The 474,604-nt window shown below is 44.9% G+C and overlaps 9 protein-coding genes, 9 long non-coding RNA genes, 1 other non-coding gene and 3 pseudogenes across 50 annotated transcripts, besides 42 other annotated features; 8 read left to right on the top strand and 14 right to left on the bottom strand.

Moving 5' to 3' along the window:
- Positions 1-14,053: 14,053 nt before the first annotated feature.
- On the bottom strand, positions 14,054-15,397 carry LOC124903918 (uncharacterized). Its single transcript, XR_007065608.1, has 2 exons — positions 15,354-15,397; positions 14,054-14,775 (listed from the first exon to the last, which is right to left on the bottom strand). It is a non-coding gene; the product is annotated as an uncharacterized LOC124903918 (long non-coding RNA).
- LOC105371530 (uncharacterized) lies at positions 14,701-17,137 on the top strand. The gene is made up of 3 exons (XR_934221.3): positions 14,701-14,782; positions 15,832-15,927; positions 16,712-17,137. It is a non-coding gene; the product is annotated as an uncharacterized LOC105371530 (long non-coding RNA).
- Positions 17,138-24,434: 7,297 nt separating this feature from the next.
- Positions 24,435-35,449, top strand: SPDYE4 (speedy/RINGO cell cycle regulator family member E4). 2 transcript variants are annotated; one of them, NM_001128076.3, is made up of 7 exons: positions 24,435-24,707; positions 25,489-25,719; positions 26,545-26,603; positions 27,376-27,461; positions 29,492-29,660; positions 29,784-29,887; positions 35,115-35,449. In NM_001128076.3, exons 1-6 carry the CDS (start codon positions 24,599-24,601, stop codon positions 29,841-29,843), a joined length of 714 nt encoding a protein of 237 aa, NP_001121548.1. In that variant the 5' UTR covers positions 24,435-24,598; the 3' UTR covers positions 29,844-29,887; positions 35,115-35,449. The 2 variants fall into 2 exon arrangements, with proteins under 2 accessions (NP_001121548.1, NP_001381885.1); NM_001394956.1 differs by lacking the exon at positions 35,115-35,449 and adding an exon at positions 30,744-32,128.
- On the bottom strand, positions 33,876-38,055 carry LOC105371529 (uncharacterized). Of its 2 annotated transcripts, none has more exons than XR_934217.4 (3): positions 37,950-38,055; positions 36,356-36,496; positions 33,876-34,661 (listed from the first exon to the last, which is right to left on the bottom strand). It is a non-coding gene; the product is annotated as an uncharacterized LOC105371529 (long non-coding RNA). The 2 variants fall into 2 exon arrangements; XR_934220.3 differs by lacking the exon at positions 33,876-34,661 and adding an exon at positions 35,430-35,949.
- Positions 36,833-37,102: a silencer, noted in NCBI's record as "silent region_8186". NCBI's record gives its function as "represses an Ori minimal core promoter by ATAC-STARR-seq in GM12878 lymphoblastoid cells {active_cell/tissue: GM12878}" and the evidence as "EXISTENCE:reporter gene assay evidence [ECO:0000049][PMID:35858748]".
- Positions 37,323-37,432: an enhancer, noted in NCBI's record as "active region_11701". NCBI's record gives its function as "activates an Ori minimal core promoter by ATAC-STARR-seq in GM12878 lymphoblastoid cells {active_cell/tissue: GM12878}" and the evidence as "EXISTENCE:reporter gene assay evidence [ECO:0000049][PMID:35858748]".
- Positions 37,493-37,712: an enhancer, noted in NCBI's record as "active region_11700". NCBI's record gives its function as "activates an Ori minimal core promoter by ATAC-STARR-seq in GM12878 lymphoblastoid cells {active_cell/tissue: GM12878}" and the evidence as "EXISTENCE:reporter gene assay evidence [ECO:0000049][PMID:35858748]".
- Positions 38,056-38,144: 89 nt separating the features above from the next.
- Positions 38,145-53,046, top strand: CCDC42 (coiled-coil domain containing 42). 2 transcript variants are annotated; one of them, NM_144681.3, is made up of 7 exons: positions 38,145-38,454; positions 38,797-38,902; positions 39,251-39,355; positions 41,310-41,507; positions 47,370-47,591; positions 47,727-47,885; positions 52,774-53,046. In NM_144681.3, the coding sequence occupies exons 1-7, from the start codon at positions 38,372-38,374 to the stop codon at positions 52,849-52,851; spliced, it is 951 nt and encodes a 316-aa protein (NP_653282.2). In that variant the 5' UTR covers positions 38,145-38,371; the 3' UTR covers positions 52,852-53,046. The 2 variants fall into 2 exon arrangements, with proteins under 2 accessions (NP_653282.2, NP_001151733.1); NM_001158261.2 differs by lacking the exon at positions 47,370-47,591.
- Positions 43,649-44,149: an enhancer, noted in NCBI's record as "H3K4me1 hESC enhancer chr17:8642150-8642650 (GRCh37/hg19 assembly coordinates)". NCBI's record gives its function as "activates a minimal SCP1, AML or CMV promoter by ChIP-STARR-seq in primed H9 embryonic stem cells {active_cell/tissue: H9 hESC(primed)}" and the evidence as "EXISTENCE:reporter gene assay evidence [ECO:0000049][PMID:30033119]".
- Positions 53,047-61,524: 8,478 nt separating the features above from the next.
- LOC105371525 (uncharacterized) lies at positions 61,525-112,399 on the bottom strand. 4 transcript variants are annotated; one of them, XR_001752781.1, is made up of 4 exons: positions 112,053-112,399; positions 91,752-91,841; positions 63,911-64,198; positions 61,525-62,016 (listed from the first exon to the last, which is right to left on the bottom strand). It is a non-coding gene; the product is annotated as an uncharacterized LOC105371525 (long non-coding RNA). The 4 variants fall into 4 exon arrangements; XR_001752784.1 differs by lacking the exon at positions 112,053-112,399 and adding an exon at positions 98,438-98,541; XR_934213.3 differs by lacking the exons at positions 61,525-62,016; positions 63,911-64,198 and adding exons at positions 78,507-81,087; positions 82,048-82,535.
- On the bottom strand, positions 65,782-68,431 carry LOC105371526 (uncharacterized). Its single transcript, XR_934215.3, has 3 exons — positions 68,346-68,431; positions 67,511-67,658; positions 65,782-66,128 (listed from the first exon to the last, which is right to left on the bottom strand). It is a non-coding gene; the product is annotated as an uncharacterized LOC105371526 (long non-coding RNA).
- Positions 85,296-85,590: an enhancer, noted in NCBI's record as "tiled region #493; K562 Activating non-DNase unmatched - State 23:Low, and HepG2 Activating DNase unmatched - State 9:DNaseU". NCBI's record gives its function as "activates a minimal TATA promoter and a strong SV40 promoter by Sharpr-MPRA in K562 cells, with weaker activity in HepG2 cells {active_cell/tissue: K562 | HepG2}" and the evidence as "EXISTENCE:reporter gene assay evidence [ECO:0000049][PMID:27701403]".
- Positions 85,296-85,920: a biological region, named in NCBI's record as "Sharpr-MPRA regulatory region 493".
- Positions 85,411-85,920: an enhancer, noted in NCBI's record as "H3K27ac-H3K4me1 hESC enhancer chr17:8600379-8600888 (GRCh37/hg19 assembly coordinates)". NCBI's record gives its function as "activates a minimal SCP1, AML or CMV promoter by ChIP-STARR-seq in naive H9 embryonic stem cells {active_cell/tissue: H9 hESC(naive)}" and the evidence as "EXISTENCE:reporter gene assay evidence [ECO:0000049][PMID:30033119]".
- Positions 85,921-86,431: an enhancer, noted in NCBI's record as "H3K27ac-H3K4me1 hESC enhancer chr17:8599868-8600378 (GRCh37/hg19 assembly coordinates)". NCBI's record gives its function as "activates a minimal SCP1, AML or CMV promoter by ChIP-STARR-seq in naive H9 embryonic stem cells {active_cell/tissue: H9 hESC(naive)}" and the evidence as "EXISTENCE:reporter gene assay evidence [ECO:0000049][PMID:30033119]".
- Positions 106,020-110,978: an enhancer, noted in NCBI's record as "VISTA enhancer hs2548". NCBI's record gives its function as "enhancer in: other[3/7]" and the evidence as "EXISTENCE:transgenic organism evidence [ECO:0001131][PMID:17130149]".
- Positions 107,076-107,626: an enhancer, noted in NCBI's record as "H3K4me1 hESC enhancer chr17:8578673-8579223 (GRCh37/hg19 assembly coordinates)". NCBI's record gives its function as "activates a minimal SCP1, AML or CMV promoter by ChIP-STARR-seq in primed H9 embryonic stem cells {active_cell/tissue: H9 hESC(primed)}" and the evidence as "EXISTENCE:reporter gene assay evidence [ECO:0000049][PMID:30033119]".
- Positions 150,556-150,850: an enhancer, noted in NCBI's record as "tiled region #9864; HepG2 Activating DNase matched - State 1:Tss". NCBI's record gives its function as "activates a minimal TATA promoter and a strong SV40 promoter by Sharpr-MPRA in HepG2 cells {active_cell/tissue: HepG2}" and the evidence as "EXISTENCE:reporter gene assay evidence [ECO:0000049][PMID:27701403]".
- Positions 151,385-152,064: a silencer, noted in NCBI's record as "silent region_8185". NCBI's record gives its function as "represses an Ori minimal core promoter by ATAC-STARR-seq in GM12878 lymphoblastoid cells {active_cell/tissue: GM12878}" and the evidence as "EXISTENCE:reporter gene assay evidence [ECO:0000049][PMID:35858748]".
- Positions 151,385-152,326: a biological region, named in NCBI's record as "H3K27ac hESC enhancer GRCh37_chr17:8533973-8534750".
- Positions 151,549-152,326: an enhancer, noted in NCBI's record as "H3K27ac hESC enhancer chr17:8533973-8534750 (GRCh37/hg19 assembly coordinates)". NCBI's record gives its function as "activates a minimal SCP1, AML or CMV promoter by ChIP-STARR-seq in primed H9 embryonic stem cells {active_cell/tissue: H9 hESC(primed)}" and the evidence as "EXISTENCE:reporter gene assay evidence [ECO:0000049][PMID:30033119]".
- Positions 152,256-308,769, top strand: MYH10 (myosin heavy chain 10). 4 transcript variants are annotated; one of them, NM_001256012.3, is made up of 43 exons: positions 152,256-152,327; positions 159,704-160,079; positions 177,999-178,155; positions 193,873-193,900; positions 205,643-205,745; positions 206,309-206,338; positions 213,169-213,261; positions 228,963-229,026; positions 230,837-230,935; positions 234,194-234,337; positions 234,573-234,668; positions 236,319-236,437; positions 237,381-237,533; positions 240,701-240,874; positions 247,050-247,223; positions 247,480-247,594; positions 252,296-252,358; positions 261,696-261,889; positions 261,982-262,103; positions 264,031-264,100; positions 264,190-264,350; positions 269,087-269,195; positions 269,312-269,443; positions 270,324-270,530; positions 273,032-273,169; positions 274,304-274,427; positions 276,492-276,663; positions 278,075-278,287; positions 282,011-282,155; positions 283,505-283,711; positions 287,740-287,844; positions 289,096-289,248; positions 289,957-290,205; positions 290,472-290,684; positions 292,429-292,641; positions 295,387-295,548; positions 298,715-298,843; positions 301,571-301,659; positions 302,456-302,579; positions 302,663-302,871; positions 304,535-304,643; positions 305,933-306,105; positions 307,033-308,757. In NM_001256012.3, exons 2-43 carry the CDS (start codon positions 159,735-159,737, stop codon positions 307,175-307,177), a joined length of 6,024 nt encoding a protein of 2,007 aa, NP_001242941.1. In that variant the 5' UTR covers positions 152,256-152,327; positions 159,704-159,734; the 3' UTR covers positions 307,178-308,757. The 4 variants fall into 4 exon arrangements, with proteins under 4 accessions (NP_001242941.1, NP_001362195.1, NP_001243024.1 ...); NM_001375266.1 differs by lacking the exon at positions 252,296-252,358 and having other exon boundaries at positions 307,033-308,769; NM_001256095.2 differs by lacking the exon at positions 252,296-252,358 and having other exon boundaries at positions 206,312-206,338.
- Positions 152,327-153,104: an enhancer, noted in NCBI's record as "H3K27ac hESC enhancer chr17:8533195-8533972 (GRCh37/hg19 assembly coordinates)". NCBI's record gives its function as "activates a minimal SCP1, AML or CMV promoter by ChIP-STARR-seq in primed H9 embryonic stem cells {active_cell/tissue: H9 hESC(primed)}" and the evidence as "EXISTENCE:reporter gene assay evidence [ECO:0000049][PMID:30033119]".
- Positions 153,105-153,883: an enhancer, noted in NCBI's record as "H3K27ac hESC enhancer chr17:8532416-8533194 (GRCh37/hg19 assembly coordinates)". NCBI's record gives its function as "activates a minimal SCP1, AML or CMV promoter by ChIP-STARR-seq in primed H9 embryonic stem cells {active_cell/tissue: H9 hESC(primed)}" and the evidence as "EXISTENCE:reporter gene assay evidence [ECO:0000049][PMID:30033119]".
- Positions 201,561-201,660: an enhancer, noted in NCBI's record as "active region_11699". NCBI's record gives its function as "activates an Ori minimal core promoter by ATAC-STARR-seq in GM12878 lymphoblastoid cells {active_cell/tissue: GM12878}" and the evidence as "EXISTENCE:reporter gene assay evidence [ECO:0000049][PMID:35858748]".
- Positions 221,336-221,778, bottom strand: RPS26P53 (ribosomal protein S26 pseudogene 53; annotated as a pseudogene).
- PPIAP52 (peptidylprolyl isomerase A pseudogene 52) lies at positions 222,019-222,510 on the bottom strand (annotated as a pseudogene).
- Positions 239,476-239,770: an enhancer, noted in NCBI's record as "tiled region #2377; HepG2 Activating DNase matched - State 5:Enh". NCBI's record gives its function as "activates a minimal TATA promoter and a strong SV40 promoter by Sharpr-MPRA in HepG2 cells {active_cell/tissue: HepG2}" and the evidence as "EXISTENCE:reporter gene assay evidence [ECO:0000049][PMID:27701403]".
- Positions 250,576-250,870: a silencer, noted in NCBI's record as "tiled region #10362; K562 Repressive DNase unmatched - State 5:Enh". NCBI's record gives its function as "represses a minimal TATA promoter and a strong SV40 promoter by Sharpr-MPRA in K562 cells {active_cell/tissue: K562}" and the evidence as "EXISTENCE:reporter gene assay evidence [ECO:0000049][PMID:27701403]".
- Positions 268,558-269,757: an enhancer, noted in NCBI's record as "BRD4-independent group 4 enhancer chr17:8416542-8417741 (GRCh37/hg19 assembly coordinates)". NCBI's record gives its function as "activates an origin of replication core promoter dependent on BRD2, P300/CBP, MED14 and CDK7 cofactors, and independent of BRD4, by STARR-seq in HCT116 cells {active_cell/tissue: HCT116}" and the evidence as "EXISTENCE:reporter gene assay evidence [ECO:0000049][PMID:35650434]".
- Positions 269,147-278,077, bottom strand: LOC102724262 (uncharacterized). 2 transcript variants are annotated; one of them, XR_934210.3, is made up of 5 exons: positions 277,611-278,077; positions 275,842-276,790; positions 273,893-274,230; positions 269,670-269,761; positions 269,147-269,269 (listed from the first exon to the last, which is right to left on the bottom strand). It is a non-coding gene; the product is annotated as an uncharacterized LOC102724262 (long non-coding RNA). The 2 variants fall into 2 exon arrangements; XR_001752779.2 differs by lacking the exons at positions 269,670-269,761; positions 277,611-278,077 and having other exon boundaries at positions 275,842-276,492.
- Positions 271,796-271,855, bottom strand: RNU7-43P (RNA, U7 small nuclear 43 pseudogene; annotated as a pseudogene).
- Positions 294,256-294,550: a silencer, noted in NCBI's record as "tiled region #1803; K562 Repressive non-DNase unmatched - State 17:Gen3'". NCBI's record gives its function as "represses a minimal TATA promoter and a strong SV40 promoter by Sharpr-MPRA in K562 cells {active_cell/tissue: K562}" and the evidence as "EXISTENCE:reporter gene assay evidence [ECO:0000049][PMID:27701403]".
- Positions 295,112-295,612: an enhancer, noted in NCBI's record as "H3K4me1 hESC enhancer chr17:8390687-8391187 (GRCh37/hg19 assembly coordinates)". NCBI's record gives its function as "activates a minimal SCP1, AML or CMV promoter by ChIP-STARR-seq in naive H9 embryonic stem cells {active_cell/tissue: H9 hESC(naive)}" and the evidence as "EXISTENCE:reporter gene assay evidence [ECO:0000049][PMID:30033119]".
- LOC107987245 (uncharacterized) lies at positions 296,618-301,571 on the bottom strand. The gene is made up of 2 exons (XR_001752780.3): positions 300,793-301,571; positions 296,618-299,411 (listed from the first exon to the last, which is right to left on the bottom strand). It is a non-coding gene; the product is annotated as an uncharacterized LOC107987245 (long non-coding RNA).
- Positions 305,876-306,170: a silencer, noted in NCBI's record as "tiled region #9669; HepG2 Repressive non-DNase unmatched - State 17:Gen3', and K562 Repressive non-DNase unmatched - State 18:Pol2". NCBI's record gives its function as "represses a minimal TATA promoter and a strong SV40 promoter by Sharpr-MPRA in HepG2 and K562 cells {active_cell/tissue: HepG2 | K562}" and the evidence as "EXISTENCE:reporter gene assay evidence [ECO:0000049][PMID:27701403]".
- On the bottom strand, positions 308,653-369,850 carry NDEL1 (nudE neurodevelopment protein 1 like 1). Of its 9 annotated transcripts, XM_017025186.2 has the most exons (11): positions 346,936-347,097; positions 338,805-339,054; positions 338,624-338,721; positions 337,117-337,270; positions 336,079-336,227; positions 334,295-334,431; positions 332,028-332,201; positions 328,094-328,185; positions 322,821-322,972; positions 319,627-319,661; positions 314,818-316,051 (listed from the first exon to the last, which is right to left on the bottom strand). In XM_017025186.2, exons 2-11 carry the CDS (start codon positions 338,829-338,831, stop codon positions 316,044-316,046), a joined length of 1,026 nt encoding a protein of 341 aa, XP_016880675.1. In that variant the 5' UTR covers positions 338,832-339,054; positions 346,936-347,097; the 3' UTR covers positions 314,818-316,043. The 9 variants fall into 9 exon arrangements, with proteins under 9 accessions (XP_016880672.1, XP_016880675.1, XP_016880673.1 ...); XM_017025183.2 differs by lacking the exons at positions 314,818-316,051; positions 319,627-319,661 and adding an exon at positions 308,653-311,609; XM_017025184.2 differs by lacking the exon at positions 319,627-319,661.
- Positions 317,263-317,463: a silencer, noted in NCBI's record as "peak2717 fragment used in MPRA reporter construct". NCBI's record gives its function as "represses an SCP1 promoter by STARR-seq MPRAs in K562 erythroleukemia cells {active_cell/tissue: K562}" and the evidence as "EXISTENCE:reporter gene assay evidence [ECO:0000049][PMID:32103011]".
- Positions 338,193-338,393: a silencer, noted in NCBI's record as "peak2716 fragment used in MPRA reporter construct". NCBI's record gives its function as "represses an SCP1 promoter by STARR-seq MPRAs in K562 erythroleukemia cells {active_cell/tissue: K562}" and the evidence as "EXISTENCE:reporter gene assay evidence [ECO:0000049][PMID:32103011]".
- Positions 346,544-346,783: a silencer, noted in NCBI's record as "silent region_8184". NCBI's record gives its function as "represses an Ori minimal core promoter by ATAC-STARR-seq in GM12878 lymphoblastoid cells {active_cell/tissue: GM12878}" and the evidence as "EXISTENCE:reporter gene assay evidence [ECO:0000049][PMID:35858748]".
- Positions 346,824-347,023: a silencer, noted in NCBI's record as "silent region_8183". NCBI's record gives its function as "represses an Ori minimal core promoter by ATAC-STARR-seq in GM12878 lymphoblastoid cells {active_cell/tissue: GM12878}" and the evidence as "EXISTENCE:reporter gene assay evidence [ECO:0000049][PMID:35858748]".
- Positions 347,124-347,293: a silencer, noted in NCBI's record as "silent region_8182". NCBI's record gives its function as "represses an Ori minimal core promoter by ATAC-STARR-seq in GM12878 lymphoblastoid cells {active_cell/tissue: GM12878}" and the evidence as "EXISTENCE:reporter gene assay evidence [ECO:0000049][PMID:35858748]".
- Positions 362,296-362,590: an enhancer, noted in NCBI's record as "tiled region #4336; HepG2 Activating DNase unmatched - State 8:EnhW". NCBI's record gives its function as "activates a minimal TATA promoter and a strong SV40 promoter by Sharpr-MPRA in HepG2 cells {active_cell/tissue: HepG2}" and the evidence as "EXISTENCE:reporter gene assay evidence [ECO:0000049][PMID:27701403]".
- Positions 362,296-362,590: a silencer, noted in NCBI's record as "tiled region #4336; K562 Repressive DNase matched - State 5:Enh". NCBI's record gives its function as "weakly represses a minimal TATA promoter and a strong SV40 promoter by Sharpr-MPRA in K562 cells {active_cell/tissue: K562}" and the evidence as "EXISTENCE:reporter gene assay evidence [ECO:0000049][PMID:27701403]".
- Positions 362,296-362,610: a biological region, named in NCBI's record as "Sharpr-MPRA regulatory regions 4336 and 10869".
- Positions 362,316-362,610: an enhancer, noted in NCBI's record as "tiled region #10869; K562 Neither DNase unmatched - State 5:Enh". NCBI's record gives its function as "activates a minimal TATA promoter and a strong SV40 promoter by Sharpr-MPRA in HepG2 cells {active_cell/tissue: HepG2}" and the evidence as "EXISTENCE:reporter gene assay evidence [ECO:0000049][PMID:27701403]".
- Positions 372,396-372,690: an enhancer, noted in NCBI's record as "tiled region #12124; K562 Activating DNase matched - State 5:Enh, and HepG2 Activating DNase unmatched - State 4:PromP". NCBI's record gives its function as "activates a minimal TATA promoter and a strong SV40 promoter by Sharpr-MPRA in K562 cells, with weaker activity in HepG2 cells {active_cell/tissue: K562 | HepG2}" and the evidence as "EXISTENCE:reporter gene assay evidence [ECO:0000049][PMID:27701403]".
- Positions 385,154-392,279, top strand: RNF222 (ring finger protein 222). Of its 4 annotated transcripts, none has more exons than NM_001146684.3 (3): positions 385,154-385,286; positions 388,652-388,803; positions 389,495-392,279. In NM_001146684.3, the coding sequence occupies exon 3, from the start codon at positions 389,520-389,522 to the stop codon at positions 390,180-390,182; it is 663 nt and encodes a 220-aa protein (NP_001140156.1). In that variant the 5' UTR covers positions 385,154-385,286; positions 388,652-388,803; positions 389,495-389,519; the 3' UTR covers positions 390,183-392,279. The 4 variants fall into 4 exon arrangements, with proteins under 4 accessions (NP_001140156.1, XP_011522280.1, XP_011522282.1 ...); XM_011523978.4 differs by having other exon boundaries at positions 385,154-385,298; positions 388,760-388,867; XM_011523980.4 differs by lacking the exon at positions 388,652-388,803 and having other exon boundaries at positions 385,154-385,298.
- Positions 398,895-399,612: an enhancer, noted in NCBI's record as "H3K27ac-H3K4me1 hESC enhancer chr17:8286687-8287404 (GRCh37/hg19 assembly coordinates)". NCBI's record gives its function as "activates a minimal SCP1, AML or CMV promoter by ChIP-STARR-seq in primed H9 embryonic stem cells {active_cell/tissue: H9 hESC(primed)}" and the evidence as "EXISTENCE:reporter gene assay evidence [ECO:0000049][PMID:30033119]".
- Positions 399,194-399,463: a silencer, noted in NCBI's record as "silent region_8181". NCBI's record gives its function as "represses an Ori minimal core promoter by ATAC-STARR-seq in GM12878 lymphoblastoid cells {active_cell/tissue: GM12878}" and the evidence as "EXISTENCE:reporter gene assay evidence [ECO:0000049][PMID:35858748]".
- Positions 399,613-400,330: an enhancer, noted in NCBI's record as "H3K27ac hESC enhancer chr17:8285969-8286686 (GRCh37/hg19 assembly coordinates)". NCBI's record gives its function as "activates a minimal SCP1, AML or CMV promoter by ChIP-STARR-seq in primed H9 embryonic stem cells {active_cell/tissue: H9 hESC(primed)}" and the evidence as "EXISTENCE:reporter gene assay evidence [ECO:0000049][PMID:30033119]".
- Positions 399,788-405,465, top strand: RPL26 (ribosomal protein L26). 3 transcript variants are annotated; one of them, NM_000987.5, is made up of 4 exons: positions 399,788-399,824; positions 400,666-400,838; positions 403,045-403,185; positions 405,289-405,465. In NM_000987.5, the coding sequence occupies exons 2-4, from the start codon at positions 400,671-400,673 to the stop codon at positions 405,415-405,417; spliced, it is 438 nt and encodes a 145-aa protein (NP_000978.1). In that variant the 5' UTR covers positions 399,788-399,824; positions 400,666-400,670; the 3' UTR covers positions 405,418-405,465. The 3 variants fall into 3 exon arrangements, with proteins under 3 accessions (NP_000978.1, NP_001302460.1, NP_001302459.1); NM_001315531.2 differs by having other exon boundaries at positions 399,788-400,119; NM_001315530.2 differs by having other exon boundaries at positions 399,788-400,200.
- Positions 399,864-400,033: an enhancer, noted in NCBI's record as "active region_11698". NCBI's record gives its function as "activates an Ori minimal core promoter by ATAC-STARR-seq in GM12878 lymphoblastoid cells {active_cell/tissue: GM12878}" and the evidence as "EXISTENCE:reporter gene assay evidence [ECO:0000049][PMID:35858748]".
- Positions 406,087-406,638: an enhancer, noted in NCBI's record as "H3K27ac hESC enhancer chr17:8279661-8280212 (GRCh37/hg19 assembly coordinates)". NCBI's record gives its function as "activates a minimal SCP1, AML or CMV promoter by ChIP-STARR-seq in primed H9 embryonic stem cells {active_cell/tissue: H9 hESC(primed)}" and the evidence as "EXISTENCE:reporter gene assay evidence [ECO:0000049][PMID:30033119]".
- Positions 406,143-406,342: a silencer, noted in NCBI's record as "silent region_8180". NCBI's record gives its function as "represses an Ori minimal core promoter by ATAC-STARR-seq in GM12878 lymphoblastoid cells {active_cell/tissue: GM12878}" and the evidence as "EXISTENCE:reporter gene assay evidence [ECO:0000049][PMID:35858748]".
- KRABD2 (KRAB domain containing 2) lies at positions 406,277-424,159 on the top strand. Of its 2 annotated transcripts, none has more exons than NM_001304947.3 (2): positions 406,277-407,081; positions 412,595-424,159. In NM_001304947.3, the coding sequence occupies exon 2, from the start codon at positions 412,615-412,617 to the stop codon at positions 413,845-413,847; it is 1,233 nt and encodes a 410-aa protein (NP_001291876.1). In that variant the 5' UTR covers positions 406,277-407,081; positions 412,595-412,614; the 3' UTR covers positions 413,848-424,159. The 2 variants fall into 2 exon arrangements, with proteins under 2 accessions (NP_001291876.1, NP_998762.1); NM_213597.3 differs by lacking the exon at positions 406,277-407,081 and adding an exon at positions 411,441-411,672 and having other exon boundaries at positions 412,595-414,344.
- LOC100128288 (uncharacterized) lies at positions 422,440-424,568 on the top strand. The gene has a single exon (NR_024447.1). It is a non-coding gene; the product is annotated as an uncharacterized LOC100128288 (long non-coding RNA).
- Positions 427,935-428,504: an enhancer, noted in NCBI's record as "H3K27ac hESC enhancer chr17:8257795-8258364 (GRCh37/hg19 assembly coordinates)". NCBI's record gives its function as "activates a minimal SCP1, AML or CMV promoter by ChIP-STARR-seq in primed H9 embryonic stem cells {active_cell/tissue: H9 hESC(primed)}" and the evidence as "EXISTENCE:reporter gene assay evidence [ECO:0000049][PMID:30033119]".
- Positions 436,935-443,141, bottom strand: ODF4 (outer dense fiber of sperm tails 4). Of its 2 annotated transcripts, none has more exons than NM_153007.5 (3): positions 442,476-443,141; positions 437,504-437,638; positions 436,935-437,313 (listed from the first exon to the last, which is right to left on the bottom strand). In NM_153007.5, the coding sequence occupies exons 1-3, from the start codon at positions 442,927-442,929 to the stop codon at positions 437,129-437,131; spliced, it is 774 nt and encodes a 257-aa protein (NP_694552.2). In that variant the 5' UTR covers positions 442,930-443,141; the 3' UTR covers positions 436,935-437,128. The 2 variants fall into 2 exon arrangements, with proteins under 2 accessions (NP_694552.2, NP_001306882.1); NM_001319953.2 differs by having other exon boundaries at positions 442,821-443,141.
- Positions 443,142-444,222: 1,081 nt separating this feature from the next.
- On the bottom strand, positions 444,223-444,924 carry LOC124903916 (uncharacterized). The gene is made up of 2 exons (XR_007065607.1): positions 444,690-444,924; positions 444,223-444,558 (listed from the first exon to the last, which is right to left on the bottom strand). It is a non-coding gene; the product is annotated as an uncharacterized LOC124903916 (long non-coding RNA).
- An 8,337-nt stretch (positions 444,925-453,261) lies between these two features.
- Positions 453,262-453,398, bottom strand: LOC124900396 (small nucleolar RNA SNORA69). Its single transcript, XR_007065989.1, has one exon. It is a non-coding gene; the product is annotated as a small nucleolar RNA SNORA69 (small nucleolar RNA).
- ARHGEF15 (Rho guanine nucleotide exchange factor 15) lies at positions 460,470-472,740 on the bottom strand. 7 transcript variants are annotated; one of them, XM_011523734.3, is made up of 16 exons: positions 472,638-472,740; positions 470,341-470,990; positions 469,727-470,059; positions 469,426-469,480; positions 468,017-468,075; positions 467,704-467,915; positions 467,407-467,567; positions 467,074-467,226; positions 466,833-466,962; positions 464,520-464,639; positions 464,319-464,411; positions 464,071-464,231; positions 463,822-463,974; positions 463,587-463,669; positions 463,378-463,482; positions 460,470-462,139 (listed from the first exon to the last, which is right to left on the bottom strand). In XM_011523734.3, exons 2-16 carry the CDS (start codon positions 470,939-470,941, stop codon positions 461,988-461,990), a joined length of 2,571 nt encoding a protein of 856 aa, XP_011522036.1. In that variant the 5' UTR covers positions 470,942-470,990; positions 472,638-472,740; the 3' UTR covers positions 460,470-461,987. The 7 variants fall into 7 exon arrangements, with proteins under 7 accessions (XP_011522036.1, XP_011522038.1, NP_776089.2 ...); XM_011523736.3 differs by having other exon boundaries at positions 463,822-463,925; NM_173728.4 differs by having other exon boundaries at positions 464,520-464,594.
- Positions 469,371-469,872: an enhancer, noted in NCBI's record as "H3K4me1 hESC enhancer chr17:8216427-8216928 (GRCh37/hg19 assembly coordinates)". NCBI's record gives its function as "activates a minimal SCP1, AML or CMV promoter by ChIP-STARR-seq in primed H9 embryonic stem cells {active_cell/tissue: H9 hESC(primed)}" and the evidence as "EXISTENCE:reporter gene assay evidence [ECO:0000049][PMID:30033119]".
- Positions 472,246-472,746: an enhancer, noted in NCBI's record as "H3K4me1 hESC enhancer chr17:8213553-8214053 (GRCh37/hg19 assembly coordinates)". NCBI's record gives its function as "activates a minimal SCP1, AML or CMV promoter by ChIP-STARR-seq in primed H9 embryonic stem cells {active_cell/tissue: H9 hESC(primed)}" and the evidence as "EXISTENCE:reporter gene assay evidence [ECO:0000049][PMID:30033119]".

Raw genomic sequence — 474,604 nt, 5'->3', positions numbered from 1 at the left:
TAGTGTATGTTTTTGGTTCTGTCTTAGAATTTCTATCTCTTTGTTTAAATTGCCCATCTGTTCTTGCATGTTATCTGCTTTATCCATTAGAACGCTTAGCATATTAATTATATTTGGGTTAAATTCCTGATCTGATAATTCCAACATCCCTGTCACATGAGTCAGATTCTGATGCTTTCTCTGTCTCTATATTTTGTTTTTGCCTTTTAGTATGCCCTGTAATTTGTTTTCCCCAGACATAATGTACTGGGTAAAAGAAACTTCTGTTCATAAGCCTTTAGTAATGTGGTGGTAAGGTGTGGGGGAAGAAGAGCATTCTATAGTCCTATGAGTAGGCCTCAGTCTTTTAGTAAGCCTATGCCCCTAGACTGTGAACTTCAGACGTGCTTCTCAGTTGCTCCCCTCTCCCCTTAGGTAAACTAGGATGGTTAGAGTGAACTGGAATTAGGGTTTTCCTTCTCCCACATGGAAGGTTGGAGGAAATTAGAGTTGAGTATTTCCCTTCCTCCATGTGGAAGCTACAGCTGGTTGGAATTGGATATTTTCCTTCCCCTAAGTTAATTACGCTCTGATAAAAACCCAGCAGGTTAGACTGGTTAAATAGTTTCTCCTAGAGGAAGGCTTTGTTGAAAAGAATGGAATGCATTGGTATTTCCAAATAGCTTCTTTTCCCATCCCCAGGATGGAAGCATGAGGGAAATTTTCTCAAATTATTCACTGTGAGAACCTGGTAGAGCTCCAGGAGGTAAAATTCACCAGAGTGTAGGGACCCCCTTATGCCTGGGTACCCCTGGAATATTTATCTCTCAGACTTGTCCATGCCGAGCCTCCAGCAACTCATCAAGTACAATGCCGGTTTCTACTTGTGAGTTTCTGCTTCCGTATGTTTTGATTCTCTGTATTCACCTCTCTGTCTCTCCAATCTTGGGAGCACTGGTTTATCCTGTGACATCACTTGTCTCACAGATCTAAGAAGAGTTGTTGATTTTCCAGTTTTTTCAGCTTTTTACTTGTTAGGACAGAGTGGTTACTTCCAAGTTTCTTAACATGCCAGACCACAAACTAAAAGTTCTGCATTTTCAAAAGTGTTAACCTCTGAGGGTTTTCTAGTTGTGATCGTGACCTTTGGTTCCAACTCAATTTTAACCAAAGTCAAATCAAAGTGTTTGAAGCTTAAAACTCATATTTCCACAATATCCTTTGCCCAGTTTTTGTTCTGTTTCTTGTCTTTTTTCATGTGGTTTTGCAGAAGTGTGTTGTATAATCTAGATATTAATCCTTTGCTGATTTTCATTTCGGAAATATCTTTGCCCAGTCTGTCACTCATTTGTTAACTTTGGTATATTTTTTTGAACAGAAAATCTTATTTTGATGTAATCAAAGTTTTTTATTTTCCCATTACAATTTATCTTGAGGATCTTAAGAATCTCTCTTGCTACAAGGATTCTAGGGAGAAAAATAAAATAAAATAAGAATCTCTCTTGCTACCCCCCCCACTTCCAAGTTAAAAAGATACTACATTTTCCATATTAGCTTTTAATTTTAAACTCTCATTTTAGGTCTTTAATTCATTTGGAATTTCTTTTGAATAGACTTAAGATAGGGACCCACCTTTATATTTCTCCACTTAGCCAGTTTTCAAAATGCTATAGACTAAATAATCCACTCTTCCTCTATGATTTCTGGCACTACATCTTTATACTTAAGTCTGCTTTTGAGTTCTCTAGTTTTATTAATCTATTTGTCCCTGCACTAATATCACACTAATATCACAGTTAGCACTTGGCTTTGTAATGTCTCAATATTTGGTAAGGTGAGTCTTTCCTCTTTACTCTTCTTTTTTAGGCTTTATTCTCCCTTATAAATTTTACAGTAAGTGTTTCACTTTCCCCCAAAAAAATTCTGGAAATTTTATTGGAACTGCATTGAATTCGTACATTAATTTGGAGGGATTTGGCATCCTTACATTGTTAAGCCATTTATCTATGAATATAGTATGTATTTCTATTTATTATTATTATTATTATTATTATTTTCTTTTTTGAGACGGAGTCTCGCTCTGTCACCCAGGCTGGAGTGCAGTGGCGCCATCTTGGCTCACTGCAAGCTCCACCTCCCGGGTTCAAGCCATTCTCCTGCCTCAGCCTCTAGAGTAGCTGGGACTACAGGCACCTGCCACCACGCCCGGCTAATTTTTTGTATTTGTAGTAGAGATGGGGTTTCACCATGTTAGTCAGGATGGTCTCAATCTCCTGACCTTGTGATCCACCCGCCTTGGCCTCCCAAAGTGCTGGGATTACAGGCGTGAGCCACTGCGCCCGGCCTCAAAACTTCTTTATGTCCTTTAATAGTTTTAAATTTTGCTCCACAAAGATCTTATGTAGTTTCATTATATAAGGTCGTAAGTACTTGACAGTTTTTTATGCTATTGTAAAAGATCATTTTGTATATTTTTATATTTTCTAATTGGTCATTGACAGTGCAAACAAACCCTATCAGTTTCTGTATGCTGGGCATCATCTCCAGCCATCTTGCTGAACTCTGTTTTTAGTTCTGACTCTCTATCTCTTAATTCTGTTGTGCTTACTATGTAAATAAACATTTCATCTGCAAATAATCAATTTTGCCTTTACCCTGCTAGCACTTGACCCTCTTGTTGTTATTGGTGGTGGCAGTGGTGGTGGTTTTCATGGTCTTGGTGTGTTAGCAAGGAATTCCAATGCCATGTTGAATAGTAGTGGTAGAGTAACCATTTTTGTGTTCTCAACCTTAAAAAGAATCTGTCTAAAGTCTTTGTCTGTTTGTTTGTGTATTTGATTTTTAGAGACAGGGTCTCACTCTGTTGCCTAGGCAGGAGTGCAATGACATGATCATAGCTCATGGCGTCTTGAACTCCCAAGCTCAAGTGATCCTCCCACCCGAGTCTTCCAAGTAGCTGGAACTATAGGTGCCACCATGACCAGCTAATGTTTTTATTGTTTAATTTTTGTAGAAATTCCTGGCATCAAGCAATCCTCCTGCCTCAGCCTCCCAAAGTGCTCGGATTAAAAGCACCATGCCAGGCTACATCTAAAGCTTCAGTATGATGTTTGCTGAAGGCTTTATTAAATTAAAGAAGTTCCTTTTTATTCCTGGTTTTTCATAACACTCATCATAAACTTTATTAAGCATTTACTGGATCTATTAAGATCATGTGGTTTTCTTCCTTCTCTAGTTTATTCCTGTGGTGATTGTATATTAATATACTTTCTGATTTTTTTTTTTTTTTTGAGACAGAGTTTTGCTCTTGTTGCCCAGGCTGGAGTACAATGGCACGATCTCGGCTCACTGCAACCTCTGCCTCCCAGGTTCAAGCAATTCTCCTGCCTCAGCCTCTCAAGTAGCTGGGATTACAGGCGCGCACCACCATGCCCGGCTAATTTTTTGCATTTTTAGTAGAAATGAGGATTCACCATGTTAGCCAGGCTGGTCTCAAACTCCTGACCCCAGGTGATCCACCCGCCTCAGCCTCCCAAAGTGCTGGGATTACAGGCGTGAGCCACCATGCCTGGCCTACTTTCTGATTTTTAAGTAAACATGAATTATTAGCTAACTCTAACTTGATCCTCATAAATTAGGATTTAAAAAATACACCGTTGGATTGGGGTAGCCAATATTTTATTTAAAATTTTTTGCATTAATATTCACTCTGTTTTCTTTTCTTTCACTTTCCTTAACCTGTTTTCTCATTATGATTATACTAGCCTCATAAAATAAATCAAGCAGCTTTCCCTCCTTTTTCTATTTTCTATTTTATGGAACAACTTGTATAACATAAGGCTTCTCTGTTCAACATATGGTAAAACTTGGTGCCTGGAGTTCAGTAGAGCCACTTTTCTTGTATTCAAGAAAACTTTATATACAAATGTTTATGTAATTTTCTATTTCTTCGTATGACATTTTACATTTTCTGGAAATTTATCCTTTTCTACCCAAGTTTTCAAATGTATTAGTGTATAGTTCTTGAGACTGTTGCTTGCCTACCTAATATCCATTTCCCCTCTTCTTTACCCACATTATGTCCCTGGCAGCAATTGTGTTCAAGTAAAATGTTCACCTTACCAGACTCTGCACCTTAAAATGTTCACCTTATCAGAAATTCTGCGAAGGATGTCTGGTAAAGATTTCTGCTTTCCAGATGTAGCCTCTACCTCCTCCTCTTCCCTTTCCTTAGAGGAGAAACAGCCATCTTGCAACCATGAGGTGAAAAGCATGAGCAAGAAAGTGCTATACTCAGTTGAACACAGTCCTTTTTGCTTAGTTACTCTTATCAGAGGTTTGTGTTTACTGTTCTCCCCCCAACCCCCCAGAAAAAAGGCTAGTTTTGGTTTAGCTAATTTCATCCATTGTCTTTGCTCTCTCTTTTTATTTCTTCCATGATCCTTATTAGTTCCTTCATTCTCATTTCTGTGGGTTCACTCCATTGCTCTTTTTTTTAACTTCTTGAGTTACACACTTACCTTTTTGTTCTGAGTATTTTTTATTTTCTAATAAGCATAGTCATAAATTTTAAATTCTTTTATGTACTGCTTTAGTATAAATGTTGACATTGTGATTCAGCACACACTTTGACATTATAATTTGGTTCTAAGTATTTCATAATTTCCCTTGTCATTTCCTCTTTAGCCCAAAGTTAATATTAATTCTTCCCAGAAATGTGATATTTTTAAGTGCCCGTTTTATAATGAATTCTAACTTTACTTCACTATAATTGGAGGATGTAATTTCCTCATAATTCATTTTTTGTAATTGATGGATATTTCCTTTGTTAAGTATAAAAGCATATGTTTGTGTGTGTATGTTTTAGTTCAAAATTATTAAATATATTATTCAAATATTCTATCTTGCTTATCTTTGGCCTTCTTGATTCATATTCTGAAAGAGCTGTGCTAAAATCTCTGCATATAATTGTTCATATATCTATTTCCCCAGTATACATTTTGAGGCTACATTGTTGGATGCATATGTGTTTATGATTGTTATTTCTTCTTGATTTATTATCCCTTGTTAGTATATAACATCTCTATTTGTCCTGTATGTTATTTTTGCCCTAAATTAATTTTTCTTCTGATGTTAAAATTGCTACCTTGGAGTTCTTTCTTTTTTTAATGTGCCTAGATTTTTTTAACCTTTTACTTTCCAACTTTGCATAAATTATCTTTTGCTAACAGTATTTTATTGGATTTTGTTTTTATATTCAATCAGAGTCTCTTTATTTTGATTTCTGGGTTGAATTAACCTATATTTATGTTAATTAATGTTATCTTGGAACTTATTTCTGCTGTCTCGTTTTGTGTTTTCTATTTACTGTACTTTCTTTTTACTGCTTTCCATCCTCTTTGGGATAATTCAAAATTGTTTTCTTCCATTGAAATGTTTGGATTTTATACTTTCCATTGACTATGTTAAATTTGTTTTTTAGAATATAATACATTCTATGTATACTTTTCTCATTGTTGACCCTAACTTATTATGACCCTTACTTATGTTTATTCTTTCCCTTGTCAACTTCTTAAGCTTAACAGCATTTTAAGCTTAATAACTCTTCCTTAAACAGAACAAGTGCATTGGCATACTCCCATCACCCTCTAGACTTTCCTACTAACAGTTTCCCACTCCTCTTCCCTACCATGCTTCTGGTTTCGGGTTATATTTCTGAATTATCTATGATATATAAATTTTTCAGGAGGAGGGATTGCTAATTTAGGTAACAATATACTTTTGTAAGATACGTTTCTCCCCTTTACCTTGCATATCTCATTACTTCATCTTGTATTCATTTCCCATCTTACTGGGGTACTTCTCTTTTTAAAATGCTATCAAGGGAGATTGCCTTCTAAAATGGTGAAATGAGGAACTTGGTGAGCCATTATCCCTTAAAAACAACAAAAATACTGGCAAAAACAACTCAAATCAACCATTTCAGAACTTTGGAAGTATACCAAAGCCACAGAAGGAACTGAAAATCATCCATCCAAGAGAAAAATACTGAACTTCAATAAGACAATGGTGTCTGTGGCATTTTAACTTGAAGCTATTCCCATCCTCTCTCCCTCTCCAGCTTGGTGGCCCAGTAGCCATGAAAAGCCAGCAGACATGGAGCTAATGGAGATGACTGACCTCTTTTGGAGCTCCATTAAAAGCCCCATGCCTAGAGCACACTCAATATTTTGTCCAAATTAGCAGCTACCTGGAAAATCTCTGTTCCCAAGATGTTGTGGCTATTTCATTTGATTCACAACTCAGCTCATGGACAAAAACAACAACAACAACAAAAAAGCTGTCCCAGGGCATTGCCAAAAACAATAGCAATCTGATGGCAATATCTCAGCTGCCTAAGTCTGTGACTCTGGTTGCAGCAAACAAGAGCCTGGCCAACAGCAATAAAAATTTAAAAGGAAGCTCTTGAGAACTAGAAAACCACAGGGAACTTTAAAAAGCTCCAACATATTCCTGGGGATGTAGAAGGCTGTACTCATATGCATGCTTGGGAAAGACCTTGGAAAGAAGAAGGCCCCACTCATTCACCTCTGGCTGAACCTGAGTCCCTGTACAAGCAAAAAGTGAAAGCTAAGGCTGTCTTATAAACTACCTGAAGTGTGAAGCTGTGCCTTCAGCTACAGATCCCCTTGGCAAATGGTGAAAGATATACAGACAAAGCATTTAGGGAAATCTTCAGACCAATCATTATTGGCTGACCACTAAATTATACTGACCTAGGACTGAACCCTAGGAAACCAGACTTAAAAATGAAAATAATAACCCTTCTTTAAAATGCTAACAGAGAACTCAGGACCTGCATATTGCAGGGAATATAGAATCTACAGAATTAGTCCAGGAAAGGCACTAAGCACATAAGAAGCAAACAGGAAAGCAATGACATAAAAAGCAGCAATAGCAACAAACCTGGGGGAGGGTATCTCATACCATGTTGTTACAATATACTATCTATCTTAGTCTGTCATATTGCTATGACAGAATGCCTGAGACTGGGTGGGTAGCTTATTTTTAAAAAGATAGTGGGCCTAGTGGCTCATTCCTATAACCCCAGAACTTTGTGAGACTGAGGCAGGAGCAGTGCTTAAGCCCAGGAGTTCAAGACTAGTCTGGGAAACATAGTGAGACTCCATCTCTACAAAAAAAATAAAATACTAGCCAGGCATGGTGGTTCACATCTGTAGTCCCAGCTACTTAGGAGGCTGAGGTGGGAGGATTGCATGAGCCAAGGAGGTCAAGGCTACAGTGAGTTGTGATTGCACCACTGCATTCCATCCTGGGTGACAGAGCAAGACCTTGTCTCAAAAAAGAGAAAGGAAAAAGAAAATAGGTTTATTTGGCTCATGATTTTGATGGCTAGAGAGTTCAAGATTGGGCATCTCTATTTGATGAGACCTTGGGCTGCTTCAGCTCATGGCAGAAAGCCAGGGGGAAGTGAGCATGTGCAAAGAGATCACATGGCGAGAAGGGGAGCAAGAGAGAGGAATCGAGGAAATCAGACCATTTTAAACAACGTGCTTTCATGGGAACTAATTGATTCCCACAAGACGGAAAACTCACTAACCCCCATGGGAAAGCATGAATATATTCATGAGGAATCCACCCTCACGACCCAAACATCTCCCACTAGGCCCACCTCTCAACACTGCCACATTGGGGATCAAATTTCAGCAAGAGTTTGGACGAGGACAAAATATAACCGAGCCATAGCACTATCAAAAATGTTCAGTTTCGGCCGGGCGCAGTGGCTCACGCCTGTAATCCCAGCACTTTGGGAGGCCAAGGTGGGCAGATCACGAGGTCGGGAGATGGAGACCATCCTGGCTAACATGGTGAAACCCCATCTCTACTAAAACTACAAAAACTTAGCCGAGCGTGGTGGTGGGCGCCTCTAGTCCCACCTAGTCGGGAGGCTGAGGCAGGAGAATGGTGTGAACCCAGGAGGCAGAGGTTGCAGTGAGCCGAGATCATGCCACTGCACTCCAGCCTGGGTGACAGAGCAAGACTCCATCTCAAAAAAAAAAAAAAAAAAAAGTTCATTTTCATCAGTAATTTATAAGACATGCAAAGAAACAGAAAAGTATACCACATACACAGTTAAATAAACAGCCGTCAGAAAATATCCCTTAGGGCACACAGATGTCAAGTTTAGTAGACAAAGACTTTAAATCAACTATTTAAAATATGTTCAAAGAATGAAAGAATACCATGCCTAAAGAATTCAAGAAAAAGATGACAACAATATCTCACCAAATAGAGAATATCAACAAAGAAATAGAAATTACCCCCAAAAAAGCCAAATAGAAATCCTAGAGTGGAGAAATACAATAACTGAAATGAAAAATTCACTAAAGGGGATTGATAGCAAATTTGAGCTGTCAAAAGAAAGAATTGGCAAAGTCAAAGATAAGTCAGTAAAGATTATCTATCTGAGGAACAGAGTAAAAACAGAATGAAGAAAAATAAACACAGCCTCAGAGACCTGTGGGATATCATCAAGCATACCAACATATATTTAATGAGTGTTCCAGAAGAAGAAAAGAAGCATAAAGAGAAATAAAAAATATTTGGAGTAATGACTAAAAATTTCCCAAGTGTGGGGAAAACCGCTAGTGTACATACCTCAAGAAGCTTAACAAACCCCAACTAGAAAAACTCAAAGAGATCCACACTAGACACATCATAGTCAAGTGGGTGAAAGTCAAAGACAAAAAGAAAACCTTGAAAACAGCAAGAGGAAAACAACCTATTGTGTCCAAGAGATCTTCAGTGAGATTGACAGCTAACGTCTTATTAGAAATCATGAAGGCAGGAAGACTGGGATGACAACTTCAATGTGTCAAAAGATTCTCAATCAAGAATTCTCTATACAACAAAACTCTACTTCAAAAATAAAGATGTTAAGATATTTCCAGATAAACAAAAACTGAGAGCACTCATCACTAGTAGAGCTTATCAGAAATACAAAAGGGAGCCCTTCAGGCTGAAATGAGAGGACATTAGACAGTAACTTGAATCCACATGAAAAAATAAAAAGCACCAGTAAAGGTTACTAAATGGATAAATATAAAAGGCAGTATAAACATATTTTTGTTTATAACTCTTCTCTCTTTCTGATTTAACTCTTTCTCTTTTTAAAATCAACTGCATAAAGCAATAATTATAAAACTGTACTGATAGCTGTATAAAGTATAAAGATGAAATTTGCATAACCATATTGGCACAAAGAAGCAGGGAGGGAACGGAGGTATATTGGAGCAAAGATTTTGTAGATTACTGAAATTAAGTTAGTATTAATTTGAAGTAGTTTTTTTGGAAATTAAAATGCTAATTGTAATCCCTAGGGCAGACACTAAGAAAGCAATTTGTTAAATGGTTTCAAAGAAGATCTTGATGTGGTAAATGTTTTGAGAATTTATGTGCCTGAAAATATTTTTAATTCATAATCACATTTTAATAGTAGTTAGAATGCATACAAAATACTAGGTTTTGAAACGCTCTTGTCCTTCAGTCATTTGAAAATATTACTCAATTGTTTTCAGTTTGATGTTGAGAAGTTTGATGTCAATGTGGTTATTGTTTCTTTTTCTCTGGGAGCTTTTAGAATTTTCTGTCTCAACAACGACTAAATAATAGCATATTTAGGAATGAACTTAACAAAAAACGTACAAGACCTATATAAAGAAAACTTTAAAATTCTATTGAAAGACAAAAAAAGAAGACTGAAACAAATGAAAAAGTTTAGTTGAAAAGAATGAATAAGACCTTGTATTTGATAGCACAATAGGATGACTATAGTCAATAATAATTTAATTATACATTTAAAAATAAGAGTATGATTGGATTATTTGTAACACGAAGGATAAATGCTTAATAGGCTAGACAGCCCATGTTACATGATGTGATTATTATACATCGCATGCCTATATCAAAGCATCTCGTGTACCTCATAAATATATACTCCTATTATGTACCCACAAAAGTTAAAATTAAAAATTAAAACAGGCCTTGGCTAGGCACAGTGGCTCATGCTTGTAATCCCAGCACTTTGGGAGACTGAGACGGGTGGATCACTTGAGGCCAGAAGTTCGAGACCAGCCTGGCCAACATGGCGAGACCCTGTCTCTACTAAAAATACAAAAAATTAGCTGGGCATGGTGACACATGCCTGTAATCCCAGCTACTCAGGAGGCTGAGGCATGAGACTCGCTTGAACCTGGGAAGTGGAGGTTGCAGTGAGCTGAGATTGTGCCACTGCACTCCAGCCTGGGTGATAGAGCAAGACTCTGTCTCAAAAAAAAAAAAAAAAAAAAAAATTAAGACAAAAGAAAAAGTTTACCATTTTCAATAGGCGATTCAGCATCACAAAGATGGTCTACATTCATTTGTACATTTAATGCAGTACTAATAAAAATATTAGCTGGCTGGCTTTTGTTGTTGCTGCTGTTTAGTTGATTGCTCTGTTTGGAACTAGAAAAACTGATTCTAAAGTTGATATGGAAAAATAAACAAGAATAGCTATGAAGACTAAAAGAGAAGTACAGTGAGATTGGACCAGCCCTAAAAGATGTAAAACCACATGAATAGACATACTGACAGAACAGAAAATTTTCATGAAGAAAAGGACTAGTCAGTAAGTGATTTGGAGACAATTGGGCAACCATAGTATGGGAGGGAAAAAAAATGGATTCCTATCTCACACCCTACACCAGGAAAAACTCCAACGGGCTCAAAAACAAAAAGTAAAAAGTGAAACTATAAAATGATATGAAACCAGGCCGGGTGCAGTGGCTCACGCCTGTAATCCCAACACTTTGCGAGGCCGAGGTGGGGAGGATCGCTTGAGCCCAGGAGTTCAAGACCAGCCTGGGCAACATAGTGAGACTCTGTCTCTACCAAAAATACAAAAATTAGCCAGGAGTAGTGGCATGCACCTGTAGTACCAGTTACTCAGGAGGCTGAGGTGGGAGGATCGCTTGAGCCCGGGAGGCAGAGGTTGCAGTGAGATGAGATCATGCCACTGCACTCCAGCCTGGGTGAGAAAGTGAGACCCTGTCAAAAAAAAAAAAAAAAGTATATGAAACCATGAAAGTATTTAAAGAAAACATGGAAGAATTCTTAATAGCTTTGCAATAGAGAAAGCTTCTCTGACTATGACTCAAAAATCCAGAAGCCATAAAAAATATTAATGCATTTGAATACATAAAAAGAAAAAATTATACTGGCCAGGTATAGTAGCTCATGCCTATAATCCCAGCACTTTGAGATGCTGAGGCAGGAGTATCACTTGAGCCCAGGAGTTTGAGACCACCAGCCTGGGCAACACAGTGACACCCCATATCTACAAAAAAATAGAAAAAAATAGGCAGGTGTGATGGCACATGCCTGTAGTTCTAGCTAGTTGGGAGACTGGGGTGGGAGAATCACTTGAGCCTGGGAGGTTGAGGCTGCAGTGAGCCATGATTATGAAACTGCACTCCAGCCTAGGTGACAGCAAGACCCTGTCCCCCCCCAAAAAAAATTCTACCGGCCAGGCGCGGTGGCTCACGCCTGTAATCCCAGCACTTTGGGAGGCCGAGGCAGGCGGATCATGAGGTCAGGAGATCGAGACCATCCTGGCTAACACAGTGAAACCCCGTCTCTACTAAAAATACAAAAAATTGGCCGGGTGTGGCGGTGTGTGCCTGTAGTCCCAGCTGCTGGGGAGGCTGAGGCAGGAGAATGGCGTGAACCCAGGAGGCGGAGCTCGCAGTGAGCCAAGATCGCGCCACTGCACTCCAGCCTGGACGACAGAGCAAGACTCCATCTCAAAAAAAAAAAAAAAAAAAAAAAAAAAACACCTCAGCGTAAGTCAAAACACAAACTGGGAAAAATATTTGCGACCCATTTCATGTCCAAGAGGCTATTCTTCCTGCAAATCTCCTACAAATCTATAAGGAAAAGGCATAGATTTGTAAATAAACTCAATAAACTCATAGGCAAAGGATATCACAGGCAGTTCACAGAAACAGAAAAACAAGTGGGTAGACCCAGAAATCCTACTTTGTGAAATGTATCCTACAGATACACCTGCCGATTCATTAAATGGTATTTATACAAGGTTATCTATTACAAAAAAAAACTGAAAATAGCCCAAATGTCCATCAGTGAGAGACCAGTTACATAAATTAGGGTTTGGCCATACAATGAAAAAAAATTATGCAATTAAAAGCACCTTTTGTGTATTGATATGGAAAAATCCCTAATGTATATTAACAAAATAAAAAGTAATAAAAATATAGAACAGGATCTATATGGAACTTTTTGTATAGAAAGAAAGAAAACTAGGATTATATTCATGTCTGCTCATATTTGCATAAAGAAACTCTGCAAAATATGCCAAAAGTAATACAAGTGGTTATCTATGCGGAAGGGTTGGGAAATGGATGGATAAAAGAAGAAATGAACGTTAGACTTTTCACTATATACTCCTTTTTTGAATCTTTTGAACCATGAGAATCAACTATCTGCCCAACATTAAAAATTGAATTAAAAAGTAATTTTCTATTTGTCTTTGCTATTCTTAAGTTTCACCGTAATATGTCTGGGTCTGGCTAGAATGTTTTGTTTTGTCTTCTTAGATATGAGCTTTTTTTGGTGAATCTGAAGTCTCTCTTGGAAATTCTTGGTCACTTTTTATTCAGATTATTTCATCCTTCTCCATTTTCTTTTTATGAGACTCATCTTACTACTTAAATCTTACATTTTTACCTCACTCCTGTTTCCTAGCTTTTATTCTTTATCTCTTCCTGATGTCTCTAGGAGAGTTGCTAACGTGGTCTTCCACTCGCTAATTGCTCTTTGTCTTTATCCATCCTGCCACTCAGTGTATCCATTGAGTTCTTTAATTCATTCAGTCTTCACATTCAGGATGTCCATCTAATTTGTTCGACAATATTTGGGCTTGCTTCCGCTTCACATTTCTGATACCTTCCCTCATGTCTTTAAACACATTTGTTATGCTTATTTCAAATTTAATTTCGATTCTATTAATTGATTGGTTGTTTCCTTTGATACAGATTGTTCCATTTATCTTTCTCATATGACCGTTGCCCTTCATATGACCGTTGCCCTCCTCAGACATCCCGTTCTTTTTCCTTGTGAGTTCTTGTCCTTGGGACTACCAACTACATTGGCTGCCAATGCATATGTGTCGACTGAGAGAGCCTCTGGTGTTGCAGTCTGAAACCAACCACTTCCCTTTTGTCTCCCCAAATCAGGCAATACTTTTCCTCAGCAAATCTTCCAGAGCCTCTTTCTCAGATATTATTCTTTTCCAAGGGCTGCCTCCCTCTGTTGCAACTGCCTGTTCCATTATATTCATCTGCTCAGGCTGCTGTAACAAAATACCACAGACTGGGTGGCTTCCATAACAGACATTTATTTCTCACTGTTCTGGAGGCTGGGAAGTCCAAGATGAAGGTGCCGGCCGGAACGGTGTCTGGTGAGGGCTCTCCCTTGGGTTTCAGATGGCTGCCTTCTCACTGTGTGCTCACATGGCCTTTCCTCTGTGCGTGAACACGGAGAGAGGGAGCAAGCAAGCTCTCCGGTGTCTCATAAAGACACTGATCCTATGAGATCAGGGCCAATCCTTATGACCTCATATAGCCTTAATTACCTCCTAAAGACCCTGTCTCCAAATACAGTCATATTGGATTAGGATTTCAACATACAAATTTGGGAGTGGCGGTGGGGGATCACAATTCAGTCTATAGCACCTGTGGAAGAGGGCGTAGTCAGCCTTCTCCCACTGGAGGGCCCTTGTATCTGCTGTAACACTGCTCCCTTCTCACCTCGCTGCTCCGAGTTGGCATTAAGTTGGCCCTGGACTAATGCTGTTTTTTTGCCATACAGTGGCAACAGGGTGTGCCGGGGTCTTGCCAGGGCAAAACGAAGGCGACAGATCAACAGTCTGACATCCCCTACTGTTAGGAATAATGCTCAAAATCCTAAGGAAATTGAACACACGAAAAAAGGATTCTTAGCAAAGCAATTTTACTTCTGTGCAGAGGGGTGCCTCCTTGGCCAGTTGCCGTGAGAGCACACCTGAACAAAGGGGCACGAGAGCCTTTATTCCTGACGCAAGTCCTGCCCTGTACCCTTTCCCCATTGGCTGGGGTCGGGTTGTACAATGTAAACTAATCCCGGTTGGCTAAACATTGTTTTTTTTTAGATAGGGTGGGCACGTAAAAGAAAGTGGAGGGAAAGGGGAAGGGGTGTCTGTAATGAGCCAGAAAGTTAGTCCTCTTTCCAAATAAGGAAAGGAATGTGAGCTGGTACTGATAACACCTGGTACTGTGGCGTGCCTGGGCATCTAACAAAGGCAAGAAGGAAAAAAACAGAAAAAGGGAGAAAAATGGGGGGGGGGTTACTATAAATTAAAGAATAAAAGATTGATCAGATTTTTTGAAGAGAAACCTCATCGTATCCCACACTAGTCCCCATCCATAATATCTGTTCCTCTTCTGGAGGAACCTCCAGAGATCAACCTCCCTCCCATTTCTGCAGCATCTCCAGGGACAGGACCCTTTCCTGGTTACAATCTCATAGGAAGCCTGACGTTAGCCTCATTTCAGTTCCCAGCTTCGCCATTGCTGGAGATGAAGTTTAATCTCCAAGTCTCCACTGTTTTTCTTCTATTATCATGAAAAGCTTGGAGTCGATGATCTCAGGTGTTTCTAGCTCCACAATTCTGGGATTCTGTGTGGTAAGTGAAGAAGTGGCAGGTAAGGAACATTGAAATATTTTAAGACTACACAGTTTCCAAGGAGATAAAGAGACAAAGTGGGGGAATACCCAACAAGAGAGAGTTATTAGCAAGAATGGATGTCACATTTAGAAGGTGGAATGTCAATCAAGTTTCAGGAAATAAGAAGGTGAAGGATGTTAGTCGAGGTTCACAAAAGAAAGGGAAAACGACTGATTGAAACGAGATTTGGAGGAGAATCTCCAAGACTGAAGAATGACAAAAATGATTAACCACCATATAAGCAATTGTAGTATTTTCTTTTTAATTTATTATTAAATATTGCATATATAGCAAAAGGTACACATAATAATAATAAGCACCATGTCCCCAGAGCTCAATCTAAACTATTACTCATTACCAATATATAGTAAGCCTCCCCGGTGCCATGTCCTTCCCTCCACCATCACCAGGAGATGGTAACTATTATGCTAAATTTGTTATTCTGTACACTTCCACTACATAGGGATGTGTTCGGGGGCAACATTTTCTTTTTATAAATCAAATTTGGGCCGGGCGAGGTGGCTCATACCTGTAATCCTAGCATTTTGGAAGCCTGAGACAAGAGGATTCCTTGAGGCTGCAAATTCAAGACCAGTTTGGGCAACATGGCGAAACCCCACCTCTGCAAAAAATACAAAAAAAATTTGTAATTTTTTTGTGGTGGCGTATCCCAGTAGTTCCAGCTACTCGGGAGGCTGAGGTGGGAGGATCACCTGAACCCAGGGAGGTCGAGGCTGTAATGAGCCATGATTGCGTCACTGTACTTGTACTCCAGCCTGGGCAACAGTATGAGATGCTGTCTCAAAAAATAAATAAATAAATAAATAAATAAATAAAAGAGAATCAAATTTGAAGTCTGAAGACTGAGAAGTATGACTATTGAAATGCTTCAGATAAAAGAAAGTTGTCCTCGCTGAAGGGGTCTGGGCAAGGAGAAAAAGAAAATGGATGGAATAAGTTGGGGCAGAGCATAAGAAGCTTCCTTTTACCCACTTATGTCTTTCTAGATGAAGAGGTCACTAGCAGTCACTTCCATATGTGGACCTAGAGCATCGGTCAGCTTCCTGGTGAAGGCAGAGAGCCACAGTTCCAGAACACTCAAGGTCAGAAGGAAAGGCGTTATTTCAGCTACTGCCTAGCAGAGCTGTTAGTTTGGACCAGTGGGAGTTCTCTTCTGAGTAATCCCAGCATTGGGAAATTGGTCATGAAAACAGAACAGGAGGCCATTTAACATGTCAGGGACAAGCCACAGCACAGGCTGAGGTTTGAGGCTGGTCTCCAAGACCAGACTTAGGCATGACTGCCCAGTGAGATGAGTACAACCAGTGTTCTGCCTCATCCTTTCCCTGAGAGTGGCCCTTGAAACTGCCTCTGAGGGGTCCTGTCTTCCTCAGCCTCAGCAAACTGCCAAAATGGAATCATAGAATCATTCCATGAAAAGATGGTTGGGTTCAGGGAGGCCACCGGCCTTGCACCGTTGTATTATTGAAAACCCACTGGGGCCATCTTTAGACAACCTAACCCTGCAGCAAACTTAACTAAGCCCTAAACGTTGCCATAACAAACAGATTAAAATTCACTTTCATCGACATTAAAAATAATTTGGGAGGAAAAAAAGGCAAAAAGATTTTTCTAATTTTGCTTTTGAAATTATTTGTCTGAGTAACTCATTTAATTCACAATTTGCTTAGCTTTTTTCCCCAAAAAATCTGTGCATAATTGGGAATTCTCGGGAAGTGAGGAAATTAAATCCACAGATTACTTTCAAATGTGTGAAATGTTGTATGAATGCTAAAGTTAGCAATTCATGAAGCTGGTGTGTTAACATTTGTAAGCATCTAATTAAACATGTATTCTTTATTTTGTGGCTTCCTTTTTGCATTTTAGAGCCAGCGATTATTTTCAAGCTGGAAACACTGGTATAGGCTCCCAAGAAGCTCATAGGGCCTAGGCCCTGTGCCCACAGGCCTGGAGGATCAGCAACCCCGTGAGAAGGTTTTATGGGAGGTACTTGTGTCTGTGGGCACTGACTGGTTCCTTTATCTCAATTCCCCATACCTCCCCACCCATGGTCACTGTTCATTGGTTGTTTCCTCCTCCCACTTCCATAACAGTGAAGAGCTTGTGTTGTTCACTGCTGCATCCCTAGCCCAGAAGAGCATCAGGCCCATCACAGATACTCGACATAAGTATTTGTTGAATGCACGGTCACCTCTGGGAACGGGATTCGGTGGTGGACAAATAGGGCTCCAGATGTATTTCTATTGTTCGAATGATGTATAATGAGAATGTAGTCACTTATTAGCTTTGTAATTAAAAAATAACATAATTTTACAATGAGATGTCACCTTGCATCCATCAGGATGGCTACTATTTAAAAAAAAACAGAAATAACAAGTGTTGGTGAGAATGTGGAGAAACTGGAACCCTTGTGCGTTGTTGGTGAAAATGTAAAATGGTGCAGCCACTGTGGAAAACAGTACGGTTTCTTCAAGAAATTAAAAATAGAATTACTATATGATCTAGCAATTCCACTTCTAAATATATACACTCCATAAAATGGAAGCCGAGTCTTAAAGAGATATTCAAACACCCACATTCATAGCAGCATTATTTGCAATAGCCAAAAAGTGGAATTAACCCAAATGTCCATCAATGGATGAATGGATAAACAAAATATAGTATTAATAGAAGGGGATATTATTCAAGCTTTAAAAGGAAGGGAATTCTGACATAGGCTACCCAATGATGAGCCCTGAAAACACTATGCTAAATGAAATAAGCCAGTCATAAAAAGACAAACACTGTATGATTTCATTTATATGAAGTACCTAGAGTAATCAAATTCATAGAGACAGAAAGTAGAAAGGTAGTTGTCAGAGGCCAGGGGAAGAGCAAAATGGAAAGTTATTCATTAGTGGGAATGGAATTTCAGTTTTACAAGATGAAAATGTTCCTTTATTATTTTTTTTTTTTTTGAGACAGAGTCTTGCTCCGTTGCCCAGACTGGAGTGCAGTGGCACGATCTCGGCTCACTGCAACCTCCGCCTCCCGGGTTCACGCCATTCTCCTGCCTTAGCCTCCCAAGTAGCTGGGACTACAGGCACGCGCCACCACGCTCGGCTAATTTTTTTGTATTTTCAGTAGAGACAGGGTTTCACCGTGTTAGCCAAGATGGTCTTGATCTCCTGACCTCGTGATCCGCCCACCTCAGCCTCCCAAAGTGCTGGGATTACAGGCGTGAGCCACTGCACCCGGCTGAAAATGTTCTAAACATTGGTGGCACAATCATGTGAATAATACCTAACAATACTGAACAGTACAGTTAAAAATGCTTAAGAAGGCAAATTTGTTGTTATGTATATTTTACTACAATTAAAAATAAACAACATTTAAAAATACAATTCTAAATGTAAATATAATTTTAAGTGCAGGAGACTTTTTTAAAGAAAACACAAAACTCAGGAAGATAAAAAGAATGATCAACAGATTCAGCTAGATAAATATTTTACATTTCTGGCCAGGCGCAGTGGCTCATGCCTGTAATCCCAACACTTTGGGAGGCCAAGGCGGGTAGATCACGAGGTCAGGAGATCGAGACTATCCTGGCTAACACAGTGAAACCTGGTCTTTACTAAAAAATACAAAAAAATTAGCTGGGCGTGGTGGCAGGCGACTGTAGTCCCAGCTACTTGGGAGGCTGAGGCAGGAGAATGGTGTGAACTCGGGTGGCGGAGGTTGCAGTGAGCCGAGATTGTGCCACTGCACTCCGGCCTAGGTGACAGAGTGAGACTCTGTCTCAAAAATATATATATATATATTTTACATTTCTATGATAAAAGATAACATAAAATTAAAAGACAAACAGCAGGCTGGCAGAAAATATCTGCATATATATGTTGCACATTGTTCATCATACAGGAAAACGTTTTTTTTTTCTGAGACAGAGTCTCACTCTGTCGCCCAAGCTGGAGTGCAGTGGCACAATCTCGGCTCACTGCAACCTCCGCCTCCCAGATTCAAGCAATTCTTTGGCCCCAGCCTCCCAAGCAGTTGGGATTACAGGCACCTGCCACCACACCCAGCTAATTTTTTTGTATTTTTAGTAGAGATGGGATTTCACTATGTTGGCCAGGGTGGTCTCGAACTCCCTTCTGCAGGTGATCCACCAGCCTCGGCCTCCCAAAGTGCTGGGATTACAGGCATTAGCCACTGCATCTGGGCCATAGAGTAAAACTATTTATGGGAGGAGGTAAGTATGTTTGGTTTAGTTAGTATAAATCAAATTACTGAAGTCAGTGAACTCTGAGGACACACACTTGACAGACACACAAGATAAGGAGGAAGAGGTTGCAAAGTGTTGATGTTTGTGTAACCACAAGCATGGCTGAGTCTAGAACATGATTAGTATTCAAGCAAATGGAACCGTGCAGGTATTGTTACAGATTACCTTCATTCTAGGACCTTTCCTTCTGTCACTAATACCACAAACCACATACAAATGAGGCAAGTAAGATCTGGGAGGAATTTGAGAAGCGTTTGTGCAATGTCCAGGGGTAAACTTATAATGGGATGAACTTAGGGAGTTAACAAGAGTCTGCACTGACCCTGAACACTCCACACATTCTTGGAATGGCCGGGCACAGTGGCTCATGCCTGTCATCTCAGCACTTTGGGAGGCCCAGGTGGGCAGATGGTTTGAGCCCAGGAGTTCAAGACCAGCCTGGGCAACATGATGAAACCACACCTCTATAAAAATACAAAACTTAGCCAGTTGTGGGGGTGCACACCTGCAGTCCCAGCTGTTAAGGAGGCTGAGGTGGGAGGATTGCTTGGGCCTGGGAGGTCAAGGCTGCATGAGCTGTGATCATACCACTGCACTCCAGCCTGGGCAACAGAGCAAGACCCTGTCTCAAAAAAAAAAAAAAAATGGGGAGGGGGGACTGAAGATATGTTGTATCTATCTCCCAATGATGTAGTCACAGGGTAAACAAACCAAATATTGCCCCACCTCTCCTGTTTAGTACCATCTCTGCTTTTAGAGAATCCCAAGCTTAGAAGGAGAGAAAGCTAATTCTTCTGTTGACTTGGTGAATCAGCCTGGGCACCTCGCTATTGGTCAGCCTGCCATGGATTGCTGCATTGATTGCCTTCCCTGTCACTTGCTGCATCCAATGACGGTCCAATCAATCCATTCAAAAGTATTAGGATGAATAGAAGTGAGCATCAAAAATATAGGATTACATTCGAGAACACAGAAAGGTCTTCTATAAATCAATAAAAATGCAAAGCAACTTGATTTTTAAAATATGCATCAAATGTGAATAAGATACCGAAGAAAAAATGGCTGTATACAGATGTATAAGTTCACCTATCAGACTGGCAAAAGTTTAAGAGATTGATAACATACTATATTGGTGAGTGTCTTAGTCAGTCTGGGCTGCTCTAACAAATTACCATAGACTGGGAATCTTAAACATTTCTTTCTCACAGTTCTGGAGGCTGGGAAGTCCAAGATCAGGGTGCCTGGAGAGGCAGTGTCTGCTGAAGTTCAGCTTGCTGGTTTGCAGATGGCTGTCATCCTATTGCTCCCTCACATGGCAGACAGCAAAGAGAGAGAAAGCAAGCTCTTTCTTTTCTAAGAGAGAGGGCACTAAACCCATCGTGAGGACACCACCCTTAGGAGCTAATTACCTCCCAAAGGCTGAATATCCAAGTACCATTACGTTGGAGATTACGGTTTGATATGGTTTTTCTGTGTTCCCATTCTAATCTCAACTTGAATTGTATCTCACAAAATTCCCACATGTCATGGGAGGGACCCAGGGGGAGGTAACTGAGTCGTGGGGGCCGGTCTTTCCCATGCTATTCTCCTGATAGTGAATAAGTCTCAGGAGATCTGAAGGGTTTATCAGGGGTTTCCGCTTTTGCTTCCCTTTCATTTTCTCTTGCCGCCGCCACGTAAGAAGTGCCTTTCACCTCCTGCCATGATTCTGAAACCTCCCCAGGCATGTGGAACTGTGGGTCCAATTTAAACCTCTTTCTCTTCCTAGTCTTGGGTATGTGTTTATCAGCAGCGTGAAAACGGACTAATATAGGGTTTCAACATATGAATTTTGGGGGCACAGATTCAGTTCACAGCACTGAGGAGCAGGGAAATGAAGACTCTACATTTTGGGTTGGAATTTAAACTTGTGAATTAGACTGGTAAAGTCTTCAGAGGCTCAGATATGATGTGTGAGCCTTGTGACTTCTGAGGATGAAGGCTGTGTTCTGGCAGCTCTCTCACCAGTGGCAAAAAACAGAAAAGTATCCTTTCCATTGGATATCCTGCTACAGAATGAATTTTCACATTGAACATTTAATTTCCCATTTAAATAAATCCACCTGGAATTTGATTTGTATATGTCTGTTTTCCAAATAATGAGCTAGTTGTGATCGCATGATTTGTGGCTTAATCTCTACTTTCCCCACTGGGATATGCCATGACAGCATTTAATGCATTCCTATAGAAACTTGGGTTTATTCTGAACTTTCTATTCTCTTGATTGTATCAAGGATCATAAACTGGGACCCTGTAACCCGTTTCAGGCCTCCAGATCCAGATTTGTGTTTGGTCTTGTTTTGGTTTTGGTCAGAAGTGTCTTTGAAAATTGTGGATTTTCATGCCTTTAGGCAGCTCACAAAGTCAGGGCTATCTTAGAGCAAGATACTTGCCCAAGCTCTTAGAGCACTTGAGGATTTTGCCGGAGTGACACTAGCAACATGCTGTTTTAACACTTTCACCTTAGAACACATTTTGGTGTCTGGCAGTGGACATTCCCTCTCATTCTTCTTTTGTGATGGTTCCTTAAGTACTCAATTCTCTAGATAAACTTTTACATTGTTCTGTCAACATCTGCGGGGGGAAAAACTCTTTGAGATTCTGATTGCAATCGCATTAAATTCCTAAATTCATTTGGATTGAATGTACAGTTTTACCATATTGAAACATCATTTAGACATTTTGTAAGTCTCTATTCAGTTCTTTTATATTCTCAGTGAAAATTTTTAGTGTTTCTTCTTTTAATTGAGATGCAGTCTCACTCTGTCACCCAGGCTTGAGTGCAGTGGCGTTAACTCGCCTCACTGCAGCCTTCGCCTCCCAGGCTCAAATGATCCTCCCACTTCAACCTCCTGAGTAGCTGGCAGTACAGGCATGCGCCACCACACCCAGGCTAGTTTTTTATACTTTGGTGGAGACAGGGTTTCGCCAAGTTGCCCAGGCTGGTCTTGCACTGCTGCGCTCAAGCAATCCTCCTGCCTTGGCCTCCCAAAGTGCTGGAATTACAGTTGTGAGCCAATGTTAGGGGGCTTGTCGACCAGCATACAGGGGCCTTGGAGGCTGCTTCAAAAGTTCCCACTAAGCCAAGGATACAAAGCCTGGTGACAGCCCTCCCATGTGAGGCCCAGGTCTTACTTACCTCGCTCAAAAAATCTTTCCTGCTCATTTCATTCGAGAGTGATTTTGCTTTCTTTGGGATCTCTATTGCGCTGCCCCACCCAGAGAGTTCCAAATCTGAATGGACTCCAATGATGAAGTTAAATCAGCCCCCACCTCAGTCCTTTGGAATTAGAATCTGTGGGGCTGGGTCCTGGCATCTGTATCTTAATGTTCCTAGTTGAGATCCTTAGGCTGAAAGGCTGGTATTTGCAAAGCACTTCTTCTCCTCCAAACTCAGCCTCCGAACTAGCTGGGACTACAGGTGTGTGCCACCACACCAGGCTAATTTTAAATTTTTTTGGAGAGACGGAGTCTCACAACGTTACTCAGACTCATCTCCAACTCCTGGGTTCAAGTGATTCTCCAGCCTTGGCCTCCCAAAGTGTAGGGATGACAGGCAGGAGCCACCATGCCAGCCAATAAAGCCCTTCTGTTTCACTCTAATGATATCTTTGGTGCATAGCTACAGCCATTGTTGTATTAACCTGCATCACTGAAGGAAAAGAGAAGGGGAGAAGTGATAGTTTTGCTTTTCCCTGAACATATCAGATGAAACCTGAACTGTTTAGCTCATTTTTGGACAATGTATTGACATAATTTAAGATGGCTGCCTTATTGTAGCCTGTCTACAGAAGGTGCCTAGAAGACAGAGGAATATGTAAAACTGGCTTGAAGAGTGATTAATCAGAACTTTACGTGGTACAGAAGAGAAATTTTAATGGCAACAGAATATTGATCTTCTAATGTTTGAAAGCCTATTAAATAGGAGAGAAAGATGATTTTCTGTTTTGTTGTAAAAGGATCCAACCAGTTCTGATGGTTGAAAGCATCGTGAATGCGAAGGTCCACTCAATGTAAGCAGAGTTTCCTAACAATTGGACTTCCACAGCGACGGGATCTGCCTCCTCATTCAGTTGTGCCTTTCCCATCAGCGAGAGACTCCTAGGAGCCCATTAGGAAGCTGTGCCAGAACTCACAGGTTCTTTGGATGGTATCTGAGATAGTATCCAGCTCTTACATTTTTATTTTTTCCGAAAAAAATATTTTTGAGACTGAGTCTCACTCTGTCCTCCAGGCTGGTGTGCAGTGGTGCAATCATAGCTCACTGCAGCCTCAAACACTTGGGCTGAAGCAATCCTCCTGCCTCAGCCTCCCAAGTACTGGGACCACAGGTGTGTGCCACGATTCCTGATTACTTTGTTTATATTTTGTAGAGATGACGTTTTGCTATGTTGCCCAGACTAATCTTGAACTCCTAACCTCAAGTGACGCCCTGCCTTGGCCTCCCAAAGGAGGGAGATTATGAGCAGGAGCCCCTGGGCCTGGCTGAGATTTTCCCCTTAGTCTTTTTATACACAGGATATTTTATTCATAAAATACATAAATAGTAGGCAAATTTTGGGGTCAAGTGAAATAGATATGTTGTAATAGTTGATATATAGACCAGAGTTCCTTAGCTGAACTGGAGGGCAGGCTTTAGGTGATCCATGGATGCCCTGAACTTGTGGACACCATTGAAAATCTGTACGAAACCATGGACAGTCTCCTGTGATTTTCATTCCTCAAAATGTCTCTTGGACTCAAAGATGCCTGAGAGCAAAGGATGCATGTTCCCCTACTATAGGATCCAGGATAGTGAATATCAGTAAACATTCAGCAAAAAAGCTTTGCCACATTGAGTACTTCGACGTAACGTCTCCATTCAACAAGTCAATTTACCCAGGATCTCCTGTATATGTTAATCTCACTCTTGGAAGGACTCATCATTCTGCTTACCCTAAATTTCCTTCCACCTTCCTCCCTCTCTCACCAGACTAGACTCTGAAATGGGAAGGAGAAGCGGGGAGGAGAGCCCAACACCCCCTCAAGTTTAGAGTGGAGAGGACACAGCCTCTGCTGGGACAGGGAAAAGAGGAATGTGGAGACCCTGAGGATGCTTTTGGACAATGCTCAGAGGTTGGGACATTGCCAGGAGATACCGTTCACCCCGGATCTCCAAGAAAAGAGATCAGTCTGGCAGTTACATGTGTTTTTCTTCAAAGTAGTTGCCAGTTTGGAATGACCGATGACATCAGAGATTCCGACTTTCCTGATTGGAAGGACCGGACTCTGGTTGCTTGGGAGTTCAGGTGGACAACAGCAACTTCTCAGAACTACTCTTCACTCCTAACTTCTCCCGAGCCTCTAGAAGAGAAACGCACTCTTCTGGGTCCTAACGGAGTCTGGAAGAAGGCTTTGGACAGAACAGGGACTAGGTTTTGTGGACAGAAACAAAGTGTTTGGGAGAGATTATGGCCAGTGGTCAAGCGCGCCCCCCGTTTGAGGAGGAGAGCCCCCAGCCTAGCACAACGGTACGGTCCCCCGAGGTGGTGGTGGATGATGAAGTGCCAGGACCATCAGGTGAGGTGACTGGAGGGAGAAGCGATGGGAGATGATTGACTGAGGAGAGGGAAGGGGGCCAGTTACTGGGAATCTGAAGCACCTGAGTAGGGTGTGTGGGAAAGAAACGACGGACTCAGGAAGCCAGGGATCGGGGAAGGAGGGTGCAGGGAATGGGGCCAAGCATGGCCACGTGTAAAGAAAGTCTGGGGAGCAATGAAGGGGGTCAGGAGATGTGCTCAAAAGATGAGAGAGGAAGGCCGAGGCGGACGGATCACGAGGTCAGAAGATCGAGACCATCCTGGTTAACACGATGAAACCCTGTCTCTACCAAAAATACAAAAGTGAGTTGGGCATGGTGGTGCGTGCCTGTAGTCCCAGCTACTCAAGAGGCTGAGGCAGGAGAATCATTTGAACCCAGGAGGCGGAGGTTGCAGTGAACCAAGATTGTGCCACTGCACTCCGGTCTGGGCAACAAGAGGGAGACTCCATCTCAAAAAAAAAAAAAAGAGAGAGAGAGAGAGAGAGCAGACAGAGCTCAAGGGAAGGTTTCCATTTTTCTCCAATTGAAAGTTCTTATCTGTGATGAGGAAATGTTTTGAGGACAGAGAGCCGGAAGAATGGGGAGGTGAGGGAGAGGCAGATGGGGATCAGCAAAGGAGAAAGGTGGAAACATGGCTTGGAGAAGCTGACAGTCTGCGAGGCTTGGGAGGATGGAAGAGTAGTTTGAGGTTCCTGGGTCGGGGCGTCTAAGGTGATCAATGGCAGAAACATGACACCATGGCCTGGTTTCTTCACTCAGCCCCTTGGATAGATCCCAGCCCCCAGCCTCAATCCCTTGGCCTGAAAAGGAAGAGCGAATGGTCAGACGAATCCGAGGAGGAGCTGGAGGAGGAGCTGGAGTTGGAGCGCGCCCCTGAGCCCGAGGACACCTGGGTGGTGGAGACGCTGTGTGGGCTCAAGATGAAGCTGAAGCGAAAGCGAGCATCCTCCGTGCTCCCTGAGCACCACGAGGCCTTCAACAGGCTCCTTGGTAGGAGGATACCCCAAAAAGCACCTCCAACCCTGTTCTTTTAAAAAAGTGGAATCTTTCAATAATCACACTTTCCCAATAAGAAGAATATGCCCTCCTGGGGGATGAGCGCTCCATGCAGGAGGAGGATGCTTAGGAGATAGAGGATTAGGCTAGTCTTAATAAAGGTCTGCACTTGAAATAAGAAAGCTTGGTTTCTGGCCAGGTGCAGTGGCTCATGCCTGAGATCTTGGTGCTTTGGGAGGCTGAGGCGGGAGGATCTCTTGAACTCAGGAGTTTGAAGTTGCAATGAGCTATGATTGCACCACTGCACTCCAGCCTGGTTGACAAGGAAAGACCCTGTCATAAAATAAATAAAATAAAATAAAATAAAAGATAAAAGAAAGCTTGGTTTCAGCTGTACCCTCTGAAACTCTATGTCTCTTGATGACTTTTCTAAACCTAAGTGTCTCCATCCGTGGAGGGGGATAACAAGGCCATGGGCACACCCAGCTGTGACTATCTCAGGAAGCAATGATGGGAATTCTATTATGACTTCTGCAGTGGTCCCTTCCTGTCTGATGGGAGGACATCATGGCTTATTCACAGCTCTTCATCCTGTAGACTCTGACACCAGAGGCCTCCTTCGGCCTCTCCTCAGGGGAATCTCAGAGCGGGAGCCTCCCTCCTTGCCCAGTGAAAGTCCTTCTCTCCTCTCCCATCCACCTAAGCCTTGGCCACAATCCTGAGACTTCCCCCAGAGGGACACAGTTCTCCTCTCTGCTCTGCTGCTCCCACGGCAACCCTGTTCCACTTCTCACCCTGACACAGGCTCTCTTTTCACAGGGGATCCTGTCGTTCAAAAATTCCTGGCCTGGGACAAAGACCTGAGGGTGTCAGACAAGGTAAGGTTGTTCTCCACTCAACTGTGTTCCTGCTTTAACACACGTCCTGGGGAAGGGTGCAGCGTCTAAACCCACAGTTTCTCTCCTCTCTCCCTCTACCATCTCCCACCTGCTGATTCCATACTCTTGGGCGCCCACATTTTGATTTTTATTTTTTCAGAAACAGGGTCTCGTTCTGTTGCCCAGGCTGGAATGCAGTGTTGCCATCATAGCTCACTGCAGCCTCAGCCTCCTGGGCTCAAGTGATCCTCCCGCCTCGGCCTCTCCAATAGCTGGGACTCCAGGCGTGAGTCACCGCCCCCAGCTATTCTAGGTCTTCTCATAATTTGTCAGCATCTCCCTCGGGGCTCTGGTAGCCTGTTGCATAGTTGATGGGTGGCCCCTGCCTCTGCACAGGGTCCTTTGGAATCCAGGCCCTGGGCCAGTCTTGAAACTCCTGACCCCTATCCTCTCAGATCTTTGGGACAGTCCTTTGCCCCAGCTCACCAAGACCCTCCTGACATTAGCAGCCCTAGACACTCTCCCTCCAGTGATCCCACTGGAGCTCATCATCATGGGAGCATCACAGACCTCCCTCCCTCCGACTTCCCGGATTTGCAGCTGACTTTGAACACTCTCCACCCGCAAGCCCCCAATGAGCATAGTCACCCAACACTGAGGTTCCTTCTGTGATAGACAACCGCGCCCCAGCCCCTGTTCCCTTCTCTCCACCATCTTCCTCTTCCAGGATGTGACCAACCTTTCTCTCTCTCTACTCCCTTCTCTCCATCAGTATCTCCTGGCTATGGTCATAGCGTATTTTAGCCGTGCCGGCCTCTTCTCGTGGCAATACCAACGCATTCATTTCTTCCTGGCTCTGTGAGTAGTTTGCTTCTTCCCATCTGTCAATATCCAACACCCTGGGACAGTGGACGAAGTGGGATTCCAACCTTCCATCTATTTTTTTACCCTACTTCTCCTCTTTACTCTGTATATAAAAACGATAAGATTATACTATGGTGTTCTTAGTCTGTTCTTTCTAAAAACAAACACAAATGCAGTTGACAAATAGTAGAATCAAACAAAAGGAAACATAAACCCGTCCTAAGGGGAAAGGAAAGCCGTGGACACGACCCTGCTCCCCAAGCAAGCAGCCATTTCTGGTTCTCTCGTCTCTCTCCTTCCCATATCAACACCAAATGCAATTTTCCATCCTCCTTCTCCAGGTTCCCATGACAGAGGCAGAAATTCAGGTCGTCCTCGCATAACACAGATCCATCATCAAATACTCCCTGCTGGGCATTCCTGCGAGTCCTGCCCCAAGCCAGGGGGCTTCCTAGTGCTGCCTGAATAGCTTTCCAAAGCACAGCTCCCACCCCCCCTTCACTGCCCACCTGAACAACCTCCTTAGCTGATTTGTCTCTAAACGGAGGCCCGGGTCCACAGGGCTAATTCAACCCTCTCTGCAGTCCTTCTACCACCAAACCTGCCCACCATCTTCATCTTTCCTTGTTTGCTTTCGCCACTCCTTCCAAATGCCCTCCACTCCATTTTGATTTTGTGTTTTCTGTCTGGGTGTCCTGCACACATGTGGATCTGAAGGGAATGACCCATTCCTTAAAGTCAGTTCAACCCCACAGCCTTTGCAATGCCTCCCCTGATCTTCCAGCTTCTGCACGCCCACAGCACTTTAGTGACATCCTAGGATAATGTGACATTTTGGATTCGTTTATCTGCCCTCCTTTTCCCCAAACCCATCAGAGTAGACCCCTGTTGAAGGCAGGGTCTTGTCAAAATATCAAAGTTTTTTGTTTTTATCTTTACCGGACAGAGACTTGCTCTGTCCCTCAGGCTGGAGTGCAGTAGCCAGATCATAGCTCACCGCAGCCTCCATCTCCTAGGCTCTAGTGAAGCTCCCACCTCAGCCTCCTGAGTAGCTGGGACTACAGGTGCATGCCACCACATCTAGCCAGTTTTTATGATTTTTAGTAGAGATGACGTTTTGCTATGTCACCCAGGCTGTTCTGGAACTCCTGGGTTCTCACCTCAGCCTCTCAGAGTGCTGGTATTATAGACATGAGCCACCCAATCAGCCAAAATATCAAAGTATTCCTGAAACACTCAGCACAATTCTTTTCATTTTGCAAGTGCTCATGTTATATTGACTCTATGGAATAATTCATATGGCATTTGCCTATAAGATAAATCTTTCCTTCTTTCCTTCATTCATTCATGTATTCATTTATTCAACAAAACCTTATGAAGTTCATCATATGTGCCAGGGAATAGGAAGGATGGGAAGGGAGAGTTCACAGCAATGCTTGTTGAATTAATGCACCAAGATAAACAAAGCCCTCTAGTGGCCTTTTGGTAGGTGAGAGATGATTTACAGAAACACACCAGTCAGTTCCTGTCCTTGGGGGCACTTATGATGCACGGGGGAAGACAGGTGTGTGCATACATGACAAGGAAGGGGGGTGTGGGAGGAACAGGGATGGGGACTAGGATGAGGTGACGTCATCTGTCTTGTATAAGGATGGCAGGACACATCCTTAGCATAAGACTTGGGTTGTTTTTAAATTCAGAGGGGGTCTTGCCATATTACCCAGACTGGTCCCTAACTCCTGGCCTCCAGTGATCCTCCTGCCTGGACTCCCAAAGTGCTGGGATTCCAAGCAAGAGCCACCACTCCCAGCTACCACTTGGATCATCTCCTTCCTGAAGGTTTGAGAGGCACCCTTAGCAGGTCTCTGTCCAGCGGGGCCTCCTGAGGAAGGCAGGGCTCTCTGCAGGGCGGCTGTTGGTGCTGAGCTGAGGAAGGTCCCCTGCCCTCCTCTCTGAGAGGCTGCCCTCAGGCAGGGGTCCCTCCTGGTGGGGCCCCTGAGCAGCAACCTGATCTCTCTCCCCAGCTACCTGGCCAGTGACATGGAGGAGGACAACCAGGCCCCGAAACAAGACATCTTCTCCTTCCTCTACGGGAAGAACTACTCCCAGCGACCCTTGTTCCATAAGCTTCGATACCAGCTCCTCTGTTCCATGCGCTGGAGGACGTGGGTTTCCCCAGAGGAGATGGAGGAGGTAGGTGGGGCCATATGAGGAGGTGGGGGTGGGGAGGGATGGGGTGGACTGGAGGCTGGAGGAGGGCAGAGAGGGGGCTTCCTGGGGAATCCCTGGCTTCTCAAGTGGTGTGTGTTTTTCCAGATCCAGGCTTATGACCCAGAGCACTGGGTGTGGGCCCGAGATCGCACCCTCATTTCCTAGAGCTCCGGGGACATGGAGGCCTGAGGTCATCGGCCTGAGGGAAGGTACGTGTGTATCCTCCAGGGTAAAGGCAGAATATTCTCATCTATAAGAAAATCCAAGGAACTCAACTGCTTGATCCAGCTTCAAGCCTGGTCAACATGGCGACACCCCGTCTCCACAAAAATACAAAAATTAGCCGGGCGTCCTGGTGGGCGCCTCTAGTCCCCACTACTCAGGAGCCTGAGGCGGAAGGAACACCAGAGCCCCGGAGGTCGGGGCTGCAGTGAGCTGTGATTCTGCCACTGCACTCCAGCCGGGACGACAGAGTGACACTCTTTCTCAAAAATGAGAATACTACCTAGGTCCAGGGAGGTTCATTATGGTTGATACACTTGAGTTACTGATTTGAGGAAAGGATTCAGTGAAGATTTGGTTGACATCTTGTGCAGCTAACCACATTTAGGACCAAGCATTAGACTAAAACATGAGAGATTAAGGTTGGGGATTAGGAATCTGGTCTGCTGGTTCCTGAGGTTGTCGTGTTAGACATGTTTGTAGCATGGTTAAAAGTTTAGATCTTAAGCAATATAAAGGGCCCCAAGTGTGATGAAGTCCAAAGCCACGTCCTCCAAGGGTGCTCTACTCCCTGGGTGGAGCCACCCAAAGTCCTTGCTATGAAGCAGATCACTGGGGCTAACCTTGGGTATATTAAGTGATTTTTGGAGTCAAGCTCACCAAAGTGTGAGTACCAGAATCAAAAATGATGGTTCAGAATCAGGGTTTACAATAAAGGGTTAGAGATAAAATCAGATTTATATATTGCTCTGAACTCTAGTTAGGATTGATGTGGGATGGGAATAACCTTCCTATCTAGAGATCTCCCTCCTTGAAGTGTGACATCCTCTCTCTCACTTCCAGAACACTGGGCCCAGGGGAGATGGGAATTTTCAGCAGGAAGTTTATCGCGACGCTAATGCCAGACACCAGGAAGGGAGAGAGGAGCCTCCTGTGCAGATCATCTAGAAGAAGCTGGACTCTTCTAGAAGGGGCAAAATAGATTGACCAGGTTTTCCTCCTAGGAGCCATGGAGGTATTTCTAGGAGTCAGTGGAGGGAAAGTGAGAAACCAGGGGTGTTTCTGGTTCCACCCCTTCCTGCGGCAAAACCTCCCTTTTCACGTTGCTGAATCCCAGCCTCCCCTGGGCTGGAAGCTGGAGTTCCTGTTTCCTATGGACTTGGTTGCCACAGTCCAGAGCATTTGAAGGCACAGCGCAGGCACTCAGATTGTTACGGAATTCTTTGTAAAATATGAAATTACTGCCATAGGATTTTAAGAGATAGTTTAATAGATACTGTACATTTTGTTGGTTTATTTTTCAAATGTTGGCCATAGAATTATTACTAGGTTGATTTAAAATAGTTTGGGGTTTTTGTAGTTTTGAAAACATGCTGTTCCTATAGAGTTCTCTGACGGTTGTTATATACACATAAATATAATTTAGTTTTCATTTTTAAGAGAGGATTCTTTTTATCGTAAATGTTTTCTCTTTAAATCGTTTTATCTATTATTAAATGTGCTCCTGAAGCGAGCACTCTTGTAATCTATGATACTGACCTAATATATCCATTATATTTATAGCTAGGTGGTAGTTCCCCTACATTCTTGCAAATAGAAATGTTTATTTTCTGTTTACTGTTTGTTACTGAATTGTGAGAATTCAGTTGTGATTTTTAACATGCCTTCCATATATACTAACATGTCCAATATATACTATACATTTTATTTGTTTATTTTGAAAATGATGGGCATGGCATTATTACTACATTTATTTAACTAGTTTAGAAATACAAGTATTTTTTAAAAGACACTGTTCTTATGAAGTTGTGTGATGGGTGTTACACCTGTTATATACACATAGATATAATTCTGTTTTCATTTTTAAGAGAGGATTCTTTTTATCCTAAATGTTTTATTTTTAAATCTTTTTATCTGTTATTACATGTGCTGCTGAAGGGAGCACTGTTATGACCTAGAGTAGTTACATAATATATCTATTCTATTTATAGCTAGGTGGCATTTCCCCGAAATTCTTGTAAAAATAAATTTTTATTTGATGTTGAGTGTTTGTTTGTTATTGAACTGTGAGAATTCAGACGTAATTTTTTAGCTTGTATTGAAAGGTTTGTATGTTACTTTAAAGAGGACATGTGTTTGAAAGGAGGACAGGAGCTGTGTGTTTCAAAGAGGACAGTGCACTGCGCTACCTGGGAAAATGCAATAAAGATGAAGTTTTCTCATCTTCACAACGACTGTGACCATATTGGTCTGGATTGCTTATTTGTTGTCCAATGACATTTTTGTTTAATGCGGTTTTAGTTATTTGAACAAATCTATTAACCCTGGAAAATAATGCTGAATCTTTTTGTTTGTTTGTTTGTTTGTTTTTGAGATGGAGTCTTGCTCTGTCACCCAGGCTGGAGTGCAGTGGCGCAATCTCAGCTCACTGCAAGCTCCACCTCCTGTGTTCACGCCATTCTCCTGCCTCAGCCTCCCAAGTAGCTGGGACTACAGGCACAGGCCACCATGCTCGGCTAATTTTTTGTATTTTTAGCAGAAACGGGGTTTCACCGTGTTAGTCAGGATGGTCTTGATCTCCCGACCTCGTGAGCCATCCGCCTCGGCCTCCCAAAGTGCTGGGATTACAGGCGTAAGCCACCTCCCCTGGCCCTTTATTTTATTTTATTTTATTTATTTATTTATTTATTTGAGACAAGGATCTTGTCCCATTCCCCAGGCTGAAATGCAGTGGCTCAATCTCGGCTCACTGCAACCTCCACCTCCCAAGTTCAAGCAATTCTCTTGTCTCAGCCTCCTGAGAAGCTGGGATTAAAGGCGCCTGCCACCACGCCCAGCTAATTTCTGTATTTTTAGTAGAGGCACCATTTCACCATGTTGGCCGGGCTGGTCTCCAACTCTTGACCTCAGGTGGTCCGTCCCCCTCGGCCACCCAAAGTGCTAGGATTACAGGTGTGAGACACTGCATTGCATTTGGCCCATACAGTAAAACTATTTATGACAGGAGGGAAGTATCTCGGGTTAGTTAGTAGACATCAAATCACTGAAGTCAATGAACTCTGAGGAGATGCTTGACAGACACACAAGATAAGGAGTAGGAGGTTGCAAAGTGTTGATGTTTGTGTAACCACAAGCATGGCTGAGCCTAGAATGCAATTACTATTCCAGCACATGGAACCGTGAAGCTATTGTTACAGATTACCTTCATTCTAGGACCCTCGTGTCACCAATACCATAAACCACATGCAAATGAGGCAAGTAAGATCTGGGAGGAATTTGAGAAGCGTTTGTGCAATGTCCAGGGGTGAACTTATAATGGGATGAACTTAGGGAGTTAACAAGAGTCTGCACTGACCCTGAACACTCCAAACATTCTTGGGATGGCCAGGCACAGTGGCTCATGCCTGTCATTTCAGCACTTTGGGAGGCCCAGGTGGGCAGATGGTTTGAGCCCAGAAGTTCAAGAGCAGCCTGGGCAACATGGCGAAACACACCTCTATAAAAATACAAAACTGGGCCTGGCACGGTGGCTCAAGCCTGTAATCCCAGCACTTTGGGAGGCCGAGGTGGGCAGATCACAAGATCAGGAGATCGAAACCATCCTGGCTGACATGGTGAAACCCTGTCTCTACAAAAAAAAATACAAAAAATTAGCCGGGCATAGTGGCATGCGCCTGTAGTCCCAGCTACTCAGGAGGCTGAGGCAGGAGAATCACTTGAACCTGGGAGGTAGAGGTGGCAGTGAGCCTAGATCACTCCACTGCACTCCAGCCTGGGTGTGACAGAGCGAGACTCCATCTCAAAAAAAAAAAATACGAAACTTAGCCAGGTGTGGTGGTGCACACCTGCAGTCCCAGCTACCCAGGAGGCTGAGGTGGGAGGATTGCTTGGGCCTGGGAGGTCGAGGCTGCATGAGCCGTGATCATACCACTGCACTCCAGCCTGGGCAACAGAGCAGGACCCTGTCTCAAAAAAAAAAAAAATTCAAAACATTCTTGGGGACTGCAGGTCTGTTGTATCTATCTGCCAATGATGTAGTCACAGGGTAAACAGACCAAATATTGCCCACATCTCCTGTTTAGTGCCATCTCTGCTGTTAGAGAATCCCAAGCCTAGAAGGAGGGAAAGCTAATTCTTCTGCTGACTTGGTGAATCTGCCTGTGTGACTGGCTATTGGTCAGCCTGCCATGGATTGCTGCCTGAGTTGCCTTCCTGTCCCTTGCTGCATCCAATGAGGGTCCAACCAATCCACTCAAAAGTATTAGGATGAGTAGCAGTAAGCATGAAAAATACAGGATTACTTTCCAGAATACATAAAGACCTTCTATAAATCAATAAAAATGCAAAGCAACTTGATGTTTAAAATGCGCATGAAACATGAACAGGAGACTCACAGAAGAAGAAATGGCTGTATAAAGATGAGTAACTTCACCTATCAGACTGGCAAAATTTAAGAGATTGGTAATATACCATGTTAGTGAGTGTCTTAGTCAGTTTGTTCTGTTCTAACAAATTCTCATAGACTGGGAAACTTAAAACATTTCTTTCTCACATTTCTGGAGGCTGAGAAGTCCAAGATCAAGGTGCCAGGACAGGCAGTGTCTGGTGAGGGCCCATTTGCTGGTTTGCAGACTGGAAATCTTAAACATTTCTTTCTCATAGTTCTAGAGGCCAGGAAGTCCAAGATCAAGGTGCCAGGAGAAGCAGCATCTGCTGAAAGTCAGCTTGCTGGTTTGCAGATGGCTGTCTTCCTGTTGCTCCCTCACATGGCAGAGAGCAAAGAGAGAGAAAGCAAGCTGTCTCTTTTGTTAAAAGGGCACTAAAGCTATCATGAGGGTACCACCCTTAGGAGCTAATACATCCCAAAGGCTCTATATCCAAGTACAATTATATTGGAGATTAGGGTTTGATATGGTTTGTCTGTGTCCCCATGCAAATCTCAACTTGAATTGTATCTCCCAGAATTCCCACATGTCATGAGAGGGACCCAGGCAGAGGTAATTGAATTGTGGCAGCTGGTCTTTCCTGTGCTATTCTCCTGATAGTGAATAAGTCTCAGCAGATCTGATGGGTTTATCAGGAGTTTCCACTCTTGCTTCCCTTTCATTTTCTCCTGCCACCACCATGTAAGAAGTGCCTGTCACCTCCCGCCATGACTCAGGCCTCCCAGCCATGTGGAACTGTAAGTCCAATTAAACCTCTTTTTCTTTTCAGACTTGGATGTCTTTATCAGCAGCATGAAAACGGACTAAGACAGGGTTTCAACATATGAATTTTGAGGGGGCACACAGATTCAGTTCACAGCAGTGAGGATGCAGGGAAATGAAGACTCTCTACGCTTTGGGTTGGAATTTAAACTTGTAAATTAGACTTGTAAAGTCTTCAGAGACTCACATATGACTTGCGAGATCAAGGCTGTGTTCTGGCAGGTCTCTCACCATTGGCAAAAAAACCAAAAAAGTATCATTCCCATTGAATATCCTGCTACATAATGAATTTTCACATTGAACATTTAATTTCCCATTTAAATAAACCCATCTGGAATTTGATTTCTATATGTGTTTCTTTTTTCCAAATAATTAGCTAGTTATCCCAGCACCATTTGTGGCATAATCTATACTTTCCCCACTGGGATATGCCGTAATAGCATATAATGCATTCCTATAGAAACTTGAGACTCTTTCTGGATTTTCTATTCTGTTTATTGTGTCAAGGATCATAAACTGGGTCCCTGTACCCCATTTCAGGGCTCCAGATGTGTTTTTGATCTTGTTTTGGTTTTTGTCAGAAGTGTGTTTGAATATTGTGAATTTTCATGCCTTTAGGCAGCTCACAAAGTCAGGGCTATCTTAGAGCAAGGTACTTGCCCAAGCCCTTAGAGCACTTGAGGATTTTGCCTGGAGTGGCACTAGCAACATGCTGTTTTAACACTTTCACCTTAGAACACATTTTGGTGTCTGGCAGTGGACATTCCCTCTCATTCTTCTTTTGTGATAGTTCCTTAAGTACTCAGTTCTCTAGATGAACTTTTACATTGTTTTGTCAACATCTATGGGGAAAAAAACTCTCTGAAATTTTGATTGCAATCGCATTAAATTCCTAAATTCATTTGGATGGAATTTACAGCTTTACCATACTGAACCATCATTTAGACATTTTGTAAGTCTATTCAGTTATTTTATATCCTCAGGAGAGGGGAGGGGAGGGAAGGGAAGGGAAGGGAAGGGAAGGGAAGGGAAGGGAAGGGAAAAGATGGGGATAGGACAGACCTCTGTAAATCCGAGACAGCCCTGCGTCTTGCTCAGGGTCCCTGGGAGGGCAGTGAGACTCCAGAGAGGGATGGTGGTGTGCAAGGATCACGAAAACTCCCATGATAGGTACCAAACCAAGCAGCAGAAAGAGCTTCCAGATACGAGGAGACCCTTGGGCAGGAGCAGAGGATGTCTTACACCTACCTCTATGGACCAACCTGGCCCTGGACCACCTGATTTCACGGACAATCAAGGATATGTCTCATATACGTGGCGGGGAGGGTGATTCCAGAAACAGATGGCTTCCTCCTCAAGGGCTGGCGTTGCACAGCTCCTAGGCACGACCTTAAAGAAAGGGAGGGGAAGCCCAGATTGACTGTGCCAGCCTCTGTGGATAAACAAGGAAACATGCCCCTCCGAGGAGCTTGAATCGTTCTTGGCGGTCTTATTGTCGCCCTGCTGGGCGTGTTCCTCCGGGGCTCCGGTGGAGAACCACCTCTTGTTTAGGGTTGGGGTGGCCATTGTGTGGGTGTGTTCTGCGTGGGGTAGGGACTGTCTTGCTTTCTCTGCTGAGCCCACCGGACTAGGTGGAAGCGACAGGTGTGTGTGATGGTCCGCTCTGGAGGGGAGGCTCCGGCGGAGCGTGGGAGGGGAGCAGGGCTGGGGTGGGCCGGGATGGAGGGCGCGGCAGACGGCCAGCAGGGGGCGCCAGACGACCGGCAATGCGGCGGGGCGGACTGGCCGCGCTCGGGACACGCCCCCGCCCGAGACCCCTAGCCCACCACAACCCACGCACCCCACCCCGCTCCCCCTCCCAGACAGAGAGAAGCGGAACGGGCGGTGTGGCGGGCGTGGCGGCAGTAGCGGGCGTGGGAGGGAGGGAGGCAGAGAGAAGAGGGAGCCTGCGCCTGGCGGGAGCGAGCTCAAGGTCCCGGCCAGAGTCCAGCCGGAGACCCCAGGGCGCCCTCCGCACACCCGCCGTCCCACGCGAAGACGTCCGACCTCCAGCCAGATGAGTTAATGCACGCAGCCTGACGGGATCAAGGAAGGCGGCCACCACGGAGTCAACATTTTAAATAGGGTCATTTCCGTTACCGTGTTTTGACATTTCTTCCCGTTTTAAGTTTATGCAAACAAAAACGCGCAGGGCCGGGCGCGGTGGCTCATGCCTGTAATCCCGGCACTTTGGGAGGCGGAGGCGGGTGGATCACCTGAGGTCAGGAGTTCGAGACCAGCCTAGCCAACATGGAGAAACCCCATCTCTACCAAAAGTACAAAAATTAGCCGGGTGTTGTGGCAGGCGCTTGTAGTCCCAGCTACTCGAGAGGCTGAGGCAAGAGAATCGCTTGAACCCGGGAGGCAGAGGTTGCAGTGAGCTGAGATCCCGCCATTGCACTCCAGCCTGGGCGACAGAGCGAGACTCCGTCTCAAAAAAAAACCAAAACCAAAACCAAAACCAAAACAAAACAAAAAACTGGCGCAGGCCCCGAGTCTCTTCTTCTGAGGGGCCTGGCCTGGGCCCTCCTCCTGTGCCTGTCCCCGCGCACCCCCCGCCCGTCCCCCCTTCCCCACCCGGCCCCACCGCGTGCTGGGCCCGCCGCCTGGTTTCTAACCTCGCGCCTCCTCGCGACTCCACCCCTGCCGCCGCTAAGCACCTCCTTTCTTTCTCTGCTCTTCTTCACCAAGGCCCGGCCCCTCCCTCACCCTCACCCACACCTGAACCCCAGGGAGGCCCTAAGAGCAGGGCGCCCGCACAAGGCCGCTCCTCCACCCGATGCCCCTTCTCAGCCACACTCACCAGAAACTGCCTCTGGCCCTGGGCTCCATGGCAACCAGCATCTAACCAGGCCTAATGCCTTCCCAGAAGTTCCTGAGGGCAAAGGGCAGGAGCAGAGAGCAGGACCCCAGCAAGGGGAGGACCAATGGGGGCAGGGGGCAGGGGGCAGAGGGCAGCGCCTGGACTCCACGTGCCGGCCACAGAACCAGGCAGCCTGTTGCTAGGTAACCACATCTCCCATAACTGCCCCAGCACATCGTCCTGAGCCGCCCAACCTGTCTCCAGCCACCTTCTGTGGAGTCTCAAACTCCATCATCTGTGGGACCCTGTAGGCCGAAGGGAGAAACAAGAGTGCAGCCACCACCCCTGAGCCACCTGTGGCTCTGCTACCCACAATTTCACTGTGAAGAGTCAGCTGCCTGGGCCGTGAGGTCACTGCCACCATGAGTCTGGGCATCATGGAAGAGGAAGACCTGGCCGAGTACTTCCGGCTGCAGTATGGGGAGCGGCTGCTGCAGATGCTCCAGTGAGTGTCTGAGGCCTGGCTTGCCCACCCCTCTGTGCCTGGGACCACTCACACCCACCCCATACCTCATCTTCCAACCGTCTGTCCCCTCCTCTCCTGTAACCCAGTGCCCCAAATAACCTTGGCACCAGTCCACCTCATCACGCTGGTCTCCACCCCGTCACCCTCCCCCTGCTCACTCCTGCATGGCCCTCTATGCTTCTCAACACAACAGCCCTTTCCCTCGGAAAGGGAGAGAGGCCCCTCTGCTTCCCCATGGGTATCTGTCTCCACGGGTTACTCCCAGCCCCAGCCTACCCCATGTCAGAACACACAGCCCTCTCGCGTTCACATCTTGGACAGGAAACTCCCCAATGTTGAGGGGGCGTCGGAGTCCCCATCCATCTGGCTACTGGAGAAGAAAAAGGAGACAGAAATCATGCATCAAACTATGGTGCAGAAGAAGAAGGTGGGGACTCAGGGATGGAGTGCAGAGGGGCAGGAAAGGAAGGGGGTGGGCTGGGGCTCTGGGAGAGCCTGTGGACAGCCCTCCATTGTCTGAGTGGGGTGGCTAGAGCCAGGAGTCCTCTATGGTGATCTGGTCTCTTTGGGGAGAACAGAAAGGATCTGGGTCTTGGGGGTACCACTGTCCAGGGATGCTCTGCTCTGGGCCAGGCATGGGGTAGAAAGTGGGAGGCTCCTATGGACCCTCTTGGGCCTGGGGATGGAGCCTCTGGGGCAGGGATGCTGGGGTCTTCCTTGGTACTCATGTCAGGAGCCCTCCTGACCTCTCTGCTCTCCCACCCCCACCCCAAAGATGTTTCAGCGCAGAATGGAAACCCTGAACCTGCGCTGGGAGGAACTGGGCGTTAAGGAAGCCCAACTGAAGGCTCACATCCAGAAGTCTGAGCAGTTCATCCAGGTTTGAAGGGGTGTGGGCGGCCGCAGTGGCCAGGGGATCCATAGTCCGCAGGTGGGCAAACTGCACTCCTCCTCCTTGCTTCTGCTGACTCCTCGCCCTGAGTTAAAAAGCATCCTTAGTGCTCCAACATTGCCTGGCATGTCCCTAGGCGTCCTTTATGTCCCCCACCTGTCTCTGTTTGTAATTTTCCATTTACCTATCAGTCTCTGCTCCCTCTAGATGGCTGTTTCCTATTTCTTTTCCAGTACCTAGGACATACAGTTTATTCAGTAAATGAATGCATGGATGAATGAATGAAGGTGCTACAGTTAGGACTAAACACTTGGGAAATACAGTGATGAATGAGACAGAGTTTTAGTCCCTCCACCCACCCCACCCCTCCATCCTTGTCCTTGCACTGAAGGTCCAGGCAGGGGATGGTTGAAGGACCAGGCACCAGAGTCCATTCCAAGACATCCTCTCTCACTTCAGTCTTTAGTGGAGCACTTTAATCGTCTTAAAAATCCAGATTTATCCAGACCCACTCCAGGTAGCACTTACGCAGCCCTGAAGGGCCTGGTCCAGCTCCGGGAGTGGGTAATGATTGCCGTCGGCCACAAAGAAGCCCCGCTCTTAAGCACCTTCCTTCCTGCTCTGTGCCTAAGCCGTGTGGGACAGGAAGTCCTTGGACTGGGCACATTCTCCAGAGGTCCAGTTCTTCTTAGCAGCCAGAGAAACACTTATGGAGTGGTTGGGGCAGAAGAGATTTGGGCGTGAGGCATTCTCCAAATGGCTCTCAGAGGGTCAGTAGCTTCAATTCCCAGAGAGTTTGCTACAAATACAGACCCCAGGGGCTTCCCTTGTTGCTTTCAGCACGTCTGAGGTTGGGCCCAGGCTTGTATATTTTTAAAAAAGTTCCCCAGGCAGTTCTGATGACCAGGTGGATTTGAAAGTCACTGGTTTAGACTCCCTCAGTCCTGTCCTGGGCTTACAGGGCAGCATACAGATCCTGCATGCACCTTCCTCAGTGGCCTCCAAGTGCCACCACCACATACGCCTGTCTATGTGGAATCACAGGAGCCCCTGAAGGGAGAAAGGAGCCACACAGGGCGAGGGGTGGGCTTGCCCCTAATCTTAGGGGAGGGCTCTGCAGAAGGAAGAGGCAGGATTGGACTGATTGCGGTAACTGAGCCTCGTTCTGTCCTCTGGGCATTGAACTGCCTGTTCCATCTCCTCCCTCAGCGGGATGCCAGTCTGAGCTCCTAGGAGCATGCTCTCCCAGTGGCCTTACCCCCCAGGCCCTATGGCACCAGGCACATCTCCTCTCTCATCTTCCTGGAGCTCCAGCCCTGTTGCCCCAGCTTCTGAAAGGGAGAGGGGCTCCTGCCTCCCATCTCCACAGCTGGGAAAATGGAAGCACCGAGTACTGAATTGGGAGAAAATTCTCGCCTCCCAGCTCTGGTCCGGGAGTGGTCCTTCTGCTCCATGGAAAATGGCCACCACTAAGAACAGAAACCACAGAAGCTTTGTCAGGAGGGTTCTTGCTCCCACTTCTGGACTTTTCTCAGTCTTCTCGGCGGGTTGAGTTCTTCCAGACCGTGAGCCCAGTGCAATGTAGGTCTTCCCCAGTCCACTCTCTGAAGTCCAGAGCCCAAGTCCCACAGGAAAGAACCATTTCCTGTCTGCCCCTCCAGCCCCAGGGCCACCTCTCGACTTTGGATTAAACCTCTGTCCTCACAGCCCCCTGAGCCCCCACCTCAGTCCACAGAAATCTCTTCAGCCAGCTTCAAATACCCCTGGAGAGCCTTTTCCTTCACCCCTCTTCTGCCCCATGGGTGGCCCAGCAATCTCTGCCTGTTGCCAGGATGGTTTGTGCAGACAGAGGGGTCTGAGGGCACCACCAGCCCCAGGAAGGCCTGGGCCCCGGGAGGGCTGGGCGAGGCTTCCTGACCAGCGCCACCTCCCCGGGCCCCAGGAGAACGACCAGAAACGGATCCGCGCCATGAAGAAAGCCAACAAGGAGCGAGAACTCAAGTGCCAGCACATGCAGGAGCTGACCAAGCGCAAGCAGGAGATGGTGGCGCTGCGGCTGGAGCACCAGCGGCTGAGCGCCAAGCTGAAGGACTACTACATCTTCAACAAGTACCTAGAGAAGGTGGTGGAGAACTCCGAGGTGAGTCCAAGGAGCAGGGGGGCCGGCCCTGGCACCTTCCTCAGCCCCACCTCTCTTCCCCGGGGCCTGGGGCCATGGGATGGAATTCAGGCTCAGCTGGCTGGGGACTGTGGACCCTCTGGGCCCCAGGAGCTCTGCAGGATGGGCACCCTGCTCCGAGGAGATGCACCCAGCCCTGGGGGGCACTGGGGAGCAGCTAAAAGAAGCCTCTGGTGAGGCTGGATGAGTTTCTCAAGGGGTGGGGCCTAGTGGTGTGTCTTTGTGTGTCTGTGTGAGCCACAACTGTGTATGTATCTTGCATGAGTTGCGTGTCTATGTCTGCATGTGTGTCCATGGCTGCGTCTGTCTAAAGGGGTGTGTGTGTGGGTGTGTGTCAGCACGTGGCCTCCCTCTATCCCTGCATCCCCTCCTCTCAGTGTCTTCTGTTTACTGGAGAGTAAATTGGGGAGAGGAAGGGAGAGGAGTTGGAAAAACACCCAACCTCCTGCAGAACTAGGGTGCTTTGTATGTGCTGGGCCCCGGGGTTGGTGCTTCACACGGGTAACTTCATTCAGTTCGCTGGTGAGCCCCAGGGTGAACCCAAGCTGATCAGCCTTTTACAGAGAAGGAAATGGAGGCTCCGAGAGGTTAAGTCACCTGTTCAGAGTCTCGCAGCTCGTCAGTGGGGAGAGCCTTTGCTTTTAGCCACTCCTCAGTGGGCCCCACAGTGCCATTGATGAGGGCTCTCCCTGCAGTCCCTGTAGCCGGAGCCCAGGGAACTTCTTGGTTCCACCGCGCCTCTTGGGGGCAGCGTCTGACACTGCCGATGCCCCTCCCGGAAACCCCCCTCTGCCCTCAACTCAGTGGCACCTCCCTCTCTCTCCTACCTCTGACCTCTCCTTCTCAGGCTCCTCCGGCGGGGGCGCCTCTTCCCAGCTCCTTCTTGTGTGGTGGGTCCAGGTTCTCTGTCTCAGATCCTCCACTTTTTTTTTTTTTTTTTTTTTTGAGACGGAGTTTCACTTTTGTTGCCCAGCCTGGAGTGCAGTGGCTTGATCTCGGCTCACTGCAACCTCCACCTTCCGGTTTTCAAGTGATTCTCCCGCCTCAGCCTCCCGAGTAGCTGGGATTATAGGCACCCGCCATCACGCCCAGCTAATTTTTGTATTTTTAGTAGAGATGGGTTTCACCATGTTGGTCAGGCTGGTCTCGAACTCCTGACCTCGTGATCCGCCTGCCTTGGGCTCCCAAAGTGCTGGAATTACAGGCGTGAGCGATCCTCCACTTTTCTTCTTAGCAATGTCCAGGGCCTCCCATGGATGCCACCCATGTCACATTATCTCCTCCCCCATGTGACCAACAGCCAGAAGATCCCCTCACTAGGGCAGATGGAGGCACCTCCTCCAGGGGTGTGGATCCATGTCCTCTGAGGGAAGGGGCGACAGGATGCACAACTGTTTAAAGGTCCCACAATTTCCATATCAAACCACTAACCTAATTTACTCATGCATGAGTCCCACCTCTGCATTATTTCCTCCACTCAAAGGTGCTACGTACTATAAGGTCAGTGGTTCATTTCATAGTTGGGGTTTGTTGGGGGGGCAGGAAGTAAGGAGGGACTACCAGATTAAAACTGCAGATGAATTACAAGATGTGGCCAGGTACGGTGGCTCACGCCTGTAATCCCAGCACTTTGGGAGGCCGAGGTAGGTGGATCACCTGAGGTCAGGAGTTCAACACCAGTGTGGCCAACATGGTGAAACCCCGTCTCTACTAAAAATACAAAAACTAGCTGGCCGTGATGGCAAGCACCTGTAATCCCAGCTACTCGGAAGGCTGAGGCAGGAGAATTGCTTGAACCCAGGAGGCGGAGGTTGCAGTGAGCCGAGGTTGCACCATTGCACTCCAGCCTGGGCGACAAGAGCGAAACTCCGTCTCAAAAACAAACAAACCAAAAAAAAATTGTAAGATGTGTCTTGAATTCAGAGTTGGGAAAATATATATCTTAGAATGGAGGAAATTGGCCTGTCTCTCCCTCCTAAGCTTGAGACCCCCATATTTAATTCATCCCATGCACACTCATCTCATCTGCTTCCTGCCACCCCCAGGACAGCCCTGCCGCTGGCGCGACGACCTGTGCTGGTGAAAGGCAGGACCACCCACTCACAGCCCCGCCAGAACTCAGGCCTCCTTGGCTCCTCCCTCCTGCTCAGTGCCACAGCTATCAATCAGCAGATCTGGTCTGTTCTGCCTTGGAAGTATTTCTGGAATCCAGCCCCTGCCCCTTCCTCATCCAGGCCACCAGTGGTACCTCGTCTGGAGTTCAACTCTGGCGTCGTTCCTGGCCAGCCTGTTCAGCATTCCCCCAGCCCCCCTCTCTTTCTCTTTTTTCTTCTTTATTTTGTTCAAAATACTTTAAGAATACTGGAAAGTATAGAGACACACATAACAGCAACCAAGTACTCATCACACAGCTTTGCTAAATCTTCGTATTTTCCCCATCTGCCCCCAGTTCTTTTGTCTTAAATCAAACACTACCGATAATTGAAATCCAGTAAATGAACTCCTTTGTGTCCTTCCAAATCTTATGTTTCTTCACCTGTCCTCAGACATCACGAGTATCCTGCTTTTAAAAATTCTCAAGTCATGCTTTTTATTATTTTGTAACATTTTGTAACATTTAACGTTTTGTAACTTTTTATTTGAGTATTCTGCTTTCAAAAATTCTCAAATAGCCAGGTGCGGTGGCTCACGCTTGTAATCCCAGCACTTTGGGGAGGCCGAGGTGGGCAGATCACGAGGTCAGGAGTTCGAGACCACCCTGGCCAACACGGTGAAACCCTGTCTCTACTAAAAATACAAAAATTAGCTGGGCGTGATGGCGGGTGCCTGTAATCTCAGCTACTCCGGAGGCTGAGGCAGGAGAATTGCTTGAACCCGGGAGGCAGAGGTTGCAGTGAGCCAAGATCATGCCATTGCACTCCAGCCTGGGTGACAGAGCTAGACTCCGTCTCAAAAAAAAAAAAAAAAAAATCTCAAATCATGCTTATTATTTTGTCACATTTAATGTTTTGTAACTTTTTATACGGAATTTTTTAAGCATACACAAAAGTAAAGACAATAGTCTATTGAACACCTGTTGCTCATTACCTGATTCTAATAATGATTAATTCATAGTCACATCCCCCACACTTTCCCACCTCTGCCATTTTGAAGCAAACAATATATTTTCATCCATTTGCGTCTCTCTGCAGTATGTATCTCTAAGAGATGAGAGCTCTTTTTAAAATAACTACACCATTGTCACACCTACTATACAATTGATAGTAATTCCTTAACATCAAATATCAGTATCATTTATTGCACAAAATGGGTCAAGCGTGGTGGCTCATGCCTGTAATCTCAGTGCTTTGGGAGGCTGAGGTGGGAGGATCACTTGAGCCCAGGAGTTCAAGACCAGCCTGGGCAACAAAGTGAGACCCCCCCCAAATCTGCAAAAAATTAAAAAATAAAAATCAGTCAGGAATGGTGGCACACACATGTGGTCCCATCTACTTGGGAGGCTGAGGCAGGAGGACTGCGTGAGCCCAGGAGGTCAGGGCTGCAGTGAGCTGTGTTTATGCCACTGTAGTCCAGCCTGAACAATAGAGTGAGACCCTGTCTTTTAAGACAAATTATTGCACGGATGCTTTTTGTACAGTTGGTTTGTTCCAATGAGAGTCCATATAAGGTCCTCACACTGCCCTTAGTTGGTATGCTTCTTAAGCCAGACACAAAAGAGGTTATATCGTATGATTCCATTGATGTGTTTAAAAACAGGTAAAATTAATCTTTATTGATAGAAGTCAGAATATTGGTTTCCTCACTGGTCGGGGGAAGACACTCACTAGCAACCCTTCCTCATTTATTTGCTAGAATACTACCATAAAGAAAAGGACTTCATAAAGAGATCCTTTCCTTCATCCACCATTTGATTACTATGTGGGTCTCGCAGAGAAAGTTTGTTAAATGCTTTATTTAGTTTTCAGAATAATGAATTTGTTCTCTAGCACTGACCTGTAATGTTTCTAGTATCATTGTGAACTGATGGATTTTTAACATATTTGATATGTTTTAATCCTTTGCACTTATTCTTACTAATGTTCAAATCATCTCATCTTTGGGCAGTGGGTGGCTCTTCGATTTGGCACCTAAATCCTTTTGACATCAGCATTAAGTTTAGAGGTGTGTTCCTAGTAGCTCTGATGTGGTCCATTTATTTGAACTGTGGTACACTGTTGCACTGTGTGCCAGATGAACTTTCAGAAATGCACACGTGAATTGTCTGTTTCTTAAAATCCTTCAATGGATAAAGTCCACACTCCTTCCCAAGGTTTACTGAGCTCGCTTGCTTGCTTGCTTTTCTTTTTTTCTTTTTCTTTCTTTCCTTTTTCTTTTCTTTTTTCTTTCCCTTCCTTCCTCCCTCCCTCTTCTTTTCTTTTTTTCTTTTCCTTCCTTTCTCCCTCCCTCCCTCTCTCTCTTTCTTCTTCTTCTTCTTCCTTCCTCCTTCCCTCTTTCTTTCTTCTTCTGCTTTCTTCTTCCTTTCTTCTTCTTCTCAGTCTCTCCCTCCCCATCTTGAACTCAGGCTACCTTCAGCATCCTGAACATACAACCCCCTATTCCATTCATCTTTGCCCAGGCTGTCTCCTTCACCTGTAGCACTGCCTCACCTCCCTACACCTGCTTTTGCTAGCTATCTTCTATTTATATACCTCTCATCTCATTTCAGCCACACTTTCTCCCATGAAACCTTTTCTGGCTGTTCCTACCTCTTTCCGTGCTGGGTTGGGTGGCCCTTCCCCAAAGAGGCATATTTGGGGAAAGGCCAGCAGGGCAGTTCCCAGGACACGCATCCATCACTGGAGATGTCACGAGATGGAGAAGGTGCTCGGGAAGTTTCCCCTGGGCGGCTGAAAGGCATGCTTTGATAAGCCCCTAGGAAGGCAACTTGGTATCACAGAACTGGTGTTCATGCTGCCTTCTAAAGAGCGTGGGTTTCATGGCTTCTGTTCCACTGAGTGGGACCTGAGGGTTAGGGCCAGAGTGGCATGGTTCTGGACCAGGCTGGGGGAGGTGAGCTGAGTCTGGCAGGCCACCTGCCCCACCAGCACCCTCTCTATCCCTGCTTCTCCCTCAGTAAATGAACAAATACCAGAGATCACCAACGTGAAGGCTTTCCCAGAGTCCCCTCCAGCCCTATCCCCCAGTCATAGATAGGGCTTATCTTGCTGTTGTAACTGACTGTTTACTTGTCTGTCTGTCCTCCCTCCATGCCACCCCCCAAGCTGTAAGCTTCCTAAGAGCAGAATCTGGTTTTCCTAACTCCTGCTATTTCCCTAGCATTTAGCATAGCTCCTGGCTTGTAAGTGGTTCCTGGTACAATCTTGTTGAATAGGAAATTCTTGCCTTGGAAGACATTGCAAAATGCCTTCCATCAGCGATTATCAACCCTGGCTGTGCCTAGAGCCACCAGGGGACCTTTTGCAAAATTCAGATGCCAGAGACCACAGAAGACTTGTTTATTCATCTGAATCTCTGGGGGTGGAGACTGGCAGGTGTCCTTTTTAAAGCCCCTACAGGTGATTCTCACATGCAGTTAAAGTCGAAAATCCCTAGCCCAGTTGTGCATCCCCCTGCCCAACAAATGGACCGTGGCCCGTACAAACCCAGGAGAAGCAGGCAGCGGAACCCCAGTGTCCCTCACAGCCTCTGGCCGTGACCCTGGCCAAGGGCCTGCCTGCCCAGGTGTCCAGGTGTCCAGGCATCCAGGCTGGAGGTTGGCAGGACTGGGTGGCTCCCTCAGGCCCCAGGGGCTGGCTGTGCATTGACCTGAGCCCCTGACCACAGTTCGAGGAGATCCATGAGGTGATTGCACGCTACAAGACGCTGGTGAGCATGCGCCACGACCTCATGCAGTCTGCGCAGGAAGGCCAGGAGAAGATTGAGCGCGCCAAGGCCCGGCTGGCGCGCTACATGGAGGAAAAGGATGATGAGATCCTGCAGCAAAACAATGAGCTGGCAAGGCTGCAGATGCGCTTTGACCGTGCCCGCAGCAATGTCATCTTCTGGGTGAGGGGCCCGGGGCGGGCCGGGGGCTCCCAGGCACTGGGTGAGTGCGGGCCCTGAGCATACACACACACACATACACACAAACACACACACACCACATGCTGTGCTCATGCCCCGTCCTTATCCACTCTCCAGGAATCTCGCTGGGCGCACATCCAGAACACCGCAGCCAAGAAGACCCTCCTGCTTGGCACCATTAAGATGGCCACGCTGAACCTCTTCCAGATCGTGAGCAAGCACCTGAAGGAGGTGACTGAGGTGGCACTGGAGGACACCCACAAGCAGCTGGACATGGTAGGAGGAGGGGACAGGCACTGGGCCCGTGGGGTCGGCTGGGCCGAGGAGGTTGCCAGTTGGTTGGGTGGAAGAATGAACCTGACAGAGAAGCAGAGCAGGGACTCTCAAAATTTAACAACATCAGGATCACCTGGGAGGGTGAGGAGTATTACTGGGCCCCACCCGCAGAGTCTCTGACTCAGTGGATCTGAGATGAGAACTCATGAATTTACATTTTCAGCAAGTTCCCAAGTGACGCTGCTGGTTCGGGTTCCATACTTTGAGAACCATTGCATTAGCACCGAAACCCTTTTAGCCCCAGTCTACAGAGCAGTAGCAGGGACCCACTACTGAATCCATTAGTTGTGCAAAACAGCCTCATTAAATTCTAGTGAGATACTGTGGCTTGCTGAAGGCTTGAGCTTGAGGCCCACACTTCGTTAAAAAGAGAAATTGGGGCCAGGCACGGTGGCTCATGCCTGTAATCCCAGCACTTTGGGAGGCCTAGGTGGGTGGATCACCTGAGGTTGGGAGTTCCAGGCCAGCCTCAAAAAAACAAACAAACAAAAAACAAAACAGCAATTGACTTAGAGGCACTTTCCCTACTTTTCCAAAAAAAAAAAAAAAGTGAAATTCATGAAATATACACAGCTAGGAAAAAGGAGTTCCCTAAAACAAATAATTAGCCTACATTTTAAAGCCTGTTTGAACAGAATTATTTTATAGCCCAAAGGAGGGCGTTTGTAAGCAAGTGTGTTCTGGAAGTAGCAATTCTCAACATTTCACCTTTACACTCCTAGAGTTTATTGAGGATTCCCAGAGAGCTTTTCTTTATATGGTTGTATCTATAATTGCCACAATAGAAATTAAAACAGAAAATTTTAAAACATTTGTTTAATTCATTCATTTTTAAATAATGATAAAAAGTATGTTAACAGAAATAGCATTTTTTATGGAAAAAAGTTTCAAAACTGTTTTGTGAGAAGAGTGGCATTGTTTGACGCACTTGCAGATCCCTTTAATGTCTAGTTTAACAGAGGACAGGCCGGTGCTCATGTCCACTCCTGCGTTCATTCTGTTGTGACAGCATATGTCATGGAAACTCCTCTCTGGGAAATGCCACTGTGTGCTCATGAGAGAATAAGAGCGAAAAAAAGGCAAATAACATTTTAATATTATCGTAAAAAGAGTTTTGGCCTCAAAAACCCCTATGACCCACAATAGGGTCTCAGAGACTCCAGAAATCCTCGGGCCCCCTCCCCTCAGCCTCCCGGAGGTCCTCAGGCCCTTGCCCTTAGCTGTTGTAAAGAAAGATGCAGTGGGAGGGCCCAGCACAGTGGCTCACACCTGTAATCCCAGCACTTTTGGAGGCTGAGGCGGGTGGATCATGAGGTCAGGAGTTTGAGACCAGCCTGGCCAACATGGTGAAACCCCATCTCTACTAAAAATGCAAAAATTAGCCGGGCATGGTGGCAGGCACCTGTAATCCCAGCTACTCGGGAGGCTGAGGCGGGAGAATCGTTTGAACCTGGGAGGCGGAGGTTGTAGTGAGCCAAGATCGTGCCATTGCACTCCAGCCTGGGCAACAAGAGCAAGACTTCATCTCAAGATTCACTGGGAGATGCTGCCCTCCAGCAGCTCACTCCCACAGGCACATCTCCTGCTGAGACCATGGCTTCTAGTCCATCCACTCCAAATTTTGAGTTTCTGAATCCCTCTCAACTTGGATTCACCTCTACAGGAGAACTTCAGATTGCCCAAAAGTTATTAGAAAATATCTCACTTCATTCCCGTAGGAGATGAACCTACTCACGGAAATACACGACCGAGTCGCCTACAGATTTAAACTTAAGGACCTGGGAAAGTACAAGTTGAAATCAGAGGTCAAGGATGGAGAGAAATACAGACTGCCCTTGGTTCTTAAGGGTCTTAGACAGGGGCAGTAATTGTTTCTGAGCTTGCTGGTAACCTGAATGAAAAGCCACCTGTAGCTCTTATACTAGAATAAGAAAAAATAAGGTTTCCTCCGAGACAATGTGCCTTTTCCCAGCACTTAGTTCTCACTGAAATTTCTCGATGAGGCTTCATTGACACTGTATGAATAATGTTCTCAACAGCATCCCTGCAACCAATGCAGGCACTGGCTTTGTAAGGCAGCTGCTTATAGAGAACAAGGAACGTGGTACACAGGACAGCTTAGGAAAAGCGATTCTGCAGAAGGCCAAGTCAATTTGAATTCCTTCGAGTGTGTCATGGAAGGTTTGGCATTATCCCTGAAGAAAAGCCAAACTATCTGAACAAGCACTTTCCAGACTGAATCTCCTGAGCTATTGTTTCCTAGGGGGAATAAAAGGACTCCATAGACTAATACATTTAGAAACTCTAAATTAAACGAAGATGAGATTAAAAAAACAAACAGGACTTGGAGTCTTTGCTATAGTTCTATGCCCTGAGATGCTCCCAGCAGACAGCGTTTCTAAAACTGACTTGACCACAGGACTCCTTTGGGGCATGTGACCACTTATTATGAGAACATAGCTCAGGAAACGCTGACCTGTCTTCTCTGTCATCTTGGGAAAGCTGCTTTAATTCATTGACTCTCTGTTTTCTCATTTGCAAAATGGGAATGATATTGGTAATGGTAACAGTATCAGCAGCTGACAGTTGTTGAGAGCTTTGGACAAAGTCTGTGTAGTTCCATCTCCAGAGACAGCCTTGAAAAGGAGAAGTTTTAGAACTGAAATCCTTTTTTTATTTTTTTAATTTTAGGTTCAGGAGTACACGAGCAGGTTTTTTTTTTTTTTTTTTTTTTTTTGAGACGGAGTCTCACTCTGTCGCCCAGGCTGGAGTGCAGTGGTGTGATCTCGGCTCACTGCAAGCTCCGCCTCCCAGGTTCACGCCATTCTCCTGCCTCAGCCTCCCGAGTAGCTGGGACTACAGGCGCCCGCCACTACGCCTGGCTAATTTTTGTATTTTTAGTAGAGACGGGGTTTCACCGTGTTAGCCAGGGTGGTCTCGATCTCCTGACCTCGTGATCCGCCCGCCTCGGCCTCCCAAAGTGCTGGGATTACAGGCTTGAGCCACCGCGCCCGGCCTTAATTTTTTGTATTTTTAGTAGAGATGGGGTTTCACTGTGTTAGTCAGGATGGTCTCGATCTCCTGACCTCGTGATCCACCCGCCTTGGCCTCCCAAAGTGCTGGGATTACAGGCGTGAGCTACCGCGTCCAGCCAAGCAGGTTTGTTATATAGGTAAACTCATGTCACAAGGGTTCGTTGTACAGGTTATTTCATCACTCAGGTATTAAGCCGAGTATCCAATAGTCATTTTTTCTGATCCTCTCCCTCCTCCCACTCTCCACCCTCAAGCAGATCCCAGTATGTGTTGTTCCCCTCTTTGTGTCCACGTGTTCTCATCATTTAGCTCCCACTAATAAGTGAGAACACTCAGTATTTGGTTTTCTGTTCCTGCGTTAGTTTGCTAAGGATAGTGACCTCCACCTCCATCCATGTGCCTGCAAAGGACGTGATCTCATTCTTTTTTATGGCTACATAGTATTCCGTGGTGTATAAGTACCACATTTTCTTTATCCAGTCTACCATTGATGGGCATTTAGGTTGATTCTCTTTGCTATTGTGGATAGTGCTTCAGTAAACATCCCCATGCATGTGTGTTTATGATAGAACGATTTATATTCCTTTGGGTATATAACAAGTAATAGGACTGCTGGGTTGAATGGTAGTTCTATTTTAATTCTTTGAGGAATCACCATACTGCCTTCCACAATGGTTGAACTAATTTGCACTTCCACCAACGGTGTATGAACGTTCCCTTTTCTCCACAACCTCAGCAGCATCTGTAACTTTTTGACTTTTTAATAGTAGCCATTCTGGTGTGAGATGGTATCTCACTGTGGTTTTGGTTTGCATTAGAACTGATATCTTAGAGGCTGTCTGGGCCAATCTTTTCTCCCTCTCTCCTTATTAAAGATGAAGAACTGAGTTCCAGAAAGATGGAGTGATTGCCCCAGACCTGCGACGGGGGCCCAGCTAGGTCATCTGACTTCTGGAGCATGACTTCCGTGTCATGCTGACTGCGTGCTCTTTACAAAACAGAAGGCGGTGAACAGAATTTACATTCCTTTTCATGACTCAAGGTTATCATGATGAGCATCAGCTCTGGGTTTCGAATGCACGACCACCTTGAGGGCGGTGAAGTTGTGGAAGGCGGTCTGCCCATGCTGACGGAACCCTGCCTGCTAAATCCTTTTCATCCACCAGCCTGCTTGTGACCCTTTCTTTCTTATCCCTCCTGCTTGACTCTCAGCCTGGACTTCATACATCACCAGGGTCTGCCTTCAGGAGTTCCCAACTCCATCCCTGTTTTGTTGCTTCTCATCGGCTACACCCAACACTCAATTTCACCTCAAAACATTGTCAAATGAGAGAAAGTGGCCTCCTCAAGAAGTCAGTCATGGTTGGGTGCAGTGTCTCATGCCTGTAATCCCAGCCTTTTGGGAGGCTGAGGCGGGTGGATCACTTGAGGTCAGTAGTTCAAGACCAGCCTGGCCAACATGGTGAAACCCCATCTCTACTAAAAACACAAAAATTAGCTGGGCATGGTCACAAGTACCTGTAATCCCAGCCACTCAGGAGGCTGAGACACGAGAATTGCTTAAACCCAGGAAGCGGAGGTTGCAGTGAGCCTAGATCGTGCCACTGCACTCCACCCTGGGTGACAGAGCAAGACTCTTGTATCAAAAAAATAAATAAATAAAAATTTAAAAAGAAGTCAGTCACAGGAAAGCAATGATGAATTCTTTACAAGTGAATGTCTGGGATGCTCCATCTTGGGACAGGGGAGGCCTCTGGGGGGCGGAGTTAACGCTGGGCTCCTTGCCTTTCTAGATCCAGCAATTTATCCAAGACCGGTCGGACATCTGGGCAGAGGTGAAAAAGAAGGAACAACAGCGAGTCCGGATTTAAGGAGGCAGCCTTGTTCCAGAATGTCCTGAGACAGAGATCGTGAAAGAAGAAGTCGTGAGCCTGCGGTCCAGTCAGTCCAGCTCGGGACCGATGCCTGCTGTGCCTTCCTGCTGAGGGACACCTGCTTATTTTCCCCCGTGGGCCTCACTCTATCCCTGAAAACAGTGAATGTTATATGAAGTTTGTTCTCAAGTTCTCTCTAGCCCTTTGGTAGTTTATTCATGGGGAAGAGTGCAGTGACGGGGGACCCCCCCAACAAGCACTCACTCTCAAAGCTGGTCACCTAGGCTGCCTGGGAACTAGAAACCACATCTTAGGTCTGGTGTCCCCTCACCTTTGGGCTCACACACAGTCAGTGTTCAGGTGGGCAACAAACCAGTAGGGTCAGTACAGAGGACTCTTCTCTCATCCACCACTTCAAACTTTTATATTTTATTTTATATTTTATATTATATTATTTTATTTTATTTTATTTTTTTATATTTTATATTTTATATTTTATTTTATATTTTATAATTTTATATTTTATATTTTATTTTATTTTATTTTTATTTATTTTATTTTATTTTATTTTTGAGATGGAGTTGCCCAGGCTGAAGTGCAAGGCGCGATCTCGACTCACTGCAACCCCTGCCTCCTGGGTTTAAGCGATTCTCCTGCCTCAGCCTCCCGAGTAACTGGGATTACAGGCGCCCGCCACCATGCCGGGCTAATTTTGTATTTTTAGTAGAGACAAGGTTTCACCATGTTGGTCAGCCTGGTCTCGAACTCCTAACCTCAGGTGATCCACCCACCTTGGCCTCCCAAAGTGCTTGGATTAGAAGCATGAGGTGTTTCTAATTTGGGTGCAAAGACCCACTTAAAACTACGAAGGCAGCTTCCCAGGTCAGAGCTGCAAAAGTGCTGAGTCGAGCACTCTTCCCTGACTTCAGGAGCAAGCTCTGCTCCCCTGCCCCACTGTGTGCGCTAAAACATGCAAGCCAGTGTCAGCAACGCTAAGGAAGGAACAGCCCTAGTTACTGCCCTAGTTACTGGGCAGGCCACCAGTAACTAGGGAGGGATCACTAATGTGCCAAATGACAAGCTCAAGGCTCAGGAGCACCTCAGCAGGCTGGGATGATGGATTAAAACCAGCCAAACTCAACTCAATTGAGGTCAATGTAAAATCTCAAACTTAGGTTCAAAAACTCAATTGCACATTTTTAAATCAATAGCAAAAGCCAAGTCAGAGAGCCGTGGGGAAGTAACATGTATTCAACAGGGACTTCATTTGTATCCGCCTTTTGAAAACCCAGTGAGGCATCATTATCCTGACTCACAGAGCAGGATGCTTGCCTGGGAACCCTGGCTACAGGACGACAGGGTCAGGATTCACCCCTGGGTCTGCTCTTCCTGAGCCTGGTCTCTCCCCCTCGTCAGTCTGCCTCCCAGAAAGCAGAGGCCCTGTGCTTTTGTCCCCAAAGCAGGCTGAGGAGCAGACTTAACAAGGCTCCGTGTCTCCTCCCTGGCCCTGTGATCCTAGAGGGCCCTCAGACTGCCCGGATTCCTGTTGTCTCAGGGAAGGCACTGCTGCAGCTGCCCTGCCAGGATCGCTGCGTGGCCGCAGTAACCCCTCACCTTCACATACAACACCTTACAGCAGTCATTCTCAGGCGTGGTCCCCGGACCAGCAGCGTCAGCATCACCTGGCAACTTTACCAGTTAAATTCTCAGGCCCCACTCCAGACCTGAGAATCAGAAACTCCAGGGGTGGGACCCAGCACTCTGGGTTTTAAGAAGCCCTCCACATGATTCTGATGCGTGCTCAAGTTGAAGAACCACTGCCCTGCAGTGACCAAACACTTTCAAGCACCTGGGCTCCACTCATTTCCTACCTCAAGAAGCAATACGTGTCTACCTGGGTCAGCGTTTAGCAAGAGAAGTAAGTAGATTGATAGATAGATAGATAGATAGATAGAGATGGATGGATGGATGGGTGGGTGGGTGGATGGGTGGATGGGTGGATGGGTGGATAGATGGATGGATGGGATAGATAAATAGTAAATAGAAGATAGATGGTAGGTAGATAAGATAGGAGATAATAGCAGATAGATGATAGATACATAGATATAGAAGATAGATGATAAATTAGATGATAGATAAATAGCAAATAGAAGATAGATAATATGTAGATAGATCGGAGATAGACAATACATAGTAGATAGATGATAGATACAGATCAATAGATCAACAGATAGATGATAAATAGTAAATAGAAGATACATGGTAGATAGATAGGAGATAGACAATAGATAGTAGAGATAGATAGATAGATAATAGATACATAGATACATAGATAGATACACAGGTAGATAAATACATAGATAGATAGATAGATGGTAGAGAGAGATTCTTCTGGTATATGTGAAGGGCTTTGTTTCAGGGATTTGACTGTAGGCAGTTGTGGGCACTGGGTAAGCAGTGTCTATAAAGCAGCTGTCTTCCCATCTGATGCTGAGGCTTGAAGTTCGCAGGGGAGATGGTTGGGAAGGAAGCATGGAGGTAAAGTGGGGCAGATCAAGGACAAGTCAGAATCCATAGCACAGGCTGGAGACCCGAGGACAGACAGGCAGACAGAAACCCACGTCAGTTCTTGTTGCTTCTGAAATTGGTGGTGTGGGCGTCCTGCCAAAGCCAGGATCCTTCGTCCTGGAAATGAACACATACGCCTGGCCCAGGGGCAGGAGACTGAAGGAGGTTCCAGGGGAGGGCGGGCAGATGCAGGCCTGGCCACCGCCTCACACCAATGCCGCCAGTCAGCAGGCATTGAGTAAGTTTGTGGATTTGTGGCTTCTCTTGTACTCAAGAAATCTGCCTAGACCCACAGAATTTCTTCTGCCCCAGGGCTGGGCCCCTCTTTAAGCCTGAAAAATGCAACAATATCAGAGTGAGTCCGCCCCCAAATCCCCTACGGGAAGCTTTCTGTGACCCACACTAACAGGACACACCCAAGAAAAGGAATTCTGAGAATACAATTCTGCCTAGGCATGCTGACTTATCCCGAAGCCTCCACGCTATCATCATCTCCATTTCACAGGTGACGAAACCAAGGCAAATCTGCCTTCAGAAGCGAGGAACGGATGCTGGAGGCTGCAGTCCTGCCGGCTGGCCCTGGCCAAACAGGCGTCTCTAGTGGATGGAGGGCAGAGGTCACCTCACACACCCAGGACAGCGAGTGCTAAGGGGGTGCTCAGAGGGGCATGGAGGGGTTGGGGATCTCCAGAAACGGCCGTGGGTGAAGGATATGCTGCTGAAATAACTTCTCCACGTTCAGCCTCCTGGTCTGGGTCCTGGGAGGTGGGAGAAGGCGCAGAACAGGCAGTTCCCCCAACTCCCCAATATACACACTTCCCCCCACAGCCCCGTCTTCTGCTGTCGCTGTAAGGTGGTGTTTGAGAAGCCCAGGCTGTTCGGCCTGAACACACTTCCTCTTGGAGTGTGCAAGGCCCCCTCAGCACCACCCCTACAGCACCACCCAAGGCCCTGTGCGAGAAGCTGAAGGCACTCCCTCTGCCTCCTTCCTCTGCACTCCCTCCTCGGCTTCACCACCCTGCGCCACCAAGTTTCCAGGGCTTGACTGAAACAGGGACTCCTCAGGGTCACACTCAGAACTCCTGTGATCACACATAAGCTTATCCTGAGACACACGTGTTTACACGTGTGTATAACTTACGCTGATATTGCCTGTGTGTAACTCTGCATGTGCATGCTGTTAAGTGTGCATACACTCACCCCGATACTGCAGATGTATAACTAGTATGTGCATATTATGTATGTGTATAACTCACTCTGATATTGTTGCATATTTCATGCTTAAAAAGGGTGGTCCAGCCCTGGGGCAGAAGAAATTCTGTGGGTCTAGGCAGATTTCTTGAGTACAAGAGAAGCCACAAATCCGCAAACCTACTCAAGCCCACAGACACAGGGAGAACAAATCCAAATGGTGCAGGGATTCCCAGGCGCCGGAGTGACGGGGTCTCCCCATCGGGAGGGTAATGGCAGTCACAGACAGGCCCTCGCTCCTTCCCTACCCCACCCCAGCCCCATCTCAGGCCTTCTGCATGGCTACCCGGGGCCCTATAGCCACATAAAGAAGCCAAGACAACCCGGTCAAGAGGGATTCCAACTCTCAGATGCATGAGATCACGCTCCAAGAACAAGAAGATGAAGGTAAGGGCCTAACTGGAGTTTTTCCCAGCAAGAAAAGACACTAACTCACGAGAGCAGAAATAACTGATTTGTTCCAGAAATGAATGGTTCTCATCAGCAAAGGCAGGAAGTAGGGCTCTGGGTGTTTTATGGATAAAGGGAGGGAAGAGGAAGGAAGCCCTTCAGGAGCTCACTCTCAGTGTAGAGCACTCGGTTCCCCTCCAAACCCGTGAGCAATGGCCTGAGGTTCCCCTTAGCTTTCACCTTTGAAACACCAGGAAGAGGCTCCCAGTGTAGGCCATGGAGTGCGGAATGATGAGTAGGGGAAGGACAGAAGAGGGGGTTGGAGGGGTTTGGGGGACTAAGAGCTGAGCCTGCAAGCAGGCAGGTGGGCAGACAGCTGCATGTCTGTCACAACGCCTTGCCATATACACAACCTCCAAACTGCTGCTAAAGATGGGATTAAAACCAAGCTTTGAGCACCCTTCCAGGTGATCTCGGTCTCCCTGGAGTAGCTGAAGAGCCTCTGCTTCTGTGAGATCAGCTACTAGCCCTTGGGATCAGCCCCCCTCCTCGCAAGGTTTTACCCTCAAAGCCCTTTCCCTAGCTTCCAGACCAGGGTCCCACATATTACGGACAAGGCTTTCGGTCAGCTGGAAGGGCTCTAGAACCTTGTGCTTCTCCTTTCAAGCCATCTTAGGGTTGATCACTTGGGCATCTGAGTGAGCTCCTATGCTCCTGGACTTTCGGTCCCAGCAATGTTTACTGGAAGCCTTCCATGTGCATAGCAGGGTGCTGAGGCCAAGCGGAGTCCCACGAGACCCCTGTCTCAGGCCAAACTTCTTCTCTTGGGAGATCAGAGCTGCTGAGAGCTGTGACACCAGCCCAGTGCAGCTTCCTCACCTGCAATGGCCTGAGGTTCCCCTTAGCTTTCACCTTTGAAACACCAGGAAGAGGCTCCCAGTGTAGGCCATGGAGTGCGGAATGATGAGCCAGGCTCGGAGGCAACCGGAGTATGATGTCACCCTCGGGGTAGAGGGGGGGACAAATAACCATTTTAGGAATCTTATGAGGAAAAGAGGTGGCTCTAGAAACATCCAACAGAAAGACAGCCAGCTGCACAGCGACGCGAGGCTGATTGTGTTAGTTTTCTAGTCTGCATAACAAATTACTGCAAACTGGGGGTCCTGAACCAACACTCACATGTTACCTCACGGTAGCAGCTCAGAGTCCGCATGGGCTGGCTTGGCTCTGCTCAGCGTGTCATGAGGCTGCAACCATGTTGTGCAATGGCTGGGCCGTCACCTGGAGGCTCAGGGGAGGAATCCACTTCCAAGCTCCTTCAGGTTGCTGACATAATCCAATTCCTGAAGCTCTAGGGCTAAGGTCCTCATTTCCTTGTTGGCTGTCAGCTAGGGGCCCCTCTGCTCTTAGAGGCCAACTGCATTCCTCATTGCACAGCCTCTTCCATCTTCAAAGCCAGCAACAGCATGTGGAGTCCCTGTCAGGCTTTGAATCTGACTCTCTTCCAATACCAGCTAGAGAAATTATCTGCTTTCAGAGGGCTCCTGCAATTAAATTAGACTCACCCAGATAATCTCCTCCTTTTGCCCCAATACCGGAAGGCGAAGGTCATGGGAACTGTCTTAAAACTCTTCCTACCACACTGATGGAGAAAGGATGTCAAAACAGCTTCTGAAGAAAGAAGAGGAGGGGGCGAAGAGTGACTATGACAAGGATGGGAAAAAAAAATATTTTAGGCTGGGCATGGTGGCTCCTGCCGGTAATCCCAGCAGTTCTAGAGGCCAAGGTGGGTGGATGGCTTGAACCCAGGAGTTCAAGACTAGCCTGGGCAACATAGCAAGACCCTGTCTTTACAAAAACTATTTAAAAATTAGCAGGGCACTGTGGCTCTTGCCTGTAGTCCCACCCACTCAAAAGGATCGCTTGATCCTGGGAGGTTGAGGCTGTAGTGAGCTGTGATCACGCCACTGCACTCCAACCTGGGTAACAGGGCAAGACCCTGTCTCAAAAAAAAAAAAAAAATTCTTTCAGATGTGCACCTGAGCTAACAGTTACTAGTGATAGTTTTTATCAACACAGGTTTCTATGGGGATTATAGATGTCTAGGGAGTCAATAAATGGGCTTCAGACTGGGAATCACCTAATTTTTTATGAAACTTTTATATATAAGCATATGTGATTTTTCATGGCTGAGGCGGGTGAGGATGGAGGTGGATCAAGAGAAACTCTACAGCTTTCCAATTCTCCCAGAAATCTTAACCCAATAAGGTTAGAAATTACTGCTTTTTAAAATAATTAACAGGCCGGGCGCGGTGGCTCATGCCTGTAATCCCAGCACTTTGGGAGGCCGAGGCGGGCGGATCACGAGGTCAGGAGATAGAGACCATCCTGGCTAACACGGTGAAACCCTGTCTCTACTAAAAATACAAAAAATTAGCCGGGTGTGGTGGCGGGTGCCTGTAGCCCCAGCTACTCGGGAGGCTGAGGCAGGAGAATCGCTTGAACCTGGGAGGTGGAGGTTGCAGTGAGCCGAGATCATGTCACTGCACTCCAGCCTGGGCAACAGTGCGAAACTCTGTCTCAAAAAAACAATAACAATAATAATTAACAGCTTTATTGATATATAATTTGCATATTGTATAATTCATTCAAAGTGTACAGTCCACGGTTTTTAGCATATTTACAGAATTGTTCAACTCTCAACACATTTTTAGAACATTTTCTTCACCCCCTAAAAAGCTCCGTTAGTAGACCCAATAGTTAATCTCATTTCCTCCCAACCCCCCAGCCCCATTCATCTACCTTCTATTTCTATGCCTTTGCCTGTTCTAGATATTTCACATGAACGGGGTCATACAATCTATGATCTTTTATGTTTAGCTTAGCATGTTTTCACTTAGCATAATGTTTTCGAGGTTCATGCGTGATACAACATGTATCAGTATATCACTTCTTTTTAGGGCTGAATACTATTCCATTGTATGGATATATGGTAGCATATTTTGTTGATCCAATAATCAGTGGATGGACATTTGTGTAGTTTCTGCTTTCTGCTTTTGGTGAATAAAGCTGCTACGAACATTCTTATACAAGTTTTTGTGTGAACATAGGTTTTCATTTCTCTTGTGTAAACACCTAGGAGTGGAATCGATTGGTCCTATGGTTATTCTATGTTTAACCTTTTGAGGAACTGCCAGACTGTTTGGATTTTGAGATACATCAGGATCATTTCTATTTCAGGGATTAATGGCAAAGTAGTACAAAGGAAGATCAGCCTGGCAGCCGGGCACGGTGCTTCACGCCTGTAATCCCAGCACTTTGGGAGGCCGAGGCGGGTGGATCACGAGGTCAGGAGATCGAGACCATCCTGGCTAACACGGTGAAACCCTGTCTCTACTAAAAATACAAAAAAAAAAAAAAATTAGCCGGGCGTGGTGGCGGGCGCCTGTAGTCCCAGCTTCTCCGGAGGGTGAGGCAGGAGAATGGCGTGAACCTGGTAGGCGGAGCTTGCAGTGAGCCGAAATTTTGCCATTGCACTCCAGCCTGGGTGACAGAGCAAGACTCTGTCTCAAAAAAAAAAAAAAAAAAATGGTTGTATCGAGTGCCTCCTATATGCAAGCACCAAGCAAAGCAGAAGGGACAAAGTAGTAAACAACTGATCTGAGTCCTGCCTCTTGGAGCTTTTGGCCTCTTGGGAAAGAGAGACATTCCACCCCTATATATAAATAGCTAAATCATTAAATAATCATCACTGCACTGGCTGTTAGGAAGTTCTGGTGCTAGGGGATCCTATGAGGGAAGGAGGTGGGGAACCAACCAGGTCTTTTTGAGGCAGCAAGGTAAGGTTTAGCAAGAGACTTGAAAATGAATACATGTTATTTTTGTTTTGTTTTGTTTCCGCCAGACAATGGCAAGGAGGAGGAGAAAGAGAGGGTGTCACAGTGTCCTAACACAAAATGGGAAGAGGCTGGGTCTGGAAAGGGTGGGCCAAAGGTCAGGGTAGCTGGAATGAAGAGGGCGAGGGTGAGAACAGAGGCAAGCAGGGGCTAGATCATGTGAGACCTTTCAGGGAGGCCTTTTCCAGGATTTTGGCTTTTATTCTAAGGGGACTGGAGAGCACTGAGGGTTTTTTTCTTTTCTTTTTTTTTTTTTTTTTGACAGAGTCTCACTCACTCTTGTCACCCAGGCTGGAGTGCAGTGGCGGGATCACAGCTCAGTGCAGCCTCAACTTCCCAAGCTCAGGTGATCCTCCCACCTCAGCCTCCTTACTAGCTGAGATTACAGGCACATGCACCACACCCAGCTAATTTTCTGTATTTTTAAAGTACAGACAGTTTCACCACGTTGGCCAGGGTGATCTCGAACTCCTGGCCTCAAGTGATTTCACCTTGCACCAAGACCCACCTCAGCCTCCCAAAATGCTAGGATTATAGGCAGAAGCCACTGCTCCTGGCAGCACTGAGATTTTACTAAAGGAAAAAAAAAAAAGAAAGAATAAGAGACCAAAGATTGAGCTCTGGGTAGGAGTTTGTTTGTTTTTTTGTTTTATACTGCTAGGCTTGGAAACCCAATTTGGCACAGAATCTAGGTTCTGGGGAATGAGGTTTGGGGGAGAGGAAAGGGAATAGATCTTTAAATCTGGAGAAAAAAAAAAGACAAAATAAAACTCACAAACTTTCTCTGTCCCAAATTAGAAAGGCAAGTGAGCGATGGTGGTGAGATCTGGGCTGATCAATCAGTGTGTTGTGGGCACCCAAGGGCCTTGGGCCCTGTCCCGCTGTTTGATGTCAGGTGAGGTGTCCGATTCAGGATGATGGCATCCAGTTGTCCTAGCAGAAGCGAGGTCTGCACTGCTATCAGCAGGCTATACTGCATATCGGTTTTAAGCCGGGGAGGATTATGATCAGGTTTGCTCTTGGCAAAGATGGCTCTAGCTCCTTCACGGAGAATGGACTGGATAGGGGGCAAGAATAGGAGGAGGCCAGAATCAATGCAGGAAGACCATCTTGTTAAAGGATAATTTTCTTAAAGTTATGACTGCCATATACATATAAACATAAATGGAGATGTCACAAAGATTTTATCTAACTCGCCGGGCGTGGTGGCTCATGCCTGTAATCCCAACATTTTGGGAGGCCAAGGCAGGCCAATCACCTGAAGTCAGGAGTTCAAGACCAGGCTGGTCAATGTGGTGAAATCCCATCTCTACTAAAAATATAAAAAAATTAGCTGGGCGTGGGGACACACGCCTGTAATTCCCGGCTACTGCGGAGGCTGAGGCAGGAGAATCGCTTGAACCTAGGAGGCAGAGGTTGCAGTGAGCCGAGATCACGCCACTGCACTCTAGCCTAGATGACAAAGAAAGACTCTGTCTCAAAAGAAAAAAAAAAAGGAAAAAAAAGATTTTATCTAACTCATCAGTTGAGATAACCAGTATGACATAAAACTGCATTCAAAGAAGAATCCACAGAACAGACACACATATGCACAATCAGGAATGTAGAAACTAATTTGCTAATAGATACAAAAATGTTGTCTTCTACAGGGCAGAAATCACTTGCTACGTAAGTTAACTCTTGTGTCAACAGAGTTCAGAGTTGCAAAATGGTAAAAAGAAAAACAAAAAGAAAGACACAAATCCCTATAGAATCAACCCCGGAAAGGTTTTCTAGAGACAATATCATGGAAAGGAAACCCAGTAATATTTTCAGCCACTTCAAAGCCATTTGCAAACTTCCCTGACAATCTGAGGCTGTGGTCCAGCCAAACTTGGGCTTGTGACTTCTGCACAGGAACACCCTGTGAAACAGATCCTGGTGGGTGCTGTGGTTGAATTGGGGTGGTGGAGTCCAAAGATTTCCCTCACTCCTGGACAAGCAGATCCAGAGATACCACAAGAATCCTAGGACTCTTCAGAATCCAGTTTGAAAATTTATGGCCCTGGTATGTCTCAGGTTCCTTCCTGCTTAGCATTCTATGTTACCTGAACTTTCTAGTCCCTAAATCTTACTCTCAATTATTTCTATTGTTTAAGTACCACCTCCTGCTCATATTTAGATACCTTTAAATGTTAAGGATGAATTGCACAATTTTTAAGAGGCAATCTAGCATAGCAGTTTTAAACACATACTCTTGGAATCAAACTCTGAACTCTGACCTTGGGCGAGTCTCTTAATCTCTCTGTGCCTCTATTTCCTCATCTGTAAAATGGACAGATTCATAGTTCATAGGGTTGCTTTGAGAACTAACTCAATTAATATGTGTGTATATCATTTAGAACAGAACCTGGAATAGGAGATGTATTAGGTATTTTTATTGCTGTGATTCTACTGGTTGAATGAAGCCACAAGCCATCATTCTGGCTCACTGTGCTCACCGGAAGCCTGCTGGTTGGTTGAACTCATGATACCAGTCTCTCCTCAAAATTGGGATCCTTGGCCGGACACAGTGGCTCACAGCTGTAATCCCAGCATTTTGGGAGGCCGAGGTAGGTGGATCACCTGAGGTCAGGAGTTCAAGACCAGCCTGGCCAAAATGGTGAAACCCCATCTCTACTAAAAACACAAAAATTAGCCAGATGTGGTGCCTCACGCCTGTAATCTCAGCTATTAGGGAGGCTGAGGCAGGAGAATCACTGGAACCCAGGAAGCGGAGGTTACAGTGAGCCAAGATCACGTCACTGCACTCCAGCCTGGGCAACAGAGTGAGACCCTATCTCCAAAAAAAAAAAAAAAAAATTGGGATCCTTGATCCTTAACTAATCAACAAGTACCAAGTGTGAATACACAGACAGGAAGAATCAGCCAGCCTCTGAGAACCTTCAAGATCATCAGCATCACATACTTACTGAATGTCCACAGTGCCCACAGTGTGGTGTGGGAGGCTCCAGAGTGGGACCGCTGAAGACCGTGGATGCCCCCCAACCATGCTGCCCACACCATCCTTGGGGACGGAATTAGAGACTCTGGAGGCTGTAGTAGAAACCAGGAGCTCCTTGTGGCCTCTTCCTTTCTGAGGCAGCAAATGTATTGAAGGGACAGGTTAAAGGCTGTTCTCATGCCAAATTTTTGCCCAATCTTCTCTCTTTCCCCGCAAATTTGTCCTGCGCGTCCCTTCTCAGGCTTTGCTCAGGCCCCTAATCAGAGAGAGGGTTGTAGGCGGGTTAGAAGAAGATCCTCCAGGGGAGGTATCTGTGGATTTAAATACATTGATAATAATAATAATTACAATAACAAATCCTGTATAGCACGTACCAAGAGTTTTTTTGCTCTTCAAGAGATGCAGCTGAGAGGTGACAGCATGCTGGCAGCCCTCGCAGCCCTGGCTCACTCTGGGCGCCTCCTCGGCCTTGGAGCCCACTGTGGCCGTGCTTGAGGAGCCCTTCAGCCCACCGCTGCACTGTGGGAGCCCCTTTCTGGGCTGGCCAAGGCCGGAGACGGCTCCCTCAGCTTGCGGGGAGGTGTGGAGGGAGAGGCGTGGGCGGGAACTGGGGCTGCGCACCTGCCAACTAGAGTTCTGGGTGGGCGTGGGCTTGGCGGGCCCCGCACCCCGAGGGGCCGGCCGGCCCCACCGGGCCCGGGCAGTGAGGAGCTTAGCACCCGGGCAAGCAGCTGCGGAGGGTGCGCCGGGTCCCCCAGCAGTGCCGGCCCACCGCGCTGTGCTCGATTTCTCACGGGCCTTAGCTGCCTCCCAGCGGGGCAGGGCTCGGCACCTGCAGCCCACCATGCCTGAGCCTCCCCGCCGCCACCGTGGGCGCCTGTGCGGCCTGAACCTCCCCGACAAGAGCCGCCCCCTGCTCCATGGCACCCGGTCCCATCCACTGCCCAAGGACTGAGGAGTGTGGGCACACAGCGCCAGACTGGCAGGCAGCTCCACCTGTGGCCCCAGTGCGGGATCCACTGGGTGAAGCCAGCTGGGCTCCTGAGTCTAGGGGGGACTTGGAGAACCTTTATGTCTAGCTAAGGGATTGTAAATACACCAATCAGCACTCCGTATCTAGCTCAAGGTTTGTAAACACACCAATCAGCACCCTGTGTCTAGCTCAGGGTTTGTGGATGCACCAATCGGCACTCTGTATCTAGCTCATCTGGTGAGGACTTGGAGAATCTTTATGTCTAGTTAAGGGATTGTGAATACACCAATCGGCACTCTGTATCTAGCTCAAGGTTTGTAAATGCACCGATCAGCACTCTGTGTCTAGCTCAGGATTTGTAAATACACCAATCAGCAGTCTGTATCTAGCTAATCTAGTGGGGCCGTGGAGAACTTTTGTGTCTAGCTCAGGGATTGTAAATACACCAATTAGCACCCTGTCGAAACGGACCAATCAGCACCCTGTCAAAACGGACCAATCAGCTCTCTGTAAGACAGACCAATCAACTCTCTGTAAAACGGACCAATCAGCAGGATGTGGGTGGGGCCAGATAAGAGAATAAAAGCAGGCTGCCAGAACTTGCTGCAGCAGTACCGCTGAGGTCCTTTTGCCTGTGGTGGTAGCCTCGTTTTTTGTTTTTTTGTTTTTTTGTTTTTTTTTTTTTTGCTGTTTGCAGGTAAGTCTTGCAGCTGCTCGCTGTTTGGGTCTACACAGTCTTAATGAGCTGTAATACGTGAAGGTCTGCAGCTTCACTCACCAGGAGCAATGAACAACTCCAGACGCGCCTCCTTAAGAGCTGCAATACACCGCGAGGGTGTGCAGCCTCACTCCTGAACCAGTGAGACCACGAACCCACCAGAAGGGAAAAACTCTGAACACATCTGAACATGAGAAGGAACAAACTCCGGATACGTTGCCTTTAAGAAGTGTAACACTCACCCCGAGGGTCTGTGGCTTCATTCTTGAAGTCAGACCAAGAACTCACCAATTTGGGACACAGCTTACCTCCCTTCCTCCTGAGTGTGGGGTGGCCTTAGTGATTCACTGATACTAGAACGTGTCAGAAGCGAAGGTGTGCAACTTCCAAGACTAGGTCGTAAAAGGCCTTGTGTCTTCCTCCTTGCTCTGTTCCTGGGTTCTTTTAATCTGGAAAGCCAACTGCCATGCCCTCATATAAGGGCACTTAAGCGGCCTTGGGGAGAAGACCACATGGTGAAGAACTGAGACGTCTTGTCAACAGCCAGGTGAGTGGGTTTTTTTTGTTTTGTTTTGTTTTGTTTTGTTTTGTTTTGTTTTGTTTTGTTTTGTTTTGTTTTAACGAGACGGAGTCTTGGCCCTGTTGCCCAGGCTGGAGTGCAGTGGCGCAATCTTGGCTCACTGCAAGCTCCACTTCCTGGGTTCATGCCATTCTCCTGCCTCAGCCTCCTGATTAGTTGGGGCTACAGGTGCCCACTACCATGCCGGGCTAATATTTTGTATGTTTAGTATAGATGGGGTTTTAACCATGTGGGCCGGGCTGGTCTTGAACTCTTGACCTCAGGTGATCCGCTGGCTTCGGCTTCCCAAAGTGCTGGGATTACAGGCGTGAGCCACCGTGCCCGGCCGTGAGTGGATGTTGGAAATGCAGCCTTCTACCTCAGATAAGCCATCAGATGATGGAAGCCCTGGGGAAAACATACTGACTGTACTTTATGATGGACCTGGAGCCAGAACCACGCAGCTGAGCGTCTTCCAGATTTCTGACCCTCAGAAACCATGTAAGATTGGCTGGAGGTGGTGGCTCACACCTATAATCCCACCACTCTGGGAGCCGAGGTGGGCGGATCACCTGAGGTCAGGAGTTAAAGACCAGCCTGGCCAACGTGGTGAAACCCCATCTCTACTAAAAATACAAAAATTAGCCAGGTGTGGTGGCACACGCCTGTAATCCCAGCTACCCAGGAGGCTGAGGCAGGAGAATCGCTTGAACCTGGGAGGCGGAGGTTGCAGTGAACTAAGACCATGCCGCTGCACTCCAGCCTAGGCAACAGAGGGAGACTGCATCTCAAAAAAGAAAAAGAAATCATGTGAGATAATCTTATTTTAAGCTCCTACATTTGAGGTAACTTGTTATGCAGTAGATTAGTCTTCTAGGGCTGCCATTACAAAATAGCACACAGACTGGGTGGCTTTAAAACCAGAAGCTTATTTTCTGACAGTTCTGGAGGCTGGAAATCCAGAGTCAAGGTGTGGGCAGGTTTGGTTTCTCCTGAAGCCTGTCTCCTTGGCTTTGCAGATGGCTGCCTTCTCACTGTATCCTCACATGGCCCTTTCTCTGCACACACACCTGGTGTCTCTCCCTCTTCTTATAAGGGCACCAGTCACTGGATTAGGGCCCCATCTTTATGACCTCAGTTAACCCCAACCTCCTTAAAGGTTCTGTCTCCAAATACAGTCACATGAAGTTAGGGCTTCAACATACAAGTTTTGGGGAGCACACAGTCTTACCTGTAACAATGACAAATGGTTAAATTTTTTTCCTTTATTTTTTTCCCAGTCACTTGAAAATAAGTTCTAGATATCATGATCCTTCACCTCTAAGTACGTCAGCATGTTTCTTTTAACAGTGACACCTGTCATAGTCAGCTGGGAGGTTGGGATGTCCAAGATTAAGGTGCTGGTAAAGTGGGTTTAATTCTGAGGCCTCTTCCTGGCTTGTAGGTGGCTGTCATCTTGTAGTATGCTTGGGGAGAGGAAGATTTAATGTCTCTTCACTTTTTCCTAAGGGCACTAATCCTGTCCTGAGGGCCCCACTGTCATGACCTAATCTAACCCAAATTACTTCCCAAGGGGCCCACCTCCAAATACCATCATATTGGAGGGTTAGGCCTTCAACACATAAATTTGGGAGGTGGGAAGACACAAACTTTCAGTTCACACCAACACCCAGGAAAATTATTTCAACTTATTGAGAATTACAACATCCACAAACTTCGATACTGATTAAATAATATTTAATATACGGTTCCTGTTGGAATTTCCCCAATTGTCCCAAAAGTGCCCTAATGGCTCCCCACTTCATTCAGAGTAAGAGCCAAAGTCCTAACAAAGGCCACAAGACCTTCCACGATGGCTTGTCTGATCGCATCTCCTACCCTCCCGCTTGTTCTCTCCAGCCTCATGGGCGTCCTCCACATTCCTCCGATGTGTGAGGAACACTCCCAGCTCACAGTCCTTGCACTTTCTGTTCCCTGTGCACAGAAGGCTCTCTCACCTCTTTAAAGTCTTGGCTCAAATGGCTGAGATGTCAGCTTCTCCGTGGAGTGGCTACCCTTTCTAAAATTCCAATCCTTACCCCACCACACCCATCTTTTTGCCCTGTGCATTTTCTCTATCAACATATCCTCTTCTAACATACTGCATAACTTACTTGTCGATTTTGTTTAATATCTGTCTCCATTGTTAGAATGTAAGCTCCATGGCTGGGCGCGGTGGCTCATGCCTGTAATCTCAGCACTTTGGGAGGCCGAGGCAGATGGATCACGAGGTCAGGAGATGGAGACCATCTTGGCTAACGGTGAAACCGCGTCTCTACTAAAAACACAAAAAAGTAGCCGGGCGTGGTTGCGGGTGCCTGTAGTCCCAGCTACTCTGGAGGCTGAGGCAGGAGAATGGCGTGAACCTGGGAGGCGGAGCTTGCAGTGAGCCAAGATCAGGCCACTGCATTCCAGCCTGGGTGAGAGTGAGACTCCGTCTCAAAAACCACACACACACACACACACACACACACACACACACACACACACACCGTAAGCTCCATGAGAGCAGGGTTTTTTTGTTGTTGCTGCTGTTGCTGGCTGCACTATCCCCACTGCCTAGAATGGTGCTTGGTACAAACATCAATTGTTCGTAGGATAGATGGAGTGAGAGAATGAGGGATTTAGGAAAAACGCCTCCTATGGATCTTAGCAAAGGGCTACTGGGTGACGCAATGGTAATGAATTGCACACTACCCCTGCTGGAGAAGCTGAACACTTCTTGGGGAGACCCAGACAAGATAAGGCGAGCCTTGTTAGCCAGACAGGGGCTAAGGGGCAAAGGGGTGTGGTGGATATCTCACCCCTGCCACCAGGATTACTTGTGCTATGGGTCACATCTTATCCCATATTTCCTCTCATTTCTAAACATCTTTGTACTCTTTTATTATTATTGATTGATTGATTTCAATTGAGACAGAGTCTCACTATGTTGCCTAGCCTGGACTCGAACTCCTGGGCTCAAGTCATCCTCCTGCCTCAGGCTTCCTAGTAGCTGGGAGTACAGGTGTACATCCCCATGCCTGGCTTTATGCTCTCCCTTAAGGAAGACTTAATAATATTAATAAATGCCATCATATATCATGCTTACCATGTGACAGGCACAGTGCCAGACGCTTTTAAACTAATGTCTCATTTAATCTTCTTAATGATCTTACACGGCAATTATTACCATAAATCTCATTTCATAGATGATACAGAAGTTTAGCTGACTTTTAAAATTAATATTTATTGAAATTACAATTCAAAATCATAGCTCTTTAAGCTTCAGCTTTCTAATCTTATCCCGTTGATGTCCAACATATTTTACCTATCACTTTTAAAAGGATTTTGGATGTGTGGTTCCAATTATAAGGTTAAATTCCTTTTAAAGATTTAAAATTGCATTGAGACACTTACTGTGTTCTGTTTCCTTTTATGTACTTTAATGGCCTGACTTAACAACAAAACCTTTTCAAGTGTTTAAGTTTAGATTATTCATGCGATAAATTAAACTTGCAAATATGACAACCTTAGGGTTCTCTTAAATGTTCCAATACTATATATACGCTTAGGAAGTTTTCAGTTTAAAGTCATAAGTCTGAATCAATTAAATACTTACTAATTTTCAACTGGAATTTTGACATTTTTTTCTGTAAATAGGCTAAATTCTAGTAAGCATTATATATACATAAACATGCCTAGATTCTTTTACATGAAAACATTAATATCATGATTCCCTTAAACTTTCTATACTTAATTTTAAACCCTCCTGGGGTTAAAAGATTCTCACCAAGGAAAATGTAACATCATTTCCAGTTTTGGGAGTGCCTTCTCCACTCTCCTGAGATTACATAACAACTACTCTGCCTTATCTATCTTGCTGTGTCAATGACCCCATAATTCAAACAAAGTGCCACATAGACCAGGACACCTAGATTTAAGTTGTATGTTACACCCCTACCCAGGAAGCTCTACCACCTGATTTGATTTTGCTCATCTTTGGTTTTTCAAACTGGTAAAGTTGTTTATGTCTAACACTAAAGCTCTTTGAACCAGATGGAATTCAACATTCTTTCAAATTCTACTCTCTTTAGACTTCACAAGTCTTAGAGATAATAAAATGATTTCTGAAGAAATCATGGCTTAGGAATGAGCTGTTTTTCATCTACTGGAGGAACTTCAGACATTTGTCAGCCATAGGAACAGACTTGGGAGTCATTAGTTCCTTCCTAGGTTTGTGACACCCTGTACTTCCAGAGTTCAAGGTCAACCAACTCTTAGGACAGTAAATAGACTTTCTGCAGGAGTCCTGTTTGGATTCTCTCCTGCCTTAAAGTATAAAAGTCACACAGATGGGACCAGGAAGACAGAGAAGCCACCATCTAAAATTAGATATGCTCTGGAAGGCATGTCGGAGCGCCTGAGTCATTCATCACCTCTTTTGAATTACAAACCTGCGGTCGCGCACAGTGGCACACACCTGTAATCCCAGTACTTTGGGAGGCCAAGGCAGGCGGATCACCTGAAGTCAAGAGTTCGAGACCAGCCTGGTCAACATAGTGAAACCCCGTCTCTACTAAAAATACAAAAATTAGCCAGGCATGGTGGCGCACACCTGTGATCCCAGCTACTCAGGAGGCTGAGGCAGGAGAATCACTTGAACCCAGGAGGCAGAGGTTGTAGTGAGCCAAGATCACCTGGGTGACAGAGCCAGACTCCGTCTCAAAAAACAAACAACCAACCTGGTTATGCTGGTATGGGAGGTGACATTGTTTTTTGTTTTTTGACGGAGTCTGGCTCTGTCTCCAGGCTAGAGTGCAGTGACACGATCTCAGCTCACTGCAACCTCCGCCTCCCAGGTTCAAGAGATTCTCCTGCCTCAGCCTCCCGAGTAGCTGGGATTACAGGTGTGCGCCACCATGCCTGGCTAATTTTTATATTTTTAGTAAAGACAGAGTTTCACCATGTTGGCCAGGATGGTCTCGATCTCTTGACCTCATGATCCGCTGAGCTCGGCCTTCCAAAGTGCTGGGATTACAGGCATAAGCCACCGTGCCTGGCCTTGTTCCCATTTTTAATTAATTCATTCATTATTGTTTATATATTATGAATAATGTCATTGTCTTCAAGAAGCTCACCATCTACCAAGGAGACATACCAGCCAGGGTTCCAGGCTGAAGGTAGCCTACATTGTGGGAAGAGTTGATAAAGTGCAGTGGGAATCAGGAGAGGGAGGGGTGGTGGCAAGCTGATGGAATGTCATCAGAGAAGGCTTAAGGAAGGGGACGTTTGATATCCAATTGTGTTTGCCGAGTACCTATTGTATGCCAGGCACTGCTGCGAGAGGGACTTAGGGATGAACAAGAAACAAGAAAACATTAAGTTAATTTGAGGTCGTGAGGAGTTAGTGTTTATTGCGATCTTGCCATGTGCAGACACTATTCTAAGAGCTTTTCATAGATTGACTCACTTAATCCTCGCAGTCCTTCTGTGAGGCTGGAGACCATTATTATCCCCATTTTGTAGGCGAGGAGTCTGTTTCAATTATCCATTGCTACATAACAATCTACCCCAAAACTGAGTGGCTTAAAACAGCAATTTTATTTGTTCGCAATTTGGGGGTTCAGAAACTCAAGCAAGGGCTTAGTGGAAACAGTTCATCTCTACGCTGCGGTGTTAGCCCTGGTTGGAGCTGGAGGATCAAAATGGCCTTACTCAGTTGACTCGGGCTGTGGGGCTAGCTGTCAGCTGGGGCATGTCAGTTGTCCTTTCTGTGACCTCTCTCTCTAGCAGGATAGCTAGAACTTCTGTATATGGTGGCCAGCTTCCCAGAGTACAAAAACAGAAGCTGCAAATGACATAGCATCATGTCCACCACATTTGATGGGTTCATGAATGTCACAGAGCCAGCAAAGATTCAAACGGAAAGGAAACTGACATGGAGAAGTGGCAAACTCACCTTGCAAAGGGCACACAGGATGGAAACGATTGCTGTGGCAATCTTTGGAAACGATCTTCTTCAGATATGGAGTTTAAATAATTTGCTCAAGATCATACAGCTAATAATTAGGCTATGGGGATCAGTAGGGTAAAAGTTAGATGTGCAGAAATGTGGAGAAGGACATTTCAGATTAAAGGATGCATGTGAATGAGGGCCCATTGACGTGAAAACCTGGAGTGTGATTGTTCAGTTTGCTGTGTGAGAAGAAAAACTTTAGACAAATTGAATTTAACAGAGTTTAACTGAAGAAAAAACGTTTGAGAATTGGGCAGCCCCCGAACCAGAATGGGTTCAGAGCGATTCCCGAGACTGCCATATGGTTGGATAACATTTATGGACAGAAGAAGGAAAGTGACAAACAGAAAAGGAAAGTGAGGTATAGAAACAGCAGGGTTGGTTACAGCTCAGTGTCTGCCATCTTTATGGCTTGAACAGTGGGCCGCCTGTGATTGGTTGGAATTCTGTGACTGGTAGAAGAGTAGATTACAGACTTATTTACACATCCAGTTAGGTTACAATTCACTATGTATGGAGAAACCTTTAGGCCGCACTTAAAATATGTAAGAAGGCAGCTTTAGGCGACAGTTTATGTAACAGCTGGAAGAAGTAGGTGGACAAGAATGAACAAAAAGGATAGGCTGAGGCCAGATGGTGGATGACTTTGAAACCAGGCTAAGTGATTTGGAATTGGCTCTGCAGGCAATGGGAAGCTATGAAAAGGCTTCGAGCAGGAGAGTGACTTGATCAAAATCATGCTTTAGGAAGATTAGCCCTATGTATTGTGGACGAATGGAGGCAGCCCAATAAATGAGGAGACCTCCATAGGCACAATGAAGACCTGACCTAGGTAGCATTTGTGGAAATAGGGGCTGGATATAAATGCGGGAAACATCACATGGGTGAATTTGACACACGTGGTTTTTTTTTGTTTGTTTTGAGACAGAGCCTAGCTCTATCACCCAGCCTGGAGTACAGTGGCACGATCTCTACTCACTGCAAGCTCCGCCTCCCGTGTTCACACCATTCTCCTGCCTCAGCCTCCCAAGTAGCTGGGACTACAGGCGCCCGCCACCACGCCCAGCTGATTTTTTTTTTTTTTTTTTTTTTTTTTTTGTATTTTTAGCAGAGATGGGGTTTCACCGTGTTAGCCAGGATGGTCTTGATCTCCTGACCTCATGATCCGCCCACCTTAGCCTCTCAAAGTGCTGGGATTACAGGTGTGAGCCATCGTGCCCGGCCCACACATGGTATTTTATAGATGAAGAAATTGTTACTCTGAGAGGTTTACCTTCCAAGACCTCTTAGAGCAAATGGCAAAGGCAGATGGTAAGAGCTCAGTTGGTAAAAATAAGTGGAGGCTAGAGCCCACATGGGAATAGAGCCTTTGAGCCCCTAGTCCATTCAAGCACAATGAGAGTGTTCATAGTAGAGTACCATAAAACTTGGGGACAAAAGTGGCTAATCTCTGGGGCACACTGGCATCAGCATAGTGTTGCTGCCAATCCCACGAGTTGGCCAAGGAGGAGAGTATTTGGCTTGAGCTAACAGGAAGTGTCTGCTCTGGTAGATAACCTGCAGCCTTCCTGCTCTGAAGTGCCCACTTAGAAGGGAGTGAGGCCTAGTCCATGCAGGGTTAGATTGAGGCTGGGTGTGGAGGGGAAGCTAGGGGTTTAAATTTTGCTCCTTCCACATACACCCTGAGTTGCTTTGGGGTTCTTTCTAAATAAGAACACATTTTAAAGGCAGCAGGGAAGAGAGAAGAGATGTGATATTCAGTTCTTTCAAAGCTTTTAGTTTGAAAAGACTTAAGTTTTTTTGTTTTGTTTTTTGAGACAGAGTCTCACTGTGTCCCCCAGGCTGGAGTGCAGTGGCGCGATCTCGGCTCACTGCAAGCTCCGCCTCCCAGGTTCACGCCATTCTCTTGCCTCAGCCTCCCGAGTAGCTGGGACTACAGGCGCCCGCCACCACGCCTGGCTAATTTTTTGTATTTTTAGTAGAGATGGGGTTTCACCATGTTAGCCAGGATGGTCTCCATCTCCTGACCTCGTGATCCGCCCGCCTCAGCCTCCCAAAGTGCTGGGATTACAGGCATGAGCCACCGTGCCTGGCCCTAAGAATTTTTTAAAGAAGAAGAAGGAGCTGTTCGATCTCATTATTAGCATCTCTAGCTGGAAGGAGGACCCCAGCCCCCTCTACTAGCTGCTCTTTGGGGATGGTGTCTTCTATTCTTCTGACACACTTCATGCAAGGAGAGCTCATTTTGGCTTCCTCAAAAATTGGACTCTAAATTTAGAATTGGCCTCAAAACTTCTGATCTTTGAGCTCAACTTGTCTGGGTTGGCCCAGCCTGCAACAGCCACCTCTTATCACCATTAATGTTGTTCCTATTTGGTTCGCTGGTTGTCTTAGAAACACAGATTGGTATGAGCTGTCACAGCCACGAAACATAAGCCAGAGCCCACCAGTCTACCCGGGCAGGACCCTGTTCCTGCTCTGTTCTTGTAAATAATGTTCTCTCCAAGCAGAAAATATTTCACCCTCATTTTCTAAGAGCTGGACCCCTTGGGCCCATTCCAAATTCCTTCTGGTCTCCCTTCCATCTGTTGCAAGTTCCTTCTCAGCCTTCTCACCCTTGGAATCACCAGAAAGAAGAGGAAGTAGTCGTTGGTGTGTGCCTCGGCCCAGCTGCCTGCCATCTGGACTCAGACCCACAGACCCCTGGTCTTCCACCATAATCCTGCCCTTCCCCTCACCTCCCTCCTCATAGCCATGTCGGAAGAAGGAGCCAAGGGCCAAGGGGCCTACCAGTCCCCAACGGGTGGTCCTTCATGTTTCTGCATCTAACCAAGGAGCTGTCATCTTCCTGAGAGCCCAGCGGTGTCCATTCAGTGCACAACAGCTGGCTGGGTCTGAGTTCTGAGCTCTGCCCCTCGTTCTGTCTGTCCCTGGATGAGTCACTTGATTTTCTAACTGGACCTGTTTGCTCATCTGCAAAATGAAGAGGTAAAACAAGCTGGCCTCTAACCTTCTGTGCACTTAAAACATTCCATGCCGCTATGACCATGACCAGCTTTGACTGGAGAAAGTGTCCGTTAGCATTAAAGAGAGGAGCATCACACGATGTCATCCACAACGTCCCTGCAGAGCACACAGTGATGAACATGTTGGAGAGTTCCAGCATTCCTCAATGAAATCCAGAGATATAACACCCTCGAACTCAATTCAGAATGGTTTTTCAGGAGGCCAAAGCCATCTGGATCTTATTTGTGGTAGTTTTGAAGGTCCACAGTGATCTAAAGAGAAAAGCTACATTCTCTAGAGCAGTGCTTTCCAAAGAACACCAGAATCTCGTGCGTGGTTGTGCTTCACAAACCTGCTGCCAAATAGGCTTGGGGAAAGCTGGGTTTCTTTACTGCAGGATTTTTCAGAGCTGCTAATAGGCTAATGTGCCCTGAACTTTGAGCCGCTACTAGAGACATTTTGCTTCATCTTCTTAACTGCCTGTTTGGTTTTGCTATTTTGCTAATTCCGTTTTAGAGATGAGAAAAGGGGGCTCAGAGAGATTAAGTAACAGCCCAGAGTCCTAGAGCTTGGAAGTGAAGGGGCTGGGATTTGAACTCAGGTCTAGTCTGAGTCTATGGCCCTGTTTCTAACGCTGCTGTATTTTCATTCTATGTGAGTAAGCTCCAGGAAGTTTCCAGTCCTGAGATGCTGCCTTAGTCTCAGCTAAAACATCTCAGAGAAAATGAAACAGAGGGTAGGTTTCTGGGGAAGCAGAGGGGGTGCTGCTGTGTTTGTGTATTTAAAGCCTCAGGCATAAGGACCTGTTCCCTGGGGACAATTCATGCTGGGGGGATGAGGACTCACAGGTGTCTGCACTACTACTCACAACTCCAGTCTCTGGAAGATTAAGTCAGGTGAAGAGTGCCATGCTTTTACCAAAAAAAAAAAAAAAAAATACACAAAGACTTCGTGGCGGTTCCAAGGTACTCATTCTAGAGAAATCCACTGTGGCACCCCAGATTTGTACCACATGACTCCCCTCCCCCACATAACTGATGGACAGGGTCAGCATCAGCCCCTTGGTGTCCCATGGCCGGAGGGGGGAAAAGGTGAGCTGGGCCATCAGGTTCTATTTTGTGAATTAGGACTAGAGAATGCAGAGAGACTGGCTTGGTCATGAATCACTGATTCATTCTTTCATTTTTTTCTTGCAAGCATTTATTGAACACACTGTCATGGGCAAGAGACACAATGGCCAGTGAGTCCATTGTCCCTGTTCTCAAGCAGAGACAGACCTCAAATAAAAATAACGCTCACGAGGGGTATAATTGCAACCCAGGTCAGTTCTCTGAAAAGAGGGAACATTGTCCTATGACTATATGTATCGAAGGAGCACGCTCTGGTTTAGGGAGCTGTTGTGTGGCTGTGGAGGGGTGCTATGCATGTGTCCCTTGAAGAGACGGTTTTGTGAGGCATGTGGTTGGCTGACAGCTTCCAACTGCTACACCTTCAAATCTCCCCCAGCGTGACACCAACACTTCTCCCTCCCCAGGTAGCTCTGGGCCAATGACCAAACACAGAAGGGATATTACCAGCAGGTCAGCTCTTCATCCTTTACATCATTAACCCCAGGTAAATCTCCTGCATATCTAATCCCACTTTGATATCTGCTTCTCAAAGGACCCAAACTGACACAGAGGTTAGAGGAGGTGCTCCCTGGGAAGTGAAACAGAGCTGGGATCAGAAAGACAAGTGGGCCGGGTGCAGTGGCTCACACCTGTAATCCCAGCACTTTGGGAGGCCGAGGCAGATGGATCAACTGAGTCAGGAGTTCAAGACCAGCCTGGCCAACATGGTGAAACCCCATTTCTACTAAAAATACAAAAAGTAGCCAGGCATGGTGGCAGACGCCTGTAATCCCAGCTACTTGGGAGGCTTAGGCAGGAGAATCACTTGAACCTGGGAAGTGGGGGTGGCAGTGAGCCGAGGTCACGCCACTGCACTCCAGCCCAGGCAACAAGAGCAAAACTCCATCTCAAAAAAAAAAGTGGACCTCAACCAAGGAAGAGGATAGTTGGACAAAATTGGGTGCAGGTGGGGGAGGAACATTTCATTTGGGACCAACAGCATGTGCAAAGACCCTGTGGTAGAAGGGGGTGAATGTGGCAGAAGTGTAGTGAGTGAGGGGAGACTGGAGATGGGGGCGGGGAGCAGGGCCAGAGCACACAGGGTCTCGTGGGCCATGGGAAAGATTTGGGTCATTATCTGCAGAGCAATGAGATGCTCGTGAATGATTTTAAGTGGTCAAGTGTGCAAGGGGTAAATGATAAGACTGGGGCTTTTGCAGCTTTACCCTGGCTGTTGTGTGGAGAATGAAGTGGAGAGAAGAGCAAGGAGGTACTGCCGTTATCTAAGGGAGGAATGATGGCTTGCACAAGGGCGGTGGCAGCACAGATGGAGGTAAGTGGATGGATGTGAACTATATTGAGGAGGAAAAGCTGGGATTGGAGTTAGATTGGATGTGGAGACAGCAAGACAGAAAAAGGCCTGAGGGGCTGGGTGCAGTGGCTCACACCTGTAATCCCAGCACTTTGGGAAGCTGAGGTAGGTGGATCACTTGAGGTCTTTGAGACCAGCCTGGCCAACATGGTGAAACCCCATCTCTACTAAAAATACAAAAATTAGCTGGGCTTAGTGGCACACACCTGTAATCTCAGCTACTCAGGAGGCTGAGGCAGGAGAATCACTTGAACCCGGGAGGTGGAGGTTGCAGTGAGCCAAGATCGTGCCACTGCACTCCAGCCTGGGCGACAGAGTGAGACTCTGTCTCAAAAAAAGAAAAAGGTCTGAGGGATGACTTTAGGTTCCTGGTTGGGGAAACTGGATGGATAGCAGAGGTGCCATCCACTGAGATGAAGAACCTTGGAAAAGCACCAGTTTTCTGGGGAAAGATCATGAGTTCATTCTCTTCAATAGTTAATTTGAAGTGTCTTTGAAATATACAAGTAAAGATGTATTGTATACAGTCAGATATGGGCCTAGAGCTCAGAGACTCAAGGCCAGAGATGCAGATTTTAGGACTGTATTAGTCAGGGTTGGCTAATATATATAATGGTTAAGAAAGAAAAATCACAAGAAAGAAAAAGAAGATCTGAACAATGCTGTCAACCACTTGACCTAACTGACATTTGTAGAACACTCCAAGTACACATTGTACATTCTCCAAGATAGACCATAAAACGAGTTGGGCCATAAAACGAGTCTCAATACATTTCAAACTATTGAAACCTTCGATAAATCTTAATTTATTGAAATTAGAAGTCAATTACAGTAAGATATCTGGCACAACCCAAATATTTGGAAATTAAATACACACTTCCAGATAACCCATGGGTAGAAGAATAAGTCACAAAGAAAATGAGTAATTAAAAATTATTTTGCACTGAACAATAAATAAAAGTATAATCTATCAAAATTTGTGATTTACAACTAAAGGAGTGCTTAAAGGAAAATATTTAGCTTTATTAGGAAAGAAGAAAGATGTAAAAGTAAGGATCTAAGGTTCCACTTCAAAAAGCTAGGATAAAAAAGAGCAAAGTAAACTTTAAGTAGAAGAAAGGAAAAAATAATAAAAAAACAGTCAATATTTGTGAAGCAGAAAACATATAAGAAGAGAAAATTAACAAAGCCAAAAGCTGGTTCATTGAAAATATCAACGAAATTTATAAACTCCTAGCTGGCTAGGTTGATTAAAGAGACAGCATGCAAATTATAAATTTAGGGAATGAAAGGAGATATTGATAGTAACAGGAGGCAGTCAAATGCCTCGGCAGACAGGAGCAGGTCCCTGGTGAAGCCCCACCTCCAAACCAAAGACAGTTTAAAGCCTGAAAGCCAAACTACAAGTTAAATCCTTGGACTGGATTAAGAATTTGTCCTCCTGTTTGGTGTGCCTTCCTCTGATTGATCCCCACCTTTCACCTATTTTACATATACCTACCCTTTCCTAATTGGTTTTCTACACTGTCATGCCCACCTTTGAGTGATCTCTTAATTTTAACCTTCTTTGCATACTCACAAACCAATCAGCACACACTCCCCATCCTGTGCCTATAAAGACTCAGTCAGTAGAAGGGGAGATGGCCTGACTTCGAGGAAGAGACAACCTGACTTTGGGGAAGACAACCTTCCCTTCCCATCCCCTCTCCAGCTCCCCTCTCCACTGAGAGCTGTTTCCGTCACTCAATAAAATGCTCTGTCTTCACCCACTCATTGGGTCCCAAGCTCTTGTCCAGCATCCAGGCAGAATGAGGTCATGCAGGTGATGGAAGAGTTTCTTCCTGGATGCTGGATAAGACCTCAGGACCCACCAAGTGCAGGTACCCAGAAAAGGCTGTCACAATGGCCCTTTGCCCTCAGCAGCGGAGGGCAGCTACCCCACATGACGAGGCAAGGGGCCAACTAAGCTGCTAACACACCACTGTCCATCAGACCATGGACAGTGGAACTAAAAGACTACTATAACACACCCCCTTTGGGGCCTCGGGGTCATGGGCAACCTCACCTGGGTGTCACTGTTCCCCTCAAGGTGACACACCTGGTCTGGCCACAGGCCCCCCAAACAGAGCTTGCTCCTGTGGCAAGCCAGATCCTGCAGCGAGCCAGATCCTGCACTCACTCTCTCACATGCTCCCTCCCTCAAGGGGCTGAGCGCAGTGAGCCAAATAGATGGGGCGCCCCTGCCACAAGTTCGGCAAAGGGGCCGAAAAAAATCCTGCATCAATATCACCACAGAGCCCACAGGCATTAAAAGGTAATAAGAAAATATTATGAACAACTTTATGCCAATAAATTTGGCAACTGAGACGGGCAAAATGGCTTGATAAGATTACAAAATGAAATCCAAAATCTAAATAGTTCCATCTATTAAAGAAATTGAATTCATTATCAGAACATTTCCCACAAAGAAAACTTCAGAAGATGATAGATCGTAAATCTTTTCAACGTACACACAAAGGGTAACTATGTAGAAGAGGTAGATATTTAATTGGCTGTGTTGTGATCATTTCACAATCTATATCAAAACATCAAGTTGGGGGATGGGGGGCTAGGGGAGTGATAGCATGAGGAGAAATACCTAATGTAGATGACAGGTTGATGGGTGCAGCAAACCTCCATGGCACATATGTAACAAACCTATGTATACCTATGTAACAAACCTGCACATTCTGCACATATATCCCAGAACTTAAAGTATAATAAAAAATATTATTTAAATAAAACTATTGTTTAGAGTTAAATCAAGTTGTACAGCTTAAATATGTACAATTTTTAAATGTCAATGCTATATAAGTAGAGCTTTTGAAAAGAAAGAAAAGACAGAAAGAGAGACAAAGAAGAAAGAAAGAGGAAGGAAGCTCCTAGCCCAGATAGTTTCCCTGGTGAATTCTATCAAACATTTGAGAAAGAAGTTACACAAATCTTAAGCAAATTCTTTCAGAAAATAGAGCAGGAAAGAACTCTTCTCAGTTTGTTTGAGGAGGCTAGCAATAACCAGATACCAAAATCTAACAAAGATGTTACAAGTAAATAAATAGATACATAAATAAATAATGCCAAACCTCAGTATCTTAATTCAGTTAAGATCTATTTCTCCAAAGCGGATACTAGGGAAGACTGCTCATCATAGACCCTCAGAGACCAGGCTGAGGAAACTTCCATCTCAGCAGGTGCTTCCACTATGATTAAGGCAGAGACAGGGACATCGTGAATTGCAAGTTGACTCTGAAAGATTCTGTCCGGAAGTGACGTGTCATTTACTCTCATCTTCATAACCATGTCCCAAGGAGGTGAGGAAGTCCTAACATGTTCTTGGAAGCAGAGGAGAAGGAAGAGCTGTTATCACAAGGGTCACAAATGTATATATAGTAACAGAAGAGCCTAAATAACTAACACACAGCCCAGGCACATGGTGAAACCCTGTCTCTACAAAAAATACAAAAAGTAGCCCGGTGTGGTGGCATGCACCTGTTGTCCCAGCTACTCAGGAGACTGAGGTGGGAGGATCGCTTGAGCCTGGGAGGCGGAGGCTGCAGTGAGCTGAGATTGCACCACTGCACTCCAGCCTGAGTGACAGAGTGAGACCCTGTCTCAGAAAGAAAGAAAGGAACACAGACAACTGCCCACTGAGAAAGTACAGCGTGGACAGCAAGGGGGCCCTGGGCCAGCGCTTGAGGAACCCCACCAGCCTGGCAGTGGACCTGAGCTGGCGAAGGAGGCTGAAACGGGGCAACAGAGAGAAAGAGGCGAAACATCTGGTGAGTTCAATGAGAAACTTGACCATCTGTGTCTAGTGTGATTGTGGGTCATGCAAGGTGAGGACTGGAACAACTAGGATGTCACTGGCACCGCAGCAAGACTTACGTCAATGGAGTGATGGAGAGGAACCCAGAATGGAATGAGCAAGAACTGAGTGAGGGGAAGAGACGAAAATGGGGAATGTGGAAAAACCTTTCCAGAAGCTGGTCGTGAAGGGAAGGAAGGCAGTAACTGGAGAAGGTCTTGTGTTGGAGAGGGTTGGTTGGTTTGTTCTTTCAGTGGGAGAGACCTGAAATGTTTAAATGTTGATGGGAAGGGTCTGGTTTGGAGGAAGCGGTTAAATATAGAAGAGAAGCGAGTCACCCATAGTATAAGGCTCCTGGAAGCTGGAGGCTGAAAGTTGACAGTGAAGAATGCCATGAGGTGGAATGGGGAGGCCATGGCAAGTGCCACATCTTAGCAGGTGCGTAGTGAGAAAAGACACAGCCCCTGAGAGACAGGCTGAGACTCACTGGTCCCTGGGGCCACTTCCGCTCTGACTTCCAGTTCCAGTTCTGGTTCTTCTGCGTGTCCTTACAACAACCTCCTTTTTCCCGACGATATGTGTTCATTCAACAAATATTTATGGGCCACCTACTACATGCTAAGCCCAGTCCTGACAGCTGCAGAGAGGGCAGTCAGCAAGACCGATGCCCGTCCCTACCCTCAGAATCTTTTCTTGCATCCGACGAAGCTGAGTGACCAATCCCTTTGGCAATACAGATGCCCTCCATTTGGATTGGTTTATGAGAGAGCAACAAATAGAGGCAACAGATATGAGGGTCAGAAGATAGTGCACTTCCCATAACAGGAAGGGGGCTCTTGGACACAGCTCCTCTTCTGGAAGGTCTTGGGGGCTTTGTTGCGGGGAGGTGTCCAGATGTGTCTCTGGGGTAACTGGATGCAGAGATTCGCTCTCTGCTGTGAAGGTGCTGAGATAGGCACGTGCCTGTGCTGAATCCTATACAAAGAAAGCGAAAGAAACCAACAAATTGACCCCCCCCACACACACACATAGAAGCATCTCCACTGTTTGTTTGCTGTTGCTGTTCTTTTCTTTTTTGGTGTAGAAATTGAGCACATACACAAAGGAATCTCCACTGCCCATCACTCTAGCTGCTGCTGACCTCTCCTCCAAACACTCCTATGTGCTCCATGTGTCCCATTTGACTACGAGTCACATACTTTCTCTAACATCTTAGTTTCAGCTACTCAAAACCAGCACTGATTCTGGTCTTTTCTGTTATGTGGGCCCATACATTTCTTTCTATACTTCAGTTTAAAATGAATTTTTTTGGCCAGGCATGGTGGCTCACACCTGTAATCCCAGCACTTTGGGAGACCAAGGTGGGACGATCACCAGAGGTCAGGAGTCCAAGACCAGCCTGGCCAACATGGTGAAACTCTGTCTCTACTAAAAATAAAAAAATTAGCTGGGCGTGAGGGCAGACACCTGTAATCCCAGCTACTCGGGAGGCTGAAGCAGGAGAATCACTTGAACCCAGGAGGCAGAGGTTGCAGTGAGCCAAGATCGCGCCACTGCACTCCAGCCTGGGCAACAAGAGCAAAACTTCTTCTCAATAAATAAATAAATAAATAAATAAATAAATAAATAATAAAATAAATAAAATAGAAGTTTAAATCTCTTGTAGTGAAAAGAATCTTATCTAAGAGACCCAGAGTCAAGTCCTGCCCCACCTTACCTGCCTGCCACCCTGGGCCAAGCACCCCATCAAGGACATCTCTGCCTGTATTAGTCATCTATGGCTGCATGACAAATTACCCCAAAATTTAGTGACTGCAGTGGCCAATCTCCAAGATGGCCTTAAAGACCCTCACCTCCTGGAACTGGTGCCCTTGCATAGTCTCCTCCCTGATGGTATCACAGTAGCTCTGAACAGAATACAACGGAAGTGACTGTGCGGCTGCCAAGGGTGGGTCATAAAAGACAGTGCACCTGCCCTTCACTTGCCCTAAGCATGTCCCACTGCATTGCATTGGGATTTCCAAACGAATACACAGGCACGTCCCTGGCCTAGCCCTGAGGAGCCAAGGAGGTGGAAGCAAAGCCTCGGCTGAGTCCTAAAATATGATCCTCCCCTCTGAATGCACAGGGAACACAGGTCTCTGAGGCATGTGCCATGAAGGACACTCACCCTTCAGAACAGGCTTTCGAACCCTCCAGGATGCCAGGGAACACATCTGATCAATGTATCCACACTAAAGCGGAGCATCAGACAGATCCCCAGGCCCTATCTCCCTCCTGGACCACACTGGAGGGCTTTCTCAGGGACCTCCTGCAGCCAATGCCCACCACTGTGGTCAGCTAAAGGAGGAGCCACAGTTCCCGCGGGCGAGGCGTGAGGGGACACACATCCGAGCTGAGCCTTGGATGGGGGAGGCTGGGCTCTAGACTCTGTGCTTCGCCCCCCACTCCCACCACCTCTGCTGACCAGCTGTCTCCGCTGCTGTCTGTGTCTTCCCCTTGCGGAGAGCCCAGAGCATTCTCCAGCTCCCTTTCCATCAACAGCCTCCTGGCTCTCCCGCCCACGCACTTCCCACTTCCACTCCTCCTCTCCCCTTCCTGGCTGAGTGCCCTCCCCCAGGCCTGCCGTCTCTCCCTGGTTCTCATTTGAACATCATTTTTCTTCTTTTCTTCCCTTTTGCTAAATGTCCTTGCTTATGTGATGTGGCATTGAGTATACATTTCCGGGCATATTCGTGTGTGTGTGTGCGCGCGCGCGCGCGTGCACACGTGCCTGACCTGACCCATGCTCCGCGGTGGTGGACTGAGCTGTGAGATAGAAGGCTGGGAGCTGGGAGTGGGAGATGGTGACAGAGACCCAGTCCCTTTAACATCTCCTAGAAAAAGGCTCCATGCTCTGGCCCCTGTTTACCTCCAGCCTCACGTCTCTCCACACCTGGAGGCACTCAGCCCCATCTGGTCTCTCTCCCCCGCTTTCTCTCCTCAGCCCGGGGTTTCCGGTTCTAATCCCCATCCATCATTAGGCTAACTACTGCTTGTTCTTTAAGATTCAGCTCAAGTGTCGCCTCCTCCCAGAAGCTTCCTTGAGCCCTTGTGTCTGGCTGGATGCCCCGTATGGCAGCAGTCCATTGCCTCATCCAGGACACGCTGCGTGAGAGCCAGGATCTGCTCTATACTGTCACCTTCCTCTGGCCTCCTGCACAATGTCTGGCCCAGAGTGGGAGCTCCCTTGCAGGGTGGTGCACGCAGCCATGCATCAGGTGTGGATGCTGGGGACAAGGCAGAGCAGAAGAAAGGAAGAAAGAAAGTTTGGGGAGAGAAAAATTGTGTGTGTGTGTGTGTGTGTGTGTGTGTGTGTAAATTTTATTCTATTTTGTTCCCCCAGATAAGCTATGTGGACTGAACATTTTTCCTGGCAGGTTAAGGTTCAAGGGAATTTAAGGGATGTTGGGGGCCATGTGATCTTTGGGATTGGGGGTGGACAGAACCCCAGTGGGACTATGCCCCCCACCTCCTACCCACATACATACTGGCGCCACACTAGGCTGCTTTCTGGAAAGAATGTGAGTTATCACTTAGTTTCTAATCTTCCTGGTTTAAGGCCAGAGGCAAATACATTGGCAGCTCAGGCCCTCGCTAATTATCCTCCCCACCCCAAACAAACGTTGGGGTGAACGGGTGAAGGGATGGCAGCCCCGCCCCCAGCTCCCTGCTCCCCCAGTCAATCTCTGAGCCCCTTTGGTTTCCGGAGCAAAGTTGCGGGGCAGAAGGCTGGGAGAGAGGCTGGAAGGGGCTCGAGCCAGGCAGGCTGCATGCTCCAGGGGCTGACGCAATTGGGGAATTTGACTTCTTTTTATCACATATATCATTTTGCCATATATGGTCACCGAGAGCTACTGGCAGCGAGGCCCAGGTCCAGATGGTGGGCTCCTAGAGTGAAATGAGCTACATACCAGCCCAGAACAAACAGACCATCGCTCACTCCGCTGGACAGGTGGGTGGGCCAAGGGAGGGGTTATATATAGTTCTGGTCACATTCCTTCACTCATGCATCTTGGCCCCCAATTCACAAACAATCTCCATTTCTGGCCCTTTTTACTGAATTTGCTAATTGCTATTCTTCTATAACCAAGGGAACGAAAAAAAATCCCAGAAGGAATGTGGGGGTAGAGACACGCAGGCCCTCCTGTCCCTGCCTTGATCCGCAGCCCTTCCGCTCCTCCCCCACCTTTGCCTTCCTCCCTGGCAGGTCCCTGAAGTCTTTCCCCTCCTCACCACCCCCAGAGGGGCCTCTGCTGCTGACTCTCCTTCTTTCTCCCCTCGCCAACGCCCCCGCTCTTTCCTGCACCCCTTCAGCCCAGGTGAGCTGCCCAGGTGCAGACCAGCCCCTGAGGCTGAGCAAGACTCCAAGAAGTGTGGAGTCACCACAGACAACATCCCCCAGCTCCCAGAACCTTTCCTTGCCAATGGTTAGAGGCTCACCCTTCCCAGCTGCCCCAACCAAGCAAGAGATGCTCTCTCCAGCCTTCCCAGGGTGCAGTCACACCTGGCCTGAAGGTAGCAAAAATGGCAACACAGGAATCCAGCCCCTGAGATGTTAACAGACTCAGATAAATATTGTTGATCCCCAGAAACCCCACCAGAAACTCTCCTCTGAGCCCCTGGGCCATCTCCCACACACTGTCAGGAATTTACTTTCTATTTCTAGCCTGAGGCAGTCAGGATTTCCCAGGCTTACACCTCCAGCCCAGACCCTCCCCTGAGCGCCAAACTTACTCATCAGAGGTGACACTGTTGACCCACCAGGGCGGCGGTGCAAGCCTCAAATATAAACCAATTGGACAGGGTTTAGAGTAGTTCTCGAGTGGTAGGGGCAAGCTTGGGGATGCTCGCAGGAGCAGCTGCACCTCCGACGTCCCAGGCAAGGTAGGCCACCAGCCTCTCCCATGATGTCCTGAAACCATCCTCAGAGAAACCACACTCTGGGCAACATACGGCTTTGGTGACCGCTGTCTTCTAATTCACTCCACATAACAGGAATGGTTCTTCCAGCATTGCACTCCCTGTCCCTCTAGCACAGGGGGACTCAACCCCCACTACACAGGAGAAACACAAGGGAGCTTTTCAGTAAGACTGGTGTCTGAGCCCAGTCCAGAAATTCTTATGTCGTGATCTCAGGCAAGGATATAACACGTATCCCAGGTGATTCTGGTGTGTGCAGACCAGACTGACTCTTTCTGGATTGTCTGACCTGAGACCACCAGCTCCTGATTCCCCAACCTGGGGCATTCTCCGGTCTCCTAAGTAAACCCACTGGCCAGAGTGCTAAAAGGGTCTCTTGTTGGAGGATTAGGATGAGCCTTGGCCTGGGAGTTGGAACCCTAACTCCTGCCTGGCTCTGTCCTGAATGACCAGGGGCCCTGCTATTCATGCTTCTGATTTCTTTTCTTTCTTTTGAGACAGAGTCTCACACTATTGCCCAGGCTGGAGTGCAGTGGCACAATCTCGGCTCACTGCAACGTCCGCCTCCCAGGCTCAAATGATTCTCCTACCTCAGGCTCCAGAGTAGCGGAGATTACAGGCAACCATCACCACCACGACTGGCTAATTTTTGTATTTTCAGTAGAGACAAGGTTTCACCATGTTGGCCAGGCTGGTCTTGAACTCCTGACCTCAGGTCATCCACCCACCTCAGCCTCCCAAAGTGCTGGGATTACAGGCATGAGCCACTGCGCCCGGACTATAATTTCTTAAAACCCAGTTTCTCTTCAACCACAAAATCAGGAGGTAGAGAAGTTTAATAAAGATCAAATAGAATCGTTTATAAAATAGTTATACTGCTGAACAATTGCTATGCACTGAACCATGCTTGGCAAGGAAGACATGTTATTTCCTTTGGTTCTGTTACTCTGCCCACTTTAAAGATAAAAGAACTGAGGCTCAGAGAGGCTAAATCCCTTGGCCGAGGTCCCACAACCACTATGTGGGGAAGCTGGAATGCAATCCCAGAATTGTGTTGCATAAGCAACACCATTGCCTTCCATACCACTCAACTATGAAGGTACTCACTGCCATTTGTCTTTTCCTGGGAGGTCAAGGCTAAACCTGGCAAGACAACTCCAAGAGGGCACTTCAGGTGGTGCAGAGAAACGCCCTTGGCACAATCCTTGATTTGACACAAGCAACGTGGTGTTCCTCTTGTCCCCATTGTGGGCCACCCAGAAGTGGTTTTCCATGCATGCTCCTTCATTTAATAAGAGCACAAAATTGCCGTTGGTCCAAAGATTAGGTGGAGAACGCACAGGGAAAGAGGCCAGCAGCCACTCTCTGTTCAGCAGGAAGGAAAAATAGAAAAGGAGGATGGCTGAGTGAACAGTGGGGTGTCTCCAACCCAGAAAGCAAGCAGCATGTGGGTTCAAGCTTCTGCCTATCTCACCACTCCACTTTCTACATTCTTTTGAGCAGAATCAGAAGGAAGAGGAATTTGAGCTTAGAAGAGGGGTGAGACCGGATGTAGTGGCTCACGTCTGTAATCCCAGCACTTTGGGAGGCCTAGGCGGGTGGATCACGAGGTCAGGAGTTCGACACCAGCCTAGCCAACATGGTGAAACCCTGTCTCTACCAAAAATACAAAAATTAGCTGGGCGTGGTGGCGGGCACCTGTAATTCCAGCTACTCAGGAGGCTGAGACAGGAGAATTGCTTGAACCTGGGAGGCGGAGATTGCAGTGAGCTGAAATCACGCCACTGCACTCCAGCCTGGGCGACAAGAGTGAAACTCTGTCTCAAAAAAAAAAAAAAAAAAAAAAAAAAAAAAAAAAAAAGAAGAAGAAGAAGAGAGATGACAATGAGGTGAGTGTCTTTAGAGGAGTGAAGGTAGAAGGAGCATGAATCAGAAAGCTGGGGTGTGGGAACGGGTTGGCAAATCCAGGAAAAGCCAAGAGGCCAGGTGAGAGAGTCCAGAGAGAGGGTTTTGCCCCTGTGCATTCTCTGTTGACAGCACTTAATGGAATTGGACTTGAGAGATTGGAGTTCAAGAGGCTGCTGATGTCTACTGAGGCATCTGGCCTGGATGTAGGGAAAGCTGCCACCAGTGGGACTTTTGTCACAACGCTGGGACAGTCCGACTGCAGTTAGAGCATGTGTTACTATAAAATTATATTTCTATAAGATAGAATGTAAAGTATAAATACAGAATATAAAATAACTTAGAAAAATATAAAATTATAGTTACATAGCATACGATTATGTATTATCCCTTTCCTCTCATCCTCTTTATTAAACATACACACATAGAGTCAACCCTTAATTTAAAAGTCAAGAAAACCAAGTTTGGAAAGCAATAACTTTTTAAGACAAAATAGAGAGAAACCAGTTCCTAGCTACCTTGGGGCTCCTTTTTCACTCAGGCCAGATTAGAATGATTCTTGCTCTTCTCGCTGATGATTTCTTTTCTGTTCTGTTCTTTTCTTTCTTTCTTTCTTTCTTTTTTTTTTTCTGAGACAAGGTCTCCCTCAGTCATCCAGGCTGGAGGGTAGTGGGTCCATCACAGCTCACTGCAGCCTCGACCTCCTGGACTCAAGCGATCCTCCCACCCCAAACTCCTGAGTAGCTGGGACTACAGGCAGGAGCGATGATACCAGGCTCATTTTTGTATTATTTTGTAGAGACAGGGTTTTGCCATGTGGTCCAGGTTAGTCCCAAACTCCTGGACTCAAGTGATCTGCCCGCCTCGGCCTCCCAAGGTGCTGGGATTATAGGCGGGAGCCACCACACCCCGCCTCCCTGATGTATTTCAGTAAGAGAACACCCTGTCTTTTTGTTTCACCTGCTTGCTTTGATGACACCACACTCCCCTCTCCCCTACAAGGAATTTTTACAAGGCTCAGTTCCACAGCTGCTCTTGGAATTCACACTCCTGATGTTCCAACCGAGCGCTCACGTGCTGCACCACTGGCGGAGCGGATGGAGGGGAGGTCTGGGCTAGGTTTGCAGGTGGGTAAGTCGCCCCGCTCTGGTACCAACAGCCAGTGTCACTATATTACAGAGGATGTGAAGCATCCGCAGCAAACTGCCTCTCTGGCTCTAGTTTTCCACTGCACTCCCAGGGGCAAGAAGCAGGCAAGGAGGAAAAGTTTGTATAAAGTTTCTTGATCCAATCAGGTACGCCCCGAAGGAACTAAGAACCCACCAAAAGGAAGGGCTGACAAGGCCTGGGGGAGTCTGGATCAGGAAAACTAGACTTGGGAGGAGTTCAGGTCTATGGATGATGTCATTGTTTTAAAATGTTTTTATTGTTGAAATGTTCAAACATACACAAAAGTAAATAGTACTAAGAACCTCCTCATACCTGTCATCCCAGTTTTCACAATTATCAACACTGTGTTCTTACTTCATCATTTCCTCCCACATGGTTGTTTCTTTTTTTGTTTGTTTTCCATAAGATTTTTTTTTCACTCTCTCTCTATATATGTATTGTTTTGTTTTGAGATCGAGTATCGCTGTCACCCAAGCTGGAGTGCAGTGGCGCGATCTCGGCTCACTGCAAAGTCTGCATCCCGGGTTCAAGTGATTCTCCTGCCTCAGCCTCCCAAGTAGCTGGGACTACAGGTGAGCGTCGCCACACCCGACTAATTTTTTTTTTCTTTTTTTCTTTTTTTTTTTTTTGAGACGGAGTCTCGCTCTGTTGCCTGGCTGGAGCGCAGTGGCACGATCTCGGCTCACTGCAACCTCCGCCTCCCAGGTTCAAGGATTCTCCTGCCTCAGCCTCCCAAGTAGCTGGGACTACAGGCACCTGCCACCACGCCCAGCTAATTTTTGTATTTTTAGTAGAGACGGGGTTTCACCATGTTGGCCAGCCTGGCCTTGAACTCCTGACCTCAGGTGATCCACCTACCTCAGCCTCCCAAAGTTCTGGGATTACAGGCCTGAGCCACCAAGCCCAGTAAATTTCAGATACATTATTTCACCCATAAATTCATCAGTATTTTGCTCTAACAGATAAGGAATTTGTTTTTCAATCACTGTGCCAATATCATATCCAACAAAAATAATTCCCTCGTATTAAATAATCTGTGTTCTGTTTTCCCTAAGTGTCTCAAAAATGCCCATTTTCGGTCTGTTCAGATTGGGACCCAAATAAGGTTTACACGTTTCACTTGGTTGACACATCTCAAGTCTTTTGATTTATGACAGTTTCCACCTCCCTGCTCCATATATTTCATGGCACTTATTTTTGAGGAAACTGGGTCATTTGTCCTGTAGAATTAGTCACATTGGCTGACTGTATCCCCATGGGGTCTCTTCTGTTCTTCAAAGATAAAGCCGTGTGTTAAAATACCTGAGGTATTCTCAACTCTGCACATCAGGATCACCTGGGAAGATTTTAAACATTTCAGAATTCCTGATCCTTCCCCCTATGATTCTGATTCCTCAAATCTAGGGTAGAGCCCAGGAGTGTATTTTTTTTCAAGCTGCCCAAGCGATTCTGATGTGCATACCCCAGCTGAGAACCACTGACCTTGAGCATCAGGCTTTTCTCAAAAGGGCTACTGGTTATCCAGAAATAATAATAATAATAATATAAAAGAGAAGGAAGTGGAGGAATGGGAAAAGGAGGGGTTGTAGACAAATACTTAGTACCAAGCACTAATGTAGATTAGGATGACGTAGATTGGGATGGTGTTATTGTGAGAAAAATGAGATTCAATTTATGGGTTTATAAATTTAGACAAAGCCAGGCACAGTGGCTGATGCCTGTAATCCCAGCACTTGAGAGGCCAAGGCAGGTGGATTGCTTCAGTCCAGGAGTTCGAGACAAGCCTGAGTAACATGGCAAAACCCTGTTTCTACAAAAAATTAGCAGGGCATGGTGCAGTCCCAGCTACTCGGGAGGCTGAGGTAGGTGGGAGAATCACCTGTGCCTGGGAAGTTGGGGCTGCAGTGAGCGGTGGTTGTGCCACTGCACTCCAGCCTAGACAACAGGACTGAAACCCTGTCAATAAATAAATTTAGACTAAGAAACAAAAACACTGCATGTAAAAATGCTATAGACCTAGTCCAAGACCTAACCTGTTTTAACTCCTTATTCTCCCAAGCAAATATAATTGAGAGATTCCAGATCATTGGTGGGAATCAGACCCTCCACCCAGAATGGGAGTCTGCCCTCCAAAGGGCCGTTTGGTGCCTTCACCTTTCTTATCTTTCCGGGTGTTCTGAACGCCCTCTCTTGAAGATGGATCCACTTAGTAGTAGAGATCAATTTCATCCTTTGTAAGTCTACCTGTGAACAACAGAAAGAAATGAAAAATAATGCCAAATAAGTTTAAAAACGTTGTTACATTTTGTACATAGGAAAAAATCCCTTATTTAGCATATGAAGAAAGCCATATTCTACTAGAATTAAAAGAAAAATAGTGGCCGGGTGCAGTGGCTCATGCCTGTAATCCCAGCACTTTGGGAGGTCGAGGCGGGCGGATCACGAGGTCAGGAGATCGAGACCATCCTAGCTAACACGGTGAAACCCCGTCTCTACTAAAAATACAAAAAATTAGCTGGGCGTGGTGGTGGGTGCCTGTAGTCCCAGCTACTTGGGAGGCTGAGGCAGGAGAATGGCGTGAAGCCGGGTGGTAGAGTTTGCAGTGAGCTGAGATCGGGCCACTGTACTCCAGCCTGGGCGACAGAGCGAGACTCCGTCTCAAAAAAAAAAAAAAAAAAAAAAAAATCAATTTGAAAAGATATCCTTTCTGGTTGCTACATTTCTCACTATTCACCAGATGTGAGTCAATAAATATTAAACAAGATTTAAACTGGAAACAAAACCCAATAAATTTGACTCATTAAAATATAATTTAGATAATACAGACTGAAAAGATACCATAAACAAAATTAAGTCAAAAGCAACAGGTTAGGAGGAAATATTGGCCAGATATTTGACAAATGTTTTTTCCAAAAAACATTAAAATCTCCCATAAATTAGTAAGAAAAATACAAGTAACTGAGTAGGGGGGAAAAGGACAAAATGCACCAACAAATAATTAACAGAAAAGGATTTCCAACTCGCAAAGAAACAAAACAGCATCAATTGCAGTAGTAATCAAAGAAGTACAAATTAAAACAACAATAAGATTTTTTGGGGGGTGGGACGGGGACAGAGTCTTGCTCTGTCACCAGGCTGGAGTACAAGTGGCACGGTCTCAGCTCACTGCAACCTCCGCCTCCTGGGTTCAAGCGATTCTTCTGCTTCAGCCTCCCGAATAGCTGGGACTGCAGGCGCGCGCCACCGCGCCCAGCTAATTTTTGCATTTTTAGTAGAGACGGGGGTCTCACCATGTTGGTCAGGCTGGTCTCAAACTCCTGGCCTCTGGTGATCCGCCCGCCTCAGCTTCCCAAAGTGTTTGGATTACAGGCGTGAGCCACCGCGCCTGGCCACATACTGTTTTTTTTTTTTTTTTAAGAGATGGGACCTCACTGTGTCACCCACGCTGGAATGCAGTGGTACCATCATAACTCCTATAGCCTTGAACTTCTGGGCTCAAGCAATTCTCCCGCCTCAGCATCCTGAGGAGCTGGGACTACAGGTGCTAGCCACTGTGCCCACCAAGATACAATGTTTTAAGCTCATAAATTGGATTAAAAGTTAAACTAGTTAATAACGTATGTTGGCAAGAGTATGAGGAGGTGGATTCTCTTGTTACTTGTGGAAGTATAAACTGGTCAGACTGCAGGTCAATTTGACAGAATCTATGAAAATTTTAAATGCCTGCAAACTTTGACTCAGGTCTTCCACTTCTAGTACCTAATCTGAAGAAACAGTAGCATGTGTGGCCAAAGAGCCTTTTACAAAGGTTCTTTCATTGATTAATTTAGTCAGTGAACATTTATTGAGTGCCTACTATGTGCCAGACACAATTTTAAGCACAGCAGGAACAGGACAGAAAAAGGTTTTGCTTGGAAGAAGTTGAAGTTCTAATGGAAGGAAACAGAACAGTAAACAAATGAACAATCCAACAAACAAAAGATTAAATCAGATAAAGTTAGGCAGTAATAAGTGTTATGATAAAATAGTTAATACAGAATAATAATGAAGAAAAATTGGAACCCACTTAAATGTCCCTCAAGTGGGAAATAGTTTTAAATTAAAATGTCTATATTATGGAATATTATGTTGTATTTTAAAAGGAAGAGATAAGTCTACATGTATTGACATGGTGAGCTCTCCAACACATAAATTTAGGTTTAAAAAAATGCACAAAACCAGCTGGGCACAGTGGTTCATGCCTATAATCCCAGCACTTTGGGACACCGAGACGGGAGAATTGCTTGAGCCCAAGAGTTTGAGACCAGCCTGGGCAACAGAGGAAGATGACTGCTTGAGCCCAAGAGTTCAAGACCAGCCTGGGCAACATGGGGAGACCCTCATCTCTACGAAATTAAAATTAAAATTAAAAAATTAAAAAACTAGCTGAGGCTACAGGTGCACACCACCTCAAGAGACTGAGGTGGGAGAATCGCTTGAGCCTTAGAGGTTGAGGCTGCAGTGGGCAGTGATGGCACCAGTGCACCAGCCTGGGGTGACAGAATGAGATTCTGTCTCAAAAAAGAAAAAGGCCGGGCTCAGTGGCTCACGCCTGTAATCCTGGCATGTTGGGAGGCTGAGCTGGGCAGATCCTCTGAGGTCAGGAGTTCGAGACCAGCCTGGTCAACATAGTGAAACCCCGTCTCTACTAAAAATACAAAAATTAGCAAGGCATGGTGCTGCACACCTGTAATCACAGCTACTTGGGAGGCTGAGGCAGGAGAATTGCTTGAACCTGGGAGGCGGAGGTTGCAGTGAGCCGAGATCATACCACTGCACTGTCACCTGGACAACAGAGCAAGATTCTGTCAAGAAAGAGAGAGAGAGAGAGAGAAGGAAAGAAAGAGAAAGAAAGAAAGAAAAAAAAGAAAGAAAAAGAAAGAAAGAGAAAGAAAAGAGAAAGAAAGGGAAAGAAAGAAAGGAGAGAGGGAGGGAGGGAAGGAAGGAGAGCAGAAAACATAAAAACTTGTAATTTAGTATGTAGAATTTAATCCCATTTAGGTAAAGAAAAAGTACCAAATCATAGACAGCTACATGTATGTATAGAAGTGAAAAGCTCTAGGAGAATACACAGCACATGGCTAACAGTGATTATTTCTAGACAGGGATTAGAATGTAAAGGGAAGTCAAGGGGAATTTATCTTTTTCTGCATGGTTTGAATGTTTTTTACAATGAGAATGTTTTTATAAATGCCTTGCAAATTAAAAAGAACAAAATAACTGTTAAAGAACATAGAAGAGCATGGAAAGTTTCCCAATTCAATTTACAAAACTAGCATAACCCTGATATTGAAACCTGACAATGTTAGCACAAATGAAGAAGACTGGAGATCAATTTCACTCATGAATATGGATGGAAAATTCCTATGTAGAACATTAGCAAATGGAATCCAGCAGTATATTTAAAAAAAACCATGACTAAGCAGGGTTTATTCCAGAATCACAAGGATGGATGAATATCAGGAAATCTAGTAATACAATTTATCAAGACCATCAGTACTGCCCTTGGATCTAGGCAGCAGGGCCCCCCACTCTGGCTCTCCTCCTGCTTCCAAAGGGTAAAGGATTCTTCAGGACCAAAGGAGGGGAGGAGAGGTGGGGAGGGGGAGGGGGAGAGGGGAGGGGAGAGGAGAGGGGAGGGGAGGGGAGGAGAGGGGTGGAGGGGGAAGAGAGGGGAGGAGATGGCGGGGGAGAGGGGGTGGGAAGGGAGGAGATGGCGGGGGAAAGGGGATGGGAGGGGAGGAGAGGGGAGAGTGGGAAGAGGAGGGAAGGGGAAGGGAGTGGAGAAGAGGGGAGGCGAAAGGAGGGGAGGGGAAGGGGAGGAAGGGGAGGGGAGGGGTAAAGAGAGGGGAGGGGAGGAAAGGGGAAGGGAGAGGATGGGAGGACGGGGAGGGGAGGGGGAGGAGAGGAGAGGGCAGGGGAGGGGAGGGGAAGGGAGTGGGGAGGAGAGGGCAGGGGAAGGGAGTGGGGAGGAGAGGGGAGGGGAGAGGAGGAAAGGGGAGGGGAGGGTTAAGAGAGGAGGGGAGGGGAGGGGGGTGGAGGAAAGGAGAGGGAAGGGGAGAGAGAGGGGAAGAAGGGAGGGGAGGAACTTGTTCTGTGTTTCTCCTCCCTTTTAGACCACACTTCTGGTACCAGGACCCCAGAATTCTCTGTCCAAATGGCCTCAGGCCCATTTCCAGGGCTTACAGGGGCCTGTTGCCTTATTCCATCCCTCAAGGGTGACTCTTACAGCAGAGTGGTACCCACCCCTAGGCCTGAGGGGTGGTCAGGATGAAGCTGGCAGTAGGGATGGAGGTGCAGGAGTATGGAGGCTAGACTTGTGGGCTGGGTGTCCATAGCTATGCACAAGAGGCTCCTTGTGATACCAGATGTTGCAAAGGGTAGGAAGAGAAGGGTGGACGGCTGCAGCCAGAGGTCGGCAATGGCAGGCTCTCTCTGCGCTTTCATATTCTAGCATGATTTTTCGAGAAGTATGAGAATTCTGAATTCAAACCTGGCCTCTCAGGTTGTTATGAAGGTGAATACCATGGTAAGAAGTAAGAACCTATTTTATTTAACAGTTTGATGCCTTGGTTTACAATTTCTAAATATTTAGAAAGATAGCAGGACAGGCCTCTGTTTGTACTATTGGCCCGGAGCCCACAGTCATTAAGGGCAGCCAAACAATAATAGAACCCAGGAGATGGCCGGGTGGTGGCTCATACCTGTAATCCCAGAACTTTGGTAGGCTGAGGTGAGTGGATCACCTGAGTTCAGGAGTTCGAGACCAGCCTGACCAATATGGTCAGCCTGACCCCGTCTCTACTAAAAACACAAAAATTAGCTGGATGTGGTGGCACACACCTGTAGTCCCAGCTACTCAGGAGGCTGAGGCAGGAGAATTGCTTGAACCCAGGAGGCTGAGGTTGCAGTGAGCCAAGATCACACCACTGCACTCCAGCCTGGGTGACAGAGAGAGACTCCATCTAAAAAATAAAATAAAAGATTAACTAAAATTTATAAAAATAATGGAACCCAGGAGAAAAAAGCATGAAGGTAACCCAAATAGAAAAGACACTGGGGAGATGAATTGAGAGAAAGGAGACAGTGTAGGAGGGAGGATAAAAATGGGAACATTCTAAAACGCATCACTAGCTACTGGAGGTGTGCTTGCCAATGCCTTCCCTTGGCCAGGTGGGGTGAAAAATACCAGTGTAAGGAGGGGTGAAGAGGGGACCTTATAAACTGTGAAACTTTGAGGCAGCAAGAGTGGGGACTGTCAGCTAAGAGTTGGAAGCAATTTTTTATCTCTAGAAATAGAAATGTCAATTTATACTTAAGGCTGACCGTTTCTATCATTGTTTGTTTTGACAAAATTCACTAGAATTGAACCTTTCTTGCTCAATGATGAAGCAGGTACCCATCTACTGTTCTTAATTTTTTTTGAGACAGAGTCTCACTCTGTCGCCCAGGCTGGAGTGCAGTGGCGCGATCTCGGCTCATTGCAAGCTCTGTCTTCCGGGTTCACGCCATTCTCCTGCCTCAGCCTCCCGAGTAGCTGGGACTAGCCTGCCACCATGCCCGGCTAATTTTCTGTATTTTTTAGTAGAGACGAGGGTTCACTGTGTTAGCCAGGATGGTCTCGATCTCCTGACCTCATGATCCGCCCGCCTTGGCATCCCAAAGTGCTGGGATTACAAGTGTGAGCCACCGCGCCGGGCCCTATTGTTCTTAAAGAAATCGAGACACCACCACAACCCAAATGCATTTCTTAGTTGTTGTGGTTTCTTCGGGTCAGTCTCTGTGTCTGCTGAGTCAAAGTGTGTAAGAATGTGCCATTACTCTGCCTTTTACTACAGAAACGTGGTTTTGTGTTTATTTTTAAAGGAAGATTTGATTTCCAGAGATGAGAATCCCAGGGACAAAACAGAAGACTTCTAAATGATCTTCTATCTTTAACCTTACCCTAACCCCATAATTTTTTATTTCCTACACGGAATGATCTTTTTGCTTTTTTTTTTTTTTTTTTTTTTTTTTTTTTTTCTGAGACGGAGTCTCGCTCTGTTGCCCAGGCTGGAGTGCGGTGGTGTGATCTCGGCTCACTGCAAGCTCCGCCTCCCGGGTTCATGCCATTCTCCTGCCTCAGCCTCCCGAATAGCTGGGACTACAGCCCACCGCCACCACACCCGGCGAATTTTTTGTATTTTTAGTAGAGACAGGGTTTCACCGTGTTAGCCAGGATGGTCTCCACTAAAAATACAAAAATTAGCTGGGCATGGTGGCATGTGCCTGTAATCCCAGCTACTCGGGAGGCTGAGGCAGGAGAACCGCTTGAACCCGGGAGGTGGAGGTTGCAGTGAGCCGAGATTGCGCCACTGCACTCCAGCCTGGCGACAGAGCAAGACTCCATCTCAAAAAAAAAAAAAAAAAAAAAAAAAAAAAAGAGTGCCTCTTATGTTGTGGGCATGGCTTATTTATTCCTACAGATACATTGAAAATAAAATCTCTAAAGAACGTACCAGGATTCATGGTTACCCCTTATTGGGGAAGGACTAGGCAGATGAAACTCAGTGATTAGAGGGAAAATTTTGTACTAGATAATTTGAAACCATTTTTTAAATTTTGAAACAATCTCAAATTTACACAAAAGCTACAAGCATGGTAAAAAAATATCTTTTTCTCCTGAACCATTTGAAAGTAAGTTGTTGATATGATGCCCCATCACCTGTGGATACTTTAGTATCTAAATTCCTACAGGGAAACCCCCACATATGCACAATACAATCAACAAGATCAGGAAATTAACACTGATATATTTCTACCTTTCAAGTGTCCCGATAATGTCCTTTATAGCAAAAGGATCCACTTCATAATCATATGTTGCCTTCATTCTCTTTCAATCTGGATCGTTTCTCAGTCTTTTCGTAGCCTTCAAGACCAGAGAGATTACAGGCCAATAATCAGACGGGGTCTTGCTCTGTTGCCCAGGCTGGAGTGCGGTGGCACAATCTTGACTCAGTGCAGCCTCTGCCTCCCAGGTTCAAGCGGTTCTCATGCCCCAGCCTCCCAAGTAGCTGAGACTACAAGCAGGCACCACCACGCCCAGCTAATTTTTGTATTTTTAGTAGAGACAGGGTTTCACCATGTTGGCTAGGCTGGTCTCGAACTCCTGACCTCAGGTGATCCACCTGCCTCGGCCTCCCAAAGTGCTGGGATTACAGGGGTGAGCCACTATGCCAAGGCATAGGCATGCTGTGATATTTCCTCATGATTAGATTCAGCTTACAAATCTTTGGCGGGAATATCACAGGAGTGACATATGACCTTCTCATTGCATCTATCAATCGGCACACAATTACAATTTGTCCCATTACCGATGACATTAACATTAATCGCTTTATTAATGTGGTGTCTGCCAGGGTTCTCCTTGGCAAAATTCCTCTTTTTCCCTTTCTAACAAATGAGATTTTGTGGGGAAGCACTTGAAGACTATGCAAATGTCTTGTTCTGTTATCAAATTTTCAATTTATTTACTTTTTGATTTATAGTTTTCTATTTTATTACTATTCAACTTCCCATGCTTTTTCTGGAACCATGTGAATGTATTCACTATTTTAAGAAATTAATTTCTAAGAAGAAAGGACCTGAAGTCTAAAAGCTCCACTGATCATAGGTGTTCACTGAATTCATCCTTTTCTTTTGGCAAGGCTTAGGGCATGTATGACCCAAGGTACATGGGGGGTGTGTGTGGTGATGGTGGTGGGGGTGGGAGAGAGTGGAGTGTTAGCAACCCCTGTGGGTCACAGGACTGGGAGTGGGGAGGGGTATTTTGCCGGATGGAAATGGGCGACTATTACCAAAAGCAGGAAGAATGGAAACTGGACATCAAAGACAATCAGTGTCAGCCAAGCACGAGTGGCTCACACCTGTAATCCCAGCACTTTGGGCGGCCGAGGCGGGAGAATCCCTTAAGCCCAGGAGTTACAGTCCAGCCTAGGCAAGCAAGACTCCATCTTTAACAAAAAAAAAAAAAAAAAAAAAAAAATTTTGTTTAATTTAGCCAGTCACAGTGGTGCACCTGTAGTCCCAGCTACTCAGGAGGCTGAAGCGGAAGGATTTCTTGAGCCCTGGAGTTCGAGGTGGCAGTGAACCATGATTGTGCCACTGCATTCCAGCCTGGGTGACAGAGCAAGACCTTCTCTCAAAAAATAATTAATTAATTAAAAAGATAATTAATGCCAAGAAGAGTTCCCAAAGTGCATATAAGAAAAACAAAACACTTGTGGAAAAATAGGAACGCTTTTACACTGTTGGTGGGAGTGTAAACTAATTCAACCATTGTGGAAGACAGTGTGGTGATTCCTCAAGGATCTAGAACTAGAAATACCATTTGACCCAGCAATCCCATTACTGGGTATATACCCAAAGGATTATAAATCATTCTACGATAAAGACACATGCACATGTATGTTTATTGCGGCACTATTCACAATAACAAAGACTTGGAACCAACCCAAGTGTCCATCAGTGATAGACTGGATTAAGAAAATGTGACATATATACACCATGGAATACTATGCAGCCATAAAAAAGGATGAGTTCATGTCCTTTGCAGGGACATGGATGAAGCTGGAAATCATCATTCTCAGCAAACTGTCACAAGATCAGCAAACCAAACACCGCACGTTCTCACTCATAAGTAGGAGTTGAACAATGAAAACTCATGGACACAGGGAGGGAAACATCACACACCAGGGACTGTGGGGGGTGGGGGGCTAGGGGACAGATAACAGGAGAAATACCTAATGTAGGTGACAGGTTGATGGGTGCAGCAAACCACCATGGCACGTGTATACCTATGTAACAGAACTGCACATCCTGTACGTGTAACCGAAAACTTAAGAGTATAATTTAAATAAAAAATAAAATAAAGTTGGGTTGAATTATATTTTAAAAAAGAAGAAGAAGAAAAGAAAAAGGAAACACAAAAAACAGGCTATGACCAGATGGCATTCAGAGTCTACTGTTGGAAAATGGGAAATTTTGGGGCCAGGGATGGTGGCTTACGCCGGTATTCCAGCACTTTGGGAGGCCGAGGCGGGCGGATCACGAGGTCAGGAGATGGAGACCATCCTGACTAACACGGTGAAACCCCGTCTCTACTAAAAATACAAAAAATTAGCCGGGCGTGGTGGCGGGCGCCTGTAGTCCCAGCTTCTCCGGAGGCTGAGGCAGGAGAATGGCGTGAACCCGGGAGGCGGAGCTTGCAGTGAACCGAGATCGCGCCACTGCACTCCAGCCTGGGCGACAGAGCGAGACTGTCTCAAAAGAAAAAGAAAAAAGAAAATGGGATATTTATTGGGATGGAAATGGTGCCCAAAAGTAAAGGAACAAGCCCCAAAACCGGCGGGCGATCATGGGGACAGGGAGGTCCCTGCTTGCTGGCGTGTAGCGTTGGAAGCCAGACCCGTTTCCATGGACCACTCTTCCCAAAAACAATTTCTTGGTAAGAGACTTTAGATGAAAGAACAACTCATGAATTTGCTAGCAGTCCTTCCCAGAGGTGGACATCAGCCCAGCATCTGAACTTTGGCAGCGATACTGGTATGGAGAAAGTTGTCGGCCATTGCTGAACTCTTTATAGACTCCATTTTTTAAACGCAGGAAGTATCTGCCAAATTACCCGAATTATGCTTAATGCCACTCATTCTATTTCTCTCCCCCAGGCTTTTCTCTCCCCACCTCTCAGCCACAGATCTATGGGGTCTGCTTATCGTTCCTGCATGCAGGGGATATTTTAGGAAACTGTTTGTATGTTGGCAGCTGTCCCTGGCCTGACCAGAGCGCACCTCCGCAGACAGACATATTCTGCAGATTTCGAACAAAGCAAATATGTTGATTTTGGCATAGGTTAGCCCCAACTTATCAGACTATATCGCTTGGTCGACTATGAGAAAATATCCAGGGAAAACACATTTTATGACTTTAATTGTTGTTATAGGTGCTTTCAAAAAATAAATCTGTGACCTGTAATATATTTAAGTGAAAGAACTCACATCTGGTTCCGATTAGCTCTGGAGTCTGTTGGCTGACTTAGCACGGGAGCCTTTTCTGGAAGTCAACTCTGTGTCTAGGGATTTTGTTTTCGCCCAAAGAGGCACAGTGAAGACCTTGTTTCAGCACAAAGGCATTAACTGTTAGTGTGACCCCTTGTGAACGTGGAAATGCTAACCAAAGACCTCAAAGTCAGAATCTTGTCCTGGAGGCCTGAGACAGGCAAGTCTAGAGGCAAGAGCGGAACCGATGAGAGAGAACGTTCCAGCTCAACTGACTTGGCATTGAACGTTGCCACTTTAGCCTCCATTCACAAGGAGGACCAGTAGAAGCTTTGCTGCAGACAGTGACACCTCTCACCCTCATTCTGAGTAAGAGGACAAAATCAATAATAAATACAGAGGTATATCTCATTTTCATTATGAGCAAGGTGGTACAACCTGTGACAGACACCCTGGAACCTCTCACTTTCTTCTCACAAGATGGTAACAGCTGTAATCATGGCTCTTATGTAATAAACACATCAGCATGTCTCACTTTCTTTCTGGGGAATATGGCAGGATTCATCATAAAAATGGGTGAAATGAAGCCAACACAGCCAGTAGCTGCACTGCAGCCCATAGATTCTGAGGATTCTACAAAGCAATGTGTAGAATGAGATGCCTTTGACCTGAATTCTCGGGATTTTAAAATCTGCTGACAGTAGCAGTTTCTGGCTAGCAGGGGCATCACAGCTTTTCTTGGATCCCTCTCTGGAGGCAAGAAGAAGATGGCTACAACCTCCAGTTCCTCCCTCTCCCACTCACATTCTTCTGGTGGATGATGGAAGCAGTGAAACTAACCCACCCCAGAGCCGTGTAGGAAAATAGCATTCTGGACTTCTCCTGGGACAGGAGTGGATCTGTTTTGGGGTGGCCTCTTCTCACTTCTCCATCTAGATGGCCCTCCATCCCCTAATTACACCCTGAACTCCAAGAGCTCCATCCTTGTTCAGCTGCACCACGTTGCCTCTCAAAGGAGACAGAGACCAATTTTTACCAGGTACACCTCTGAACAGAGCGAGGTAACGAGATCCTTGAACAAACCTAACTTCACAGGGGAAAGACAGTTTCTTTGCCCAATTGCATGCATATATACATGTAATAGACTTCAGCCTTCAAAAAGTCTTTGACAAGTGGTGCCATGTAAGGCTCCATGAGTCATTGGATGGTTGGTGGTTTTTTGTCACAGGTAGGAAGCTACCTTAGTGGCAAGGATAAATGGGTGCTTCTCTGGATGGAAACGTATGAATAATAATCTTTCAAATAGCCAATGGGCCGGGCACAGTACTTATGCCTGTAATCCTAGCACTTTGGGAGGCTGAGAGGCCAGGAGTTCGAGACCAGCCTGGCCAAGAGACGGTGAAATCCCATCTTTACTAAAAATTGGTGGGGCATGCCTGTAATCCCAGCTACTCGGGAGGCTGAGACAGGAGACTCGCTGGAACCCGGGAGGCAGAGGTTGCAGTGAGCTGAGGTGGCGCCACTGCACGCTAGCCTGGGTGACAGACAGAGGCTCTGTCTCAAAAAATAAAACAAAATAAAATAGCCAGTGATCATTGAGCTTTTATTATGTGCAAGGCATTGCTCTAAGCACATTACAAGTATTAGCTCATCTTAGCCTCACCACAGCCCTCTAAGGGAAGTAATAGTGTGATACCAATTTTACAGATGAGGAAACAGTTACAAAGAGTTTAAGTGACTTGACTAAGCTAGTTCTAGAACAATCGTTGGTGACATTACAATAATTCATTTTGATTTTATAGTAAAATTTCATAGTAAATATGGTAAAATTGTAATGTTTGTGAATGACACAAAAACACTTACAAGTATTGAAAAGTCCATGAGAATAAATTGCAGAAAGACGCTGTTAGGTCCCTGGTCACATTTTTGGCTCTGTCTGTCTTCAGTCTCCCAACAATTCTAACCCTGCGTCATCCCTCAACAATGTCTCCTCCTTCCCAAGCCCTAGCAGCCATCCTTTATTCAGGCCTTTACTCTGTCTGCCTTGAACCCGTCTGATGGCCTCTTAACTAGTCTCTTGGCTTCCTATCACCTCCACACCCCAATTCAGTTAAAACATCACTGCCAGATTAAATGAACACAGTACAGCTCTGTCCTAGGCAAAGCCTGCAGATACCTACATTCAAGGTTGTAGCTAACTTTTCCAGTGTGACTTGAGTTATGCTTTTTGATTCAATACATTTTTGTTGAGCCAAAGTGCTATTGGTAGGTTCTGGAAATTCAAAATGGAAAGGACACAGTACTTGTCCTCAGATTGTTTATCATAGTGAGAAGTCACACTTGTAAACAAACAAATGTAAAATAACAAGATAATTGTTCCAACATAGGAATGGACAAAAGAAATTGGGAGAAGCACCTACCTCTGTCCAGAGGTATCAGAAAGGGCTTCACAGAGAAAGGGAGCTTTGAGCTAACAGGACAAGTGGAATTTCCTAGTGGACCAGCCTGGGGAGTGAGGGCACAGTGAGGAGCGTGCCCTGGTGTGTGCTGGTGGAAAAGCAACTGGCTAAGTCTAGTTAGAGTGCAGGGTTTGATGGAAAGTGCAGGAAGTTGGGGAAACAGGTGACAAGTAACAGCCCTTCATGAGTTGATTTATTGTATGGATGCAATTCCAACTCCTAACTACGGAATTATTTTAAAGTTTGGAAACGTAAGTGTGAGAATTGCCCATGATTTTTTTAAAAAAGAATAAGAAATAAATAAAAAAATTTGCTCTACTAAACATTAAAATATGTTGTAAAATTATCATAGTTGAAACTGTGTGGTCCTGGTGAGGATTAGGAAGATAGATAAAGAAAGAGTAGGAAGTACAGAAATGGAGCCAAGTATGTATTACTAGACTTATGAATAGTAAACGTAGCATCTCAAATCAGGATCAAAGTGATGAATTATTCAAAAGATGATATTGAAACAATTACATGAACTCTTTTGAACAATGTTGGATTCCCTGCCCTTCTGCATGGTTCACGAAATAAATTCTAGATCAGCTCTGTCCAGTAGAAGTAGAATTTTCTGTGAAGGTGGAGATATTCTACACCTGTGCTTCTCAACATGGCAGCCACTAGCCACAAATGGCTACTGAGCATTTGAAATGGAGCTAGTACACTGAGGAGCCACACTTTTTAATTTTAATTGCTTGAAATTTAAATTTACATAGCCATTAGGGCACAGCATGGTTCTAGATGAACTAACAGTACTAATCTATGAAAGAAAAGAAAAATACTAGAATGAAATATAAGTAAATATTTATATAATCTTGGGGTGAAGGTCTTTAGTATAATATCAAAAGCAGACATCACAAAAGAAGAGATTGCTCTGACCAACTAAAAATGTAAAATTTCAGAAGACATGAAAGTCAATGTTAAAAGTCAGAAAAAAATTTACCTCATGTAGGACAGAATTTATATTTATATAAATGATTTATATTTTATATAAAATTATAAATTAATAAATTAATTATAAGTTAACACAATCTTAATATTGTAAATTAACAAAAAATAAAGAAGCCTTAGAAAAATAAACAAAGGACAGGAATAAGAATATCACAAAAGGGCTGGGCGTGGTGGCTCATGCCTGTAATCCTAGCACTTTGGGAGGCCAAGGTGGATGAATCACCTGAGGTCAGGAGTCTGAGACCAGCCTGACCAGCATGGTGAAACGCCGTCTCTAATAAAAATACAAAATTAGCCAGGTGTGGTGGTGCATGCCTGTAATCCCAGCTACGCGGGAGGCTGAGGCATGAGAATTACTTGAATCCGGGAGGTGGAGGTTTCAATGAGCCAAGATTGAGCCACTGCACTCCAGCCTGGGCAACAAGAGTGAAACTCAGTCTCAAAAAAAAAAAAAAAGAATATCACAAAAGAAGAAATACAATTGTCCAATATATATGAAAAAACTTCAACCTCACCACTAATCACAAATTCACCAATCAGAACAACAATGAGGTAATTCTTTGAACTGGTGTTGCCTTTAAAAATGTTGCTACAGGCCGGGTGTGGTGGCTTACGCCAGTAATCCCAGCACTTTGGGAGGCCGAGGCAGGTGGATCACTCGAGGTCAGGAGTTCGAGATCAGCCTGGCTAACATGATGAAACCCTGTCTCTACTAAAAACACAAAAATTAGCCAGTGTAGTGGTGCGCGCCTGTAATCTCAGCTACTGAGGAGGCTGAGGCAGGAGAATTGCTTGAACCCAGGAGACAGAGGTTGCAGTGAGCTGAGATCACGCCACTGCACTCCAGCCTGGGCGACAAAAAAAAAAGAAAAAAAGAAAAAGAAAGTGTTGCTACAGGTTGAGCATCCCTAATCCAAAACTCCAAAATCCAAAATGCTCCAATATCCAAAGCTTTTGAGCTCCATCATGATGCCACAAGTGGAGAACTCCACACATAAGTACTTAACACCAATTTTGTTTCATGCGCAAAATTATTTAAAATATTATATCAAATTATCTTCAGGCTATGTGTATAAGGTGTACATGAATTTCTGTGTTTAGACTTGGGTCCCATCCCCAGAATATCTCATTTGTATATGCAAATATTACAGAATCTGAAAAAAATCCCAAATCCAAAGCACTTCTAGATAAGGAATACTCGACCTGGATAGGCCTTGTTGGTGAGGGGGCAGGGAGGCCAGGCACTTTCTTACATTGGAGATGCAAGTATAAACTGATGCAACCTTCCCGGGATACAATTTAGCAATAAAGATCAAACTACATGGCTGGGTGCAGTGGCCTGTAGGAGTTCGAGATCAGCCTGACCAGCATGGTGAAACCCCGTGTCTACTAAAAATACAAAAATTAGCTGGGTGTGGTGGCGAGTGCCTGTAGTCCCAGCCACTCGGAAGGCTGAGGCAGGAGAATTACTTGAACCCAGAAGGTAGAGGTTGCAATGAGCTGAGATTGCGCCATTGAACTCCAGCCTGGGTGACAGAGACAGATCTCTGAAAAAAAAAGAAAAGAGAGAGAGAAAGAAAGAGAGGAAGGAAGGAAAGAAAGGAAGGAAGGAAAAGAAAAGAAAAGAAAAGATCAAATTACAGGCCAGGCATGGTGGGTCATGCCACCAGCCTGGGCAAAATGGCGAGATCCCATCTGTACAAAAAATACAAAAATTAGCAGGGCATGGTGGCACGTGCCTGTAGTCCCAGCTACTTGGGGGAACTGAGGAAGGAGGGTTGCTTGAACCTGGGAGGTTGAGGCTGCAGTGGGCAGAGATCCCGCCACTGTACTCCAACCTGGGTGACAAAGTGAGAGCCTGTCTCCAAAAAAAAAAGGGTCAAATTACACATTCTTAGATCAAATTTCAGGTGTTCTTATATCCCTCATGTATATCTTACATGAAAACTCACAAATTAAGACCTCTAATGTAGGCTGTATGATGGCCATAATCTGGGTCCCATCTCAGGTTACCTGGCTTTCTTTGTGGCAAAGGGGAGCCAGGTGAAGGTGACAGAAGTCTGGAGAGCTCAAGGAAATCATGGTCACCTCTGTTTCCTGAGCATTTGTTTAGCTGTATGCCAAGCGCTTTGCACACAGCATCTTGTTTAATTATCATGACAACCTTGCAAAGTAGATGATTTTCTCCCCATTTGAATGGTGGGAAGAAGATTCTCCCCACTTTACAAATGCGCAAGCAGGTCCAGAAGGATTCAACAATCCCATCGCGCAGCCAGAAAGCCAAGGTTTGAAGTCAGATCTGCGACTCCAAGCTGTGCTCCTGTGGCTGGCAAGGACTCCGGGGCCACGGGGAGCATTGAGGCCCCCCTGAGATGAACCTGTGGCCCGTAAGACCTTCTGATTAGGAGCAGCAACCCTCACCAGGCAGGGAGACAGGCAGACAACTCTGGGGCCACAAAAAGAGGATCGCTTCAGTGCCCCCTTCCTGGGACCCAAAGCAAAGAAAATTGATGTGTATGTAAGTAGGGAGGCTGGGTTTTAACTAGTCTGAAAAGACTAATTTTTTTGGAGCTGAGACAGGGTAGAGCTCTCAGAAAAGGAATTTGGGGAATTGAGTGTCCTCAGACTTTTCCATCTGCTCTTTGACAAGGACCTGCCAAGTGACGACGGAATGCTGTGTGTGTGCCCGGCCTTGTCTGGGTCATCTGTCTCATGCGTTGGGCTGGGGTGGCAGGTTCTCCAGCCGGGAGGGTGGGGGTAAGCTCCTTGGGAAGGGAGAACTCGGCTGCCGGCTTCCTCCTGCAGCATAGTTCGAGCCTGAGATGGTCTGACTGCTACTCAGATGGAAATGGGGCGGGCGGGGCAAAAGCCAAACAGCATTTGGTCTCCATCAACGCTCAGAAAGCAAGTTGGATCAACACTGCAGTCGGTTAGGTCTATAGTGAGGGAGATGGCCGGGACATTTTCCAGAGTGGTTGGACCTGCTCGCAATGAACAGGACAGGGGCAGGAGAGCCCTGAGAAGTGGTCTCCGCTGGGCAGGGAGGGATGGAATGATGTAGGGTGTGCTGGGACAGAGGAGCATAGAAATCAATTCTTATTTTAAAAATTAGACCTGCCTCTTTCCTCAAGGAAATGAACATTGGGCTTTTGTTTGTGTTTTTAAAGCCTTTGGAAAAAAGTAGCCATGTGAACTTGGACAGTCACGCAGGCTCTGTGGAGACTCAGCTGTCTTACCCGTGGGGCAAGGAGCTGAGCCAGAAGGTATTCTGTTGAGGTCCCTTTTAGTGTGAAGGTCAGGGGTACTCACTCTTCCTCCAAGATAAGATTCCTTGGGATGTTTGTTTAAAACATTCCCAAGTTCTGCCCCAGACGTATTCAATCAGAATCTCCAGGAGGCAGGCCTGGGAGTCTATATCTTAATCTGCACCCTGGACGAGTCTTATGATGTCAGGGGTGTATTACATTCTTACATCAGGAAAAGTCAGGGATTGCTTGTTGGTGACAGGATATCTCTGAGCTTCCCTAGCCCTGTTTTGCAGAAAGGAGGAGAAAAGAGAGACTGGGGCTTGGAGCACTAACCTTTAAGGGGGCCTATGGTCCCTGAGTCCTTCTGTCCCCTTTGGTGTTCCCAGCAACCCCAGAGCTCTGAGGCTCTTCTATGAACTTGCTTTGCTTACACCTGGACACCCAGAAGGAGCATCAGGGGATCAGCACTGGGTTTGGGGAGGCACAGCCCAGGACAGGGTTTAGAAAACTGGGGTTTTGGTGTGGCTCTACCACTGATCTTGGCAGAGCAGCTTTGCAGTACCTTGGGTTAGGGCTTGACTTTCCTGGGCCACAGTTTCTTCATCAATAAAATGGAGACAATTAATGACTAACTCACTGACTGTCCAATAGTCAATAAAGATTCTGGAGCTCTAACTGTTAGGGACTGTCTTTTTGGCCAGCAGGAAGTATTCAGTGAGGTACTAGCAGAGGAAATGCTTTGAGCAGTATGAAGCTCCTTATCAGCATTTCCCAAGGGACGCACCATGGATGTGGGCTGTTAATCATGTTCCACAAAAATAAAAAGGGCTCTGTGTTCTGTTGAGGAAATGCTTGATTAAATTGAATTAAATAGTCTTTGATTTAGGACTGCTCTGGGTCTTTTATTGAATGTGCACTGTGACTTGCCAGGGCAAGTGTGTGTGTGTGTGTGTGTGTGTGTGTGTGTGTAGGAAAATGTAATCAGACCTCCCCAGACTTGCTTGTTTGGTGATACCATTAATTAGTGAAACACTTCTCATTTTGTCCTCCTTTTAAAAATTCTGGTAAAATAATATGTAACACAAAGTTTACCATTCCGGGGGCATTAAGTATCTTCACGCTGTAACAATGTGCAATCATCACTATCATCCATCTGCACAGCTTTTTCATCTTTCCAAACTGAAACTCTGTATCCATTAAACAGTAACTCCCCATTCCCTGATCTCCTGGCTCCTAGCAAGCACCATTCTACTTTCTGTCTTTATGCATTTGACTACTCCAGCTACCTCATATAAGCAGAATTGTGTAATATTTGTGCTTTTATGTTGGACTTATTTCACTTAGCATAATGTTCTCAAGCTTCATCTGTGTTGCACCAAGTGTCAGAATATCCTTCCTATTAAGGCTGAATAATTGTAGGACCATATGTATATGCTACATTTTATCTATCCACTTATCCATTGATGGAGATTAGGGTTGTTTCTTCCTCTTGGCTATTGTGAATCATGATGTTGTGAACAGGGGAGCATACATATCTGTTCCAGTCCCCACTTCGATTCAGAAGTGAAATTGCTGGATGATAGAGCATCTCCTGGGCTAGTGTTTTGTGGAGCAAACTTTGGAAAGATTGCTCTCGGCCGGGCGCAGTGGCTCAAGTCTGTAATCCCAGCACTTTGGGAGGCCGAGGTGGGCGGATCATGAGGTCAGGAGATCGAGACCACGGTGAAATCCCGTCTCTACTAAAAATACAAAAAATTAGCCAGGCGCGGTGGCAGGCACCTGTAGTCCCAGCTACTGAGGAGGCTGAGGCAGGAGAATGGCGTGAACCCAGGAGGTGGAGCTTGCAGTGAGCCGAGATTGCACCACTGCACTCCAGCCTGGGCAACAGAGCAAGACTCCTTCTCAAAAAAATAAATAAATAAATAAATAAAGATTGCTCTGTATAAGTCTGGGGGCGGAGTACTATTAAGTGAGAACATTGCTGAATTTTCCAGGGATGTCCCTGCCCTGGATGATACAGTGGGAAAGCATGCTGGATTAGGAGTGAGGACTCGAATTCCTCCCTGAGCTCTGCGGGCCTTGGTTTCTGCAACGGTTAAATAACCATGACAAACTGGGTGATCTTTTGAAATCTAGGATTCTTTGGCCTATTGTGGTTCCCCTCCCACAGGCATCAGGGTGGTGGGTGAGGGTGAGGGCGGCGGGAGGGAGAAGTCTGGGAAGGAGACATTAGCTTGAGACGAGGATAACTTAATGTCTTCATCCTTTGACCTCGACGTTTTAATTGTTTAACCTACAGTTGACTCTTGAACAACACGGATTTGAACTGTGCAGGTCCACCATATACGTGGATTTTCTTCCACCTCTGAGATAGCAAGACCAACCCCTCCTCTTCCTCTTCCTCCTCAGCCTACTCAATGTGAAGGTGATGAGGATGAAGAACCTTATGATGATCTACTTCCACTTAAGGAGTAGCAAATATATTTTATCTTCCTTATGATTTTTTTCTCTTTTTTTTCTTTTTTTCTTTTTCTTTTTTGAGATAGAGTATAGCTCCTTTGCCCAGGCTGGAGTGCCGTGGTGTGATCTTGGTTCACCACAACCTCCGCCTCCTGGATTGAAGCGATTCTTCTGCCTTAGCCTCCGGAGTAGCTGGGACTACAGGCGTATGCCACTGTGCCTGGCCCCTTACGATTTTCTTAATAACATTTTATTTTCTGTGGCTTACTTTATTGGGTTTTTTGGGGGCTTTTTGGTTTTTGTTTTTTTGAGAGAGGGTCTGTTGCCCAGGCTGGAGTGCAGTGGCACTATCTTAGCTCACTGCAACCTCCTTCTCCTGGGTTCAAGCGATTTTCCTGCCTCAGCCCCCAAGTAGCTGAGATTACAGGCACACACCACCACACCCGGCTAATTTTTGTATTTTTAGATGGGTTTTCACCACGTTGGCCAGGCTGGTCTTGAACTCCTTACCTCAAGTGATCCACCCACCTTGGCCTCCCAAAGTGCTGGGATTATAGGCATGAGCCACCGCACCCGGCCTTTGGCTTACTAATATATATATATATATATATATATATATATATATATATATATATATATATATGGTTTTTTTTAATTTTTCCCCGAGACGGAGTCTCACTCTGTCACCCAGGCTGGAGTGCAGTGGTGCGATCTTGGCTCACTGCAACCTCTGCCTCCCAGGTTAAAGCAATTCTTCTGCCTCAGCCTCCCGAGTAGCTGGTACTACAGGTGCATATCATCACGCCCGGCTAATATTTTGTATTTTTAGTAGAGACAGGGTTTCACCATGTTGGCCAGGCTGATCTCAAACTCCTGACCTCGTGATCCACCTGCCTCGGCCTCCCAAAGTGGTGGGATTACAGGCGTGAGCCACCGTGCCCAGTCAGGTTACTTTATTGTAAGAATACAACATATAATACATATAACACACAAAATATGTGTTAATTGTTTATGTGATCAGCATGGCTTCCAGTCAGCAGAAGGCTATTAGTAAAGTTTGGGGGAGTAAAAAAAAAATTGTACGTGGATTTTCAGCTGCGTGGTTGTCGGCGCGAGTAAACCGCCCCCCCCCCGCCCCCGCCCCACGCCCGCCACTTTGTTGTTCAGAGGTCAGCTGTATTTTCTTTTATGAGGGAAAGCCATATTTTGCTCTTTCCTCACCTTTGTGCTTCGGGATCCAAACACTTCTTGGATAGTTCTCTCTCAGTTGTTCTTTCGCCTCTAGAGCTGGTATCATAGTTGTGAACTTCTCTTTTGACCTTCCCCTCCGCAATCAGTCTAACGGCTACTGGGAAAGAATGAGCTGCTGTGTCTCCTCTTCCACTTTTCTCTGCTTAGCCTGGCTTTCCTTTTCTTCCACTATTAGAAACACACACAAAAAAGAAAAGTCCCACGTGTTTGTCTCCAGACCATGAGGGTAAACCTCAGGAATGACGCTTTCCTCTAGGAGTTAAGTACTTTTCCTCTTCAAAAGTAAAGTCTTCCCTCTCCCGATAGGAATCTCTGGCTGCTGCTTGAATTTTAAATATAATAACCAGGTTTATACATTAAGCAAGCTTTGCCTGGTTCCCTCAGCAACAGCTCTAACTTGGATAGCTTGCCATAGCATGTTCTAAAGGAACTTGTGCATTTCATTATAATAACATCCCACTTATTCAGAAGGGAAGAAATCTTAACTTTTCAGAAAGACGGAAAGCTAAAATTAGGCCATGAACCAAAACAAAACCTTTTAAGCCCCTCGAATAACCTTCACAATGTCCTGCTCTAAAGACAAGAGCGGCCAGGTGCGGTGGCTCATGCCTGTAATCCCAGCACTTTGGGAGGCCGAGGCGGGTGGATCATGATGTCAGGAGTTCAAGACCAGCCTGGCCAAGATGGTGAAACCCCGTCTCTACTAAAAAAACTACAAAAATTAGCCAGGCGCGGTGGCGCACGCCTGTAATCCCAGCTACTTGGGAGGCTGAGGCAGAATAATTGCTTGAACCTGGGCAGCAGAGGTTGCAGTGAGCTGAGACTGCGCTACTGCACTCCAGCCAGGGGACAGAGAGAGACTCTGTCTCAAAAAAAAAACAAACAAACAAAAAAAAAAAAAAACACAAGAACTTTACTTGCAAGAAAGTCTTAAGGCCCTGTGATTCTGTTTACTCTTTTTTTTTTTAACACATCCTTCTCCACTGCGAATAAAAAATAGGGAGGGGCTGCTAGAAGTAGACACAGTTAGCACAGTGTCAACCCATATGGTAGCCTGAAGACAAAGGAGACAGAAAAACTCAAAAAAAGAGCAGGCATAGATCTGTGCTGTGACAGTTTTGACAGATTCCAATCAAAATGGATAAAATAAAGTGTTGGGTTTTGTAGAGATAAGCTTCAGTTATCCGGAAAGCTCATTGCATTCAGCGCCACCAGAGCTGTCCAATGGAAGCATCACTGTGTTTTGAACCAAAAAATCTAGCAAGGCATTCATACAAAGATTTCCAGTCTATTCATTGGATGAATCCCCAGTGGTATGTATGGCAGTGGGGGAGCTGGTGAGATCTTGGCTAAGACTGAAGCCCTGGATTTTACGAAAGTTTGATGATTCTGTGCAGGAAAAACTGATATATTAAATGCACAGCAGTCCTTATGTTTAGGCATAGGTGGGGGTTTTAGCCTGTGGGCAACTTGCAGTGTTGATTTAGGGAAAATACTTTAATGGGCCTTTGATTCTGTAAAGATAAAGTCAACATCCAGTTGTGGAATGGGGACTGCTGTGTTCTGCCTAATAACAGAAATGATTATCTTTCCTGAGGGCAGAGCTGTAGGACGGCCCTATTTCTAAAAGTATTGTTTCTTCTGGGGAGATGTGTAATGCAGTCTTGTCCAAGACTGGGAGCAGAGAGCGGAAGATGCAGGAAAAACTGCTAGAGTCAAATCTCTGCCCCCAGACTGACAGAGGTCCCCTAAGGCAGTAGGATGATGACAGCCTAAAGCAACCTGACTCACCCACTGACGTTTCCCCAGGCCCGGTTATTCAAGAACAACTGTGCAAGTGGGGAAAGGGAATGCGGAAATGTAAAGCAGCACCGCTATTATGGAAAACTGTATGGCAGTTTCTCGAAAAACTAAAAATAGGCCGAGGCCAAGCACGGTGGCTCACGCCTGTAATCCCAGCACTTTGGGAGGCCGAGGCGGGTGGATCACCTGAGGCCAGGAGTTTGAGACCAGCCTGACCAACATGATGAAACCCCATCTCTACTAAAAATACAAAATTAGCCAGGCATGGTGGTGCGTGCCTGTAATCCCAGATACTTGGGAGCCTGAGGCAGGAGAATCACTTGAACCCAGAGGCAGAGGTTGTGGTGAGCCAAGATTGCACCATTGCACTCCAGCCTGGGTAACAAGAGCGAAACTGTCTCAAAAAAAAAAAAAAAGAAAAAGAAAAACTAAAAATGGAATAAGCATATGATGTAGAATAACCATATGATACAGCAATCCAACTTCTGGCTATTTACCCAAAAGATTTGAAATCAATTTCTCAAAGAGATGTCTGCACTCCCTTGTTATCACTGTGCCCTAGGGCCTCACAGCAGCCAAATTACAGCATCAACATAAGTGTCCATCAACAGATGAATGAATAAAGAAAATGTATATAGACACAATGGAATGTTATTCAGTCTTTAAAAAGAAGGAAATTCTGTCATTTGTGACAACAGAGAACAAAGTAAAGAACATCCTACTAAGCGAGATAAGCCAGGCACTGAAAGACAAATACCACATGTTCTCGCTTACATGTAGACTCTAAGACAATGGAACTTGTAGAAGCAGAGAGTAGAATGTTGGTTACAGAGGCTGGGGATGGGAGAAATGGAGAGAAGATGGTGAAAGGGTACAAAAATCTTAGAAGGAATACTTTTTTTTTGAGATCTATTGCGCAGCATGGTGAATATAGATAATAATAGTGTATTGTATATTTCAAAATTGCTAAGAGAGTACATTTCAAATATTCTCATCACAAAAATGAAAAGCATTTAATTAGCTTGATTTAATTCATCTGTGTTATATTCATAAATCATAGCATCACCTTGTGCTCCATAAATATATACAATTATAAATTGTCAATTTACAATAAAATAAAAAAGAACAACAATGCAAGATAGACTTCAGGAAATGTGCTGATCCCAGAGTATTGTTCTCATGCCATTAGGAGGCAAAGGACAAGACCACATTCTTGGGCTGGGGGTTCCCCTGAAAGGAATGACTATTTCATGATCAGTCATCCTGGGGCCAGAATTAGGGACTTGGAAGGAGCCTTGGACTCTTGGAGGGGAAACCTGCTCCCTGTTCTTGGAGCTTTGCGGGTTGAAAAGACAGGAGGGAGGGTTTCTCCAGGACTCCCTTGTTATGGGAAATAAGTTGGATTCTGCAACAGAGGACATGTCAGAGACTACAGAGAGACACCCAGAAGAGGCAGGGTTGCCAGATAAAATGCTGGATGCCTAGTTACATTTGAATTTCAGATAAACAATGAATAATATTACAGTGTAACTATATTCCAAATATTGCCTGGGACATACTTACTGTAAAAAAATTATTCATGGCCGGGCGCGGTGGCTCACGCCTGTAATCCCAGTACTTTGGGAGGCCGAGATGGGCAGATCACAAGGTCAGGAGTTCGAGACCAGCCTGGTCAACATGGTGAAACCCCGTCTCTACTAAAAATACAAAAATTAGCTGGGCATGGCGGCAGGCACCTGTAATCCCAGCTAATTGGGAGGCTGAGGCAGGAGAATCATTAGAACCTGGGAGGCAGAGGTTGCAGTGAGCTGAGATTGCACCATTGCACTCCAGCCTGGGTGACAGGGTGAGACTCCATCTCAAAAAATAATAATAATAATTAAATTAAATAAATTATTCATTGCTCATCTGAAATTCAAATTTAACTGGGAGTCCGGTATTTTTATTTGCTAAATCTGGCAACCCTAAGGAAGGGACCTCTGTAAAGACCCTCCATTCTGTCCTTTCTGTCACCTTGGCTTTTCTTTAGTCCCCTTATGTGGCAAAGTCGGCTCTAGCCTTGCTGGGAACACTCGAGGGAGGGTGTCTGTGCCCCATGCTTGGGGTGAAGCCATACTGGAGGGAGGGCAGCCACTGCCAGAGGAGTCAGACTCCAGACTGAGGAGGGGTCCTTGGAGAGAAGAGAGTGGGGAAGTGACGCAGAATCACAGAGCTGATGAGGGTGGAGTGGGGATCTGCGTGGATTTGTAGCTCTCATGAGCATTTCTGCTAGTGTACTAGAAGACTCATGGAGGAGAACCTGGTAAAATTGTGTGTTCAAGGGGACTGGGGCCCTTGGCTACTGTGACTTTGACAGCAAATGGCGGTGTGACCTCATAGCTGGTGAAGTCTGGGCACTTGGGTTAGGGACATTTCTAAGCAACAGCCTCCTTTTTTTTTTTTTTTTTTCAATCGATGGAGTGTCACTCTGTCACCCAGTCTGGAGTGCAGGGGTGCGATCTCACTGCAACCCCCGCCTCCCGGGTTCAAGCGATTCTCCTGCCTCAGCCTCCTGAGTAGCTGGGATTACAGGCGCACGCCACCACGCCCAGCTAATTTTTCTATTTTTGGTAGAGACGGGCTTTCACCATGTTGGTCAGGCTGGTCTCGAACTCCTGACGTTGTGATCCGCCTGCCTTGGCCTCCCAAAGTGCTGGGATTACAGGTGTGAGCCACCATGCCCAGCCAGTAATGGCCTCCTTTAACCTCCAAGTTATCATCACAGGATGTTAACATCCAAATTTTCCTGTTGTCTCCATTTCAGATGAGGTCCCAAGCTGAGAACATAAAATGTTAGATGCCCACATGGTCTAAAGAACAGCTGTAAATCATCTATGCAGAGTTCGCTTAAGAATGATCCAAAAAAGCCAGCGTGGGGACTCTTGAGTATCAGCCTCTGGAGGCTATATAGGCGCTGCTAAGAACTTCACTCAGAGATCAGAAAGGGAACGATTCCCCCAAGTACTGGGATGGGGTACACAGGGCAGTAGGGGATTCCCTTTCCATCCTCAAGACAGAGAAATATACCTTCAAGGGCTTAGAGAGCCTGGCCTGTGTGCCCTGGGAGGCCTCACCCTGGAGCCTGCTAGGCCTGGGAAATAAAAGTGAAGCAGCTCAGAGCAGCTGCCCAGAACATGCTGCACTTGCATTGAGTGGCAGGTCACAGATGAGTGGACTTTCCTGTGGGCCCTGTGCACCTGTAGAAGGTGGCTGTGCTTCAGTTATCTTGAAAAAAGAGCCCCCCCACCACACACACACACCCTATGATGAATCTGAAAGGAATTATGCTGAATGTAAGAAACCAGACAAATCAATGATGCCAGAAAGCAAATTAGTGCTGCCTGAAGACGGGGGAAAGACGGGAGGGAGGAAATACTAAGGGCCGTGAAGAAACTTTTGAGAGTGACAAAAGTGTTCTCTATCTTGATTGTGGTTCATGGGTCTCTTCAAAAGTCAAAAATTACCCAATAGTGCACCTGAATTATGCGCAGTTTGTTGTATGCCAACTGTGTCTCAATAGAGCTGTTTCACAAAAAAGGGACTGCCTCTGAGAGGGTTTTGTGCCAGGAGAAAGAGGTTGGATGTGGAAGATGGAGTGGAGGAAAGGAAGATCAGAAGTGGTTAGCCACGCCAGGCGCGGTGGCTCAAGCCTGCAATCCCAGCACTTTGGGAGGCCAAGGTGGGTGGATCACAAGGTCAAGAGATTGAGACCATCCTGGCCAACATGGTGAAACCCCGTCTCTACTAAAAATACAAAAATTAGCTGGGCATTGTGGCGTGCGCCTGTAGTCCCAGCTACTTGGGAGACTGAGGCAAGAGAATTGCTTGAACCCAGGAAGCAGAGGTTGCAGTGAACCAAGATCCCACCACTGCACTCCACCCTGGCGACAGAGCAAGACTCCGTCTCAAAAAAAAAAAAAAGTGGTTAGCCAGAGAGTATGTTCCCCGGGCCAGAAAGGGGTGCCATGCAGTGTCCCAACAGACTTTCTGGGGGATCCATCATAGAGGCCCTTGTCACAAAGAGGCAACATGGGACCTCCTGCCAAACCCAGAGGGCACTAAAGCCAAGTGAGAATTTTCCCTGCCTCTTACCCCCACCCCACTCCCAGCCCCCATTTTGCAAGAGCTTGAGGTAGCCAGGTGAGTGGAGGAGGCGTGGAAGGGAAATAAGGAGGAAGCCAGCCGTGACTCCCTTCCTACTGCAAATTCCAAACCTGAGGCAGGAGAGCAGCTTTCAAATAGTTGGGAAGTTAGTGTTTTGATATTAGGCTTGGTCTCAGTTTTTAAATCTCTAATGATGAATAGTTTGTTAATTCCTGCAAGACTGCGACATGGAAAAAATAAAGTTGTTTCTGGTTTTGCATACCAATGAGTCTGGCTCCTTCAGTAACCTATTATGTTTTGTTTTGTTTTTTTTTTTTGAGACGGAGTCTAGCTCTGGCTGGAATGCAGTGGTGCGATCTCGGCTCACCGCAACCTCCGCCTCCCAGGTTCAAGAGATTCTCTTGCCTCCGCTTCCAGAGTAGTTGGGATTACAGTCATGCGCCGCCACACCCAGCTGATTTTTGTATTTTTAGTAGAGACAGGGTTTCACCATGTTGGCCAGGCTGGTCTTGATCTCCTGACCTTGTGATCCACCCACCTCGGCCTCCCAAAGTGCTGGGGTTACAGGCATGAGCCACCACGCCCGGCCACCTGTTGTTTTCTTACACAGAGTCATCTACCTGGTCTCCTCTACCTACTGAGAAACAAATGATCTGCCAGTTATTCTTAATTACCTCCATGGGAAATGAAGAAAAACGGCATGCGTGGAGATACTGTCAGCTAAAGGAGTTTTGAAGGAAAACAACAGACACTTTCAGAGGCAATTAGTCAAGTGGTTGAGAGCATGGACTATGAAGCCAGGCTGCCCAGATGTGAATCCTAGTTCTCCCACTTCCTGGTTGGATGAGATTCTTTAAGCTGCACAGTCTCTGCCTTGGTTCCTTCATTTGTTAAATGGTGATAATGATAATAGCTCACACTAAGTTGTTCTGTGATAACAAACAACTCCAAACACTCGGTGGCTTACAGGAACAAAGATGTATTTCTTGCTTATATCACATGTCCATTGCAGGCTGGCTTTAGCCTTTCCCTCTGGAACCAGACTGAAGGAGGAGCCCTTATCTACATCATTGCTGGTGTTAGGGCAGCAGGAAGTATGGTTGATGGTGGATCCATGAAACGGCTCTTTAGGCTTCTTCTTGAAAATGATGTATGTGTCTTCTGTCTACATTTCCTTGGCAAAACAGTTACATGGCTAAGCTTGATGTCAACATGGTAGGGAGGTGTAATCCTCCCACAAAGAGGTACAGAGAACATATGGGACAATAATATAGTCTATCTCAATACCTATCTATGTAAAGCACTTAAAATTGCACCTGAGAAAGCCATGAAGTGCTATATAAGGGCTAATTAATACTTCTTTTCCATTTGAATTTCTTTCGTCGTTTTCCTAAGGAGGCTGGTTGCTCTCAGACCCTGATTTAGAAACAGTCCCCACATTGGGAACTACCCAATTTGGCAAGAACCACCAAAACGCCCAGGAGAAATTCTAACTGAGAAGTAGTTGGAACCTGGACCTCAAAGCCTGATTTAAGGGTCTTGCTGAGACATTTTAATGAGGAGGAATATATAATTTGTTTTCCTGGGCCAGTCTCTGGAACTGTCTCCCTGAAAGACAGGCATCAAGGTAATGGATGATCATGTCTCAGCTATTTCAGGATGGCTAGGCCTGTAAAGCTCAGCCTCTGCAAAGTTATTCTTAACTCGCTTGTCTCCAGGCAGACAGCAGTAGCTCCTTCTGTTAAATGCTTAGATCATGGATGGAGCAAGCGCAGGCTCTGGGCCAGCGACCCTGTTTCCTGGCCAACAACTTTTTCATGAAGCTCGATGGGGACCCAGACTACCCCATGGCAGTCCTGACACAGAATTTCTTCCGTTTGTGTATTTAGTTTTGAGTTTCCAACAGGGCAGTCAGAGAGTGGGACTGGGGTTGTCACCAGAGCAGAGGGAATGGGGATTGTTCCACCACCCCTGACCCTTGAGGCCAGAGCGGCCAATGGACAGGGCCATTCTTGGGTCTCCAAGACTCTTCTTAGCCCTTTAGAGCATTTCAAAGCTGTCCCATCTAAAGGATGCGAGAGACCAAAACTCCAACTATTGTAAGTGAGGAACTAAAGCAGATAAGCTGTATTTTAGTTCTTACTAGGGCAGCTTTCATTTTATTCTAATGGCTTGCAAATCATTTCAGAATGTACCATACAGCTAATCTCTCCCTCACCTTATCTTGTTTCTCCTTATCAGTTCAATTTAAACAGGGAAATATTTATAGATTATTGTCTTTCTTTCTCTTTCTTTCTTTCTTTCCTTCCTTTCTTCCTTTCTTTTCCTTCCTTCCTTTCTTTCTTCCTTCCTTCCTTCTCTCTCTCTTTCTTTCTTTTCTTTCGTTCATTCTTTCTTTTTTTTGAGACAGAGTCTCATTCAGTCACCCAGGCTGGAGGGCAGTGGCATGATCATAGCTCACTGCAGCCTTAAACTCCTTGGCTCAAGTAATCTCCCAACCTCAGCCTCCCCAGTAGCTGAGACTATATGGCTACCCCCACACTCAGCTAATTTTTTATAAAAAAAAGTTGTGTAGAGACAGTGTTTTGCTGTGTTGATCAGGCTGGTCTCGAATTCCTGGCCTCAAACGATCTTCCCATCTCAGCCTCCCAAAGTGCTGGAATTACAGGGATGAGCCACTGTGCCCAGCTTATAGATTGTTTTCTGATGAGTAACACAGGTACTGACCAAGGGCTTTGGACCATACAGACAAGGTTTGAGTTCCAGTCCTGTCCCTCACAAGCTCTAAATTAGTAAGTTCACAAGTATCTCAACCGCAGGGACAAAGGTGATGCAGCTACAGCAGAGATTGGGAGCATCAGACATTCATGCCATAGGTAGGTGATGGAGACTTCCTGGAGAATGTGGCAAACTGAGCTGGGTTTCAAAGGATGATGTTGTGGGTTGAATTGTGTACCCCAAATAGATTTGGGGTCCTAACCCCTGGTACCTGTGAATGTGACCTTACTTGGAAATAGGGTCTTTGTAAATATAACCATGTTAAGATGGAAGTCGTACTGGATTAAGGTAGGTCCTAAACCAGTGACTGGTGTCCTTATAAGAAGAGGGAAATTTGGACCCAGACACAGGGGAAATGGCACATAACAACAAAGGCAGAGGTTGGAGTGATGTGTCTACCAGCCAAGGAGGGCCAAGGATTTCCGGCAGCCACTAGAAACTAGAGAGAGGAGATGAAGAGTCCTTCCCTAGAGTCTTCAGAGAGAGCATGGCCCTGCTGACACCCTGATTTCAGACTTACAGCTTCCAGAATTGTGAAAGAATACATTTTGGTTGGTACAAGCCACCCAGTTTGTGGTCATTTTTTAATGGCAGCTCTAAGGAGCTAATATAGATGGCTAGGACTTAGAGATAGAGGAAAGGACTCTGTAGACAGCTATGGTGAGCAAATCTAACAACTCTTGAAAGCATATAGCGTCTTCGGGGAATAAATAGTAATTTGATGTGACTGGAGCAAAGGAGGTGGAAAGAATTCAGAAAGAGCCAAATATAGTGGAAGATGATGATAGAAATATAGGCTAGACGGCCAGACGCAGTGGCTCACACCTGTAATCTTAACACATTGAGAGGCCAAGGCTGGAGAATTGCTTGAGCTCAGGAGTTTGAGACCAGCCTGGGCAACATGGCAAAACCCTGTCTCTACTAAAAATATAAAAATTATCCAGGCGTCGTGGCGCACACCTGTAGTCCTAGCTACTCGGGAGGCTGAGGTGAGAGGATGGCTTGAGCCTGGAGGCAGAGGTTTCAGTGAGCCAAAATTGTGCCACTGCACTCCAGCCTGGGCAACAGAGGGAGACCCTGTCTCAGAAAAGAAAGAGAGAGAGAGGGAAGGAGAGAGAGAAAGAGAAGGGCAGAGGAAGGAAGGAAGGAAGGAAGGAAAGAAAAATAGAAGAAGGAAGGAAAGAAAGGGAGGAAAGAAGGAAGGAAGGAGAGAGAGGAAAGGAAGGAAGGAGAGAGAAAAAGAGAAAGAAGAGGGAGGAAGGAAGGAAGGAGGAAAGGAAGGAAGGAGGAAAAGAGAGAGAGGAAGGGAGGGAGGGAGGATGGAAGGAAGGAAGGAAGGAAGGAAGGAAGGAAGGAAAGAAGGAAGGAAGGAAGGGAGGAAAGAAGGAAGGAAGGAAGGAAGGAAGGAAGGAAGGAAGGAAGGAAGGAAGGAAAGCTGAAACCATCAGTGCCAGGCTGGGGAGACTGGCCTTTATCCAGTCATGTTTTTGCGTGTCTCAGTGGACAGACAGGAGTCCTTTATTCTGTCTCTGATTTGCTCTTCCTTGCCAATCATGCCTTGCTTTCATCAGAGGTCTGAACAGTGCTTGAGAGACATACTTTTCATTATTTGGGGTAAGACATTGCCATCTCAGCATGACTTTGAGTTTCTTTTTGTCCTTCTCACTGGTTTAGGCCCCAGCAAGGTTAGATGATGCTGGGCTTAGAGCCACAGGATGGATGACTTAAAGGTAGGGACAGGGTCTCATTTGCCTTTGAATCCTCAGCACATAGCATAGTGTAGGTGACATGTATTATTCAGGACTTTAGCTGTAAGTAAGAGAAACATAATTTTGCTTAAGCAAGGAGGAAATGCATTGGCTTACAAAACTGGGGGGGAAAATGAAAGGGTGTATTTTTTTCCTAGTGCTGCTCTAAGAAATGACCACAAACACGTGTGGTTTAAAACAACAGAAACTTACTCTCTTACAGTTCTGGAGGCTAGAGGTCTGAAACCAAGATGGCAGCAAGGTTGGCTCCTTCTGAAGGCACTTGGGGAGATTCTGTTCCATGCCCTTCTCTTAGCTTTGGGTGTTGCCAACAATCCTGGGCCTTCCTTGGCTTGCAAACTCATCACCCCAATCTCTGCCTTCATCATCAACTGAGGCTCTCCCTGTGTGCCTGTCTCTGCATTTCTTCTCTTCTTATAAGGACAGCTGTCATCATGGATTAGGGCCCACCCTAATGAAGTATGACATCATCTTAAGTTGATTACATCTGCAAACACCCTACGTCCAAATGAAGGCACATTCACAGGTACCGGAGGTGAGGACTTCAACATATTGTTTTGGGAATACAATTCAACCCACAACAGAGGGATAGCTGGTTTCAGGTGTGGCTGGTTTCAGAGAGTCAAGCAATATCATCAAGGCTCTGTCTCTTTAATGTTCAGATAGGCTCTCTGCCTTTATGGCCACTAGCAGCCCAATGATATATGTATATGGTGATGATACACGTGGGCTTCGACAGGAGTGGCAGTAAACAGCTCTTGTATTTCATGGTTGTGGAGGCCAAGAGGGATAATGAATCAGGAAAGATGAGAACAAGGCATGCTTGGTGATCAAGAGCAAATCAGAGACAGATTAAAAACAGTCTAGATAAGACAGACAGAGAGGGGATGGGGTGGTGCCAGTGGAATAGAGCTATTATGTCCAGGTGCCCTGGACAACTTGTTACCTGGTTGGGTGGGACAATTCACAATAAAGGGTTCAATAAAGAATAGGTGCCCAATACCAGGCTTGAGAAAAGCACTGTTTTTATGTACAGCTTGGTATCTCCTGCCAGGATTGGTGGGCTGGGATCTGTTGTTTTCCCTATGCGACTTCCATTCCCCATTTCTTTGGTGATAGCACCATCCTTTTCCTTTAGGGTAATCCCCACCACCACCACTGCCTCCACCTCCAGCTCCAGCTCCTGGGGTCTCCAGATAGCACAGGCTGGGCCATCAGGAGACTCCATCCCCTTGACCACAGTGATTGGCTCAGGGAAAGAGCTCCTGTCTGTCTAGCGAGTCCTAATCCCTAGACTTTTTCTGGAACTACTGGGGAAGAGAAGTGCTCTTTTCGGCGAGGAGGTTGTTAAACTGGTAGGATGTAAGTGTGAGGCTGCTCAGAACCATCTGTGCCACCACATGGGAGAGACTGCCTGTAAAGGAAATCAAGACAGAAAAGAGCAGAGCGGAGAAACGCAGAGGGAGAACCTGAGGCTCGGGGACATGGTTTGAGCAAATGCATGTGGCCAGGCCTGAAACAATGTCTTCCCAGGCACTTTGCAGGGTTCACATGGGCCACTGGATTCCCTTCTCTGCTTTAGCTACAGCAAGAGTCCACATTCCACAGGCCTGCTTCTCAAAGGCACCTCAGCCTTTGGTTGGGATGGACCCCAGAGGGTTAAACGTAGCCCTGGTGCCTGGCACATCCAAGGAGTTGGGGCAGGCGGTTGTAAGGAGTTCCACTTTCTCCCCTTGCCCTCAAGTGTTTTGTTACAAAGAAAGCAGAGGCTGAGTCAGTGGTTCCTTGAGTTGCTCTGGTCTTCCCCCAGGTTGTGCCAGTGGGGACCACGCTTTCTCTGAATTTCTTGGCCTGCTGTGGCTAATACGGAGTCATAAGCAGTCACGTCGGCCGCCTTTGCTAAAAATTGTCTTTATTTAATTCCAGGTGGATACCTTGCATTTAGCACTTCTTGCTTTCACATCTCATTTGATCTTTACAACAACCATGTAACAGAAGCAAGACTGATATTATCATTATTGTTATTTCCACCAACATACAGATGAGGAAACTGAACTGATAGTTTAACGATGCATGACTACAGTGTGATTGCTGCTGAGCTATAACCACAAAATGAGACTGGGCCCCATTTGTTCATCTATCCACCTATTCATCCAAAAAATATTTATTAAGGGTCTACAAGAGCCAAACTCTTTGCTACTTTCCTTTTTTTTTCTTTTTGAGATGGAGTCTGGCTCTGTCGCCCAGGCTAGAGTGCAGTGGCGCAATCTCAGCTCACTGCAAGCTCTGCCTCCCGGGTTCACCCCATTCTCCTGCCTCAGCCTCCTGAGTAGCTGGGACTACAGGCGCCCACCACCACGCCTGGCTGGTTTTTTTTGTATTTTTAGTAGAGACGGAGTTTCACCATGTTGGCCAGGATGGTCTCGATCTCCTGAACTCGCGGTCCACCTACCTTGGCCTCCCAAAGTGCTGGGATTACAGGTGTGAGCCACCACGCCTGGCTGCTAGTTTCAATAATGAGTTTAAAATAAGTAAATAAGATGTGAATCTTACCTTCAAGGATTTCATGGTCTCTGCGGAATGATAAAGACATGTTTCCAAATTATAATGTTAAAAAGGAAGGAAAGGGTATGTTTTATGAAAGGCCTTGGTAAAATGCTGTGGAAATTCAGGAGAAAGAGATTATTTCTACCTGTGGGGATTGACATTTGTGGACATCTTTGGAAAGCAAGTAGAATTTGGATGTACATGAATGAATGAAGTGGATTCCAGGAGGAGGGAAAGCATGAACAAAAATAAAACCATGGGGGGTCAAATGGATAAGCCAAAATCTGGACTTGGCTCAAGCACAAGTCATGTGAGAGGAAGATAGGAGAGCTTGCAGAGTTGGGTTCAGAGATCCATAAGGCCAAGCTAAAGAGATTGGGCTGTATTCTGTTGATGATAACTTTTTTTTTTTTTTTTTAAGCAGTAACTCCTTCATAGAAACTAATCTATGCCATGCAGAGGGTAGTTAAAAGGATAGGTAGGAGACTGAATGTAGGGATCAGTTTTCCAGGCAAGAAGTTATAAGGTCCAGAGTAGGCTAATGTTCTGGTTATTTATAGCTGTATTAACATATCACCCCCAAAACTTAAGGTCTCAAAATGGAAACTTTTTTTTTTTATTTTAGAGACGGGATCTTGCTCTATCATGCAGGCTGGAGTGCATGGCATGATCATAGCTCACTGTAACCTTGAACTCCTGGACTCAAGCAATCTCCCACCTCAGCCTCTCAAGTAGCTAGATTACAGGTGTGCACCACCACAGCCAGCTAATTTTTTACTTCTTGTAGAGATGGGGTCTCTCTATGTTGTACAGGCTGGTCTCAAACTCCTGGCCTCAAGCAATCATCCCGCCTCAGCCTGCCTAAGTGCTGGGGGTTAGAGGCTTGAGCCACTGTGCCCCGCCAACAACAGTTTTATTATATCTCACAACTGTGTGGATCAGGAATTTGGGTAGGGCTCAGCTGGGTGATTCTTCTGTTCCGTATAGCATTATCTGGAGTCACTCAGTGGTATTCAGCTGGTAGGCTGGAAGGCCCAAGATAGCTTCCCTCACATGCCTGGCTTCTTGAAAGAAACGGCTGGAAGGCTGACCTCAGTTGATCTCTTCTCCTTCTCCATATAGTTCCAGGGTCTTTCTAGCTGTCCAGGGCTCTAAGAGTGAGGGTTTGAGAGAGGAAGTGGAAATTGCAGATCTCTTAAGTCCTGGGCCTGTAGAGTGACACAGCATCATTTGTATCATAGGTATTGGTTCAACTAGTTACAGAGCCCACCCAGATTCAAGGGGGTTGGGACACACAGTCACTTTTCAATGGGAGCATTGTCAAAAACTTGTGACCATCTTTCTTTCACCACAGGTAATAATGGGAATGGACAGGTAGAAGGTGAATTATAAGGGAAAAGTCACAGGACTCGGCAACTGCTTGGAGTCATTCAGTCATGAAAGATTTATTGAGCATTTACGATGTCAGGCAATGTTATAGACACTGAAGACACAGCAGTGAACAAAACAGATAAAAACCCCTGGCCCCATGGAGCTTGTATGCTAGTGGATTGGAGAGTGAAAGGAGGCACTGATATTTCCAGTGTCTGTTCCTGGCAGCACAGTGTGGCCATTGTCAAATATAGGGACCTAGGGAGGCCAATCCGAATTTCGGTTTGATAACATAACCAGGAAACTAAGTGCTCAATTCTACTAGCACTTGGGTTGAAATCACAACCACAGGAACAGCCCTCCAACTCCAAGCCATTGAGGAAATCCAGGATTTTGCCTCCAACCACAGGCAGCACCTATGAGATTACAAAGAGAAAGACAGACACTTTAAAAACCTCATAGATTTCCAGCCTTCCTTGGGCTGGAAAAGCATGTGGAATCATGTAAATCCACAGTTTCACCAATTTTTAATTCATGAACAATCTTGTTTCAACAATAATTCTACCTCTTCCCCCTTCCAGATAATTTTGAATAAATCCCAGACATCATATTATCTTAAATATTTCTGTTAAGTATCTCTAGATAAGGACTTAAAAAAATAACCACAAGGTCAGGCGTGGATCACTTGAGCCCAGGAGTTCAAGATTAACCTAGGCAATGTGGCAAAACCCCATTTCTACAAAAAATACAAAAATTGGCCAGGCATGGGGGCACGGGACTGTAGTCCCCACTACTTGGGAGGCTGAGGTGGGAGGATCACTTGAGCCTAGGAGGCATAGGTCACAGCGAGCCAAGGTCATGCCACTGCACTCCAGCCTGGGTAACAGAGTGAGACCTTGTCTTAAAAAATAATAATAAATAACTAACCACCATATCATTATCACACCTGAAAAATTAACAATAATCAATTTCTCAATATATATTAAACCAATATTCAAATATTCCCAATGTATGGTTTTTTTGAATCAAGTGCCAAAAAAGGTTCATACATTATGTTTGCTGGTAAGTATTTCATCCCTTGTGCTTGATCTTGATCTATAGGTCTCTCTTCCATTTCTCTTTCTCCTTTCCTTTTATAGTAGCCCCCCTCTTATCTGCTGGGGATAAGTTTCAAGACCTCCGGTGGATGCCTGATAACACAGATAATATTAACCCCTATATCTGCCATGTTTTTTTCCTATTCATACATACCTCTAAAATAGTTTAACTTATAAATTAGGCACGGTAAGAGATTAACAACAATAACAAATGATAAAATAAAATAATTAGAACAATAGACTGTAATGAGAGTTATGTGAATATGGTCTCTCTGTCTCTCTCTTTACAAATATCTTATTGTACTATACATACCTATTTTGGGACCATGGTTGACCACGGGTAACTGAAACCTCAGAAACCAAAACTAAGGATAAGAAGGTACTATTGTAATTTCCTTTTAGTTTTTTTGAGACAGAGTCTCACTCTGTTGCCCAGCCTGGAGTGCAGTGGCACAATCTTGGTGCACTGCAACCTCCTTCTCCCAGGTTCAAGCGATTCTCCTGCCTGAGCCTCCCTAGTAGCCGGGATTATAGAAATGCACCACCATGCCCAGCTAATTTTTTTTGTATTTTTAGTAGAGACAGGGTTTCACTGTGTTGACCAGGCTGGTCTTGAACTCCTGACCTCAAATGATCCGCCTGCCTCGGCCTCCCAAAGGGCTGGGATTACAGGCGTGAGCCACCGCACCCAGCCCCCTTGTAGTTTATTGTTGAAGAAATCAGGTTGTCCTATAAAATTTTCCACAGCCTGAATTTTTCAAGATTGCTGTCCTATGGTGATGTTTAACTTGTTTCTCTGTCCTCTGTGTTGCTGGTAAATTGGTAGTGAGATCCAGAGGCTGAATCACACTTAGGTTTCTTGACAAGAATAGCTCAGAGGTGGGATTGTGTATTTCCGCCAGGAGTCACATGTCAGGTTGATTTCCTTCTTGTGATGTTAACATCCATTGACAATTTTTGTTAAAATGCAGTATTTTCAGGGGTTGTAGAACAATGATGTTCCAATTCTATAATTCCTTTGTCATTTTTCAGCTGCAATACTTATATAAAGAGAAACTTCTCTCTCCTCAACTATTTGGCCATCTGAGATAACAGTCATACAAGAAAGGCAAGATAAATGCTGGATTTTTTTTTGCCTCTATTTACCTGTTTTCAAAATGATAACATCGTTCCCTTGCCCTTTTCAAAGTTAACCAATGAGTTAGATTGTTTCTTTTTGTCATTAAAAACCCATGTATTTAAACATATTTAATACGTTTCAGCTCATTGTCCTTATTATCATTGATACTCACATTGTGCCTCCCACCTTTCGTGGCCGGTGGGAGCCTCTTCAAGTTAGCGCCTGAGTTCTTTTGTCACAACATAATAGTTTTTGATATTTTATTTCCTTGCTTTCTGTTATGACAAGATGTTCCAAGCTCATTTTGTATATTTCCCACCTCAGACTGGACCTAGGCATTTCTCAAGGAGTCTTGGTTTCATTGGTGGGAATTAATACGTCTAGACCACAATTAGTAGCCACGAGGTTGCTCATTGTTTCTAGGCCTTTTCAGTGGGCAGGGCTAGGAAATACTTTTTCTTTTTTTTTTTTTTTGAGACAGAGTCTCGCTCTGTCACCCAGGCTGGAGTGCAGTGGTGCGATCTCGGCTCACTGCAACCTCCACCTTCCGGGTTCAAGCGATTCTCCTGCCTCAGCCTCCTGAGTAGCTGGGATTACAGGCACACACTACCACACCCAGCTAATTTTTGTATTTTTAGTAGAGACGGGGTTTCACCATGTTGGTCAGGCTGGTCTCGAACTCCTGCCCTTGCGATCTGCCCGCCTTGGCCTCCCAAAGTGCTGGGATTACAGACGTGAGCCACCGCGTCCAGCCAGAAATACTTTCTTTTTAATGACAAAATATTATCACCAATTCATACTGAAACTTCCAGTTCAATTCAGTACCATCAAGTTTTGACTTAACTTCATCTATCTTGCATATATGCCTGCTTTCTCTGACACTGAAAAATCCTGGTTCTTGACAATATAACAGAATTACTTATTTCTTTTATCTCACCGTATGCACACAATGGTCTCAGAATAACATTACCACCAACAATATGATTACTGAAAATAAGTCACCATTTTTTTCTTTCTTTCTTTTTTTGGACAGTTCTTTTTGTCCTTAGGATATAGCCCACTAGGAATGTACACTCAAGTTTCTATGCTTTCAGGTCACTTGGAATCATTTTTCTCTGTATGGTTATGCTTCACATTAGATAAAGAGTTATATTCATTTTTTTCATTTGCTTTAGATTTTTTAATTACTCTCTTTTAAAACTTTACATTTCTTATATAAAATATTTACATGGTTCTAAAGTCCTATCTACAAAACAAGGTATATTGAGAGAAGTTCAGCTTTTATCCTTGTCTCTCTATCCTATTCCCTCTCTTTCCCTATAGATAACTTTTTTAAAATTATGGTTTATCTTTTGTAAAATATACATATATAAATATATATAGTCATATGTCACTTAATCACAGGACATGTTCTAAGCAATTTCGTCATTGTGTGAACACCACGAAGTGTACTGATACAAACCTAGATGGTAGAGCCTACTATACACCTAAGCTAGGTGGTATAGCCTACTGCTCCTAGGATACAAACCCCTACAGCATGTTACAGTACTGAATACTGGAGGCCACGGTAACACAGTGGTTAGTATTTGTGTATCTAAACACAGAAAAGCTACAGTAAAAATACTGTATACAATCTTATGGGACCACCATTGTATATGTGTTCCATTGTTGACTGAGTCATCGTTACACGGTACATGACTGTATATACACACATCTCCTTTCTTAAATTCTACACACACTTTTCCCCATCTTGCTCTTTTCATTGGAGATGACTCCAGAACAGAACTTCCCTTGGAACCTGACAAACGGGGCTTCTACCCTAAGTCCCTGCTTAGAGGGCCCCACATATCACAAACACAAACGAGACTCTTATTAGAAAGCTCACAGGTGCCTTGGACCCTAGGTTACCGGCACTCAGTGCTGGCTAAGTGAGATGCAGTCCCCAAACATCCTCTTTCATAAGGAACACCATTCAGGCCCCAGGGAAACCCTGTCTCTACTAAAAACACAAAAATTAGCTGGCTGTGGTGGTGCACACCTGTAGTCTCAGCTACTTGGGAGGCTGAGGCAGGAGAATCACTTGAACTTGGGAGGCGGAGGTTGAAATGAGCTGAGATCGCGCCACTTCACTCCAGCCTGGGCGACAGAGCGAGACTCCGTCTCAAAAAAATAAAAAATAAAAAAATAAACCACATTATCTAATCCTTTCCCCTAATGCAATTGCAGTTGATTATTACATAACAACATATAGCTCCCCAGGAATGTCGAATGTGTCTGCTGTTCTCTCACCTTGCCAAGAATATGTTGTAAAACTTGTGAGGTTTCACCAATCTGATAGGTTAGAAATAGTATCTGTGTCATTTTAATGTTTTATTATTCTAATTCTGAGTGAGGTTGAGCTTGTGTGTGTGTGTGTGTGATTAGGACCATTTGCATTTCTTTTTCTGCGAATTATCTTTTCATACCTCTAGCCCATTCTCCTGGGGTATTACTGGGTTGTTTTCCTCTCCTCTATTTTTAGGAGCTTCTCATAAACAAGGATATGAACTCTTTGTCTGTGAACACCTGGTTCTTTCTCTGTGCTAGACTCCAGATTAGATTTAGGAAATTCAACAAAATATAAGGCATCACCCATGCTCTCAAACAAACTATAAATATTACACAACAACAAGAGATACATGTAACTTCATGAAACAATAAGAAAGGAGAGATCTCAGATGAGGACATAATTGGTGAACAAAATTAGTTGCTATGATCCAGAAGTTCAGAAAAAGGGAGTGTTCAGGCTACGGTGCCCGGAAGATCTTATGAAGGTGGAAGTGGATCTAAGCTGGATTTTGAGGAACAAATTGGAAACATAGAAGAGAAGGTTGGAAAGTGAGGATGCCACCCCTGGCAGGGAGAGTCGTGAAGCTGGGTGGAGGAGTATGGTCTTATTGGGTAGGTATAGGAGGAGGAAAATGACGTGTGCTAAGATATCAAATGAGGGGATGCAGGACACAGCCCTGGGGGCCAGAGGACATTACACCAACGACTCCAAAGCTTCCCACTGCCAGCAGGTGGAGTGAGCCCCACACCTTCCCCACACACCCCAACACTATCTGAGGGTAGGAAACAGCAGGGATGCAAAAAGAGGGGCTATCTGAGAGACTCTCCTGAGTATTTATCTTAAGGAGAATGAGTGCTACCTAAACGGGCTACTTAAATGATCAGATCAGACAGATTCTTTTTTTTTTTTTTTTTTTTTTTTGAGATGGAGTGTTTTTGTTTTGTTTTGTTTTTTATGGAGTTTCACTCTTGTTGCCCAGGCTCTGGAGTGCAATGGCGTGACCTCAGCTCACTGCAACCTCTGCCTTCTGGGTTCAAGTGATTCTCCTGCCTCTGCCTCCTGAGTAGCTGGGATTGCAGGTGTGTGCCACCACACCCAGCTACTTTTTTATATTTTTGGTAGAGACATGTTTTCACCATGTTGGCCAGGCTGGTCTCGAACTCCTGACCTCAAGTGATCTGCCCGCCTCAGCCTCTCAAAGTGCTGGGATTACAGGCGTGAGCCACCGCACCTGGCCTGGACAGAGATTCTAATTATATTAGCCACTTAGCTCATTCTACCCCGATCACATGTGAGTGAAGGGGATGGGGGCTGAGGAAGAAGCCAGATGAGTTATAGACAAAGTAAAACATTCACGTTGGTCTACCCATCTCAGTTATAGTTTGAGCTAACATTTTTGACCCTGCCGTATAAGACTGTAAGGGGCAGAATGTGTTCCCCCACCCCAAGTTCACATGTTGAAACCCTGATCCTCCAATGTGACAGTAAATGATTGGTCCCTTTATAAAAGGGACCCCAGAGAGCTCTCCTGCCCTCTTTCTGCCATGTGAGGATCCACAGAGAAGTTGCCAGTCTGCAACCTGGAAGAGGGCCCTCACCAGAACCTGACCAAGCTGGCACCCTCATCCTGGACTTCCAGACTTACAAACTGTAAGAAATAAGTATTCGGAATTCTACTGTAGTAGCCCTAACTGACTAAGACAAACACCTGTCTCATAGGGCTGTTGGAAGGATGACATGGGCTACCACATATAAGGTGCTTAGCACCTGCCTGGCACATAATAATGCTAAGCAAGTGTAAGCTATTATTATTAGGTGATCAAAAAATAGTTGCTGAGGGAGTGAGCAAATAACTAAGTCAAAGCATGAAAGATTGACCAGTTGGCGACAGTCCTTGGTAGAAAAAGCCTGCGGGTCAGACAAACCTAGTGTCCCTCACACCCCTGCTGAGAACCACAACCATCCCCTGTCTGCACCCTCACTTGCCCTAGCAGGAGCCAGTGCTGGTCTGGCATACAGATTCTTTGGCTGTATCCCTTGGACAATTATAACTGAGGAATTCAGCTTATTTTGGGTGAAATCCCTGGAAGTCCAACTTGCGATCTCAATCTGGGCAATGCAGCCACATTTTCCAATGAGTAACTCCCTCCAGTATAACTCCTGGCAGACGATGCTATCGGTCGCTGAGAGAATGTGCCGTCATACGTGGGAAATAGTAAGACCACTGCGTGGGGCTTGACTCATCTGTCAGAGACGGGGTATTTTGAAATCTTGACCTCATTTGCAAACATGTGTTTGCACATACCTTTTGTCAGATGCAACTTTTCCATTCCCAATTTAGCTCCTCCAAATTTTCCCTGAAATGAAAGATGTGACAATGAAGAGAGATAAAGAAACTTTTAATAGGTCTTGATCCAGGTATGTTCTGGGAGAACTCATCTGTCTCTAACTTCCTGTTGACCCCAGAGCCAGGTCTAGGGAGACAGACGAGGCAAGTACCAAAACTGTTAACAACTACCACTTACTGTAAGCATTACCTGTGGGCCAGGCACCGTGTTAACCACTGTACGTACAGAGATTCCTTCACGTACATCGTGACACTAGAGACCCAGAGAGTTTAAGTGGCTTGCTCAATGTCACGAGCTGGAATGTGAATTCAGGCTGCCTATCTCCAAAGCATCTTTGTTTAACCACCTCGGTAGACACTATCTGGATACTACCTTGCTTTATAACATCAGCCAAGAGCCTCTGGCCTTCTGGTTGGAAACATGGAAAAAGTTTTCAGCTTTTTTTTTTTTTTTTTGAGACGGAGTTTTGCTCTTGTTGCCCAGGCTGCAGTGCAATGGCACAATCTTGGCTCACCATAACCTCCGCCTCCTGGGTTCAAGGGATTTTTCTGCCTCAGCCTCCTGAGTAGCTGGGATTACAGCCACACCACCAGGCCCGGCTAATTTTGTATTTTTAGTAGAGACAGGGTTTCTCCGTATTGGTCAGGCCGGTCTCGAACTCCGGACCTTAGGTGATCTGCCTGCCTCAGCCTCCCAAAGTGCTGGGATTACAGGCATGAGCCACCATGCCCAGCCGAGTTTTTGTCATTTTTATAGGCTGTCAGGCGTTGTGGGGAAGAGAAGCTAACAGTAGGTCTCTGTGATTTGTAAATAGACACTTTGGGGGAAGAGTGGGCAGCTTTCTGTTTAATCTCCCAAAAGTTTCTAGGTCTGGCTCCCCCATCATCCTGACACTCAATGTTCTCCTCTCCACACTCTGTCTGAACTGAACATAAGTCCCATGCCCCCAGGTTCTTTCCCATCACTCCCCAAGCCCCCACTGAAACACACCAGCATCTTCTGAATTCTAGCGATCTTTACTGAAATGCACTGTATTATTTTTCCAGCATGTGAAACAGTGCTTCCCACATGGTAGGTGCACCATAAAATTGCCACGACTGGCAATGAGGACACAGAGAAAGCTGTGGATGGGGAGCGGGCACGCGGCTTAGGGCTGAGTCCCAGCTCTGCCTTGACTTGCTGTGTCATCTGGTGCAAGTCTCCAGCTTGGTACCTCATCCGTGAAATGATGTCTAGGTGGCATCTTTGGCCTCTTCCATCTGTAGAGGTCTGGATTCTGTGATTCCACAGGCTCATCTGAAGGGCACACTCTAGCTCTGCTGCCCTTTTGAGAAGGCTGGGTTCCTAGGCAGGGCCTCTGTGTCTCCAGCCTGCAGCCAACTTTCATATACCAGGGATGGAAAATAGTGCTATTATTAGTGGGCTCGCAACCGTCAATGTGTTAAATGGAAGGAAATCGGAAAATCTCATTTCATGAGCACATTTAAGGGAGAGCAGGAATCACTGTGTCCTGATGTGCCAAAAACTCTGCACAACTAACTATAAAATTTGGGGCAGCCGGGCACGGTGGCTCACGTAATCCCAGCACTTTGGAAGGCTGAGGTGGGTGGATCACGAGGTCAGGAGATAGAGACCATCCTGGTTAACACGGTGGAACCCCGTCTCCACTAAAAATACAAAAAAAAAAAAAAATAGCAGTGCATGGTGGCAGATGCCTCTAGTCCCAGCTACTTGGGAGGCTGAGGCAGGAGAATGGCATGAACCTGGAAGGCGGAGCTTGCAGTGAGCTGAGATCATGCCACTGCACTCCAGCCTGGGTGACAGAGCGAGACTCCGTCTCAAAAAAAAAAAAAATTGAGGGCATAAAATGTGGGGAAATGAGGGCCTTTTCTTGAGCTCCCCAGTGGTGTTTCTCACACCCAAAAGTTGAGGCTGGGCGAGAACCAAAGGGAAGGCTTCCCAGCACAGTGCACCCAACAGCCACTTAGGATGGCTTCCCAAACACCTGTGGCCAGGCTCCTTCCAACAAGGAAATTAGCTAACTTGACTAGCAAATCCATCCCCTCACTCTGTATTAGTCAGGGTTCTCTTAGGGGGACAGAACTCACAGTTCTAGAGGGACAGAACTGTCAGAACAGAACAGGGCTCTCTTAGAGGGACAGAACTAACATACATCCTGTTAGTTTATTAAACATTAACTTACACGATCACAAGTTCCCACAATAGGCCGTCTGCAAGCTAAGGAGCAAGGAGAGTCAGCCCGAGTCCCAGAACTGAAGAACTTGTAGTCCCATGTTCGAGGGCAGGAAGCATCCAGCACGGGAGAAAGATGTAGGCTGGGAGGCTAGGCCCGTCTCACTGTCTCACGTTTTTCTCCCTGCTTTATATTTACTGGTGACTGATTAGATGGTGCCCACCCGAGTAAGGGTGGGTTTGCCTTCCCCAACCCACTGACTCAAATGTTAATCTCCTTTGGCAACACCCTCACAGACACACCCAGGATCAATATTGCATCCTTCAATCCAATCAAGTTGACACCCAGTATTAACCATCACACACTCCCAAGTGACAGATACTATCTTATGGTGACTCTCCATTGTTATGGTTCAAGCCAAAAGAGTCACTTGGATGACGGGAGGTTTGCGGCAGATAGATGGGCAGTGCCACAGTAAAACCATGGGGAAGGGTTTCTGGGCTGATGGGGCCTTGTAACACCCCCGAGACCAGTGATGGAAGCGGCCACACGCTCTGCCAAGACACCAGATCTGCCCTCATGTAGAAAATTGTCGAGAGAGCCCGCAATTATCCCAAGGTGCCTATAAGATGCCATTTGCCCTGGCAGGTCTAATGTTTGCTGCACGATTGGGTCAAGAAACTTGGGGTGCTGAGGATATCAAGGACTTAGATGAGCCTAATGCAAAGTCCAGTGTGGCGTTCCAGCCTCTGCCACCGATGCCTCACAATTACCCTAAGATTTTCAGCAGCTGCACAAATCTGAAAACGGCCCCTTGATTCTGTTCCCTAGTAGAAAAGATGTATGGCTGGGCACAGTGGATGACATCTGTAATCCCAGCACTTCGGGGGCAGAGGCGAGTGGGTCACCTGAGGTCAGGAGTTTGAGACCAGTCTGGCCAACATGGTGAAACCCCATCTCCACTAAAAATACCAAAAAATTAGCCAGGTGCCATGGCGCACTCCTGTAGTCTCAGCTACCTAGGAGCCTGAGGCAGGAGAATCGCTTGAACCCAGGAGGTGGAGGTTGCAGTGAGCTGAGAACGTGCCACTGCACTGCAGCCTGGGTGACAGAGACCCATCACCAAAACAACAACAACAACAAAACTGAGCTCAAAGTTCACCTCCTCCCTGAAGCTTCTCCGAACACATTAGCCAAAATCTTTTTGAATTCAATAGTAAATATCGGCTCAATTTGTGATCCCAAATCTGCCTCTAGTACATTTGCAGCCTTATCTCGTCCGTCTCATGGATAATCCTGAAAACTGGATCAAGCCCAATTCCTTGAACATACCCCATGCTTACCCATTACTTAGATTTTGATCACAATACTTTCTCTGCCAGGGCCTCTCTGATGCCTCCACCTATGGAAATTCTGTCCATTCTTGGATGTTTATCCACCAAAAAGTCCTCCTCCACCAGGAAGTCTTTCTTTACCTCGACTCCCATCGCACCTGCCGCCCATCCAAATGTGATCCTGTTCTTTTAATCTAGAAAACAGTATGTTTTAGTGTTGGTGGAAAAAAATCACCGAGCACTTTTGTTTTGTTATTAATTGAGACTCCGTCTCAAAAAAAAAAGAAAAGAAAAGATATAAAGAAACAAACTGGAAAAGCTAATATGAGCCAGGAGCAGGTTTTAAAAAGCAAGTGGTTGATTACACAATTATTAACATGAATCAATCACCCAATGAGTCGAATTTGACTGTGCAACAAACATTTTTTGAGAACTTCAAATGCATGCAACATTATGTGAGGTGCTATGGGGGATGCAAACGTTAGGAAAGTATGCTTTTCACTTTAAGATAATCCAGAAGAAGGATGGGTGCGGTGGCTCCCACCTGTAATCCCAGCACTTTGGGAGGCCGAGGTGGGCGGATCACCTGAGGTCAGGAGTTCGAGATCAGCCTGACCAACATGGTGAAACCCCGTCTCTACTGAAAATGCAAAAATTAGCTGGGCATGGTGGTGCATGCCTGTAATCCCAGCTACTCGGGAGGCTGAGGCAGGAGAATCGCTTGAACCTGGGAGGTAGGGGTTACAGTGAGCCGAGATCGCACCACTGCACTCCAGCCTGGGCGACAGAGTAGGACTCTGTCTCAAAAAATAATAATCATCATCATCATCATCTAGAAGAAAACATCTTATTTACAAATAATGTGAACACCAGAAAGATTGTAAGTGTTATATGAAAGGGAACAAGACAGGAATTTAACCTGGGTTCATGAGCCTTCCCCCCAAAATCAACTATAACATTGCACATGCAAACACATGTGCAAATGGAAAGGAGAGTGAAGGTCCATAGTTCCCATGAGATTCTCAAAGTGGTCACTGGGTATTAAATGAAATAAGGCAAGCACAGTAAGACAATACTGTAAATCTCATTTATTTGTGGAATCTGAAAAAAGCTGATCTTATAGAAGTACAGAGTGGAATAGTGGTTACCAGAGGCTAGGGAAGTTAGCGGAGACGGGATGATGGAGAAAGATTGGTCAACAAGTACAAAATTGCAGTTAGATAGGAGGAATAAGTTCTGTAGCACAGCAGGATGACTACGGTAAATGATATCATATTAAATAGTATATATTTCAAAATAAGTAGAGAGGATTCTGAATGTTCTCATCACAGAGAAATGATACATGTTTGGGATGATGAATATGTTAAATACCATGATTTGATCATTACGCAATGTATACATGCATGGAATCATCACACTGTATCCCATAAATATATACAATTATTATGGGTCAATTCAAAACAAAAGGGCTCAGTGACTGTTTTCCACCAACACTTTAATACCATTTTAGAAATTAAAAGAACAGGATCACATTTAGTTGGGCTGCAGGTGTGTTGGGAGTAGAGGTAGAGAAAGACTTCCTGGTGGAGGAGGACTTTTTGGTAGATAAGCCTCCAAGAATGGATAGAATTTCAATAGATGGAGACATCAGAGAGGCCCTGGCAGAGAAGGTATTGTGATCAAAATCTAAGTAACGAGAAAGCGTGGGTTATGTTCAGGGAACTGGGTTTAATCCAGTTTTCAGGATTATCTATGAGAGGGGAGAGATGAGACTGCACATGTACTTGAGGCAGATTCGGGATCACGAATTGAGCCGACATTTACTATTGAATTCAAAAAAATTTTGGCTAAAGTATTCAGAGAAGCTTCAGGGCGAAGGTGAACTTTGAGCTCAGTTTTGTTGTTGCCGTTGTTGTTATGGTGATGAATCTCCCCCTGTCACCCAGGCTGGAATGCAGCAGCGTGATCTTGGCTCACTGCATCCTCTGCCTCCTGGGTTCAAATGATCCTCCCACCTCAGCCTCCTGAGTAGCTGAGACTGCAGGCACCTGCCACCACGTGCAATCAATTTTTGCTTTTTGTTTTTCTGTAGAGACAGGGTTTCGCCATGTTGCCCAGGCTGGTCCAGAACCCCTGGGCTCAAGTGCTGGGATTACAGACGTGAGTCACCATGCCCAGCTGGGGTTCAGTCTTGATGGGTGGGGAGGACCAGGCCTGGTGAATTTGCGGAGAAAGGGCCTTCCAGGAGGAAATAGTACAAACAAAGCGGGGAAGATGGCCAGAAAGAAGCAAAGAAGATGACAAGACCAACTGGAGGTGATAACTGGGAGAAACATCTGTGTTGAAGGACGAGGCGTGAATTGAGAAGGTGGGTTGACACTAGATTATGAGGATTGTAACATTCAAGCTGAACAATTTCTTATTTTCTCCAGGATCTCATTTTTCCCCACTAGGATTTGGCACTCCCAATAAAAATCATATCAACCAAAGTAATTTTTAAGGTTTCTTTCATAGAGAATTTCCAATATATCCAAAAATAAAGAGAGAGCGGTATACTCATTAGTCAACTTCAACAATTCATGAACAAACTTCTTTCTATACTCTCTCCCATACTATTTCACAGCAAATCCCAGACACCATATTATTTCATCTGTAATTTTATAGTGCCCATCTCTAAAAGAAAAGGATTCTTTATTTTTACATAACGACGATAGCATTACCATACATTTAAAAATTAACAGTACTTTATTAATATCATCTAATATCCAGTCTGCATTCAAATTTCCGATTGTTTCATAAATTACTTGTTTTCCATTGTTTCATAAACTGTTTGTTTATTTGAATCAGGCTCCCAAAAAAGCTTCACACGTTGCAATTGGTTGATGTATCTTTTAAGTATCTTTTAATCTATAGCATTGGCCCATCTCTTTGTTGTTTCCTTTACTTGCAATTTATTGGTTGAAGAAGCCAGGCTGTTTGTTCTGTGACGCTTTCTACATCCTGGATTTCGTCGATTGCATTACTCTGGTATGGTTTAACATGGTCTTCTGTCCTCTGTATTTTCTGTAAATTAGTAGATTCAGACGCTTAATAAGATTCAAGTTTGAGCACTTAAGAATAGCTAGATATGGCCAGGTGTGATAGCTCATGTCTGTAATCCCAGCACTTTGGGAGGGTGAGGTGAGTGGATGGTTTGAGCCCAGGAACTCGAGACCAGCCTGGGCAACATGACACAACCTCATTTCTACAAAAAAAAATACAAAAAATTAGCCAGGTGTGGTGGTGCATGCCTTTAGTCCCAGCTACCCAAGAGGCTGAGGTGGGAAGATCACCTGAGCCCAGGAGATCGAGGCTGCAGTGAGCTGAGATTGCATCATTGTACTCCAGCCTGGGTGACAGAGTGAGACTGTTTTTAAAAAAAAAAAAAAAAAGAAAGAAAGAAAAGAAAAGAATAGCCTCCTAAGAGCCCAATGGTAGGCCAAGTCTTTGCATGCATTGTCTTATTTAATCCTTAAAACAATCTCATTCAGTCTGTGCTATCATCATTGCCATTTAACAGATGAGGAAACTAAGGTCTTGAGATGTCATGTGGCTTGTCTAAGGACACAGTTGTAAGTGGTGGAGCCAATTTAATTGATTGCTGAGTCCAGATGTTTACCCCCTGTATTAGTCTGTTCTCATGTGCTAATAAAGACATACCCAAGACTGGGTACTTTATAAAGGAAAGAGGTTTAATGGACTCAGTTCCACATGGCTGGGGAGGCCTCACAATCATGGCAGAAGGCAAAGGAGGAGCAAAGGCACGTCTTATATGGTAGCAGGCAAGAGAGGTTATGCAGGGAAACTCCCATTTATAAAACCATCAGATCTCGTGAGACTTATTCACTACCACAAGAACAGTATGGGGGAAACCAACCCCATGATTCAATTATCTCCACCTGGCCCCGCCCTTTTTGCATGGGGATTACTACAATTCAGGGTGAGATTTTAGTGGGGACACAGCCAGATCATATCACCCCCCCATGCCATCCATCCTACCTGCAGCAGCAGATTACCACCTGCCTGCAGTCAAGGCACATCATGAATATCATGATTATCCCTTATCCCTTCCAATTTATCTTGCTTAGATATGCAGAGTAAATGCTGCTAAGCGTGTACAGGTATCTGCATGTCTATCAGAGTGGATCTTTCTGTGTAAGGGCTGTTGGTATGGTCTATTTGGGTGTACAACTTCTAATTAGCAGTCTTTCTATATTACATTCTTTCTTTACTTTTTATAAGAACTTTGATAGGCTTAGATTATTTCCTCTGCAGTTATGTATTGTTTCTGTATCATTTAAAACTCCAAGCAAGGAACAACACTCATTAATATACATCTATAGAAAATAACAAAAGAGCACTACACACTTCCTTTGAAAGGCAAAGGCTATGTACAAGTCCTTTCCAAATGGTAATGATAACGATGATAAATATAATAGCAATAATAAAGAGTGACACTATTGACTGCTAGTTTGTGATAAGATATTTACAAATGCCACTGTGCTAAAACCTTTACAAGTGTTAGTTTATTGTATTTAACCTTACAGCAACCTTATAAAGTAGGTCTTTCTCTCTTTCTTTTCTTTCTTTCTTTCTTTCTTTCTTTCTTTCTTTCTTTCTTTCTTACTTTCTTTCTTCTTTCTTTCTTTTGACACAGTGTTTTGCTTTGTTGCCCAGGTTAGAGCACAGTGGCTGCATCATAGCTCACTGCAGCCTCAACCTCCTGGGCTCCAGCGATCCTCCCACCTCAGCCCCCCAGATAGCTGGGGCTATAGGCACCCAACACCAAACCTGGCTAATTTTTAAATTTTTTGTAGAGATAGGGTGTCCCTATTTTGCTCAGGCTGGGCTCAAGTGATCCTCCCACTTTGGCTTCTGGGCTCAAGTGATCCTCCCACTTTGGCCTCCCAAAGTCCTGGGATAACAGGTGTGAGACACCGTGCCCAGCCTGAAGTAAGTATTGTTATCCCTGTTTTTCAGACAAGTAAATGGAAGCTCAGAGAGGTTAAGGAACTTTCCCAGTATCACAAAGGATGTTTTAAAGCTTTTGATAAAAATATCTTTCAAGAAAACAACTGATTTGGATTTTGCAAACAACTTCCAATGAGATGCCCACATACTTTTTTGCCTGAAGAATAATATCTATTTTCAACAAACCCAGGGCAATATCTTGATTTCCTCTAATGCTCGATGTGTAGGACTGACCAGAAAGGAAGCAAACCAGCCCTGGCTCCTTAAAAAGGAGGTGGCAGCAATGTTGTGTCATGTGACAACAATCAGGCTTGATGTCAAGCTTGGGCCCTCTGTACCAGCAAATGCACCACATTCCCTACAGGTCTGATCCATCAGGGAACAGCAGAAACTCTGAGACCAACAACACTATATTATTTTCTAACCACTGATCTACTGACCAGACTTCAGGCTTCTCAAGCTATTCGCCTCCTGTGACCTGTTCCTCTTTCCATCAGGATGGAAAGGATAATGGCAAGGGTCCTCTGGTAAGCTTTCCTATTACTTGTTATTTGCTAACACTAAAACCAGTAATTCTTACCACTTTGTCAACATTTTTCTTTCTTTTTGTTAGTATTTCCTCCTTTACGTTACTTCTTCCTCTCATTTCTCTTTTCATCTGTCCCTCAAATATTGACTGAAGCAAACAATGCTAGAAGCTTGGGAGTTCCCTGTTGTACATAGGGTTTGGTGTCAGATTTAGGAATCTCCAGGATCACTTCCCACTTTCTTTTGTGCAGCAGGCATTACATACTTTAACCAAACTCTATTACTTCCCACCATTTCCTGATATCACTTTTCCTTGCCTTTGCCATGCTTTGGTTCCTTCCATGCTTGCCTTTTGCAGCCCATCATCCTTAACTGTTGTCATCCTGCTCATCTTTCAGACTCAGCTACAACACTATCTCTTCCCCAAAGCTGAAAGGGATCTCCTCATCCATCCATCCACCCATCCACCCATCCTGTCAACCTACCATCCAGCTCTTCTTCTTTCCATCCATCCATCCATCATCCATCCATTCTTCTTTCCTTTTATCCATTCATACTGCCATCAATCGTGCTGTCCATCCATCCTTCTTTCTATCCATCTGTCCATCCATCCATTCATTCTTCTTTCCTTCATCCATCCATACTGCCATCAATCCTGCTGTCCATCCATCCTTCTTTCTATCCATCCATCCATCCATCCATTTATTCTTCTTTCCTTCATCCATTCATCCTGCCATTCATCCTGCCATCCATCCATTCATCCATCCTTCCTTCCATCCATCCATCCATCCATCCATCCTTTCTCCCATCCACCTATCCATACATTAATCCATCCATCCTGTCATCTTTTTATCCAATAAACATTTATTGAGCATCTACTATGTGTCGAGCACTAAGTTGTTCCTGGGGATACAAGCTGGCCCTTCCTGCCAGGAGTTTACAGTCTAGCACTGTGTTGTCCTATATGGTAGCCACCAGCCACATGTAGCTGTTGAGCACTTACAATGTGGTTAGTATGAATTGACATGTGCTGTAAACCTAAAACACACATCAGATTTTGAATACTTAGCATGAAAAAAAGAAAGTGAACTATCCTAATAATCATTGTTTTCATTGATTACATGTTGAAATGTAACATTCTATATGTATTTGCTTATATATGATTAAAATTAATGTGAATGGTGTCTTTTTACTTTTTAAATGTCTCTACTGGAAAATTTTAAATTATATATGTAGCGTGATTGGTGGCTCACATTCTATCTCTATTGGACAGTGCTGGTTTTTAATGAGGATACAGGGATAGAGGGTAAAAAGTGTAAGGATTTTTAATAGCTGTTTTAATGAAAGTGTGTACAGGATATGGGGAGGGACTGTTTTTAGTCCGGGAGGCCATGAGAAGAAAGAGGAAGGGAATCAACTTACGATGTGTCAAGCATTGTGCCAGGCACTATAAATATCCTTATGCACTATGGTAGGCACTTCAATATCTTCACACATTGGCTTGGCACTTTAAATATCTCACTTAATCCTGACAGTGGCAATCACCGCAATCTGACCATATCTTTCCACCCGTTGGCCCCTCCTTAGTCCAAGTCACCATCCACTCTGAGCTGGGCTATCTGCTGCTGCAACCTGTTAACTGGCCTCCTCCGACTCACTTTAATCCATTCATCCACCTTAGGGCCAGAATGAGCCTTCTAAAACACAAACCTGGTCATGTTACTCCCCCAGTTGAAACTCTCCCACAGATCCCCCATTGAGCTCTGGATAAAATCTCCCACTGAGCTCTGGATAAAATCTAAGTTCCACATCATGGTTTACATATACAGCCGGCCCGCCTACCCTCTCTGTTCCATATCTCCCTCTACCTCCGTGCTTCTTCTCTTTGTTCTAGCTACTCTCAACTTCTTCCTGGGCTTGGAAAGCCCTGCATTCTTTTCTCTCTGTGTTGGTCTCTCTGACAGAATTTTCCTCTTCTCTTTGTCTGGTTAACATTTTATTCTTCAGATTTTATATATATATATATATATATATATATATATATATATATATATATATATTTTATTTTTGAGACAGAGTCTTGCTTTGTCGCCAGGCTGGAGTGTAGTGGCGTGATCTCGGCTCACTGCAAACTCCACCTCCCAGGTTCAAGCGATTCTCCTGCCTCAGCCTCCCGAGTAGCTGGGACTACAGGCACACGCCACCACTCCCAGCTAATTTTTGTATTTTTAGTAGAGATGGGTTTCACCATGTTGGCCAGGATGGTCTCGATCTCTTGACCTCGTGATCTGCCCACCTCAGCCTCCCAAAGTGCCGGGGTTACAGGCATGAGCCACTGCGTCCAGCCCAGATAATATTTTTAATATTACTTTCTCTAAGAAGAATTTCTGGAACCCCCACCATTCTGAGTTAAGTGGCCCTCTTAACTCGGCCTTGGATCTTGCAGTGTTTTCCATAATGTAGCACTGGCGATACTATATTGTATTCTCCCAACCTTTTTGGATGAGAGGCATCTATGAGAACCTGCTAAAAGCTAAATCTTCTCTCCAGAAAAAAGAGAACATGATAAATTTTGCACACAATTTCAGAGGTTTTATAGAACTCCGAAAACCCTCTGGGTTTCTGGGCACTCTGGATTTAGAACTTTTGCTCAATTGCAACTATCTGCCTATCTGTTTACTTTTCCTGCTAGACTTTATGCTCTTCGAGGGAAGGACCATGTCTACGTTATTACAGGTATTTCCTCAGTACCCTGGCCCAGCCCATAGACACAAAAGATACTCAATAACTATTTGTCACAGGTATGGCTTGACTAAGATGCTAGGGGGATAGGATTATCATGCCTTCATTTTCCTTTTCCTTATTATTATTATTATTAATTATTTATTTTTGAGATGGAGTCTCGCTCTGTCGCCCAGGCTGGAGTGCAGTGGCATGATCGTGGCTCACTGCAACCTCCCTGTCTGGGTTCAAGCGATTCTTCTGTCTCAGCCCCGCGAGTATCTGGGATTACAGGCACGCGCCACCACACTCGGCTAATTTTTTTGTATTTTTAGTAGAGATAGGCTTTCGCCATGTTGGCCAGGCTGGTCTAGAACTCCTGACCTCAGGTGAGCCACCTGCCTCGGCCTCCTAAAGTGCTGGGATTACAGGTGTGACCCACTGCGCCTGGCTTATTTTTTTTTTCAGTGGGTTTTGAGGTACAGGTGGTTTTTGTTTACATAACGAGTTCTTTAGTGGTAAATTCTGAGATTTTAGTCACTCGTCACCTGAGCAGTGTACACTATACTCAATATGTAGTCTTTTCTCCGTCACCCTCCTCCCACCCTGCTCCCACCATCCCGGAAGTCCACTATATCACTCTATATGTCTATGCATCCTCATAGCTTAGCTCCCACTTATAAGTGAGAACATGCAGTATTTGGTTTTCCATTCCTGAGTTACCTCATTTAGCATAATGCATGCCTTCATTTTTCTAAACCAAATTAAATCTGACTTAGCCAAATCCTACATGGTTGATGAGAAATGTTAAATTAGCAATTTTCAGGAACCTCTTCTCCTGGGTTTTTTCAGATCTCCAGAGCTTAAGTGCCTCAAGAAAATTCTGGAAGTTTCTTTTTTTTCTCAACTCATTGAAGCCTCTGTTTTTACCATCACTCCTTCTGCTCAAGATATCACAGTTGAGCACTGATCTTTCTCACTGGTCTGGTGTTACTGCCCTGAGTGGGCTGTGAGATGACCATCACGGTAGTCCACGCCCTGAGGTTCTACTGCTTCCAGGAATCATGTTCAAAGGGTACCCCTGTCTACACTTCTAGACATCCCAAACCTCCCACGGCCTTACCACCGTCAAAGGAACAATTCTTCAACTCAAAAACACTACCCTTTTTATCTCTCTGGGATGATCTCACATGAAGCCCCCCAACACGTATGGCAGAGACTGAAAACTCAAATAAATACCTAAAAAGATGGGGCAAATAATGTTAATGAGCATAGTGGGTCAGCTTTAAGAGATAACAGGGGCTGGACACCGTGGCTCGCGCCTATAATCCTAGAACTTTGGGAGGCTGAGGCAGGTGGATCATCTGAGGTCAGCATTTCAAGACCAGCCTGGCCAACATGGTGAAACCCTGTCTCCACTAAAAATATAAAACTTAGCCAGGTGTGGTGGCACACGCCTGTAATCCCAGCTACTTGGGAGGCTGAGGCATGAGAATCGCTTGAACCCGGGAGGTGGAGGTTGCAGTGAACCAAGATAGCGTCACTGCACTCCAGCCTAGGCAACAGAGCGAGACTCCATCTCAAAAACAAACAAACAAGCAACAACAACAAAAAAACAGACAGCAAGGAGCGGCAGTGACCAAGGCACCCTGGGAAGCACACACTTTGTCTAAAAATGAGCAGCAGCCAAGGCATCGACAAATTGTTGCTTGAATTTCCATACCTTCCAATTTTTCAAGGGAAGCTAGAAATCTCGATGTTCATGTGACAGCTCTTTTCTTCTTTATTTTTCAAATATTACCTTATTAAGGTATATTTTGCATATTCATATAATTTGCAGTGTATAATAATTTTTTAAATAAATTTACCAAGTTCTGCAACCATCACCATAAATCGGTTCATCAACTCAATCAGATCTCTCATGTACATTCACTGTGCTGACCCTCCTCCCCAGCCCCAGTCCTCACCACAGGCAAATATTCTATTTTCTCTACAGCTTTTTTTTTTTCTTCTTCTTCTTCGTTTTTTTTGAGACGGAGGTTTGCTCTGTCACCCAGGCTGGAGTGCAATGGCACGATCTCAGCTCACTGCAACCTTCACCTCCCAGGTTCAAGCGATTCTCCTGTCTCAGCCTCCTGAGTAGCTGGGATTACAGGCATGCCCCAGCACGCCTGGCTAATTTTTGTATTTTTAGTAGAGACGGGGTTTCACCATGTTGTCCAGGCTGGTCTCGAACTCCTGACCTCATGATCCACCCGCCTCAGCCTCCCAAAGTCTTGGGATTACAGGCATGAGCCACCACGCCTGGTCTACAGCTTTGCTTTTTATGGGCATTTCATATAAATTGGATGATACAATATGTGGTCTCTTGTGTCTGGCTTCCTTCACTGCGCATGATATTTTCAAGGTTTACCTATGTTGTTGCATGTACTCATAGTTTCTTCCTTTTTATTGTTGAATGATATTCCGTTGTATGGATAGACCACTTTTGACTATTCACCATGCTAATGGACCATTCGGTTGTTTTCATCTTTTGGTTATTATGAATAATGCTGCTATAAACATTTGTGTGCAAGTCTTTGTGTCCACACAGGTCTTCCTTCTTTTTTGGTAGACACCTAAGGGTAGAAATGTGGGATTATATGGTGAATTTATGTTTAAATTTTTTTTTTTTTTTGAGCCAGAATCTTGCTGTTACCCAGGCTGGAGTGCGGTGGCACAAGCTTGGCCCACTGCAACCTCCGCCTCCCAGGTTCAAGCAATTCTCCTGCCTCAGCCTCCCGAGTAGCTGGAATTACAGGCGCCCACCACCACGCCCAGCTAATTTTTGTATTTTTAGTAGAGACGGGGTTTCACCATGTTGTCCAGGCTGGTCTCAAACTCCTGACTTCAGGTGATCCACTCGCCTTGATAGCTCTTTGTTTCTTTATGTTTCAAATATTACCTTATTAAGGTACATTTTGCATATTCATATAATTCGCAGTGTATAATAATTTTTTAAATAAATTTACCAAGTTCTGCAACCATCACCATAAATCAGTTCATCAACTCAATCAGATCTCTCATTTACATTCACCGTGCTGACTCTCCTCCCCAGCCCCAGTCCTCACCACAGGCAAATATTCTATTTTCTGTCTCTACAGTTTTTTTTTTTGTTTTTCTGTTTTTTTGTTTTTTTTTTTTTTTGAGACGGGGTTTCACCATGTTGTCTAGGCTGGTCTCAAACTCCTGACCTCAGGTGATCTACCCGCCTCGACCTCCCAAAGTGCTTGGATTACAGGCGTAATCCACTGCCACCGGTCTTATGTTTAACTTTTTAAAAAAACTGTGGTCAAAAACACAGAATACATTTAACTTTTTAAGAAACCACCAAACTATTTTACAAAGTGGCTGAACCATTTTCCGTTCCTGCCAGCAGTGGCCTAAGGTTGCTGTTTCTCTACATCCTCACCAACATTTATTATTGTCCATCTTTTTTATTATAGTTATTCCAGTATATGTGAAGTGGGATCTCATAGTGTTTTGTTGTTGTTGTTTTGTTGTTGTTTGTTTGTTTTTGAGAAAGAAAATAAAAAAATTTTTTTTTTCTTTTTGAGACGGAGTCTCGCTCTGTCGCCCAGGCTGGAGTGCAGTGGCACAATCTTGGCTCACTGCAACCTCCATCTCCTGGGTTCAAATGATTCTCCTGCTGCAGCCTCCTGAGTAGCTGGACTTGCAGGTGCCCACCACGACACCCGGCTATTTTTTGTATTTTCAGTAGAGATGGGGTTTCACCATGTTGGTCAGGCTGGTCTCAAACTCCTGACCTCAAGTGATCCACCCACCTCACCCTCCCAAAGTGCTGGGATTACAGGCGTGAGCCACCGCGCCTGGGCCTTCATTGTAGTTTTGATTTGCATTTCCCTAATGGCTAATGATATGGGATAGTGCTTGGTTTTTAAATGTTGGAATTCATTCAATTTTTTTTAAAAAATGCTGTATATCCTGTACAGATGGAACAAAACAAGTTCAGGGGCTGGAACTGCCCTGAGGGAACAAATATGGACTTCTGACCTAGACCCTGCAAAACAATAGTCTGTGAACTTTTTCTTTTGGAGATAAAAGCAGCCTAGACCGACAGCAAAAATTACTAGAGAGAGAGAGAGGAGAAAGATTCCTCAGTCTTCTGTAATAAACATGTACACTAGAAAAAGGGACAATTTTCAATCTATTTATAATGCCACATTTTGTTTACAGGAAATCATTATGCTCCATCTTCATGAACGAGTCTTTTAGGTATACATTTGTATCCCCTTTTGAGAGATGAGGTTAAGTAATTTGTGAAAGGCAAAGTTGGATTCAAAGCCAGGTCTATCTGCTTCTAAATCCTGTGCTTTCTTCATCAAGATGGCAGCAAATTCTGGGATGAAGCTACATGGTTGGAACTGGAGTCAGAGGAGGCTGCCTGGGATGGATGATAGATATATAGTGGGGCTAGGTGTTGGGAGAAAAAGAAAGGAAAGAAAGAGATTGCAAGAGTGGTTCCATTCACAAAGAAGTTGGGAAGAGAGAGTTTGAGTAGTGGGAAAGGGTGATAGAAGAAAATAGGTTTGGTACCTTCTGCTTTTGCAGTCCCCCTCTCATCCAGGCAGTTGGACATGTAGGGCCCAAGTGCCAAAGAGCCACCAGGGGGAAAGATACATTTGGGGATATTCTCTTTATTATTAATTTCTCATCAAGACTAATGTCTTTATGGTATTTCCTTCTGGTGAACTTCCTGCCCTCCTCTTCTGATGGTCCATTGAGTTTGTGTTAAAATTATGTGAAAGTTGGCCGGGCACGGTGGCTCATGCCTGTAATCCCAGCATTTTCAGGGGCCGGGTCGGGCGGATCACGAGGTCAAGAGATCGAGGCCAACATCCTGGCCAACATGGTGAAACCCTCTCTCTACTAAAAATACAAAAATTAGCTGGCCGTGGTGGCGCGCGCCTGTAGTCCCAGTTACTAGGGAGGCTGAGGCAGGAGAATCACTTGAACCCGGGAGGCGAAGATTGCAGTGAGCTGAGAACATGCCAGTTCACTCCAGCCTGGTAACAGAGCGAGACTCCATCTCAAAGAAACAAACAAAACAAAACAAAAAAATATATATACACACACATATATATACATATATACATATATATACACATATATATGCAAAAGTTTTTGAATTATGAGAAACTACTGACTCTGTGGCTTACAGTGTTATTCGCGAGTGGATGCACTAAGCATAGAACATTGCACTGAGAAATGACTTCGGTGGCTGACAAAGTGGAGACTCAGGCCTCAGAGAGGGAGTCTTTGGTCTTCTCTAAACACATTTTAAAATTCATTAGAGGAATATCATTCATATATTTTGGAAAGTTAATTTGTACTCCATGTGCAGACTGCATTAGAAGGACAGACCTCTTCACAGAGCCAAGTCACAAGACACCTGGACACGGGGTAGTACCCCAGCAGGCAGGTGGGGGTGGGGGACCAGATGCAGCAGGACAAAGGACAAAACAGAGCCTGGTTCGGACTTCCCCAGGAAGGACTCTGCACTCAGCTGCCTTCCAGCCTCTTCTGAATTCCACCAACCCTTCCTTAGGACTTCCTGCCTTGTTTTTTGCTTAATTCACTTTTTGCCAGACTAGACGTTTCCTAGGCTTAGGCAAACACATCATTATCACATGTATTAAAATGCTCCCATAGCCTACATTAATAACTGATTAATAACTGCATCTTGCTGTGAATTTTTATGATCTTGACTTTCAGGTTTTGTATGAATAATTCATTTTGTTCATGTGATTTAGACTTTATTATATTTATATATAATTATGCAAGAGTTTTGTTGCAGTTGCCTAGATTCTGCAGACATTTCATTAAATTTTATTTACTTTGATTTTTCCAGTTTCCTTTCGTTATTTTGGGGCCACTGTTTTTCAGTCTCCAACGTTTTCATAAGCCCTAGGGGATATGACAGCGCTACAGGAATCCAGCCTTATATTCTTAAGAACCTCTCATAGCCCTTCACGTAGGGAGCTCTGATGAATGAATGAAGGAGCGACTGAACGAGTGAATGAATGAGGTGAATAAAGTTTCTTCCAAGTTTTCTCTCCAAGGTCGGTTCTCTTCTCATTCTTCTGGAATCTCAGCCTTGCCTGGAGGCTGGGCAGGAGAGCCTCTCACCCCGCTAACACCAAAACTGCGACCTTGGAGGACCGTGTCCTGCGCCTGGCGCTCGGCCGATCCCGGCAGAGTCCGCCTGGGGCCGGGGTCGGGACAGTGGCCGCAGCGTGGAGCGCAGCCGGGTCCCGGGCCAAACCCTGTGCGCATGGGCGGAGCAGCGCCCTCCCCCGCGTTCCTTCCCCCACTGCAGGTGAGTCGCAGCGCCGCGGCCCCAACCCCGCGCAGCCCCGGGGGTGACGTCAGGACTCTGGACCGCGCTCCGCCCCGCCCCTGCAGGCAACGCTGAGGGCCCGCGACTCCGCGGTGGAACCCCGTCCCGCTGCGGTACATGCCGGCTGCCGCAAGCACAGGGGGCGACCGGGCGCTCGAATGTGCTGCGGCTGCGGCGGCTGCCTGACGCTAGGACGAGGAGTCTGCAGTCAGAGCGCCAGCCTCCTGCCGCGGCCCACCTGCCCCGCGGCCCGCACAGCCAATGTCAGCGCAGCGCGCCGGCCGCCGCGGGGCCCGCACCCGCAGCCTCGCGGGATCGCCGGGCGTTCAGCCAGCCTCAGCTGTCCATCTACGCACGAGCCAGCCAATCCCGCGCCACTGCCCCGGCCGCACCTCCCGGAGCCTATGACGGGCGTAAGAGCCAGCCCATGAGATTGGGGCCTCTGTGGCCTGGGCTGGGAGCGGGAGCCAATGAGCGTCATTCCAGGTGGGTGGAGGGAGCCGGACTCGGGAAGGTAGCTTCGTTCGGGTTGCTAACGTCTTCCCTTGGAGATGGGCGCGCAAACCAACCAGTGGGTCTGGGGGCGGCGGTGATGGGCGTGGAGCTGGCCCAATGAGGGTAGGGGTGGGTGGGGCAGCCCCGAGCAGCAGTGCTAAAGGAGCCCGGCGGAGGCAGCGGTGGGTTTGGGACTGAGGCGCTGGATCTGTGGTCGCGGCTGGGGACGTGCGCCCGCGCCACCATCTTCGGCTGAAGGTGAGAGGTGCGGCTACCCGGGTCCGAGTGCACGGCCCAGGGCTGGGGGACAGTTTGTGGAGGGAGGAATGGCTCCTGGGCTGAGGGGTCCCGGGCGGCTCTGGAGGACAGGAACGGGGGACCGAAGCGGGAGCTGGGGAAGACAGAGGGGCTTCTGAGCTGTAGGGTTTGTGCTGCGGGGACCTTAGGTTAGTTTGAGCAGGGTCCTGGGCTGGGGGCACTGGGACCTCAGTGGGTGGAGATGGAGAGACTCCCGGAGGAGCGGGGAATGAAGTCCTTGTGAAACCCGCGGGGGTCAGGGCCTGGGTGTGCAGGAGGGCGACCCCTGGGGGGCTGGGGGATGGAGATCTGGGGGTGGGGACGTGAGGACCAGGTTCTCGGTGGGTGGGATCCCTGGGGGCGCGAGGTCGAGGGGCTAGTGTCCCGGCGGAGGTCTCGGCGTGCCCCGCGAGCCAGTGTCTGCCTCCCAGGAAGAGAGGGGATTCTAAGCGGGGCTGGAAAGCGCAGTCCCGGCGGTAGGGTGGGGGGGCGCTGGGCAGGAAGGGCCCCTGCGTGGGTTGCTGGGTGGGTTAGGCCTGGCGCGACCGGTCCCCCGCAGCACCAGAGGGGTTCACCATGGGCTTGGAAGGCGGGCGGCGCGCGCCCGACCCGTGGGTGGAGGGACAGGAGGGCATTGGCTCTGCGCGGCCGGGGAAGCGCGCGGCGGGTGAGGGGCTCCGGAGCCGGCCGCGGGCGTGGGGAGGGTCGGACTCCGCCGGCGCCGGGGAAGGAGCGCGGGAGGAGGGCGTCCTGCCGCGCCCTCCGTGGAGCGCCTAGGCCGGGGGTGGACGCCCTGCGAGGCCCAGGCGGTTTGAGGGGGCGAGGCGGGAAATGTGGCGGGGCGCGCTGCAGCAGGACGGCCGGGGGGAGGGTCAGCACTCGCCTCGGGATCCCTTTATTGTGTAAGCGAGCTGGGAATGGCTCGCCGCAGTCTCTTCATTGCCTTCTGCAGTTGGGGGTCACACCCTGATCCCATAAAATCGGACTGGAATTGGTTCGGAGGGAAGTTGAAGCCGCGGAGTCCTGGCATTTGTGGGGGCTTTGTGGGCCTGTGGTGGGCGGATGCGGCCCTGGGAAGCGGGAGGCCCCCAGCCAGGCCTGTTTGGAACTAGGGCCTTAGGAAGGAGGTTGGCGACTCGGCGGGTCAGACCGGGCTGGTGAGGTTTGGATAACGTGGCCTCTGCCTACAGCCGTTATCTCTGTTTCTTTAGGGCCTCTGCAGCTCCCTTCAAGATCACTGCGGTGGATGGAAGGGGGTGGGGTGGGCTGGGGTGGGGTAGGGGAAAGCAGGCGGGGTAGATGCAGACTGCAGATGAAACAAAGACTGCTGTTTTCGCTGAATAATGTAATACCAAACATAATACTTTGGCTTTGCTGAGATTTTGTTTTTTAACGTTGAAACTGAGGATTCTTTGAGTCAGGTTTAATTATTCTTGATAGTATCTCACTCTGGAAAACTTTATAATCTATTTATTGTTTTATCTCCTTCATCAATCTGCCTTTATTAATTATTCTTTGAGTCCCTTGCTTTTGATGTTTAAGTATGCCCTGCCTGTCTCGGGTTCTGGAAAAGTGGCCATTTTATGCATCTCCTTACTTCTGCATCTTAAATTCAGTTCTTCCCCGTCCTTATCTGGAGAAAGCATATGGTGTAATTGTGCGATATAGCACGAGCTTTGGCAGCAGAAGGATGTGACCCCTGCGAGCCTGGCTTTTCATTTGGGCTCCATAGGGAAATCATTATAACGAAGGCAGCTGAGATGGAAGGTGAGATGGAGGAAATCTTGAAGGGCACGTTGTAGGGTGGAAGACTATATGCTTCAGCGGTTTATGCACTTTATCACATGTGAGGAATTAAAGTTCCTGGTGTTGGATCCTAGTTTTGGAAATATTAAACACAGTATAGAGATATTAATTGGGAGATGGGGCAGGCCATAAGTAGCAATAGTGGCCTTTTGTGTTTGGTTTGTGTTTGTGATCATTGGGTTGAGCAGGATTTTGATAAATTAGCAGACTCGTCCAGCCCTGTCATGTAAGTGACCTCAATGGTAGCAGTACCCAAATTGGGACAGTTCTGTTTTAGCTCATCTGTTATAGATGGATGCTCTGTCATGGATAATTTATCCATCCTTCTTGTTTGCCTTTCTATGTGCAGGCCGTTCATAAAATTGAATTGTTTGCCTCTGTCCACACTCATAGTAGGTGCTGGGAGGGATTTGAAAAGTTTGCTGGGTGACATTTCATTGGAAGTGAAAAATGACCTGGGGGTGGAGCCCCAGGGGTGTGTGTGTCAAACCACTGAAAGGGATGGCAACTTTGGCTCTGTAGGGGGCTAATTCATACACAGATAAATGATTTAATTGTAATTAGGCAGCAATTTAAAATGACACTAATAACCCTCAGACCATCTTTATGTTCGCTAACAAAAAGATTCCTGTTTGTCTTTATTTCCCCTAAGTTATGGGTATCTTTTTCTATAAAATATATAAAACCTTTGCCAGATGATTCATTGGTTAAGCCTATACTTTTTAAGCCGTAATTGATTGGGTTTTTATTTAGTAGAAAGGTAGTATATAGCATTGTACACTACACACCCTTCAAAATTTCCTCCATGTCACCTTCCATCATTGTAGTGTGTACTCTGGAGCTGAACTCTGAGTTTAATCCCAGCTCTGCTACTTGTTAGCTGTGTGCCCTTGGGCTGGTTATTGGCTTTCTCTGTACCTCAGATTCCTCATCTGTAAAATGGAGATATTAATAGTGCCTACCTCATAGGGCTGTTGTGAGGATTAAGAGTTGATGTATGTAAACTGCTTAGAATAGTGCCTGGCCATAATTAGTGATATATGACAATGGTATCTGCTGTTTTAAAAATCATAGTGTTGTCCTTCCTGCAAAGCAAATCACTGGTGAGTGGTACACTGTTAAACACCAGTATTATCCAGATTGGGTACCAATGTATTATGGAGTGAAATAAATGTATTTGACAATTACAAGTGAAGAATTAAACTGAACAAAATATCTCCAATGGTCTCATGAACTCTATCAGGTAAACAATAATATGAACACTTAACAGCTGCAAAGCCCTCTGGTACAACGCAGGGTAGGGTAAGAAGAAAGTCAGGAGAACAGTACAAAATGTTAGGAGAAGGAAAAGGATTAAATTGCCACATTGACCTGAAAAGAACTTCTGAAAGGATGGCATTTGGGTCAGGAGTTGAAGGAATAATAGCTTTTTGGTTGTGGAGAAGTTGAATTTCACTATGAGGGTTGGGACCATTCACGTAAATATTGATCAATAGGTACAGATCCCCTGTTATATACCAGGGACTAGACAAAATGCTCAAGATACAGCGTGGAACAGATGACTCTCCTCATAGTGTTTAGTTGTAGAAGAGACTGAAAAGGTGAAAGTCATTGGTAATCCTACTACCCAGTAAAGACCCAATGAATATTTGTTCCGTTTAAAAAAAAAATACACACGTGTATGTAGTTTTCCCCACAAAATTGGGAACATGCTGTGTAATTACACTTTTGTGTTCTACTGGGTTTTTTAAAATACTAAATTACAAGCATTTCCCCATCTAGAAAAAGTACTGATAATATGTAAGATGTCCCAATTTGATAAAATAATTTTAAGATATATAATCTACTGCTTCTAGACCTGTTCTAGAAGTTATTTGTTAAATTATTCTAATTTATAGTCACCTGCTAAATTTAAGCATCTAATTACATGTCCAGTGTAAAATTTAAGAAGTGTGTGCGTGTCTACTGACAGCAAGACAGTTTCCTAAGTGCTCTGTAGGATATGCAGTTTACACCTGATAAGAATAGTAAGAGAAACTTGTCATATTTTGTTATAGTTGAATATTTTCTTTTAATAGATTCTACCCTTCTGAAAGGTGGAGTGTGTATCCTATTATTTGTTCTCAAATTTACCTGTGATGTTTCCCACCTTGAAGCCATGCCTCCTTTCTTCTTTTTTTTTAAATTTTTTATTTTACTTATTATTATTATTATTATTATTATTATTATTTATTATTATTTTGAGACAGAGTCTCATTCTGTTGCCGAGGCTGGAGTGCAGTGGTGTGATTTCAGCTCACTACAACCTCTGCCTCCTGGGCTCAAGTGATCTTCCTGCCTCATCCTCCTGAAGAACTGGGACTGCAGGCCTGTGACACCAAGCCCAGCTAATTTTTTGTATTTTTTGTAGAGACGGGGTTTCGCTATGTTGCCCAGGCTGGTCTTGAACACCTGGACTCGAGCAATCTACCTGCCTCGCCCTCCCAAAGCGCTGGGATTACAGGCGTGAGCCACCCCACCTGGCCTCCTTTCTTTTTACCAGTGTGCAACGTTTAAGTTGGAAAGAGACAACTTGTTAATAGTGTTATTAGACCAGTCCCTAGAGGCTTTTAAAACTGTTATGCAGAATGTACATGTATCTATGAATGTTTTCTGTATTGCCCTCTCCAAAGAGGATGTCTTAGAAGACTAATGCAAGTTTAGGTATAAAATGTGTTAGCAATTTTATTTGTATAGAAGTTTTAATAACATTAATCACATGTTGTGTGATTTTTTGTTTCATCTTATTTTGCGGTTTTTGTTTTATCCAAGTCTATAACCTTTAAGACATCAACATGTTATTTAAATTGTTATGAATTAGTCTAGAATTTGGTTTTCAACCTCTTTTTCTACTCTAACATACCTGCTGGTAGCAGTGGCGCACCATGGCAACCACAGAACTTTGGAGCAATGGTTGTCAAATGTGTCCCAGGACCAGCAGTGGCAGCAGCATCTGGGAACTTGTTAGAAATGCAAATTCTGAGGCTCAGGCTGGACGCGGTGGCTCACGCTTGTAATCCCAGCACTTTGGGAGGCCGAGGCAGGTGGATCACCTGAGGTGAGGAGTTCAAGACCAGCCTGACCAACATGGTGAAACCCCATCTCTATTAAAAATACAAAAATTAGCGGGTCATGGTGCAGGCCTGCCTGTAATCCCAGCTACTTGGGAGGCTGAGGCAAGAGAATCACTTGAACCCTGGAGGCAGAGGTTGCAGTGAGCTGAGATTGCGTCCACTGCACTCCAGCCTGGGCAACAGGGTGAAACTCTGTCTCAAAAAAAAAAAAAATAGTTCTCAGGCTCTACCCTATACCTACTGAATCAGGGACTCTGGGATAGAGCCCAGCAATCTGTATTTTAATAAACCCTCTAGGTGCTGCAAATGCATGCCTGAATTTGACAGCCGCTACTATAGAAGATGAGTGTTTGTAACGCATTACATTGCAACAAGTAATTTCTGAAGAATCTTAGCTATTTGGTTCTAGTAAATTATTTTTTTAAATTTATTTTTGTTTGTTTTTGAGACGGAGTCTTGCTCTGTCACCCAGCCTGGAGTGCAGTGGCACGATCTCAGCTCACTGCAACCTCCGCCTCTCAGGTTCAAGCAATTCTCCTGCCTCAGCCTCCTGAGTGGCTGGGATTACAGGCACCCACCACCACGCCTGGCTAATTTTTTGTTATTTTTGGTGGAGATGGGGTTTCACCATGTTGGCCAGGCTGGTCTCGAACTTCTGACCTCAGGTGATCCACCCATCTCGGCCTCCCAAAGTGCTAGGATTATAGGCATGAGCTACTGCACCCAGCTGGTTCTAGTAAATTATTAGTAGTAGTTAAAGGGCTAGATATGCACCAACACGCCTGGCTAATTTTTAAATTTTTCTGTAGAGGCGGGATCTTGCTATGTTGCCCAGGCTGGTCTCAAATATTTGGCTTCAAGCACTCCTCCCACCTTAGCCCCTCAAGTTGCTGAGATAACAGTTATGGGCCATTGTGCCCAGAAGTTGGTTGAATGTGTAACCACTATCAGTGATTAATCTTTTAGGATACAGATAGAGCCCTTTAGAATCTAGAGAACGTTATAGCACATATATACACACGCTAAGTGCATAATATTTTTATACCATTTCAGGGATTTTGTTGAAGTTGAGATTAGCTGATGGACTCAAGAACCTCTTAACAACCTTAGACTACTTTATGATTTCCTCTTGCCTACAAAGAACCTCTAGCATTTTTGGCTAGGGGAGTGGAGTGAACAGAGGGGAGAAGTGGGGATTTGATAGAGCAAGAGTAGGTACTCAGTTGGCTTCTTCTGTTGGTTTGAATGAAGTGATGGAAGCCATGCCTATGAAATTTATAATAACCTGGAATTTGGAGTAGCAGCAAAAATGTTTAAGTTGGTATCAAATCCCAAAAAGATCCTGTCAGGCAATCATGATGAGTCACATTAGAAAGATGATGGATGTAAAATCCTGCCATTTGGTCCAGAAAGCCAGTGCACAAGTAGAGGAGGGGACATAGCTTAGCCACAAAGTGATGGAGCTTCCTCTGCTAGCCCTTTGTGAGCCAATGGTAAATGGGTGCTAAATAAAACAACTAGGTCTTGAGATACATTAATTGTAAATGTCACAGAACCAGTACTTTCCTCAATGTGGCTAAGATAGTTGATGGTTCCTTTTTCTTCTGCACTGGTCAGACCATATCTGGGCTATGATGTTTGCTTCTGGGCCACACACTTTAGAGGGAAGACAAGCAGCATGTTGGAGTCTGTTTAGGCGAGAGATCCGGCAGGGGAAGGAGTCTTGGTGAATGAGGGGTGGAGGAGCTGCAGGATGGGAATAGAGGCCTGAACTGCTACCATGACATATTCAAAAGGCTGCCGTGTGAAGCCAAGTTATGCTTGTCTTTTGTGGTCCCAGTTGATCACATTAAGACCTCATGGGGCCATAGAAAAGCTAGAGGGAGACTGATTTGGGTTATTCATAAGAAGAACTTTAAGTCTGTTATCTGAGGGTAGAATGAGAGGCATGTTTTAGATTCTTTAGATTCTTTACTCTTCTGACAATCATGTGTTTTTGTAGCTGTTTCCTTGTGGTCATATTAATTCTGGTACCACTTCATGAACCTTTTATTACCCATCTTTGTTTTCTTTTTTTTTTTCCCTTCTTAACTCCCTGTTTAATTTGTGGTGAGGGTGAAAGAGGAGATAAAGAAAAAAAAGGGTCAACTTGTAACTTTGCCTTTTCTTTTCTTTTCTTTTCTTTTTTTTGCCCTCAGTAACTGAGGGCAAACCCATCAGACAACCAGAGCCATAATTTGTGGTCACCGCTGAAATTTACCTTGGAAACTCGGTTAGTATGGCTGTGAAGAGGTATACCCCAGCTCCTTAACACAGAGTTAATGCTTAATCTAAGGTTTTAAGTTTCTTAGAAAAGAAAAACGTGTACATTCTTTTGTTTCTTAAACATCTAATTTTGCCCTCCTCCTCTTCTCTTAGAGGCAATTGCTTTTGGATCGTTCCATTTACAATGGCGCAGAGAACTGGACTCGAGGATCCAGAGAGGTATCTCTTTGTGGACAGGGCTGTCATCTACAACCCTGCCACTCAAGCTGATTGGACAGCTAAAAAGCTAGTGTGGATTCCATCAGAACGCCATGGTTTTGAGGCAGCTAGTATCAAAGAAGAACGGGGAGATGAAGTTATGGTGGAGTTGGCAGAGAATGGAAAGAAAGCAATGGTCAACAAAGATGATATTCAGAAGATGAACCCACCTAAGTTTTCCAAGGTGGAGGATATGGCAGAATTGACATGCTTGAATGAAGCTTCCGTTTTACATAATCTGAAGGATCGCTACTATTCAGGACTAATCTATGTAAGTATTTCTTCCAAATAATCATGTGAAGTGGTAGCTAGGAATTAATGTAAATTATACATCTTGTCATAATCAAATGAGAATGTGGAATACCCAAACTCTCTGTTTAACATTTCTATTTCTCTTTAAGATAGAAAGATTTGTTGCTTGCTTACCCATGTCTTGCTTTTCTTTGAATCTTAACACATTAAGTTTAAATAATACAGGCTGCAATTACATATAATAAAATGGCATTTGAAGACTTTTGTAGTGGTCTTCTGGAGCATAATAAGGTGGGAGAGAGCATGTAACAGGAAGACCAGAAGGTTTAATAAGGTAAAGAGAGTTGCATTAATTGGACGCAGACAGCAAAACGGTCAAAAATCAAGTGCATACCCAAGAGTAAAGTGGAGGGGCTGTAAGCTGAGAAATTTCTGTGGACAGCATGAACAGCTTCACTGGATGTAGTAGGGAAGTAGGAAAGATGAATGCTGAGGTTTTTAAGAGGAAACAATTAGGGTAAGATTGAGGCTGGCTGGGGTCGTCCTGTGGTTAGCAGCTGACATGAATGTTGGAGTCACCGACTTTGTCACTGACCATGTAGAAGAAGTTATTGAAAATCATAAGGGATAATGTAGAGAGGGATAATGTAGAGAGGAAAAATGTAAGCCAGATACTAAAAGAAAAATCTAAAATGACAAAATAGGTTTGAGGGAATGGTAGACAGAGGTGGCAATGATTTGAAGAAGGTGGCACGTGTGGGACTTAAACTGACGATGAAGGGAAGTAGGAAGAAAAGTTGATGGTCGTGGTTTGAAATCGGAAAAGGGGTGTTGAATTTTACACAAGGAGTGTGCTACTGAAGGTCATGAATAATTCAAAACTTCAGTAAATCAGAGCTAGTTTTCCTACAGAATTAGTTTAAGGAATATTTATTAAGCACCCCCTGTGCTCTAGGTGCTGGGGATAGTACAGTGAAGAAGACAGGCCAGGTCTCTCTGCCTTTCTGAAATGTCCAATGAGGAAATGAAACAAGGCTATGGAGAGAGTAAGTAGGAGAATGGCTTTCTCCAGCGGGTCAGTTAAGGGCTGTTTGTGAAGGTAGCATTTGAGCTGGAGTCTGACTGGTGGGAGGCAGCTAGCCACGAGAAAAGCTGAGAAAAGAATGATTCATTCATGACCTTTGCCAGAGTAGTTTCAACCAAGCCTGATAGATCTCCCTTATTTTCTTCTCTATGAGGTAGGAGAGTAAGAGGCCACAGGGTTGGAACGGTGGCTTGAGGAGAATGGAAAGGCTTAGGAACAACCCTTTTCCAATTTCAGACTAAGCCAGGGATAAGAAAGCGACTGGAGAGTGGCGTTGAGAGTCCAGCTGAGATTGAATAACCACGTGTAGGGTGACCGCAATTTTGCCTGGCTATGTGATTTTGCCAGACCATGGGATTGTCTCAGGTCTGTGAGTGTGGGGGGCTTTGGATCTGCATGGCTTCCACAGTGAGAGGGGGATTCAGTGGCCGTCTTTGGAGTCCTCGTTCGGTAGGAATGGGAGTCTGGGTGGGAGGGGCTGATGGATCAAGGCCTGGAAGTTTTCAGAATGTTGAGGAACAGGGATCATGGGGTGAAGGAGTGAGAAAACTGCAAAATTAAGAGGTTATGGTCAGATTGTAATGTCGACATGTAAGATTTGAGAGGTTGATCAGTTTCAGATGAAGCCCATTGCAATAAATTGTGCAGGTATGGAAATGTGATGTCACCATCAAAAACTGTGCAGTGTGAAGAGGAGCCAGGCTGCTTTTCTGCCAGCCTTCACCTTAATTTCCCACACTGGCAGCTGGAGGTAGCTGCAAAGGGTGCTAAGTAGAAAAGGAATGAAAGAAAGGACAGGTGTTTTTTTGTTGTTTTTGTTTTTGTTTTGCAGCCATTCCACATAATTCAGAGATTTTACAGTTATCTCTTACTGAGTTTGTTGGATTTTTTTCCAACTTAACTCATGGACAACCTGAGTGAACTTCTGAGTTTCTTTTCAAAGCACAGCCTCCTTCTACAGGAGAATCTGAGTTTTTCTCAAAGTCTCAAGGTCACACAGAGGTCGGGGTTTGGGAGGATCATATCTTCAATTAGTTGGGTGGAGAAAGGGTTCTTACCTAAGGTTCTAGTTGGAGAACTTGACTCCAAAGAAGTCTGTGTCGTTAAGAGGATGGGGATGGGGAGAGCCATGCTAGCATTGTGATAAATATGTATTGGGCTTTGGAATTAACCAGCCAGTTGGGATGATCAGTTGAGGTTCAATAATATAGATACTAGAATAATTTGGGTAGAACCTTTTTTGGACATATTTCTATAGATAAGATATAACATAAATTTATTTAAACAAATTAGCTTGCTAACAGGTTTAGTTATTTTATTTTCTTACCTTTTCTTTGGATTTATTCTCTCTGACCCCCAATTTCTCAGGTCATTAATTTTCATCTTCTTTCCTAATAAAACAGTTTAAAAACTGTAAATGTCTTCTCTAATACTGTTTTAGCTCACATCACAAGTTTCTATATGTAGTATTTAGTCTTCAGTTCTAAATATTTTCTAATTTCTATGATGATTCCTTTAGTGAACCATTTAAAAGTGTATTTGTAAAATTTCAAAATGTTGATTTTTAAGTTATCTTTTTATTATTCATTTTTAAAATAATTACATCTCAATCACAGAATATTGTTCATATAGGAGACTTTTTTGTGTAGTATATTGTCAGCTTTTATGAGTGGTCTGTGTTTGCAAAGAATGTGTATTCTGTTACTGTTGGATATAGGGTTCAATATATGGCTGTTAGATTAAGCTTTTTAACTGTATTGTTTATATCTTCCATAGCCTTGCTACTTTTTGTCTGCTTGATTTGTCAGTTACTGAGAAAAATGTGTGAAAAATCTCCCATTGTGGTTTATCAATGAAGTATGCATCCCTAAATGACAATTTAGTTTTGCCTGTTTTTGATTTTGTTTTTTTTGGGACAGAGTCTTGCTCTGTCGCCCAGGCTGGAGTGTAGTGGTGCGATCTCGGCTCATCGCAACCTCCGCCTCCCGGTTCAAGTGATTCTCCTGCCTCAGCCTCCCTATCAGCTAGGATTACAGGCTCGAGCCACCACACCCAGATAATTTTTTTGTATTTTTAGTAGAGATGGGGTTTCACCATGTTGGCCAGGCTGGTCTTGAACTCCTGACCTCAAGTGATCCACCCGCCTTGGCCTCCCAGAGTGCTGTGATTACAGGCATGAGCCACCGTGCCCTGCCTAGTTTTGCCTGTTTTTGAATTTTTATATAAATGAATCTCATAGTGTGTAGCCTTTTGTGTCTTTTGTTGTTGTTGGCTTAGGATTACATTTTTAAGATTTATTCTTACTGTTTTACGTTGATGTAACTCAGTAGTTCCCAAAGTGTGGTCTGGACCCCCTAGGATTTCCCTGAGACCCTCTCAGGGGAGCACACAAGGTCAAAACTATTTTTATAACAATACGAATATGTCATCGGCCCTTTTTACTGTTGATATTTGTAGTGACGGTTCAAAAGCAATGATGAATAAAACTCCTGACGCCTTATCATGAATAAAGGCAGTGTACTAGTACCAAACTGTACTAGCACCATTTTATTCTTCACTGCCACTTATTGGCAGTTTAAAAAAAATGCAGTTTCACTCAAGAATGTCCTTGGTAAAGCAGGAAAAATAATTGATTTTATTAAATCTCAACCTTTGAGAACACATCTTTTTAATATTCAGTGTGACAAAATGGTAAGTATGCCTAAAGGACTTTTGATGCATATCAATGTATGATGGTTGCCTTGAGGACGAGCATGTGGGTAGTTATTTGAGTTGCAAGCTAAACTTGCTACTTTTTAAGTAGAATGCTATTTTCATTTGATAGAGTGGCTGATAAACTATGGTTACTCACACAGAGGTATTTGGCAGACATTTTCTTGAAAATGAACAAAACGAGCCTGTCACTTCAAAGAAAACAACCGACTGTATTTGTTGCCAATGGTAAAATTTGAGTTTTTATGTGAAAATTAGAATTTTAGGAAACTTGTATCTAGCACCATGAACTTGACAGCATGTCAATACTTAAAAACCTTTCTGATATGATAGATGGTGATAATAATGAAAGTGGGTTTTTTTGATGTCATACAGTAAAATGTCATCATTTGAAAGACTTGCATATTTAGTGAGCCAGTATTCTCCAGATGATGTGTGTATGGTGTTATGAAATCATGCATGGGTAAAAAGACTTGTTCAATACGCAAGGTAAACCGTAGATTTTGATGCAGTGGAATATGAGAAGTTCACTGATAGGGTTTCAGATGCTACACTACATCTAATTTTTAAGAAATTATCACTTGTTGGCCAGTCGCAGTGACTAACGCCTGTAATCCCAGCACTTTGGGAGGCCAAGGCAGGCGGATCACCAGAGGTCAGGAGTTCGAGACCAGCCTGACCAACATGGAGAAACCCTGTCTCTACTAAAAATACAGAATTAGTCAGGCATGGTGGCACATGCCTGTAGCCCCAGCTACTTGGGAGGCTGAGGCAGGACAACCCAGGAGACAGAGGTTGCAGTGAGCTGAGATCGTGCCATTGCCCTCCAGCCTGGGCAACAAGAGCGAAACTCCATCTCAAAAAAAAAAAAAAGAAAAAAGGAAATTATCATGTTAAGTTTTAGTAGTATCAAAGATAAATATCCATGGTTATCTGAAAAGACTGTTAAACCGTTCCTCTCTCTTCCAACTAAATATCTGTAAGTCTGCTTTGCTTTTCTTCATATGCTTCATCCAAAACAACGTATTACAGTAGACTGAATACAGAAACAGACATGAAAATTGAGTTGTTTTCGATTAAGCCAGACAATAAAAGTTTTGCAAGAATATAAAACAGTGCCATTCTTCTCACTTTTGTTTTGGAAAATGAAAAGTTATTTTTCGTAAGAAATGTTATTTATGTTAACATGTAATGTATTTATTGTTTTAGAATAAATAGATATTTATAAAACTTTATATTTTATATGAAACAAAAGGTCTTTGGGGTCCTTAATAATTTCTAAGAGTGCAAAAAGGCTGTGAAATTTTAAAAGTTTGAGTAGTTTATTCATTTTTGTTGGAATATAGTATTCCATCATAATATTTTTGACCCAATGAATTTATCTGCCTACTCCACTGTTTTGTACATTGTTTTTTTCTCTGTTTGTAATATTATGATCATTGCTTCAATGAACAGCCATATACATGTACTTGGTGCACAGTAAGCATGCCTTTCTGTAAGGTGTGTAACTAGGAGTGGAATTCCTGGATGATAGGATATGCATATCTGTAACTCATATCTTCAGCTTTTCTAGATAATGTCTGATTTAGTTGGAGTTCCAGAAGGAAACAGAAGGCTCTCAAACGAGGTATTTGAGAGTTTAATAAAGGGTAGATTTACAAATAATGTGGGTAGGGTTTAAAAAATAAATGAGGACTAGTGCAGTATCTCAGCACTAGTGATGACTGAGAGCCCTTGAAACATCTTGCTCTTTAAAGAAGCATTAGGAAAGAGCTGTTGCCTCAACTCAGAGAGGTACCTATATGGAGAGGGCTACCTGATAGGAATTGCCTTCCTTAGAGGCATGAAAGGCAGCTCATGGTGGGGAGAGAACCTAGGGCATAAATATCCTGACCTTCTCTTCTCACCCTTAGTCTCCTGCTGATGTCTCCCATTGGTTGAACTCAGTTTGAAGCCAGAGGGGAAGGGAATTTGATGATCCTTTTCTTAGGGTCAGCCTCAATTCCATCTAGAATTGAATATTGTGTATGGTGTGAGGTTGGGGCAAGATTCTTTTTTTTTTTTCCATATGGCTAGCCAGTTAACCCAGTGCCATTTACTAAAACATAATCCTTTCTCCACTGCTCTGAAGGGGCATCTTAGTCATAAATCAGGGTTCATAAGTATGTTTTTGACTCTGTTGTATTTCCTGGGTCTGTGTGCCTATCTTTCAGCTAATATCACATTTTCTTACTTATTACAGCTTTATAATGTGTCTTGGTATTTAGTGTGGTAAATCCTCTATTTTTTGTTCTTTAGGATTGTTTTGGCTGTTAAGTTCTTAGCATTTCAATATAATTTTAGAATCTGCTTGTCAGTTTTTCATTTACACACACAACCTTGTTGAAATTTTGATTGGGATCTTACTGATTCTGTAGATCAGTTTGGGAGAGAAATTAGATCTTTATAATATTTTATCTTTAATTCCTGGGTAAACTCATTTATTTAGTTCTTAATTTTTATTAATATTGTTTTATAGTTTTCTTTGTAGAGGCCAGGTACATCTTTTGTTATTTATTTTTGGGTATTTTATTTTATTTGAATATTATTTAAATGGTGTTTAAATTTTTCCCTTATTATTCATATGGTATATAGATAATATGTACATAATTGTTATCATTATGTAGAAATACTGTATTTTTTACAATTAATTTTTGTATATTGACTTTATCTTCAGTGACCTAAGTTTACTTATTGGTTATTATAGTTTAGCCGAAAATTCTGTTGGATTTTCTATGAGCACACATGTTGTCCACAAATAATGAGTTTTATTTTTCACTAAATCTTATACTTTTTTTTTTTGGAGACAAAGTTTTGCTCTGTCACCCAGGCTGGAGTGGAGTGGGATACTCATGGCTTACTATGGCCTCAACCTCCTGGGCTCAGGCGATCCTCCCACCTCAGCCTCCCGAGTAGCAGGGACCATAGGCATGTACCACCATGCCTGGCTGATTTTTGTATTTTTGTAGAGACAGGGTTTCGCCATGTTGCCCAGGCTGGTCTCGAACTACTGGGCAAAAGCAATCCGCCTGCCTCAGCCTCCCAAAGTGTTGGGATTATAGGCGTGAGCCACCATGCCCAGCCAGTTGACACACATTTCTTTTACTTGCTTTATTGCACTGTCTAGAATTTTCAGTACAATGTTTTTTGAACAGAAGTGATAATCAGAGGCATCCTTGTATCAGTCCTGATCTCAGAGGGGAAACTGTCAACATTTCATCATTAAGAATGATATTTGCTGTAGTTGGTGTTTTTTTAAATACTGATTCTTTATCAGATTAAGGGAGATTTTCTCGTATTCCTGAATGGGTGATTTTTTTATCCTGAATGGTTGATTTTTTAAAAATTAATGAATGTTAATTTATCAAATGTTTTTCCATTATTCAATGAGATGATAATGTGATTTTTCTTCTTATTTTGTTATTGTGGAGAATTGTGCATATTTTTGAGTGTTAAATTAACCTTGCAAGGACCAAATATTCTTTATATGTACACAAAGAGAGAGTGAGATTCCTAGATTCTGTTTGCTAGTATTTTGTTTAGGATTTTTGCATCCTCATTCATCAGTGAGATTAACTTAAAATTTTCCTTTCTTATAATATCTTTGTCATATGTTGCTATCAAGATTATGCTGGTTATATCAAATGAATTGGGAAATGTTTCATCTTTGTTCTCTGGAAGAGTTTGGCTAGGATTGATGTTATTTCTTTTTAAAGTAATGATAGAGTTTTCTTTGTGGGAAAGTTTTTCTATAATAGATACAGAACTTTTCAGATTTTTATTTGTATCAGTGTTTCTTTTTTTTTTTGAGATAGGTTCTCACTCTGTCACCCAGGCTGGATTGCACTGGTGCAATCATAGCTCGTGCAGCCTTGAAGTCCTGGGCTCATGTGATCTTCCTGCCTTAGCCTCCCAAGTAGCTGGGACCACACCCGGCTAATTTCTGTATTTTTTAATAGAGATGGGATTTCACCATGTTGGCCAGTCTTGTCTCAAAACCCTGAACTCAAGCAATTCACCCACTTTGACCTCCCAAAGTGTTGGGATTACAGGCATGAGCCACTGCTCCTGGCCTTGTGTCAATTTTGATAATTATGTTTGTCTAGGAATTTATCTGTTTCATCTAAATGTTCAAATTTATTGGTATAAGTTGTTCATAATATGCTTATTTTCTGTAGGATTAATAGTCATGTTTTCTTTTATTCCTGATACTGATAACTTATTTGTATTACCCTTTTTTAAAATGAGTGTCACCAGAGGCTTATCAATTTTTTTATTCTTTGCAAATAATAGACTTTTGACTTTGTTGGTCCTCTATATGTGTGCTTTAAAAGCCATAAATTTCATTCTAAGTACTGCTGTAGCTGTATTCTACAAGTTTTAATATGTTGCATTTTTATTAGCATTCAGTTGAAATTAATGAGGATGTTTTCTTTGACTCTCTGGGTAATTTAGAAGTGAATTGCTTAGGCTGGGCACAGTGGCTCATGCCTGTAATCCTAACACTTTGGGAGGCCCAAGTGGATGAATCACTTGAGGCCAGTGTCAAGACCAGCCTGGCCAAAATGGTGAAACCCTGTCTCTACTAAAAATACAAAAATTAGCCAGGTGTGGTGGCGTGTGCCTGTGGTCCCAGCTACTCGGGAGGCTGAGGACAGAGAATAGCCTGAACCGGGAAGGCAGAGGCTGCAGTGAGCCGAGATTGCACCACTGCACCACTCCAGCTTGAACAACAGAGCGAGAATCCATCTCAAAAAAAAAAAAAAAAAAAAAAAAAAGAAGTGAATTGCTTACTTTCTAAATCTAGGGGATCTTCAGGTTTATTTTATTATTTCTAATAGATTCCCCCCTTGGTCAAATAACATGCCCTGAATAATTTCAATTCTTTTATATTTGTTAGACTTGCTTTATGGTTCGTTATGTGATTAATTTGGTAAAGGGTTATTATGCACTTGAAAAATACATATACTTTATTATCTGTTGTTTCAGTTACTGTGAAAATCCCTTCCTTTTTAGTTCTGTCCATTTTTGCTGTGTACATGCTGAAGCTATTATCACGTATATACAGATGTAGAAATTTGATGTCTTTCTGGCAAATCATGGAATGGTCATTTTTAGTGATGTTGTTTTCTTGCAAAATTGACTGTTGTTTTCTTGCAAAGTCTGATATTTGCATTAGCCTTTTTTTTTTGGATTAGTGTTTGTGTGGTTAATTGCTTTCTTAACTTACTTTCAGCTTTTCTGTGCCTGTGCCTTTAAAATATGTCTCTCATAAACTGCTTATGGTGGTTATTTTTGTCCCAAATCTGACAATATTTTTCAGCTGGAATATTTAGTTTATGTACATGTGATGTAATGACTGTTACATTTTAGCTTAAATCTGTCCTCTGATTCATTGCTTTCTTTTTATCCTACCCGCTCTATGTTTATTTTTTAATCTTTTTGTCCGTTGGTTATAATTTTTATTATTCTGTCTTTTCACCTCGTGTTAGCTGTCCATTTTTGCTATTTGCTTAGCTATTCTTTTAGTGGTTACATATTCCAACATGGATCCTTGACCTGTTAGACATGTGGAGCTCTTATTCTTTTGTAGATCATGATAGGTAGGGCCTGAGAGCACCTGAACAAATTTATTTCCTCTTCCTTCCTAATTTATGTGCTTTTGTTGTTTAATTCTCTCTATATTTTAAAACCCACAAGACACATATTACATTTTAATACTGTCGATATTCATTTAGTTTTATCCATTACTCTTTTTTTTCCACATCTTTTAGCTTCCGTTCTTTTAGAAAGGGCCCCTTTTATCTGAAGTATCTACTCGTCCTTTATTTTTGAAGTTTTTTTGGTTTTTGCTGGATTTGGAATTCAGAGCCGGCGGTTGTTTTCTTTTAACATTGTGAAAATGCCATTGCATCGGGTTCTGCCTTTCGTCTTTTTCTGTTGAGAATTCAGCTTGTAGTTTGATTGTTGTTCCCTTGAAGGTCATCGGTTTTCCTTTTCCCACCCCGGCCACTGGCTGTCTCTAAAATTTTCTCTGTCTTTGGATTTCAACACTTTTACTGTGATGGGCTTAGGTAAAGTTTTATTTTGTATATAGTGGGTCCTCCTTGTCTTCAAGGGATACATTCTAAGATCCCCAGTGGATGCCTGAAACCACAAATGGTACTGAACCATATATATATGATGTTTTTTCCTATACATACATACCTATGATAATTTTTTTTTTTTTTTGAGACAGAACAGAGTCTCCCTCTGTAGCCCAGGCTGGAGTGCAACGGTGCAATCTCGGCTCACTGCAACCTCCACCTGCCAGTTCAAGCAATTCCACTGCCTCAGCCTCTTGAGTAGCGGGGATTACAGGCGTGCGCCACCACGCCTGGCTAATTTTGGTATTTTTAGTAGAGACGGGGTTTCACCGTGTTGGTCAGGCTGGTTTTGAACTCCTGACCTCGTGATCTGCCCCCTCCTTGGCCTCCCAAAGTGCTGCGATTACAGGTGTGAGCCACCGCACCTGGCCATACCTATGATAAAATTTAATTTACAATTTAGGCGTGGTGGGAGATTAACAACAATAACTATTAAAATAGAGCAATTAAAACAATATACTTAATAAAAGTTATGTAAGTGGTTTCTCTCCCTCTTTCAGAATATCTTATTGTACTCTTCTTGTGATGATTTGATGAATTTCTTTTTCCTAGTTCACAAATTCACAGATAGAAGATTGATTCTTCCCATAGATCCTAGCAGCCTCAGCATATGATTTTATCGTTATTAAGTTGAAAACTTACCATATCACTTAAAGGAAGCACTTTGTGGCTTCTCTTTGGCATATCAGAATTGCCAGCATCACTACTCTTGTGCTTGGGGCTATTCTTAAGTAAAATAAAGGTGACTTGAACACAGTTGATCTGAGATCTGAGAGGGCTACCAAGTGATTAATAGCTGTACAGCATGATGATGCTGGACGAAGGGATAATTCACGGTCTGTGCACGATGGAGCGGAATTGTGCCAGATTTCATCACACTACTCAGAATAGTGCACAATTTAAAATGTATGAACTGTTTATTTCTGGAGTTTTTCAACAAATATTTTTGGACCACAGTTGATTGTGGACAACAAACTGCAGAAAGTGAAACCACAGATAAGGGGCACTACTGCATTCAGCTTGGAGATTGTAGTGGTTTTGACTCTGTGGCTTGATGGCTTTTGTTGGTCCGGGAAAATTCTTAGCCATTATCTCTTCAGATACTGCTTCTGCCTCATTCTCTTTTTTCTCCTTCTTGGACTCACATACTTCACATGCTCCAGATCGTTTCACCTCGTCCCATCTGGGTCTCACATTCCTCTACATTTTTATCCTTGTTTTTCCCCCATGGATCACTCTGGCTGTTTGCCTCTGATTAAAATGCCGTGTAACTAATTGTTTCTTCAGCTGTATCTAGCTTGCTGTTTAACACATGAATTCTTAATTGTAGTTACTGGTTTTCTTTTTTTGTTTTGTTTTGTTTTGTTTTGTTTTTCAGTTTTAGAATTTTCATTTGGGTTTTTCCTTTAATAGTTTCCAGTTCTCTGTCAGAATTCTCAGTCACGTCTTTAATTACTTGAACATATTGTAACCCAGGGCAATAATACAAGTCAATAAAAATAGACACACAGAGGTTCCAGATATTATCTTGGATTTCAGCCACAACTTGTTGCCTCATATGCCCAGTTATTGTGTACAAGGAATTGTGGAAATAGTTTGAGACTCTGGCTGGCATTAAGCTTATTCTAGAGTTTTGCTTTGGGCAGGCAGGCTTAGGGAAACTAGGACATGTAGTCCATGCAGGAGTTGACTTCTGTTCCAACTGGGCTTCACGCTGTGTGAGGGCTGGTCTGTTTCTCATATAGTCTTAACTCTTAGGGTGTAGCCATCAGGGTCCCAGCTGAAAGCTTGGGGTATTTACCACCGCCACACCAACCTCTTCCTGAGTAGACTGGAATGTTTTAATTTTTGTTCTCTTAGACTTTTGTGCTGCTGAAAGCTCTGCTTAGCATCTTCTCAGCAACGGGTTTTGGGATGCATAACTATTATCTATCTAAGAAAGAAATAACAATTCTCTAATCATCAAATATTCAGTTACTTTTCTTATTTTCCTTTTGTCTCATAAATAATCTCATAAATAGTTGGTCTGTACAATTCAGGATCCAAACAAGGTTGACATATTGAGATTGGTTGCTTAGTCTGTTTTGTGTTGCTATAACAAAATAACACAGATTGTATGATTTATAAACAAGAGAAGTTTATTTGGCTTATGGTTCTAGAGGCTGGGAAGTCCAAGGTCAAGGGGCTGCATCTGGTGGGGCCTTCTTGCGGCATCATTCCATGGGAGAAGGCGGAAGGGCAAGAAGAGCATGCTCAAGAGAGAGCAAGAGATAGAATTTATAGCCACAAGCCCTTTTATAATTGGCATTAATCCATTGATGAAGGTGGAGCCCTCATTATCTAAGCACCTCTCAATAGGCCTCACCTCCCAACATTGTTGCACTGGGGATTAAATTTCCAGCACATGCTTTTGTGGGGACACAGTCAAAGCATAGCAATTGTTATATCACTTTTAATCTCTTTCTCTCCCCTCTTTTTATTTATTTTTATTTATTTTTTATTTTTTTTTGCTTCTGGAGATAGGGGTCTCACTATATTGCCCAGGCTAGTCTTGAACTCCTGAGCTCAAGTGATCTTCCCACCGTGGCTTCCCAAAGTGCTGGGGTTACAAGCATGAGCTACCATGCCCGGCCGCTTCCCCCAACCCTTTTTTTTTTTTTTTTTTTTTGCAATCCTATGGTGCTCCCTATAAACTGGAAGGAGAAAAATCCATAAATTGGATCCAGAGGCTTAAACGGATTCAGATTCAGGAGACACTTAATGCTACATTGTCTCTCACTTTATGATGTTGAGATTGATCAGTAGTGAGTCATTTTAGGTTTTGCCAGCCTGGTTTGTGCATGAGGAGTGGCCTCATCTGCCAGTCACCTAAAAATTTTAATAGTGATGGGCATTGTGCAGATCCACTGTGGCACTGGGAGCTGCAAAATGGTGAGTCCAGTGCCATTATTCCTTCTGCGTTTGTTAGCTTAGCGAATTCCTTTTAATTCAATGTGTATTCCTCCACACACACAGTTTTCTCAAGTTTTTTTTTTTTACAGAGTGTTTTTGCTATTTTCTCTCAAAGAAGCAATAGCAACTAATGTTAGTTATCCTTCCTCTGCCCTCTATGTATTATTATTACTGATAAGTTTTGCCTTTGTAACGTCATTTTCTTTTATTATTTTACCATTGTTCTATTTTTCTTTAAGAAGGATGCTCTCCTATAATAAATGTCTGCTCTTATCACTTGATTTCCTGAGGTATCCATTCTGCCCTTTATTTTCTCCACTGTGGATTTTAATTTTACGTTTTCAGATGATTCCTTACAGTCTTTTCTGGCCCTGGTCACCTATTTTTTTTCTTATGCATTTCTGTCCTAATACGTAGACTCTATGTTATACTATATTCTGTTACAGATATAAATCTGTCTCCTAAAGTTTTCTTTTAGTTATTTTATAGATAATTTCCACAGGTAATTTATTTCTGAATCCTCTGAATGATGATCTTATTATTTAGGTTTTTTTTCAAAATTTGCATGTGAATTTTAACTAGGTGCAGTGTTTGCAGGTGGTATGGGTGAATTATTCTTTCCTTCCTCCCTTTCCTTCTCGATGGTGGTCTGATTTCTTCTGAGAGCTACAGTTGGGATGTAGGGTTACATGATATTCCCAGTTCAATCCCTGTTCGTAGTAGGAGACTATTGTATCTCTGCTCCATTGCGTTGACATTTGCACCAGCCTACACTTCCTGTTTCTCTAATCCTTTGAACCTATGAAACAATGCATATACATAGCCCTGCTTTCTTAAACAGAGGCCGGGCACTTCCAGGCTGAAAAATTTCCCAATCGGCTGGGCGCGGTGGCTCATGCCTGTAATCCCAGCACTTTGGGAGGCCAAGGCGGGCAGATCACGAGGTCAGGGGATCGAGGCCATCCTGGCTAACACAGTGAAACCCCGTCTCTACTAAAAATACAAAAAAATTAGCGGGGCGTGGTGGCAGGCGCCTGTAGTCCCAGCTACGCGGAAGGCTGATGCAGGAGAATGGCGTCAGCCCGGGAGGCGGAGCTTGCAGTGAGCCGAGATCGTGCCACTGCACTCCAGCCTGGCGACAGAGCGAGACTCCGTCTCAAAAAAAAAAAAAAAAAAATTTCCCAATCATAGACAGAGGAAGATGGGCATTCCAGGCAGAGTGGTCAGCATAGGTGGGAGCCTGGAGGCATAAAGCAGCATAGTGGGCTTGAAAATTTGTAAATGTTTCCAACTGCAAATATTTTTGTATGTCTCCCTTAGGTAAAGTATACAGTAGTGTTATTATGCAAACTTAACCTTTCAGGCCTTTGCAGCTCTTCAGGATTTTCCCAAGGCTCTGGCAATCCAATATTTCCAGCTGCCCAAGAGGCATCCTGCTTGGCTCACCCACCATACCACAGTGTCAGTACATTAAAGGGATTTGTTATCTTTTCCCACAAATCAGTTGTTTTTCCTTCCACGAATAATGTTTCTGTAAGGCCTGGAGACCTTGGAGTCCTCTTTGACTTCGGTCTTTAATGGCTTTTCTGTGTTGAAAGTTTCTGAGCACTGTGAAGTCCCGGCCTTCTCTGTTTTGTGTTGCCTTTTCTGTCATCTAGGCCCTGTTGTGCCAAGGACCGTTGAGCAGTCTCCACGTGTCTTCCTGCTTCTCACCTTTTGCCCCTTCAATGTGTTCTCCGTATGGCTGCCAGATTTGTACTTTGTCTGAAATGCTTATTTCATCCAATCACTTTTCTCTCCTGAACCTTCAATACCTCATCACCCATAGATGACAAAATCCGAATTGTTCAGTTTGTTTTTTTAGGCCCTTGTCGCTCACATTCCATGGTACAAACTATTTTTGCTATGCTGGTCTTCTCGCACTGCCTCGAGTATATCCTGCCACTGTAAGAGTTTTGTGCTTTTACTACTTTAATAGGAATTCCTTTATCTCTCCTTTTGACCCCATAGTCTTTAAAAAGAACATCAAAGACCATTTGGGTCTGCATTTTTTACCTTGTTCTACAGTCTCTGACAAGGTGGTCATGACTTTCAGTGCCTGGGGTTTGTTGTGTTCTGCCCCAGAGCTTTCTGTTATTTATAATACCAGTTCATCTTTCTCTTTCTCTTTTTGGTGCTTTGCATTGTAGCTTGTTTAGTGTGCGTCTATTTGTCTTCATGCCCAGAGTGTATGTTTCTTAAAGAAGCTTAGTATCTTCTGTGTGTATTCAAATACTTAGTTAAGTTCATTTGAACTTTAAGGTCTCCAGAATAATTTTAACAACATATTGCCTTCCTACCATGTGTCTGGGGGAAGACAGAACTGGTGCAGTATCTATTCAGTGATCAGTTTATACAAGAGCTCAATACTTGTGCTAATTTTTTAGGTAGTTAGAAGTTAGCTCTTTAAGCACTTTAATAATGTTCCTTCTTAAGCATTGATTACTGCTCCATTTTGGCAAGCATGGGATACTGATGATTAGTTAACCTTTTATATTTTTGATGATGAACTCATATTTGTGAGACTTATTCTCTCTTATTGTAGTCCTCAGGTAAGTACCTAATGCATGGTAGACACACATGTTGGAATTACTTCTGATTAAATGTGTCAGTTATTATCTGTTACCATGCCATACGTGCTATGGGACACTAAACTGAATTTGTGTATTTTCGTTTTCTTGGAGCTTTTTTACTTTCTAGTCTCTAATTACATGCCTTTTATAAAATTGAAGAGTATAATCTGTAGCTTCCTTATAGACTGTGATCTCATTTTTGAATGAAAAAGTGAGGGTGGTTGTACAAAAATTCATCAATGTATGGTTGCGATTTGTTAACGTTATATAAATTAAACTCCTAAAAAGGTATTGAGGTTGCCTCTCCTTTGTTTTTCTCAGCCTTAATAAAGCCTTTATTTTTATTGTTCCTCATTGCCCTTTTGTCCTGTGGGCAGCAAAGAAATACGGGACTAGATAGACAAGAGACTTGATTGGGAGAAAGTGCAAGGTGTTGGTCTGGGAACCCCAAGGGCCAGCCAGGGTTTGCCAGGTCTGTACTTTGCATACAAGAAGGCCAAGAGTCTGAAGACTTGAGGAGTCTATAGTAATTAGTACAGTCTCAGGCAAAGAACGAACAGATAACCTCCTGGTCTGCTCAGTAGTAAGGCTTCAGCAAACAGCCCAAATCTGAATTTAGGATAAGGGCCCTTTGCCCCTTCTAAACTGCTAACCTAAGTAGGAAGTGCGTTCCACATCTGAGCCTGCAATTGTGAGTTCAGGAAAATACAAGGCGGGCAGCCAGAGAGACAGTTCTGATCACTTGAAATTTTTTGGCAGGCTTTCATTCTCTTGGTTTAGCATTAGTAAACAGAGTAGTCTCTGGAGAGCTTTCTGGTGGCAATTGCTGGGGGTTTCAGCTCTTATGAACACGGCTGTTAGTTAGAATCCCCCTTAGTGTTCCCTGGGGAAGCTGGCCATACAGTACCAATTCTCCAGCCTTTTTTCATGTCCTCTTGCTTTTAGATTTTGGTCTACCCAAATCACCTCAAATAAAAGATCTGTTTCATAATGCAACTGAGTGCCCTTCCAGATGCCTTCAGTCCCTTAGAGGGTTAGAGCATCTGTCAGCGGTTCTGACTGCTCTTGTTTTTCCGTAGTGCCCAGAATCAGTTTTGTAGAATATTCTCAGAAATCATTCTGTCTACATTTAAAAAACCCGCAAGTCATAAGCATTCATAGGGTCAATTCTGTGTAATTGATAGTATTGATCAGGAAAAGTTTGTATTTTCTAGCCTAGCAGCTTTTATTTACTGAAGATCCATCCCAAAGAGCTTTTGTTTATTTGGCTTATGTTTATTGATATTTACTGTATCAGTAATTAAAATACATTTTAAATCTTTATTAATTCATTTAAAAAGAATAGTAGTTAATCATGACAAGTTAACATAAGTAAATACATTTTTAAGAAAAAAAAATCCCTGTATTTTCCAAAACAAAAAAAAATTAGACAGATGAAAACTCTTACATTTTTACAAATCTCTTTAGTATTAACCAAACATAGCTGGAATCTCATATCTGCTTTTGCATTCTGTTTTCTTATAACATGTCATTTTGGGTAAGGCATATGAAGAAAATCCAGCCATGGAGATATTTAGTTGGAAAAAAAGAAGAGTGGTTTTTCTTTTGTTTGTTTGTTTGTTTGTTTGTTTGTGATGGAGTCTCACTTTCTTACCCAGGCTGGAGTACAGTGATGCGATCTAGGCTTACTGCAGCCTCTGCCCCCTGGGGTTCAGGCGATTTTCCTACCTCAGCCTCCTGAGTAGCTGGGATTACAGGCGCCTGCCACTGTGCCCGGCTAATTTTTGTATTTTTAGTAGAGACAGGGTTTCACCATCTTGGCCAGGCTAGTCTTGAACTCCTGACCTTGTGATCCACCCTCCTCGGCCTCTCAAAGTGCTGGGATTACAGGCGTGAGCCACCGTGCCTGGCCAAGAAGAGTATTTTAATACCCTTTTTAGATAATTGTGGATATTCTTCTTTGATACTGTACCCAAACTGGACAAATGCTATTTTCTTAAAGATTAATTGCAATATGGAATCTGAAACTGCATTAACGAGCTTTTCATAGCTTGTGTACTCATGAGAGAATGAATGTAAAAAAGTAAATAACATATTGATTGTACCTTATGATAGCCACGTGAAGTCAGGAAGCTCGCATTATTTCTACTTCATGGATGAGGAAATTGAGTCCAGCAGAGTGCCACTTAATAAGCTATCTGTGGGAGAACTACTTGTGGTTCATAGTACTAAATTGCCCATTATAGGCTAAGTTTAATTTGGGGGATAGATTAATTATCCAAAAGGTAAAGATCTCCTGCTTAAATGACTCTTTGGTTTCTGTCTCCTGATTGGACCCTGATTGATAAATGCAGAGGTTTTTTTTTTAATACTCTATTTTATTTTTATTCTAGACTTATTCTGGACTCTTCTGTGTAGTTATAAACCCTTACAAGAATCTTCCAATTTACTCTGAGAATATTATTGAAATGTACAGAGGGAAGAAGCGTCATGAGATGCCTCCACACATCTATGCTATATCTGAATCTGCTTACAGATGCATGCTTCAAGGTAATTGGAAATATTTGAATACTAAATGCTCAGAATTTCTTAAATGTAATTTACTGTTTTTTAATGTCTCAATGTATTCTACAAAAGTTAAATTTTATTTTTTTAAAATTAATAAAAAAGTAATGTTTATTGTAGAAAAATTGAGTTTTTAAGATTAAAACAGACAACACAGCCATTTTCTGTAAGTATGATAAGTATGTTTGTTGCTCTAAAACAATACCTCATAAATTTGTATGTTAAAAAGCATCTAGTTTTCATATACATTTGATTCCCACCACAAGGCGGTCTAACCAAAGCTCATTATATTAGGTTTTAAAACCAATAGGAAGAATAATAGGAAAGGTAGATGCTGCACTGGGGAAAGAAAAATTGTAAAGTATTATTTGTGATTTAAATGCATGTAAAAGGGTGACAATAAAAGTTAAAAAGCATGTGTTAAGTTGGTTGATTTTGATTGTATTCCTTTGGATCAGAATGAATATAAATTTGAGGAGTCATTCATTTGAACCCTGGCTTTAGACACAGTGATTTATGGAGGGACATTTTTAAAAGACCGGAATGTAGTGGTTTTGAATGCAATTAATATTATTGCTCTACAAGACTTCATTTAAACATGGGAGTTCCTGGTGCTACGTGAAAACCCAATCTTCTGTAATAACTCTCCCTCTCTCTCCTTTTTAATGTATTTTTTGTTACTAAATTCTATAAGTTTTAATAAAAAGCATAAGGTTCTTATAAAATCGTTCCACAATCTTCAGAAAACGGGCTGTGCTGCACCCACTTTTCATCAAATTGCAGGTCATGGCAAGTTCTTTTTGGTGATCAGGTCTGAAGGATAGTGTGAAGGAATTAATAAAGTACAATACCCACGTCCTACTTCTAGTTTTTGTTTGGATACTTATTATATACCAGATCTTCCAGGGCAAACAGGAGGTGCTTCAAGACTAGAATAGTGTCATACATAAGTTGGTAAGGACAGTTTTGTAATTTAAAAATGAGCTTAGGCTTTTAAAGAAAGATTAAATTTAATAATCTTTTTTTGGAGTTCAATACAATTTCTTAGTATTCTTAGGGAATACTAAGAAATGGCTAGGACTGTGAAAAATTGCTGTTAGAGATGGAGAATGAAGAATCATCCACTCTTTTTGTTTTTGGTTCTGTCTCTGTTAAGAAGAATGATCTTTAGATGCAGAAGAGTGTTTGTATTAGTGAGCAAACTGTGCCATATGTGGGAGAAGAAACAGAAGAAAGCGCTCTCTTTCTCTGATTAAGCCCATATTGTTCCTCATTTAAACAGATAACATCTCACAATTGAGATTGTTGACCCTCTGGTCTTTGATGTATTCTATAGAAGGGGAGTTTCCAGAAAGATGGGGACAGGCTCACATGTATCATTCTAATTTTTTAAAAGGGAAACCTTTAAACCAATCCTTGAGCTTAAAATATGTTAAGAGAACAGTCTGAAAACAATGTGAGTATATTGATTAATGACTGATTAATGACTGAGGTTGACCAGATCTATCCGGATGTGCACCAAAGGGTGTGTGCCCCCTTTTAATATTTTTATCAGCATACTTGAAGAGGTGGGATGCATTCCTGTAAAATTTGTCAATGGCATGAAACTGGGAGGGATAATGATACATTTGATGAAAAGAAACAGGATTTAAAAATCTCTTGACAGGTTGAATGAGGAGTTGAATCTAACATAATAGTTAACAGGGATAAACATTATATCCCATTAGTGGGTTCCCAGACCAGCTGTATGGATACAGTATGAGGAAGAATTGTTGGCTCTGTGGCTTTGCTGGTGAAAACTCCTCTTTAGTAAACAGAATGAGGAAGATATGAGGCAGATGTGGCTTATCAGCATATCATATTATTAATATCATTTTTAGTGCTAGAATAAACATTTATTGAAAATTACTGTGTGTCAAGCACTGGGTAAAGGCTTTGTGTCTTATTTAGTTAATGACAAGCTTGTAAAGTAAATAGAATTACTATCCCTATTTTACCAAGGCACAAGAAAGTTAAATAAATAACTTGACCAACAAAGTGTATATAGTGAAAAATACAAGCTAGGATTCAAAACCAGGCAGTGTGACACATTCTTATCCACAATAATAAACCTCCATGTGAAAGTTAAAAGGAATTAGTTGATGATAGTTTTGATTACATAAAAATTTAAAAGTTTGATACAGAAAATGAAAACAACCCACTCTAAACAATTTCCCTTTGTATTTGATTTTGTAAGTAGGGGGCTACCTGCTGATCTACTACACAACATAATTGAGGGGGCATCTGCAGGGCTAGTCAGACATTAGCATATGCAGCATTGCTGGTAAAGCTCACACCGGCTACCAATGCCAATCAATCTAGGTCTTCAATTACAAATGTGAATGGATAGCTAAGTGTCACTGGACCTAAGAAGAGGATCAGTAGCCTGACCAAGGACCGTGTGGAGAATTCAGAGCACGTGGCCCCACTGATCTATCATTTTAGATTCAATTCCCCATCCAAGCTGCCAAGAGCTTTTAAGATTCTGTTTCTTGGCCGGGCACGGTGGCTCACGCCTATAATCCCAGCACTTTGGGAGGCTGAGGCCAGCGGATCACGAGGTCAGGAGATCGAGATCATCCTGGCTAACACGGTGAAACCCCGTCTGTATTAAAGAAAATACAAAAAATTAGCCGGGCGTGGCAGCACGCGCCTGTAGTCCCAGCTACTCGGGAGGCTGAGGCGGGAGAATGGCGTGAACCCGGGAGGCGCAGTTTGCAGTGAGCCGAGATCGTGACACTGTGGTCCGGCCTGGGCGAAAGAACGAGACTCCGTCTCAAAAAAAAAAAAAAAAGATTCTGTTTCTTGCATGAAATGTATTTATCATCCTTCCTAGTTTCATATCATGCACAAACTTTTTGGTCACACATCCCACATCTTTAAGTGTATTAATAAAAAATATTCAAAAGTTTTTGCTTTTTATGTGAAAAAGCAGGAAGCTAGCTTAATTTTTTTTAAATTGGATTTTAGGGGATACTGTATCAAAATGCAGTTGTGTGCCTGGCACATAGTAGTTGCTTAATAAATATTTGTTGAATGAATGAATGAAAGCAGAGTTCTTAGACGTAAACTTGACTGCAAAAAATCATACATTCATTAAAAGCATGGAATGGTAGATTAGACAGAATTGGAAACTAGAGCAGTAGATTTGAAGACTAGAATGGAGACCAAAAAGAATCAGATGGTGCTTATGAGAGAAGGAGTAGGAAACATGGAATGTATTTGTAGATTCTTGGGTTCCATGAAAAAAGTGATATTTTTGAAAAAGGTCACCTGAACTAAAGACACACTCAGGTGTTCAGATAAAAGTGCTGGGTGGAAATAGTGAAAGGAGATACGCTTCATCTTGCATACCTTGGTGGATAGGGCAACATGACATGGAAAGGGAGTCAGTAGCATCGGGCTTCTCATTTGCAACACTGTGTGTTAGGAACTGAATTTAGGAACACCGAGGCCTCTACCTTGCACATAATCATCTGAGGTCACCTAGGAGTACCCACAGTGAGGCTCACCACCTTGTGGCTTGTCTTCCTTTGTTCCTGATGCCTCACCAGCCCAGTTCCACCCCAGGTAGCTTCCATTCAGCAGCAGGCAACCAACACTGCTACCAACCCCGGTTGACCTGGGTAGATGGAAAGGAAAGTTTTGCTTGCTGTAACAATACCTGCAGGGGCCACTTTTTTAGGCCACAATGAAAATTTAAGACATGAGAGTCCACCATCTTCATGGAATCCTGGAATGAAATTCACTGTGTTTCCAGTCATGTTTTCATTTCCATAATACTCCCTTTTCATTTTTGCCTTAGGTAACTCCCACTCTCTGATGTGCAAACTTTCTGTATGTTTAGTATCTTCAGTGAATATTTTCTTTTCCTTCAAGCTTTAACCGAGACTTGGCTTTCCCCCACATACGGGGTATGAGTCCATTTAGTGAAGAGTGCTCCATCACTCAAATCCTATGCACTGGGAGATAGGGTTAGTGTCCTTACTAACACTGTGTCTATGTGTCTGCTAAACCATTACTCCTTTACTGCCTTGGAAAAGCCGCACCTCCATCACCACTCATTACTTTCAGCAGCTTTCTTCTTGGTTCCTCTCTCACTCCATGATGGGCCCCAGCACGTTGTTTCCTCTCTGCCTCAAGCCTTGCCATTGCCCTGTGTTACTTCATAGTTTTTAATGAACAGTCAAGTCCCTTGATCGTAAGGTCCTTCATATGAATTCCTCCGTCTCTCACTTATGCCACCAACATCTATGGTGATGCTCTAGACTTTGCCATCTTTTAGAATTAACTGACTTTTCAGATAATGTTTCAGTAGTTCTAATGCAGCATCCTTCCATATTGGTAGTCCAATCAAGAAGATTGGACTTCTTAGGAGAAGAGAGTCCAATCTCCTAAATGTGTTCTTTGACTTCATGTGGATCCCCAGCCCATTACTTGTTTTACTTTCCCCCTATATGTTAACAACACCCTTCACTTTCTGCCTTGTATAATTTAGATTTCATGGCCATCTTCTACCCATTTCCTAAACCCCTCCCTTGTCCCGTTGTTCATTGGTTATTCTTGTTTGGTAAAACTCACGCTGGATGAATCAAGATATTTGTCTCTTTTAATGCTGTTACTTGGGTTGCTGATGCTTCTGGAGTTATGCTCACATAATGGAACAGATAAATACCACTGTAATTTCCTGACCGTGAGCCCTGATTCTACACTCAACTCTTGCTAATCCTACCTTGGTCCTCCCACTCTCCATAATGACTATTTCAAACCTCTGCAGGCTCCAGATCTCTGGGTCCCTCCTTGCCCCTCTACTCCCTGGCTGATGGCTTGTTTCCCATTCCACAGAGGCACTGCAGAGAAACTGCCCCAGCTAGATGAACAGATCATTATCTCTTGTGTCTACTCCTGTCAAAGGCTGGTCTTACCTAGTCCTTCACCTCTGATGCTGATCACATCCTCTTAACCTTCTTAAGAATCTCATGGTGTTGATTATTCTGGGTTGTGACTGTATCTTCTGCTTCTCTTTTTATAGGCTCCTAACATTAGCAATAAATTTTCCCTATTAGCTAAAGTTTTACCCGTTACTTTAAATAAGAAAGTTAGTTCCTTCCACCTTCCTTTTACAGCCAGATTTTTCAAAACAGTGTTGCAGATGGGTAGGCAGATATGGTTGCTGGCAGGAGCTTGTGAAAATGAAGCAGGGTTTCAGCTGAGAGTGAGGAGGAGGGAGGAGAGATTGGTGGTTTAAGATAGAAATAGTGTGATGTAGTCATCTAGGAGAGACAGATAATACTTACATGTACATCACTGACATTGCATCAAATATTTAAAACAGTTGCTATTGGAAATGTAAGGAGAATGTGAACCACAGTTATAGAGGGAGTTTTAATATGCTTCTCTCAGAATTTGACATATTAAGTAGGGAAAAAAAGAATATTAAAGAATGTGATTTAATACAACTTAGCAAGCTTATATTGAAAAATGTATGTATGCAAGCAGAAAGCACATTTACAAATGTGGTGTCTATTCCATATAGCAGGCCACCAATAAAAATCTCAGTTCCTGAAAGAAGAAATCACAGGCTACATTCTCTGACCACAGTGCAATAAGACAAGATATTAGCAATAAAAAGATTTCCAAATGGGTTAGTGTTTGTGGGAGTGTGTTTAATGAGTATGAATGTTTTGTTATTAATCACTCATCTATGTGGCTTTTGGTAAAAGAGGAAATCAAAACTTACAGATTCTTTAGAAATCACTACAACAGGCTGGGCACCATGGCTCACGCCTGTAATCTCAGGACTTTGGGAGGCCAAGGTGGGCAGATCACTTGAGCTCAGGAGTTCAAGACCAGCCTGGGCAACATGGTGAACCCCCAGCTCTACGAAAAATAAAAAAATTAGCCAGATGTGGTGGCATGCTTCTATAGTCCTAGCTACTCAGGAGGCTGAGGTGGGAAGATTGCTTGAGCCTGGGAGGTGGAGGTTGCAGTGAACTGAGATCATGCCACTGCACTCCAGCCTGGGCAACAGAGCAAGACCCCGTCTCAAAAAAAAAAAAAAGGTACAAAATGCTACATATAAAAATTTTGTGAGTTATGGCAAAAGCCACTTTTAAGAAATAGTTCATGGCTCTAAACGTTTTCATTAGGAAAGAAAGATTTATAGACAAATTAAAGTTTGTATTCAGCAAAATAGATAATAGACAATTTTTTGCTAATTTATTGAGCTGTACATTGCTTTTTTTCTGTGTGTCATTTCATAATAAAAAAGGTACTTAAAAGTACAATGAAATGAACCAAAACAAGAGGGAAAATGTAGGAAGAGATAAGTGGATTGGAACAAAGAACATTTTCTCCTAGAACTGGTAAGTACAACTAAGAGCTGGTCCCACGAAAAGACAGACTAGACAAATGTTTGGCAAGTGTGATCAAGAAGACAGAACTACCAGAAATGACAAAGAGTATATAGAACACCATAAGCAAAGACAAAATTGACTCAAAATAAGGTGGAAAACTTAACCAGAACATTGTCCATGGGAGAAGTAGAAGAGATTGTTGAAGATCTATCTTTATGTCTTCAAGACACAAGGCCCAAACAATTTTAGTGGTCAGGTCTGTCAAATCTTAAGGACTAGGGTGGCATGCGACTGTAGTCCCAGCTACTCTGGAGGCTGAGGCAGGAGAATGGCCTGAACCCGGGAGGCAGAGCTTGCAGTGAGCTGAGATCACGCCCACTGCACTCCAGCCTGGGTGACAGAGGGAGACTCCGTCTCAAAAACAAACAAACCAAATCTTAAGGACTAGGTACTTCCTATGTAATCTAAATGGGTTAGACCATTAAACAATGCAGAGTAGGCCGGACACAGTGGGTCACGCCTGTAATCTCAGCACTTTGGGAGGCTGGGGCGGGTGGATCATGAGGTCAGGAGTTCGAGACCAGCCTGGCCCACATAGTGAAACCCCGTCTCTACTAAAAATACAAAAAAAAAATTAGCCGGGCCTGGTGGCGGGCACCTGTAATCCCAGCTACTTGGGAGACTGAGACAAGGAGAATCCCTTGAACCTGGGAGGCAGAGGTTGCAGTGAGCTGAGATTGCACCATTGCATTCTAGCACAGGCGACAGTGAGACTCCATCTCAAAAAAAAAAAAATGAGTAAACTATATAGCATCAAGATCAGAATTTGTCAAAGAAATTTGAATGCTTAAATTATGTTTTACTTTTTAATTAAGGCAACATATAAAGATAGTTTTAAAAAACAGAAATACACAGTAGAATAAGACATAAAACTGGAGATACCCTAACTATTCTGGATTCCCTCTTTAGGAATTTCTTCTTACATATGTACATATATAAATAAGTATATAAGTATATAAATAATTATTAATAAGTAAGAAGCCTATGATATTCTTTTTCTTTCTTTCTTCTCTTTCTTTCTTTTCTTCTCCTTTCTTTTCTTTCTTTCTTGTCTTTCTATCTTTAGACTGCCTATTATGGAAGAAGAGTTTTTATACTCATCTAAACCCTCCCCATATCTTCCTGATAGAAGTTCAATCAACATTTTACATTTTAACATTCAACATTTTAATTATTATCCTATGATTACATTTCCTTTCTTATATAATTTGTTTTCTTTGTGGTTAGTATTTTTCCCATTTTGGGGACTAGGGTAGTTTTGCAATCACCTACATCAATTTGAACTACACATCCTCTTTCAGTAGACACAAGTGCATCAAGTAATTTCTCAGGGTCTTTCCCCCTTGACGACGCACCTCCCAAAGCCTGTTATCCTCCTCCAGTTCGTGCTTGTTTCTTTAGACTTGCCTTTGCCCTTACGTAATCTAGAAATTCCTTTTGCTTCTTTCCTTGGTTGTATTAATTTATGGATCTCATATGCTGTTAAAATTTTTGGATAGAGGATAACCTCTGGTAGCTTCCTGAGAAACACTGGAAACAACCAATTATTATATCAATAAGTAATTAATTAGAGGATGGCTCATCCATACAGTGAAATGGCAAGCAGCCACCTTGAAAAGATGTTAGGACTACTGAGTGATCTTGTGAGGGTAACAGGTAGACCTACTCCCCCTCCCTCCTACTCCCCCTCCCTCCTACTCCCCCTCCCTCCTACTCCCCCTCCCTTTTAAGAATAAGCATTTTAAGAATAAGGTTGCTACACATCAAAATGTGAACCTTGAGAAAGCAAGTTGAAGGACTTCGAAACTGGATACAAGTTTCCTACATTAGGAGAAATAAAAGCAAGGAAAACAAGCCATTCTATAAAAGAAACATCAAGGAAGGCTTTAAAAAGTCAGAAAATGGGCCAGGCACAGTGGCTTACGCCCATAATCCCAGCTTGGGAGGCTGAGGCAGGTGGATCACCTGAGGTCAGGAGTCGAGACCAGCCTGGCCAACATGGTGAAAACCCCATCTCTACTCAAAATAGAAAAGAATTAGCTGGGCGTGGTAACTCATGCCTGTAATCCCAGCTGCTCAGGAGGCTGAGGCACGAGAATCACTTGAACCTGGGAGGCGGAGATTTCAGTGAGCCAAGATCGCGCCACTGCACTCCAGCTTGGGTAACAGAGTGAGACTCTGTCTCAAAAAAAAAAAAAAAAAGTCAGAAAATATGTAACACCAAATATAGCACTTATAACAATAAACATAAGTACTTTTAACACCCCTGTAAATAAAAGAGAGCCTAATACACTCATATGCCATTTACAAGAAAGACATCTCAAAGTAGCAAAATAATAAAAGTACAAGACTGGGCAGATACCTCAGCCAAATACATACAAAAAGAAAGCATAGTCTAAAGTCACTTCAGCCTAAAGTAGACCTCAAAGCCAAAACAAGGACAAAGAGCATTATTTTATGTCAGGAAAAGGAACATTTAATAGTGATTTATAGTTGTCTTGGATCTTTGTATTGAATCTTCTGATGTAGAGATATAGACAGTAGGAACTATCCCTCCTCACCACCCTGTGAAGCTGTAAGATATGGTAAAACCCTTGCACTGACACCGTTAAACAACTGTTCTTGGGCCGGGCTTGGTGACTCATGCCTGTAATCCCAGCACTTTGGGAGGCCAAGGCAGGCGGATCACCTGAGGTTGGGAGTTCAAGACCAGCCTGACCAATATGGAGAAAACTGTCTCTACTAAAAATACAAAATTAGCCGGGTGTGGTGGCGAATTCCTGTAATCCCAGCTACTTGGGAGGCTGAGGCAGGAGAATCGCTTGAACCCGGGAGGCGGAGGTTGCAGTGAGCGGAGATCACGCCATTGCACTGCAGCCTGGGTGACAAGAGCAAAACTCTGTCTCAAAAAAAAAAAAAAAAAAAAAAAAGAACTGTTCTTACTGGGGAGACAGCATACAAATAAAGACAATATTGAGTAGTATGAGGAAAACGAAAAGAGGGTGAGGGCACACAGATTGAAGGGATTAAGGAGAGTGAAATGGCGATTTCATAAGGCGATTAGTTTTAAAATGTCCAAAAATCATTAGGTTTCTTATGAATCACCCATTATCCTTTACTGTAGCCAAAAATAAATAAACGCTAGGAATAAACACTAGTGCTGCCGTTTCGAGAATGTCCTATAGTCATCCACACTTTAACCTTTTGAGTGTGGCTTCTTTTTTTAGCATAATGCATTTGAGATTCATTCACCAGTAGTTCATTCTTTTTTAGTGCTGAGTAATAGTCCATTATATGCATATTCCATGGTTTATTCACTCACCATGTAAAGAACATTTAGATTGTTTTCAGTTTTTGGCAATTAAGACACTGTACAGTTGGCCCTCTGTATTCGTGGGTCCCACATTTGCAGATTCAACCAACTGTGGATTGGGGAAAATAATGGATGGTTGCGCCTGTACTGAAGATGTACAGACAGACTTTTGTTCTTTTCATTATTCCCTAAACAATACACTATAGCAACTATTTACATAGCATTTTCATTATACTATTATAAGTAATCTAGACAGGACTTAAAGTTTCAATATAGGGGAGGATGTGTGTAGGGTATTTGCAGATACTCTGCCATTTTATATAAGGGACTTGAGTATCCATGGATTTTTTTATCTGCTGTGGGTTGGGGTTGTCGTGGAACCAATCCCCCACAGATAACGGGGGTCAACATTTGTATACAGGCTTTTGTGTGAGCATAAGTTTTCATTTCATTTGAGTCAATACCTAGGAGTAAGATCGCTGGGTCATATGGTAGATGTGTGTTTAACTTTATAAGAAATTACCAAACTATTTTCTAAAGTGGCTGTGCCATTTTGCATTTCTACCAGCAATAGATGAATTCCAGGTGTTCGCCATCCTTGTTAGCCCTTGGTATTGTCCATCTTTATTAAATTGTATTCTTTCTAATAGATGAGTAGTAGTATCTCACTGTAGTTTTAAGTTGCATTTTCCTAATGCATCTTTTGATGTGCTTATTTTGCATCTGTATATCTTTGGTGAAATGTCCAAATCTTACTATCATTTTTAAAAATTTGATAGTTTTCTGATTTTTCAATTTTGAGAGTTCTTTGTCCTTTCTAGATATAAGTCTTTTATTGGATAAGTGATTTGCAATTTTTTTCCTCCCAGTCTGTGACCTATTTTGGTTTAATTTTTGTATATGGTGCAAAGTATGGGTTGCGAGTCATCTTTTTGCTTATGGATATTCAATTGTTCTAGCACTATTTGTTGAAACAACTATTTCTCCATTGAATTGCCTTTGTACCTTTGTGGAAAATCAACAAAGGTCTATTCCAGGACTCTCTGTTCCTTTGATCTATATGTCTTTCCTTTTGCCAGTATCACACTGGCTTAGTTACAGTAGCTTTACAGTAAACCTTGAAATCAGGTAGTGTGAGTCTTCTACCACTGTTCTTTTAAAAAATTCTTTATTTTAGTTCCTTTGTCTTTCCATAGGTATAAATTTTAGAAATCAGTTTGTCGCTTTTTGCCCAAAATATCCTGCTAACATTTTGATTGGATTGCACTGAATCTATAGATCAGTTGAGGCCGAATTAACAACAATATTGAGTCTTCCAATCCATCAACAGTTTGTCTCTCTATAGGTCTTCTTTGACTTCTTTCATTAGTGTTTTGTAGTTTTCAGCATACAGAGATGTTGCGTATACTTCATCAGATTTATAACCAAGTATATCATATACCTTGGTATAACTAAACATTTAATTTTTTTAGTTTTAATGGAACTTTCAAAATTTCAATTTCAAATTGTTCATTATTAATATATAGAAATAGGATATTTAAAATATACATTGACTTTTTTTGCAACCTTGCTAAACTTAGTCTGAAAGGGTTTTTTTGTTTGTTTGTTTGTTTGTTTTTGTGTATTGTAGATTGTTTGGGATTTTCTGTCTATGTCCTCTGCAAACAGAGACATTGCTATTTCCTCCTTTTCAATCTATGCTTTGGATTTTGTTTTCTTACTTTGTAGCGTTGAATAGGAGTGGTGAGAACAAATATCCTTCCCTTGTCCCTGACCTTAGAGGGATAGCATTCAGTTTTTCACTATTAAAGAGGATATTAACTGTAGGGTTGTTTGTGACTGACCTTTATCAGGTTGAAGTTCCCTTGTATTTCTAGTTTGCTGAGTTTTTAAAAATCATCAGTGGATATTAAGTTTTGTCAAACGCTTTTTTACATCTATTCAGATGGTCAGAGGGTGTTTCTTCTTTAAGTCTGTTGATGTGATGAATTAGATTATTCACCTTTGGGATGTTGAACTAGCCTTGCACTCCCAGGACAGACACCATTTGTTCTTTCTGTGCATCATCTTTTATATATATATATATATATATATATATATATATATATAGCTGGATTTGATTTACCAACATTTTGTTAAGGATTTTTGAGCATTTGTTTATGAGTGATATTTATATGTGGTTTTCTTTTATTGCAATGTCTTTTTTTTTTTTTTTTTTTTTTTTTTCTGATTTCATTATCAGGGTAAGGTTTGTCTCTTAGAATGGATTGAGAAATGCTTCTTCCTCTTCAGTTTTCTAAAGAGTTTATATAGAATTGGTGTTATTTATTCCCTACCTGTTTTGGAGAATTTTCTAATAGAGCTATGATTTCTTTGTGAGAAGATTTTTAATTACAATTTCATTTTCTTTAATAGATAGAAGGCTATGCAGGTTACCATTTCTTCTTGAGTGAGTTTTAGTGGTTGTGTCTTTTAAATAATTTATCCCTTTCATCTTAGTTGTTGAATATTTTGTCATAAAGTCATTCTTAATATTTTCTTATTATCTTTTCAATATCCATGGGTTCTTAATCATACTACTTTTTAAAAATTACAGATATTGGCAGTTTGTGTCCTTTTCTCCTTTTTCCTGATTACTTCAGCTAGAGGTTTGTCAATACCATTGATCTTCTCAAAGAAGGAACATTTGGTTTCATTGATTTTTTTTTCTTTTTTCTGTTTTCCATTTCATTGATTTCTTTATCATTTCCTTTCTTCTCCTTACTTTTGATTTAATTTGCTCTTTTCTAGTTTTTATTTAGGTAAGAGCCCAGATCATTGATTTAAAAACTTTCTCATGTTTAGAAAATGATTTGATTCAACATGGATTTATTGCATACCTCCTTATGTGATTTTTAGAAGGTGCTTTGGAAAATACTGAGCTATCAAATGAGTCCCTACTGTTTAGAAGGCTAGTTGCATTTTTGAAAGTGAGTTTTTCCCCCTTTAATATCACCGTAAGGCTCTGTTTGGTTACATGTATAGGGTTTTAGAGTATAAAGATCATTGGAAACTGTCGTAGTCCTGCAGTTGATCCTTGAAGGGTACAGAGGATTCAGTGAAGCAGAGGTGGGGAGTTGATCACAGAGTTGGAGAGAATCTGGGAGGTTGGCAAGCCTATCCCCTGTGTACTGAGGCCCAAAGTTAATACAAGATCAGACAGACAAATAACAAAAATAGATGAGTCTGGCTAGAAGAGAGTTGGTTTTTTGTTGTTGTTTGACAGGGGGTGGGATAGCAAGAAGCGTGGGGGAATGAAGTATGCAGCAGGCTGTAGTGTAGGTCTCAAATTTTAGACATTGATAATAGCATGTACAGACGCAGGAAGAACGCCATTTTGAATGAATTAGGAGGCAATTCGATTTGGGTTAATTTTTGTGTGCTTTGATTTCTTTAATGTGTAAACTACTTTCGAAAAACCATAAACAACTTGGTATAGTGGAGTTCTATAGAAATTGCTAAGACCAGGAAAATTCGGGGGTCTGAAGATTCATATTGAGAGTGAATAAGCAAAGACGTGGTAAAATCATGGTTTATAGGTGAAGAACCAGCCAGCAAGGAATAAATGCCTCATTTATAGATACACAGTTTGTGGCAGAGCTAGAACTAGAAAAGATTCCAGGCCCCATTATCTTGCCAGTGCCCACATGGCACCTAGCACTGGGTTTCTCTCAGCAGACCTCTATTAAAGCTAGCTGTGGCTCACCAAGGCTGTTAATCCTGAGAATAAAGAAGTAAGACAGTCTCGGATCTCAAGCAATGCATTCTAGTGGGCAGTCAACCGCAGTATTGTTTGTCTGATTCTAAAATACACTTAAAAGAAGGCAACATTGGCCAGGTACGGTGGCTCATGCCTGTGATCCCAGCACTTTGGGAGGCCGAGGTGGGTGAATCACAAGGTCGGGAGATCGAGACCATCCTGGCTAACACGGTGAAACCCCGTCTCTACTAAAAACACAAAAAATTAGCCGGGCGTGGTGGCGGGCGCCTGTAGTCCCAGCTACTCAGGAGACTGAGGCAGGAGAATGGCGTGAACCCGGGAGGTGGAGCTTGCAGTGAGCCGAGATTGCGCCACTGCACTCCAGCCTGGGCAATAGAGCAAGACTCCATCTCAAAAAAAAAAAAAAAAAGGCGACATTGAGAAACCTGAGGGAGAGTGTTTGGGAAGGTATTCCTAGAGGAGGTGAAGCTGGATCGAGGCCAAAGGGACATGCAGGAGATATCCCAGTGGTTCTGTGTCTAGGAAGAGTATGTTGGAAGAAAGGATATAGTGTGATCTCTGTGTAAGTAAATGAATAAAGGAGGCAGACATTGACTATGTACTATAAATGTTGGCTGTGGCAGCCAGAAGGAAGAATAACACCAGGTTATGAGCTATTAGAATGAAATTAGGGCCGGGTGCCATGGCTCACACCTGTAATCCCAACACTGTGGGAGGCCGAGGCAGGTGGATCCCTTAAGCCTAGGAGTTCAAGACCAGCCTGGGCAACATGGCAAAACCCTGTCTCTACAAAGATACAAAAATTAGCCGGGCATGGTGGCACCTGCCTGTGGTCCCAGCTACTCAGTAGGCTGAGGTGGGAGGATTACTTGAGCCGAGGAGACGGAGGTTGCAGTGAGCTGAGATCACACCACTGCACTCCAGCCTGGGCAACAGAGCGAGACTCTGTCTGAAAAAAAGAAAAAGAAAAAAGAAATTAGACTTGAGCAGGACAGTACTGTGTTCTTTGTAAATCTCAGTTTATACATAGAGTATATGAATGGATTTGTTTAATAATATTATGTAAAAAAGAATACGACATAGTGAACGGAGCACTTATTTCTCTTTCATGGAAGTTATTTATGCCTAACTGCTGTGAAATCCTCCTTAGGCACCGGAGGCATCCACCAGAGGAAAAGAAAGCACAGCATAGCAAGCAGCAAAAAAGCTACTTGGGCCAGGACTTGTGAGCTCAGTTCCTTTCTAGGCAATGACAAACTTGTTTCGTATTGTTGAGAACACACACAGGTGCTAGAGGCAGACAGGCCTGGGTCCTCATCCTGGCAACCTTGCCCCTTCGTAGCCGTGTCACTTGGGAGGATTACCTAGCCTCCCTGAGGAACATTTTCTCATCTGTGAAATAGGGATAGTAATACTCATAAGTGATTAGAAATTCTGCATCCTCTACTGGTAATTTTGTCCATGGGCTAGATAGTGGTTTGATTTTCACCTTTTTATTTGAAAATTTTAGTTGGATCCTTAAATTATTAATCACTTTAAAATCATGTTAGATTCTTTTGTTGTATTTGGTGTATAAAACATGTTGACTTGAGACTATATTTATAGATGTTTATCCTCCTTCAACTTTCTTTCCACTCAGTGTTTAATACTTTTTTTCCTCCTTTAAGATGACATTAGCAATGATTCCTCTCTGGTTGTGGGTATTCTTGAAGCCATTCTGAAAGGCCGTGGTTTCCAAATCTGGCCAGGTGTCATAATCACCTGGGGCGCTTATTTAAAGAAGGGTTTTTAATCCCCATCTCCCAGAGTTGAATGATTTAGTGAGGTGGAGTGCCAGGAAATACATTTTTATAAAACTTCCCGGTTGAATTTGTATGCGGCAGGGTTTGAGAATCAAGGTTAATTAGGCATATAAAGTCATCCAGGCAAACGATGTGTGGAATAAGCCTGAGTTACTGTTATTTACCCCCAGAGACTCTGGCATAATAATAGGAGATATGAGGGGGTTTGATTAGATTTAGGACTGTATAATGGGGTTGGAGGCATTAACTTGGCTCGAGAGGAGTAGTTACTAATATTTTATAGGCTATTACTGCAACTTTATTATATCAAATATTTTAAAACCAGGCAAATGGTCACTTTCTTTTTTTTGTTTGTTTTGTTCTGTTTTATAGATCGTGAGGACCAGTCAATTCTTTGCACGTAAGTAAATGTTGAATGTTCAGATTTGTTTTTGATTTTCTTGGAAAGTGGAGCAACTATTTTTGTCTGGGGGGAGGGGAGAAGTAGAGCAGTAATTTTTAAGAGTTTGATGTAAACCTCGCAGTTATTTTAAGACTAAGATTATGTAAGTTGCTTAAATTTGGTGTTAATGGTTGGTTGTCAGTCTGGGCTTTTCACACATTTTATAATGTTAATCTGTGAAACTTACATCTTTAGTTCATAGGTCAAAGTGTAGGCCTACTGGACGTTTCAGTAATTTATTCTTTTTACTCAATAAGCATTTACTGATTATCAAGTGCCTACTGTACTGTGTGCTCAGTGTTAAACATTCACAGCAGAATAAAACAATATCCACAACAGGACACAATTAGATTTGCACATTAGAAAGATTACTTTGGCAGCAGTGTGGAAAATGGAGTGGAGGAAGAGTTGAAACAAGAGGACCAGTTAGGAGGCTATTCAGTTATCTAGGCAAGAGATGGTGAGGACTTCAGGTATAGAAGTAGTTATGAACCTAGAGAGCAGTGGTTGCGTTTAAGCGGTGTTCAGTTTAGGAGGCAGATTTACCAAGACTTGGTGATTTACATGCATAAGAAAAAGGAGCTAAGAGAAGGTTTTGTTGCTGAAATCTCCTGACATGGGAACATGGGAGGAAGAACAGGTTTGGAGTGGATGATAATGAGTTTGGTTTAGGACACATTGCATTTGAGGTCCCTATGGCTCATGTAAGTGGAGCTGTCATTGGGCTCTTGGATATGTGGGTTTGGAGCTCAGGAGAGTGAGATCTGTGCTAGAAATGCAGATCTGAAGAGTCAGTGGCATGGAAGGTGATGGAAGCCATGCCGATGAATGAGATTACCTTAGAAGAATGTGTTGAGAGAAAGCAGAGTGTGGAATCCTGAGGAAAGCCTACACTCAAGGGTCAGGCAGAGGAGGAAGAACCACAAAGAAGGCTAAAATGACCCATCATAGGGGCATGAGGAGGCAAGAAGGTGTGGTGGCACAGCAGTCAAGGGGAGAGAGGCATTTCGGGACAGAGGGAGGGGTCAGCACTTCAGATTGAGTGGATGAGATGAGCAGCAGCGTGCCCACTGGACCCAGCAATAGAGAGTGGAGGGTGCTGGAGTGGACTGGGGATAGCGAAGAGGTAGAGAAGCCAGGTGGCAGTTGAGGCATGAAGGGGAGGTGAAAATGTCAAAAATAAAATACAATTTCTAGAAAACTCAAGTATGAACCTGCTACTTTCAGGTAGTTTGGGAAGGTGGAGAGTAGTTGAGTGGTGGTAAGAGATCAATAGGATTTTTGTTTTTGGTGTTTTTAGTGTGGGTGAGATTCAGTGCTGATGAGAGGAAGATAACATTTTGGGAGTGGCTTGGATTTGGGCAGGAAGGAGAATTGAGAGAGCAAGGAGGGTGATGAGGTGCAGAGCACAGGGGTTGGGTGTCTGGGCACAGTGAGGTCCTAGTGGGGGGCGCGACTCTTCTCCAGTGACGGGCCAAGGAGGCAGATGAGTACCAATGCGGGTAAGTAGGGGTGGGGAGCTGTGAATTGAGAAAATTCTAATCTAATGGTTTCTCTTTTCTATGAAGTAGAAGACTTGGTATTTAATAAGAAAGGGGAGGAGTGGCAGGATAGGAGGTTTGAGGAGATGAGAGTTAGTCAGTCGGCTTTGTTATATGAATTTTTTGCTAGCATTGTTTAGCCTTGAGGAGTTATATAAATTAGCTTTTCCTGAACAGCAAATCACGCTGAAACTTAGTGGCTCAAATCAGCACGGTTCTACAGGTTTCCCAGCAGTTGGATTGGGCTCAGCTGGGCAGTTCTGCAGATCTGGGCCAGGCTCAGCTTTCTTATTGGAGGCTCACTGCTGCGTCTACGGACAACTGTGGGATGGCTGGCTGACTGTTGGTGGGGGTGCCTTGGTTTCTTCTCCACTTGGTGTCTCTTTCTCTGGCAGTCTATCCCTGGCTTTTAACGTGGTAGCAGCGTTCAACAGCAGCAAGAGGGCAAGCTCCAGTGTGTAAGCATTGTTCAAGTTTCTGCTTGTGTCACATTCTGCTGTCCCATTCCCAAGCAAGACATGGCAAGGCATGGCATGAGTCAGGTGGGAAACATCATAAAGTGAGGCATGAAACAATTGGAGCCATTACTTTAGCTGATCCACCGTGGATGTGTTGGAATACAAACAAAACCAGGTGGAGACTTGTACCTTCTCTTAGATGAAGTGGTTTGATGAAGACTTTTGGGAACGTCTGAAAGCAGGAAGCACTTAGGGAGGGAATGACTTGCTGTTTGACAGAACAAAAGTTCGTGAGTACTTATTTTGTTACCCAAAGTGGCCAGTACAGACGCTAGCACTTATGATTAGATGATCGACACCATTTTAGTTTGTACTTTGTCACCAATTAATAGACTTGGATTTATGAGGTAAGTCTTCTAGCACCTGGGTTTATCTCTTCTTGGGTACAAAGGGGCAGTCATCAAGTACCATGTTTGTTTTCTTCCATTCTTTTTTAAATTGCTTTTTCCATTTTATTATGAATATTTTCAGACATAAAGCACAGTTGAAAGAATTTTGCAGTGAACAGCCATGTGTCTACCACCTAGATTCTACTGTTAATATTTCACTGTACTTGCTTTATCCTGTCTGTCATCCATCAGTCCTTCTTATACTGTTTATGTTGGGAGGAAAACTTTTCCTCTTGCAACTTGGGTTCAGGGGACCTGCAAGTTAACTGACAATAGACAGATTAACAGAGAAAAGATAAGACTTATTTACACAAGTGTACTCAGTGATGAGTGTCTCATGGAATTATAGAAATAAAAGGCATATATCCTCTCCCTGACAAAAGGGTCCTGTGAAGTTTAAGGCTTCAGTGGGAAAGTATGGAGGGTTCTCTTGGTCTATTTGATGCTGATGAACAGCTGGGTTCACTCTGTTCGGTGCTAAAGGGCATGCTTTTCTCAATCTGGGAACCTCCCTGGGAGGGGTCAGTGGCAGCTGCATATACTGGGGGGTCCTGCTAAAGTTTAGATGATGTTTCCTTATGTGGCTGCTGAGATGTTTTCAGTTTAAAGTGATTTTCATACCACTTTAGTGGGCTATTAATCCCTTCATTTGATGCATTTCAAGTTCAATTGTAGATAGACATCAGTACACTGTCCCCTAAGTACTTAAGCATATAGTGTTAACTGAAGCCCAGTATTTTCATCTTTTTCTTTTGAAACAAAATTTACTTAGAATTAAATGCACAAACCTTAATTATTCATTTCCTAAGTCCTTGTATAACCCAAACCGTTATCCAGATGTAGACAATAATACCATCACCCCAGAAAGTTCCTTCTCCTGTCCCCCCGTACTTACCTACCTCCACCTCTCTCAGCCTCATTATAGTTTAAAATTTTTTAGATACCACTGATATTTAGTAACAGCTTTTCATGTTCATGTCTATTATAAAGTTACATTGTGCCCTGAAAAATATGAAAAAGTTAAACAATGTATCTTAGATTTAGGAAAATATGATATGTTCCATGGTGCCTTTGAGGATCCACCAAATACAGTACTCCAAGTGTGTGTGACTGGGGTCTTCATAAACTTAGTCCACCGCCAAGCTAATTAAGTTTTCTGCATAAGATAACTATTTAGGGGCAGTCACTCTGTGATTCTCCCCATGCTCATGTTAAATAAATTTGTATGCCTTTTCTCTTATTAAAAAACTGTTTAGTCAACTTCACAAACTTTCCATATGTAGCTATATATATATATATATACACACACACACATGCACATATATATACACATATATAGATATATACACATATATACACACACATATATGTACACACACACACATATATATATATAATATACACACACACACACATATATATATGTAGTACGACCAAAAGAAAATACAGGCCAGGCATGATGGCTCACGCCTGTAATCCCAGCACTTTGGGAGGCCAAGGTGGGCGGATCACCTGAGGCTGGGAGTTCGCAACCAGCCTGACCAACATAGAGAAACCCCGTCTCTACTAAAAATACAAAATTGGCCGGGCATGGTGGTGCATGCCTATAATCTCAGCTACTTGAGAGGCTGAAGCAGAAGAATTGCTTGAACCCGGGAGGCGGAGGTTGTGGTGAGCTGAGATTGCGCCATTGCACTCCAGCCTGGGCAATAAGAGCGAAACTCCGTCTCAAAATAAGTAAATAAATAAAAAATAAATACAACTAGATGCAACATGGTTTTATTATTATTTCTTAATCAGTATTAAGTAGTTTGATAGCATCTCCTTAAGCTTTTGAGAAAGAAAGCCTTTTTATGTGAGGAATGCAAGCCCCTTTAAATTATCAGGCCCAGAGAGGCATTGGACGGAAACAACAGTTTCACTCCCTCCTTGAACTAGATAATTACCTCTTAAAGCCACCTGTTAAGTGTGCTCTAGACTGATGCCAAGTAGCCAAAAAATGCCATACACTAGACACTATAACTCACCCCTGTGGTTCAACAGTGTGTATCCAATCACTAATCAATGTTATCTCTGTAAACCAGTGAGAATTCCTGTCACACAGCTTTGTATCAGCCCACTCTTTGTACCCTCTTTCCTTTAAAAACTGCTTGTAAAAAAGGCCCAAGGCAAGTTGAAGTGTGTCCTGGGCAGCTGGCTTCAACCTTGGCCCAAATACACTTTCTATATTAATTTTGCCTCAGCATCTTCCTTTAGGTCAGCATTTCACTTTTTCAGTCATTTATTCTGTAATTTGCTTTTCCCCCAAAAGGATATACTTCTTAATTTACACTCTGGCCTTATCTGCCCATAGTTCCCCAGGTAACCTTTTGTTTCTGCAAACTCAGGCCAGGCCTTGTGAGCTCCCACTTGCAAGCCGCCTGTTTAATGCTTGTTTATCTGAGTATCCTAGTATTCTCGTGTGTGGTGAAGACACTCAGGCTGCATGCATCCTCTCTCAGGAGAGAGTGGTCTTTCACACTTGCACCCCCATAGAACTGGAGGTGAAATCCTGCTACAGTGTAATCCTCATGTTGATTTTCCTTCTCATCAGAATTAAAATTCACAAAGCAGTCACCCTTGATGAGGAAATTACTCTGTTCTCTTAAACCCCCCTTTTAAAGAATACTCTGTTTATGTTTTATGACTCTAACTGCTTTAGGCAAGTTGGTTTTCTCCTTTTGAGTATATTTGAGTATAATGTAAAAATTATAAAATAATGGTTGCCTCACAATGGCCTATTAAGATGTGACAGTCGATGTTTTTGTAAAGGAATCTTATCTATTATATACAAATATTACATTAAGTAATGATAGCCAGCCAGCCAGGATTGAGAACAGTTGATTCCTGCTAGGAATAACATGCGTTAAAAGTTTTAAGGCAGCTAAATTGATAGAATTGATTAAACAGCGAAGGCAACAGTGTAATGTAGTTGAAAAAACATTGTGTGGTCAGATAGAACTCTGGTGTTCTTTCTTCTCCCAGCTCTGCCATGAACTATGTGATTCTGGATCAGATTGTCAGCCTCTCTGAACCCTATTGCCATATGAGAATAACTATTTAGGGGGGCTATCAGACTGTGATTCTCCCCACGCTCATGTTAAATGAATTTGTATGCCTTTCCTCTTGTTAAAAAAAAAAAGGTATTATTTAGTTAACTATTTAGTCAATTTGCTTTTCTAATGACTCTATTTTATATGTCCTCAAGTCCTAAAACTTTGGGAATTATTAGATGTGTGTCTCACTTTCGATGACATCTATGTTATGGAAGAAAAAGAAGTATCAAATCAACTTGTAAATAGAAATGTAAAATGTTCTAGGCAAATATGCAAGGAAAGTGAACATGTCTTTGGAAGTGTTCTCTCCGTTAATCTTTGCAATACCTCTGTTATGTCCATTTACTGTCACATTATCCAAGACCTGATGAGGTAGTGCCAGTGCGATAGGGGAGACTTGAGTCCAAGCCTATGTTGATCACAAAATCTCTGCTCTTCCCAGTAAGCTGCTCTCTAAAGAGAGTTTGGAAACTGTAGGAAGTCATCTACTAATGTTATATGTTTGCATAGGTATAGATAATATAGGGGGTAATATGTATCTGGTGTTTTTCAAATCGAGGTTATCTAAAACAAGAACTTCAAGCAGAGGGTGATTTTTGAAGCTAGGCTGAATTCAGTGTTACAAATATCCAGACAAAATAAAATACCAATATTTTTACCAATAAAGATCTGAAAAAGGGGTTTCTCATTGGGGAAATCCCCATGGTCCAGAAGGAATTCAAAGGTCTCAGAATTGGTCACGTATTAATGATCTGCATCACTGCTTCTTTAGGCTGTTGTTTTTTATGTTTTTGTTTTGGATTGCACATCCCTTTGAGAAGCCAAAGCTGTAGACCTATTGAGGAAACGCAAACATGTTCACGTTTAGAAACTCCTGATCTTTTGTGTCCGAATGTGCTTCAACAGATGCAGGACACCTCCAGCTAGAAGCCTCCTTGCTTTGTTCTTGTTAGCTTTGTACTTCTACCACTCTCTTTGAAGGATTTCTTCTCCAAAAGAGCACGATGCTGGGACTGCAGCCTTTCCCCTTAACCATAGTCCTGTCTTAGACCAGCAGTGAAATAACCAGCCACTTAAAGTGTAAGACTGCTTCACCGTTAACATCTCATTTTGTTGATGGAAATGAGGTCAGATTCCCTTTGCCCTCACTCTTTGAGGTCTTGGCCTGTTGTTCACTTTTCTGAGGAGTCTCCTAATTTTCTTAGAGAGAAGTCTGCTGAGCTTTCTTTTTGGCTCTCTTCCCTCTGCTTTTGTTCAAGCTGCTTTTAGTTACCTCCTCTGTTTCCATCTGGGACAGATGTGCCATTTCTCATTGTTTTTTCTATTTTTCCAAGATTTATACTCCTTTGATCCTGCCACCTCCTTCATTAAAATCAGATTTTAAAAATTTCCATTACCATCTTCATCATCATCATCATTGATCATTATCATAACTATTGGTATCACCACTACCATTTATTGAGAGCCTTTTGGCGAGGACAGTGCTAGGCCCTTTCCCGCATTATCTCAGTCCTGTGAAGTCTCATTTTAAAGGCATATAAACTGAGCCTCAGAGAACTGAGTAACTTGCCTAAAGCTCCATAGCTAGGGAGTGGCAGAAGGATTTGAATCTAGGTAGGTCATTTTGATTCTGTAGCTCAGGTTCTTAACCACTGTCCTAACTATTGATTCATAAAGTTTAGTAATTCAAATCACCTCATGTATAGTGGATGAATATATGAGTGGACAATAATGGATAATGTTTATTGAATGTCATCTATATGCTTTAGTTGAGCTGTATTTTTTCTTCAACAACCCTATGTATTAGGAGCTATTATCCCCATTTTATAGTGGGCAATATAAGACCCATAATCTATCCTCTTGGGAGCTCAACAGTAAGGTTTTGAATGTATCTATCTTTGAAGCCATATTTTCTATAGCAGAGTTACCTTAGACCCGAAATATGTAAAATGTAGCACAGCTCATAAGCAATTGTTGAAGTATGGCTGCCTAAGTGTGACAGGCAGGAAAAAATGCTTTAAGGACACGTTGAAGCATGTCCATTGAGGCGGTTAGCTGGGAAACCACAGAGACAAACCAGGCTGGAAAGTAACAATCATAACTATATTTGAGACAAGTCATCATCAGTCTAAAAAAGAGGCCCATTTCTTGGTGTAATAAGAAATTATCTTTTTGAAACCAACAACCAACATCACGATTAATATGGAAACACTCAGTATTTCTAATACTGTTAAGAACAGAACAGAGAGACCACTGTCATAGCTATTAAGAAATTACACTTGAATAAAACCCAGATTCTTTACCATGACCTCCAGGGTCCATGGCACCCCTCCCCTTCCTGCTCCATCTGCCTCTCTCGCCACTCCCTCCCCTGATTGTTATTTATATCAAATCCTGGCACCTGGCCATCAGTCCCTGGACTATGCCAAGCTCTTTTCTGCTTTGGGGTCTTTGCATGTACCTCTCCATCTTCCTGAACACATTCCCCAGCTCTTCACTTGCCAGTTCTTGCTCATCTTTCAAGAGCCTTTCCCCTGACCTTCATATCTAGAGGAGGGGCTGTCCTTCCTTCTCTTTTTCCTTTTAGTGTCTTTTGCAGCATTCCTTATATCCTTATAATCTAATAATCTTTATCTGTTCTTATTTATTTTATGTATGTTCTTCTAACCTTGCACCCCACAAGGACATGGACTCTATTGACACACTATCCCTAGCACTCAGAAGAATGCCTGACACATAGAAGTTGATTTGCAAATGTTTGTTGAAAGAATAAGTGATTGAATGAATGAATAGAAACTATTTTCTTATCTATGTGCCAATAGTAGCCAGGTAGAAAATGTAATGGTGATGAAAAGAGATTGATAGGAACAAAAATTATTAAAAAGAGCCTAGGAGTAAACTTTAAAAATACGTAGGACCTACATTCATTCATTGACTCAGCAGTCTATATCAAGCACTTAACTCTGCCAGGCACTATGATTTTAAGGATAAATAAGGCAAACATGATCCTTGCTTGTTTTGAACTTAGAAAAATACAAAACTTATACCTGGGAGACACAGGGATGAAGACATCATTTCTCCTAAAAAAAAAAAAAATAAGATGAATATTGATACCACTTAACTCAAAATTCTACCTGTCGTTTTTTATTTGGGAGGCAGGGAGATGGGGAAGAGATAACAGAAAAAAACTATTTGAAGTTTACCTAAAAAAAAAACCTCAGCGTCTACTTGATTTCTTTTTGCTCTTTTCAAAAAGAAGGATGATGGTGGGTGCTCTGGTTAGTCACGTTTCAGAACGACTGAATATGGTGCTGGCTTGGAAGTATGCCACAGGTATGGGGAATAAGAAAAAGATAACTTTTTTTTTTTCAGGTGAAGTCTCGCTCTGTCGCCCAGGCTTGAGTGCAGTGGCAAGATCTTGGCTTACTGCAGCCTCCATTTCCCAGGTTCAAGCAATTCTCCTGCCTCAACCTCCCGAGTAGCTGGGATTACAGGCGCCCGCCACCATGCCTGTCTAAAAGATAACATTTTATATCACCTGAGAATGAATGTCTTTGTCAGTCATTGATATTGGGAGGTGGGCTGAATCATCTAGGGGAAACAATTAGATTAAATTCTTACCTGAAATCATAAAATTTTTTTCAGGTTGAAGATTCAGCTGTAAAAAGTGAAGCTATCAAACTTGTAAAAGAAAACAACAGATGGATTTAATAATACAGATGATATAAAAATGAGAGTACAGATTGATGTAATCTTGGTTGCCAGAAAGGCCTCTTTTAGCATGAATAGTGGGCAGAAACCTTAAAATAAAAGTTTGGTAGATTGGAGTACCTAAGATTCAAACACTTGTGGGTGGCAAATCAGAAGGGAACTAATGTTACGATAACATGAGGGGTGGTTAATAAGCTTCACATAGGAAATAGTCTTATAAACCATTAAGTGGGTTATATCTAGAATTGTCAGCTCTTGGAGCTAGAAAGGATCTAATCCAATGCCTGCATTTTACAGATTTGGGATACTGAGGCCCAGAGAAGAAAATTTCTTTACTGAGGCAAACAGTTGGTCACTAGGGTTCCTTCACCCAGTCTTCCCTGCGGTTGAGTTTGTGGTTATCTGGGTGCAGAGTTAAGAAGATAATGCAACCAGTAATTTTTCAGTAAACTACCGAAAAATTTAAGTTTTGGACACTTCAAATAGTACAATTTTTTTTTTTTTTTTAGACAGGGTCTTGCTCTGTTGCCCAGGCTGGGGTGCAGTGGCACAATCACAGCTCACTGCAGCCTCAACTTCCTAGGCTCGAGAGATCTTCCCACCTCAGCCTCCTGAGTAGCTGGGACTACAGGTGGGAGTTACCACACCCAGCTGATTTGTTGTGTTTTTTTTGTAGATGTGGGTCTCATTATGCTGCCTTGGCTGATCTTGAACTCTTGGGCTAAAGCGATTCTCCGGCCTTGGCATCCCAAAGTCCCAGGATGAGCCCCTGTGGCCGGCCCAAATAGTGCAATTCTAAGTACAATTCCAAGAAAGAGTCCAGCTTTGTTAGAAAAATTAGATTTTCAATCCTTAGATTAAATGCTTAGAGGATTATTCGTTGGCAAGGTATATAATAACATTTTTGAGTTTGGGGTGTTTTTTTTAAAGAAAAATTAATTAGATATTGAAATTTTTCTTATAATCCAAATTGAGAATTTTGTTGACTGTAAAGTTAGGTTTGCTTTGATCACGTCTTAGGGGAGCTTCAGTGTTTGAGCAGAGGCCGTAATTCAGGTCTCGCTGTGTGTGTAGCAGCTTGTCTGAATTTCAAGCCTAGTAGTGAGTAGAAATGAAAACTTTTGAAATGTGCCAGCCTTGCTTGTAAATATGAATCATTTAAAATGGTGGCATTTGTCCTCATTCACAACAAAATTCATAGTATTTACTCATTTTGACAACAAATTACGTCTGCCTATGTGTCAACACTGGAAAAAGTTACAAGGATTAAAAAGAAACAAAACACAGGCTGGGCAGGTGGATCACTTGAGGTCAGGGGTTTGAGACCAGCCTAGCCAACATGGCTAGACCCTGTCTCTACTAAAAATACAAAAACTTAGCCAGGCGTGGTGGCGTGTGCCTATGGTCCTAGCTACTTGGGAAGCTGAGGCAGGAGAATTGTTTGAACCCAGGAGGCAGAGGTTGTAATGAGCCGAGATCATGCCACTGTGCTCCAGCCTGGGCAACAGAGCAAGACTTTGTCTCAAAAAAAAAAAAAAAAAGAAAGAAAGAAAGAAACAAAACACAAATAAATAAATATATGAGGCTATAGCCCCTGCCATCAGGAACCCAGCCTATGAGGCACAACACTGGCACCAGGAAGTGAATCGTCACTAGCCTGCTCTGAGAGGGGGATCTGAGAAAGCTTTCAGTGGCTTTGAAGATGAGTATCAATACCAGCAGGCATCTCAGAGTTCTTTCAGCTGCTTCAGATTAAATCATATTAATTTAATTGTTTTAGGGATTCTCTGTTTGCAGTGCCAGATATGTTTATGGTACTGAGGAGTTTTCTTCATGAATGTTCTAATAAATTTCACTTCTCTGGTAGAACCCCCCCACCCCCAAGGGAAAAAAGAGTGTCGTGAACATTTTCCTGTGTCCTCTTACTGGCATCTATCAAGAAATATTTGGGTTGGCTGGGCACAGTGGCTCAGGCCCGTAATCCCAGTGCTTTAAAAGGCCAAGGTGAGCAGATCACTTGAGGCCAGGAGTTCGAGACCAGCCTGGCCAACATGGTGAAACCCCATCTCTACTAAAAATATAAGAATTAGCCGGGCATGGTGGTGTGTGCATGTAATCCCAGCTACTTAGGAGGCTGAGGCACAAAAATTCCTTGAAGCCGGGAGACAGACGTTGCAGTGAGCCAAGATCGCGCCACTGCACTCCAGCCCGGGCAGCAGAGTGAGACTCTGTCTCAAAGAAAAAAAAGAATTATTTGGGTTTATTATTTAATACCTCTTACAAGGATGATTTTCTTTTCTAACTACTGCTGATAGTTATTTTTTCTATTTATTCTTTTTATTTTTATTAATTATTGTTCCAATACAATTTAATTTTATCAGTTGTAATTTTGGAATGCATGTGCTGTGCTTTCGTTAAAGCAGCCTATATTAACTCTTTCTTTCAGGGGTGAGTCAGGTGCTGGGAAGACAGAAAATACAAAGAAAGTTATTCAGTACCTTGCCCATGTTGCTTCTTCACATAAAGGAAGAAAGGACCATAATATTCCTGTAAGTTTCTGCTCTGTTGTTTTTTAAATCTTCTTCTTCTTTTATAATTTCAGAAACAAAAATAAGGAAGCCAGTCTACTCTCCACACTGCTATAACTGACAGCTCCCTTGTCTCCACCTGCTCCCCGCCACCTACCCAGCAATGCTTTTTTCCACCCCAGAGGCTAGGATACAAGGAAATTGCTGTTAAAGAGGTTTTCTGACAGGGCAAACTGGAATTATGGTTGTGGCTTGATGCCTAATTTCTTGCAAAGATTTGCTGAGAATTGTTCAGCAGTTCTTTCTGAACTTGCAGTAGCCTCTTGCTACTACCCACAGCAGCTTGAGGGGAGGGTAGAGATATGGGAAGAAGTGATGACAGAAAAAGGGCAAGAATAGAAATGTCAGTTCTCCTTAATTTTTAGACATGCAGAAGTGGTAGTTAATACAGCCTGAGAGAACGCCAGCCAACCCAGCTTCCACAGTTCTCAACTGCACATTGGCTTGGTGCTTTGGAAATGGCTTACTGCTAGGCAAAGACTCAAACTTGCTAACATTTGCATTTGTCTGTTTGTAATGAACAGCAGGAATCGCCTAAACCAGTGAAACACCAGGCAAGTGCTCTTCTTTATGCTTCTTAGTCTTGAGTGTTTGCACTAATTTCTGTCTGTAGATTGAGTCTCTGCTAGAATCAAATGCCACTAGTTCTAAGTGAAATCTGTCATTAAAAAATTTTAATTTTGAAAATTTATTGCTTAGAGCCTTATTCTTTCTTGAGAAGCGCATGCCGTTTTGCTTTAAATTTGTTTTCTCAATAAATTTTAATATTTATTTGCCCTTTTATCATGACATTGAACTGCATGTTTATGAAGCCTATAAATTATGGTTTCATATGTCATTTACTAGGTGGAATTATTTTAATACTTATCAGACACATGGAAACCTAGCTTTGTGCCCTACACTACATTTTGAATTTGGGGCTGCCCCTTTAAAAATTATACCTTTAGAGCTAACAAATTTCTGATCTGTTAAAGTTTTATGGCATGGCATAGTTTATGCCTGTATGTGTTTTAAACCAAAGGCCCAATTATATTTAATATATAAAATAAATTAGAGCTGGGCACAGTGGTATGCACCTATAGTCCCAGCTGTTTGGGAGGCTGAGACAGAAGGCCTGAGCCCAGGTATTTGAGGCTGCAGTGAGCTATGATCACACAACTGTGCTCCAGCCTGGGCAACGGAGCAAGACCTCATCTCTATAAATAAGTAAAATAAAATCAATTACAATTTTCTTAATGCTGGGCAAGTAGTGGAAGACTGTTATTCTTCCTAGTTATCAGATGCCTGCCTTTTAGCTCCACAGACCATAGCAGTGAAAAAAGCAAGAATCATAGCATGACCTCCATTTCTCACTACCTGGGAGGAGAAGGAGGGCAGACCTGAGCCAGATACCTTGGATAGAGTAGGACATCTATACTTGGATTTAATCCTTTCCCTAGCATGGGAATGGTTTTGGTTGGTCTTCCACAAACATAATGATATAAAGCTGATATAAAGCAAGAAACAATAATATCGAGTTATGGAAATGATCTGTTAATATAAAGAAATAATCATAAATATCTAAGGAATTGTCATAGACACTGAGATTTTAAGATACCTTACTTAAGATTCTTAAGAGATTGCCAGCCACCCAAGCTGTACTGTACCTATGAAGGCCTATGATGTCCTTTTGCTCCTTTAGCTGCAGAATAGACCAGTGATACAAATGAAGAGGGTAAATGAAATAGTCATTATCCTGTAGGGTATTTAAAAGCTTCTTTGCCAATTAAAGAAGGAAAATCTGGACCAGAAACCAGTTTTTCTTTATGCTTTAGAGGTACTTGCTAAATGTCCTTTTAATTTGTACTTGTGTCGCTATTGAAATAATGTTAAGCAATTAATACACAGATTTAGGTTTTCCAAATTCCCTGTGGAACACATAAATCATTGTTGTTAACATTTTGTTTCGATGTCATTTTAAACTACAGAGTGGATCCCTGTTGTATGTGAGTAGCATGCCTACCCCCACCTAGATTTTACTTTGAGTCAAATCAATCCCTGGGAAGCAGGTTCTCCCAAAGAAGGCAGCAGCTTCTTTGGGCCATGCTTCCCGGTCATTGCCGATTTGCATGTCGTACTGCATGTGTCCACTGTGCACACAATCTTCAGTGCTGCTTTTCCCAAGTTGATTTTAATCGTAGTTAAGCAGTAGCTATGCTGATGTTTTTAGAAATATTAGAAGAATACTCGTTCTCAATTTTTCTTCCCCAACACAACTGAGGAACGTGAAATACTTAACAGCACCGTACGGAATGGTCACACCGTGGAAGGGTACCATTCAAGAAGTTACTTCTCCCCCTGCTGGGTGTCCCTGTCTGCGACTTCTTCACCCAACTTGAATGATTGCCTTAAAGTTATAGTTACAGTGTGAAAAGTCTGTACTTTCCAAGGTTACAGTTTCTTTTGGTTGATTTGATACCACTGGTTTGTGATTTTACATTGAACTTTATAAGCAAAAGTTGAATCCCGAGGAACCATGAGTGTACATCCAGCATTTTATCACTAAACGGTAGTATGAATTGTAAACCCAAAGGGGAGGGCATTTCTAGGCTCCTGATTTTGTCAGTCCTTTATATATTTGCTTGTTTATCTACTCATTCTTTTTTTGAAACAATTTAAATGAGATATAATTCACATACCATTCAATGTACCCATTGGAAGTGTACAATTTAGTGTTTTTAGTATATTCACTTTATGCAATTATTATCATAATCAATTTTAGAACATTTTCCTCACCCCAAAAGAAACTCCATACCCATTAGCAGTCACCTGCCATTTCCCCTCAGCCCCTGGCAAGCACTAATCTACTTTCTGTCTCTATGTATTTGCGTATTCTAGACATTTCGTGTGAATGGAATCATATAATATGTGGTCCTCCCTGACGGTTCTTTCTTTTAGCATAATATATTCAAGGTTCATCCAGATTCTAGCACATATAAGTACTTCATTCCTTTTTATGGCCAAATAATATTCCATAATATTAAATATGTGTCACGTTCTGTTTATCCATTCATCAGTGAATGGATATGGATTTTTTTCTACTTTTTGGCCATTGTAATTAATGCTGCTGTGAACACTCATGTACAAGTTATGGTGAGAACATATGTTTTCATTTTTCTTAGGTAGCTACCTAGAGGTAAAATTGCTGGGTCATACGGTAATTCTGTTAAACATTTTTAAAGAGACTGCACCATTTGACATTGCCACCAGGAACATGTGAGAGTTCCAGTTTCTCCATATCCTCATTGGCACTTGGCATTGTCTGTGTTTTTATTAAAGCCATCCTAGTGAGCGGTGTGGTCAGTCTTTTATGTTTACCTTTTAAATTTCATCTTCATTTTCAAAATATGAACAAATATAAGCAAATCAGTTTTCAAAATTAAAGTGACAATACTTAACTTGAAATAAACATTTATCTATGAACTTTTGGTGTACTTTTTATAACAAAATTAAAGGTCTTATTTGGCTATATCCCCTTAGTATCCACCAGCCGACTGCAAGTACAGCTTCTGTGTGCCCTCTTTCCTCAAGAGAGGTTGCTCTTAGAGACCCTCAAAGTCTAGCACAGAGTTCACAAAGCCTCAACATAGTGCAATTTCAGAGCAGATTTGAAAATAATCGATTAAGTTCTTAAACTTGACCGTCCCCTACAAATGATACCTTCAAGCCAGCCCACTTGTCTCCCTGTGTTTCCAGTCATCTTCAGGATGACTTTGTATCTTTCTCCAACCTGGTTTAAACTGTGCTGAACCAAGACAGAAAGGTGATAGAGAGCCTGCCAGTTGAGATTAGAGTCTGGTTTTCAACATGTGGTTGGTTGCTGCTGCCTGCTTTTAACCTTCCTGCAGCTCTGCCCTGCCAGGCCTGCAAGGTACAGCCGGATCTCAGCCTGAGTCCCCTTGCGGGCTGAACTGGACTTTTGAAAGAGGTATATATTTTTAACCATTTCGAACTCATGCTATATCATATAGCAAGTGTATATTATATACTATGTAATAAACCCAGGAGTGTAATTTTCACTATGACTGGTAAACTTTGAAAGCAGTATATAACTCTAAATATTTAGAACTTTAAAAATCATTTCAATAGCTAAGGCTGCTTGTTTTCTACATTCCAAAATAACATTATAGAATAGAAACAAGGGACATTGCCCATCCAATTCTAGAGGAAAAGTAAATAGTCACTGCCCCCTGATGGTTTACAAATGCCTTCATAATTTGGTTGAGATCTGTTAGCACCATTTATCTAATTATGAAATTGTTCAACACAGAAATTATCTCATGTTAATTTCTATATGTTATGATAATTGGCTTTGTACCAGGTTTTTGGGGATTCATTTGGGGAGTTTTTGAGATCGTTACTCAGTCTCACCAATGTCCACAAATCCATTAGTAGGAGTGATACCATGACACTATCAATGTAGTGGGACCAGCAACAGGGACGGAGGAGTGCCTGAGTCCACCATTACCATGGTGACTCTGAGGACCCATAAATCTTCTTGCTGCCTTTGGCTCACCACCATCCCCTCCCCAAATAGTTCTAGAATTCTGGGTTCCAACCTTTTGGCTTCCCTGGGCCACACTGGAAGAAGAAAAATTGTCCTGAGCTATGCATAAAATACACTAACGATAGCTGATGAGCTATTTAAGAAAAAAAGGTTTGTGCATAATTTTCATGATATCCACCATCACAGATAAGCAAAAAATGTCCTCACATTTAAAGAGTTGGACACCCGTGGAACCTCTGATTATACATTCATTCAGCAAAGCATTTGCCAAGCATCATTTTGACCTGATACTGACCGAGTTAGGCACAGGGGATACAACCAGGTTACTTGAAGCCAACACAAGAAGAATAGAATCAGTGGATCTCTCTCTCTCTCTCTCTCTCTCTCTCACTCACACACACACACACACACACACACACACAGAGAGGAAAAGAAAAGAACCAATAGAAAATTTGACTCAAATAATCCTTTTAGCCATATCTAAGTAATATTAAAGTAAGATATGCATTACTGGTTTTACCTCCAAGTTAGGAAAACTCTTTAAAGATGGACTATCAAAGTCTTTTTCTTATGATTTGGTAGGATGGTGTGTGATTTTAAGGAATCCAAAGTCTAGCAGTAGATATTTAGTATTAAGGTAATGTCCCACTTACTAGAATGCCAGTGTTTTTCCAAGTTTCCACATTCTCATCACATAGATTGAATTAGGTTTAAAAAAAAAAAGGCTTTTAGAGACCCAAACAGTTAATGCAAAGTGAGTATACCAAGGGCTTTGCAAGATATTGGTCATAGGAATGCTGATGGAACTGACTGCTGACCCCGGGGGGGTGGAGGAAGGCAGTCTATCACCGAATAATGACTGACATTTTTAATTTTTATTTTTTATTTTTTGGAGATGAGTCTCTCGCTCTTTCTCCCAGGCTGGAGTGCAGTGGTGCGATCTCTGCTCATTGCAACCTCTGCCTCCTCGGTTCAAGCGATTCTCCTGCCTCAGGCACCCGCCACCACACCCGGCTAATTTTTCTGTATTTTTAGTAGAGACAGGTTTCACTGTGTTAGCCAGGATGGTCTCGATCTCCTGACTTCATGATCCGCCTGCCTTGGCCTCGCAAAGTTTTGGGATTACAGGCATAAGCCACCGCGCCTGGCCCCTGACTGGCATTTTTAACAATGGCTCTCAGTCATCAAAGTTGTTCAGGATACCATGCTTAAGACAGTTTGGCAGCATGTAATGGTTTAGAAAAATTTACAGCACGAGACCATCCTGGCTAACATGGTGAAACCCCGTCTCTACTAAAAATACAAAAAATTAGCCGGGCATGGTGGCGGGTGCCTGTAGTCCCAGCTACTCGGGAGGCTGAGGCAGGAGAATGGCATGAACCCAGGAGACGGAGTTTGCAGTGAGCCGAGATCGCGCCACTGCACTCCAGCCTGGGCGACAGAGTGAGTCTCCGTCTCAAAAAAAAAAAAACAAAAACTTTACAGGAAAAATAGTCTGGTAAGGGTTTTGAAGTGAGGAAAACAGAAGATTTGTTGTACAGGGAGGAAACTGTCTAATGCCAAGAAAATAAACCGATGCCATGTAATGACATCCACGTAGCTTGAGGTTCTTGACAAGACTGGTTCCTGACTGGCTTCAGTTGAACACGGTTGTAGATTGTAGTTAAGACCTATGAACATGCGGATAGTCCAGATCATGCTGTAATGGATGTAGGCAGAGCAGGTCCCCTTCCTGTGTAATGTGCCTGAGGAACACTTCCCCACCCTTTCAGCTGAGTGACAGTCCACACCAGGGCGGCGTGACAGAACTGTACGGATGACATATATTTGTTCTTTTTTTTGAATTTGATGGTGATGGAGTGCATCACATACCAAATGCCACTAATTTAAAAGCCTCATGTGAGGTTCTTTATATTCATCTTTTTTGCTTAGAGTATCGCATTTCCTAGCAGCTTTTATTTAGTTTTTCTTTAGGTCTAAAATACTGTGGGTATTTTAAAATATAGGGGTAAGATTTATGTTTGGAAAAAGCAGGTTTATTTAAGTCATAAAATATAATTCTGAAATTACATTCCAGAAACACAGCATCACTTCTGGTGCTTTTCATGGCCAGAAATGGCATCATGCTTTCTCATACAGCTTTCTATTGTGTTTCATGATTAAAGTACGTATTAATATATTTCCACCTTTTGTTTGTAAAATCTGTTTTATAGCCTAATTTACATATAAGTAAAGACACCAACTAAAGCAGACATTTTACCGAATCCTCTCTACTTAGCCTTTTAAATCTGAGCAAGTTAGCAGCATCAACGTCTTTACCATCCTCTGAAAGTGGAGGTGAAGACATTGCCCTGTCTATATGATAGAGATAGTATATGAAACTCCTTGGAAAACTGGAAAGTGCTACATCAATACAGTGGTAACTGTTAAATTAACTGCCTTAAAGTTTTCAAATAAGGCAGAGTTAAAATAAACAAGTATTAATATGTTCTTAATTGAAGTGTCGTGCTAAATTTCATTTCATGAAAGCCAGTCTGTTTTATTTTCAAAATTCTCTGCCTGATTTACGTGCCCCATGCTTAAGTTGATCTTCTCTGTTCAGCGTGACATTTTTTTCTCCTTGTGACCACTTTATAGATGCTAATTTTTTCCTTTAGTGGAGTCCATTATCATAACCAGGATTAAGAAGCCAACAAAAGTTGCTGGATGGCAGACAGAATGAAAGAACTGAGGAAAAGATGCAGTTTCTTTTTTAGAAATTTTTCCCCTGATGACTTGAGTAAAGACATTAGATTAACGTACATCTGCTTTTATTTGTGTGTGTGTAATGTCTTTTAGGGGGAACTTGAACGGCAGCTTTTGCAAGCAAATCCAATTCTGGAATCATTTGGAAATGCGAAGACTGTGAAAAATGATAACTCATCTCGTTTTGTAAGTTTCAAAGCACCAGAAGCTTTTAATTCCTTAGATTTCTAGTTAAATGTTTACTGTGATTAAGCAAATGAATTACTTTTCTTCCTAGATTTTAAGAAGCTAATAGATGTAGTTCTGTAGACATAATACAAGCTCACATGTAATTTTAAATTTTCTAGTAGTCACATTTGAAAAGAAAAAAGGTAATGTGTAAGTAACTTTCATCATTTTATCATACAGAAATGTATAACTCTGTCTTATTTTATGGATATGTAATTTAACCTCTCTGAGCTTATTTATCTTTGATTGGGCATGATAATAACACCTGTCAGTGGAATCGGAGTAGAGAATAAATGGTGTGCACGCTGAGCACTTAGCCCGGCACTATGCATAGTAAACATTCAACGCATTAGATGTGGTAAACTGACCTTTTCCTACCTTGCTATTTTCTGTGGGATTTGGACTTTGGAATAATTTGTCACTACTATGACTTCTCTTTAATTTTTTTTTTTTTTTGAGACAGGGTCTTGCTCTGTCACCCAGCCTGGAGTGCAGTGGCACAGTCATAGCTCACTGCAGCCACCAACTCCTGGTCTCAAGGCATCCTCCTTCCTCAGTCTCCCAAGGAGCCGGGACTACAGGCTCACGTTACTTCACCAGGCTAATTTAAAAGAGTAACTTTTTTTTTTTTAGAGACTAGGGTCTCACTATGTTGTCCAGTACTTTGGGAGGCTGAGGCAAGAGGATCGCTGGAAGCCTCAGCCTCCCAAAGTACTGGGATTACAGGAATGAGCCACCACACCCAGCCTAAAAATTCTCCTTAGCTATTCAACTTGAAAGCTTTACTTTCCTCCTCAGTTTGACTAGCTGTACCTGTTCACCTGAGAATGTTATCCTAAGTGATGGCCAGGTCTCTGTTACGTCAGAGACACTGCCCCTTTCCACCCCAGCTGCTCACCTTCAACACTGTCACAGCAAATCATCTCTAAACCCATATTCAACACAACGGACATTCCTCCAGTAAGTCTTTTGCCCTGGATTATGGTCATCAAGTTTCAGAAACCCCTTCCACTGTTAGATTGAAGAAGGACTTCATTGTTCAATTATTTCCACTTAAGTTGTTCAAATTAATTCTTCCCTTTTTTTTCTCCCTGCTCTGAAGTATTGGTAAAAGTCAAGAACGCCAGAGTAAGAGACCTCAGTTCTAGCAGTTCATTGATGGATAATTTGGGGGATCTAGTGTCGTCGTGACACGCTTTTTAAAATTGAGATAACATCATGGTCTGCACATTAATTTACCGATGGTGTGGTTGCTATGATTAGTGGAAGCGACCAGATTCAGGATCACAGAGGACCCAGCAAACACAAGGGCAACCATAAAGCCCTCTGGATTAGTTCACTAGGGCTGCGATATAAAAGTACCACAGACTGGGAGCAGCATAAACAATAGAAATGTACTTTTCCACAATTCTGGAGGCTAGATGTCTGAAGCAAGGTGTTGGCAGGATTGGTTTCTTCTGAGGCCTCTCATAACTGAACCCAAGTTCGGCTGCGTGCCACTTGAAAGCCACCCACGAGAGACGAGAGTTGGTGGGAGGAAAAGCAGGTTTATCTGGAGAGCCAGCAAACGAAGATGATGGTGGACTAGCGTCCCAGAGGACCCTCTGAAGTCAGAACACATTTTAGGCTGTTTTTATGTTAAGGCAGGGGGAAGGGGAGAGGGTTGGGATGAAGAGGTAACTGACGACCACAGACATCTGGGCGCCGGCAAGGGTCCAAGGAGGTTGGGAATATCCTTGTCCTTAGTCAAGTCACAGTGCTCTCATCAATCTTTAACGAAACATAGTTGTTCACACACTTCTCCTTTAATCTCAGAGTTAGTTTTAAAAACTACCTGATTGCTGTTTTTGCATATTATCTCAGTGCTCTAAAATTATCCTTGTCCATGTGCAGGAATGGGTAAAGGCCCCTTAAACAAAAATGGAGTTGGTTATGTTAGTTCTCTTGCTGATTCACTGTGCACTCTTTCTTTGGCTTATAGATGGTTGTATTCTCCCTATGTCTTCACGTGGCCTTCCCTCTGTGTGTGTCTGTGTCCTAATCTCTTCTTATGAGGACACCAATTATATTGAAGTAGGGTGCACCCTAATGACCCTTTTTTAATGTAATGACTTCTTTAAAGACCCTCTTCCTAATTACAGTTCCATCATGAGGTCCTGGGGGTTAGGACTTCAACACAGGAATTTGTGCAGGGACGCATTTCAGCCCATAGCACCTTCAGAGATAGTTTCAGTGCAAGACGCTTTCCAAGTTATGTAAGAAATAGGGATGTATTTTCTTGGAATATTGTTTATTCCCAGGAAGATAAAATTTGAAGATTCACTTAATCCAAGTTCATTTAGTAATTAATTTAGCTTTTTATGTGCAAAGTGGGTTAACAAATGTGCCTGTGTCAGTAGGAGGCATGCCTGTGACTTGACTCGTGGGTTTAGAAACGATCTGAGGAAACTGCATTCCTTCAGACTTTCCGTCACTCTCCTGGATCATCCCCATTGAGCCTGAGCCACAACTAAATCTGAAATTTTCCTACTGAAATGCCCTGTGTTTAGTGGCTATATCACAGGAAAGAAGGAACAGTGAGCTGCCAGCTTTGGTATGTGAATCTCCATCAAGATCTTCAAGGACTTCTTTGTGGAAAATTGTTTATCTTACCACAGAAATCAAGTTACTAATCTATTCTGTTTCCCCCACCCCCAGCCCTCAAACCATACCCTAAATTCAAGAGAGACAGTTTTGGTGCTCAGTGGCCCCGCTTTTTCCTGGAAAAGATAAATTGCTACTAAGCCGTCATTTGTGTCCTTGGGTAAAGAATGTAGTGGTTCTGTTACGAAGTGTAAGGATTTATCCCCCTGCCAGGGTGTGTTTCAACTCATTATTTTAGTGTTTGGACAGATATAATTCTATATTAGTTATCAGTTGCTACGTAACAAATGATCCTAAAACCTGGTGGCTTCAGGCATCGATTATCTCATGGTTTCTGTGTGTCAGAAAGTCAGTAGCAGCTTAGCTGGGTGACTCTGGCCCAGGGTCTCTTAGGAGGTCGTCACTGAGATGTTGGCTACAGCTGTAGTCATCTGAAGGCCTGACTGAGGTGGGAGGATCTCCTTCAAATCTTCCTCAGGTAGCTCTTGGTGGGAGGTCCCTATCCTACATGGCTCTTGGCTGGAGGCCTCAGTTCCTGGCTTTGGAGGCAGCCTCTCCATAGGGCTCCTTGAATGTTGCCATGACATGGCAGCCAGCTTCTCCCAGAGCAAGTGATCCAAGAGAAAGACAGAAGTTACACACTCTGCCTTGGAAATCACATGCCTTCTTCTATTGTCTTCTATTGGTTATACAAACCAACCCTGATACTGTGTGGGAGGGAACTGTGAATACCAGAGGTGGGGATCATTGAGGTGGTCTTGGCTATCATGGCTACTATGAATCCTTACAGTGATTTCCATCATTGATGTATGTAGGGTTTTAACCTGTAACTGGAGTGACTCTAGGTCAGTGGTTCTTAATTGGAGGTTCCCCAAGGGACGTTGGCGGTGTCTGGAGACATCTTTCTTTGTTTAACTGGGAGATTGGGTAGTGGTGTGCCACTGGCATCTAGTTGGTAGAGGCCAAGGATGCTGCTAAATACCATCCAATGCATGGCACAGTCCCCACCGCTTAGAATTATTGAGCCCAAAATACCAGTTATGCTAAGATCGAGAAACCCTGCTCTAGATCGTTCCTTCAAATTATAGTCTAAATTAAGGTAATTATTTTCTGAAATTTATTTGCAAAGTAATACATGAGTCTATTTAATGCTTGTTATGTATACATCCTATTCCAAAGGTTGACAATCAAGTCTGATAGAAACCTATTTTACATTCTGCTGGTAGGAAGAATTAGATTGTTTTCTAGCCACCTGGAAGCAGCACACAGGAAAGAAGCAGGAATTAGCCATTGAATCCAAATGTTCAACAAATGCTATTTCAGCTGAAGTGCCACCTTCCAAAGTGCCTGCACTACTATATAATAAGTGCATTCTAATATAGTAAAAGCTGATTTGTTTTTAGTAGAAAAAAGATTTTTTATTAGGGCATTGTTCTTAGACGTAGCTTTCAATTCGACCAAGAAACAGAGATATCTTTAAATTGTTTACTTTGGGCTTTAATTCTTAGAAAGTCAACTTTTATTGATACGTATTTTTTTTAGTAATAGTTTATTGCTATCTACTGTTATCATAAGGTGTTACCTACACAGTACTAAAACAAGTAGTTGATCTCAGTAGCTCCATTAAAAATAATTAGGTCCATTGATTAAATAATGTTCAGTTAAAATTCCCCTTTAATATTTATCTATTGGTGTTGGTTCTTGGGGTTTGAAAGAAACTGTTGTAGACTCATTTTTAAATTCAATTCTGTGTAATTTTGATGTTTGATTTGTTATTTAGTTCTTTTAATTATTAAGCACCTATTATTTGCCAGCCACTGTGCAGCTTAATTGATATCTCCAAATGGATGTCAATAGATTCTTGAAGTTTAACATATTCCAAATGAAAGTTTTTCCTTTCCTTTCAAAATTTGTTCCTTTATGTCTTACATCAATAGATGGTATTATGAAATCACCCAGTTGGTTAAACTTAAAATAAAAGCAATAGCAAAACCTAGAAAGACAAAATACCTAGGAATCAGCCTTTTTCTCATGGCCCACGTCCAGGCCAACAGTGAATCCTGTTGGTTAAACATCTAGAAGGTGTTTCAGATCTGTCCACATTTCTTCTCCTAACTAGCTAGTTAGTCTAAAACCATATCTGAGGATATTTCTTCTATTATTCTCTATCACAGTATCCTGTTTATTTCCCTCATGGCACCTATCACAAGCTGTAACTAATTACTTTGTGTATTTATTATCTTTCCTAGTAGAATGTCTAAGATCTTTGTCAGTAGGGACTTTGTATCTTTGGTTCCTAGCATAGTGCCCCACAGGTATATTTATGGATTTTATGGAATTCATTTACTGAAAATGTGGCAGACACTACAAAGTGCCATACACTCTTCCAGGCCCTGGGAATATACCAGTGGTCAAAACTAAGGTTCCCTAGCCCTGTAGAGCACACCTTCATATTGGTGTTAACTTTAATATGTTTTCAACGGCATGTCATGATGTTGTTGAGCTCGGGGAAGGTAGTGCATATGCTAGATCCTCTGAGAATATGCATGCCCCCATTTTAGAAGCAAGGGTAGAGAACATGAGGGAGGCAGTTGCTCCGTGGGCAGGCCAGGCCTTGGGTTGAGATCAATGTCATACCAAGAGTAGTACGATGTTAAAAAATGAGTTGTGTATACAGTGAAATTTCATGCAGTCATATTTATAAGCTACATGCTTACAGTGAAAATATTTGAGGCTATAAACTCCATAAGCTTTAGAATCCATTTGGTTCCATTTCTTTGATCTGATATAGACGACTAATTTCCTGAAGAATATCTTTTCTTTCAAAGATACTAGCATATGGTTTATATTAAAGGGATTCTTTATTTAGGAGAGCATTACCCTTAAGAAAATAATCGTTCACAGTTAGTCCAGTTCTCTGTTTATGGAGAAGTAAAATGCGTTCCAGATGGAGGAGATTTATGTAAAAAGAATCTCTCATAATGAAACTTTAAAAACAGGGACTTCAATTTCAAAATGATTGTTTGGATCAGCAGGTACATCTTCCCTCACAGAGTTTTAGTTAGAATCACTTTCTCTATTTCCACAAATCCTTCTTTTCTTTCCTTTTATTTTCTTTCTCTCTCTCTTTTTTTTTTTTTTTTCCAAGTTGACTTAAGCCAGGCTGGCAATTTCCAACTATTATGTACCTCTTGGTAGATAAGTATCCTCCAGCAGTTAAAGCTAGGTAAGGGCTCTAGGCATCCTCCTTACAGTTTGGCGACCAGGTTATAATGAAAGCACGTCCGGATTCTGCACCCTCATATCTATTTATCAAAAGGCAGTTGCTGAAAACAGTTTTGTAAGTTGCATGCAGCCCAGCTCTGTTTAATTTCTCTAACCAAACGTTTACCTGAAAGATTTACTGAGGCAAATGTGACAGTATCAGTGACAGAATATGGTCTGCACCAGGCAACCAGCATCTTCCAGATCACTGGCTGCACACAGCCATTTAGTATCAAGCTCTAGGAGCACCCCCAACAATACAGCCTCCTGGACTTGCTGGAGTCTCAACACTTGTTCCCTTGACCCCGGATTGGGGAGGGTCTATATATATCTTTCTTTGTTTTTATTTATGTATTTATCTTTTTTTAAGGCTCTATTTGAAGTTAATATATATCTCTTTCTAATCAGTCCATGGCTTAATGCCACTCATGTTACCCTAGTGATTTCTAATATCCATTATACTAAGTAATGAGGCCACTTAGTGCATGTGAAAACTCATTTTACTAACAACAAAGCTTCTGGTTTGGTTTGGAGATTAAGATAGCTAAAGCATTTAAGGTGGCCATCTGGCCTTTGGATTAAGTGCTAGCTCATTACTCCTAGAATGGATTTTCTCATTTAGGGCAAATAGCTAACACACATGCATAGCACCCTATCTGTGCTGATGTGTTTTAATGCATACTGCAGATCATGTAATAACTTTAGATGCCAAATTAAGAAGGGGGAAAATATGTTCAGAATATGAAACAAACCTGCATTGCCCCTAAATTAAGTTGCTAACTAATAACTAATCTAGTTTTAGTTACTATAGATACATTATAATCACCCCAGAAAAGATTCTAGAAATCGATGTCAATTCAGAACAAACAAAATTTTTGAAACTAATTAAGATAATTTTCATTTTATTTTCTTCAGGGTATGAAAATATCAAATATCCGGGTTTCCCTATTGCACATTTTGAGTGAAATCCTTAACAAGTTATATTTGATTATATATGAGAGAATTCTAGTTGTCTTTGCTGTTGAGAGCTCTCACAGTACACGTGTAATTTCACTTGTTTCTGGATTGGTATACAATAAGCGTTATCAAAATGTGTAGCTGTAATTAATACACAAGGTACTTGTCACGTTTTGGGGGTTTTCCATGCTTTTGTTTTTACTGGTGAAGTTCCGATTGAATATTCTAAGTACCATAATCTGACCTTTATGCAAATCAATTATGGAGTGGGCATTTTCGGCACAGATTTCTTCACATAATGTTTAAAGATAGCGTTCCCACTTAAAAGTAAAACTCGTATTTTCCAATTTAGTCTAGATGTGTGTTTCAATAAAAATGTTAATTCTGAAAGTATTTATTATAGATGTGAGGAGAAAGCTTTTTTAACTTTTAACAGATATTCTCTCCCCTCGGCCTGCCGCCAAGGAAGAAAGAAAAGTCACCTTTGCTTATCTGGCCAAGTGGCCAACACTCAAGTGACGTCAGGTCCCATGGCCTGCATCTTACCTGATTTGCCAGCGTATCCAACATGAAGGGGAATAATCTAAGTCCTAGATCACTTGGGGATATTCAGTAAAGTTTTTCATTTTTGCTTCTGAAATTTCACTTTGTCAGGTTGTCAAAGTGCTTGGCTATGTCTTGTAAAATATCTGAGTATGAGTGTCATTTAGCTAGAAAGTTGATAATTTTCAACTTCATAAGGTTTTTGTTTTGTTAAAGTGTTTTTAAAATAGAATACATGTTAGTGCTTTGGCTTATAACTGAGATTTATTGGTTACCAAATATATTTTCAGAAATACCGTTCTCTTTTGCCTCCTTCCACACCACAGGCCCCTGCAGCCCTGTCTCCTTCATCATTGTTCTCCATGCATCTCTTCTTTCACTGCTCTTTGCTTGGCCCTTTGCATCTAGCCGAAAGATATTTCACTGGCACTCACTATCATGGCTAGTGCCACTATGGACCCTAGGTGTGAAAAGGACACCAAGCTAGGGAACTGATGAGGAATAGAGTGTTGCATGTTGGTGACTTTGCTTATTTATCTAAGTAAGTGACCACATGTCTGAATTATTTTGGAACATTTCTCTACAGCTCACCTGTTCAGAGGCCCCAAATCTTTTTTTTTTTTTTTTAAGTACAATTTCCATTTTATTTTTCTCCAGAGAATAGTCTGTCTTCAGTCTTTAAGAACTCAGCTCCTTACATGGGCTTTGGTGGGAGACATGGGGCAGCACCCGCAGGTCTAAATCGGGGTGGGGGTGTTCGGTCCTTGCGGGCTTCACGAGATCGATTCCTGACTACTTTGCTGTGAATTGCACAACTCACACGGTAATGTAGCTTCACACACAGCTTGGGAAGCACATAGGCATCGAAGACACTTGCTTCAGAATGCCCCTGACTGCTGCGGCCTCCACTGTGTTTCGAATGACGAATTTCTTAATGGCCTTGTCCTTGGGCATGCATCGGGCACAGTTAGTGCAGCGAATAGCCTGCACGTGGCCGCGGCCCTTTTCAGCACGACCTTTGTTCCTTCTTTTCTTTGTCATCTTGGAGGCACGGACCGGAGAGGAGAGGCCCCAAATCTTAATTTTCTCCCATTTCTCCTTTGTTTGTTTTTGTTACTGAGTTTTTATTTTATAATCCTAAACTTAACTACAATCCAGCTTGATGTCGAGGGGAATAAGGAAACCAAAGAACTGCAGTGAGACCACAAAGATTACAGGATATTGTGAGCAAGTGGGATGGAGGGATGCTCTCCTGAGCTACAGAAAGAATGATTTGGTGGTTAAGATCAAACACAAGCAGATTGATTAGAGTTGTCCGCAGTTGGCAGTGGTGATCTTCTTGCCAGTCTCACCATTCCCGGACCCAGAGCACTCCATGGCTTCCATGATATTCACTCCCTCTTCTCACTTTGCCAAAGACCTTGTGCTTGCCATCCAGCCACTCAGTCTTGGCCACACAGGTGAAAAACTGGGAACCATTTGTGTCGGGCCAGCATTTGCCATGGACAAGATGCCAGGACCTGTGTGCTTCAGGATGAAGTTCTCATCATCAAATTTCTCCTGGTAGATGGACTGGCATTATTATGGTGTGTGAAGTCAGCACTCTGGCAGATAAAATAAACCCTGGAATAATTCTGTGAAAGCAGGAACCCTTATAACCAAATCCTTTTCCTCCAGTGCTCAGTGCACGAAAGTTTTCCACTGTTTTTGGAACTTTGTCGGCAAACAGCTCGAAGGAGCTGCATGGGCCAAAGGAGTTACCATCAACAATGATGTCAAAAGAACACAGTGGCGTTGACCATGGCTAGAGGCAGGTGGCTTCAGGTGGCAGCGATGACTACAAAGCCCCATTTCTCCTTTGAACCTAACTTCCTTTCCTATTTTAATGTCCCGTGAAGGTAGGGAAAAATAAATTCACTAAATATACGGTAAATAACATTTAAGTTTAGATTTTACAGTTGCTAGAATTCAAAGTTATCTGTGTATTAATGTTATCATATTGCCCAAATAAAGAATTAGTTTTGTTTGATGAATTTCAAACTTCTAATTTATTTGAGGTGGTAAAGAAAAAAAAAGGAAATAGTATTCGGAGTTGAAAGCTTAAACCGCATGTTGATATATATATACTTAATAAAGAAGTTAAACATACATGTTGGTGAAAGCTAAAAGTTTATATTACTGGATATAAAGAATTTTTTTTTAGTGAAATGTTTTCTTAAAATAAGAACTAGGTGATACCATATGATTTTGATGAACCTTTCCGCAGAATTAAAATGAGAAGTTTGAGAACGCATTTGCCCAGGCAGTCACGTTGGCCGTGTGTCCTTAGCAGCTCTGTGGTAATAACATTGCCTTTTGACTACTGTCTCTTAAAATAGCAATATTTTTATTAACTCAATGAGGTAGTGTATAGATAATACAGCTGTTTAAAATTATTTGTGGAGAATTTTAACCATCAGTATAACATCAGGACCCAATTTCAGTTTCTTTTTTGAACAGTTCTAACTATTCATAGGATTGATAGCTTTTTAACTTAAATCTTTCTTAGGGGTCTTCCAAAAAACAAAGACAAAATATACTTATTTTTAAAATAGAATGAAGTTCATTCTCTCTTGTAATTACATATGGGTCCATTGAAGCATTTTGTAAATCTAAGATACATTATGGAGTATTAGTGATCTTATTTGTTTCTGTGTCTTGAAATAGTTTGCTGTTTTGTCATCTTAGAAATTGATTCATTATTAACTCATTTATTCTCAACTATGCTAAAAAAAAGAATAAAATAATAAGAATAATGGGATTGCCTAGAAGGATGCTACAGTAATAACTATTGCTTCATCTTTTAATTTATTTATTATATCACCCCAAATATTGCATTGTCTTTCAAGTAGGTATGAAAGAAAACTAGAGAAACCATCTTTGTAGGTTATTTTTAGCTTTTAGTGAACATAGTTGAAAAATCAGAAGTTTTCAATTTCTAGTCATTATGTCAGTGAGAAGGAAATTGACAGAAAAACATTTCACAAACATTGGATGAACCGGAAGATGAATACAAAGAGACAGATAGCATGGTAGACTGTAAAGATGATGATGAAATCAATTATATAAAGAGAGTCTCAGATTGAGTCTCCAGGTGATAGCCTAGAATTTTCTCAAACTTAAGAATTATATATATTTCTAAGGGCAAAAAAGAAACATGACATTAGCATCCAGGTGGTCATTCTGTAGGAAGATTTTCCTTAGTATTTTGCAATAAGATTAAAGAATACTGTTATTTCATCTCTTTGCTAAAATAACAGTATTCTTTAATCTTGTATGATGTTTCTGTACCAATATGTACCTGGATAAGTTTCATAAGTGGACAAATGCAGAAAGCAGGTGTGTATGTGAAAATTGTTAGAAGGAAATAGATAATATAAAATGAGAGAAGTCATTGGGTTGACCATTCTAATTGATGCTTACAAATCTAAAGATGAAAATGTTTTATAATTACAGAGCAAAAAAGATCTTTCTCTTGTCAACAAAATATGAGCTATCAGAATTTTGTATATTCAACTATTGCATTCTGACAATGCAAAGGCAATAATAAGTAAGAGCCTACTGGCAGAAGAGAGAAGGGTGCCTACAGTTGCTATCTCGAATAGCTATTAACCCAGAATGTTGTATCTCTTCAACATAGTAGATGTTACAACTTAGAAGTTGAAATTAGATTGCAGTGTGCCAAGGACTCCTACTCTTTGTAGTGTTTTTGTTTTTGTTTTGCTTTTTTTTGTTTGTTTTTTTCAAGTGAACTTAAGCACAGCACCTATCTTTGAAATACCATTTAGCTTGAAGCAGCTAATGTATGTGGTAAACACTAAGATTGGTAGGCTCGGCTGGCACTGTTTCTGTGAAGCCTTCTCTCCTCCTTTCTCTATGTTCCCATAGCACCTCTGTGCTATGTGTGGAAGTGCACAGACCACATTGTTCTTCAGATGTTGAAAAAGCACAGCCTCAGTGTTCATCTTAAGTTTGGGGAGCATTAGGTCAGCATCTCTTCATGCCAATAATTATATTATTTGTGTAGAGTGCTTATTTGTTTAGCCTATCTCAAAGAAGGGAAAATTTTTCTCCTATTAAAACAAAAATCCAAACAAAACTTTCTCTCCACACCATAAAACAAAACTAACTAAACAAATTGTCAGTTTTATTATGCGACTCTTAATTAACAAGGTCTCTATAGAAGAAAAATACTAAATGCTCACCACTGATAGTCAAGCAGCCTCATAATGATGGATTTGCCTTGTGGTCTCCAGGGGAATTTAAATCATTACCTCAGTAAATTTGATGGCATAAAATCAGTATCTAGGCTAGAGGGCATTGCAGGTTTGGTGACTAACACCATCCTAACTTCTAAAGAAATCCTAAATTCATATCTTTTATTACATTGTCGACTTTCACTGTCACGTGTGTTAGACTCATGTCCAGAGTAATATTGTTTTTGCCATTTGTTTTGATAACTTATGTAGCATCAGTGGTTTTTTTGTTCATGACTTTGTAAGATGTAGCAAGAGCCTGTTTGTCACAAAATGCCTTTGCTTCTTACTCCAACTCCCTCTTGAACACTCCGTGGTTTAGTGGCACTGGGAGCTGGCCCTTCATGGAATGCACCTCTGTTGTGATGACGACATAGTGCCTGAGTATATCAAGCTCGTCAAGTATTTCTTAGTGCAAAGCCGTGCTGTCAGATAACGTGAAATAGAATAGGTACATTTTGGTGGGGCAGAGTTAGGACACTTGGAAAGAGAACCAGGAGTGCTAAAGGAGCTCCTTGACACACACCTGAGATAGAACTTAATCCTGCAAGCTGATCACAGTTTGTTCCTCCTCAAGCAGGAAGTCAGTGTATTCCCAGGGCTCTTCCCCCACACTCCCCACACACATTCCCTTTCACCTTGTTTGCTAGCTTGGTTTGGGTTTTTTTTAATAGGAAAATGGGGTGAGTTCTTAATGAATGCTCATAATATTGAGCAAAAATACAATGGATTATTCATTTTAGAAAGTGATTCCTCTTTTCTTTTTTTAAAATCAACTATTGAGGTGTAATTTGCATACAATAAAATATAGCTGAGGAACTTCTTTAGTAGGTAGCATCCCAAACTGACTACTCATTTTTTTAATATAAGGTAAATATTAATACACTGGAAAAAGTAACACTTTGGGAAGGGTGAGAAGGGCCCTAAAGTCGTAAGTAAAAGGATGGGCAAGCTGCCTGGCACCATAAGCAGAAGAGTGTAAATCTAACGGCTTTCACTTTAATAGGGAAGCATATTTAACTTAATATGTTTATAGTAAATACACAGAATTGAATTATTATTATGTTATAGAATGCTTCACAGATCCGAATGTCATCCTAGCACAGGGGCCATGCTCATCTGTCTAAAACAGATGTTGAGTTATATTTTTAAAATTGGCATTTATCTAGGAGTTCCTAAGATCTCTCCCTTGATTGTTTTTGAAATGTTGGCATACAATAAAATTCACCTTTTTCAGTGTACAGTTCAGTGCGTTTAGATAAATGTGTACGTAGTGTAGTGAGCACCATGCTCTAGAGGAAGAATGTTTCCCTTACTCCAGAAAGGTTTCTTTTGCCTTTGTGTTGTCAGTTCCCTCCTCCTGCCCCTGCCCCTGAAACCACTGACCTGTTTCTGTCCCTAGAGTTTTCAGTAACGTCTGGCATGTCAAGTACATGGAATCATATAGTATGTAGTGCTTTATGTCTAGTTTCTTTCACACAGCAGAATGCTTTTTAGATCCATCCACGTTGTTGGGTGTGTCCCTGGTTTATTCCTTGTCATCGCTCAGTAGTGTTCCATTTTGTGAATATACCACGATTTCTTCATCCATTCACCAGTTGGTGGACATTGGGTTGTTTCCAGTTTAGGGCTATTAAGAATAAAGTGGCTGGGGACATTCATGTACAAGTCCATGTGGATGCATGCATTCCTTTCTCGTGGGTGAAACCCCGCCCAGGAATGGAATTGCTGGGTCATAGAGTAATCTGTGTTTGACGCCGTGAGAAACTGGCAAACTGGCTGTACCGTTTTGCCTTCTCACCAGGGTTGTCTGATAGTTCTAGTTATTCTGTATCTTTGCTAGTCTTTCTTAAAATGTGTAGCCACTCTAGTGGGTATATAGTGGTGTCTCATCGTGGCTGTTTTTACTTAGATTTCCCTAATAACTAATGATAGTGTACATCTTTTCATATACTTGTTGGCCATTCACATATCTTTTGTGATGAAGTGTCTATTCAAATCACTTACCCTGTTTTCTTATTGGGTTGTTTGTCCTACTATTGAAATATAAGAGTTCTTTGTATATTCTGGCAACAAGCCTTTTATCACATGTGTTTCCCAAATATTATCTCCCAGTTTGTGGCTTCTCTTCATTTTCTTTGTGGTATCTTTTGAAGAATAAAAGTTTTAAATTTTGATGAAATCCATTTTACCAGTTTTTAATTTTATGGTTCATGCTTTTTGCATTCTGTCTAGGAAATCCTTGTCTAATTTAAGGTCATGAAGATTTTCTCCTGTTTGCTTTGAGAAGTTTTATAGTTTTAGCCCATGTATTTAGGTATGTGATCTGCTTTGAGTTAAGTTTTATATGTAGTGTAAGGTAAAAGTCTAGGTTCCTTTAATTTTGTTTTGTTTCATTTTGCATATTTTTCAAGCACCATTTATTGAAAAGACTGTCCTTCCTTTCCCTATTAAATTACCTTGACACATTTGTTGAAATGAATTAACTTACATACATGATCAATTCCTGGACTGTCTTCTGTTTCACTAATCTGTATCTCTGTCTTTACACCAATACCACACTGTCCTAGTAAATTTATAGCTTTTTGAAATCAAGTAGTGTGATTCCCCCAGCCCTGGTCTTCTTTCTCAGAATTGTTGTGATTAGTCTAAGTCCTTTTCGATTTCCCAATAAACTTGAGACAGCTTGTCAGTTTCCTCAAAGGAAGCCCTCCAATCCCTTGACTGTTTATATGATGAATAATACTGGTATGTTTACTAGTGTCAGTCCTTCTTAGCAGTCCTAGAATAAACCATTCTTGATCATTATGTTTGTTTTGCAAAATGTTTAACATGTTTAATTTTTTTTTCTTGTTTCTTTTTTTTTCTTTTTTGAGACAGAGTCTCACTCTGTCACCAGGCTGGAGTGCAGTGGTGTGATCTCGGCTCACTGCAACCTCCGCCTCCCGGGTTCAAGCGATTCTCCTTATATATATTTTTATAAGTAAGATATAACCATACCATATTTGCTTTTATTTTGCTTTGAGATGGAGTCTCGCTCTGTCACCCAGGCTGGAGTGCAGTGGCGCGATCTCAGTTCACTGCAACCTCCGCCTCCTGGGTTCAAGTGACTCTCTGGCCTCTGCCTCCCGAGTAGCTGGGATTACAGGCATGCGCCACCATGCCCAGCTAAATTTTTTTGTATTTTTAGTAGAGACGGGGTTTCACCGTATTGGCCGGGCTGGTCTTGAACTCCTGACCTCAGGAGGTCCACCTGCCTTGGCCTCCCAAAGTGCTGGGATTACAGGTGTGAGTCAGCACGCCCAGCTTGCTTTCCTTGTAATATCTTTATCAGATTGGGTACTCAGTGTTATGACAACTTTATAAAATGAATGATGAAATAATCACGATTTTCCTCTTTCCCTAAAACAGTTATGTATAGTAAAGAAATCAAATATTCCTTAGAAATTTGTAAAATTGTTTCATAAGACTAATCCAGCATTTTTAAAGAAATAATTCTGTTTCACTATTTTTTATTTTTATGGGTTAAGTTTTCGGGTTTTTTTTTTCTTGAATGGATTTCTATTTTTCTAGGAAATCATTTATACTATTCAGATTTTTAAATCTACCATTATAGTGCTGGATAGAGTGGTCCTTTAAAACTATTAAAATCTCTCATATTTCAGATTATTTAGAAGAGCTTTTAAAAACTTCTGAATGACTGGGATCTCACTACTTTCTTTTATTAATAATTTCTAATTTTATTATGTTATAGTCCAGGAAAATAGCCTATTCTGTTGCTACTTTTTTGAAATGTATCACAGCCTGTTTTCTTCTTTTTTCTTTTTGTTTGAGGCAATATATAAGATCCATTATTGTAACTAATTCATGGATACTTGTTGTCTTCTTAGTTTATTAGTGTTCATATCCAGTATGTACTTACTTATTTTCAATTTTCTCTTTTTAATTTATTTTCAGGGCAAATTTATTCGGATCAACTTTGATGTAACTGGCTATATCGTTGGGGCCAACATTGAAACATGTATCCTTTTTCATAAATGTATAATCCAAAATAAAGAAGGATTTAGTCTTCCTACAACCCCATGGCAACCGTCTGTGATATCACTCCCAAAATCCAGATGATAAAACTTGAGCCCAGAGATAGCATGCCTTGTTCAAATACTTTCGACTAGTGAATATTAACTCCAAGTTGTTTTGTTGTTTGTAAAACCAGGCCATAACTTATTCACATGGCTGGGGAAGTGGAGAGTGCCACAGTGTTTGTGTGATATAGGACATTCAGATGAATGCAGTTGCCCTCCCCCTATTGCTGTTAGCCCACTTTTTACCATCTACTTCTGATATTAGAAGGATGAGCATGTAATCATTGAAAACATCCTTATAAGATTACAGAGTTAAAGTAATCTCAATTAGTGTTAAGTAGAATAAAGCTGGAGAAAAAAATAAAATGTCAAGTACATAGAATAGTCCTAAGAAATGTCACCTGCATAGAATGGCCATAAGAAGGTTTATATATGTGTATGCACATATATACCCAGGTAAAACACATTTGAGTATAGATGTAATAAAATAGAAATGATTCTGAATGATAGTGTGCCAATTAGAAAGATAGATGACAGTTTTCGGGTACTTAATAGAATAATCTCCAGTGATAGAAATACATTATTTCTATCCTTCAAGGGACAGACCATGATTTTCTGGTTAAGAACAGTATTTTATGCCTCCAAATGGACTCACAGCCAGCAAAATCTGGAAATACTTGAAAATGACAGGAGAATGAATCTGCAGTTCAGCTTTCTTCATATAGGTGTGTCAGAGCATGATTCATATGAGTGTGTCTTTCACCAGACGTGGAGGATGTGTGGGATAGTCTGACTTAAAATTCAGGCTATCTGACACATACAGAATTAATTTACTTTGGTGGCCCCAGGGAAGGTTTACCTCAAGAGAGGCAAACATCTTCCAAAGCTGTGATACACGTTCTCTGAGATGCCGGTGTGACTGTCAACCCATAGGAACTCCGGGAGCATCAAGAACTGTGGATCTGAGCCCCAGATAAGATACACAGCTGGGTGTGCAGTGGTCTGAAATGCAGGAGCTGCTGGGGACTGTGCCACCTGCCCCCTGGGAAGCCCAGGCAGGGTGGGTAGCAGCAGGCGTAGGTACTGGCCGCACCGGTTCTTCAGAGCAGCAGAGGGAAGACTAGTGCTTAATCTCATCGTAGCTGTCAAGGCATATGGGAAAGTTACATGTGCTGCTGAGTGTGAAGGGCGAGTGCCTCTCATATAGGAGGCTTTCAATAGGGTAGCATTGTGGGCACTCTCATCATGCATTTTGGAGTCAAGCCAAGTTTTTGGTTCCTAACTGTACCACTTATTAACTATATTATTTTGACTAATTTCCTTATACCATGGCTTCCTTATTTATAAAATTGTGTTAATCTGGTATTATAGAGCTTCTCCTGCCTTAAACAACTGTACTTCATTTTCAATAGCTTCTTACAGTTCCTCGTATAGTGTGGTATTCTTTGAATGTAATCCAAGTTAGGGGAAGGATGGGGTAGAGTGGAGCTGAGTGAGGGAAGCACGTATAATCTTTAAGTTCCTTCCCAGACCAATGATTCTGGAAGATCAGTGAGGAACGTAAGTTGCACCTATTTTCTTTTTTCACAGATGGAAGACAGTCATTTAGAATAGTTCATTGCAGGATAGTTTATATAATAATCAGAGAAAGAAGATGTTTTATGATTTAAATTTACAGACGCTGAAAGAGGGCCTTTATTTATTTAAGAATTATATTAAATAATTTAATTCTTAACTGTCTTTGCTCAGACCTTCTGGAAAAGTCTCGTGCTGTTCGTCAAGCAAAAGATGAACGTACTTTTCATATCTTTTACCAGTTGTTATCTGGAGCAGGAGAACACCTAAAGTGTAAGTTACAAAGGTTTTTACTATTTTATATTCACTGGAATATCTCTTTTAATTTTTTTTTGAGAAAAAACAATTTTGGGAAACAGTTTTTTACACACAAAACACCAAATTTCCAGCTGGTTAAATCATGAAAATCAAAATGAAATTGAACTTCCATGCCATGGGGTAAGTACTTTATTTTAAGCGGCAGGTATTGTAGATAATATAATCTTTTGTACTTTTATTTCTTTTTTAAAATTTTTTAAATTAGAAGACAAATGATGCGTATTTTACAACTCTGTTTCAACGTTTTAAAATATGAAAGTAAGGGAAAAGAAATTTACCTAATGAAATTAAGTAGAATAAATATTTTTATTTCTAGATTTACAACTGAATATATGTTATTGCTTCCACTAGTACTAGAAAGAGCCTGTGGTGGATATTGATTGATTGAATGTCAGGGATCACAAGGACTAGAAGTTTAGAGTTGGGCAGGTACAAAGGAGAGCTCAGGTCTGGGTCAGAATTTTGCTGGGTTAGAAATATATTGAGGGAGAGGAGAAGATGTATAACTTTCCCATCTCTTCTGATTCTCAAATTTAGTGTTTCTGCATGATTATTATATATATTATCTAGATATCAAAGTAGACACATATACAGTAAAAGTTTTCTCATCTGGCATCCAGGCTTTTGCTAACCACAGACATCTGTGAAACCTTTGAACCCAAAAATTAATCAGAGAATGACCTGCAAGGGAAAAATCAAGCAACAAAAAAATAGAGTTATTGCCAAGGAGAGACTAAAAATTCAAGATGATGCAGTATGTAACACTGAAGAGAAGAAAATGCTCAGGCTTTCAGACTGGCAATAACTGCAATAGGAGTAAATTCTTTTTTTTTTTTTTTAAATTTATTATTTATTTATTTTTTATTGATAATTCTTGGGTGTTTCTCACAGAGGGGGACTTGGCAGGGTCATAGGACAATAGTGGAGGGAAGGTCAGCAGATAAACAAGTGAACAAAGGTCTCCGGTTTTCCTAGGCAGAGGACCCTGCGGCCTTCCGCAGTGTTTGTGTCCCTGGGTACTTGAGATTAGGGAGTGGTGATGACTCTTAAGGAGCATGCTGCCTTCAAGCATCTGTTTAACAAAGCACATCTTGCACCGCCCTTAATCCATTTAACCCTGAGTGGACACAGTACATGTTTCAGAGAGCACAGGGTTGGGGGTAAGGTCTCAGATCAACAGGATCCCAAGGCAGAAGAAGTTTTCTTAGTACAGAACAAAATGAAAAGTCTCCCATGTCTACTTCTTTCTACACAGACACGGCAACCATCCGATTTCTCAATCCCTTCCCCACCCCTCCCGCCTCTCCATTCCACAAAGCCGCCACTGTCATCCTGGCCCGCTCTCAATGAGCTGCTGGGCACACCTCCCAGACGGGGTGGTGGCCGGGCAGAGGGGCTCCTCACTTCCCAGTAGGGGCGGCCAGGCAGAGGCGCCCCTCACCTCCCGGGCAGGGCGGCTGGCCGGGCGGGGGGCTGTCCCCCCCACCTCCCTCCCGGACGGGGTGGCTGCCGGGCGGAGAGGCTCCTCACTTCTCAGACGGGGCGGCTGCCGGGCGGAGGGGCTCCTCACTTCTCAGACGGGGCGGCCGGGCAGAGATGCTCCTCACCTCCCAGACGGGGTCGGGGCCGGGCAGAGGTGCTCCTCACATCCCAGACGGGGCGGCGGGGCAGAGGCGCTCCCCACATCTCAGAAGATGGGCGGCCGGGCAGAGACGCTCCTCACTTCCTAGATGTGATGGCGGCCGGGAAGAGGTGTTCCTCACTTCCTAGGTGGGATGGCAGCCGGGTGGAGACGCTCCTCACTTTCCAGACTGGGCAGCCAGGCAGAGGGGCTCCTCACATCCCAGATGATGGGCGGCCAGGCAGAGACGCTCCTCACTTCCCAGACGGGGTGGCGGCCGGGCAGAGGCTGCAATCTCGGCACTTTGGGAGGCCAAGGCAGGCGGCTGGGAGGTGGAGGTTGTAGCGAGCCGAGATCACGCCACTGCACTCCAGCCTGGGCACCATTGAGCACTGAGTGAACGAGACTCCGTCTGCAATCCCGGCACCTCGGGAGGCCGAGGCTGGCGGATCACTTGCGGTTAGGGGCTGGAGACCGGCCTGGCCAACACAGCGAAACCCCGTCTCCACCAAAACCAGTCAGGCGTGGCGGCGCGAGCTTTCAATCGCAGGCACTGGGCAGGCTGAGTCAGGAGAATCAGGCAGGGAGGCTGCAGCGAGCCGAGATGGCAGCAGCACAGTCCAGCCTCGGCTCAGCATGAGAGGGAGACCGTGGAAAGAGAGGGAGAGGGAGAGGGAGAGCGAGTAAATTCTTTAAAATGATCAAAGTGTTGAAAGAAATAGAAAAAGAAAGCAGCAGGCAGTACCCTGTAGAAGTTAAATGTGATGTAGACAAGAATAACGGGACAGGGTGACCTGCAGAAATTCTCTGCAGGAGAGCAAGAGAGCCAGTCACAAAGAAAGCTGGGAGCATATTTGCATATCTGTTATAACGATAAATAGCCCTGCTATTTTGAGCACTCCTGAGAAATATTCTTTGGCTCTCAAGAATGCATTTGTCAAAAGAGTAAGTTCTCTTTAATTCATGTCTCCTACGGTACAGTAGTCAGTGCGGGTACCTGTTACAATAGTCTGCTGCGCCACATCACATCATCATTCTAAAGGCAACTTAACCACCAAGCAAGCTGGCTTGGAGAAAGTGTTTCAGGGCCTTTGCTGGGCTCGGGACGTGCTTGGTCCACATCACTGTATCTTTAGCTTATGTCCATGGTAGTTTTCATATTCACTTCATAGTGTTTGCTGCAAACTACTTGCTAAGATAGGAATATAGAATATGAGTTTAAAAGCTTTCCTTCAAAAAAGAGGGCTAAAATATTTAAATCTGAAAACAATAGAGTTTTGTCATCTGGACAATTGACATCATTTCGCAGATAACCAATTTCAAACAGAATATTGTACAAACTGCCATCCCCAAAACTCCTGTTAAGGTTTTTGCGTTGTTAACATCATCATTTTCCTTTGTTGGTACAGATAATTAAAAAAATGTATGTTTGTGTATTTACATGAATATATAAAGAAAAAAAACATTTTGCTGGCAATGGGTTGCATGGTGACCACTGCTCTCCTGTGACACTGGCACAGTTTGAATGCAGTTATGGCTTAGTTGTCTTCATGAGTATTTATCAAATTTTCTTCCATTATATTTCCTTTTAGCTGATTTGCTTCTTGAAGGATTTAATAACTACAGGTTTCTCTCCAATGGCTATATTCCTATTCCGGGACAGCAAGACAAAGATAATTTCCAGGAGACCATGGAAGCAATGCACATAATGGGCTTCTCCCATGAAGAGATTCTGTGTATGTGTGATTTCTCTAAGATTCTGGTACTCACTTTCCTAAGACTTATACATCTGGGGTAAATCACCTAAACTAGAAAATGACTGGGAAACTAATGAATTGTATGAAATCCTGAAAAGACATGTCTTACTGAAAAGTTTTGTATAGCTAATTTTTAGCACAAAATAAATGAGAATATGTCTCCGCTACATTTTGAGGCAATATTAATTTTTTTTTTCTTTTTATCAATATGAAGCAATGCTTAAAGTAGTATCTTCAGTGCTACAGTTTGGAAATATTTCTTTCAAAAAGGAGAGAAATACTGATCAAGCTTCCATGCCAGAAAATACAGGTAAACTGATGAATACTGACTTTATTTCTGTTTCGATGGCTTGTTGTGCTCTCTAAGAAGGTGTTACAGTGCAAGCGTAAAAGCACCTCTGAAGCATTTCTGAAGGGACCCTTGAGTAGAGTGACAACATCGTGTATTTACACGAGGGTTCCTCTGATTCTATAAATGAGGACAGGGGACAGGGTGTAGGATGAAAAGGAGCAGTGGTCTCTGCCTTAGCATGCAGGAGGCCTTGGGAATTGAGGGAGGAGAACTCAGCCGCAGGAGGTCACACACTTACCTGAGAGGGTGGTGCAGCTGCCGAGTTCCAGCCAGTGTGCACCTTGCCAGGATTACAGGCCCAGTATTGCCAAATATAAGTGACTTTTCAAAGAAAAATGGAAATCTAGATCTTAATAGGAAATATTCCCATTTTTAAATGTCGAAAATGGTTTTAAATTTGCATTGGTCAGGAACAAAAGTTTGTGACCCAAATATATATATATAATATATTATTAAATATATATTTAATATAAATATATAAATATAATATGGATATAAAGTATATATTTATTAAATATATGTATATATAATATACATATATATTATATATATATCAGTTTGCTTCAGATGGTCTGGAGAGAAAAAGTGAGGAATCTCTATATTGCCTTGACTGCTTGATTATTCTAACAAGTTAGTTATCTTGCCTCATGGAGGCATCCGCAGTCCACTGTGGCGGGTGAAGGCTGACATAAAGTCACATTATCTGCCCTTGAAATAATCGTTTTTTATAACCAATTTGAGGCTTGATAACAATTTAATTCTGTGTGGCTCTTCTAAGGGGCCTGCCTCTCCTGCTGCTTCTTGGTCACCATTTTCTGGCCAAGCTGTGGCACCTCCTATTAGGGCTGTTGATTTCCAGGACCATTCATCTGTCATTCAGTCAAAGTAGTTTGATTGGCGGTTGGGCCTCCATCCTCCGTATGGCTTTTCCATGGTTAAATAGACTTAAAATGGAGCCATCTAAAATGCAGAGTAAGGCATATATTAGTATAGCTTGGCTTTGAAATTTTTTAATGACCCATAAATAGAGGAGGATCAGGTCACTCTTGTAAAGGTAAGGAGGCTGGGCATAGTGGCCATGTAGTCCCAGCTACTCGGGAGGCTGAAGCAGGAGGATGGCTTGAGCCCAGGAGTTCTAGGCTGTCGTGCTATGCCCGTCGGTTGTCTACACTATGTTCAGCATCAGTATATGGTAGCCTCCCAGCAGTAGGGGACCACTAGGTTGCCTAGGGAGGAGTGAACCAGCCCAAGTTGAAAATGGAGCAGGTCAAAACTCCCGTGCTGATCAGTAGTGAGATCATGCCTGTGAATAGCCACTACACTCCATCCTGGCCAACATAGTGAGAACCTGCCTCTAAAAAAATGAATAAATAGGCAAGGCAGTCAAATGCTGACTAGCCATCTCTTGTAGCCTAAAAATGAGTGTGTATTAATTTGAAAAGATGGAAGGTATTTTTCATTAGACCTAAAACTTGTCTGATTTTAAGACTTTTATTTATTTCTTAATACAATTTAATTGTTACTAAGGTTTTTCCAGTGTTTATTGAATATATTGTGAGTAGATTGTAAGTAAAAAATGTAGGATTTAGGAGACTTTTTACACTTCAGTTGCGCAGAAGCTCTGCCATCTTCTTGGGATGAATGTGATGGAGTTTACTCGGGCCATCCTGACTCCCCGGATCAAGGTCGGCCGAGACTATGTGCAAAAAGCCCAGACCAAAGAACAGGTAGGTTTCATGTTCATTGTTATTACTGATTTGTTTGAATGATAAGCCATGGCCATTTGGCCTTCTGATTGACATGTAACAAACTGAATCAATATAAACTGTCTTACATGGGTGTTTTTAGGTACTAAATGAGTTTTTTTTTTTTAAGTATATTTACTTTTTCGTTTTCGAAAAAATTTAAAAGGGGCCGGGGCCGGTGGCTCACACCTGTAATCCCAGCACTTTGGGAGGCTGAGGTGGGCAGATCACCTGAGGTCAGGAGTTTGAGACCAGCCTGACCAGTATGGTGAAACCCCATCTCTACTAAAAATACAAAAATTAGCCGGGCGTGATGGCATGCGCCTGTAGTCCCAGCTACTCAAGAGGCTGAGACGGGAGAATTGCTTGAACCCAGGAGGCGGAGGTTGTAGTGAGCTGAGATTGCACCACGGCACTCCAGCCCAGGCAACAGAACGAGACTCCGTATCAAAAAAAAAAAAAATTTTTTTAAAGGTGATTTTTTAAAAAAAGTAAATGTCAAATTATAATCTCTAGTTTTCCCCAGGTAGATAGATAATCCAGTAGACAAATCTGCATACTTCGGGAACCAGACCAACACAAGGGCCCCTGCCGCCTTGTCCTTGTGCTGGGTGGTACAGCAGAGAGAAAGTACCAGCTTAACTGAGCTGAATCCAGGCGGACAGTGCTACCCAGGACCCAGGCGCATGGGGAGGAGCTTATTTTTATTAGGCGTCTTTACCCATCCCCCAAATTCGTTATTCCCTGTGTTCATTTAATTCTTCTAATATTGCCTTCTATTGATGTGTAAAATTGAGACATGATTAAGCAGTGAATGCCATCTCAGGTTTTTTGAGTGCTGTATAACATTAAATTCCGTAAAACAGCTATTTATGCTTTGTTGAGATTGTTTCCAGAATAAAAGGTTGTTGTGATTTAATTACAGGCAGATTTTGCAGTAGAAGCATTGGCAAAAGCTACCTATGAGCGGCTCTTTCGCTGGCTCGTTCATCGCATCAATAAAGCTCTGGATAGGACCAAACGTCAGGGAGCATCTTTCATTGGAATCCTGGATATTGCTGGATTTGAAATTTTTGAGGTATTCTTCCCCCTCTTCCTCTAGCTCGTCCTTCTTTTTGTTTGTTCTTTTAACAAATATGAAGGCTTACTGTGTGCCCAGTACATACGAGGCACCAGGGATACAGTCCCTGCCATTCTAGTAGAGCCAAACAATAAATGGCAAATAATCAGTGAATCCGCAGGTCTGTGAGAATGCACTGAAAGGGTGCTGTGATAGAACTGGGAGGCCAGCTTGAGATAGCTGTTCAGGGAAGGTTGCTTCTGCATTGGCAACAGTTAGGCTTACTTGAAGGATGAGAAGCTGCCAGCCTCGGTCAGTTTCCCGGCATAATGAGAGTAATTCCAGTGGTCCTGTATGGGACAGAACTTAACAAATGTTCTAAGCTGCTAGAAAGCCAGTATGACTGGATATAGCTGACCAGAGGGAGAGAGGAGTTGGAGACGTGGAGAAGAGCATGGGGCCAGGTCGAGAGACCATCAAGGGGGCCACTGTAGTAGAACACGGGCAAGATGACGGGGGCTTGGCTGGGGAATCAGGAGAGGAGCAAAGTGAGAGGGAGGCACCTGGACGGGCAGTGATCTGTGTACTGCAGATATAACCAGGGTTTAACAATAGATTTCACTGTTGATCTGACTAGATTTATCCAAATACTTACTCATCATCAATGCAGAAAAGTTTCACAGTCACACACCTGCTACGGTGTTTCAGGGAGGTGCATAAAATTTGGGGCATCTAAAAATTTATATCTTTATTTCCATAAATATAGATGTAAACTATGTAAATATAGTACGGCACAAATATTAAGTGCTTTTTGTGATCATCTGTGTGTTACTGTAGCCACTATTGGGTATTGAATTGTCTTATTTTAAAATGAACCCCTTTAAAATTATAAGTCTATCCTCATAAATACTGAACCTGCCACTGCCACTCTAAGAGATTGCTTTAAGGTGTTTTGATTTGTAAATATATTAAGAAATCATGAAAAGTGGCTGGGTACAAATTGCATTAAAAAAATCTGTCACTTTCCTCTACATAAACGATCAGAAGATATAGTGAAAGAAAAGACCCACATTTCCAACTGCAACAAACAGACAAAACACCTAAAAATAAATTTTAAAAGAAATGGGCAAGATTTAAATGAAGGCAACTTTACAGTGCTGCTGCAAAAAAGAAAAGAAGACTTGAACAAGTGAGGAGACACACCCTGTTCTCGATGGGAAAATGTGACATTTATGTAGATGGTAAAAATGCTAAGTTGTTCAGTGAGTGTTATTTGTCATGAGAAAAGGAAAGAAAAAGCCTAAATGCCCACCTTTAGGAAACTGGTTCAAATTATTGTGATAGCTCCATACAGTGGAATACTATGCATCCATTATAAAGAATGGGCTGGCTTTATACACTAAGGAAAGATCCCACAACATAACAAGATACATTGTTAAGTTAAAAAAAATCAGGGTCACACACATACACACATTTCTTAATGCATAGCATATTTCTGGAAAGATCACAAAAATAGGAGATACTGGTTGATAATAGGGAGAACAAGTAAGTTTCATTGAAGTGAAACTGGTGCAATTCTTTGTACACTTTGAATTTTCTACCATGCATTATTGATTTAAAAATCAATTAAAATTATAATTGGTAGTTTAAATATGGAAGACAAGTAGAAATTCATTTTTAAAAATACCATTCTTGGCCGGGCGTGGTGGCTCACGCCTGTAATCCCAGCACTTTGGGAGGCCGAGGCAGGTGGATCACGAGGTCAGGAGTTCAAGACCAGCCTGTCCAAGATGGTGAAACCCTGTCTCTACTAAAAATACAAAAATTAGCTGGGCTTGGTGGCAGATGCCTGTAATCTCAGCTACTCCGAAGGCTGAGGCAGAGAATTGCTTGAACCCGGGAGGCGGAGGTTGCAGTGAGCCAAGATTGTGCCACTGTACTCCAGCCTGGGCAAGAGAACGAGACTCCTAAAAAAAAAAAAAAAACCTTCTTTGTAATGGCCCAGGCTAAATAGAGCAATAGGATGTCATCATCCTGAGGCAAAGCAAAGTTCACCTACATGAACATGAATAAGCAGAATCCGGCAGTCTGTAAATATGAGGCTTGTCATGCGTGCCAGAAATACAGTGTTGAGCAAGGCAAGCACTGCCCCTGCCCTCCTTGCATGACCTCATTCTGAAATAGTGAATTTAACAGCTTCTGGAGAATGGAAAAGATTGGAGTGGCTTTTTCAGACTGTAAATCAACTCCTTGGAGATGGGTTAAATCCTCTTTAATTGAAAATCACTTTTTATAATGAAAGAGGTTATTTATGGGCACATGCAGCTGTGTGAACAGTATAGAAGCAGGAAAGAGGTTGAGCACTTCTAGTGTATAGGATGATTAAGAAAATTATACCTATTAATTCACCCATCTATGCATTCGCCCAATCAATTTTTCTCTTAAAAAATGGGCAGAGTTCACAGAGAAGGAACAGAAATGACAATAACATATGAAAAATGCCTAAATTCACTTTATGAGGGCAGTCCAATATCACTTTTGGTATTGCAAAGGTCAAACATTTGATAAGGGAAGGGAATGCTTAGAGAAACGATAGAGAGTCTCATACTAAGCGCATTCCATGTGCCAGGCCTGGCTGAGCTCTCAGCAATTCCATGCAGTAAAGATGACTCTTTTCCTACCTCACCTTAGAGCCCACAGCCTGAGTGACAGTGGAGTGGGACAGAACCAAATGCATTCTCCACCCCAGCTTCAGAAGCGCGCCCACCACCTTGTTCGCCTTCCTTTGCCTCTGGTTTTTCCAAGCCTTTGTTTTTCTTCTTTTTCTTACTGTCTCATTTATTTATTTATAGTCCTTAACCATTCACTAATAAGAACTGAATTGTTTTACTTGCAGAGCATTCAGTTAGCATATTAAGTTTATTATCTTTTCATTTTAGCAGTTCAGTAATGCAGCCATAGACAGTATGTTCTTTCTCTTTACCTTTTCAAAAAGGCTGTGTGTGAGAGAGGGATTGGGAGACCACCCCCCTTGGTTTAGTCACTGTCATTAGATAGAAGCAATCATGTACTTCCTACCTAATTAGTAATGTTTAATGAAAAATTTTTTTATAACTACATAACTAATTATTCCCATTTTCCCTCCACCTCCCCATGTTTGGAAAATTACCCTTTGACATTTGTAGCTGAACTCCTTTGAACAACTTTGCATCAACTACACCAATGAGAAGCTGCAGCAGCTGTTCAACCACACCATGTTTATCCTAGAACAAGAGGAATACCAGCGCGAAGGCATCGAGTGGAACTTCATCGATTTCGGGCTGGATCTGCAGCCATGCATCGACCTAATAGAGAGACCTGTAAGAGTGCTCACTTGCTCGCTGTCTTTCATTTTCCACTCAAGCAGTGACCTTAAGTGGCATAACCCAAGACAGAAATTACCCAGTCTGTTCAGTGGTGAAATAATTTTCTGATCTAAATTTTCTAGGAAGGTGATACTCTGATAAAATAGCTACAGAATTTAAAAGTCAGTAGCATGCCAGTAAAACCCTTCTTTAGCTCTCCTCGCAGCTTGATTCCTGTCCTTGCTTGCATGGGAATACTGGATAGTGGGCTCTGGCTCGCACAGACTGCAGATGGCCCTGTGCGCTGGCATTTGTGTGTACCTTTCAAAGGATGTGGAGCTCCACCTGACACTTTATTTAGCTGAGAACAAGACGTGTCACGTAAATCCATTTTGCAGATAACTAAAGTTTGGCCTTTTAAAGTACAAAGATGTTTTTATTTTGCCAGATTTTTTTTTTTAATTTGAAGTTTTTGTTCTCAGGGAAGTCTTGTCAGATGTATTTTTAGTGGCAATCTTAGAAAGCATCAGAAACTCTTTTCTTGGTGGTTTAATGTTCTGTAAAAATACATAGAACTCATTCACGTTCAAGCTTCGAGTGTATAACTCATTCACTTTTGGAACTCAGCTCCATGTGATCTCAAGCAAGTGTTGACAATCTGGTTCTGTACTCCTTATCAGTTAGCTTTTGCTCAACAAGGTGTCAGCTTCATTTATTTTATTTTGCTATCTGCCAAAATATAAGAAAAACTAAAACATGATTAACCACCGATATCTGTAACGTAGAGGAAGCTCTAACACTAGTTAAGTAGGTATGTTTGAATAACGCAGAGTTTTCTCCTAGGAGGTGCAGCAGGCTTTGAAGCAGTTCTGGTTCTTGCTGCTCAATCTCTGGTTGCCACTTGTGTTCTTCATGTTTGAAGGTGTTGGAGGTCTAATGGCTAGAGATCATGGATGGTACAGTACCTGCAGTCAGGAGGAGCAGTGGCACATCGGGAAGAGGAAGAACCTAGAAGACATTCACCCCTATTAGAGATGTAGTTCCAGCACATTAGAAATTTGAGTTTAAGGAAAGCAATAGAAAATTTTCATTTGGCTTTTATAATACATAAGAAATCATTTTACCTTTCAAGTCACGTTTAGAGCAAAAATCTTAAATTACTTATAGTTGTGAGGATAGTTGCTTCTTTGTAGCTTATAGGGTCATTTAGAGGTGGCATGCTTGTAGTGACTTCCAGGTAACTTGTGCATACACAAGCACATGAACACACTTCATTACATTTCATCACTGCTTTGTTGCCTAAAGAATTGTTTGGGCATTTATGTAAATAAGGGAAGGGAGTATTTCACATTAGTACTATTGATGACTATATGATATGTTTTTTGAGATGCTCATTATATGCGTCCATATGACACTGGAAGTCCTACATTTTAAGAATATAATGATTATGTACCTGCAGTTTTATTTTAGGATGGACGAGAACCCATAAAATTTGCTAGGTCAGTATCTTTATAGGAATAATTGTGCCGAAAGTCTTCCAAATGGAAAATTACCTGTCTTAATTTTTTAAATGTTTTTAGAGTGTTTTTAAATCTAATGGTTTTGTGACCTTTAAATGAGTCTCACAAATATTAATTCTTCTTAATGTTACTTAATTGCATTTCTTTTGCTTTATCCTCTAGGACAAAATACTTTATATACCATTTTTGCATATTTTTTTTTTACTCTCACACAATAATTGTACTCTAAAGGTGAAAATCATGGGGTAAAGTAATTAAACATTTCAACCCTAATAACCAACTCCAAGCAAAAATAGGTGAGGTAGAAGGCCAGGTGCTGTGGCTCCCGCCTATAATCCCAGTACTTTGGGAGGCTGAGGCAGGCAGATCACTTGAGTCAGGTCAGGAGGTCGAGACCAATCTGGCCAACATGGTGAAACCCCATCTCTACTAAAAATACAGAAAATTAGCCGGATGTGGTGGCATGTGCCTGTAGTCTCGGCTACTCAGGAGGCTGAGACATGAGAATCACTTAAACCCAGGAGGCAGAGGTTGCAGTGAGCCGAGATTGCACCACTGCACTCCAGTCTAGGCGACAGCGTGAGACCCTGTTTCCAAACAAAAAAATAAATAAGTGAAGTAGAAAGGGTTTGATGTTTACATTTTTAATTATTTTCCAGGCCTTATGTGTAAATATTGTGGTGGTAGAATAAGATCCAGATAGCAATTTATTGGACCAGGTGTGGTGGCTTATGCCTGTAATCCCAGTGCTTTGGAAAGCTGAGGCAAGAGGATCACTTAAGACCAGGAGTTCGAGACCAGCCTGGGCAACATAGTAAGACTACATCTCTACAAGAAAGTTTTAAAATTAGCCAGGTATGGTGTCATGTGCCTGTAGTACCAGCTACTCAGGAGGCTGAGGCGGGAGGATCCTTTGAGGCCCTGAGTTGGAGGCTACAGTGATACGGTCACACCACTGCCTTCCAGCCTGAGTGACAGAGTGAGACCCCATCTCAAAAAAAAAGAAAAGAATTTATTAAATCCTCAATTATGGCCTGGAAATGCAGATTGGGGGTGCCATGGGGATATGAGATAGTATATAGCATGGCCTTGGTCCTCAAGAACCTGATCTTGAAGCCAGAAAACAGAACACAACATAGTGGTGAGCTCATTGGTTCCTGGGTATGACTCTAACTGATGCTCTGTGAATTCGGAAAAAGGCAAAGGCCACAAAGTAGGCTGGCAGTGTTGTGGAAGGTATTACAGGCGTGGATGCTGTGCAGGGAGCATTCCAGGGATGAGTTTTATGGTCAGAAATCAGCAGGTGAACAGCACGTTGAAAGTGGTATTTTAGGGAAGTTATTTGGCGAGTGTCCTAGTCTGTTTTCCGTTACTATAACAGAATAAGTAAGATGGAGTAATTTATAAAGAAAAGAAATTGATTTCTTGTAGTCTATAGGCTGGGAAGTCCCAGGTCTAGGAGCTGCATTGGATGAGGGTATTCTTGCTGGTGGGGACTCTTGGCAGAGTCCTAAGGTGGCACAGGGCATCACATGTTGGGGGGGCTCATAAGAAATGGCCAAACTGGCTTTTTTATGACAGACCCGCTCTCATGATAACTAACCCACCTCCTCAACAACCCATTGATCCATGAATGAATTAATCCATTTACTAGGAAAGAGCCCCATGACCCAGTTACCTCCCAAAGGTCTTATCTCTCAACACGGCTGCATTAGGAACCAGGTTTCCAACATGTGAACTTTCAGGGAACACATTGAAACCACAGCAGCCAGGGCATTCAGAAAGTATTGGAGCTGGGAAGTCATGATGTTCCTAGTCACCAGTTATGCCCAGACACTGACGGGCAATGAGTAGAACTAGGTAACTCGTTCCTTCTTTCCTTCCTATCCTCTTTGTACTGGCACTTCTAGGCTCTTCCTTCAGCCTTTAGAGTGGACCCTTTATTCCCTGCCTAAATAGTCCTAATTTATAGGAGAGATAGCTCAGAAAGGGGAGGGAAGGAATTCAAGATTTAATGCTGACTCACTCTTTACCTCAATTTGAGGATTATTCTACTTATTCATAGAAATATCTGATTAAAAAATAAAAACATGGCCAGGCACAGTGGCTCACGCCTGTAATCCCAACACTTTGGGAGGCCAAGGCGGGCAGATCACTTGAGGTCAGGAGTTCGAGACCAGCCTGACCAACATGGTGAAACTCCATCTCTACTAAAAATACAAAAAGAAATTAGCCAGGCGTCGTGGCGGTTGTCTGTAATCCCAGCTACTCGGGAGGCTGAAGCAGGAGGATCGCTTGAAGCCGGGAGGTGGAGGTTGCAGCGAGCCAAGATCGCGTGACCACACTCCAGCCTGGGGGACAAGAGCGAGACTCCGTCTCAAAAAATAATAATAATAAAAAATAAAAACATAACATTTTGTAAACCCCATGAGAGTTTATGATGATGGGGAATTTAACGACAGCCTGTGGAATGACATGGGATAATGATCCCATTGATGTTCCTTGCAAAATGGAGAGTGAAAACAATACTTTCTAGAAGGAAAATGCTGTAAAAACATCCTCTGTGGTGGCACCTGACAGGCCCGTGCCAGGCTTAGCTCATCTCGCATAATCCCAGCCCCTGCCTTGCCAGACTGTGGGCTGGTGGCAGGCAAGCCTCTGAGTTCACAAGCTTTCACAAAACCTATGACCAATATTCAGAAACACAGGCTTCTAAGCTTACAGCTCTTGGAAATACCCGGTTCAGAGAAGGAATGATAATAGAGATCTTGACATTGAAGGATGAAGTGGAAAAAATGAAAAGGAGACACAGTAATGATATTCATGATCATGCTGTCACCAAGTCATTTAGAAAAAAATACAAATTTTTATTTGAGATACTGTGTCAGAATTTAGGAAAATTCTCATTAAAAGTGGTTAAGAATGTAAAAGGGTAAAAGGAGGATGTTTTTGTTATATTAATATTAATGTGGAACTTCCTTTCTCACAGTTGTTGTGTGATTAGGGTGGATTGAGTTACCTGCCACTCTGAGCTCCTCTAAAGTGACCTAATCCCAGTTGCTTCAGATTACTGTCTTCTTTTTAGCTGATCTGAAACCCTGACAATTCTTTCAGGTGGAGGAGCCCTGGGGTAAGGGTCTCCATTGCAGAAGGGTTCCCTCAGCTTCCACCCGCTGGCATTCAGATCACCCATCCCTTTCTCTGACCACTTTATTACACTGTTTCATTTATATTTAACCATAGCCTCTAGCTACTTTTAAAAACAGCATTTGTGTGTATTGCCAACTCTTTGCCAGTAAATATGAAAGCTTTGTGAGTTGATGAGAACTGATCTTAGAGTCTTACTCAAACAGCTGATTTCATGAGTGTGCCCTAGAACTGGTACGAGTTCAGTTTTGTATCACACACTTGCCATATTTGCAGTGTGACAATAAATGATGGCCCAGAAGCACTAGAAAATAGACCATCACTATTTAAATATCTTATTTAGCTTTCATGTGTCATTTACCTCCAAAAAGGAAGTCACTCCAGACAATGGTGAGCTCTAGGCCTTTTTAAAAATTGAGACATAATTCACAAACCATGAAATCCACCCTTTTAAAACTACAAGTCAGTGATGTTTGTAGTATATTCACAAAGTTGTGGAACCATTACCACTACCAAATCCTGCCACGTTTTCATCACCCCAGAAAGAAACCTCATACCCATTAGTGGTCACTCCACATTCTGTTCCTTCAATCCCCGGCTGCCACTAATCTACCCTCTGTCTCTATGGATTCATCTAGCGCTTTTTTTTTTTTTTTGAGACAGAGTCTTGCTCTGTTACCCAGGCTGGAGTGCAATGGCACCATCTCGGCTCACTGCAACCTCTGCCTCCCAGGTTCAACCGATTCTCCTGCCTCAGCCTCCTGAGTAGCTGGGACTACAGGCATGTGCCACCACACCCAGCTAATTTTTGTATTTTTAGTAGAGGCGGGGTTTCACCATCTTGGCCAGGCTGGTCTCAAACCCCTGACCTCGTGATCCACCTGCCTCGGCCTCCCAAAGTGCTACTTTTTTTCAATGAAGTAATAATTGCATCACATAAAATGGGTTGTCAAATGCCTGTTAAAACAAATATATAAGGCAATTGATGACTGACTTAGTTTATCAATTTCCATATATTCTACTTAATAATAGTTTAAAATATTTCGCCAAATATAAAGTGATACATTTAATTTAAAATTACTTAAACAGAAACTTAAACTGATTAGGATATAAAATGTTTGAAGCATTCTCATTAGTTGAGGTGTTATAATGATTTCTCCAGCCAGTCACTGAACATGAACATTCAGTTTCATCTCTCCACTTCCCACTGCGTTTCTGGCTTCTTTTATTTGCCACTTTTGTGGGGCCATCTGCTTGGAATTCATTTACTTGCAATTTACATACAGTATTTGTAAGTTTGAGATAAGTTACTCCTCTGTTTTCTTGTTAGTACTTATTTAGCAGTTTGAGATGTCAGTGTTTGAATTATAAACTTGTTATGGCTTAGACATTCCTTTCCATCCTAGCAATTTGTTTTCCATGGATCTTCATAAAACTAATTGTTTTAGAAGTTTAAGTGCCAGACTCAGTAGTATTAAAGTGGCATGCAAAACTTGTGAATTCTTATTGCCTGTCATTATCAGGCGAACCCTCCTGGTGTACTGGCCCTTTTGGATGAAGAATGCTGGTTCCCTAAAGCCACAGATAAAACCTTTGTTGAAAAACTGGTTCAAGAGCAAGGTTCCCACTCCAAGTTTCAGAAACCTCGACAATTAAAAGACAAAGCTGATTTTTGCATTATACATTATGCAGGGAAGGTAAGAGCTCTTATGTTGAATAACTGGATTAAAATGGCTGTGTTTGAAATTTTGCTACATTTTTATGAAGGTGTAACAAAGGTGCTGATAAACATTTATAAACAAATACAGTATATATTACAAACATATTGTCTTTCAGACAGCCCATTTTGGGGACTGTTGTATAAAAGTTTCTGGTTGAGGCTTAAAGTGTTTTTGTTTTTGCATTTGGTTTTGTGTTCTCCATTTCACCACTTTTGGCTTTGGTGCGGGATAGGTGGACTATAAGGCAGATGAGTGGCTGATGAAGAATATGGACCCCCTGAATGACAACGTGGCCACCCTTTTGCACCAGTCATCAGACAGATTTGTGGCAGAGCTTTGGAAAGATGGTAAGAAAGTGCTTATCTTTGTAATCATGCTTGGCTGGAATCTTTTATAATTAAGGTTTATAGATGGTTCTTTTACATATATATGGATACATATAACTTCTTACTTTAAAATCTTTCTTTCCCTAGAGCAGGGCTGCCGTTATATCGGAATTTATCCGTTTTAACAATACTTGGGTTAAGAAATGAATACAGAGACAGCTACCTTCTTGGTCAGATGTTGTAGGAGTACAGAAACATTCTAGGCCCGGAGCCACAAAGACGTACACGTATGACTTAGGCCACCACAGTCCCAAGTCAGTTGTAATCCAGGAACACTGGAACACAAAACCCGAGAAGGCCTGCTCATTCCATTTTCCCTGTGTCAGGCCTGCTGAGCTCCGTCCTTCCTCACCACCCGCACCCGCCGCGACACCCAGTGGCTGGTGGATAAACTCAAATTGCCTGCATACAGATCAATTGCTCTTCTTTCCATCAGTCCTCATAGTTCTTTTGTTATATGAACCTCAGTTGAAGAATTTTGGTGATTTTTATTGTAGACTAGAAGATTTTACTAGTATCAGAAAATCAAAATGTCTCTGTGTCTCTATGCATTTTAGGAACCAGTATCTTCTCCTAGAGCTCAGCTCACCTGCTACATTTCATCCTGGCTCTGTTCCACCTCTTTGCCTGGCTTCAGGCCATGCAGGACCTTAGCCCTGGATCTAACCCTGCCTAGACCTTGACCCTGAGGCCAGACCTGTTCAGTAACCTGGGTCACATCTGCTTTCTCTGTAGCATCTTAAGCCTTGTAATCTAGCTGTCTTAGAGGTAGAGGGAAAGGAATGGAAGCAGAGAAGGGCAAATGGAAGCAGGCAGGCTGAGGGCAATTGGGGCCAAAGGAAAGAGACAGGAATTGAAGAATGGACACAGAGAAAGTGACTAGGGGGAATGTGACCCTATAAAAGATCATCTTAAGAATGACTGTGTCCATCAGATCAAGTCAGTGTGAGGGAGCTGCAGGGGGGGATGCACTGAACACAGGCACGCATGCGTCCTGGGAGCAGACTGTGGGCCTGAGACATAGCAAAGAGGGGAGGGACCTGGGGGAAAGACGAGCTTTCCAACAAGTAAAACAGAAGCCTTTAATCTTTGTACCTTTAGGTGAAAGTCTTCAACTGACTACTGAGTGCAGTGTCACTTCCAGTGACCTAGTCAGTCGAGGGATGCTGTGTGAGGACTGGGAAGAGAAGCAGGGAGCTGCAATAGAACTTACAGTATCCTCAGAGTTGAGCTCCTCTTCACCTTGTCAACAGGCAGTGTTAAGAGTGGGATATGAGAAACTGAGACGAGAACAGAAAAAGACCTCTGAGCTCAGGTTGTTGTTACGGGGTCTACAGTGCTAGAAAGGCCAGCGCTGGTGAGTTGGAAATGTGGATGGGAAATATGTGAGGAAGAAGAGGGAGGAGTAATGTTGCAGTCGTAAGGATTTGCATTCCTTCAGGAATCACTTCAGCTGTGACAGTGTTGGAGACTGTGTAGGTTACAAAGTCTCCCCATGTTCAGCTTCTCCTCTGGATACCCTTGTAAGGTCTTAGAACACAGCAGAAGGAATGAGATCAGTATGCAAAGTGGATCTGTGATAAATGCCATGGGAATGGTACAGTGAATTTTTAGGGGTGTGCAACAGAGGAAGGGACTACCTTTTTCTGGGGCGCTAAGGGAAAAATGTCATGATGAGAGGATGCAAATTTTCCTTGTCCTTAAAAGAGAATAATGATTTGTTGATTAAACAATGAAAGCTAACATCTCCTGAGCACCTACTAAGTGCCACACAGTGTTTTCAGCACTAATTTATGAGCATTTATGGCCCGGTTATGCCTTAAACGGGTAAGAAGGTTTGCATGAACTGACTCTAGGAGTGAGTGTCTGGGGTGGCATTTGTAGAAATGAAGTTGGCAGGAGAAGAAGTACAGAATGATCACAGTGGAGAGGTGGAAAATCATAGCTCAGGAGGAGTGTTCCATTTGGCTTTAGAGAGGGCTGGGGCAGAGAAGAGTGAGCAGGAAATGAGGCTGGGATGGTAGGTTGAGGCTAGACTGGAGAGTCCTCATGTCCCATCTCTAGTGGAATTTGGACTTGAGACTGTGCTGAATAAATAGCATCAGTAGGTTTGTGACCTTGGGTAGTGACCCATTCTGAATTCGAAGAAGTGAAACAGGCAGTGTGTTTTGGGTAGATTGGAGTGAAAGAGCCTGGAAGTGAGGAGTTGAATATGGGGCGACTGAAGATGACAGTGGGCGTGGAGATGATGCCTGGGAAACAGGAACAGAGGAAATGGGGTTTTTCCTGGTTTTTGAAAACAAGCCTCAAAAACTGGTTTTCTCTTCATTTTGAAGGAAAACAGGTATTGGGACTACTGACATTATAAGCATGGAAATTAAGTCCTTTATTACATATTTATTCTGACACTATGAACCCTTTTTTAGTCCTTGTCTTATATCCCTTAACCAAAAATGGTGTTGGAAACACCTGTTCAGCACTTGACCCATTTGTATAATTCTACATACCTAAGTATGTGCTTCCCATGGCAATAATCTGTGAGCTAGATCTGGAAGCAATGAGAGACATGTCCCCTGCCTCCCAAGAGCTAGTGATCCAGTTGAGAAACCAGGATATACACAGATGCATTACTAGAACTGAGCTAATCTTTTTCTTGGCTCCCAGCTTCCTACTTCCTCCTTCCTTTCTTCTTTAATTTAAGGTCTCACCAGCCCCAGATACTGGAGAGGGCTTTGGCAACAATAGGTCAGAAGCTGTAGGTATATAAGATTTGGTGGGCAAGGATGGAGGTGGGAGGCTGGGATGTCATACAAATTACAGATCACAGATGCTATGTCTTACAGGTAGGACCCTGTCTGGAGACTCCTTACCTGCACTTTTGTGTCTTCCATTTAAGAGATACGGGAAAGTTATTGATTTCATTACAGAAATGCTTAGAGGAAACTGTAAGCCTTGCTGAGCTCCTTCAGCCCTGGTGTGAGCCCCATTCATCTGTACTTAGTCCACAGCTCTGACTCACAGATGCCATGTTTGCACAGCCCTATTTATGGCCCTTGTCTTTCCAGAGATATGCCGTTGGGAGTGCATTTGGCCATTCTTGTCAAAATAAGCCAAGGGATATCTTATCTACCCCAGGTTTGCTTTGGCTCTGCTAGCCTCTGCTCTGGAATACTCCTACATGTTTGCTCTCCTGATAATGCTGCTCTTAGCAGGAGGTGCTGTCGCTCTTCAGCTTAGGTGGACAGTTAGTTTCATCTGAGTGACGGAGAAGATCTCAGAGGCCACTCACTGTTGGGAGGCACTGTTCTTCAGGGTGAGGAGCAGGCAGAGAAGCAGTACCATGTTTGTCCAATTTTGAGGACAGTTTGTTTCATACAGAAAGCAGTGGCAGGCACAGAAGGTTAAAGAGGGTTCTAAGGTGGAGGATTTATCACTGCTCACTCTGGATAGAGAGATCGCAGGATAAGGGGAGCAATTTTTCTCTAGAAAAATAACCCTGGAAAAACATTATTTTCCTCTTTTTAGAGCCACTTAAATGCAAAAGCAGAAAACGACAAGTTGAACATGAATAGATGAATATATGATATATGAATATAGTTTGCCTGTGAAGGTGCAACACCTACAGTATGAAACATTTTGTGTTAAAATAGAGTTTATGGCTGGGCACGGTGGCTCACGCCTGTAATCCCAGCAGTTTGGGAGGCTGAGGCAGAAGGATCGCTTGACCCCAGGAGTTTAAGACCAGCCTGGGCAACACAGCGAGACCCTGTCTCAACTGAAAAAAAAAAAAAGAAAAAGAAAAAAAGTAGAGTTTGTGTTAGAGTTTTAGAGTTTTCTCAAGGCCAAACCAGGAGAAATAAGATTTATTGGTGGCAGCCCTGCCCTAGAGATTTATAATGCCCTACTTTTTGCTAAAAGATGTTGTTTGGGATCTCTTTACCAGCTGCAAAGGACTTCTTGGCACTTCTTAAAGCTTATATTGAGGAAAAAAAAAAATCCTAAAGATTGCATTTTCATGTCAATGTACCTCCTAGGATATTTTCATGAGTAACAGTATGATCAATAAGTATAATCTCGCTTATAATTCAAAATTATTTTAACATTTTGCTACAACAGAACTTGAATTTTGTTTTCCTTAATGGTAGTTATCTGTCATATGGTAATTTGTATTCAAATTATTTTTCGGAAATTATATTTCCGAAAATCTGTATTAGAAGTAAAATTAATTACACAGCAGCGTAATTTTTGACAGTAAAAGCCATTGATACTTACATTCGCCATAGTGCTGTGACTTCACTGCAGTCATGCCCTAAGCTACTAACGATAAGATATTTTTACGATAGACAACTCAAATAGTGCCTTATTCCTCATAAATGTCATCTTGCATTTACATGGGCTAATCATTTGACATTGATATCATATAATGCTCACACCGGGAGTTGGGAATGTGCTCTTTTGATTTAGCATTAATCTATTTTATAAAGAACTTTATCCAAATGTGCAAATTCTCTAAACAGTCATGTTTGCATGGGATCTGCCTTGGACTAGCTCCTTTTGTAGCCCGATTTCAAAGTTGACTTGTGCTGTCAAATGTCTTTCACACTAACTGAAGTGTTTGTGTATTTGCTCTTCTGTCCTGTTTTTGCTGTTTCTCTGCTTTAGAGATTCAGAATATTCAGAGAGCTTCTTTCTATGACAGTGTTTCTGGTCTTCATGAGCCACCAGGTGAATGTATAAAGCCTGTAGGTCTTCCAAAACAGAAGGGTTTTAAGCCCACAGGAAAAACGTGTGGGGGGACTGGCAGGGTGGCCGGGGAGGGCGGGGGTAGACTGGGGGCTGGGGTGGGCTTTGGGTTTCTGTTTTTGTTTTGCTCATAGGCCTGCATGAACCTTTCATTTCATGCTCAGTTTTATTATACTTCAAGGCAAATGTTTGAGTGCATAAGCAATTTAATTGCTACTGCCTACACATTGCTTCTTATTTTATGCATAGCACTTATAGCACCGCATATTAAAAGGTATGCCACTACCTTTTCCAATAGTGCCATTGTGATACACAGTCCTCTAAGGAAATTGTTAAGAACTGATCTGCTAAATGACATCTCCTTTGCTTTTGAGTCACCTTTAAATTTTCAACTCTGAGGAATTCCAAGGAGGATTTTTTTCTTGTATTTAAGACACATTTTGTAGACAAATAATTACATAGCTACCTCAGGTGTGTTGGTCTCATCATTATACCTTTTGTTTGGAATTTGTGTGCCTATCTGGCTACTTGGCCTTTTCTTTTCAACCAGAGGCCCTGAAACTATCTACAAGGCCTGATATGTGCAAGTTGAGACTAAAATAGAGTGGAATGTTGTCAGAATTATACATTGAACCTTAAATTGAGCTCCAAATGTTTGGGCTTTGTGATCTGAATCCTCAGCCCTGTATTACAATACAGCCTAACTACAGCTACAGAGTCTCCAAAAGCCCAATATAAAATGAAGCCCACCCAGCCTTCCGAATGTTTAGTGAAACTGGCAAGTAGCGAAACTCAAAGATAAATTTATCTTATGAAATTTCCTTTATGATTTTTGGAACATGATAATGCTGAGATCCAAATCCATCTCAAAAGTTATATTTAAAATGTTAAAGGGCCATGCCTATTTTAATCCAACTCAAAATTCCTGCCATCACCTCTAGTTCACATACTATGAAAGAAGTAGACTGCAAGTATGGAGTGGGAGGAGAGAAAAGATTATGCTAGAGACAGCATAAGCAGGAATGAAAATTCTACGGAACTCCAAAGGAAGAGATCTCTAAATTCAGTCCTCTTTGGCGTTGGGGAATGCTGACAGTGTTGAAATGGACGGGGGAAGCTTGGAGGTAGTTTTCAGCTATAACCTGGGACTTGTGCTTTATTAAAGGTTAGTGCTTGATCTTTTGGACTTTCTCCTAAAGTGAGTGCCCTCTTTAGATGAATTCCCTTTGGATTTCTAACCTCATAAGAGAATTTCAGGCTGTGAGCTCTTTGAGGGCAGGGTCAGTGCCTGGCTTTGCTCACTGTCATTTCTGCAGCACCTGGCACAGAGGAGGCAAAACATCACTAAGTCGCTGAGAGAGAGCTGATGGATGGATAGGGGGTGGCGACCCCACACCCATTTTCAGCCCCAGCAGCTTCGCCTTCCATTCCCACTGTGACCACCTAAAGCACGGACACTCTTTCCTGTGGGAGCATGATCTTTGGGGTGTATACACCAGGCATTTTGCTGTACCAGCAGCATCCAGCCCAGAGCCTCTCTTAGATGACTTCATGCTAGTGAATGAGCAGCGGGGTGGCTCATTCCCCTCACTGTACCCTCACCTTGGCACTGAAAATGTTCCCGGTTCTGTCTCTCTCTGTGAGGTGTCCTTTGGTTGAGTTACTTAGCTGAACCAAGTACCAAGGATCTCAATCTCTGCTTCTCCTTGGAAGCCCATCCATCTACCAAGGCCAAATATGTTCTTTGAGATTGTGTGTAATAGTTTACAGCAAAATCGTTTTCTCTTTAATGCGCTTATGGATTCAAGACCACCACCCCAGAGAGGGCTAAGGGATTTTAAAACGAAAATGTAGGACTTTAATATTTCCAGTGATTTCTTGGAAGACAATGGATGAAGGAGTTTCTAGGGATCCAAATTGTGATTGCCTGTGACGTGCTGACATATGGTAAGCACCTCTCTAAAGCAGGTGACACAAAGCTGATAGGACCCATGTGCTTAAGTACATGTGTAATGATGGGAAGATATCATTATGAAGAGCATGCAGGCTTCTGGGACTGGAATAAAGAGAGATTTGCAGAAAAATCACAGGACAAGTACAGAAGAGAAAGGAACAGGGGAGAATAGGATTCCTAGAGGCAAATATGGAGGTCATATAAGTTTCTGCTATAAAGTCAAGGACTGTTTTCTTCCAAGTATATTTTGAAAGTCTGGACCTCAGAGATAAACCAGTAGTGGAAGATGCAAGCAGAGTGAACCAGCAAAAAGGGGTTGTAACCTGAAAGCTACAGGCAGGGCTTTTGGACTAAAGGGGTGATGGGTAATAGGGTAATTGAGACTATCAAAGGCTTTAGACCTGATCCAAAGCATGTTGGAGGTACAATTATGTATCGTTTTCACTAATGCTAGTTTATACCTGCACCTGCAATTTCCTTCATAGAACAGCACCAGTTAGGCTCTTTGAACCTCCATGTGTGCTAGATTGCAGCTGACAGGTCCGGAAGAGTGTACTAGCAGAGCAAAAATTGGGGAAAACCTGAGAAGTCCAGGTAGAGTCAAGTATCATGACTGATAAGATGGTACCCATTTAATCTCCATATAGATTACATCCATTGATCATAACCTCCATCTCAAGTCCCATTTTAGAATCTGTGGTTTAGGTCTGACATAGTTTACGTGTTTAAATTGTTCTCGCTTTCAATGGATGAAGGTTTTTGTTGTTGCATTATATTCTCCTCCTCCCTGTTTTTTGATCTTGAGTGTTAGCAATAGTTGGAAACTCACCGAGGAGAAGCAGCGCTTGGGTACTGCAGTTTGAGTTCCTGAGGACAAGTGCGGACAGCAACATTTAGTTCTCAGGGTTACTGTGAGTATCAACTGAGGCAACGTGAACCTGAATGCGTGGCACATGGGGAGTGCCTGAATGTGTGGTGTTGTAGAGTTGCCATTGCCGTGGCTGCATCTGCAGCAGCTGCTGCTGTAATTACAGAACAACAGAGAAACCCGATAAATGTTTATTTCCTTGGCTTTCCTTAACATAAGTCTAGTATCGCTCATAGTGTCCCAAGGTACAGCTGATAGGCCGTGGTGCCAGGCTGCCCAGTCTCAGCATGAGTTGGGGACATGGGACCCCACAACGGGAGAAAGCGAGCGCAGAGCACAGTGGAAGCTGTAGGCAAAGAGGGGCTTCCTGTCTGCCCAGCGCCTTAGATGGCCTGGCCGAAAGGGATAGGAAGGTAGATGGAAATAAGGGAGACATTCAAGTTTGGCTTGAGACTAGTGCTTGGGATAAAGAAGATTGCTTTCTCCTTAAATCATGTGCTTCCTGTCAACCTCTTAACTTCCTGGGGTTTTTCTAAAAATTTCCCAATGCTAGAGTAATTAGCAGATCGGTTCTAGCAACTAGTTATGTAACCACTGTAAACTTGTTATTACAGTACCACGTAACAGGGATATTATGGAGACAGACTGATGTGAAGATCGTTTCTGCGAATTCATAATAGTTAAATATATTTGTTTCCAAATTGTTTATAACAGTGACATTTTCATCTATATGAGGGTGGAATTGTCTTACCTTATTTAAATGAGTATTGAGAACCTGCTCCATGCCTCACACAGTGCTGGGCACTGGATACCTTTCATGAGGAGCGCGTGATGCTGCTCTCAGTCATCAGCATCTGGCTGTTGAAATTAACATTAAATAGGTTTCTTCCCCCTTTTTTGGTTTCCAGCTATATTAAGTAGAATGAATTTCTGAAGATCTAGCTTAAATACTTGAAAGTAAATTTAGTAACACTAGTATTTTGGCCCATGCACAGATTTGAAAAACATAAAAATCTTATGGCCCCGTCTCCTAGATTATCCCCTAGAAGGGCCAGTTAAGGATTCGGTACCAAGCGATGCCATTCCTTCTATGAAACTGTTGGTGGCAGTTTCATGATGAGATAGACGACACGTTGCATTTTCTCTCTTAAAGCTATGCGAATATGTCCTCACAGATTTCAGTCTGGAACTCATCTAATTTCTGACTGTTTAAATACATTGTTATAGATTAGTAAATTAGGTGTTAGAAGAAAATACTTTTCAGGCTTCTAGAACCAAGTAATGAATTTAAATGCCCCCCAGCAATCCTAACCAGGGTCTCCTGACATCTCAGATAGAAGAATTTACAGTGCAAGAATAAACAAAGCTAATCTTTACCCTGAAACTGTGGCTGGAGGAAGGGCACTTGAGATTTAGAAGCAATATTAGGTCTTCCAGTGAGGCGCGCCGCCCATTTCAAGGAGCTGCTGGAGTCTTCTCTTCGCATTTTCTGCCTTTCTCTGGTTTCTGCTTTGATCAACAAGAAAATACTCTTAAAATAGAGTTTTTTCGGGTCTTGATTATTGAGTGAAATCATACATTATTAGTGTGGCTCAAATCATTTAATGAATTTCCCAAAGTGTTTCTCTTTTACCCACAAGATGATTTTGTTGGTGGAATCTAACCCTGAGTTTAAAATGTTGAATTAAAAACGGCTGGGCGCGGTGGCTCACGCCTGTAATCCCAGCACTTTGAGAGGCCAAGGCGGGCAGATCATAAGGTCAGGAGTTCGAGACCAGCCTGGCCAATATGGTGAAACCCCATCTCTGCTAAAAATACAAAAATTAGCCAGGCATGGTGGCAGGCACCTATAGTCCCAGCTACTCAAAAGGATGAGGCAGGAGAATTGCTTGAACCCAGGAGGCGGAGGTTGCTCTGAGCCGAGATTGTGCCACTGCACTCCAGCCTGGGTGACAGAGCAAGACTCCATCTCAAAAAAACAAAAAACAAGAACTGAAAGTCTAAAGCATTATTTTTTTTAATCTGAATATTTAGCTTTGGATTGTCCGTATTAAAATTAAATTTGAAAATCAGGATTATTATGACTATTTATTAGTTACTATATTTTTAAAAAACCACACACACAACACTGACAGCAGATTGTGTTTAAGAACTGCCCGTGTAGGCTAAAGTACTGCACAACCAGTGTAATTGATCCTTCCAGAGTAACATGGTGCTCTTCCTCTTTTGTTGTAGTGGTGATTTGTTCTTCTGGTAAACTTCGTGCAAGTTCACTTAGCAGATATTTATTAAATAGCTACTGTGTGCCCAGCACCAGGCACCGGCCAACATCTGGGGCTGGGAGATTGTCTCCGCTGATGGTTGGGGGGCCAGAGACACCATAGGCACAGCTTTCGGGGCCCTGAGTATGTAAGATGCTGGAAAAATGTTCCCTGGGGAAGCTCAGTCCAGTGAGAAGAAGCACAGAAACAGTGTGGAAGTTCTGTCCCAGGGATTTGAAGCCTAGAGAAGGGAGTGGTGTATTTAGCTTTGGAGGCAGGGTGAAAACCGAGCATAAGAAGGGTTCCCTGAGGTAGCTGGTAAAGGAATGGAGATTTAAAAGTATTTAAGCATTTGCCAAGATGACTGGAGCGGGCTGGGCATTCCAGGCAGAGAGAAAAGGATGGAATGTGAAGTCATTGTGTCTTTGGGAAAATGCAACTAGTTTGTACAGTTGGCCTTTAGGGGCATGTGTGAAAGGGACAAGAGAGGTGCCTTCGTTGAACACTTGAATGTTTTTCAGGCTCACAACTCTGAAGCGTGGTCTCCTTAGCTCCATTTCAAGAGGAGGAAATTGAGGCTTAGAGAAATTGGGTCACTTGCCCCAGAATCACCCAGCTCATGAGTGTGGTGTGTCTGACTCTGAGTGAAGGCCATTGCTATGCTGTACTACTGAGCTGAGTTATTTGGACACTATCCGACAGGCTGTGGGAGAAACTCAAGGATGTTAATACTTAGTTTTGTCTTTTAGAAGTGGCTGCTACATTACACAGGGACAAAAGGTGTAAATGAAGGAAACATGTAGCACTACGGGTAGAGGATGAAATGGGGGAGAAGTGCAGGATCCAGGTCAGAAGCAGGAGCCCAGCAAGGGCAGGGGAGAGGAGGGTGGATCGATGACATCTTAACTTTTGGCTTGACCACTTTTGGTCAGTGGTTCCATTGGATAGGAAACCCAGGAGGAAGAACAGGACAGAGGGTGGATCTGTGCTTGGGTTTAAGACTTGGGCCTTTGTCCCCTCTCCATATCCTTTTTTTTTTTTTTTTTTTTTTTTTTTTTTTTTTTTTTTTTTTGAGACAGAGTCTCGCTCTGTTGCCCAGGCTGGAGTGCAGTGGCATGATCTCAGCTTACTGCGACCTCCGCTTCCTGAGTTCAGGCAATTCTCCTGCCTCAGCCTTCCGAGTAGCTGGAACTACAGGTGTGCACCACCACGCCCAGCTAATTTTTGTATTTGTTGTACTTTTAGTAGAGACAGGTTTTCACCATGTTGGCCAGGCTGGTCTCAAACTCCTGACCTCAAGTGATCCTCCTGCCTCGGCCTCCTAAAATACTGGGATTACAGGCATGAGCCACTATGCCTGGCCTTCATTGCTCTTTAACTCCTCCTCCTCTGCTGAGCTCCTTGGGGATGGTCTTAGGCCCTCCATCTCTTTCTGGTCTCCCCTAGATAAAAGTTGACAACTCCCAAATTTACCTTTCTAGTTCCAACCTCTCTTCCTAGCAGCAGACTGGAATTTTCCTCTTGTCACTTGACATTTCTCTTCCACTTCGAAGTCCCCCAGGCATCCCAGACTTACTTAGAGTTTGGGTCTTGTCTTCCCATCCACAAAACCCACTTCCCTCCTTGTCTTCCCTACCGCCACTCGGTTGCTCAAGCCAGAACCCTGGCAGTTATTCTTGAAATGCTCCTCTGCCTCACTTTGCATATCAAGTTCATCCAAGAGCAAGCCAGTCCTCCCACTAAAATACCTGTTGAATCTTCCTTCTCGATCTGTCTTTGTAATCTCACTAGCTCCAGCTGCCCTCATCGCCTAGACCCTGGACTCCTGGAAGGGTCACCTGTCTGGCCTCCCCACTTCCACTTCTCCCTCCCCCTTCCCCAGGCCATTCTGCAGGCAGCAGCCAGTGCGAGTGTCATAAGCTCCTCCTCACACTGGTGCCTCCTCCTCCGTGCTGGCCTTCCTTCGCTTCTTCCTGCCCCTGGTCTTTCACATATGCTGATTGCACCGACTGGAGTGGTCATCTTCCCACAGGCCCATTGTTAATTTTGGGGTATTATATGGCATTTCCCCAGAGAGATCTCTAACCACTCATTTCTCCTATGGCATCCTGTTATTTTCTTTGAATGCATTTCTCACTCTTTTTAATTACAAAGATATTTAATGTTTACATAATTTATCCACTGACATGTATATATGAAGTATGTTGGTGCCAGACATCATGCAGGGAGCAGGGATGCAACACTGAGTCAAAGCAGACATGCTAGGATTGAACAAACATTTGTAGAAGGCAGAGGCACCTTTGTGACATCTGAGTGGAGAGTAGAACACAGGTGTTTGGCAGCTGGCTCTGGGTGGTCAGGTATATCTAGTTAGAGTCATAGCTGAGATCACCTGGGTTGGGAATATGGCTTGAGAAAAGCAGAGGGCCAGTGTCAGCATTTGTATTGTGCCTTATTCTAGAAGGGTTGCAGATGAATTGATTTGGGATCCCAGGCGAGTGCCATGAGGTACAGGAAAAGCAGAAGAGAAATCATCAAGAAACATGGGACTGAAGTAGTGAGGGGGAAGTAGGGTACAGGAGAAGGTGGAGCTCCTAAAAAAGCCAGGAGTGGAGAGTTTTTACAATGGTGCTGTGACATCACCAGGTAAACGTACCAGGGTCAAGAAAAACAAGCACTGGGTGGTGTCTATTCATTTAGCAATTGACCAGTCATTGCCTGAGTAGTGTTGGGCAGGAGAGGAAGAGGACGGGCCATAAGCCAGTTGGCTACACACTGGGAAGTTAGTGGGAGAGGATATGGTGTAGCAACGGTGTGAACTACTCAAGAAAGAAGCGTGGCTCTGACAAGAGAAGTGGGCAGATACAGGGTCAAGGGAAGATCAGTATTTTATGGGGCCTGCAGAAGTGGGTTTGTGCCGCTTTCTGCTGGGGCAAGTGAAGAGGGAGAGGTTGAAGGCACAGGAAAGAATGGTGGTCTCTGAGGTAGACAGTCTCCAATGCACAAGCAAAAGAGGTAGCTCTGACCCACACCCTTGAATCTGGTAGCTTTGCTTGGAAGCAGTTGTAGTGTAGTGTGCCTGCATGGGCCTGGAAATTAAACAGCTTTTACCCGCCCTTCTCCCAGCTTCCACTGAAGACCTGCATAACTTGAGCAGTTCACTTTTACCTCCCGGGGTCTTGGTTCTCTTGTGTTAAAAACCTCATTGGAAATTGATAATTGAATGAGATCTTGCACATAAAGCTCTTCATACAGTGTCAGGTCCCCATATGCTTCTGTCAAAGGAAACAAATGAAAGAAATGAGGTGTCCATTAGGGTTGAGGAGGGCATTAAAAAGGGCAGTTCAGTTGATAATTCTGATTGATTTTAAAGTATTTGAGTAATGTGTTTCATTCATTTAACTTCTTTTCAATAAGAGGATATGTACATTATGCACCAAATGTTTTGCTTGTGGCTGGTGTACTGTTTATGGTCTCATCATTAGAAGTACTAGGTCTTTGTGGATAATGTAAAACTATCGGTTGCTGTAACAAGGGAATGTCTGACAAGTTTAGCCATTGAACACCTAGGAAGCTTAGTCATTTATCTTTTCAGAAGAGTCCTTCCTATTTTGTGTTCTTGCCCTTTAGTAAGTGTTATTCATGTTTTGAGAAGAGAACTGAAGCTTACACATTGCTAAAAATCTGAACTCCTGTAATCTAATCTTCCTGCATTTGTTCCTAAAACTTGAATGACTTTTCTCACTGAATATCTAATGACTAATAAGAGAGAATTCTGGTCCCTAGTCCCTGAGGTTATTTGTTAAGTGGATTTGTACAATCAGATATTCTTATATATATTTTTATGAGCCATTTCCTATTTGGAGGCCTTTCACAGTATCAGTTTGTATGTATCAATAATGCCAGCCAATGAGTTTTCATTTTCCAAATAATTGTAAATGTAACAGTCAGAATGTTATCCAAGACAGTGAATTCCTGAAACTAGCGCAGCGGAAGGCATCTGCTGGTGTGTGTTGGTGTGGAGCTGTCAAAGCACTACAGTATCCTGCCATATAAGTGTGTGGCTGTTAGTTCCCGGCTTGTGCAGTGCCTAAGTATGCTGACTGCCTTACCTATATGGCATCTCCTGTCATTTGTTCCACAAAGCTTGTGCTGCTGCACTTTCACTGTGTCTTTTCTTTCCCTGCTAACGAGTGAGGTTTGGCTTATATTTGTTTTCTCCTTTCTTCTCCCCAGTGGACCGTATCGTGGGTCTGGATCAAGTCACTGGTATGACTGAGACAGCTTTTGGCTCCGCATATAAAACCAAGAAGGGCATGTTTCGTACCGTTGGGCAACTCTACAAAGAATCTCTCACCAAGCTGATGGCAACTCTCCGAAACACCAACCCTAACTTTGTTCGTTGTATCATTCCAAATCACGAGAAGAGGGTACGTGCTGAGCAAAACATATGCTAGTATTTAAAACTGATCTAGGTCAGATGCTAAAGATTAAACCATGAAACTATTGTTTGCTTGATTAGGCTGGAAAATTGGATCCACACCTAGTCCTAGATCAGCTTCGCTGTAACGGTGTCCTGGAAGGGATCCGAATCTGTCGCCAGGGCTTCCCTAACCGAATAGTTTTCCAGGAATTCAGACAGAGGTATTGCTAACTTTTACTTTTTTTGCTTATGTATCAGAGTTTATCTTGATATGAATTAAAACAGTGATAAAATAAGGAAATCTTTTTCCTTGTCCCCTACATAGTTTGTTTTCTTATATAGCAAACATATAGTGAGGTTCTGGAAAAGGGACAATCCTTACTACCTTGATTATTGGTAGGAAGATTGAGTGCCTACTTTATAAAAAGGGAGTGTGCTAGGAACTGCTATGGGCGCTGCAAAGAAACATGCCATGTTTTCAGGGCCCTGAAGTTAGCTTTGAGATAAACATAGAAAGCTGAAAGCTTACAGTTTACTCATTCAGACAGTTCTACCTGGGATTCAAACATAATTATTTTTATTTTTATTTATTTATTATTTTTGAGATGGAGTCTTCGCTCTGTCACCCAGGCTGGAGTACAGTGGAGCCATCTCGGCTCACTGCAACCTCCGCCTCCCAGGTTCAAGCGATTCTCCTGCCTCAGCCTCCTGAGTTGCTGGGACTACAGGCACGTGCCACCATGCCCAGCTAAATTTTTGTATTTTTAGTAGAGACGGGGTTTCACTGAGCTAGCCAGGATGGTCTCGATCTCCTGACCTCGTGATCCCGCCTCGGCCTCCCAAAGTGCTGGGATTACAGGCCTAACATAATTATTTTTAAAATTGATTTTTTAAATAGATGAGTAATGTATGTTCCTTTTAGGAAAATTGGAAAATACAAGAGAAGTAAAAAAGTAAATAAAAATCATCAAGGAGTGATTCCTAAAAACATGTTGGGGTACTTCTTTCCATCTTTTCTCAATGAATATATCTGTATGTGTGTGTGTATGTGTATGTATTTTTTCCAATGTATGTGTATACATGTGCACACACATGCGTGCAATTACAGTCTTTTAGCTAACATAGGGAAAGGAGTAGATAGAAAAGGATTAAGAAAAAACAAAAGGGAAAAGATCTATCAACTTGCAGTGGAAATGGATACAAACATATGTTGAGAGTTATTTTTAACTTTTATTTGGTAATTTTCTTGAATAGTTACTTTTAGTTTGCTTTTTTTCTTCTTTTTTCTGGAAATCAGATTTGAAAGTATGACACCATTTGCTGTTCCATGAAATAAATGGTGCTGCCAGGTCAAAGAATGGTCTTTGTGCCCTTTCTCCCACTGTTCCAGATAGAATCACCTTGAGAAGCTTTTCCAGTCCATGTGTGTCTTGAGGAAAGCCATCATTCTGATCCCATTGTATGATGAAGTCTGGTAGATTTTCATTTTTTATTGTTAGGAGAAAAAGGGAGTATAATTGGCATCCAAGATACAAAGTTGATTGATGTAGCCAGGATTCCTCCTTTAATATATAGCCAGTATCTTTTATTTTTCTGATTGAGGTATAGACTGTATACAGTGAGGTACACAGATTTTAAATGTGCAGCTCAGTGAACATATGTATGTGTATACACCCAGACCAACGTCATGTCACATGTCACCCTGATATTTTCTGATGTTTTGAATAGAAGCCTATGAACACAGCTCTTACAGCCCTTCCTGTTATCTAATAAATGCTACAAATTGACAGTGACTTAAAGTACAGAAAGCCAGATTCTCTTTTGCGTCTTAAGGATATGAACATTTTATGGGACATGAAGAAAAATGAAAGGTTTCTAAAACACCATGCTTTTGATTTTTCTCTGCCACAACCTCCTAAACCTACTTTTTGACCTGAAAGAACTAACCTCATTTTTACTTATGAGAAATAAAGTAGATCTACAGAAAACATCAGATTATCACCAGTTCATTTCTTGAACATGTATTACATCATATCTTTAACATGTATTACCCAACATTTTATTGCCTCTTAGAGCAAAACACACAGTTAGTAGATACACATCGTTCACAAATTTCTACAAAATACTTCTTGGAATATTCTCTTACAGATATGAGATCCTAACTCCAAATGCTATTCCTAAAGGTTTTATGGATGGTAAACAGGCCTGTGAACGAATGGTAAGGTTTTCTTGATCTTTTTCTGGCTTGTAGATTTAATCTAATCTTTCTTGTAGTTAAAAAAAGTAAATAAACTCTTTCTCTCTTAGATCCGGGCTTTAGAATTGGACCCAAACTTGTACAGAATTGGACAGAGCAAGATATTTTTCAGAGCTGGAGTTCTGGCACACTTAGAGGAAGAAAGAGATTTAAAAATCACCGATATCATTATCTTCTTCCAGGCCGTTTGCAGAGGTTACCTGGCCAGAAAGTGAGTGGGTATTCACGAATTAATCGTTCACTGAGGAAGTGCTTGTGCTAGATAAGCATTGCATTTTGACCTGGGGTGCAAGAGTGTGTGAGACATAGTCTGTCCTTACAGAAGTTGCTTTATAGTGGCAGAGATAGTCAGGTAAATACATGAACATTCTAAGTAATGGGATGTTGCAATACAAAAACACACAAGGAGGCTGGGCGTGGTGGCTCAGGCCTGTAATCCCAGCACTTTGGGAGGCTGAAGTGGGCAGATCACTTGAGCTCAGGAGTTCGAGACCAGCCAGGGCTTCATGGCAAAACCCCATCTCTACTAAAAATACAAAAATTAGCCAGGCTTGGTAGCATGCGCCTGTAGTCCCAGCTACCTGTGGGAGCTGAGGCGGGAGGATCTCTTGAACCCAGGAGGTCAAGGCTGCAATAAGCCAAGATGGTACCACTGCATGCCAGCCTGGGTGACAAAGTGAGACCCTATCTCAAACACACACACACACACACACACACACACACACACACACACACACGGGGCCAAGGGGTATGGGGTCCTGCCTCAGCTCAAGTCCTCAGAGAATGCTTCTCACACACACACACACACACACACACGGGGCCAAGGGGTATGGGGTCCTGCTTCAGCTCAAGTCCTCAGAGAATGCTTCTCTGAGGCTGAAACCTCAAGGGTAAGAAGGCTGGCCCTGTGAAGGGAGGAGAGAGAAGCTTTTCAGTAAGGGAACTACAGCAGCATCCTGGCAAGAGTCTGGCAGCATTTGAGAAGGTGACACAGTCCAGTGTGGCTGGAGCAGGATGGGTGAGAGGGAGCAAGGTGAGAGAAGAGGCTTGAGAATCAGACGCTGGACAGGGGTTAGGAGTGCAGTGAGGGGGAATCTATACTGTCAAGGCCGCCTGGCTGCGGTAGGCAGAATCCATTGAGAATTGGCCAAGAATAGAATTGGGAGGGCCAGTTGGGAAGCTGTCTTAGTGATTTGGGTAGAAGATGATGGTGCCTGGACCCAAGAAGGTGGTGGTGGAGAACGAGAGAAAAGTTGTTAAATTTGAGATAGAATTCAAAGGACTTAGAACTGATTTGGATTTAGAAGGTAATACTGGTATTTACTTCTTTCTACTGAACACTTCGGGTTTGGGAGTGAGAGAATTTGAGACAGGTTGAATAGTTTGCCATCCAGACAGTTTTGAGCAAACAGAATCTGAACACCTGGACTGGAAGTCAGCACTCTGTAATAATGTACTCTACATGTGGGTTGGAAAACAGCTCTGGTTCCTGGGCAGTCTGCTTGCCCAGATAGTGGTCAAGAGGGCTTTAAACGGAAGAAGGTAAAGGCAATACTTGTGGATTTTTGCCTATAAAATAGAATACAGAGTAAAAAGAGTAGCATGGAAAGTTGAAGACAAATAGATGATATCTTCGGGTTGATACTAAGAAACATTTGGCAAAAAGGAGTAAAAGAATTGGGTTTTTATTTTATTTTTTTTGAGACAGAGTCTCGCTCTGTCGCTGAGGCTGGAGTGCAGTGGCGCGACCTCGGCTCACTGCAAGCTCCGCCTCCTGGGTTCATGCCATTCTCCTCCCTCAGCCTCCCGAGTAGCTGGGACTACAGGCGCCCGCCACCACACCCGGCTAATTTTTTGTATTTTTTTTAGTAGAGATGGGGTTTCGCCGTGTTAGCCAGGATGGTCTCGATCTCCTGACCTTGTGATCCACCCGCCTCAGCCTCCCAAAGTGCTGGGATTACAGGCGTGAGCCACTGTGCCCGGCCGGGTTTTTATATACTAATATTTAGATACTATATAAATAATAAAGAGAACCTGTTGATAGCAGAGACTCTCCTCACTGTATCCACTGAACTGCAGAATGCCTAACATAGCATAAGGAGTGAGCAATGGCAGGTGCCAGGCTAACTTCATAGAGTTAGCAAAAAACTTGACATCTGCCAGAAACATGCTACAACTATCGAAAGTGCAGGAAACGAAGTATATAGATATACTTTGTGCAGCTTTTTCATTGATCTAAACCTTGCTTGCAAAATTTTCAAGATAGAAAGTTAAAAACAAAGATATTTCACTTGCATTATTTCATCTTAAGGACTTAAAGCTAACAAATCCATGTAATCTTATATGTAAGCCAGCATGCCTTTGCCTTTGCAGCCCCTGCCCCTCAATATTTTATTCACACTATGCATATGGTAGGCTGGAACTTAAAATCAGGATACATCAAAAAAAGAAGATAACCTATTCAAAAGAACCAGATTGTACTGTGGAAAAAGGCAGAATAGTGCTTACAATAGTCAAAATAATAGGTATCTTTACAGAAATCCATGAACTTGAGCTTGAAGCACCCTGGAGGACATTGGGATAAGGATAAAAAGGGGGAAGGAGCTAAAGTGATTTTGAACACTTTTGAAGTCCACTTTCCAAACACTCGGAGATAGGTTGATGTCACAGCTCCCTCATGAAAACCTGGAGGACAGTGCCTGACACACAGGTGTAATAGAAATCAGCCGACCACTGCGGAGAAGGAAACCAGCTGCCTCATTCCACTAAACAAAGTGCCCGGCATGTTTCTGACTCATCATTTGACAGTTTTATCTCCCAGAGGGCCAAAGAAGCAACTAGGGCAGTAGTTTTTAATAAGAAGATTGGGTGAATTTGTACAGCATTCCTGAAGGAGATTGCAAGAATTGGAAGGTGGATGCTTAATAGATTCAAAAGTCATTTTTGAAACTTTTGTTTTTGTAGTAGAAACTCTTGGAATTAAGACTTGGCCAATCCCGGCCAGGCACGGTGGCTCACACCTGTAATTCCAGCACTTGTGGAGGCCGAGGCGGGGGGATCACTTGAGGTCAGGAGTTCAAGACCAGCCTGGCCAACATGGTGAAACCCTGTCTCTACTAAAAATACAAAAAATTAGCAAGGCATGGTGGTGCACACCTGTAGTCCCAGCTTCTCGGGAGGCTGAGGCATGAGAATCGCTTGAGCCCAAGAGGCAGAGGTTTCAGTGAGCCAAGATTGCACCACTGCACTCCAGCCTGGGCGACAGAGCAAGACTCTGTCTCAAAAAAAAAAAAAAAAAAAAAAAAAAAGACTTGGCTAATTCTTTTTGGCTGGTAGGAATAAGTTAGAAGGTTTTGTAAGGAGCAAGAATAAAATCAGTTATGAAGCAGTGGGTTCAGGGAAAATTCTAACCAGCAAGGAGGAATTCGTTGGCAGTATAGCAGTTGTGGGATTCTTGCAAGGAAATGTGACAGGTAGGTAATTTTTGCTCTAAAACAGCAACTGTCTGTCTTTTCTTAAGACACTCCCACTCCTGATACCGCTGTTTGCTGGAGTGAATGAATAATTCAAAATGTTTTTCTTATTTTTTCCATCGCCTTCAATTGCTTCTCTTTCCCAGGAGAGTCCTATAGCTACTCCTGCAAGCCGTTATAAAAGGACTCCAGAGAAACAATTACAGATTATTTCTAGGAAATACCCAGTTAATTTACTCAACAAACATCCTCAGGAGGCCTGGAGTCTGTCGGTCACTTGGTTGTGCCAACAAAAATGCCTGGGCCATGATCCCTGCTCCTGAGGAACTCAGAGTCTAGGTGGGAGCGCAGCCGTGTGAGTGGACTGTCGGAGTGGAGCATCAGCACTGTTAGCGGGGCCCAGGAGACTCGGAGGCCGTTCTGGTGCTCTGGAATGCAGGGATGAGATGTCCAGTAGTGGGTAGTCCCCAGAGGAGTGCAGCGTGCCAGGCACTTGGATTTGGCTGAGGAAAAGCCGCTAAGTTCTGAGTCTGGGAGTCCTTTGTCAAGATCTAAAATGCAGCTTCGGTAGCGTGGTGGGATAGAAAGCCGACTGCTGGAAGCCAGGAAGTCAGTAATAGGAACGTTTGCCTGTGGACCCTGAGAGTTTCATAAGGAGTAGAAAAATGTCAGTTGTCTGTCGAAGGAACCGCAAGGTAATGAGCTTCATTTGGGCCTGGGGGTTGTTTTTGGCAGGAGGGGGGTTGAGGGTTTCTGTGTTCCTGAAGGAGAGTGAGAAATTGAAAAATAGTAGAGTGAAGGCGAATGGGAACTGGGTCTCAGACCCTGCTGTGGGGCTGAGGAGGTGACAGGGTGTAGTGGGAAGCCCAGGTATGGTCACAAGGAGGTGAGGGCTCCACAGATCTAGAGTCATCTCCAGGCCCTGGAGGAGGCCGGGCCGTAAATGAGAGACATTGACAACCCCATTGTAGCTTTTGAGTGCTGCGCTCCATTGCGGCAAAGTGGAGGGAAGGAGGAGAAAAATTACCTTGGGGGTTGGGGAGAAATGTTTCTTCTGTGACATATCAAAAGGAAAACGAGAGTAGCTCCTAAAGGCACGATAAAGAGAGCAGCACAGAGAAAACGGGCCCTTCTGTCTACAGTCTTCATTGCCTCAGGAAAATCGGTTTCTTAGTGTGCGCAGTGTGGGTATATGGCTGAGTGGCAGCAGGAGAATGTGCAGGGCAGCGTCCCTGAAGAAAGTCAGTGCAGGAACTGGTGCCAGGGGCCTGAGGTGGGCTGAGCAGGCCAACAAGCCAGTGTGGCTTCGAGCGGCCAGAACGGCTTCCTTGTGCGTCTCACCCAGGACTTGATTGATGCAATCATTCCCTATCCTAGACAAAGAAGAACACGGGCCTTTAGAAAGGCTTCTTATGACAACAGCCATTCAAGCACTTTTTTCTTTACATCATAAGTTTTTCTTATTGTTCTTCAGGGCCTTTGCCAAGAAGCAGCAGCAACTAAGTGCCTTAAAGGTCTTGCAGCGGAACTGTGCCGCGTACCTGAAATTACGGCACTGGCAGTGGTGGCGAGTCTTCACAAAGGTGAGCTTGGCTCACTTCTTTCCAGATCCCTTTCAAATAGCAGAGTCTGATCAGGAAAAACCCATAGGAAAGAGCTGGAATGATAAAAAAAAAAAAACTGCTTAATTTTGTCATAGGTGAAGCCGCTTCTACAAGTGACTCGCCAGGAGGAAGAACTTCAGGCCAAAGATGAAGAGCTGTTGAAGGTGAAGGAGAAGCAGACGAAGGTGGAAGGAGAGCTGGAGGAGATGGAGCGGAAGCACCAGCAGGTGTGTGCAGTGACCTTGTAACTCACACTTGGCCCTGAATCCCTATGAGATCTTGCACTGGTAGCAACCCCGACACATTTCATTATGAATAGCTGTACCCACCATATCATCTTATTTTATGGGAGGCCTTTTCACTCATTTCCAAATTGTATATATTTTGCCAATAGAGTTAACAGATACATTCTGCCTTGCATTTTAGATTTGTAGAAGTTAAAATCAACCTTACCTCTTGCATCTTTGCTTTTGTTATTCTTGGTGTCAAGCATGTACTTAACACCTGTTTTCGATGAGGTTCCCGGTACTGTCACCTTCCTATGTCTGTTTATGAGGGGAAATAGAAAAATGGTCAAAGGACGAGATGCTTGAGTAGAGGTCACCACCTGAACTTCTCTAGCAGCAGTGGTCTTGAATGTGTGTCCCTCTTCTGGGAAGTTTTCTTCATGGACAAAGCTGAGGCTCAGGAGATGTTTGTTGTGGCAATAATAGAATTATAGTGTTCAAGGCCAAAAATATTAACAATAAAGGCCAAGGATATCACTTACTACCAAACAGGCATTAGTAATCACCATGAACTTTATGGCATTTGAATAATATTTTCACTCTCCTATTTATCTGTCCCTTGTAAATTACCTTCATAGATGAACTATCATGAATTTAATATGTATTATTCACAGTAACTTGAGACAACAGGAACAACCAAAATATTTTCATCTTGCTTATTTTGCTATAGACAAAAACGTATTTGAAAGTTCTTCCCGTGATGTTATATATTTTTATCTCCCAGTTTCTTTGATGTGCATTGACCATTGAAATCACGGCGAATATATACTGTGTACGTATGTAATAGGGGCAAATCACAGACACTTTATTGTGATTGCAGCTTTTAGAAGAGAAGAATATCCTTGCAGAACAACTACAAGCAGAGACTGAGCTCTTTGCTGAAGCAGAAGAGATGAGGGCAAGACTTGCTGCTAAAAAGCAGGAATTAGAAGAGATTCTACATGACTTGGAGTCTAGGGTTGAAGAAGAAGAAGAAAGAAACCAAATCCTCCAAAATGAAAAGAAAAAAATGCAAGCACATATTCAGGTATGTATAATAATTTTTACTTAGAAGCATATTTTGGATTTTCAAGTGGATCTGTTGAATAAACAGAAGTTATGTGTTTGGATTCTTAAGTCCACAGAGAAGCAAAAGGGTTCTGGGTTATGAGAAGCCACTCTTAGAAAGATGACCATCATTTGAAACACACCTATAATAGATTTTCTTTGAACAAAGATTTGTCATTTTGTATAGGAATCTTTTTTATGTTCTAAGTGGCATCTTACAGTTTGCAAAGAGATTCACAGTCGCAAACCTCCCAGGATCTATAGCATTCTGTAGAAGACCTAACTTGTTCTTCATGTTGTCAGTGATTCTGTTGCTCACTCCATTCATTAGATAGACATCTACTACGTGGTTTGGCTAATAAGAAACGCTCAGCACTGACATAGGAGGTGGCCAACAGTCAGAATGAGAATTTTTAAAAATTAGCCCTTCCCTGGTACTTAACTTTCTTTTTGAAATACAGGCTGTACTCATGAGGCACAATTTTTGGATTGTGATTGAAACAGACAAATGTGCTTTTTAAATGGTCTTTATATTTTAGAGGTACAGCCTGAAGGTTTTACAAGTGAAATATGATGTCTGGGATTTGCTTCAAAATAACCTAGGGGGAGAAGGGAGCAGGTGGAGGCACACATGAAATGGAATTGACCATGAGTTGATGCTTGTTAAGGTCAAGGTGATGCTTCTGTGTGGGGCTTATTATGCTGGTCTGTGTGCTTGTATGTGTGTTTGAAATTTTTACAAGAAAACACTCATTTTTTGCCATGGTTTCATTCTAAAATTAACGATGAGTAAATTATTTAGCCGAAGTTACTCTTGAACATTTCCTTAAGTTGGCCATGTGTTGATTTGTACAACCCTAGTTTTGGTTTTTTGGGGTTTGTTTTTGTTTTTGTTTTTTTGTTCTGTTTTTGAGACGGAGTCTCGCTTTGTTGCCCAGGCTGGAGTGCAATGGCGCAATCTCGGCTCACTGCAACCTCCACCTCCTCGGTTCAAGTGATTCCCTTGCCTCAGCCTCCCCAGTAGCTGGGATTACAGGCGCCTGCTACCACGCCCAGCTAATTTTTGTATTTTTAGTAGAGACGAGGTTTCACCACGTTGGCCAGGCTGGTCTCGAACTCTTGACCTCAGGTGATCCACCCACCTCGGCCTCCCAAAGTGCTAGGACTACAGGCGTGAGCCACTGCGCCCAGCCTGGGTTTTGTTTTGTTTAACTTTTTTTTTAATTTCGTTTTTTGGAGGGGATGGGAGCTTTCCACCAGAAACCAGAAATCCTGCTAGACAAATTCTAAAAGAGCTGTAACACTTTGTTTTTAATTTTAATTTTTATGCGTATATATTAAGTGTGTGTGTGTGTATGTATGTATGTGTGTATATATATATATATATATATATATATATATATATATATATATATGGGGTACATGAGATGTTTTGATACAGGCATGTAGTGTGTAATAATCACCTCATATAAAATGGGGTAATCTATCTGTGATCCTGTGTAATAGCATGTTTATCATAAACAGTAATGTAGATTATAAAGATCTGCACGTTCTAATAAAAATACATGTAAACTCTATGCTCCCGCCCAGTTTGATGAGGTGCTTCTGCTGTGAAAGGTACACTTGAACTGAGACAGCTCATTTCTCACGACCTGTACTATTTAAATTATTGTTTTCATGTTCTCTTTCTCTCTTCTTTGGCCGAACATGTATATAGTTGGATTCAGCTAAATTAAATACACATTTGATGAGTGCTACTACATTATTCATGTTTGTCTGTGTTGCTATTATTCCAAAATGTGAATTTTAATTACTATATATTATTCCATTTAACAAATGTGCCAACATTTAATTACCAAGACCTTTTTGTAGCATGTTCATAGTTACTCAATATTATAAATAACTTATCACTGTATGTCTTTTTATATAAATTGCATCTGTGACAATTTCCTGAAATTGCTGGTTGAAAGGAAAGGCTCATTTTTAAAGCTATGTTTTGCCATGTTGGCTTCTAGAAGGATTGACCCAGTTTGTACTTTAGCCTGTAGCGGATACAAATGTCTATTTCACATAACTGCATTTCATATTTTTTTAAATATCCTTGGCATTTTGAGAATCAAAAATTAGTATCTAGGCTGAGGCGGATGGATCATGAGGTCAGGAGATCAAGACCATCCTGGCTAACATGGTGAAACCCCATCTCTACCAAAAAAAAAATCAAAAAATTAGCCGGGCGTGGTGGCGGGCACCTGTAGTCCCAGCTACTCGGGAGGCTGAGGCAGGAGAATGGCGTGAACCCAGGAGGTGGAGGTTGCAGCGAGCCGAGGTGGCACCACTGCACTTCAGCCTGGGCAACAGAGCGAGACTCCGTGTCAAAAAAAAAAAAAAAATTAGTATCTCATTGTAATGCATTCCTGTGCACAATGAATGTGTGGTCAAATCTCGAGAAAGTGGCGAGACTGACTGTGTGTTCTTCACAAGGACCTGGAAGAACAGCTAGACGAGGAGGAAGGGGCTCGGCAAAAGCTGCAGCTGGAAAAGGTGACAGCAGAGGCCAAGATCAAGAAGATGGAAGAGGAGATTCTGCTTCTCGAGGACCAAAATTCCAAGTTCATCAAAGTAAGAGAGTGTTCCCACAAAAAGCTGATTTTAGTTACAGAAAATATTTATATAATATTATGTTGATACACTCATTGAAAGTGAACTCAAACAGAAATTTCTCAAGATTTTAGGTTCATTTACTGAATTTTCTCTGTAAGTCTCTACTTGTATAGATTTCTAAAGATACAGGCACCATTGAATTTTTTAAACCTTATCAAATATCCTGATAATCTTTTAGACTTGTAACATGTGCAGTTTGTGCATAATGGTCACTCAATGATGACTTGTCTCCATCTGTGCAAGCATTAATTCATCCACCATTGACTGTGGGACTCTGAATACCAGGCAGCTGGGCCAAGCTCCCGGGGTGGGCACCAAGACGTGTAAGCCTTTCTGCCCTTTTGGAGTACAGTCGTGTGTTGTTTAACGATGAGGACACATTCTGGGAAATGCATTGTGAAGTTATTTTATCCTCGTACAAACATCATAGAGTGTATGGACACAAACTAGATGGTAGAGCCTGCTATACACCTAGACCAGACGCTGGGCTGATTGCATCTAGGCCACACACTTGTACAGCATGTTACTGTCCTGAATACTGTAGGCAGTTGGAACACAGTGCTAATAAGTACTTGTGTATCTAAACATATCCACACAAAAGTCCAGTAAAAATATGATAGAAAAGGTACGGTAAAAATGATAGAAAAGATTTAAAATGGCACACCTCTATTGGGCACTCACCATGAACGGAGCTTGCAGGACTGGAAGCTGCTCTGGGTGAGTCAGTGAGTGAGCGCTGAGTGAATGTGAAGGCCTAGGACATTGCTGTACATGACTGCAGACTTTATCAACATGGCACACTGAGGCTGCAGTACATTTATTTTAAAAATAGAGTAATTGCACTGTGGTGTTATGACAGCTCTCGATGAAGTTTTCAGCTCCATGATCATCTTAGGAGACCACTGTCGTGTATCCGGTTCATCATTGTCCAAAACATCGTTCTGCAGCATGTGATTGTGTACAGTCTGCTGGGGGAGGCAGTGCCGATAGAACTTATTTTCTCTCGAGTCAAAGTTGACCTTTATGAGGAATACAGAACCCAAGTGGTCATTCTGAATGGCTTTTCTGAAGCAGTCAATTTTTCCTGTCCAGGAAAAGAAACTCATGGAAGATCGCATTGCTGAGTGTTCCTCTCAGCTGGCTGAAGAGGAAGAAAAGGCGAAAAACTTGGCCAAAATCAGGAATAAGCAAGAAGTGATGATCTCAGATTTAGAAGGTTAGTATTTGGGGCTAGAGAAATCAGGGACTAGGACATGTGAGTGTTTAGCTTTTACTGTAATCAGAACATGCAAAAATAAAAAATATACATGATGATTACTAATAATAAGGACCTTCAGTTTGGGTTGACTTATTAAAATAGGTCCCTTGGCTGGGCACGGTGTCTCAGGCCTGTAATCCTAGCACTTTGGGAGGCTGAGGCAGGAGGATCTCATGAGGCCAGGAGTTTAAGACCAGCCTGGGCAGCATAGTGAGACTCCATCTCTACAAAAAATTTACAAATTAGCCTGGCGTAGTGGTGCACATCTATAGTCCCAGCTACTTGGAAGCTGAGGCAGAAGGATTGCTTGCGCCCAGGAGCTCACCAGAGTGAGCTGTGATCGTGGGGTGACAGAGGCAGCAGAATTGCTTGTGCCCAGGAGCTCACTGTAGTGAGCTATGATCATGCAACCGCACTACAGCCTGGGTAACACAGCGAGACCCTGTATTTAAAACATAATAAAAAGGGCTCTTAAGATTATTTTGTGTTGCCTTGAAATGATGATAAAATGGTTTTCCTTTTTCTTTTTCTTTTTTTTTAAGATGGAGTTTCACTCTTGTTGCCCAGGCTGGAGTGCAGTGGCGCAATCTTGGCTCACTGCAACCTCCATCTCCCGCGTTCAAGCAATTCTCTTGCCTCAGCCTCCCAAGTAGCGGGGATTACAGGCATGCACCAACCACACCTGGCTAATTTTGTATTTTTAGTAGAGATGGGGTTTCACCATGTTGGTCAGGCTGGTCTCAAACTCCTGACCTTAGGTGATCCACCCACCTTGGCCTCCCAGAGTGCTGGGATTACAGGCGTGAGCCATGGCGCCAGGCCTGGTTTTCCTTTTTTAACTTTGGTACTGTGGTAAAAGATACTGTTCTTTGGTGGGCATGGTTGGGGTTATATTGTTTGGGTCCTACAGACCATTGTGTTTAATCTAAAGCTGTATTAAAGTGCCCACAAAGTACCTCACAAAGGGACTGGCCAGTGACATAAAAGCTGGCAGATACAGAGAAGACACTACTGAGGGCCAAGCCACAGTGTAATATCAGGAAATCCTAGGACATTACAGCTTCTGCAAAAGCAATAAGAAAAGAGGATGGAAGTTGGAAAGAGCAGCTAGAGACTGGTACCATCACCAGGGGGAGGGAGCTCTGTGCAGGCGCCTGCAGGCAGGTGCCCACTCTTGGTTAATGTGTGCGTTTATGATAGGAAGACGATGGGGTTGGCTTTTAAAAAATATTTGGGGTTTTATTTGTTTGTTTGTTTTAGTATAAACAAAAGAGGGCATGTCAGTATGAAATTACTTTCATAAACCATTTGTACTAGTATATGGTTCTTCTGCTGAGGAAGTACCCATAAGCACATGTGCTTTTTTACTCACCTGTTTGATCAGCCTGTGACACTCGGTCTCATCCTCTCAGCAAATTGGTTCCTGGTGGAGAACACAAAGGCATACAGGTTGTTGTGAGGAAATAAATCATTCAGTGAAATAGATCACTAGGGCTAACTGAGAGATCACTGCAGAATTTTAGAGGGGAGGGTGGAGAAAAGGCCTGGCCCTCTCTGCCCACTCTTCTGTCTCCTCTCTCCCAGTACTCGAGGATGGCAGTTTTCTTGGTTCAGAACAGGGGTTCCCATGGAAAAGGGAATGGGGTGACAGGCAGCTACGATTGCTGCCCCAGCACCTGCTGAGCCACTTTGCAAACCTGGGTACAGTGATGTGTTTGACATGAGAGGATTCCAGCTCCCTTCGGCTCTCACAGTGTGGTCTCACCTCCCATGAAAGGACATTCTTAGGACACTCAACTTCTTCCTTAAAATTCCCTCCCCACACTAATTTATCTCCCCTCCAGATCTCGGTGGGTTTGAAATGACTGAGCAGTTGACATCAGCGCATGACCATGTCATCAGGGCAGTGACATGCTTTTGAATAAAATGGCTTATTTTCAACTTGGATCAGTCTGTATTTTAGTTTATTCCTGTGGTGAGTCACTCGGTGTGTTGAAGAGCTTCTTATGTCTTACCTTAAAGAACGCTTAAAGAAGGAAGAAAAGACTCGTCAGGAACTGGAAAAGGCCAAAAGAAAACTCGACGGGGAGACGACCGACCTGCAGGACCAGATCGCAGAGCTGCAGGCGCAGATTGATGAGCTCAAGCTGCAGCTGGCCAAGAAGGAGGAGGAGCTGCAGGGCGCACTGGCCAGGTCTGCAGCCCAGCAGCTGCGCTGCACGGGAGCCCATGGGGCTGAGTTTCAGCAGACTTTGTTATGTTCGGGAGCATTCAAAAACCCTGGGAGAGTGAGATGGGGTTTGCTTGCTGTTTGGTGTGACCTGAGAAAGTGAAAAGCCCAGGCGTACAGAATTTGTGTCAGGACAGCAAGAAAGTCTCATAAACCATCTCAATATTTATACTTTAAAATGACAAATTATATTATGAAACCCTTGGAAATTCACACCAGAACAAATTATTTCACTATAACAAATGTTTTGGTCTCTGTACATTACAGATTAACTGTAGTATGTTTTATTTATTTTTTTTTTTTGAATGGAGTCTCACTCTGTCACCCAGGCTGGAGTGCAGTGGTGCAATCTCAGCTCACTGCAAACTCCACTTCCTGGGTTCAAGCAATTCTCGTGCCTCAGCCTCCCGACTAGCTGGGATTACACGTGTGCACCACCACACTGGCTAATTTTTGTATTTTTAGTAGAGATGGGGTTCCACCATGTTGGTCAGGCTGGTCCCAAACTCCTGACCCCAAGTGATCCACCTGACTTGGCCTCCCAAAGTGCTGGGATTACAGGCGTGAGCCACCTCACCCAGCCTGTAGTATGTTTTAGAACTTGAAGGGAAATCACTTTTCAAAAATTATATTTCTCCACTGAGAGCATGATTCAATAATCAGTTCTAAACCATTCAGTTTAGAATGCAAATCAGATGTAATAAATATATGTCTAATGTTTCATTTCTTTATAAAGAATAACTATTTGGCTACATGGTTGTAATACTTGGAGTTTATAATGTGTTACAATCAAAATCTTTCAAGAAAAATCTCCCTTACCTCAAACATCCCAACTATTCCCAATCAGAAAAATCTTCCAACATTTTAAACCACAGACATAAACAAAAAGATGCCCTATGGAAGAGAGGCACCTGGAGGGTATGAGGATGAGAGCCTCTTTCTTCTACTGTGTTCTTTGAGCATCCCTGGTTTGGCTGGGTTCCGGTGTGATGAGGAGGTCACTCCTTCATAGTTAGAAGCAGATTTTTAACTATAACAGCCTTTGACTTCAGAGAAAATGTTTTCATATTCTAAGGGCTAAAGTAAGAGTGTCCTACCTTTTAATGGAGAAGCATGGTCGTTTGGAAAGGGGGCTGGGGCTGGAATCTAGTTCTGGCTCTGCCACCATTAGCTTTGGGGCCTTCAGCAAGGCCTCTACCTGAGAACCTCCTCCTGCCCTAGCAGGTGCTGAGCATCTGCACCAGCCTCAGGCCCCAGGAGGAGGGATGTGGGGCTGGGGTCTCGTGGAGAGGTGCTCAGGGGCTGGGGCTCGCCTGAGAAACAGGCCATCCGGGTGCCATCTCTGAGTGCCTCTTGCGCCTGGGTGTTTTAACAGAGGTGATGATGAAACACTCCATAAGAACAATGCCCTTAAAGTTGTGCGAGAGCTACAAGCCCAAATTGCTGAACTTCAGGAAGACTTTGAATCCGAGAAGGCTTCACGGAACAAGGCCGAAAAGCAGAAAAGGGACTTGAGTGAGGAACTGGAAGCTCTGAAAACAGAGCTGGAGGACACGCTGGACACCACGGCAGCCCAGCAGGAACTACGGTGAGTGTGGGAGAGGAAGCAGGGCCCGGGCGCCTGCCGACCTCTCCACCGAGCCCGTGCAGAAATGCCTGGTGTGCTTGCTATCTTTGGGAGGTGGTGTGCTTTTCCTTGTGATGGCAGGTGGAACGGTGATTAAATGGTAATGGTTAGAAACAGACCAGCCTATGGGTAGAAATACCTGTGCAGGGGTGGGTGGGTAAACCAGCAGACTGAGGGACACAGAGGGAGATGGATGTGATCGGAAAAGCTGTGGTCAGTGATGGATATCTAGGGGGAGAGAGTGACAACTACACAGAGCAGGGGGCAGTGAAAAGAGATTTAGATAGATAGGACCAGAGGGAGAAGGGTAAACACAGGAATAGGAGGAGATACCCAGGAGGCCAGGCACACATGCTGGCAGTGCTAGGTGGTGTGAACGGTGTAGGTAACCAGCTGAAAAGGGAAGGGTGCCTTCACAAGGGTGAGAAGAAGGCTGGTGCACGCACTGGGACAGAGTGTGCAGTGGGCAGAGGCATATGCAGCATCATGAGCCAGCAGCCAGGGCGGGCATGAAAAAAGTGACGAGCATAGGTGAACATGGCCAGAGAAGGCTCCTGGGTAGAAAGCTGCAGTGTGGCAGCCCACGAGTCGCAGGAGAGCCTTAGCAGTGAGCCGGTACGCAGGCCTGGAGGTGCTGGCCTGCGGCTCCCACGGACTCATAGGTGTCATCACTGTGGAGAGCAGCATGGGGGGTGTGCCAGCTTGCTGTCCTGGCAGAGGCCATCTGCTCCCTCCCAGACTCACACTGCCAAGTGCCTCAGGGCCACCCCAGGAGTCCTAGCCAGAAGGGAACCCTCGTGCCTTGGCTGGCTGCAGGCACACCTGCTGGCTCTTCCAGGGTATGAATGATGGAAAGGATAGCCCATCACCCTGGGGAGTTGCTGAGGCCTGGAATAAAGCAAGAAGGAGAGAGGGAATTGTTTATGAATGCAAGTGTGGCCAGAGAGGCAGAAAATGACCCAGAGCAACCAGGAGGGAAACAGGTTGTGGTGAAAACCAGTGCGTTTCCCCAGAGGACAAGGATGTCATCAGCTGGGTCCACCCAGCAGCTGGAAACCTGGGCACTTGGTCGTGGAAAGAATGACATCATGGTGTCCACAGGGCAGGCCGGCTCGATAGAGCAGTGAGACTGAGGTCAGATGGTGGGTGTGGGGAGGCTCTCCGTGCTGGAGAACAGAGGGGTGAGCCTTGGAATGTTTGCCATGATCCTAGCCATGAATATGTACAGCTATGGCAGCCGGACAGAGGTTGGTTGGTTTTTGTCTTCAGCTTTTACCCAGAGAGAGGAAAAACCCCATCTGAGCCAGGCATGGTTCGAGGCTTCCTACCCCACTTTTTTATTTTATTTTATTTTTTATTTTATATTTTTTTGAGACGGAGTTTCGCTCTTGTTGCCCAGGCCGGAGCACGATGGTGCGATCTCGGCTCACTGCAACCTCCGCCTCCCGGGTTCAAACGATTTTCCTGCCTCAGCCTCCCGAGTAGCTGGGATTACAGGCATGTGCCACCACGCCCGGCTAATTTTGTATTTTTTGGTAGAGATGGGGTTTCTCCATGTTAGTCAGGCTGGTCGCAAACTCCCGACCTCAGGTGATCCGCCCGCCTTGGCCTCCCAAAGTGCTGGGATTACAGGCGTGAGCCACCGCGCCCAGCCCTTACCCCACTTCAGCAGAGTAACTGCTTTTAGTAGTTTAAGTCCTGGGCTTCTCTTTGACATATCTGCTTTTTTAAAATCTAGAAACCACTGAACTAGACTTGGCTGAACTCTCCACTCCCAGCTGGGCTTTTGACTGCAATAGAAAATAAGGTTCTGATCATTTTTCCATCCAACCCTTGCAAAAAACTAAATGCGCATATTTATTAAAACCATGCCTGTGCTCAGCTGTAGCACTCACTGATTCCGTTTTGCCTGCAGCTCAGACATGTCCTCCATTCTTGCTAAGGACCCTTAGAGAACACAAACCACCCCACCTGGGCCCTGGTTCTTCCCATGATTAGTATAAAGTAACAGTGAGTCTTCTGCAGACTCACTGGCATTTTCACTCTCTTAAGGACTTTTGATGAAAAACTGAAAGAAATGGGGTTGTTCAGCCTGGAGAAGAGAAGATGAAGGTTTCCTTTGACCACTGGATTTAAGTAGGGATGAGGAACACACACACACACACACACACACAACTATTTTCCCAAAAGACAACGTGCTGCTAGTAGGAGAGATTTCCCTGTAGTGAGCTGAAACAATCTCGATGGGAGCCTTGCAGAGGACAGGACCAGACCAGCACGTCTTTGACCTCTGGCTGAGCCAGTGGAACTTGGGGCTGAGCTAGGCTGGACCACAAAGAATCCTTAGTGATTCCTTCTGGCTGGGCTACATGCGACCATGGAGCTGGCAGCCACCAGGCCCTGTTCTCTTGGCACAGGGATCTCTCAGCCAGCCCCTGCAGATCTCGTGACTCCATGAGAAGAGAGGAAAAGAGAGGTGAAGAGAGGGATGATGTGTCCACACGGGAATCAGTGTGTAAATCACTGTTCTAAGTTGTGACATGTTATAAAGTATAGAGCAAGTTTGCTAGCAGTGTGCTTCAGGATTAGTGTGAGGTTGTAGCTAATTCAACAGTGCTAATATAGGTCTTAGCAGGAGTGCTGTTTACCTGACTGGCTTCAGTCTTCATCAAGCTCGTGCTTAAACACGGTGCTCAGATTAACAAATTTAGAGGGACTCGCCATGAGAAGTAAGATCTCTTTTAGACAGTGAATAACTCTGGTTATTCAAGTTACCCTGTATTTGTTACAGCCAATTTTAAAAATATTAGAAAGCCATGGAAAGATATTTAATGCTAATGTGATCTTCATACCGTAAAGTGCAGGTTAGATAAAACCACAGTTTATGTCAGAACATTCCAATTCTCTGGCCATAGACCTGCTGTGTTCTCATATCAAACATCAGAGACCCTTTCTGAACCCTTTGAGCTGCCTTTTAATTTTCCTGCCCCTCCAAAAGATAATGCCCTCCTCCCCAACCTTAAGCCATTTCCTGGTAGAATTTTGGGAGGATGTTAGTTAATTGCGGCTTCTTCACATGGACGCTAAGAGTCTTGCTTTGTTACACTGCAACGTCCTGATTCATTTGGCCTTTGTCACCCCTTCACTTTTGAAAATCTCTGGGAGACTCCCTTTTTCCAGTTTTATTCAAGTCTGTTGGGGCTATGGCAGGCAGTTTGGCATCTTGTGTTAACCAATTCCTGACCTCCGGTGAAACCAGACTACCCAGAACAATTTGAAGACCCCTAGGGATGTCACCCTGTGTCTTGATAAGCCAGACATGGCATGGAAGTTGCACTGGTTGTTTGTTTTTTTGGTTTTTTTTTAAAGATAGGGTCTCACTCGCCCAGGCTGGCGTGCAGTGGCGCAATCATAGCTCATTGTAGCCTCAACCTCCCAGGCTCAAGCGATCCACCTTAGCCTCCCAAATTGCCGGGGTTATAGGCATGAACCACTACTCAGCTCTCTAGGAGGATTTCTGATATCACAGTAATAGACCTGCCAGCCTACTGGAAATAGCACATCAAGTATTTATTAAGGGAATTTATGTAATATTTAAAACAAAAACAGTACTTTTTCAAAAAGAAAATGTGTTTTTAATCAGTCAGCTAATTCTGATCTCTCTTAAAAAATGTCCTTCTCTAGTACAAAACGTGAACAAGAAGTGGCAGAGCTGAAGAAAGCTCTTGAGGAGGAAACTAAGAACCATGAAGCTCAAATCCAGGACATGAGACAAAGACACGCAACAGCCCTGGAGGAGCTCTCAGAGCAGCTGGAACAGGCCAAGCGGGTAAGGGAGGCCCTGCCGTGTGCTGTGGCCTGGAGAAAGTCTGTCGTCAGAGCCACTCCCATCCTATCTGCCCGTTCTGTTCAGTCATGTATTGATTAGGCTCCAGCCTCTGTACGTCACTGAGTGGGCTGCTGGGTACCCAGTTGCCAAGACAGGAGCGGCTTTCAGAAAACACACTGTCTCCTTAGGAAGAAAAGCCAGATGCAAGTGCATGGATCCAGCCACCATCTCAAACCACACAGTCCTCCCCAGTGTCTCTTCTCACTAAACCCTTCTCCCAGTGGCTTCACTCAAAACCCCGAATGGTTTGAAAGTCATTCTTCCCTAACTTGTCTGCTGCCAGTAAGTCACACGTCCTGCCGATGTTCCCCTTCAGGGGTTCCTGACATTCATCTCTCCCTTCTTGTCCTTCCCTGCCTGTGATCTCACCTCAGCCACCAAACACAGTGTTGGCTTTCATTCATTGTTCCCGCTTCTGTATCTCAGACACAGGCTTTCCGTTCTCCTGAAACTTAATTTCATGTGCCCTGTGACTCACGCCACCCTCCTGTGCAGACTGGCCTCCATGACTTCCCATAATCATCCTTGCCTTTGTGACTTGGTTCTTGCTCCAGTTTCTCCATCTTTCTGTTCTTTGCCTAGCCACATGCCACCTTTTAATTTAGACAATGACAATATTAGCATTTACGGAACATTTATGTTTGTGTCAAGTACTGTGCTAAGTACCCTACACGAGTTGCCTTCCTTAATCTTTGCTACAACCCTGTGGCACAGTCTCCTATAATTCCCATTTAAAAGACAAGGAAACTGAGGTCCAGTGGTGTTAGGTAATTAAGCCAGGGTCACACAGCTGGTTCGTGGAAAGGCAGCTTGAAGCCAGACAGTCTGGCCCAGATTCCCATGTGACCACCTTACTACACCCAATCTTGTCCCTGAGGCAGGATGTCATTGGAGATACATCCTGTTGTGGCCACCCCTGCACCAAGGGTGCCTGCTCATGTTAGTAAGTGTAAAACAATTCTTTACACTAACAACACTTTTTTATACAGAGGACAGTGTGAGTGATGACTCTGCAGACAGGACACACCTGGCATGGACAAGGCTAATTACTTAGCACAGTGAGCCCCTAAATATCTGCATCTGCTCCTCGGAGCAGTGTGTACGCGTGTGTTCCTTACGTAGAAATCCTCACACTCAGAGAACAGCAAACATTTTCATTCATTCATTCAACAGATGTTGACTACAGACTCACTGTGTGTTAGGCACAATTCTGCAGACTCAAAAAGCAGTCCTCTGTATGGAGTTTTAGAAAATAACTAGTGAATTATGTTTTCCCTTCCGTCTCCTAGTTCAAAGCAAATCTAGAGAAGAACAAGCAGGGCCTGGAGACAGATAACAAGGAGCTGGCGTGTGAGGTGAAGGTCCTGCAGCAGGTCAAGGCTGAGTCTGAGCACAAGAGGAAGAAGCTCGACGCGCAGGTCCAGGAGCTCCATGCCAAGGTCTCTGAAGGCGACAGGCTCAGGGTGGAGCTGGCGGAGAAAGCAAGTAAGCTGCAGGTAAGCCAGAAACCTCCGCTCTACACACGTCCCACTGTAGCATGTCCCTAATTTACCATTGTATCCCTCTGTGCAATAAGAGACCCATGGCCAATGTGCTGTGCGACACCTGAAAATTGCTATCCAGTAAATACATCGAGTCTTAGGTGTCCCTAGTGTCTATTACTTTGATGAAGTTAAATAATATTTATTTTAAGAAGAACACAGCATGATTGGACTTGATCAGTTCCACTCTGAATTGTGTTTATAGTTGCTTAACAGTTTTAAGCACTTCAGCTTCTCCATTAGTCCAGTAAATAAGAGAATAGGAACAATGGGCCAAAAAAATTATACTTCACATTGGCAAAGATTTACGAGAGTTTTATTTTTTACACTGCTGGTATAAATTAGTGCAACCTTTTTTTTTGTTTTTGTTTTTGTTTGAGACAGAGTCTCGCTCTGTTGCCCAGGCTGGAGTGCAGTGGCGCAATCTCTGCTCACTGCACCCTCTGTCTCCCGGGTTCACACTATTCTCCTGCCTCAGTCTCCCGAGTAGCTGGGACTACAGGCACCCGCCACCATGTCCGGCTAATTTTTTGAATTTTTTAGTAGAGACGGGGTTTCACCACGTTAGCCAGGATGGTCTCAATCTCCTGACCTCGTGATCCGCCCCCCTCAGCCTCCCAAAGTGCTGGGATTACAGGCCTGAGCTACTGTGCACAGCCTAGTGCAACCTCTTCTAAAGGACAGTTTGGCAGTCTTAGATCACGAGCCTTAAAACTGTGAGTATCCTTAGACCCGAAAAATCCATGTCTAGTCATTTATCCTAGGGAATTAACTAAGGATGTACACACAGAGTCAACTTCAAGAATGTTCATTGCAGAAGTGTGTACAAAAGTATATACAGTCAGCCCTCAGTATCCACTGGGGGATTACATCCAGGACCTCCTGCAGATACCAAAATCTTCTGATGCTGGAGTCCCTAATAAAAATGGTATAGTATGGGGCCGGGCGTGGTAGCTCACACCTATAATCCCAGCACTATGGGAGGCTGAGGTGGGCGGATCACCTGAGGTCAGGAGTTTGAGACCAGCCTGGCCAACATGGCGAAACCCTGTCTCTTCTAAAAAATACAAAAAAATTGGCCAGGTGTGGTGGTGCACACCTGTAATCCCAGCTACTCAGGAGGCTGAGGCAGGAGAATCGCTTGAATCCAGGGAGGTGGAGATTGCAGTGAGCCGAGATCACGCCACTGCACTCCAGCCTGGACTACAGAACAAGACTCTGTCTCAAAAAAAAAAAAAAAAAAAGGCATAGTATTTGCATATATGCACATCCTCCCATATACTATAAATCATCTCTAGATTACTTATAATACCTAAGACGATGTAACTGCTATGTAAAAAGTTGTTACACTGTATGTTTTAGGAAATAACGACTCAAAAAAGTCATGTTTTTAGGAAATAACCCAAAAAAGTCATGAACTGTACATGGTCAGTGCACATGCAGGGGTTTTTTTCTGATTTTTTTTTTTTTTTTTTTTTTTTTTTTTGAGACAGAGTCTCGCTCTGTCGGCCAGGCTGGAGTGCAGTGGCGCAATCTCGGCTCACTGCAAGCTCTGCCTCCCGGGTTCACACAATTCTCCTGCCTCAGCCTCCTGGGTAGCTGGGACTACAGGCACCCGCCACCATGCCTGGCTAATTTTTTGCATTTCTAGTAGAGATGGGGTTTCACTGTGTTAGCCAGGATGGTCTCGATCTCCTGACCTCGTGATCTGCCTGCCTCAGCCTCCCAAAGTGCTGGGATTACAGGCATGAGCCACCGCGCCCGGCCCTTTTCTGAATATTTTTAATACATGGTTGGTTGAATCCACAGATGGAACCTATGGATAGGAAGGGCTGACTGTGGTTGGAAATAACTTTAATGTTTAATACGGACTTCTATGCAACCAGCAAAAACAATATAGTCGATGAGTCCTTATTGGTAAGAAAAGATGTACATCCTATATTGCCACATTGAAAAAGAATTACAGAGCTGTCTTGTGTCCGAGGCCCAAGACCACACTACAGTACATGATTCTCCAGGACTCTAGGACTCAGCACAGAGGCCTGCTCATGGCAAAGATTTATTACAGTGAAAAGATACAAAGCAAAATCAGTAAAAGGAAAGGGCACGAGGGCTGAGGTGCTGAGGAAACCAGGAACAAGCTTCCAGGAGTCCTCTCCCAGCGGAGTCACACAGCACGTGCTTAATTCCTCCAGCAGTGAGTCCTGACAGCATGCGTGAAATGTTTTCTTCCAAGAAGCCCATTACAGACTCGGCCCCCAGGGTTTTTATTAGGGGCTGGTTACATAGGCACCTCTTGCCTAGCATAAACCCAAATTGCAGACTCCCAGAAGAAACGTAGGTGTTCAACATAGACCATATTGTTTACATGGACAGTTTAGAGAAAAGCCACCCTTATTGTTCAGGAAATAGTGGGAACTCTTGCTAAATTCAAGTTCCCACACACCAGCCAAAGGTCAACATCGCAAGCAGGCCTTTCGAAGGAGGGTGGTCCCGGCCTGCTGTGTTAACGTGTAGGTACTGAAATATTGTGTGCGTGCTCTCACACACAATCTGGAAAGCTATTCCTAAAAGAGAAAATCTCTGAAACAGCATTATGAACTCTGCCTACGGCGGGGAAGGGAGGGGAGTGACAGTTCCTTGTCCCCTGTGCTGCACCAGGCATGTGCTAGGCTCCCATGTACGTTGTTCCCCATTTAAACCTCAGTCAACCCCTCTGGTAGGTGAGGAACCTGAGGCTCAAAGAAGCTAAGGCTCTTGCCCGCTCTGGTGACTTACCTGGCAACTTCTAGAGCTGGTGCTGAAGGCAGGAGTCCCTCTTGACTTTGGAGCCCTTCCCCACCACACTGTTCCCAAGACTGATGAAGTGTGAGCTCTGTGAAGGATGTTGCTAAACAGAGTGACCATGGAAGCGTTACAGCATGTGCTCTGCTGTGGCTGTGCCACCGTCCACTCTCCCTTGGCCGGTGTGACGAGGACTAGCGAGAACGCACGGCGCCCTGCTGCCCCTCTGCGTCCCTCTGCGTCTTCCCAGCACCCACTGTCGTCAAAAATTATAAAGCATCTTATACCACAAAGATTTGTTTGGAAAATATTTTAGAAATATCATTAATTGCGAAGAAAAAAATATTATTAATTAAATCTGACCATAAGAAATAGCTTAAATATTCATGATGAACATATAATACCAGTTTTTTGAAACCTAAAAGAACTTCCAGCCGGGTGTGGTGGCTCACATCTGTCATCCCAGCACTTTGGGAGGCCGGGGCAGGCAGATCAGGAGGTCAGGAGTTCGAGACCAGCCTGGCCAACATGGTGAAACCCCGTCTCTACTAAAGATACAAAAAATTAGACGGGCGCGGTAGCAAGCGCCTGTAATCCCAGCCACTCGGGAGGCTGAGGCAGGAGAATCGCTTGAACCCAGGAGGCAAAGGTTGCAGTGAGCCCAGATTGCACCACTGCACTCCAGCCAGGGCGACAGGGTGAGACTATCTCAAAAAAAAAAAAAACTTTCTTGTACCCCTTTTATAGAAGCTTCAAGTTCTATAAGAATGTGAATTATACTTTCCTCCCAAAACATATGGTTAACGCATATTCGTGTGAAGGACCAAAATCAAGCACCTGCTGGCCTTCAGCCTCCCCACAGAGGATACAGTCACTCTTTCAGAGGCTTTGCTTTAATTTTTGTATCTTCATGATAAAAATAGAAGAAGGTAGGAAACCAGTTAGGAGACCCCCCGCCCCCTGTCCTTTTCATGGGTAGAGACTATTAAGGTGGCCAGGGAGGCAGGTTCTAGTACCTACTTATTTGAGCTCCGTTTGAAGGCAACAGACTCTTGGTGGTGAGTCTTCCTTAACTGAATGGGTAGTTTCAGGTTCACACTCCCGCCGAGTTCTTCTCTGTGTTCTGTTTAAAAGCTGTGTTTCTAGACCCTTTCTGCTTGCTTACTATTGAGTTGAATTTAATCTTCTGCTCCTTACAGAATGAGCTAGATAATGTCTCCACCCTTCTGGAAGAAGCAGAGAAGAAGGGTATTAAATTTGCTAAGGATGCAGCTAGTCTTGAGTCTCAACTACAGGATACACAGGTATTCCCTGGGGAGCAAGGGGTCTTTATAATAACTAACATTTCTGTAATATATAAGCTGGTGAAATATGCTGGCCCCAGAATTGCCTTCTGTGTCACCTCTTACTAGTTTTATGTCATACTTTTATTTGGAGCCAGCCTTGCTACTCGGGATTTCTCCCTGGAAGCTCAGTGTCTTGATGTAGAGCCCCTGGGGTTCGTGTGTCTGGCAGGCACGTGGGTGGCCTCGGAGACAGCTCCAGCTGCCATTCACGGCCGCTGCCTGGGCTGTGGTTGACCCAAGCTATGGTCCTGCTGCACACAATGTCTTGCTGGCCATTTCCAATAAGATTGTTTCCTTATGGTTGGAATTTCATCGTGCTGACCTGTGAGAAACAGTCCATTTTGTAAAAGGGTGAGTTGAGGCTTATCAGACTGTTAAGACCTGTATTGCATCATCCGTTAGGGATGTTTTTAAGTCAGCTACAGGTTACTTGAAAATAATGTAGCACTTTATTCTTGGAGTTTTACAGCTTAGTTTTGTTAAATTTACAAACACTTATGAGTGTTTATTTGCCAGGCTTTAGGCTAGGTGCTGGGGATTAAAAAAAAAAATCTCAGACAGGCCAAAAGTGGAATAATTAGGCAGTTGGGGACAAGTTCATTTTTACCAAAGCACACCCCATGCATGACAAGGTGCGGCCTGGTGAGTGAGACTAGAGGAGGCCGAAGCCATGGCCCAGAAATTCTGCTCCACACAACCAATGCCTCTGAAGACTTTGCAGTCTGAAAGTAACAGGAAAAACATGTTTGTGCTTACATTTTAGAAGTCAATCTGGCAGGAAATACAAAGGACGATAACTGAGGGATGCCTAAGACGGGAGAGGTGATCCTAGTTCGAAGGGCTGAGGGCCTGAACTAAGACGGGGCAGGGGGTGGAGAGGAAGGGATTCCAGGCGTGACTGAGGAGAGGCGGGGTGTGGTGGGGGACGCAGGAGGGGAGGCCTCGGGGATGCCTGGAGGCTCCAGCCTGGGCCCCTGGGTGGATGGCGCCGCCATTCGTTTTTCAGAGATGAGTCTGAAGCAGTGTTGGTGTGAAGAGCTTTTACAAAGTTATCGTGTGTGTTTTTAAATCATCTGTGTTTGTTAATGTCACTGGGCGTTCTCATGCATTGAGGCTGTCTCTTTTGTACGACATGAATTCTTTAATACAGGTGTATTTGTTTTGGTGATAAATGTAATGGAAGTGTTGCCCTTTAAAAAAAAAACACAGGAGCTTCTTCAGGAGGAGACACGCCAGAAACTAAACCTGAGCAGTCGGATCCGGCAGCTGGAAGAGGAGAAGAACAGTCTTCAGGAGCAGCAGGAGGAGGAGGAGGAGGCCAGGAAGAACCTGGAGAAGCAAGTGCTGGCCCTGCAGTCCCAGGTGTGCGTCCTCTTTAGGAGGCCGCGGTGGCCTCGATGTGTGCCTTCAGCAGATCCTGGCCCTGCTGTGCTGGGCTGTCTCAGCTCCATTTGGGACAGTTAATTAGGTCGTACTAAATTAAGCCCATTAAATGGTTTTTCTTGACCCAGCCACATGCTGGTTATAATGCTGGAAGCCCTTAAAATAAGGACCTAGGACTGTGTCAACGATGTAAGATTTCAATCCAGTCATCATTTTATGGACTATTAGCTAAGAAATTAAGTGACAGTCTAAGACTCATTTGTTTTAAAATCACAGTATTGATTTTTCTTCTCTCAAAATATTAAAAACAAAAGGTTTTTTTTTTCTTCAAAGGCAAAAACCAATTGAGTTCTTTTTTTTTTTTCCTTGAGATAGAGTCTCACTTTGTCGCCCAGGCTGGAGTGCAGTGGCGTGATCTCAGCTCACTGCAGCCTCCACCTCCTGGGCTCAAGTGATCCTCCCACCTGAGCCTCCCCAGTAGCCGAGACTACAGACAGGCGATTTTTGTATTTTTAGTAGAGATGAGGTTTCACTATGTTGGCCTGGCTGGTCTCAAACTCCTGACCTCAAGTGATCCTGCCGCCTCGGCCTCCCAAAGTGCTGGGATTACAGGCGTGAGCCACCATGCCTGGCCCCAATTGAGTACATTAATACTGAGCTTTCTGTTTGTCCGTACACAAAACCTAGTTGGCTGATACCAAGAAGAAAGTAGATGACGACCTGGGAACAATTGAAAGTCTGGAAGAAGCCAAGAAGAAGCTTCTGAAGGACGCGGAGGCCCTGAGCCAGCGCCTGGAGGAGAAGGCACTGGCGTATGACAAACTGGAGAAGACCAAGAACCGCCTGCAGCAGGAGCTGGACGACCTCACGGTGGACCTGGACCACCAGCGCCAGGTCGCCTCCAACTTGGAGAAGAAGCAGAAGAAGTTTGACCAGGTGGGTCGGCCACGTGTCGTTTCCTCCTGGCAGAGCTCTTGCTTTTGTTCGTTTGGTTTAAAATAATCTTATTTAAAGGCATTTAAATGTGATACATGTTTATATCAAAATTGGAAAAAGGGAAAGCAAAAAAAAAAAAAAAAAGGAAATACAAGAACACCATAATCTAGTGGCAGCACTCTAGCGATAAATCAGCCACATGGTGGAAGAGAAAAGTTGATGTCACTGTTTCGGTTTTTCGTATTCCCCCATCCCCTTCTGCACAGCTGTTAGCAGAAGAGAAGAGCATCTCTGCTCGCTATGCCGAAGAGCGGGACCGGGCCGAAGCCGAGGCCAGAGAGAAAGAAACCAAAGCCCTGTCACTGGCCCGGGCCCTCGAGGAAGCCCTGGAGGCCAAGGAGGAGTTTGAGAGGCAGAACAAGCAGCTCCGAGCAGACATGGAAGACCTCATGAGCTCCAAAGATGATGTGGGAAAAAACGTAAGTCGCCTGGTGGGCTCCACACTTCCGCACGGGAGAGTATCCCAGGGGCCTGGGCCTTCACACAGGAGCGGGCGACTCCTCAGGGGAGCCTGAAGGACCTGGGAATGCACAGCCCAGCAGCAAAGCCATCTAGGAGTGTTTTGGCCTGTGCATGCGTACGGGGTTCAGGTCTTCTGGGACTGCTGTGAGGTTTTCTGCAGTCTTCCCCCAGCACTGGCTGGAGGTGAACATGTTTCTTCTTGTCCTTTCACTGCCCTCCCTGCTCCAGCCTGCATCCTGGCAGGAGGGCCTTTCAACAAAAGGTTTCATGGTTCTGCCGTCACAGGTAGTTATCAAACATGAGGTGAGTGGGGACCTGGAGAGGAGGAGGAGGGAATGGCAGCTCCCTCTGACCTGGTTCTTCCCAGGGAGGCCCCACTGTTTTCTTTGAGAGCTTCAGTAGCTTTGGGGGCTTATCCACAGCTTGGAAGCTTCTGTGGCACAGTTTTTCTTTCCATTGCATACATCTTCCACAAGAGCTGCCATGATATTTATTTACCCTACGTCTCTCCCTTAGTGTATGACGTGTTGAAGATAGCAAAACAAACCCAGGCCTGGTATCAAAGGCAAGGTTCCCTGGCTCCTCCACAGGCTTCCATTCTGACCATGGGAAGCCACTTAAGCTTTTGAAGCCTAAGTTTCCTTATCTGCCAGATGGACATTATACTTGCCCAATTTCATGAAGTTACTGCATCTGCTTTGAAAAGCACACAAAGTCCTCTAAAAAGGCAGGATCTCATTTTCATGTGCTATGGGCCATCTGGCCACATCATAAGTCAGCGAAGGTGGTCCCACCTTTCTGCTGGGTCTCCTACAACTTGGCGCCCAGGGACTAGCCCCATGGACAAAAAGAGGCCACTGAAAGTAGAAGTGGCCATGGTTACACAGTGAAATGTGGAGAGAGAACTCTACAGTTGATTTCATGTTCGTTTTCTGTAGCATCAACACTCACATGTTGATCCCACAAACAGGTCTTTTGTGCCTACTGAGCACCAGACACTGTAGAAATGGACCTTCCTCCTGTCCTAGGATTCCCCGCGCCTGTCCCCGTGAGAACTGCAGTGGTCCTGGACCCCAGAGGGGGTGCACAGCAGCACCAAGGCCTCCCTCCAAAGGCTGCTGTGAGGGTCAAAGGGCACAGGAGGTGGAGCTCTCAGCACAGTGCTTGGCGCAGAGAATGAGGGAAATGGTGCTGGGGGCATCTTTGTCCAGAGAAAGATCAAGGCCTGTGTACTGTGCCCTGCTTCTTAGGCCCAAGCCACCCTAATAATCAGCAGTTTCCACATGTGCTTTTCAATACGAATGATCTTCTCTACAGCAAGAAGAGATGTACTGTTGTACTTGTTCCTCACAGACAGCAGGCAAGGAGTCAGTCAACAGACAGGTTCCCTGACATGGCTGTTTCCTTTGTTCTTTGGCTCACTGAAGAGCTCTCAGCTTAAAGGTCATCAGAGGAGGATGACCAGAGAACACGTGGGAATAAAGACATCCGCACTGTAGTTCTGAACTGCATACACTGAAATGGAGAATAGCAGCAGCTTTCAGGGGAGAGGGAAGGATGTGTATGCATGTGGCAGGGGGCCGGCCCAGGGGGACCAAAGTGGCCAGCATGCCACGAGTGGGCCTGTAAAACAGTAAGACTGCTGTTCTTCATATGTGCCTCCACCCCGGTCAACTCTTTCCTGATGCTTCGGTGGTTTAGGTTCACGAACTTGAAAAATCCAAACGGGCCCTAGAGCAGCAGGTGGAGGAAATGAGGACCCAGCTGGAGGAGCTGGAAGACGAACTCCAGGCCACGGAAGATGCCAAGCTTCGTCTGGAGGTCAACATGCAGGCCATGAAGGCGCAGTTCGAGAGAGACCTGCAAACCAGGGATGAGCAGAATGAAGAGAAGAAGCGGCTGCTGATCAAACAGGTAGGGCAGAGGGTGCGGCCTCCACAACAAGGGGTGCAGGCTCTCAAAGCCCAGCTCTGGGTCAGTATCCTGTTCATTCGTGTTAGAACACATCTGAGTAAACACAGAGTAACACATAGAGTAAAATGAATTTATTTGGTCATTTGAGAATTTTATTATTTAAATTTTATTGTAATTAGTTTAGGTCTTACTATTTCTCAGTATCATTCCTGCCTACAAGCCAGACACTTATCAGTCAGAAAGCCCTCAGTGGACTCCCAAAGGAATCCGTGGTTAGGTTCAAGTTCCTTGTCTTAGAACATGGGTATAGGAAAGAATTGATGCATCCCAGACACGGTGATTCGGCAGATGTCTGTGGTTCAGATTCCAAGTCCTAATAATTAGATCACTCTTCAAAAGGAAAAAGAGCAGATATTTAAATTTGTCCTTTTATAAAGTTGCTATCCATGTATAAGTTGTATACTTTTCTGAATGTATATTAGACACTTTTCTGCATATATGTTAAATTTCTAGTCTAAAACTTTACTTTAAAAATGAATTGTGGGTATTTTGCCAGTCCCTTCCAGTTCATGGCAGTAAGTTTTGGATTTGGGGTGTGTGTGTGTGTGTGTGTGTGTGTGTGTGTGTGTGTTTTTTCAGACGGAGTCTCGCTCTGTCACCCAGGCTGGAGTGCAGTGGCACGATCTTGGCTCACTGCAACCTCTGCCTCCCAGATTGAAGTGATTCTCCTGTCTCAGCCTCCCAAGTAGCTGGGACCACAGACACACACCACCATGCCCAGCTAATTTTTGTATTTTTAGTAGAGACGGGATTTGATCGTGTTGGCCAGGCTGGTCTCAAACTCCTGGACTCAGGTGATCTGCCCGCCTTGGCCTCCCAAAGTGCTGGGATTACAGGCATGAGCCACCATGCCCGGCCAGATTTGGAATTACTGAATTTTGCTTTATTTTGTTATTTTCACTCCACTAATTATTGATCATTTATTGCTGGATAAGAAATTACCCCAAACTTAACAAATTATTGCAAACTGTGACAACATTTTTGTCACAGTTTCTGTGGGTGAGGAATTGGGAAGCAGTTGAGTCAGTGGTTCTGGTACAGTAAGGACCTCGGCCCTGGCTGCATAATTCGAAGGCCTGACCAGGGCTGGAGGAGCGTGCCAAACTGACTCACACACATGGTGTCAGCAGGAGGCCTCAGCAGCTCACCACATGGGCCTCCTGACTGTCCTGGAGGGAGCTTCAGGAGAGTGAGAGATCCAAAAGAAAGCAAGCAAGGAGGAAGCTTCCGGGCCTTTTATGACCTCATCTCCCAAGTCTCATGTGATCACTTGTTTATTCTGTTTATTAGAAGCAAGTCACTAAGTCTGGCCCACATTCAAGAGGAGATTATGCTCCAACTCTTTAAGGTGGGGAGTATTAAAGAATTTGTAGAAATTTTTTTAAACCACACTTTGAAATTCATGTAAGTGGCTCTACATTAGGAGCCTTCTGCTATCCTGTGCCTTGAGGTACAGCCCCAGGTCTCTGCAGAACACAGCAAGCAGATGACGAGCACCTCTGCCCTATGCGGAAGCAGCTGCCCTGCTCCTCCTCTCCCATGCCAACCCCTGCAGAGCAGCAGCAGCGGTGGCCTTGTTTCTCCCCTTTGGAGAGGACCAGTGGAGCCACCACTCCGTCAAGCCTTGGTGCCTCCATACCAGCTCCCACACCAGCCATCATCCTCTTTGCAGGAAGCGGAAGGTTGTGAAGGCAGGGACCTTTCTTTGCTCGCTGAGCCTCCAGCTGCTACTGCACTACATAGGGTGCAGGTATTTATTAAGGTATTTATGACCTATACCTTAATAAATACATGACGAAACATTCATTTATGGCTGAATAAGTGGAAGAAGCAGGACAGGTTGGGAAGACCATGTCAAGGCAATGACACACAGTCCCTGTGGACTCATGGGCTGATAAGGTTTGGAGCTCAACAGCTCTGTGTCTGGTCCTCATCATTGGTGACAGAGGCGTTAGGATTTGGTTTAAGGACTCCAGAGCACCTTCTTCTGAGCATCCCTCACACAGTGTGAGCACAGTTCCCTATCCCCACTGCACACTAGGAGGCTGAGTGAAGAGTGCCACAGAGTGAGTGAGTGGCTGACAGGTGTGTCCACCTCGGTTTCCAGCCCACATCTTACTCATCCTCACTCTCCCATCTGCCTGCTCCAGAGCAGGCCTTCATTTTGTCCCTCCTCCATTGGACAGCTTTGACTGCTCCCCCCTTTCCTGCTGATCAAAGGCAGTTTCTGCCTGGTTCTGACACCCCTGCAACATGGCCATGCCCCATGTCCTCACAGCTCTAGGAAACAGGAATGCCTGCTTAGTCCTCTGTACCTCTTAGCAACCACCCCATGCCCGCTCTGTGCCTACCCCAGCCTTTATTACATGGTTACCGTATTGTCTTGGGTTTTTCCATCTTGGCTTCATCTACACCGAGCTCAGGTCACTGGCTGCCTTCTCGCATGCCCTCGTAGCAGTCAGTGGGATGGTTTGTACTAGGTGGTGGTGTTTAAAGACCCCTTTGAACAAAATTCAGCTACTGTGGTTTTCTGTTGATAGTAACTGTTTGGTAACAGAGACCTCTACAGAGTAACAGAAGTTTCCACTCACCCGAGTAACCAGAGCCCCCCACTTGAGAACAGTCTGCCTGTTCTGCGAGCAGATACTTGGATGTAACCCAGCATAACCCGATGTTGTCCATTAGGTGCGGGAGCTCGAGGCGGAGCTGGAGGATGAGAGGAAACAGCGGGCGCTTGCTGTAGCTTCAAAGAAAAAGATGGAGATAGACCTGAAGGACCTCGAAGCCCAAATCGAGGCTGCGAACAAAGCTCGGGATGAGGTGATTAAGCAGCTCCGCAAGCTCCAGGTATGTGCCTTCACCCATGGAGTCTCTGGATGGCACCACGTGACCTATGTGGCTTTTACACAGAGTCCAGCAGTGAAGCTGGGGGGCACAGCACCGCTGTCAGCGTGGCCGGGGGTGGGGCAGCAGGCCATAAAGAGAGTGCTTGTGTGTCCGCTGTGTCCACAGGAGATACTTGAATGCACTTAGCAACACAGTTGGGGTGGAGGCATCATGCTGGCCTCCTGTGGCCCTGAGAGCCTGTGGCGATGCTTAAAACCCACCCTTCCTCACCTCGAGAGGAGGGTCATGTTGACCCAGCCCCTTAGTGCTGTAGCTTTTGTGATCTTTTTGGTCTGTTTTAATCGTCACTTTTTCTACCCAGATGATGTGCCAGTTTTCATTACCACAATGACAAGAAGTGATCTCTGCAAGAGTTCATGGTGTGAGCAGGCAGGCAGGGGGCCCTCACCTATAGGATGGATGGGAGCAACTTCTCAGGGGAACTGGTCCGTTAATGATGAAAACTTTTCCTTTGACCTTGTTGATACATCTTGAAAATTTAACAAAATATAAAGAAGAAATTTTTATGTACAAAGATCTTTAGCAGAAGTTTTGTTATTTATGATAGCAAAAATGGAAACCCCCTAAATGTCAATGGACTGCTAACCATCTAAGTGATGGGGTGTGTGGGGAATGATGGCCAGACTTAAATGAATAAAGGAAAATATGGTGTAGGACGGTTTGACTTGTAACTCTACACATGTGTGTGTATACATTTTCACATACAGACATGTAGGCAGACATACTATACCTAGAAAAAAGTTTGGAGGGAAAGTCATCTCTGGGTAATAGGTTGGTAGGAACTTGTTTCCATTTTTTTTTTTTTTTTTTTTTTTTTTTTTTTTTTTTTGAAGCTAAATATAAAGATTTTTTTTTTGTTTTTTTTCCCAGAGATAGAGTCTCAGTCTGCTACCCAGGGTGAAGTATGGTGGTGCAGTCATGGCTCACTGCAGCCTGGGCTCAAGATTTTTATTAGCTAATTATAAAAGTTATTAAGCTAATTAATTACAAAGAATATAAACTATAATACTGTGATTTTATTTAACAGCTTTATTGAAATATAGTTCACATACCACACAATTCGCCAGTTTAGTGTTTTCAGTGTTTTTTAGTTATTCATAGGCTTATTCAGCCATCACCACTATCATATTTGGGGCATTTTGGTCCCTCCCAAAAGAATCCTCCACCCATTAGCTGTCACTCCCCATTCCCTGTATCCCTGCTGCATCCTGCGTTAATCAACTACTAATCTTTCAGTCTCTATAAATTTGCCTTTGTTCCATATTTCATATCAGTGGAATCATACAATATGTGGCCTTTTGTGACTGGTTTTCCACTTAGCATGATGTTTTCAAAGTTCATCCATGTAGCCACATGAACAAGTACCGCACTCCTTTTTATTACTGAGTAACACTCTACTGTGTGGATACATCTACCACATTTTACTCGTCTATCCCCCAGTTGGACATTTGGGTTGCTTCCATTTTTTTGACTTCTGAATAATGCCTCTATGAACATTCATATGCATTTGTGTGGACATGTGCTTTCAGTTTTCTCAGAAATATACCTAGGAGTGGAATTGAGCTGGGTTATATGGTACCTCTGTGTTTAACTTTGAGGAACTGCCAAACTGTTTCCCACAGTCACTGCAGTTTTACGTTCCTACCAGCTATGTATGAGGGTTCCAATTTCTCCACATCTTGTCAACATTTGTTATTGTCCATCTTTTGATTGTAACCATCTTAGTGGGTGTGAAGTGACATTTCATTGTGGCTTTTATTTTTATTTCTCTAATGACTAATGAGGTTAAACAGCTGAGCTCTCTTTTAATTATTGAGTTGAAACAATTCTGTATTCTGGATATAAATTCTTTGAGTAAATGATTTCCACACCTGCCTTAGCTTAATTTCTGCCACCAAAAAAAAAAAAAAAAAAAGCCAGCTTGGGTTTTGATAGTTTATTGTGTTGATGTGTAAATCAATTTGGAGAGTATTGCTATTTTAACAATATTAAGTCTTCTGGTCTACAAACATGGATAATCTTTCCATTTATTTAGATCTTTTTTATTTTTTTCAGTGACGTTTTGTAGTTCTTGGTATACAAGTCTTTCACTTTTTTTCTTTATACCTAAGTTTATATTCTTTTGATGGTATTATAAATGTAATTGCTTTATTTTGAATGTTCATAGTTGGTGTATAGAAATATAATTGATGTTTGTATGTTGATCTTGTATCCCGCAATCTTGCTAAACTCATCAATTAGTTCTTGTGGGCTTTCTTTTCTTTTACTGTCCATATTACCAGCAGTTCTAATTCTTTCAGTGTCTTCCTTAAGATTTTCTATATACAATATCAGATCATCTGCAAATTGAACTAGTTTTACTTCTTCCTTTCCAATCTGGATATCTTTTATTTCTTTATCTTGCCTAATTAATTACCCTGGCTAGAATCTCTATTGCATTGTTAAGTAGAAGTGGCAAGATCAGACATCCTTGTCTTGTTGCTCATCTTTTAGAGGGAAAGCATTTGGTCATTGATCCTTAAGTATGATATTGGCTGTCAGTTTTTCATTGATGCCCTTAATCAGAGTTGAAGAAATTTCCTTCTGTTCATAGCTTGTTGAGCATTTTTATATTGAAAGGGTATTAGATTTTGTCAAGTGCTTCTTCAGCATTTATTGTGATGATCATATGGTTACATTAATTCATTTTTGGTTGTCAAACCAACCTTGCATTCCTCAGATAGATCCTGCTTGGTCATGGTGTATAATCCTTTTTACATGTTGCCAGATTCAGTTTGCTACTATTCTGTTGAAGATTTTTGCATTTGTATTCATAAGGGATTTCATTTTGATCTGTAGTTTTCTTACGATATCCTTGTCATTCCCATATACTTTTATATTTACAATGAATGTATATTACTTTTATAATCTAGAAAAAAAATACCATGTTTACAAGCTAAGAATGGGGCCAGGCACCGCAGCTCACACTTGTAATCAGGAGCAATGCTTGAGGCCTTGAGTTTGAGATCAGCCTGGGCAACACAGCCAGGGCTCATCTCTAAAAAAATTTTATTTTAACTAAAACTAAGAATGTAAACCACCCCAAAACCTTCTTATTTAATCTTAGGCTCAGATGAAGGATTACCAACGTGAATTAGAAGAAGCTCGTGCATCCAGAGATGAGATTTTTGCTCAATCCAAAGAGAGTGAAAAGAAATTGAAGAGTCTGGAAGCAGAAATCCTTCAATTGCAGGAGGTTGGTTTGTTACTTATCCATTTGTTCAACAAATATATTTGCCCTTGAAATTTCTCCAAGATCAAAAAAAAGTTAATATATTTGTAGCCCACTGTAATGTCAGTATACATTTTTGTTTTTTATTTTTTTAAGTATCCATTTTTAATATGGTCCTCAACCTTCTTGTTGCTTCAGTTTGGAAACAGAAAGTTATCACTTCGACACTGCTCACATATATTCCTCTACCTGGCAAAAGGCAAAGGAGCTGATGAGTAGCTTTTCAGGCCACCTTCTTGGCCTGTTCCCCTGTGCAGGAAAGGGAAGTGTTGATAAGCACAAGAACTGTGTAACTCCAACCTTGGTGATGCAAAATTGCCTTGTTTTTACACAGAAGCACTACTCATGTGATAACTTAAAAGGAGAGAAGTTTGTTTCATTGAATTCCTGTTATTCCTTCATTTATCTTTCTTGTAAGTTCTCATGAAGCAGAGACTGATAAAGTGTTGCATATAGGAACTGTAACAGTGCAAGGCACACTTAAATATACACATTACCGTATAAATGATGGATAATCAACATTTCTTCAAACCTGAAAAGGTAAGTTAAATGTTATTATCAGTTAATATGAAAAAACTCCCAATACAAACACCTATAAATATTGGATAAAATATTAGCAAAGGCAGAGTTGAGCTTGCAAGAAAGGAGGACGGCTCTCTAGGTGTCAGGAATGAACAAGGAACTCAAAACCAGATCAGTAAACACGGAGCCGACCCTGAGAGAGAACCTGAGAGCCAGCTTCAAGAGGTTTTCGTCCTGCTGTCCTCTATCTCACCATTTTTTGCTCCTTTTTTTTCTGACTTCTTGAGTTGGACACTTAGCTCATCAGCTCTCAAGCTTCTTGTCTGATATGTTTATAAAAGACTGTAAATTCCCCTCTAAGATCGGTTTTCATCATGTTCCACAAATTTTGATGTGGAGTAATTTCATTGTCATGTAATTCTAAATTTTTCTAATTTCTATTATGGTTTCTTCTTCATCCTGTGAATAATTTAAGCTTGCGGTTTAAATTTCCAAATGTATGGCATTTGCTTGTTTTTTAAGTTGATTTCTAGTTTTATCACATTGTGGTCAGAGAATGCTGAGAAAGAGCTCTGGGACCTAGAACACGTTAGTTTTTATAAGTGTTCCGTGGGTACTTAAAAATGATGCATGTTCATCAATGAAGTAGATGTGTAAGCTCTATGTATCCATCATGGAGTTGATTGGTGAGATCCCCAAATGCTCATTTCCCCAAAGGCGATGTGGCTGTTGGAGCCTGCCTCCTAGAGAGCGCTCCTGGGCCATTACCCAAGTGTCCAAGAGGCATTCTCTGTACCACACTGTTTTTTCTGAAAGTGTTTCTTTCAGACTCTCAGGCAAGGCCTGACTCACACTGCATTAGGGAGAAGAGACTGAGCTGGAAAGCTGGCCCTGCCCTTCCCCCTATTTCTGACACTTTTCCTTCCCTCAAACACCTCCGTTCATCTGGCTTAGAGGCCCCGGGGTCCCTTCCTTTCTCCCGTGGGTCCCTCAGTCTGCCTAGAGCCCCACCCCCAAGCCAGTGGACAGTGAGTGTTTCATAGGCCCAAGAAGACAAAACACCAGAGGCCAGATGGTAGAGCTGTCTGGAGTCAGTGGCCCTGGGATCAGGCCTGGAACATTCCGTCAGCTGCCTCTCTTTCCTTCCTGACTCCCACCCTGCCCTGTGTGCCAGGATGTGCTAGAACCCAGGCCTGTCAGAGGACCTTCAGCCTACACTCATGTAAGGCAGGTGCACGTGCTGGAGCAGACAGAGGAGCTCCCGTGCAGCCCTGCTCCTAAGACACCTTCAAGGTGTGCTCTTGCCAAATGTGGCATCTTTTGGAAGGGGCAGCTGGTGGGAAGAGCCCTGGACAGGGAGTAGGAACCCTGACTTTTTGCTGCTGACTAACCTTGGGACTTTGGGCCAGTATCTTCATCCAGGTGGGCCTCAGTTTCCTCATTTATAAGATAAATGCACCCTTGACTCCTTTCCATGGCAAATCATCCTTCCAAAGAAGTTTGTGGAAAAGCAGCCATCAGGCAGTTCCTCCCGTGGGCTGGCAGGCACAGGGCTGTCCCCATTGTCCAGTCCTCTGAGAGCCCCCTGTGGAGCCACAGTCCCCTTCAAGAAAGAGGCCTTGCCCACCTTAGAGGCCCAGCTCTGCAAACACTTGAGCCCCTGCGGAGGCCCCCACCTGCCTCCTCTCCATGGGAGCATTGATCCTTGTTGCGGCACAGCTGCCTGGATCCGCACTGGTCTGTGCAGCCAGCGTCCTTGATCTCAAACTGTTTATGTGAAAGATACTTCAGGGCCATCAGTTGGTATAGCTCATGTTTCTTAGGGTTCAGGGTTTATATAAAGTTCATGCTCAGTTTATATTAAGAAGCACCAGCTTTCCAAGAAGGGCAGGAACATAGCCACCTCTTACGTTGGAGGTGACAGCAAAGCCCTTATGGCAATGAAGACTTTCCTCTGGACATCTGTGTCAGATGCTGACACCACACACCACCTGGCTGGCCTGCACCGAGCAGATTTTCTTGACAGTTTAATTTCTCAAATCTAAATGACAGCTTGAGGTGCAGGTAAACAGTGACAGGAGCAAGGTCGCTGTAGCTCCAGGCACTGTCAGATTCCACAGGTGAGGAAACTATTCACAGCCAGAGCTTAACGCAGTCTCCACTGCTTAGGAACTTGCCTCATCTGAGCGAGCCCGCCGACACGCCGAGCAGGAGAGAGATGAGCTGGCGGACGAGATCACCAACAGCGCCTCTGGCAAGTGAGTCTCCCACGGCCGGGGGTGGGTTCTTCGCCCTCAGGCACGCGCACTGCTGAGAAGGCTGGAGGTGTCCACACACCTGGCATCAGCGGGTGGTTTGCTCCTCCCTCGCTGGGCCTGGGCTGCCTCAGCCATGGTACCCCGTGCCAGTCCTGCCGAGCCCTGCACACCGCAGGTGGGAGCCGTGGTGTGCACTAACGGGCACTGCACCCGTGCCAGTCCTGCTGAGCCCTGCACACCGCAGGGGGGAGCCGTGGGGTGCGCCAACGGGCACTGCAGGCCTTCACTTTCCAGCTAGCTTTGGCAAGCAGGTTCCTCAGATAGGACCTTTCTCTGAATTCATTTTTTCGTTAAAAGTCATTACTGAACTGAACGTCCATCATGCGCCTTTTTGAGCATGCCATCATGAGTAGTTAGAATTTGATTCTCAGTGCATTGGAAACCACTGAAGAGTTTCAGCGGTGGGGAGGCTGGGGTCGTGCTTGCGTTTTGAAAGCGACTCTGGCTGTTGTCTGTGGAGAACAGCTGGAGAGAGGCAGGCAGGGCAGCGGGAGGCCACCCAGCAGTCCAGGTGAGAGATGACAGGCCTGCATCTGGGTGGTGGCAGCGGGGGAGGGTGTTTGGAAGTGTCATCAGTGGGACCTACTGATGGATTTGGGGATGAGTGCAGGGGAAAGAGAAAATTCAGGATGGCTGCTCAGGTTTCCAGCAACAGGGTGGGTGGAGGAGCCTTCCCTGAGGCTCCTGTGCTGTGCTGAGCTGGGATTGAACCGTCCCCTCCTCCTCTCCCCGCCAGGTCCGCGCTGCTGGATGAGAAGCGGCGTCTGGAAGCTCGGATCGCACAGCTGGAGGAGGAGCTGGAAGAGGAGCAGAGCAACATGGAGCTGCTCAACGACCGCTTCCGCAAGACCACTCTACAGGTGGCCCATGCAGGAGCCCGTCACCCAGGGAGGGCTGTGCCACCCCTCAGGCACAAGTGACTAAACTCCTCTCTCCTCTCTAGGTGGACACACTGAACGCCGAGCTAGCAGCCGAGCGCAGCGCCGCCCAGAAGAGTGACAATGCACGCCAGCAACTGGAGCGGCAGAACAAGGAGCTGAAGGCCAAGCTGCAGGAACTCGAGGGTGCTGTCAAGTCTAAGTTCAAGGCCACCATCTCAGCCCTGGAGGCCAAGATTGGGCAGCTGGAGGAGCAGCTTGAGCAGGAAGCCAAGTAAGAGGTTTTTGCTACCGTAAACCAAAACTTACCAACTAGGCTCAGTCAGAGACAAAACAGGCATGCCCCTTTCGGGGGGGCTCCCCACCACGTGGGCAGAGAACACATATAACCAGAGTGGGACACAGAAGTTGGTGTGAGCTGTGAGAGAAGAGCTGTGAGCATTCAGAGCCTGGGAGGACAGACGGCATCCGTGAACAGTCAGGGAAGGCTGGGCTTTAGGACGGCGCCCCGTGATTTCCTAGGCACCCTGAGTTTGCATCTCCTACCCAAAGTCGATTTCCCAAGCGTGTGGCAGCCCATGAAATGCTAATTTGCTGCCAGAGAACAAATGCAGTATGACACAAATCAGAGCCTTTCTTCTCCCCATAGAAGGGATTGCTTAACAGCTTTCATATTGTTGTATTAAAGCATTCTGAAATTGATGAGAAATTGTACAGTACAGCTGCTGGCAGGCATATTACAAAGCTATTAGGTCATAGCGCCCAGAGCCAGGGCAGACCTTCAGATTCACCCTCTTGCTGGGGAGCTTGGAGCCCAGAAATGCAGGGCTCGCGGCCAGAACCCTGCATCCTCCCCAGCCTCTCGTGCCAGGACTTCCCACTCCATTCTTTGGACTCCAGTGGGCTGAAGCAAACAATTAAGGGTTTGTTTCTAGTTGGAATTAACATAAACACCCTTTCAGCTGACTGTCTCTATCTACTTTTGCATAATATTTGTTAAGCAACAAAATAACTTTTTCTGTCTTCCATGGAGTCCTCCAAATAAGTTACCTCTCCTTCATATGGGACGACGTAGATGCATCTGGAAACATGGATTTGTTTCACCTCTAACCAAAGAGGGAGTGTAGGGGGTTTGTTTTTGGGTTTTTTTTCAATGTGAGCTGCCAAAGCCCTCTACATCACAATAGGTAATTAGTAAATTATCAAGTGAAACAATCACTTAATAAATTGGGTTGTTTCTCAGGCTAAAAGTTTAGGTGATTAAACTAAGGATGGTGTCTTCAAAAGTCTATGTTCAGTATAACTGACAGGTAGATTGTATGTAACATTTGCTCTTTAGATCACTGTGTACAGGCCGGGTGCGCTGGCTCACGGCTGTAATCCCAGCACTTTGGGAGGCCAGGGCGGGCAGATCACCTGAGGTGAGGAGTTCGAGACCAGCCTGGCCAACGTAGTAAAACCCCGTCTCTGCTAAAAATACACAAATTAGCCCAGCGTGGTGGTGCATGCCTTGTAATCCCAGCTACTCAGGAGGCTGAGGCAGGAGAATTGCTTGAACCCAGGAGGCGGAGGTTGCAGCGAGCAGAGATGGCGCCACTGCACCCCAGCCTGGGCGACAGAGCAAGACTGCATCTCAAAAACAAACAAAGTAAGATAACTGAGTACAATGATGAATACCTGTGTACAGTAATTAACACCTACACGTGCAGGAATAATGCACTTATTCTACCTGTCACTATTGAGGAATACATTAAAGGCAATTCTGATTTTGACCAGAAGGAAAGGTTTCAGCACATTAGTCATGAATTCTGGACAGAGAGGTCCATAATGCCTCCACCATGTGTCATCTTCCCAAAGAAAAGGGGCTTTAAAAAATATTTTTTCCCACACAAAATACCATTTCAAGAATTTCAAAACTACTGTGACCACTTTCACAGGGAACGAGCAGCCGCCAACAAATTAGTCCGTCGCACTGAGAAGAAGCTGAAAGAAATCTTCATGCAGGTTGAGGATGAGCGTCGACACGCGGACCAGTATAAAGAGCAGGTACGCGAGGAAGTGCCTCCCTGGGAAGCGCGTGAGCAAAGGAACTGGTGGAGAATGAGCTGGTGGCACAACTGACCAGTGGAATTCAGGGCCCTCCCGATTCTGATGTTTCAGCTAACGTGGGCTGTTCCATGTTCCTGGTGGGCACTCCCAGTACCCGAGACACAGGAGGGCGGGGAGAGCAGGTCAGGAAGCAAGTTCAGTGAGGCCTGGACTGAACTGTAAAGCTCCTGCTTCCTCCACTAGAATGTGTGCTTCGTGAGTACAGGGATTTCTGCCTGTTTTGCTCCCTGTTATCTCCCTAATGCCTAGTATAGTTTCTGGATATTGCTGGCAGTCATGAGATACTGGCTGGGTGTAGGGTGGGCACAGGAGATACTGAATAGAAAGTGAAGGGAAGACAAAGGTACTGCACGCTGCACCCGAGTGAGCTTCAGCGTCTGCATCCAGGCCCCCTTTTCTAAGTACACAGGGAATGTTCCGCAGGACTTTGAACTGTGGGTCAGGCCTGCCCTGATTGCAGCGTGGGCAGCTATACCCTCCCTCCCGCTCCCTGCCCTCTGCCTGGTGAGACTTCACACTGCAGACACTGGCCAGAAAGGTGGATGGATCTGAGGATTTCACTGCCTTTGGCCCGAACCCTCCCCAACTTCATTCATTCAGTCAGGCAACCTGGCCTTCCCTTCCCACCCCCACCCTTGGGGCCTAGCAACACGGAGCACAGTTGAGGGTGGTGTGCGCTGGACCCACGAAGCACTGACCAGTGCCTGTGTGGCTCAGGAATGAAGGGTCCAAAAGGGAGGCTCTTAGTTCTGTGGCATGTCATCCCAGGGTGGCTTTCTGCTTGAATCCAAGTCTAGTATCTGAGATGCCCATCCTTGAAAGGAGGTGTAAAGATGCATTGTACCATCTTCTGGGCTGGGGATTGTCCCACATTGCTGGTTCTTCCACGTTTTGCAAGAATAGCAATTCCCTTTCAGTCCCCTAGGTCACGTGTGTGAAGACAGTAAACGCTGTCATTTTTCTGCAGAAAACTCACTGGTAAAAACAGAGTCTTGAGTACTTTTTCATTTCTTTTGGCCTAGTGTGCTTTGTAGATGCTAGCTTTGCTGAGAGCGGCAGGCCGGTTACAGAGCCTCCGACCAGCCCCCAGGCACGCGTGTACATCCGTGTACACGCGTGCTCACAAGGGTAACAGGCAGAGCCCCACACTGCCACGCTCGGGGTACAGAGAGGCCGACACTGGATTCACCAGTTTGGTTTGTTTTGGTTCATGTACCCTCCCCAAGATGGAGAAGGCCAACGCTCGGATGAAGCAGCTTAAACGCCAGCTGGAGGAAGCAGAAGAAGAAGCGACGCGTGCCAACGCATCTCGGCGTAAACTCCAGCGGGAACTGGATGATGCCACCGAGGCCAACGAGGGCCTGAGCCGCGAGGTCAGCACCCTGAAGAACCGGCTGAGGTGAGCAGGCATGCGGCCCCGAGCTGACAGGCAGCTGCTTTGTGGGTTAGCTTAGGCTCGGGGTGCAGCTGGTCAGAGGAAGTTTACTTAGATCCATACCCAGTGACCCATTCTTTCTCCCGAACCACTTCATTTAAGATTTCTGACCTTTATAGTCGTCCTTGGGGAGAATAAAAGAGGAGGCGGCCCTATTCATTGCCAGTCACTAGAGGACCACACTAATCCACCACACCAGGCTGGAGCTGGGTCAGGCATCCATCCCTGTCCAGATATCCATTAGTGAAGTGAGCTCCCAGCCTCTCTTAAAAAGCAGGGCAGGAGCTCCTCCTGGGACCTGGTGCCATCAGCCCTCCTCAGCACCGTCCTCCTCACCACAATGGATCTGCTCTGTACCAGTGAGAGGGCAGAGCGTGAGAGAGCTACAGCTGAAGTCTCTGCCCCAGAAGACCAGGTCGGCGGAGGTTTCAGCACATCTGGCCAATGGGCAGATTTGGTGCATACCCTGCTTTTATACAGCCATCAAACTAAGCATGGTTTCTACATTTTTAAATGGTTATAAAAACGCCGAAACAAAGAATATGCAACAGAGTCCCTATGTGGCCCACTTTGCTATCTGGCTGATTCCCTGGTTAGCAGGTAGAGCTTGGCCTTAATCCGTCTTCCTTACCATTTCCATCACACAGTCCTAGGCTGAATCAAGTCCTCCCCAGTTCTCCAAGGACCCTGCTTCGCGTACTCTGCAGGCAGGGTTGTGGGAGAGGCAGAAAAGCACGCAGTCCTTCCCCATCGTACCGCCACCCCCACAAGGTCGTGTGTCCGAGGAGGGGGTGCAAGGGGAAGGTTCCGTGGCATTGAGTGGTTGAACATATTGACAGCCATGTGCTCCTGTCTGTTTACCCACACACATCTGCTTCCTGTGTTCTCCAGGCGGGGTGGCCCCATCAGCTTCTCTTCCAGCCGATCTGGCCGGCGCCAGCTGCACCTTGAAGGAGCTTCCCTGGAGCTCTCCGACGATGACACAGAAAGTAAGACCAGTGATGTCAACGAGACGCAGCCACCCCAGTCAGAGTAAAGTTGCAGGAAGCCAGAGGAGGCAATACAGTGGGACAGTTAGGAATGCACCCGGGGCCTCCTGCAGATTTCGGAAATTGGCAAGCTACGGGATTCCTTCCTGAAAGATCAACTGTGTCTTAAGGCTCTCCAGCCTATGCATACTGTATCCTGCTTCAGACTTAGGTACAATTGCTCCCCTTTTTATATATAGACACACACAGGACACATATATTAAACAGATTGTTTCATCATTGCATCTATTTTCCATATAGTCATCAAGAGACCATTTTATAAAACATGGTAAGACCCTTTTTAAAACAAACTCCAGGCCCTTGGTTGCGGGTCGCTGGGTTATTGGGGCAGCGCCGTGGTCGTCACTCAGTCGCTCTGCATGCTCTCTGTCATACAGACAGGTAACCTAGTTCTGTGTTCACGTGGCCCCCGACTCCTCAGCCACATCAAGTCTCCTAGACCACTGTGGACTCTAAACTGCACTTGTCTCTCTCATTTCCTTCAAATAATGATCAATGCTATTTCAGTGAGCAAACTGTGAAAGGGGCTTTGGAAAGAGTAGGAGGGGTGGGCTGGATCGGAAGCAACACCCATTTGGGGTTACCATGTCCATCCCCCAAGGGGGGCCCTGCCCCTCGAGTCGATGGTGTCCCGCATCTACTCATGTGAACTGGCCTTGGCGAGGGCTGGTCTGTGCATAGAAGGGATAGTGGCCACACTGCAGCTGAGGCCCCAGGTGGCAGCCATGGATCATGTAGACTTCCAGATGGTCTCCCGAACCGCCTGGCTCTGCCGGCGCCCTCCTCACGTCAGGAGCAAGCAGCCGTGGACCCCTAAGCCGAGCTGGTGGAAGGCCCCTCCCCATCGCCAGCCGGGCCCTCATGCTGACCTTGCAAATTCAGCCGCTGCTTTGAGCCCAAAATGGGAATATTGGTTTTGTGTCCGAGGCTTGTTCCAAGTTTGTCAATGAGGTTTATGGAGCCTCCAGAACAGATGCCATCTTCCTGAATGTTGACATGCCAGTGGGTGTGACTCCTTCATTTTTCCTTCTCCCTTCCCTTTGGACAGTGTTACAGTGAACACTTAGCATCCTGTTTTTGGTTGGTAGTTAAGCAAACTGACATTACGGAAAGTGCCTTAGACACTACAGTACTAAGACAATGTTGAATATATCATTCGCCTCTATAACAATTTAATGTATTCAGTTTTGACTGTGCTTCATATCATGTACCTCTCTAGTCAAAGTGGTATTACAGACATTCAGTGACAATGAATCAGTGTTAATTCTAAATCCTTGATCCTCTGCAATGTGCTTGAAAACACAAACCTTTTGGGTTAAAAGCTTTAACATCTATTAGGAAGAATTTGTCCTGTGGGTTTGGAATCTTGGATTTTCCCCCTTTATGAACTGTACTGGCTGTTGACCACCAGACACCTGACCGCAAATATCTTTTCTTGTATTCCCATATTTCTAGACAATGATTTTTGTAAGACAATAAATTTATTCATTATAGATATTTGCGCCTGCTCTGTTTACTTGAAGAAAAAAGCACCCGTGGAGAATAAAGAGACCTCAATAAACAAGAATAATCATGTGAACGTGGAATCTGTTTTCTCACCTTCTGTTCTCGATTTCCCATCTGTGATCTGACTGGAGGGTGGGTGCTACACACCAACTTCAAATGATGGCGCCAGGCCCTTTTTGCTGAGGGCGCTGTCTCCCAGGTCAGACGACAGAATAATTCTCAGGCCAGTCCTGGCTCCAACTCTTGTTCCTGCCAGTGCCTCACAGGATGCACACGCACTAGGAAGGGAAAGACCACCCAAAGGCAGGAGCTGGCCCACCTGTCAAGGGAGTGATTTAGGAGGGCTCTGGTCACCAGCCAATGAAGCTCACTGCTGGGTTAGGACATTTTCAGGGGTCCAGGACATTTCAGGCTGCATTTTCAGGCAGACACGCATTGAAGATGCTTTTGGAGGATTCAGTGATGAGGCCAAGGGCAGCCTCTCTAGTGCGGGCCAACTAGGATGAGAGAAATACTAGGGCAGCACAGAATCAAACAGAGAATGCCGATTTCTTGTTCCATAATATTCTCCGGTTAGACTGGTTCTGGGGGTAAGGGGTCTATGACTAGGCTTCTTGGCAGCAGTAGAAACGTGTGAAATGGGCCGAAGTGCCCTCTTCCTCCTGTGCCACTACCATAGGAGAGGAAAGGTGAGTCACAGGTATGGTGCTTCAGCAGGGCTCCCACCCCCACATCCAGTATCTTATCCAAGAGTGTACAGAATTCAGAGGCTTGTTTTTCTCAAAAAGTAAGAACTCTGGGCTGGGCATGGTGCTCACGCCTGTAATCCCGGCACTTTGGGAGGCCAAAGCAGGTGGATCATTTGAGGTCAGAAGTTCGAATCCAGCCTGGCCAACATGGTGAAACACCGTCTCTACTAAAAATACAAAAATTAGCCAGGTGTGGTGGTGCACACCTGTAGTCCCAGCTACTTGGGGGGCTGAGGCATGAAAATCACTTGAACCTGGGAGGTGGAGGCTGCAGTGAGCCGAGATCACACCACTGCACTCCAGCCTGGGTGACAGAGAAGGGCGACTCCGTCTCAAAAAAAAAAAGAATTCTTCCCTACTGGCTGATCTAACTGGTGTTCACGTCACAGTTTCCCAACTACTCAGCGTGCCAGGAGAAACAATCTGTGTGAACCAATTCCAGGCCCTGATTCTGCAAAGATACTATTTAATAACTAAAAGGGTCCCTTCTTGACTGACCCGACACTCCAGACCTAAGGAAAGGTAGTTTATACAACCTTCGTTGGGCATTCAGAGCACAAGGAAGACAGTTTATGGCAGCTGGGCTTTGAGTGTATCAGAAGATCAAGCTGGTCAGCTTCTACCCAGCAGCAGTGTGGTTCCCGGTGAGGAGGAACTCAGGCAAGACTTGGGAAAGGCTTGCTCTTTCGTTGAGCCTGGGTCTAGACGACATGAGGCAGTGCCGGGGCTTCGTTTAGGGCCATAAGCGCTCTGCCCTTGCCACATCATAGATGCCAGTTTTTGTTGTTGTTTTTATTTATTTTCTTTAATGCAGCCATTCCAGTGGACTATTTTTAAACTGCTTTGGAAGGATAACAACTTGTTTTTTTTCCCGAGACAGAGTCGCGCTCTGTCTCCCAGGCTGGAGCGCAGTGGCATGCTCTCAGCTCACTTCACCCTCCACCTCCGGGTTCAAGCCATTCTCTGCTTCAGCCCCCCGAGTAGCTGGGATTACAGGCGCCCGCCACCAGGCCTGGCTAATTTTTGTATTTTCTTTTTTTGTAGAAACGGGGTTTCACCATGTTGGACAGGTTGGTTTTGAACTCCCGGCCTCACGTGATTCGTCCCGCCTTGGCCTCCCTCCCAAAGTGCTGGGATTACAGGTGTGAGCCACCATGCCCAGCTAACACCTATTTCTAGCCTGCTGGCTTGAGGGGACACTTCCAATTCCTGATGGCATCAGGCTATAGATTTGTCACATCTTTGTGTCACCAATTTTTCCTGTCCCAGGAAACCTCAGCTAAGATGAACTGTGAGCCGTAAGGCCAAGCTGTTCTAGCCAGCCCTTTCTATGGCTCTGGGTATGACCGACCCAGGGCCCTTCTCCCCAGAGGCCGGTGCTGCTGAGGGACAGACATGTCCACATCAAGACTGGAGAAGAGAGCTCACTGTTGTCAAACCACACCTTCCTGCTCTTCCTTCACTCCCAAAAAAAGAAAAAAGCCAGAACAGGCTCCAGGTTGGAATCGTTAGGAAGTGGTGAGGACTCCTCTCCCTTGAGTTCCAGGCAGGTCTCCCCTTGCGAGGCCCCACCCACACAGGCTTCCCAGTCTCTGGGAGGAATGCAAGAAAGGACCTCTCCCTTTCCACCTTTCGGGGACAACATCTGCACCAAGAGCTTTCCCAGATGTTGAGTTTTTGCCAAAATGCCGTCCTAAGTCAGCTGTCAGGACCAGACAGAGAAGTCCACTTCCTTCTGTAGGCACCTGCCATTTGGGAATCAAGCAGATTGTGAAGTACCTCATTCTTGTTGGGAATCTTATATGAAGCTATTGAAAGGGTGTAAGTCCATCATGCTACTGCTTTTCAAAGGCATTCACTATAGCTACAGAGCCTGTAAGCTGGGCAGAAAGTGTGGCCCCGGACTTCAACCCCTACTGAGACTAAGCAGCCCAGTAACAGGCTCCATTCCGGCTGACTGGATGTCACAAAGCCTTATTCGAGAGGTAACGTGACATAACCGACAAACTGGGTCTCACAGATCCCCATGCAGAGCGCTGCCTCTCCCAAGTATGTGCCATACTGCACAGGTGCCAAGGCACCCCCAGCTTCACGTGGGCCACATCTCCTGTATCTCACAATCACTGTCAGTAGGCGCAGCTGTGATGGTGTCATTGCCCGACTCCTGGAAAGATCGATAAAGCACAGCATCAAAATTTACAGAATGGGAAATACAAAATTAGCCGGGCATGGCGGCACATGCCTGTAATCCCAGCTACTTGGGAGGCTGAGGCAGGAGAATCGCTTGAACCTCGGAGGCAGAGCTTGCAGTGAGCCAAGATCACGCCATTGCACTCCAGCCTGGGCAACAAGAGCGAAAATCTGTCTCAAAAAAACAACAACAACAAAAAACTTGCAGAATGAGCATCAGCAGCTTAGAAGGAAATTGTGGAGCCTCACTGGAATCTGCTTTTCAGGAATGCTGTATCACCAACACACGAGACAAGGCACAACACTGTTACAGTCGGGGAGGGGGCAGAGCTGGCTACCGGGTGCTCCCTAAAGCCGTGGCTCCACCCAGGATGCCTCCCCTCTCCCAGAAGTGCCAGCTTCCACCTTGGCTCTCAGGAGATGCGCACTAGTGGCATCTCCGGGGCAGCTGCCAAGAAAGGCGGAGTCAGCATGCGCAGCGGGCACAGGAGGAAGGCTACGTGAACCGATTCCTCCTGCTACAAAGGCTGTGCCGGCCCCGCCGCTCGTCATTTCCAAGCCTTCAAAACCTGCTCCTCTCCCAAGGCACAGGACAGAGCGTGGGAGTCAAGGCCAGTGAGGCCTCAAGTCTGGAAAGGCACAGCAGAAAAAGACTGGGCTCGTGCCCAAGCCTGGCTTCACCATGAATTAGCCGTGCAAGCTCAGTCAACTCAAACCCGGGCCCATTGTCCTTTCTGCCACCTGAGGTCAGAGCACTGTGTCCTGTCCTCAGGTCACCTCTGTATAGTTCTTGCAGGCCTCACTGTGACTCAAGGTCCCAGCTTTGGCTCCTGGGTCTCAGCTGCGTTGGTCAGGGATCATTTCTGGCCACTCTGGGCTGAAGGAAGTGGAGCGCTGGCTACTACTCTCTTGTAAGACAATATTTGGGAGCAAGGGATAGGACTGAGCGGCTGAAATGAAAACACCTGGAGGCAAGAAGCTGTCCACCACCCGGGAGATCAGCCCCACCAGCAGGGAGGAACGGCACACAGATGCGGCTCAAGGAAGGCTCATTCCCGAGGTTTCATGGAGAGCCATGCAAAACCAGGTACCCGGCAGCTCCAGGAAGAAAACCCACACAGAGGCACTCTACCCAGAGGCACTCTTCAGCTAGACAGGCAAACGGTACGTAGCGGCATTCATGCCAGGTGGCAGATGCTCTCTCTGACCATGTCCAAAGTAGCATCTTACACCCCACAGTCCAAACAGAAAGCGGGAGATGAGCCAGGGAGTTGGCTGCTTTCTTCACGGGGGATCATTTGCCAAGAGCTGCTAGAGCCACAAAAAAAACGTCACTAAGGCCAGCCACGGTGGCCCACACCTGTAATCCCAGAACTTTGGGAGGCCGAGGCGGGTGGATTACCTGAGGTCAAGAGTTCAAGACCAGCCTGAACAACATGGTGAAACCCTGCCTCTACTAAAAATACAAAAAAAAAAAAAAAAAATTAGCCAGGCATGGCGGCGGGCGCCAGCTGCTTAGGAGGCTGAGTCAGGAGAATCGCTGGAACCCGGGAGGTGGAGGTTACAGTGAGCCAAGATCACGCCACTGCACTCCAGCCTGGGCGACAGAGCGAGACTCCATCTCAAAAAAAAAAAAAAAAGTCACTAAAGTTGGTATATAACCCCCCACTGCTAAATTAGACTGGCTAGGACAAAAATTTTTTTAATTTTAAAGTGAAAGTCTCTTCCCAAAGGGATCAGAAATAAGCCCAACAGCACGCTGCTACCCCTCCAGGGACCTAGCCCAGGCTCTTCTGGACCCACAGCAGTGGTGACATGCAGTGGATGACACGTGGGCCCCTGTAGCCAGGGCCCTTCCTCCAGCTATCAACTGAGTGACCAGCAATTGGCAGAACAGTCTGGATAAGAGGAGCCCAGGGTGTTCAGATGCAAAGGAAGTGAGAAATCATTTGGGGAGCCAGGGATGAAGATTCAGGGCTCCAAACATCAACTGTGCTTTAACCAGAGTGAAAGCCCTGCTTGCTGTGTTTTAGTTGGGGTTCCTACATAAAGAGGTCGGCTAAATGCTGAAACCTCTCATCTAATCCAATCCTTCCAATGAGGGCTGGGAAAGAAGATGAAGTTGCTGCACATCAACAAGGGGCTTAGGATTGTCCTCTCAAGCACTGCAGCTCAGCCAAGCACAGCACACACCCACCGCGAGTGTCCCTGGAGACTCAGCTCAGGACAAAATCTCCAGGAACTAACAGCAGATATTCCTGTCTATAGATTAATAGAGAAATGTTTGACAATGGATCCTACTTAATAGTTCTTATTCACTCAGGGTTTTTGTGGGTTTTCTTGAGACAGAGTCTAGCTCTGTCACCCAGGCTGGAGTGCAGTGACATGATCTCAGTTCACTGCAACCTCCACCTCCCAGGTTCAAGCGATTCTCCTGCCTCAGCCTCCCAAGTAGCTGGGACTACAGGCACCCGCCACCATGCCTGGCCAATTTTTGTATTTTTAGTAGAGACAGGGTTTCACCATGTTGGTCAGGCTGGTCTCGAACTCCTGACCTTGTGATCCGCCCACCTCGGCCTCCCGAAGTCTCTTAGGGTTTTGATTCACATCGTTTTCAGTTACTTACAGTTTTAAAACTATAAAATGTTTCTGTTGTTCTAAGCAAACAGTGCTCAGAATCTGATGCATTCACACAGACCCCCAGTTTACGCGTTCTTCAATGTGTCTTGCTATCAAGTATCTGACACCTTCTCTCACTTGCTAGCATTAACCTGAGGGATGAGGAGAAGTGCCGGTTCGAAGCGACTTCTAATCCCAGAATGACAACATCTGTCATGAATGGCAGCACAGCTGCAGGACCAGGTCCCGGATCCATCCCAGTTACTCTGGGACTTTGTGAACTTCCGCCCTCAACATCCTGGTCCTTCCTTTCAGATTTTCACATGGGGCCCAGGCCATTCTCAAACTGCTCCTGGAAATCACAGCCAAGCCCAGAAGCCAGTGCCAAGAAACAGCATGAGGACGCCTGCTCCGCACATAAGACATCTCCGGAGGCCACCTGATCTCTGTCCCATTCCACAGCTGCGTGTCCCATGTCAGAGCAGCAGTGACGTTGGAACCTGGCTTTACGGGCCCCAGCTCTCCTCTCATGGGATGGCAGAGACTGAATAAAGCAACGTCAATCCTTTTTTTCTGTGAAATTTATTGTTTCCACATTAAAAGAATTTTTTTGAGGGAAGTATTTTTTGTAACCACATGATGATCCTATACAGCTGCCCAGAGGAGGACACCATCAGAGTCATTAACATGCCGTATGCGTTCTGAATAAATAAAAGCTACAAAGCCCAAGTTATATACAAATATCTCAGGCAATAATGTTTACAAACCTATGTACAATAAAACAAATGTAAACAGTAAATGCAGCATGAGAGTAATCAAAGGATGCACAGGGACAGCCGCCGCTGTTCAGTCCACCCCGGAGCTGGCACCGGCCCACCCTGGAACCAGCCACTCACCCTTCCTAACACAACGGGACGGCCCTTGGAAGAGAAAACAAAAACACTCCAAAGATGTCGTTGAACTGAAGGACGGGAAGGCTGGCGAGAGGCTGCCCGCCTCCCTCACCCCGAGTCTGAGGCGCACGGAGGAGGAGACAGCACAGAGGCTGGGCCTGTGTGTGCCCCGTCCCAGAGGCTCCTGCCACGTGGGGCTCAGACGGGCATTGTGCTGCTCTGGGAGGCAAGTCCATGGAATGGTAGCTGCTTAAGTAAAATCAGAAGGTGCAGAAAATGTTCCCTAATTCAGTAACCTTCCTGACTCTTTGCCAGAAACAGGCCCAAACTGTGAGGGGTGGAGTTGGGGGACACATGATCATGAGCACTGGAGATGCCTGGGTGGGAGCTCAGGAGGGCACACATTGACCTGATTTGGGGGAGAACTTCTAGAAGATTTGCAATGTCCTAAAACACAACTAAATCCTATCAGTACAGCAGAGTGGGGGCTATGGGGCAGGTGTGATGAATGGGTACTTCTGCATCCAGTGACCAAGTAATACACGTATGTATCACCTTGCGACCCACAAAAGTGCAATCATGTGAAACCAACGGCACTACGGCGAGAAGAGAAAATAGCCAGTATTGATATCGCGCAGAGTTCCGGGGCTGGGCAGGGCCCAGTAGCCGCCACTGCATGCAGCCTGCCCTCTGCCAGCCGTGCGGAGGCAGACGGAGGGGCACGGGGCTGGGCCCAGGCACCGAGGGGTGAGGCGTGGGTGTCCTGGGTTGTTGGAGGAGGGCAGGAGCCCCCACCTGGAGGCTAGGCACTCACACACTGAGAGGCAGCATACCCGGCGCTGACGATGGACGCGAGGAGCCCAGACCAGGAGGAGGAGGAGCGGGGTCAAAGCCGTTTACTGCCCTGTGGGAGCAACCAGAGCACAGAAGGGAAGAAAGGGGAAACGAAAAACTCATTTAAAATCACTCACACACAATAGGAAATTAATCTGCTTTCTAAAACTATTCCTCGCAGGCTGTAGGGTCCTGATGGCCCAAGGGGCACTGGCTGCCTGGAAAGCACCAGCTGGTTAGAGAATTGAGCCTTTGGGAATCCTGGGGAACCAGGACCACATGACCTGTTTGGCAACTGCCGCACACTGGCCACGGAAGCCACAGTCCTGATTCTTTCCCCATAAAGCAGGTCTAAATGCCTGGCAATAGGGAACTAGTTAAATAAATAATGGTACAACTGAACAATAAGATATTGCACAGCCATTAAAAACACATTCCACAAGTTTTTTAATAGCATGGGAAAATATTCAGAATGTAACTAACACTAAGTGGAAAAAGATGCAGGTTACCAAACTCTGTAGATTCAATGATATGAAAGAAAAAAAAGCAAATAGTATATATTCTAGATTCTAGACTATAGCCCCTTAGATAGACATTACTATCCATGCAGCTAAATCCACAAAGCAGGGACAGAGGGGGAGTGTGTATAAATAAATGTATATATACATACATTATATATACGCATACACATATATATATACACACACCAACATATATGTACATAGGATCATATATATCATAAAAAGAAAATTTAAGAATCGTTACTTTTCTTCCCTCTGGGCTGTGGGTGAATTTTGTTTACTACTTTATCCTTTTTTAATCATTTTCCAAATCTCCTTACATTTTCCAAATATAATGTATTAATACACGAATATCTTAATAAGGTGGAGAAAAATAACCTTTTAAAAATTGTTTAGCAAGCAACGCCAGATGAGTAGGCTTTTCAACGCAGACTCGTGTGCAGACAGCCCAGCCCAACCCAATAGCCTGCAGCCAGGACCCAGCACCCGGAGCCCAGCGACACAGGGAGCCCCCCAGCGTCCCCATCACGCACCCAGAGCCCAGCGATGCAGGGAGCCCCCCAAGCATCCCCCTCACGCACCATGCAGCGCAGCCACAGGAAGCAGCAAGAGGGGGAGGGAGTGTGCAGCCTGGAACCTCTCTCAGGAGCCACTTCAGCCTTTCCACCTTGAAACGCTTCCTAGGAAAATTTGTCCCACTAGCAATTTGGGAGATAAAGCCAACTACGACAAGGGGCCACACTGCACCACACCTGCCCACTACTGCCCCCACCTACTCATCAGACGGCTCCAGGGAGCTAAATACAGACTCATGGAGAGAGGTTCTCCTTAAAAAAAAAAAATGCCGACACACACTCCCTGCAGAGACAGCTGTTTCGTACACTGACGGGGTGAGGATAACCTCACAGACAAACAGGCATGCAGAGACTTGACAAATAGTCCCTGCCTACTTGGAAGAAACAAAGTTCATGTCTAAAGAAACTAAACTCAGAGTACATATGTGGAGTTTAAATTCCAACCACGCATACAGAGACCAAGAGCCCCAGGAGAAAGGCTCTGACAAATGTCATTTCTCCCTGTTGCACACTGTCCTACTTCGACGACAAACAGCCAGATTGTCTCTTTCCTCACTGGGTTAGGTCTGATTTTTGAGCTTCAACACATTTGCAAGTTTGAAATCATCCTTCCCACTCTCCCAAGGTCACAGGCCTGTGCCTCTTCTGGGGCCAAGGCCATATCCTATTTGCCACGGTAGCCCTCATATAATAGGCTCCATCTGTCTGGCTAGTCCCAGAGTCCCTGACACCTGCTTCTCCTAGAAACCTCAGGGACAACCAGGCAGGCCCCACAAATGCCTGCAGCTCTCAGCACGTGTGAACCTCAGATTCCTGGCCTCACACATCACAGTGGCAGGCAAGCCCCTAAACCTGTACTGCAGACAGTGCCCGGAACCCAGCAGAAAGGGAGCACCATTGGATGCCAAGAAGAATCTGGCACCTGGGCCACGGGGGTGTACAAAAGCAGCAACTAGGAGATGGCTCCTCAAGCAGGTTGAGGATGGGATTCTGGCATTTTCAAGTGCACCGTAAGGAACAACAGGTTCATCCCACTGTTCCACTGCCAAGACAACCAAAGCAAGAGAAGGTCCAGCCATTAGCCTAGGCTCACCTAGTGAGCCACTGATGGGGAAGTCGGGGCCACAGCTGCCTCCAGATGCCCAGGCCAGGACCCTTTTCTAGTCTCCTCCTGGTCAGAGGCCACCTAGCAGCCCTCAGAAGCAACCACTTCGGCACTCCAATGCAGGCCGGCTCTAATGGGAAAAGTAAGTGGTGCAGCCCAGACTATAAAGAGAGAACCGGTAAATTTCTACATGGGCAGAAATGGAACGCTTAATGTGAAGGTGGGTGGAGTAGAGAGGGAACATCAATCCACCAGGGTCTCACCTAGCGCCTCTCTCCTGACTCAAAAAGTAGAAAGTTAAAGAACAGAGAGAGAAGAAAGCTGGCCTTCTAGATGGGATGACAGGTCTAGTGAAGTCCTTCAGAGGCCTGCAAAGCTGTGCATGGGGAAAAGATTTGCAAGAGAAGAGACTCTATATTCAACAGATTCAGTTTCAGGGAGCAGCAAAGAGCCACAGGGCAATGTCCCAGTGCACAAGACAGGACTGAAGGAAGAGTGATGGGGCAGGCTTGAAGATACAGATCTGGGAATCATATATGTAAAAAAAAGGTTCCAGAGCTATAAAATTTCATGATCTTACCACCACAGACTAGTTAAGGAGGCTGAAATATAGAGAATCCAGCTAAGAAAAAGTGCTAAGGTCAGTTGTAAAATGTCAGTGGAAGAAGTGAAAAGGGGGAAGAGCCAAGGCACACTTAGAAGCTACTCAGGACAATAAATCCAAAGCAGCTGAGATGAAGGATGGAAACATTAACTCTGTCAAAGCAGCAAGGATCAGGACACTGGAGAGGGCAGGAGGGTGGGCTCAAGCTATCCAGAAGAGCCTGCAGGCAGGCACACGCCACACCTGAGTCTCCTATTTCAGTGGATGAGTGTGGGCTCAGAGCAGCTCCAGCCTGCTCCAGTTCTCAGCCCAGGCTCTGCAAACTGCAAAGCAGTTCTGAAATGTAAGGCAGATCTTACACACGTCCCCATGTACCATTCCATTTTAACTGGGGACTCCATGCGTGAGCGCAGAGGTGAGGGAATGCTCACACTGGTGCCTGACTTGAGAAAACAGAAGCAACTGGGTAACGGGAAGACCCCCAGTCCCAGGAAGACAGTCAAAGGTGATCCCAGGGCCTGACAGTGACCTCAAACCCCCATCGCCAGACTCTGAAATCAACACTACAGCGCCCTAGCCCATCTCAGGCGTGCCACCTGGCATGCTACTCCCAGCCACCCCAGGACCACTGCAACTAATTTGTTCTTGTTTCTCACAGCTGAACTAATAACGGCATACAGTCAAGTCGAACAGGACCGTGAAAGTTCACTGATGGGCTGTAAGTTGGTTAAAGCTGAGTCAGCCCCATGCAGTTAGTAAAACCAGATTGTTAATGTGTCTTCCACCACACACCAGGATTAAGAAAGAATGAAAAAGAGCACAGCAAACAAATTCAGTTACCCATGAACAACGTGGGAAATATGACTTTTTCTTGCCTAATAAAAGAAAGGAGAACATATTAAACAGTAATACGAATACTATTTCCACATCACGCCCTAAAATTAGTCCATGCCCACCTACACACAGCCCAAAAGAACTCAGAGTGGCTTACAAAAATAGAGCACATGTTACCTAAGAAACTACATAAAGTTATGGGAAAAAAAAGAGTGTTTTTGAGAGACTCCAAGCGACCACACTCCACATGAAATGTGTGTCCTTTCAGATGGTGAGACAAAGGGTGACCATGGTTGAAGGAAACAGCTCGGCACCTGGGAAGCAGGCACGGCAGCCCATGTTTCAGGAACTGGCAGAAGTGCTCACAGACTAGACAAAAACCTGATTCCAAGAAGCCCTCAAGTGACCAGAATTTACAAAATACTTTTGAATCCCACAGAGCAATACGCCCAGTTAAGGTATATTGTTTTATGTGAGAAGGCTTCACTGCATCTGAAGTTTCAGCGGGTGGGAAGGTGAACACATGTACACCCGCACACATGCACACACACACAAACCTACTTTGATGATGTCTCTCCCCCAAACAATCCTGCCGCAGGTTTCTGGCAGCACTAGTGAGCCATCACCACGGTGCTACAGACTCCTCAGGAGTGAGAGGGAGGGCAGGCAGGTTCTGCAGTGGAGGGCTTTTTCAAATGGGGCACTTTTCTCATGCTGAAACTACAAGCCATACTTCTCCACTTCTACACAGACAGGCTTTTGTGTTTTTAACCTGCCAGAGTGTATAATGGACCTGGGAAGTGGAATATCCTGCCCTTCCTTTTGCGGCTGCTACACAACATCTTGGTTTTTATCTGGTCAACAGGTTGGCAGAAGAAAAGCCAGAGGTAAAAAGCCAGACAGGCCAAAAGCCGGAATCGAAGCAAAGCGGCAAGAAAGTGAAAACACAGCAAAACCCACAAAAGAGTTATCCTCAGGAATACAGCAACTAGAAAGACAACTCCAGCAACAGTAGGTTAATATTTCAGTGCGCATACACAATCCACTTATCATATAAGCTAAACACTCACACAACAGCCAGCCCACAAAAGCATATTTCTTAATAGAAAAGGCACAATGTAAAATGTCTACCATTTAAAACCAAAACTCAGTATCTGCAACTGTTCCGATTGGGAAGCACAGCACATTTCCGGGTTCAGCTCAGGAAGTAAAGCCTACACTTACATCTCGGATGCTCTCAAGGGGCAGAGGTGCAGTCAGTGTGCCCAAGGCCTGTTCCTGGCTTCAGCTCACCCTAAGGTCCCCACATCTCCCTCAGAACAGGCTCACCTCTTGGCAATCCCTGCCCTGGTGCTCTGTCTTGGGAGGCAAGTGGCGGGCAGGAGTAGCGACCCTGAACAGACAGTGTTATCCTTCCCTCCTCGTGACTGTTCTTCAGGGCTTCCACACGCACAGGCACCTGTCCGACCTATCCATTTATGATTCACACCTGCTCTCATGAAAGGCACCTGCGGCCCATCAAGAAATACGATTCCAAGGAGAAACTAATAACTACTCTAGTAGAGGATCATTATAAGTTGTAGGGAAAAATAATTAGGCACTGCTTCCAACATTTATGAAGACTACCCTAAAAGTTCTCCATATCATTCAGGGGAAATGGCTACGCTCATGTAAAACCATCCAGTCATTCCATTTATCATTCCACTATAAAAACAAGGGCTGCCGCAAGTCTGCCTGAAACTCCTAAGCCTGAGGAAAATCAATTTTATGTTTACTCCACCCGAGGAAACCCAATGGTTAGAATAAAGTTCTGATTTCAGCTGGGCGCGGCGGCAAGCCCAGCACTTTGGGAGGCTGAGGCAGGAGGATCACTTGAGCCCAGGAGTTTGAGATCAGCCTAGGCAACAGAGTGAGACCCCCATCTCTTCAAAAGAAAACAAAAATTATTTAAACAAATTTTTTAAGAAAGAATAAAGTTCTAATTTGTATAGTGATGTTTTAGGATGTGCTTTTAATACAAAATCCTTAATGAAATGTATATTCTCCAGGGTAAAATCAGGGACAGAGATCAACCAAAACACTCCACTGCAAGGATAAGAGCCTATTCAGAGTGCACCGTGTGTCGAATCTGCTCCTTTACACATGTGCCATAATTATTGAGGACGGCAGAAAATCCCAGCTGCTTTCAGAGATTGTGAGCGTTTCTAGAGTTGTACCTGCTCTGCTTTCAGAGAAAAACAAGCAAGAATTACCTCTTTGACTCAAAGCAGAGACAGTAGCCAAGGATCACGGGTGCCTGTTGGCTGTTTCAATAACAACTACCTTAGGCAACACCGTGAGCATCCCAGGCCACGGGTCCTAATAGTGACCTATATTAAGGCATACTCATACAACCACGTATTACCATGTAGTATTTAAAAATAAATAAGTAAATTGAGGTAGAATAATATACATGACATGGAAAGATAATGGCAATAGAAGTCATGATAGGCACACTGCAAAGCAATATTTAAAGTATAATCCCGTAACTGTGTTACAAACAACTTAGAGCAGATGCATAAAAATATGATTTGGCATGCCTTGGAATAACTGTAAGGAATGCAGAAACAGTGTGAAGGCAGGAAACCATGACTTTTTAGTTCATATACTTCCATACTAACTGAAATTTTTTGCATTAAGGATGCTTCAACCTTAAAACAATTTTATTTCAATCTTCAAAAAAGCCTTAACTTTATACAAAAGTTGTATCTCCTAAACTGTATTTGATCCAGTGCCTAAGTACTTCAGGGCTTTATATTTCTCTAAAATTCTCACAGGGGATGTCTGTTGTAGAGTTTGCATATATTTAATTGTGATGCTGTCTTCTACCCCAAAAAAATATTTCCAAGTCTGCCAGCCTGTAAGCACCTGGAGAACAGGGACCTTATCGCAGTCATTTTGACTCACCAGAGCCTCACACTGCTGCCTTTCAAGAGTCTGCTTCCCAGGACAGAAGCCTCAGATTCAGGGTTCCTGGGGCAACAGACTCCATGGGGACTAGAGGACAACAACAGACGTCATGTCACCTAAGATTAGAATGATAACAGGCTTCGGGAAGGTTTGTCAAGCTGAGTTTACCTTTTCAAGGCTTCATTATGCTCACTTACTAACCTGTCACTTTACTACTCAAAAAATTATCACTTAAAACATTCAGGACTTACCCTTTGTCGAAGAAAGATGTATGCCCTGATCGAGAGAACTTTGTGCCATTGCCATTCAGCACCCCACAGTTAACATTCCCTGAAATATAGGATTTTCGTGATGCTTGGTCCTTTGCAAAATTCCTGCAAGCTGCTAATTTGGATTCTAAAGCCTACAAAAAAGAAGGAGGAATGATATGGTTGTCAAAACAGTAGCTGCACATAAAAATTTGCATTTCAAACCATTTCTATTTCAAGCCTCAAAACTTACTCATCTCAGTTGATAATGGTGGTTAGTTCAGCCATAATCAATCAACTTTCTAATAAAAAGGGGGAATACTTATGCTCCCTTTCTAATGACCTCAGAATATTTTGTTTCCTCCTCTTAGCGTTACTGAAGGAAATACATATAATCTTCCCCTTACAACTAAAAAAAGTGTGGTACAGGAGGTGGAACAGCAGATCCCAGGTCTCTTGACCCTATCCATTGCTCGTTTCTAAGCTGTAGACTGTTAGTTGGTGTTGGGGGGCAGGGTGTGTTTTGGGAGCAAGCACTATTAAAAAACCCAAAAATATCACTTGAGAATTTTTTTTACGGCAGCCAATTCTTTCTCTAGGTTCTTCATTTTTTCTACTGCATGAGAATGGATGAGAACATTTACAACACTTTACATGAAATTAAAAGCTATTTTATTTCTGACAGCACTCTGTAAAATGTTTAACTGATACCCTTTGTCTGTAATTAAATAATTCACCCGCAAATGACACTGGCCTTTTAGCATTTACCTCTAAATTGGGCACCCTTGTTTTGCACCTGTCACCACAACACCTGGCAAGCACAGGGCTCTACCAACGCAGATGACATGGAGAGATCAGGCGTTTCTCATGTATTTCCACACACTCACACTTCACCAGCTGTCTCTTTCCCATAAACACTTTGCCCAAATCAAACCCCTCCTTCTCCGAAAAGAAAAATACTATCCATGGCAAAATATATATATACACAATTCATGTCTATTATCCATGACAGTAAAGGACTGGGAATGCACAGCTAAATTAAATCCACAGGTAACATATACTTCACTTTGAGAATCCATTTGGACCTCCTCCCCCCACATTTCAATAACAGCTATTCAGAAACAGCAACAATGGTTGGGTGCAGTGGCTCATTCCTGTAATCCCAGCACTTTAGGAGGCCAAGGCAGGTGGATCACTTGAGGCCATGAGTTCGAGACCAGCCTGGCCAAGATGGTAAAACCCTGTCTCTACTAAAGAAAAAATAAAAAAATTAGCTGGGTGTGGTGGCATGCACCTGTAATCCCAGCTACGCAGGAGGCTAAGGCACAAGAATCACTGGAACCCAGGAAGCAGAGATTGCTGTGAGCCTTGATAGCACCACTGCACTACAGCCTGGGCGACAGAGTGAGACTCTGTCTCAAAAAAAAGAAACAGCAACAAAAACAGACAAACTTTTTTCTTCTCCTTCTTTCCTATGACAAAAGTACAATGACCTACTAAAATGACAACAGAAAAAAGGAAGAGAGGTAATGACCTTGTAAAACAAACTCTGAATAAGCATAATTCAGCAATAATTCAGCAGCTTATTAAAGCTACACACACACACACACACACAGTAGAAATTGAGAGCCATTCAATTCCTATATTCAAGACACGCATTCATTCAAATCCATATTGAGTATCTATCACACGGCAGGCACAACTTATGTCTGAGACATCAGTGAGACATCCAAGCACGAGCACCAGGTCTTTTGAGGGGGGAAAGGGTGGTCTAGAGATTAAGATTTGAAAGACATCCACACCCAGGGGTGGATGAAACTATGGCTGTGATTAAGATCAGAAAATCAAGGACAGAACTCTGAGTAAAACCAATATCGAAAGGGTGAGCAGATGAAGACCCAACAAGATGACTAAGAGGAATGGAAAGAAAGTTGGGAGCAGCCATGAAACAGCATCAGAGAAGGAGAGAAAAGAGGGCATTAAAAAAAAAAAACGGTCAGTGTTGAATGCTTCAAGTAAAATTAGGACAGAACGGCATCCACAGGATTTGACAGCACTGAGATCACCAGTGAGCAGTTTTAGCGGCATAAGCAGGGGACAGAGCCCAGGCTAAAGTGTCTGGGGCGTGTGCATGCAGTCAAAATGCTAACAATAAATGGGGACACGCTTTCAAGAAGCTTTAAAGTATGTAATATGTACCACATAAGTATTACATATATTTATATGGATAACATGTAATACAGAAATATCAAAGTATACCTGTATAACACATAACATATAATGTGTAATACATAAACATTATACATAAATATTAACGCATATATAGTAAAAGGCTGAAATACAGGAGAAATAAAGATTTAAGGGTTGGAAGAAATGAGATCCAAAGCACAGATGGACAAAATTAGCCACGGACAGGAATTTGCACTTTTACCACTGGGACAAAAAGGAGGAATGGCTACAAATAGAGGTAATAATAGGAGAGTAATAACAAAAGATGAGAAAAGAAATCAAAGAAGCTTAAAACAAATGGCCTTGATTTTCTCTGTGAAGGCATGCAAGAGTGGAGAAGGGCTTCCAGTTCAAGTCAGTGGACAAAGTCGTGTAAAGAGGCATAAATGAAATATTCATAAAAGCCAACAAGGGCTGGTGGACACCAGCAGACCCAAAGTGTTGATGACTTTTGGAGGTCGTTATTTTGATAACTCTTAGAAGACGGATTGTCAGCTGAATGTGTAAACCATACAAGGATGCCAAATTAAACTTTCATGCACCACTTCTGAATAAATTAAAGTACTAAAGCAAAACAAACAAGGAACAAAGACAGACAACAACGTGGGGTGAGGAACAGGCAGAACTAACCCAAGAGTAAAATGGAGAGAAATTCGAGGGCGACAACAATGCAGCAGCCCTCGAAGCCCATCAGGGCATCCCACAAAGAGTGTGAAGAAGAAGCTAGAAGATCCGAGAGCAAAGAAAGGTGTAGGTTTCTTCTACTCAAAAGAAAGAAGGGGAAACAGAAATGCTAGGAAAAGAAAGCAGCGTACAGTCAGCTACAATACGAAATATTTAAAAACCCAGTATGATTTTGAGTAAATTACAGTTAAAGAACAAAATTCTCAAAACACATTTGTTGAATGGCACAAATATAAAGACCCATCTGAAAGTCCAGCATCTCCTCTGTGATTACACAGTAAATAACACATATATGTGCATTGTTACAAATGCTGTTTGACTACTTTTCCATTTTTAGAACCAACCAACAGAGAGCTCACACAGCTAGTAGAGGGCTCAGAAAAGGAAAGCGGAGTGGGAGTGTGGTGGGGAAGAAAGGGAGAGAACAGCGAGTTAAGATATAGTCTAATACTGGCCAGACATGGTGGCTCATGCCTGTAATCCCAGCACTTTGGCAGGCCAAGGCAGGCAGATCACCTGAAGTCAGGCGTTCAAGACCAGCATGGCCAACATGGTGAAACCCCGTCTCTACTAAAAATACAAAAATTAGCCAGGTGTGGTGGCATGTGCCTGTAATCCCAGCTACTCAGGAGGCTGATGCAGGAGAATCGCTTGAACCTGGGAGGCAGAGGTTGCAGTGAGCTGAGATCGTGCCGCTGCACTCCAGCCTTGGCAACAAAGCGAGACTCCGTTCTCAAAAAAAAAAAAAAAAAAAAAAAGATATAACCTAATACATTCAGAAACAAAAGTTCAAGAATGTTAAAGTAATTTTTTTAAAAGAACAAAAAATAAAAATAAAAATATCTTTGCTTAAAGTTGAGTAAATCAAGATAAACAGAAAAATAAGCACATGATTTCAAGTTATAAAGACAAATACTCCAACATAGAGGATTTTAAAATGGTTATCTTGGGAGTGAAGAAAGATTACTCTATGTACTGTAGGAACGACCTGTGCACTTTACTTTGTATTTTAACCTTAAAAATGCAGGTTTAATCTGATGGTTAGAAAATAACCCCTATGATGAGCTGAAACAGGCAAACATAGGACCTGTGTCTTGGCCTCCCATATCTGCTTTAGATAAAGTATAATGCAATTTCTACATTTTTTAGAAAGTGTCACACACGAAAATAAGTGAAGGGGGTAGTAGATAGTGGGAAATGGCAATGGTTGATTACTGAAAGGAGAGGTAAAACTCACTAAGGGAAATAGTAATGGGAGCTAATGCTAGAAATGCTGACTTGATAGTGGCATAAATCCACATGGTTCTGCAACTGTTTCCAGTAATTCAGACTGCAGATCTCCTTTGTGGCCAGAGAGACCATGAAGTCAACAGTGACAGAGTAAGAGATGTGTGAGATCACAGATGAATAGAAAGGAAGTGAAAGCAAGAGATGGCTGATAAAAACAAACACACTAAAAAATGGGGTAATACTCTTGATGAGGTTAAAGAGTAGGTATGGTACACAGTAACACACTGATTAAGCAGAAAAACGGGTTTAATTTTTTTTTTTTTTTTTTTTTTGAGATGGAGTCTTGCTGTCTGTTGCCCAGGCTGGAGTGCAGTGGCTCGATCTCGGCTCACTGCAACCTCCGCCTCCTGGGTTCAAGTGATTCTCTTGCCTCAGCCTCCCAAGTAGCTGGGATTACAGGCATCTGCCACCATGCCGACTAATTTTTGTATTTTTAGTAGAGACAGGGTTTCACCATGTTGGCCAGGCTGGTCTTGAACTCCTGACCTCAGGTGATCCACCCGCCTCAGCCTCCCAAAGTGCTGGGATTACAGGCGTGAGCCACCGCGTCCGGCTGGGTTTAATATTTCAGAAGCGAAACTGTTCTGGAATACAAGGCTCACACCAAGGAGAAGGCACTGAAGTTGAGGTGGCCAAGGAAATAAGGTGGGCAAGACTAAAAGTAGAGAGTAATGCCATGAGCCAAATGTTAAAGTCCCACAAACACAAAACAAAGGAATGACCAGGAAGACGGTAGACAGCAGCAAAGACCAGGATGAGGGTGGTAGAAGACACACAGCAGGCCTTAGACAAAGTATTCTAGACAAGGACAGAGGCATCGTGCTGTTGAAACAGGAGTGGGGAACAGGAAGAATGCCCCGGTGGGAACCTCAGAGTTCAAGGTACAGGCTCTTCTGCAGGGGCATCATGAAGTGTCATCTGGACTTGGCTAGTCAATGGATGCTTTTGCTTCTGAGCTTCATGACAGCCTTTACCACAGGAAAGTATCCTTTCTTTCTTCCCTCACTTCAAATTAAGAAATAATTCAATACCTTGTCAGTGGAAACACCTAGTGATAAATAATTGAAACTTACCCCTACTTTCCGTAAGAGATCCCCCACGATGTTTAGTGCTGATATCCTAGCAGAGGGAGTTAGTGGACTGGTACCAAAACCATTTGGTATAGCTAGAGAAAAATAAAAGCTGAGTGATTACACTTGCAGTTCCCTTTACATTTGGGTTTTGTTGTTGATGTTACAAAGTAGTGTAACACTCAATACAATATCAACAAACTACTTCAAACTATGGATAAAGTATAGATACCATAAATAGGCTAAACCACTGTCCAATTGGTGGATATTTACATTATATCAAATTTTTCGCCATTATAAGTAATGCTACAAGGACATATACTCTTAAACATCTAGACAAGTATTTCTGGAAAAGAGATTCCTAAAAATAGAACTGCTGGGTCAGAACATATGCCCATTTTTTTCACCTTAACAGACACTGCCAAAATGCTCTCTAAAAAGCCTGTGCTAATATCAGCAATCTATGCGGTGGTGCCCTTGATAATATTAGATATTATCTTTTTTTTTTTTGACAATTTGATAGTCACGTTTTTTAGTTTCTATTTCCATAGTAACTAGTCATTTGAATCTCTTCTGAAAATCAGCTGTTTAGTCTTTGTACATTTCTCTACTGGTTTGTCTTTCCTGTAATCAATTTGTAAGAACTCTATACATTCTGGATGTTCACCCTTTCTCTTATAGATGTTCTATCTCTCAGCGTGACATTCATCTTGTAAACACTGTGTTTCGGTAGGAGAACCTTTGGCTTTTCCATCTTAATGTCATAATGTTTCCCATACTTTCTCCTAGTATTTTTCTGATTTTTTTACATTTAGATCATTTAATTCACCTAGAAATTATAGTTGTCTATAAGATACATATCTAAATTTTTTCCTCCAAATGGAGAGCCAATTGTCCTAGTATCATTTAGGGAAAACTCATCTCATCTGAAATAGCACTATAACTATAAACTAAATTCCCTAAATATATGAATATATTTCAGTTCCATTGAACTATTAGCCTATTCTATCAGAAGTATGCTACTTTATTATAATGTTAAAATATATTTTGAGATCTCAAAAGGCAAAGATCCCTCTTGTTATTAGCCCATTTCAAATTTTTCTCAGCTGTTCTTGCACATTTACTATTCCAAAATAATTTTAATATCAACATATCAATTTTTTAAATCCTATTAGGATTTTTATTAGAAGTTGAAATTACAGATTGACTTGGGGAGAATGGATATTGTAAGAAAATTAAGTCTTCCCATTCAGAATCATAGTATTTACCATGATATTTACCCATATCTTCTTCCACACTCAGTAAGGTTTTCAGTCGTGCACATTTCTTAATTTTTAAGAGATAATATGACATCATGATTAACGGCTCTTGAGCTGAACTACTGTATTCAAATCCAGTTCAGCCACTGGGTAAGTGACCCATATGTAAGAGGGGGCAAATAACAACTACCTCATCATAAAGATGTTGTGAAGTTTAAATTAATGTACTTTAAAAATGCACGTAGTAAGTACTCAATAAAGGTTAGCTATTATTTTTTATGTTTGTTTTCCACAGAGTGCTAATCAGCAACGAAAATACTTGTGTGGCTTTTTTGTTGTTTATTATCCTTCTTCTCCTCAAGAATATAATCTCATTGAAGGTAGGGGCTTTGTCTTACCACTGTGCTCCCAGCATCCAGAATAACACATGACACATAACAGGCGCTCAACGTGATATAAAAAACCGCTGTACTGTTCTTGGCAGGGATTTCTAGATCTCATTTTTCCCTATTCAAGTTTTACATTTTAGGTGTTATTAAATCTGTGCTTTTATGGTAAGTTGCTTTAAATGCTTTTTAGAAACAAACATTGTAGGCTGGGCATGGTGGCTCATGCCTGTACTCTCAGCACTTTGGGAGGCTGAGGTGGGTGGATCACCTGAGGTCAGGAGTTTGAGACTGGCCTGACCAACATGGTGAAACCCCATTTCTACTAAAAATACAAAATTAGCTGGGTGTGGTGGCACACACCTGTAATCCCAGCTACTTGGGAGGCCAAGGCAGGAGAATCACTTGAACCCAGGAGGCGGAAGTTGCAATGAGCCAAGATCGCACCATTGCACTCTAGCCTGGGCAAAAAAAGCAAAACTCTGTCAAAAAAAAAAAAAAAAAAGAGAAGAAAAAGAAAAGAAAAGAAAGAAAGGAAGAAAGAAAAAGAAAGAAAGAGAAAGAAAGAAAGAAAGAGAAACAAACATTGTAAAAGGTAAAATACAATTAAAGACAGACCACTTCAGAAAGATCAGCTCTAAGATCTTACCGATTTCTCTGACCACCTGCTGCTGCTCACAACTCTGTGCTTTCTTGTAATGAAATTGCAGTGATCTAGTACACAGCAGCTTTTAGGTTAGCCAGTGAAAATTCATGCTATTGGTTCCAGCCTAAAAACATATCTATTAAGCAAATATTACTGCCATAGGGTTGGCACACCTCATGCCGTGCCACAGCAGGCTCCATGTCCTTTTGACTCCCCAAGTCCCTGAATGAAAACTCTAACGGGCTATTAAAAAAAAATGTGCACCACCTGTGGGTGTCACCGCACCTGAGGCTTTTCACTATTCTGATTCGTCTTCAATTAAAGGATTTTCAGATCTGCATAATTCTAATCAGTAACATAAAAGTAAAACTTTGTTAGTCCTCAGGTGTAATTGTGAAATCTTCAAATATACAAGCAGCTCTTCTGAAAAACTGACCGTGAGGGCTCCTGATGACTGCTAATAATCTATTGCCTGCCCTTTGTCCTCAGCAGTAAACCTAGCGCAATTAGTAACACCTTACAACCATACAGCACCTTCACATACCTTATCTGATATCATCTCGTAACAAGGCAAAGACAAGTTGAATTACCTACTCAAGGGTTACTGAGCACTTGAAATGTGGTTAATGTGACAAAGAAACTGAATTTTATATTTTATTTCATTTTAATATAAATTTAAATAGCCACATGGGCTGGTGACTATTGAGTAGCACAGACAGAGAGAGCTCACTGTACTAGTTGCCCACATAGCATTCTAAAAGATAAAACCCTATATTTTAAAAAGGGTGGGATGACAGCTTCAATATAGGGTGGAAAAAAAAAGCAAGGGGGGATGAGAGTAGCAGAAATATGAACTACGAGCTGCAAAATCTAAACAAATCTCAATTGAGAGCTTTAAGATTCCATTTTAAGGTTCTATCTAGTGGCTACTAGGTGGTTTTTCTGCTTATCCGGATTTTAAAAAAACACACTGGTTCATGGCAATGTGAGTATTCTGTATGTGCCAATCATCAATTACTCCGAACAATGCTTTTGAAAATGGCAGCTCCTGAAGCATGTAACAGAATGGGCATGTCCATCCAAGCCGGTCTTACATGAGTCTGAAAGATAACTTAATGATTCTCTGTACATTCTATGTAGAAAGGCCTCAGGTCTCCCATGATATGGAAAGTGGCAAAAGGAAGAAATAAAACTGTGTTTAAATATGATCCCCAAATTTGCATGTGACAAAGAGATGTGCACAAACACACACAAGCACACAATAGAAAAAAAAACTCAAAATGTTAATGGTGGGTGCCTGTAAGTGGTAAGATAACATGATTTTTATTTTCTTTTTCTGTGTTTTTAAAATTTTCTACCTAAACATACGGCTGTAATCACAAAATCTATTGCTATCATCAAAAAATAAACTTTCCTTAAAAACCTTTAACTTTTAAAAATCTCATCTTAAATGTAACCATCATTTCACTGTTTCCTATATATTAGTGGCCTAGGAAAACAATTCCTTCTTCTATTTCACATAGCACTAGACTTCACCAACTTTTAAACTAAAATTACTCTTTAAACCTTAGCAACCGCCTTCAGCAACAAACCCCCGTAAGCTGATCATCTAACACATCGCCTCAAAAAGAAAAGACATTACAAACCTTTCGGTGAAGGAAAAGTGTTCTCCGTTCCTTTGCCAACAGGGGTAGCTGGCAAAGAAAGTGATGCTTGGACGGCGGAGTCCATCTTTTCACAGTCTAGAGTTGGAGAGCTAGGAGCCGACTTTCTAGTTACTTCCTGTTGTCTTTCCCGAACTGCTAGTTCTTGCCTTAAATCTGTAAAATATTGCAAACAAGGGCAGGAATACTCACTAGAGGGAGCAAATATATCAAGCAAAGTGACATCTAAAATGTCATAAAGGTCTTCTTCCTAAATTACTATTTCTCAAAAATGAATTTCCTATTTAAGTATAACTTTCATTTCTAGGGGAATAAAAATGGCAAAACTACTGTCTAAATGATCTTTTAGAATTTAAAAATGCTATAACCTGAGAGAAGTTACTTATGCTTATATGCAAAAAGAAACAGTGCAGAGTCCACAGTACAATTCACACAAAAGTAAATATTCTTCACCAACTTATTTGCTTTTATTTTCAAATGATGTAGTTTTGGGGTTATTGCAAAATCAACTAAGTGCATTTTTGTAATTTTAAATGGGCTGGCATTAACTATTATCACTATGAAATATTTACTTTTAGAAAAGAAGTATTCAGAACGGTTTAAATTTTTCTCATGCTTTCAAATATTGAGCGTTTTTTTTTTTTTTTGAGACGGAGTCTCACTCTGTCGCCCAGGCTAGAGTGCAGTGACGCAATCTCGGCTCACTGCAACCTCCACCTCCTGGGTTCAAGCGATTCTCCTGCCTCAGCCTCCCAAGTAGCTGGGATTACAGGTGCCCGCCACCACACCCAGCTAATTTTTTTTTTTGAATTTTTAGTAGAGATGGGGTTTCACCATGTTGGTCAGGCTGGTCTCGAACTCCTAACCTCAAATGATCCACCCGCCTCAGCCTCCCAAAGTGCTAGAATTACAGGCGTGAGCCGCCACACCCAGCCAATGTCGAGTTTTTAACCCAAAATTAATGTTATCTTTTCCAATTATGCAATTTAACTTACAGAATATTTGCTTGTGTTAAAAAAGGAACAAAGTCATCCCCCTTTTGGGTATGTATCCAAAAGAATTCAAAACAGGATCTCAAAGAGATATTTGGACACCCATGTTCACAGCGGTATCATTCGCAATAGCAAGAGATGGGAGCAACTCGATGTCCATCCACAGATGAACAGATAAAGAAAATGAATACATACAATGGAGTATCATTCAGCCTTAAAAAAGAAGGAAATTTTGTCACATACTACACATGGATAAACCTTGAGGACATTATGCTAAATGCAATAAACCAGTCACAAATACTGTATAATCTCCCTTATATGAGGTATCTAAAGTAGCTGAACTCATAGAAAATAGAACTGTGGTTGCCAGGGGCTGAAGGGAAGGGAAAATGGGTAGTCACTATTCAATAGGTATAGTTTCAGTTTTGCAAGATGAAAAAGTTCTAAAAATTTGTTTACACAACAATTTGACTATACTTAACACTACTGGACTGTACACTTTAAAATGATTAAGAAGCCAGGCACAGTGGCTCACACCCATAATCCCAACATTTTGGGAGACAGAACCAGAAGGACCATTTAAGGCCAAGGGTTCAAAACCAGCCTGGCCAACATACTGAGACTGTCTCCACAAAAAAAATGTTTTCTTAATTAGCTGGATGGGGCCAGGCGCGGTGGCTCACGTCTGTAATCCCAGCATTTTGGGAGGCCAAGGCGGCCGGATCACGAGGTCAGGAGTTCGAGATCAGCCTGGCCAATATGGTGAAATCCCGTCTCTACTAAAAATACAAAAATCAGCTGGGTGTGGTGGCGGGCGCCTGTAATCCCAGCTACTCGAGAGGCTGAGGCAGGAGAATTGTTTGAACCCAGGAGGCGGAATTTGCAGTGAGCTGAGATTGTGCCATTGCACTCCAGCCTGGGTGAAAGTACGAGACTTCGTCTCCAAAAAAAGTTGACTCTAAGCTTCTTCTGGCATAGGGACAGTAAGGTAAGGGAGGATAAATACAGTTGTCCCTCAGTATACATGGGGATTGGTTCCAGGACCCCCACCTACACCAAAATTGGCGCATACTGAAGTCCCACAGTCAGCCCGTATATATGAAAAGTCAGCCCTCCATATACAGGGTTTTGAATGCCGTGAATACTGTATTTTCAATCCACATTTGGTTGAAAAAAAATCAGAGTATAAGTGGGCCCACACAATTCAAACCCATGTTGTTCAAGGGTCAACTGTATTCTTTAAGTTATAAATTTTACCTCTTGCTTCATCCTTTAACCTCTGTACAGAGACCAACAAAGATTCCTTTTCATCAAGTTCACTTTCTAAAAATGCATTTCGTTCAATGGCCTGGTTTAGCCTTTGTTCAAAGTCTTCCAGTGAAACTATTGTTGCCCTAAAAAGAAAAATTAGAGTACATGAATTAAATAAATAACATGTGCAAACAGATAGTACAAAAGGAAACTGTCAGTTTATCTCGTGACATTTCCTGACCTAGCCAGCCTGGCCCCAATCAAAGAAGATGATCTTGCCCCTTCCTGACCACTGCTGGCACGTAGTGTCTCTATCAGTTGGGCAATATATACAATACATTCTTTTAAATTCCCATCTATTCCTTAATGTTCCCTACAGAAAGGCTATTTGTTACACTATTTATATCTCCACTGTGTTTTGAACACAATACAATCAAGTTTACACATTTTCAGAAAGAAAACTTTTCAAAACTTGTAATATATGTAAGAGTTTGTTTAAAACATTAAGTCCCAAGTCAGGGAACCTAAGGCCAATTCACACTGACTTCCTAGAACTAAATCAAAAGGAAAACCGGAACTTTCCACACCTAAGTAAGAAAAGGACCAGAAGCTATTCCCTTTGCTTTCTGCAACCACTCAGACATTTGCATAGGGTGTCACTTTGTAACTTCACTTCAGCCTCTGATTGGTTCCCCCACTGCCCCCCCCCCGCCCACCTCCCCGCAACCAATCTGGCTGCTGCCTCCTCTATGCCCTGGAGCAGCAGCTTGCCCACTTTTTTTTACTAGGGTATTAACATAGTGAATGTACATATCTGTCACCCCCAAGGGTAGTGACCAGACTAGCTCCGCATCTGTAAGTTTAGCATCATGTCAGTCACTTAAGACTCACTGGATAAATATTAAGGAAGGAAATACCAGGAAACAATTATAAAGTAATAGGAATTAAGTTTGGAATGGTTAAGAAACAACTAATTACACATGCATAAAAGTTTGGCAACAGTGATAGCAAGCCACTGCACGTTGTTCAGAAATTTGAACTGAAATCAACATTTTAAGAAAATTCATCAGTCAGTATTAAAAGAGAATAAAAAGGAACAGAAATATAAAGATATATCAGCTAGAGGATAACTACAGAATCCAGGTATAAGATATGAGGACCTACAGGAAGTATGGAAGTGTTAAGAGCACAGAGGGAAGATGGGGGAATGCATGAGACAGTTTAAAAAATAAATAAATACACAAAACCTAGGCTGGGTGCAGTGGCTCATGCCTATAATCCCAGCACTTTGGGAGGCCAAGGTGGGCAGATCACTTGATGGCAGGAATTCAAGACCAGCCTGGCCAACATGGCAAAACCCCGTCTCTACTAAAAATACAAAAATTAGCTGGGTGTGGTGGCACATGCCTATAATCCCAGCTACTTGGAAGGCTGAGGCACAAGAATCGCTTGAATCTGGGAGGCAGAGGTTGCAGTGAGCCGAGATCATGCCACTGCACTCCAGACTGGGCGACAATGTGAGACCCTGTCTCAAAAAACAAAACAAAACCAATAGGATCAACCACAGTATATGAAAGAAGGAAAAAAGAAAAATTGAAAGAGAAAGCTTTGAAGGGCGTTATCTGGGAGATGAGGATTTGGGGTTCCCTTCCGTCCGATGAGTTACAGGTGACATGAAACACCAACAGGAAATGTTCTGGGACTAAGATCTAGGGGAAGAGCCTAATAAAGATTTTAATCACTAATTACCAAGGTGGTTTTTTTCTAACAAAATGCAGTCATTCGTTTACCTTTTGGCTCGCTCCAGGTCGTCGTTGGCCTGCTCCAGCTCTCTCACATACTTATGCAACTGCTCCTTAATGGCCCGAGTCTGACTTAAATCATCTTCTAACACTGAGACCTGCTTATAGCTCTGTGCATATTGATGCTCTAGCTTCTCCTGAGGGCATCAGTATAGGAAAGTACATGTCATTAATATACAGTTCTCTTTACTAAAGAGGTAACTCAAGTTAAAAGGGTGGGGGGGAACCCAAGGAATTTACCCACACTCTTGTAACAATTACTTTAAAAACAACTAAATGACACATTCATTCTAAGTGCCTAAACTCATGTTAAATTTTGTCAACCATTCTCCTCTCAGAAAGAAACCCAATAACAATCTCTCTGAAAAGAACTAATATAAAAAATCCTTGCCTCAAAATCCGCAAACTTGTTAAGGAAACCTCTGGATTTTCAGGCTAAATGCGGCCCAGGGTAAGCACAGAGTTCACATTCCCTACCTTTCACCTGCCCATCCAACCTTCCCAGAACCCACCCACTCCCCAGACACTAAATACCCTCAAGCATGTGGCTACAGTAGATGGTAAAGGGCAGAGAAAGGGGTGAATCCTTTTGCTCCTGAAAATTCCTTTTTAGAAGGGAAATTTTTAACCCTAACTAAACTCCAAAACTGAAAGGGCTATGAACAATAATGAAATAAATGCATATTCCCTATCAATATAATTGTAAACATACTGCAGAATGAGGCAACCTATCTGTCAAAACAAATAATCAGGCAGCTTTTGAAAATTATAGGAACTATAATATAATATAGCTAGGAACATTATAGCTAGAAAAGTGACAACTACAAAGTTTCTAAGTGAACTCCTAAACTCTAAACCACCTTTTCCCCTGGTTCCGTGAAAGAAAACATTTTATTCAAAAATTCACTTTAAGCGTTTTTTTCAAACTATTTTTTGTCGCCAGCTGCTCTTAAGCACCTGAAAAACATATTTCTCATTTTAATAAAACTCAACACATTAGACCCCAGCGTCTACTGCTGCAATTACCTTTAATGCCTCCACTTCATATTTCAGTCTTTGGTTATCAGCCTGCAAGTCTCTATTTCTTTGTTCAGCCTGTACTAATTGTGCCTCCAACTCTGCTTCTAATTCTCTGCTTCCTTCCTGGAATTCAACTAGCTCATCCCGAGCTTCCTGGAAGCTAATCAGAAACAAAGTGGGAAAGACGAGTTACACTAAGAACCACAAGGATTGTCTTGGAGGTGATTATAGAGCAATTCGATAATTTTTGCTTGAATGCTAATGCTCTCATAAAATATACTAAAGACAATCTGTTTTGCATCTCTTACTGTATATATTCAGGGTTCAATGAAAACGACAAGCCCAAAAAGGAGCCACAAGTCAGTGATTACAATATTTATGAAAAGTAAGGCTACGTGGCTCAATACCATTAGCTTCTTCCACCACAGAACTCAGATGCGAGAAAAATGCATTTTTACTTTCATTAAAGTAACAAATTTGGCATTTCCTTCTACCATATTCAACAGAAATCACACATATTTTCACATCACAATAGAATCGTTGCATGTATCTCTAAATATATTTATTTTCATGACTATTTCAAAATTAGGTAGTTATTACATTCACTTCTGTATCTTTTTTTATTTAATGCATTAATAGAGAAGTACATGTTACTATGCCATAAATTAGTTTAATATTTAGATAACTTTTTTCAATATAATTGATTTTCTTTGTAATTCTATTATTCTATGCATTTAAAAATATTATGCTGAGGAGTCCACAGGCTACCCCAGCCCATTAAGACATCTATGACACAGAAAAAGATTAAGAACCCTGCCATAGATACACACCTTTCATATCCACTGGCACAATAGAATAACTGACTTCGGTGATAATAATGAAAGGGCAGTAAAAGGTTTGATAAGACTTAGTAAACTCTGTTAACCAAAATAGGAAAATGTATCAATATTTTATTTAGCAAGATCCCATTTTTAAAAAAGAAATTTGAGACAAGTTTTGTTGCTTAAAAGGTTGTTGCCTGAAAGTTCTCCCAACCAAATAACTGAAATTTTATAAAACGTTCCATGCCCCTGAAGCTTCTCCCCCTCCCTCAAAGCTTTGCTGGCTCCAGACACTGATCATGCTTGCCTGAGGAGAACGTAAAGTCTGTTCTATGGAGCCCCAGACAGCTTATCAGAATCTCCAAATGACCAAAATGATGAGGCAGAATCAGTGCATGCAAAACGGGCCAAAGATGGCCCCGCCTACTAAAAAGCATAGAACAGGTAACAATCAGAAGAAATCATAAATGACAGTTTTCCTACTATTTTAATAATTTGAACAATATAAAGACTTATGGCATGTTTACACTATTTAAATACAACCCATGTGGTGACTGTTTGTAGAATCTCAATCCTAGAATCCTAAATCTGCAATTCTAAATTTAGCTTTATGTTAAAAAGAAAAATGCACAAACAAGACACGGTGTATTCCAAATGCCCTCCCCTACTTTTAGTGTGCTTTCCAACATTACCTTTGCTTATACTTCAAGGAAAGTTCCTTCCAATAAGCAGTTTCCTCCTTTAAACTTGAAAAATCTGGTATATCTTCACCATCCATGATCAAGAAAGCCTGTGAAATATTAAAGACAAACTTAACAAATTAGAGAACAGAGAAATCTAAGCACAAGCATAAAATCTGGGACAACACTGAACTGCAGCATTTTGGAGGGAATAAAACATGAGAGATTCCAGTGGTTAACTCTCTTCAAACTCAGGCACGTCAATCACTCCACTGCTCCACTCTCAGGGACCACCAATATTGTGAATGAGATCATGACAAAGGTCCTTTGATACAAAGCGACAGGAGGCACTTTTGGTTGCAGCATAGGCGCTGGGTGACTTGGGCCCACAGAATCATCCTGCACACAGAGTTGCAGCAGTTGGTTTAAGGCCACGTGGTCTTCTGCGAATCGGGAGACAGAAACAAGCTTATTGTCAGAGATGCTGCTACCGCATGCATGCTGCCCTTCCCAGGTATACAACTGCTTCAAAACATCTGCTTGGAACATTTTATGCCAGGTGACCCTACTAGAAAATCAGGCACCACATTCCCAATAATTTACTATTATCAAATCTCTAAAAACCTCCTGTTAATCATCTTTTAAGTCCAAAGCTTCCTTCCAAAAGCCCACTAATCTCCAACTTCAATGATCTCTCTCTCTCATCCTGGTTCTTCTCTCCCAAGGCATTCAGAGAGGAGAAAAAAAGCGATTTAATTAACTAACATTTGGACTGGCTACCTACAACTCCCAACTGATCGTCAGGCCCACTCTAGAGGCATGCCTACTGCTTCCTAGCACCCCCTCCCCAGGCATCCCACTCTATATTCTGGCAGTACTGTTCGAAACTGTCTTAACACACCAGGCTCTTTCAGGCATGGAAAACTACTCCAGGTTTTCTCTACCTGGAGTGGCTCCCCTAAATAGGAAAACTACTATTTATCCTTAAAACCTAATTGTCATCTTTTCCAGAGAGGTTTTCTTGCCCTCAACTGGACAGCATTAAAATCTCTTGCATTCTTTGCTACCTCTGTACCCCACACATGCTTTCACTGATATTATTACCACAGGGCAATGCATTTGCTTACACCTTTGTGTTGCCTGTTAGGCTGGCTTACTTATTTCCGTCTCAGCCCAATGCCTGCACAATAGTGGATACTCAATGATATTTACTGAATTAAACCATAATTGATTCAACCTATTCCATACTAGGCAGCAAGAACTCAAGACCAGCTTTAAAAGTAAATTAATAGGCTAGGTGTGGTGGCTCATGCCTGTAATCCCAGCACTTTGGGAGGCCGAGGCGGGCGGATCACGAGGTCAGGAGATTGAGACCATCCTGGCTAACACGGTGAAACCCCATCTCTGCTAAAAATACAAAAAATTAGCCGGGCGTGGTGGCAGGCGCCTGTAGTCCCACCTACTCGGGAGGAGAATGGTGTGAACCCGGGAGGCGGAGCTTGCAGTGAGCCAAGATTGCGCCACTGCACTCCAGCCTGGGGGACAGAGCGAGACTCCGTCTAAAAATCTAAAAAAAAAAAAAAAAAAAAAAAGTAAATAAATAAAAACCTGGAGATGCATAGAACTTGGAGTTTATCTAGCACAAGCCACTCAGGAAGGTTTAGCAAAAAAAAAAAAAAATCTTTTTAAAGGAATGAACGGTTAAATCTCTCCACATCATCAAACATAGAACACAGTGGAAGTTCAATAAATATTTGAATTGAGGCTGGACACGGTGGCTCATGCCTGTAATCCCAACACATGGGGAGGCTGAGGCAGGAGGACTGCTTGAGCCCAGAAGCAATGAGGCTGCAGTAAGCCATGATTTTGAGGCTGCAGTGAGCCATGATTGTGCCACTGCACTCCAGCCTGGGCAACACAGCAAGACCCTGTCTCTAAAATAAATAAATAAATATGTGAACTGATTTATAATCATCCTTTCAATATTCCCTCTTGACTTTCAAAGTACCACTTTATTAACATCTGAATTCCTACTTCAGGAATGGAGTAAGCAAAAAGATGTGCGGGTAGTTTACTTCCACCTTACAATGTACCACCATATATTAAATCAATATTAGAAAACCTATCATTATCAGTTAGACAAAATTATTAATCCGATACATGGGCAGCCACATTCAGTCACTGACATAGGCTCAGTACAGGCTCCACATCAAAGAATAGGGAGTTGATGGGATTTATTGGGAAGAACCTTAGAGATAACCACTGCACACTAGCTACCTCAAATCATCATTATCCGGCCCTGAAATATAAATGGACAACCAAGAGCCATCTGACAAGTAAGAAAACCCAGTAGCATGAATAAGAAAATTTTAGGACCTAGTGAACTGAGAGGAAACAGACAATTCAGGAAATGAGATTTTTTCTTATACAAGAACTCAGAAGGTACTAGACAAAGACTTAAAAAAAAAGGTCAGGAGGGCTACCTCCTACACACTTCCTGAGACAAGTACAAAAGAAGGGAGAAAACCATGACCTGGACAGCATGGGATGCAGGAAATAGGGGCTCCAACCTAGGGCTGCAATGAAAAGTCCCAGGATGAAGCCTAGTCCATCAGGCCCATAGAATGCTTCAGACGGATGACACCAAGAAAAATAAGGAATCCCATAGAACAGATAGCATAGAGCACAAGTGAGAAGCTAGATATATTTGAGGTTGTGGTGAAGACATGTTACTCTACTGTCACTAAGAAAAAGAGAAATTTAAAAGCTCAGGAAAATAAAAAAAGCAATAGAAGAAAGTCCTGATCCTTATATAAAGCATTTTGTAAGTTAATGATTTCAAGTCTAAAACTTGTAATGTATTGATTTTATCTTATTTGAAGCAACTGGGATAAGTTCCATAACTTTATAGCCATCGATGAACTTCCTGTTTTTGGTCTTAGCTTTGCCCTGAGTCCCATGTGCTGCTCTCTTGGAAGGTTCCAGGATTTGGCGAACAAAATTGTATTCTCCTTTTTTATGTCCCCTCTGGTTTTGTAGCCTTTGATGATAATACCTCTCAGCCTTGGTCTTCCCAAAGTGATTATTTCTTGCCTTTTTAGCCTATAATGATTTGGCAGCCATCTCAGTCCCTTAAATATTTTGTTATGCTTTGTATTGCCCCTAGATTACCTATCTGCCTTTCTGGGGCTGAGTGCCTAGTGCTGCTTCTGTACTGAACATTTTATTCACTGGTCAGATCATTTTTCTTTTGAGTTTTCAGTACTCTTTCTGTTACTGTGCAGCATTTGATGATATTGCTAGTAGTGTGGCCCATGAACCGGTATCATTATGGAAGTTCCTAATGACTGTTAGATACCTTCCTTGGCATCTAACATTTATTTGAAGGTGTTTGAATGTGGGGCCAATTCTTCTACGAAAAGAGTTAGGATTGTTTTGAATCTCTAAATGTTATTCAGGAGTCCACTTCAAAACATTTCCATGTGGGGGTATTTTTTGTTGGTTTTGACCCATTTATATAGTATCAGAGGACATACTAGCAGTTAATGCTTTGAAGAGCACCTAGTTAAGTAGTAATCCCTGAGGAATAGCATTGTTTACCCCTCTGGATGTATTGCGAGTATCCATTTGTCTCTGACTTCTGGTTCTTGTACAGGGACATATTCTTAATACAACACCAACTTTTCCATGAGTGTCCCCTGATAACTCAGGTTTTTAAATAGCCTTTTGCATGAAACTTTTTGAGAATCTAGTTCTAGCCCTTGCATCCTCTTTGTCCAACTACTTACATTCAGTGTCAAGTAATTCTAGCAAAATTATTTTACTTCACACACATTCTTTTTTTTTTTTTTTTTTTGAGATGGAGTCTCACTCTGTTGCCCAGGCTGGAGTGCAGTGGCACAATCCTAGTTCACTGCAACCTCTGACTCCCAGGTTCAAGCAATTCTCTTGCCTCGGCCTCCTAAGTAGCTGGGATTACAAGCACCCACCACCATACCTGGCTAATTTTTGTATTTTTAGTAGGACACGGTTTCACCATGTTGGCCAGGCTGTCTCGAACTCCTGACCTCGTGATCTGCCCTCCTCGGCCTCCCAAAGTGCTGGGATTACAGGCATGAGCCACCGCGCCTGGTCACATTCTTTATTTTCTTGCTGAATCTCATGTGAATTGAATGTTGACCACAACTTTTCTAATCAATAGGCTATTTTCATAACCCGCTTATTGGCCCCTCTAACAGTATTATAACCTATGTTGGATATCATTTACTAAAAGGACCATCATCTCTTCCAGATCAAAACAATTTAAAACATTTAACCAAGAATAAGTCATAGGAGCAGCATAGCATAGTGGTTAAGAGCCCAGACCGGGAAGCCAAACTGCCCAAGTCTGAAGTCAGACCTGGAAGTTCAGACTCGCTACTGATGCATCTACTCACTACTTGGGTGACCTTGGGCAAGTGACTTAATGACTCAGTGCCCCATTTCCTCACCTGTAAAATGGGGATAATCATTAGAATGAGCTTATGAAGTGAGCTAATATTTGTAAAGTACTTAGGACAGAACCTGGCACATAGTAAAAACCTAAATGTTCATCAAGCTATTAAAAATTGGTAGTTCGATAGCAGACCTTTCAAGTATGACCACAAAGTAAACAGGCTTCAAAATTTAAAACATGCAAATGATTCTTTAAAACTGATCATTTCAGGAATATATGCATATTCCAGTGATATCACCATTGCTGAAAAACATTTCCAAAACTTCTTTTTTGGAATAGCCTTTATGAGCCACATTAAGAACAAAGCAGGCGAACAAAGCAGGCCAGGCGCGGTGGCTCATGCCTATAATCCTAGCACTTTGGGAGGCTGAGGCAGGCGGATCACTTGAGGTTAGGAGTTCAAGACCAGCCTGGCCAACATGGTGAAACCTCGTCTATACCGAAAATATGAAAAAAAAAAAAAAAAATTAGCTGGGTATGGTGGCCGGCACCTGTAATCCCAGCTACTCAGGAGGCTGAGGCAGGAGAATCGCTCAAACCCGGGAGGAGGAGGTTGCAGTGAGCCGAGATTGGCCACTGCACTCCAGCCTGGGCAAAAGGGTGAGATTCCATCTCAAATAAAAGAAAAAAAAAAAGGCCGGGCACAGTGGCTCACACCTGTAATCCCAGCACTTTGGGAGGCCGAGGCGGGCGGATCACGAGGTCAGGAGATTGAGACTATCCTGCTAACATGGTGAAACCCCGTCTCTACTAAAAACACAAAAAACTAGCTGGGCGTGGTGGTGGGCACCTGCAGTCCCAGCTACTCGGGAGGCTGAGGCAGGAGAATGGCGTGAACCCGGGAGGCAGAACTTGCAGTGAGCCGAGAGCGCGCGACCGCACTCCACTCCAGCCTGGGTGACAGAGAGAGACTCCGTTTCAAAAAAAAAAAAAAAGAACAAAGCAAAAACTTCTTACTTTGTGGTCACACCTCATCTTTATTGCTTCCTAACTGGTATTATCCAGCTCTATTGCCCTACTTTTACCCATCAGATTTACTCTTTTTAAAAATCAGATTCTGGCCAGGCACAGTGGCTCGCGCATATTAATCCCAGCACTTGGAAGGCTGAGGTGGGAATGTCAGTTGAGCCTGGAACTTCAAGGCCAGCCTGGACAACATGCTGAAACCCCATCTCTAACAAAAATACAAAAATGAGCTGGGTGTGGTGGCATGCACCTGTGGTCCCAGCTACTCGTGAGACTGTGGTGGGAGGATCGCTTGAGTCCAGGAAGTTGAGGCTGCAGTAAGCTGTAATCACTCCACTGCACTCCAGCCTGGGTGACAAAATGAGACCCTGCCTCCAAAAAAATAAAAATAAAAATCAGATTATTTACAAATAATAAAATTTGCTACCACTGCAGATACTCAAACGACAGTTTCAGGGGCTGTTATACAGTCTGTTCAGTTTGCTTCAAGTTACACTGGGAGGATGTGTTCACTTATTTCAAACTATGTAACTGGAGATATTCAGGCTATAGAAAGTTAGCTAATATAGAAAACATACTGCTAAAACAATGCTCTAATGGTACATCCACAATTTTCTGAAGCTAGAATGAAGATAGATAATTATGTATTATTGGCAGGGCACGGTGGCTCACGCCTGTAATCCCAGCACTTTGTGAGGCTGAGGCAGGCGGATCACGAGGTGAGGAGTTCGAGACCAGCCTGACCAACATGGTGAAACCCTGTCTCTACTAAATATACAAAAATTAGCAGGGCATCGTGGTGCGCACCTGTAATCCCAGCTACTCAGGAGGCTGAGGCAGGAGAATCGCTTGAATCCAGGAGGTGGAGGTTGCAGTGAGCCGAGATTGTGCCACTGCACTCCAGCCTGGGCAACAGAGGGAGACTCCATCAAAGAAAAAAAAAATTATTATTCTCTGCCCGCCCCCACCCCATCTTTCTTTAATACCAGATCTCAATACGGACACAGTCTCAAAAGCATGACAATTTTTACGTAAAGCATTATCATACTGTGTATGACCTTCAGAAATCTAGCAACAATCAACTCATTTGAGTTTAAAACAGCCTGTCCAAAATGCCTTTTATTTACAAGGAAATTATTCTTTGTACAATGGTAAGAAAATCTATTTTCAATGATATTGTTTCTGGTTAACAGTTCTAAAATGGACTGACGTTAGAAGAGTTCTTTCAGAACTCACTGTTGGCAATATATGCCTTTTTACTGAAATTCTACTACTCTCAAAGGTGACATTTACAGAATTTTTAACTCTTCAAAGTTGATCATAAACACGGTCTCTCTTTGATTCTATCAGACTTCTTTTTTACTTTATGGAGTGCTCAGAAACTTACGTCAGAAGTAATTTTAAGCTTTAGTAACCAAATTTATCCCAGCATGGTTTAAAATGAAAACAAAAATAAGTTGTTTTGCAGATGTCATGAAAGCAAGATCTAAGTTTTACTAAGGTTCCTACTTATTTTAAGCTCTTTATCCAACTTCAATTTATTTAATTTAAAAAAATCAAAAGAACTACAGCTTCAGAAGATTTAGCAACTTCTATCTGGATCAAGTCAACCTCTAACCAGGGCTGGCCAAAGGTTTTGTTTCTCACGCACTCTAATTTTAAATAACAATAATTTTAATAATAATTCAGAAGAAATACTTCACTTGGTTTCCCTTTACTTCTCTTCAGCCCATGACTTAACGCTGCACTGTGCCCATCAACTTCACGATTTAGCAAAGCAATTAACCAGCAACTCCTGAACAAGCTTCACAGGAAGATTTTTCTCATGACTGAGCAGCCGTTTTTATCCTAGGTGAGTTTTCTCAAAAATAATTGAGTAAGTAATCTACCAGCTTCTGGCATATCTTTGGCAAGTCACATTTTCTGCCTTGTTTTGTAGCTGAGAAGGGTATAAAAATCCCACGAAAAGAAACCAGAACTCCGAGCCTAGAAATGTAAATTATGATCCAAGCTAAACCACTCACCAGTTGGTTGAACCTAAGTATAAATAATTACCCCCATCCCAGCTCCATTTACCCATCGAAATGGCGATAACATAATCAGTTGCAACCACAAGGTGATGCGGTTAGAAAAAGATAGGAAGAAGAGTGCTCTGAAACGTGTAAAGGTGCTACGTAAATAGAAGGTAATAATCAGTGGTGACAGAACTCTCACCTCCTTTGCAAAACTTAAAGGGTCATCTCATGGCTTACAGCAAGAAAAGAGTCGAGCACAAGTAACCCGAGCCCGTTGGTGACACTTTGCCGAACTCCAGGGGGAGGATGATTAGCAGTTCCGGGCGGGAGTCAGGAGAATGCCAATCCGAGCCCAACGTGGGCTGCTCGCGCTCTCGCCCCCCATGGGAGAGAGGCACTGAGAGATCAAAATGCAACCCCGCTCCAAGCCACCCTCGCAAATGAAGGAATTTCGAAGAGGGGGTAGGAGGAGGCGGGCTGGGCGCGCCGCTGCCACCTCCGACTGGGCCACTCCTTGCGCCGCCAGCGCCCCAGCCCACGGTGCCACGTCCCGGCCTCCGTCACCGCCAGCCCTCACCCTACCCGGAACGGGGCACATCTTCCGGAGGCCACCGGAATCGTTCCCTTGCAGGCGCCCCTGGGGGGCCACACATCGGACCAGGGAAGGGAGGGGACAGTTAGAGCGGTTGGAACAGTTGCCCCCAGGCTGGCCGCCCCGGAACCCGGCCCGGCCCGCCCCGGCGGAGCCTCAGACACGGCCCCGGGCCGGGAAGGCTCCCCAAGGGCAGGCCTCGGCGCCGCCGGCCCAGCGCAGCCCCTTAGGGAGCGGCCCCGCGCTGCAGGCTCACCTCCAATGTGTCAAAAGCGCATGTTCGCCGCCGCTCAACCGACGTCTCCCCTCCGCCGGCCCGGCCAGGCCCGCCCAGCCGCTCGGCTCAGCTCCCCTACGCAGCCCCGAGCTCCACTCAGCGTACCTCCGCGCCCGGCTCCTCCCCGACACGTCAGGGACTGCCTGGGTGTCCGAGGCCATTCTGTGACGCACGGGGGCGGGGCTCGGAGCATGCGCGGCAGCGCACGGGTATGCGGGGCGGGGTGGGGCGGGGCTGGTGTCACAGGGGGCGGGCCAGAGCCCGGCGCGCTGACGCCAAGCTGACGGCGTCCTCTTGCGCAGGCGTCCTCTTGCGCAGGCGCTCCTGGACTCTGCGACCGGCTGGTTTTGGCTTGTGCAGTTCCCTGAAACTGCTATTCGGGAGAGTGGTGCCAAGACGGATGGGAACCTGCCTTCAGTTTTCTGGCCACCAAGGCCCTTCAAGTGTCCATGTGTCTGTGTTCCCGTTTATAAAATGAATCTCGGCTCATAGTTCACCTCCGAGTCCATTCCCCCTGCTCGAACACCCAATGGAACATCAGGAGCATTCTAAGCATCACTCTCACAAAGCTCTGTGTTGTTTTTACAGAACTTCCACTGTTTACATTTTGTATTTGTTCTCATCTTCCTCCAGTAGAATTCTAAGTTCTATGAGAGCTAGAACCTCTTATGCCTTGCTCATCCCAACAGATAACTTGGTTCTAGGCAAAGTGGACGCTCAAATATTTGATGAATGAATGAATGGATTCGTTGGCACAAAGGGGATTTTATATTTGCCCATTTATATATTGTATATATCTGAGCATATATTCATTTTTGTATACATGCGTGTACGTGTGTGTATGGGTGTGACTTTCTCCCCTCCAGGTCCCCCAAGAAATGGAGTCCTATGTGTATATATATACCTCTTACAATCCATCTTGGTTTTTGTTTGTTTGTTTGTTTGTTTGTTTTTGAGACGGAGTTTCGCTCTTGTTGCCCAGGCTGGAGTGCAGTGGCGCGATCTCGGCTCACTGCAACCTCCGCCTCCCAGGTTTAAGCAATTCTCCTGCCTCAGCCTCCCTAGTAGCTGGGATTACAGGCGCCTGCCACCACGCCCGACTAATTTTTGTATTTTTAGTAGAGACGGGGTTTCACCATGTTGGCCAGGCTGGTCTCGAACTCCTGACCTCGTGATCCGCCCGCCTCGGCCTCCCAAAGTGCTGGGATTACAGGCGTGAGACACAGCGCCCGGCCCCATCTTGCATTATTAATGTTTATATATTTTTAGTACGTAAACACACACGTGTATGTGTGTGTGCGCGCGTGTGTATTCCCTAGCGGACTTGGAAGCAAGCTGGAGACGATACTAGCCCAAAAAGGAGGGAAAGAGGGATAGGCAACTTACATAGGGAGTGGAAACTTAAAGGAAGAGATACATTTTAAAAACAATTTTAAGAACTTTTGCTGTATAATGTACAAGGTAATCCTTTCCTTTAGGAGATGGGGTCTACTGTGTTGCCCAGGCTGGTCAAGAACTCCTGACTTCGGCCAGGCGCTGCAGCACTTTGGGAAGCCGAGGCGGGCAAATCACCTGAGGCCAGGACTTCGAGACCAGCCTGGCCAACATGGTGAAACCCTGTCTCTACTAAAAGTACAAAAATTAGCCAGGCATGATGGTGGGCACCTGTAATCCTAGCTACTCCGGAGGCTGAGGCAGGAGAATCGCTCGAACCCGGGAGGCGGAGGTTGCAGTGAGCACCACTGCACTCTAACCTGGGCGACAGAGTGAGACTCCGTCTAAAAACAAACAAAACAAAACAAAAAAGAACTCCTGACTTCAGGCAATCTTCCCACCTCAGCCCCCCACAAAGTCCTGGGATTACAGGCACCAGCCTCCATGCGGCACGCAATGTAATCCTTTCCAATTTCAGTGCTTTTAGGATTGGATTTGTGGGTGTGAACACAAAAATAATGTGTAAGACATGCCTCAAGGTGAAAACAAAGTGAGCCTAGGAGGCCCAGTTTATATTTTTGAGGGCGATGGACATAAACAGGAACAATGCAAGATGGATTGTAAGAGGTACCCAAATCAATAAAGATCAGAGAAGGGATTAATGGGGTTTGTGGGAAAGGTAACATATTACATATGCCTATTATGAATAATATTATGAATAATATGCATATTATGAAAAAACTATGCATGGATTTCCAATTTTTTTTTTGCACAGGGCCAAGCATGGTGGCCCATACCTGTAATCCCAGCACTCTGGGAAGCTGAGGTAGACAGATCACTTGAGCCCAGAAGTTCGAGACCAGCCTGGGCAGCACAGTGAGACACCTGTCTCTAAAAAAATAAAATAAATGTTTGCACCAAAATAAATTTGTTCTAACTTGCTATAACATGTCTGAACAGGATCTAGCTTGAAGCACCAAGAAAGATAAGAAATCAGTTTGAAGAGAGTCCCTATCAGAACACATATTCTACAAAATTGAAGCAATACAAAATACTAAATTTATGGTGAAGCCTGGGTGGAAAAATGGTGGAATCATTGACGCTTTATAAAAGTGTAAAAGGACAAAGCCCCAAAAGAAGTCAGCAGTTTACAAATGGATAATTCATTTTAAGAAGAAACATGATGATGTTGAAGATGAAGCCCACAGCAGCAGACCCTCCACATCAATTTGTGAGGAAAAAAAGTAATCTTGTTCATGTGCTAATTGAAAAGGATCAATGATTAACAGCAGAAACAATAGCCAGCACCACAGATATCTCAACAGATTTGGCCTACACAATCCTTACTGAAAAATTAAAGTTGAGCTAACTTTCCACCCAATGGGTGGCAAAACCATTGTGCCCAGGTCAGCTGCTGACAAGAACAGAGCTTTCAAAATTTCACACATTTTAAACAAGTGGGATCAAGATCCTGAAGCTTTTTTTTTTTTTGAAGAATTGTAACCAAGAATGAAACTTCGCTTTACCAGTACAATCCTGAAGACAAAGCGGTGGCTACCAAGAGATGGAAGTAGTCCAGTCAAAGCAAAGTGAACCAGTCAAGAGCAAAAATCATGGCAACCATTTTGTGGGTTGTTCTAGGCATTTTGCTTTCTGGAGGGCTAAAGAATAATAACGTACTTATTACGAGAGTGTTTTGAGAAGATTAGCCAAAGCTTTAGTGGAAAAATGCCCAGGAAACCTTCATCAGAGAGACCTTTCCACCATGATAAAGTTCCTGCTCATTTCTCTCATCAAACAAGGGCAATTTTGCAAGAGTTTCAGTGGAAAATCAGTAGACATCACCTTACAGTCCCAATTTGGCTCCCTCTGAAGACTTTTTGTTTCCTAATCTTAAAAAATCTTTAGGCCAGGCGCAGTGGCTCATGCCTGTAATCCCAGCACTTTGGGAAGCCGAGGCAGGCGGATCACGAGGTCAGGAGATCGAGACCATCCTGGCTAACACGGTGAAAACCCGTCTCTACTAAAAATCCAAAAAATTAGCTGGGTGTAGTGGTGGACGCCTGTAGTCCCAGCTACTTGGGAGGCTGAGGCAGGAGAATGGCATGAACCCGGGAGGCGGAGCTTGCAGTGAGCCGAGATCGCGCCACTACACTCCAGCCTGGGCAACAGAGCGAGACTCTGTCTCAAAAAATATATATATATTGGCCTGCCATTAAATATATATATATTTATATTTATATTTATATATAATATATATATTTATATATAAATATATATATATATCTCTTTAAAGGGTAGCCATTTTTCTTCAGTTAATAATGTAAAAAAGACTGCATTAACATGCTTAAAATCCCCAGATCCTCAATTCTTTAGGGATGTACTAAATAAATGGCTGATATCATGGTTACGAAAGTATCCTGACCTTGGCTGGGCACAGTGGCTCACACCTGTAATCTCAGCACTTTGGGAGACCTGGGGCGGGTAGATCACTTGAGGCCAGGAGTCCAAGACTAGCCTGGCCAACATGGTGAAACCCCGTCTCTACTAAAAATATAGAAAAATTAGCTGAATGTGATGGCATGTGCCTGTAATCCCAGCTACTCAGGTGGGTGAAGCTTGAGAACCGCTTGAACCTGGGAGGTGGAAGTTGCAGTGAGCCAAGATCATGCCACTGGGTGACAGAGCAAGCCTGTTTCAAAAAAAAAAAAAAAGGTGTCTTGACCTTGAGGGAGCTTACGTTGAGAAATAAAGTTTATATCTTTTAATTTTATCTTTTAATTCCATTTTTCTATGAACTTTCCGAAGTTCTCTTGTATGCACTGGCAACTGTGCTAAACACTTGGTCTGCTTAATTTCATCCTCACAGTAATCCCATGAGATAGGTAGTGTTATTCCCATTTTTTAAATGAGGAAACAGACTCAGCAAGATGAAGTTTCCCAAAGTCTCTCAACTAGAAAGATGAGGCCTCAAGCCTCAAACCCACCCTGTTCGAATTGTCTAACTCTCCAGAAAACACACTATTAACAACTATTATATTGCTACTCAAGAAGGGGGAGTATTAGCAATTACTACCATGTATTGGGCTAGAGCACTGTGCTAAGTGCTTTACATGCTTTCCCTCCCTCAGTCCTCACAATGAGCCTGTGAGGCTGTGATTATTGCTTCCATTGTACATATTGTAAACTGAGACCCAGAGGAGCTAGGGCTTAAACTCAAGTAGGTCTTACTTCAAGGCCAGTGGCCTGGGACAATGGACTGGTACAGCTCGTTCAGGCTCTGGGGCTCTGCTTCCCTGGGTGAAGCTGTGCTCTGGCTGATGAGATCACAGACAGGGAGGGGATGAATGAAGGCTTTCCTGTGGACCTGGTGCCAAGACAAAACAGTCCTATCCCAAGAGGAAAAAAATTAATAAGGGCTGCGGCTCTCTCCCTGCCTCCTGGCTGAGGTGCTGGGAAACGCACTGAGTCATCTAATGGCAGGCCAGGCCCCTCGGAAAATGTTGGCATCATCTTCCAAGCTGCCACCCCTCCCACGCGGCCTGGACCCAAAACTGGTGTTTGTCAGGACTGGACTATTGGCCTTATCTTAATGAACGGGCTTTGCCTGGCAGGATTCTAAGAGGTGCCGAAGGGCCCAAACTGATGTAATTCCTTCCCCCTTGTGGTTGAGCTTTCTCCCTGGGAGATGGGCCCAGGGGCTGGGCATGGCAATTAACCATCAGCAACCTTTGCCCCAGCCCCTGCTTCCAATATACCAAATCCAGAAAAAATAAAGTGGAAAGGAAGATGGAAATCAGCCCCGAAAGGGAACAGAAGTTATAAAACCAGCCCTTGTGGTGGTAAAAAAGGTGAGTGAGGGCTGCCCTACCCTCTGCCTTTATAAATCATTAGGAAGGGGTTTGCCGAGGCATGGGTCCCAGTACAAGGTCTTTCTTGGATTGAGCCAAAGAGGTTAATGTCACAGTCCCTGAGAGCATGCATGAGGATCCCAACATCTCTCCTGTCACAAACTCTGAGATTCAGGAAACAGAGGCCAGATTCCACCACTGGGAAGGGTGGAGGTTGACCGGCTACCCTAAGAGAGATCTGGGTACAAGCCCGAACCCTAGCTAGTAAAGATGCTGGACTTCGGCCACATCACACACTCACAGAAGGTGATATGTAATGCACACAGGCCCACTGTGGAAATTCTGACGAGATGGGGCATACTTAACTCTACTGAATCAGGTGAGCAAGACATCTCAAAATCAGCTTCAACCTAATCTCTCTCTATTCCTTTGGCCAGCATTTTTTGCTAATCTCTAAGGGTATAGATCTAGCTGGGCAAGGGACACCCACTGACTGGCCAGTTGCTAATGGTCTGGCAGATATGTCCACCAGATGTCCCACCACCACCTCCAGCTCTACATGCCGAAACCCCAAACAGATTTTCCTTTGCCCCAACAGAAATTTCCAAAACAATTTTCATGTTTCTGCCAATGGTGCCATCATTCCAGTCAGTGAAGCACAAGGCACTCATCAAATCCCCCTAATCATTTCCCTCCCCAGCTTGCATCTCACGCATGTGGTCACCAAAGCCCAAAGACTTTCCCTTCCTAAACTCAAGTAAATCTAGTCATATTTCAGTACTTTCTTCCCACATCGCCCATAATCCAAAGTTTCTTATTTGTCTGTCCCTCTCTCCCCAAACTTCTCTCCCTCGAATTTCTTCTTGTTTCAGCCCAGCAGTCCACACATAACCATAAGAATAATCTTTCTAAAATCTCACTGTATGCAGAGCATCCCTGCCTCCAAAACTTGTTTTGGCATCTTGTTACCTTTGTGATAAGGAACAAAGTAGTCTCATACTCAAGGCCTTCCCAAAGCAACTCCAGCCCACTTCTACGGTCTATATCCTATGGATCACCTCTCTAGGTCTGGCCAGACCCACCAGCATGGTCCCCCAAATAGATGATTCCCTTCCTCTATGGGCCTATCTTGTTGACTTCCCCTGCCCTTTACACTGCAGCTGCTGCCTAGGCTTGGCCAACCCACCTTCTCCTCTGCCTTTTGAAGTCTCACTCATATGCTAGCTCCTCCAGGAAGCCTTCCCTGATACTCAAAGTCCCAAAGTGAGCACTCCTTCCTCTGAGCTCACATGGAGCTCTACACAGTTCACAAGAGACTTATTAAACATGGCCTTTTGGTTACAGAGATGTCCAATCTCCCCCAAGAAACCAAAACTCACTGAGTGTAGGGACAGTGTTGATTGTCTTAATATATCCCCAGCAACAGGCACTTAGCAAACACTCATTTAATATGCTTCAACGAAAGTGAAAGAATGAACCAATGGTCTGGTGGCTATAACTTCAAAGGCAAGACTGACAGAACATTCTGGAAAATACCCCAAATCCTGAAAAAAGTCACCATAGACAGAGATTTTCGCTGGTATGAAAGGCTGAACTTAGATGATATAGGTTACAAAGGAACTAAGATTTGGGTCATAGGCAACTATGCCTTTTCTCTAGCCTAAATCTTAAACCCAGGCCATAGCGTCTATAATCCCTAATGCAATATCCTTTGCTTTTGTAATTAAATAATATTAATAATAATGTGTTTTTAAAATCTTAAAAATAGGCCGGGCGCGGTGGCTCATGCCTGTAATCCCAGCACTTTGGGAGGCCAAGGCAGGCAGATCACAAGGTCAGGAGATCGAGACCATCTTGGCTAACACGGTGAAACCCCGTCTCTACTAAAAATACAAAAAATTAGCCGGGCGTGGTGGCAGGAGCCCGTAGTCCCAGCTACTCGGGAGGCTGAGGCAGGAGAATGGTGTGAACCTGGGAGGCGGAGCTTGCAGTGAGCCGAGATCATGCCACTGCAGTCTGGCCTGGGTGAAAGAGACTCCATCTCAAAAAAACAAAAATCTTAAAAATATACACTTGGGGCCAGGCATGGGGGCTCACACCTATAATCCCAGCACTTTGGGAGGCCAGGGTGGTCAGATCACGAGGTCAGGAGTTCGAGACCAGCCTGGCCAGTATGGTGAAACCCCATGTCTACTAAAAATACAAAAAGTAGCCGGGTGTGGTGGCACATGCCTGTAATCCCAGCTACTCGGGAGGCTGAGGCAGGAGAATTGCTTGAACCTGGGAGGCGGAGGTTGCAGTGAGCCAAGGTCACACCACTACACTCCAGCCTGGGCAACAGAATGAGACTCTGTCTCGGAAAAAAAAAAAAAAAAAATACACACACACACACACACACACACACACACACACACACCACACACACTTGAGCCTTGAGGCGAGAAGTGGTTTTATATAGAGAGAAAAGTCTTTCATTCATTAGCAAGGAGTTTAGTGCCTGCTGAGGACCAGGCACTGTTCTAAGCCATGGATATCCCACCACAACTTTAAAAAGCACCCCCAACCCCTACCCAATATAATTAGCTTATATTCTAAAGGGAAAATAGACAACAAGCAAGCAGACTAATCTATTTCTGCCAGGTCATGAGAAATGCTATAAAGAAAAACAACCATGGCAAAGGATATAGTGTGGCAGGGCTGCTCCCTGAGTGAAAATAGGGCTTCATATTCATAGGATTCTCTTCCTCCGTAAAGTTGTCAAGGCCCTTAAAACCAAAGACTGCAATATAAGATGTAACCAAGATGTGAAATTTTAAAAGAACATAAAAGTACATGCAAATGCCTTAAATAGAGAAATGCATCTTAATTTTTCATCATAACACTTGTCACTGAGTGGGCACTCAATAAATATTGGTCGTATAAATGGCTTGCTGGGCAGTCCACAGAATGCCAGAGCCTTCAACCAGGAGATTAATTTCCCCCTCCAAGACTTTGGGTGGTTTTATTGTTTGTCTGTTTTTTGTTTTTGTTTTGAGACAGAGTCTTGCTCTGTCGCCCAGGCTGGAGTGCAGTGGCGCGAGCTTGGCTCACTGAGACCTCTGCCTCCCAGGTTCAAGCGATTCTCCTGCCTCAGCCTCCCGCCCCCGAGTAGCTGGAACTATAGGCCTGCACCACCACACCCAGCTAATTGTTTGTATTTTTAGTAGAGACGGGGTGTCACCATGTTGGCCAGACAGGTCTTGAACTCCTGGCCTCAAATGATCTGCCTGCCTCGGCCTCCCAAAGTCCTGGGATTACAGGCATGAGCCACCATGCCCAGCCTCCCTTCCAAGACTTTGAATGGTAACCAACTCATGTCCGATTCAAAAATGCTCACTATGGTTCGGTCCCTGACCCAGCCAGCCACAAACAGCCAGCCTGGGCTATTCCTATACCCAGGAATAGCCCAAAGGGAAAGAAGGTTCTATTTGTTGTCTTTATTGCATCCTCATTAGCTTCTGGAGCAAACAGAGCTCACCGACCACTCAAAGCAGCTCAGACTCCCAAACCTCAGCTCTCCCATCAGTTTATCCCCACACTTTCAAACTCCAGTTGGCTGTAAGTCAACAGAAAGGCTGGAATTGGGTAGAGATGAATTTGCTATGCAGTGTCTTAGGTTCCAAGCCCCCTTCCCTTTCCTTCCCTTTCCACTGTGCCTGAGAATGCGGCCTGCTTCTGGCCCTTGGCTCCCTTGCCAGGAAGGTGCTTTGCCTTGTGCAGGCCGCCAGGTGTAGCCTGCTGGAAGGTGGCTTTTAGAAAAGAGAAAAATGAGAACAGTTTAGGTTGCGGCTGAAACAGGCCTTCCTATGAAGGTCCTGCCCTGGGTGATGGTACCTGGAAAGAAAGAGACCTCATCCTTATCTGGGGGGTAAACTGAGGTTTCAAGAGCCTTTAATCCCCTATTGAGGTTTGTCTGGCCTTTTCTCCCCTATTGATGGAACTTGATACCCTGCCATGCTCCCATGAATCTCTGGCTGGTCCTAATTTCTTCCCAGAAGGCTCCCTTAACTGTGGACTTCCTGCTGATCTGGAACCTCACGGTTTTCCTGACTTCCCCAAGCTTCAGGCTTCACTATCATCCTTGGCTCTCATCCCGACCACGTGACAGGCACTACCCACACCCCAGAGTGGCAGCTGCCTCCCAAGAAAAGGATGGCATGACACTGTTAATTGCCCATTGGGTTAACACCTGGCAACCCCAAGGGCTGTTGACATCACACCTCCATAAACAGTGTGACTGTCCCTGGGAAAAAATGATATGTGCTCACATACCTTTATACAGACAAGGTGGCGCCAGGTTTACCTACTCCCAAACTAGACTAATGAAATGACGGGGCTGAAAAGAAATGGAGTGTTTCTTACCAGTCTAAGCTTATTAAGCAATTTTAGCCCGATTCCCATTACCAGGTAAGCCAATGAGTCAAAGTTGCCAGGACCAAAAGATCATGCTTCCAACCATTCAACAAATATTTAATGAGGGCCTGGCCCTGTTCTAGATGCCTGGCATAGCACAATTAACAAAAGAAGCTAAATTCTTTCCTTCCTGGAGATTTTCTAAAAATGAAAAAACAAAAAGAAGGAAAATAGAAGGGAAACAGAAATAGACAGAGAGGCTGGGCTCAAGGGCTTACTCCAGTAATCCCAACACTTTAGGAGGCTAAGGTGGGAGGATCACTTGAGGCCAGGAATTCAAAACCAGCCTGTGTAACATGGCGAGACCCATCTCCACGTAAATTTAAAAATTAGCTGGGCAAGGTGGCTTACATTTGTAATCCTAGCTATTCTGTAGCCTGAGGTGGGAGGATGGCTGGAGGCCAGGGATTTGGGGCTGCAGTGAGCCATGATTGTACCATGGGTTGGTTGCCTGGGTAACAGAGCAAGACCTTAACTCAAAAAAGAAAAAAGAAAAAAAAAAAAGACAAAGAACCCTGAGTATGCCAGCAGTAACAAGTGCTAAGGAGAAAAAATTAGTCAAGGTTTTTTTAATATTTTACATTTAAGGTAGCATCTAGGGCAGCGGCCATGACTTATTTATCTCTGGCCCCAATGCCTGGCATGTTATGGGCAGTTAACATTTATTCAATGAATAAAAGCTTTCAATGATTTTTTTTTTTTTTTTGAGACAAGGTCTCACTCTGTCACCAAGGCTGGAGTGCAGTGGTTCTCTCACAGTTGACTGCAGCCTTGACCTCCTGGGCTCAGGTGATCCCCCGACCTCAGCCTCTCAAGTACTTGGGACCACAGGCATGTGCCACCACACCCAGCTAATTTTTGTACTTTTTGTAGAGATGGGGTTTCACCACGTTGCCCAGGCTGGTCTCAAACTCCTAGGCTCAAGCGATCCTCCACCTTGGCCTCCCAAAGTGCTAGGATTACAGGCATGCGCCACTGCGCCTGGCCTCAAAGCACTTTTTTAGTTTAGAACTCTAATAAAGAACTTCCCTTTAGAAACAAGCAATAAGAAGCAATTGACAAAATTTTTAAATGCAGGTGGCTAAGAAACATGTGAATCATATCCTGCCTTGATCCTAATCAAACACATTCAAAGTAGGATAGCAAAGAAGAGAGTCTATATTTCATCCAACAGGTATAAGAGATTCTAAAACATTAGACTACAAATGCATACAAGAGCACTGAGAAACGAGCACCCTCGTGAAAAGGGCTAAGGAGGATGTCACAGTTCTTGGTAAGCAGTTTAGCAGCCTGTATCAAACACTTAGAAACGTGGAACCTCGGCTAGGCATGGGGGTTCACGCCTATAATCCCAGCACCGTGGCAGCAAGGCAAGAGGACCGCTTGAGCCCAGGAGTTCAAGACCAGCCTGAGCAAGACAGTGAGAGCCCGTCTCTACAAAAAATGTAAAAGGAATAAAAACTTTATATTAAAAAAACAAAGGGCTGTGGGCGCGGTGGCTCACGCCTGTAATCCCAGCACTTTGGGAGGCCAAGGCGGGTGGATCACGAGGTCAGGAGATCGAGACCATCCTGGCTAACACGGTGAAACCCCATCTCTACTAAAAATACAAAAAAAAATTAGCCAGGCATGTTGGCGGGTGCCCGTAGTCCCAGCTACTCAGGAGGCTGAGGCAGGAGAATGGCGTGAACCCGGGAGGCGGTGCTTCCTGTGAGCTGAGATCGCGCCACTGCGCTCCAGCCTGGGCGACAGAACAAGACTCCGTCTCAAAACAAAAGAAAAACAAAACAACAAAACAAAACAAAAAACAAAGGTGCAACCTTTGTGATCCAGCGTTCTGCTTCTAGGAATTTACCTAAAGGGAAGTATTAAGGATGTGTGCAAATTGTCCAACAGGATGTTCATCAAAGCATTGTTTAGCAAAAAATTAGGAACAACAAGGACTAAAGGACTAATGAAGTGGAATGATGTAATAGCTACACAATATAATAGTAACCAAATGGTAACAACGTTACAGAAGAATATTAATAAGGAAAATGTCCACAATATGCAGTTAAATGAATCAAGCAATTAACTCAACAATCGGTATGGGATCCCATCTTTGTAAAGTAGAACAACATACATACGTTATACGTTAGACAAAGGGTCTAGGGACAAAAACACCAAAATGAGGTGAGATCACAGTCTAATCTCTCTCTCGTCTGTTCTTCCTTCCTTTTTTTCTTTTCTGTATTTTTATCAAAAATGTCTTAAACGTGTAATTTTCTAAAGTTTAAAAAATAAGGATGCATCCAAACTTAACAAAGCAAGGTAATTTCCTCAAAATTCTTTGTAAATGATGTAAACTATTTCCTAAGCCTATGGATTTAGGATCTGTTAAAATTTTTTTAAAAGGCAGCCTTTCAGCCAAGTAACCCCAGTAGATACAAGAGTGACCTGAGCACTCATGTCAGTAAAGCCTCAAAGGAAGGGCTCCCAATTCTGCAACACAGATCTTAGGAATTAATTCACTTCTGCTATGACTCCCTAATTAGTCCAACCTGATGTTATGTATGTTGTCATGTACAATTCCCTCCTTTTTTGTTTGTTTGTTTGTTTGTTTTTGAGACAGAGTCTTGCTCTGTCACCCAGACTGGAGTGCAGTGGCCTGATCTCGGCTCACTGCAACCTTCGCCTCCTGTGTTCAAGCAATTCTCCTGCCTCAGCCTCCTGAATAGGTGGGATTACAGGAATGCACAACCATGCCTGGCTATTTTTTGTATTTTTAGTAGAGATGGGGTTTTGCCATGTTGGTCAGGCTGGTCTCTACCGCCTGGCCTCAGGCAATCTGCCCGTCTCAGCCTCCCAAAGTGCTGGGATGATAGGCATGAACCACCACACCCGGACTACACTTCCCTCTTTTGAACATATATACTGGCTCTCCAGTGTAAGTTTCTGCCCTACAATCTTTTCAATTTCATACCTTCTAAACACCTACTAACTGAAAACATAATGATATCTGAGACTTTGAGTGGTAGAATTACCTGGGATGTCAACTGTCACTAATCTGGAATGTTAAGGATTGCTTCTCTAGGGGGGGTCACTTGTCTGGTGACCATTTTCGAAATAAGAACAAAATAATACCCCAACCATTTAAAACTAAAACTTAATATGATAAAATAACAGTACATGGGATCACAGAAGAAATTTCACACTAGTTTTCATCCATCCCTATGAGATACAACACAAATCTAGATGTCTGCTTCGAAATTACAAGGAGGGCTGGGCGCAGTGGCTCATGCCTGTAATCCCAGCACTTTGGGAGGCTGAGGCGGGTGGATCACGAGGTCAGGAGTTCAAGACCAGCCAACATGATGAAACCCTGTCTCTACTAAAAATACAAAAATTAGCCGGGTGTGGTAGTGGGTGCCTGTAATCCCAGCTGCTCAGGAGGCTGAGGCAGAGAATTGCTTGAACCTGGGAGACAGAGGTTGCAGTGAGCCGAGATCGCACCATTGCACTCCAGCCTGGGTGACAGAGCAAGACTCCGTCTCAAAAAAAAAAGGAAAAGGAAAAAAGAAAATTACAAGGTGGTTTTATGGCCTTTACATGGAAAACATTTTCCGTTGAAAATTAGGCGACGGGACTTCTTCACTCAGGAGTGCCTATACTATAGAGGTGGATTTTTACTCATAAACACTGAATTGCAGACCTGAAACATCCCAGTTTCCATGTTAATCACAGTAGAAATGCCCCTTCCAGGAGAGGGAAGCAGGCCTGGCAGAAGAGAAGACATTCACTGAAGTGCTGGGGACAAGATAAAGGGGAGGCAGGGGGCTGGGCATGGTGGCGGGTGCCTGTAATCCCAGCTGCTTGGGAGGCTGAGGCAGGAGAATCACCTGAACCCAGGAGGCAGAGGTTGCAGTGAGCCAAGATCGCACCACTGCACTCCAGCCTGGGCAATAGAGCGAGACTCCGTCAACAACAACAAAAAAAGGTGGGGGTGGAGGGGAGAGGCAGGGGAGCCCTTTCTCCAAGCACGTTGCTGTTTCAACAATTTTCTAAAGATTATGTGTTAACAGGATGGTTATTAACACCCCAATAAAAAGATATTAGAGGAAGTAGTTTGAAAGCAAGAGGCCCAGAGACATAGAGCAGAGGATCAAAGGACAGCAAGGTCTACCCTCCACCCCCAGCCATTGCAGGCACCACCTTTTCTCAGGGCTCCCACACTGGTGTGAGAACCCAGCCATGCCTCATGTTATTCACCTTGGCCAAATCAGCGCCATCCCAGCTGATTTTGTTAAAGTGACTTCCCTTCTCTGGGCCTCAGTTTCTTCATCTGTAAAATGAGCAGGTTGAACCAGATGACATTGTTGACAGTGAGTGAGTCAGGACCCACCCTGACATCTAGCCAAGCACCATCCCGGTGGAGCAGAGAGCCCTTCCTCTCCTTGGCCAGTCTGCAGAATGTGATGGCAGAGTCAGCCCTCTCCTGGGAGGGTGAGGGTAATGACTAAGGATAGTCTTATTCTTGCCAACGTTCCTTTCTATGCCCTAAGGAATTGCTGATCTTGCAGAATGAACCACTTCATGGGCATCTAAGGTCTGGTGTATTTGTTTCCTGTGGCTGCTATAATTACCACAAGCCTGGTGGCTTAAAACAATAGATTTATCTTCTTGCACTTCTGAAGGTCAGTAGTGTCTAAACCGATACTTAAAGAGCTAAAATCAAGGTGTCGGGCAGCGTTGGTTCCTCCTGAAAGCTCGGAGAGAGTCAGTTTCTTGCCTCCTCCAGCTTCTAGAGGCCACCAGCGCTCCTTGGCTTGTGGCTGCATTTGTTCCAATAGCTGCTTCCATCATCATATTGCCTTCTCTGACTTTGATAAGCCTCCCTCTTTTAAGGACCCTTCTGATTACATTGAGCTGACCCAGATAATCCCCCCATCTCAAAAGCCTTAATTTAATCATGTCTGCAAAGTCCCTTTTGCCATATAAGGTAACATACAGGTTCTGGGGATTAGGATGTGAACATTTTTGGGGGGCCTATTATTCTGCCTACCCCTTTCTGATCTTCCAGTTGTACCACCTGCACATTATTTGCTGTTTCTGCATATCATCTTTGAATATTTATTGGAATGTACTCATTTATTTAAAGATTAGCTTAAATCTTCCATTAACCTCATTCTAAATGATCATCTCTATGAAACTATAGAATTGATGTTAATCATATTTTCCCTAACATTCCCTAAAATAAATACCTAACTATTGAAATTTCAAATGTGCATCTCTTACCACTTAACATCAATCTGCCTGTCACCAGTAGTACACAGACCATCACTTAGGGAATAAAAATATAGTCCAGCCTACTGAATTTACAGAAAAGGGTAATTTGTCCAAGAATACACACCAGCAAAGAGCAAAACTTCAGCTACACCCACAACTTCTGCTTCCTGTCTCCATGCTCATCAATGACAACTTCAAAGTACGTCAGCTTTTCCTTAATAGCATCCCTAACATTGATGATTCATATAATCTAAGGCTTGGTTCTCCTTCTCTTACACTCATAGGTATTTTATATTTGAAAAATATATAATGAGACTTACAAGGGCTTATATAAAGGGCTTCCCTTTGCTTCCCCTGTCAACCAGCATTCATACATCTGACTTATCTGTGTTAAACAGCAGCCTGTTTACTTGACCTACATCTGGACAGCGTCCAGGCCCCAGGGAAGAATAAGCTGAGAATGGAGGTCAGTGGCCAGTGGTGACTTTGTAGTTTGCCCTTTGGCATCTGTCCCAGATGCAAATTGAACTTTGAAACCACTTTTGAGAAGCCAAGAGTCCTTTCTGTACACAGAGTGTGGGATGATGTAATTGTCCTCTTCTTACATAACAGTCAGCATGCAATTTAAAAAAATAGCTATCATTTATTGAATATTTAGTATGGGACAGGCCCTGTGTGAAGTGTTTTATTTTTTATTTTGGGGGGGCAGCCTCTTGAACCAGAGCAGGCTCAGAGAACTTAACTCTCGTAAGTGCTTTACAAACACTCATTCACAACAATGCTATGAAGCAGCTATTCATGTTCCCACTTTACAGATGAGGAAACCCAGTCCTAGAGAGGTTAAGCAACGTCTCCAAGGTCACACAGCTAGTATGACAAGGTCAGCATTCATAGACCCTCAGACGTAGAAGAGAACCTTGAAATAATCTGCCACATAAGAAAACCAGGGAAGTGTTGAGCCATCTGCCCAAGGACACATGAGACTGCGTTAGTGGCCGACTCAGGGACAGAATTCAGGTCTTCAGCTCTTAGACCAGTCTGTGTCTTTGGATTTTTCTCTCCGTTAAGCTATTATTTCTCGGGTGATCTGCTTCTTTATTCTCCTCATTCCTTCTTGCACTCCTTCATGGGTGCTTCTGGCCCTCGTCAGTTTCACTGTGATGCAAAGCTGTGGAGGTATCTAATGAGGGTCCCAGAATGACCCTTCCCGATCACTCCCTCTGACCCAGCAACAAACATGGAAAGTGCTAGAAAATCTCTATGAGTCTGTATTCATTAAATTGGAATTAGTAATAATGTAACCTGAAAAAGAATTAAAGTTTACCTTTTTCCTTTTTCCCCCAAAAAAAGAGAATGCTAAGCAGATACATGGTGGAAACAGGATTAGATGGGGTCGTGATCAAGAGAGGAACTTGTTAATCAAAATTTTAACCCAATAGAAACCTAAATGTGTGTCATTTAGGAGATTGGCTAAATAAATGATTGTATATACATGCAAAGAAATACTGTATGGTCACTGGAAATGATGTCATAGAACAATGCATATGAAAACAAATTATGATTTCATAAGTTGAGAGCATGACACAAAATAAAATTACTCCACTTTTCTTTTTATAAGTATATGCTCAGAAAAAAAGACTGGAATATATTTATATGTATTAGACTGGATATATTTATAAGTGGTGGTTATCTCTGAGTAATTCATATTTTCTTTTTTGTGTTTATCAGTATTTTCCAAATTTTCTATAGCAAATACACGTTACTTTGATAATCTAAGGGAAGAAAATCGTCAAACACTTTAGATGAATTCATTAAGAATCACTATTTTCTGAAGTCTGCTCTGAGACTGCATATACAAGAAAATAAGGGATCAGGCCAGGTGTGGTGACTCACACCTGTAATCCCAGCACTCTGAGAGCCCCAGGCAGGAGGATTGTTTGAGGCCAGGAGTTCAAAATCATCCAGGGCAACATGGCAAGACACTGCGTCTATACAAAATAAAAAAAAATAGCCAGGCATGGTGGTGTGTGCTTATAGTCTCAGCTACTTGGGAGGCTCTGGTGGGAGGATCACTTGAGCCCAGGAGGTTGATGCTGCAGTGAACCGTGATCACACCACTGCACTCCAGCCTGGGTGATAGAGTGAGACTTGGTCAAAAAAATAAAAAAGAAGAGAGAGAAAGAGAAAGAGAGAGAGAGAGAGGAAGAAAGAAAAGAAAAGGAAAAGAAAAGAAAGAAAGGAGGGAGGTAGGGAGGGAGGGAGGGAAGGAAGGAAGGAAAGAACAAAGGAAGGAAGGAAAGAGAGAGAGAGAGAGAAAGAAAAGAGAAAGAGAGAGAGAGATGAAGGAGGGAGGGAGGGAAGGAAGGAAGGAAGGAAAGAAGGAAGGAAGGAAGGAAGCAGCCATAAACTTTTTTATAGAGCTGGCCATACATTAATAATTTAACAGTCGTCCTGCCCTAGTAGAAAAATGAGCAATGGACACAAATAGATGGTTCATAGAAGAGATATAAATGGCCAATAAACACCTAAGAAGACCCTCAGCTACATCATTAATAACTTTTAAACATAAATTAAAATGACACTGAGATATCTCCTTGCTTTTTGCTTATCAGATTAGCAAAATTTAAGACAAATGGTAATACCCAATGTTAGTAAAGTGTAAGGAAGCCCACTGTCTCCTGCCATGCTGGTCACAGAGTGAAAAATGCAGTAACCATCTCAGTTACCATGATGGATTAAACACGTGTATCTTCACTTCCTCTTGAAATCCCACCAAAAAGAAAGATCGAACAAAAATTTTAAAAGGTATAAACCCACAGGGACAGATGATAGGAAAGGAAACAACAGTGGACAAGGGATGTCAACAGGATTTTGGAAGCTGGAAAGTGGATGAGTAAGCGACAGCTGACGCAGTAGATCAGAAAAGGCTGAAAACTAAATGCCAACCAGAAGCAAGCAGTGCTGGGCCTCTAACTCCAGAAAGTCTCAGTAACTGGAGGTGCGGGCTACTTTGAAAAGCAAGGTAGGGTGGGGCTAAAAACAGGAAGATCTGTCGAAACATATGATGTGTTTACAAAGCATTTCAACACAGGCTTCACAGCCCAGGCAATCAACAAGCCAAGGCATCTACTTCTCTCCCACCCCAGCAGGAGAAGGAGGTTTGCTTTCTGGAGGAACTAAACCAGAATAGCTCCAGATCTGGGGAGACTGGACACATCCGAGGGCAGGGTTAAGTCACTACATAAAGGGAAGAAGGATTTGGGAGAGGGGAAGTCTTTGAAGCTACATACAGAATGATGAGACCCCCTCGTGTCCCCTGATGCCCCCTAGAATGTTAGCAGCCTGGCTTGTATCCTCCAGGCAGGAGATTGGAGCATTCTTCTGGGGGGTTCCCAATCATTTGGACTGGTCCCCCCATTTGATCACCATACACAGAGATCCAACAACCAGGGCCAGATACAGACACACGCACAGACACAGACCCAAACACCCTTCAATCGGCTTCTAGTTCCTTGAACATAAAAATGAACATTCAACAAGGAATCAGCAAACATTTGAGGAAGCCTCCAATGTGAAAGATAGAACAAAATAGCATAAAAGAAATTCAAGGGCTTCAATATAATCCATAGGTTCAGGAAAAGAAAAAGAAAAAAGAGGCTGCGCACAGTGGCTCATGCCTGTAATCCCAGCACTTTGGGAGGCCAAGGTGGGCAGATCTCTTGAGGTCAAAATACAAAAATCAGCCAGGCATGGTGGCACATGCCTGTAATCCCAGCTATTCGGGAGGCTGAGGCACAAGAATCACTTCGACATGGGAGGCAGAGGTTGCAATGAGCCGAGATTGCACTGTTGTACTCCAGCCTGGGAGACAGAGCAAGAGTCTGTCTCGAAAAAAAGAAAGAAATAAAAAAGAAAAAAAGAAAGAGAGAGAGATTCAGCAGCAATAGACACAATGCAGGGAGCATAAGTAAGCTGGAAAAAATGTTTAATATCTTCAGAGAAATAAACAAAAGCATTACATCATGAAACAAGAACACGGGGCTTCAAAAAAAGAAGTGAGAACAAGAGCGCTTTTTAAAAATCAATGAGGGTTGAAATTAAAATATTCATTTGAAGAGCATGACCATTAAATTGAGAAAATCTTCCAAAACAGGAGAACAAAAGACAGATCACCCAAACAGGAGATTAAAGGAAGAAAATGAGAGGATAAACCCCAAAGTCTAATATTCAAATAATAGGAGTTTCAGAAAGCAAGTACAGGGGAAATGAGGAGGAAGGAATTATTTTAAGATAATAATTCAAGAGATTCCTCCAGAATTGAATAACATGAGCACCCAGATTGAAAGGGTCTCCTGAGTACGCAGGACAATCGATGAAAAAACACCCACAGATGAAATTTCAGAATCCTAGGGATGACAAGACACTCCTAAAAACTTCCACAGACATAAAACCAGGACAAGTACAAAGGATCCTGAATCATAATAGCAGAAGACTTCAACAATAAACTAGAAGCTTGAAAACAATGAACCATTGCCTTTAACATTCAGAGAAAAAAATCATTTCCAACAAGTATTCTAAATCAAGCCAGACCCTTCAACAAGTATAAGAATAGAATGAAGGACTGTTTCCAGATAGTCAAAACCTATCAAAATTACCTCCTGTCATTGGAAGATGCATGTCACCAAAACAGGGAAGAAAATAAAGGGGAAAATGTGAGATCCATACAAACAGACAAGTACTGTATGATTCTCCTCATATGAGGTAATTAGAAGAGTGAAATTCATAGAAACGGAAAGTAGAATGATGGTTGCCAGGGCCTGGGAGGGAGGGGAAAATGGGGATTCAGTGCTTAATGGGTACAGAGTTTCAGTTTGGGAAGATGAAGAAGTTCTGGAGATGGGTGGTGGTGACAGTAAGCACAACAATGTGAACGTACTTAATGCCACTGAACTGTACGCTTAAAAATGATTAAAATGGGCCAGGCGCGGTGGCTCATGCCTGTAATCCCAGCACTTTGGGAGGCGGAGACGGGTGGATCACGAGGTCAGGTGTTCAAGACCAGCCTGGCCATCATGGTGAAACCCCATCTCTACTAAAAATACAAAAAAGTAGCCGGACATGGTGGCAGGCGCCTGTAATCCCGGCTACTCAGGAGGCTGAGGCAGGAGAATCGCTTGAACCTGGGAGACAGAGGTTGCAGTGAACTGAGATCGCGCCATCACACTCCAGCCTGGGCAACAGTGCGAGACTCCATCTATTTACCACAATAAAAAATGTAAAATGGGCAAGGCACATTAAAAATGGAAAATAGGTGTCTCACGCCTGTAATCCCAGCGCTGGGAGACCGAGGCAAGAGCCCAGGAGTTCCAGAACAGCCTAGGCAACATGGTGAAGCCCTGTCTCTACAAAAAATACAAAAATCAGCCAAGTATGGCAGCACGTGCCTGTAGTCCCAGCTACTCAGGAGGCTGAGCTAAGAGAATCACCCGAGCCCAGGGAGGTCGAGGCTGCAGTGAGCTGTGATTGCGCCACTGCACTCCAGCCTGGGCAACAGAGTGAGACCCTATCTCTAAATAAATAAATAAATAAATAAATGTTAAAACTATAAAGTGGCAAAAAAAAGTATACATATAAATTAAAAAGTGGCAAAACCTCGTCTCTAAAAAAATGCAAAAAATTAGCCAAGTATGATGGCAGACACCTGTGGCCCCAGCTACTTGGCAGGCTGAGGTGGGAGGATGGCTTAAGCCCGGGAATTCAAGACTGTAGTAAGCTGTGATCGCACCACTGCACTCCAGCCTGGGCAACAGAGCAAGATCCCATCTCAAAAAAGAAAGAAAGAGAGAAAGAGAGAGGGAGAGAGGGAGACAGAGAGACAGAAAGAGAGAAGAGGCAGGAGGGAGGGAGGGAGGGAGGGAGGAAGAAAGGAAGGTGGTATCCAAAAGAGAGAGGATTCACACAAGAAAGAGAAAAGGGAACTCCTAAGATGACAACATTCAGCAGTCCTGGGGAGAAACCAATCCAAGAGGGAGCAGTAGGATGAGGCACCAGGCAGATGTCTCTGAGGAATAAGAGAAAGAGACTGAGAGATAATCTAATAGATAATAGAGACTGAGAGATAATCTAATGTGTTGATCATATTGCCAGGAATTTTATAGGTCTGTTAGAGAGGAATCAGTGATATGTATCTAAAAACTAAGCAAATGAAGGTACAGTGGCTCAAGCCTGTAATCCCAGCTACTCAGGAGGCTGAGGTGGGAGGATCTCTTGAGGCCAGTGTTTCACACCAGGCTGGGCAACATAGCAAGACCCGGCCTCAAATAAATAAATAAGATGGTATGACACTTTTTTTTTTTGAGATGGAGTCTCGCTCTGTCGTCCAGGCTAGAGTGCAGTGGCGCGATCTCAGCTCACTGCCAGCTCCGCCTCCCAAGTTCACACCATTCTCCTGCCTCAGCCTCCCGGGTAGCTGGGACTACAGGTGCCCAACACCACGCCCGGCTAATTTTTTGTATTTTTAGTAGAGACGGGGTTTCACCATGTTAGCCAGGATGGTCTCGATATCCTGACCTCATGATCCGCCAGCCTTGGCCTCCCAAAGTGCTGGGATTACAGGCGTGAGCCACCGCGCCCGGCCATGGTACGACATTTCTTAAGGGAATCTGGACAAATGAATGAAAACTAAATATATGTACAACCTTTCACCTAGCAATCCAACATCTAAGGATTTATTCTAAGGAAATAATAGTATGCAAAGATGTACATTCAGTGATGTTTACTGTGGCACTGTTTATTATTATAGAAATAAATTGGAAACACCCTAAACACCCACCAATAGGAGACTGGTTTAATAAATCATGGTACAGCCACACAATGGAATACTACATAGCTGTTAAAAAGGACAAGGTAGATAATTATGAATTAACAAGAGATGACACTCAAGAGATACTATTAAGTGAAAAAAAGGTTGAAAGACAGTAAGTAGAATTTGACATAAAAATATTCATTTAAAAGTCTAGATGTCTATATGCCAAAATATTAATCTTTAGAGATAGAATTATGCAAACACTTTCAATGTCTCTGTACTGATTAAATTTTTATCAGATATTATATTATCAGGAAAAATCATCTAGTTCCATTTACAAAATGAAATAAAAGTAACCCCAAACCCTGAAGAATACAATCATACAGTTTACAAAACACCTTCACAATCATCATTCTGCTTAAGTTTACAAACATCCAAAAAAATAGAGATGTCTTACATTTTGTAGATGAGAAAACACGTTCAGAGGGAAGCAAATGGCCCATGAGCAGTGAAGTCAAGGTCCCAGGACATGATCGCAAGCCCCTAACTTGGTCAGCTCAGCATGGCTTCAGTGCATCTCACTGACTGTCTCTGTTGGCTCCAGATAAACCTGTCAGAACCCTATGAACTCCCTCTGCAACCCAGAAAAATGCTATGTGGGCAGTTCAGGAAATAGGAAACCAAATCAAGGTGATCAGAATATCAGGGGGAAGATGTGCGCAAATGATATGGTTTCAGGAAACCACCAAAGCCGTCTCTTTATGTCACCCAACCCTCATGCCACAGGGACATAACCAACTTTCCAAATGGACCTCAGCCTTTGACAATCCGCCTGCCTCATGGGCACAGAGGGTCCTCAGACATCAGGAGCCCCCCATTCTGGCATCTCTCAGGCAAACCCTCATGTGGCCCAGACCTTCTCCAATCAGCTCTTTCCTCCCAATGTACCTGGTCCTGTGTCTCAGGCCTCAGCTGATCAGATCCACGGCAGCATACGGGGCCCACGCTGAACTTGCTGACACAAAGTAGAAGTCAATAGGAAGAGTGAGAATCACCGTCCGACCAAAGATACGCAAGGATGGGAAATGGATTAGAGCCAGGAAGGCTGGGGCCTGCTGCCCTGAAGTGAGGCAACCCTGCCCGCCTCATCACTCAGCTGGGGTTGAGCAAGACTTCAGTGCTTCGGGAAGGAAAGAAGAAATTCAAGTTCTCAGCCAGGCCTTCAGCCTTCCCATCTCCCCTGCATGTGTAGTTTGGAAGCCACTGGTCTTCCAGACAGATGTCCTGTTCTCTCCTCCACTTTCCTGCCTTCATCCCCGTATTTGGAGGGTAAAGGCATGGGGAAGAGCTGTCACTACTTAAGGTGGGGAGACAGTGAATGCCAGTGTTGTTTGTCTCTCCACAAGGGCCAAGCACATAACATGGTACACAAGAGAATGAACTTGTCCCATAGCCTCCACCTGCCACTTGTAGCTGTGAGAACTTGAAACCGGGCACGGTGGCTGACACCTGTAATCCCAGCACTTTGGGAGGCCGAGGCGAGTGGATCACCTAAGGTCAGGAGTTCAAGAACAGCCTGGCCAACATGGTGAAATCCTGTCTCTACTAAAAATACAAAAATTAGCCAGGCATGGTGGCACACACCTGTAATCCCACGTACTCGGGAGGCTGAGGCAGGAGAATCACTTGAACCCGGGAGGCGGAGGTTGCAGTGAGCCAAGATTGTGCCACTGCACTCCAGCTTGGGCGACAGAGCAAGACTCCATCTCAACAAAAAAAGAACTTGAGCAAGTTGCTTTGCTCTCTGAGTCTCATTTGCCTCATCTATAAACGGAAACAATGCTGGTACTGACCTCATAGTATTTTGTAGGGCTTAAATGAGATAACGTGCGTAATTGGCTCCACCCAAGTCCAATTAGTCCCTTTAGCTGTTAGTGGTTGTCCCCTTCCAGCCCTATCAGATCTGACTCACTCCTTATGGCTTTATTAGGTCAGACACCCTGGTCTAAAGAGTCCCCTGAACACTCTTGCCTCTGCAGTGGCTGTAGGTCTCATGCATCAATTAGTCTTACGATCTAGAAGAAGCACCATTGTTAAGAAGGGCTAGGAGACCCTTCACTAATCATTCTTTTCCTTTTCCCGGGGTGATGTCTTTTCTCCCCAGGGTCAGCCGTGAAGGTAGGGGCTGTGTGGATTTGTCTCTGTATCCCCAGGGGCACTCATCAGAGCCCTGGAGGTTAAGTCCATAAATATTTGTGGATCTTAGAGGTTCATAGAAACATCACCCCTATTTAAAGCATGTGGGTAAACTTAGGGACCTGGGCTGAGGAATCCATAGCAGTGGGACTGAGGCTTTTACAGGATGTGGCAAAGCCATGCACGCAGGCAGGATCAGGGTGACACTTGGCTCCTCTTAGCTCCTCTCGCAAGTTCCTAAAGCTCCTAAAGATGTGAAATAGGGGCGTGTGTGGAAAGCCGCTGCTTGATCTGCCTGGAAATCCTGCCCACCTCCATCTCCAGAAGGAAGGCTGCTTCCTGCTTAGCCTCAGCACACTTAAATCCCCCTCAAAAGCAGCTCTTGGGTTTGCCACCTGCTAATCAAGGCACCTGACCTCTTCCTGGCTCTCTGTCCTCACCTCCTGACACCCTTCTTCTCAGATGATGGATATCCTGACAACTGAGATGGCATCCTCTTCACCCAAGCTGGAGTGCAGTGGTGCGATCTTGGCCCACTGCAACCTCCACCTCCCGGCTTCAAGCAATTCTCTGCCTCAGCCTCCTGAGTAGCTGGGATTACAGGCGCCCACCACCATACCTGGCTAGTTTATATATTTTTAGTAGAGACGGGGTTTCACCATTTTGGCCAGGCTGGTCTTGAACTCCTCACCTCATGATCCACCCGCCTCAGCCTCCCAAAGTGCTGGGATTACAGGCGCGAGCCAATGCACCCAACCCAAGATGGCGCCTTCTTAAGGATTGACCCCCACCACTTGCTTCCTCCAATTTACCACCCTGCCAGGGTAACCTGCCTGACTCCATACTGCTTTAGGGTGCCCCAAGCCTTGTTGAGGTTTACTATGTGCTAGCCACTGTGCAAGTGTTTTATGTACAATATCCTGCTTTAATTCTCAAGTAACTTTCTAAGGTAGAGGCTATTACTATTCCCATTTTACAGATGAGGAAACTGAGACCCAAAGAAGTCATGCAACTTGCCCAAGGTCATGCCGTGAGTGGGCTCACACTCTAACTTGTATTTCAGACATTTCTGTGAAATTGTGTTCACTCTGGTAAACCCTTTGAGAGAAGAGCCTGGATTTGCTTCTCTCTCACCTCCCATATTGCATAGAGATGGAACTTTACACAGCATGTTCTAACAAATTTTAGAACTACTGGGCATGAGTCATCACCAGGGAGCTTGTTAGAAATGCAGAATCTCAGGCCCCACCCCAGTTCTACTGAATCAGAATTTGCATTTTCACAAGAGAAGCAGGTGAGGGTTTGCTCATCAAAGTTCGAGACCATACTGTTCGAAACTGAATTGAATGGATGGTGCTCTACAGAGACACCCACAAGCCAAACAAGCATAGGAAAACAAAGCAAAAATACCTACAGGGCTCCTGATCTTGGGAACTGCACTTCCGGAGGAAGCACAGCGCAAAAAGTTAGGGCTGAGAGGTTCCCCATGCCTCACTCAGTTTCCACTTCCCGGTGCTCCAGCAAGATCTTGGCTGGGAGTCTGGATAGCAACGAGACATCTTTAGAGCGCCACCTGCTGGCCGTGATTAGGTATGTATCGCTCATTTCGGCTCCAGGCATTCCCTCTCAAAGCTGCAGCTCAAGGTCTGAGCCTTCTGTAACGGATCCCTTGGTTCTTTATTTCTGCCCCTTCAACACTCACCATTCACTATTCCTGTCGCTGGTTCAGATAACTCGTTACTCTCTAAATGGCAATGATGCAGCACCCCCATGTTTGCTTAGCCCCTTGACCTTCTCAATTGAGTTCAGCTCATTAGGCATTTGTTGAGCTCCTACTGGGTGCAAAGCATTACGACTTCAACAGAACAGCCTTCTCACGAGCGTCAAAGCAAGTGGTCAGTAAATAAACCAGGCTCTTAGTGTTCTGACTCAGGGTAAAACCACAAAGATTTAATACTGGTCCCTATAAGAAAGCGTTTGCAACATTCACATGGACATTCTTTTTTTTTTTTTGAGACAGAGTCTCGCTCTGTCACCCGGACTAGAGTACAGTGGCGTGATCTCGGCTCACTGCAACCTCCACCTCCCGGGTTCAAGCGATTCTCCTGCCTCAGCCTCCTGAGTAGCTGGGATTACAGGAGCGTGCCACCACACCCAGCTAATTTTTGTATTTTTAGTAGAGACGGGGTTTCACCATGTTGGTCAGGCTGGTCTCGAACTCCTGACCTCATGACCTCATTTAGGAAGGCACAACCTTCCTAAAAGGCAAATTTACAATATTTATCACAAGGCCTTAAAACAATATTATCCTTTGAGTTATCGATTCCATTGCTAGTAATTTATTTTAAGGAAATACCACCAATATATTGCAGTAAAAACACTTACTGCAGACTTTTTTTTTTTTTTTTTGAGATGGAGTTTCACCCTTGTTGCCCAAGCTGGAGTGCAATGGCGCCATCTCAGCGCACCGCAACCCCCACCTCCCGGGTTCAAGCGATTCTCCTGCCTCAGTCTCCCTAGTAGCTGGGATTACAGGTGGATGCCATGATGCCCAGGTAATTTTTGTATTTTTAGTAGAGACAGGGTTTCACCATGATGGTCAAGGCTGGTTTCGAACTCCTGACTTCAGGTGATCCGCCCACCTCGGCCTCCCAAAGTGCTGGGATTACAGGCATGAGCCACTGCGCCCGGCCAACAATTTTTATAATAGGGAAAAATTGGAAACAACCTAAATATGAATCAACATGAGATTAATTAAGCAAATTACTACATCTATTTAAAAAGAGGATCTAAAAGAATGTTTATTGGGATTAAAAGTTAACAATTGAAAAAAAAAAAAAGGTCCCAAAAGCATTCATACAATGTGACCTCATTTATCTTAAAAATAATTATATATCATATGTATAAATACAACTATACATTTTAACATAATTATATATTATATGGCTATATATATATATGCACGCTGGAATAAACACCAAAATATTAATGGTAGTTTTCTGTAGAAGTGGTGTACAGCTTGTATTGTGTGTGTGTGTGTGTGTGTGTGTGTGTGTGCGTGTGTGTTTATGTGTGTGTTAAAATTTTCCACATTTTTTTTCAATAGTAGTGCTATTTTTATCATCCGAAAATAAGATTGTTCTTACTCTGAACTCTGTCCCTGACCCGGGCCTTACCTGTCTCAAGAATTGAGGCCTCCTAGCTGTCCGGGAGGATTTAAGCCCTGGGATGAACACTGCCAACTCAGAAAATCCTCCAAGGCGGCCAGCTCACGTCAAGCACTGTTTCTCCAAATGCTGCCGTGTCCCTGAGAACAAACCTCTCCACTGTCTTGGTGGCTTCCCTCCCCCGCCTGTCCTGAAGCATCTCTGCCCCGGGAGTGGGTCACTTGACAACAGTGAGAGGGAATCCGTGAGGTGGGTGCCAGGAGTGCAGCCCCGCGCTGCCCCGGCTGGCACAAGCTTGGGCCATGACTCAGCCCCTTTCTGCTCACCTGGTGTCCCGCCCTGCTGTCTCCACTTCCTCCCCAGCCCGCACCCTCGGGTCACCGTCCTTCCTTGCTAGTTTCATCCTGTTGAAAGAGTCCAAGCTACTTTTCTCTGAATTCTTTTGTTTGATCCACTTCAGTGGTTTCCCATCGAAAGGGCTCTCGGGTCAAGCATTTCACCCGGGCCTTGGGCTCAGCCACGGAAAGTTCTAGAGTCGCCTGTTTCTAGCTCTGGGATCCCAAGTTTCTGTCCCCTGCGTGGGCGCCAGCTCTCACCCACTCGTGCCAGAGTCCGCATGAGTGGCACTTCAGATGGTACACAAGTGAACCTTTTTATACTTAGAAGTTTGCATTAATTAATTAAAGTTTGTACCGTTTCATGAATTAATTGAGACAGAGTCTTGCTGTGTCGCCAGGCTGGAGTGCAGTGGCTCAATCTCCGCTCACTGCAACCTCCACCTCCCAGGTTCAAGAGATTCTCCTGCCTCAGCCTCCCGAGTAGCTGGGACTACAGGCACGCACCACCACGCCCGGCTAATTTTTTGTATTTTAGTAGAGACGGGGTTTCACCATGTTGGCCAGGATGGTCTCAATTTCCTGACCTCGTGATCCACCCACCTCGGCCTCCCAAAGTGCTGGGATTACAGGCGTGAGCTACCGTGCCCGGCCCCTAATTATATTTTTAAGGTACAGACACTTATATTTGAGGCTGTTAAAGGTATGAATGCTTATGTTTAAGGGTTGTGTTTTGTTTCGTATTTTTTCCCAGGCTGGACTGCAGTGGCGCGATCTCTGCAACCTCTGCCTCCCAGGTTCAAAAGAAATTCTCATGGCTCAGCCTCCCGAGTATCCGGGATTACAGATCCGCTCCACCACACCTGGCTAATTTTTGTATTTTAGTAGAGATGGTGTTTCACTATGGTGCCCAGGCTGGTCTCTAACTCCTGAGCTCAAGCGATCCACTCACCTCCGCCTCCCAAAGAGCCAGGATTACGAGTGTGAGCCACGGTGCCAGGCCAGGCCATGTTTAAGATATTTTTAAGAAATGGATGTTTTTGCTGGGTGCCGCGGCTCATGCCTGTAATCCCAGCACTGTGGGAGGCTGAGGCGGGCAGATCACTTGAGGTCAGGAGTTCGAGACCAGTCTAGCCAACATGGTAAAACTCCATCTCTACCAAAAAATACAAAAGTATTAGCTGGCCGTGGTGGCAGGTGCCTGTAATCCCAGCTACTTGGGAGGCTGAGGCAGGAGAATTGCTTGAACTTCGGGGGCGGAGGTTGCAGTGCGCCGAGATTGCGCCACTGCACTGCACCCCAGCCTGGGTGACAGAGTGAGACTCTGTCTCAAAAAAACAAAAAAAAGAATGGAAAGTAGAATGACTGTGTTGCTCAAACACCCCCTTCACCTCACTACTGGCCCAACACACATGAGTTAGGCTTGAGAAGGCAGCTTTTTTTTACTTAAACATTTATTGGGCTCTAATAATACTGGGTCTTTGTGCCAGAGCCTACAGAGATGTGTGAAATAGGATCTCCCTTCATCGAGGTATTAAAAGATATAGAGGAAGGCCAAGGGCGGTGGCGCACATCTGCGGCGGGAGGAGGGTCAAGGGTCATGTACACACACACTAAAAACATAAAAATTAGCCAGGCGTGGTGGCACATGCCTATAATCCCAGCCTCATGCTGAGCACTTTGGGAGGCCGAGGCAGGCAGATCACTTGAGGTCAGGAGTTCGAGACCAGCCTGGCCAACATGATGAAACCCTGTCTCTACTAAAAACACAAAAATTAGCCAGGTGTGGTGGCGCATGCCTATAATCCCAGCCACTCGGGAGGCTAAAGCAGGGAGAATTGCTTGAACCCAGAAGGTGGAGGTTGCAGTGAGCTGAGATGGTGCCACTGCACTCCAGCCTGGGCAACAGAGCGAAAACCTGTTTCAAAAAAAAAAAAAAAAAAGATGTAGAGGAGATGCCAGGAGAGATGTAATGAGGTAGAAAGGCATTCCAGCCAGGAAACAACCCCCAAAAAAAAGCATGAAAAAAAGATCACAGAGGCCCACAAGCCCAGGGCCTTCAAGGGACCTGAGCTGGAAGCCAGAGCTGTGGCCATGCTGTGTAGCAAAAGATAGCCCAGCAGAGGGGCTGGCTGGAGCAAGTCTCCAGAGAGCAGTGAGGGCTTCATGGGCTCCCTGAGTATGGGCTGTGCCTCAGGGCAATGGGGAGCCGAGGAAGTCTTCAGAGGGAGGGGATGGGATGGGGTGAGACCTGTGGCCACTGCATATTGTTGGGCTGGGGAGCTTGGGAACCAAAGCAGGTGAATTGGGAACGAAAATCAGTTCCTATTCTGCCTGCCAAGCCATGTGCCCTGACACAGCCAGAGAAGAAAGAGGGCCTTTTTCCAATTAACTTCCTAGAGGGAGGCGCCTCTATGTGTTCTGTTCAGAGGTCCAAGGTGTCCCCGGTTCTACCAGCAGTCCTGGGCTATGTAATAATGGGGCAGAGCCCAGGAGGGTGAAACAACAGGGAAGCTTGGGGCAAAGCAAACACTTGAGCTGGCTGGAGCAAGCCAGGCCAGAGCCGACAGCTGCAAATGGGTGGGGAGACCCTCAGGGCTGCACCAACCCAGGGTAATCCCCTGGTCTCACTGTGGAGACTGCAGCCTCACCCGGGACGCCCCAGCGGCATCCTGTGGGGCCACTGAAGCAGCAGATCTCGTCCCCTGGCCTCTGTGTAGGCTTCCCTAGGGACACGGCCATACTTTACTCCATACTTGTGGGGTCCTTTGCCCTCTCTGGTGAGGCCTTCCCATCTGCCCACAGTCACCAGATCAAGCAGGATGCTGAGAAGTGGAGGCGCGGTGGGAGGAGGGTCAAGGGTCATGTGCACACACACACTCATGGCTGGGAGGTGCCCCCACCTCCTGCCCTTGTGCACCGCCTCACTGTCTTCATGCTGAGCACACGTAGGGCAGCCAGCTTGCCTCGCCCTGCCTCCCTTGCATGAGCCCATCCTCATCTGGAGCCAGGACTGGAGCTGGCCCCACCTGGCCAACTATGTGCACTCAGGGCAACAGGGCTGTCTTCAAACAGCACACAACCTTCAGTGTCCCCTATCCGGGCCCTGGTCGGTAATCTAGGCCTGCCCACAACAGCATGGCAAAGATCATTGCCAGGTGTCTTTTCATGGACGGCAGTGATGTAAACAGACCAAGAGTCTCTGCCCTGCCAAAGGTTGGCCTTAACTGTAAACTCGCATTCTCACTCTATCCCATCCCCTTCCCCACCTCTCTTCTCTCCACTGCTTCTGGGTCGGGCCTGCAGTTCCTGGCCCCATGTTTGCTCCCCAGCCTCCAACCCCTCTGCCTTAGATATTCAGGGTGACTCACACTTACTCTTATTAAAATGTCAGCCCTGGCATAAGGTTCCAAATGGCATGAGTGACCCCATCCCATCAGGGTTGCCCCTGCCTGCTGTATCCACTCTGTCCCCACAGGGAGTGGCAGGAAGGTAGTGCAGAGAGCTGCGGAATGCCCCTGCGCCTGGACACCCAGTGTCCCTCCGGGGGAGCAGGAAAGTCAGGAGCTTCATGGATCCCACTTCCCTGGAGATGCTGTGCAGGGAAAGCTGGGGACAGTGAAGATGGTGGGGACAGAGAGCAGGTTACTCTAGAGGCTCCTGGGGGCCCTTTGGGCCTCCATCTGAGCTGAGCCACCTCAACTTCCAGTCCTCCTCCCCTAGCCTGGAGGAAGGAATACCTCTCCAAGCTACCCAGGACCCCAGTGATCTCTGGGGGCAGAGGTTCCCACACAGGCTGCTCCTTAACATCACCTGGGGAAGCTACTGAAAACTCAGATTCAACAACTGTATATGCACCTAAGGGAGAAAGCTCCAAGCTGTGCTGTCCAGTAAAACAAGCAAGATGCACCAGCATGCGTGTGGTGCACACCTTTAGATTAAAAACGGGGAAGGGCTGGGTACGGTGGCTAACAGCCACCTGTAATCCTGTAATCCCAGCACTTTGGGAGGCCAAGGCAGGTGGGTCACTTAAGGTCAGGAGTTCGAGACCAGCCTGACCAACCTGGTGAAACCCTGTCTCTACTAAAACTACAAAAATGAGCCAGGCGTGATGGCGGGCACCTGTAATCCCAGCTACTTGGGAAGCTGAGGCAGGAGAATTGCTTGAACCCGGGAGGCAGAGGTTGCGGTGAGCTGGGACCACGCCACTGCACTCCAGCCTGGGCAACAGAATGAGACTTCATCTCAAAAACAAAACAACAACAACAAAAAAAAAAAAAAAACACGGGGGGAAGGAGGGGCATATTGACTCATGTCTATAATCATAGTATTTTGGGAGGCTGAGGCGGGAGGATTTCTTGAGCCCAGGAGGTCAAGACCAGCCTGGGCAACACAACGACACCTTGTATCTACAGAAAATTAAAAAATTATCCAGGTGTGGTGGCGTGCCTGTGGTCCCAGCTACTCAGGAGGCTGAGGTGGGAGGATCACTTGAGCATGGAAAGTCGAGATTGCAGTGAGCTGCGATTGTAACACTGCACTCCAGCCTGGGCGACAGAGTGAGACCCTATCTCTCAAAGGAAAAAAAAAAACAGGGAATACAAATCCCTATTTGTATTTGTTTGTGTACATATAAATATAAATAATATGCACAAAACTAACTGCTAATAACAGCAGTTACCTTTTTTATTGTGGTAAAATACATATAACAAAATTTACCATCTTAACCTTTTTTTTTTTTTTTTTTTTGAGACGAATCTTGCTCTGTCGCCCAGACTGGAGTGCAGAGGTGTGATCTCAGCTCACTGCAACCTCTGCCTCCCAGGTTCAAGCAATTCTCCCGCCTCAGCCCCCCAGGTAGCTAGGATTACAGATGCGCACTGCCATACCCGGCTAATTTTTGTATTTTTAGTAGACATCGGGTTTCACCATGTTGGCCAGACTGGTCTTGAACTCCTGACCTCAAATGATCCACCCACCTTGGCCTCCCAAAGTGCTGGGATTACAGGCGTGAGTCACCACACCTGGCCCATCTTAACCATTTTAAGTGTACAGTTCCACAGTATTAAGTACGCTCATATTGTGAGCAACCATCACCACCATCCATCCAGAGCGCTCATCTTCCCAAACGGAAACTCTGTCCCTGTTAAACACTCACTCCCCATTGTCCCCTCATCCCCCAACCGGCCCCTGGAAACCACCATTCCACATTCTGTCTCTACGATTTTGACTGCTCTAGGAACCTCATATAAGTGAAATCAATCATACAGTATTTGTCCTTTTGTATCTGGCTTATTTCACTTAACGTCCTCAAGGTTCATCCATGTTGTAGCAGGTGGTAAAATTTCCTTCCTTTTAAGGCTGAATAAATATTCCGTTGTGTGGATGGATCACATTGTGTTTATCCACTTATGTGTTGATGGACATTTGGGTTGATTCCACCTTTTAGCTATTGTGACTAACACTGCTATGAACATGGGTATACAAAGATCTACTTGAGTCCGTGCTTAAATTATTTGGGGTATATATCCAGAAGCGGAATTGATGGATCATACAGTAATTCTATATTTAAGTTTTTGAACCACCGTACTGTTTTCCAAAGAAGGTACAGTATTTTACATTCCCACCAGCAGGGTAGAAGGGTTCCCATTTCTTCATATCCTCACCAACTCCTGTTATTTTCTGGTGTGGTTTTCTTGTTTTGTTTTGTTTTTTGTTTTTTGTTTTTGTTTTTGTTTTGGTCTTGTTTTTGTTTATCCTTTTGAAGGGATCGTTACCTTCTGAAGGGATGCACAGGAAATGGGCAGATGAGGGACAGGGAGGGAGATTAATATTCACTGCAGGTCATTTAACACTTTCTCACTTTTTTTTTTTTTTTTGAGACAAATCTTGCTCCGTTGCCCAGGCTGGAGTGCAGTGGTGTCATCTGGGCTCACTGCAACCTCTGCCTCCCGGGTTCATGCAATTCTCCTGCCTCAGCCTCCCAAGTAGCCGGGATTACAGGCACCTAGCTAATTTTTTGAATTTTTAGTAGAGACGGGGTTTCACCATTTTGGCCAGGGTGGTCTCGAACTCCTGACCTCAGGTGATCCACCCACCTCGGCCTCCCAAAGTGCTGGGATTACAGGCATCAGCCACCGCACCTGGCCACTTTCTAACTTTTGAATCATCTGAATATATTACTTATTCAAGAAGGCACTTTGTTTTTCCAACATGTGTTATGAAAATTTCCAAACATAGAGCAAAGATGAAAGAATTTTACAAGAATCCATACATCCACCACCTAGATTCCACCATTAGCATGCACTATTCTTACATTATCATATATCTATCCATCCATCTATCCAATTATTAAAAATAAGTACAGTGTACTTTCTTGGGCCTCTCCCAAGACCGGCAAGTCATGAGTGGGGCCTGGAAATCAGTTTCTGTAATCTGTTCTCCAGGTGATTCTGGCATTAGGAACTTCTGTCCTGGTCCAGCTACTCACCCCTTGCAGAAACCACACCTGCAGTTAGTCAGTGGTCAGCGGGGGTGGGATTCTTCCCTTGTCTAAAAGCCCCTTAGCCTCACAAAAATGTCTCTCTAAGGAAGATCTTATGTCACTGGGCCAAAATGGTCTCCAGACTCTTCTCCATCCTGGCCAAGCTCTTCCCCAGGACACGCTTTGGTGCCTCATCAACACCACTTCCAATGTGGCCCCAGAACTAGACAAAACTCTACAGCATGACCTGCCCAGGGAAGGGACCCCTGGTCTCGTCCGTCCCTGAGCTGGAACCATTCTTCCATGGTTCAGCGTGCATTTGTCCTTTCTGCTGAGAAGGGGAGAACACTCCAAAATGACATGGCAGTATTTGCAACAGACACCTTATTCACTAAATCAGGACAAGATTGCCCAGGACCCTTGAGTCAGAAAGTGTTTGCATCTCCTTACCCACCTTTAGCCTTCTCTTCTTGCCATAATAATAATAAGGATGATTTCGATGATAATCGATACAGAGAGATAAATGAAGAAATATATTTATATATATATTAGATAGACGAAGAGATTGGATAGATGATAGATAGATAGATAGATAGATAGATAGATAGATAGATAGATAGATCTATGGAGAGATTGGAGAGAGAGATTAGATGGATAGATGGATGGATGGATGGATGGATGGATGGATGGATGGATGGATTAATTGATAGACTAATGGAGAGATAGATAGGTAGATACATAGATACACAGAGATGGATCAGTGGAGAGATTAGGTAGATAGATCAATGGAGAGATAGATTGATTGAAAGATAGATGATTGATTGATGGAGAGATTACATGGATGGATCAATGGAGAGATAGAGATTAGATAGAGAGATGGATAGATGGACAGATGGACGGATGGATCAATGGATAGGTTGATTGATGGATAGATGGAGAGGATAGAGAGAGAGAGATTAGATAGATCAATAGATACATAGATCAATTGAGATAGGTGGATCAATGGAGAAACCAGATAGACAGATGAATTGATTGACTGATAGACAGATAGACAGACATATAGATAGAAAACACTGACAGAGCCCCTCCTGTGTAGCAGGTGTTGTTCCAGGCACATTACTTGCATTCATTCATTTTATTGTCACAACAACCCTATAGAGTAGGTACTATTATCCCCATTTTCTACAGATGAAGCAACTGAGGCGCAGTTTCTACAGATGAAGCAACTGAGGCACGGAAGGATTAAGTAACCTACCCAAAGGCACATGGCATTTTCTCTTTAGTCACCAACACACATAAACACACATAGAGCACTCGTGAATGCTCATGCACTGGTCTAATTTCCCAGAGCTCCCTACCATCAAGTCCTATAGTGTAGTTCCTCCTGGCTAGTATACTTGTGCTCTCAACCTTTGCTGATAACTAATTCCTTCTTCCTGCCAAAATCCAACAGTCCACTTTCCCAGAAACTTGCTAGATGGCTAGAGCTGACCTGAAAAATAAATTCAAGTTAAAGTGTCTCTGGCTGATGCATTTACCTCCTCAGGTAAATGTGTGTGTCCGTGCCAACATATATAAGTATACACAATTTTTTAAGTGGAATTCTTTTTCTTTTTCTTTTCTTTTTTTTTTTTTTTTTTTTTTTTTTGAGACAGAGTTTTACTCTGTCGCCGAGGCTGGAGTGCAGTGGCGCCATCTCAGCTCACTGCAACCTCCACCTCCCGAGTTCAAGCGATTCTCCTGCCTCAGTCTCCCGAGTAGCTGGGACTACAGGCACATGCCACCGTGCTCGGCTAATTTTTTCTATTTTTAGTAGAGATGGGGTTTCACCGTGTTAGCCAGGATGGTCTTGATCTCCTGACTTCATTATCCACCTGCCTCAGCCTCCCAAAGTGCTGGGATTACAGGCTTGAGCCACTGTGCCAGGCCAGAATTCTTTTTTTAGAACACAAACCAAGACAGACAATGATAATAAATATTTACATATTAAAGGTAATTTTCATAGTCAAGCTTCATGACAGGGCCAGTGGAAAAGATATTGGTGCCTTAGGAACTTTATATCACCCCATAAATCACATCACAAAAGTCTAAGGATGGCCGGGCCTGGCTCCGTCTCCTCTCTGGGGGACACACAAGGGCTTGATACTGAGGTATTTGGGGCACCTTTTCAGGAATCCCCAGAAAGCCCTAGGCAGAGTCATGAGCCACATTGTTGAAGGGGCTTAGAACTTTGCAATGCGCCCCTTGGAGATGCCAGTGGAAGGAGAGAAATTTGGAGAGCCCTCTGGGATTAGACTTGCTGGATGAAAATACAGAATGCCCACTTAAATTTGAGTCTCAGATAGAAAAGGAATACTCTTTAGTATAAATATGTCCCAGAGGGCCGCCACAGTGGCTCACGCCTGTAATCCCAGCACTTTGGGAGGCCAAGGTGGGCAGATCACCTAAAGTCAGGAGTTCAAAACCAGCCTTGCCAACATGGCGAAACCCCATCTCTACTAAAAATACAAAAAAATTACTGGGGTGTGGTGGTGCACACCTATAACCCCAGCTACTTGAGAGGCTGAGGCAGGAGAATCGCTTGAACCCAGGAAGTGGAGGTTGCAGTGAGCCGAGCTTGTGGCCACTGCACTCCAGCCTGGGTGACAGATCGAGACTCTGTCTCAGAAAAAAAAAAATCCCAGATATTGTACTGTATTGTACTGGACATATTTATACCAAAAAGCATTCGTTGTTTGTCTGAAATTCTAATTTACCTGGGCATACTGCATTTTCATTTGCTAATCTAGGACCACCTGGAACTCCCAGGGAAAGAACAAGAGAGACTGTGACGACGGCTTGCACTCACGGATCTCTGTCCATGGTGAAGTGGCCGAGTGCACTGGCCTGACTGTCCTCCCCACCAGCTTCAAGGTGTCCATTAAGCCAGGGCCATGACTGATCGGACAGAAGAGGGGTCATCCTGTGTCATCCTATGGGGTCACACACATGCTGGGCTGTGCCTTGGACCCAGTAACTTACTTTTTCAGAAGAAAACTGGTTTCTTGGGGACCTCCTGAGAGGACTGGGAGGGAATCCTCCAAAATGATTTCCAGTTCCCCGAACTTCATTCCTCCATTATTCTTGATGACTTTTTCTTTTTCTTTGAGACAGTCTCACTCTGTCATCCAGGCTGGAGTGCAGTGGTGCAATCTTGGCTCACTCACTGCAACCTCCACCTTCTGGATTCAAGCAATTCTTGTGCCTCAGCCTCCCGAGTAGCTGAGACTACAGGCTTGCACCACCTTGCCCAGCTAATTTTTGTATTTTTAGTAGCAACAGGGTTTCACCATGTTGGCAAGGCTGGTCTCGAACTCCTGGCCTCAAGCAGTCTGCCCGCCTCAACCTCCCAAAGTGCTGAGATTACAGGCATGAGCCACCATACCCAGTGGATGACTTTTTCTCTAATCACAAAAGAAACATACATTCAGGGTGAAAATGCAAACATCACAGAAATATAAAACTTAGAAAGTCTCTCCAGAGATAACTGCTATTAACAGTCTGATGTGTTTTCTTCCAGCTTTTCCTCTATGAATATGATCATGTATTATTATCTTCATAAATAGAATTGTATTACACAGGCTGTTCTGAAAGTTGCTTCCATTTATCATGATGCCGGGGACTTCTTTCCATATCTGTGTGCATTCCTGCTTCACTGGTCTTACTCGCCTCGTTCTTTATGCCAGTGGTGCTGGGTCTTTGGAGTTCTAAGCGCCTTTGGGTGTTCCATGAATGACAAATGCACACAGGCAGATCCCACAAATATATGACTCTGAGTGTCATAGACTTCCCGAGGCTGATCTACTACTGACCCCTTCACCCTGTGCATGGTGTGAGGATAGGGGTGTGGGGGGAAGATGGGGATCACAGAAATGGGTCCAGGAGGGTGGGAAGGACAGTGTGGGTGACTTTCCTATTGATAGGGAGACCCATGCCTGGGGAGCCTCAGTCAAAGGGGTCCTGGGTCACTGCCTCCACTGTGAGACCCTCTGACTCTCCTGAGCACCCACCCCTGGGCTCCTCCTCAAGCTGGGGGTTCCTCTCCTGGCATCCTCAGCAAGATCACCTGACTCCAGCAGCTGCCAACCCCCTGGGCAACGCCAAAGCCTCCTGGCCTCAAACGGGTTGGGCGACATTCACTTCCTCGCGCTGTCCTCCCGACCTGCTCTGTCATTAGGAATTGCCTCGGCGGTGGCGGTCACACTAACAGCAACAGGAGGAGATCGTGCTGCTGCTCAGCACCTCGGGGTGGCTCAGATCTGCTGGAGGCCCCAGGAGGGAAGGTGGATGCTGCTCTCTCCGGTCCCAGCTAAAGTGAGTCTAGGGGCCTGGATGGGCGTGGGGAAGGAGCTTGGCAATGTTGGAAGGTTGCCAACATTGGAAGGATGCAGGAGAATGAGAGAGAGAGAAATTGAGAGAGAGAGAGAAAGAGATACCTGTGGGTGAGCAACTAGTCACAGCTAAAGCTATAGGACCTTGCACTGGGGCTCCAGGAGGGAATCCCAGGTGCCTGGAAGTATCATTCTGTCCCACTGGCTCCTGTGCTGAGGTGGGGATGGGGGGTGTTTTCTCTGGGGTGGGGACACCTGCCCCCACACTCTGTTCCGGAGATGGGCTACTGCTGTGGGGGAGGCTCAGTACTGGGGCTTCCCAAGGTCAGCTCCCTTGGGCCAGCCATTGCCTTCCCCCTGCCTCCCAGGTGGCCAGAGGGGCATCCTTGTTTAGGGTCACTCTAAACCTAAAGAGGAAGGAACTTTGGGTAGTCACTTTTCTAACAGTGCTATTTCTTCTATTCCTTTGACCAAAGTCTGAAGACAAAGTCTTAAGCTCTGAGCCTCAGGTCCCTTATCTGTAAAATGAAGATAATCCCTACGCCCCAGCCTTGTTGTCAGGATCAGAAGAGGAAGGGATGCAAAATGCCAAGCATATAATTAGGATTCAATAAATGGTCGCTGTTGTAAATAATAATAATTATTTATTATTAGCTCAATACTGGTCCCACTTCACCTAGGAATACTTTCCAGCCCTCCTCTCCCCTCAGTTTCCTAAGGCACCAACAGGGATGCTTTGGCACTTACTGCATTCTTCTTCAACTCGTTTGTGCTCAAACTAGAGTATGTTCCTTGCATTTCTTCTGTTGCCCTCTCCCTCACCCCAGCATCCAAACAGAATCATACCATAAGAGGAACTCAAGGATGGGGAATGGAATGGGATTCAGAAAGCGAGAGAGGCAGAGGGAGGGGTCAGGGAAAGACTGAGAAAGGGAGGCAAGAAGGTGGGGAAGGAGGTAGCATCGTCCAGGTGTTGACGGCGTGGCTCTCCGGAAGCACGGGACGGGGGAAGGATTGCCCAGAGAGGCCATCGTTGGAAGCGGGAAGGACTGTCCAGAGAGGCCATCATTGGAAGGGGGAAGGATTGTCCGGAGAGGCCATCGTTGTAAGAGGGAAGGATTGCCCAGAGAGGCCATTGTTGGAAGGGAGAAGGATTGCCCAGAGAGGCCATCATTGGGGCCTCGGATGTCTTCTGCACTCCCTGGGTCCTTTTTACTTTTCCTCTAACTCGGATGAAAAGTAGAGGCTCTCCTTCTCCTTCCCTGCTCGTCTCAAGGAGGACGGTGCTTTCTAACTTGGCTAATACCTACTCACCCAATCTATCAGCTGATTCTAACAATGTTCTACCATCTACGGAATCTTCTCTGTCTCGGTTAACTCCCTCTCCGTCACCTTCACCGGTCACCTCAGGTGACTCACTTCCCTCTCTCTAGACATGGATCTGCTCATCTCTGAAACTAGGAGCTTCAACTAAGTGATCTCTAAAGTCCTTTTTCCCTCTAGTATTCCTTATTTGCTCTTCTTGTCAGCCTTGGTCTCTACTTCTCAGTTATCCAAACAACTTAAACCATTGATCATCAATACTCCTTTCAAAAAAATATCTTTTTCAAGAAAACTTATAAATGTCCACTAGGCTCTAAAGTTTTATAAGAACTTCCTTGGCCACTACTTATCCCCAATATGTAAGTCAGTACCTAGCACATAGCAGGTGCTCAATAAATATGTGTCGAATAATTAGACAGATGGATGGATGGATAGAAGGATGGAACTCTTGCCATCATACACTCTGGGGAGTTATGAAATGCAGGGAAACATATTAATAGTTGATTGGCTTAAGAAAATCATGCCCATCCTGATTATAATGGCTGTTTGGTATAAACATTTGCAAATGTGTTATGAAATAACTACCAAGAAAGATTGGAATAACCATTTAAATTATTATCCATTGCCCATCACTTATCTTATCCATTGTCATCTTGTTCCGTTATTCTAATTTGAGGTGAGCTGCCCTCTGTCAAGTGGGTGCGATTTTTTAATCATCCACATACTAAGGAACATTTGGGGATGAGAGGGAAGGAAAGGAAGGCAAATGCTGTGGCTGCCTCAAGAGCTGTGACAGGGGTCTCCAAGTCCCCTTTGGGAGAAGAGGGGACAGGACATGGTCTGTCTTAATAATGACAACTGCCATTTACTGAGCACTTACTCTGAGCCAGACTCTTCACTCACATTAGCTCACTTAATTCCCCCAACAACTCTCCGAGGAAGATGATACCATTATTATCAATTTCATCTTATGGACAGGAAACTGAGACTCAGAGAGGTTAAACAACTTGGCTAAGCTTATACAGACAGTAATGGGTAGATCAAAGATTTGAACCCCCATCCCCCATCCTGGGGGCCACATTGACCATCTCAAAGACCAAAGCTAGAAACTCCCAAAGAGGTTTGGGGGCCTCCTCCAGGATCCCAGATTCCTTATCCCACCTCCAAATATTTTTGCTCTTTGACTATGGGACATTTTCAACTCGGCAAAATAGATTTGGAGCCAAGCCAAGAGAGGGAGGGATTCTGAAAGATTTGTGATCTTAACAGTTGTCCTTCCTACACATTGATTTTGTTCCCACTATGTCATCTCTCAGGTCTGGGGGCTGCCATGCAACTCTATTTTATCAGTGTGTCCAGGGGTCTTTTGTCTCTGTCATGGATGGAAGAAAGCAGCAATAACAAGGAATCATGGTTCTTTTTAAAGAAGCTGTTCCAGATAAGTTTAGGCTACACAGTTGTGACACTGGGAACTTTTCAGTGCGGACACTTGGACCTCACCACACACCCCAGTGGATGTTTCCCTTCAAAGCCATCGACTTGGGAAGCCATGTAGTTAATCAAACAAATCTGCTCTCAGATTCTGTTTAAAACCCATCTTGTGGCCAGCGCCTTGGCTTGCGTCTGTAATCCCAGCACTTTGGGAGGCCAGCCGAGGCGGGCGGATCACCGGAGGTCAGGAGTTCAAGACCAGCCTGGCCAACATGGTGAAACTCTGTCTCTACTAAAATTACAAAAATTAGCCATGGGTGGTGGCATGCACCTGTAATGCCAGCTATTTGGGAGGCTGAGACAGGAGAATCTCTTGAACCCAGGAGGTGGAAGTTGCAGTGAGCTGAGGTTGCGCCACTGCACTCCTGACTGGGCGACAGAGCAAAACTCCCTCTCAAAAAAAAAAAAAAAAACAAACCATCTTGTTACTTTATATATCTTGTTACTTTATATCTTGCTACTCCATAGCTTTGATTTCAAACAATATCATGCCACTTGATCACTCATTTACTTTCCTATCAGACTTGGCTACCAGTGACTTCTGGGCATTTCCAAAGTATCAGACATATTCTCAAAGGATGAAATTCTGTCTCCATCACGGTTAATCAGATGCTTCTCTCACTGCCTCAGGCAGCCCCATAAGAAGAATTTGGAGAATGACTGAGCTGTGGCAGGTGAGGGAATGAACCTAAAGCTCCCTGACGTGACTATGTGGAGGGCCAGCAGGCATTTGAATGTGTAAGTTCTAAGCTTTGTTTTTTTAAACAGTCATTGCTTTATAGCCACACTTAGCACAGAGGAATGCAATCCAATGGCTGGAGGAAATCCAATGGACCCGCCAACCCCAGGTGAGGGCAGAGGTTGAGACTAGCACGGGCTTTTCTGGAAAATGGCCACTCTGGGTGCAGGTCCAAATTGGAGACTGGACTGGGGCTGTGCATGCATCTTCTTAGCCACCTGCTTCCCCTGGTAACAGGGACTTCCTTTCTTCACTTCCGTCACTGAAGCAGGAAGAGGTGAGGCAGTGACCTCACCATGTGTGTACATGATGATTGAGGTGAGACATCAGGAACTCCACACACCTCCTCCTGGGGTCCAGTGTGACTGGGTTCTCTGGTTCTCTGTCTCCCGATTCTCCCTTCCAGAAGCATCTGCTCCTCTCCTCCTAAGGGTCTGGGTTCTAGGTTTGAGTCAGGTGGGCCATAGAGGAGGAGCAGCAGAAGAGCCAAGAGTAGGAGGAAGAGAGAGGAGGCAGAAGACAGGGAGAGGGGATAAGGGGCAGTGGAGGCAGAGGTGTAGGTGGGAGTTAGGACGGGGGAGGGAAAGAGGAAATGCCCCAATATTCACAACCCTTCCCGTCCACAGCTGAGCGTGCCATCTCCCAGTGGCCATGTCAGAAGGGGAGAGCAAGGACAGCTCGGGCAGTGAGTGCCCCGTGTGCTATGAGAAGTTCCGGGACCTGGAGGGCGCCAGCCGGACGCTGAGCTGTGGCCATGTGTTCTGCCATGACTGCCTGGTCAAGTACCTGCTGTCCACCCGCGTGGATGGGCAGGTCCAGAGGACCCTGGTCTGCCCCATCTGCCGCTACGTCACATTCCTCAGCAAGAAGAGCTCCCGCTGGCCCTCCATGCTGGACAAGAGCTCCCAGACGCTGGCTGTGCCCGTGGGCCTGCCCTCCGTGCCCCCACTGGACAGCCTGGGCCACACAAACCCCCTGGCCGCCTCCTCCCCTGCCTGGAGGCCACCTCCAGGCCAGGCCAGGCCGCCAGGCAGCCCGGGCCAGAGCGCCCAGCTCCCCCTGGACCTGCTGCCCAGCCTGCCCCGGGAGTCACAGATCTTTGTCATCAGCCGCCACGGGATGCCCCTGGGGGAGCAGGACAGCGTGCTGCCCCGCCGCAGCCTGGCAGAGCTCTCGGAGGCCTCCCTGGCGCCCCGCTCCGCCCGCGCCTTCTGCTGCCGATCGCGGGCCCTGCTGCTCATCACGCTCATCGCTGTGGTGGCCGTGGTGGCCGCCATCCTGCCCTGGGTGCTGCTGGTGAGGAAGCAGGCGTGAGCCGCACCTCAGGGAGGCCGCCGGGCTAGCCGTGGCCTGGGGTGGGACAGGAGGCCCACGGCAGCCCTGGTGCCACCAAGCTCCGAGGGGCACGCGGGCAGGCAGAGGGGAGGACCTGGGCACAGAGAGGGCCTTGGGCTTCCCCGACCCCCGCAGGGGCTTCCGCTCGACAGAGAGGCTGGAGCTGACTCCATGCGCGCGGCGCGTGTTCCCCACGTGAATCCTCAGCAGATGCGTTCCCCTTCCTCTAGGCTGGGAAGATGGGTGGTCACTGCCCTCCTGCAGGCTCACCAGCCCTGAGCGGCAGACCTTACCTGCCAGGTGACCTGCCCAAAGCCAGGTGGGCCCCTCCAGGGACAAGAAAGTCCTGCAGGCAGACGTCCTGCTGGGCTGGCCGATGGCAGGATCCTCCAGGCCAGAATTCCCACCCAGGATTTGCGGCTTGCCCTCGGGAACAGACAGAAGGGGCGCCCAGAATCTCAGCACTCACCCCCGACCTCCACCACAGCACCCCATCCCCTAACCCTCCCTGTCCCCAACCTGCCAGCTTAGAAGGGCTTCCCTGAAGGAGAAGCTGATCTCAGAGGCTGCCCCAGAATTTCTGGGAGAATGAACAGAAACTGTTCTTCCTGCAGAGCTGAGGCCAGATCCAGAGACAGGGGTTGGTTGATAGAGGCCACCCCAGCAGAGTGCCCCACGAACGGAGCCAGAGGTCTCCCTGAGCCCTCCAGGCCAAAGGAGGGATCCAAACTTTGAGTCCTGGGGTTCTCAAGGGTGGCAGGGAGTGGAGGGGAAGCCTGACAGGCGAGCCTTGAGTCAGCTGAGAACTATGTGGGCAAACGAACCCCTGGGGGCTCCCGCCTCCCTCCCAGCTAGTCCTCCTCCTCATGACCCAGCCACTCATTTAGAGGCCACACCAGCTGGGCCAGTTTCCTAGGTGGATTGCCAGGCTGGGCTGGGTGAGGAAGGGTGGGGAGGAAAACAGCTGTGCTTGTCAGGGACGCCGCCATCTCAACCGAGAAATGCTGAGGCCCAGGTGCCCTCAGCTGCTCCTCAAGGTCTCTTTGCCTGGGGCCCCCACGTTGGACTGTGAAGAGCCTCAGGTTGGGTCTAGCCTGAGTCATTCGGGGATAGCTATTGGCTGTTTATTGAGGTCCGTAAGTCAACCAACACCTTTCAATGGAAAACAACAAAAACCTCCAGCAATTATCTCAACTAAGTGGTGGTCTGCACCCAGCTGTGCCCACAGCTGAGCCCCCAACCTCCCTCAACCTATACCCCTCTGGGCAATTTGCTGTCTTGGTGGGGAGGGAAGAAATAGCAGTCTACGTTTTATCTAGTTCCTAAATGCCTGCAGTGCTGGTCATTTGGGGACCGCTGGGGAATTGGGCCCCACTACAGGGGATATTTGGGACATAGAGAGGGCTGCTTTAAAAGCACTTGTGGGCTTCTCTGTGCTCATTTCAAGATTACAGAAGTGGCCAGGCACGGTGGCTCATGTCTGTAATCCCAGCACTTTGGGAGGCCGAGGTGGGTGGATCACAAGGTCAGGAGTTCGAGACCAGCCTGGCCAATATGGTGAAACCGCGTCTCTACTAAAAATACAAAAATTAGCCAGGAGTGGTGGCACGTGCCTGTAATCCCAGCTACCTGGGAGAGACAGAAGATTCGCTTGAACCCGGGAGGCGGAGGTTGCAGTGAGCCGAGATCGCGCCACTGCACTCCAGCCTGGGTGACAGAGCGAGACTCTGTCTAAAAAAAAAAAAAAATTACAGAAGAGCACAGGTGCTATTGGAGGGGAGGGATACAGATGGATTCCATGGGGAAAATATTTATTATAGGAATAAAAATAATGTTAAATTTGCAAAGACTCCAATGAGTCTCTTTTAACCTCAGCCAGGCTGTTTTAAACAGTGTCATGAATTTCTGGGAACCTGGTTCTAGTCTTTTCAGATTCTGTCGTATTTGCCAAAAGTTTCTTTCAACATACTCTCAGTGTTTTTGTATGTTCAATGGTGACCTGTAGCTGCAACTCCTTTTATTGTCAGAGAATGCCAAAAGCTATTTTTAAAATAAAGGTATATATTTTCTCAAAGATTCCAGAGACTCTGCAATTTATGTGGGAAGCTCCGAGCCTGGACTTGAAGGACAATTCACTTTAGGTGAAAAAGTTTGATGCGGTGTCTCACTCCTGTAATCCCAGCACTTTGGGAGGCCGAGGCAGGTGGATCACGAGGTCAGGAGTTCGAGACCAGCCTGGCCAGTATGGTGAAACCCCATCTCTACTAAAAATACAAAAAATTAGCCGGGCATGGTGGCGCACGCCTGTAATCCCAGCTACTCGGGAGGCTGAGGCAGGAGAATCGCTTGAACCTGGGAGGTGGATGTTGCAGTGAGCCGAGATCATGCCACTGCACTCCAGCTGGGTGACACAGCGAGACTCTGTCTCAAAAAAAAAAGAAAGAAAGAAAAGAAAGAAAGGAAAAGAAAAAGTTTGAAATGCAAACAGAAATGGCTCTTACACATCTATTCAACCACAGTTGCAAAAGAAATTAAAATTAAAATTTGGCTGGCATGCCATTTTTCACCTATGAGCTTGTCGAAACCTGGAAGCCTCATAACCCACTCCGCTACTGAAGCTGAGGGAGGCAGAGGAATGGTTAGTGGGAATGTGTATTATTAAAATCCCTATCAAGGGCAATGTGACATTATCTACCAAAATTTCTGCTTTGCTCCAGCAATTCCTGTTCTAGAAACATCCTACAGATATACTTGCATGTATGGGCAGCAGCATACATGTGATGCTATATAATTGCAGCATTGTTTATAAAAATAAAGGATTGGAAAAACCCTAAATGCTAATCAATAGGGTACTGGTTATCTATCTTAAGGTCCAGGGAATATCATGCAGCTGTAAAAGAAAAAAAAAAAAAGAACAAGAAAGGACTCAATAAACTTATATGGAATGTCTCCAAGGTACAATGGAAAATGAGGAAAAGCAAGGTGTGGAACACCGGATACTGGATACTACAATTTGTATAGAAAGAGCAGGAAATAGGCCAGGCACAATGTCTCACGCCTGTAATCCCAGCACTTTGGGAGGCCGAGGCGGGCGGATCACCTGAGGTCAGGAGTTCAAGACCAGCCTGGCCAACATGGTGAAACCCTGTCTCTACTAAAAATACAAAAATTAGTCGGGCTTGGTGGTACGTGCCCGTAATCCCAGCTAATAGGGAGGCTGAGGCAGGAGAATTGCTTGAACCCAGGAGGCGGAAGTTGCAGTGAGCTGAGATCGCACCGTTGCACTCCAGCCTGGGCGACAGAGCAAGACTCTGTCTCAAAAAAAAAGAAAAAGAAAGAAAGGGGGGGGAATAAGAATTTACATTCCTATTTGCTTACTTATGCATCAAAAAAGTGGGAATGCAGGGCACGGTGGTTCATGCCCAGCACTTTGGGAGGCCAAGGTGGGAGGATCACTTGAGGCCAGGAGTTCAAGACCAGCCTGGGCAACATAGTGAGACCCTATCTCTATTTTTTAAAAAAAATTGTAATTACCTTGTGGTGGCGCACCTCTGTAGCCCCAGCTACTCAGGGGGTTGAGGTGGGAGGGTCCCTTGAGCCCAGGAGGCTGCAGTGAGCTATGATTGCACCAGTGTACTCCAGCCTGAGCAACAGAGTAAGACCTTGATGACAGAAAGAAAAGAAAGACAAGAAGGGCAGAAGGGAGGGAGGGAGGGAGGGAGGGAGGAAGGAAGGAAGGAAGGAAGGAAGGAAGGAAGGAAGGAAGGAAGGAAGGAAGGAAGTTGGGAAGATGTACAAAACACTAATAATTCTGACTAGCCATGGAAAGGAATGAGAAAATGATGGAATGGGAAGGGGAGTTTTCACTTTACCTTTTTTTTTTTTTGAGACGGAGTCTTGCTCTGTCGCCCAGGCTGGAGTGCAGTGGCGCTATCTCGGCTCACTGCAAACTCCGCCTTCAGGGTTCACGCCATTCTCCTGCCTCAGCCTGCCGAGTGGCCGGGACTACAGGCACCCGCCACCAGGCCCAGCTAATTTTTTTGTATTTTTAGTAGAGACAGGATCTCACCGTGTTAGCCAGGATGGTCTTGATCTCCTGACCTTTTGATCCACCCACCTTGACCTCCCAAAGTGCTGGGATTACAGGCGTGAGCCACTGCGCCCGGCCTCACTTTACCTTAAATTTATCCCTTTTGATGTTTGAACCAAGTAAATTTAACATTCAAAAACTGAATTGAAAAATTATTAGAAGCTAAAGATATCTTCAGTGTACACGCCTGTTGCCAAGTAAGATTGCCCCAAGAACAGTCAAGAGCTGCCAAACCACCTGTCCTGTGGTTCGAGAGTGTCAACTACTGGTTTAGTGGGGCTGGTTTGTCTGGTTGGAGGTGTGACATCTTATGCTAACAGGCGCCCAAGGAGTAAGGTTTAAAAATTTAATGTTCTCAGTGTTCCTGAGTTCCTGAGCATTTCTCTGGGCCCCGTCATTGAATGTGCTTATTTTGATTCCCCCTTCTCTTCTTTTCCTCTTTGTTTTCAAATAAAATCTTTTGTTTTAAGCAACCATCATGCAGTGAGGGCACTACAGGACAATACCATTACACAGACAGAGATAGACAGATAGACAGATAGATAGATACATAGATAGATAGATAGATACATAGATAGTAGATAGATAGATAGATAGATAGATAGATAGATAGATAGATAGAGGGATGGATGCCTAGGGTTAAACTTAGTTGCTTTTCTCTTCCTCCCCTTGTCCAGAGGCACCCCAACCCCTGCAACACACACACACACACACACACACACACAGCCACTTCCCATCATAATAACCTTTAACAGTAATACACACTTACACAGTCTGAGCCTACCAGTCAAGCTTAAGGATCCATAGCATTGCCAGCAGGGCCCTGACGAGGGTTGCCAGGATCCTGGACAGGCATATTAGAGACCTCTGTGCCCCTCAGAAACAGTTCCATAACCTCTCCCCTCACTGAACCCTGTGTGACTCACAAGACCACTCAGCTGCTATCTCCTTTTGACCTCCTTGTCAGTATAAATGTCCTTTTTGGGTCCAGGTGCAGTGGCTCATGCCTGTAATCCCAGCACTTTGGGAGGCCGAGGCAAGCGGATCACGAGGTCAGGAGTTCGAGACTAGCCTGGCCAACATGGTGAAACCCTGTCTCTACTAAAAATACAAAAATTAGCCAGGCATGATGGCGTGCACCTGTAATCCCAGCTACTCAGGAGACAGAGGCAGGAGGATCGCTTGAACCCGGGAGGTGGAGGTTACAATGAGCCAAGATTGTGCCACTACACTTCAACCTGGGCAACAGAGTGAGACTCCATCTCAAAAAAAAAAAAGTCCTTTTTCAGGGACACACAATAAACAACTTTGCCTCACCCTTACAACTCCTCCTCCTACCGGGATAAATTAACTCCACAGCTCATTCTCAGCACAAACCACTTGCAGTTCCCAATATGCAGTGGGGTGCAGGCCTGGGCCTTTGCTTATGAGCCTCACTCCGCCTGAAACACACCCCCCCACCCCAACCCCCACTCCACCCCATCTACCTGGAAAACTCCTACCTAGCTTTTCAGAAACAGTATAGTTCCAGGGTTACCTCTGAAGACGTGCCCACTTCCTTGCTCAAGGGAACTGCCAGCTCCTACGCCGCCCCCCCATCCCCCACAAAGCATCCATCGGTGACACTTGATTATGCTTATCTGGTCACATCTGTCTCCTCCTTAACGAAGTGCTCCTTCCGGGGAGGCTAGATCTTATAGATCTTGGTATCTCCAGTGCCTGACACAGAATTTAGTAAACAGTAAGAGCTGGAGAAATATTTGGAGAATGAGTGAATGAATGAATAAACCTGACAGCTTGGTGTTTAGAAAAAAGTTAAGTCTAATCAACTCTGGGTGTGGAATCTAGCTATAATCCCTGCTTTGCTATGTCTGAAGGCTTCAAAATGATCCTAAAGGGACCTTTTTCAAATCCAGGAAGAGGAATGTGGGCAGCGAGGGAGAGAGAGTGCAGTCAGACTAGGCTGCAGGGTGAAGGCAAGACACCCAACAGACACGTTAAGAGAAAGGGGGCCGGGCACGGTGGCTCACGCCTGTAATCCCAGCACTTTGGGACGCCAAGGCGGGCGGATCACGAGGTCAGGAGATCGAGACCATCCTGGCTAACACGGTGAAACCCCGTCTCTACTAAAAATACAAAAAGAAATTAGCCGGGCATGGTGGCGGGAGCCTGTGGTCCCAGCTACTCGGGAGGCTGAGGCAGGAGAATGGCGTGAACCCGGGAGGCAGAGCTTGCAGTGAGCCGAGATAGCGCCACTGCACTCCAGCCTGGGTGACAGAGCCAGACTCCGTCTCAAAAAAAAAAAAAAGAGAGAAAGGGACGGCCAGGCGTGGTAGCTCACGCCTGTAATCCCGGCACTTTGGGAGGCCGAGGCAGGCAGATCACTTGAGGTCTGGAGTTCGAGACCATCCTGGCCAATGTGGTGAAACCCCATCTCTACCAAAAATAAAAAAATTAGCCAGCCGGGAGTAGTGGCTCATGCCTGTAATCTCAGCTACTCAGAAGGCTGAGGCAGGAGAATTGCTTGAACCCAGGAGGCAGAGGTTGCAGTGAGCAGATATTGCGCCACTGTACTCCAGCCTGGGTGACAGAGCGAGACTCCGCCTCAAAAAAAAAACAAAAAACAAAAAAAAACAGATAGGGACGTTCTAACTAGGCTACTGGCCATTTGCATCTGTATGGACAATTTGTACCCTGCAAATTTTCACATTGTATCAAGTGTCATGCTGTATGGATGGTGGGCTGAAGGTTTAATTTTTTTTTTTTTTGAGACAGAGTCTTGCTCTGTCTCCCAGGCTGAAGTGCAGTGGCATGATCTCCACTCACTGCAAGCTCCGCCTCCCAAGTTCATGCGATTCTCCTGCCTCAGCCTCCCGAGTAGCTGGGATTACAGGTGCACACCGCCACGCCCGGCTAATTTTTTTTTTTTTTAGTAGAGATGGGGTTTCGCCATGCTGGCCAGGCTGGTCTTAAACTTCTGGCCTTAACTTCTGACCTCAAGTCTGCCTGCCTCGGCCTCCCAAAGTGCTAGGATTACAGGCGTGAGCCACCATGCCCGGCCTGAAGGTTTCATTTTGAGACTCGGTATTGAACAGAGGGAGAAAGAAAGGAAGGCCTGGGAGGGTAGGGTGTCAGCAGAGGATGTGAGGGCTGAGGAAACAGAGAGGGCCTTGGTGGGAAGACAGGAAGACGATGGGGACACCCGAACAGGAAGGGAGTTGGGAAACTAGTAAGGACAGTAGGAAGAAAGAGAAGGAGTGACAACGTGAAGGCCAGAAAGGCAAGGCAAGGAAGGAAGGCAGGCACCTTCGGCAGCTCCCTAGGACTTCCAGACCCAAATCACACTCAGCTCAGCCCTAGAGCCCCTGGGCTCCCGTCTAAATGCCTCTCTTCAGCGGCAAGGACCTGGTTCCTGGAAAACACGAGTCACGCTGCTTCACACCTCCAAGCCTTCCTTCAAGCAATTCCTACTGCCTTGTGGAGCGAATGCTAACATTCTTCCAATTCCAGTCAATGCTGACCTCACCTCAGAAGTCTTCCCTGACCCCAGAGCTCCCTTCTGCTCCTGAATCACAGAGACAGCAAGGGCAGCTGGCTCAGCGAGCACTTTTCCTGTGGTCTCGTGGCTGTTGATTCCCTTGTCTATCTTTTCTTGTAGACAGTAAACTTCCTGAAGGCACAAACTTTGACCTATTTTGCATCGCCAGTGTCTAGTTTCAGGGCTGGCCCAGGAAAGAAGCCTCATAAATATTTGTTGAAAAGAGTCGCAGCAGAGGAATTCTTGCTGAATTTTTCAGTGATGAATAAAATCTAGGGCTACTTCCTTCACAGCATATTTAAGAACACAACTATTTTTAAATCATGAAAACGCATGTTCGTTGCTGACCATCCTCTGGGCAGTCCTGACTATGAGGTTCCCACAAATTGGGGCCATATACAGTTCCCAGAAGAGGCCGGGGAGCCAGCCTGCACGGGTTCTGCTGTGACTTATGGGTCCTGTATAACCTTGCACCAAGTTCCTCTCATTTCTCTGTGGCTGAGTTGCCCAATCTGTAAAATGGGGACAATAATACCAGCAACAACAGAGCCATTTTGTGGATTAAAAGAATTCATGATGTAAAGTGTAGAGAAGAGCGTCCCCACACTCAGAAGGCTCACTACGTCTTCGGTATTCTTGTGAAACGCCTGTCCTCTGTCACTGTGACACCCGTGTCATTCATTCAGCAGAAGCCGTTCAGCGCCGGTGCCTGCTGCACTGCCGCTGCCTCAGAAACCATTTGCAGGGGCCGGGCGCGGTGGCTCACGCCTGTAATCCCAGCACTTTGGGAGGCTGAGGCGGGCGGATTGCCTGAGGTCGGGAGTTCGAGACCAGCCTGGCCAACATGGTGAACCCTCGTCTCTACTAAAACTACAAAAATTAGCCGGGCGTGGTGGCGGGCGCCTGTAATCCCAGCTACTCAGGAGGCTGAGGCAGGAGAACCCGGGAGGCGGAGGTTGCAGTGAGTGGAGATCGTGCCAGTGCGCTCCAGCCTGAGCAACAAGAGCGAAACTGTCTCAAAAAGAAGAAAAAGACACACACACACACACACACACACACACACACACACACACACACACACACACACACACACACACACGAAGAAGAAGAAAAGAAACCATTTGCAGGGAGCGCACGGCTTCCGTCTGGTCCTGAACTGGACGCAAACAGGCCGAGCATTTAGAAACCCGCGCAGCTCCCCGCACCGAGAGGCTTCCTCTCGCCTGGCTCCTTCGAAGCGTGGTCTGGACCAGCACCTCCCACAGCACTGGGGGCGCCTTGGAAACGCGGCCTTGGACCTATTTCCGCGGGGGCAGGCGGCGATCGGTGGCCCTGGTCCTCGCAAGGCCCCTCACCACCCAGAACTGAATCTCTGGCGGGCCCTGCTGTGCGGTCAGCAGACGCCCAGGTGCAGGGGCGGTGGCCGGCGTCGCGGTGGAGCTCGTTAAAGTACCGGCACGCTGGCCGCGCCCACGCCACGGGCGGGAGGGGACGGTGAGTGCAGGGACCCAGGCGACCGGCCGGCCGGCGTCCCCGCGCCTCCTGGCGGCCAGAAGCAGGGCCTGCGCTTCCCCGGCTAAGGGGTGCCGGCCCCCGCCCCGGCACCTGGGAGTGAAGGTACCAGCGGGTCTCCTGGGCGGTCTCCTGGGGCCGCTCGTTCCTTCATCACCCCCAGGGGCAGTTGGACCCTGAGCAGCCTTAGCCAATAGCCCCGGGACTACCCTTCCCAGAGGATTCAGCGGCAGCACCCGGGTCTCGGAAGGGAGACACTAGGACCTGGAGGAGGGGAGTTTTGCAATCCCTCGCAGTTCCCCTCCTAGCCACTAGGTGACACTAGCCATAAATTTATTTCCCAGTTTACTCCCCTCGCTCAAACTCCGCGCCCCTCTCGCTCCGAGAGACATAGGTCTCGCGAGATCTTTGGTAAACTTACAGAACCGGAAGCAGCGTGTAGTTCTCTTCCCTTTTGCGGCCATCACCGAAGCGGGAGCGGGTAAGGATTCGGCGGGCAAGCGGGTGTAATCAGCAGCCATCCGTTCTTGGGCATGGTGGCTTCCGACCGCGGGGACCCCGAGAGTCTCTTGTCGGCCGAGTAGCAGCCAGGAAGGAGAGACTGGGATGGTTTTTTATCTGTTGCTTTCTTAAATCAAGGGCCGCCGGGCCGGAGATGGATGGAGGGACCGGGGATTTGGGAACTCGAAAACGAGCTGAGGGAAGGGAGCCTGTGGAAATAGACTGGAGTCTGGGTAGTGTCGTTTCCTAGAGAATGGTCTCGAAGTAACTTCTCGGTAAAGTCTTCACGGAATTTCCAGACCACACTTGCCCACTGGGAGGCTTTTAGGACCCGAGACGTGTGCAGGCTTTTCCAGGTTCGGGTTGGTGGGCCTTATTCATTTTGGCGGGGCTATACGTATTCACTCTTAAGCCTGTAGAAGATGAACGTTGATTGTACCTTCTAAAACGTGAGGTTATAGTTAAGAGAATTGCGTTGTCGGTCTGCTCAGCAGAGATGTAAGTCCAGTCTTGATTTCCTCAGGCACTACTTGAGGAGTTGGGAGAGTGTAACTAAAAGGTCTTATAACTAGGACAAGTGTTTTTGATGCAAAAGTCTTTAGTCCGTAAACATATACAGAAAACACCCGAATAAAACAAAAAATAAAAAGTTTCGAGCTTCGGTTGATAGGCCCTTCCGATCAAACAGTTTTTGTTGAAGTTGCACAACATGACACTGCCTATGATCATTCTAGACTATCAAGATAAAATCATTGCGGTTATTTGTTTGGAAGCTGGATGAGATTTTGGTCATTTAAGAGTCTTTTTAACTTTTTATTTAGCCAAAATGAAGTTTAATCCCTTTGTGACTTCCGACCGAAGCAAGAATCGCAAAAGGCATTTCAATGCACCTTCCCACATTCGAAGGAAGATTATGTCTTCCCCTCTTTCCAAAGAGCTGAGACAGAAGTACAACGTGCGATCCATGCCCATCCGAAAGGATGATGAAGTTCAGGTGTGTATCCCTACTTGTTCTCGTTGTCTTGATGGATATTTTACGCACTTAGCTTAGAAGAGAGATTGCATTCCTGAGAAAGATGCTTCTGAGACTCTTGCTCCCAAAGAGTGGCAAGATGAGTTGAGCCAGGGACCAAAAAACAGTAAGTAAGCTGCTTTTCAGTTTTTAATTGTATTATTTGGTGAAAATCTTTTTTTTTTTTTTTTTTGAGATGAAGTCTCGCTCTTGTCCCCCCCAGGCTGGAGTGCAGTGGTGCCATCTCAGCTCACTGCAACCTTCGCCTCCCGGGTTCAGGCGATTCTCCTGCCTCAGCCTCCCGAGTAGCTGGGATTACAAGCGCCCGCCACCACGGCTCGGCTAATTTTTGTGTTTTTAGTAGAGGCGGGGTTTCACCATGTTGGGCAGGGTGGTCTCGAACTCATGGCGTCAGGTGATCAGCCCGCCTCAGCCTCCCAAAGTGCTGGGATTACAGGCGTGAGCCACCGCGCCCGGCTGAGATGGGGTCTCACTCTTACCCAGACTGGAGTGCAGTTGCGTGGTCATGGCTCTTGTGGGCTCAAGTGATGCTCCCATGTAGGACCTTTTTTTTGTTTCTGTAGAGAGGGGTCTCACTTTACTGCCCAGATTGGTCTCCAACTCCTGGGGATCCTGCCCGAAAATCAGTTTCCTCAAACGTCAGATGATGTGACCATAATTAGGTGACATAATCAGAACATTGCTTTGGGATTAATCCTTTTATCAATATATTGTGACTACCCAACAGGCTCATTTTGCCTGCTGTCCAGATAGAGCCGATTTATCTAGACAGGAATTGCAATAGAGAAAGAGTTTAATTCATGCAGAGCCAGAACGAGAGACCAGAGTTAACTACTCAAATCATTCTCCCGGAAAATTTAGGGATGGGAGTTTTTTTAAGGATAATTTGGCAGGTAGGGGGCCAGGGAGTGGGGCGTGTTGACAGGTCGTATCAGAGATGAAGGCATAGGGAGTTGAAGCTGTCTTCTTGCTCTGAGTTGGTTCCTGGATGGGGGCCACAAGATCAGATGAGCCAGTTTATTGATCTGGGTGGCACCAGCGGATCCATCAGTGCAGGGTCTGAAAAAAAAAAATCACACAAATCTTAGGCTTTACAGTGTGTTATCCCTAGGAGCAATTGGGGAAGCCTCTAGCTGCCTAAACTGTAATTTCTAGTCTTGCAGCTAATTTGTTAGCCTACAAAGGCAGTCTGGTACCCAGGCAAGAAGGGGGTTTGTTTCAGGAAAGCACTGTTAGCATCTTTGTTTCAAAGTTAACCTGTAGACTAAGTTCCTCCCAAAGTTAGTTTGGTCTATGCCCAGGAATGAACAAGGACATCTTGGAGGTTAGAAGCAAGATGGGAGTTAGGTCAGTTCTCTTTAACTGCTGTAATTTTCTCACTGTTGGCAATTTTTGGAAAGGAGGTTTCAATGTTTGGTCATTGAAGAGGCAGTTGAGGACCAGTAAACAGAATTGCTCCCAATCTAGATTCAGGAGCTGTAACTGAAGCACAGTCACGTTATCGTTTGCACTTACAGGTAAATAATTTGTTGCATCTATTTAGGTGAAGGTTTCTATAAATGACCCTTAGGTGTAATCTGTAGTGCAGCTAGTGATTAAAGAATTCAGGCAGTCTCTAAAGCCATTTACATACACACCATCAATATTTTTTCATGCCTATTTCAAAAAGATGAAATGGGTTCCCAAACAAGCAGTGTGGGTTGAGAACAGCCGTTGGTCCCTGCTGCAGTAGTGCTAAACTTGCCAGTAGACCTTGAAAACTGTCATCTCTGTTTTCAATACATACCAATGCAAGAAAGTCACAAACTGGGAAGAAGAATCTGTTCAGAAATACTTGTCCTCACAAACTGAGGACCACTGGGATTCCTGTCCACTAACCTTTGGGAAAGAATTGGTTTGTTCCGTTAAGCATTTGTTGCTGCCCTCTGACTAGCACTAGGTTGCACACATTAATGGGTTCAGATTTAAATACTCTTGGTCTGTTGCTGCTTTTGAGATGGAGTAACAGATTCCTTGTTGTCAACTTCTTACAGGTTGCCGAAGTGGGCTCTTTTTTTTAACCTTTTAATATAATGATAGGGTGAATGGTGTATGCATGAGTTTGTTTACTTGATTTACAAGGTTAATCTTTTATTCAAATATTTGTTACTTTTGAATTTGCTCTTAGGTTGTACGTGGACACTATAAAGGTCAGCAAATTGGCAAAGTAGTCCAGGTTTACAGGAAGAAATATGTTATCTACATTGAACGGGTGCAGCGGGAAAAGGCTAATGGCACAACTGTCCACGTAGGCATTCACCCCAGCAAGGTAGGTGTTTTTGAGAATGCTTGAGAGAAGGAAATTATGGCAATTATTGTTGACATGATTGTTTACAGAGCAAGGCCATAGAAATAGTCCTTGATTTTACATGTGCTGGAAAAAAACATTTTAAAGTAAATACTACTGCACTTGTATTGAAAATTCTAATACCATTTAAAATGTTTCTGACATCAAAGTGTTAACGGTCATTATGTTTCTGTTAGTTTGTTTTTGAGACAGTCTTGCTCTTTCACCCAGGCCGGAGTGCAGTGGCACAATCTCGGCTCACTGCAGCCTCCACCTCCCAAGTGCAAGCGATTCTCCCGCCTCAGCCTCCTGAGTGTAGCTGTGACTACATGCGTGCACCACTACACCCGGCTAATTTTTGTACTTCTTAGTACAAAGTTTCACCATGTTGGCCAGGCTGGTCTTGAACTCCTGACCTCAGGTGATTTGCCTGCCTCAGCCTCCTAAAGTGCTGGGATTACAGGCATGAGCCACCATGCCTGTCCCATTATGTATATTGGGCGGAGGTTGCAGTGAGCCGAGATCGCACCATTGCACTTCAGCCTAGGCAACGAGTGAAAACGCCATCTCAAAAAAAAAAAAAGAAAAAAAATAAAGACCTTAACTGATCTTCCCTTACTTCTGACATCTTTTTCCATTCTATATGTTCTAGTCTGCTCGCCTCCTAGCAACTTGGTAGAATTATAAATTCTAAGAGCCCAGGCCTACTGAGGCAAAATTAGGGCTTATGACCCAGGTGTATGTTTTAATAAGCCCTCCAGTTGATTCTTACTCAAGTTTGAGAAACACATCTATGAAACTTGATAATCTCCTGCCTTTGAACCTTTCAACTTGCTGTTCTCTTCCAGATACCTGTGCATAGATAGATTGCTCACCACTTTAGGTCTCTGTTCAAATGTAGGGCTTTGCTTGATCACTCTAGAAAGCCCCTCGGCCTCCTCACACTTGCCTTCTTACTCTATCAAAGTGATGTAGATTCACTTGTAAATGTTTTCGGGCTCCCTATACTAGAATATGAGTTCAGTGACTGTGGAGATTTTTGTTTGGTCTGCATGCTGTATTTCCAGCACCTCTTTTCACCCTTTCCTCGCATTCATAAGACTAAAATTTATCATAATTTGGATGTCTTTTAGGATTGGAACTGTTGGAGTAAGATCGTATTGTCATCTTCTCACTAAAGATTTTGCAGGTGGAATTATGTGTGGATGCTACCTTTAATTTCTAGCATTAAAATTCTGAAGTTACTTTATTATTTTTCTGTTTGGGGGTGGGGTTTTTTTTGTTTTGGACAGAGTTTTGCTCTTGTCGCCCAGCCTGGAAGTGCAATGGTGCGATCTCAGCTCACTGCAACCTCTGCTTCCTGGGTTCAAGCGATTCTCCCGCAGTAGCCTCCTGAGTAGGCATTCACCACACCCTGCTGTTTTGTTACTTGTTTGTTTTTTGAGATGGAGTCTCGATTGATCGCCCAGGCTGGAGTGCAATAATAGCACCATCTCAGCTCACTGCAGCCTCCGCCCCCCCAGGGTTCCAGAGATTCTCCTGCCTCAGCCTCCCAGGTAGCTGGGATTACAGGCATGTGCCACCATACCCAGCTAATTTTTGTATTTTTAGTAGAGAAGGGGTTTCACCGTGTTGGCCAGACTGGTCTCAAACTCCTGACCTCAGGTGATCCGCCTGCCTCTGCCTCCCAAAGTGCTGGGATTGGGGGCATGAACCACCGCACCCAGCCTGAAGTTACTTTGGAAACAAATATATTTGTATATGACAGCTTGTAAAACTGTAGTGAGAAGAGCAGAATCATATATTTCTCAGTGAAAAAGAAACAAATCTTATAATGAAGCACAGAAGAGGCTTTAAGAATTACTGATACCATCTTGCCTTTTCTCCTTTGTTGGTAGGAAATTAGTAAATAAGCCAGGTTTGATGGCTAAAGAGTGATTTCTGGAGTTTTTTAAAAGTTAAAATCTTTTCTTATTAGGCATCCACCTACCCCAGGTTTGGGAAATGGTATTGAATGTTGGGCTTTCCCTTGTGTTTTAGTGATTATTTAAAGCTTGGGAGTGTTTTTTTCTTATTTTTCTGCAGGTGGTTATCACTAGGCTAAAACTGGACAAAGACCGCAAAAAGATCCTCGAACGGAAAGCCAAATCTCGCCAAGTAGGAAAGGAAAAGGGCAAATACAAGGAAGAAACCATTGAGAAGATGCAGGAATAAAGTAATCTTATATACAAGCTTTGATTAAAACTTGAAACAAAGAGCCTGTGTTTTGTGTGTGGTGATTTAGGACACTCCCTAGTTTTCAGTGGATCAGTCTCTTACCTCTGATTTGTTGGTCTAAAATTTTTCTGAAATCAGGACTGATGAGATTTTTTTTATAGTGGGCAGCAGCATTTGAGGATATATCAGAAGCTGGAGGGGTGTCATTGAGAAGAAGAAGGCCTACAAGAAAAGCTAGTTGGAAACACTTCCTCTTGAACCTGTCTTTTAACTTGCTTACTATGGATAGGTTGCTATATGGACAGGCTATATTTTTTACCTTACTGCGTAAAAGTTTGTATTGCCATTGGATAGGAAGTCTTGCTTTCAATAGGATAAGAAGCTTCTGTGACTTTATAGCTTCTAGATGACTTCTTCAAGCTGTTCCTCCAGATTGAGAGGTCTCGGGTTCAGGTTATCTGATAGACCCATGGGCCCCCTTTACCTTGTTTTCTGCACAAGTGCTGGATGAGTGCCATCAAACCAAAACCTAACACGTCTTTGAGTTAAAATATAAACTAAACTGCAGCTTCGTCAGGATGAAGTGAAAAGGTGTGAGGTGGCAGCAGTGTGTGTGCTCCTGCCGTTCCTCATTTTAAGCATCTAAACAGGACACCTGAAGCCCGTTTACTTTCCAGGCTGGAGACTTGGCAACAACGTGGGAATGGGGAACGGGCCCGAGTTAAGTCACTGGCTTAGCCAAGGTCACAGCTGGCATCTGGGTGAACAGCGCTGCACGGTGTCCGCGGTGCCTCTAGGGGGCGGGGCTTCCGGCTGGCGCTGACCGGCTTCCGGCGGAGCGGGCGGGAGGTGGGGCGGAGTTGCTGCTCGGGGGCCTCTGGGTGGAGGGGGATTCAGACGCCGCGTCTGGTGTGTCCCTTTCTCCTTCCTGACCTTCCTCAGTCTGCAGCTCTTTTCTCCACCGCGCGCCCGCCTCAGCCGTTCAGCCCTGAGCTGGCGGGTGGACGGGCATGGATCCAGGCGGTGGGAGCAGTCTGCGAAGTCAGGGTAGGAAGGCTACACAAAGGAGGCGACATCCCAGCCCGGTCCTCAGGAATAAGCGGGCGTGCCCGTGTGGTGTGGACGGTGAGGGGACACTGTATTAAGTGCCTTATCTGCATTATCATTGAATCTTCATAGCAATCGATTGTGATGGGTACTGGTCATCTCCCCGGGTTGTAGATGAGGAAACTGAGGCCTCAGTAACTTTGCTTTAGTCAGTAAATGATAAGAGTCAGCAAATGAATTCCCAAGCGTAGACTCGGCCGTACCGCTGCTCTACCTTGCTAATAACGACCTACCTGTAAGCGACATTTTTGACAAAATGTCCTTTAAACATCTTTTGTGCTCAGCTCTGTATTCGTGGGCCCTCCAAAGGGGGTACAGGCAGGTAGAAGCCTCCGTCCCTACCTTATAGGTTGTATATATCTGAACTGGTCGACTAAAGATGCAAAGCGAAGTGCTCCAGTGAGTGTGGTACAGGTTGTTGAGATGAAGGAGAGATGGCAATCAGCTAAAGTTACTGAATACGTCAGGAAGGAGGCTGGTTTCAGCTGGCTGTGATTGGGAGGATCAATGCGAGGACATTCCGAGTCGGAAACAGCCAAGGCGAAGACTCACAGGTGGGTGAAGGGAGTAAACATGGCTTTGGAAATATTTCCAGTTTTCTCTGACCAACTCGTTTATCACCTAGCCGTCACATAGATCACACCAAGAAGCTGATTGATTTACGGTCACATTTCTTTCATGTTGCTTTGGAAAAGATACTGAAGCCTCGGGCAACATAATGAGACCCCGTCTCTACAAAAAAAAAAAAAAAAGAAAGAAAAGAAAAAATTAGCTGGGTCTGGTGACGCATGCCTGTAGTCCCAGCTACTTGGGAGGCTGCGGTAGGAGGATGCCTTGACCCTGGGAGCCGTGATCATGCCACTGTACTCTAGCCTGGGTGACAAAGTGAGACCCTACCCTCTCAAAAAAAAAAAAAATGAAAGAAAAAAGATATTGAAAGCTTAGAAATGTGCAGGAGTGGGCAAGTAAGATGAATAGGTTAGTAGGTCCCGACGTCCTGGGCTGCGTGCAGCCCACAGGCCACAGGTTGGACAAGCTTGATCCAAAGGAAGATGCCGCCTCTCCATCACAGCCAGTTATTGCCAGGCAGCAATGCCGCCAGTGCAGCCAGAATGTTGCCTTTTCAAGAAAGCCAGAAATCGAGGCTGGGTGCAGTGGCTCACGCCTGTAATCCCAGCACTTTGGGAGGCAGAGGCGGGTGGATCACGAGGTCAGGAGATCGAGACCATCCTGGCTAACACGGTGAAACCCCATCTCTAGTAAAAATACAAAAAATTAGCTGGGCCTGGTGGCAGGTGCCTGTAGTCCCGGCCACTCGGGAGGCTGAGGCAGGAGAATGGCGTGAACCCGGGAGGCGGAGCTGGCAGTGAGCCGGGATCGCGCCACTGCACTCCAGCCTGGATGACAGAGCAAAACTCTGTCTCAAAAAAGAAAGAAATCGAGATTTATGTGAAATCTCCCAATCTGTAAATATAGGTGAAACATTGAATTTTTTTTTTTTTTTTTTTTTTTTTTTGTGACAGAGTCTGGCTCTGTCGCCCAGGCTGGAGTGCGGAGGCACGATCTCGGCTCACTGCAAGCTCCACCTCCCGGGTTCATGTCATCCTCCTGCCTCAGCCTCCTGGGACTACAGGCGCTCGCCACCATGCCCAGCTAATTTTTTGTATTTTTGGTAGAGACGGGGTTTCCTCGTGTTAGCCAGGATGGTCTCGATCTCCTGACCTTGTAATCCGCCCACCTCCGCCTCCTAAAGTGCTGGGGTTACAGGTGTGAGCCCCCACGCCCGGCCGAATCATTCAATTTTTTTTTTTTTTTTTTTTTTTTTAGTATTTATTGATCATTCTTGGGTGTTTCTCAGAGAGGGGGATTTGGCACGGTCATAGGACAATAGTGGAGGGAAGGTCAGCAGATAAACATGTGAACAAGGGTCTCTGGTTTTCCTAGGCAGAGGACCCTGCGGCCTTCCGCAGTGTTTGTGTCCCTGGGTACTTGAGATTAGGGAGTGGTGATGACTCTTAGCGAGCATGCTGCCTTCAAGCATCTGTTTAACAAAGCACATCTTGCACTGCCCTTAATCCATTTAACCCTGAGTGGACACAGCACATGTTTCAGAGAGCACGGGGTTGGGGGTAAGGTTATAGATTAATAGCATCCCAAGGCAGAAGAATTTTTCTTAGTATAGAACAAAATGGAGTCTCCTATGTCTACTTCTTTCTACACAGACACAGTAACAATCTGATTTCTCTTTCTTTTCCCCACATTTCCCCCTTTTCTATTCGACACAACCGCCATCGTCACCATGGCCCGTCCTCAATGAGCTGTTGGGTACACCTCCCAGACGGGGTGGCGGCCCGGCAGAGGGGCCCCTCACTTCCCAGACGGGGCGGCCGGCCGGGCGGGGGCTGCCCCCCACCTCCCTCCCGGACGGGGCGGCTGGCCAGGCAGGGGCTGCCCCCCACCTCCTGGATGGGGCGGCTGCAGGGTGGAGATGCTCCTCACTTCCCAGACGGGGCGGCTGCCGGGCGGAGGGGCTCCTCACTTCTCAGACGGGGCGGCTGGGCAGAGACGCTCCTCACCTCCCAGACGGGGTGGCGGTCGGGCAGAGACACTCCTCAGTTCCCAGACGGGGTCACGGCCGGGCAGAGGCGATCCTCACATCCCAGACGGGGCGGCGGGGCAGAGGCGCTCCCCACATCTCAGACGATGGGCGGCTGGGCAGAGACCCTCCTCACTTCCCAGACGGGATGGCGGCCGGGAAGAGGCTCCTCACTTCCCAGACTGGGCGGCCGGGCACAGGGGCTCCTCACATCCCAGACGATGGGCGGCCAGGCAGAGACGCTCCTCACTTCCCAGACGGGGTGGCAGCCGGGCAGAGGCTACAATCTCGGCACTTTGGGAGGCCAAGGCAGGCAGCTGGGAGGTGGAGGTTGTAGGGAGCCGAGATCACGCCACTGCACTCCAGCCTGGGCAACATTGAGCACTGAGTGAGCGAGACTCCATCTGCAATCCCGGCACCTCGGGAGGCCGAGGCAGGCAGACCACTCGCGGTCAGGAGCTGGAGACCAGCCCGGCCAACACGGCGAAACCCCATCTCCACCAAAAAATACAAAAACCAGTCAGGCATGGCGGCGCCTGTGGGCAATCCCAGGCACTCGGCAGGCTGAGGCAGGAGAATCAGGCAGGGAGGTTGCAGTGAGCCGAGATGGCGGCAGTACAGTCCAGCCTCGGCTTGGCATCAGAGGGAGACCGTGGAGAGAGAGGGAGAGGGAGACCGTGGAGACGGAGACGGAGACGGAGACGGAGAGAGGGAGAGAGGGAGAGGGAGACCGTGGAGACGGAGATGGAGAGAGGAAGAGGGAGACAAATTTTTTTAAAATCACTAGATGGACCAACCAAAATAGGTCTATTAGATAATTGTAGACCCTGGACTCTACTGTAGAATTTCATGGTATAGTAAGGACTGTACCTCTACTAAAGACTGAGATTCTACATCTTTTGATTATAAATTGTTTCTAGCCTGTTGCCTTCATTCTTTTTTTTCTTTTTTTTATTTTTAGAGACAGGGTCTCACTATGTTGACTAGGTTGGTCTTGAACTCCTGGCCTCAAGCAATCCTCTCACCTTGGCCTACCAAAGTGTTAGGATTACAGGCATGAGCCACCATGCCCAGTTGCCTTCATTATTTTATAGAATGAAGATGAGGCTTTTCCTTCCTTTGCGGTCCCCTGAAGGGACTCAAATAACAACCAACACAGCACTCAGGTTCTGAGAGACGCTGGTTTCAGAAAGGAATCTGGAAGGTGCTTTTTCTGGATTCCATTGAATACCTTGTGGTTTCAAGTCTGTTAGAACTAGTAGGACCGGCTGGGTGTGCTGGCTCACACCTGTAATTCCAACACTTTGGGAGGCCAAAACGAGCAGATCACTTGAGGCTAGAAGTTCGAGGACCAGCCTGGCCAGCATGGCAAAACCTCACTTTGGGAGGCTGAGGCAGGTGGATCACTAGAGCCCAGGAGTTCGAGACCGGCCTGGGTTTTTTGCAACATGGCAAAACCCCATCTCTATAAAAAAATACAAAAAAAGAAAAAGAATGAAAATGCATATTTTTCACATTTTAAATTTTGGATGTGTCTTATCAATACATTCATTTAATACACACTGTTTTTCCTCTCAAAAGAAAGTTGTTATTAAGTTAGTGATTTACAATCAGTAATGTCTTAGAATCAGGAATATTCATGATTAACTAGCAATGCTGAGGAAGGGAGTTTGAAGCCCTTTTAGTGAAGGACCTTCCGGACCTGGAAGCAGGCCCCACTTAACTGAGACTCTTGCTCAGAGCCTTTAAAAGTTTCCATCTTTCTCTGCTTCTCAGGATTCTGCCCTGCCCCTCCGCTCTGCATCTGACAGCTGGGATCTCGGGATCCTGTTTTCCTAAGCTTGCTGGAATTCCTGCAGTCCTCATGTGAACTCCCCTGGCCTCATCACCATCCTGTCTTACGGCTGTTCTGACTAAGGAATCCCAGTTTAGACAACTGAGTATCAAGTTCTCTCCCTAAGGAATTATCTGATCACAGTGGCAGGTAGACTCCATTTGGGGTATCTCTTTTCTGCAGGATAATCTCCTGACATATCTTTATGTACACAGATATAATATTTCCATTGGAAACAGATCCTGCCACCCCTGTTAGGAGTCATCAAGCCTGCGCCCAAGTTCACTTGGACTCTGCTTTATTCTGGAAAGATTAATAAATGGGCTACAGCTCTGGCAGCGTCAAAACTGGCCAGACCAACAGACCTCCCAGGAAAGCAAAACTCCTTTCCCTCATCCATGAAGCTGTACTCATCTTGTTAGATGTGAGACCTATTTCTTATTTCTTCCATTTATTCACCTGACTCGCTTTCAGAGTCCTTTATGCTGCATGCCTTCATTCCTGGTGCCCTCTCTTGTCTCTTCCCCAGTCCTGCTGAAGCTGCTCTTTAGCCCAGGCCCCAAGACTATATGGTCCCTGTGGCAGCAGCCAATGTTGTTTCAGGAAGCAACAGCATTTGAAAATATGACCAAAGATTGGAATTATTTAGAAGGCTCTCAAAAGGATTGCTACAGAGACACAATGCTGGACAGTTATGAGAACACGGTCCCACAGGGTAAGGGCTCAGAATCTTCCTTTATTAATCTTGTGGACAATTGTCAAGGGGAAACCGTCATTTAAAAATATCCCCACAGCTTTCTTCTCGATTCCCCAAGATAAGGACAGACTCCTCAGCCATAAGAAATTTTTTTTTTTTGAAACAGTCTCGCTTTGTCGCCCAGGCTGGAGTGCAGTGGTATAATCTCGGCTCACTGCAACCTCCACCTTCCAGGTTCAGGCAGTTCTCCCTGCCTCAGTCTCCCGAGTAGCTGGGATTACAGGCTCCTGCCACTACACCTGGCTAAATTTTGTATTTTTAGTAGAGATGGGGTTTCACCCTGTTGGCCAGGCTGTTCTTGAACTCCTGACCTCAAGTGATCCGCCCACCTCGCCCTCCCAAAGTGCTGGGATTACAGGCGTGAGCCACTGTGCTTGGCCAAGAAATTGTTTCTGTTGATCATGGGAAGGCTCAGAAGCAATCCCTGGTACAAATTTCAGTTTAAGAGTTTGCTGTTATTATGTGGTACCTTTTAGCAACGTTCTCCCATTTATATTATTTTAAAGGGTACTGAGGGTAAGATTTTAGCCTACTGCCTTAGGAGTTTCTGTTTATCCTCTCTCCTATTCAGTTAATAAAAACCAGTTGATTAGGTTTCTTGCTATAAGCTAATGACTTCATTGTTTTTGCTGTTTGCCTAAAGTCTAAAACCTCTACATATTTGTGATCTTTACTGATGTCAAATTCTGTTGCTATGCTGTGGTTTTGGATGGTGCTAGTTGGCTTTCTAGTTGCTTTTTAACTATTATTCTATTATCATTCTTCCATATAATCATCTTCAAAAATTAGATGAAAGAATTGATGAGGAACTTTAGAGGGAAAGTCTTCCAGGTGGGAGTGTCAGTGAATTTAACTTTGTTCTCTTTTCTTCCTTTCTTAGGATCCTTCTTACAGCTCTCCATGATGCCTCAGAGAGCTGGAAATGATCCACCTGGGGTTTCAAATGCAAGTGAAATGGAAATGGAGATAAGTAACATGAGAGAAAAGTTTCTTATGAGTGTAACAAAGTTAGTAGAAAGCAAAAGTTACAACAGCAAGGTATTTTCCAAAGAAAAGTACTTTCAAACAATAAAGGAAGTTAAAGAAGCTAAAGAAAAAGGGAAGAAGTCATCACGTGATTATCGCCGTGCAGCAAAATATGATGTGATCTCTGTACAGGGCACAGAGAAACTGATAGAGGCTACTCATGGAGAACGTGATCGAATACGGTATTATGTACATAAGGAAGAGTTGTTTGATATTCTTCATGATACACATCTCAGTATTGGACATGGTGGGCGGACACGCATGCTCAAGGAGCTGCAAGGAAAATATGGGAATGTCACCAAAGAAGTTATTGTCTTATATCTGACTCTGTGTAAACAGTGCCACCAGAAGAACCCAGTACCCAAGAGAGGCCTTGCACCAAAGCCCATGACTTTTAAGGACATAGACTCCACATGCCAAGTTGAAATACTTGACATGCAGTCCAGTGCCGATGGTGAGTTCAAGTTCATTTTATACTACCAGGATCACTCAACCAAGTTTATTATTTTACGGCCATTAAGAACCAAACAGGCCCATGAGGTGGTCAGTGTCTTGTTAGATATTTTCACAATTCTTGGTACACCCAGTGTGTTAGACTCTGACAGTGGCGTTGAGTTCACAAACCAGGTTGTTCATGAGCTCAATGAGTTGTGGCCAGACCTAAAGATTGTATCTGGTAAGTACCACCCTGGCCAAAGCCAGGGCTCCCTGGAAGGAGCAAGCCGTGATGTAAAGAACATGATAAGTACCTGGATGCAGAGTAACCACTCATGTCACTGGGCCAAAGGCCTCCGATTCATGCAGATGGTGAGGAATCAGGCTTTCGACGTTTCCTTGCAGCAAAGTCCATTTGAGGCAATGTTTGGCTATAAAGCCAAATTTGGGCTATATTCCTCAAACTTGCCCCGGGAAACTGTGGCTACTTTACAAACGGAAGAAGAGCTAGAAATTGCTGAAGAACAGCTAGAAAATAGCCTTTGGATCAGGCAGGAAGAAAGGGCTGAGATTGGAGCAGACAGATCTGATATGGACGATGACATGGATCCCACTCCTGAAGCTTCAGAACCCAGCACCTCACAAGGGACTTCCGGTCTCCTCTGCTGGTGAACAGATGGCTGCTGGGTGGACAGTCACAGGTGTCTCTCTGAGCATAGTCATCTGAGAACTGTTGCCAGAGGCCCCAGAGGAAAAGATTGAAGGCTGCACTCTCAGGTCAAGTTGTACATGGCAGTCCTTGCTCAAAAAGACAAAAGTTCAGGTCTGTGTATTTATTCTTAGGGCTGCCATAAAAAATTACCACAACCTGGCCGGGCGCAGCGCTCATGCCCGTAATCCCAGCACTTTGGTAGGCCAAGGTGGGCGGGTCACTTGAGATCAGGAGTTCAAGACTAGCCTGGCCAACATGATGAAACCCTGTCTCTACTGAAAATATAGAAATTAGCCAGGCTTGGAGCTGTGTGCCTGTAATCCCAGCTAACCAGGAGGCTGAGGCAGGAGAATCACTTGAACCCAGGAGGCAGAGGTTGCAGTGAGCCGAGACCATGCCACTGCACTCCGGCCTGGGTGACAAAGCAAGACTCTGTCTCAAAAAAAAAAAAAAAAAATTACCACCACATGGGTGACTTAACAGAAATTGAGTCTCACAGTTCTGGAGGCCCAAAGTCTGAAATTAAAGTGTTAGTAAGGTAGGTTCTTTCTGGAGGCTCTGGGGGAGAATCCATTCCATGCCTTTCTCCTTTCTCTAGTGGCCATCGGCAATCCTTGGCAGTCCTTGGCTTGTGACAGTGTAAGTCCAGTCTCTGCTTCTATCTTCATGTGGCCTTCTCCCCTGAGAAGGCCATAATTTTTTATGGCAGCCCTAAGAATAAATACACAGACCCGAACTTTTCCCTTATTAAGCAAGGACTACCATATACAACTTGACTTGAAATACACAGGAATACCTGTGTGTATTCTTTCCTGTCTCTTGTAAAGACATCACTGGACACCAAATCCATGTCACTGGATTTAGGGCCCACTCTAATGAGGATGATCTCATCTCGAGATCCTTACCTTAATTAGATCAGCGAATACTCTTTCCAAGTAAGGTGACATTCACAGGTACTAGGGACCTGAACTTGAACTTATTTATTTATTTTTTTTTTCATTTTTTTAGAGATAGGGTCTCCTTATATTGCCCAGGCTGGTCTCAAACTCCTGGGCCCAAGGGATTGGCCTCCCAAAGTGCTAGGATTACAGGCACACGCCACCACACCCAACCAGGACTTTTTTTTTTTTTTTTTTGCTCTTAACTTTTTTTTTTTTTTTTTAATTGATCATTCTTGGGTGTTTCTTGCAGAGGGGGATTTGGCAGGGTCACAGGACAATAGTGGAGGGAAGGTCAGCAGATAAACAATGGATTAAGGGCGGTGCAAGATGTGCTTTGTTAAACAGATGCTTGAAGGCAGCATGCTCCTTAAGAGTCATCACCACTCCCTAATCTCAAGTACCCAGGGACACAAACACTGCGGAAGGCCGCAGGGTCCTCTGCCTAGGAAAACCAGAGACCTTTGTTCACTTGTTTTTTTTTTTTTTTTTTGAGACAGGGTCTCGCTCTGTCACTGAGGCTGGAGTGCAGTGGCACAATCTGGGCTCACTGCAGCCTCTGCCTCCCCAGTTCAAGCAATTCTCCTGCCTCAGCCTCCCCAGTAGCTGGGACTACAGGCGTGCACTGCCACACCTGGCTAATTTTTTTTTTTTTTGGAGACAGAATCTCACTCTGTCGCCCAGGCTGGAGTGCAGTGGCATGATCTGGGCTCACTGCAGCCTCCGCCTCCCAGGTTTAAGCGATTCTCCTGCCTCAGCCTCCTGAGTAGCTGGGACTACAGGCACGCACCCCCACGAACCCAGCTAATTTTTGTATTTTTAGTAGAGACGGGGTTTCACTATGTTAGCCAGGATGGTCTCGATCTCCTGACCTCGTGATCCACCTGCCTCTGCCTCCCAAAGTGCTGGGATTACAGGCGTGAGCCACCACGCGCGGCCAGACTTACCTTTTTAAGAGACACACTTCTCATTGTAGTCAATAGAAGTATATGTCTGCAAAACAAGAACTGATGGATGAGGTCTCAAGAATGTAAAGCTGGTGGGACTGCCCTAGATATATCTAATACATATTCCTGCCCCTCAGACACATACTCTAAAACATGGAGGCATCACAGGAAAATAAGTAGATGAAGGAAGGCTGGGCACGGTGGCTCATGCCTGTAATCCCAGCACTTTGGAGGCTTAGGCGGCCGATCACTTGAGGTCAGGGGTTCGAGACCCGCCTGGCCAACATGGTGAAACCCCGTCTTTACAAAAATGCAAAGTATTAGCCGGGCACGGTGGCATGCACCTGTAATCCTGGCTACTCAGGAGCCTGAGGTAGGAAGATCCCTTGAACCTAGGAGGCAGAGGTTGCAGTGAGCCGAGATCATGCCACTGCACTCCAGCCTGGGCGACAGAGCAAGGCTCTATCTCAGAAAAAAAAAAAGTAGATGAAGGAAAAGTAATAGGAAGAAACAAGGTTCATCTAAGATGCCCTAGAGACTGGCCACCTTACCAACTGGGCTCTGTTTCCCGCTTCAGGAGAAACTGTATGTGCCATCCCTTTTCTCAGAGCATTATGCACAGATAATTGTGTAACTGCATGAAACATATATTAAAATTAGGTCAGAAGTAAAGTATGGTTGGAATTTGGGTATGCGTCTGCCACTTGTCTGTGTCTCAAGCACTTAAAAACATATCCTATTCCTGGCACAGTTCAGTGCATTTCGGGAAGTGACCAATAGTCAGGGAAATAATCAAGGTTTCTGGAACAAAATGCAAGAGTTGGCCTGAGATCACTGCTCTACCTAGAGAGGAGTAGGGCAAGGCCAGTCTGGGCCATGATTCAGAGTAAGGATGACTGACCCAGCCACAGGGGAGGACAGTGCCCAGGACCTGTGTACTCCTATGTTCCCAATGCCTAAGAGTGCCCAGCCCATGGAAAGTGTTCAGTGAATTTAATGAATAAATGATTCTACAGAAATGGGCACGGGGAAGGAGAAAGGGCCTGCAGTCTTTTATTTTTATTTTATTATTTTTTTTTTGAGATGGAGTCTCGCACTGTCGCCCGGGCTGGAGTGCAGTGGCCACAATCTTGGCTCACTGCAACCTCCACCTTCCAGGTTAAAGCGATTCTCCTGCCTCAGCCTCCCAAGTAGCTGGGATTACAGGCGCCCGCCAACCACGCCCGGCTAATTTTTTGTATTTTTAGTAGAGATGGGGTTTCACTATGTTGGCCAGGCTGGTCTCGAATGCCTGACCTCATGATCCGCCTGTCTTGGCCTCCCAAAGTGCTGGGATTACAGGCGTGAGCCACTCGCCCGGCCGGTCTTTTATTCTTCATACAAGTGTCCTTCCTGCACATCCCAGAGCTATCTAAGACCCATTCTGATCATCACTAATGCCAGTTCCCTCTTCTGTAAGGGGCAGTAACACCCCTGGTGCTGCCTACCTCACAGGATTGTCCTGAGAGACCAGCGAGATTCTGCATGTGAAGGGGCTTTCTCTGAATAGTGAAGTTCTACAATGTGACTCATCTTTGCGGACCCTGTCCTCCACGTGAGGGTGGGAGACCTCTGCTCATTGCCATTTCTTTTCAGATTCTGCAGTGTTAAGTTGGAAGGTTTCCACGGAAGCCACATTATTATTACATAGGAAGTGACATCACTTTCCAGCTTGTTTTGGGGGGCCAAAATCTTGCTATGTTCTTGGCCAGCACCTCAGTTTCCATCCTCCTTCCAACCCATTGTCTTTCTTTGTAACTCTGCCTAACAGGTCTGGGAGGTCCAACTTTGACTGAGGATGTTACCTTCCCCTCCCCAGTGCTGACCTCCTCCCTCCTAGTTACTTGGCATACCGGGAACCACATCATCAACTCCTGTGGGTAAAAGGTGACACATGAGCCATAACACTGCTTGCTTTCCCAGAGATGCCTGGGTTTCCAGGAGCTGCCACATCACTCTTCCTCTTTTGCATCTTAATGTTGGCAGTGGGAAAGAGTTAGAGGTGGATTCCTGGACCCAGTCTGGCCTGCATTATTTCAGCATGTGGAATAGAGGTCACTAACCGGTGTGCCACAGGCTAGTCTCAGCTTGCAAATGTATTTTGTCCACATAATGTTTTTAATTTTTTTTTTTTCTAAACAGAGTTTCGTTCTTGTTGCCTAGGCTGGAGTGCAATGGCGTGATCTCGGCCCACTACAACCTCCACCTCCCGGGTTCAGGTGATTCTTCTGCCTCAGCCTCCTGAGTAGCTGGGATTACAGGTGCCCGCCACCACGCCTGGCTAATTTTTGTATTTTTAGTAGAGACGGGGTTTTGTCATTTTGGCCAGGTTGGTTTCAAACTCCTGACCTCAGGTGATCCACCCACCTTGGCCTCCCAAAGTGCTGAGATTACAGACGTGAGCCATGGTGCCCGGCATTTTAAATTTTTTTTTTTTAATTAATTGCCAACACTTTAAACACTGGAGAGTTCATATAAAAATCTGGATGTCTAGCACCTCTTGAGAACTCGGCATATGTGGCCACAGTGGGTCCACAATTTCTGCACAGCAGCAAATGAGGAGACGCAGTGCATGTGGCACTCTCCAGGTGGCCACCCTCAGCCACTCACATGCATATTCGTTTCTGTGGCCCACTGCTGAAGAAAGGCCACTGCGGGGCATGGTGCCATGTACCTGTAATCCCAGCTACTTGGGAGGCTGAAGTGGGAGGATCACTTGAACCTGGGAGGCCAAAGTTAAAGTGAGCCATGATCGTATCACCACACTGCAGCCTGGGTGACAGAGACCCTGTTTCCAGAAAAAAAGAAAAAAGAAAAAGAAAAATGGCCAGCAACAGACCTGTGTATCTCTAGGAACTTATGATAGAAGTGGCATTTCAATCAGTGGGAAGGGTTGTATTATTCAGTTAATGGGGCTGGATCAATTGGCTGTCCATTTGACAAAAATGAAGTCTGACCCCTAAACATTAAACATTTAAAAATAATGATAAAAATATTGGGGGGCTGGGTGCGGTGGCTCACGCCTGTAATCCAAGCACTTTGGAAGGCCAAGGTGGGTGGATCACCTGAGGTCAGGAGTTCGAGACCAGCCTGGCCAACCTGGCAAAACCCTGTCTCTACTAAAAATACAAAAATTAGCTGGGTGTGGTGGCAGGCGCCTGTAATCCCAGCTACTCAGGAGGCTGAGGCAGGAGAATCACTTGAACTCGGGAGGCAGAGGTTGCAGTGAACCAAGATCGCACTACTGCACTCCAGCCTGGGCAACAGAGCAAGAATCTGTCTAAAAAATAAATAAATAAATAAATAAATATATATATATATATATATATATATATATATGTATGATATATATATGTATGATATATATATGTATGATATATATGTATGACATATATATGTATGATATATATATGTATGTATGAAAAAAGATGTTTGTGATCTTGGAGAAAAATATTAATACATCTGGCTACATAAAAATAAATACTGGTATGGAAAAATAATGCCATTTAAAAAGTAGAAAATAGGCTAGGTGCAGTGGCTCATGCCTGTAATCCCAGCACTTTGGAGGCCAAGATGGACGGATCACCTGAAGTCAGGAGTTTGAGACCAACCCGGCCAAAATGGCGAAACCGCATCTCTACTAAAAATACAAAAATTAGGCATGGTGGCAGGTGCCTGTAATCCTAGCTACTCAGGAGGCTGAGGCACAAGAATTGCTTGAATCTAGGAGGCGGAGGTTGCAGTGAGCTGAGATCGTGCCACTGCACTCTAGCCTCGGTAACAGAGTGAGACTCCCTCTCAAAAAAAAAATTGTTTTCTAAAAATCTGTTATGATTTTCTTTCTCATCCTTGGCCATTTCTTCTAGTCTTAGTTTTAGCTGTGACTTTTCTGTGTAAGACTCACTTATGCCTCTTCCAGGCTCCTGCCTTCTGACTACTATGGGCTTCTCAGAGTCAATAATCTCCCCTAACATATTCTTCCTTCTGTATTCCACTAGTTCTATTAATGGCACCATGGGTCACCCAACCCAGAGTCATCAGTGTATCATTCTCCCTCACTGCCCCTAGCCAATTTGCTAAATCATGTCATCCCTACCAGTAGCAGATTATATTTTCCAAATGTCAATGCAACAGTATATCTGTAACACATGTTCTTCGAGAACTTTGCACTTTCCTATCAAGAGATGGAGTTTTTATCACCCCTCCTTGAACTTCGGCAGAAATTTGTTCTTGCCTTGACCAGTCTAGTACAAAACAGTAATAATATGTGGCTTCTGAGGCTGTTATAAAAATGCCACCTCACTCTCTTGGAATGGTTTACTCTTGAAACACAGTCACCATGTTGTGAAGAAGCCCAGGCAGCCTGTGGAGAGGCCCACATTGAGAGGAGCCAAAGCCCTGGGCCCTCGGCCCTGGCTGAGCTCTTAGCCAACAGACAGAACCAACCTGCCAACCATGTGAGTGAGCCATCTTAAAAGGAGACTCCCCAGCCCCCAGTTCATCGTCCATTCAATACTGTATAGAACAGAGACAAGCCCTGGCCAAATTGCAGAGTCATGTGCAAAATAAATGAATGTTGTTGTTTCAAGCCACCGAGTTTAGAGGTGGTTTGTTATGCAACAGTACATAACTGATAGGCTAACTCTGAAATGTCTTAAATCTGTTACCATCTCTCCATTCCCCCAGGACAGGCTCTTGTTACCTTTGTTGATTGGAGACAACCCACCTAGTGAATCTTCCAGAAGTAAAGCTCTGCTTGGAATAATAGTTAACACTACTGAATACTAATTTACCTACAGTATTAGTATTGAGCTTTAAATTCATTTTCTTTTTTTTTTTTGAGATGGAATCTTCCTCTGTCGCCCAGGCTGGAGTGCAGTGGCGCAATCTTGGCTCACTACAAGCTCCACCTCCCGGGTTCACGCCATTCTCCCGCCTCAGCCTCCCAAGTAGCTGGGACTACAGGCACCCGCCAACACGCCCGGCTATTTTGTATTTTTAGTAGAGACGGGGTTTCACCATGTTAGCCAGGACGGTCGGTCTTGATCTCCTGACCTCGTGATCCACCACCCACCTTGGCCTCCCAAAGTGCTGGGATTACAGGCGTGAGCCACCACGCCTGGCCTTAAATTCATTTTCTTATGTAATCCTTACGATCCTACAAAGTCAGTTGAAGCTGAAGAAATGAGTTTAAATAGGTGTATTAAGGACTTAATTTTCCTCTCATAAAGAAAGAAATAAAGCTCAGAAAGTAATAACTAGCCCAGGGTTCAAACCTAAGTGTCAAGTCCAAGGTCAATGCTTATAACCATCTTCCCTGCTCAAGAATCTCCATTGGGCCAGGTGCAGTGGCTCGTGCCTGTAATCCAAGCACTTTGGAGGCTGAGGCAGGAGGATTGCTTGAGCCACAGGGTTCGACACCAGCCTGGGCAACATAGTGAGGCATGGTATTAGGTTTGGTGGCTCACACTGTAGGCCCAGCTACTTGGGTGGCTGAGGTGGAAGGATCTCTTGAGCCCAGGAGGTCAAGGCTGCAGTGAGCTACGATTGCACCACAGCCCTTCAGGGGAAAAAAAGAAATCTGCAGTGGTTCCTCACTCACAGGATAACAACTTAAACCTGGCATCCAAGTTGGACTATCATATGGTCCCAACTACCTTTGCAGCTTTGGAATTAAGGCATCAGGTCTAGGCACATGAATTTCCTGGTTGCACTTGTTTTGTGTGGGGTGGCAGGAAGAAACTCAGGCCATCGGCTACTCTAGGCACTGCCAGAGTCACTTATTCTTTCCAGAACTTGGCTTCCTCATCTAAGGTGACAGACAATTGAACCAACTCGTTTTAAAGTTCTCTTCCAGTTCTGCCCTGTGTAGTATGAAGACTGTCCTCTTCTACTTTTGTACTTCCTACCTCTTCTAGAACCCCAGCCTGAGCTTCCTGCCAGGGCACATGTCCCCACTTCCGAGATGGAGAGAAGATAGGAGACTTAGAGATGAATGCTTTTGTGAATGTTCTCTATTTACCCACTTTTTCAGAACTAGCTTTGGCCTTATATTGTGGAATAGAATCTGCTTGTCTGCAGCTCTAGGGGTAGAAGGAACGTTTTCTTCTGATATTTCTGAGATCCCTATTACCAGTGGTTTTTTTGAGACTAAGCATTGGAATGTCATTAGCACTGAGAAGGAAGGGCAGTGGGGGAGGCAACCGAGAAGCTCAGACTTACATTCTTGCTTCCAAATTATTTTGCATGCTTTCTGGACATTAGTACAACAGACCATTGAAGTATGGTTTGCCAAGGTTAGGTTCAATCAGTGCATGAGCCCGTTACCTCTGCAATTACTTTACCCTTCTTCAATTTGGTGACTTTGGGTTGTTGAATTGTAAGGGGGAAAGGTTTTTTGTTTTGTTTGTTTTTTTTAGTTTGTGATTTACAGTTCTTCCTTCCATTTGTTTTGTGGAAGCTTTATAGAAATTGATTTGAAACCTGAGATACTTTGAAATATAAAAGAGCAAGAGTTATCCCAGGACTCTCATTCAAAAAGTTGACGGATGGCAAAACAAGCTTGTCCCTGGAATCTTCAGAATTTTCTTCAGAATTCTATCCCTTTGAACTTACTGAATTTGGTTTCTTTTTTAGTTCCTGGTTCTTCCTTATTTTTATCATGGTGCTAATCTTTGTTTACCCAGGTTCTGACATTTTTACCCTAGAATTAATTACCCCAGATGGTCGACTCTACTGTGTTTTCCAAGCAAACAAAGAAGGCAGGAAATGTGAGCTTCCTGAGCAAATTGCCTTTCCGTTTTAATATGAGACTTTGCCTTTTAGAATCATATTTTTCTTATGTTTACTTTTCTTCATTATTATTATTATCATTATTATTATCATTTTGGTTTGGATCTAGTTAGAGTTTCCCTTTTCCATTTAAAATTTGGTCCTGATATTTTGCTTTTTGCTTCCCCATGTCTCAATTTGTTAAATCTTATTGTTCTATGTAATTTGAATTGCTACATCCTTTCTGTTGACTAGCTCCTTGCTCAGAATAACTTTTCCACACCTGGAACTTTGGCGTAGGAGTTCTTTTCACTTTTATGCATTTCCCGCGACATTACAGGGTGAGTACGTAGCAGATGAGTGCTTGTGAGCCTTTCCTCTGGGATTCACACAGATGGCTCACTCCTAACTTTGGTGAGTCATTCAGTGGCCAGATGTTTGCCTCTTTCCTCCTCCCCACTCTACCCCCACAATTCAGTGTACTGTTCTTTGAATGACATCCCCTCTTGTTTTTGCCTCTCTTTCTCCTGATGCAATGGCCAAAATGCTGGAAATGGCTGCCTTAAATGTAGGGACCATTAGGATCTCGCTCAACACAGAACCCAGGCCACCTGTAATAACACAGCTGGCTCCCAGTCCTGAAACCCTGCCTTTCTGCCCTGAATGGGGTGCAGAGAACCAGTCCAGACACCTGAAACTGCCACCCTTCTTCATCTGTAGGTGCAGGGGCCCTCTGTATCAGGAAGAGAGCCTCTCTGAAATCCACTGTCATTCTGGGCTTTTCCTGGACCAGCTCTCCTTACCTACCCCCTTCTCTAGCCTGTCAGTTTCACTCATTCATTGGACATTTATAAGCACTAAGTATGTACCAGGCATCATGCTGGCCTTTGGTGGTACCAACAAATAAAGAGACTGCTAAATGCAGAAAAATAGGCACAGAGTAAAGACTTGTAAGTCTGTAAAGGAGTGCTCAGTGAGAAGTCACACAAGCTAAGTTTCCAAGGACCATTTGCAGATCACTGCTGAACATTCTCCATCCTGCCTACTTTGTATTAGAGGACTTCTTGCAGGGAGAAATATAATCAGCAGGATCCTCGCTCAGAGACCTGGCAGACACCACCTTAACCCAGTGATCAAAGTTAACCTCCCCAGTACATGTACAACTACTGCTGCCCTGAAAGGATGCACTGAGAACATTTCTGTGTCATTTCTACCACAGATGCGCTACTTGAATCTAATTATGAAGAGACAAGAGACAAACCCAGATTGAGGGGCATTCAGCAAAATAATTGCCCTGTACTCTTTAAAAAACGGCAATGTTGAGAAAGACAAAGAAAGACTGAGGAGCTATTCCAGTTAAAGTAGGCTAGAGACACTGGGAACCAAATGTGATGCATGATCCAGGATATTCTTTTATTACAATGAGCATCATTGGGACAGTTGGTAAAATGTGAATATTGTCTGAAGAGTATAATATTGTATCAAAGTTAATTTCCTGGTCTTGAGGATTGTACTGTGGTTATGTAAGAGAATGTCCTTGTTTTTAGGAAATAGATGTTGAAATATCTTGAGATAAAGAGCATTATGTCGGCGACTTATTATCAAATAGTACAGGAAAATGAGTGTGTGTGTGTGTGTGTGTGTGTGTGTGTGTGGAGAGAGAGAGAGAAGGGAGGGACAGAGGGACAGAGAGATATAAAACCAATGCACCTGGGTGCGGTGGCTCACGCCTGTAATCCCAGCACTTTGGGAGGCCAGGGTGGGCAGATCATGAGGTCAGAAGTTCGAGACCAGCCTAACCAACATGGTGAAACCCCGTCTCTACAAAAATACAAAAATCAGCCAGGCGTGGTGGCACGCGCCTGTAATCCCAGCTACTCAGGAGGCTGAGGCAGGAGAATTGCTTGAACCCAGGAGGCGGAGGTTGCAGTGAGCCAAGATCACGCCACTGCACTCCAGCCTGGTGACAGAGCAAGACTCTGTCTCAAAAAAAAAAAAAAAATGCAGTAAAATGTTAACATTTGGGGAATCTGGGTGAAGAGTGGGAATTCTTTGTACTATTCTTGCAACTTTTCTGTAACTCTACAATTACGTCCAAAAAAAGAAGAATTGACAAGGTCCCACCAAAGAGGAGAGACAGCTTTGAACATGGAAATACAGGGCAGTAACTTGGCAGTTTGCTCTTTGGCCTGCAAAGGCAGTATTCATGTGAGTGAGAGTCACTTGTCTTCAAGTCCTGGCATTTTATGTAGCAGATCCCAAAAGCTGCCTGAAAGCCCCCAGGCCTTGTGTCGTTTCCCCTTCTGTTCACAGGTATCTTCCAGGCACTCACTAGAATATGGTGTCTGACAAGTTTCTCAGCTAACCAAGCATGGACCCAGAATTCTCAGAAATACCAAGGACAGTTTCTATGGCACTGACCAGGCTTCACCCTAGAGAGTGGTCCCCTACCGAGAACAATTCTTCCTTTCCCCTGGCTACAAAATAGGGATTCCTGGCCTATTTCTGCCAAATGCTTTGTGGAAGCAGAAAATCATAAGCCTTGTGTTTTCTCCATTATAGAAAATTAGGCCAGGTGTGGTGGCTCATGCCTGTAATCCCAGCACTTTGGGAGGCCGAGGCGAGTGGATCACTTGAGGTCAGGAGTTCAAGACCAGCCTGGCCAACATGCTGAAACCCTGTCTCTACTAAAAATACAAAAACTAGCCAGGCGAGGTGGCGGGCATCTATAACCCCAGCTACTCAGTAGGCTGAGGCACGAGAATCGCTTCAACCTGGGAGGCAGAGGTTGCAGAGATTGCGCCACTGTACTCCAGCCTGGGCAACAGAGCGAGACTCTGTCTCCAAAAAAAAAAAAAGAAAAGAAAAATAATATTCCCTCTTTCTTGGCCCTTGGTTTTTGGGGTGCTTTTTTGTTGTTTAATAATGGACTTTATTTTTATTTTATTTTTATTTTTGAGACGGAGTTTCGCTCTTGTTGCCCAGGCTGGAGTGGAATGGTGTGATCTCGGCTCACTGCAACCTCCACCTCCCGGGTTCAAGCAATTCTCCTGCCTCTGCAAATCTGTAGTTTACATTAGGGTTCACTCTTTGTGCTATGCATTCTATTGTGTTTGTTTGTTTGTTTAGAGACAGGGTCTCACTCTATTGCCCAGGCTGGAGTGCAGTGGCGCAGTCATGGTCTACTTCAGCCTCAAGCTCCTGAGCCTAAGTGATCCTTCCACCTCAGCCTGCCAAGTAGCTGAGACTACAGCATGTGCCACCATGCCTGGCTCATTCTATGGGTTTTGACAAATGTAAAATTACATGTAGCTACCATTAAAGTATCATACAGAATAGTTGCACTATCCCAAAAATCCCCTGTACTCTAGCTAGCTATTCATCCCTCCCTTCCTACTCCCCAAACTCCTGGAAACCACTGATCTTTTTACTCTCTATAGTTCTGCCTTTTCCAAAATGTTATATATAGTATGTTCCTTTTTCAGACTGCCTTCTTATACTTCACAATGTGTATTTAAGTTTCCTCCACGTCTTTTGTGGCTTGAATAGTTCATTTCTTTTTTGCACTGAATAATATTCCATTGTATGGATATACCACAGTTTATGCATTCACCTACTGAAGGATATCTTGCTTGCTCCTAATTTTCGGCAATTATGAATAAAGCTGCTATAAAGATTTGTGTGTGGTTTTTGTGTGGGCATCAGATTTTGGTTCATTTGAGTAAATAGGAGCACAACAATCACGAGATTGTATTTTAAGAGTATGTTTAGTTTTGGCCGGGCGCGGTGGCTCACGCCTGTAATCCCAGCACTTTGGGAGGCTGAGGTGGGCGGATCACGAGGTCAGGATATCGAGACCATCCTGGCTAACACAGTGAAACCCTGTCTCTACTAAATACACAAAAAAATTAGCCGGGTGTGGTGGTGGGCACCTGTAGTCCCAGCTACTGTGGAGGCTGAGACAGGAGAATGGCGTGAACCCGGGAGGTGGAGCTTACAGTGAGCCTAGATCGCGCCACTGCAGTCCAGCCTGGGCGACAGAGTGAGACTCCATCTCAAAAAATAAAAAAGTATGTTTAGTTTTTTAAGAAATTGCCAAACCAGGCTGGGCACGGTGGCTCGTGCCTGTTATCCCAACACTTTGGGAGGCCGAGGTCAGAAGTTCAAGACCAGCCAGGCCAACATGGTGAAACCCCGTTACTACTAAACATGCAAAAAAAAAATTAGCCGGGCATGGTGGCACGCCCCTGTAATCCCAGCTACTTGGAGGCCGAGGTGGGAGAATTGCTTGAATGTGGGAGACGGAGACTGCAGTGAGCTAAGATTGTGCCACTGCGCTCCAGCCTGGGCAACAGAGGGAGACACTGTCCCAAAAAAAAAAAAGAAAAGAAATTGCCAAACTGTCTTCCAATGTTGCTGGCCATTTCGCCTTCCCACCAACAATGAATGAGAGTTCCTGTTATTCCACATCATCACTTGCTTTTGGTGTTGTCAGTATTTTGGATTTTAACTATTCAAATAAATGCAGCGGTATCTCATTGTTTTAATCTGCAATTCCCTTGAGAACATATGATGTTGAACATCCTTTCATATGGTTATTTGCCATATGTATATCATCTCTGGCGAGATGTCTGTAGATCTTTTGCATATTTTTAAATATTTTGTACATTTTTAAATTGGTTAGTTGAGTTTTAAGAATTCTTTGCCTGCTGAGGAAAACAGTCTTTTATCAGATATGTCTTTTGCAAATACTTTGTCCCAGTGAGTGCTTTGTCTTTTCATACTCTTGAGACACTTGAGTGTCTCACTATGTTGTCCAGGCTGATCTTGAACTACTGGCCACAAGCAATCCTCCTGCCTCAGCCTGCCCCATGGCTGGGCTCGGCCCAACACTTGGTTTTTATTTACCCTATTTCTATGTCTCTGTTTCAGAGCTGGCTGGCTAATCTTGGCTACAGCCAGAGACTACAAACTATTGAACTAACAACAATAGAGATTTTTAAAAGAAAAAAAAAAAGCTGTTTTCAAGATAAAAGTTTACTTACTCCAGTGCTGTGAAAATCAAAATCAATATGCTTAGCACTCAGTCACTTGAGGAAACTAATAAAACCTAAGAATGTTGTTTGTTTTTGTTTTTTTGTGAGACAGAGTCTTGCTTTGTCGCCAGGCTGGAGTACAGTGGTGCGATCTCGGCTCACTGCAACCTCCACCTCCCCAGTTCAAGCGGTTCTCCTGCCTCAGCCTCCCGAGTAGCTGGGACTACAGGCATGCGCCACCACACCCAGCTAATTTTTGTATTTTTAGTAGAAACGGGGTTTCACCATGTTGGCCAGGCTGATCTTGAACTCCGGACCTCAAGTGATCCACCCACCTGGGCCTCCCAAAGTGCTGGGATTATAGGTGTGAGCCACTGTGCCTGGCCATGCTTAATAATTTTGGACCCCAGTTGACCACGGGTAATTGACACCATGGAAAGCGAAGCAAAACCACCAGATACCTTGATCTTGGATTTCTTGATAATGAGAGAACTACTGATAATAAGGAAATACCAGATAGTGAGGGAACTACTGTAAATTCTAATCTATATTGAGGAACGAAGACATGATCATCAAAAGCATAACTGTGCTGTATCTTAAAATCTTTACATTCTTTTTCTTTTTTTTTTTTTGTTTGTTTGTTTGTTTTCAGACAGGGTCTTACTCTGGCACCCAGGCTGGAGTGCAGTGGTGCGATCTTGGCTCACTGAAGCTTTGACCTCCTGGGCTCAGGCACTCCTCTCACCTCAGTCTCCCTTGTAGCTGGGACTATAGGCCTGTGCAACCGTGCCCGGCTAATTTTTGTATTTTTTGTAGAGTCGGGGTTTCACCATGTTTCCCAGGCTGATCTCGAATTCCTCAGCTCAACCAATCTGCCTGTCCTGGGTTCCGAAAGTGCTGGGCTTCCAGGCGTGAGCCACCACCCTGCCTCCCTTCTTCTTCTGTCAAGTGTATTTGTAAATGTTTCCTTCATTATTCAGACTTCATACATTTATTGTTCTCTCTGATGGAATATTGCCAGCCTCTTCAAGCCTTGCTGTCTGATTGTAATTCAAATTGAGGTCTGCGGATCGGGAGTTGTCTTTGTAAAGCAGAACAATTTTAGTTTCAGTCTATTTTTATCTTCCCTTTAGCCAAAGAAGTTGTGTCCATCAGCAGTCTCAGTAATGCTAAGGTAATAAGCAACCCTAAAATCCTAGATGCTTACAATAACCAGGTTAAATTCTCACCCACACCGTGTGTCTTGGTCTGCTCAGGCTGCCATTGCAAAAGTCCATAGACTGGGCGCCTTAAATAACAGAATTATTTTTCTCACAATTCTGGAGGCAAGAAATTCAAGATCCAGGTTCTGGCTGATTCCGTTTTTGGGGAGGGCTTCCTTCCTAGCTCAAAGACAGCTGCCATCTAGCTATGTCCTCACACGGCCTTTCTTCAGTGCATGTTTGCAGAGAGAAAGAAACAGCTCTGGTGTCTCTTATAAAGAACCACTAATCCTATCGGATAGGGCTCCCACCCTTATGACGTGATTTAACCCTAATTACCTCCTAAAAAGCCCTATCTCCAAATACAGCCACATTGGGAGTAAAGGCTTCAACATACAAATTTCAGGGAGAAACGGTTTAGTCCATAGCACTACCTATCCATCAAGTATCTGCTGTGGGCTCCTCTCCATGTCTCCTCATTCCAGCACCCAGGGTGACAGATCAGCCACCACCTTGAATGTCGTTACTGTGGCACAGGGAATTAACACTAGTAATTAAATGCTCCACATCCACTTCCAAATCTCCTACCAAATATCTCTGTGGCTCAAGCTAACCTGAAACACTGCAGGAAGAGACTTCTGGAAAATAGTTGCAGTTTAGCTAAGCTGACACAATACACCAAATAGGTAAGGAAGAAAGAATACCCAATCCTAGGCTGGGTGCGGTGGCTCCTGCCTGTAATCCCAGCACTTTGGAAGGCCAAGGTGGGCGGATCACCTGAGGTCGGGAGTTCGAGACCAGCCTGACCAACATGGAGAAACCCTGTCTCTACTAAAAATACAAAATTAGCGGGGCGTGGTGGCACATGCCTATAATCCCAGCTACTCAGGAGGCTGAGGCAGGAGAATCACTTGAACCCAGGAGGCGGTGTCAGGCCTCTGAGCCCAAGCCAAGCCATCGCATCCCCTGTGACTTGCATGTATACATCCAGATGGCCTGAAGTAACTGAAGATCCACAAAAGAAGTAAAAATAGCTTTAACTGATGACATTCCACCATTGTGATTTGTTCCTGCCCCACCCTAACTGATCAATGTACTTTGTAATCTCCCCCACCCTTAAGAAGGTACTTTGTAATCTCCCCCACCCTTAAGAAGGTTCTTTGTAATTTTCCCCACCCTTGAGAATGTACTCTGTGAGATCCACCCCTGCCCGCAAAACATTGCTCTTAACTTCTTAACTGCCTATCCCAAAACCTATAAGAACTAATGATAATCCACCACCCTTTGCTGACTCTTTTCGGACTCAGCCCACCTGCACCCAGGTGAAATAAACAGCTTTATTGCTCACACAAAGCCTATTTGGTGGTCTCTTCACACGGACGCGCATGAAAGCGGAGGTTGTGGTGAGTCAAGATCGCGCCATTGCACTCCAGCCTGGGTTGGAGTAGAGACGGGGTTTCACCATGTTGGCCAGGCTGGTCTCAAACTCCTGACGTCAGGTGATCTGCCTGCCTCGGCCTCCCAAAGTGCTGGGATTACAAGCGTGAGCCACCACACCTGGCCCTAATTTTTTAAAATAAGGCTTCAGAGACTTGCTTGGCCCTTCCCTCTCTTCCGCCATGTGAAAACACAACAAGAAGGCACCATCTTGGAAACAGAGAGCAAGCCCTCACTAGACACTGAGTCTGCTGGTGCCTTGATCTTAAAGTTCCCGGATTCTAGAACTGTGAAAAATAAATTTCTGTTTTTTATAAATTATCCAATCTCAGGTACTTTGTTATAGAGCACAAATGGACCAAGACATTCAATTAAAATAAATTTTTGGCTGGGTACAGTGGTTCATGGCTGTAATCCCAGTGCTTGGGGAGGCTGAGGCAGGAGGATCTCTTGATGCTGGGAGTTCGAGACCAGCCTGGGCAACAGGATGAGATCCCCCCCCCACCATCTCCAAAAACACTTTTTTTTTTTTTTTTTGAGACAGAGTCTTGCTCTGTTGCCCAGGCTGGAGTGCAGTGGTACAATATCGGTTCACTGCAACCTCCACCTCCTGGGTTCAAGTGATTTTTGTGCCTCAGCCTCCCGAGTAGCTGAAATTACAGGCACCCGCCACCATGCCCAGCTAATTTTTTTTGTTTTGTTTTGTTTTGTTTTGTTTTGCGACGGAGTTTCACTCTTGTTGTCCAGGCTGGAGTGCAATGGCGCGATCTCGGCTCACCGCAAACTCCACCTCCCAGGTTCAATCGATTCTCCTGCCTCAGCCTCCCTAGTAGCTTGGATTACAGGCATGTGCCACTGCGCCTGGCTAATTTTGTATTTTTAGTAGAGATGGGGTTTCTCCATGTTGGTCAGGCTGGTCTCGAACTCCCGACCTCAGGTGATCCGCCCACCTTGGCCTCCCAAAGTGCTGGGATTACAGGCATGAGCCACCACGCCCGGCCTCATGACCAGCTAATTTTTGTATTTTTATTAGAGACAGGGTATTGCCATGTTAGGCAGGCTGGTCTCGAACTCCTGACCTCAAGTGATCCACCCGCCTCGGCCTCCCAAAATGCTGGGATTACAGCCATGGGCCACCGCACCTGGCCCAAAAAACGTTTTGTAAATAAAAATTAGCCGGGCATGGTGGCACATCCCTGTAGTCCTAGCTACTCAGGAGGCTGAGGCAGGAGGATTGCTTAAGCCAAGGAGTTTGAGGCTGCAATGAGCCATGATCATGCCACTGCACTCCAGCCTGGGTGACAGGGCAAGAGTCTCTCTCTAAAAAAAAATTATAGTAATAAAATTTAAAGATCAGAATTTATAAAAACATCTGGATTGGCGGCATCTTTTGAAAAAATCAGAAGCTCTAGCAAATATTCTATTTAAGGTTTTTGGTTGTATACAACAGAAATCAACCCTGGTTAACTTAAGCAGAAAAGGAAGGATATGAAATAACTTACAGAAAGCTGAAGAACAGGCTTAGAGGAGTAAGAACCAAGGGAGGCTAAGCAGCCAGAGCTACAACCCTAGTCATGCCACATGAGTTTTCTGGGAGAAAAACCCTGTGCTGTCCCCCCTAGACAATGGCCCTGTCACCTCTGCTGCAGGATGCAGGATCCTGCATGGACTACAGTGATTCCAATATTCCCTTAATTCTTTGCACTTAATGAAAAGGATACAAAGTCGCAGGTGAACAATCTTTTTTTTTTTGAGATGGAGTTTTGCTCTTGTTGCCCAGGCTGGAGTGCAACGGCACAATCTTGGCTCACTGCAACCTCCCCCTCCCAGATTCAAGTGATTCTCCTGCCTCAGCCTCCCGAGTAGCTGGGATTACAGGCATGCATGACCACGCCCGGCTAATTTTGTATTTTTAGTAGAGACAGGGTTTCTCCATGTTGGTCAGGCTGGTCTCGAACTTCCAACCTCAAGTGATCCGCCCACCTCGGCCTCCCAAAGTGTTGGGATTACAGGCATGAGCCACCGTGCCCTGCCGCAGGTGAATAATCTTAGTCATACGTTGGCACTCTGACTGCCTGAGAGCGGTCCCAGGTGTGTCTTCCCCTCCTGCACCTTCTATAATTGGAAGCGACTCCACTTCCCACTTATGTTGACATTCTCCCCAAATAGGAAAACCATATGAATGCTGAGCAGCTCCATATGACAAATGTTCCTCACAGCAATAACCCATGGAGCTGAGTTGCACCTTCCCCTGTTACATAAGGCAGTTTTCCGGGATATCCCAATCCCACTTGTCTCCCAAAATTAAAATGAAATTCCAGTTGCCATTTCTAATTATGCCCTCCTATTGTAAGATATTTTTTATACCAAAATGTAATGGTAATAAAATATGTCCACAGGCCAGGCGTGGTGGCTCATGCTTGTAATCTCAGCACTTTGGGAGGCCAAGGCGGGTGGATCACTTGAGGTCGGGAGTTCAAGACCAACCTGGCCAACATTGTGAAACCCTGTCTCTACTAAAAATACAAAAATTAGCCAAGCATGGCAGTGGGCACTTGCAGTCCCAGCTACTTGGGAGGCTGAAGCAGAAAAATTGCTGGAACCCATGAGGTCGAGGTTGCAGTGAGCCAAGATCACACCATCGCACTCCAGCCTGGGCGACAAGAGAGAAACTCCGTCTCAACAGAAAAAAAAAAAAAGAAGAAGAAGGAAATCCTGTCATTTACAACAAGATGGATGAACCTGGATGGCATTATGTTAAGTGAAATAAACCAGGCACAGAAAGACAAATACTGCATGATCTCACTTACATGTAGAATCTAATTTAGTCAAACACATAGAAGCAAAGAGTATTATGGTGTTTGCCAGGGGCTGGGGGAGGATGTGACTGAGGAGATATTGGTCAAAGACTATAAGATTGCCGGGTGTGGTGGCTCATGCCTGTAATCCCAACACTTTGGGAGGCTGAGGTGGGTGGATCACCTGAGGTCAGAGGTTCAAGACCAGCCTGACCAAGATGGTGAAACCCCGTCTCTACTAAAAATACAAAAAATCAGCCGGGCATGGAGGCACACACCTGTAATCCCAGCTACTCGGGAGGCTGAGGCAGGAGAATCGCTTGAACCCAGGAGGCAGAGATTGCAGTGACCTAAGATCTCACCATTGCACTCCAGCCTGGGCAATGAAAGTGAAACTCGGTCTCAAAAAAAAAAAAAAAATGCCGGACGCGGTGGCTCACACCTGTAATCCCAGCACTTTGGGAGGCCGAGGCAGGTGGATCATGAGGTCAGGAGATCGAGACTATCCTGGTGAACACGGTGAAACCCCGTCTCTACTAAAAACACAAAAAAATTAGCCAGGCGTGGTGGTGGGCACCTGTAGTCCCAGCTACTCGGGAGGCTGAGGCAGGAGAATGGCGTGAGGTTGCAGTGAGCCGAGATCGCGCCACTGCACTCCAGCCTGGGAGACAGCGAGACTCCATCTCAAAAAAAAAAAAAAAAAAAAAAAAACTATAAGATTTTAATTAGGAGGAATGAGTTCAAGAGACCTATTGTACAACATGGTGACTATAGTCAATAACAATGTATTGCATTTTGAAAAACGTTGAGATAGTAGGTTTTAAGTGTTCTCACCACAAAAAATAGTATGTGAGGGAATGCATACATTAATTAGTTCAACTCAGCCATTCCACAATGTAAACCTATTTCAAAACATCATGTTGTATATGATAAAATAATTTTTAAAAGTTTTTTAAAATTTTTTAAATAATTTTGACAAATTATTCAGCTAAGCTGCTTTTACATTCCTGGCCTTCAGATATGATGTGAGATAATAAATATTTATTATTTTAAGCCACTAAATGTGGGGTAATTTGTTATCCAGCAATAAATAGCTAATACACCAGATCTTTATCAAAAGGGAAAAATTATATACAGACTGTGAGAGTGGCCCCCTTTATTTATGTTACCCACCTAGCCCCTGTATGCATTTGAGTTTGTGACCCCTACAAAATCACTAAGTCAGTTTCTCTAATTACATTATACATACGTGTGTTTGTACCTAAGGCAGAGACCATGACATTCCTTTATTTGGTGTCCCTTCCTCCAGGATGACTAGTTCAGTAAGTCCCCTAGTAAATCCTTGTTCGCTACTGGGGAGAGGATTAAAGTGGGATACAGAGTAGAGATTTGTGGAATATCTGTTGTGCCTAATTTTCAAGCCCTTGTATTATGTTCCTTGCTCAGAATCTTTCCTTTGTTAGGAATCTTTCCTGGGTTAGGAATGCTACAATTGCTGATCAGGTGTGGTAAGAACAAGAATCTCAGACAGGGCTCATATTAAATAGAAGTCAGCTGGGCGTGGTGGCTCACACCTGTAATCCCAGCACTTTGGAGGCTGAGGCGGGCCGATCACCTGAGGCGGGCAGATCAGGATTCAAGACTAGCCAGACCAACATGGAGAAACCCCGTCTCTGCTAAAAATACAAAATTAGCCGGCATGGTGGTGCATGCCTGTAATCCCAGCTACTAGGGAGGCTGAGGCAGGAGAATCGCTTGAACCTGGGAGGCAGAGGTTGCGGTGAGCCAAGATGGTACCATTGCACTCTAGCCTGGGCAACAAGAGCATAACTCCGTCTCAATAAATAAATAAATAAATAAATAAATAAAGTCGATCATATACATTAGGTTGAACCATATAAAATTGCCACATTTAACTACTAACACAACATATATGGTTCAATCTGCAGTGGCGCGATCACGGCTCACTGCAACCTCCATCTTCCAGGTTCAAGCGATTCTCATGCCTCAGCCACCCAGGTAGCTGAGACTACAGGCATGCACCACCACACCCGGCTAATTTTTGTATCTTTAGTAGAGACGGAGTTTCACCATGTTGGCCAGGCTGGTCTCGAACTCCTGACCTCAAGTGATCCGCCCACCTAGTTTTCCCAAAGTGCTGGGATTACAGGCATGAGCCACCTCACGCGGCCCAACCTAATACATATATTTTTAACATACCTGATCCACTCACAATTTGTCCCTGTGAGAGGTGACAGCGTGCTGGCAGTCCTCACAGCCCTTGCTCTCGGCGCCTCCTCTGCCTGGGCTCCCACTTTGGCGGCACTTGAGGAGCCCTTCAGCCCACCGCTGCACTGTGGGAGCCCCTTTCCGGGCTGGCCAAGGCCGGAGTCGGCTCCCTCAGCTTGCAGGGAGGTGTGGAGGGAGAGGCGCGAGCGGGAACCCGGGCTGCGCGCGGCGCTTGCGGGCCAGCTGGAGTTCCGGGTGGGCGTGGGCTTGGCGGGCCCTGCACTCGGAGCAGCCGGCCGACCCTGCAGGCCCCGGGCAATGAGGGGCTTAGCACCCGGACCAGCGGCTGCGGAGGGTGTACTGAGTCCCCCAGCAGTGCCAGCCCACCGGCGCTGAGCTCCATTTCTCGCCGGGGCTTAGCTGCCTTCCCGCGGGGCAGTGCTCGGGACCTGCAGCCCGCCATGCCTGAGCCTCCCACCCCCTCCGTGGGCTCCTGTGCGACCCAAGCCTCCCTGACGAGCGCCAACCCCCTGCTCCACAGCGCCCAGTCCCATCGACCACCCAAGGGCTGAGGAGTGCGGGCGCACGGCGCGGGACTGGCAGGCAGCTCCACTTGCAGCCCCGGTGTGGGATCCACTGGGTGAAGCCAGCTGGGCTCCTGAGTCTGGTGGGGACTTGGAGAACCTTTATGTCTAGCTAAGGGATTGTAAATGCACCAATTGGCACTCTGTATCTAGCTCAAGGTTTGTAAACACACCGATCAGCACCCTGTGTCTAGCTCAGGGTTTGTGAATGCACCAATCAACACTCTGTATCTAGCTGCTCTGGTGGGGACGTGGAGAACCTTTGTGTCTAGCTCAGGGATTGTAAACGCACCAATCAGCGCCCTATCAAAACAGACCACTGGGCTCTACCAATCAGCAGGATGTATTGTGGTTTCATCTGGAGGGATAGACATGACCAAGATCAGCTATGGATGCTCTCCTAGGAGGCTGGCCTCTCTGGGCAACATGTCCAAAGCCTGATGGGCATTGCCAGCATTCCCCAAGCTAACTTTAAAACCCAAATATGCAACTTACCTTTTGGTCTTAGGACCTAACCCTAATGCTTTCCTTTGTTGCCATGTTTTATTCCTGCTGTTACATGGTGGAGGGTGTGGGAGGCTTGGGTGGAAAGCTATAGCAGCCTGGGGGGATGGTGGTAGTGGTGGTTTCCAGGGCACAGGCTCTATGCGCTCTGTCATCGGAGCTGGACACAGAGGGTGGGACTGCTGCCCAGGACACACACCTGGGCTGACCACTTGTGCTGTGGTGCTCCTTGTTTAACCTGCCTCTTATCTTTGAGCCATTTGGCTTTTGAATCCTTCACTATGCTTAAGCCAACAAGTTGGCAAGTGATATCTGTCTCCTAATCAGCTCTACCTCCTCCACCCACTAACTAGCAAATGTTGGGTCAGGGGTAACAAAGTAAAAAGAGGTTTAGCTCTCCAGAGGCGTTTGCCCATGTACAAGTATGTTCTGGTAGAGGTTGGGCAGGTTTAGGCACTAACGGGTGCCAAAAGGCTCCTGGGCAGGAAGAACTGGAAAACAAACTTGTTCTTTCTCCCTTCCTCTCCCTCCTCCTCTAGCTTGCCTCAACAACAGCCAGATATGAGAAAGAAGAGACGGACAATTTATTCCACATCACTCAAGCTCAATCAAGGCAGGGAGAAAGCAGAGGAGTGCAAAATCCTCCCTTTCTCATTCCTTGCAATGATGAGGACCAACCTATTCAAGGGCTGGGGGAGGATGAGGAGATGGGGTCAGATGAATGGACAGAACTTGGTGCCAGGAGTTCAGAAAAGATTACACATGTGTATCCTTCTGCTCAGGATCCAGGACTCCCTCCTGGGTGATGGGGGTGTCTGTGATCGTCTGTGCCCTTGGAGATTCTTCTACTGAGCCGAAACTGCTGCTGCAGGACACGGCACCACTGGGGTGGCTCAGAATCAGACTCCAGAAACTTTTATGGTTGAAGTAGCAAAGGATCGCTGGGAAAGGACAGGGACAGGGGAGAGGAAAGTTGTGACTGGGAGGTTAAGTGACAAGTAGGGTGAGACCAAAGGGAAGATAAGACCCTAAAAATCTAGCCCTGGGGATTGCCAGCCTCTTCCCTCCACACTTTCCCTGCCCTACCCTACCCATGTCGCTTCCTTCCCCCAGGGCCCTCTGGCCACTCACCGCAGGTGAAGTATAGGATAAGCACCAGCCAACCAATGAAATAGCTCCAGCCTATGGGGATGGATACATTCCTTTCCAACTCGAAGATCCAGATGTTAATGGGGAATAGCATGAGGGTGGAGAAGATGAAGGTGACTAGGAGACAGGAGGCAGAGGGTCTCATTGTCATACAAGAGTCCCACAGGAGGTTCTTCCTCATCTGCTAGGCTACAGCCACAAACCACATCACCACACACAGAGTGACTGGCCCTGAGGTTCCAGGAGTCAACCCCTGCATTTCTACCTCTCCTGTGACCAAGAAATGATGTAACTCGATTCTCGGTTCTGTTCTCCCACCACCCACAAAACCCTCATACCACCCCCAAAGAAGAGGGAGAAGTGCCCAGGAAGATGGGGGTTAGGAAAACAAAGGACCTTTCCAGAGCTAGGAGGCACCTTCACAGAAGCTCAAGATGGTCCCGAAGCCCACAAAGGGCAATTTTTGAACAGCGGGCAGGTAGGGCAGGTGCAACCAGATGGTGAGGACGAGGCCCAGCCCCAGGGTCAGGTTGAAGCTTAACTTAGCCACCTTAAACATGGGCTGATTGTCCACAGCTTAAAACTGCCTGGGGAAAATGACAAACAAACAAGATCAACTAAGGATTTACAAAAGATGAAACATAATCAAATGAGCAAATACAAGAAAATGTACCGCCAGGCGCGGTGACTCACGCCTGTAATCCTAGCACGTTGGGAGGCCGAGGCAGGTGGATCACAAGGTCAGGAGTTCAAGACCAGCCTGGCCAACATAGCGAAACCCCGTCTCTACTAAAAATACAAAAATTAGCTGGGCATGGTGGTGCATGCCTGTAGTCTCAGCTACTCCGGAGGCTGAGGCAGGAGAATCGCTTGAACCTGGGAAGCGGAGGTTGTGGTGAGCCACTGCACTCCAGCCTGGGCAACAGAGCGAGACGCCGCCTGCAAAAAACAAAAAACAAAAAAGACAGAAAGAAAATGTACAGACCCATTAATAATCAGAGAAATGCACATTTGAAATAAAAATGAAATATTGCTTTCACTTCTTAAACAATCCGAGATCCTTGATATGGATATTGTTTGATAACCTCAACCACATGCAAATGAATACCTCAACAGAAAAAATGTACAGAGGACTTAAACTGCAATTCTCCAAAGAAGGAGTACAAATGTCTGATAAACATATAAAGCTCAACACAAAGAATTGCTAATTAAATGTGATTTGTGAAAAACCATCGAGGCTGAGCATGGTGGCTCGCACCTGTAATCCCACCACTTTGGGAAGCTGAGGTGGGAGGATCTCTTGAGCCTGAGGGTTTGAGAGCAGCCTGGACAACATAGGGAGGCCCTGTCTCTTTAAAAATATACAATTGGTGTCGGGTGCAGTGGCTCACCCCTGTAATCCTAGCACTTTGGGAGGCCGAGGTGGGCAGGTCACTTGAGATCAGGAGTTCGAGACCAGCCTGGGCAACATGGTGAAACCCCATCGCTACTAAAAATATAAAAATTAGCTGGGCATGGTGGCATGCGCCTGTAATCCCAGCTGCTGGGAAGCTGAGACAAGAGAATCGCTTGATCCCAGGAAGCTGAGGTTGCAGTCTATATATATATAGACACACACACACACACACACACACACACACACACTTGGCTGGGTGCGGTGGCTCACACCTGTAATCCCAGCACTTTGGGAGGCCGAGGTGGGCAGATCACGAGGTCAGGAGATCGAGACCATCCTGACCAACATGGTGAAACCCCATCTCTACATACATATATATAAACTGTCAAATTAGCAAAGATCAAAATAAGATTGATAACACCTAGTATAGGAGAGTATGTAGAGAAAAGAGGTCCTCTCATACGCTCCTGGTGGGCAGCATTTGTGGTGAATGATCTGGTACAAAAGATCCAGAAAATCTACATTCTTTGACCCTACAATGCTTCTTCTTGGAATTTATGTTAAGGAATAATCAGAGATCTGCAGCAAAATCTCAGTACAGGAATCTTCTTTGCAGAGATATTAATATGTCGGCTGGGTGTGCTGGCTCACGCCTATAATCCCAGTACTTTGAGAGGCTGAGGTGGGCGGATCACTTGAGGTCAGGAGTTTGAAACCAGCCTGGCCAACATGGTAAAAACCCCGTCTCTACTAAAAATACAAAAATTAGCCAGGTGTAGTGGCACCTGTCTGTAGTCTCAGCTACTGGGGAAACTGAGGTGGAAGGATCACTTGAGCCCAGGAAGCAGGGGTTGCACTGAGCCGAGATCATGCCACTGCACACCAACCTGGGCAACAGAGCAAGACTCCATCTCAAAAAAAAAAAAAAATGTCCAATAAGCTCCTTGATTTAGAAGAGATTTGTAAAATAAATTATACTATCCCCATACATTGTGTTATTGTGTGTTCATTTAAAATGGTGATAGGTGATAGACTGGGCACAATGGCTCACACCGGTAATCCCAACACTTTGGGAGGTGGAGGCAGGAGAATCACTTGAGCCCAGGAGTTGGAGACCAGCCTGGGCAACAGAGGGAGACCCTGGTCTCTACAAATTAAAAAAAAAAAAGTAGCCAGGCATGGTGGCATCTGTGGTGCCAGCTACTTGGGAGCTTCAAGGTGGGAGGATCACTTGGGCCCAGCAGTTTGAGGCTGCAGTGCAATAAACTACAATCACACCACTGCAGTCCATCCTGGGTGACGGAGTGAGACACTGTCTCAAAATAAAAATAAAAATAGATGCTTGTCTCTGAATAGAGTGTCTCTGGAAAGAAACAGGAGAAACTAGGGAGGGAGACTGGATACTAAGAGATAACAGACTCACTTCAGTATACAATCTTTTGTATTCTTTGAATTTTCACTGTTTATACACACCTAATCCTAATTAAATAAATTTTAAAAATCAGTGATGTTTGGCCGGATGCGGTGGCTCACGCCTGTAATCCGTGAGCCGAGGCACTTTGGGAGGCCGAGGCAGGCGGATCATCTGAGGTCAGGAGTTCAAAACCAGCCTGGCCAACATGGTGAAACTCCGTCTCTACTAAAAATACAAAAATTAGCTGGGCATGGTGGTGGGCGCCTGTAATCCCATCTACTTGGGAGGCTGAGGCAGGATAATCGCTTGAAACCGGGAGGCAGAGGTTGCAGTGACCTGAGACCGCAACTGCATTCCAGCCTGGGCAACAAAGCAAGACTCTGTCTCAAATAAATAAATAAATAAAAATAAAAAGCCTGGCTGTCTTTGAGTAACTCCGTAGAGCAAGGCGCCTATGTGAGTTTTAGAGCCAGGCACACCTGAGTTGCAATTCCAACCCTGCCATTATTAGGTTGATCCATGTGAAATTCTCCTTTTGTAGGTGAAAAGCAGTCAAATATTAGCATGTCATTTGGTTCAATCTAAATAGCTTTATGACCCTGAGCAAGGTACTTAATCTCTCTGAGTCCCAATTTTCTCATCTCTAAAATAGGGATAATTATCCCTATCCCTTAGGATTGACTAAGGACTAAATTGAACAAATGGAGTAAGTGTACAATAAAGGATAGCTTTTGTTTCCCCAAATTTATTATAATAAGGACATAATATTTTCATAATGCTTTCATAATTCATTATATGAATATTTTCATATTCATATGATAAGGACATAATACTTTCAGAAAATAATAGCTGTGTGATTTTTTTCATGCTAAGGAGAGTGAAAAAATGGAAATAAGGGTCAAAAGCTCTGGTTTTCCCCAGGAGCAGGGAAAGAACTCCAAATTCCTGAGGGGTGAGGGAACAGCATAACCAGAGACTAACAACAATAAGAACCAGGTGTGGTGGCCACGGCCTGTAGTCTGAGCTTCTCCGGAAGTTAAAGCAGGAGGATCCCTTGAGCCTGGAAGTTCGAGGCTGCAGTGAGCTATGATTGCACCACTGTACTCCAGCCTGGGTGACAGAGTGAGACCTTGTCTCTAAAAAAATCAGCGAAACAAACAGAAAAAAACAAGGATGAGGAATGAAGCAGCTGCAAGAATTCAGGGAAAGAAGGAACACAGAAGCCAGATGTGGAAAAAGGAAAATGATCCAGAAAAGCAAGGCCTGAGGCAGAAGGAAAGGAGAATGTGTGGGATCAGGGCCTGAGAGGGGACATTGCAAGGAGTCCTCTCAAAGCTCTGGGTACACAAGACTAAGGAAACCCCCATCTCACTGGGGCTCTTGTCCCTGGTAAATTAGGCGATTAATGAATGATTCTCTTGTGCTGAGTCCATGCCCCTCGTAACTTTTTTTTTTTTTTGAGACAGAGTTTTACTCTTGTTGCCCAGGCTGGAGTGCAATGGTGCGGTCTCGGCTCACCGCAACCTCCACCTCCCGGGTTCAAGCAATTCTCCTGCCTCAGTCTCCAGAGTAGCTGGGATTACGGGCATGTGCCACCACGCCTGGCTAATTTTTTGTATTTTTAGTAGAGACGGGGTTTCACTATGTTAGCCAGGATGGTCTCGATCTCCCAACCTTAGGTGATCTGCCTGCTTTGGCCTCCCAAAGTGCTGGGATTACAGGTGTGAGACGCAGTGCCCAGCCTGATTTTTTTTTTTTTTTTTTTGAGACAGGAGTCTCACTAAATTGCCCAGGCTGGACTCAAATTCTTGGGCCCAAGCAATCCTCCCACCTCAGCCTCCTGGATAGCTGAGACTACAGGTGTGCAGCACCATGCCCAACTCTCTCACAGCATTCTTAGAAGCACAGATTTGGCTCTGGGTTTTATCAAAAGCAGTGACATTTTCCATTGCACCAATCAAATCTATTTAGCCAGGCTACAGGATGAGAAACGATCATCGGAGGTCTCAGTGCCAGTGGAACCATCTTGCAGGCCAAAAAGTAAAGATGACCAGAAAGAGGGAACAAGAATACATCCAGGGTGCAGATACAGAGGCCAAGACAGGCTGGCGGCCTGGGCTGGGATGGGGGGTGGAGGGGCTCACCTTTCCCATTCTCTAAGTCAGAACAGCTCCTGGATTTGTAAAAGTGCAGGAGCCCCATGGACATAACGTGGGCTGATGTGTGGATTCTGTTGCTGACATCCACGGGCCAGCGCTGGTAGAAGAGGCTCCTAGAGAGGTCCAGCCATTTCTTGGAGAAGGCCACGACCAATAGTAGGATAAAGGCAACCAGGCTGAGCTCAGAGGCCAACACCTGGGCCATCCAGCGGAAGCTGTGTGTGATTCTCCATTGAAAGGGCAGCGGAGAGTTCTGGCGCTGGCCCAAGGACCTGTTACTACTGAGGGAGAGGGTGGAGGACAGCAGTCTCCCATCTTGTCCCAGCTCACCTGTGCCCCATCCTGCCTCCCCACTCTTCCTTTCCTTTCCAGGTCTCTGATGTTGGTCTCTTTCTCCTTCTGACCTGGGGAACTCATTCCCAGAGTACTCTGCATCCATCTTGAGCACCACTTCACCCTCTGTCTCCCCTTTCCCTCACCAGACTCAATTGTCTCTTCTCATCTTTTGGATATTTTCATCAGCTGCCACCATGCAGCCTGAGGTCTGAGAAAGAATGAGGAAGTCTAATAACAGACCTCGATCAAATAAGAGACTCTTGATCCAAGAGAAGGCCCCAACCCATTCAGCAGGCCAGGTCCCCTAACTGCCACGGAATTTTCCTGGGGCACAGTGAGATGGGGGAGGGAAGCCAAGTCTTCAGCAATTTTTTTTTTTTTTTTTTTTTTTTTTAGAGAGAGAGACAGGGTCTCCCTCTATTGCCCAGGCTGGGATGCAGTGGCACAACCTTGGCTCACTGCAACCTTGAACTCCTGGGTTCAAGTGATCCTCCCACCTCAGCCTCCTGAGTAGCTGGGATTACAGGATTGTGCCAGCATGCCTGGCTAATTTTTCAATTGTTTGTAGAGATGGGGTCTTGATATGTTACCCAGCCTGGTCTCAAACTCCTGGCCTCTGCCAGGCACGGTGGCTCACGCCTGTAATCACTGCACTTTGGGAGGCCGAGGTGGGTGGATCACCTGAGGTCGGGAGTTCGAGACCATCTTGACCAACATGGAGAAACCCCATCTCTACTAAAAATACAAAATTAGCTGGGCGTGGTAGCACATGCCTGTAGTCCCAGCTACTCAGGAGGCTGAGGCAGGAGAATTGCTTGAACCTGGGAGGCGGAGGTTGCGGTGAGCCGAGATCGCACCATTGCACTCCAGCCTGGGCAACAAGAGTGAAACTCAGCCTCAAAAAAAAAAAAAAAAAACTCCTGGCCTCATGAGATCCTCCCCACTTGGCCTCCCAAAGCACTGGGATTACAGGTGTGAGCCACCTTGCCTGGCCTGTGGCTCCAGCTCTAACTCTTTCCGGAAATCCTGTTTCTCAGGCCACAGCTCAGAACTGTGGATCTGACACCTCCCTCCAGCTTCTGCCTCCCTTTACATATGAGCAATGGTATGTGAGAGGCCCTCCTGTGGTCTGCATATGGTTAATTTGTCTTCACCAAACCTCATGCTGAAATTTGCTCCCCAGTGTGGTGGTGATGGGAGGTGAGAGGGCCTAGTGGGTGGTGTTTGGGTCATGGGGGCAGATGCCTTGTGATTGGATTAACGCCTTCCCTGAGACCTCACTCCATTAGCTCCCCGCAATAGCTGGTTGTTAAAAAGAACCTGGCGCTGTTACCAAGCAAAAGTGCTCGCTGCCAGATGTGCATAGAAGCCAATACTCCAATACTAGGGCACTAGGTTTTGAGAAAAGGAAAGCTTTATTGTGAGCTGACCCACGAGGATACGGGAATCCAGCTCAAATCTGTCTCTCTTTGCTGGTCTTAAGGCAGTACTTTTATTAGAAAAGGTTTAGGGGGAGGATTCTGGGATTAGCGGGTGATTGGTGGAAAGAAAGGAGAAGTCTAGAAAGTCCTTAATCATGTCTGGTTATCTCCAAGGTTCTTCGTGGGTTGCATGTGCAAATTTGGTGGCGTTAGTATGAAACAGCAGGTGGAAATTCAGGCTGTGACATCAGCAAGCTCGTTCTGTGCGGATTGCTGTCAGCCATACGGGTTCCCACTGATTTCAGCCAGTCCTGTTATAAGCAAAGGGATTTTTCAGCATTTCAGCAAGCTGTTTCTTAGCTGCCATCCTGTAAACTCGAAAATGTCTGTTAATCACTGGTTTATTTAACTGTTTGGGGCACAGTTTCAGCTCCTCCCTTACCTTGTGATCTCTGCACAAGCCAGCTCCCCCTTGCCTCCACCATAAGTGAAAGCAGCCTGACGTCCTCAACAGATGCCCAATCTTGAGCTTTCTGGCCATCAGAATTGTGAGCCAAATAGCCCTTTTTTCTTTATAAATTATTCACCCTCAGGTATTCTGTTATAGCAACACAAAATGGACTAGGACAGTCCCCTTTTCTCTTCCTAGTTCCTCTGCCCTAACCCCAACCCCAAATGCTCACTGATGGAGCAGGGGGAGGGAGCAGGAGCTTATCCCCAGGAAAAGATCCTCCCTCCATTGTTCTTTGGACATGTCTTGCAAAGATGTCATCGAGCTTCCCATTGCTTTCCCCAACCCTTCACCTCCCTCCCAGCTCTACTCACTGCTAGTCAATCACCACCAGTTCCTTCCCTCTTCTTTTGACTTTTCTTTTTCCTTTCTTTTTTTTCTCAGCACCAGAAAGAGGAGGATGTAGGATGAGAATGGGTCCTAGAGGTGTCATGCCTTCTGAGATTGTTATAATTTTATTTATTTATGTATTTATTTATTGAGACAGTCTTCCTTCATCACTCAGGCCAGAAGGAGTCTCTGTCTAAAAAAAAAGAACATAGGCTTTGGGGTCCAACAGGCAAAGGTATGAAAAATGGGTCTTCCCCGCCTTTTTTTTTTTTTTTTTTTGAGATGGGATTTCACTCTTGTTGCCCAGGCTAGAGTGCAATGGCGCCATCTTGGTCAGCTAACTGCAACTTCCGCCTCCTGGGTTCAAGCAATTCTCCTGCCTCAGCCTCCCAAGTAGCTGGGATTACAGGAATGAGCCACCACGCCCAGCTAATGTTTTGTATTTTGTAGAGACAGGATTTCACCATGTCAGTCAGGCCGGTCTCAAACTCCTGACCTCAGGTGATCCACCTGTCTCAGCCTCCCAAAGTCTTGGGATTACAGGTGTGTGCCACCACATGCAGCCGGGTCTTCCTCTTAATAGCCCTGTGAACCTGGATGTCATATAGCTTCCTTATGCCTCAGTTTACTCATCTGTAACACAGGAACAATATTTTTCTCATAGACTTGGTAAGAGTGCTGAATGAGATAATGATCAAAAAGCACTCACTAGTTCATAGTAAATTCCCAGCAACTGGTAATTATGTTGTTAAATTATCATTTTAATTGTTTTTACAGTCTTTCACTAGCAAACAGGGAAAGAGCAAAAATGCAGAAGATAATTCCTGGCAAGCATCCTTGCCAGTCAGTGGCATCTGCAAATCATGGAACAGATTAACTCTCCAAATTAACTCTCCTTGTAAGCAAAAGGAGAGTGAACTATGAATCCTGATGTCACCTGTGCAGTGGGACCTCAGGAATGGTTGAAAGTTGAAATTCAAAGCCTGTGAGGGCGCTTCTTCTGGCTGTGGTCTCTGCCCCTCCCTGGGCGTCTTCCTCTGTCTCTGCAGACCAGCCTCTTCCTCTGCTCTGGTCCACATGGTGGGAAACATGGCCCTCACACTCCAAGCTGTGTATCAGACCCCTCCAGCTGCTGGAGGGGAGACCTCTCAGTCCCAAGTCCAAGCATTCTCTGGCCCTGCCAGGGACGAGTGTCATCCTTAGAACAAGCAGCTACAGTTGGGGCACTGGGTCAGAAGACAGAATCTTTTTTTTTTTTTTTTTTGAGACAGGGTCTCACTCTGTCGTCCAGGCTGGAGTGCAGTGGTGCAAGCTCCGCCTCCCGGGTTCATGCCATTCTCCTGCCTCAGCCTCCCGAGTAGCTGGGACTACAGGTGCCCACCACCACGCCTGGCTAATTTTTTGTATTTTTAGTAGAGATGGGGTTTCACCGTGTTAGCTAGGATGGTCTCGATCTCCTGACCTCGTGATCTGCCCGCCTCGGCCTCCCAAAGTGCTGGGATTACAGGCATGAGCCACCACACCCAGCCAGAAGACAGAATCTTGAAGATGGGAGAAGGAGGGGAGAACACTGGGAGAGGGGGTGGTGGGCCTGCTGGGAATGTCATTTACACAGAGCCAGTGTCGTCAGGATTGGGCTTCCTCCCTCGAATCCTCTTTAGTTTTTAAGTTTTTCCTGGAGTTTCTTTTTTTTTTTTTTTTTTTTTGAGACGGAGTCTCACTCTGTCCCCCAGGCTGGAGTGCAGTGGTGTGATCTCAGCTCACTGCAACCTGTGCCCCCACCGGTTCAAGCAATTGTCCTGCCTCAGCCTCCCAAGTAGCTGGGATTACAGGTGCCCGCCACCACGCCCAGCTAATTTTTTGTATTTTTAGTAGAGACGGGCTTTCACCACGTTGGCCAGGTGGGTCTCAAACTCCTGACCTCGTGATTCACCCGCCTCGGCCTCCCAAAGTGCTGGGATTACAGGCATCAGCCACTGCACCCAGCTTTTTCCTGGAGTTTCTAAGGGTTTTTAATAATAAGCATTTCTCACAGCAACACACAACACAGAAGAATCTTGGAAATAGAATGTTTCCTGAAAAATGTAACCCCCAGAAGACTACACAGTACATATGATGCCATTTTTATAGAGCCTATAACCAAGCTCAACAACCAATGCATTGTTTAAGCTTATGTAAGCTTATGATTGCATGGTAGTTTTTAAAAAGCAGTGGCACAGTAAACATGAAATATCATATGATGGTTACTTCTCAAGAAGGCATAGGAGTGAGATGAGGAATGTTACACGAGCACATATGCATTATTAATAAGAGTCTAGTTCCTGAGTTGGGTGATAGGTGCAGGCATATTCTTTTTTTTTTTTTTTTTTTTTTTTTTTTTTTGAGACAAATCTCGCTCTGTCACCTAGGCTGGAGTGCAGTGACACTATCATAGCTGAACTCCTGAGCTCAAGCAATCCTCCCACTTCAGCCTCCCAAGTAGCTGGGACTACAGGTGTGGTGGTGCACCTGGGCTCAAGCGATCTTCCTGCCTTGGCCTGGGATTACAGCTCGTGCTGGGATTACACGCACAAGCCACTGTGCCTGGCCAGGTATTTATTATATTATAATCATTTACAGCTAACATAGATTTCATAATATCTTGTGAATGTATCAAACATTGTCTTTCAGAAGGTAATTACAAATAGTTCAAGAAAGGAAATGTAATCTAAGTGATTACTAGCTCTGCAACAAAAGATATTTATATAGTCACAATGTATAAGGTAAACACTGTTCATTGCCTTTCAACTCTTAGAATCAACAGATGGACAAAGCAAGGAAGACTTAATTATAGCCACAAAAGTAAATGTAACTGTCATTGGCCTTGATGTTGCACAAGCAAAAGCCTAGAAGACGGAGACTGAAAGGTGGAAGGAGGAGAAGAGAGCTGAAGGGAAGCCATCCACTAGTAACACAGGGAGAATTGACAAATTTCCTAGCTTCCTTGCTCCTAGGTTGGGATATCTCTAACACATGTCCTACATCAGGAGCTGACAAACTTTTTCTGTAAAAAAAAAAATCCAGATAATAGGCCGGGCACAGTGGCTCACGCCTGTAATCAGCACTTTGGGAGGCCGAGGTGGGTAGATCACGAAGTCAAGAGTTCAAGACCAGCCTGGACAACATGGTGAAACCCTGTCTCTACTAAAAATACAAAAAAAACAAAAAACAAAAAAAAAAACAGCCAGGCGTGGTGACTCATGCCTGTAATCCCAGCTACTCAGGAGACTGAGGCGGGAGAATTGCTTGAACCCGGGAGGCGGAGGTTGCAAATGAGCAGAGATCGCGTCACTGCACTCCAGCCTGGGAGTCAGAGTAAGACTCTCTCAAAAACAAAAAAAAGTTAAAAATAAATAAGTAAATACTTTAGGCTTTGCAAGCCATACAGTCTCTATCACAACTATTCCACTTGGCTATTATACTGTGAAATCAGCCACAGACCATATATAATTGAATAGGAGCAGCTGTTCTGATAAAACTATTTTATGGCCCAGGCCACAGTTTGTTCAACCCTGCTCTATGCTGTCACCCAGAGTTCCCCAGTGGGATCAATCTCTAGTTGCTCATAGTAGAAACTGGTTTTGTACCCCACCTTACTGACTTTCTTCCCTTCCCTATCTCAGTTTCTTACACCTTTACTATTGTATCATGGGGTTACCTCCCTGTTAACTACCTGTTCTCAAATCGTTGTCTCAGGGTGTGCTTCTGGGAGAACCCAAATGAACACAGGTAAGAACTGTTATTATCAGTGTTTTGTTTTGTTTTGTTTTGTTTTGTTTTGTTTTGTTTTGTGAGTCGGAATCTCACTCTGTCGCCCAGGCTGGAGTGCAGTGGCGCAATCTTGGCTCACTGCAAGCTCCGCCTCCCGGGTTCACGCCATTCTCCTGCCTCAGCCTCCCGAGTAGCTGGGACTACACGTGCCCGCCACCATGCCCGGCTAATTTTTTGTATTTTTAGTAGAGATAGGGTTTCACCGTGTTAGCCAGGATGGTCTCGATCTCCTGACCTCGTGATCCGCCCACCTCGGCCTCCCAAAGTGCTGGGATTACAGGCGTGAGCCACCGCGCCCGGCCTATTACAGTGTTTTTCAGCAGAAAAAACTGAGGCACAAAGGCTAAGTCATTTGCTCTAAGTCACAGAGCCAGCATTTGAACTGTCCAGTCTCACGCCGGATATATTCAAAGCATCCTGGAAAATCTGCAGAGCAGGGTAGGCGGACAGTGGTCAGAGGAGTGGGGATCGCCCCCAGCATGAGAAGAATGCTCCAGAGTAGTTGAGAGGACAGAGACAGACATGCACTTGCTCCTTGCAGCACCATCAGGGAAGCCGCCAACACCAGGGAATGATGATTACAGAGCATCTAGACATACTGGAACTTGGGCAGCTTCCCAAAATAGTCTCATGGCCCAAACATGACTTGGAAGCAGCAGAGAGCCACCAGATCTAAAGAGACCTCATGGCCAGGCATGGTGGCTGACACCTGTAATCCCAGCACTTTGGGAGGCTGAGGCAGATGGATTGCTTGAGGCAGGAGTTCGAGACCACCCTGACCAACATAGCAAAACCCTATCTCTACTAAAAATACAAAAATCAGCTGAGCATAATGGCACACACCTGTAATCCCAGCTTCTTGAGAGACTGAGGCAGGAGGATTGCTTGAACCCAAGAGGCAGAGGTTGCAGTGAGCCAAGATCGCACCACTGCCCTCCAGCCTGGGTAACAGAACAAGACTTTGTCCAAAAAAAAAAAAAAAAAAAAAAAAAAAAGGCCTAGTCTGGAGACAGCCCTGGTCCAACTGCAGAAGTTGAACAAGCCAAAGATTCACTTTCCCAACTACTGATCTAATTACATGACCTAGGATCAACCAAACAGACACAATGTCCCCGGACTTAAACTTGGGAGCCAGTGACACAAAGCAGGGACAGAGAAGAGTCTATTTTACAGTGGTGACAGCAGCAGGGGCAGGAGTGGCACTGTCAGCAGTACAAGCAGCAGCATCTGTTGTGAGCATTCCTGTCACTGTGGGCTTTGTTGTCATGCTGACCAGGACACCCAGTGGCGGGGGGGTGAAGGTCGTGTGAATCTACGGTGCATGCTTGACAGACCAGTTCTGCGGAGTGTTTTTGGTGGTAGCTTGGACTGTGTTACCTCCCACACTCCTGCCTGTTTTATAGGCTCGATTCTCCAGCTTTTCTGGAGACTCGGTGACTATCCAATATCCTGTCCGCAAACACCATTTTCTACAAACATCACCAAAGTTGTATTCTGCTGCTTATAACCATAATCCTGACTGATCCATTTTTCCTTTTGGGAAGTGCTCCTCCATCCTTAGCTTAATAATATGTATTAGGAGGAAGCATTTATTTCCTATTCATATTTCCAGGTAGATAGAAGAAAACCCCTAACTTCTCTCCCTACTTCTTCTTCTTTCCTCCTGCAAAGAAGATGGAGCACCTTATCTGACTGGTGAATGTAGCAGTCAGGATAGGCAAGGTTATGCTGTGGTAACAAGCAACTGCAAAATCTCAGTTGCTTAAAACAGCAAATATTTCTTCGTTGCTCAAGCTCCATGTCACTGTTTGTTGTCTTGGGGCTCCTCTCCATGTCGTCCTCATTCCAGAACATAGGATAATGAAGCAGGTACCACCTGGACCACTAACTGTTGCCATATCAAGTGGAAAAAGAGTTTGTGCAGCCAATCAACCACAGGCTCTTAAAGCTCCCAGCTGGAGGTGACACGCGTCACAACTAATGACATGTAACTGGCTAAAGCAAGTAACATACCTGCACTTCACTCTAAGAGGGAGCCCACCATGTTCCCAGAAGAAGAAATGCAGCTATTTCATTAATGGGACAAATAATTAACATAGTGGGTTTGGGATGAAGGGACATGTGGTGGTTCAGCTTCATCTGGGTTCTCTTTTGGCAACCTGCTCACCTGGAACGGGCATGTGTTCCTGCCTGTTCTTGGTCACACAGTAAAAGCTCCCCAGGACTAGGCAATCAAGGGTGAATTTTTTTTTTTTTTTTTTTTGAGACGGAGTTTCACTCTGTTGCCCAGTTTGGAGTGCAATGGGGTGATCTCGGCTCACCACAACCTCCGCCTCCCGGGTTCAAGTGATTCTCCTGCCTCAGCCTCCTGAGTAGCTGGGATTACAGGCATGCGCCACCACGTCCGGCTAATTTTGTATTTTTAGTAGAGATGGGGTTTCTCCATGTTGGTCAGGCTGGTCTCGAACTCCCGACCTCAGGTGATCCACCCGCCTCGGCCTCCCAAAGTGCTGGGATTACAGGCAGGAGCCACAGCACCCAGCAAGGGTGAATTATTAAAAAGCCAATTTGACCAGAGAAAATAAAGCCACATTTACAAACATCTTTACCAGTAATAATGGTACTATTTTGATCTACATATGCTTGTCTCCTATTGGTTGATGCCTGAAAACTCATCACTGTGGTTCCAGTGGGGGCTGCAAAGTGGTGAACACGTGACCCAAACTCAAAATGATTGACCCACGGCCGGGCGCGCAGTGGCTCACACCTGTAATCTCAGCACTTTAGGAGGCCAAGGCGGGCGGATCACCTGAGGTCAGGAGTTCGAGACCAGCCTGACCAACATGGTGAAACCCCATCTCTAGGCCAGGTGCGGTGGCTCATGCCTGTAATCCTAGCACTTTGGGAGGCTGAGGCGGGCGGATCACGAGGTCAGGAGATCGAGACCATCCTGGCCAACACGGTGAAACCCCGTCTCTATTAAAAATACAAAAAATTAGCCAAGCGTGGTGGCAGGCGCCTGTAGTCCCAGCTACTCGGGAGGCTGAGGCAGGAGAATGGCATGAACCCGGGAGGCGGAGCTTGCAGTGATCCGAGATCGTGCCACTGCACTCCAGCCTGGGTGACAGAGCAAGACTCCGTCTCAAAAAAAAAAAAAAAAAAAAAGAAACCCCATCTCTACTAAAAATACAAAAATTAGCCAGGCATGGTGACGCACGCCTGTCCTCCCAGCTACTTGGGAGGATGAGGCAGGAGAATCACTTGAACCCAAGAGGCAGAGGTTGCAGTGAGCTGAGATTTCACCACTGCACTCCAGCCTGGGCAACAGAATGAGATCCATCTCAAAAAAAAAAAAAAAATGGTTGACCCAAGCTAGATCCTTCCAGAGTTCTGCCCTGGGACTTTGTAATTGAAGTCAAGTGCAAAGTCGGTGGTGAAACTATGAGGCTGAACTATGAGTCTATGAGAAATTCCTTTCATTCTGGGGGAATCCCACTCCTCTGCCCACTGACCCCCGCCCCTACCCTGCTGATTCTCAAAGTATTATTTCAGAATCTACATGCAAATAATACTTTGAATATTACATTCAAAGTATTAGAGTCACTTAACTAATACTTTGTGATACCCACATATATGTATGTGTGAATGTATCTGTGTGTATGTGTACGTACATATATAATGATATGTAGATGCGTATATATACACACATATAAATGTTATCCATGAATCATATATAAGTACTACTACACTAACAGCTTTAAACATCTACAATAATATATTTTATAAAGGGCATAATGAGTAGAAATATGGTACCGGGCGTGGTGACTAATGCCTGTAATCCCAGCACTTTGGGAGGCTGAGGTGAGCAGATCACTTGAGGTCAGGAGTTTAAGACCAACCCAAACAATATGGTGAAACCCCGTCTCTTCTAAAAATACAAAAATTAGCCAGGAGTGATGGCACACACCTATAATCCCAGCTACTCAGGAGGCTGAGGCAGGAGAATCACTTGAACCCAGGAGGTGAAGGTTGCAGTGAGCTGAGATCGTGCCACTGCACGCCAGCCTGGGCAACAGAGCAAGACGCCGTCTCAAAATAAAAAGATTAAAAATATGAAATCTTTTTAAATATTTATTTATCGTCCCCATGGATCATCATATATATGCTGCTTCCAGAACACTTTGAATATATCCAGAACTCTCGAGTGAGACTGTCAGATGCAAATGCTGTCTCTGCCAATTGCTAGCTCTGTGAACCTGAAATACTTGACCTCTTTGTGCCTCAGTTTCTTCTGAGAGAATGAAACCAACATGCAACGTTCTGTATTTTCATTCTGGTATTCTTTTATTTATTTTTTCCTTAGAATTGTCCATGTCAATCTGTCGTGATTTTACTCTCACAAAGACAAATCAAAAATCATTAAAACAGCTTTTCTTTCAGCAGCATAATGATGGTATTTAGTATTTCACAAAATGAAGCACTGTAATTCCAGCTTGCTTTTCACTCTGACATTCTAAATGCCCAATCTAGTCTTTTTTTTTTTTTTTTTTTTTTTTGAGACAGCGTTTCACTCTTGTTGCCCAGGCTGGAGTGCAGTGGTGCCATGTTGCCTCACTGCAAACTCCGCCTCCCGGGTTCAAGCGATTCTCCTGCCTCAGCCTCCCAAGGAGCTGGGATTGCAGGCATGTGCCACCACACCAAACTAATTTTTGTATTTTTAGTAGAGACGGGATTTCACCATACTGGTCAGGCTGGTCTCGAACTCCTGACCTCAAGTGATCCACCCGCCTCGGCCTCCCAAAGTGCTGGGATTACAGGCGTGAGCCACCGCGCCCGGCCTGGTCTCGTCTTAAATAAAATGGCAAGCCATGATGAGGACCAAATTGAAGCAACTTTGGCGAAGTTACCTATTGTAACAAGCAGGCCGACTTGAGGTGGACCTGCCCACCTCAGATTTGCATCCTACCATTTGGGAATTCATTGCGTGATCCACAGAGTCTGAACAGGAAGGCACACAGGAGAGGAAGAGCTGCCAGTGAGATAAATGGCCTCTCTGGAATAGCTAAGAGTACAATTGTATTGTGGATTATCTGAATCAGTTAGGACTCTGTAGCTAATAAAAGAAAGGAGATTCAAACTGGTTTAAGGGATAAAGGGAATTTAATGACCTATAGAACTGAAAAATCCAGGCTGGTCTCAGTGGCTCGTGCCTGTAATCCCAGCACTTTGTAAGGCCCAGGCGGGCAGATCGCCTGAGGTCAGGAGTTTGAGACCAGCCTGGCCAACATGGTGAAACTTCATTTCTACTAAAAATACAAAAATTAGTGGGGCATGATCGCAGGCGCCTGCAATCCCAGCTACTCAGGAGGCTGAGACAACAGAATCACTTGAACCCAGGAGGCAGAGGTTGCAGTGAGCCAAGATCATGCCATTGCACTCCAGCCTGGGTGACAGAGTGTGACTCCATCTAAAAAAAAAAAAAAAAAAAAAAAATTAGCTGGGCATGGTGGCGCATGCCTGTAGTCCCAGCTACTAGAGAGGCTGAAGTATGAGAATAGCTTGAACCTAGGAGGCAGAGGGTTGCAGTGGGCCGAGATCGTGCCACTTCCTTCCAGCCTGGGCAACAGTGCGAGATCCTGCCTCAAACAAACAAACAAACAAAAATAACTGAAAAATCAAGATAAAAGCTTCAGATGAGACTTGATCCTGGAACTCAAGTGATGATAACAAGGACCTGGCTTTCCCCTTGTCTCTCCATTTCCAGTTTTGTGGTGTTGGCTCCTTCATCAGGCTGTATCCAGTGGCCTCCCCAGCAACTCCAAGCTGCCTCTCACTGCACTAAAATGGCAGCCACTGATCCAAACCTTATATCCTCACACTGCAATGTCCAGGGGAAGAGAGAATGGCTCATTCAAGTGGCTCTTGGGTGGGTCTCGAATTAACTGTCTCTGAACTCATTGATCCAAATTGGGACACATACCCATCTCGACCCAATCACAATAACCAAGGGTTGTCGTAAATCAAGGAAGAGTAGCTGGGCGCAGTGCCTCCCCTGTAATCCCAGCACTTTGGGAGGTCGATGGGGGTAGATCATGAGGTCAAGGGTTCAAAACCAGCCTGGCCATATGGTGAAGCCCCGTCTCTACTAAAAATATAAAAAATTAGCCGAGTGTGGTGGCGCACGCCTGTAGTCCCAGCTACTCGGGAGGCTGAGGCAGGAGAATCGCTTGAACCCAGGAGGCGAAGGTTGCGGTGAGCCGAGGTCACGCCACTGCACTCTAGACTGGGTGACAGTGTGAGACTCCGTCTAAAACAAAAACAACAACAACAACTCAGGGTCACTTTCAAATCCAATTTTTAGTCAATATTTTGTATTCTTTATTGTTAAGGTTCCCCAAAAGTCTGGATTCAATCCCAACGCTTTCTCACAGAGGGCAGCTTCAGGTTTCTAACAGTGGACGGAGTGAGAGAGGCTTCGGGTCAGCGGTGGTTGTGAGGCAGTTTGGGCGCAGCCCACGGCTTCATGCCCCGCGGCGGGGGCACGTGCAGGCACCAGCTTGAAAAACTCCATCGGGCGTGGAGCTGACCCATTCGGGTCCGAAGCCAAACCTAGTCGGATCAAGCAGCTGAACGCAGGCCCCGGGACCTGGTGACTGCCGTTGCGACCTCGAGAGTGCTGCGGGTGGGTGGGAAGGAGGAGTGGCTAGCTCTGGGGACGTCGGGCAGTGTTCTGAACAGCGGGAGCCAGTGCCTCAACTTCCCCAGGATTCTTCCGCGGGAGCAGCCCACTCCCATACTCCGCCCCGCGTGGGAGGCGAGCGCTGAGAACCAGGAGACACAGCCAGGCCAGGAGACCCCAGAGTCCAGCCAGAAGACGTGCTGAGACCCCGCTGCAGGAAGCCCTATGGCCGCGCTGCGCTCACTCACTGAGTCCGGGTCTCCGGCAGAGAGACAGGGGCAGCCCCGCGGGAGGGGCGGGCGCGGGGCCAGAGCGGGGCCTGGCCACGTCCGGGAGGATGAACGGAGCCCCGCTAAGGTCGGGAGGACTTCGAGGAGCTCCAGCGCTCTGTTCCCCTTGGTGTCGCCCGAGGCTGATGGAGGGTGGTGAGACCGTGGCTTGGAGACGACGTGCTGGGGAGCAAGGTCGGGAGCCCGCCAGGCTCGCGGTGGAGCTGTCGCTGGAGAGGCACTGCTGCACCGGGACGGTGGGCTGGTGGGCTGGCCACCCTGGAGAACCTGAGCCTGCAGTTACCTCTGTAGCTGAACCTGCGAGTATGGAGGGTTTAGGAAAGAGAAGCTTTCCGAGATGGCTGGAGAGCCAGCCAGGCTGAAGGGCTCCGGAAAGGATCACAGGAAGTGGGCTGGAGGGTTCCTTGCGGGTGGAAGGAGGAGGAGAGAGCTAGTGAGCAGGCTTGGGGGCCGGGGCGTGGGGGGAAGAGGGCGAGGCTCCTCTCTTTCCTCTGTTGCTTGTGGGCATGATTGCAACCCCCACCCCCGTTTATCTGCGATGTTGGCCACTAAGATCTTGACCCGGAGCCCACAGAAGGCCAGCTCAAAGAGAGGCCCGTGCCCTTTACTATCTGCCTTATCTTGTAGGAAAAGAAAAACTTTTTATCTGAGGGGGGCAAGGCTTTTAAAATTATCAGGCCCATAGAGAGGATCGCTTGAGCCCAGGAGTTCCAGACCAGCCTGGGCAACATGGCAAAACGCCGTCTCTACAAAAAATACAGAAATTAGTCGGGTGTGTTGGCTCCTGCCTGTGGTCCCAGCTACTCAGGAAGCTGAGGCAGGAGGATCGCTTGAGCCCAGGAGCTCGAGGCTGCAGTGAGCCAAGATCGTGCCACTGCACTCCCGCCTGGGTGACAAAGCCAAATCTTGTGACAAAAAAAAAAAAAAAAATCAGGGCCAGAGAGGAATTAAAATGAGACAACAGTGACATCCCATTACCCCCTTTGAGCTAGGTATTCACCTCTTTAACTGCTTGCATTGGCTTGCTCTTGCCATAAGTAGCTATGAATTAACCTGGTAATGCCACACTGGACACTATAACCCACCCCCTATAGCTTAACAGTATATAGCCAATCACTAATCAAAGAGCTTCCTTTAAACCAATGAGAATTCCTAACAACTTTGTATCAGCCCACAGCCCACTCCCTGTCCCCCTTTTTTGCCTTTGAAAACCTGCTTGTAACAAAGCCCTAATGGAGCTCATATCCAAGGTTACTTGGGTCTGAGTCTTCCTGGCAGCCGTCCTCCCTTTGTCTTTCGTTTGTTTTTTGTTTTTTGAGACAGAGTCTCGCTCTTGTCACCCAGGCTGGAGTGCAATCACGCGATCTTGGCTCACTGCAACCACTGTCTCCTGGGTTCAAAGGATCCTCCTGCCTCAGCCTCCCGAGTGGCTGGGATTACAGGCGGGCACCACGACACCCGGCTAATTTTTTGTATTTTTAGTGGAGACGGGGTTTCACCATGTTGGCCAAGCTGGTCTCAAAGTCATGACCTCAGGTGATCCACCTGCCTCGACCTCCCAAAGTGTTGGGATTACAGGCGTGAGCCACCATGCCCGGCCCCCTTGGGCTCAAGTAAACTCTTTCAACCATATTTTGTGCCTCAGCCTCTTCCTTTTAGGTTGACAATTGACTCCCAGAATATGGAGGCTTCAGCTATGAGGAGCAGGGCCACGGGTGAAGAGTGTCCACACTGACTCAGAGAAAGGTCCCCAACTGGGGCCAGCTTTCCCACCCTGTCGCCTCAGGCATCTCCCCCCGGGGACGCCTGCACCTTTCCTGAGCCTGTGGAAATGTTGGTTTCTTCCACCTCCCCAGCATGATAGACTGTGAGGGAATAAGGTGATAGTGGCTCTAGGACTCCCCAGCTGACTCAGTGAACCTCTCTGTACTACCCCCACCAGCATGCCTGGAACGCAGACAGGGCACCGCTGAGAGGTTTCTCCCATGGGCCCTCCTACGCCACCTATGAGGAAGTTGCAGGAGGCAACCCAGAGGGGCAGGAAGAACACAGAAGGGAGGGGACACTGGACACCCATAGCAGAGATGCCTGAGGGAGAGGGAGGGAGACAATTTGGAATGAGCTGAGTTACCTCCTGCCACCTGTCCTGCAACACCCCCCATCAGCCTCCCTCTTCTGTCCTCTTTACCCCATCCCCATTCCCATCTTCTGTCTATCCACGCTCTCCTTGCTGTAGTCCTCATTCCCCCACATCCGTTCCTTTCCCATATAGCTGTGTTTCATGCCCTTCGGCCCCCTTAGACAGGCCAGCAGAATGCAGACCCCTCCAGGACAAACACACTCAGGTCACCCCAAAATGGAAAGCAGGCTCTGAGATAACAGAATCCAACCCCCAAAAGTCAGGAAACATGGCAGTCCCCTCCCTTCCTGTCTTCTCAGTCTCTTTTGGAACATATGGTTGTATTTTATACACCTTTATGTCCCAAAATAACCCTTACCTGGTCGGCATCTCCCCATTATCCCACCATCAGAACATCTGAATTGGAGCATGGGGGCTTCCTTAGTGGCAGGACTCCAGTAAGGGATGAGGAGCCAGGAGAGAAGGTGTATGGGGCACGTCTGCCCCCGGATGTCTGTCTGTCTGAGTATCCCAGTGTGTCTCCATCTTATGCCAAAGAGGGAGGGAGACCTTGGTGGGGAGGGGCTCCACCTACCAGGACACTTGAAGGGGCACGTGCACCAATTCCCATCCCCACTACCACTACCTTCTGTTCCTGGACTATCGCCCCCTGTTGCCTCCATTCGAATGCTCTTTCCCCAGATCTTCCCAGGGCTACTTCCTCTGGAAGTCATCTGGGTCTCAGTTCAAATGTCATCTCTTCCAGGATCTGCCCTAAAGCCACCACCCTCCCCCAAAACATACACACACAACATTCTATGCCACAGCCCTTGCTGTATTTTCTGCTTACTGCTTACTGATTTTATCTTAGTGCTGTTTTTTTTTGGGGAGGGGAGGGTTTGTTTTGTTTTGTTTTTTGAGATGGAGTTTCACTCTTGTTGCCCAGGCTGGAGTGCAATGGTGCCATCTCGGCTCACTGCAACCTCTGCCTCCCGGGTTCAAGCGATTCTCCTGCCTCAGCCTCCCGAGTAGCTGGGATTACAGGCATGCGCCACCATGCCCGGCTAATTTTGTATTTTTAGTAGAGACGGGGTTTCTCCATATTGGTCAGGCTGGTCTCAAACTCCCAACCTCAGGTGATCCACCCGCCTTGGCCTCCCAAAGCGCTGGGATTACAGGCATGAGCCACTGCACCCGGCCCCTGTTTTGTTTTTATGAGATGGAATCTCGCCCTGTCGCCCAGGCTGGAGTGCAATGGCGCTATCTCGGCTCACTGCAACCTCCTGCAACTTCTGCCTCCCAGGTTCAAAGGATTTTCCTGCCTCAGCCTCCCGAGTAGCTGGGACTTACAGGCATGTACCACCATGCCCAGCTAATTTTTGTATTTTTAGTAGAGACAGTGTTTCACCATGTTGGCCAGGCTGGTCTCGAATTCCTGACCTCAGGTGATCCACCCGCCTCGGCCTCTCAAAGTGCTGAGATTACAGGCATGAGCCACTGCACCCGGCCTAATTTTTGTATTTTTAGTAGAGACAGGGTTTAGCCATGTTGGCCAGGCCGGTCTTGAACTCCTGACCTCAAGAGATCCGCCCACCTCAGCCTCCCAAAGTGCTGGGATTACAGGGGTGAGCCACCATGCCTGGCCTGATCTTATCTTACTTATTAATTTGTTGACATGGTAATTGTCCCTGTCACCTCTCACCCTCAGGATGAAGGCTTCCTGAGGGCAAGGACTTTGTCTTTTTCATATCTGTATCCCCAGATCCTAGAACAATGCCTGGCACATAGAAGGCACTCAATAAATAGGTATAATTGAATTAAACACAGAGATGATTGGCTGGTCAGTAAAGGGCCTTTATCGCTGCCCTTTTTTTTTTTTTTTTTTTTTTTTGAGACAAGGTCTTGCTTTGTCACCCAAGCTGGAGTGCGGTGATGCGAACATGGCACGTTGCAGCCTCGACCTCCCAGGGTGAAGCTATCCTCTTGCCTCAGCCTCCCGAGGAACTGGGACTATAGGCGCATGCCACTACACCTGGGTAATTTTGTATTTTTTGTAGAGACAGGGTTTCATTATGCTGCCCAGGCTGGTCTCAAACTCCTGAGCTCAAGTGATCTGCCCACCTCGGCCTCCCAAAGTGCTGGGATTACAGGTGCAAGCCACCGTGCCCGGCCCTGACTGCCCTTTTTATCCTTCTTGCTGCATTCTCATCCCCTGCCAAAGCCCCAGGCATTGCCCAGCCTGCAGCAGCCCCCAACCACAGCTGTTGCAAACCCACCACCATCGCCACAACCACCACCACCTGAGATCCCTCAGGAACTGTGAGTGGGCTAACACACTCAGGTCTAGCACATGACCTTCAAGCCCCAGTTCCCAACAGAATTGACCCCTGCTCTGGACCCCTTTCCAAGCAGCCCCATCCCCTTATAAACCATGCTTGGAGACCACTGCTCCTATAAGCACACACTTCCTCAGAGAGCCTCAATACAAATGCACCACTATTTACTGAGGGTTCCCCACACGTCAGGCACCCTGCTAGGGGAGTCTCCAATGTCATGGACATGCCAAATGCCAGTGCTCTTCGCCCTCTGAGTCTCCCGGAGTCCCTGTGCCTCCTGCAGTCAGGGTGACAGTGTCAGTCCTGGGCAAGTTGCTGTGCCTGAGCTGAAGGGGAGGCCTCGTCCCGGGCCTGGGCCCCCCTGCCAGCCACTGTCTGCCTTGCTGTCTCTGTCCCTCGCCTCCTCTGGTATCATGCGAGGCACTGGCTCATCTGGAAGCAGATGCTCTGGATGGGGTTGGGCAGCCACACCCGCTCTCCAATCTCTCCCCACTGTTTGGCCCAGTGTTTCTGTGAGAGGATCAGGACAAAGGCAAGAAAGCCCAGGAGGTTCACTGGCTGGCCTGTGGTCCACAGCTCCCGTTTCTTCACCCAGATGCAGGATCTAATGTGGTTCCAAAGCTCAAGGCTGAGGCTGGCTGGTGGATTATAGTTCAAGTTGGGAGATCTGCAGGCAGGAATTATGGAGGCCAGTGTTTGGGGCAAGGAGAAGGGTCTGCAGACTTCAGGGGCCTCAGGACCCAGCTACTGGCCATCTTCAGTCCCTTGGGCTCCTCTGCCAGGCCGTTGGCTGCTCCATAACATTGCCCTGCAACTGCCACAGAACCCTAGCCTCCAAGAGACCCAAAGCTCAGGGCTCTCATCCCCTGGGTGCCAAGCCACACCCAGCACAGTCTCTTCTGGAGCTCAGACTTAGCATCTTTCTTGGAGCGAATAATAGGAAAAATGGGGGGTAAAGGAAGAAATGGAGCACTCAGTCATTTGTGGGTCAGGAGCACAATCACCACACACACACCACAGTCAGCAGAATGCCTTTCCTGATACATATACACACATATCTACACATGCACATGTACACACACAGATTTTCTGAGACACATACTCTGAATTCTTCTGGAAGAGAAGAACTGGCTTGAGAGGGCACAGGAAGCATCCAGGAATGGAAACTAGTATTTCCCAGACTCAAAAGACAGGACCAGTCATTGCTGCAGAAACAAGCAGGGTGACTACTGGTCTCTTGGGTCCAGATCACCATTTTCTTTGGCTGATTGGCTTCCTGCTCATTCCTGTTCCCAATTTTATCCTACGACTTTATCTCCAATGAGGCCCTTTTTCAACTGCCATGACCTAGATTTGTCTTCCTTGGCCCTGAGCATAGCAGGAATACTCATTGGCCATAGGCTCAGCCAGCTCAGTACCCATTGGCTGCTCTGCACTAAGCCTCTGTCTCCATTGGCCACACATTCAAGGCATCCTCATTCATTCTTATTGCTGTGGGTTCAGGCGGCCGTTTTCATTGGCTGCTCTGTCCTGAAGCTCGATCTCTATGGTTGCCACGAGAGGTAGTATCTCCACTGACAGTGAATCCAATGGATGAATGGGCTTTGTTCTCTCCGTGCCACACTGGTAGGTGTCTCCCAACATGTGCCCCCTCCTCAGCCTGCATTAGGGTGGGGGGGCATTGGGGGTGCCTGAAGAAGATCCAACAGCCTCGAGAAGCCTCTGGTTCTGGCGAAGGTGCCTCCTCCTTTCGTGTTCCCCTGTGACTTCACACACCAGCTGGGCAGGGAAGGCCCCAGGAAGCCCCTTCAGCCAACCTGGGGGAAGAGAGACAGAGGCTCCAATGAGGTGGGGGCAGGGAGCAGGTGAGGAGGCAAAGGGGGCCTCGTGGGGTCTCAGGCCTTCAGGGTCATTGTAGGTGTGGGAATTCATGGACAAGCCTGGAGCATCGGTAGAAAGGGCATCAGAAGTGGAGGTGACAGCAGCTCGGAGAGAGTCTGGGCTGCTCTTCCGTCAAGCCCTGCAGTGGCTGCTCATGTCTCTTGGAGTAAGAGGTGGAGTCCTTGCAGAGACCTGTCAGGTCCTGCGTGATCCCATCCCTGCCACTTCTATGACCTCATTTGCTTCTCCCCCTTTCTCTCTCCTGCTAGTCACACTGGCCTCCTTACAGTTCCTCAGTCACACACCAGCCGCAGGGCCTTTGCACTGCCTGCTGCCTCCAGCTGGGACACTCTTCCCCCAGACACCATGGGCCTAAATTAGCTCCATCAAGCTTCATGTTGCCTTCTCAGTGAGGTCCACCTCGGCCTCCCTATTGAAAATTTCAGTCTGCCCAACCCTGGAACTCCTGACCTTCTTTGCTCTGCTCACTTTTTTTTTTTTCCATAACACTCATAACCTTCACATGTACTTTATAATTTACTTATCTATTTTGCTCATTCTTTATCGTCTGCCTCCTCTGCTAGAACGTAGCTCCAGCAAGGAAGGAAGTGTGATATATTTGATTCACAGTCCCTAGAACAGCGAGTGGCACTTTGTAGGTGCTTAATAAATATTTATTGAATGAATAAATGAAACACGGCCAGGCGCAGTGGCTCACGCCTGTAATCCCAGCACTTTGGGAGCCTGAGGCAGGAGGATCACTTGAGCTCGGGAGTTCAAGACCAGCCTGAGCAACATAGTGAGACCCCCCACCTCCATTAAAAAAAAAAAAGAATAGAAATAAGGCCTGGCACCAGAGGCTCATGCCTGTAATCCCAGCACTTTGGGAGGTGAAAGGGGACGGATCACCTGAGGTTAGTTCGAGACCAGCCTGGCCAACATGGTGAAACCCCATCTCTACTAAAAATACAAAAATTAGCCAGACGTGGTGGTGGGCACCTGTAATCTCAGCTACTTGGGAGGTTGAGGCAGGAGAATCCCTTGAACCCAGGAGGCAGAGGTTGCAGTGAGCCGAGCTCACACCACTGCACTCTAGCCTGGCTGACAGAATGAGACTCTGTCTCAAAAAATAATAATAATAAATACAAAATAAATAAATGAAAGACTTTCTCACCTTCAGGGGTCTTGTGCAGGTGTTTGGGGGCAGCCCTGGACTCCAGACTCCGTCCTTCAGTCTTGGCAGGTGCAGACGACTCTGAACACAGTTCCTGGGAACAGTCTGGTTGGGGGTGGGTGACATTAAAGTGATTCTGTTTAGCTTCTCCCCCATATTCCTCTAAGACTCGCTTTTTCTTCCCTCATCCCCTCTAGGGGGATACTCACCACAGTCCTCATAGATGGTGTCTGGGGAGCAGGGAAGGGGGCCTGGGGTTGGGAAGGCTCCCAGCCAGCGCTGCATGTCTGATCTGGTGGGGATATTGGGAAGTGTCACAGTTGGCCCAAAAGATCCTCTGGGGCTGAGGCAGGAGCCACAGAAGAGAGAGACTGGGGAAGTGGGGGAGGTCTGAGAGGTCAGATAAGTGTCCCAAGGTTGTTTTCTGAGGGAAACACAACTCACAGGGAAGAAGCTTGGAGTAGTCGGTGGGTGGGGCGGCCCTGGTGGTTGCTGAGAAGGGAGAGGCGGAAGGTAGGGGGTCCAGATGGATCCGGAACCTGCTGGGCCTGGACCAGGGAGCGATGGGCATAGTCCAGAACCTGTAACCGCTGCCCACTGCCCAGGGATGAGGTCGTTCAGAAGGACAGCAGGGGTCCCGCTGGACCCCTCCTGCCCACTCCAGCCTGGGCTCCTTCCTTCCCTAGGACTCACCTCTTAGGCTGAGTGATGAGCAGCAGGTCGCTAAAGAGCAGCAGGCAAAGAGGGGTGAAGCGGGGGCGCGAGGCAAAGAGCACGCCCCCCCTCCGGCACCCTAACTCAGTCAGCTCTCCCTGGAATTCCAGGCGCCGTGACCAGGAGACCAGGGGCAGGGCCTGCGAGGAAGCGGAGGCAGAGGAGGTTCTAGCGTGGCAGCAGCAACATGGGGCAGGGCAAGATGGGGAGCCTGGGCAGCGATGTACCTTGACTTTGTGGAAGCGCAGCCTTTGGGTGAGCCGGATCAGCTCTTCAGTCTGCTTCATGCGCCCCACCTCAGCGCTGCAACGCTCGATGATCTAGGTAAGGGGAGCTGTGTCACCACCCCAGCGGCCAGCCCCCTGCTCCCTACCATTTCTCTCTACCACCTTGTCACCTCCCCCTGCTTCAGCTTCCCCACTGCCCACCTTGCTGACAGCACCCAGGGCCTTCTGGGCATTCTCCTGACGGCTGGACCCCTCTTCTGTCTGGCGCAGGATATTCTGGGGACAAGGAGGAAGGGTGACTGGGCCCCCTGCTCTGTGGCCCTGGGATTCAGAGGGGCCACAGCTCAGAGGACCCTGTCTGTTTCAGCCAGTTTCAACAAGGCTGACAGACCTCATCACTCACCATCTGCAGAACCCTGAGCAAGTCCTGTTACCTCTCTGAGCCTCAGCTTCCCTATCTGTAAAATGGGGCTAATACCCACCTAGCATATCAATAGCATTGTTTTGAGGATTCAAGAAGGCAATATATGTAAAGTGCTTAGCATAGTTCTTGGCACATATTAAATGTTGAAAAGAAGGTTCTTATTTTTTTTTCTTCCGGAGTCTGGCTCTGTCACCCAGGCTGGAGTGCAGGGGTGCGATCTCGGCTCACTGCAACCTCTGCCTCCCGGGTTCAAGTGATTCTCCTGCCTCAGCCTCCCAAGTAGCTGGGATTACAGACGTGTGCCACCACGCCCGACTAATTTTTTTGTATTTTTAGTAGAAGCGGGGTTTCACCATGTTGGCCAGGCTGGTCTTGAACTCCTGACCTCAGATGATCCACCCGCCTCGGCCTCCCAAAGTGCTGGGATTACAGGCATGAGCCACCGTGCCTGCCCCGAAGGTTCCTATTATTTTAATAATTATTAACCAAAACTGTTAGTGCAGGCAATATAGCAGAGTAGCTAAGAGTGCTTAGATTACAATTTTGTCTCCATCAATTATTTCTGTATGACCTGAGGCAAGTTATGTGACCTGTGCCTTAGCTTTCTCATGTCTAAAGTAGGACAAGTAATAGTTCCTACCCTCACATAGTTGCAGGTAAGGTTACACAGGTGTATAGCACTTAGAACCATTCCTAGAAAGCTTAATAGCTGTTGAGCTATTTTGATTAGTATCATTATTATTATTTTGTTGTCTACAATGGGGATAGATAAAGCTGAATAAGATCATAAAGACACTGATAATCTAGTTGGGAACTCTTCACATAAAGATCCCCTCATTCACTGGGCTCAGTAGCTCACACCTATAATGCTAGAGCTTTGAGAAGCTGAGATAGGAGGATTGCTTGAGGCCGGGAGTTCAAGACCAGCCTGGCCAACATAGTGAGACCCTGTCTCTATAAAAATAAAAATTAATAAATAGCCGGGCATGGTGGCATTGTAGTCCCAGCTACTCTAGAGGCTGAGGCACAAGGATCCCTTGAGCCCAGGAATTTGAGGCTGCAGTGAGCCGTGATCGTGCCAGTGCTCTAAAGATCCCCATATTGGGAGACCTGGTTAGAAAGGACTCTCTGCTTTGCTATAGAAGAGAGTGTCTTAGGCCGGGTGCAGTGGCTCACGCCTGTAATGCCAGCACTTTGGGTGACTGAGGCAGGTGGACTACATGAGGTCAGGAGTTCGATAGCAGCCTGGCCAACATGGTGAAACCCCATCTCTACTAATAATACAAAAATTAGCCAGGCATGGTAGTCCACACCTGTAATCCCAGCTACTCAGGAGGCTGAGGCAGGAGAATCGCTTGAACCCGGGAGGCAGAGGTTGCAGTGAGCCGATATTGCGCCACTGTACTCCAGCCTGGGAGTGAGACTCCGTCTCGAAGAAGGAGATGGAGAAGAGGAGGAGGAGGAGGAAGAAAGTGTCTCAAATCTCAAACTTTTTTTTCCCCCGTATCACCCCACTAAGTTGCCTTTTTAAGATAATTTTCCCTAAACATCTCCCTCACCATGAAAGTTTAATTCTACAGATCTACTGGAACTCTGTTTATGCACTAAAGCTTAATGGAGTACAACTGTTGGAATAACTAAGATTATTTTCACCCCCAAAGAACCAATTTTTGCCCCCTTGGGGGTGATACCACCCCAGCTGGGAAGGCATGTGGGTAGAAGAATATAGCCAGAGACAACCTCAAAAACCGCTCACACACTCCCCCTGAGACCCAGCGAGCAGAAGGGACTTGCCTAAGGTCACTCAGAGAGTCAGTGGCAGAGCTAGGTGTGGAACTCATGTCTCCAGCCAGAGGGCCTTTCCCTGCACCTGGACCTAGAGGCAGTCCAGGTAAGGGGAAGAGCACAGGGCCCCTAAGGTAGGACTTGGTGAGTCCTAGGCTGAGAGACCCAGATTCGGAGTTATGATTTGGGGGATTTTATGTTTAAGGTGGAGTAGTGCATGGTGATAGCTGGAGGGCCAAGAAGCCCTCGGGAGAGTTCTCCGATGGGGTTGGTGGGGCAGAAACGGCCGCAGCTGGGACAGGTACCTGCAGCAGCATGCGCAGCCGGGTGATGCGCTGGAAGGGCAGTAGCAGGAAGGACGGCAGCGGGAGCCGCTCACACTTAGGGAGGCTCTGCAGCCGGCGCAGCTCGGCGGAGAAGCGCACGTTGGTGTCCCTGCAGAAGCAGGCATGGCTAGCGGCTGCCTGGAGGCCCTGGTGCCCCAACCTGCTGTGGCCTCGGTCCCATCCCTCTCCCCAGCTTCCTCCCCACCCCTGGGACACTCACATGAGGCGGCTGTAGGTCTCCTCCTGATACTGCTGGTTCCGCACATAATCCACATACACCGAGAAAGGCCCCACAGCGTGGGCATGCACCACATCACACAAGTCGCTGATGTGGGGGGAAGAGCGCACACGGGACAGGAGCGTTGCTAGAAACCTGAAGGAATTGGGGAAGCAAGCAATGGGGCGGGGCAGAGAGCCAGGTCTCCCGGGTTCTTGAGAGAAGGTTTGGGAACTAACTGGGTCCGTAGAAGGAAGGACCTGGGCCCGGGAGAGAGGAAAGGGCGTGCCCAGCAGCCTAAGGGCAGGTTCCCTGGAAGGACGGAAAGCCACTGACCGCTCGCTGACTCCCTGGACTCGCTGCACATTGGAGAAGAGTGTGTGGTGATCACGGGGGGTGAGCGTGTCCCGGAGTGCCTGGCTCAGCACGAAGGTGTCGGTCAGCAGCCGCAGGGAGCGCAGGTAGGAAGCCTCGGACGTCACCACCTCGAAAAGACTCTAGAAAGAAAAGCAGGCAGTCGTGGGAAGCCCAGTTCACCGTGGGAAGCTAGGACCCTGGGCCCTCCTCCCCTATGCCTGACCCATGCAGCCCAACCCCAGCACCCCCCTCCCATCTCCCACCTCCAGCTCCCACCTCCTGCATGCGCCTCTCCTGGGGGCTGAGGGTATCCAGAAGACCGCTGGCTTGCACAGCCGGAAGCTCCTGCCACAGGGTGTTGCGAGGTCCAGGGGGTCGTGGGAAGGTGGGTGCATCTCCAGCATTTGCTGGAGAAGGACTCCCATCCTCACCCACCCCCCACAGCTCCTCTGACAGCACGGCTGCTCGGTAGGTCTGGTACAGAGGTTCTAGAGGGCAAACATAGCACTTCAGGGAAGCCCAGGGCTCCCAAACCCTTCCCCACTGCTTGATGGTCACAGCAGGGACCCTCAGGTCCAGAGGCCCTCACCATCCTGCAGGGGCAGCTCCCAATTCTGCTCCTTCAGCACCTCTAGCCCCTCCTCTTCCCTGTGGAGAAAGAAAGGGAAGGAAGTCCCCAGGGCCACCACTGCTGCCCACCGTAGGGGTGCTTGTTCTCATGCTGGACAGGGCAACCCATGTGCAGGTTGGATGTAGGGACCCTGACGGCTCCCCAAATCAAACCTCAGGCTTTTTTTTTTTTTTTTTTTTTGAAGGGGAAAGGCAAGGTCTCGTTATGTTGCCCAGGCTGGTCTTAAACTCCTGGTCTCAAGCAATCCTGCCACCTTGGCCTCACAAAGTGTCAGGATTACAGGCGTAACCTACTTTGCCCGGCCCAAATTCCAGATCTTTTTATGTGCCTTTTAGAGAGGAGCCCCTGAACTAAGTGGGCCCCATTCTTATGTCAACTATTGCAGACCAGAGATTTCTGAGTCTCCTTGTCAGCCGTCTCACGTAGCAACCATTGTCTGGAACGCCCTATTTGTGTGTCAAGGAAGCTCAACGTGATGGACTGCAAACTCTCACACCTCCCACCAGCACCTGCAGCCCCTTATCTCCCCTGCTGTGGTCATCAGCACCACCACACCCCCATTCGCCCAAGCTAAAAACCACACTAGTAAATGTTTGTTGAATAAATGAATGGACACAGATAACTTCTGATAACAATGGTGAATCTAAGATAATTAACAATCCTGGATAGCATAGAAGAGATGGTCATGATTGCCAAATAGATTTTCGGACAATAATTGCAATAGAAGCTCAAGGTGAGGGAAGGGAGTTAAAATGGTGCACTCACTTACTCTGGACCCGGCTCTTCACAATATCATATCCCCACGATTCCATGAGGTGGTTCCTATGCTTAGCCCCATTTCACAGATGAGGACACTGAGACCCAGGAAGGCTACAGATTTTTTTTTTTTTTGAGATGGAGTTTCTCTCTTGTCGACCAGGCTGGAGTGCAGTGGCACGCTCTTGGCTCCCTGCAACCTCCATCTCCCTGGGTCCAAGCCATTCTCCTGCCTCAGCCTCCCGAGTAGCTGGGATTACAGGCACCCGTCACCATGCCCGGCTAATTTTTGTATTTTTAGTAGAGACAGGGTTTCACCACGTTAGCCAGGCTGATCTTGAACTCCTGACTTCAGGTGATCCTTCTGCCGCGGCCTCCCAGAGTGCTGGGATTACAGATGTAAGCCACCGTGCCCGGCCTTCTATAAGATCACAGAATTGATAAGGGCCAGAGCTGGGATTCGAAACAAGGGCTGCTTATCTCTAGAGCCCTGGCCCTTGTCCCCTCACCTTTGTGGAGGTGGGATTTAGCTGGAGCTGAAGGTTAGTCTGCCCTCAGGTAGAAGCATGGTGGGGAGAGAACCAGGGAGTAGGGGTGGGGGTGTTCAGTACCTCCCCTCCACAGTTGCTGGAGGAGTATTCTGAGGAGCTTCATCAGGACTGTCCCCTGGAGAGAGAAGCCAGAGTGAAGAGAAAAAAAAACTCCAGGATCCCCAGCCAGGACTCCCGACTCCAGCCCCAGCAGGGATGGTTACTATAAAAACTGCAACTCTCTTCAGCACCAGAGCAGCAGCTGGTGGGGAAGCAAAGAGCCCAGTGCCTGTTGGGGATTGTAGTTTGCTGGGCTTTAGTTCCCCCCTGCCTCTCTCCTGTCCCCTCACAGCCCAGAGGTCCACTCCCCCAGGCCCTGCACCTGTTTGGATTCCATCTTCAGAAAGCAGATCAAGATCTGGCTGTGGGGGGTCCCCGAAAATGGTGGCATCCTGCCTGACACGAGTTGGTTTGGGAGGCTTGAGGAGTGGCAGGAGTTTGCGCTCAGCAGTGGAGCGGTAGGATGTGAGGACAACGGCAGGGTGACCGATGCTTGGAGGGTGGGGGCGGGAGCGAGAGGTCCGCAGCGGGGAGGCCCGACGGGGGACCCTGGGGACCTCCTCATAGCCCCCCACAGGCACCCATCTGAGCTCCAGGCCAGGCCGGGTGGTGTGGCAGACACAGGGGCAGCAGGGAGGGCAGGCCAGGCCAGCATCTGTGGGAGACAGGTAGCCTAAGGAGAAAGCCCTTGGGGCCCAGCTCCACCCCCGCCCAGACCATCTCCATCTTTAACCTGCCCAGCAACTGCAATATCAAGGTCCAGGCATCTATAGATCTCCTCCACCCTGACTCCCTTCAAATCCCGACATACAGAAACCAGATATCCCAAACATTAACTCCATTTTTGAAAAGGTAGCCCCTGAAAGTTGTTAGCACTGAAAACGGAGAAGATGGGTGGATTGAGGTCACCCAGCGCCCCCCACCCGCCACACTCACCTGGAGCACCGTTCTCCTGGGACCCACTCCCGGTGAGGGGAGCTTCTCTCTCCCCATTCACATCTGCTCTCGCTTGGAGACCTGGCTCCGGGGCATCTGCATCCTGAGCCCGGCCTTCAGCACCCCCTTCAAACCTGCCAGCCAGCCTCCGCACAGTGCCAGGAGCTGAGGCAGAGCCATTCTGAGCCAGGACTCCAGCCATGGGGAGCAGAGGCGTGCAGGGTGACCCAGACGGCTTGGGTGGGGGGACTGGAGACCGGGGAGCAGGTTCTGGGGAGGCGGAGCGCCGGGACACTGGACTAGGTGTGGGGGTGCTGGAAGGTGAGTCTGGGGAAGTCTGGGAGTCGAGGCTGGCTCTAGAAGCTGAGGGGGGCAAAAGAGCAGGGGGCTTGAGGGATGCAGCTGGGGGCTCCCAGAAGATGGGGGTGCACATTGGGGTTGGTGCATCATTGGAGTTTCGGGGTAGTTCTTGTGGAGAGGAGCCATTGTGGGGAGGCCCTGGGGACTGGGCAGCCCTGGAACGAGAAGGAGGGCGGGGGCGGATGATCCGAGGGGGCTTCTGCGTGGGGGGTGTTGCTGCAGGAAGGGACTGGGCTGACATCTTCCTCTGTGCTCTTCAAAGGAGTGAGGTGCTCTGCTGGAGTCATCCCCTGAGGAGGAGGGAGGGAAAGAGAAAGACCCTTAGTGCCCCACAGGGAGGGTAAACTGGGGCCACTGGAAGGCAGGATTTTGAAGTCAGGAGGGAAGGCTGGTGTGGGGGTTCCAGAGAATCCATAAAACTCAATACGGGATACAGCCGCTCCGTGTCTGCCCACTGAACCGTGTGTCCGTGGAGTGTGTTGTGGAGGTTTGTGTGTGGTTTGTGTAGGGGGTGGCATGGTGTGTTGTGAGTGTGCGAGTTCTGTGCTTGCCGGGTGGGTGTGCAGGGGGAGAGTGGAGCATACGGTGTGTGGTGTGTGGCCCTTTAGGAAGTTCTCGGTGTGAGTGTCTGAGATAGCGGTGCCAGGGTGGGTGTGCCATGTGTGTTCTGCGCTGTCTGGGTCTGGGTGCCGTGGGCGCGCCTGTCCGCCGGGCCTGGGCTGCGAGGCGTGCATCACTGTTTCCCTGCTCCACTGGCCCTCCGCCCCCCATTTCCCAGTTCCTCTCTCCGGACTCTCCCTTTCCGGATTATTTTTAGTCTCCTTTTCCTGCCATCAAGATTCTTGGAGCCTCTGACCCCCGGAGATGAGGAGGTCCTGGCGAGGTCTCTCCTGTCCTGCGTCTGATCATCCCCGCCTGCCCTAGGGTCTGGTCACAGAGAGAGGCCCAGCACAGCCATGGGTCTTGCCAAGAGGCCTGGGGAGGTGGCTGGGAGAATGAACCGAAGGACAGGACCAGTCGGGCCAGGGCGCTGCGGCCTGGGTTTCTCTTCCTCCCTCGAGGAAGGAGGCTACAATCCCAAGAAGGCTGCAGGGTCAGGGCTGGGAAGCAGAGGAACCCCCAAACTCCCTTCAGGGGTCAGCAGGAGAGTCAGACCCCTCCAGGCCTCGGACTGGCTCCTTGAGAAATGATGAGGGGGGAACAAGGGGGTTGTAGATGATGGGTCTTGCAGCTCAGTGGCCTCTGTGTTCTGGCAGAAAGTCATTTAGCAAAGTGACCCACACGGTAGTCTTGACCACTGGCCAACTCCTCCCCAGCCCCTGCCCCTCAGGGATCCCACCCCCTCTCGGGTACCTGCATTTACTTCCTTCCCTACCCCACCCTTAGGAACCCAGGTACTCGGGCCCCAAGCACTCACCCTTGAATCCCCTCCACTCTCAGTCACCTCCCAGGGCTGAGTGAGTAGGGGCAGGAAACAGGAATCAGATCCGCCTCCCAACCGGACACCCCCCCCTCACGAACCACACCACTCTCCACATGCGCACATCACACAGGGCCCCAGGAGACAGAGGTATCCAGGGTCTCAGAGGTTAAAGGGGTCTGGGGAAAAGCTGAAATTCAGGCTTGGAAAGTGTGTGCGCAGGTTCTACCTGCACAGCTGTGTGGATCGGGGCTCATAGGGGTGAGGTGGACAGGGGTAGGGATGAGGACAAGACGGCAATGGCACAGAGCCTGGCTGAGCAGCATGGGTGTCTGGATGCCTCTGTCTCAGCTAAGGGATGCTGCGTGCGTCCCTCCACGGCGAGTCTCACCATCTTTCCCCGACTTGCACCACCACCTGTCTCCTGAGCCGGGTGTGAGCCAACGCCTATTTCACACCCAGGGACCCTCCCGCAGGCTTCCCTCCCTAACTCTGCAGTAGGTCCCCATGAATTTACCTTTATCTTTTTGGAACCAGTTGCTATTTTCAGCCTGTCCTGTCTGCCCCTTGGAGCGAGGAATGCAGGGCTGAGGTTTCCAAGTGTGTGTTCCTGTGATTCTGGGGTGGGAACTCAGGGCCCAGATTGAGATCTCTGCGGAGGAAGCCAGTTCCTCAGCCCCACCCAGCCATTGTGTCTGGCGTGTGTGTGTGTGTGTGTGTGTGTGTGTGTGTGTGTGTGTGTGTTAGAGGAGAGAGAAAAGGGGAGGGCCAGGAGGTAGGACTGAAGAGAGAAGTGTGGACTTGGGGTCTGTCTCCTCCAGGGAGGTATAACATTTGCAGGGGCCCAGGCGTGGTTGCTCATCCTTATAATCCCAGCACTCCAGCACTTTGGGAGGGCAAGGTGGGAGGACCAGCCTCGGCAACATAGTGTGACCCTGTCTCTACAAAAGATTTTTAAAAAATTAGCCGTGGACAGGCCGGGCGAGGTGGCTCACATCTGTAATCCCAGCACTTAGGGGGGCCGAGGCAGGCGGATCACCTGAGGTCAGGAGTTCGAGACCAGCCTGACTAACATAGTGAAACCCCGTTTCTATTAAAAATACAAAAAATTAGCCAAGCATGGTGGCACACGCCTGTAATCCCAGCTAGTCGGGAGGCTGAGGCAGGAGAATTGCTTGAACCCAGGAGGCAGAGGTTGCAGTGAGCCGAGATCGCGCCATTGCACTTCAGCTTGGCCAACAAGAGCGAAATTCCATCTCAAAAGAAAAAAAAAAGCCATAATGGCACACATCTGTGGTCCCAGCTACTCAGGAGGCTGAGGTGGGAAGATTACTTGAGCCCAGGAGTTGGACACTACAGTGAGCCGTGATCGCACCACTGCCCTCCAGCCTGGGCAACAGAGCAATATGCTGTCTGAAAACAATAAAAAATGTGCAGAGGTCGGGCGCAGTGGCTCATGCCTGTAATCCCAGCACTTTGGGAGGCCGAGGCAGGAGGATCACCTGAGGTCAGGAGTTTGAGACCAGCCTGGCCAACATGGTGAAACCCTGTCTCTACTAAAAATACAAAAAAATTAGCCGGGTGTGGTGGCGCACGCCTGTACTACCACCTACTCGGGAGGGTGAAGCAGGAGAATCACTTGAACCCAGGAGGTGGAGGTTGCAATGAGCCAAGATCCTGCCACTGCACTCCAGCCTAGGCAACAGAGCAAGACTCCATCTCAAAAAAAATAAAAATAAAAAATGTCCCAGGAGCCGTGGCTCACGCCTATAATCCTAGCAGATTGGGAGGCCAAGGAGGGTGGATCATCTGAGGCCAGAAGTTTGAGACCAGCCTGGCCAACATGGTGAAACCCCATCTCTACTAAAAAAAAAAAATACAAAAATTAGCTGGGCATGGTGGCGGGCACCTGTAATCCCAGCTGCTCTGGAGGCTGAGGAGAGAGAATCACTTGAACCCAGGAGGTGGCAGTTGCAGTGAGCTGAGATCGTGCCATTGCACTCCAGCCTGGGCAACAAGAGTGAAACTCCATCTCAAAAAAAAAAAAAAAATTAGCCGGGCATGGTGGCACTCGCCTGTAATCCCAGCTACTCAGGAGTCTGAGGCACAAGAATCACTTGAGCCCAGGAGGCGGAGGTTGCAGTGAGCTGAGATCGTGCCATTGCACTCCAGCCTGGGCAACAAGAGTGAAACTCCATCTCAAAAAAAAAAAAAAAATTAGCCAGGCATGGTGGCACTCCCCTGTAATCCCAGAAGAGACTTAATTTTCCAAACAATAAGCCCCAATAAAAACAGCATGAAGCCAATTAAATTTTTTCCAAAAAAAAATTTTTTTTTTGAGACGGAGTCTTGCTCTGTTGCCTAGGCTGGAGTGCAGTGGTGCGATCTCTGCTCACTGCAACCTCCGCCTCCTAGGTTCAAGTGATTCTTCTACCTCAGTCTCCCGAATAGCTGGGATTACAGGCATCTGCCACCATGCCCGGC

This window comes from Homo sapiens, chromosome 17, assembly GCF_000001405.40.
Source record: "Homo sapiens chromosome 17, GRCh38.p14 Primary Assembly".
Taxonomy (NCBI): domain Eukaryota; kingdom Metazoa; phylum Chordata; class Mammalia; order Primates; family Hominidae; genus Homo; species Homo sapiens.
This window is presented reverse-complemented; position numbering and strand designations above follow the sequence as displayed.

Coding starts and splice junctions, on each gene's coding strand:
- SPDYE4 (NM_001128076.3), top strand. CDS start 24,599: ATGGCCAGTGGTCAAGCGCGCCCCCCGTTTGAGGAGGAGAGCCCCCAG. Junction 26,604..27,375: donor ACCTGAGGGTGTCAGACAAG/GTAAGGTTGTTC, acceptor TCTCTCCATCAG/TATCTCCTGGCTATGGTCAT. Junction 27,462..29,491: donor ATTCATTTCTTCCTGGCTCT/GTGAGTAGTTTG, acceptor CTCTCTCCCCAG/CTACCTGGCCAGTGACATGG.
- CCDC42 (NM_144681.3), top strand. CDS start 38,372: ATGAGTCTGGGCATCATGGAAGAGGAAGACCTGGCCGAGTACTTCCGG. Junction 38,455..38,796: donor CGGCTGCTGCAGATGCTCCA/GTGAGTGTCTGA, acceptor CATCTTGGACAG/GAAACTCCCCAATGTTGAGG. Junction 47,886..52,773: donor CCCACAAGCAGCTGGACATG/GTAGGAGGAGGG, acceptor TTGCCTTTCTAG/ATCCAGCAATTTATCCAAGA.
- MYH10 (NM_001256012.3), top strand. CDS start 159,735: ATGGCGCAGAGAACTGGACTCGAGGATCCAGAGAGGTATCTCTTTGTG. Junction 193,901..205,642: donor GACCAGTCAATTCTTTGCAC/GTAAGTAAATGT, acceptor TCTTTCTTTCAG/GGGTGAGTCAGGTGCTGGGA. Junction 276,664..278,074: donor CTGCAGGGCGCACTGGCCAG/GTCTGCAGCCCA, acceptor GTGTTTTAACAG/AGGTGATGATGAAACACTCC.
- NDEL1 (XM_017025183.2), bottom strand. CDS start 338,831: ATGTTTTATTCCCTCCAAAATGCTGCA. Junction 328,186..332,027: donor CACTTTTCCTTCACCGAAAG/GTTTGTAATGTC, acceptor ATTTTTCTCTAG/CTATACCAAATGGTTTTGGT. Junction 322,973..328,093: donor ATCTCTTACGGAAAGTAGGG/GTAAGTTTCAAT, acceptor TCTTTTTTGTAG/GCTTTAGAATCCAAATTAGC.
- RNF222 (NM_001146684.3), top strand. CDS start 389,520: ATGTCAGAAGGGGAGAGCAAGGACAGCTCGGGCAGTGAGTGCCCCGTG.
- RPL26 (NM_000987.5), top strand. CDS start 400,671: ATGAAGTTTAATCCCTTTGTGACTTCCGACCGAAGCAAGAATCGCAAA. Junction 400,839..403,044: donor GAAAGGATGATGAAGTTCAG/GTGTGTATCCCT, acceptor ATTTGCTCTTAG/GTTGTACGTGGACACTATAA. Junction 403,186..405,288: donor TAGGCATTCACCCCAGCAAG/GTAGGTGTTTTT, acceptor ATTTTTCTGCAG/GTGGTTATCACTAGGCTAAA.
- KRABD2 (NM_213597.3), top strand. CDS start 411,447: ATGCCTTCATTCCTGGTGCCCTCTCTTGTCTCTTCCCCAGTCCTGCTG. Junction 411,673..412,594: donor TGAGAACACGGTCCCACAGG/GTAAGGGCTCAG, acceptor TTCCTTTCTTAG/GATCCTTCTTACAGCTCTCC.
- ODF4 (NM_153007.5), bottom strand. CDS start 442,929: ATGGATGCAGAGTACTCTGGGAATGAGTTCCCCAGGTCAGAAGGAGAA. Junction 437,639..442,475: donor TGACTTAGAGAATGGGAAAG/GTGAGCCCCTCC, acceptor CCTGTCTCCTAG/TCACCTTCATCTTCTCCACC. Junction 437,314..437,503: donor TATCCTATACTTCACCTGCG/GTGAGTGGCCAG, acceptor GTCCTTTCCCAG/CGATCCTTTGCTACTTCAAC.
- ARHGEF15 (XM_011523734.3), bottom strand. CDS start 470,941: ATGTCAGCCCAGTCCCTTCCTGCAGCAACACCCCCCACGCAGAAGCCC. Junction 469,481..469,726: donor TGAAGATGGAATCCAAACAG/GTGCAGGGCCTG, acceptor TTCTCTCTCCAG/GGGACAGTCCTGATGAAGCT. Junction 462,140..463,377: donor CCTGCACAAGACCCCTGAAG/GTGAGAAAGTCT, acceptor CTCTTCCCCCAG/GTTGGCTGAAGGGGCTTCCT.